The 445,363-nt window shown below is 25.7% G+C and overlaps 66 protein-coding genes and 1 non-coding gene across 130 annotated transcripts in view; 33 read left to right on the forward strand and 34 right to left on the reverse strand.

The window, feature by feature from the left end:
• The window catches only part of LOC122847361 (glucose transporter type 1), a 26,169-nt gene extending 22,597 nt beyond the window's left edge, over positions 1 to 3,572 (forward strand). For 9 of the 12 annotated variants that reach the window (XM_044144978.1, XM_044144965.1, XM_044144966.1 and 6 more), the window contains one exon: positions 1,848 to 2,186. In XM_044144978.1, the coding sequence (XP_044000913.1) occupies positions 1,848 to 1,954 (107 nt within the window). In that variant the 3' untranslated portion in view covers positions 1,955 to 2,186. Of the gene's footprint in view, positions 1 to 62; positions 1,825 to 1,847 lie in introns of those variants that run through there. The other 3 variants (XM_044144968.1, XM_044144970.1, XM_044144969.1) reach the window with 2 other exon arrangements.
• Positions 3,573 to 4,887: 1,315 nt separating this feature from the next.
• On the reverse strand, positions 4,888 to 6,932 carry LOC122847364 (mediator of RNA polymerase II transcription subunit 27). The gene is made up of 4 exons (XM_044144983.1): positions 6,473 to 6,932; positions 6,118 to 6,390; positions 5,728 to 6,028; positions 4,888 to 5,656 (listed from the first exon to the last, which is right to left on the reverse strand). The coding sequence occupies exons 1-4, from the start codon at positions 6,643 to 6,645 to the stop codon at positions 5,522 to 5,524; spliced, it is 882 nt and encodes a 293-aa protein (XP_044000918.1). The 5' UTR covers positions 6,646 to 6,932; the 3' UTR covers positions 4,888 to 5,521.
• Positions 6,933 to 8,276: 1,344 nt separating this feature from the next.
• LOC122847894 lies at positions 8,277 to 10,026 on the reverse strand. Its single transcript, XM_044145751.1, has 4 exons — positions 9,889 to 10,026; positions 9,576 to 9,702; positions 9,009 to 9,502; positions 8,277 to 8,924 (listed from the first exon to the last, which is right to left on the reverse strand). The coding sequence occupies exons 1-4, from the start codon at positions 10,024 to 10,026 to the stop codon at positions 8,277 to 8,279; spliced, it is 1,407 nt and encodes a 468-aa protein (XP_044001686.1).
• A 5,373-nt stretch (positions 10,027 to 15,399) lies between these two features.
• On the forward strand, positions 15,400 to 17,978 carry LOC122847895. Its single transcript, XM_044145752.1, has 8 exons — positions 15,400 to 15,623; positions 15,970 to 16,141; positions 16,452 to 16,619; positions 16,742 to 16,900; positions 17,072 to 17,173; positions 17,312 to 17,416; positions 17,590 to 17,739; positions 17,876 to 17,978. Exons 1-8 carry the CDS (start codon positions 15,434 to 15,436, stop codon positions 17,976 to 17,978), a joined length of 1,149 nt encoding a protein of 382 aa, XP_044001687.1. The 5' UTR covers positions 15,400 to 15,433.
• A 795-nt stretch (positions 17,979 to 18,773) lies between these two features.
• On the reverse strand, positions 18,774 to 23,543 carry LOC122847366 (facilitated trehalose transporter Tret1-like). The gene is made up of 5 exons (XM_044144987.1): positions 22,483 to 23,543; positions 20,525 to 20,751; positions 20,018 to 20,434; positions 19,380 to 19,951; positions 18,774 to 19,299 (listed from the first exon to the last, which is right to left on the reverse strand). Exons 1-5 carry the CDS (start codon positions 22,509 to 22,511, stop codon positions 18,973 to 18,975), a joined length of 1,572 nt encoding a protein of 523 aa, XP_044000922.1. The 5' UTR covers positions 22,512 to 23,543; the 3' UTR covers positions 18,774 to 18,972.
• Positions 23,544 to 24,523: 980 nt separating this feature from the next.
• On the reverse strand, positions 24,524 to 31,022 carry LOC122847365 (sterol regulatory element-binding protein cleavage-activating protein). 2 transcript variants are annotated; one of them, XM_044144984.1, is made up of 9 exons: positions 30,535 to 31,022; positions 29,429 to 29,623; positions 29,121 to 29,354; positions 28,849 to 29,029; positions 28,634 to 28,779; positions 27,450 to 28,542; positions 27,082 to 27,376; positions 25,199 to 26,940; positions 24,524 to 25,115 (listed from the first exon to the last, which is right to left on the reverse strand). In XM_044144984.1, exons 2-9 carry the CDS (start codon positions 29,542 to 29,544, stop codon positions 24,936 to 24,938), a joined length of 3,987 nt encoding a protein of 1,328 aa, XP_044000919.1. In that variant the 5' UTR covers positions 29,545 to 29,623; positions 30,535 to 31,022; the 3' UTR covers positions 24,524 to 24,935. The 2 variants fall into 2 exon arrangements, with proteins under 2 accessions (XP_044000919.1, XP_044000920.1); XM_044144985.1 differs by lacking the exon at positions 30,535 to 31,022 and having other exon boundaries at positions 29,429 to 30,443.
• Positions 31,023 to 33,587: 2,565 nt separating this feature from the next.
• LOC122847367 (alpha-mannosidase 2) lies at positions 33,588 to 60,631 on the reverse strand. Of its 3 annotated transcripts, none has more exons than XM_044144988.1 (6): positions 60,047 to 60,631; positions 50,741 to 51,185; positions 46,249 to 46,341; positions 43,350 to 43,522; positions 42,576 to 42,709; positions 33,588 to 37,753 (listed from the first exon to the last, which is right to left on the reverse strand). In XM_044144988.1, the coding sequence occupies exons 2-6, from the start codon at positions 51,026 to 51,028 to the stop codon at positions 35,136 to 35,138; spliced, it is 3,306 nt and encodes a 1,101-aa protein (XP_044000923.1). In that variant the 5' UTR covers positions 51,029 to 51,185; positions 60,047 to 60,631; the 3' UTR covers positions 33,588 to 35,135. The 3 variants fall into 3 exon arrangements, with proteins under 3 accessions (XP_044000923.1, XP_044000924.1, XP_044000925.1); XM_044144989.1 differs by having other exon boundaries at positions 60,412 to 60,594; XM_044144990.1 differs by lacking the exon at positions 60,047 to 60,631 and adding an exon at positions 53,146 to 53,674.
• On the forward strand, positions 49,418 to 49,490 carry Trnar-acg. Its single transcript has one exon. It is a non-coding gene; the product is annotated as a tRNA-Arg (tRNA).
• Positions 60,632 to 61,910: 1,279 nt separating the features above from the next.
• Positions 61,911 to 64,017, reverse strand: LOC122847896 (SET and MYND domain-containing protein 4-like). Its single transcript, XM_044145753.1, has 2 exons — positions 63,913 to 64,017; positions 61,911 to 63,823 (listed from the first exon to the last, which is right to left on the reverse strand). Exons 1-2 carry the CDS (start codon positions 63,923 to 63,925, stop codon positions 61,911 to 61,913), a joined length of 1,926 nt encoding a protein of 641 aa, XP_044001688.1. The 5' UTR covers positions 63,926 to 64,017.
• Positions 64,018 to 64,864: 847 nt separating this feature from the next.
• On the reverse strand, positions 64,865 to 66,888 carry LOC122847897 (SET and MYND domain-containing protein DDB_G0273589-like). Its single transcript, XM_044145755.1, has 2 exons — positions 66,876 to 66,888; positions 64,865 to 66,774 (listed from the first exon to the last, which is right to left on the reverse strand). The coding sequence occupies exons 1-2, from the start codon at positions 66,886 to 66,888 to the stop codon at positions 64,865 to 64,867; spliced, it is 1,923 nt and encodes a 640-aa protein (XP_044001690.1).
• A 1,256-nt stretch (positions 66,889 to 68,144) lies between these two features.
• Positions 68,145 to 70,067, reverse strand: LOC122847898 (SET and MYND domain-containing protein DDB_G0273591-like). Its single transcript, XM_044145756.1, has one exon. The coding sequence runs from the start codon at positions 70,065 to 70,067 to the stop codon at positions 68,145 to 68,147; it is 1,923 nt and encodes a 640-aa protein (XP_044001691.1).
• A 399-nt stretch (positions 70,068 to 70,466) lies between these two features.
• LOC122847899 lies at positions 70,467 to 80,933 on the reverse strand. Its single transcript, XM_044145757.1, has 9 exons — positions 80,628 to 80,933; positions 80,025 to 80,182; positions 77,285 to 77,469; positions 77,062 to 77,205; positions 76,520 to 76,982; positions 71,825 to 72,006; positions 71,587 to 71,730; positions 71,073 to 71,516; positions 70,467 to 70,889 (listed from the first exon to the last, which is right to left on the reverse strand). The coding sequence occupies exons 2-9, from the start codon at positions 80,131 to 80,133 to the stop codon at positions 70,884 to 70,886; spliced, it is 1,677 nt and encodes a 558-aa protein (XP_044001692.1). The 5' UTR covers positions 80,134 to 80,182; positions 80,628 to 80,933; the 3' UTR covers positions 70,467 to 70,883.
• A 4,457-nt stretch (positions 80,934 to 85,390) lies between these two features.
• Positions 85,391 to 89,534, forward strand: LOC122847370 (coatomer subunit beta'). Its single transcript, XM_044145002.1, has 5 exons — positions 85,391 to 85,551; positions 85,891 to 86,242; positions 86,321 to 88,434; positions 88,525 to 88,761; positions 89,358 to 89,534. The coding sequence occupies exons 1-5, from the start codon at positions 85,549 to 85,551 to the stop codon at positions 89,400 to 89,402; spliced, it is 2,751 nt and encodes a 916-aa protein (XP_044000937.1). The 5' UTR covers positions 85,391 to 85,548; the 3' UTR covers positions 89,403 to 89,534.
• A 2,166-nt stretch (positions 89,535 to 91,700) lies between these two features.
• LOC122847371 (fork head domain transcription factor slp1-like) lies at positions 91,701 to 101,061 on the reverse strand. Of its 4 annotated transcripts, none has more exons than XM_044145004.1 (8): positions 100,704 to 101,061; positions 99,593 to 99,722; positions 94,197 to 94,865; positions 93,921 to 94,122; positions 93,736 to 93,784; positions 93,585 to 93,660; positions 93,356 to 93,487; positions 91,701 to 93,284 (listed from the first exon to the last, which is right to left on the reverse strand). In XM_044145004.1, exons 1-8 carry the CDS (start codon positions 100,761 to 100,763, stop codon positions 93,112 to 93,114), a joined length of 1,491 nt encoding a protein of 496 aa, XP_044000939.1. In that variant the 5' UTR covers positions 100,764 to 101,061; the 3' UTR covers positions 91,701 to 93,111. The 4 variants fall into 4 exon arrangements, with proteins under 4 accessions (XP_044000939.1, XP_044000941.1, XP_044000938.1 ...); XM_044145006.1 differs by having other exon boundaries at positions 92,686 to 93,298; XM_044145003.1 differs by having other exon boundaries at positions 93,065 to 93,284; positions 93,356 to 93,508.
• LOC122847368 (RIMS-binding protein 2-like) lies at positions 98,683 to 128,571 on the forward strand. 10 transcript variants are annotated; one of them, XM_044144991.1, is made up of 18 exons: positions 113,960 to 114,109; positions 115,309 to 115,414; positions 115,847 to 115,972; positions 116,043 to 116,368; positions 116,440 to 116,611; positions 116,769 to 117,257; positions 117,365 to 117,677; positions 117,745 to 118,319; positions 118,423 to 118,546; positions 119,206 to 119,414; positions 119,607 to 120,011; positions 120,147 to 120,627; positions 120,746 to 121,048; positions 121,114 to 121,325; positions 121,391 to 121,636; positions 121,709 to 121,967; positions 123,871 to 124,139; positions 125,027 to 128,571. In XM_044144991.1, exons 2-18 carry the CDS (start codon positions 115,376 to 115,378, stop codon positions 125,555 to 125,557), a joined length of 5,079 nt encoding a protein of 1,692 aa, XP_044000926.1. In that variant the 5' UTR covers positions 113,960 to 114,109; positions 115,309 to 115,375; the 3' UTR covers positions 125,558 to 128,571. The 10 variants fall into 10 exon arrangements, with proteins under 10 accessions (XP_044000930.1, XP_044000926.1, XP_044000927.1 ...); XM_044144992.1 differs by having other exon boundaries at positions 120,755 to 121,048; XM_044144994.1 differs by having other exon boundaries at positions 119,230 to 119,414.
• LOC122847375 (ran-specific GTPase-activating protein-like) lies at positions 106,663 to 108,038 on the forward strand. The gene is made up of 4 exons (XM_044145010.1): positions 106,663 to 106,822; positions 106,955 to 107,100; positions 107,174 to 107,460; positions 107,531 to 108,038. Exons 1-4 carry the CDS (start codon positions 106,808 to 106,810, stop codon positions 107,809 to 107,811), a joined length of 729 nt encoding a protein of 242 aa, XP_044000945.1. The 5' UTR covers positions 106,663 to 106,807; the 3' UTR covers positions 107,812 to 108,038.
• On the reverse strand, positions 108,175 to 109,370 carry LOC122847373 (protein windbeutel). Its single transcript, XM_044145009.1, has 2 exons — positions 108,973 to 109,370; positions 108,175 to 108,882 (listed from the first exon to the last, which is right to left on the reverse strand). The coding sequence occupies exons 1-2, from the start codon at positions 109,081 to 109,083 to the stop codon at positions 108,247 to 108,249; spliced, it is 747 nt and encodes a 248-aa protein (XP_044000944.1). The 5' UTR covers positions 109,084 to 109,370; the 3' UTR covers positions 108,175 to 108,246.
• On the reverse strand, positions 109,705 to 110,876 carry LOC122847372 (alpha-tocopherol transfer protein-like). 2 transcript variants are annotated; one of them, XM_044145008.1, is made up of 4 exons: positions 110,584 to 110,876; positions 110,128 to 110,491; positions 109,950 to 110,027; positions 109,705 to 109,849 (listed from the first exon to the last, which is right to left on the reverse strand). In XM_044145008.1, exons 1-4 carry the CDS (start codon positions 110,853 to 110,855, stop codon positions 109,754 to 109,756), a joined length of 810 nt encoding a protein of 269 aa, XP_044000943.1. In that variant the 5' UTR covers positions 110,856 to 110,876; the 3' UTR covers positions 109,705 to 109,753. The 2 variants fall into 2 exon arrangements, with proteins under 2 accessions (XP_044000943.1, XP_044000942.1); XM_044145007.1 differs by having other exon boundaries at positions 109,718 to 109,849; positions 109,950 to 110,055.
• Positions 128,572 to 132,105: 3,534 nt separating the features above from the next.
• LOC122847377 (prohibitin-2) lies at positions 132,106 to 134,280 on the forward strand. The gene is made up of 4 exons (XM_044145013.1): positions 132,106 to 132,398; positions 132,681 to 133,339; positions 133,433 to 133,529; positions 133,826 to 134,280. Exons 1-4 carry the CDS (start codon positions 132,275 to 132,277, stop codon positions 133,993 to 133,995), a joined length of 1,050 nt encoding a protein of 349 aa, XP_044000948.1. The 5' UTR covers positions 132,106 to 132,274; the 3' UTR covers positions 133,996 to 134,280.
• On the forward strand, positions 134,174 to 136,883 carry LOC122847376 (aspartate--tRNA ligase, cytoplasmic). 2 transcript variants are annotated; one of them, XM_044145012.1, is made up of 5 exons: positions 134,174 to 134,307; positions 134,497 to 134,538; positions 135,093 to 135,177; positions 135,245 to 136,438; positions 136,504 to 136,883. In XM_044145012.1, exons 2-5 carry the CDS (start codon positions 134,498 to 134,500, stop codon positions 136,777 to 136,779), a joined length of 1,596 nt encoding a protein of 531 aa, XP_044000947.1. In that variant the 5' UTR covers positions 134,174 to 134,307; position 134,497; the 3' UTR covers positions 136,780 to 136,883. The 2 variants fall into 2 exon arrangements, with proteins under 2 accessions (XP_044000947.1, XP_044000946.1); XM_044145011.1 differs by lacking the exons at positions 134,174 to 134,307; positions 134,497 to 134,538 and adding an exon at positions 134,636 to 135,021.
• Positions 136,884 to 136,889: 6 nt separating this feature from the next.
• LOC122847378 (gamma-glutamylcyclotransferase-like) lies at positions 136,890 to 138,237 on the forward strand. Its single transcript, XM_044145015.1, has 4 exons — positions 136,890 to 137,375; positions 137,530 to 137,828; positions 137,904 to 138,008; positions 138,093 to 138,237. Exons 1-4 carry the CDS (start codon positions 137,271 to 137,273, stop codon positions 138,121 to 138,123), a joined length of 540 nt encoding a protein of 179 aa, XP_044000950.1. The 5' UTR covers positions 136,890 to 137,270; the 3' UTR covers positions 138,124 to 138,237.
• Positions 138,238 to 140,408: 2,171 nt separating this feature from the next.
• On the forward strand, positions 140,409 to 141,290 carry LOC122847900. Its single transcript, XM_044145758.1, has 3 exons — positions 140,409 to 140,513; positions 140,598 to 140,724; positions 140,791 to 141,290. The coding sequence occupies exons 1-3, from the start codon at positions 140,409 to 140,411 to the stop codon at positions 141,288 to 141,290; spliced, it is 732 nt and encodes a 243-aa protein (XP_044001693.1).
• A 2,404-nt stretch (positions 141,291 to 143,694) lies between these two features.
• On the reverse strand, positions 143,695 to 144,711 carry LOC122847379 (60S ribosomal protein L23-like). Its single transcript, XM_044145016.1, has 4 exons — positions 144,618 to 144,711; positions 144,453 to 144,536; positions 144,218 to 144,346; positions 143,695 to 143,954 (listed from the first exon to the last, which is right to left on the reverse strand). The coding sequence occupies exons 1-4, from the start codon at positions 144,628 to 144,630 to the stop codon at positions 143,758 to 143,760; spliced, it is 423 nt and encodes a 140-aa protein (XP_044000951.1). The 5' UTR covers positions 144,631 to 144,711; the 3' UTR covers positions 143,695 to 143,757.
• Positions 144,712 to 145,170: 459 nt separating this feature from the next.
• On the forward strand, positions 145,171 to 148,612 carry LOC122847380 (presequence protease, mitochondrial). Its single transcript, XM_044145017.1, has 2 exons — positions 145,171 to 145,345; positions 145,464 to 148,612. The coding sequence occupies exon 2, from the start codon at positions 145,486 to 145,488 to the stop codon at positions 148,546 to 148,548; it is 3,063 nt and encodes a 1,020-aa protein (XP_044000952.1). The 5' UTR covers positions 145,171 to 145,345; positions 145,464 to 145,485; the 3' UTR covers positions 148,549 to 148,612.
• Positions 148,613 to 148,651: 39 nt separating this feature from the next.
• On the forward strand, positions 148,652 to 150,215 carry LOC122847381 (protein RRNAD1-like). Its single transcript, XM_044145018.1, has 3 exons — positions 148,652 to 149,125; positions 149,221 to 149,782; positions 149,854 to 150,215. Exons 1-3 carry the CDS (start codon positions 148,715 to 148,717, stop codon positions 150,204 to 150,206), a joined length of 1,326 nt encoding a protein of 441 aa, XP_044000953.1. The 5' UTR covers positions 148,652 to 148,714; the 3' UTR covers positions 150,207 to 150,215.
• A 50-nt stretch (positions 150,216 to 150,265) lies between these two features.
• LOC122847382 (mediator of RNA polymerase II transcription subunit 8) lies at positions 150,266 to 151,720 on the reverse strand. Of its 2 annotated transcripts, XM_044145019.1 has the most exons (6): positions 151,425 to 151,720; positions 151,103 to 151,348; positions 150,998 to 151,006; positions 150,679 to 150,849; positions 150,487 to 150,601; positions 150,266 to 150,401 (listed from the first exon to the last, which is right to left on the reverse strand). In XM_044145019.1, the coding sequence occupies exons 1-6, from the start codon at positions 151,587 to 151,589 to the stop codon at positions 150,322 to 150,324; spliced, it is 786 nt and encodes a 261-aa protein (XP_044000954.1). In that variant the 5' UTR covers positions 151,590 to 151,720; the 3' UTR covers positions 150,266 to 150,321. The 2 variants fall into 2 exon arrangements, with proteins under 2 accessions (XP_044000954.1, XP_044000955.1); XM_044145020.1 differs by lacking the exon at positions 150,998 to 151,006.
• A 7-nt stretch (positions 151,721 to 151,727) lies between these two features.
• On the forward strand, positions 151,728 to 154,592 carry LOC122847383 (mediator of RNA polymerase II transcription subunit 16). Its single transcript, XM_044145021.1, has 5 exons — positions 151,728 to 151,825; positions 151,926 to 152,024; positions 152,082 to 154,072; positions 154,135 to 154,390; positions 154,469 to 154,592. The coding sequence occupies exons 1-5, from the start codon at positions 151,818 to 151,820 to the stop codon at positions 154,590 to 154,592; spliced, it is 2,478 nt and encodes an 825-aa protein (XP_044000956.1). The 5' UTR covers positions 151,728 to 151,817.
• A 93-nt stretch (positions 154,593 to 154,685) lies between these two features.
• Positions 154,686 to 156,254, reverse strand: LOC122847386 (thioredoxin-like protein 1). Its single transcript, XM_044145022.1, has 4 exons — positions 156,013 to 156,254; positions 155,633 to 155,903; positions 155,130 to 155,413; positions 154,686 to 155,028 (listed from the first exon to the last, which is right to left on the reverse strand). Exons 1-4 carry the CDS (start codon positions 156,108 to 156,110, stop codon positions 154,815 to 154,817), a joined length of 867 nt encoding a protein of 288 aa, XP_044000957.1. The 5' UTR covers positions 156,111 to 156,254; the 3' UTR covers positions 154,686 to 154,814.
• A 537-nt stretch (positions 156,255 to 156,791) lies between these two features.
• LOC122847901 lies at positions 156,792 to 159,578 on the reverse strand. The gene is made up of 8 exons (XM_044145759.1): positions 159,573 to 159,578; positions 158,676 to 158,733; positions 158,470 to 158,577; positions 158,267 to 158,368; positions 158,035 to 158,169; positions 157,194 to 157,295; positions 156,990 to 157,094; positions 156,792 to 156,895 (listed from the first exon to the last, which is right to left on the reverse strand). Exons 1-8 carry the CDS (start codon positions 159,576 to 159,578, stop codon positions 156,792 to 156,794), a joined length of 720 nt encoding a protein of 239 aa, XP_044001694.1.
• Positions 159,567 to 161,323, reverse strand: LOC122847387. Its single transcript, XM_044145023.1, has 5 exons — positions 161,089 to 161,323; positions 160,513 to 160,681; positions 160,257 to 160,414; positions 159,866 to 160,028; positions 159,567 to 159,769 (listed from the first exon to the last, which is right to left on the reverse strand). Exons 1-5 carry the CDS (start codon positions 161,089 to 161,091, stop codon positions 159,678 to 159,680), a joined length of 585 nt encoding a protein of 194 aa, XP_044000958.1. The 5' UTR covers positions 161,092 to 161,323; the 3' UTR covers positions 159,567 to 159,677.
• Positions 161,324 to 161,471: 148 nt separating this feature from the next.
• LOC122847388 lies at positions 161,472 to 164,198 on the reverse strand. The gene is made up of 4 exons (XM_044145024.1): positions 164,043 to 164,198; positions 163,681 to 163,846; positions 163,133 to 163,584; positions 161,472 to 163,026 (listed from the first exon to the last, which is right to left on the reverse strand). The coding sequence occupies exons 2-4, from the start codon at positions 163,832 to 163,834 to the stop codon at positions 161,881 to 161,883; spliced, it is 1,752 nt and encodes a 583-aa protein (XP_044000959.1). The 5' UTR covers positions 163,835 to 163,846; positions 164,043 to 164,198; the 3' UTR covers positions 161,472 to 161,880.
• Positions 164,199 to 165,095: 897 nt separating this feature from the next.
• LOC122847389 (cullin-1) lies at positions 165,096 to 168,919 on the forward strand. Its single transcript, XM_044145026.1, has 4 exons — positions 165,096 to 165,399; positions 166,010 to 168,136; positions 168,220 to 168,439; positions 168,533 to 168,919. Exons 2-4 carry the CDS (start codon positions 166,083 to 166,085, stop codon positions 168,611 to 168,613), a joined length of 2,355 nt encoding a protein of 784 aa, XP_044000961.1. The 5' UTR covers positions 165,096 to 165,399; positions 166,010 to 166,082; the 3' UTR covers positions 168,614 to 168,919.
• A 313-nt stretch (positions 168,920 to 169,232) lies between these two features.
• On the reverse strand, positions 169,233 to 171,086 carry LOC122847390 (testis-expressed protein 9). Its single transcript, XM_044145027.1, has 2 exons — positions 170,097 to 171,086; positions 169,233 to 170,033 (listed from the first exon to the last, which is right to left on the reverse strand). Exons 1-2 carry the CDS (start codon positions 170,916 to 170,918, stop codon positions 169,941 to 169,943), a joined length of 915 nt encoding a protein of 304 aa, XP_044000962.1. The 5' UTR covers positions 170,919 to 171,086; the 3' UTR covers positions 169,233 to 169,940.
• A 145-nt stretch (positions 171,087 to 171,231) lies between these two features.
• On the forward strand, positions 171,232 to 179,846 carry LOC122847391 (sperm-associated antigen 6-like). Its single transcript, XM_044145028.1, has 8 exons — positions 171,232 to 171,325; positions 171,403 to 171,665; positions 171,779 to 171,995; positions 172,060 to 172,412; positions 172,479 to 172,778; positions 172,846 to 173,004; positions 178,235 to 178,380; positions 179,676 to 179,846. The coding sequence occupies exons 1-8, from the start codon at positions 171,301 to 171,303 to the stop codon at positions 179,836 to 179,838; spliced, it is 1,626 nt and encodes a 541-aa protein (XP_044000963.1). The 5' UTR covers positions 171,232 to 171,300; the 3' UTR covers positions 179,839 to 179,846.
• On the reverse strand, positions 173,221 to 179,613 carry LOC122847392. 3 transcript variants are annotated; one of them, XM_044145030.1, is made up of 3 exons: positions 176,375 to 176,390; positions 175,103 to 176,182; positions 173,221 to 174,759 (listed from the first exon to the last, which is right to left on the reverse strand). In XM_044145030.1, the coding sequence occupies exons 2-3, from the start codon at positions 175,322 to 175,324 to the stop codon at positions 174,670 to 174,672; spliced, it is 312 nt and encodes a 103-aa protein (XP_044000965.1). In that variant the 5' UTR covers positions 175,325 to 176,182; positions 176,375 to 176,390; the 3' UTR covers positions 173,221 to 174,669. The 3 variants fall into 3 exon arrangements, 2 of the variants coding, with proteins under 2 accessions (XP_044000965.1, XP_044000964.1); XR_006373364.1 differs by lacking the exon at positions 176,375 to 176,390 and adding an exon at positions 178,463 to 179,613 and having other exon boundaries at positions 173,221 to 176,182; XM_044145029.1 differs by having other exon boundaries at positions 175,103 to 176,458.
• A 1,174-nt stretch (positions 179,847 to 181,020) lies between the features above and the next one.
• Positions 181,021 to 181,750, forward strand: LOC122847902 (protein CutA homolog). The gene is made up of 5 exons (XM_044145760.1): positions 181,021 to 181,097; positions 181,194 to 181,299; positions 181,379 to 181,428; positions 181,503 to 181,545; positions 181,617 to 181,750. Exons 1-5 carry the CDS (start codon positions 181,021 to 181,023, stop codon positions 181,701 to 181,703), a joined length of 363 nt encoding a protein of 120 aa, XP_044001695.1. The 3' UTR covers positions 181,704 to 181,750.
• A 239-nt stretch (positions 181,751 to 181,989) lies between these two features.
• Positions 181,990 to 185,924, forward strand: LOC122847393 (CTD small phosphatase-like protein 2). The gene is made up of 3 exons (XM_044145031.1): positions 181,990 to 182,216; positions 182,833 to 183,212; positions 183,305 to 185,924. Exons 2-3 carry the CDS (start codon positions 182,850 to 182,852, stop codon positions 184,700 to 184,702), a joined length of 1,761 nt encoding a protein of 586 aa, XP_044000966.1. The 5' UTR covers positions 181,990 to 182,216; positions 182,833 to 182,849; the 3' UTR covers positions 184,703 to 185,924.
• A 416-nt stretch (positions 185,925 to 186,340) lies between these two features.
• Positions 186,341 to 188,118, reverse strand: LOC122847394 (metaxin-2-like). Of its 2 annotated transcripts, none has more exons than XM_044145033.1 (3): positions 187,964 to 188,118; positions 187,280 to 187,859; positions 186,341 to 186,806 (listed from the first exon to the last, which is right to left on the reverse strand). In XM_044145033.1, the coding sequence occupies exons 1-3, from the start codon at positions 188,007 to 188,009 to the stop codon at positions 186,644 to 186,646; spliced, it is 789 nt and encodes a 262-aa protein (XP_044000968.1). In that variant the 5' UTR covers positions 188,010 to 188,118; the 3' UTR covers positions 186,341 to 186,643. The 2 variants fall into 2 exon arrangements, with proteins under 2 accessions (XP_044000968.1, XP_044000967.1); XM_044145032.1 differs by lacking the exon at positions 186,341 to 186,806 and adding an exon at positions 186,828 to 187,205.
• Positions 188,119 to 188,594: 476 nt separating this feature from the next.
• On the forward strand, positions 188,595 to 189,912 carry LOC122847396 (60S ribosomal protein L23). The gene is made up of 4 exons (XM_044145034.1): positions 188,595 to 188,679; positions 188,915 to 188,998; positions 189,257 to 189,385; positions 189,649 to 189,912. The coding sequence occupies exons 1-4, from the start codon at positions 188,667 to 188,669 to the stop codon at positions 189,843 to 189,845; spliced, it is 423 nt and encodes a 140-aa protein (XP_044000969.1). The 5' UTR covers positions 188,595 to 188,666; the 3' UTR covers positions 189,846 to 189,912.
• Positions 189,913 to 190,402: 490 nt separating this feature from the next.
• LOC122847903 lies at positions 190,403 to 192,790 on the reverse strand. Its single transcript, XM_044145761.1, has 4 exons — positions 192,650 to 192,790; positions 192,422 to 192,548; positions 191,865 to 192,355; positions 190,403 to 191,777 (listed from the first exon to the last, which is right to left on the reverse strand). The coding sequence occupies exons 1-4, from the start codon at positions 192,788 to 192,790 to the stop codon at positions 191,118 to 191,120; spliced, it is 1,419 nt and encodes a 472-aa protein (XP_044001696.1). The 3' UTR covers positions 190,403 to 191,117.
• Positions 192,791 to 196,276: 3,486 nt separating this feature from the next.
• LOC122847397 (cyclin-T1-like) lies at positions 196,277 to 206,509 on the reverse strand. 3 transcript variants are annotated; one of them, XM_044145035.1, is made up of 7 exons: positions 205,535 to 206,509; positions 204,418 to 204,634; positions 204,205 to 204,328; positions 204,045 to 204,090; positions 203,435 to 203,525; positions 200,005 to 203,337; positions 196,277 to 197,256 (listed from the first exon to the last, which is right to left on the reverse strand). In XM_044145035.1, exons 1-7 carry the CDS (start codon positions 205,678 to 205,680, stop codon positions 197,185 to 197,187), a joined length of 4,029 nt encoding a protein of 1,342 aa, XP_044000970.1. In that variant the 5' UTR covers positions 205,681 to 206,509; the 3' UTR covers positions 196,277 to 197,184. The 3 variants fall into 3 exon arrangements, with proteins under 3 accessions (XP_044000970.1, XP_044000971.1, XP_044000973.1); XM_044145036.1 differs by lacking the exons at positions 204,045 to 204,090; positions 204,418 to 204,634; positions 205,535 to 206,509 and having other exon boundaries at positions 196,283 to 197,256; positions 204,205 to 204,324; XM_044145038.1 differs by lacking the exons at positions 204,045 to 204,090; positions 204,205 to 204,328; positions 204,418 to 204,634; positions 205,535 to 206,509 and adding an exon at positions 203,718 to 203,995 and having other exon boundaries at positions 196,283 to 197,256.
• Positions 206,498 to 208,751, forward strand: LOC122847398 (sulfide:quinone oxidoreductase, mitochondrial). The gene is made up of 7 exons (XM_044145039.1): positions 206,498 to 206,608; positions 206,708 to 206,819; positions 206,883 to 207,308; positions 207,385 to 207,594; positions 207,653 to 207,839; positions 207,934 to 208,180; positions 208,267 to 208,751. The coding sequence occupies exons 1-7, from the start codon at positions 206,532 to 206,534 to the stop codon at positions 208,346 to 208,348; spliced, it is 1,341 nt and encodes a 446-aa protein (XP_044000974.1). The 5' UTR covers positions 206,498 to 206,531; the 3' UTR covers positions 208,349 to 208,751.
• Positions 208,752 to 208,910: 159 nt separating this feature from the next.
• On the reverse strand, positions 208,911 to 211,110 carry LOC122847399 (CBP80/20-dependent translation initiation factor-like). Its single transcript, XM_044145040.1, has 5 exons — positions 210,994 to 211,110; positions 210,687 to 210,831; positions 209,809 to 210,351; positions 209,425 to 209,728; positions 208,911 to 209,343 (listed from the first exon to the last, which is right to left on the reverse strand). Exons 3-5 carry the CDS (start codon positions 210,346 to 210,348, stop codon positions 209,051 to 209,053), a joined length of 1,137 nt encoding a protein of 378 aa, XP_044000975.1. The 5' UTR covers positions 210,349 to 210,351; positions 210,687 to 210,831; positions 210,994 to 211,110; the 3' UTR covers positions 208,911 to 209,050.
• A 71-nt stretch (positions 211,111 to 211,181) lies between these two features.
• Positions 211,182 to 214,952, forward strand: LOC122847400 (acyl-CoA-binding domain-containing protein 5). 3 transcript variants are annotated; one of them, XM_044145042.1, is made up of 6 exons: positions 211,182 to 211,401; positions 212,082 to 212,166; positions 213,082 to 213,438; positions 213,551 to 213,699; positions 213,827 to 214,120; positions 214,196 to 214,952. In XM_044145042.1, the coding sequence occupies exons 2-6, from the start codon at positions 212,106 to 212,108 to the stop codon at positions 214,334 to 214,336; spliced, it is 1,002 nt and encodes a 333-aa protein (XP_044000977.1). In that variant the 5' UTR covers positions 211,182 to 211,401; positions 212,082 to 212,105; the 3' UTR covers positions 214,337 to 214,952. The 3 variants fall into 3 exon arrangements, with proteins under 3 accessions (XP_044000977.1, XP_044000976.1, XP_044000978.1); XM_044145041.1 differs by having other exon boundaries at positions 211,400 to 211,513; positions 214,196 to 214,539; XM_044145043.1 differs by lacking the exon at positions 211,182 to 211,401 and adding an exon at positions 211,402 to 211,513 and having other exon boundaries at positions 211,650 to 212,166; positions 214,196 to 214,539.
• Positions 214,953 to 215,246: 294 nt separating this feature from the next.
• On the forward strand, positions 215,247 to 217,261 carry LOC122847403 (prostatic acid phosphatase-like). Its single transcript, XM_044145046.1, has 6 exons — positions 215,247 to 215,618; positions 215,693 to 215,791; positions 216,009 to 216,431; positions 216,508 to 216,631; positions 216,693 to 217,067; positions 217,143 to 217,261. The coding sequence occupies exons 1-6, from the start codon at positions 215,517 to 215,519 to the stop codon at positions 217,259 to 217,261; spliced, it is 1,242 nt and encodes a 413-aa protein (XP_044000981.1). The 5' UTR covers positions 215,247 to 215,516.
• A 575-nt stretch (positions 217,262 to 217,836) lies between these two features.
• LOC122847401 (protein Malvolio) lies at positions 217,837 to 222,399 on the reverse strand. Of its 2 annotated transcripts, none has more exons than XM_044145045.1 (11): positions 221,912 to 222,399; positions 221,663 to 221,811; positions 221,387 to 221,581; positions 221,199 to 221,321; positions 220,900 to 221,126; positions 220,644 to 220,782; positions 220,427 to 220,582; positions 219,770 to 220,362; positions 219,481 to 219,694; positions 219,325 to 219,395; positions 217,837 to 217,945 (listed from the first exon to the last, which is right to left on the reverse strand). In XM_044145045.1, the coding sequence occupies exons 3-11, from the start codon at positions 221,552 to 221,554 to the stop codon at positions 217,888 to 217,890; spliced, it is 1,749 nt and encodes a 582-aa protein (XP_044000980.1). In that variant the 5' UTR covers positions 221,555 to 221,581; positions 221,663 to 221,811; positions 221,912 to 222,399; the 3' UTR covers positions 217,837 to 217,887. The 2 variants fall into 2 exon arrangements, with proteins under 2 accessions (XP_044000980.1, XP_044000979.1); XM_044145044.1 differs by adding an exon at positions 218,064 to 218,110 and having other exon boundaries at positions 217,840 to 217,945; positions 221,663 to 222,399.
• A 1,910-nt stretch (positions 222,400 to 224,309) lies between these two features.
• LOC122847404 (arginine-glutamic acid dipeptide repeats protein) lies at positions 224,310 to 235,365 on the forward strand. Of its 8 annotated transcripts, none has more exons than XM_044145047.1 (7): positions 224,310 to 224,622; positions 225,939 to 226,134; positions 226,908 to 227,267; positions 227,359 to 232,417; positions 232,713 to 233,015; positions 233,528 to 233,780; positions 233,913 to 235,365. In XM_044145047.1, exons 2-7 carry the CDS (start codon positions 226,087 to 226,089, stop codon positions 233,977 to 233,979), a joined length of 6,090 nt encoding a protein of 2,029 aa, XP_044000982.1. In that variant the 5' UTR covers positions 224,310 to 224,622; positions 225,939 to 226,086; the 3' UTR covers positions 233,980 to 235,365. The 8 variants fall into 8 exon arrangements, with proteins under 8 accessions (XP_044000982.1, XP_044000984.1, XP_044000983.1 ...); XM_044145049.1 differs by having other exon boundaries at positions 233,528 to 233,726; XM_044145048.1 differs by having other exon boundaries at positions 226,926 to 227,267.
• Positions 235,366 to 235,568: 203 nt separating this feature from the next.
• Positions 235,569 to 236,503, forward strand: LOC122847421 (basic helix-loop-helix transcription factor scleraxis). The gene is made up of 3 exons (XM_044145079.1): positions 235,569 to 235,693; positions 235,844 to 236,138; positions 236,219 to 236,503. The coding sequence occupies exons 1-3, from the start codon at positions 235,638 to 235,640 to the stop codon at positions 236,261 to 236,263; spliced, it is 396 nt and encodes a 131-aa protein (XP_044001014.1). The 5' UTR covers positions 235,569 to 235,637; the 3' UTR covers positions 236,264 to 236,503.
• A 352-nt stretch (positions 236,504 to 236,855) lies between these two features.
• LOC122847407 (GATA zinc finger domain-containing protein 14-like) lies at positions 236,856 to 243,700 on the forward strand. Its single transcript, XM_044145058.1, has 9 exons — positions 236,856 to 236,974; positions 237,508 to 237,636; positions 237,877 to 238,106; positions 238,759 to 239,043; positions 239,128 to 239,263; positions 239,334 to 239,453; positions 239,538 to 239,641; positions 240,383 to 240,778; positions 240,993 to 243,700. The coding sequence occupies exons 3-9, from the start codon at positions 238,104 to 238,106 to the stop codon at positions 242,253 to 242,255; spliced, it is 2,307 nt and encodes a 768-aa protein (XP_044000993.1). The 5' UTR covers positions 236,856 to 236,974; positions 237,508 to 237,636; positions 237,877 to 238,103; the 3' UTR covers positions 242,256 to 243,700.
• Positions 243,701 to 250,151: 6,451 nt separating this feature from the next.
• LOC122847410 (thyroid receptor-interacting protein 6) lies at positions 250,152 to 253,261 on the reverse strand. 3 transcript variants are annotated; one of them, XM_044145061.1, is made up of 5 exons: positions 252,671 to 253,261; positions 252,405 to 252,517; positions 252,255 to 252,319; positions 251,720 to 252,191; positions 250,152 to 251,657 (listed from the first exon to the last, which is right to left on the reverse strand). In XM_044145061.1, exons 2-5 carry the CDS (start codon positions 252,463 to 252,465, stop codon positions 250,609 to 250,611), a joined length of 1,647 nt encoding a protein of 548 aa, XP_044000996.1. In that variant the 5' UTR covers positions 252,466 to 252,517; positions 252,671 to 253,261; the 3' UTR covers positions 250,152 to 250,608. The 3 variants fall into 3 exon arrangements, with proteins under 3 accessions (XP_044000996.1, XP_044000995.1, XP_044000997.1); XM_044145060.1 differs by having other exon boundaries at positions 252,694 to 253,260; XM_044145062.1 differs by having other exon boundaries at positions 252,596 to 252,712.
• Positions 253,262 to 254,015: 754 nt separating this feature from the next.
• Positions 254,016 to 256,346, reverse strand: LOC122847414. Its single transcript, XM_044145072.1, has 8 exons — positions 256,131 to 256,346; positions 255,893 to 256,061; positions 255,430 to 255,597; positions 255,125 to 255,283; positions 254,863 to 254,964; positions 254,637 to 254,744; positions 254,293 to 254,463; positions 254,016 to 254,131 (listed from the first exon to the last, which is right to left on the reverse strand). Exons 1-8 carry the CDS (start codon positions 256,297 to 256,299, stop codon positions 254,032 to 254,034), a joined length of 1,146 nt encoding a protein of 381 aa, XP_044001007.1. The 5' UTR covers positions 256,300 to 256,346; the 3' UTR covers positions 254,016 to 254,031.
• Positions 256,347 to 256,582: 236 nt separating this feature from the next.
• LOC122847416 lies at positions 256,583 to 259,177 on the reverse strand. Its single transcript, XM_044145073.1, has 8 exons — positions 258,936 to 259,177; positions 258,564 to 258,729; positions 258,131 to 258,298; positions 257,894 to 258,052; positions 257,627 to 257,728; positions 257,395 to 257,502; positions 257,053 to 257,223; positions 256,583 to 256,890 (listed from the first exon to the last, which is right to left on the reverse strand). Exons 1-8 carry the CDS (start codon positions 259,069 to 259,071, stop codon positions 256,791 to 256,793), a joined length of 1,110 nt encoding a protein of 369 aa, XP_044001008.1. The 5' UTR covers positions 259,072 to 259,177; the 3' UTR covers positions 256,583 to 256,790.
• Positions 259,178 to 259,580: 403 nt separating this feature from the next.
• On the forward strand, positions 259,581 to 262,055 carry LOC122847409 (peroxisomal multifunctional enzyme type 2). Its single transcript, XM_044145059.1, has 2 exons — positions 259,581 to 259,932; positions 260,003 to 262,055. The coding sequence occupies exon 2, from the start codon at positions 260,039 to 260,041 to the stop codon at positions 261,848 to 261,850; it is 1,812 nt and encodes a 603-aa protein (XP_044000994.1). The 5' UTR covers positions 259,581 to 259,932; positions 260,003 to 260,038; the 3' UTR covers positions 261,851 to 262,055.
• LOC122847417 (protein ABHD11-like) lies at positions 262,008 to 263,089 on the reverse strand. Its single transcript, XM_044145074.1, has one exon. The coding sequence runs from the start codon at positions 262,965 to 262,967 to the stop codon at positions 262,086 to 262,088; it is 882 nt and encodes a 293-aa protein (XP_044001009.1). The 5' UTR covers positions 262,968 to 263,089; the 3' UTR covers positions 262,008 to 262,085.
• Positions 263,090 to 263,229: 140 nt separating this feature from the next.
• Positions 263,230 to 264,138, forward strand: LOC122847418 (protein dj-1beta). The gene is made up of 4 exons (XM_044145075.1): positions 263,230 to 263,340; positions 263,409 to 263,567; positions 263,640 to 263,829; positions 263,915 to 264,138. Exons 1-4 carry the CDS (start codon positions 263,251 to 263,253, stop codon positions 264,040 to 264,042), a joined length of 567 nt encoding a protein of 188 aa, XP_044001010.1. The 5' UTR covers positions 263,230 to 263,250; the 3' UTR covers positions 264,043 to 264,138.
• Positions 264,139 to 264,239: 101 nt separating this feature from the next.
• Positions 264,240 to 266,161, forward strand: LOC122847419 (coatomer subunit zeta-1). The gene is made up of 5 exons (XM_044145077.1): positions 264,240 to 264,352; positions 264,582 to 264,827; positions 264,900 to 265,033; positions 265,119 to 265,209; positions 265,454 to 266,161. Exons 1-5 carry the CDS (start codon positions 264,335 to 264,337, stop codon positions 265,499 to 265,501), a joined length of 537 nt encoding a protein of 178 aa, XP_044001012.1. The 5' UTR covers positions 264,240 to 264,334; the 3' UTR covers positions 265,502 to 266,161.
• Positions 265,774 to 270,632, forward strand: LOC122847411 (phosphatidylinositol 5-phosphate 4-kinase type-2 alpha). Of its 2 annotated transcripts, XM_044145065.1 has the most exons (6): positions 266,195 to 266,572; positions 266,935 to 267,032; positions 267,307 to 267,417; positions 267,540 to 267,767; positions 268,291 to 269,075; positions 269,147 to 270,632. In XM_044145065.1, exons 1-6 carry the CDS (start codon positions 266,435 to 266,437, stop codon positions 269,332 to 269,334), a joined length of 1,548 nt encoding a protein of 515 aa, XP_044001000.1. In that variant the 5' UTR covers positions 266,195 to 266,434; the 3' UTR covers positions 269,335 to 270,632. The 2 variants fall into 2 exon arrangements, with proteins under 2 accessions (XP_044001001.1, XP_044001000.1); XM_044145066.1 differs by lacking the exon at positions 267,540 to 267,767 and having other exon boundaries at positions 265,774 to 266,572.
• A 54-nt stretch (positions 270,633 to 270,686) lies between these two features.
• LOC122847405 (kinesin-like protein KIF23) lies at positions 270,687 to 273,591 on the reverse strand. Its single transcript, XM_044145056.1, has 2 exons — positions 273,423 to 273,591; positions 270,687 to 273,289 (listed from the first exon to the last, which is right to left on the reverse strand). The coding sequence occupies exons 1-2, from the start codon at positions 273,431 to 273,433 to the stop codon at positions 270,748 to 270,750; spliced, it is 2,553 nt and encodes an 850-aa protein (XP_044000991.1). The 5' UTR covers positions 273,434 to 273,591; the 3' UTR covers positions 270,687 to 270,747.
• Positions 273,592 to 273,774: 183 nt separating this feature from the next.
• On the reverse strand, positions 273,775 to 274,438 carry LOC122847420 (CDGSH iron-sulfur domain-containing protein 3, mitochondrial). Its single transcript, XM_044145078.1, has 2 exons — positions 274,302 to 274,438; positions 273,775 to 274,198 (listed from the first exon to the last, which is right to left on the reverse strand). The coding sequence occupies exons 1-2, from the start codon at positions 274,368 to 274,370 to the stop codon at positions 273,827 to 273,829; spliced, it is 441 nt and encodes a 146-aa protein (XP_044001013.1). The 5' UTR covers positions 274,371 to 274,438; the 3' UTR covers positions 273,775 to 273,826.
• Positions 274,439 to 277,195: 2,757 nt separating this feature from the next.
• Positions 277,196 to 283,865, forward strand: LOC122847412 (coagulation factor IX). 4 transcript variants are annotated; one of them, XM_044145068.1, is made up of 11 exons: positions 277,196 to 277,578; positions 277,669 to 277,964; positions 280,751 to 281,202; positions 281,310 to 281,357; positions 281,874 to 282,131; positions 282,433 to 282,518; positions 282,608 to 282,693; positions 282,788 to 282,925; positions 283,012 to 283,148; positions 283,227 to 283,384; positions 283,467 to 283,864. In XM_044145068.1, the coding sequence occupies exons 3-11, from the start codon at positions 280,767 to 280,769 to the stop codon at positions 283,623 to 283,625; spliced, it is 1,506 nt and encodes a 501-aa protein (XP_044001003.1). In that variant the 5' UTR covers positions 277,196 to 277,578; positions 277,669 to 277,964; positions 280,751 to 280,766; the 3' UTR covers positions 283,626 to 283,864. The 4 variants fall into 4 exon arrangements, with proteins under 4 accessions (XP_044001003.1, XP_044001002.1, XP_044001004.1 ...); XM_044145067.1 differs by having other exon boundaries at positions 277,196 to 277,964; XM_044145069.1 differs by lacking the exon at positions 281,310 to 281,357 and having other exon boundaries at positions 277,196 to 277,964; positions 283,467 to 283,865.
• Positions 283,866 to 288,175: 4,310 nt separating this feature from the next.
• On the forward strand, positions 288,176 to 291,396 carry LOC122847406 (myb-like protein F). The gene is made up of 5 exons (XM_044145057.1): positions 288,176 to 288,356; positions 288,426 to 288,509; positions 288,580 to 288,642; positions 289,028 to 289,190; positions 289,254 to 291,396. The coding sequence occupies exons 2-5, from the start codon at positions 288,439 to 288,441 to the stop codon at positions 291,342 to 291,344; spliced, it is 2,388 nt and encodes a 795-aa protein (XP_044000992.1). The 5' UTR covers positions 288,176 to 288,356; positions 288,426 to 288,438; the 3' UTR covers positions 291,345 to 291,396.
• A 6,485-nt stretch (positions 291,397 to 297,881) lies between these two features.
• LOC122847905 (segmentation protein even-skipped-like) lies at positions 297,882 to 300,122 on the reverse strand. Its single transcript, XM_044145762.1, has 3 exons — positions 299,981 to 300,122; positions 299,096 to 299,313; positions 297,882 to 298,730 (listed from the first exon to the last, which is right to left on the reverse strand). Exons 1-3 carry the CDS (start codon positions 300,120 to 300,122, stop codon positions 297,882 to 297,884), a joined length of 1,209 nt encoding a protein of 402 aa, XP_044001697.1.
• An 8,375-nt stretch (positions 300,123 to 308,497) lies between these two features.
• On the forward strand, positions 308,498 to 310,283 carry LOC122847413 (segmentation protein even-skipped). The gene is made up of 3 exons (XM_044145071.1): positions 308,498 to 308,790; positions 309,068 to 309,285; positions 309,403 to 310,283. The coding sequence occupies exons 1-3, from the start codon at positions 308,661 to 308,663 to the stop codon at positions 310,231 to 310,233; spliced, it is 1,179 nt and encodes a 392-aa protein (XP_044001006.1). The 5' UTR covers positions 308,498 to 308,660; the 3' UTR covers positions 310,234 to 310,283.
• A 7,718-nt stretch (positions 310,284 to 318,001) lies between these two features.
• On the forward strand, positions 318,002 to 373,750 carry LOC122847422 (regulating synaptic membrane exocytosis protein 2). 14 transcript variants are annotated; one of them, XM_044145090.1, is made up of 25 exons: positions 318,002 to 318,107; positions 327,170 to 327,257; positions 332,279 to 332,483; positions 338,422 to 338,685; positions 339,994 to 340,221; positions 340,304 to 340,529; positions 346,067 to 346,268; positions 347,187 to 347,376; positions 349,227 to 349,410; positions 349,542 to 349,802; positions 350,068 to 350,091; positions 350,891 to 351,155; positions 352,002 to 352,253; positions 352,342 to 352,530; positions 356,533 to 356,562; positions 357,499 to 357,652; positions 357,757 to 357,923; positions 358,039 to 358,226; positions 358,319 to 358,553; positions 359,318 to 361,569; positions 362,705 to 362,887; positions 366,606 to 366,807; positions 369,019 to 369,233; positions 369,304 to 369,443; positions 369,512 to 369,804. In XM_044145090.1, the coding sequence occupies exons 3-25, from the start codon at positions 332,382 to 332,384 to the stop codon at positions 369,713 to 369,715; spliced, it is 6,357 nt and encodes a 2,118-aa protein (XP_044001025.1). In that variant the 5' UTR covers positions 318,002 to 318,107; positions 327,170 to 327,257; positions 332,279 to 332,381; the 3' UTR covers positions 369,716 to 369,804. The 14 variants fall into 14 exon arrangements, with proteins under 14 accessions (XP_044001025.1, XP_044001024.1, XP_044001015.1 ...); XM_044145089.1 differs by lacking the exons at positions 318,002 to 318,107; positions 327,170 to 327,257 and adding exons at positions 327,629 to 329,476; positions 371,121 to 373,750 and having other exon boundaries at positions 369,512 to 369,646; XM_044145080.1 differs by lacking the exons at positions 318,002 to 318,107; positions 327,170 to 327,257 and adding an exon at positions 327,629 to 329,476 and having other exon boundaries at positions 369,512 to 370,011.
• On the forward strand, positions 318,635 to 322,095 carry LOC122847424 (exostosin-3). Its single transcript, XM_044145095.1, has 4 exons — positions 318,635 to 318,956; positions 319,040 to 320,855; positions 320,929 to 321,185; positions 321,259 to 322,095. The coding sequence occupies exons 1-4, from the start codon at positions 318,801 to 318,803 to the stop codon at positions 321,871 to 321,873; spliced, it is 2,844 nt and encodes a 947-aa protein (XP_044001030.1). The 5' UTR covers positions 318,635 to 318,800; the 3' UTR covers positions 321,874 to 322,095.
• On the reverse strand, positions 322,350 to 325,646 carry LOC122847425 (vitellogenin receptor-like). The gene is made up of 3 exons (XM_044145096.1): positions 325,450 to 325,646; positions 325,172 to 325,241; positions 322,350 to 325,086 (listed from the first exon to the last, which is right to left on the reverse strand). Exons 1-3 carry the CDS (start codon positions 325,450 to 325,452, stop codon positions 322,376 to 322,378), a joined length of 2,784 nt encoding a protein of 927 aa, XP_044001031.1. The 5' UTR covers positions 325,453 to 325,646; the 3' UTR covers positions 322,350 to 322,375.
• Positions 373,751 to 401,736: 27,986 nt separating the features above from the next.
• On the reverse strand, positions 401,737 to 420,549 carry LOC122847426 (pair-rule protein odd-paired). The gene is made up of 3 exons (XM_044145097.1): positions 419,260 to 420,549; positions 403,454 to 403,623; positions 401,737 to 402,654 (listed from the first exon to the last, which is right to left on the reverse strand). Exons 1-3 carry the CDS (start codon positions 420,176 to 420,178, stop codon positions 402,331 to 402,333), a joined length of 1,413 nt encoding a protein of 470 aa, XP_044001032.1. The 5' UTR covers positions 420,179 to 420,549; the 3' UTR covers positions 401,737 to 402,330.
• Between the last annotated feature and the right edge of the window lie 24,814 nt (positions 420,550 to 445,363).

The following is a 445,363-nucleotide window of genomic DNA, read 5'->3' on the forward strand; positions in this document are numbered from 1 at the left end:
TATCCAGTATTAATTAATTTAAAAATAAATATCACAAATATAATTGAAATACATTTCAACAGGGCAAACAATTCCTCAGACCTGGTTGTAGCTGTAAATAATTATCAACAATCTCAAATGAATATTCAAAATATTCTTAAATGTTTTACACTCACACAAAAAAAAAAATAGTCTCCTCAAAGTGGTATAATTATTTTTCTGTTAATTATATTTACAATAATATTATTTTAATTATTAATATAATCGGTTTGATAATATCAATGGTACAGTGGTTTTAGAATCCGGCTGATGGGATTTAAATTATTTCTACGAGGAAGTATAATGTCTATCGTCAAATGAAAATTTCATATATTTTTATATCAATATAATATTTGGTAAGATTTGAATTAGAAAGAAAAATTAATTCTCTAACGAGCACGCTTGTTTTTTTTTTTATTTTAATAACACGTTTTAATTAATTCACTGATTTTTTTTTTTTAAATTAATAAAATCAAAAAAGTTTGACGTCACTCTTTTTGCTGATTAAAAATTAATTTAAAGCTTTCAACACAGTGTCAACTGGTATTGAAAAATACTCGAAGGAATTGTTTGCTTTGATTTGAAAATTATTTATCCAAAATATTGTTCAACATTTAAAAATTCATTTTGTCATTTATTCATTTATGCATGTCATTAATCTGTGTATGTTTGTTAATTTGTCAAGTTGTAGTTTTCATTGTAAAGCAGTATTATCATTTACTATTTTTATTTTTACATGTGCTTGTATAATAAAAGAAAAACTTTTTTAATTTACTTTCGCAATATAATTTTTTTTTAAATTATTTATAACTTGTAATTTGCATAAAAAAAAAACTATTATTCAAATTTATTTATTTTAATTATCAATGATATATTTTGTTGATTCGGGTGATAAAAAAAAATATATGGAAATTTTGTTTTTTAATTTTTCATAAACATAGATTGAATTTTTACTTTTTAATTATTGAAGCAGCCATTATAGTCATACATGAAATTCATTAGTTTCATTTTCATAATCATCAAATGTAGTTTTTTTTTTTTTAAATTCTAAATGCACAACAAATTCATCAACCACTAAAAATTAAAATACTCATTTATGTAAATGTATATAAATAATAAGTTAAAAACTTTGTAATTAAATTTTCTTGATAATCATGTTTTTCACACACTTGATACACTGGCCTTTGTAGTAGTTAAAAAAAAAAAAAAAAAAGAATATATTATAATATGATATTCCACTATCTATCTACTACTATTTATTTATTATTATATTATTATTATAAATGTGTTTATATGTCATGTATTTATAGTATTATTAAAACAAAAAAAAAATGAATATAAAGTTGAAAAAATACTTGACTTTTCCAATGGATGTATCAGTAAATTTTTTTATAATAATTTGTAAGCCAACAGCACTATGATAATAAGGGATGATCTATTCTGAACGTGACGAAGAATTAATTATTACTTTCAGCAATGGTATTTGAAAGGAAAATTATTTTGTAGAAATTAAATTTTTTATTTTGGACAACAAAAATTAAAAACACTTTGTGTTTAATTAATTAACGGTTTTTTATTTTTTCTTTGTTAGCACCAAATAAAAGCAATTGATGCATGAAAAATTTGCATGATTTTTATATAAAATAATATTAAAAAGAACAGAAAAAAAAAAATTATAATTTATCTTTCGATTGTTTCTGATTGATGTGTTATTGCTTTGTTGTCTAAAATTATTCATATGACGATGTGATAAAAAGTAAAAAATAATTAATTAAATATGAATATATTTGATTGTTTAAATAAAAAAAAAACTAATAAATTTTGTACAGTTGTTTTTGCAGCTGGATCAGAACATTTTTCCATCGCACCAGCTCAACCGGAGAGGGAACCGCCCCCGCTTCCGAACAGAACTCGCTATCCGAACAGCGGTGTCTGACAATGGGAAACTTCTCTTAACATGGGAAATATTATCACAGTTATAAGAATGCATTTACCAATTTTATTAAGAACAAGTAGTCTAACTATTGAATATCAACTTTATGATATTATAAATCAACGTAGTAAAGCATGTGCAACATTTATTAAAAATAGTTTTCATCGTAATTCAATAACATCAACAATAACAACAACAAATCCATCAATGAGCATAAATTATTAAACAAAACGAATTCAACTTTAAAGTTTTAAATAGATAATACAGTTATTGAGTATTTTAAAACTTGAAAACACAAAAAAAATATATTAATTAATTGAATACTAATAAATTTAATTCAAAACAATTAAAATTCATTAAATTCATCAGTCAGTTGATCTGTAGGAAAATTAAAAAATTGTTAAATGTATTAACAAATACTTGAAAAAGTTATCTAGTCATCGAGATTAAAAAAAAATTATTTATTTTTAATTGTTATTATGTTAATTTAATTTTTGTTTTTCATTAAATATTTATTGTTTATTAATTACGAATTGAGTGACTAATTTATTGTAGGTGTAACGGAAGGTTTCCAAAATTTTAAATGAAATTTAATAAAAAATTTATATTAAATTAGCATTGCTCAGTTAAAATTATGTTTGAGGGATTTGGGGTCAAGTATTATAATCATGTGATTTTGGTAATGATGACTGATATAACATTTAAAGGATATCAACAATTGGCAAACCTTTCATTATATGTACATAATTGTATATAAACAATAAAAATATTAATAATTTAACAATTAAATATGCTCATAGGTGAAAAAAGAAATTTTTAAAAACGTTAAAATCGTAAAGTCGTTTTAATTATATAAATGTACTCCGAGTAATAGCAAATTGATACATTAATTTATCAACAAGAAAAAGCATTTTTTAAAAATGTTAATTTTTCAGTTTGATAAATAATGATTGAGTATTAAACTCGTAATAATAAATAAATTGTAATAACGAAATTTTCAAACTTTTGAATATCAAGTGATAAATTAAAAAAAATTATACATTTAGACAAAGTGCATTGAGTTATTTTAATGGCATGTTTGTTAATTGATGGAAAAAAATAGATAAAATTAAAGCATTGGAAAGAAAGTATATGTTAAAAAAATTTAATTAAACTTGAAAGATTAAAATGAAATAAAAATTTAACACATGGATGTTTTTGATAAGTGTTTGATGTTGAAGCTCTATTTTAGCGTAAAATATTAAAATCATACATAAACATATGGTAAATATTTCTAAAATCGATCAAAATGTGATTTAAAAATAAATAAGCAGGGAGTTTATTTAAAAATGAATAATAATTTTTTTTTTTTATTTTATGATCATTTGGGATAATCAAAAATGTTTTAGAATTAAAAAAAAAATATTTTTTAATTATATTGTGTATAAAAATTTTGTAGAAATGTTAAAATTAAATGTTTTTTCATTTTTTTTTTTTTTTTTTTATATAAAAAACATTTGGATAATTAAATATAATTAAAACAAATTCTAAATTGACGTAACCATGTGTTAGTTTTAAAAATAAAATTCATTTAATAATTAAAATTTCACTAAGATCGACCAAAAAAAAAAAAAAATAAAAACCAAATGTCTGCATAATAATATCAAAAGGAATAAATTCTAATTATAAAAAATAACAAAAATAAATATGAGTGAGAATGTCAAATTGGCTTTTTACTAATATTAATATTATCTTCAATTTTATAGTGAAATAAATAATTAGAAAATTTATAAACAGTATAAATTAATGAAGCCTAAACAATATTTAAATATTTGATATAATCACTCATAAATATTTTATCGACTAAAAAATATTAAAAAATAATAGATAAATAAATTAATGGAGGCCTGATAATTCCATAATACAAATTTAAAAAAATTTTAATAATATTGTATGCTAAAAAATATGAGGTATTAAAAAAAGAAAAATTAAATGAACAATTTAAAAAACAAATAAGCAATAATTGCATAAATAATTTTTGAGTCAATAAAAATGTGTACATGTAAATGCACATCATGCGAAAGAAAAAAATTTAGATGACATCAAATTAAATAATAAAAAATGACAAAAAAAATTTTGATGATTGTACCAGATGATTATCAAAATAAAAAAAATGAGTTCACTGCCATTTAAATGACTTGCGCTGATCGATCAGCGTTACTAAAGAAAAAAATTATTCCAAAATGTGAATGTTGTACAGTTTAAATTTATATATAATCTTATATAGTTGAATTTACATGAGACATATTTAATTCACATAATACGTGAACTCATTACAAGCATATTAAAGCAAATGAAAAAAATATTAATGTTAAGAAATAATGCGATAATTTACGCTATAATTAACAACAAAATTTATCCGATTACAGAGCTATTATATAATGAATGAAAATGTTTATGATGCACGCTTTAATTTAATGAAAAAAAAAATATAAAAAAAAACCAAAAAAAAATGATTAATAATAATAAATGTAAACACTCGATCGTAAAAAAAAAAAAAAAAAACATTTTATAACGATAAGAAGATAGAATAATTTCGCAAACTATGTAAATTTAATTTAAAAAATTGGATAAAATATTTTAATTTAATTTTTTTTTATTTATTTACTATTATTCAAGAGTTGACAAAAATCTTTTTGATTTTTTTCAAAGCTTTTTGACTATTATTATCTAAAAGATAATTGATATAATATTTATTAAAATTTATTTCATTTATTTCAAGTTAATTATTTTTAAAATATATTTATCGTAATTATTTGTTAACTGAAAAAAAAATATATATTTATAATTTTTTTTTTAGCTCGTTATAATCTATTAATAATTAATAATAACCTGCACCTATATAAAAGAAAAAAAAAGAAAAAAAAAACAATACTATAAATGTAAATAATCGTTGATAAATCTCAATTATTATTTCCAATAATATAATGAGTGAATGTTGTAGATAAAATGAATGAATTTCAAGGAGTATAAAAATAAAATTATTTAAAAAAAAAAACACATTTTCAATCCATATAAAGCTCTGTGATTAAAAATAAAATAGATGCTAATTTAGAATGCTAATTTATAGAAACAATTGTGTACAGTGCAACTGCAATAGAAATTTAAAAAAAAATTTATTCAAAGATAAATAAATCTCTAAGCCAGCTTGTAGTAAAATCAGTGATAATAATAACACTATAAAAAAAAAAAAGTAAACAATTTAAAGTTCGAATGTGAAAATTTTAATTAATCTAATTTGCTAATGTTCAGTGGTACACCAACTTCCATAACATTTAATTAAAATTGCCACAAAAAAAAAAATTACTAAAAATCTAATATCAAAGAAAAAAATAAATTAACTTTTTATGCTAATCGAGTAGGAAATCGTCTGTTATCACAATTATCTGCTTGATAAACAAAAAAAAAAAATATCCCAATCCTTCAACTTTATACTATCGTCAATTTTGTTATTCAATGAATAAAGATGACTTATATAAATAACATTACCAATGTGTTTATTATTATTGCATATTAATTTTTAAAAAATAATTAAGATTTACATTCATAATGAAAAGGCTCAAGTGTACGAAAATCATGCCATGTTGGTGGTAATGCACTGTGTAAATGTAAACCACAACGTTTACATGGTTCACTGAATAAATTTAAATAACTTCCAATCCACAACTGTAAAAAAATAACAATTAAATATTAATTATAAACTTGACGTTATTAATAATTTTTTTAAATCAAATTACCATGAAAGATTTAACAGCTAATTCAGGAAATTGTGGTGCATGAAAATGTAATATTGCTGCATGTGCATTGTCAGTTACTTTACGAAATACTTTGTATCTTGATTCTGACCATAGATCAATTGTTTCATTGTAACCTTTGACAACAACTCGTTCAATTAATAATCCTCTAAAACCAACAACTGCTTTAAGTACATGACCAACAGTTACTTGCATCACTGCTATTGATGTTATTGGACGTGACACTGTCACAGACATATAATGATACAGACGATCAAACACTGCCACCATAGATTCAACTTGTCTAATGAAAAACAAAAAAATATATATTAACAAAAACATGTAGTTGAATGAATTATTTATTTAATTTAATTATTGTAATAATCAACGTACTGTTGTGATACAGTGTGAATACTTGCTTGTGGTTTTCCTCGTTTTGATCTACTTGATCCAGTGGTGTAGGTTCTTTTTAATGAATTTTTAGTTACAATTGCTTGAATGGCATTACTATATTCGTGTACTTTATCTGTCCATTTGTAGGAATTTACGAGGGTACTATATAATGCTTGACGTTCTTGTGTTGTTTCTTGGCTTAAATGACTTGTACTGGATAAATTAAATGGTCCTGGTGGTGGATTTAATTGACTTACTGCTTGTTCAACATCTCTAATTAGTAAAATAATATTTATTAATGATTTATTATTGTGATGAATTAATAAAGAGTTATAAATTTTGTTTATTTATTTACCTTATATTTGAACTTATTGTTGTAAATAATTCTTGAAGTTCAGCAATATATTTTTCTTCTCTATTTTCTTCACCATGATCAGCACGTAAACCATTACCAAGAGAATCAAAAACTTGACCGACACTTGAACGTAACACTTTTATTGCTATCAATGAATTTTGTAATTGTTCCATTTTTGTTTTTTGTTTTTTTCTTTCACGTTATTACCGAGTTGTCAAAATAATTATACAAAAGTTGTTGACAGATGTGTCAACAACAAACGATCCTCACAAATTGTAGGTTAAATGTTGTTTTTGTATTTAATTATTTGATATTTACAACAAACGCCGTTTATTAAAAAAGTCAATGCGAAATAGAGACTAATAGGCTATTATTTAATATTGTTATTAAATATATTAAATAATAAAACTTGAATAGAATGAATTAAAACTAATGTTTGTTTAGATAAATAATAAAAATAAATAAATAACAAGCGCGCTCGCCGCTTTAACTTTTCTTATGCGCATGAACAAGTTGGCCATTTTCTTTTAACGTTGGCGGTCAATTTCAAAGAATAAATACAACGCGAATCTCAACAAAAACAGAATCATATTTTTTTAATTGAACAATTATTAACGAGTGTAATATGTGTGTGCTTGAATTTACTGATTAAATATTTTTTTAATTATAAATAAAAATTGCTTATATTATTTTAATAATTATAATTAACCTACTATCCAATTAATTGCATGATAATTTAAATAATTCAAATTCTTTTTTGCTTATTCTGTGTTCATAATGATATCTATCTAATTATTTTTTTTACTACAAGCTGAGAGCAAAAATCTAGAAAAATTGACGTTTCTATTAGGAGCATAGAATGTGAAGAAAGGTAATCAGCCTATTCAGGTATTTGGCTGAAATACTTCTCGCATCGTAGTACAGTCTTCATCATATTCTTAATTTCAAAAATATCTAAAATTGGTGACCGAGTAATTTTATTATATATAAATTTGAAAAATGCTTGAAAGTGATAGTAGTTTGTTATTTAATAAATAGTTTTTATTTTTTTTTTTTTATTTATATAATATATCATTCAGTTTTTTTTTTTCTTTTAAAAGTGTTATATTAAATTCTTGTGCCAAGAGTAAAATAGTATTAACAGTGTTAAATTAATAAATTAACGTCATTAAGGAATAAAGAATAAAAACAATATTATGCTAATGTCATAAAATACATACAGCTACGTGTTGAATAAAAAAAAAATAAAAAAAATAAAGTCAGTTTTTGTCTTTTTCAGTGTTATTTGTGTAGCAGTATTAGTATTGTTAAAATGTTATTTGAATAAATTGAAATACGAGGCTATTGCAGGAGAAAAATTTAACACCTGTAATTAATCTTGTAAATAAGTCAAATTTATATTTATTTTTTTTTTAATGGAAATGAAATTTCTATATATTTATTGAGTTAATAATATTTTGATACAATATTTTTGTTTTTAATGAAAATGAAATTTATATTTTTTAGTTGAATTAATATTATATTTAATTCGATATGATTTCTAGCTTTGCTAGAAATTAATTTAAAATAATTGTGTCACTGTTGATAAAAATATGTTGTTAACAACTCAATATGTTGTTTTCTTTTTATTAATAATTGTTATATTGTTAAAATGTTTGATGAATCTAGTATTATATAGAAAATATTATTGGTCATATATATAGCTTACGAATTATCTAATTTTTCTTTTGTTGTTTCTCTTTTTCAACATATTTGACTGTTAAATATTCTTTTTTTTTTTATAAATAATTGTTATATTGTTTAATCAATTTAGCATTAGATAGAATTGTTGTTGTACATACTCGACTGTTAAATATTCATATTTAATTTGTGTGTTAGGCATACCATCTTCACATATCATGCTTACTTCCAATTTTTGTTTACGATTTCTTAATATTTCTTCTGCTTTCTTGATAAATTCAGAAGTTACACCTGTGTTTTTAACGCTAATATATATCAACTCTGGTGAATTTTCAAGAACTTTAATGGCTGATTCATCTGTAATTTTATTGCTGAATGGTAAGTTCAATAATACCATATTTTTGAGCAATTTAATTGAAGAGTCAGTGATGTTATTATACCCGTAACAATTAAGACATTTTAAATAATTCATCTTTGAAATTGCTACTATACCAGCATCGGTTATCCAAGTACTATACATTTCTAGTGATTCTAATCCCTTCATGACATTGGCAACATTATATAAAAAATCATCAGTAACTCGGGTTTTTCTAACATCTAATTCCTTGATCCGCTCATATATTTCTATGGAAGTAAATTTATTTTTACGATATTTATACTCGTCAAAAATGTTATATATTTTAGGATTTGCTGAACTCAAGCTGATTGAATTTTTGGGCCAATTTATACCAGCACGTTGAAACGTTTTCAAGGCTTTCAGTTGAGAAATCACCTGCAAAACAATTCATTCATAAGTACCTTTATGTAAAGTATAAAAAAAAATATTTTTTTTTTTTTTTAATAAAGTTTAACTTACACTAGTGATTTCATCTGGAAAATTAGTATTGTCCCTCATGCATTCAGACCAATTTGACAAATTCAGTTCAGTCAATGTATCAGCAACATTTAACAATGACTTGATCAAAGTAACAGGTATAATAGATGTATCCTGCGTTTTAAAACATTGAAATATAATTTTCAATACTTTTAGTTTGGAAAGATGTGTAAATGCATTATCTAATATTGCATCGTCAATATATTCAATTCTTATTCGAAGTTTGACGAGATTTGGACAAGATTCATTGACAACTGGTACTATGTTACAATGGCCATATGCTGTCAAGTCTAATTCTGTTAAATAACGACCACATTTATTAAGAAGCGATTTTAAAAAACTAAATTGTCGATCGGTTGTTGGATAATTTTTCGTTAATAAATTAGGATACTCATCATATCTCCAATAAGTTAGTTCAAGTTTTTTGACATTAAACCAAGAGTAATAATCAAGGATTCTTTTCCATTGTTTGCATACTAAAAAAATTAAATTAATTGTCGTTATTAAATAATTTATCTTATACATATATGTTAATTATCATTATCATACCCAATGCAATTTTCGGTCTTTCACATGCTGGAAGATACATGAATATTTCAGCCAGGCAATCATCATTAACACGTTCAATTGTCAGTTCATCTTTGACGTATGAATGATTATTATGTTGACCGTATAGCTAAAAAAAATAATTAACATATTATTTATTTAAACTGAACGCGGCTACTGGTACCTATTCTGTTAATTTAAATACATTCATATTTAAATCTACTCTATAATCACATTTTCAATAATTCAAGTTATCAGTTGAATATTTAATCTGAAAAGAATGGTGGAGTATATATAGCAGTTATTATAAGCTAACCTTATTTTCTATTCCACTGCAATGTGTTGAAATTTGTCTTCTAAATGGAGATCTACTCCATGGTATCTGTATAACTTTATATTTTTTTACCAAGTATTTTTCCAACTCTGATTCACGTAATCTTTTGAACTGAGTCATATTTCATAAAATGTGCTATTATGCACAATAACCAAGTTTTGGTTTAATACTTTTCTATTTCTAAACGACTGAATTTTTCAGTGATAACTACTATAAGAATAATAATCTAGTCACATGTTTTCATGTAAATTTTTGTATGTATAAGTATATGAATTGTGGGAAAAATAATTTTTAATTTACAAAAAAGTATGATAAAATTAAACACAAATGTTGAAAGAAAATTAAATAAAAAAATTTCTAGCTGCATAAATAATAATAATAATAATAATAAATATAACGTACAGTGCCTCCGAGCCCCGAGGTTCACAATCGACCGTTTGGCTGTAATTTAGATTACAATCCTTGGTGGAAATATTTCTCCGGAATTCCTCCGGATTACTCTAGATTATTAATGTTAAATTACAGTGTTATTATCATCAATTACAGCACAATATTATTCATTTATAATGAATAAAAATGATGAGACATAATAAATAAATAAAAAAAAAAAGAATTATGTACTTCTAAATGATATTTTAAAATAATATATATTTCGAATAAAATAATATACCTATATTACCTATATACCTATATAACTAATTATATAAAAATTTATTGGTTAATAATCAAACTTACCAGCAAATCGCATTTCATCCATTCGCTCAATGATAAAAACTTCTGGTTCTTCTTTAGCCATTATTTTGATTGAGATTCACTTGACCAAGAAAAAGAAAAAAAAGAAAAAAACAAGTTAACATTTTTTTTTTTTTGTCATTTTATAACATATGTTATAAAATGACAAAAAAAAAAAAAAATTAATTCATGAATGTATGTATTCATTGCAGGACCATCTGCAGGTTCACCAGTTACATCATAAAAAAAAAAATCGTAATAATGAACATAATATATAATAAATTAAAAAGTTAATGTTTTCTTGATCGTATCTTGATCAAGATATATTTAACAAAAGAACAAGTAACAAAATAAATATTTATTGATCAATTCGTGATCAAGTTTGGATCAAGACGGCCTTATCACAGACGAGTTAAAGTTTTCTTGATCCTATCTTGATCAAGACGGCCTTAGTCAAGAAGAGTTAAAGTTTTCTTGATCAAGTTTGGATCAAGACGGCCTTATCACGGACGTGTTAAAGTTTTCTTGATCCTATCTTGAGCAGGTTGTCCTTAATAAAGCATCTTGATCAAATCTTGATCAAAACTTGATCAGGTTTCCTGAGTTAAGGCAACATTGATCAAGTATTGATCAAGATTGGGGGCAAATCAAGCTAGCCTGAACAGATTTCCACTGCAGGCCAGAAAGAGGAATTCTCAAAGCCCATGAGACTTATGAAATTGCTGGTAAGTTTAGTTTAAAAAAAGAATATTTACATAACTATAAAACATTTTTCTCATTGAATTAATGTGTTTTTAATTTTTTTTAGTCTTCATGAATCAATCACCATGTTCCTTCACCGTGATGGTTCAAGCGATAATTACAAATGAAGGAGCCACTGATGATTATGTATGTATGTGTAATTTTAAATTAATAATATATTAATTTATTTCAATTCATAATTTGTTTTTATTCATTTTTTAAATAGTGGACAGATGTTAATTCCGATATAATTAAGCATGGTTTAAAATTTGAGTTCCAACATGCTTTAACAAAACCAGCACTTGACAAAGAAACAAATTCGAAACGAATAATCCGGAGTAATCTGGAGAAATTCCGGAGCAATCCGGAGAAATTCCGGAGAAATATTTCCACCAGGGTAAACAGGAAGTTGTTGTATCCAAATCAACTAATGGCAAAGGCAAAGTTACAGGTGATGCATTTGAAACGTCCTCAAAGGTAAAACATTTGAAACATACATATAAATTTAATGTTGTATATTAAATTTCATTGTTTATAATATTTGGTTTTTAAATTTTTAATTATAGCCAATTGATGAAATGCATTTTAAATCACTCATTTAACATAAATAATAATAACATCAACAAAAAATAATAGATAGTTAATAATCACTTAAATTAAATAGAAAAAAAAAAAGAATGCATTTCTCAATTGTTCAAGTTACACAATAAATACACACAAATACCATATGATGTATTGTTTACACATCTATATAAACATGATGAACTATAATTGAATTAAATTGACATGCTGACTTCAATAAATTCATGCCAATTTTTCAATTTTTATATACAATTTAATTTAATTATTATTATTATATTTTTTTTTTTTTTTGTAATTATAATTATCTATAATAATTTAGAACAATAAATAATTTAATTATGAAAATGAAGTTAAAAATTTTGTTTATTAATTGTTTATTTTATAGTAAGTAGATAGACTGGATTATTGGCAATTTTCTGATATAAAATATTGAATTAATTAAAATATTAAAAGCAAGAGAAAAAAAATCGGTAACGCTATTGGCACTCAATACGGGGGAATTTACGGGGACATTTATACAGGTTACGAGAAAATTTACGGTGAACATAGCCACCGTTGTATGTGTAGGACTGATTACATTGTGTGTGAAACCCGTAAATGTCCCCGTATTTCCCGTAAATTTCCCCGTATGAGTGCCAATAACGATTTCGAAAAAAAATATATTAAATAATCACAACGAACTATTTATCATACAATAATAAAAATAAATTTCATTTGGCTGTCATGTTTTAACATGCAATGACTATGTCAACATACAAATAAAATAATTAAATTTAAAATATATCATTGAATTAATACGGTTAATAAATAATTTAACTGAAAATCATTTGTTCACAAAATTTAAATGAATTATAAAAAAGATTTTACAGCCAGTAAAAAATTAATAATATATTTTTTTTTTGTAAATTAAATTCTTCTTACATGACATAAAAATTATCTGCTTATTAATTAAATTATAAAATGAAAATTTATTTGAGCTTCAATATAAATAAGCTGCTGATAAAATTGAATAATTAAACAAATTTTTTTGTATAAATATTGTTAGATATAAATGTTAATTGTATCTGTATTGAAATATTTATTTATTGTTAAATTTAATAATTAAATAAGATTTTCAAATGATAATATAACTTGCAACATATGGGATCCAAAGACTGCTTTTGCATGATTAACATTCGTTTATTAAATTGTTAACTTAAAAATAATATGGAATTTATAAATTGATTTGCAATTTGATCAAAAAAAAAAAAACATTTTTGTAATTTGTCACAACCATATCATCACGATGAAAATGTTAAAAACTTGTTTAAAAAATTAATTTAGTTGAACAAATTTGTTAAAAAATAAAAAAAATTATCTTGAAGCAAAGGCAGATACTTTGATAAACAAAAAAAAATTAATATAAATATAAGAAAATTTTTATTCGCTTGTTTAGAGGCTTAGAAAAATGAACGTTTAATAAAAATTCTGTTAAAATGATAAAAATAAAACAAAAAAATGTTGTAAATTTTAGTATATTTAATTTAAAATTATATGATTTATTATGTTGTTAAAAAAAATAATTGTCAGCAATGTTTTTGTAAATATGAAAATTTTATATTTTATATTTTCAATGAGAATTTTGTATAAGCACAGTAGGGCTTATTTATGTGAGTTGTCTTTTTCTATTCAACACAATAAATCTACAATCTTATTGTGGGTTTACCATCAATGTGGACAAGCAATAATATTTCAGGGATTTCAAGGTAAAATTAGTCAGTTTGAGTTGATCAATCGACAAACAAAGTTGACAACAAAATAAATATAATTTAGACAAATAGAAAAGAAAAAGAAAAAACTCAGTTACAATTGTACGTATTTAAAAGAAAAATTATTTAATTTAATTTTCAATTAATTTATAAAATATATTAATCTAATAATTGTATTTTTGTGTATTATTTTCAAGATGGTAACGCAAGATAAAAATGTGATTTGTGTACCACAAGAGGTTGAAGATGAAGATGTGGTTTATTCTACAGGAGATGAAGACAATGTCTCCAACTCATCCATTTCTCTGGTTGATGAGGAAACCATCGAAATAAGTTTAAAAGAATATCGTGAAGATCTTCGTAAACTTAACGAATCGTACATTGATTGCACATCAAAAATGCATTCATTGTTATCAACGGCAGTAAATACTTTTAATGAAAACTCAAAATCAAAAGATGATGGTCTTTCATTGTTAAAAAAAATGGAAGAATTAATCAAATCAAAAGAGGAAGAATCATCAATTGACAACAATTCATCTCAAGTTTTATTACGTCTAGAAGTATCACGTTTAAAATTAAAACAAATAATAGATAATCATTATGTATTATTGAATAGTTTACTAGAAAAAATAATTGGCCTAAGTGAAAATTATTTTATATTCAAACGTAAATTTATAAAAGGTTTAAATTCTTATGTTGATCGTCAAACTCGACACATACAATATTTAATTGAGCAATTTTTAAAAAAAAATAATAATGAAAATTAAAAGAAACATGTTTGCAAACAAATTATTGTATACAGTTTTCAGTCTTGTTTATTATTTGCATAAACATAATGAATTTTGACGACTAAAATAACTCGATTTCATGAATAATATTTTTCTATAAATTGATTAATCAATGACAACAATTGTAATAATAAATAAAACACATTTTGTAATTTATTTTTCAAAATACAATTGTTAAAAACAAAAAAATACTGACGACATTAATTTTTGGTAATTATTAATTTGTTTATTCTTCAAAAAAAAAAAAAAAAAAAAACAAAAAATATATGTAATGAGTGTGCTTGAATTTACTGATTAAATATTTTTTTTAATTATAAATAAAAATTGCTTATATTATTTTAATAATTATAATTAACCTACTATCCAATTAATTGCATGATAATTTAAATAATTCAAATTCTTTTTTGCTTATTCATAATGATATCTATCTAATTATTTTTTTTAGTACAAGCTGAGAGCAAAAATCTAGAAAAATTGACGTTTCTATTAGGAGCATAGAATGTGAACAGAGGTATTCAGTCTATTCGGGCATTTGGCTGAATTACTCCTCGCATGTTCTGTGCTCCTAGTAGGATCTTTTAATTTTCATGCTTAAAATGCTGTTGCAACGACAGATAATAGATGACGTTACTATCGTTCTAGTCCCGACGGCCAAATAAAGTAAAATTTAAGAAAAACAATATAAACCAATATAAACATAAAAATAACAACATAGTTCATCAACATTTCATCATTTTCATCATTTTTGATGGCTGCATGGTTGGATTTTTATTTCGTTTATTTTTTTTTGGTACAGTAGTAGTGTCTGGTAGCCAGTATCTTGTTGACAAATTACTATTTGGTCTTTTCGCGTTGTTTATCAAGTTTAAACAATAAGTATTGATTAACGAGTGTTAATAAATTCTTGTTTAAAAAATAAAAAGAAAATATAAAAAAATGAGTGGAATTTTAAAAAATACATTGCGTCTTGTTGGCATAGGAAAATATGCTCCAATTAATTCAACAAAATATCTACGGTCTATGACGATCACGACTAGTCGAATGAATTCATCGTTATTATCTGAACCAAATAATAATTCAAATAATCTTCACCATCATGAATCGGAAAAATTACGCGATAATCAAGGTAACGAATACTATATTATTTTAAATTTAATTTTTTTAAAAAAAGTAAGCCTGTATTAATTACAAACAATTTTTAGTAGATATATAACACGTGTTATAACACGTGAGATTTTTCGTGAATTTAGGGTTATTATAATTATTTTGGTGTCGGTGTACCAGGTGTACCAGCTAAATCTACCTAATCAGTAATCACACTTTATATCCTCTCTAAATTGACGGATTTAGTGACAATAGCCATTTTTCTAAATTACTAAATCATAGAAAAACAAAAAAAATATCATAAAATATTATTTTATATTTAATTCAAATATTTTTTTTAATTGATATTATTTATTATTTTTATAAAGCTATCCAACATTCAACTGATTTTCGGAAAACCATACGGGCTGCTGGAAATAAAATATTATCAATAATTTCTGATGAAGAATTAAAAACATTAGATATTAATAATTTTACGGTATCACTTGATAATGGTAAAGTAGGATTAATAACACCAAAAAGGTTCTTTGGAAGAAAAGAGTAAGTAGAATATTGAGCAATAATTTCAAACCATTCTTTGATAATTAAAATTATTTATTATTAAGGCCAGGTGCTTAACATCCAGTGATAAATAAAATTATGACAACTTTTCACTTCAAATTTTTGTCCCATGATGAAATTTATATTTTTAATTAAGTAATCTTATAAAAAATATATCAAACTGTAAAAGAAAGAGCACACCTGTCGAAAAATTACTGAGTATTGATTATTTATTTTAGTAAATCTTTATTGAACTATTGATAAAAAAATATACATCATTAATAATATTATTATAATTATTATTTTACAGTTTAATTTTTCCTCCTACATTCAGCATTGAACTTAACGATAAATCAATTGAACCCAAAAGCAATAAAATTGATGCTGAAGAGGAAAAAACATCATTTAAATTAGGTAATTGGTATGGATCAGTTGATGGTGGAAAATTGTCACTAACATTAAAAGATAGTAATGAAACGTAAGTTGAATTTTAAAACAATTTCGATTATATCTATTATTCTTTTCGATTAATTATTTATATCTCTAATAAACTGTTAATGACAAATAAACATTATTAATAACATTATTTTTATTTTACAGTTTTATTTTGAAACACACAGTTTACGTTAAAGCTCACAATAACCCACCTAAATATTCAGAAAATGATGGTTTATCAGCCATTTCACCAAAACTTGATCCTGATTATAGAATTTATTCTGCTAAAATAATATCAAAACCAGAAGGATCGAAGCCTTTAGAGTAAGTTAAACATTAATCAATTATTTTAAACCAATTTTTTGTTTTTTAAAATTATTCAATTATCATTATTATTAATATTATTATTATTAATGTTCTATTAAGTGAAAAAAATTACCATCTCTGACTTGATAAGAAATATACATCATTAATAATATTATTATTATCTTACAGACGGTCTTACTCACCTGCAGGTACTGATATCCCTGCCGAACAACTTCTAAAATATGGACATACAGTAGCAAAGTCACATTTAAAAATAAGTAATGGCGAAGTGTAAGTTGAATATTAATCAATTATTTTAAACCAATTTTTTTATTTTTTAAAATTATTTAATTAATATATTTATTATTAACGTTTTTATCATTATGTAAACAAAAAATTACCCATTATGAATTTTGATTATTTATTTAGAACTGATGGTCCAGATGAGTTCGGAAAAATGAAACTGAAATTTCCAATGACTGTGGTAGTTGAAGGAGGTCAACAGAAAATAAAAATAAAAGATACTGATGACGAGTAAGTCAAATATTATTCAATAATTTTTAATTAATTTTTTATTTATTATAAAATTGATTTATTATCATATTATTAATGTTCTATTTAGGAATAAAAATTGACTTATTAAAGATTTATTATTTATTTATATCTCTAATAAACTTTTGATGACAAATATTATTTTTTTTTTACAGTTTTAATGTCTATCACAAAGTTGAGATTCAAGCTTACAATGAACCTGCTAAAAACATAAGAAGAGATAGATTATCAAAAAATGGTCTACTAAAAATGCAACTTACTAGCGGTAATCTAAAAATTGAAGAGAAAAATACTGATGAACAATGGTAAATTGAAAATTAATCAATAATTTCGAACCTTTTTCTTTTATTATTATAATATTAATATAAATGAAAAAGTTCTATAAAAAAAACTGTTTATAAATAATATCCATCATTATTAATATTATTTTTAATTTTACAGGATAATCACGAGACAAGAAGTCGACATTGAAATTGACTTAGATAGTGAAATACCAAGTATTCGTATTGACCCTCATGTAAAAACATTCTCGTCTATACATTAAAATCAATAATAATTTTTTTTTTTTCTTTAATATATAACTAATATACCTATATACTTTTTTGTTTTTTGCCTAATATATTATATAATTAAATTATAAAAAAACATTGTCATATTATTTTATTGGTTTTAATTATGATTTATAGTTGTAGTATCAAATATTCGATTAATGATCATTTCTACCAATAATATAAACAATTTAATTCATGCTCATATCTGTAAAAGTAAAAATAAATAACTTCTTTTAAAAACATACTACCTGCATTTTTTTTTTTTTCATCTTTGAGAAATTTATTATAATTAAGACAATTGGGTTAACAATATATAAGTATGTATTATTATTATTGTTAAATAATACTATTTAATTTTTATTTATTACTTTTTTTTTCGCTTGTGTGATTGATGAGTGCGTGTTGCATTTTATTACTGACATAATGTTATGATAGCAACGCACATAAGTAATAAAGTCAAAAACATTCCATCTATTTTTTTAACATTCTTGTTTTACTCAGCACAGACGACCATAAAAAGCCTATGCTAGTAAACGTAATAGTGTATCGAACCAATGGCAAAGTAAACCATACAAGGAAAACAAAACAAGAAAAAAAGTATAATTTGACATAAAGATAGTGATTAGAATATAATATTAATCATCAGCTGAAAATTAATAAGCTATTTGATTTTTTTTTATCAAATATAATAAATTATTAATTGATTGTATTATTTTTTAAATTAGAAAATCCATAATGAGCAATCTGTCAAATAACCAAATGATAACAGTTGCAATTGGTGCAACAATTGGAGTTTTAAGTGCTGCTACTTTATTTATTTATCAAAAATATATGGAACAAAGAGAAAGAGAAAATATGATGAATAATTTAGAAAATGTCAACAAGTAGTTGAACAAGTGTTCATCTAAATAACGTTCAATACACCAGTAAATATTTATTAAATATTTAAAATAATATTTTTTTTATTAAAAGTCTTTACATAAAATCTCATAATTTACTTTCCGCATCAATATCAGTTGAAATTGCTTGATTTGATGCTGCCCATTTTTCCTTGATTGATAGTTTATCGTTTTTCGGTTTATACTTGAGATTTTGAATGCCAGCATAGTGTTCCTCAATTTCTTGTAGCGTTCTACCCTCAGTTTCAGGAAGTAAAAAGTATAAAATAATAAGACCAAATAAATTAACACCAGCATAAAACAAAAATGTCCCAGATAAACCAAGCCCACTAGACATATCGAGAAATGATTTATTTACAATCGATGTAAATATGTAACCGATAGAAGCAGCTGCACCAGTTGCAAATGCTCTCACCTAAAATCAAAATTAAATTACATCACGACATTAAAAAAAATAAATAAAAAAACCATATTTATCAGACAATAGACTAATACCTTAACAGGAAAAACTTCACCAGCAAGAATCCATGCCAACAATCTTATTCCCATATGTGATAAAAATGCTGATCCAATTAAAAATGTCGTTGGTATCCATGTATAATTATGAGCATCCAATAAATTATGTCTAATTAAATAAAGATATAATGCACTTGAAAAAAAACAAATACCAGTTCCAATAATTGATGCAAAATTAATAATTCTTTTTCCTGTAAAATGTATTGCTGTTACACAAACAGCAGTTCCAATTAATTCAGCAAGTCCAAGAAATACTGTAGCAGTATATTTATCAAGTGGTGCTTTCATTTCATCAAATATTTGTACAGAATATGTTTGAAGTGTTGCTGAACCACCAAATGCTGATATAAAAAATGATAATATCACAAGTATAAATGGCATGATAAATGTTCTTTTTTTATATTCTTCCCATGATTTTAATTTAACACCATGTACATTGTCATTTTGTACAATATTACAAATTGATTGTAGTTCTTCACGTATATGAGATGGTGATACCCATCCTCTTAGCCAACAAAGAGCACGTTCAGCTTCTTGTATACGACCTTTGCCTAAAAATTAAATTAAATAACATTAATAATACCCCATGTAAAAGTATTTAACAAATTTATAAATACCTGTTAGCCAATATGGACTTTCTGGTACCAATGATAATGCAGTAAAACACAAAACAGGATATATCAAATTAACAAGACAAATTACTCGCCAATTTGTTATAAATTTTCCAGTTAAAAATTGTGAAAATATTCCAAGAATAACAGCCATTGTTGATGTTGCTGATAGCATACCTCGTAAATGTGGTTGTGTTACTTCAGCAACATAAGTTAATATTGGAGCTTCAACAAGACCACCAGTAAGACCAGTTAATGATAAAGCTAAAAATAACATTTCTGGTGTTGTTGAATAGTAAAATAATAACCATGCTGATATAAATGGAATCATTGACAATTGCATTGTTCTTTTTCGTCCAAGATAAGTTGATATTGGTCCACTAAATAGACAACCAAATGGTACGGCAAATAAATTAATACTACCTGAAATAAATAAATCATTTTTCGTTATTTATTTTTCATACAGTTGGTTCTTTTTTTTTTTTTTTTTAAATAATACAAATTAATAATTACTTATCCATGCTAAATCACTACGAGTGGCTGATATATCAGAATTTTTTTCATTCAATGCTGGAATAAGAATTGTTGGAAAACCAAGAGTTGATCCAAATGTTAGTAGTAATAAATTTTTAGCACCAACAGCACAAACTTGTGGCATTGCTTGTCGTAATTTAGTAGTCTCTTCTTTTTTTTCTTGTGATGATCCATTAAGTTCTCGTGGCACGACATTTCTATCAGGTCTAAAATTAAATTATTTTTTTAATAACTTAAATTATCCATTGACAAAAAAAATATAACAACATTAAAAATATAATTCAATTAAAAAATTATATCTATCTTTCAATTATGATAATCATTTTTTTTTTACAAATTATTTCCTGTTCAATTTAATTCAATGACTTGCTGAATTTCTTAGCTCATCCCACGTAACTCTTTTTTTTTTTTTAAATATATATTATGATTATAATAATAATCAATTATTTTTTTTTTAAAAAAAACATGTGCCTATTTTTTGTTGACATAAAAAAAAAAGAAACACAACAAATATTTGTTGAAGATAAAACCATGACATTTTACTGATCAAATCGAAACGTTCTATTTCCATGTCGTAACATCTATCATACTTTTTGTTGATTTATTTAGTAACTTTTTTAAATATCAACAAACTGTTGTGATAAAAACTAAATTCCAAAATATATTTACGTTTTAAATTTAGGCAGTTTATTGTATATTAATTAGCATATATTTATCGGATGCATTCTTGAAAAAATCTTGTATATAAATATACAATTTTGTTTACATAATGTTCCGGTTTTACTGAAAAAAATATTGTTATTTAATAAGCCTTGTTTTTTTTGAAAAAATACTGGTTTAATATTGATTACAATATTAAGTACAACTGCGAAAATAAATATAGTATTTACGTTTTTTAATCCTTAACATTTGTTGGGATGATGATAAACATATAATAAAGCTGATTAAATATTATTTATCTCGGTTATCTTGATATTTAAAAATTTGCAAATTTATTAATACATTATTGATAAATAATTCTTTAAAATATTATTATCATCATGATTGGTTTATTTATTTTTTTCCTCTTAAAATATTATAAATTAAATACTTGTGATATAAACAAATAAAAAACATTAACAACATCCGGAGGCAACAAGCCATAAAATTAATTGATAATTTTTTCAAAAAATAATTGCATCTTCTTGAATGGCTTGATGTCAACGAACGATACCATTATTAAACCATGACAAAAGGTAATAAACAAAAGACATTTATTGTTAGATTATTTAGGCTTTGATAAAAAAGTTAAAATAAATATTCAAAATATTTAAAGTATCATTCTATAATCTATGTTTGTATACGGTAAAAAAATATATCGTGAGCTGGATTTTAAATACTGTTATATTTCGTCACGTGTTATTTCGTCGTGTTAGAAATTTATTTCTATTCAGTCTCCGCAATGCTTCTTCAATAGAATTATTATTTTTTTGTGTTTGTTTTATTATATCACCTTTGATTTGATCAAACACTACAAATATTTAAAAAAATAAAACGAGTAATTTATTCATTTATTTGATATTATTATAAGTAAATAAAACAGTTACATAACCCAAGGATTCAAAGTTTTAAAACATAAATATAATTTCGACCAGTGTTACGAAATCATGTGTCTCACAGGCACGTAACTTTCACTCATCTCAACTTTGCCAATTACACGTATTTATTTTATGTTCACCATTATTTTATTTTATTTTTTTAAACATAGTACAATACTGCTAAACAATAATTTAATTCAATAGAGATAACAATCTTTTTTTTTTTTTCGTGTCAAGGATATTGTCATAATTTTTTTCAAGACCAATTGTCTTGTTAAAAAAATCTTTTTTATTATTTAAAGTCAATGCTTATCATTAAGATTAACTAAAGCAATAAGATATAATGTATAAAATATTTACCGGACTATAATCTCTGTCGTTGCAGTCATGTTTAAATGAAAAAACAAAAATATCTTAATTTTCTATTCAAAAAAAAATTACGATAAATATCAAGTCAAAAGTTGGAACATTTTTTAAAATTAAAAATATTAATTGTCAATAAACTCTTGAAACTTTTAACTTTACATAATTAAATTTTCAAAGAAAAACTATATAAATTTCTTTTGTTTAAGCTTTGTTTTACGTTGAAATTTTTGGTTTCGTCAGTTGAAATAAACACTTGCACTTATAATATTTTGTTACATCGTCGCCTGAAAGCCAACAACGATTGTTTGTACTCTCTATACTTCATCAACAAACGCCTTTATATTCTCCCACTTAAAAATCTCCCGCTCAATTTTATTTCTCATTCATGGCTCTAGAAAATTTATTTATTATTATATTTTTTTCAAAGCAAGTATCAGTTTGTTTCAAATGATCTATAACCATCTGTTATTTATTATTTTTTTTTCATATTTATTACAAAGATTATTGATGATAATTAATACAATTAATAAGGACAATGAAAATCAAACATATGTTTTTAAATATAAAAAACGTAAAAAATAAATGGTTGGAAAGTTTTCAAGTATGCAAATATTTTGAAGAGGATTATTTATGTGATTGTAAGAGTTTGATGCACTTAATACAAATACATAAAATATCCACACTAATGGCTTTTGAATATTCTACTATAAAAAATAATTAATAATTAAATTTAAAAACAAAAAAAAAACAAGATTACAGGGATTATTGTCTGAGTGGATTTATGAATTAATAATGTTTTCAAGAATTTTGTAATCACTGTATGGATTTTTAATGAAAACATATTTATTTTATTGGTAAAATTTTATAAAATATTATTCGTTAATAATTATCAAGTAACAATAACTTATTTAAAACAATTTAGCCTTTTTTGTTTGTTAAATTATTAATTATTTAATTATTTAATTGATGGTGAATTTCGATTGCTGTTGATAAATTTAAGGTTGAAGGCAAACTGGCTTTCGTTAATAATACCCAAAGATTATTCATTGTCCTTGTAAATTAATTTTTAAATGCACACTTGTGTGTTTTAAAAAATCAGCTTTTTATTTTAATTTTTTAGTTATCGTTCAATGAAAAAGATTAAGATCGTATCCTTCGAAATTGTGATTATTCCGTATTAATATTTTACCGTGAATTATGATTAGAAATTAACTAAGATATTTTTTATATTTACACTATTGTTTTTAAATTATTTAGAAAATTCAAGGCTGTTTTAATTTATTTGCTTTTCCTAGTTATTTTTTAAAAATTAATTAGGAACAGTTTTATGATAATTTTAAAGATTAAAATAATTTTTTCTTTTGTTTTTTTTATATTAGAAAAAATAACTGACAATTTGATTGATGAATAAATTTTTGTTTAATGGAAGATTATTATTTTTTTCTCAGTCTTATGTTAAATAAATTTTGTAAATTATAATTTTTTTGAATTCAAAAACGATAAATGGCACTTGTGAAATTTTCAAAATATTTTTTTAATCCATTTTTGTTTTTATAAAAAATATTTATTTACTGAATTGATATATATATCATCATCAACAATCGTAAAATATTTATCAATTTAAGCACATTTATCATACAATAATTTGTTCGTTTTTTTTTTTAAATTTTTATAATTGTCATTTATTATTTTAACAAATTTAAAGTATAAAAACATTTTAACTTTTTCTTTTTCTTCAAAAATATATATTTTATTTGTTTATTTTATTATCATCGTTTTATTATTTATAAAAAAAATTGATTTAATTTAAAAATAGGAACTTGCCAATGCCCAAAATGCATTTAAAATATTTTTATAAATATTAACGCTCAATTGAACAATTATTACTATAATTTATCAAATGTATATGTTGGTATAATTATAAATAATTATTTGTAATTATACTAACGATAGCTTATACATAATTCAATTTTGTTGTTTAGTTAAATATACATAACTAAATTATCGTTTATTTTTCTCAGGTATGACGAGATTAACCAGCCTTTTTATTTACTAAATATTCTTTGAAATTTGTTTTTTTTTCTCTTTCTGTACACTGGCGTTTTACCATTAAATATTGAGTTTAAAAAAAAAAAAAACTAACAAAACTACCCAATATTTTTTGCACAGCCATTCGAGTTAAATGAAAAAAAAAAAAAAAATTCGCTTTGATTGTAAATTTCATCAGTTATTGTTAACTCACAAGCACTCACAAATAACGCATTCATTACTAATAAATAAAACGATTCAATGAACAATAATAATACGTATAAAATATTTTAAATATCGACATTTTGTCAGTTCAAAAAATTAAAAGAAATAAATATTGCTGAATTGTAAAAAAAAAAAAAAAAAAAACAAAAGCACAAATTTTATTATTATTATTATTAAAAGAAAAAAAAAAAAAGCTACTCCGTCTTATTGAAAATAAGTGGAAATTTGACTATTCGTAATTGTCGTCCAAAATCACAAACAATGCTTTCCCTAAGTGAAATCATTTGTTTCACATAAACACAACTGTCTTTGTGTCCTAATCTCACTTCTTTAATTGGTTCACCAGTGCTTACATCCCAAACAATTAATGAGCCCTGAAAAATCAATTTACAAATATAATAAATAATGCATTTCAAAAATAATGAAGGAGATAATAATATAAGTAATATCAACAAACCTGATTACTAGTTATTAATAAATTATGTGTAAGCATAATTAATTGTAAACTATAAGCAGATCTATGTGCTGGTAATGCATGTAATAAATGTCCTTGAAAACGTTCCCAAACACATAGACGTTCATCAGTACCAATGCTTATAACATAAGAAGCTGAACATGTTATTGCAGCAACTGATCCATCATGTGCTTGAATACTATAAACACATGTACCTGATAATAAATCCCATACACATAATAATCCATCTTGTGAACCACTTCCAGATGTCATTGGACTCATTCTATCAATAAATAAACATGATATTGGTCCACAATGTCCATGTAATGTATATAATGGTTGTTGATCCTCAAGTCTAAATACTTTAAGTGTATGATCTTGACTACCAGTTAACACACGACCACCCTCACTATCTAATACAGTTATTGCTTGTTGATGTGCACGATGTGTACATTTTTTTAAACATCTTAAATCTTGTTCAGTTTGTATTGTATTATTAATATCCATTGGTGAACCAGCACTACCAGTTCTAACATGTGTTCTTCTACCAGATGTAAAACCCCAACTACTTTTATTACCATCATTTGCATTGTATCTTTCCAATTCAAGAAAATCAAGTGAACCATTTAATTTTGCAGCAATAACACGATTCCATATTAATTTAACAGATGATATACCAATACCTGAACCATCATCAAAATAACATTTAAAACGACCAGTTGTACCTTCCCAAAATTCAAGTACACCATTTGCACAACCAACAACAAGTATATTTTCTTGATAATCAATGCACCATATTGATGGTACTGTTTTTTCATTAATATTATTATTAATATTGATATTATTATTATTACTATTATTATTTAATGAGCTTGTACTGTCATTTAAATTATGATTATTATTAAATTCATTTGAATCAATAAATATATTATTATTTTCAAGTTCATTTAATAATATATCTGATGAATTTTTATATTGTTTAAATAAATTTGTAATATTATCACCATAATCAAAACCATTATCATAATTTGTTTGCTTTGATTGATATTTAATTGTTGAAAATTTTGTATTTATTGTTGAACGTAAATTTGGATAATCAAATAATTGATTATAATTTTGTAATTTATATTTTTTATTATTATTTATTTTATAATCATTGTCATATAAATTTTTTTCAATTCCATTTGATGATGATGATGTTGTTGATTTTTCTTGTTGATTTACATTTTTTAATACAGAGCATAAATTTGTATCAATTTCACCTCTTGATGGTGGTGAACCACTTTCATAATCTGACATTAATTCATCATTGTCATTAATTAAATTATCATTTTTTGGTTTATTATTAAAAAATTGTTTTCTATTTATATGTGTCAACATATCACCACTTATTGAATCCCATATTTTAATATGACCAGAAAGACATGTACTTGCTATGGTATCACCATCAGTTGCAACACATTCAATTTCTTGTGAATGTCCCTCTAATGATAATGGCAATGCTTCCAAAACAACTTGTGAAAATGAATCATTATTTTTTTCTTGTTGATACCAACTTGCACGCCATTCAGCATAATTTCTTGAGCATATACAACGATAAAGTACAACCATTGTATATGCAACAACAATAACACTTATTAAACATAATAATGCTGCTAAAAATATTTCCATGGGACTTGATGGTACAAACGGTGTATCAGTATTAAAAACACCACGACCTTCTGATCTTATTGGCACTTCAATATCTAAATATTTACAAATAGAAAAAACAAGCATATAAATACATTATTAATGATTGATGTTTAATTCATTTATCAGTTCACATTGATTATTATTATTTTTTTCTATTGATTGATAGTTAGAACGTCAGAATAATATTAACAAACCTGAAAAATCAAGTGGATCAAGTGCAGCAGTTGCAAGACTTTGCCATTGAAAATGTTGAATATCATTTGGATTATTTATTTGCCGTGCTAATTGTGGATTTACTGCGTGAGATAATTTTATTGTTGGTAAAATTGTAAGTTGTTCACCAGCAACAGATATATTGTACATGTTGAGTATTGATGACCAGTGATACAATGACAAACGATTCCACGGTGGAAAATCAACTGGTCGTAATTTATTTAATTCATCAGTAATATTATCGGTGTCATTGTTGCTATTACTATTATTTTGTAACTGTAAAAACAAAAACCATTTATAAAAATTAATATTATTTATATTAATATTATTATATTATATTTAAAAATACCTGTTCAAGAATATTTTCTGGATTTTCTGTTGTTGCAACAACAGATTTAGCTTTATTTAATCCAACATAACTTTTGATTGTGTGAGGTCTATCAATTGTATAGCTATCAATAACAGCATCAGGTTTCAACGTATCACTCAAATGTATTAATTGTTCAACAATACTAGAGTTATAAATAATCATACTTATCCAAACAACCATCCAAACCATAAATGCACGTTGAAATATTCTTGTTCTTGCCCAAAAATGTACAAGTCTCAAACGTTTCGGTAATTTAACAATGATTTTTTGATTTTTACTTGTTGGTGCAATGATATTTGTCGGTTCAATTGTCATACCATTTAATTTTGGATGTGATTTTGAACGATAAAATGTTGGTTTTGCTGTTGTTGTTGTTGCTGTTGTTGTAAATTGTTGTTTTCTTGTTATTGGTATATTTGGATAATGATATTTATTATTATCACCAGACAGCTCAGTTTTTCTTGTATCAAGTGCAAGTATTGTTGAAAATACAACAATTTGTAAAAAAAAATCATTTAATAAACCAACAATAGCACATATACAAAATTCTTGAATTGCTGGTACAAATGTAAATAGTCCAATAGTCAATATTGTAACTTCAGTTAATAAATTTTTAGTTATTGACCAGCCTTCTTTTGATAAACCTTGTGCAACACGTATTTTAACATCAAGATGTGTTGGTGTACTTACAACACTTTTTGTCAATACAAGTACATTTTCAAGACCAACAATTATAACAAGATAAGGAAATATTTCTTTACCACTCATACTCATTGTTAAACCAAAAAAAAAACAAACACCAATTGTCATTGATAGTGATAATATAACTGTTAATGTTGCACATATTGCAACGGTTATTTTTGATTTAACAAGTTCAATTTTACGCATTGAAAAATAAACGTAAAAAAATAATGCAACAAATGTCATCATAAGTGGAAAGAAATCATTATAATTAAATTCACCAGGATAAATTATATGCAACGTTTCATCACTTGAAAATATTTCATTTTTATCTTTCGACTGATGAAGTGAGTAGTATGATGTCAAACGACTCTTTAAACCATTTATAAATCTACAAAATAAATTATAATAATAATATATTTTTATGTATTCAATGCGTCAGTTTAAATATATAAATAATTTTTTGTTTCATAATTTTTTACCTTGGATCGTATTCTTTTAAAAATATCGTGACAGCATATTGCAATATTCTTTGACGAACACGAACAGGATATCTTTTTACTCCAGTCTCTTTTAAATTCATACCAAAAGCCATTTCAGCAATACTATTTTTTCCTTTTTGTAAATTCTTAAAAATAAAAAAAACAATACATTTATTTATTATGATAATTTAGTTTTTAAAAAATTAATAAATTACCTGATATGAAAATATTGTTCCAAGAATATTTGTATCTTGATTAAATATTTCTAAACTTTGTCGCCATAAATTTGCTGGTGATAAAACAAGACAATTATACTCTGGTAAAATGTCTGGTGGTTTTGATTTTTTTTTTCGTATATCCTCGACATGTAGACATACTTGACCAAGATTTTTTGATCTAAATTATAATATAAAATAAAAAAAAAATGAGCTAAAAATTTAACATTATATAAATAACAATTAAAAAAATAATTTTAATATTATCATACGTTTCTGGATCCTGATAATTTTGTATTATTTCTAACAAATTAAAAACTTCATAAAGTGGTCCCCTGAATGCATCAGATAATGCAAGATCATTTTTCCATGGTATAACACCAACTCTCAATGCAACTTGTTGTATATAAAAAGCTGGTCCATTTGTATTATTTAAAGGCAAACTCGTTTGATTTATAACAGCACGTGGTACATTGCCAGGCATTGGCAGATTTCCCAATGGATAACTAAAAGAAAAATATATAAATTTATTAATATAAATTAATATTTAGATGAAAATTAAATTTGATAAAACAATTACCAGCATAGTAGTACAACAGATATTGCAACAAAAAGTACTGGATATGGATATGATGAGCAAAAAAGACCATGGGCATAATAAAGCCCAGCAACTCTGTCCGGCAAAGTTCGAGACATTTCACCTCAACGAAAAACTTTTGTTATTAACATGTCTTCTTGTGTTGGCTTGCTTATCTATACCAACTATATTTTATAACTGAAAAAATAAAAATCATTAAAAGCTTTATTTGATGATCATCATTAAGCACCATTTGGCAATTTTTTTTTTTCTCTTAAATTATCCATCAAAGCTAAAAGAAATAAAAAAAAACAAAAAAATAAAAAAAAGAATTAATAGATTAAAAATTATTTAGATTCATATGTTGATTTGTAGAATATTTCAAGTATAAAATTATCATTAGTTACACAACCGTTATGAATACCATCAAGAATATTAAAATTGCTCATTTAGATTAGTTTTTTTTTTGATATATTTTTTCCTCCTTTTTGTTTTTATTATCATCAAAGCGACTATTTTATTAGTGATAAAGTTTTGCTGTTTAATCATTATTTTCTAATTAATATTTTAAATGTTTAACATAACATTGTTATTCAATATTATCTTTCAAAAAAATAAATGTTTTTTTTTTGTTTTTTTAAATTAAAGCTATTAAAAAAAATATTTAGACTATGTGTGAAAGAGAAAGAAATAATAGATGACCCTTTGACGAATCATAAAACAAATTTAGCGACAAGGCCAAAGTACTTAAATATAATATTAACAATCATATGCCATGTTAAATTAATTGATAAGTTGATTGTACACTGATTTAAACAACATTTCTTTTTTAAATATTAATTTTTTATTCAATGCATTATGAATTATTTCACACATTGTCGTCACTCATTACAAATAATCATGCATTGAATATAATTTTTTATTTTTTTTTATTGTTGTTATTATTTATTATTATCATTATTAATTTTGGCAAAAAACTCGTGGGAGTCATGATAAACACACACAGACTAAACAGAGTAAATAAAACAAAAAATATATTAATAATAATGACGTAGTAATTAATGATTAAAAAAAAATAAATAACAAACTTAATCAACAACAAAACTTACGTCGTCGTCGTCGTGGTCTTTAACTTCGTCGCAAAATAAAATAAATATTTTTTTTTTTTTTTGCTGATATTTAAGGTTATGTGCAAAACAACACAATAAAATATACACAAAATAATTGTTTGTATGATATTTATAATAACTTGATTAATAATTTAAAAAAAAAAAATTAAATTTACACGTGTTTATATTAAAAATACATGTGGTTTAATTTTTTATTATCTTAATATTGCTTATGATGATGATCACACAAACACGCACAACATGTTATATCATTGTCTAATAAAAAAAAAAATATTATAATGATAATAATAATTGACGCTGTTGTCGCTGTATGTGTTGCGCATTATTTTTGAATTAGAAAAAATAAACATTCTATCTATAAAGTTGAATAGTTTTTTAAATTTTTTTTTAAATAACAAATTGTTTATCTTTTTTTTGTATTTATTTTTTGAATGAGTGCCGACGTTTGACTTACAATTACATTCAATGTACTGAGTTTAATATTTTTTTAAATTGCCAGTCGAGCCTCCGGAACAATTGACCAATCAGAAATATCATTACTGCGCATTTCAACCATTTTATTATTATAATAATAATTATTATTATGGGTCTCTGTGAATAATAATAATAATAATGAAAAAATAAAATAAACAACTTCTACTTTGCCAACAATTAAATATGCAATTATATTATTATTATTATAAAAATGTAATATTTAATTAAAAAATAATATCAAAAATTAATTTTTAAACTTTATTGTTTGTTTTTTTTGTTTGTTGTTTAATTGTTTTTTATATTTTTAGTATATATTTTTTAAAAATAATTTTGCTATTGTATTGTTGTAAAATTCAATTGGTTTTTTTTTTTATTAATCTTTTATTTATTTATTTATTTTAAGCCACGTGTAGCTGCATAATTTTATTATGTAAACATTGAATGAACGTCATAGTAAATTAAAATTTTTATAATTAATATTCATGATTTTACATTAACGTAATAAATAATAATTATGAATAAATAATTGTATTAATTATTGATGACTATTTTTTTTGCCATTTGTTTATTTTTATCATTGATATTAATTATTTATAAAAAAAATATTATGACTTTTTGATTTTTTATTATTTATTTTAATTCGGATTTTAATTATTTATTTTAATTCGGATAATAATAATCATAATAAAAAATAATTGTAATCAAAATGTATTTTGAAATTCGCGCGCAAAAAAAGGTTGCAAAAAAAAAAAAAAAAAATTGCTAGCTTGGCCGACATTTTCTATTGTCCTTTATAACAGCAATGTCCCCCGTTGAACTAGACGCGCTATTTTTTTTCATTATTTTCATTTCTGTTTTTATATAGTTTATTCATTGCATCAAATTATAAAAATATAATCATCTTAAAGCTTAATTTATCAAGATTACGTTCGTGTATAAAAATTTAGTAGTTTCAGTTAATTTTTATAATATTTTTTACGCCAAAAAAAAATGTCGTTGTGGAGTTTATCTCGACCTTTTGCGGGTGTTTTTTTACTCTTTTTTTTTAGTCCCATTTGCACGTAATGTATTATTATTTCTGTATTTATTTTTAATTTTGTAAAACAAATAATTAAAATATTATTTTTTTTTCTTTTTATTAGTATGTAGAATTTCAAAATTCTAATTACAAAAATGATGATGATGCTGGTGTTGCTGTTAAAAGTTGCTCTTGTCCTGTTGCTCCAGTCTGCTCCAGTCTAATGTATGTAACTGTGTGTTATTAAATATTCATTAATATCGCAATCGAAATTTCAAGTATGAAATTATTATCATGAATTAAAAGTGGATGAGGTACAATTTTCACTAATATAATATTCGGTGTTTAGTGAAAAAAATTTAGTGTGATATTGGTATTTTTGTTTTTTTTTTTTTCTTGTTATTGTTTTTTTTTTTTTTTACTTCTACACTTCATGATGACTCATGACAGTCATAACATAAACAATGAATTATCTGTTTTAATTATCGTGACTTTTTTATTCAGTTTTATTAATTAATTTTAAACAATTGACACTCAGATAGACACGTATTAATTAGCTATTAAAGTATTGTCATGATTGATCATGATGATCAGAAATAAATAGCTTGAGATTAATTCATTTGAATAGAAAATTCGATTATTTTTTTTATTTATTTAGAAAGTTATAAACCCGTGATATTTAATATTTTTTTTTAAATCATCAAACAATAATGTTGTTTCTTTTAGAAAAAAAAAAAATGTATATATTAATATGCAAAATGTAGAATATAATTTAGTAGACGATGGTCGAAAATTGAAAGATGATAAGCTCCAAAAGATTTAGCATTATCTTGTCAAATTTAATTTTATTATCAATATGAAAGCTTAATGGCATAGTCTAGCAACATTGCGTGCGGTCCTTGAAGCTTTTGAGGGGTAGATATAATTTAATTATCGTACAGAGAGAGTGAGAGAGAGAGTGTACTTATCCTCATGCCACTTACCCATGTAGTGCAGACACAAGACCCATTTAAATTCAATTAAACCTTTGGTAGGTACAGTCAATACTATGTGTTTGACATCAAGTCCAGAATGCAACAATGAATTAATTAAAAATTCATACAAAAAATTACTTGAAACCAACAAAAGTATTGTATATATATTTTTTTTTTGTTTCTTTTTTTTTCTTTCATTATAAAATATACATTACAAAAATTGTTTATCAAGTTTTATGACTTAAAACAAATACTAATTATTATAAAATAAATAAAACAATAAATTAAATACAACATTGTATTTTTTGTTTAAGTAAAAATAATATTTTTCATTTGTTACATTATTATGTAACATGTGAAATATTAATTTTTATATCAAATTAATTAATTTAAATAATTTTAAACTCAATGACAGTCGTATATTAATTACATTTTTAAATATATTTATGTTTCATTCTTGTTTATAATTTATAATCAAGAAATTTTTCGTTAATTTATTTTTTATTTGTTTATAATAATAATTTTTTTATATTTATTTATTCATTTATAATATTTCTCTGATTTATTTATTATATCTTTCATACATTTTTATTTATTTTTATTTATTTTTTTACCTAGGGACAACACAAACACATAGTTTTTTTATTTTTTTATTTTTTTTATGATACACTATATCATCACAAAGATTTCATCTAATATCCTGTGTGTGATTGGCAATAAGCGTTTTTATTTTTCGGTCGGAATTTAATGAGTCGTTTAAAAATTGATAAAAAAAACAAATCAAAGAATTTTATGAGATGAAAAATAAGTTTACAGTTTGGTAAAGTTAGGCGTTGTGGATAGTACATTTTTTTTTATTTTTATTCATTTATTTTTTTCCTTCAAATAGTTTGTTGATTAATTTTTATAACTCACGTTATCGCATACACACTGTTAAACTGTGTTTTTTATCGAAAAAATCAGGAAATATTCGTTAGCTTAATTTTTTTTAATTTCTTTTTTATCGCATAAAACAATTTTAATTAAATGGTTTTTACTTTTTATTTCATTTTTTTTTTTTTAAACTAATATTTACGGAAAAATAATAATAACAATAAATTTTTATTATTATAGTGTAAAATAAATTTGATTATAAATTACATAGTTATATCCTTGCAAGGCTAAAATACTGAAAGGTATTTTTTTTTTTTTTTTAATAAATAAAAATTATTTTAATTAAGAATGTATGTATAAAAAAAAAATTGGGAAGAGTTAAAATATAATTGCACAAACACAATTGTGCTATTAATTCTGAACACAATTATACATATATATTGTAAAATTAATTTTTCAAGTAAAATAAACGAGTCACGAGCTTCTCATGCTCTAATATATAATCCAATTTATTATTTTCATGACCCATTTATTTAACATGAAAAAATAATAAGAAAACCGATAATTTAATATCATCGTCATTTATTCACTACTATTTACAATAATGTCTTTTATTTATTTCATTTTGTTTCATCTTTTCAATGTGTAAATTTCATTTACAAAACTCATAGTTTATTTTTACTGGAAGAACATTTATAATCATCAAACGTCAATTTAATTAAAATTGACAAACAATCTTTCTCCTTATAAATATTTGGTTTTTTAATATAAAAAATTAATTGCGATGGTCCGCGTTTAAATATTTAATTATGATTTTTTTTTATCATTGTAGTATTTTTTAAATTAAAATCTTTTTTAATTAGATAAAATTTTATATATATAAAAAACGATAGTACGAAAATAAGTACGAAATTTTAATAAATTTCTTTTCATAATTATTATTTCAACTATAAAATTTCGAGAGAAAATATAAAGTAAAATTAATTTTTCACGAAAAATGTAGTTGAGTTGTTTCTTGAGGAAAAAAAAAAAAAAACAGTAGACATTTCTAGTAAAATATTCATGAATTTAAAAAAAGAATAAAATACTCCTTCGAGAAATAAGAAATTTTTCTTTAAAAAATTAATTTCTATAATTGTAATTTTAATTTTTAAAAAAGTAAATTCAAAGAATTGAAGAGACAAAAATAGAGAAATAAATTTTTAATATCAAATTAATTAATTAAAAAGATAAAAGTCTTATCACGGTAAAAAGACAACATTATAAGTTTCAATTTCCATTGGCATTGGATTAATATTTCTAAAGCCATCTTTTAAATACTTTTTAGTTCTCGTCCCAGTTAATGTTGTTTTAGTTATATTAATTTTATTTAATTTATAAAAACTAGTACCAGGATTTGGTCTTTCATTTAGTTGACAATGTTTAAGTGTAATATCAGTACCAACTGTACAACTATATCCTTGTCTGTGTAATACCATCAATGCACTACTTATTGGAAAATGTGAAAGTTTTTGATCATGATTTGTTCGTAAATTTAATAAATGTAAATCACATGGTAAACTTTGAGTAAGTAATTTAACTTCTGTTTTTAATGTTATATCATTTTCTGTTCCATCAATGATAAATATATTTATTGGATAATTTAATGCATTACTAATATGATTAGCAAATAATGATGGTTTTGGTAATTCTGTATCTTGTTTATCATTAATTTCTTCAAATAATAACCAATGTTTAAGTATTGTTTTACGATTATCTAGAAGACCCTCACCCATACCTCTTGAATCATCATACAATGTTCTTCTATCAAGCATAACTTCAAGCCAACCTGGCTGATAACTTGCAGCACCTTGTGCATGATTAACTAATAATGTTAATCTATGATAATTATCTTCAATATATGCCATTGTTGTTATTGGATAATAATTACCTTCAATTCCAATTCTTTCAATTTTTTTTCTTTTAATCATTTGATGTCCATTTTGATCACTATAAAATTCTGGTGGATCACCATTTTGTATGTCTGTTTGGATTCTCATAAACATTTCAGTTTCACGATTTTTTGGTGGTGTTTCAAAATCAATAATATTTTCAATATAAATTGCTTCAGCAAGTGGTCCATCATTATGATAAATTGTTATATGATGAGTTAATAATTTACCATATTCAACAGTTAACATTGAACTAAGTATACCAGATGATATATATATTTTTTGATTTGGTGTATATTCATCAAGTACATCTTTATCTTGATCACGTAAATTTGGATCAGGCATAAATAAATATGCACCACTATGAAATTGTGCTGATGCATATGCTGCAAATTGTATTGAACATTGTATTATTTTACCACTTGTTGTTTTAGTTATACGACGTAAAAATCCACTTTCACCATCAAATAATAATTTAATACGTTGATTTTCTAATTGTATATCACTTGATTGCATTGATTTTATTGGAAATAATTTATCCTTACCACATTTATTACAATATATTGTTGCTATTGAATCAATTGGTATTTTATCAATGTATTCAATGTGATAAGTTGTTATTGATAGAGGTTTTAAATCAGCAATAAATAGCAATACATATAAATCATGATTAATATTTGTTGAATTCATAACTGGTGATATTTGATATATTATTGGTAATTTATGTTGATTTAATACACGTATTTTTGGTGAATTAATTTTAACATTAACAATTTCTTGACGTGATTGTGCTAATGAATTGTACAGGATTATTTTTCTTGTTTCATGATGATTTATTGTTATTGGTATTTTTTTTGGTAATTTTTCATAACTATCACGATCAGATTCTGGTAATACATATATTGAATTTGTACTTTTTGTTTTTATTGCAGCTAATGATTGTATTGCAAAACTTTGTAAACTAGTCATATCAGTTATTGATTCAAATAATTTTAATGCATAATCTTTCATGACAAATGATTTTGATGTACCAGTTATTGCATCATGATGTTGAAATAGTCCTAAATTTCTTCTTGCTTTAACAAGTTTTTCAAAATACGTTTCATATAATTTAATATCATTACCACTTTGACGTGCAATATTTAATGCAATTGTATAAATTATTTCAGCTGATCTTAAATTACCCTCAAGTTCACGATCAAGTATTTTCATATATGGTCTTGTTGTAAAATAACCACTCCAATAAGCTGGTCTAGCTTCACTAAATATATCACTGTACACAAAAAAATCACCTTTTAATGTTGTAAATTTTTGTGTTCTTTGATTAATTTCATTAAAATAATCTTTTGGTGTACCAAATATTATTTCTGCATTATATTCATTTTTACGTGAATTAATATAATCAATTAATATTTTATAATTTGTATATTGTTGATCCCATTCAATTGCTTGATCATATCTAAAATCATCACCAAGTGGCATTAATACAACATTGTGAGGAAATAATGATCCAGTTCTTGAATATTGTTCCAATAATAATTCAGCCATTTGTTTAACATTATTTGAATTAATATCAACAGCACGTACTGAATATTCTGTATATTCACCTCGTATTTTACGAAAATCAAAATTTAAACAAACATGTGGATGTGGACCACACGAGTGTTTAATATTATAAATATCAAATGGTTGATTATGAGTTAACATATCATAATCACCAATTTGATCCCATGGTTGTACCCATACAAAATCACCATATTGTTTTTTAGCAAACCATTGTTTCCATGCATAATGAATACGTTGAATTATTGTCCCAGTACCACCAGCAGCTTTTAAAAGATGTGGCACAGTACTACCATGACCAAATGGATCAACTGACCAGCCAGTTTCTGGATATACTCCAAGATTTGATTTTAGCCATTGGTGACCTGTTGATAAATTTTATTATTATTATTTTTTTTTATATAAAAATTTAAATTATTGCTAGAAAAATATCAATGTAATACAGTATAGTATTTTATTTTATTTTTGCATTTATTTTCTTCAAGTTGACAAAGTAAATTTAGTTTGTGAATAAAGTTAACTATTGTTAGGAAAATATTGTAGAAAACAAGTGAATCAAGTTTCATATTCTAGAGCTCTTATGCGCTTTGAAAGTTTCACGGTTGTTTGGTATAGTACAAGTACTCAGTTTAGATCGTTTAATTCTCATTGTGGTGGTGGTGATGGTTTGAGGCAAGAAGAAGGATCTATGTGGTTTTGCATGACATCAAAATCGACCGATCGTAAAAAAAGATTATGCTATATTCTCGTCAGAGATCAAAGGATTTATATTGTAAAGCAAAACCACCACTAGGGTGGTTTAAACTTTTAACTTTTTTCGAATTCTTTTTACATATATATACGTAGAAAAATGTTGCTTATAAATTGGCTTGTGTTAACATTTATATACATAGTAAAATTTTTCTCTAAATTTAAAAATAATTTTATTTATTGGTATTTTAAAATTTAAATTTTAACATGCTTTAAAATCAGAGAAAATAAATTAAATTATAGTTGTTAAAGGTTTTTAAAGCGAATGTATTTTTCTCTATAATTATCTACTCTTTTTTTTTTTACTTACTTACTTAATGATATAGGTACAAATTAATCCAACAAATCATTGAAATTGCTCAAGTTTTAGTCAAGATAATTATAATCTGGTTATAAAATTTTCAATACCAAGAATCATCTACGCCACGTAAATTATTATGTCTTGGATTTAGTTTTAATTTTGTGGATTTTAGTGATTCGATAAAATAAATATCTTACAAGTATCCTGGTAATTGAACAAGGAAATTTAGAATTTCGATACGTTAGTAGGGTCGACAGTTTGTAATCGCTGTAATTTATTACAAGTTTCATATACTGAAATACTCCACAGAGTTAATCTAGATTGCTGTTCAACAAAATCGTAAACTACCCACATTTTGGCCAGATTTTCTCTCAAACATATTCCTCTTTCCTTCTCTTTCACTGTGTATCACAGTACAATGACCTCGCTTCAGTACCATTAGTGATAATTCATTGATGAATTGTATACTAAAATCGATCATGTTTTTTTTTTTTTTTTTTCATTACAAAATAAATAACAAAAATAAATTTAAATTTATCAAATTTTTGGTAATGTTTTCTTTTTTATTCAGGCGTAACAATGTTTGAATGAAAAAAAAATATTTCAATAAATCAAATGATATAGGTAAATCCTCTTAAAATGATTGGAATCGTTTTTATGCAAAAAAATTTTCCACTATTCCCTGTTGGAGAATCACACGTTTATTTATATTTTTTTTTTCAATTTTTATTTGTTTGGTTTTGATAACAAATGATACACATTTATCCTACAATATAACCTGAACGTTTTGGTATTTTTTATTAGTTTTATTTTCGTCAAATCCATTTAGAAAATTACTCTCAAATTTACTCTTGTTTTTTCATTTTTTTTTTTGTATTTATTTATTTTTGTTTTTAACAAGCAACCACAAATTTTAATAATAATATATATAAACTTTGAAATTTTTATGTTTGGGTATTAAGTTGTTTGACAAATAGTTTTGTGTCCAGGCTTTAGAGCTAAAGTTTCAGCATGATAAAATGTAAAATAGCGAGAGTTTGAATACATCACTGTATTGGCGAAAAAAAAAAAAAAATATAAAAAAAATATTCTCTCGTTAAAATATATAATAAGCTGATGTTTTTTTATTTTGAAAACTGTTGAAATATATTTTCAATTACCTTTTTTTATTATTATTATTTTTAATGCTAATAGGATTTATTATTTTTCATAATAAACTCAAGTATAAAAACTAAAATAGATGTGTGTGTAAAAGTTTTTGTTAAAGTATATATATAAAATTAAAAATTGAATACATAATTGTTTAATTTAAGTAAAGTTTCACGTTGAATAAATCGAGTAGAGGTACAGGATCAGACATAGCAAATTGAAAATTTGTTCATAAGCATGAAAAGAAAAGGAGAGTAAGCGAGAGTAAGAGATAAAAGTTGTCAAATGGGTGATACAGTAACTTTCTCACGGTCGCTATTTCTAAGAGCCAGACAAGAGAAGAAGTATATAGCATCAATGACTAGTCAGTGATTAAATTTAATTACAATAACTAATTAGTAATTACTCAAGTAAATTCATGAAATCAAAATAATAAATGTTAACAATATTAGTGGTATTATTAAACACAACAATTTAACAATCTCAATTTACTAAAAATAATTTATACTTGGATTTTTTTTTAATTTAATTTTTTTTAACACAAAATTTTAATCAAGGGTTTACTGGTTTTTATTGTAAAATCAATATTTTACTTTATATTTCATGTGTTAGCTGACGTGCTCTCGATATGAAATTAATATAGATACTAAATAAATTAAAAAAAAAAAAGTTATGCTTCGCTTGTAAATTGCATGAGCTCTACAATATAACAACCTCGGTATATATAGTTAGTTTGAGAATAGATGATGGAAATAGAGCAGATTGATTCAGAACATGTAATGCAAACAAGTTATAAAGTAGATATATATCTGTGTTTGATATTGTTGGTGATTTATAACTTTATCCTGAAATATAGTTATATTTCAAACTATAAATTCTCTATAAGTAAAAACTGCCCATAGCTATAAAGCCCCAGGATGTTGATCAAGTATATAAACAACATGTGGGTATAAAATATATGACAATAATCGAGTTTAATTAATTTCCATTAGTTCAATTATCGTAGTAGTTATGATGACAATGATTTAATTTTTTAAACACAAATATTCGTGAGGTCGAAAAAATTCTATTTGGGTTTCTATTTGCCTATTTTATTATTGAATGTATTTCTTTGTCTTCTGCACAGTATATTTACAATATATATTATAATAGTGCTTTTAAATTTATACAAAATAGCAAATCCATTTCACAGTCGACTGCACGAACGCCTTTCTGCTTGATCGATTGATTTCGATCACTATTATATTTGGGTCATTGTTAGTCAACAAAGCCCCTTCAACTTAACTCTATTTATTAAAAATAATTACAAGAAATTTTAATATTATAATATACCAAAGATATAATTCGATATATATTATCTATATTTTAAGCTCAAAATTTTCACAATAGCTTGTGATTTATAGAACAAATTATGTCAAACAATACCGAGGTAATTAATTTGGAATATTCTAGTCGTGTAGTTAGTCACAAGAATCAAGTGGTGGACAATCATTGTCTCTTACTATCATAGATAAAATTAAAATATAATTAACACTCAAAAAAAAAAATAGTTGAACAAAAAAAAAAGACATTTTTAATTATATATCCAGCTGGCTTTGATTATAGTATACAAAGAGTATAAAAATTTTGTAATTAAGTTGACGAATTTTATATACATTCTGTCGAGTGAATAATAAAATTGCTTCATTCTTTATTGTCCTTAACTTTGAAGTGATAATTTTTTTTTTTAATCGTAAAAATAGAACTGAAAATTTATCAACATTGTCTCGTGCATGCATAATAGTAGACGAAAGTTGTAGTGTACTGAAAATCCTATATAGTCTTGCATATATTTTCGCCTATTTCAATGCAAATTAGATGGACGACATGAGAATGGTATACGAGACGGGTTTGGATGAGGGTATATGAGATAGTGCCTTGGTATTCTTGGGTTTCATCCATTAACCAAAAATTCGATTCAATATGTAAGCTTGAAAAAAAGCTCGCTAATAGTTACAATGACAAGACTAAATTTATTTTGTCATTTACTCCAAGTTATCTTTCTAGAAATTCTTATTTTATTATTTTATTTTTTTTTTTACTTTTAGATATTTTTTTATTGCATTAGTTCAAGTATCTATATACGTTTTATTTATTTCAAATACTTTTTTTTTTATCTTACTTCATTTTTATTTTTTATTAAAATAACTACGAAATTTTTTTAACAAAGCATGCTTGCACCGTTTTATCTATATAAATGTAATTTCAATTTTTTTGTTTTTTTTGTAGCTTGAAAATATAAAACGCAAAGAATTTCTATTTTTAGTAATAAAAAAAAATATATATATGGATTCATTGAATATGAGAATTTATTGATTTTCTTTTGATAGCAGAAATTTCATTTAAATTATTTAAAAAAGAAAAAAAAACACCCCCTGATCAGACAATTGAATTTACTCATTCGATTTTTATTCTCGTTGGGAATACATCAAGTTAAACCTCACGTGTGAAAACCTTAGTTCTTCTTCTTCTATATATATGTCTATACAGTTTACTTGTAATATATATGTTTTGAGAAATATATATTTTTTTTGCTTCACTTTTATGCACTCTATTGAACACTCATCCCTAGACAGACAGAGGATATATATCCTTCAATCATCTCGATATTTTTAACCCTGAGGTATTTCATATATAGACTTCCATTTTGAACGATCAATTTTCTCTCTGGGAATTCATCAATATAGTCAACTATTCATCTGTATAGATCTCTCTCGCATTCATTCGACATATAAAAGCACCCTAGTAAAATTGATAAAATTTATTTATTTTTATTTTTTTCATAATCTCAAGATTACATTCACTACGAGAATAGTAATTTTTTTTTTATTTTCCTCCTCAATTCACCGATTTGATAATAAATTCTCGTAATAATTTTTTATTTTATTTATTTTTAAATTTAAATATTGTTAATTAAAAAAAATGTATTATAAATTTGTAAATATTACCTTCAATAAGCTGATCAAGCATAGCATATATATGAGAGGTTGCTTCATCTGTCATCACCCAGCCACCAGTCGTTATCTCTAGTCGTCCTTCTTTCACCAACCGTTTGATTACAGCTCTTTTTGTTGGATGAGCACTGAAAATAAATCACAAAGTCACCTATCTGATATATACTCTATATTTCATTAAACTTTTATCAATCGTTTTGATATGGTGCTCTCACAAAAAAAAAGAAAAAAAAATCCATTTATAAATATGATATAATGTCGCACAATTTACGCACACATATATGAATATTCTATTTGTGTTTTATCGGGCGTAATAAGGGCTTTGATAACCGACCTTTTTACGAGAACACTTTCCTTCCATTTAAAATATACCACATAAAAAGTATAGGATTTTTTTTTTTTTTTTACATTTTTATTTTCAACCATTTTAAAGATCTATGAAAAGACTCAACGAAGCGCATGAGAAATAAAAAAAAAAGTAAAAAAACACAATAAAAAAAATTAAAAAATAAATGAAGGCAGTCGTGGGTTTTCGCGTTCCGGTTGGCACCTACAGTTTATTGAGAATGAAAGAATTCAAGATGAGGCATAAAACTTTGACTTTAAGTCGACGATCAGACTTTTGTTTAAGTTTTCTTTTTGTTTTATGGCACTTTTTTTTTTATTATGCAGTATATTCTTTTGTTGGCAAAAGTTTGGATATAATTCTGTGAAATTCTAATGGGATATATGAATTGTTTGATTATTAATATTATTTAATTTTCTTACCTCTCCCACCATAATGATAAAAATGACACTTCACTCCAGATGAAAGTCATATTTGGCCACTGTTGTAATTTTGTCACCATGTTATTTAATATTCCACGAGTTGAACTGTGAAAATACTGTTCGAATGTCTTTAGCCAGCCTGGATCAGTATGACTGTGTGGCATGAGAATCACCTGCATCAACAGAAAAAATAAAATTATATGCATTTAAAATTGTCATACAGAAAGTTAGTGATTTACATTTTAAAATTATACTGTCGAGAATTAATTGAGCGCTGTGCTTTTAATTTAAACATTGAAAAATAGACTGTACTGGTAACTCCAAGTTAACGTAGTAAGTTGAGACCAGATAATAATTAGTCGTAAGAAGAATAAGAATAAATGGACACGTAAAAATAATTATATAGTCGATGTTGAGCCAAAGTACATAGTACATTCATTAGTATATAAAAAAATGTGATAAAATTATTCGCTATAAAAATAAATGTAATCTAATTTAATTTTTTATCGATTTACAATACAAATGCAAAGCACGTTTAGCCAACTATCACCACTTGCATGATTAACCCTTGAAAAAAAAAAAAAAAAAAAAACCAATATGTTCTCCAATCTTTTTAGTAACAAGATAATACTATCATCTTTTACTATCATCTTACTGAGCAGAAAAAAAAAGCACACAATGAAAATGTTGTTATCGTGCAGGTACAAGTTTAACACTTTTTTTTGCTCCGATAGAAAAATATCTTTTACCATGTATGAGATAATAAAAAGTATTATCAGATGCCTATTTTTGATGACCCAACATGAAATCCAATTTCAACGTTATCTATAAAATTTTTCTCATCTCTATTGCCTTGTATGACTGAAAATTTCAAATGGTTTTTAATATAAATAATAAAGTAAAAATTACGTATATGGTATTCTATAAAATTTTAGCTTATTTTAAATTAAATATTCATGTTATAGTTTTTATAAATTTTTTATTTTAATAATTTTATTTTAAAGAAAAAAATTTTTGTGTCATTGCACTTGTTGTCTTGTTATTGAATTTTTTTCTGGAAATTATATTCTTGTCAGAGTGAAAGATTTTATATATAGCATTGTGATTTATACAATTTCTCTAGTCGGTCGGGTTTCGAATTATATTGACATGTTTCAGTAGACGAACGCCTACTCATTGTGCTGTCATGAAAATAGCATCATGATAAGTAGCCAATATTCATCACACTGTCCACGCCAATCGCCATCCTTTAATAATAGCTGTGTCTCGATAATAATAAGATAAAATTTTATTTTATTAAAAACTAAAGTGCTTTGTTTGAAAAAAAAAACACCTGCTATCATTACATTATCTTAAATTTACAAAGCTTGACATATTGTTTAATTTGATGGCAATAATAATTAAAATTTTAAGACTAAATTGTAGAGATAATATGGTATATATAGATAGATAAACAGATAACCAAGAAGGTATGATTGTTACAGATTAGGGCTTTGTTGGGGTAACGCCTAAATTTTTTTTTTTTTTTTTCCTTTAACGGTATGGTATTAAGATTCAATTAAGATATAAAGTTTGTAATGTTTTTTTTTGTCCTAAATGATTGCCTGATATTATTTTTTTTACTGTTGATAAATTCACTATCAGTTGAAGTAACAAACCGCAATTTTTTGCTAACCACACACGTCAACTTTATGAATCATTGTCACTGTGTAAATTATCTAAAATGTGATTTAAAAAAAAATTGATAAGTACAAAGAGTCAGACTAAAAAGTGCTTATTATTTAACACATCTAAAGCAAGCACTTAAATTAATGCTGCTAGTATTTTTGTTAATTTATGTTATTATTCAAATTATTGTTGTGATATTGTTTAGAGTGTTTAATCGAAATCTATATTTAGTGTAATGTGATGCATGATTTATCTTTAGGAAATACGCTTATTCTCCTTTTAATTTTGATGCTTTTAGTATGGCAAGGGCCTCCTGTTAATAAAGCAACGAATCGTGCTTGTACATTCTGCTAGTATGTTAGGGAACACTTGGTTCATTGTTTCAAATGTTCTGAAAAGATTAAAAGATTTTCTTTTCGTTTTGTTCCAGGAGAATATTAGAATTACAAAACACGTGTGCTTTATATTATGCAATAGTGTTAGTATAATCTTTTTGATTTTTTTTTGATTCTTTATGTTTGAAAGTTAAATACTCTACTAAGCCCAAATTTATTATAAAAATATAACGTTAAACAAACAAAAATTTCATTATGATTTTAAAAGTGAGAAAACAAAGAAACATACATTGCAATTTTTCATTTGGTTTTTTTTTGAAAATTCTACTTTTTTAACAACAACAAGAATGTTGATTAATTTCAAAGAAAGTTGAAACTTGTCTTGTAACAATCACGAGGATTATTGCAGTTGAAAAATAAAATTGTTTAAGAAAATAGTCGTTTCGAATTTCACAGGATCTTCGAAGCGAAACCCAGAACGGAATCCGTGAAAATATTTATCGTTTGAGTTTCATCGAGACAACAATCTTTTCTCTCATTCCTTTTATTCTATTTGTTTTTTTTTCCCCGCAATTTCCGGATTTGTACTTTATTTTATTTGTTCATACTATTTAAACAAGATAAAAAATTTTACTCAACTCGTTGGTAGATTGTATAATTAAAATTGCAATTAAATATCGGTAAAAAAATATTTAAAATAAATAATACAAAAATTTATTAACAACTTTATGGTTTAATCATTAGTAAAGCTTGAAGTCTACGTCGCGAAAGTTTTTGTGATTATTAAGTAATTAGTTACAAATTGTCTTCATTAATTATGAGACAAATTGCGTCTACATTTAATACTGAACGACAAGCTTAATCTTCAGTTCATCATTAATTTTTGACTAATTTACCTTGAGTGGAGGTCTTGAAGGATCCTTTCGTAACTTGAGGTATCGTGCTTCAAAACTGTCATCCCAGTACTCACGGCTTCTCATCCAAGACGGCTGTAATCAGAAAATTGTTCATTGATTATTATTTTTCATTTACATAATTATTTTTTCCCACAATGAAAAAAAATCTTCAATGTACCGTGTAATTTTATAAAAAAATATTAATAGATAATTTTTAAAACTTTTTATATTTGTAAAAAATAGTAAACAGCCTTGAGATATGAAAAAATAAAAAAAATAAGATTTTAATATTATTCTCTATATAGCTTTGATTTATTTTTTTTTTTTTTCTTTTTTTACTTTGTATTTCGAGTGGATGAACAGTGAATAAATATGATTTATTCAAAACTTGTCTGCATCATTGTTTTCCACTTCAAAGATACATACCCTTTTACTGCGCAACTGTATTTTTTTAATATTTTTTTCATAACAATAACGAATATAAGTTGTCCTCTAATTTCGTTCAAAATTAATTAATTAACATTGAGCTTTGCAATTTTAATTAAATATTTCTCTCTATCAGTGCATTCTTTTTTTCTTCAACATTTGTATTATCTTTTGTAGTTCAACCTTCTTTTGTTTTTTATTTTTATTATATATGAATTTTAACTTTCTCGAGATATGTACAGTTTATTCGGATTTTATTTATGCAGAAATATCATTAAATTTCATTGTAGAGCATAGCACAGGAAGGGCGTGGCAGCTACCATGCTAACCCGGAATTATCGTGATACCACGAATCTCGATAAAGCAAAATGCATCTTCCTGTCACACTGGACATTAATTAGATTTTACAAAAATGGTTACACGTAAAAAGATTAAATTTACAAAAAAAAAAAAAATTTAACCAAAATTGTTTAATGTTTTTTTCTTTTAAATTTTATATCAAGTTAAAGTTTTCGAGCATCAATAATCCAATTTTTTAAATTGAATAATTACTTGTTTGTGCGATGCATATTTAATTTAGTTAATGTTTTTAAAAATATCATTTCAATAAATTGCTGTAGTTAAAAGTACTTCAATTTATTTTTAAAAAAACTTCATGTATCAGTAGACAATATAACTGCAGTGTTCGATCGGACGTAATAACCATAAAATAACCCTATACTACAAAATATAATTGATTTCCATCGACTACAATTATTTATCAAAGTTGAATCGTTTAAGAGTTTAAATTCATAATTTTAATTGTTTAAAAAAAAAAATAATATTATAATGTATATTATTACTAGAAACAATAATATTTTCTCTTCTGGAAAATTGGACACTTGCAATACATTACTTGCGTGGTGCTGACTTTATAAACAAACCAGCCATCTCTGTTGTACTCATTCTCACGATATCTCACTTTTTTTAACTCTTCGCTTATATAAAATTTGAAAAAGTACTCTATATCACGCAACTATTAACTTTATTTGTTCCGTGCTCACTTTTTCAATACAAAAACTTTTATTAATTATTTATTTTTTTCATTTTAACCAAAATAATAACAAAAAAATTTTAAAGAAATATTTATGACTGAAATAAATAAAATGATCATCACTTAATGGTCATCGGAAGTTCAATCCATTGGAATGAACATTGGCCATTTCCTTTAAACCTTTACTATACCTAATTCGTTTTTCTTTGTTTATTCACATTTTACAATTGTTCTCTATTCTCTTTGTTTCTATGTACACTCGTCACATATCGATCTGTGTACTCAACTGTCTTTCTTTTACTTGCCACAACGCCCACATTTTATTTAAAAAAAAAAATATATATATATATAGCTTTTCAACTAGTTTAATCGATTTCCGCAATCTTATCTTGTGAATTTTATATTTACACCCAGTCTTTTCTTTTGTTTCCTGCCTCAACAAATACACAAATTGATTCGAGTTAAAAAAAATCTAATATACATATCCAACTTTATTTATTTATTCTAAAACTAATGAACTGTATAGGTAAAGTTTCTTGAGTGTATAAAATCTTCCAGCTCATTATCTACTCAAGAACATATAACACAATATAATGTCTTTGAAGTTAAATTATTAGATGGGCAGCTTTTAGTCTTGGTTATGTTGTCAGTCATGTTTAAACTAGTGTATAGTGAAGGCCTAACTAACACTTCATGTGTGCACATCGTCACCCTTGAAACCCTCACTTGTTGGGAGTTGATTAGCTTAGCAATTTGCAACTGACTTCTATTTCCGATATGTATACGTTATTGTGGAAAGCATCAATCGATTTAGTTAGGTGAGACCTATCAATCTTCGATAGTGAACGTCATCAGTGACTATGAATGACTTTGACCATCTGACAGCTATCACACTTCCGTACACGATGTAATTAATAAACCATCTCATTAACTATTAACTGTAATAGTTTATAGTTAGAGAGTGACAGTCAAAATATATTTATTCATGGTTAATGGCAATAGATTCAAATTACACTTGCTATTCTAGATTCGACAAAAAAATGTAGGAAAACTTTAAATTTAATTGCAAGAAAAAGAAAATTAGTTTTTATTCTCGTATGGCTCAGTTAATTATTTATTTTTTTAAAGTCCAATATGCCCGTAGAAAAATCGTTAATATTTAATAAATTCTTCAATAATAAATACTTAAGTAAGAAAAAATTGTTGTGGAATACAAAGATACTTTGAGTAAAAAAAAAAGAAAGTAAGAATAAGCCATCATTCCACCCTTATTTTGTAGCCTATAGTCTTTTTTGCCACAAGGCTTTCATGCTGTATGTTTGACCCTCTCTCATATGCATCCCTCATGATGAGCCCCCTCGATAAGACTTCCTATCCATAGCAATGAAGGGAGCTGATTCCCTTGCTCTTTATATTCAATGAAAATATATTCAGCAATAGGCATGGTGTAGATGGTATACACTAGCAGACTCACAACACTATAACGTGTTTGCTTCATCAACTTGTACACACATTTACTAGCACAGAAACTATTTATATTTATAGACTGATGCTTCTATTTAGGAGTAGACGTGCAAATTTTCTTTCAATTTTTCTAAACTGTGAATCTCAAAATAGAAACATAAACACGTGATTTTTGTTTACTATTTACTTAGCCCTTCGCAAGTTCTGCAGAGCAACAATTCAATTCTGTTGAGCTCAAATAACCCCGGTCTTGTGGCGCAACGGATAACGCGTCTGACTACGGATCAGAAGATTCCAGGTTCGAATCCTGGCAAGATCGTCCTTTCTTTTTGCAATTTTTCACTTTATTTTGTCACCCAACAACAGTGAAATCCATATGAATATAGGGGAACCTAAGTACAAAATATAATTTAGCTCATTTCATAGTCACGTGTGCTTAAACCCTTTTATCTCATTTTTTTTTTATTATTATTATTAATAATTTAATGCAAAAAAATAAAACTCTATGCAACTCAATAAATTATAAAGTAAATAAAAATTTATTTCTACAGTAGCTGTAGTATCTCATGAGGTCACATGTATACATAATAAGAATACTATCTATAAATTATACTTTTTTCAAAAAAGACTGGCAGAGCGCAAAATTATGCATTATTATATGCATCAAGGCAGCAATTGGTTCACTCTGAGGTTAACGACCATGACTCTATACTATTTTTTCGTGATATTGTTCCGCTACTACCTTTGAAACTCACATACGTATATGCAAAAATGTATGTGAGTGTATAAATATATGTTCATGTTAATTTATACAATTTATATACGTAAAAAATAAGAGATCACATCAAAGAAGGACTTGAAAATTTACAAAGCTCTTTTAGTCATTTGCTAATGGTTGAAAATAATTTTATAATATTCTAAATTAGGTATAGTTTTTAACTATAGGGCTGAAAGTTGATTGAGTAGCACTTGTTGTTGACTTTGATTGAATCCGTCTATATATTTGCATAATAAAAATAAATACGACATGTTAGGAAGCTCATTTCGATACCCTGCATACAGCAATATATATGCTTTGTGTTGGTATTGTATAACGTCACGGTATAATAGCTCTAAAACGTTCTCTTCCTCTAAACGACTATCCTCTTAATTAAAACAAATCACGGTTTGCCTGCAGCACTATTCACTCTTTGGTGCACCACTTTTCCACATGATTCGTATATTCTAGAGTTGTTTGGACCTCAGAAAGTGACAAGTCGTTCTGTGGTCGTGAATAGTTCTACACTAAAGGGGACCTAATTAAAGTCTAACCAATATACGTTGACATGTTGGTGATACTGAATGGAAAATAAAATTGATTGGCTTAATAAATTAGAAAATAATTTGATGCCTTTTCAGAGTACGATATTATTGCTTATTAGCGGATACAGATTGATTCAGATTTCAGAATTTTTTTTTTATTTATTGACATCATTATCGTCTCATGATTTATTCACATGCATCTTGAACTTTAAATTTATGGGAAATACAAGTTTTTTAGTAGTAATAAAAATTTAAGTTTCAACTTACTTGGAAGTCAAACTTCTGAAACTCTTCATAGGTTTCAATATCCGTTGTTCTTGGACGTATTAGGGGACAGCTTGCCATTGATACTTTAACATCAGGGGCTTCACTGTAGTCTGGTTGTATTGTTGTTGGCCTCTCATATCTTGCTACAACTGCTGTTAGTAGTCCAGGTGATTGACCCGATGAAGGTGCTTGAATTTGGCTCACGTAGTACAAACACAGTAGCAAAGACACAAGTACAATACAGAAAACAAACATACGGCCAGTACCGCGACGTAGTAGTTTGTACATTTTGAAAAATCAATTTGAATTTTCACAATTTGTCTGTTGGTTTAGTTTTTTTATTTTTCATAAGTCTTTAAATTTGATAGAGCTCGTTGTCTAGTGATGAATTTTAGTAGATGATTACTTGCACTTGAAAAAGCTTCATCTGCATTCTTCTCGACTTCTGACACAGACAAAGAAAAAAAAAACAAATAAGCAACTGGTGGAACAATTCGACTTATAAATGCAGCGCTTATGCTAAATATCATGTGAATTTTATAATTAGTTTTGAAAATTGAATTAAATTTTCTGCAATTTCCGAGGTGATTTTATATTTAATAGAATTATAATACAATATACGTTCTCTCATAATTATAACATCCCAAATTATATGTCCAAATTAAAATGAATAAATTAATTCCCAAAGACTTTCATCATAGATTTTTGATACTTTACAAAAAAAAAATAATTAATATTTTAATTGCATATAATTATTTTCTGATTTTGAATCCTTATACAAAACAAAACATACATATTTTAATTAAACTCGATGACGATTTTAATTACATAAAGTTTAGATTGTCACTCTGGTGCGTAGTAATAGGAATTTAATTTATTTTAAAAACTTAGCATTTGTTGTGTGAGTGGACTATTTAAAAAAAATACAGACTGTATTGACATGACATAGGTTAGTTAAAGATAATTTAGAGTCAAACTCTTGCTGAGGTCATATGCAATAAGGTAAACACAAACATGGAACTTTATTTTTTTAGGGTTGTTTGAATATCTAACTTTGTCACTTTTGAAAGTTTTATGAGTGTGAATGAACTCTCAAGTTTACCGACTTGAATTTTCACACTTTGACAATTATTTAATAACTATTTACATGATTTTTTTTTTTGCAAATTTTCCAAGAATTTTATTTTTAAATACGAAAAATCATTTATATTTTTAAATTGTAAATAAATAGTCTTGTTTCAATTTTTTGATGTAGATTCAATGTAGTTTCATTTGGAAATTCTGGCCACGAAATACAAAATTTATTCAAGATTCAATATTCATCTATTTTATGAACCGTTTTTTTTTTTTTTTCTCAATCAATTGAGTTTAAAAAATAAAACATAAAAAGAGGAAAACAGCCGGTTTCAACAAATATACAAACGATTTCCTTAGATGCAGTACGAATACATCAGACGTGACCACGACGTGTTGAGAATATTTATTACTTGTGCTCTTTTTATTTTGGCATAGTCTCAAGTGATGGGAAAAGTAAAGTTGAAAGAATTAAAAAAAAAAACGAAAGAGAAAGAAAATTGTATAAAAAGCGCATTTTGTCGTCTTTTTTAGAAACTTTATCGAACTCGTATCTAAAAGGAAATTGTAATTTCATTTTTCTCTTATTTAAGGCAATATGTTTTTTTTTTTTGTTCTCCCTTTTCTATTTGTACTCGATCATTTGTTTGGCTTTATTTTTTACAAGACAAAGTATTATCCTGTCAAAATTTACTGATAACCACATTGTTAAAAATAAAATAAAACAATATAAAACTTAATTCAATTGATGTTTTTATATATAGAAAATACAATATAAACTGCTAACAAGCGTATCGAGTTTTTTTCATATTTTTTTTCCTTATCAATCGACATTTACCTTGTTAAAATGAACAATCATAAAAATAATGATCGAAAAGTTATTAAAAAAATTGCTTCATTAAATACAAAAAATAAAAATTAATTAACGCAAGTAAAGTTTTTCGAAGAAAAATCATCAGTAATGTTCTTATGAATCTAGTAATATAATTTTCAAATGAAAAATAAAATCTTGTTTTATCTAAACTTTTTCAAATAACATTTTTTTTTCAAAGAAAAACTTGCACAATTTGAACATTTTGAATTTAAATGCAATTTGAAGTATATACGACTAGCACATATATAAAAAACTTGCCAAGAAAAATAATCTGTGGGTTTAAAAAAACGGATCCTTTTTTATTTTTTTGTTTTATTCTACAAAAGGGCTACTGTATGTCGACAAAGTTTGTATGGTTTATTAGGAACACGCCCGAGTTTCTCAATAGTTTGGCCCACAATATTGGGCGAGATGTTCATTTTATTTTTTTAGAATTCATGCAAGTATTGTAACTTACATTTCAACAGTTGTTGTTGTTGTTGTTGTATTTTTTTTTTGTTATGTTGTTGACTTGTATTTTTCCGAATTTTCCAAAGCAAATAAATTCAAATCATACAAAAAAAAAAAAGGGCAATAAAATTACAACCACTCAGAGCTTCACAACTTTAAGGATATTTGTCGTAAAAAAATTTCTATAGAATATTTTTATGACTTAGTTTTGAAAGATAATTCGAAAAATATAGTAAACTTCAACAATTTTTAGAGTTAAGTCTTGAATTTCTGATGAATTCAATGGAAAATTATCAATACCGATGGGTAGCTTGAATTTCAGTGAACTTTTTCACAATAAATTCCATGAAACACTTGTGTTTTTGTTATGTTTTTCCGGCTTTACTATGGAAACCTTCACTGATGTTATGCCAACAATGAAACAACACTTTTTATCCGTTCACATAATAAAAAAATATTATTATAAATAAATTCGAACAAGTAGTGTAAGCGTATGCAATGATGAGACCCCCATGAACAACTGGATAGTCTCGAGTGGAATGATTTTGACATGCCGTCGGCTGTACACTGTTCCAACATTGTCGGTATAGCGCATGTGCCGATAATCTTGCCGGCGCAACGCAGTCAAAGCTAAAACTATATAGATATACTTATTACATAATAACAACACACAAGTATAGCAGGCAGTGAGAATCATCAGACGTGTCTATAACTGTTGGGTGAAGCTCTGGCGCATAAAAAAAATAAGAAAAATAAATAATAAAAAATAAATAAAAAATGGATGAGTAGATATATGGTGCGGAAGTAAAAATGAAAGGGACAGTCTACACGTTGAAAAAAAGGTATCATTTTTTCAGCGATACTAAAGTTTATTTATTTTTTTACTTTTTTTTGCTACCTCTGTATATGTATCAATCAATCTCACTTCGTAGAGGTAGACTGTATTCCCTTCATATAACGTAATATAAAATAATTTGATTTTTGATTTGAAACATGGAAAAAATTAATTCATTTTTCTTTTTTTTTTTTTTCAATTTATTTTTTAAATTTTATCATATTTTTTTTTATATTCCAAACATGAATTCATCATATACATATGTATATTTAATTATTCTCAGGGAAAAAAATTAATATGTAATTGAAAAATTATGCTGCTTATTCGGTAGAGTTATTTAAAATAATAATTTACAAGTTTGTTGATATAATAATAAAATTGTAAAATGATAACATGATGTGTTAAATTAACTTGTGAATTGACAGAGAGAGTTTATTTGAATTAATACAAATGATGGCAAGGAGAAAAGTGTACATACAGATATCAAGAACATTGGATTATTCATAAGAGTAACAGGAAGTTCTTATTGTCGTCGTTACTGTGATTATTTGAATCGTCTGAAGTATACATTTTTTTTTTTTTTTTAAATTAAAAAGAATCAGAATTTTTTGATTGTATATTATTATTATAATTAAAATATAGTATTAAATTAAAATTTAAATAAATTCAGTTAAAGTAAAAAAAAAGAAAAAAGTTTACAAAATTTACAGAAATTTTAAAATTAAATAAATATTCATAACGTAAAATCATGTTGAAAAAATATAATTTAATCTGACGTTTTATTGTAAATGTATTCAAGCGATTTACTTTTTTTTTTTTTATTCTGTAGTTTTAATTTTATAATACATAAATTTTTATGTTTTGAGAAATGAATTTAATGTACATATAATTTTGTTATTATAACTGTCAAGAAAATATTATATATTATGATAATAATAAATGATGTTTTAAGAAATATATTTAAATATATTATTATATTCATATAATTAAATATATTTCCTAAATAGTTATAATTCATTATAATACATCATATTAAGTATATTTAATTTTGAATAACGTTCTATTTATACTTTTGTAATATTAATATATTATTATATATATTAATATATTAATTTATACTATGTTTTAAAACCAGGTATAATACATGACGATATATATTATGTACTATATGTAATACTAATACAATTTAATATTTATTCAAGTTTACATAATTTGTCTATTTCAATTTAACTTTATTTACTTGTCGTTTGAATATTCAATTTATTTAATAATTATAGTATTTATGTTAAATTATTTATTACATTAAATTATGTAGTTATGTAAAGAAATAATCATATATCTTTTTATTTGTATTTTCTGTAATTACTAAGTATTATTTAGTCTATTAATGATAATAATAATTTGTGGTGAAACGTGCTAAGGATATTTTACTATTGTATATCTCTCATACAATAATATTTTCCTACAAAGCTTTTCCGGTTCCGCGGTTTTTTTCCATCTCCCACTTTTCTTTTGGTACTACGCGTGTCGACGTCCATTAGCGTGCCAATTACCAACTACATCCGATACACCTGCACCAAGCACTGCACCTTTTTTATTTTTCATATTTATTATTTTTTTTTTTTCAAACTATTTATTCCCTTGTATTTATCTTTCATCTTTAACGTAGTACAAAAAATACCGTAAGAAAGGGTTATCTAATGAAAGGTGTGCTAATTTAATATATTCTTTACATCACTACATTTTTTTTTCTATTAAATTGTTTAAGAAAAAAGAAATACGGTATTATAATTAATATTGTCATGTTTAATATTTAAAAAAAAAATATTTTTAACAATTAAAAATTCAGTATATTGTATAGCTCTTTGATAAAAGCTACAAGAAAAAAGAAGAAATATAAAGTAAAACTAGTTTTAAAAAAATTTTTTACATTAAAAAATGCAAAGCATGTAATGTCTCACTTTATACAAAGTTGCTCTATGTCAGCATGTATATTTATTCTTTTTTTTTAATCGCAATATTGGAGGAAAAAAAAAAATCAAAGGAAATAATTTTTTCTTTTTTTTTTTTCCTTTATTTTCATGCATGCATTTAAAATCAAAATAAATATAAGTTACGGAGAAAAATTTAAAACTATTATTATGATTGTTTGAGGGGGTGTTTTTTTTTTTTTTTTCAACTATAAAAATTTGAGATCAATTTGAGAGCATTTCTTGCGTAATGGTACATTTAGTAACGCTATCTTTTTAATAATGGTGATTTAATACTTATCATCGATAAAGTGTACAACCAACAATTTTACAAGCATCATTTAAGTAAAATATATATATTTTTATCTATATCAAATACTCATTAAACAAAAGATATTTAGAAAAAAAAAAACTGTGGAATATACTATTTAGTATCAGCAATTTAAGCAACTATAAAATGGGGTTGTATATTTGAGAGAACAAATGACCTCTCTGATCGCCTATTAGTTCTGGAACAAAGCATTTCGTCTCTGTTAAAAAACTATATATATATATATACTATATACTCCCTTTTTTCATGTATATGTTCAAGCTAGTTTTGTTCAGCTTAACAACGATTTTATCACGCACGAAAAAGACCATTGCAATCAGACAAATTATCTTATGGTCACCTTTACTATTCAGATAAATCAATAACCCTTAAATCAGTATTAAATTTTTGGATAGTGTGACAATCACAGACATGGTATAATTTTAGTGTTCAATTATGTTAATTTTAATTTTTTTTTAAAGCCCTTCGAATCATTTAAATACTGATAAGCAAAAATAAAAACATTAATAGGATTTTTTAATTTTTTGAATAACTCGTTTCTATATTTAATTTTGATAAACAAAAATAGAAAAAATAATTAAAATTTTATATAAAAATAAAAGTTGCTTTGATGAATAATTGTAATTATCTTTTTGAAATTTTAAAATGATAAAAATATTTCTGATGACACATGGATAGTCGTAATATGATGAAAAACGTCAACAAGTATCAAATTGACACAGAAAAGATTCACTACAAGCCAGACATGTAATTCACATACAAGTTATATTATTAATCGTAACATTTTATATGTGCCAACAAGTTCTAGACATAGCTTAAAATGACTATAATCGACTCTCACTTATAACAGTTTGCTTGGTACCATATAAATTCTTGTTATTTTATTCCCTCCGGCATATTCAAGTCTAATTTCAGATCAAATATACATTTTCAAACTCTGCTTTTCTAATTGCACTCTAATTTTCATTGGTCACAATTTATTTTATATACACTTGTATTATTATTTTATAATAATCTATTTAAACCTCAATAATTATATAGAAATTTGATATTTTCATAAAATATTATATTACAAAATATAATTGAATTTAAATAATGTATTATTAAATAAATTCATCAATTATCCAGTGACAATAATAATAAAACAAATTTTTAAAATATATTCTTTTAATAATGCTGAAAAAAAATATCAAATAAACCACTGTGTACATGTGGGCATGTGGTTAACAACATTGTATGTGAATCACACATAAATTACCTCTGTAATTTGACTATTTTTATAGCATTCTAATTAGGCTATTTCCTGAATAATTTACATATATATATATTATATAATGAGATGCGTTGAGCTCATGTAATTGACAAAAATATCATTCATGGAACTTTTAAATTTGCATTATATCAATTACTGAAAAAAAGTGTTGTAGTTTTCGCTGATGGTTTTTGATTAACGTTCTTCTTAAAGACACAGACAATTTTATTTCAAATTTAAACTGTGAATATATATATATTTAATAACTATATTTTTATATTAAAACTACTTGAAAGTACCTTTGAGTAATTAATGCTGAAAGAATATACATTGCATAAGATATATTGCTTTTAGTCTAACGTTGGAAAATATTAGATGGTTTTATTATTTTCATAAAGTTAATGGTTTATCCGTTTCACAAATTTCACTACTGTGCAGCTCATAAGTTGCTTTATTATATATTTTGTGGTATATCATAAAATAAGTTTTTTATTTCTAGAAAAATAATAAAAATCAATATAACCGTTTAATAATATAATACTTGCGTATAAATATAAACTTTGAAATCAATTTTTTCATTTATTTTTTTATTATTTTCTTGTGTGGAAACAAAGTTCATGTTGACCCCTATGCACATTCTATATTGTTAGAGATAATAAATTATTTAAATTTTTCAATTAGTTTAAAAATATTCAGTAAATGGATTTTTTATCTTTTTTTTTTATATTGAATAAAAATAGAAGAAAAAAAATTTACTTTAGAAAAGCATGAAATAATAATCTCCATAAATCCATCCATCAGCTACTGAACTGTTCAGCTTTTATCAGAGAATAAAAATAAAAAAAAATTAATTAATTTTTTCTATAAATACAAATTTTAATAGATAATTCAAAAAACTCATTATTCAAAAAGCTATATAGTCAATTGGGGTTGTTATTTTTTATGAAGATCAACATGATATTTGACTCTACTCAAGTTTCCGTTGTACATACACAAATTGTTTTAATTTATATCCAAATAATCAGCACTAAAGTTTCATAATTCAAATTAGATATAATAATAGACACATTGATATTTGCAACAGAGATTCTTTTTATTTTAAAAAAAATAGGTAGTTGATATTTATTATGAATACATGAATAATTAAAAATTTTCATTATTCAATTTTGCGCATGAAATTTTTGACCTATTTTGTATAAAATGAGTCGAGAGAGATAAAAATACATATGCAGTTGAATAAATTGATTAATTAACAATTTTTAAATAGCTTTATTGATTGAAAATGAAATTCAGTAAATTTATATATATATATTTTTATGTACTTTCTGCGGATTAATCAATAGTTACTGTTAAAAAATAAATCCATTTGCAAGTTGATCTTTCATTTAATTTAACACACCAGATATATAATCATTTCCGTTTTTTTTTTTTGTTATAAATTGCTGGTTCATTGTTCAAAAGAAAATGCGTATCACTGACATTTGTTTGTTTCGGTTTGATGATGAAAAAAAAAACGGAATCATACACATCAAAAAGACAATAACCTCGGCAATTGTTATGGGTGCATTGCATCGAACAAATAGCTTTTTATTTCTTTTTTTAAATTTATATATAATAAAATCAGTGCGCATATCAAATGACTTGATATTAATTTAAATAGATATATATTAAATTTTTATTTTAATATAAAAATTTATTACAATTTTTAATCAATTTATTTTCAATGACGATGATAGTAATAAAATTGAAAAAAAAATTATTAAATATACACAAAGAAATCTATTTCAAAAGCAATTATTTTTTTTTATTTTCCCTTTGTTAGTTTTTAATAATTTTTTTTTTTTAAACATTTATTTTATTGCTTTTTTTAAAAAACATCGGACTCACAAAATATTTTTTCATTTGATATCGTTTTGATTTTTTTTTTGGTATTGAAAAACAAATTTATTTACCAACTTTGAGATAAAAAAATATTTGTTATAAATATTTTTAGTTTTAAAAAAATATTTATATTTTATATTTTCATTTTTTATATGGATAATATAATTGATAATTATTGGGGGGATGAATAAAAACTTAATTGGGAAAATTTGGTCGTTTTAATTTTCGACAAATCAAATAATTTATTGTACAATAAATCAATCAATAATTTATTCTGTTTTAAATAGACCAAATTAAATATTCCATAATCATAAATGGTAACAAATGTACCGGCAATAAATATCATTTTTGTTTACATTTACATGTCATAAAGCACTAAGTATATACACACTGGGAATAATTATTATTCCATGACTTTATCAGTCATAAAAGTCTACATTGTGAATTGAATTTAAAGCCCAATAAATTTATAAATTTATCAACTATTATATGCATTTTAAAAATACAAATTATAACAATTTTTATTCATTTTTTTCATAATTATATAATTAATAATAAGACCTCTAAGCAAAAATTTAAAAGAGAAAAATTTATGACTATATAAAAAATATTTTACTGTCAAAAATAAATTTGACTTACCTAATTAGATAGAAAATCAATAATACAGTAGTTGTTAAAAAAAAAAAATATAAACAAATTGATTAATTCAAAGGAAAAAAAAAAAAAACAAAATAAATATTTTTTATTTTTTTATAATTTATTATTCACTTGTGAAAGAAATAGAAAAAAAAAACAAAAATTATATTATGCCGGTTGAACATGCTGCTGCACTGTCATAGAAAAAAATAAAAACACTTTTCTAATTTATGTTTACAATAATAATTTTGTTCACAACATAACCTCGAACGCGTCTTTATTAATTTATATTTTTTCCAATATATAAAAGGGGTTGCTATATAAATATAAACTAAAAGTTTACTCCAAAAAAAAATAAAAAGAGTTACCCTTTATTTTGAATAACTACAGCACTGTATCTTGTCAATAAATGTCATTGGTATATCAATAAAGCTATTTGACATGGAGAATTTGTTTGGATGTTATCTGCTTGTCATTCTGACTATTTTTAAACATAGTTACTTTAAATAATAACCAAAACATCGCAAAATCTGCGGTATACTGATGGATAAAACCAGGTGAAACTGTGTTGTTGGCCTGACACAGCCTGACATCAACCCCACCATGATTTTTTCTGCTTATTATGTATGGTATACATGTATATTATATTTGAGTAAATGTATTTGTTAACCACTGTGCTGGTAGAGAATGGAAGAAGCTGGAAAGGATGATGATGCAGCGACTGCGCGCAACAAGGAATACACACCAAAAGTGAATGCACGTATGATATTGCATTTAATAAAAATACACTGAAGAGACAACACAAATTGTATCAGAATATTTGGAGCAGTTTGAAAGAGAAAAAAATATAAAATAACTTGATGGTCGTGTAGCAACTGGATCACCTTTAATCGAGATAGAAAAAAAATAAAATATTTAAACAAACGAAATTAATACTGATGAAAAATTGATAATAAAAAAAAACAAAGATGCAATTATTTTGCTATGAATAAAGGTGTAAAGAACGAAGAAAATTTATCGGATATTATAGGGAGATTGCGGATGTACCGGAGATGAATTTAGAATTTGTGGAAAGTCTATGTGTTCCTGAACAAAATGAAATGAGGTAAACGACAAGATGAATATGATGATGTTTAAATTACAATGTCATACACAACTTTCAAAGTTAAATTTAGTATAAAACAAGTTTTATAATATCTTTATAATAAAGATGAGTTTGAGTACAAAGAAATTTTGTATTAAAAAAAAATATAATAATAATAATGAAAAATTACTTTATGAAAGAAAAATCAACATTGAAAGTTTAAGAAACAAAGAGTTCTTCCCTTTCTTGTAATATTTGACTTGTTGAAAATTTTACTTCAAGTAAATTAATAAAAAAAACATTATTTGAATGGACTTGTTGAAACTTTTTAAAATGCTTAGACAAGTATATTTCGATTATTTAATATTCAAGTGTTTATGCAACTATTGCAAGTCTTTTTTTTTTTGTCGAAATATTTTTTAAATTATCCTGAAATATATAAAAGAATTTAAATAATTCAATGTTAAAGATAAAAAAGAATTTAAGCTTTAGCTGAAAAATTAAAATCACATTGAAAAATTAAAATTATTACAAAATAATTTAAACAAATTTTTAATTTATTCAATACATTGAGTTATAAAAAATAATAAATGTTGAAAAAAATTGAGTACATGATAAAACTCAGCTAATTATTATGAAAAATTTCTAAATGATAATTTTAATTTAAATTTTATACATTTGCATTGAATTTAATTTTTAAAGTTGATATTTTTCAAGTGTTATTTTGTTTGAAAAAAAAAAACCCAAATTCTAGTTATTTTTTTAATATCAAAAATTGAAAAATTACTCTGGAGTAATGAATGGTACTTGAGACAAACGTAAAGCCTTAACCAAAGTGTCCTTAGCTTTAACAAAATCATCTGAATTAGGCTGCAAATATTTGTGACACGTTATCACAATTTTAATTAGTTTATCAACAATTTCTGTTGCATCCCATAATTTACCATTTTTACGAAGATAATTACTTGCAATGCTTTGAGAAACAGTAACTTTGTTTTCTAATAATTGAATATCTTTTTTAATTTTTTTCAAGTCTATTGAATCAACATCATCACCAGTTAATTTTGACTCTTCAACCCTCCATTGATTAACACAAGCGATACAACGACAAATGTAACCAAAATGTGATATTATTTCATTCCTACGATCTTTACGACCTTTTTCATGAAAACCGTATCCATTACTATCAAAAATTTGTTGACCTTTTTTTAATGGAGTTATGGCATATATTACTTCATATTCACCAAGACTAACACGTGTTATATCAGGAAAACACTGATGTTTAAAAAGCATTGCATTTGGATTAATTGTTGTTCTGTTAAATCCTATTTTCGGAGATCGATCAGCCTTCAATCTTTCATAACTAACACTTGAATAAACAATTCTCAAAGTTTTTTCTATAAATCCAAGAAACTTGACAAATATATCACATTGTTTTAATTCAATCAATGATTTGTTATCTTTAACAAGACCAATTGCCATTCCCATATAATATGCAATGATTATACTGTCAATAAATTGTTCTGAATTCTTGTTATGTAATTTTGGATTAATTTCTTTTGATAAATTATAAACACTTGAAAATTTAGTTATATCATAATCACATTTGTAAACTTCTTCTTTTGTTGATGGTGGTTTAGCATTGGCATCATAAGTAGATAATAATTTATCAATATTAGAACCACATTCTTTATATGCTTTGATAGCTAATTTCAGTGTCATTAATGATATTTCATCTGCAATATTAGTAGCCAAAGATGATGTTACAGCACACTCAATATCATGATATTCTTCAAATGATTTTTCACGACAATAATCAGAACAATATTGAGCAATAATACAACATTCACATGGTACGCCATTCCATATTTGCTTTGTGCAATGCCAACAATGTTTAAGTCTTTCTTCAATAAAAAGAACAGTAGCATATGGTTTGCAAACACCAATTATTTCACCAGGTTGAATGTCTCTTGTTGCAATAATATGACGACCAAGATCTTCCGTAAAATTTAATTCAACAGCATCAGATAAACCAGGAACTAATGGATTTTTATTTTTCAATATTGGTATAGTTGGATTATAACAAACTTCATAACCTCTATCAATTGGTACATCACCAAATTTTCGAGTAGATTCAACCATTTGTTGAAGTTGTTTTTGAAATGATTCATCAAGTTTGTTTGGTTGATCAATAACTTTTGCTAATAATTTGCTTGTTATTGTACGATGACATACAGCTTTACGTAAATGATAATCAGGCTTGTGAGCAGATGGTAAATGAATAAGAGAAACACGTTCAAGATCCTCAAGACATGATTCAAACATTCCAAGTTCATAAAGAATTATACTTCTCCAGTGATATAAATAAGATGACATTTCTGTATTTGGTATTATATATATAATTGCCTGTGAATAATGCTGCAATGCCATTATATTTAAGTTGAGAGCATAACATTGCTCAGCAGCTATTCGCTCAGAATTTGATCTATTTACATCTTTTTTGTGTAAATACATCACATTATTCGGTATGACACCACTCACATTATTTTTTCCATCAAATATTAGGTTCATAAGAAGTTGAATACGTGCATTTTGACTCATAATGAATTTACGTGAATATAAAATCTTAAATGCCACGCTTTCTACCATTATTTTCCATGTATGAAATTTTAAATATTCGGTTTCCATTTGGAGATCTGGTATTTAAAAAAATAATATATATTAATTTACAGATTTATCACTATTTATATAATTTTGACAGGTTAGTTTGTTAATTTTGGTTTACCTTGAGAAGTCATTTCGTCTTGTTTACACGTGTCAAGTTGTTATTGTTAATTAAACTTGAAAAATGATACTTGATGAAAAGTCAATGATTTATTTATATTATTTAATATTTCACTTTATTATATATTCACTTTTTTTTTAATTAAATGTATCAACATTAATTATCAGGTTAATTGTATTTTTAATCATTATAACTGTACGTTCCTTGATGAGTATCAGCTGAGCGCTAGTGTAGACCAGTGTAGGCCAGTGTGTCATGTGGGCCTGGGCCTTGTGTGTATTTTTATACTTCCTATTTTTATACTTCCTGAAATTCTAAATTTTTTGGTATGCGCATTATCATCTAGAAACGATGACGTAGCACCATGTGGTAGCATAATAATAATAATATAAATTTTAAATTACTTAAAATATTATTTTACCACAAAATTAAAATTTAAAAATTTTAAACTTTAAAAAGCCAACAATTATTTAAGAATCAGCATATTTATTTCTCTTATTTTTTTTTTTTTTATCATTTTTAAAATATACACATACAAAGTATTTTCTTTCTACATACACAAGTTCAAAGCAAAGTAAAAGTTATTTTAATTTTCTAAATTTTATAATAATAATAATGATGTGTTGAAAGATTTGAAACGAAAATAAAATTAGATAAAATTTTAATTTATAAATTATTATTATTATTATTTAGTCAAAATATTTGAAAGATTCTTCATTAAATTTTATGTTTGTATAATTAAATGTCGAGTCGTTGAATGAAAAAAAAAAAAAAAACAAAATAAGATTTTACCTGCATGCAAACAATAGCTATTATCAAAATTGAAAAATAAAAAATACATTGAAACATTCATATTAAATATTAAATATGGTAAAAAAAATCGAATTATTACAAATACATTTTTTTTTTCACATCAATATTTCGTCATTATTATATACAAAAAATAAAAATTTCACTCTGGAATAAGAATAGGTCCTTGAGTCAAATCTAAAGCCAGAGCTAAAGTAGATTTAGCTCTAATAAAAATTTCCGAAGTTGGCTTCAAATACTTCTGACATTTTCCCACAATTTCAATTAAATTATTGATATCTGTTGTTGCATCACATATTTTCTCATTTTTACGAAGATAATTATTTGCCGCATTACTCGCAATCATAATTCTTTTTTCTGCTTCTGAAATACCGTCTTTAATTTTTTCCAAGTCATTTTTATTAATTCCAGTTGGTTCTGAATGATCTATACTCCAATCATTAATACAAGCCTCACAATTGCAACAAAAATTAAAAATCAATTTAACTATACCTCTACGTACTTGAAGACATTTTTCATAAAAATTGTACAAAAAATTATCACCAATTGTTTGACCATTTTTTATTCCATTCAACGTATAAATAAGTTGATATTCACCTTGATTAACACGTTTAATATCAGTATAACATTGCTGTTTAAAATGCATCGTACCTGGAATAATTTTTGAATTAAGAACTACGTCCTTAGAAACTTTAGAACGATCAAAATATCGATGATAAACTCTGTTCGATATAATAATTCTCATAGTTCTTTCTATAAATCCAAATAGATACATAAATTTATCAAACTTTTTTAATTCACTTAATGTTTCGTTATGTTTGACAAGACCAATAGAAACACCCATGTGATATGCAATAATTAAACTTTGAGCAAAGTATTTAGAATTATCTTTATTTTTTGTTGGATTATATTCACTCGATAACATATGAATACTCGAGTATTTATTTGGATCATGATCACTCTTGAGTAATTCATTTTCTGTTGGTGGTTTAGCATTGATATCATAAGTAGACATTAATTTATCAATTTTACTTCCACATTCTTTGTATGCTTTGATGATTGTTCTGACTGTCAATAATGAAATATCATCTATGTTATCATCACCTAAACATGGCAATATATTACACTCATGATCATGATATTCATCAAATGATCTTTCACGACAATAATCTGAGCAATAAATAACACATGGACAACGATCACATGGTATACCATTCCATGTACTCTTTGTACAGTGCCAACAAAACCTAAGTCTTTCAGTAAATGTAACAGCACTAACATGTGCTTTACAAATGCCAATTAATTCACCAGGTGAAATATCTCTTGTTGCTGTTATAAAACGACCAAGTTCATTTGTACAATTCAATTTAACAGCATCAGATAAACCAGGAATTAATGAATTTTTATTATTTAATATTGGCAGAGGTGGATTATAACGAACTTCATTACCTTTGTCAATTGGGTCTCCTAAAAGTTTATCATTATGTTGAATCGCTTCGATAACATCTTTTGTATGTGACTTTGTATATTCACTTGATCGATTACCAACCTTTGTTGATAATCTAGAAGCCATTTTACGATGACATGTGGCTTTACGATGAAAAAAAGCACCTTTGTACTGATGTGGTACATGAAGAACAGTGATACGTTCAATGTCTTCAAGGCATGATTCAAACATTCCATATTCATAAAGTATTTGACTTCTATTATTGTATAAAACAGATGAAAACTCTGTATTCGGTAATGTATATGCTATTGCTTGTGTAAAATTTATCAATGCGGCCAATTTTGAGTTGTTCTCATAAAATTTAAGACCAAGGTCTTGGAACCACTTTCCTGTTGCTTGATCTTTAAGTTGTATTTTATTCAATATATCATAGAGTATGATACTTTTACTCACATTATTTTTTTCATCAAATAATTTGTCCATCACAAGTTGAATACGTTCATTTTGACTCGGAATTAACTCAATGGTATTTAATATATCACACACTTTTTTTTCTACCTCATGTTTCCATTCTATTAATTGCTTGACAGGATTATCTAATGAAGCTGTTGATTAAAAAAAAACCATGTCAAATTAAACATATATATTTACACGTTTATTATTACTTGTAAAATTTTAATTATTTAATCTGCTAATTATGCTTTACCTGGAGAAGTCATTTTGTCTTGTTTACACGTTTAAAGTTTTTAATTTAATTTAAAAATTAATACTTGATGAAAAGTCAATGATTTATTTATATTTTTTAATATTTTACTTTATAAAATGGAGTTTTTTTTTTTTTTTTTAATTTAAAAGTATCAACATTAATTATCAGACTAATTATATTTTTAATAATCACTGAACGTTCCTCGATGAGTATCAGCTGAGTGCTAGATTGTGCTAGACTATTGTGGGCCTTGTGTATTTTTGCCTTTCTTGAAATTCTAATGCGCATGATTATCTATAGAAGCGGGAATGTGGCAGTATAAAAATAATAATATAAATTGTAAATAATTATCTAAAATATTATTTTTCCACAAAAATAAAGGTCTAAAATATTAAACTTTATTGTTATTTTACTGGCATACAAATTTTCATGGTGACTTGATGTTTATTATTAAATTTACGAACATACACTCATTCAAAAGCCAACAATTATTTAAGAATCAACATATTTATTTCTCTTATTTTTTTTTCTTTATCATTTTTAAAATATACACATACAAAATATTTTTCTGTCTATATACACAAGAGCAAGGTCAAAGTTATTTTAATTTTCTAAATTTTATAATAATAAAAATGATGTTGTGAACGATTTGAAACGAAAATAAAATTAGATAAAATTTTAATTTATAAATTACTGTATATTTATTATTATTATTTAGTCAGAATATTTGAAAGACAATTCATTAAATTTTATGTTTGTATAATTAAATGTCAGGTCGTTGAATGAAAAAAAAAAAAACAAGTTAAGATTTTACCTGCATGCAAACAATAGCCTATCAAAATAAAAAAAAAACAATTTAAATTATTTCAAAATAATTAATTAAAATTTTCGTTTTATTGAATACATTGATTCAGAAAAATTATCGTAGATTGTTACATGTTGCATTTTGTATGCGCAAATAAAAAAAAAAAAAAAATCGAATACAATTCAAATAAAACTTAATACATTAATTATAAAATCATTGAAAAATTAGAATTTTGTTGAGGCCATATTTTTATATTGTCTTGTATGCGCAAAAAGAAAAAAGAAAAAATTGTTTACAATTCAAATAAAACCTAGTATAAATGAAAAATTAAAATTTTGTTGAAACCATATTTTTTGATTATCAAAATTCAATTATTACAATTTTTAAAATTAGCAGTTTTATTTTTTTATAATTGAAAAATTATTATTTTATTTAATTATGAATACGACAAAAAATAAACATAATTATTCTGGATATACCAAAGGTACCTGAGAAAGTTGTAGAATTTGACTCAAATATAATCTCGAGTTAACAAGATCACTTGAATTGAGATCTAGATGTTCATAGCAAGAATTAACAACTTCAACTATTGCTTCAATATACTTTGATACATCATTCAATTTATTATTTTGACAAAAAAATCTACTTGCTATCTTACGAAGTACCGTAATTTGTTTGCCAACTTTTTCAAGATTTTGTTTGATTTCTGTCAAGTACTTTGAATTATCTTCTGTTATAATATCATCTTTTAAAACCCAATCATCAGTACAAGCCATGCAATTACAATCAATACCAAAATTTGATAATAAATAATCTTTTCGTTCCTTCTCAGTGGCTTTAGAATAATCATTTTTATAATAATTACTGTATACTTGAGCACCTTTTTCAATTGGAGATATAGCATAAACAAATTCATAATCACCTTTTCGAATACGTATGACATTATTTAAGCAATGATGATTAAATAAAGATAAACTTGGATTTATTGTTGAACTGGTAATAATATTTTCCTTCAAACCCTTTGTTTGAGTATTCATTTCATGATGAAATTGATTAAACTTAACAATTCTCATAGCTCTCTCAATAAATCCAAACAAATATACAAATTCATCATAATTTTTCAAATAATTCAAGGATGCACCTTCTCTAATAAGACCAATACTAATTCCCAAATGATATGCAATAGCCAAGCTCTTGACAAATATTTTTGAATTAACACCATGTGAATTTGTTTTAAAATCACTCCATAAATTATGAAAACTTGAGTACTTTTCAGGCTCATATTTTTTTTTGCACATTTCATCTTTTGTTGGTGTTTTATCATTGATATGATAATTATCCATTAATTTGTAAATGTTAGATTCGCATTGTTTGTATGCTTGGATGGTTACTCTCAAGGTCATTAATATATCTTGATCAACTCCATAAGCACATAAACGTGGTAAAACATGACACTCAATATCATGTGTTGTTTTAAATGCTGCTTCACGACAATTATCAGAACAATAAATTGTACATGTACACCATTCACATGATATACCATTCCATACTTGCTTTGTGCAATGCCAACAAAAATTAAATCTGTCTCGAAAATTAACAACACTCACGTATGGCTTACAAACACCAACTAATTCACCAGGTAAAATGTTTCTTGATGCTGTTATATAACGACCATCTTTTTCTGTGTAATTTAATTCAAGTGCATTTGATAAACCAGGTATCAATGAATGTTTTTTTGCCAATAAAGGCGGCTCAGGAAGTTTATAATTAACTTCATTTGGTTTGTTATATGGTACAATATTAAGTTTATTATAATCTTCAATATTTTGATGGTATTTTTTTAGTTCAACCTCTGAAATATTTTGTGGATTTTTAAGTACTGGTATTAATAATTTACAAGCAATTGCGCGATGACACATTGCTCTACGATAAAATAAATCACCTTTTAGATCTTTTGATAAATTAGGGAGTGGAATAAGTTGAATGTCTTGAATGCATGAATGAAACATACCAAGTTCATAAAGACATTTGCTTCTGTTGTTGAGTGAAAGAGCTAATAATGTAGTATTTTCTACTGCATATGCAATGGCTTGAGTGTAATGTATCATTGCCATGCGTTTATCGTTACTCCTGTATATTTCATCACCACGATTTCTGTGACGAATTCCAACATTTGGATTTTTTCCTGGACGTGGAATTGCTGGTATCTTGTCACCAAGACTATCTTTTCCACTCAATAATTTGTCCATTACAAGTTTAATACGTTTATCATTTTCAGTTGGAATTGATTCAACTGACTCGTATATTTTTCTTACACTATTTTCAACCTTGAGACTCCAGTCCACCATATCAGAAATGGCAATATCCAAAATGTCTGTAGAATTCATTGTCTTGTTGATAATTACCAGCTTTTTTTTTCAATTTAAATTGACAATAAATACTTTAATCAACAGGCAATTAATTCCTTGATTTTGTTGATTATTAATTTTTATTACTTTTAATTTATATATTCAGTTAACTTTGTATTTATTTTCTGATTTTATAATTTTTATTTTATCAACGCCACGTGTTGAATTATTTAATTGATTTTAGAAAATTATCTGTGTGACAATAATTAAGCCTCGATGAGTCGTAGGCGAAGACTCAACAATTTATGACTCTGTGCACTCGGTTTTTCTTTTTCCAAAATTTACAATTATAACCAGTGCGCATGATTAATTATGACAAAATTATGATGTGGCAAAATAAAAATAAAAATAATCATATAAATTTTAAATTATCTAGAATTTTCTTTTTCCACAAAATTAAAATTTAAAAACTTTATTGTTATTTTACTGGCCCTCAAATTTTCATGCCTAATGTTTTTCTTATTTTTTTTTCTATTAAAATATACCCATACAAGGTAATTTTATTTTTGTACACACAAATTTAAGGAAAAATAAAAGTCATTTTGATTTTATAAATTTTATAATAATAAAAATGATTTTGTGAAAGATTTGAAAAAAAAATTTGATTAAATTTTCATATAGAAACTATTTATAAATCAACACATTTATTTACATATTTTTTTTTTTTTTTTTTTCATAACAAAAATATTCACATAAAATTTTTTAGCATCTAATTGTTGATCCACTTGAAATCAGCAAAGTTTTCATATATATATTTATACAAATTTATTTAAATATTTTATATATACTCATTTGTTAAGCCTGAAAAATAAAAAATAAATATTTAAATATTTATTCGGATTTATTGCTGATATTTTTTTGTATCAAAAATAAATTTTAAATTATCATTTATCATATAAATATATTGTTTACTATTTATAATTTTTTTCATAAACATTCATATGTAAAGAAAAAAAATTTATAAATAAATATTTAAATATTTACCTCTGATTTTTCAACACCATAAGTGGAAAAACTATTGAGAGCAACAGCTTCAGGTGACAAAGATTTATCATCTGTTGTAGTTGTTTTTCTATTGAATATAAAACGATAAATAAATGATGCCAATGCTGCACCAATAATTGGAGCAATCCAATAAATCCAATGTTGAGACCAATTATTACTCCACACTGCTGGACCAAATGATCTTGCTGGATTCATACTACAGCCAGTATAAGGTCCAAATACTGTTGCAAGACATGTTACTGCTAATCCAAATTTTAATGCTGTTGAATCAGTATTTAATTTATTTCTTTCATCCCATACTGCACATGCAAGTGTCATCAAAATCATTGTTGAAATTGTTTCAATCATAAAACCTTGTGATGATGATACTTTGATATTTGTTACACAAAAATTAACACCAAACGAAGATGAAGGAATCATCATCTGTTTTTTAATTTAATTTTATTAATAAGCAAAATTAATTGTCTCTTTTTTTATATGAAAAAAAATATACCTTTAATAATCCATAGCCCAAAATTGCACCAAGATTTTGAGCAATAATAAATACCATTGCTTCAGCAATTGGTTTTTTACCAAGTATAACTGATCCAACAGTTATTGCTGGATTTACATGTGCATGACTGATATGACCAAAACACTAGAAACAAAAAAAATAAAATAATCTAGATTTTTATTTATTTTATTTATTGATTTTGATATAATTAATTAATTTATTGTTATTAAAATTTAACCTGTACAACAATCATGACAGTTAGACCAAACACAAGTGTTTTTTGGAGTTCTGTTGATGCCATACCATCAGCACAACCACCACATCCTAGTAAAATTAATAATGCTGTACCAACAAGCTCAGCAATACCAGCTATAAATGTTTGCCATATATCTCCTTCTCCATAAATTATCTTGTTTAATTCTGGGAATAATAAATGTGCTAATCAATAGACTACAATTTTTTTTAAATATAAAAATTATCAATATACAAATCAATATATTGATTGATATTAATTTACAAATAGGAAAAATATTTACTCTAATATAAAATGAAATATATTTTTTATTAATTTGATTATTTTTTTTTTATTATTATTGCAGATGATGTGGACAAGTCAATGACATCACTCTAATATTTCTATCATCAACGACAATAAGGGTGAGTTTATTCAATTTTTTATCGATTTCATTTTGACTTTGTCAAAACTTTTGTAAAATCTCAATCAAGCTAGCTTTTTTAATTTCTTTAATTATTTTATTGAGAAAAAATTTTTTCTACTGACACAACACTGTTTCTATTTTATCATAATATTTTTCGATCAAATTGAGATTGAATATCAAAACTCGACATCAATTTTACACCTGTAATTGATGAAAAATTATTGATCAATTATTGACCCTACATCTCCCTACATGATAGAAATAAAAAATTATCTTCGATATATACCAAGAAGAGTCAATGAATTTTTATTTTTTATCTTTTAAAAAAAAAAGTCAAGATTATTTATTTATTTATAGCTTTTCAAGATGAATATATTTACATTGCGAAATTTAAATATACATTTATGCGTAACTGCAAATATTTCTTAATTACATTTTTTTTTTTCATTTAATTTTTTTTCTGATATGATTATAAATGGAATCATTCCACTGACAAATTTTCATAGATATTATATTTACTGATCGGATGTTTTTTTTTTTAAACATTGTTATCAGCAGTTTGTTCGTGTTGTATATAACCATGCTTTGAGATAATAGTACAGTAGAAATTATCAGTCTCTAAAACACCAATTAAAATGCAATATTTTTTTATTTTTTTTTTGTTCTACAATCATTATGCGATGTCAAATATTTGCAAAAAAAAATCAGCCAATTCACGAGATATTTTTATTGTTGTTATCTTCATATATATATTTAGTTTTATTTTAATTTTTTTTTTTCAATTAAATTTATATATCGCAGTTAATTTTTGGGAGCTTTCCAAGAAATTTTAATTACGTAATTGAAAAAGAAAAAAATGATAATACTCAATGGAGGTAACTGACACGAGGGTCAGTATCCTTATCAAATTTTATCACACTATATTATCGTAATTGAAAAAGTAATAATAAAATAAGTGTTAATTTTTTTTTTTTCAAATTAATAAAACCAAGATAAAAAATAATTGTATCAACACCTTTTTAACAGTGTGATAAGCATTTCTATATAGTATAAACATTTGTTAATAAATCAAATAAATTTACAACTATGACATCGTAAAACTAACAACTTTTCATGATAATGATTTTGAGGGATAAAAATAAACATAATCAAATTGCATTGAAATTGATAAGATAATAAAATTTTTCAAAAATTAATATGTTTTATGACGTATATGAACCTTCACATCGTGACCCAACTTATCTGTTTAAAATGCAAAATAAACATTTATTTATTTAAATAATATTATGATAAACAATTTTATTTAAATAACAATAATTGATATTCAAATAGCTATGTTAAATTATTAAATAAAATCAAGAAACAATTTTAAGATGAAAAAAAAAAAGTATATTTATAAATGAAATAAGTGATTTAATGAAACTCATGTGCAAGTTGTTGTTGCAAAAATAATTTTTACAAGGGGTATAGATAATTAAGCGGATATGCATAAATTGAATAATAATTTTATTGATGCACCTATGTAATGGATCATGTGGTTGTGCTTCAATATCACATCAAGGACAATTATTTAAAATTAAAAATTAATTACAATTATTGTAATTATCACCCAGCTATTGTTGAGTACTTTTTTTTATTTTTTTTTCAATTTAATTTCCATTGAAAAATGATGACTCTTGAATTGGCACTTGTAAAAATACACAAGGGTATATTGAATGACCATTGACGCAAAGTTAATGACAGGAGAATGTTTAAAATACTATTGAATATATAATTCAAGAGGTCAAACACGTTAATTTTAATGCAAGAAATTTCTTCAATTATCTGCGAAATATTTTGTATGTTTTTTTTTTATTTTTAGTAACTTTTTATCTTGAAATTTAATTAAAAAAATAATTATTAATATTAATCAGTAATATTCAATTTTTTTTTAATATCAATTAATTATTTAAATGATAAAAATATTAATTTAAATAAAGATTTTTATTCTAATTTATCGTGGAAATTTTTGTGTGTTTTTTAAAAAATATTTTATTTAACACAATGTTGACAAGATATTTTATTATTTTTTTTTTTCATTTTTTATTTGTTTGAATAAAAATTCCAGAGAGAGGAAAAAAAAATAAATATGTATGTGGCCTCCATATCGTGTTTTAGCATTGTGAATAAAACAAGTTGGTAAATGAAATGTGGAGGCTGTATAAAAATATAAAATTATTATCAGTTTTAATAGATACCAATTGAATTGAGGTAGAAAATTATTTGAATTAATTATAATTACAAAGTTGATTATGGAAATTTTATTAGCAGTACAAAAATATTATTATGAAATGGTTCAAATTAAAAAAACAAATAATAAAAGTGAATTAAAATCAATAGAAATTATTTATATATATTTTTCCTAATTTCGAAATTACAAATAGCCAAGAAAAAACAAAACAAAAAAAAGAATCGAAAATCTACTTGTTAGTAATTCGAAATAAAATAATTTGTTTTTTTTTTCAATTTTCTTTCAAATTCGATTTAATTATTTTGATCAAATCAAGTTTATTAACATAAAAAAAAAATGTTATAGTATTTTACATAATTTATTATTGATATTAAATAAAAATAATGATTAAAAGTTTTTTTTCTATTTTTTTCTATTCAACTTACTTGTTTGTACTTCACAATTGGGCATTTTGATATTATTTTTTATTTTTTATATTCAACAGAAATTAATTATCATGTATTATGTGTAAATGAACAGCACCAGAATGTTTTTGATAAATTATTTGAATATTTTATTTGATAATTTCAGCTGAGAAGTTCCATGCGTTCACTTTGTTTGTCACTTTACCAAACAACACCTCTTGCGTTGTCAGCTTTTTCAGAGCAATACACAAGTACTTAGTCTCTCCTACTGACCCCCCTCCATTATCATGCAAATCATAACATGTTTAAAGAACATCTAGAAACTCATGCTTTTGCAAAATATTTTTACATATTTTTATTTTGTCTTGATTGTTTTTTAAAAAATTATTTCGATTTGAAAAATTTCGATTGAAAATAAAAAAAAAAAAAATACCATTTAGTGTTTTTTTTTTACTTTAAATTTATTATTATATAAATAATTTATTTGGGTTATTAATAACTCATTATTTAATAATGATAAAGTATTTTCGAAAAGTGTTAAAAAATTACATTATGGAGTTATAGTTTTTTTTTTATTCGCCACTGAATCAATCGAAATTTCATATGTTTGTAATATTGTGATAATTTTATGTATGCTTTAACAAATATTAAAAATTGTTGGATCAAATTACAATGTAGGTATTTTATTAATCATTTTTATTTATATAGAAATTCGAATGTTTATTTTCAACATTTAAAAAATATTCTTCATTAAAAATAAAATTTAATAGTTAACCATTAACTTTAATATTCTTTTTTTTTTAAAACTTCAATTAAATATCTATAATCAATAATAAAAAAAAAAAAATATCTATATTCATTTATAACATTCATTAACATGATAATAATATTTCTCCATCATTCATTATTGTAAAAAAATACTATTTATAAATTTACATTATCAAAAATTATATTTAAAAAAAAAAACATGAAACGATAATTATTTTCTCTTTTTTTAAATTAAATATATGATATGTAACAAATATTCTAATGCTATTTTTTAAAAAATGCATATTTTTATTAAATCTGAAATCAATTGGTCAACAAATGTTAATCAGATTTGAATTGTTAATTTATAAATATTATTTATATCTTTAAAACATAACTATTCGATCCCCTGATCGCATATAAATTAACAGTCACAGTAAATTAGCAGTTTTAAACATTTTTTTTTTTTTGCTTAAATACTACTTGACAACCTCTAAGTGTAATCAATTTTAAACCCCAACAATATAACTATATTAATTTCATTAAATAACTGCTAAAAAAAAATTAAATTGAATTGATCTAAATTGGCAAGAAAAAATAAAAATTGGCTTTCTCATATTTCATGTTTTTTCTTTAGCTCTTCAATAATATATATACCAACTTTAAACTCTTCTTTAATAATTAATAATTTAAGAATAATATAATAATCTTATATTTAAGTTTCACCTTGAGCCGAAGCTGACCAGTATTCTACGACAAGTGATGACAGAGGATGTACATCAGATCTATAAAAAAAAAAAACAATTTTTTTTTGTTTTATGAATGTTTACCTTTATTTTTATAATTTTTCATAACATTTTCTTTTTTATTAGCAATGAGATATTCAGAAGAACCATTTTCAGTTCTAGCTTGAGATGAATTTGCATTTACCTCTGCTTTAACTGGTAATGAACTAACTGATGATTTTAATTTTTCTGCAAAAATCCAACGATACAATACAGATGCAATAAATGCTCCAGTCATTGGACCAAGCCAATAAATCCAGTGTTTATCCCAACTACCAGTCCACAATGCTGGTCCCAATGATCTTGCTGGATTTAAACTACAACCAGTATGAGGTCCAAATACCATGCATAATCCAGCAATAACAAGACCAAATTTAATTGGTATTGAATCACTATTTTTTTCATTACGACTATCCCAAACAGCTGAACACATAAACATCAAAACACCTGTTGCAGCAAGTTCAATAAGAAATCCTTGAATTGGATGAATTTTTTCATTTAATTGAGTTACACAAAAACTATCAACTCCTGTATGATTAGTAGCATACATAATATCAATTGGCGTGACAATCTAAAAGAAAAAAAAATATTTTAATGTTTTTTTTAAAAAAAAGAATAGTTTGTTTGTTTTTTTTTTATGTTTAACAAACCTTTAAAAATCCATAACCCACAATGGCACCAGCACACTGTGCAAAAATGTAAAATATACCAACAGCCAGTGATTTTTTACCAAGTACAATTGAACCAATTGTTATTGCTGGATTAATATGAGCATCACTTATGTGACCAATACTCTGAGAAAAAGAAAAAAATATTAATTCATTTAAAATTTAATTTAAAAGTTTATATATATATTTTAATATAACAACATACCTGAATTATAAGAGTAACTGTAAATCCAAATACAAATGCAACTTGAAATGGTGGTGGTTGACTACCAAGACTACCAAGACATCCAGAACAACCAACAAATATTAACACTGCTGTTCCAAGAAATTCAGCTAAAGATGCTATCAACACATTCCATCCTGATTTTTTATTCAACACTTCATTAAAACCTGCAAATTAAAAATATTTTAATTAATTTTTTATTTCAAGAATATAATAAAATTTGCTATAAAAATTTTAATTATTTTTTTTTACTTTTTATCAATTGAAATGTTTTGTTTATTTACAAATAATTATACAATAATAGCTTTTGAAAATTATTACTATTTTTTATTAATATTTAAAAATGAAAATTAATTAGTTTTTTTTTTTTTTTTATGTAAACATTGATTAAAAAAAATAATAATAAACATGTGAAATTTTATATTTAAATGAAAGTAAAATTTTTTCAATTAAAATTTTTATTACATTCACTTTTGATGTTATAAAATTTAGTATGGTTTTTTTTATAAATTCATCAAGTCATCATCATCATTACCATCATATGCATCATACAAAAGATAATTAAATTGTTATCATGAGTACCGAGTTAAATTATGTCGCTTGTTTAGCACACTAATTACACAAATACTGAGACTATTTAAAATTATTTCGAAAGCAAAATATGATTTATTTAATTATCAATGTGGTTACTTGAATTTCAATTAATAATTACAATTATAAATTGTTTTAGTAAAAAAAAAACAATATTTTATATTTTTCAAGGAAATATTATTTCTAAAATTTATTTGCAATAATTGGAATAAATGAAAAAATATAAAGAAAATAAGTACGTAATTAAAAATTCATTTAAAAACAAAAATATATTAAAAATAAGCTATTTGAGATTTATTATTGCGTTGTTGAGATAAATTTTTATATTTTTTAAACTACTAATAAATTTATATTACCACCAATCAGTATGAACCAGCAACTAATAAAAACGATTTCTTCAATAGAAAAATAAAAATAATATTATTACGTAAATTTAAATTATTTATTATAAATAATTAATTGAGTTATTCAACAAAAACCACATAATTCTATATCATAATTTTGCTCGTTCATATAATTTATGTTATATTAAAAAAATTCTTGCAAAATTATTGAAAAAGTAAATAACTAAATTATTTAAAATGATTAATTTATGTTTAAAGAAAACTATTATTTGTTGCATATAAATAAAAAGTTCTTATTTTTTTATCTAGTATTATTTCGAGAGATTGGAAATGAAAGTAAAATTTTTCGAGCAAGCTTAAATACATACACAAAATAAGTTAATTTAAAATTAGAAAAAAAAAATGTAAAATTATTTAATTATTGGGAATTTTATTTTTCAAGATTAATAATTATTTATTTAATTATTTTTTTAGTTTTACTGCAGGCTGTATAAATAATTATTAAAATAGCAGGAAAAAATAATAATCAAAATAACATAAACATTTTATAAGTTAAATAAATTTTTTTTAAAATTTCCGCATTGTTGTCACAGTACGTGCATTCAAAGATCAATGTTTGCAAATGTAAATATAGATATAAATACACCGAGCATGGACAGCAATAGTAATTGATTTCCTAGGTCAAGTTTACAAACCGTAATTCTCTTTTTCATTGATACCGTATTTTACATTTTAATTTTTTTATTTTTTTTCTTCATTTAAACAAATATAAATATTTCATAAAATTTGATTTTGGTTATTATAATGTTGTTATTTATCAAATGAAAAAATTTTCAATAGCTGAATTAATATCAACTATTATTCATTCGATTTTAACAACAAAACAATAATACGTCTGTTGACAATTATCGAAAAAAACATTTATTATCTAAACAAAGAAAAATTTATTCTCCAAACAAAAAACATTCATATGATCTAATAGAATTTTCTGGGGTATAAATGATAATGTTATCAAAAAAAAAAAAATAAAAATAATAACACGTTTAAAAAACAAACAAAAGATATTATTAAAAATTTTAAAAAATATTAACAAACATAATAATAACAATAATTCTATCTGTTTATGATAATTAATACTTCAAGTTCAAGTGTTTATTAATTCAATTTGTTTTTTATTTTTTTTATCTTGCCTACTGTTCTCGCATGACGATGTCAACATTTTATAATCTCTCTATCATAAATTAAGATTAAAAAAAATATATATGATAGAGTAAATATATTTAAAAAATTTTTAGAAATAAAATTAAAATGCGTAAAAATAGCTGAATTTTTTAGTGAATTTTTTATACTGATAAAGATGGCGCAGCTTCCGACAGATCAATACACTTGGCATTAAATATCTAGGGCTGATATTTTTTTTATTTATCTATTTTTTTTGTTGAATACAAACACGAAAAACATGATAAAAATTGGAATAATTTAAAAGGTACATTTTATTCACGTGATTTTAACGTGGAATTTTTTTCGGCAATTATCAATATTTATTTTTTAATATGACTAGTCTGCTGGAATTAAATCATTGTTTAAACAAACCAGTAGCTTTACAGCATTATATTATTTACAGCATTTTATACATATAAAGAATATAAAGATATATTTATAGAATGATAATTTTATTTTGCAAATCATTTCGATTTAAATGGGGTTAAACTTTTATTTGTTTATAAATTTTTAAAGACTCATTTATAAATTATATTAATAATTTAATTTTAATTTATTACACTTACCAAAAGAGTCATTTTTATTTTTTCCATTTGGTATATTGATTTTTGATGTACCACTTTGGCCCCTTGGATTACCTGTCACCATTGAAATACTAGTATGTTCCATCTTCATTTGATTATTATTTTTCTCTCTCAATTATCTATTTTAAAAATTGCCCAATCTGAAATTTACCAACATTTGTAATTAATTTTTTTTCTTAATTTATAAATAGATAGAAATTAATAAATATTCAACAGGTGTTTAATTTTTATGTCAAATAAATGAATCTAAAATTTATATAATATTTTTTATAAAAAAAAAAAAAGTTTGGAAATTATATTTTATTTATTTTTATAACAAGTCAAAATTGATTCGGTGAAAATATTATATTGACTAATATCTTGGATACAAAATTACGCTCCGAAAAAAAAAAATAAATAAAATAGTTTTGCCATTGGTCTATTATTATTATTATTTTTTAGCCAGGTGTTTCGATGGCGGAAATAAAAATTTTTCGCAGTCAAAAATAATAGAAGTAATTAATTTTTAACTATTTGTTAAGGTTTGTTTTTTTTTTTTGCAAATAAATGATGAAATAGATTAAATTATTTGACAAATAAACTTACCAATTTCATGTATAAAAATAGAAAAATGTACTTTTGTCACAAATTTTTCAGACGCTTAAAAATAATTTCGCCTTTTTGTGTTATTTTTTTTTTTTACGTAAATGAAAAATAATTATACTTGGCACTATCTTGTAAATTGCATTCAAGATTTAATTATTAATGATAAAAATTAACAAAATGATAATTGTAAAAAAAAAAAAATTTTAGTTTGCAAATATTGGCCTGTTACATTGATAGATGACGCTCAGTTGAGAACGTACAAGAGACTGATGAATTTCGGAACGTGAGGCACGTTCTTTAATCTTCCTATGTGTGTGTCTATGTATTATACATATATACAAAATAACAAACTCATGCAAAACTTAGCATAGAAATTTATTTTACTAGCTAATGACTTGCGCCGTTAACAACACCGACACAACATTACTTTTTAATATTATTTTTCGATTAGTGATTCATACACGTGCTTGATTCCTAAAAACAAAATATATATAAATAAAAAAAGTTATTGTTGTTATGAGTAATATTGTCTTTGATCGACTATTTTTATTTTTTGATAGAAAAAAAGTTTTCGAATCGTTATATTATTTTTACGATTTCGAAATAAAAAAATTTTCATCAAATGTAATTTTTTTTTTTTTCGATTAACCCTTTGCTTGATTTTAAAGCAATTTATATTTTTCTAAATTTTTAAAAATTTTTTTACAAGAAATTAAACGAAATTAGAATTTAAATCATCAAGATTTATTTATTTATTATATTTTGCTGAGTAAAAAATTATAATATTGATGGAAAATAAAACTTTCATTGAATTACAGCGCAATTTTATTTTTTCCTTTTATATAAAAATGTCGGGATGATATACTAAAAAACATGTGAAAGTAACTGTATATTTTTATTTTGTTTATTTATTTTTATATTATTTAAGTAGAACATTATTATTTTTGCTCTCTAAAAGTGCCTAATTATTTCAAGCATTCTCGAAGTTTCTCGGGATAAATAATTTCTAACTATGATAATAATAAGAGGAAAAAAAAAATGATTATCTTATTTTATTTTTATCCATCTTTTATTAAATTTTTATCATAGACCTACTAGTTGTTTTTCTGTTTATTATTTTTAAATTTTTTATCAATTATTAAAAATAAATCAATCAATCACTGTTTTTTATAAACTATTTTATTTTTCGTTGAATATTATCTTAAGTCTTTTATTTTTTTCAAATTATAAATAACCATATACATTTGTCACCAATATAATAAAAATATGAATATGTTAATCAAAAAAAAAATATCGAATAATAAATGATGGACTATTTTACGTTTTAACTTGATTATACAATTTTATTTTTATTAGAATAAATTTATTATAATTTAGTAGAAATCAAAATATTTTTACAAACTCTTATTTTTAATTTTTTATACTAAAACGGTTCATGGCCATTTAATAATCATACCTGAAAAAAAATTTAAAAACATGCTTACGTGTCTTTTTTTTTACTCCAGCATTTAATATTCCAGAAACCCAATATACTTTGAATTTTAAAAATTAAATAATAATAATAATAATAATGTGAAATTAAAATTAAAATGTCTAATTTACAGATAAATTTTTCGTTTTTGAATATAATTTATGTACAAATAAATAAATATAAATATACAGATAGACAATTTGATATTTATGCTAATACAAAATGTATATATATATTTATAGGTATATTATTATTATTATTATAAATTAAATTGAAAAAAAAATTTAATAATTATATACAATCTGTAGTATAATAATTAGCAAATATTTACATAGATTGTAAATAACCAAAAAAATTTTGCTATCGCAGTAATTATCAATAACTAATTACTGTGTTTTTTTAATGTTTAACAATTTTTTGATGCTTGTCTTTTTTGATAATTAATTTGAAATATAAACAAACAAAATATTTATGAAAATATATTTGTCGTATTGAAGATCACATTGATTCTTATCAAACTGCAAGACCTTTGAAAAAATTCCACGATATTATCAGTGATATACGCATGATAAATATTTAATATCGATAAAGAATATCAAACATGACATTTGATTTTTAGATTGTTATTTTAATTATACAATTTTTTTATCAATTGTTACAGATGATAGAAAATTAAATAGGACAAGCAGACAACATCAATCTTCAATTTCCAACATCAATTACTGCAGCAGTAATGGTGAGTTTATTAATTTTTTTACCTATTTTATTAAAAATATTTTCTGTCAAATTTTTTCAAGTTGTTTGAATAGTATTCTTTTTTTAACTACGCATTATTAAAGTAAAAAAAAAATATGTACATATTTTAAAATAAAAAATAATCATATTCCTTGGTTTTTTTATTTTATTTTTTGTTTTAATGAATTAATTGGGATTTAAAGCAATTTTAAGTAACCTTGCTTACTCAAAACATGATTATGAGATTTGTAAATAATTACATGACAATGAAATTCTTATTAAATTTACCTACTGACTTTTTCCTGTATCAAGAATTTAATAATAACACGTGTTATCGAATTTATCCAGCTCAGCTATTATTTTTCTATATAAAAATATTAAAATTTGTTCTATATTAAAGCTAGAAATTAAATAGCCAAATATTCAATACGTACAATTGGGGTGAAACACGAGTTTTTTAAACCCTCAACCGACCTGTAGTATAAAATTTTTATTGACTTTTTTATTTATTAATTTATTTCAAGCATAATATTATATATATGACTCTTTAACGTCGTATTGTTATACTGAAATTATTTATATTGCAAAAATATGAAAGTCACCGGACATAATTTTCATTGTACAACAAAAAAAAATTCCAATGAATATACTCCCTGACAATAAACTTAATATTAATATTTGTTTTATTTTGTCAAAATAAAATATAAAAAAAACGTCATAATTTATCACCTTTAATAATGCCAGGCTGCTTTTTTTTTTTTTAATGTGGATAACAATAATTTGGATTACATAATGACATTATTACAAAATTATGATTAATGTCAGGAATTTTTTATTATTTTTATTTAAAGATAATTATTATTGATTTTATTCATCACAACTCGTAACTGATACAATTAAGTCGTCAATTATATATATTAAATAAATTGATATATCTATTATAGATTGTGATTATAATAATTGACACTCTAGCCTCTATTAGTATTTAAAAATTATATTTTTTTTTTCTCAGCCTAATCAATATGAGCTTTGGCTAAAACCCAACTGGGTAATTGTCAGAACGAATAGACTATTTATTTAAATCATACGAAATAAATAAAAATAGAATTGGCATTCTTAAATATATAATCAACGTATTACTATTTAATTAAATAATATTTAGGTTGTAAGAAATTATCTGAAGTGATTAAAAAAAAATTATTTAATCTTCAATTTATAATGACAATATAAAACTTTATTATTTAGATTCTTAGAATTTAATTTTACATCAGAAAAATGTCAATGAACAATTAATGATAAAAAATGTACACGAAGCATCAGGAAAAAAACAATTACATTTATCGATTGAAAATAAGATAAACAACAATAACAAATAATTCAAGTTCAGTTAAAAAAATAATAAAAGACAGAAAAATTATTTAAACAAATGAAAATATATACTAAACATGCGATGGACAATATAATTTCTTAAAATAACATCAATTCATTGTGGATAAATATAAGTTGACCTTAAACTCCACTCTTTTATTAACAACAATTATTATTAACAAAAAATAAATAAATTTATATATTTTTATAATATAAATAGCCTTGGTATAAAAATATATTAATACACCCCGTTATGATTAAATTATGAAATCAATCAATTGAAAAGCTCATCGATCGTAATTGAAATTAATGATGATTGATACATTATTTAAATATAAATATCTTATTTATTAAATGTCAAAAAAATTGAGTCTTTAATTTTTTTTATACATTCATTAATATTCTTGAATCATCCACGTGATTTTATTGCTGTAGAATATAAAGTTATATTATTAAAAAATTAACAATAGTCACTTAAATGCTGATTAAATCTGTTGATTTTTTAACAAAGTAAATTATCTTTATAAAATATTATTTTTACAAACTGAATTTTATAATAATACAGTACTTTTTTTGGTAAAAATAATTGTAGAAAAGAATTTTAAATTATTTTACATTCTTTTTGTTTGTCTCGGCCTTGAGTTAAATAACTTTTAGCCTTGATGTAACTGCGGTGGTTGAACCACAGTGAATATTTCGAATTTGTATATAGGTCATTCTCATTCTCAGAAATCATGCTTTGATTTTGTTGATTTAAATTAATGCTATTATTATTATCATCTTCCAATTACAATAAATAGCTTATCGACTGCTAGTAAATGAATTTTTTTTTTCTTTTTCTATTACATTTTTTTCTTAGAAATTTCGAATCAAACTGATTAGTGATACAGTGATAAAAAATTAATTATAATTAATAACTATTCTCCAATTTTTTGTTTATTAATCTTCTATTATCTGAATAATAATTATTGATTGTTTATTGTTCTCATTTTGTCGAATTTATTAATTAATAATTGATATATTTTTAAAATTGATTAAATATTTTTCCGCGTTTATAATCAGTGATATTATTGGTTGCGAATTTCTTGTTTTTTAATTGGTTATTTTACTGCGTTTTTTAAAAAATTTAAATGCCAGTAAAATTAACAATTCTAAGATTTTCACAAGAGCGCTAAGCTGGTGGTAAATTAATGAACTATCGGTAGATCGCAGCCACGTCGAAACTCACTGTGACGATTGTCTTGTTTGTATATTACAAGAGAGAGAAAATACTAAGAAATATTTGTAATAATATTAACAACAATAAATTAATTAAATAGTGAATAATAAATCTATTAGGCGTCAAAAATGGTAAGTATTTATTAAAATAATAATGTAATACATACAATTTACATGTGAAAAATACAAAAGTCAAAAACAAAGTGTTAAATTGTGGTTATAGTTCATGTAATTCGTGGCAGTATACGTCAAAAAAAAAAAAAAGAAAAATGACAATTAAACATGTTATTTATATTTATTTTTTATAAACAATCACTATTGTTAATTAATTCTAGTTAAAACAATAGTTTTCTAAATGAAAATAAAATGAAAAATTTAAGCTTTTATAACCATAATTAAACATGGATTGTTTATTTTCTAAATTTATTTACCATAATATATTATTAATAATGTTAAATAAATTTTCTACAGCCTTTACGTCTCGATATAAAACGTAAATTATCAGCAAGATCTGACAGAGTTAAAAGTGTTGATCTACATCCAACAGAACCATGGATGTTATGCTCACTCTATCAGGGAAATGTCAACATCTGGAATTATGAAACTCAATTATTACTTAAGACATTTGAAGTATGTGATTTACCAGTTAGAACAGCAAAATTTATAACACGTAAAAATTGGATTGTAGCTGGTTCAGATGATATGATGGTACGTGTATTTAATTATAATACACTTGAAAAAGTACATTCATTTGAAGTACACAGTGATTATGTTAGAAGTATTGCTGTACATCCAACTCAACCATTTATACTCACAAGTAGTGGTATGTAAAGTATATAAATTATTAGGTAAATAAATAATATATATATATGCAATTGTTTAACTGTAAATTTTTCATTAGATGATATGCTTATAAAATTATGGAATTGGGAAAAATCATGGCGTGCTCAACAAATATTTGAAGGACATACACATTATGTTATGCAAGTTGTATTTAATCCAAAAGATAATAATACATTTGCAAGTGCATCACTTGATCGTACAGTTAAAGTATGGCAATTAGGTTCATCAACAGCAAATTTTACACTTGATGGTCATGAAAGAGGTGTTAATTGTGTTGATTATTATCATCATGGTGATAAACCATATTTAGTATCAGGAGCTGATGATAGATTTGTTAAAATATGGGATTATCAAAATAAAACATGTGTACAAACACTTGAAGGACATACACAAAATATATCAGCAGTATGTTTTCATCCAGAATTACCAATATTATTAACTGGCTCAGAGGATGGTACTGTTAGAATATGGCATTCTGGTACATATAGACTTGAATCATCATTAAATTATGGTTTTGAAAGAGTATGGGCATTAGGAGGAATACGTGGATCAAATAATGTTGTAATTGGTTATGATGAAGGTAGTGTTATGATTAAAGTTGGACGTGAAGAACCAGCAGTATCAATGGATTCAATGGGTGGTAAAATAGTATGGGCAAAACATAGTGAAATACAACAAGTTAATTTAAAAGCACTTGATGAAGAAATACAAGATGGTGAACGTTTACCACTTGCAATAAAAGATATGGGTGGATGTGAAATATATCCTCAAACAATTCAACATAATCCAAATGGTAGATTTCTTGTTGTTTGTGGTGATGGTGAATGGATAATATATACATCAATGGCATTAAGAAATAAAGCATTTGGACAAGCACTTGAATTTGTATGGGCTGCTGATTCAAGTCAATATGCAACACGTGAACATTCATCAGCTGTTAAATTATTTAAAAATTTTAAAGAAAAAACATTTCTTAAACCAGATTTTGGTGTTGATGGTATATTTGGTGGTTATTTATTGGGTGTATCATCAGCATCTGGATTGTCATTTTATGATTGGGATACAACAAAATTAATACGTCGTATTGATATACAACCAACACATGTTTATTGGGCTGAAAATGCATCATTAATTGCACTAGCAACTGCTGATCAATATTTTATATTAAAATATCATAGTGATATTGTTGCAAATGCTGGTGAAGATGCTGAAGATATTACTGATGCATTTGAAATGGTTGCTGAAATGAATGAAGTTGTTAAAACTGGTATATGGGTTGGTGATTGTTTTATTTATACAAATAGTGTAAATAGAGTTAATTATTTTGTTGGTGGTGAAGTTGTTACAGTATCACATCTTGATAGACCAATGTATTTACTTGGTTATGTACCAAAAGATAATAGACTTTATCTTTGTGATAAAGAACTTGGTATTGTATCATATTCATTATTATTATCTGTACTTGAATATCAAACAGCTGTTATGAGAAAAGATTTTGAAACAGCTGATCGTGTATTACCAACAGTACCAAGTGAACATCGTACACGTGTTGCACATTTTCTTGAAAAACAAGGTTTTAAAAAACAAGCACTTGATGTATCAAATGATCCAGAGCATAAATTTGAACTTGCATTATCACTTGGTAATTTAGATGTTGCTCATACACTTGCTATTGATGCAAATAGCCATCAAAAATGGCGTCAATTAGCATCACTTGCAACACAACATGGTAAATTAAGATTAGCACAAGAATGTTTACATAATGCACGTGATTTTGGTGGTTTATTATTATTAGCAACAAGTACTGGTAATGCTAATATGATTGAAAAATTAGGCAATGTTGCTGATGAAAGTGGAAAAAATAATATATCATTTTTATCACATTTTTTACTTGGTGATATTGATAAATGTCTTGATATACTTATTAAAACTGATCGTATACCAGAAGCAGCATTTTTTGCACGTGCATATGCACCAAGTAAAATATCATATGTTGTTAAATTATGGAAAGAAAAATTATCTCTTATTAGTGAAAAAGCTGGACAAAGTTTAGCTGATCCAGAACAATATGAAAATTTATTTCCTGGTTATAGAGAATCATTGAGAGTTGAAAAATTTTTAAATGAAGAAAATAAAAAAAAAATACCAGCTCTTGCATTTCCAACAGTCAAGGTAAATATAATTTATTATCATTATCATTATTATTATTATTACTTCATGATTTTAAATAAATTAATATATTTTTATTTTTATTTTACAAAGCCAAATATTGATCGTAAACCATTAGAAGAAATGCTTGAAGCTGAAGCATCATCTTCATCATCAATTGATCACATGTCTGATAGACTTCATGATCTTGGTATTGCAAATAAATTATCAACAATGAAAGAACCATTGCTTCCTCAAAATATTGATAATCCAAGCCGTTCATCAAGGCCACTTATTGTTGATGATGAATTGGATATTGAATTGGAACTAGATGAAAATATTGATACAACTGTAAGTTAATTTCAAATATACATAATCTAATTGTTTCTAATGCACATTATCCATCACCATGTTTTCAAACAATCCATTAATAGAATTTAAAAAAAATATACATATAAATTACAAATGGATATTCAAATTACTATCTATATTAATGTCATAAATTTTAATTAATTAATACTTAAATTTATTAGCTAAAAATAACATCTTTCATATACAATAAATTAACTATTTTTTTTCTTGGAATATTATGATAAGGATGTCCAATCCAATAGTATCAAACAGATTCATCATTCAGGTTTCATATGTTATGATAACAAAAATGTAAACAAAGTATCACTCTTCCAGTGGACATGTAAACAGCCCCGAGTATACTCATAAAAACCCTAGAAAAAAAAAACAATAGTACTATCGATTAGTCCCTCGCAGTATGATCATATCGATTACATTACTTTCTTCCATATTATTGATGATACTAATGATACATTATCATTTTTTTTTTCATCTAAAATGTTTACAATATCTCAATGATAATTCACAGTATTTATTGCTGAGATATTTATATTTTTTAAATTTACATACTTACAATTTATTAAATATTTTTACAGGATGTCAATTTAGATGATGAACTTCTGACTGAAGAAGAAGAATAAACCCGACCATTGATATATATTTATAAATAATATATTTACTACAAAAAAAACTTGGATTATCTTTTTCATTCCTCACATTTTTATTAAACTTCTGAGTATTAAAAATGAAGAAAAAAAAAAATAAATAAATATCAAAATCAATATAGATTTAAATTTTATTACTATTATTTTTATTATTATTATCATTTTTTTTTTTCGTGCTTATAATTACGATTTATTCTTCATACTGAAAATATTGATTTATATAAAAAAAAATACAGCATATTATTAAGGGTTAATTTTATTGTAATGTTAATATGAATAAATAAAAAATAATAAATGATAAATGTTTGTGTGTTTTTAATGGTTTTTTTTTTTTTAGATTTCTTTGAGAAAAAATTAAGAAAATTATGTTGCTTTCACACACTGTCGATTTGATTGTATGGTTTTTTTCATAAATGTGTTTGAGCAACATCTGGTTTTTAATTTCACACATTTTTTTAGACCAACCACTTGGTGTTAATATGACACCTCAAACGGAATCATCTTCGTTGACAAGAAAATATAAAAACAAATTTTAACATTTTTTTTTTATAATATGATAATTAAATTTAATTATACATTAATAAGATGAAAAATAAAAAGCAAAAAAACAAGAAGAATGTTAACGCCTTGTTAATAAAAATTCGTTATAAAGTCATTGAGCACGACGGGACGTAATAGACCTCACACTCGATACATAAATACCCTCGTAGAAGTGGCAACAAGAACAAGAAATAAAAGAAAATAAAAATATATAAAAATAAAAATAAAAAGGTACTCTCTTGACTCGAGTAAGCTAATTCAGCACTTAAAAATTCTGGACTTTGGCACGTGTATACATTAATCATCGAAACAACGACTTAGCAAACCAGAAAACTATATAGTTATGAAATTTATGTGACAGAAGGATTGGTGAGTCACATGACGACGATTCAAATGACTTCACCTTATACCTAACATGATTTTGATGAAGTGAGTAATTTTATACAATCATGATATTTCATCATGTTAATTAATATCATCTTTTTAATTTGTAAAATAATAAAATTATAATTATAATAATAATCGTCATCATTTCCATCATGTTTTTTTTTTTTTTTTTAAATGAAACTAAAATTTTATAGAACACAATCCGGAAACACCATCAAATAATGTAATTTATGACCTCCGGGAAACAAGTGATGTCCTGTCATATAAAAGATTTAGAAAAAAGCGTCAAAGGAAAAAAAGAAAAGTAGCAGAAAGTCCCTCGGGAGAGAAAGAAATAAATTTAAAAAAAAAAAAAATAAACCTATTGCTGGATAATGTTGCCAGGTTGTACTGTCATCCAACCGCCCTGAAAACAGAAATAGACACCCGTTGACACCCAGCTACAAATTGCCCACGTCATTGCGCACGCCTTGACAAAAAAGACCCGCAAACCTCCCAAGGGAATATATATTTTATTTTTTTTTTTTCGTTTTTGAACAAGAAAAATTTTTAAAAAACGACAAACTTATGTATGGGAAGTGTTTAAATATTTTTTAAAGTAACATCATTAACAAATGATTCACAATGACATCAGTTATATGAGCAAGATAACAGACAACTTTGACGACAAACGAATACTCATATAGCTTGTGAATGAACATGTTGATAAAATGTTATTTACAATTAATTGCTTTGTCTACGTATATTCTGTTGTTTTAATTTTAATTTTTGTATTTTTGATCTTTTAAAATTATGTTAATCAACAGTTCGCAAAAGTTGCACAAAATTATAAACACAAATTAATATTAATATTTTCTAAAAATGTTTTGTGATTATTTAGGGCTTTTAAACAAAATTAATTACAAATATTTTCTATAATAAATATTACTTCATTCCATCAATAAAGACTGCTGCTTTTTGACTTTTTTTTTCATTCGAAATAAATGTAGAAGAAAAAAAATAAAAAATTCGAAAATTCTAAAAGTATTTTTTCTCTGACACTTTGTGTGTATATTAAACACTGGGAATGCGTTTAATCTGTTGAGTTTAGTAAAGAGTAAGAATAAGAATAAAAAAAAAACGAAATAAATAAATTTAAAAACATTTCTCTTTCTAATATAGCCAAGTGATCCCCTCAGCTGTCGTGCATCAGTTATATCTTGCGTGAGTTTTACGCACTCACTTCTTAAGCCTTTTCTAAATTTGTTTTTCTCAAACAGTCACTCAGTGTGTGTTTATTAAATAAACTCAACTATCAAATTTATATAAAATATAAACTAAATAATATAATTATTTTTTTTATCAATTATTATTGGCCCTTTTATTGATAAAATCAATTCAACATGAGAGCCACTGATGGGTGGAGCTTTATGATCAACTCCCCTTTTTCAATATATATTGATATCATTTTTTTTTCTACTACCTTTTTATTTCTTCCTCATTCTATTATCAGTAATTATTATTATTATTTTTTTTTTACTCACCAGTATAAACATTTTTTTTATATTTTTAATATTTTCATCATTATATTTTCTATGTTTATTTATTTTTTTTTTTCATTACTTATATTATAAACAATTAAACATATATATTGATAATTTTTTATTACAAATAAATGAAATAATAATAGATTATTTCGAATTAATTTTTGATATTTTATATCAGGAAATATGCGATGGTTTTTTTTTAAATGAAAAATTTGATCAAATGCGGTGATATACAGATAAATTATTTATAAATGAAATTTATTTAATACTTTTATAATCCAGTTATATTATGATAATAATAGTTACTATTTATTTTTTATTATTTAAATTAATATTATTATTTTTTTATGATTATTTTGATAAAGAAAATTTAATTATTTTTCCTCATCAGTGTCAACATCTGTCTCTTTTTTAATTATTTAACATTATTATGATAATAATTATATTAAGATTTGATTAAACAATCTTTAAAATCATCTTATATTATTAATTTATTCATGTAGTAAATGAAATGAATTATAAATAATATTAATTAACATCACATCACAATTATTTATTTTATATCAAGATATAATATTTATTTGGACGCGTGTTATTTGTTTAATTTATTGCGCCTTTTTATTTTGAAGAGAAATATTATTTTATTTATGAAAATATTTTCAAAATACTTGACAAAAGAGATAATTAAAATTATATGTTTATGAAAAAAATTAAACATTAAAATATTGAACCCACAAAATAAAAATCTTAAATATTTAAAAAAAAAAAAAAAATCAAAATGGAAAAGAATTAAAATAGTGATTAAGTTTTTTTTTTATTTTTTTTGGTTTAGTTATTTTCCCCTTATAATTATTCTAGTATATTTATTTTATAAATTTTTTTATTTCTCACAATTCTATGTAGAGAGTGACAAGTTCAATCTTTAAACATTTTCCAGTAATTAAAAATAATAAAAAAAATATTTTTCTCTAAATAAAATAATTCTACATATAAAATAAAACTAATAAAATAATTGAATCGAAATTAAATTGCGAATATTAAAAAAAAAAAAAATTAAATAAAATAAAAAGTGTTTAAAGACTCGTGTCATCACTCTAAAATAATATTAATAATAATATGAAAAAAAAAAAATAAAACAAATTAAATTTTTTTTTTCTAAAAAATTTTTTTATCTTTATGAGAATGAATTTTTTACCTTTAAAAAAAGATGAAGTAATTAAGATCCTGTTGTTTCACATGTAACATTTTGAACGTGATTGAAAATCGACATTTGGAAAATTTGATGATGTGACATTTGTTGTAATTGGTAATGTTGTTACAGCAGTTTGACCAATACTTATTGGACTCATTCCTAATCCAGTTGATGTAACTGTTGATGAACCAGGTTCTTCCTTAACATTCACCACTGTAAAGGAAAATCTTCAACCCACTGCTTTGATTCTTTATTCATAATATTATTAAAAATATGAAGCTCACTCTCAGGCCAGTAAGCACATCTACCAGGCATTGGATCACCCGATACAATACTTTCATGTCTTCTAGCACAAGCTGCAAAATTACTTCCAAATGTACCACTTGACATTGCACTCTGTGTACCTGTATTACCACCTGCAACATCCAAATAATTACCTTTAAATATTTCATTCAAATAATTCATCAAATTTCATCATCAACACTCTCTATTTTTTTTTTTTTCAAAACTTACTCAATGTGTTGAATTGACCGTAGCCATTCATTGTTGGTATTTGCATTGGTTGAAGTTGCATTGCATTTGATTGCAGCTAAATGAAAAAATAATTAATTTAATAATAATTTAGTTATATTTTTTTTTATTAACAATTTATATCTCAACTCACTGCTTGACAGTGACTGTATGACATCTGTGGCTGTTGAAGTCCCCACGAACTAAAATTATTTAACAAAAAAAATATATATTACTCAGTAAATATCCAAGAATTATTTTTATTTTATTCTATTATCAACTCTAAAAAAAAGAAAAAACATAAATAGGTATATAATATTTTTCTCTTTTACTTATCACCTTGTGTCGTATCTTGAATATGTTGGAGCATATGATGGTGGTGACTGAGCAAAAAGATTTCTTGTTGCACTTAAATGAACGTGACTTGTTGGATATGGCTCAACAAATAATGACTTGTGATAAGGTGCATTTCTGTATGGTCTCTTCATTCTTTTTCTTCTTCTATAATTACCATTTTCAAACATATCATCATACTGAGGATCTAATTAACATGAAAAATAAAAAATATATATACATTATTTATTTAAAATACATACAAATTAATTAAAATATTACCAAGTGTCCAAAAATTTCCTTTACGTTCACCACCACCTTCTCTTGGTACTTTTAAAAAACATTCATTCAATGAAAGATTATGTCTTATTGAATTTTGCCATCCTTTTTTATTTTTTTCATAATATGGAAATTTTGTTGTAATATATGAATATATTTCACTTAATGTTGCTTTTTTATGTGAACTATCATTAATTGCCATTGCAATTAATGCAACATAACTAAATGGTGGTTTAACTGTTGTTGATGATGCTTCATTACCACTCATACTATTTGTATTTGTATCGACACTAATTCTATCTAAATTTGTATCTATATTACAATTTTTTCTATTAATAATACCAGTATTATTTGTATTTGTTGTTGAATTTTGTAAATCAATTGGTGGTGATGATATTTTATTATTATCAATATCATCATTATTATTATTATTAATATTACTACTATTATTATTATGGTGATGATGATGGTTATTTGAATGTGATGATGGTGTTGATCGTGCACTATGATGATTGTGATGATGATGTTGATGTTGATGATGGTGGTGGTGGTGATCTTGTTGATGTGGCAAATGATGAGATGTTAAATTTCTTGTATAATTTGTTCCTGATAAATCCTTTGATGTTGAATTTATCATACAACTTGGTGATAAATCAGATACAAAACTGCTTACTGTAACAGATAAAGAAAAATATTTTTTTTTTTTTTCATTTGAATTATTAAAAGAATTTATCAAGACACAATGATAATCGATTATTAAAATGCTAAGAAATAAAGCATTGACATAGTTGTTTTATAAAATTTCTAGGAATTTTAAAAATAATAAATTATTATTATTTAATTGTTTAAAAATTACATGTAAATATATTTTTAAGAAATGAATTGATATTTATAAAAAATTAAATTAAATTAAATGTAGTTAAATTAGTTAATTCTCCCACCCTGTAATATATATTTGCAACAAGTTCTCTAAACGACACAAGAGTTGTAAATGAGGCGTCATTAAAGAACGGGTTAGGCTTGGGTGGTAGCACGAAATGATAAACAAAAATGTATTTTAGTAACAGTACATCGTGGCATACTGCTATAGAGTCACGTACTATTAAACGAAAATCGAGCCTTGTTGAGACCACACAATATTTCTGTATTGGTATTTAATGAAACATGGGGGTAGAAAATATGTATCTTGTACGTGCTCATGAGTCGTTTTATATTTTATTTTATTTTTTTTTTATTCATGCTAACATTTATATATACCGAGATTTAAATTTTCCAACATTTTTATTTTGTTAATTTTGGATATATTGGTTCATGGAAATGTGACGATTAAAAATAGAATAAAAACAATATAAAATTAAATAAAAATTTATTCATTATTTAATAATTGTTATTGAGTAAAAAAATATATGCAATTATTAATTAATTATTATGTACTTGATTTTTTTTAATTAATTTTTTTTTTTATCAAAAGATGATGTTTTTTTGTGTGTGTCTCAATTTCTCTATGCATTTTGACCATTCAATAAGAACAAAGTTCGATTGTCAAAGGTCATATGATGAATTAAATATATATATAAAATATTTACTTGTATATGCATTCCTAAAATTCAGTTGGTGCTATTCAGCATTGATAAGTGTAATATAATACATATAAATAACATCATAAAAATTTCTATCTAAAATAAAAAAAGAAAAAAAAATTTATCCAGAGATCATGACAATTAAATCATTATAATAAATATATTAAATTTGCGTAAAATTAATGTCATTGACATTAGTTATTAATACGTCAAGAATAAAACAATAAACAATTTACATTATTATTATTTGTTTACATATTTAAACAAAATATTTAATTTCTCTTATCTCAGTTTTTTTTTGATATTATTATATTTTGTTATTTCAATCAGCAAATTCTTTTTAATATTTTAAGAATTTAATATTAATTTGTAATTTGTTTAAAACAAAAATAATAAATAAATAAAATTATATTAATTTAAGTAAAGTCATCAATCAGGTGTACGCATTTATATTAACATAAAAATTTTTTGTTATTTTAATCATAAAATTATCATAAAAGCCAATGATCCCTGGAGCTTTAAACAATGCTGGAAAATCAAAGCTAATCAGGAAATTGAGATCATATAGCAGAGTGCTCATTTACCCATCTCCCTGTTTAATTATTATATTTTTTTTTTTTATTTATTTTCTTTTTTATAAGCACGTGCTTGAAATTGGTCTGATACAATTAGCCCATTTGCCTCGGGATACGTAACTTGACCTTTAAGCCCTTGCCCATTTGTAACATATAATAATTTTTTTTTTTATTTTTATAAAATAAAACAAATATTAATGTAAAAAAAATATTTTATTTATTAAAATAAAAAATATATAATTTAAATATTAATAATAATAATTCAACAAATATTTTTAAAAATTTTTTCCAAAAAATTATCAATGAGTGATTTATAGATTTAAAATTTATATTAATTTCTTTATCAACCAATTTTATGTTTATCTTTTACTATGACTATACTTGAGTTTAAAATTTCTTTAATTTTTTTTTTTTTTTTTTTACGAGTATTTGATATGTTTATTTTGTTTTATTTTTTTGCTTGAATTATTTTGGACCCCAACATCTCAAAAGGGAGAACTAAAATGCCATGGCATGTTCATGCCTTTGGGCCTTATAAATGTGTAATATGAAACCTTGAAAGCCAACACAACTTAAAGTCTCCAGACTCAATGCTGAATATTACTACCTCTTGGTGGACCAGCCTTACAGAAATATACTGATTGACTTCGTAGAATACTCGAGTCAAAACTGGTCAAACACATAATTCATTACAGTATTTTTTTTTTTTTAATATTTACTGGATATTATAGTTTACATTCTTTAATTTCTTTATCGTATTTATACAAAACATTTTTTTTATTTTTTATTTCTACCCATAAATACGTAGCATGATTTATTTGTTGTCTTAGAAATATTAGATGAAAAAATATATATATTTTAAATAGCTGTATATTTTTTTTCATAAACGACTTGATATTTCTAAATGAAATTTTAGTTTTTCCATTGAGACGAAAACAACATGTATACAAATATAGTCCAATGTGAGACAAACTCGTGTCAGGCCAACGGGTCATCATGTGCCTGATATGAAATATATATGCTTTTTTTTTTTTTTTTTGTTTTTGCAAATACAAATCGACCCTCATTATCTCGACCTCGTCATTGCGCCGTGATTTAATATAATTTAAAAAATATAAATCAAGTATAAATTATCAAGATAAGAAATATAATTCTTTAGGTTTATTTTAAATAAAAAATTGTCATAAAAAAAATTTGTCACCGGAAATTAAATATAAAAACACTTGTGCGTGAAACAATAAAATAAATAATAAAAAAAAAAAAAAAATTCTGCGTTATTTGAATATTTTTTTTTCCACAAACAAACAAACAAGAAAATTACGATCAATTCATATACGGAACTTAATAATTATACATGACAATATAATGTAAATGTTATTATTCTCGAGAAAAAAAAAAGCTGATAATAAATTAAATAAAAAACAGCTTTTTTGTGTGAAAAAAATTATTGGAGTAATTAAAATAGTAGCTATTTAAAAATAACGTAATTATTATAGAAAAAAATGAAAATAGAATTATTGAGATTAGAGACATATTGTTGCATAAATCTAGTATGAAATTATGATAAGTACTGTAGTGTCTCTTATCATCATTTAGCTGATTGGTACAAAATCATATTCTTGTTTACTACGCATCTATAAATAATATATCTACCCGAATGATTACAACTGACGACCTGATTTTAAAATAAATAAACAAGGTCACGGTCCATTATTTATATTATTTTTTTAAACTTTTTCTGAATGACAATTAATTAATTACTCGAATATATATTTATTATTATTTTGTGTGTTTTTAAACTAAGTTATATTTTCTTTTTTTTTTTAAGCTTAATAAATTTTTTATGATCAACAAAGAAAAAAAAAAACGACTTAATTTATGAACTATTTTTAAGATGACAAGTACGTGTTCACATATACATGATATTCTCACCAAATTTATAATAAATATGTGGCGACGGATGCTACCATTTATTAGACAAAATGTTGGTATATTAAACCGTAAAATATATACATTTCTAAGATTAGCAAATAGTCATTTTATTCTACTTGTTTTATTTTATTTTTCTTATACATTTAATATATAAATTTTATTTTTATTGTCGAAATCAATTGGGAAAAATAATAAAATATTCAAGTGATTTATTAAGTGTTAATTTAAAATAAAATTTACAATTTAATAAATTAATAAATTTATTTGTTTATTAGAGTATGATTAAGAAATTATTAGGAATTTTTTTTGATTGGCAAAAGTATTTAATCTGATATGTAAGCGTAATTTTAATTTTAAATTTTTGTTTCAGATGGATTTTAAAAGGACAAGTCGACGACAACAATTTCGAATTTCTATCATTATCATCTGCAATAATGGTGAGTGATTTTTTATCTATTCTTTAATTTGAATTTTCAGTGAACAAAATCTTTCGTGTTGTTTAGAGTATTTTTGTACTAAAAAATTTCGTAAAAGTCCTGTCTAGATTTTATTCATTTATTTTATTTAAAAAGTAAAAAACTAGCCGCCGAAAAAAACTATAAAATTCAACACTAATTCATTAAAAACATATAAATCGTGATGGAAAATAAAATTGGCGTTTGATTATATATATGAATCAAATTACATTTAAGAAGTATGATTAATATAATAAACGTCTTTTTATCAATGCATATTTGCGATTAGAAAAATGATAGGTTGATGTGGTAATGTAATATTATTGCATAAATATATTCTTATCAAACGAGAAAAAAAAAAATATCAAAACTTTTCTTTTGAATACTTCCGACAGAATATATATTATGTGGAGCTTTAAATATCTCTCAATGTTTAGTAAATAAATATATAAAATAATAAATTAATAAATTGTCAAACAATAAATTACATTAAACAAGAGATTAATTTTCAATATAAAAGATATAAATAATAACTAATAAAATCACGTGAAATTTTTCCTATTTTTTTCTATTATAAAAAATTGAATAAAAAATACAATGAAGGGCAAATATTGTGGACGTGTTTTTAAATGTGTTGGTGATGACTAAATATTGTCTCGAGGACAGATTATCAGGGTGGTTAAATGTAGTCTTACCCGGTATATATCATCCTTTCCCCAACAGCATAACTTACATTTTATTATTAGACATTTACGATAAATTTCAAAGTAAAAATAAATGTTTTAAAAAAAAATACAGTTTTGTTATTATAATCGAGCGATATATATATATTTTAGTATCAAAATATAGACACTTACCTTGATGAAGGGAGGGAAGTAATGATGTCGGTGATAACTGAAAACTTTCCTGTTTTATTTTCAATGAATGTGGTGAATCTTGCATACTTAAACTTGGACTTCCGACACTTCCATTTCCCTGTTGCATATCCTAATAAAAAAAAAATATAAAATTATTATGTTTATCTCGAAATTTATAAGAAAAAAAATAAAATAAAACAGATAAGTTATTTAATTATTGTGACTTTTGATTTTTACGAATTGTGCTTGCAATGTTTGAAGTTCCGTCGCGACAAACTTACAAACACCACTCCCTTGTTGTGACATTACATTATACAGACCAAAAATTACGAGTTTCCTTGAATCGTTAATTTGCAATCTTGTATGTTTATTACATAATTTTTATTAAAAAGTTGTTTAAAAATAAGTCATTTTTTTTTTTTTACAATATATAAAAAAGAAAAGAAAAAAAAAGATTTACGATTTAGATTAAACTAGTGTAAAAAATATATATTATATTTTTATTTTTTTTGTAAATATTTATAAATAAACATATTTTAAAATGATACCAACATTAAAATATAAAAAAAAAGAAAAAAAAAATTTTTTTATATCCTCTTTAAGTTGACAAGATATAGTACAGTGTAAATGTCATGAGACAACCCGAAAAGTGCATCAACCCGTCGACACTGAAAAATGATTGTAGGACGATTATAGAAGGCTTTTAATGTAAAATTTTACGACGCGACGGGAAGTGTAACAAGCCCCAAATCACTACTATATCAATTAAACAAAAAAAATATATACAAAACACTTGGTAATAAAAGACACATATGCTTAAAAAAAAAAAATAAATAAGACAACTTTTTTCTTCTCTTTCTCAGTAAGACATTCATACTTGGAATATTATTGATTTTTTGATTCTTCCAATTGAATATCATATTTAATATAATTTGACCTTACAATTGTCAACAAATCAATATAAATATTAATAATTATTATATTAATTAATAACCCATATCCCATTCCATTCATGTTAAAATTGCAAAAAAAAATCATTACGAGTTTGTTTTTTCAAATTTTCAAGTATAAAGTTATTATTTTTAAATTATATAACTAATTTATAACTTACTCCTGTTATTGGTAGAACGTGGGAGACCATTCTTAGTTGATCTTCAGTTGAATTGTTCATAAATAATACCTTTTCATTGACACTTCACATTTACAAAATTCAAATATATTTTTAATTTTATATGTGAGTTATTCACAAACACTCACTGTTACATATTCTCACTCATAAAGTTTCAACATTTTTCTATGTGTATTTAAAATATCCAAGAATTTTTTATTAAATTTAAACGAAAAATTATTTATGAAACCTTTTAGAGTATATGTTTAAAATTACTGATGCTGATGATATTTACTCGACAACTAATTCTTCATGAAATAAAGCTCAAATTCACCAGAAAAAAAAAAAAAAAATGTCATGCCTGAAATAAAAAAAACCAAAATGATTATTATTATTAATTTTTTTATAAAGACACTTAAAATTTTTTTAAATAAAATATATTTAAAATTTATATGGATTTATATATCATTTGAATTTTTCAAAGTCAGTATATATCACGTGCACTAAAATACATATATATAGATACATTCATTTTCGAGTGGAACGCTAAGAATATTAGGGACAAGTCGGCGACAGCTGAACACTTAATAGTTCGCACGAACGTTTAGCACTGTCTCTTAATTTTTTTTTCCTGAGGGAGTAATATATATTACCTTTTTCCGTCGCTCAAATATCCTTCAATCATTTAATACATGTGTTAGATAAACTAAAAATATAGCACCTCTATTAATTTACCACCCAAAAAATTAACTCCTCAATTTGAAAATTATTTTTTTTTTTTAGTAAAATTCAATTAAAAAATTTGTAATTTATAATTAATGATTAATTAAATTACATTAAAGTTATTTGGTTTATTTAAAATTTGTCAATTTAATTTATTTATCTTGATGGTATTTTATTGAATCACCGTTAAATTTATTTAAAATTAATTCAAACAAAAATACTGAACAAGGGATTAGTGATGATGGTAATAAAGAATGATTTTTTTTTCACGACATTTGCTTTCCATTATTGTCACAATTAATTTAGCTTGTTTTAAGGGATTACAAAACAATGTCAATTGCCAAACATCAAAGTTAAATTTATAAATAAATTTTTTTTTTTCATTTTAAATTTATAAACAAATTAAAAATAATAATTATTATTATTTATTTATACTAACTGAATTATTTGTATTGCTTTAATAGTATTTTACAAATTTATTTATAAATTTTATACAATTTTACATTGTTATGATGGCATCAGAGTAAGTGAGAGTTGAGACTGATAACAAAACATGTTTACTCATGTTTACACAATAATTTGCATGCAATCATTCAGTATGTATGTATATATGCCAATAATAATTTAATCAATCTTATTAAAAAAAATGAAAAAAAAAAATGTTGTTCATGCTTCAAATAAATAATTAGATAAAACCAAAAAGTTTATAAACTCATCGACATGTTGTCAATAAACTTTTTTATTGTTTATGTTTTTTTACTGCGTTTAATATTTTTTATTAAAAAAAAAAAAAACAAATAAACAAACAAATAATTTATTACATTATTATCATTAATAATAAACAATTAATTTACCTTTTTTTTATTGATTTTTATTCCTTATATCATGGAGTGGGATAGTTGATGTTTTTTTCGATTACACTTTGATACACCAATACGTGATTAATTAATTAAAATCAATTAACTAATTACACAATTAGGCATATAAAGAATTTATTTTTAAAAATAATTTTTTTTTCAACACGTACCGACGGATCGAGTTATCTTTGACGCAATGTTACGAATGAGAAAGTAGAAACACAGCCGTCTTTGATGAATACTCAATCGCGAATGAGTAGTTTTTAAATTTTGAGCTTGTGCTGAAGCAAGCTCGTTTGTGTTGCAACAACCACCGACCACTGGGATGGTTGGAGGCGGAGCGAATCAAATAACAATATACATACATCATCTAGTTTTCAAATATACTTAAATAAATAAATTTTCATCAAAACTAGATTATAAAATAATATCATTAAAATATTATCATTAAATTCATTGAAAAAATATTCATAGATCATCAATTTTTATTTTTTCACATTAACAGGGTATTTTTCAATTTTTAATTCAAAGTAAATTACAATATAATAAAAGATTTATTCAGAAAAAAAATTATAAACAAATATTGCATAATAAAAAAATGAAACAAATTCAATTGTTTGAAAAAAATAATAATTATAATTTAATGGTTTTTTAAATATATTTTAAGACAATTTTTTTGTAGGCCAATTGTTCAGACAATAAATAAACCATGTCATTTTTTTTTTTTTCGAAATGATTTTTTGCTTTAAAATAAGGTCGTGCTTACGTTGCATTCAATGAAAATATAATAATGAAGCCATCGAAATTAATTTAAATTTTTATATAAAAATCATATTACATTGTTGTTATTTTAATTGACCGATTTTCTGGCTATTTATTAACCTTAATTTTTGACAATATATATAATTGGATTATGAGAATTTTTATTGTTGTTAATAAAAAGTGTGTTAATATTTAAAATTTGCTTATTAAATAATAATTTGGCATTGAGATTCCTGATTGTTTCGAAATAACAAAGTATTCTTTATTTAATTTAATTTTTTTTGCAGTGTATCGATTTGATTGTTTAATGATTTGAAATATAATTTGTTGAGTGGTCGCCATGAATGGGCGTTATTACTCCGTAGCATTTTGTTGTTTCATTGGTCGAGCATCATCTCGATGTTTTAAACATAGCTATTGCGCCTGCCCGTAAACTAGCGTTTCTCAACTTAACTATAAATTTTATTTTATCATAATTTTTAACTCTTTATTATTTAGAGAAAAAAATTTATTATAATACATCATTAAAAGTACATGCGACAAATAGATATGCATTAATTTTAAATAAATTTTCAAATACATCTAAATGCGATTAAAAATTATTTAAAAATATAATTTTAAACTGCCAATTAGATAACATACCGATAAATAAAATTATGATTCATAATAAAGTCAAGATAACTTTATTTTTTTGGCTAGTTTCAAATTACATTATTAGGAAATATTAAAAAAACCATTTTATACTATCGCGCACGTCGCTTTGAATTGATCTCAAATTATATCAACAGTAAAACAATACAATAACGGTGTCACAAAATATTTTGATAAAATTTTATAACAAGGAAATTAATAATTTCGTTGAATTTTTCATGACACACCCAATACCAAAATTATAAATATGACAAATATAAAATATTAAAAAATTTATTTCTTATTTTAATATGATAGTTGAATATATTTTTTTATTTTTTTTCTTTGATATATTTTATCAAGTATATTTTGTAGGTAGATATATATATTGATTGAATTTTATTTTTTTCTTTAAGTTGTTTTTTAAACATCCGCAAGCAATAATAGATGATTGTTGATAAAATTTACAATTTGTAGCTGATTTGTTGTTAATATAACAGTTTATTGTTGTTCTGGCACAATGGTATCATGTTTTGTAATTCAGTGACTCGATTGTTCGATTGTTTCCACCATCATTCGACAAATTGTTGAATTAGTACATATTCATGTATGTACTAGTATGATTTTTACTTGCCTATGTATATCAACAGTTATGTACATGCGAGATTACGAATTAATGATATGCTTTATGTGCAGCTTAATCGTAAAAATTTTATTTTGAGATTTTATAATTTTTTTAAAATCAATTTTTCTTCTTACTAAAAGGCCCAGTATAATTTTTAAAATTAATATATTTTATTATATGGTTTAAAAGAAAAATATATATTAAAAAAATAAATCAAAAATATGTCGGTCGTTTAACACCAGCCAGACGACGTAGGCAGTTGAAAAAAAAAAATAAAAAAAATACAAGTTGATGCTTTGTGTGACCAAGCATTCTGTAAGTAAGCCATAAATTGTTTTTTTTTTTTTTTTAATTTTTTGGTAGCTAAAAATTCCAGACAATGAGTTAATTTAAGTTTATATACATAAAAAAGTCTGAAAATTGAATTTTTTAAATTAGTTGATTTTTTTTCCAAAACATATTGTTAAACAAAAAGTTTTCATGGTGATGAAATAAAAAAATTTACCTTTTAAATGAGTGTTAATTGAGGTGAAACAAAAGCTGTCCTGTTTTACCTGTAAAGTCCATATGTCCTATAAAAAAAAATTAAAATAATAATAATATTTTTTTCGTATAGAAAACATATAGATTTTACCGGTAAAACAGGACTACTTTTGGTTCACTTTTCAACATAGTAGTCATAAGACACATAAGCATTAAAAAATAAAAATATCATTAATAATTTATAAATAATTTGAAAAAATAAATTGACAAGAAAACAATAATATAAATTAATAATTTTTATGTCTTTTAATAAAAGAGTAAAAAAGATATTTGGAAAATTAAATAAGGGATGAATTTAGTATATAATAACATCACTAACATATTATTATTATTAAGACTTTAGTACTAAAAAAAAAAAAGACAAGTTATTCTATTGATAAATAAATGAAGATATAAGCAATTCATAAAAACTCTTAACTGGTTTATGATTTTTTATATCTATATTTTTACAACCCTTATATACTTTGCTTGTGGAATAGTTGAGAAACTTGTCAACAGATGGATCAAATTTAACGTTTCTCACAAGTGGTGAAGTAGATGATCGTGAGTATATATACAACTTCCAAAATGTTTGATACCGGGGGAGGATGGCAAGCACAAACAATGACGAAACCTAGTTTCAGATAATACAAGAATAATCAATGATTAAGATAAATAAAAGGGTTTAGTTGTCTGCTTTGTGTCCCGAATTCTAAAATACAAACAGTCAAAAAGTGAACCATCTTCCCCCACTTTTTGCATTTTTAAATAATAATTTTTTTTTTTTTTTAATTTAAACTAATTATTATTAATAATATACTCTAAGGGATAATTTTTTTTTAAAGGGATTTAAATTGATTTAATAATTTGCTTATTGTATTTATGTTTTTTAATTTTTTCTAACTATTCTTTATTTATAATTATATAATTTAAAAATATATGCTTATTGTTAATGATAAAGTTTTTTTCTTTTTACTTTAAATTGCAGAGTAATAATAAATTTTTCCCGTAAAATATTCTTTAATTTGTAATCTACTTAAATACATAAAATAAATTGGTACATCTTACATTTTTTTTGGGTAAGATTTACCTTGTAACTTGGTAAAATTTACTAACCTCGGTTGAATTTACATTGAGATGTATTAGGCAAGCATGAAATAATAATAGTTTCTCTCCCGAATAAATTTACAAAACTACAACGTTAAATTTACCAACCACGTTTGTAAAACTAACAATACTGAGTCTGGTTGTATCAGGAAACTATGAATAAGTATGTTATACTAAATTAAATACATACTAGACAAATTCAAAGTTGTAAAAAAACAATAATTTAACAATGAGAAAGTAAAACTAGAACTATAGAACATAGTAAAATTGATCAGGTCGATCTTATTTTACCCAGAATGGATGAGAAAAACATACAACACAAGAGGCTTTAATAAAATCAAAAAAATAAATTAGTTGGATTTACAAAACTATATTGTTAAATTTACCAAACATGTTTATAAAATTCCCAACGGGGACTAGCTTTGATCCGGGTAACATGATGTTGCAGGAAGTCATCCAATACTTGTATTTCCATCAACACAGGTCCATCAGTCTCAGTGGTTTTTTTCATTTTAAAAATACACTGCTAAAGCCATAAAAAATTAATTTAAAAAATTTTTAAAAAATCAATTTATCACAATAATTATTAGACTGTTTTATTGTCTAATATTTTGTGAGACAAAATAATTTAAACAAAATAATTTAAACAATTTAATTCAAATCAAACCCAACCCAATGTGACCTAGCTTTACCTAGCATTTAGCAAATGTTAGTTCCATTCTCACCCACAAACACAACAACGCGAGTGAAAAAAAAAAAAAGAAATAAAAAAAATTAACACGCCAATTTGACTGCTTTGATTTTTGCAACATTTGTTATTAATAAACAATATTAATAATATTAAAAAAAAATACATTAATCAACAACAAACATTTACAAAAATGCCAGAAATTGTGGTAAGTTAAAAAAAAAAAAAACAAATATAAATAAATGATTTAAAATTAATACAAGGTTAGATAATATTAATTAATAAAAAAATAAATTTTATAAATTATAAACAATTATTTTAATTGTTAATTTAAAATTAGGAGGTTAATGGTGAACATCATGATGAGACAAAAAAAGAGGAACCACAAGAAAATGATGAAGTTGATCCTCATTTTGAGCCAATAGTGTCACTTCCATTGATTGACATTCCAAGCAATGAAGAGGATGAAATTGAAATGGTTAAATTGTGAGTTGTTAATTAATTAAATAACAAATAATTATAAAATATTTATCTTGATGAAATATATTTAATTTAATAGGAGAGCAAAGCTTTATCGTTATGATTCATCAAGTGATCCAGCTGAATGGAAAGAACGTGGTACTGGTGATGTTAAATTATTACGACACAAAACAAAACATACAGTACGTGTTGTTATGAGACGTGATAAAACATTAAAAATATGTGCAAATCATTTTGTAACACCATGGATGGAACTTAAGCCAAATTGTGGAAGTGATCGTGCATGGGTTTGGAGTGTACTTGCTGATTTTGCTGATGAACAATTAAAACCAGAACTTCTTGCAATTAGATTTGCAAACTCTGAAAGTAAATTATTGATATTTAATCTAGTTTATAATGATTTAATTTTCTAATACATATTGTTTTTTTTAAATAGATGCATCATTGTGGAAAGAAACATTTGAAAAAGCCAAAAAAATTGTTGGTACTGAGTGTTCAATATACTCTGGTAAATCAAATCCAGATGATGAAAGTGATTCAGAGTCTTATGAGTCATGGAGTGAAGCAAGTGATGATGAAAAATCTGTCAATGAAAAAGAAACATCTGATAAATTAATTGATGAAAATTCCAAAAATAAAAATGATGGTGAAACTGATAAAGTCACTGAAGTTTTGGAAAAATTAAATGTCAAAGAAGACAGTGAAGAAAAAAATTAATCACATAATTTTAACTGAAAAAATAATATCATACTTTTTTTTTTTTTTTTCTTTTTTCTACAATAATTCAATTAATTTTATACTCAATCTCAAAATAATTCCACATTTTAGTGTTTTATTTTTTTTATTTTTTATTTATTTTTTAAATTCAATTTTGTATTATTTTATCGCAGATTAAAATTAATTTTTGATGCATAAAAGTGATATTTGAAAACAATGAAATGAATGCATGCTTGTCTGTGATTAATTTTTTTTTTTATAAATAAATACACAAACAAAAAAAAAAATAAATAAACATTTGATATGAATAGAAATACTTGTCAAGGATAAATAAATTGACGAAAAAAAAAAATAATTATTTGTGTTAATTATTTATTTGATAAAATTTTAATGCTAAACAGTCTGATTGACTTTTAAGTAGATTCATTTGGAATGTTATAGCTCATCGTGTGTTGCAAAAGATAACAATATATTTTTACGTTCTTCAATATTTTGTTTTTTATCATTTGATAATTTAGTTTGTAAAAAACTATCAAGTCTTGTTTGTTCAGTTTGTACAAAAATATCACCACGTTCAATAATACGTTCCATTGTTTTGATATAAAATTTAACATTACGTTGTTCTTTATCTGTTAATGTTGTCTCAAATATTTTAACTTTTTCTAATATAGCTTTCTTTTCATTATCATCAGCCAGCTTAAACTCTTGTGCATATCTATCAAGTTGTTCAATACAACCATCAAGACCAATATAAATTCCAGTTTTTAATTTGATCAATCTTTTTATATTATTTTCAGTAAAATCAATTGATTTTCCATCAACAATTTTTTCTGGTTCATTTTTGCCATTTATAAATAACAATACAACTGGTAAATCTGATTTATCAACATTAAAACGTTTAGCTAATTCTGAATTATCTTTATTTCCATAATCTTTTATTCCAACTTCAGCTAGTAATAAATCATCAACTTGATATGTTGATTCAGCTACTTTACCAAATTCTTCATGTTTTTCACCATAAGGAAATGCAACATCAAATTTAACAACTGAATATTTAAATTTTTTAATTACCTGTAAATCAATAAATCAATTGAATAATCTATTTATCCAAAAAAATAGTAGTAATAATATTTTTTACATAAAAAATAATTGACTGCTTACCTTGTCAAATGATAGACCATCTAGAGGAACACATCCTTTGCAATCCTCAGCATATCCAAATTTAATTATTACACTTATGATAACAACAAAATATATTAAAAATGATTTCATGTCCTGATTTTTTTAATCTCTTTTAACAAAGATTATACTGCTCCAATTTTTAATTTGTTTATAAATAAAACAGACAGTATAATATGTTGTTTTAAATTCAAAGGATAAATAATAACTGAGTGTTGAATTTTGTGCTTTACAGTTATTTATTATCAAGTAGACACGAGTTTTGTTTAGCGTATTTTAGCTTGTTGTTAAACTCAGTAGTCAGTCTGTTGAGTTGCGCCAACGAGTTTCCTATATCAATCGGCTATCAACATGCATCTGCGGGTCTTACACACTTATACCAACTACCAAGTCACCAACTGACAACACATACACACAATCGAAATTTGTGTGTGTCTGTTATACAATGTCCCGGATTTTTTTTTATAATTAAATTCAACACCGTTATTCGTTGAATCGACAGAGATGATGTTATACTATCATTACGCTTGTCTAACAACACAAGGTCTTCCTACTGCGAGATTAAAAAAAAATATATATATTTATCTGTTAAAAACAGAATAAAACCCAATCTATGTATTTTTTATTTTTATTTTTATTTTAAAGCTCTATTGTCTATATTGAATTTCTATCAGCATTTTTTATAGAAAAAAAAAAAATTTTACAATTCATTTGATATGATGTACCATTATTAATATAGATTGATAAAAATTTAATTAATTTTTTAATTAATCTGTTGATAATGGTGAGTAATTTCTAAATAGAAATTCCTCCTGTAAAAAATAATCTCGAAGATTTTCCAATTTTCGACAATGTTCCTCTGTTTGGAAAAAAAAAAAAAAAAAAATTGTGAACAACCTTAGCATCATTCAATTATTATTTAACTGATTAAAATTTTTTTAATTTTTTTTCTTGCTTACCATGAAGTTTTTCAAGGCATTCAAGTTCTCCACCATAGTCACTTGGTAAGCATTTTTTTGGTATGTGTTTATAAATTTCTGTAACATCACCAGTATAAAGATGCAACTAATAAAAAAAAATTAAGTAATTATTAAAACAATGCTGTGTTTTTACGACAATAATTATATTTAAACTTACGGAATCAATGAGTTCACGTTTCATGAAGGGTTTTATCAATGCAAGTACTTTGTCCATGAACCATACAGCATTGAGTACATGAATAGCCTTGAGACGAACTGGAAGACCATCCTGAAGATACTCAAAAAATTTTCGTATACTTGTAATTGATAAACGAGTTAAATGACCAAGTCCAACTCCCTTCATATCAAAAAGAAATATATAACCAGGTGTACAACCCTCGTAGTAGAGACTTGCATCAACAGACATTTGCAATAATTTAATGCCATCATTTAATATGTATTTACTTGAACGATAATCAGCAAGACGATGAAATATTATACAATTTCCTTGACTATCTGGCTTAGGAAGTGCTACAAATTGTCTAATGAAAAACATTTTTTATTTGTAATTAATTAAATAGATTATCTATGGTATAATTTTATTGAAAAAAATAAAATAAAATAAAATACTTACAAAGCTTTTAAAGATTGCTGAAGATAGTCAGCTTTTGGATCACGATTATTAAAAAATTCTGATACATTTGCACGAAATTTATAATAAATATGCATGCAATGTTTTGCTGATTCAATATTGAAATAACAACTGTGAGCAAAAAGAGCTAAAATTTCATCAGGTATTTGAGTTATGCCTCTTTTTACTGCCCATTCTCGTAATTCATTAATAATATCATCAGTTAACTCTGGATATTTTTTTTTTGAAGCTTCAATTGTATGTCCCAGTTTCATTTTAAAAAAACAATTTTTTTTTTTTTTTTTTAAACAAAAATTTAATATCAATTACACAATTACACTAAAAAAAAAAAATTAATAAAACATTTTTTAAGAAAATAAATCCAATTGTGTGTTGGTTTGTTACTACCAAGTTAATACGTGAAATGAAAAGTGGAAAGACATGTCAGTATTATAAACACAAATAGGGGATATAAAATTTTTAAAAAGAGAAAGTGATCATACAGGTTCAATAATTTCTATGTAATCAAGTTGCTTCAAATATCCTGTTGAGTATACTTGTTTTATAAATACAATTACCTTGATCAATCAACATGAAAATAATAAAATATTATATCAACAATCATAATAAATTTTTCTATATATTTATTTCTAAAATAATTATTAAATTTTTATTTTATATATTTATTTATTAAACAATCAAAAAACCATTCACATTTGCAATCATATAATATTTCCAAATGAATGACTCTTTTGTTAAAACTTATAAGTAAATTATAAAATAATAATTCGGTAATCCAGGCCATTATTGATTGTCGTTTTCTACTTGCTTGAGTTAGTTATTATTTATGTTTCTTTATAATATTTTTTTCACCCCATGTCCCCATGTAGAAATTCACGTTTAGCATAGTTAAAAAATTGGTCCACAGATGGCTGAATTTTTCGGTTTCTCACAAGTGGTGAAGTAGAAGATCGTTCCTATATATACAACAAATAAACGACGGTCTATCGGGGAAAGATGTGAGCACAAATAATGTTGGGACGCAAGTCCCACGGAGACAAATCGCCATTGAGCAAAAAACAAACCACTAATAAAACGGGTTAATTTGTCTGCTTTGTGTCCCGAATTCTAAAATGCAAACAGTCAAAATCGTGTCTCGCATCTCTTCCCCCTTTTTGCATTTTTAAATAATTTTTTTTTTTTTGCAAATTAACAAATTAATTAATTGATTTATATATAAAACTATCCTTAAACATTTTTTTTTTATTCTTAATTTAATAATTCGCAATAATTCAATTTTATTGTATTATTATTATCGTTTTTTTTTTTATTATAATTTTTAATGAATATCTAGTAATTAATTAATCAAATGTGGGTGTCGAGTGAACATTTTAATTTCACACATAAGTACATACACCTATGTACATACATACATTGCGATTGCGTATATATATATACAACCACGGAAGTTGAGTACGTTCATTGATAAGCTGCCACTGGCATCGTACGACCCAAGCGCTGCTGATGGTGGTAAGGGTGGGTGGATGGCTTGAATAACGCAGCTATATAAAAAAAATCCTGGCGAGTTTATAAATATATATATATATATGTACTAACACTGAATCGTAGACAAGAACTGACAAGAACAGTGACGTCATGGTCTTTGACACGTTTAGCTATAGTTGCGTAAAATCAACTTGAAAAATTAATTAAAAAGAAAATTCAAAATAATCAATATTTCAAATAAGATAAATATTTTTTTTTTTATTATTATATCTATAATAATATAATCCTTCAAATCTCATCTAGATTAAAAAAAAAATACATATAAATATTCTAATTTTTTATACATCATCAGGGAAAAAAAAAAAAATAGAACAACGAAAATAAAAAAATAAAAAAAAAATGATAAATTTTTTGGGGTAAATAAAATATATCGTTTATTATGAAAGAAAAATCGCGTGCAATGAGTTTGCATGTTTGTCAATGACGTATTAACCTTAGCATATATATATGTACATGTATAAAATGAACAGATACAATGTGACCAAATAAAAATAAATAAAATAAAAAAAAAAAAAATATATAAAAATATAGGAGATTGCGCTATAACACTATGGCCAATACGAGCAGCAACGGCGTCAGTTTATTGATTGGCGTTTAGTGAAAGGGTCTACAAATGTATTTTAAACATATACATAAAATAGCATACATGTATATAAATTTTGGGTGGTTAAAGTGGGTGGCAATGGGAGCCTAGCATAACGTCCCACATTGATCGATCCACGAGTGACCCATATGCAGCGAGGTCGACAAGGAGTTGTTCACCCTCTTATATACCCCACTATTAGTTGCGCACAAAATACAACAACTATATTCAATACGCGCATATATTTACAACCCCTTGTAGCCTATTCCCCACCCTTTTATTTTTCATCTACCCACATGGATTATTTTTATTTTTTTTTTTCACCCAAATGAAAAGAGAGAAAAAATGAGTGTACATAGCCGCAAGGTAGAAAAAAATAAAAGTCAAAAAAAAAGCAGCTCATAATGTTTATACGTGGAATTGGTTTTTATTTTAAAATTTTTTGGTATTTTTTTTTTTTTTTAAATAAATAATCATAAATCACATTTGCCAATATTAATTTGATTAATGGTTATATATAAATTATGTAATAAATATATTTTTATTTAAAAAATGAAAATTTTTAAATAGTTATTTTTATGTGTTCATGTTGGCCTGCATTCACAAGTTAGATTTAGTATTGTCAAGTCACGATACACGTCAAGTTTTAATGAGCCAATTTCATCATATAGTGTTTAGAAGAAAATTTATTTTCTAATGAGTAAGTGTGCATGACTAGTGGTGGAGTGATAAAATTGCTACTGTCGTTGCTGATGGTGCTGCTGCTACTACTGCTTCATACTAGTGCGCTGCTACTTCTACTGCTGTCGTTGCGTTTTTTCATCCCCCTTATAGTGTGTATGTGTAGGTGGGTGGGTGGGTGGGTGTTACATACTGTATATACCTCAGAAAGTGCCCCGCCGTAGCAAAGCGAGGGTTACACTGCTTAACGAAAGACATTATAACTCTCTGCTTTTTTTCATTATTATTTTTTTTTTCTATTTAATAAAAATTAATATTAAGAAATTATTTATTTATATTTTTTAAAATTAAAACAAGTTAACAAGTTTATAATTTTTGTGACATAATATAAAAAGAGTGATATATAAATATTTTTCTTATTTTGGTGTAATTTTTTTGTGTTGACATATTTATGTCAAAATAAATTGAGGATTACAATTAATGAAAAAAAAATTGACCTAATATTTTTATTGATAATTCAAGATAAAAAAAAAAAAAAAAAAAAAAAAAAAGTTATACAGATGGTATTGAAAAGAAAATAATATTTTTTAAGAAAGAAAAAAAGGGGAGTGTATCAGTATTTAATCTGGCATCTAGTGGATAATTCTTCATCATAAAACAGCAGCCCTGGCCTGCCACAATCCTTTCGACTCCGTCATCGTAAGTTATTTTTAAAATTATCTTTAATGATTTTCTTCAAATAAATTCTATTGTTAATATATTTTTTTTTTCTATATTGTTAAGTGATGATTATTAATCCTCTATTATCGAAAGTAAAAGTTTATATCATTTCTAAGATTTCTCTTGGAGGTCGAGATGGAGCTGATGACGAAATTCAAGAGATATGGCGCTCACAAATGATTTTTATTTCATATAAATTTTATTATCTTTTTCTTGATAATTTTCTCTAATTTTTTTTCCCATTTGATTTTACCCTTGCCATCATAATAATTGCTATTGCTAATGATTAATTTTGTCAAATAATATAATTGCCAAAAAATTGAATAATTCGTTGTAATAATTAATAATTTTTTTAGATAACATTTAAATATAATTAGTCAAAAGGAAGAGCGGGTTCACGTAGCCGGTGATAAGCATACGCAAAGTGGTATGTGACGCCCGGCTAGACGTTCGTATATGTATACTAACGTACTAACGTATCTTTTGATGGTGAGATCAATAAGCAGTACTGTGACGATTCAACATACAACCACGATCCAATCATTTTTTTCCTTTATAAATTTTATCAAATATAATATTAAATTAAAAATAAAAAAACAAATATTTTTATTCCATTTATTCGTCAATCAAATTTAATTTTATTTATCTAAATAATAACATTAATTATTGAGTAATTGATGAAGATAAATAAAATAAACTTTTAATTAAACTCGTTTAATTTAATGACAGCAGTATAGAGGACCTAAATAAATTTACCCTTTTTATTATTTTATTTATATACAAATTTTTTTATTTATTTTTATCATTTTATTTTTCCAATTTCATACGAGGATGCATGCGTGGATATAATTTAGCATACATAGAATGTGAGTACAGTGGGAGGAGGAAAAGAAGAGCTATAGAGGAATAGTAAATAAAATAAAAAAAAAAAATATAATTAAAAAGAAGAGTTGCACACACACAGAGAGTTGAAAACTTGATGAACATAAATTAGTAGTAAAAGTACAGCGATAGTCAGACACTACACTTGATGTTTATTTGATTATTATATTTATAATTAAATAGTTAATTAATTTATATATATATATATATCATTGTTTGACATGTTTTATTATTTATTTATATATATGAAAAATACAATTGTTGTTCCGCTATGTGTTTTTTTTATGTATTTTCAGCTCAGTCTGATATTAGAAATCCTTGAACGACGCGCATCACAGACCGAGGGGTGACAAGTCGTTCGATATGTCGTTTGGCACTTCATATACCTACAAGGTATACAAGGTCAGGCCGAAGATCATCTAGAGATTTGAAAATTTAAAAATAAAATATTATTATTAAATTAAACTTGAAAGTTTTTTAATAGTACATTTATTTTTCATGTCATTTCATGTATATATGCGTTATTAGGTGAAATAGTTATCACACATATAGTGCCTTAACATAAAAATAATTAATTTAACCCGATTGTTATTATTATTATTATTAATACTCCATTAGTATGAAAAAAAAAAATGTGACTGATGAATGTAGTAAAATAATTTTATCAGTTGTATTATGTCAACTTGTAAAAAAATAAAAGGAAAGTCTCCAATGTATATATAGTGACTGAGAGATGTTGATAGTTTGATCCCTATATGATATTTGTTGATTTAGCAAATCATCTTATTTTATGAGTATTGAATGATAATAAATTGTAAAATAATTTTTTTTCAGTGCTGTGGCGTTGGAGGTGGAGGGTCCACAGTACCACAGACACAACTTCTTGGTACAAGTATTGTCGGGACCACCTCCGGAAGAAGCGTCATCATGCAGGACCCAGTACTCGAATCAATTCTTGAGGTAAAAAAAAAAAAGATTTATTTATTTGTTTAAAATAAGAGATATTAATAGAAAAAATTAATTTATACAGCAAATGCGCGAGACGGAGGCTCGCAGAGCTGAATTAGAACGTGAACATGCTGATGCACAAAATCAATTGCGAGAAAAATTAGCTGGAAGATATCAAGGGCCAGAATCAATTGAGGCAATACAATCAAAAATACGTGAATTAGAAAAAAAAACAGAACTTGAAATAGTACGTCATGAAGAATTATCATTAGAATTGACTAGTTTAAGACGTGCACGTAGTCGTGGTCCAGGTGCAACAACAACATCATCAAATTTATCTGGTACAACGTGGCCACCAGCTGGTTCAGATATTGATAGAATGATTGCCAAAATTGAACAGGATAGCAGGTATTATAATTTTAAAAAAATAAATAAATAAAAGTGTTTAAAAAAAAAAAACATTTAATTGATATTATTAGTGGAAGGATAATGCATGAGTTGGATCATGCAAGAGGTACTGTAACGACTCAACAGCCTTCATCGGTCCAAGGTATTCTCAGATCAAGTGCTGAAAATCTTCATAATCTTGGACAACATCATCCACCTCATCCACATGCATTAAATCTTGGAATGACATCACAACCCTCTCACGTAAGTTAATCTCTTTTTTATAAATATATTATCCCGCACCAATATATATACACTTTAATTCAAATTAAATAAAAAAAAAAAAAAAAACTAATAATAATAAATAATGGTAAAGAAAATAAAAGATAGAGATAAAAAAAAAAAAAATATAAATAAATAGTATGCAGGCTCACCAATGCCATTGACACCATTGATGCCAGGCTGTCCACCACTGACACCAAATGGTCCACCCTATCATTATAGCGAGCCAATTCCACCAGCACCCTCATTATCAACAAGCCAAACACAGCCAGTATTTCAACAAAAATTACAATATCAAACAATACAACCACATCAATCACATGTTGATTTAACAGCACCACATTCACAAACAACACAATCACAACAACACCAACAACAACAACAACAACAGCAACAACATCAATTACAACAGCAACAAAAACAGCAACAACAAACGCACACACATTTTTCAAATAATCATTATCAAGAAACTTATCCACATACTCAAACGTATCAACAACCACAGAATCAACAATTACCAACAGCATCAAGTTGTTCTTATCTTGGATCAACAAATCAAACAGCATTGCCACATTATAGTCAGCCAAATCAAACTAGTCAAAATTATCAAATAAATGGAACTCAACAGGTGATGAATCAATTAATTATTAAATAATAATTTTTAAAATTAAAAAAACATTATAATTAAATTTATAAATAATAATTTTATTTTTTTATTATATTTCTTTTGAATAGACAACGAATTATTCAAATTTGAATATGGCATCACATCCAAATGGAACATTTACATCAAGTGGTATTGGAAGTAACTACAATACATCACATCAAATGCCACATCATAATTATTCAGTGCCATCATCAAATATTGTTCAAACAACTCTTGCAAGTTTACCACCTTATTCATCATCATCTTATCATTCAACTGGATTATCAAGTACACCACAATCAGTTCTTCCTTATTCAAGCGTACAGAATACATATTCAACTGCTGGATCAACATATTCAACAGTGGGGACCAATGCTTTTGGCACACCAGGTGTTAATTCTGGCAAGTTTTATTAATAAATTAATATTTAAAAATATTTAACATAAATAAATATGTATATTTTAAATAGGCTCATCATCAAGTGGTCTTCTTCAAGCAATTGGTGATCCATTACAAGCAATGCAACAATTATCAGCTCAATCACAAGCAAATCAATTACATCAACAAGCTATTATACATCAAATACAACAATCATTACGTGCAAGTTCACCAACGCCAACATCAACATCAGGACATCATTTTCTTGGACCACGACAAATGCCTAAAATACCAACTGGTATATTGACAAATCCATTAGACAGATTAACAAGTGATACACTTAATGAAGGACAAGTTGATATGTTAGATATACCAGGAAAGGGTAGATGTTATGTTTACATTGCTAGATTTAGTTATGAGCCATTTCAACATTCACCAAATGAAAATCCAGAAGCTGAATTACCAGTACAAGGTGGTGATTATTTATTAGTATGGGGACAACCAGATGATGATGGTTTTTTGGATGCTGAAACACTTGATGGAAGAAGAGGACTTGTACCAGCTAATTTTGTACAAAAACTTGTTGGTGATGATTTATTGGAATTTCATCAAGCTGTACTTGGACTTCGTGATGTTGATGATGCTGCTTCAACAAATATTCCACAAGTAAAAGCAATTTAATTAAATAATATTAAAATAAACTACATTTTTTTTTAATGACAATTATATTTCATTTATTTTGTTATTAATATTTTTTTATTTTAATTAGTGTTATCTACAAGATATTGATCTAGAGCTTGCTGCACTTGAAGAGGGCAATCGCAATCGTCATGAACTATCAGCATATGCAGAGCTGGATAATATTGCTGATGAAGATGAACAAGAACCACCAGGTTTGTTGAAATTTTTTTGTGAATGATTATTATAAGTATTTAATTGTTTTTTATTTGAAAAAAAAAAATGTTTTCAAGTTTGGTTTTAATTGTAAAACACCAGAAAAAAAAAATCACTTGAGCAATTTTGTTAATTAAACAGAAGAATAAATTGCTCATTATTTTTTTTTTTAGTTTGCTATTCAACTGCATGGCTAAAATATAAATGTTTGTTGATATTAACTTGATGAGACATTAGGTAGGGATATTAGCTAGATGAGAGAGTTTATAAATTTTTCAAAAATACTAATATTTATGATGAGAAAAAAATATTAAAATTACAATAATAATATTTATTTTTTATTTTTATTAACGAATATTTGTAATAATTTTTTTTTTTTAATTAATACAAAGCTTTAAATTTTAATTCTACAAATTAATTAAGATACACAATTTTTTTTCAATCACTTAATTATTAAAAATATTTTAAAAAATTATAGGTACATATAAAAAAACACGTTAGAGATGAAATTTGGAGTTTTTGCAACTTTACTGTTTACATAATAATTTGTGTGTCAATATTTTGATGGTCCTTATAGGCACTCGCTTTAGTAAAAAATTTGAGTTAGACAAAGTTATTTAGCTACAGCTAGGCTTGTATTGTCTTTTTCCTCATGAAGAAGTCTACCTGTTTTCGGACCTAGTTCCGGCCCCGCAGCATCTCACCCTGGAGCGTCAGCTGAACAAGAGTGTGCTGATCAATTGGACTGCACCAGAGAATTCCCATCAGCTGGAGTCTTATCATGTCTATGTTGATGGTGTCCTGAAGGTGACTGTCAAAGCAACTGAAAGAACTCGGGCACTCGTTGAAGGTGTTGATTCTACAAGGGTTCGTTTGCTTAAAATAAATGTAGTACTTAAAAAATTATAAAACAAATATGCATACCAGTATTAATTTATTTTATTGTTATTACAATAATTTATTTTATTTAATTTATATATAATATAAATGTATGTTTTTTTTCTTTGTTTTTTTCTATTTTCTTATTCTTATTTTTTGTTTAAAAAATAAAAATAATAGCCACACAGAATAAGTGTACGTTCAGTGACACATTCAAGAAGAACATCAAGAGATGCTGCATGTACAATGGTCATTGGTAAAGATGGTTCTGTTGGTCCAACAGCAGTTAAAGCATCAAATGTAACAGCAACAAGTGCAATAATATCATGGTTACCAAGTAATAGTAATCATCAGCATGTTGTTTGTGTTAACAATGTTGAAGTTAGAACAGTTAAACCAGGTGTTTATCGCCATACAATAACTGGTCTTGCACCATCAACAATATATCGTGTCACTGTGAAAGCCAAAAATTTACGTGCAACAAATTTTGAGGACCAAAATGCTCAGTCGGCCAATAATCTTGCCTGCCACGTACACTTTAAGACTTTGCCAAAGGGTCTACCAGATCCTCCAGTTGATATCCAGGTCAACATAAAATAATATATATATTATTATTATTATTATTTCATGAAATATATATTAAATTATTATTAATTCATCATTAATTAAATTTTAAAATATTTATTGTTTGTTTTTTTTGTCCATTTATTGTCATTAAAGGTGGAGGCTGGACCGCAGGACGGCACTTTGCTAGTTACTTGGCACCCTGTTGCCCTAAGCGGTTCTGCTGTCACCGGTTATGCAGTTTACGCGGACGGCAAGAAGGTCACAGACGTTGATAGTCCAACGGGTGATCATGCCCTTGTTGATATACACAAATTAATGAGTTTAAATCCAAAGGCTATCACAGTGAGAACGAAAAGTCGTGAAAGTCAATCTGGTGATAGTTGTGCAACAGCAATACCATGTACTGTATTACGTGGTGGTGGTGGTGGTCCACATATGCAACAACATATGGATGGACAACAACAACAGCAACAACAACGTATGGGTGGTGTTGGACAAAGATATCCTGGTTCATCAGTACCAGCACATATGAGACGACACAATACTAGAGTTGATGCACATGGACAAGTCATCATTGAGACTGATGAAAATTTATCAGATAAAGAAATATATCCTGGTCAAAATTTACAAATGGGTAATTAATTAATTATATTAATTTACAATTAAATATTTTATATATGTAATTGTATAAATTTATTATTATTTTTATTGAAGAATTTAATGTAGGTATATTTGGATAATACATGAATTAGGAATTCCAGAAATGACGAAAGACTCGGCGAGTGAAAATTATAGTGAAGAAGATGATCCAATGAGAAATAGAAGGGGAATGGGACCTCAACAACAACAACAGCAGCAGCAGCAACAGCTACAGCAACAACAGCAATTACAGGGACAACAAGGACAATTACAGGGTCAACAGGGACAACAACAACAACATCGGTATGGATTACAATCTGGTAGTGGATCTCAAGTTCCACCTGGTATTCATCGACCAAGTCGAATTGCTGGACCAAGAGGTACTCAAGATCCATACTATGGTTCTGATCAACCAGGTAAATTATTCAATAAAACAAATTTAAAAAACATGAAATATAAAATATAAATTTTGAATTTATAGGAACTCCAAGAGGTAGAGGACCATCTTATCGTGGTGGAAGAGGTAATCAGTCACAAAGTGGTGGTTTATCTCATCATCCTGGCTCACAGCAACAAGTTAACAAAAGACCAAGATTTTTCATAGCACTATTTGATTATGATCCAACAACAATGTCACCAAATCCTGATGCATGTGAAATTGAATTACCATTTTCTGAGGGTGATACAATCAAGGTAATTTTATAATAATTTATATTGTATAAATTAATTTTATATTTATATTATTTTATTGCTTTAAGGTTTATGGAGAAAAAGATGATGATGGATTTTATTGGGGTGAATGTCGTGGACGTCAAGGATTTGTTCCTCATAATATGGTAGAAGAAGTTAAAAATCCTTCAGCAAGTGGACAAGGCCAAAATCAAACTGGTCGACGTGGTCAGGGTGATAGATGGGGTGATATTTATACAAATATGCCAGTTAGAAAAATGGTTGCATTGTATGATTATGATCCACAAGTATTATCACCCAATGTTGATGCTGAGGTAACAAAATAATATCTTAAAATTAATTATTAAAATATGTATTAATAATTGGTTTTTTCATTTATTCATTAGCAAGTTGAATTACGTTTTCAAACTGGAAATGAAATATATGTTTATGGTGAAATGGATGATGATGGTTTTTACATGGGTGAATTGGATGGTGTACGTGGACTTGTACCGAGTAATTTTCTTACTGATGCAGTACCAAATAAACAGGGTCAACCAGGTCAACCTGGTCGTCGTCCACCAGGTCAAGGACAAGGACCAGGTGCACGTGGACCACCACCACCACCAAGAGAACCACCACCGCCTGGTCATCGTCGTAATAAAGGTACATAAAAATTTTACTATTATTATCATATATTATTTACTACTAACAAAATAAATTAAATTTAAGCTCCAACTTTTATTTATTTTATGTTTTTTTTTTTTTTAATTGATTTTTATGAGTTTAATTTAAATATATTATAATAAAAATCTACAAGACACAAAACACGAGATTTCAATGTGGGCCAGCTGAAGACAGTCAATTTTTTAAATTAAATAATATTCAACATGTGATTTTATCTCAACTCATCAAAGCTTCTTTAAATCAACTGATAAATTTTGAATTTAAAATACAACTTATATATTTACAAAATTTAAATCTTCTTTTTAATTTTAAAAACAAGGTACATGCTTTTGTTGCTAATATTTTTCGAGAGGGATTATTTCACGTTAAACACATGTGTAATTCAAAATAAACACACAAAATAATGCAATAACATGCTGCTTTCAGTGTATTTACATAAACAATATATGTATACATATCGATGTACATTTTAATTAACAACATATATACATATATATATATTTATAAATATATACATGTGGATATATGTTACCAGCTATTTTTTGTCTGTCTCTATCTTTGAGTATTTTCTATAAAATTTCATTATTTTAATTCCGAAACTATTATTATTTATACACAGGTTTATTCTTGGTATAATTCTTTTTTTTTGAATTTTAATTCTAATGCATCATGGATTTGTTCCAAATAAATATTTTATTTATAAATAAAAAAGAAGGTCAGAATAATTTTTTTTTTCTTTTTTTTTTTAGTATCAAATCAAATATTCATATAGAAAAATTTAAAATAGATTTTAAATAAAAATGGATAAAAATATAATAATATGAAATTTCAAATGATTGGTTAGTTAAATTATCTACTTTTTTAATTAATTTTTAATATTGTATGGGTTATTCCATGCCAATCGAAATTTTTTTTTTCTTTTTTTTTCATTACGACAAATTTATTTATTTGGGACAAATCCAGGAAGCTTATGATGCAAATTTTAAAAAAATATTTATTCAGAATTGACTTAGTATAAATAAATGTATACAGATACTATCTGTCTTACTATTTTTGTATTTTCTGTACACAAAAAAAAAGAAATTGTTTTATCTGTTTATTTTTTTTTTTTATTTATACGAATGAAAATCGTAAAAAAATATTTAAATTTCGTTGGATTTTCATGTTTGTAATGTGTTTATTACCTATCAATTAATTATTATAATAGCTGTGATCAATATATATACATATAATGAATACAGGTGTGCCAAAATTCATATTTAAATTTTTATCAAGTATTTTTATTTATTTTTTTTTTTGACCCACCTTCATTTTATTATGCATTTGATAATGTATCATAGTTTATTTTGTTGTTTTTTTTTTTCTTCTATCTTAAGATTACACTATTGATATATATTCATTATTTAATTGTTGCATACAGATGTTAAATATTCAATTTAAATCAAAATAAAAAAAAGTCATTTTTATTTAAATATATGTGTATATATATTTATTCATATACAATATATATTTCAACATGATTGTCGTTCGATGCTGGCCATTTATTGATTCCAAAATACGGTGATAATAAATTAAAATTAAATTAATTATAAACTCTATGAAATGGAATTTTAATTGTCTTTTATAAATATAAAAATGATGATTGAAAATATACGTTAAATAATTTTATTAAATAATAAAAATAAATTAAAAATATAAAAATAATCTAGAGTCGTTTTATTAAAAATAAAAAATGCATGCACTTTTGTATAATTAACAAAATTATTCTCTATATTTATAAAATAAAATTTTAATAATAGAGAAAAAAAAAAAAAAATAGTAGATAAAAAAAAAAAATGTGCCATATATGACAACACGGTTCTGTTCTCTTCTCTGTTGCTAGATGCCTGCATTGTGCCTGTGTCTGTCCCTGTCTGTCACTTAGACTCTAGACAACAACAACAACAACAAAATCAACAACTACAACAACAACCACAACAACAACATCAAAACCAACTACAACAACAAAACAATTCACCGCATCTAGCGTATCAACAAGCCAATCATCACAGCTACACAACAGTTACAACGTCAAATCAGCATGGTGGTCCTGGTACAGGAATGGGTCAAAACCATCAACCTGGTACTGTACCACCTCATCTTCAACAGCAGGTGAGTTTATAATACAACGCCTGTCAACATCTGTGACCTGCTATCTACTGCGTTCTGCAACTTGTGATCTGCTGACACTCCTCAACGTCCTACTTTTTTATTTTTTATTTTTTTTTGTTTTCACCTACGTATTATTAATTTATATTATTTTTTTTTTTAATTTTATTTTTAAATCATTGTAATCAATGGAATTTTGTATATTAATTATCATCATCCATTTGTTTACAATGATTTTTGACGTAAGTAAAGATTTTTTTTTTTTGCATTTTTAAAAATAAATGCTCCAAATTATTGGATAACAATATAAATACAATATTGCTCTGCTATGAATGTCAAAAAGTATTACTATCTACTATCTATTACTATCTTCACTTAAAAGTGATATTGTTATTTTTATTTTTATTATTATTATGATCATGTTGTGTATATGTGACTCTCTAAATTATTATTAGAAAATTTATTAACGAACAATATCAGTTTATATTTTATTAAATAATTTTTTTCAAATAATTTATTATACATTAGAGAGTCATCATAAACATGATAATAAGCACGCGGCATGTTGCATTTTAATCTGTTTGCTTTGTGATCATAAAAGAAAAAAAAAAAAATTAAAAAAAAATATATAAACAACACGTTATTACACATTACAAGTTAATATTTCACTTGATCATATATGATATATTAAATATATAGCTATCGCATCGATATGAATAATTCTTCAAAATTGAATTTAGAAAAATGAAAAAAAAAAATAGAAAAACAACGTTATTTAACAACAAAATTTACCGCAAATTTTAATAATTTTTTTTGTTTTTTTTTCGATTAGAATTTGTAATATAAATTGTTAAAAATTTATTATAAACATAAATATAAATAATTTTCAGGGGAGGGGGAGAGGCGTGGGCAATCGGATCGTTGGTAATAATATGCCTGGTAATCATCAAAATAATCAGCAACAATATCAACAGCAACAACAGCAACAACAACAATTGGATCAACAACAAAATCAGGGATATCAGCAAGCGGGTATGCAGGGTCAATCAGGCTATCAACAAAATTACAATCAACAACAATCAACAATGCAACAGCAGCAACAACAACAACATGGTCAACAACAAGGAGCTCAATATGGTCAACAAGGACCTCAACAGGGTGGTTCATCAATGATGCAAGGACAACAAATGAATAAACAAATGCGTGGTATACCAGCAGTAATACCAAATGCTCAAAAACCACTTGATCAAAATCTACAACAGCAACAACAACAACAGCCAGGACAACAGCCAGGACAACCACCAATTGCTGGTCCAAATTTAATGCAAAAATTTACTGAAATGGCTGGTGCTAGTGCTGGTGGTGATATATTATCAAAAGGAAAAGAACTTATATTTATGAAATTTGGATTAGGAAAGTGAGCCATTGATAATACTAGATTATTTATTCAAATTGTTAAATGCTTGATGAGTTTTATCTCGTGATATTAAATTTAATAAATTTAAATTACCACCATAATTATTTCATCAGCATAATTATGTTTTGTCTATTTAATATAATATATATATATGAAAAAAAAAAAAAAAAAATACATTAACAAATTGAGACGCTCAAGGTCAAAAATAATAAAAATATAAATTGGAAAAATATATATATATATAATCGCGCACAAAAGTATTATCATATAATAACTTTCATAAATAATTAACGAATTTAAATCGTTAAAATAATATATATAGGTAATTAATTAATATGCGCGAAAGAGTGGGTGTGCCTTGAGATGCCTCACCTTCACGATGATGTTGAATGAAAAATTTTAATTATTGTTTTATCTCAAATAAATAATAATAACAGTGTTTCGTTATACATATATAGTATATAACACCATAAATTATATATTCAAAAAAATCTAATAATATTACTACTACCGCAAAGTTCCTCATTCGATAATCTATGCTTTTTGGTTTTTCTTTAAATTATTATTTTAGATATTTAAACAAAAAAAAAAAAATATATCATTATTTTATTCTCAAGATTGAATAAATTAATTTAAAATTTAATCATAAATATATGATATACATAAGAGAAAAAGTATATATATAAAAAATATTATATTTGACTATTGCAAATTGTTTGTTACAACGCTATTGGTACTTGTATTTTGTACAAAATATATAATCCAATGTTTATTTTTTTTTTGCCAGAGATATATTGATTAATAATGCAACAAAATATAAAAAAATTCATAGCTAATATGAATAAATAAATATTACAAAAAAAAATATATTAAGAGATAAATTAAATATCTCGTTAAATTAAAAATAAATAAATCATGAAATTTAAAATAATAAAACTATATTAAATTAATAATGTTATACATGGAGGAAATGAATGAGTTTTAAAAAAATAATTAAATACCTAAAATAGTAATTAATTTCAGTACTTTATTAGTATTGATTCTTGATAATTATTTATTGAATCTTTGAAAATAAAATAAATAAATTTCCTGAGTGTATTGTGTAATTATTCATAGATATGTATATATAAAAAAATATCAAACAATATCCATTGGAATATTGTTTAAACGAGCCGATCAATTGTGATCAGATAAATTAAATTTAATAAAATGATAATAAACTATTTAATTCTGACGAAAATTTGAAATTTAAAAAAAAATTTTAAAGTGTTCTCTTAAGGAGCAATTAGGTGTTGTCCAATAAAAAAAAAATTGATAAAACGATTGCCCAAAGAGACTGAAATGAAATAATATAAATTAAAATAAATAATAAAAAACAGTTAAGCCTCTCTGCTGAGCTTGGAATTGTTCGGAGGCGTCCAACGTTGTTGCACGAAATAAAAAAAAAATAAATAAACCACCATAAAAAATTTAAAAATAATTAAAAAAACAAACGGAACAATTAAATGATAAGGCGGCTATGATAGTTTGTAATATAAATTTAAAAAAAAAACATATTCAAAGCCGTTATAAATAAAAAAAATATATAAATTACGGAGGCATAGTTTAATAAGAGTTATTATTGTAGAAAAATTATAAAATTACTTATCATCTGCGAATGCTTCATTTATAAAAAAAACATCTTTACTAAAAAATATATATAGGTTTTTTTTTTTTTTCGTTTTTTTTTTTATTTAAAAAGAGTTAACAAAATAAAAGAAATTCTCACAATAATAACAAATTAAATTTAATCAATTTTTATGCAATTATCATAGTCAACCTTGACTACATATCAAACAAAAAAAAAATAACTTGTAGCAGCTAGATGGTCTCTATTATAATATTCAAATGATGCTAAAAAAAATTTATAAAATTATTAAATTATTGGCTTTTTGGTGTTGATACTGAATTGATATAAAATTGGCTTAGTAAATTAAAAAATAAAATAAAAATAAAATCAGCAGGAAAAACAAAACTATTCATATATAATTGGATAATTTTTTTAAACAAAATATAATGATTAAAATAATTATCGAAATTATTTATCTTCTTGTCTCACTGATAATATTACGTTCGACAATAATATTTCGAAATCTTTTTTTATTTGTCTTTTTCTCTAACTTTTAATCTCTATATAAATTTCTAACTATCAAAATTTAAAATATGCTGTTTTAATATCTTGGAATCTTAATATTAACAAAAGCAGATGCATAATTCAAAACTGTTAATGATGTTGTTGTTGTTGTTGTTGTTGTTATTGTTGTTGTTGTTGTTACGCGTACTACGTACCTTCTGAAAAACGATTATAATGATTTTTAAACTATTTAAAAAAATAATCAATAATTAAAAAATAGTCATTGATATAATATGGTTTTAATAATCGGAAATAAAATTATGAAAAGTTTTCAAAGCTTTAGCTGTATATTAAATAATTTTTTTTTTTATATAAATTCATTAATGTTTAACAACATATAGCAGTCGTTATATAATAACTTTTGAGACAATGAAGATATTTAAATTTTTTTTTAAATATATGATGTAGTTTTGTATGAAAGTAAATAATAAATTATGTAAATAGCCAATTTTATCAACTCAGTGTTAATACCGAAAACATATTTTTATTTTATTTCATTTTTAAATAATTATTGAGAATATTGACATGGGGTGTTTCAAGACGAATCGCTATAATTTAGTCATCTTCTGTATTTTTTAAATTTAAAACTAATTTAATTATTATTTTTTAAAAAATTATAAATTTTACATTTTTAATTGTATGAATAAAACAAATACGGTGGAAATGTTTCGATATTAAACTCAGTTTCATAGGAAAAAAAATAAAAATCTCAGGAAGTTGAACATAAAAAAAAATCATATTTAAAAGTCGATATAGCACAATCGAAAACTGAGCGTTCATATCGAAACATTTAAAATTTATATTTTGATATTTTTGGGAAATTTAAGAGTTGAAGGAAAAATATTGAATTGAGGGTCCATTATCCAAAAAACATATTAAAAGCAAACGAAAGTAAAAAAGTTTAATAGACAAGAGACTGAAAATTTAGTGATTTGATTTGAAATGCCCTATATATTTATTGCGGTTGAAACTTTCTCCTGAATTATAGAAAATATAACATTTGGTTAAATTTGAATACATTTAAATAAAAATCCTTGAAATTATCCTAGTTCTATGAAAAAATTTAAATAAAAAAAAACAATAAGTAGATAAAAAAATTTAAAAGATCACCCTGGTCAAAATATTTCTCCGAATAATTTATTATTTTTCCGTGTTGCTCTGGAATTAGCCCATTAACGAAAAAAAAAACTGGAGAAATATTTTCATGACTTACATTATTTTAATCATTCAATAATTTCTTTTATTTTATTTTCTTGAATATATTTTGAATTTTTAATTGGACCAATTCCGGAAAAATAACGGAGAAATATTTCCACCAGGGCAACTGGCATTAATAAAACTTTATGCGCTTATTATTTTTACGTATTGAAAATTGAAAAATCATGTGTGGGTGTATATCTTCATTAATTCCGAATGATAATAAACAAGATTTTGAAAATACAAAAAAAATATAAATAAAAAACTGAATAAATTAAAAAAAAAAAAAAAATACATATAATATAAATATTAAATTGAAAAATTAAAATGGAAAAAAAATTTAACAAAAGTTATAATAATACAATGGCATCAGGAAAATAAGAAAGGTGTGAAAGAATAAATTAAGAATGTATGAAATATCAAAAACTAATATGTTAAATAACACAATAATAATCATAAATACGTTATAATGAACATACTTGAAATGTAATTATAAAAAAAAAAAAAAATAATGAATTAATAAAAAAAAACGAATTTTGTTTCTTGTTACGTTTTGATGCTAAAATTTCATTTATTTTTTTTTTTAAATATTTTCAATTACTCAATTAATAATTGTTTATTAGGAAAATGATTATCATAATATTTTTATTATAATATAAATGTTTAATATGTTCTTTCTACTTGCAATAGCATATATGTATATATGTATATATATATATATGCTATCGTAAGTATATAGAAAAAACATATTAAACATTGATACTATATATTTTAATTATGAACATTAAACGTTAAATATTTATTTTGATCGGCTTTGTAATATATCGGAGTGTTAATCAAGTAATCACAATAAGATAAGCACCATAAAAAATTAGAACAAAACCTATTGTTTAGAATTACCTATATGATATGTTTATTTGCTTTTTTTTTATCTTTCCTTTTTTTTTTTTTTTAGTATATGAAAATAAATTTATTATTATTTGAAAGTTTTTTTGATAACTGACATCGCCAGAATTAGTGACACCACGACTACGAAATGTAGTCGAAAAACACAATTACTACACTTACTACATAACTACAATGACTACACCAACAAAATATGATGACTACACTATTTATTACATTTCAACTACATTTTTTAAGTTTTTTATTAAGTTTAAAAATATTTCTTTCTACATTTCTCCGCGTTAGTATTTTTCGGAGAAAAAAATTCTCTCCTTATTTCTCCGTCTGGGTCAACATGGAAAAAATTCAGAGTAATCACGGAGAAAATCGAAGTAATCGTGAGGAAATTCGGAAAATATTTAAGTAATAAAAAGTAATAAAAGTTGTAGTGAAAAAAGTACAAATACTACATAACTAAACGTGACTACACCATGACTACACCAATGAATAGCCTCTCGAAAAACACTACGAATCAAAATGTGAGTCACAGATTCTAGACAATTAAAGCATAAAAAATCTCGAGAAATATATATTTTTTTTAAAATAGATTTAAATTTAAAAAAAAAAACTTAACGTTTTTATGGAAAATTTTACATATTATTCACATACACTCAGCTGATTGTCTGATTGACATGTGACTAAGAGAGAAAGAGAGACACATGTTGTAATTTATAATTACAATATGTAACAATCAAATTATTATTTTTATTATAACATGTGAGTTATTTTTATAATTTCTTATTATATATATTTTATTTTTGATGCTGAGTTTAGTTGTTGTATAAATGATGATCGCTAAATAAGCATATATATGCGATCATCATTTATACAACAAAAAACATTTAAACTCAACAAAAATAAAATTAAAATATATATATTAAGAATTATAAAAAAGCATATATGCTCCTTGATAATTATTCCAGACACTTATTCGTCCTTGCATTTTATGACAGCTGTCAATGAAAAAATTACGATTAGAGAGATTGTTTCGATACCTAGAAGAAAAAAAAAAAACATTTTTAAACTGAACAGCTGAGTGACTGAATAGTAAACACGAAAAAAATAAAATTCAACTGAATTCAACATGATTATTTGAACATACCGAAAGCAAAGGAGCAATATAATTCCAATGAATATTGTGACATAACATGAGACTTGATTTGTTCGTTAAATACACTAATCATCCACCAAAAAGATATGAAAAACTCGCCCATACGGACAATTAAATAAACTTCCAAGCCTAGAATTGATCGCTAAAATTAAAGAAAAATAAATTATCAATTAAAAAAAATAATATGTATTATGAATAAAAAAAAAAAATCAAATTATCATAAATTACCTTAATCACAGTAATAAAACCTAATAAATCACCAAGAATGAGCAGGCTTATCAGAAACACCTCAAGTGCGACGGGCATATCTGTCAAAGGCATTATGGTGATATTCGTTTTGTCACCGATTATTTTCAACGCACCATACTGACCACCAATTCGGCCTCGTATCGTTAATGGTAACAACAGAGATGAAATCTAGATAATAAAAAGATTAATGCCTTAGTATGGTGTTGTGTTAAATAACTGTCAACTTAATTTTGAATTTAGTCAAAAGAATTTTATATATTTTTATATACTTACAACGCCATAGACTGAGACACACAAAGCAGCATAATAAATAGGAGTAGAGCAGCGGAAAGTACCCTTATGTTTCATCGATTTTATCTATAAAAAAATACATAAAATCATAAAAAGCTGATTAATAAATACAAGAATGATTTTAAATGTAAATAATTGAAACTTCATTTAGTTAATATAATGAAAATATTTTGGGTTTAAATTGATTTTTTTTTATCTAACCTCTTGATTTGTCAATGGTATCATCGTGATAATATCAAAATTTTCCACGCCCTGAGATCACCGAAAATTTAAACTTTTTATGTAATTATAAAATTCAAATACTGGAATAATTCGAAATTATAAATAATTTATAAACTTGAATATTATAATTATTTTGTTGACAATAACAAAACCACGTGTTAAAATTTGAATGTTTATAGCGCCCAGGAATGCCAAATAGTAAATATATAGAAATGCCACTCAAGATTAGGAATTAGGAATCATCATCCGCATCATCATGCAAGGACATCTGACGACAGTCGACAACACAGATAAACCAGTCTACCGAGTCTCTAATCTTTTTATTCATTGGTGTAACAAGAAAGAGAGCAAAAGAGAGAGAGCCGAGAGAGAACCATGAATTTATAGCCAACTTCACAACGTTAATATTGTTCCAACGTGCGTACCGGTTTTTCTCACGTAACAATTATTAATATTTCATTATTATAATTATATCAATTATTTCTTGATTATAACTCAATAAAACGAGTAATAAATAAAGCTATTTTATAAAAATGGCACAAAGCAAGTTAAATGATATGGCAGGACGTTTAAGTGGTTCAGGAATGAATGCTGGTCTGAAATTTTTGGCTTTGGCCGGTGCCGCTGCTTACGGAATTTCAAAGTCAATGTACACAGGTTAGCACATGATTTTATATATTTTATTAGCCATTAATATATTTATCCATTAAAACTATTTTAACATGATAATTATTGACAAAATTATTTACCATGTTCAACATAATTTTATTGATGTCATCAGCTGAAAATTTCAATCGTCATCATGAATTTAAAATGGTGGCTGTATATTTTTATCAACTACTGGAAAAATATATTATTTTATGGTCTTTGTGAAGACAATTACGTAACACATGTATTTATCAAAATGATGATAATAATATTATTAATTTTGTTTTACAGTTGAAGGTGGTCATCGTGCAATAATATTTTCACGTTTGAATGGAATACAATCAGATATTCTCACTGAAGGATTACATTTTCGTATTCCATGGTTACAATATCCAATAATCTATGACATCAGAAGTAGACCAAGAAAAATATCATCACCAACTGGTTCAAAAGATCTTCAAATGGTTAATATATCATTGAGAGTATTGTCACGTCCAAATGCACAAAATTTACCATCAATGTATCGTCAACTTGGTCTTGATTATGATGACAAAGTATTACCAAGTATTTGTAATGAAGTACTTAAATCAGTTGTTGCTAAATTTAATGCATCACAATTGATAACAATGCGTCAACAAGTATCAACTATGGTTAGAAAAGAATTAACTCAACGTGCTCAAGATTGGAATATTGTACTTGATGATGTATCAATAACTGAATTAAGTTTTGGTAAAGAATATACAGCTGCTGTTGAAGCTAAACAAGTTGCACAACAAGAAGCACAAAGAGCAGCATTTGTTGTTGAACGTGCTGTACAAGAAAAACAACAAAAAATTGTACAAGCTGAGGGAGAAGCTGAAGCTGCTAAGATGTTGGGTCTTGCTATTGGACAAAATCCTGGTTATCTTAAACTCAGAAAATTACGTGCTGCACAAAGTATTTCACGCACGGTAATTTATTTTTTTTTATATATAAAATTAATAATTATATTGTTTGTTTATTATATATTTAATATTATATTGTTTTTTTGTTTTTAATTACAGATGGCTAACTCTCAAAACAGAGTATACCTCGATGGAAACAATCTCATGTTAAACATTCAAGATAATTCCTTTGATGAAGCTGCTGATAAATTAAAAAGTAAGAAGTAAATAAATGATGAGGGTATGGAAAAAAACAAAGGGGCGATTTATGTTTGTTTATAATTGTGCATTTTTGAGCACACCAATGTTAACCATTGTAGATGAATGAGAAGTTAAAATAAGACTAATAATATCTGAAATATTTTACACATCTTAAATTTTTTTATTATCTAGTATTTGATTTATTTTATTTTTTTTTTTTAAACACATTTGATTTAAAACATCCTGATTCCCCCCTATGTAATTCCAACAAGCATGGAACACTCGAAAAATCTCGAGTTGATATTTTTTCAGATAAGAAATCTGTTCATCGTGAAAATTGGAATGAGGCTGCAATTGAAGCAATCAAATCTATCAAAGTTGATAATAATAAAATTGACAATATTAAAGACAACACAATTGATGCATCCTCCAAGCATCTTCTAGAGTTGGCTGCAGATAAGGCCAAAAACATATTCATATAAAAAAAAAATCTGAATATATTTAATAAAAAAATTTTAATTATCAAAATCCTATCCTTTTTCCAGTTTATAAATTATTTTTTAATAAATATGTAGAATTTATTGAGCATCTTTTGGGAAACATTGATATATTATTTGATGATACAAAAAAATATTACACTGGGTTGGTTCCATTTACATCATACAACTCACACATGTGATCAGCTCAACAGTGTGTTTCATTATTCATCCATCTTGACTTGATATATTTTTAAATAAATAAACAAAATAAACAAACTTCATTGACAATTAATTGGTGATAAATTATTACCCAAAGTGAGTAACTAAATAATTATTAATTTGTAAATATTTAAATTGTTTATTTATTATGTTTATTTACAAACAGCTGGTGTTTTTTTTATTACATTAACCTAACCTCTAAAATTTTTTATTCATTCTATTTATTTTTTATTCAAGAATAAATAATAACATTAAATCATCAATTTTATTTTTATTATTTCACAGAATGAATACTGATAAATCACCAGTTATTACTCCTGATGGACAGTAAGTTTTTCCTGTTGCTTATTTTTAAATATTAATTCAAGCTGATAGTTGAATCAATGATTTTTATTGTACTGATGTTTTTTTTTTTTATTGATTATTTATTAATTTGGAGCTGGTTTATGAACTCAGGTCAATTTGATATGCTGCATTTTAATTGACAATGATATTTCTTGAATTTGTTGGTGCTTTTTTTTTTATTATTTTGATGTATCAGTATGAAGTATTCTTTCATATTGCCAACAAGCCATTGTGATGAATTTTTAAAACAATTAAGTAGCTTTTATATTGATAAAAAAGAATACTAAAGTTGAAAGTTCATGTTTGATTAAAATTATAATAATAAAAATATAAACCTTTATTGATACATTTCAATGTCAATCAAGTTTATCTCGAAACGTATTTTAATATTTAATTTAATATGGATACAGTAAGATTTAATGACTATGATGATTTTGTTGTTAATTGTATATTTTTACGTGGACGGTAATACCACTTGATAAAATCGAAATTTAATAATCAAAAAAACTAATTAAATTAATGTTTGTTTATTATAGAAATGAACCTTCAAAAAAGGCCTTGAAAAAACAACAAAAAGAAGCTGAAAAAGCAGCAAAAAAAGCTCAACATAAAGCACAAAGTGTAAGTTAATAAATTAATATATAATAAAGTTGTAATATTTAATTAAAAAATTTTCTTTTTAATTTAGCAAGTCCAAGAAGATGTTAAAGAGACTGAAGATTTTTCAGTTGGTCGTTATGGTCAGCCAGCAATGATCCAAAGTACTGAAAAGCATCAAGACAGGAAATTTGTTGATGTTAAAAGTTTAGATGAAAAATTGCAAGATGTTACTGTCTGGTTACGTGGACGTTTACATACAAGTCGTGCCAAAGGAAAACAATGTTTTATTGTGTTAAGACAACAATCGTCAACAGTTCAAGGAATAGCATCAGTCAATGAAAAGATTAGTAAACAAATGGTTAAATTTATTGCTGGTATAACAAAAGAATCAATTATTGATGTACAGGCTATTGTTAAAATGGCACCAATTAAAATTGAATCATGCACACAACAAAATATTGAATTAATTATTGAACAAATATTTGTTGTAAGTGCATCAAAAGCCATGTTACCATTGCAAATTGAAGATGCATCAAGACCAGAAAATGATGAATCTGGATTGAATATTAAAGTTAATCAAGATACACGTTTAGATAATAGAGTTTTGGATCTTCGTACACCAGCAAATCAAGCAATATTTAGAGTTGAAGCTGCTGTTTGTAAATTATTCCGTGATACATTGACTAATTTGGGTTTTGTTGAAATTCATACACCAAAAATAATATCAGTTGCTAGTGAGGGTGGAGCAAATGTATTTACAGTATCATATTTTAAATCATCTGCATACTTGGCTCAATCACCACAATTGTATAAACAAATGGCAGTTGCTGGTGATTTTGATAAAGTATTTACTGTTGGTGCTGTATTTAGAGCTGAAGATTCAAATACCCATCGTCATTTGACTGAATTTGTTGGACTTGATCTTGAAATGGCATTCAAGTATCATTATCATGAAGTTGTTGATACAATTGGACAAATGTTTACTCAGTTATTCCGTGGTTTACAAGATAATTATGCTCATGAAATTGCTGCAGTTGGTCAGCAATATAAAGTTGAACCATTCAAGTTTCTTGATCCACCATTAAAGCTGCAATTTCCACAAGCAATCAAACTTCTTGCTGAGGCTAATGTTATCATTGGTGAGGAAGATGATTTATCAACCCCTGATGAAAAATTACTTGGTAAATTAGTCAAGGCTAAATATGATACTGATTTTTATATTCTTGACAAGTATCCATTGGCTGTCAGGCCTTTCTACACCATGCCAGATCCAAAAAATCCGGTAAATAAATATTTTGTATTATTATTTAACATTGCTAAATTAATTATTAATTTTATTTTTAACAGAAAGCCTCGAATTCATACGATATGTTTATGAGAGGTGAAGAAATTTTATCTGGTGCTCAGCGTATCCATGATCCAGATTTCTTAACTGAACGTGCTAAACATCATGGTGTTGATGTTGAAAAAATAAAAGCATATGTCGATGCTTTTAGATATGGTTGTCCACCACATGCTGGTGGTGGTATTGGAATGGAACGAGTTGTCATGCTTTATCTTGGCCTTGAAAATATAAGAAAAACATCAATGTTCCCACGTGATCCAAAACGCGTTACACCATAATTAATAAACATAAAATATAACAGGAAAAAAATGTTATTGTATTGTTTATGATGAAAAATGTTGAAAAAAAAATTTTTTTTTAAAAGTAAAAAAATTCTTTTATTTTTAATTTGTATTGTTTATTTAATTTTAGAAAGTAAGCTTCATTTGAGGGATAAGACATCTTCAAAATAGCAACCAAGAAGATTCGAATATCGCTCTTGATAATCAAGTTCAATTAGAAATTAATTCTGGCGAATCGTTTCCCCTAAAGACTTTAAAATTTTTTAAAATTTAATGGATTTGTTTTTTTTTAATGTCGTAATTTACTTGCTACGGTACTGATGTTGTAGATACCGTATTAATACGGTTTTTTGCACAGTATTACGAAAAAAATATCAGCACAATTTTGCAGTCGACTTATTGAAGTCACATGGTACATACAGTAGTTAGTAAAAAAAAAAAAGTCTATAGTAAATTAAATTCAAAATTGAATATAAAAGTAAATTGTGATGTCCAACAAATTTTTATACTTTGCTTATGGAAGCAATTTACTTGATAAAAGAATTCATATCAATAATCCAACAGCCCAACGTCAAGATATTGGGCGCATTGAGGTTAATAAATAAAATTATTAAAATATTAATTACTATATATTTTTATATTATTATAATTGTAATAATGAGTATACAAAAATATAAATTAAGCGCGAAAAATTTAATTTTAAAAGTAGATAGAAAAAAAAAAAAAATCAAAAGAAAAAATAAAAAGAATTTCAGATTGGATTTCATGAGATTTTCGAATAGATGGAAGGGTGCATCAGCAACAATTGTTCCTACACCAGGTGCTCATGTATGGGGTGCAATTTGGGAAATTGGAATTGAAAATTTAAAAGATCTTGATCAACAAGAAGGTGTCAATGATGGACTATATTTTCCTCTTGATGTTGACGTGGCAAATCTTGTTGGAAAAAAATATCGTTGTCGAGTTTATCAACAATGCAACAATCCAAAGGAAAACATTGACTTGAGTCATCTTCCAAAAGAACGTCAGCCTTCACTGGTTTACTTGTACGTCATAGACAAATTAATCTAAACAATAAACAATAGATAAAAATATATAGTTAATTTAATTTTTATTTATAGATCAACAATGATTAAAGGCGCTGAGCAAAGTAACATTCCATCTGATTATATAAATAAATTGAAGCTAATTAAGCACAATAATTATTTTGGCCAAGTTGATATTGGGTAAATTTATTTTATTTATCTAATTGATATTTATAAATAAAAATAGGCAACAATTATTTATTAATGATTATTTTATATTTTTAGGCTTGAATTAAATGATATCAATACGGAATAATTGATGCCCTTTTTCGTGGTATCATTATATTAATTAAACAACACATTCCTCATCAGTTTCTTCAAGGTGCTTTTGATATTATCATTGTACTCTGTTGAATTTAATAAATTTAATAGCCAATTTTTTATGTCAAATTGATTTTAAAAATATATGATAATAATTTGTTTGTTATTATGATAAAAAGTTATTATTATTAATTTGTATTATTATTAATAACTGATTACAATTATTTATCTTTTTGTTTTGATTATGATACAAGACTGTACACATCTTCTGCGAGTATGTTTTTTGTCAAAAAAAATTAATAAACCATAATTAAATAAATAAATAGTCTAATTAAATTTATATGTGTTTATTTTTATTAATTATTTATCGTGAAATTATAAAAAAAACCAAATAGAAATAATTTTTTATTTTATTGATGTAAGTTGATTGAAAAAAATAAAATCCAACTACATTTTCAAGCTAAAATTCGGATATTAGTATCAGGAGAACAGAATAAGCGAGGAGTATCTCAAATTACTCCTCGCTTATTCTGTATTCCTAGTAGGATGTACGTATTTTTTTCGTTCTCTTGCTTATGCATGGCGCTGAAATTGGCGTCTAAGCTAGCGTCTCGAATCTCCTGATCCAGGGATGATTCGGGTTCCAAGGCCTCAAGTTAAATAAATAATTAAAAATGATATAAAATTTAATAAAATTAATTAGAAATTATTAATTAAGTATTAAAATACCCCAAAGAAGTCACAAATATAAAAAAACAACTCTCTGGAATAAGTTACATCGTATTTAAAGAGAACAAATTCAGGGGTTTTTAGCTAAATAATTTTTTTAACTATGATAGAGTTGAGGTTGAGTCGTTATTTTTTTTTTATTAAATTGTCTAGGATCTAAGCTAGTTCAGGAAAAAAAATGGAAATTTTTGAAATGGTCAAGGGGAATGGGGGTGGATTTTAATTGTTTTTATTTTTTTTAACTATGATAGAGTTGAGGTTGGGTCGTAATTTTTTTTTTATTAAATTGTCTAGGATCTAAGATAGTTTAGAAAAAAAAATGGGAATTTTTGAAACGGTCAAAAGGGGGTAGGGGGTGGATTTAAACTATTTTTATTTTTTTTGTCTATGATGGGGTTGAGGTTGGGTCGTTATTTTTTTTCTATTAAATTGTCTAGGATCTAAGCTAGTCTAGGAAAAAAAATGGGAATTTTTGAAATGGTCAAAAGGGGGTAGGGGGTGAATTTTAATTGTTTTTAATTTTTTTAACTATGATAGAGTTGAGGTTGGGTCGTTATTTTTTTTTTATTAAATTTTATAGAATCTAAGCTAGTTTAGGAAAAAAAATGGAAATTTTTGAAATGGTCAAAAGGGGGTAGAGAGTGGATTTTAATTGTTTTTTGATTGCGATAATTACGAATTTGAATTTCTTTTGTCTCTGTCTTTTGCCGCAGAGGGCGTCAGTTTCTGATATTAAAAAAAATAGAAACAATTAAAATCCACTTCCTACCCCCCTTCGACCATTATCCATTTTCTAAACTGCTAGATCTAAACAATTTAATAAAAAATACGACAACTCAACTCTATCATAGTTAAAATTAAAACATTAAATACCTTTTGACCATTTCAAAATTTACCTAGACTGGAACAATAAAAAAATTACGACAACCTCAACTCTATCATAGTTAAAAATAAAATAATAGAATCACCCTACTGCATTTCATTCATTTTTACAAACTAGCAATTTGTTATAATTGACAACCTCAACTCTAATATTAAAAAATAAAAATAGTTTAAATCCACCCCTACCTGATCATTTCAAAAATTCCCATTTTTTTCCCAAACTACCTTAGATCCTAGAAAAATGATTTAAAAAAAAATGACGAGGATAGCTCTATTTTTATTAATAATTTATTATAAAAGTTAAGGGCTGGGCCCAAGAAAACCCCTATGTTCCCTGTACTTTAAATTTCTGGACGCTAGCTTAGACGCCAATTTCAGCGCCATGCTTATGCTGCTGCTGCTGCAGCCATCGTCATTTAATTGTATACAAAAGTCAAAAAATATAAACATAAGTCATAAATATAAATATTAAAAAAAAAAAACTTCAACAAAAATGCTTCTCGATAGCGTCTAGCCGACTGCGAAATAATTTATCGAAATAAAAAAGCTGGATTTTTTTTAATATAGGTAATACATATAATACATAGAAATAGAAAAAATATTAAACCAAAACTTGCATAGCACATTTTATCAAATATGACTCGGTTCAAAAGATCATATGAATTAGACATGGAAAATAACGTGGTAAAAAAATATAAAGTTATACAAATACCATGGAGTAAATCTCCATTCAGAAGACAAATTTCAACACGTTGCAGCGAAATAAAAAATAAGGTTAGTCAAAAATAACTCAGTGTAAATAATTAATAACAGTATAATATAAGAATATTAAATATAAATGTTGATTATTCTTTTCAGCTATACGGTCATCATGATGATCAATCATATGCCAAAGATGTACTGACAATAGAACGTGTTAATGATGATTGCCTGGCTGAAATATTCATGTATCTTCCAGCATGTGAAAGACCAAAAATTGCATTGGGTATGATGATGATAATTAACATATAAAATGAGCTATTTAATAATGACAATTAATTTATTTTTTTAGTATGCAAACAATGGAAAAGAGTCCTTGATTATTACTCTTGGTTTAATGTCAAAAAACTTGAACTAACTTATTGGAGATATCATAAGGACTCAAATTTTTTAACGAAAAATTATCCAACAATCGATAGACAATTTAGTTTTTTGAAATCGCTTCTTAATAAGTGTGGTCGTTATTTAACAAAATTAGACTTGACAGCATATAACCATTGTAACATAGTACCAGTTATCAATGAATCTTGTCCAAATCTCGTAGAACTTCGAATAAGAATTGAATATATTGACGATGCAATATTAGATAATGCATTTACACGTCTTTTGAAACTAAAAGTATTGAAAATTATATTTCAATGTTTTAAAACGCGCGATACATTAATACCTTTTACTTTAATCAACTCATTTTTAAACGTTGCTGATACATTGACTGAACTGAATTTGTCAAATTGGACTGAATGCCTGGAGGACTATACTAATTTTCCACGTGCAATGACTCGTGTAAGTTAAACTTTATTAAAAAAAAAAATAAAAGCAAAAATATTCCTTTTTATACTTTACATATAGGTACTTATGAACTATTTGTTTTGCAGGCGGTTTCTGAACTGAAGGCCTTGAAAAAGTTTCAATTTGCTGGTATAAGTAGCCCCAAAAGTTTAATCAATTATTTGAAATTGACAGAATCTACATTAGATACCACTAGTGATGAGTGTAAATATCGTGAAAATAAATTGGATTCCTTAAAAAAATATACTTCGGTCAAGAGCTTAGATATTACAAATTCCCGAGTTACTGATGATTTTTTATATAATCTTGTCAATGTCATGAGTGAATTAGAATCATTACGAATTTATGGTTGTATGATAACCGATGCTGGTATAGTAGCAATTTCAAAGATGAATTATTTAAGAAATTTTGATTGTTTCGGGTTTAATAACGAACTCACTGACTCTTCAATTAAATTACTCAAAAATATGGAAGTTGTGTTCTTACCATTCAGCATTAAAATTACAGATGAATCAGCCATAAAAGTTCTTGAAAATTCACCAGAGTTGAGATATTATCGCGTTAATAACACAAGTGTAACTTTTGAATTTATCAAGAAAGCAGAAAAAATATCAAGAAATCGTAAAAAAAAATTGACAGTGGTCATGTCATATGAAGATGGTGAGCCTAATACACAAATTGAATATGAATATTTAACAGTCGAATTTGTTGAAAAAGAGGAACAACGAAAAAAAAATTAGATAATCTTCTATCTAATACCAGATTGATTAAACTTTTTAAGAATACTAGTACAAGGACATAAGTATCTATACCTATTCTATAAAAGATTCATTGTTCATTGATTTTATAAACACAAGTATTATCATAAAAAAAAAAAGAATGAATAAATTGACGAAAAATTTTTTTAAGTTATTTATTTACACATAAATCACACATAATTCACACGTAATTTTTAGTCTAATAACATCAAGATTGAATATTTACTGAAAAAGTTGTGCTACCTTAATATTTGAATTTTTTAAAAAAATGTAAAAAATATTTAAAAAAATTTTCTTTCAAATGTATTTCTTCACACATAAAAAACACATAATTCGCACAAAATTTTAAGCCCAATTGCATCGAGATCCGATGATTATTGAGAAAGTTGTGCTAGCTTAATATTTGAATTTTTTAAAAAAATTTAAAAAATAAAAAAAAAATTTTCTTTTAAATTTATTTCTTCACACATAAAAAACACATAATTCGCCCAAAATTTTAAGCCCAATTGCATCGATATCCGATGATTATTGAAAAAGTTGTGCTAGCTTAATATTTGAATTTTTTAAAAAAATGTAAAAAATAAAAAAAAAATTTTCTTTTAAATTTATTTCTTCACACATAAAAAACACATAATTCGCACAAAATTTTGAGCCCAATTGCATCGATATCCGATGATTATCATGGTAGAAGTACTATTTCTACCATGGATGATTATTAAAAAAGTTGTGCTAGCTTAATATGTCAATTTTTTAAAAAAATGTAAATAATAAAAAAAAAAATTTTCTTTCAAATTTATTTCTTCACGATAAACTCATCTGTAACTCGTATTTAAAATAAATTATATAATAAGGACAGTAGCCCCCAGCATAGTTTCTGTGTTTACATTAATTCATTATCTACTGCTTGTCCTTAGTATTGTATTAATTCGTTAAAAATCTCATCAGCTTTATTGTTAATTTAATTCATTTAATTTTTTAGATCAATAATCAATATGGTTAATGAAAAATGAATAACATTTCAACAATATTAATAGGTATTACTCCACAAATGCCACTTTTTTAAATAATACACTATTAATATATAATAAATAAATGAAAAATAAATTAATAAAAAGTTTTATTTAAAAAAATAAGTAACCTATTATATATACTTAATCTATAACAATATTGTTAATCCATATAAAATTGTAATGGTACATTTTATTTGTTGGCTTTGGTTGGTTTTTTTTTTTATCAATTAGAAAAATGAAAATTCAAAGATCGGCATATTCCTTGGTAGCTGGACCTGTGATTGCTGATCCTTTTATTTCTCCTTTATTGTTGACAATAACTTCTGTTTTGTCTTCGAAGTAAATGAAGACACCATCTCCCCTGCGAAAAGATTTACGTCGTCCCAAAAAAATTAATCATGTTTAATTAAATAAATAAATGAATCAATTGGATCAACAAAAGGCAGAATGAAACAACAGGCAAGATAAATATTATTGCAGACGATTAATTGATTACGAGCTGGATCCAAGTGCTCCATTTCCATCAACATACCAATATTAAAAATACCTAGAAAACAATGATAAGAACCAAGTGTACCAGTTGATAAATTACATGTATAAAAAATATGACTAAAATAAATTAAAACAACAAGTTTATAATTTTTTTTCTTTTCTGTTGGACATTTATTGAAAGCATTTAATTGAAAGTGTTGTAATGATGAATTAAGCAATGCTGCCTGCATTGGAAGCAATTCTTGGCCAAAGATCGGCACATTCTTTAGCAACTGGACCTGTGATAGCTGATCCTTTCATTTCTCCTTTATTATTGACGATAACTCCTGCATTGTCTTCGAAGTAAATGAAGACACCATCTCTCCTGCGGAAATGTTTACGTTGTCTGATGACAACAGCTGGCATAACTAGAAAAAAATAAGCAAATAACAACATTGTAATTAATACTGAATCGTTTGATATTAATTTTAAAATCTCAACAAAAACAAAATCATATTTTTTTAATTAAACAATTAACGAATTTAAAAATAAATCTATTAGCTTTGTTGGACTATTTGATGACTAAAGGAATATTTTTGTTAAATGAATTGAGTATTAAACAATGAAAAGTTGAATAAATAAATACTCAATTCACAAGTTATCTATTGTTTAAAGAAAATAATTATCTTACCCTTCTTTCTGAGTTCTGGCTTTCCTTTTTTGACTGTGCCAACAATCATATCACCGACTGCAGCAGCTGGGAGACGATTAAGTCTACCCTTAATACCTTGGACAGCGATAACATAGAGATTTTTGGCACCTGACAAAAAAAATTAATTAATATTTTGCATAATTGAGGACACGTGGAAATTATTATTGTGAAGGTTAGAATGGCTTCGTGGCTAGGATGAATTTGTTGATCTTACCAGTATTATCTGCACAATTGATAACTGCACCAACTGGGAGACCCAGGGAAATCCTGAATTTAGCTCCAGCGGAACCACCACGACCTTAAACAACACAAAAAAAATTAAACTCTGTAATTATAATTAACAATAAATTTATAAAATATTTGATAAACTGATCCGCACCTCTTTTCGACATGGTCAATGAAAGAAAGAGTGAGAAAGAGAGCTCTTAAAAATATAAACTCACACAAAAATGCACAAAAAAAGAAATAAATATAATGAGTGGTGTGAATGTAGCATTAAAAATGGCGATGACAATTTCGATCCTAGATGTCACCCATGCCTTATTCTTCAATGCCGCGTTATTTCAAACAACCAGAAAATTTTTTACAATAATAAATATATCAAAATTATAATATTTAATTAATAAAATGGATATGAAACGTATATGAAAATTTTATCAATCAAGAAATTGAAGTATCACTTGATGAAAAAATTAAAGATGCTAGAAAATTGAGTTTTAAAAATTACAAGGTTAACTTATTTATTAATTTATGCAATTTTTATAAAATTAATAATAATTTTTATAATCATTTAACAGATAGAATTATTAGAAAAAATTAAATGTTTATTAATAGATCCTGATGAAACAAGAAAACAATTAGAAACTCAAGGTAAGTTTATTTATTTATTTTTTTTTAAATAATCGTTTGCTATTTGATTATCAATTAACTTCAGACGTATAAGTGTATATAAACACCTCCACATGATTTATAAAATAATAATATTATTAATGAATTTCATCATAATTTAAATATCAAAGTTTTTTAACAAATATATAAACATTGTGTTAAAAAATAGTTGTTAAATAAACAAAATAAATAAAAGGATATATTCTTCTATTAAAAATAGTAAGTTATAATTTTAAATTTATAAATAATATTGTAACCTCAAAGAGAGGATCTCGAGAGGTGTCTCGTTTAAAAATAAAAAAATAAATCCTTTTAATTATAAATAATTTTTTTCCAGATAAAAATAATAAACAAATAAAATGTTGACAAGATTTTCGCTTGCTAAACGGGCACTTCTCGATGGTCCTCGAAGATTCCTGGCATCTCAAGCATCTCCATCAGTGCTTCAATGTAAAACAAATAATATTCGTGAACATGATGTAATACATGGTTTTGTTGTTGATGAAGTTGAACGTATTAATGAAATGTATTTAGATGCAATACGTCTAACACATATTGGTACAGGTGCTCAGTATATACATTTAAATAGAGATGACAGTAATAATGTATTTTCATTGGGTTTTCGTACAACTCCAATGAATTCAACTGGTCTACCTCATATATTAGAACACATAACACTATGTGGAAGTGAAAAATATCCAGTATCTGATCCTTTTATGAAAATGTTACGTAGATCAATGGCAACATTTATGAATGCAATGACAGGTCCTGATTACACAATATATCCATTCTCAACACAAAATCAAAAAGATTATAAAAATTTACAATCAGTTTATGCTGATGCTGTATTTAAGCCACGTTTAAGAGAAACAGATTTTTATCAAGAAGGCTGGCGACTTGAACACACTGATTTAAATGATAATAAATCACCAATTATTATCAAAGGTGTTGTATACAATGAAATGAAAGGTGTATTCAATGAAAATCAATCAATATTTTCAGAGAAACTTTTAAATGCCATATTGCCAAGTCATACTTATGGTGTATGTTCTGGTGGTGAGCCACTTGTTATACCACAATTAACACATCAAGCTTTAAAAGATTTTCATTCACAGTATTATCATCCATCAAACTCAAGAATATTTTCATATGGTAATTTTCCACTTGAAGATCATCTTAAATTTATTAATGACATGTATCTCAGCTCGTCACAAAAAATTGACATCAGTTCATCTCGAGTGCCATCTGAAAAACGCTGGACAACACCGAGACATGAACATGTTGCATGTAGACCAGATCCAATGGCTCCTGATGCATCAAGACAAAATTCAATTGCCATTGCACATCTTTGTAATGACATAACAGATAATCAAGCAACACTTGAACTTCATATTCTTTCTGAGCTGTTGTTAAAAGGACCAACAGCAGCATTTTATAAAAGTTTTATTGAAAGTAATCTTGCTACTGGATTTGGACCATTTACTGGCTATGATTCACAATTAAAAGATACCATTTTTTCTGTTAGTCTTCAAGGTGTACGTTCAGAAGATTTTGATAAAATTGAAAAAACTTATGATGAAACAGTACAACAAGTTATTGATAATGGTTTTGATAAAGATCACATTGAAGCTGTTTTACATGGAATTGAATTGAGAATGAAACATCAAACTTCAAGCTTTGGTATGAATCTATTGTTTAGTCTTACATCAATTTGGAATCATGATGGAGATCTTATTGAATCAATGAAAATTAATAAATCAATTAAAAATTTAACTGAAAAAATTGAAAATAATCCAAAATATTTAAATAATCTTGTTGAAAAATATTTCTTAAAAAATACACATAAATTAGTATTGACAATGTCACCAGAAGAAGATTATGATGTTAAATTTTCAATGGCTGAAGAAAAAGTACTAAATGATAAATTAAAAGAATGTACTCAAGAAGAACGTGAAAAAATTTTTGAAGCTGGTAAATTTTTACGAGCTGAACAAGAAAAAAAAGAAGATCTTTCAATTTTACCAACATTAAAAGTAACAGATATCAAGGAAGATGTCGATAGATATGACACAGATGATGTTAAAATTGTTGATATTCCAGTTCAAATATCCATTCAACCAACAAATGGTGTATCATATTATCGTGGAATTCTTGGTACTAATGAATTGTCAAATGAGCTTAAACAATTAATTCCAATTTTCACTAATGTCATTGCAAAAATGGGAACTAAAAGTCATAATTACAGAGAGTTTGATCGTTTGTGTCAATTAAAAACAGGTGGTCTTAGTTTTTCTAGTCATGTTGCTGAAGATAAAAATAGTATATCTAAATATGAAGAAGGTATAATAATATCATCATATTGTCTTGATAATAATGCTGATAAAATGTGGAATCTCTGGACAGAATTATTTAATGAAGTTGATTTAAATGATTACAAACGTTTTGAAACACTTGTAAAAACAATTGCTGGTGATTTATCAAATGGAATTGCTGATTCAGGTCATCATTATGCTATGAGTAGTGCAGCTGGTCTTGTTTCACCAGCAGCAAGCTTTAAAGAGTCTATAGGTGGTTTAGAATATGTTGGAAGAATGAAAAGAATAGCTCAAGAAAAAAGTCTCATGCCAGTATTAGAAAAAATTCAAGAAATTCGTAATAGAATTTTTAATAAATCAAATTTAAGATCAGCTATTAATTTGTCTGGTGATAATAAAGACAAAGTTTTGGCTGGTATGAGTGGTTTTTATTCTTCACTCAATGGAAATTATCAAGGTTCAATTCAAATGACTGATGGACAAATTGAACAAAACAATGAAGTTGGTATTCATCATATTATGCCTTACACAACAAATTACTCATCCAAAGCAATTTCAACAGTACCATATACACATGAAGATTATCCAGCATTAAAAATTCTTGCTAAAATTATAAGCACAGCATATCTTTTGCCTGAGGTACGTGAAAAAGAAGGTGCATATGGATCTGGTGCTTCATTGTCATCTGAAGGTGTATTTTTATTCTATTCATTTAGAGATCCAAATTCAACCAAGACATTTGATACATTTGATCGAACATATGATTTTGTTAGAACCTATGATTTTAAACAAACTGATTTAGATGAAGCTAAACTTGGTGTATTCCAACAAATTGATTCACCAGTATCACCTGGTAATCGTGGTTTACTTAAATTCACCTATAACATTACTGATGATGACGTTCAAGCTCAAAGACTTAAATTAAAAGCTGTAACACGTGAAGATATTCTTCGTGTAGCTGAAAAATATTTATTACCTGGTGCTCCAGGAATTAGAGTTGGTCGAGCAATGATTGGTGCTCCAAATGCTGATTTATTATCTAGAAAAACAGAAAATTGGCATGTAATTTCACAAGAAGAAGATAATGAATTACGAGCTGCTGAATAAATATTAAATTATTATTAAAATTGTTTTTTTTTAAATAAATAAAAAAATTGTGATTTTTTAAAAATATTGTCAAGTGTCTGTCATTGTATATTTATAACTTGTTAATTAATTTTTTCAACACACCTGAGTTATGCTATTTTCTTTTTTGTTTAATTGTCATTTATAGATGAACGAAGATTCATTTGATTTTTTGGAAACCCTTGAATTACTTGATGAATCACAATGGCTGTACAAAGATCCAGTCACTGAAGTTTTGCTTAAGGGTCATCTAGACTCATTTCCAAGTCAATGGCTTGATGCATTGCAAGATTTAACAAACAATGAATTAAACGACCTGGTTGTTAATAAATTTATCAAATCTAGCTGGCCAATTGAACTCGTTCAATTTGTTAAAAAATGTGACAAGCTTAATAAATTAAATAAATTTATACCTGTTGAAATTCCAAGTCTTCCAAATCACTTCAAGCAAGGTTTGAGTCTCAAAAAACAACATGAAATTTTTTATTTAGCTAAATTAACTCATGAAAAATGTTTGGAGACTGGAATTAATACAATCGTTGATTTGGGTGCTGGTTTAGTAAGTTTTTTATAACAAAATTAACTTGAAAAAAAAATAAATCTTCATGCTCAAATCATACAGTATTTAACTTATTTTTTTTAAAATATTTTTAGGGATATATTTGTCAAATTTTAAATTACCTGTATGGCTACAGAATCCTGGGCTTTGAATCAAATAAAAAAAATCAAATAACTGCTGAAGAACGTCAAAAAAAATTATACCCTGAGTCTCTGAATGACGTTAAATATATTTGCTCAACAATAACTGATGAATCATCAGATGACATTGAATCTATTCTTGATAATTTTTTAAATAAAAAAGATGAAAAAATATGTATAATTGGTTTACACTCTTGTGGTGATTTGAGTGTTAATGCTTGTAAATTATTTTCAAAATTACCAAGAGCAAAACTGTTGATAATCGTTTCATGCTGTTACCATAAAATTGAATTTGATAATGATTCAAACAAGTATAAAAATTTTCCAATATCAAATACATTATCAGCAGCAATTAAAAATTATCCAAATGATGTTTATAAATTTTTAAATCGTTCATTTTTGCGACTTGCTTGTCAAGAACCAGCAGACAGATGGGAAAATATGTCAGCAGATCAACATCAAGAGCATGCTTTTTGTGTTCTCGCTAGAGCAGTCTTGGAATTTTACACACGTCAGAGTAAGTATAGCTAATTCTGATGATAATTATTAATCACTAAACATAATAAGCTAATAAAAAATATATTTCAGATGGAATCAATTTGAAAAAACAAGTACGAAAAGCAACTAGAAAATCTCAATGTCTTGATTTTGATACTTATCTTGTTGATTCGCTGCAACGTTATTCTTTCAACAATGTAAATCAATCAACTGATTCACAATTAACAAATAGTATAAAAAAAATTTGGCAAGATAATAAAAGTAAATTAAATACTGCTGAAATTTATACTGGTCTCCAATTATTACTTCAGGCACCATGTGAATCACTTGTATTAAATGACAGAAGATCATGGCTAATTGAACAAGGATATAACAGTCAAATTATTCCAATTTCAAACTCTAAAATATCACCACGTTGTCATGCAATTGTTGCAATAAAATAATTAACATTTATATAATATATATATCATTATTTATTTATTATTTTATATTATTCTAATACCTAAAACTGTAGAAATTATTATATCACTCTTATTTTCTCATTTATTTAATATATTATTATCGTCCATAAGGATGAATTTGAGAGGCAGCTTTGATGTTGGTTTTAATTGCACTTGGTGCTTTTCCCATTTGACCCACTAAAAACATTTATAGAAAATTATTTTTATATTGAAAAAGTTTCAAGACATAGAGGATAGCAGTTATGTTTTTTTTCGAACTTACTTTGAGGATTTCCCATTGGACCTGGTCCTCCAGGGCCTGGTTGACTTCCTGGTCGTCCAACCATCATACCACCAGGACCGACATTACCAGATTGTACCATTTGTACTGAATCAGACTAAAATTAAAATAAAAAACATATTTTAATTTTATTTAGACAAAATAAAACACATGACAAATGAATTACGAGATTACCTTGAGTCCTTTTCCCATTCCAACAGCTGCAACAAGTACATGTGTATCAGCAGTACTACTTGTTTGTGCTTGAGCAGCCCTAGCACCAGCTTCACTTTCCCATTCTTCTCTAGCCTTGTTTGCAATTTCCCAAACATGATTTATCACTTTTGTATATTGTGTAACTTGTTTCTGAAAAATTAAAATTTATTATAATTAATAATTGATAAATAAAAACTTGATCATATGTTGTTTTTGTATTTTGTATTTGTTTTTTTTCAAGTATGGCTCTCATGCTAAAATAAAAATTTATATTAGAAATTATCCTACAAGAGCTTACATTGCAGTCCTATGTTGTTTTTTGCATATCCAAACAGACAAGAATATGATACAATTAAAAATCATTAAATCATTGCTAATAATTAATTTATTTAAGACAACTTACGTGTGATGCATCATAGCTTAAATTGGCTGCTTTCATTTCAAGTTGAACCATTTTTTGTTCTGCTTGTGGTTCTGGTTTTGTTCGTAAATAATCTGGTACAAGATCATGAGCAAATGTTGATATTCTTCCTTCAGTCATTCTCATTAGTTCATCATCTTTTTCTGGACTTAATAACAATGGCAATACTGTTAAACTACGAAGATTTGGTGCTTTATCATGAGCAAGAATTTTCGAAAGACTTGTTAACTGAAATAAATTAATTAGGCTGAGTTAAATTAAAGTCTAGTAAATTACTAACAATTATTGTTATAGTAATACTTACATGACCTGCAATAAGAGCAAAATTATCCAAAAAACTTGGCCAATTTAACATCTCATATTCATGCTCCAATTTAAATAACATTGATGATATTGATGATTTTAAATCGTTGACTCTTGTTATTATTGCTTCAAGAGCAGAATCTAATTGTTTTTCTTCACGCTGCATGTTTATTTATTTATTTGATTGAATAATTATTATAATAATTAATTAATTTTATTAATCAATTAACCACGATTAACTAGAAACCTAAACACAGTCAGCACGCAACACAACAGATACAAATCATAATGACAAATCGACAAACTGACAGTAAGTTTTAAGGTTAGGGTTCATTGTTGAAAACACTGAAAATAATAAAAATGAGCATGACAGTTTATTTAGCTTGGTTCAATTATGTATCGGTATAGTAATAAATATTATAAATATACTATTAAAATTAATTCTAATTACATTAAAAATTATTATTATTAATTAAAATAATATAATTTTATTTTTTATAAGAGAAATATATGAAATAATAAATAAAAATATCACAAATATGGATTTGTTGTATGGAGTAACAAGAAAAACATCTTCAAAATCATTTTTCAATAATAACAGGTAAATTATTTGTTAATATAATTAAAATAAATAAATAAATAATTTTTTTTAATTTAGTTTTCAGGAGGGAAAATGTTTGTGTACAATATCAAGTAAAAATATTGCAGCATTCACAACAATTGTACAATTTGATGATCCACATGGTAAAACATGGGGATCACATGTTTATGTAGCTGATTTAAATATGCCTTGGTATCCTCATAAAGTAACATCAAATCGTACATGTTCTGTAACAGCAGTTGAGTGGGATTTATCAGGTGATAAACTTGTTATTGCTGATCATTCTGGTGAGGTACAATTATGGATGTTTAAAGATCATATTTTAAATGAATGGGTACAAGTTGGATTAGCTCATTTTCCTGGTGAAGATATAATTGGTGTTGCTTGGTTTCATAATGGAAAAAAAACATCATTAGTTACTGATAAAAAAGATAGTATTCATTATAGTGAAAAATTTAATCATTTACCATTTGCACCATCTGTACGACAATTTGGTGGTAGACCAGCTGAGGGTGTTCTTGTTGTAACTGGTACTGGAATGGTTGGAGCTGTTATGTTAACAAAAGATTTATTAAAACCAGTATGTTTTGCAACAGAAAGTCTAGGTAGTACACGTCAAAAAATATCAGCTGTTGATCTTTGTTATGGTAAAAATGGACATTTTCTTGTTGCTGTTAGCAGTGGTACAGCATCATTTCCAATACGTTGTTATCGTGTATTAGTTAGAAAAAATGATGATAAATGTAGTATAACATCACAAGCATTACCAAGTTTTTTTCTTCAAGATGGATTACTAAAAGATTCATGTACTGAAATAACACATTTAAAATTTGTCGTTAAAGAAGATGCTGATTCACTTGTTGTTGCTGCAAATGGTGAAAATGAGGGTTTTGTTGATGTATGGGAACTAAGAGAAAAATTACAACCAGTACATAAATTATTACCAGTACCAAAAAATGTTGAAGGTTTTAAAACAGTTGTATGGCAACATCAATCACAATATAAATGTACATCACCAATAACAGCAATAACAACAACAAAAATATCAATTGTCACAACACTACCACCACCAAGTTGTGTTATTGTTGCCTTGGCTGATTCATCATTTCATTGTTTAAGTCGTGATGGTCTAAAAGAAATAGCATCATCATCATTAAACATGACATGGCGACAAGATGAACCAAGTGCAAAATATTCAAGATCAACAGTAACAATTTCACATATTGACATGTCATGGCTTGGTTTTGCACTTGTTGCCTGTGATACACAAGGTAATTTATATGTTTATAAACTTTTGCCAGATGGTGGACAATCAATAATGCTAACATATGCATGTACAATGCTAGAATATTGTTTAGTAACTGGTCTTGATTGGCTTGATCTTTTATTGTGTCTAAAATCATCAATGATTGAAACATTATGTGAAAGGCTTGATGCCTCATATAATCGTCAAACACAAGCAACACAACAATTTCATTATATACAATTTTTATGTATTAAAACATCACTATATAGAATATTGATGAATGGACAACATAAAGCAGCTGATTTATCATCATTGTTAATGGTTCATTCAGTATCAACAGCATTTAAATCATTATTAAGACCATCTGATTTAATTTCACATGATAAAGGACCAGCTGAGAGTCTTGCTGCTGTTATTAATGATGCAATAACAGATGTTGACAAAGTATTATTACATCTTGATCCAAAAGAATTTACTGTTGAACCAAGTACTTTACAATCACTACAACAACTTATACAATGGGTTGCTGATCTTGCTTTAAATCTTCTTGCTAAATTACCAGAACAACGAATGCAAATTAAATCAGGAGGATATGAATTACTTAAAGATCATAAAGCTTTAAATACTATACGAGAATTACTTGTTATTATTAGAATTTGGGGATTACTACGTGCATCTTGTCTTCCAGTTTTTTATAGAAGTGCTGATAATCTTGATGTACTTGCTTTATTATTTCGTTTATTATCAAAACTTGTTCAATTTAATGGTGATACCAGTCAACAAATTGATGATGGTTTAATTGGTAAATATTAAATATAAGAAAATATAAAATTAACGATCTCTAATTGATTGTTTTTATTTCAGATGATTGTTGTTTATTACCAAATCAAATAATGATACCTTCTCTACATGAGACAAACAGTATTATTGCATTAGCATCACCAGTTTTATTTTATCAAAATTTACCAATGCAATTTGAGTATGGTATTGAGCCAGAACAATTGTTATTTGCATCTGATATTGATTATGTTGAAGGTTGTATGTACAGTGGTCAAATTGTTGATAAAATACGTCATGTTTATTTAGGAAAACAACCACTTACTGTTAAGCAATGCACCAGGTAAATAATTACTCAACAATTTACTATACATATTAAAATTTACCTTTATAAAATAATTATAATTAATTTTTCATGTAGATGTGGTGCAAAAGCTCAAGTACAAAATATGATTAGAACAGCAGCAATCAGAGCTTGGGATCAACGATGGTCAAGAGCTTGTACATGTGGAGGTATTTGGAGAATTCATAAAACATCTCCTTGACGAATATGAGTTCCTTTTTTTTGTATATTATAATTATATGGCTTTTTAAAAAATAAAAAATAAACACAATGACAGTTTTTAATTTATTTTTTGTATATTTATGCACATAATCATTTGACTGATGATTAAAAAAAAAAAAAAAAAAAACATAATTGAACTCAATAATATAGAAAAATGTTAATGAAACGTTGCTGATAATTAAAAAAATCAGTTTATTTATTTTCAATGGCTTTCGCCTTTTTTACCAGCAACTCTTTTAAAGTCACCCATATTTGTTGTGGCAAGTGGTGAGCCAATAATTGACAAATGATCAATTTGAGTTGTCTCAGTTGAACCCTGATTATCACGAACAAATATTTGAAGATTCTGAACATTCTGGAATTTAACATAACGAAGAGGAACTGGATTTCCTTCTTCAAGATCTTTTTCAGTGAATCTATTATTAAAAAAAAAAAATAAACAACAATATATTATCAACAACAGGAACCAGTTAATTTTGCAATTATTACAATTAATTTAATGTAAATATTAACTTACTCAAGATCTTGAATACTTGTATTTGAAACAGCCATGTCAAAATCAATTGTTCTTGGCTGATTGATGAAAATCTTGATATTTTTTGGTCCCTTATCAGTTGGTGCCTTGATTTTCAATGAATGAACCTTGACTGCTTGTCGGAAGGTGAATGACATAATCAGCTGTTCATCACAATCACTCTCAAGATATCCACCCTCAGGTGTAAGACAATGTTCAAATGTATGATCATCAGATTCATTGAGACATTCACATTGTCCCTTCATGATAAATGTCGTTAAATCCATCTGTAATTAATTTATTTGTTTGTTGATTTGTTTTACTATTTAAATTACATTTAAAAATTAAATAATAACAAGGGAATTAAATTATCAAACATTGAATATATTTTAATGAATGTATTTTGTATATTTAATTTACTGGTTTTTATTCCAGTAATACAGAATTACGGCCATTAAAATCATTCCAAAAATATGATAATATGCATTATCTTTTGGTGGTCGTACATGTCCAGCAACTGGTCCCTCGCCGTTATCATCACCTTCACCACCTCCATAATATTCAATTATTTTAGCTTCAAGATTTTGTGGATTTGCTCCTTGACAAAGACCAAGTTTCGTACGATTACGATAAAATATAAATGTTGGCATTGAACTGACATTTTGTCCAGCTGCTGTATCACCACATTTGTCAACATCAACTTTTAAAAATATTGCATTAGGATATTTTGTTGATAATTGCTCAAAAACAGGAGCTATCCGTTGACATGGACCACACCTTAACAATAATACAATTATAATTATTAAATAGCTATTATTAAAGTAGTTTAAATTATAACCAATAAAATATATTCTGTTTTTTTTTTTTTTATAAAATAATGCCTTACCAAGTTGCTGTAAAATCAACGACAACCAATTTTGTACCGGCACTTGCTAATTCTCCATGGAAATGTCCATCATCATTAATAACACGTACAGCACTCATTATTCGTTTGTTATATTTATTAATTATTTAAAAAATTATTCTGTTGTATTGTTGTACTATCAAAAAATTTATATAAAGTTGTATAAAGTGCCGAATCACTCACAGTCACACTTTACAATGATTACAATTGTGCTGATTGTGCTACACCAGCGTTGCCACAGTTTTTAACTCTCTCATTACCAGTGTTGCCAGACACAAAGTTTTCACGAAAAACCACTAGATTGAGCTTCTCACCTGTTCTTAATCACTAAAAAAATAGGGGTACATTTTAAAAAATATAAAAGAATTTTATTTTTAATATACACAATCAATATATTTTTTTTTACTCAATGTATTTAATCTTTTTATTATTCATATGAAAAATCAGTTTTTATGTGTACATACTTGCAACTAATTAACCTGATATTATACATAACTAAAATTTAAGAAATAGTAAAAAAAAAATATAGCAAAAAAAAAAAACAAAACTGGTAAAATGAAAATTAGAAAGTTTTATTAATATTTGACAACTGTCAATCACTTATAGAATATATGATATTTGTCGACTAATAAATATTTGTCGAATAAAAATATCGAGTCTTCCAATATATAGCGGCTGATATTGCACATCTCTAGACTCATTCTATTGTGGGTCGTTTTGTATGCGGTCTAGATTCATTGGTAGAAAGTCTTTGAGTTCTTTTAGATGTGCTCAAGTTTCGGTGGTTCTGTTGGACAACCACCACCACCACAACCACGACAATCTCGTTTTTCAAGAGATTGTAATACGTAATCTTCATAACGTTCTGGCAAAAAAAATAATACAAGTGATCATTTACGTTTATAATATGTTAAAACCAAGTCAAAGGTGACATTCGATGTTTTAGTTTATTAACTTACCTTGTTCTTCATGGGTCAACAGCCACCGTGGTTTCATGTCATACGAAGCTATATCATCAGGATTGATATCATCAAGCGTTGATTCATCATCAAATCCAAAAAGTTCTGGGAAAAAAAAAAAAATAATACAAATGTTAATTTACGTTTATAATATGTTAAAACCAAGTCAAAGGTTACACTTGATGTTATGGTTAATTAACTTACGTAAGTTACCACGAGTTTTGGAACTCAACAGCGATACAGGTTTTGTTTGACCAAATGTACGTTCACCACGATGGGTTTCATCTACTTCAGTTTGATGACCTTCTGGGAAAAAAAAAAAATAATTAAAGTGTTAATTTACGTTTATAATATGTTAGAACCAAGTCAAAGATTAACACTTGATGTTTTGGTTGATTAACTTACCATGTTCTTCAGGGTTCAACAGCGATGCAGGTTTTGTTGTACCAGGCAGATTTTTATCAACAAGACAGATATCACAACCATGACAATTTTTGTTTTTTCTATTAAAATATTTTCTTTCGTAAGCAGCAAAACGTTCTAGAAAAAAAAAAAATAATACAAGTGTTAATTTACATTTATAATATGTTAAAACCAAGTCAAAGGTTACATTTGATGTTTTTATCAATTAACTTACTACTTTCTTCGGGGGTAAACAGCCACACAGGTTTTGTTATCTCAAACGTATCTACATCTATATCGACGTCATCAAAGGATGATTTATTATGAGTTTCATAATCTGGTGGAAAAAAAAAAATAATACAAGTGTTAATTTACGTTTATAATATGTTAAAACCATGTCAAAGGTTACACTTGATGTTATAGTTATAATCAACTTACCACGTTTTTTGGAGCTCAACAGCGATACAGGTTCGGTTTGACCAAATGTACGTCCACCACGATAGGTTTTATCATCATGTGATTTATCTACAGTTTGATGACCTTCTGGAAAAAAAATAATAATAATACAAGTGTTAATTTACGTTTATAATATGTTAAAACCAAGTCAAAGATTAACACTTGATGTTTTGGTTGATTAACTTACCATGTTCTTCAGGGTTCAACAGCGATGCAGGTTTTGTTGTACCAGGCAGATCTTTATCAACAAGACAGATATCACAACCATGACAATTTTTGTTTTTTCTATTAAAATATTTTCTTTCGTAAGCAGCAAAACGTTCTAGAAAAAAAAAAAATAATACAAGTGTTAATTTACATTTATAATATGTTAAAACCAAGTCGAAGGTTACATTTGATGTTTTGATCAATTAACTTACTACTTTCTTCGGGGGTAAACAGCCACACAGGTTTTGTTATCTCAAACGTATCTACATCTATATCGACGTCATCAAAGGATGATTTATTATGAGTTTCATAATCTGGTGAAAAAAAAAAAAATAATACAAGTGTTAATTTACGTTTATAATATGTTAGAACCAAGTCAAAGATTAACACTTGATGTTTTAGTTAATTAACTTACCATGTTTTTCGGGACTCAATGGCGAAACAGGTTTTGTTCGACCAAATGTACATCCATCACGATAGGTTTCATCATCATGTGATTGATCTGCTGCAGTTTGATGACCTTCTGGGAAAAAAAAAAATAATTAAAGTGTTAATTTACGTTTATAATATGTTAGAACCAAGTCAAAGATTAACACTTGATGTTTTGGTTAATTAACTTACCACGTTCTTCGGGGCTCAACACCGATGCAGGTTTTGTTCGTCCGGCTGTCGAATTCGCCTTTAATAAATAAAAACAAAAATAAATATCAATTATTGATCGTAAAAAAAAAAACAACGTGTCATGAAATAGCTCAAAATAATTCAATTTTTGAATAAAATAAATGTTCAATTTTAGACACTTGATCCACGTAATATTATTTAAAAATAAAAGATAACATAAATTCACTTTATTGATAAATTATTTAGTAGTATTATATAAATAATTTGATGATAAGTCAGATATAATAATTAACCACAAATTAGTACTAACACGTGTTATAACGTTTACACGTGGATCAGAATTTATAATATTGATTAAATGATATTAATGACATATTCAATATGAGTTGATTTAATTATAAAATTAACATTAATTTACGTTAAATAATAATTTTTTTAAATTATTAATTATTTATTGACGAAAAACTCACCATTATAATTTTATCCTTCTATATCTATTTACGTAAACTAACTAAAGTCTGAACACGTGTAGTGTGAGCAACAGTATAAACGTCGTGACGACAGTGCCCAAAGTTTTCACGAAAGACCACTAGATTATTAGTATGAGCTTCCTACCTGTTCTTACCCACAAATTTTTTTTTTAAAACTTGAAAACTAAAATAACTAGAATTTTAAAAATAGTTCAATAAATAAAAGTAAAAAAAGAAAGTAAAACTGGAAAAATAAAAATTAGAGAGTTTTATTAATATTTGACAGCTGTCAAACACATACATATGGAATATATATTTATTTTTCATTTGAATACATTAACTGTATTTTCTTAGTTAGTTAGAGAATATCTGATATTTGTCGAATAAAAATATCGGGTCTTCCAATATAGAGCGGCTGATATTGCACATCCATGGAAGTAAATTGCACATCTCTATAGACTCATTCTATTGTGGGTTGTTTTGTCTGGTCTAGATTCATTGGTATGGTAGATGATTGGTGAGTCTTTTTAGATTAACCTTCTTTCAATGGTTCTGTTGGACGACACATACGACAACTATGAAAATTTTCCTTCTTATATAGTTTTTCCCAAGCTTCAAAACTTTCTGGAGAAAAAAAAAAAAAAAAAGTGTTAATTTACGTTAATAATTTTTTAAAACAAAGTCAAAGGTTACAGTTGAGGTTTTGGTTAATTAACTTACCACGTTCTTCGGGGGCCAAAAACAACCACACAGGGTCAATTGAACCATCACAACTATAGACATCTGATTCATCTGCAACCATTTGACTATAGTCTTTTCTTAACTCATTTTCTTCACTGAAATCGGGGGAATCAGTGACTGAAGGTCTTTCTGTCGAATTCGGCTGGAATAAATAAAACAAATATTAATTATCAATAGTATATTTCCATTACATCAATGATAATTTTTTAGATATTACCATAATAATAAAAAATTAAAAAAAAAAAAATAAAAAACGTGTCATGATAATTCAATAAATTTGAATAAATTTTTGAATAAATTAATATATTATATTTTTGAATATATGATTTGATAATAAGTCAGATAAATTAACCAAAAAATTAGTACTAACACGTATATAGTCTAGATTCATTGGTAGAGAATCGGTAAGTTTTTTTGGTTTTTTTAGTTCAAACTCCTTCCCAAGTTCCGGTAATTTTGTTGGACGACACATGCGACAACTATGAAAATTTTCCTTCTCATATAGTTTTTCCCAAGCTTCAAAACTTTCTGGAGAAAAAAAAAAAAAAGTGTTAATTTAAACTACGTTAATAATTTTTCAAAACAAAGTCAAAGGTTACAGTTGAGGTTTCGGTTAATTAACTTACCACGTTCTTCGGGGGCCAAAAACAACCACACAGGGTCAATTGAACCATCACAACTATGGACATCTGATTCATCTGCAACCATTTGACTATAGTCTTTTCTTAACTCATTTTCTAATTCACTGAAATCGGGGAAATCAGTGACTGCAGAAGGTCTTTCTGTCGAATTTGGCTGGAATAATAATTATTCTTTAGATACATTAACATAATATAATAAAAACAAAAAAAAAAAAAACAAACGTGTCATGAAGAAGCTTAAAATAATTCCATTTTTGTATAAATAAAATATTCAAAGTGTAGACACTTGATTCACGTAATATTAATTAAAAATAATAGATAACATAAATTCAATTTATTGATAAATTATTTAGTCGTATTATATCATTAATTTGATAATAAGTCAGATAAATATTAACCAAACATTATAGTACTAACACGTGTTACACGTGGATCAGAATTTAATTGATAAATAATTGATACATATTCAATTTGAGTTGAATTAATTATAAAATTTATATCAATTTATGTTAAATAATTATTTTTTATATATTATTAATTATTTATTGACAATAAACTCACCATAATTGTCTTTTTCTAGTACTTTATTCACGAAAACTGAACTGAACAAGGTTGAAACTGGTTGAAGTTGAAAGTTTGAAAACAGATGGATTTTAAAAAATTATTATGTTTATATTATTTGCTTATATATAAGAATGTGGAAGGGGCACAAGATACACATGCGCAGAATAAAAATACTCTAATAGACCAAGAAAGACTATCTCGCAAGATTTATGTATTACCTATATAAATCAATTGAGAATTATTTAATCATATAATTTTTTTTTTCTGTTTGATGACATGCTTTGTTCCGAGGGATTTAAATGAATTTAGTTTAATCTTCTTGTATTTATTTATTTATTTTAAATTAAGATACTTGATGGTTAATTAAATAAATAAAAATATTTTATATTTTTTAAATATAATATTTGTTTTTTATTTTCGACAAAATTTTAGAAATATTTGTATTAGGTGAGTAATCAATCAATTTATTTTTGTACATGATAATTAATTAAAAGAATATGTTGTCAATTAAATGCAATTGTCATGTTCCAGAATTTACTTTACTTACAAATTTGTAAGTATCAACAATAACTGGCACGTTTATTAAAAAAATATAAAATTATTATTTAAGCCACTTGATTTATCATAAAATCTGTAATGACATATGTACGATTGAAGCTAAAAATAATCGTTCCATACGCAATAATTATTTGAGAAAGTATATAACTTTGTTTTATAAAAATATGAACAACGTCACTTAAATTCTGATAATTCCAAGTAACATAAAAAACAAGATAAATATAATTAAATCTATTTAACAACCAACCATTGAGATTTAATGATTGACTTAGAAGCTTCCGTTATTGACGGATTGAAGATATTTAAGTATAAAATGACGCCATTTGTACGATTTTTGGTTGCTTGATTAGCAGCAATAACCGTGTTAATTGTAATATTATCTACATAAGAGAGACCAATATCTTCAAGATCTGGGTTATTTTTTATAAGTTGAATGATACCAGCATCAGTAAGTTTCTTGCAATCCAAACAATTCAATTTTTTTAATCCTTTTAATTTTATAATGAAACTGTCTGAAATATCAAGGAAGCCTATGTTTAGTTTTTGTAAATTTTCCAAGTTTGTTAAAGCAACGAGAGCTGTTTCAGTAACAGCAGTGCAACCTCCAATGTCTAAACTTTTTAGGTTTTTACAATTATTAGTAATAGCAATAACTGTACTATCTTCAATATTTTTTGCTATACTCAAGTTTAGGTGTTCAAGATATTGTAATTTTGATAACTCATCAAGAACAGATGGAGAAGAAAGTGGATCACCGACAATAGATGGTACTATAATAAAATGAGGCATTTCTAAACGTTTAAGTTTTTTACAATTGTTTGAAATTGCGATTATTGATTCCTCAGTGATCTTAACGTCACCAACCAGTAGTAAACATTCAAGATTTTCCAACTCTGTTAACTTTTTTAAAGCAGTATCATTCATAATGCGATGAGGATTATGTATCCTCAAATGTTTCAAATTCTTGCAATATTTAACAATTGTATTTGCTAAGTCAGGCGTTATATTACAATAAAAACCAAGATATTCCAAGTTTTGAAAGTTTATCCAATTTTTGGAAGGAATTTTATTTACATCATATAAACCATATGGAATATCAAGATGTTTTAGTTTTTTGCATGCACAAAAAATAGTATTGATTACTTTTGTATAGAGGTTTTTTGTAACTATACATATACTTGTAGTCCTGCCCATCGTTAGGTCAATATATTCCAAATTAACGAGTTTATTAAATAGACAAAACCCTTCGGCTATTTCATATAGTCGAATGTCGAGATAAACAAGTGTAGTTTTTTCTGCTATTTCTTGGAGAATTATGTCGTCTAAAAAGAGGCCACGTAATGTCATTTTTTGAAGATTTTTAAATTTTTTCAAAGTCTGAAAATAATAATAGAAATTTATTTAAATAGTTTATATTTATTTAATTGATAGTATTGTTTGTCACTAGTGATAAACAACTAGTTGGTAATAAATAACAACTTACCATAGAAACTGTTAATTTGTAAATCGACAGAAATTTTCGTAATAAATGAATTTCATTCATTTCTTTTGGAAAACTATTAATTATTTCAAGTAAATTAACTGTTTGATCTTGGCTTTCATGTTCCAGTATTATTTTAATGAATTTTAATTTATTCAACTGTGTAAATGCTTGAACAAAGTGATCAGCATTATGAGTTAATGAATCGACGTTAAATTCACATTCAAGACTTGTTAAATTTTTACAGTGATCACCAACAAATGGCATAATATTTGAATTGCAAGCATCTGAGAAAGACAATTCTTTTAAATATATACCACATCTTAATAATATTTTCTCGAGGTATGATTGTGTCAACAAACGATTATCATAAGAACGTCCAATTGATGATTCACATTTGTATTTTTTAATGTCATACCAAGCTAGCTGGCATGCCTCTTTCCATTTGGCACAAACTAAAATAAAACGTATCAGATTAAAAAAATTAATAATAAAAACATTGATATTTTATTGACAAAAAAAAAAAACTTTATTTTGATGATAATATATACCTTCTTCCATATCTATCCTTTCTGGTATTGGTAGCAGCATGAAGATCTTTGCTAATGAGTCACAATCCAGTAAATTGATGACAACTCTTTGATCCTTGTCACCATCATCAGGAGTTTGTTGATCTTTCTCAACACATATTCTTTTTGCACTCATTTTAAGTAAACTCTGAAAATATATATTACAACCAGAATAAAATAAACAAAAATAACCATCAATAATATATTCTAAAATATAAATCAACATTGATCAACATTAATAAAATTATATTTAAAGCTAAATAATATTGAATGTGATGCAACATGTCAAAATACAATTGATTATTTTATAAATGTACTTGTTAAAATTATAAATTTTTATTTACCTTAATTGATCCTTTTTGACGATTAATTTAAGAGTTGATGCAATAAATTTTTTTCTTTTATAAATGTATTAATTTAATGATGAGTTTTAATTAACTAGGCAATTAAACAACAATATTTTAGACAATTTTGTGAGTTTGACCGTTAAATTCTACATACATGTATATATTTTTAATTGTTATTTGTTATTTATTATTGTTATTATTGGTTTGATTGGAATAATGTCAAAGTGCCATCTCATGGCAAGTGGTTCAGCCAATTTCAGTCACTGAAATTCATTGTACTTTACTCTCTTGTAAATTTATTATTCACGGTTTTAATTCAGCGCAATTCAGCGTGTTAAAAAAAAAATAGAGCTCTAAAGATTTCATACTAATTAACAATAAAGTTATCAATTAATAAACCAAATTAAATTAATAACACAATGGCAGTAAGTCAAAGTACCAAGTATAAAATTAGTGTTGTTTTGGAAACAGCACAAGTTGTTTTTCACTGGGGATTTATACCAACAGTTCTATATTTAGGTTAGTTAACTTATACATCATTAAATTTAATTTTTTTATCTTTGAATTAATATAATATAATATGATTTATTAAACAGGATTTAAAAAAGGAGCTGATCCTGGAATGCCTGCTCTTTCACTAATGAGGTAAATTTTATTAATACATCTAACTTGGAAAAAAAATTTGATTCTAATATCTATTTGTAAATTTTTATGTTCTAGTTTATTGTGGCAATAAATCAAGATGACAACAATCCAAAATTAATATTTCCAATATTTCTGTTTAGACATAAACATGACTAAATAAAATAATAAAAACTTCGTTATAAATAATGATTAATAAACAATTAATTTAGATAAAAATTAAACAAATGTATTTGTCTTTATTTTTTATGTCTTTGAATTGGCAATTTAGCTTTCTATGTTACCATTCGAGTTGCAAATTTAATTACCAAAAATCCCGTTGTGTCTCCCCCTTTGACAGTGTGACCTAACCTCTAAATAACAGATAAAGAAGTGTAAGAGAAAAAAAGAGAGCACACAACATCCAGTACTACAATTGCATTTATTATATACATACACTACTGTTAGATAGTGTGGATAGTACATGTAGTGAGCCCCGTTATTAGTGAAACACTGACACAAAAGAGTTAACAAAATTTTGTCCATAAAAAAATTTACATTTTTTAATCATCAACAATAATCATTATTTTGCTGTAAAATTATCAATTACTTTTGGACTCTTTGACGCATTTGCAACGACGTGGAATAAAAACCCATGCAAATATTGTTATCAAAAAAAAAAGTATATTTTGTGAACGAGGACAAATTGTTATGCGGTAGTAAACATCGACAGGTTAGTTGTCTACTTATCATTATTAATTATTTTATTATCTTTTTTACTTTCATCATAGAAACAAGCTAAATCATAAACTCTTTTTTTCCTTCCTCATCGTTTTATCGAGGTCCATGTGACGAAATAAAAAAAAAAAAAAATGCCAAATGGGCCATTACTATCGTCATAGCAAATCATATACTTGATCAAAAAAAAAAAAAGCAAGCTGTTACTTATCAAGAAAAAAAAAAAAGTTTAAACAAAAACATAAAAAATTTGTTGTCATTTTCTTTTTTTATTTTTTTTTTTTATAAAAAATATGAGCCTTTGTTGTCTGCATTGTTGATTGCGTGTAAGCCATAGTTCAATTCCGTAAAATATTCTTGTTTTCACGTTGAATAACCTAACTTTTTTTTTGCCTAAATAAAAATAAAAAAAAAAAAGGTGTTTTATTTTTACATTGCTGTGCGAAAAAAAAGAACAGTTAATACTCGGTCAGTCAATATCTAGAACACACTTCAATTATCACGTTTAATTTATAAACAAAAATAATTTATTAATGTTATTATTATTGTTGATAAAATACCATCATATTATTATTAATAATTTTTTGTTTCTTTAATTGATGCAGAAAAATCCAGTAGCAGCTAGTTGAAAAAAAAAGGAAACTAATAATTGTTACACTTGATAAAAGCCAAAGTGAAATGAGTCATCGTGGATCAGGTGGTGGTAGTGGAAGTGGTGGAAGTGGAAGTGGTAGCAGTCATCAGGGTAATCCACCAGGTCTAAAACAAATTGATTTAGATCAAATATGGGGTGATTTACGTGAAGGTATTGAGCAAGTATACAATCGTCAGTGTATGTCAAAACCACGTTATATTGAATTGTACACCCACGTGTATAATTATTGTACATCAGTACATCAACAAGTAAATCGTACATCAAAAACAAGTAAAAAAGGACAAATATCTGGTGGTGCACAGCTTGTTGGTTTAGAGCTTTATAAACGTCTACGTGAATATCTTCGTAATTATTTGATAAGTCTATTAAAACATGGTGTTGATCTTATGGATGAAGATGTACTACAATTTTACACAAGACAATGGGAAGAATATCAATTTAGTTCAAAGGTACTAAATGGTGTTTGTGCATATCTTAATCGTCATTGGGTTAGACGTGAATGTGAAGAAGGACGTAAAGGAATTTATGAAATTTATCAACTTGCATTAGTAACATGGCGTGATAATTTATTTAAACATCTTAATCGTCAAGTTACAAATGCTGTTCTTAAACTTATTGAACGTGAACGTTTAGGTGAAACAGTTAATACACGTCTTGTTAGTGGTGTTATTAATTGTTATGTTGAACTTGGTCTTAATGAAGAAGATCCAACAGCACGTGGACAAAATTTATCTGTTTATAAAGAATCATTTGAAAATGTATTTCTTGAAGATACTGATCGTTTTTATATACGTGAAAGTTCTGAATTTTTACTTCAAAATCCAGTAACTGAATATATGAAAAAAACTGAACAAAGATTACTTGAAGAACAAAAACGTGTACAAGTTTATTTACATCAAACAACAAATGATCGTTTAGCTAAAACATGTGAACGTGTTCTTATTGAAAAACATCTTGATATATTTCATTCTGAATTTCAAAATTTACTTGATGCAGATAAAAATCAAGATCTTGGTAGAATGTTTCAGCTTGTTGCTAAAATAAATAATGGTCTTGGTGAATTACGAGTTTTACTTGAAGGACATATTGCAAATCAAGGTGTTGTTGCAATTGATAAATGTGGTGATTCAGCAATAAATGATCCAAAAGTTTATGTTAATACAATACTTGAAGTACATAAAAAATATCATGCACTTGTATTAATTGCATTTAATAATGATGTTGGTTTTGTTGCTGCACTTGATAAAGCATGTGGACGTTTTATAAATAGTAATTCAGTTACAAAAGCAGCAAATAGCAGTAGTAAATCACCTGAATTATTGGCAAAATATTGTGATGTATTACTTAAAAAATCAAGTAAAAATCCAGAAGAAGCAGAACTTGAGGATACCCTAAATCAAGTTATGGTTGTATTTAAATACATTGAAGATAAAGATGTATTTCAAAAATTCTACAGTAAAATGTTGGCAAAACGTCTTGTACAACATATGTCTGCTAGTGATGATGCTGAAGCATCAATGATATCAAAATTAAAACAAGCATGTGGTTTTGAATATACATCAAAACTTCAACGAATGTTCCAAGATATTGGTGTATCAAAAGATCTCAATGAAGCATTTAGAAAGCATTTAACAAATTCAGCTGAACCACTTGATATTGATTTTAGTATACAAGTATTGTCATCTGGTTCATGGCCATTTCAACAATCATTTACATTTTCATTGCCAACTGAACTTGAAAGATCTGTACATCGTTTTACAAGTTTTTACAGTGCTCAACACAGTGGAAGAAAACTCAATTGGCTATATAATATGTCAAAGGGTGAATTACATACAAATTGCTTTAAAAATCGTTATACACTTCAAGCATCAACATTTCAAATGGCTGTATTATTACAATATAATTTATCAACATCATGGACTGTTCAACAACTTCATGAATCAACACAAATTAAAATGGATTATTTGATTCAAGTACTACAAATATTATTGAAAGCTAAACTTTTAACTGCACCAACTGAAGAAGATGCTGAACTTGCACCAACTGCCACTGTTGAACTATTCACTGCTTACAAAAAGTAAGTTTAGTATTTTTTTACTTCTACCAATTTCAATTGAATTTATAATTAATATTTTGTTTTGTTTTTTTTTTTTTTTATAGTAAAAAATTAAGAGTCAACATTAACATACCCATGAAAACAGAATTAAAAGTAGAACAAGAAATAACACATAAGCACATTGAGGAAGATAGAAAATTGCTTATTCAAGCAGCAATTGTTAGAATCATGAAAATGAGAAAAATGTTGAAACATCAACAGCTTGTTGCTGAAGTTTTAAATCAACTCAGTTCACGATTCAAGCCTCGTGTTCACATTATCAAAGTAAGCTAAATTTATTATCTCAATTTTAAATAACAACAAGATAGTAATAATTAGATTTAATAATACTATTTGTTCTTTTTTTTATCATTTTAGAAATGTATAGACATTTTAATTGAAAAAGAGTATCTTGAACGTACAGAAGGCCAGAAAGATACATACAGCTATTTGGCATGATTTCACATTTATCAACAAGAGCTTGTTACAAACAACAACGTAAACAGTGAGTCAACAATTATAAATTTCATCATAATATGTTTCAAGCATTGGAACAATAACAACCAATTGATCAACCAACATGTCGTCATATTTATTTATCTCATCGGCGATTGGCTGATAAATAAAAATTTTCCTCTCTTCATTTCGATCTATCTTTATCAACCATCGTATTTTTTTTTTTTGCACACAACTGGCAGCGTGAGCTATACCTTCTTTCTTTTTTTTTTTTCTTTTTTTTCTATTTTCCCTGTGAAAAAAAGTAGGTACTGATTTAAAAAAAAAAAATTTCAAGTGACTGGTATTTTTTTTTTTAATGTTAAAAATAAAAAGAAAAATTAAATGTAACGGATTTTCGTTTATTTATTATATTCGTTACTGTCCGTGATTATTTTACAATTCATAATTTATGAAATAGAAAAAAAATTTAATCATTCATTAGCCGCTAATTATATTTTTTTTCCCGCGGATATATTTTTTTAACACACAAATAGATAAATTTGTGCAATAATAAATCTTGATGATCAAGGATTTTTTTTTTCCCCGTTTACATATTATTTTTAATTTTCATCTCGATGAAATTTTCTTTTGCATTTGGTAAATTCGGGCAGTGACGAGAATTAGATCATTTTTTTCTTTTCTTTTTCTAGTTTGTTAATTATTATTAATATTATTTTTATTATATTTAATGTTATTACAATTATTATAATTATTAGTGATAGTATTTCTTTCTACGATATCATGTCAGGGTTTTCTGAAAGCAAAGTAAAAAAAAAAAAAAGATCAAACGAAAGAGTGGAAGAGAATATACTACACTTAGAAGAATAAAAAAAAAAAAAAAAAGAAAAACACAATGTATGTAAAAAAAAAAAAATAATAATAGAACTTCAGAAATTAATTTAAATAAAAAAAAAAAAAAAAATGTGATCGTGAAGTAAAAGATGAAAGAAAATGAGAATGTATGATTGGATTTTGCTCATATTTCAGAATTAATTTGACTGACAATTATAGTAAATGTCGAATTCTTCTAGTAGTTGGCTATTTTTAAAAAACAATTCTCTTCTGAAATATGAATATCATCAAATCTTTGGCCCAATTGATATTTAGAAAAAAAAAAAATTAGTTTATAAGTAACTGGTTCGTAATTACAAGAACACAATGAAAAAAAAAAAATGGATGAATGAATATGTAAATAAATTAAAAAGGAAAAAAAAAAAAAACAAAATTAGTTCGAAGATGATTGTCTTGATTGTGATTAATAATTCCTCATCAATTGTATCCAAAAATTTTAAGTATTTCCATTGATTTCGTTTTTCCAATTTATTATTTTCGACATATCTTGACGAGTCAACTGTATTTGCTTGGTGGATTCTAACAATGCCTATAAAAAAAATATATATATTTAAATTATTTATTAATTATTATTAACAATTAAATTAATTACCTTTTGTTTTTTTAAATTATCAACGAGAAACATTTGTTTTTTAAATGCTTGTAATAATTCTGTTTTTTGTTTTTCTAAATTTTTAATTACCACACGTTCATCATCTTGCAGAGATTTAATTTTTTCACGTAAATTTTTTTCTTCAATTTTACAAGTTTTATATGTATTTTTCCATTTTTCAGTTTCCTCCAGTGACCTGTTCAATCGCATTTCAGTATTATTAGTTTGTTGATTTATCATTTTAATTTCCTTTTTAAGTAAATCTAATTCTTTTTTAAGTGATAAATTTTCTTTAGTACTTGATTGAAGTTCCGTTTGTATTTTTATATTATTTTCTTCTAATTTTGTTATTTGATTTTTATTATTTGATATTTGTAATGAATATTTATCTTTAATATCACGAATTTTAGTATTTTCATTTTCTAGCTCAATACAGTAATTTGTTTTTTTTTTTAATTCATCTTTTATTTTTTCATTATCAGAATAAAGTGTTTGTATTTTTGTTTTTAATATTTTAATAACAGCATCGTTATTTTTTTGTGTTTTATTATTTGCTACAAGAATATCATCAGGATCATTATTATTAACTTGAGGTTTTATAAATTCTCGGTCAAAATCAATCAGTCGTGGTGGATCAGTGTAATAATTATTTGAAGCATGACAAATTTTCGATTGTAATGCTTCTGTTGTTATTAATGAACGTATGTCTTTTTGTGAATTTATCACTGAATCAACTTCCTCAATGATATTTTTAGTTTTAAGCTGAAGTTCTTTGTTCAATCGATGGTACTCTTTTTCCTTTGCTAACAAATCATCTGCCATTGTTTAACAATTAATTTATATCACTGTCAACTCAATTTTTTTATTCACCTGGACTCTTAATTAAAAAATAAACAACTGTCTCGTTACCATGGTGTTTATTTACATTAAAAAAAAATAAATTTAAAAGCAGCCATTTTATCCAGTATAACGATTCAAACTGATGTAATTAAAAACACCAAAATATTATTTGAAAAATATTAAAAAATAACATTGAATATTTATTTTTAATTAATTTTTTTTTTTATATTATCATTTTACTATTTGAATTAAATTTTAAAAGTCATATTGAAAATTGAAATAGTTGAAGAACATTCACGGCATGTTCACTTTATTTAAACAGTCAATGAAATTTTCTTCAATCATTTTTTAAAAATTTATTAAAATGACATCAAGGACAATTGTACATGGTAAGTCTGTCAATGTGAAATGTAAAAAGATATTCTTTTAATCTTTATCATAAATTTTTTGATTAAAATATTCAAAGCAATGCACGAGTACCAGATAGCTCGTTTGAATTTTGTAAAATCAATGTCGGATTTAGCTTCGAGGTCTCAAAATATTGAAAATCTTGAAGCTGCTGGAGTGCTGAATTTACTTGGACCACTTGTCATTGATATTAATCCAACAGTTCAACATACAGCTGTAACAGCCTTGGGAAAAATTGCCAATCATGATGAAAGACTTGCTCGTGCTGTTGTCAACATGAAATTTATTTCTCAACTATTAAAAAATATTGAAAAACAAAACGTACGAATATAAATGTAAGATTTCGATATTTAATTTCAAGAGAAAAAGAAAAAAAAAAATAGAAAAACCAAAAGAAAGATATTTAAAATTATTGATTTCTTTTGTTCAATCAGAAATTCTTCAAAAAGTCAGCATTATTTGTATTACGTTCGGTGGTTAAACATTCACCAGAGCTAGCTAAACTTGTGGTGATTGATGATCCCATTGGCATGGAGGCAATGATTGTCTGTTTGGAAGATTTCGATCCTGGAGTCAAAGAATCAGCTGCATGGGCTATTGGATATGTTGGCAAACACAACAGTGATCTTGCCCAGTCAGTTGTCTCAGCAGGTAAATAATTATACAGTATAAAAAAAGCAATATAAATTAACAAATATTATTTAATTATTTTCAGGTGCTTTACCTCTTCTGGTGCTTTGTCTACAAGAGCCTGAAATATCATTGAAGCAAATAAGTACATTGGCCCTTTCTGACATTAGCAAACACTCTCTCCAACTTGCCCAGTCAGTTACTGACACTGGAGGAATTGCATATCTCGTAAAACTTATACAAAATCCAGACTACAAATTAAAACGACAAGTTTTTTATGCTTTAAGTAATATTGCCAAACACTCGGTAAATCTTGCTGAGTCTGTACTCGAGGCTGATATATTTCCTGATGTTCTGGAACACATGGGTCATCCTGATGAAAATGTACAAAAAGCTGCTGCCACATTGACACGAGAAATATGCAAACATACCCTTGAGGTATTCTTCATAATATACAACAAAGCTAATACTATATTTATTTAATAAAAAAAAAATATTTTACAGCTAGCTCAACTTGTTGTTAACACTGGTGGAATTGGAGCACTTATTGAAGTTATAATAACAACACAATCAGCAAGACTTCCAGCAATAATGTCACTTGGATATATTGCTGGTCATTCGGATCAATTGGCAATGGTTATTATTGGATCAAAAGGTGTAGCTCAATTATCAACATTATTGAATGATGATAATGATGATCATGTACTTTCAATAACAGTTTGGACACTTGGACAAATTGGTAAACACAGTCATGAACATGCCAAGGCCATTGCCATTGAAAATATATTTCCAAAAATACTTTATGTATGTAAATTTAATTTCTATTTAACTTTTATTTAATTGCATTTATTTATTCGTTTTTCTTTTGTAGATGTATTCAAGGACACAAAGCTCAGAGGATTTAAAAAGCAAATCAAAATCAACTTTGAAAAATGTTCTACAAAAATGTATTTATTTTGAGGCATTGGAGCAACTGCTACACACTGCTCCACCTGAAATTCTAAAATACGTTCTCAAACAATATAGCCAGGTGACAATTAAATTAAAACACTATTACTTATTTCGTCTAAAAAGTTTTTTTCTTTTTTGATTTATTTAAATATAATATCAATAAATTCTCCTTCTTCTTCTTCTTTTTTTTAATATATATTTTGGTATTTTTACATTCACATTGGTGATTATAAACTAACGATATACAAAGTGACAAAAACAATTTTTTTCTATTTCGAAAATTATAAACTGCTGGTGATGATGCAATGCTACTTGATATATCTAACACATTTTAAATGAAAAAAAATAATAAAAATTACACAGTATGCAATGTTTATTGCTCAGTTTGTTTGATTGAAAAAAAAAAAGAAAAATGATTCTAAAAATTATGTTGGTCAAGCAATTTAGATTACTCAGTGAAGGCGAAATTTTTTTCTACTTAGTGACATTATATTTTAATTTTTAATACGATATCTTTGGTTTTTTTTTTTTTTGTATCGAAGGAAGATCGTAAAAAGCTCTAACCAGCAGGCCATTGTTAAACTTTGTTTTATATTATATATTTTTATTTTTCAATAATCGGACTTGGTTATTAACTTACTAATGTTTATTTAAATCTTTTGAAGCTGTTGTCATCATCCAATTGAAATAATCTAGATGAACCCGCGTGTTTTTATTTATTAGTTGAGAAGGTCAATTGTGATTAAGCGTACAATTTACTTTTTGAGTCTTTTAATTTCACATCAACCCATCTTAATTCCAACTGTTATTATTATTAATTAATATTTTTTATTTCTTTAATTGTTTTTCATTTTAATATCATACACATACATACACGCAAACACTCCCTCTTTCATTCGATCTTTCTTTTTCTCGTTTTTTTTTTTTCTTTTTAATTTTTATCTCTACATTTATTTTTTATAGCACAAAGTTAGTGATTGTACATGGTTACTCAATTATTAATTGTAATAATAATATTTGCGTTAATTAGTTGACAGTTTATTTTTAATAATTTATTAGTCGTCTACTGGCAGTTTTTTTATTTCGTGACAGGATGACGCATCAATATATACTTAAATTCAATAGAATTATTTAAAGATTAAAAATTGAATTTAAAAAAAAAAACGAAAAAAATTAAACCGTAATTGAGTTTCATCGATTTTTTTATTTTTTCACAATTTAGTTTAATTTATAATGGAGAAAAAATAATAGACCGATTCGATCTTTACGGCCTTGAATATCAATATTGACAAATAAGGCATTGCGTTTGATATTTGCATTAATCATTATCATATTATTTTCTTTTATCTTATTTTTTTTACAATTAAATTCACTTAAAATATAAATTCTAGAATTTTTTTTTTTTTATTAAGCTCGGTAAAAGAGTAGAACAGCAGATAAATTTTTCTTAAATATTCTCTACATAAAACAATAATATCTGTTGTTTATAACAATGCTATATTTTTAATATTTTAATTAACTATATATATTTTTTTTGTTTCTAATCATAATTACACTTTCAAATTATTTCTACGTATTTTTTTTTTTTTTTTTAAAAAACAAGCAAAAAGTGCTTTCTAAATTTTTTTAGTAGTGAATTAAAAAATACGTGTGTAAAATGATTAAGCATAGAGTGAAAACGTGCAAAATAAAAAATAACAAAATAATATTTATGAATAATTATAAATAATATTTGTTAAAGGGTTTAAAAAAATTTTGGTCCAATGACAATATCAAGTCTTAGAGCGTACAAGGCGAATATTTGGCTCAAGTCATGCAATTTGTTCACGTTTCTCTGAAAAATAAAAAAATGTGACAATAAATTCTAAATTAAAAATAATAAAAAAAAAATAAGCAATTAATCAAAAAAACAAATAATAAATTATTTTTTAATAAATAACGTGATATTGGTGTGTTAAGCAAAAAAATTAAAAATGATGCATCAGAGAAGTAGTGTCATGGTTTGAATTTAGGCTGTGCAAATTAACATTAAATTACAATGTCAATTACATAAACTCGAGGCGAAGGTTTTTAAAACAATTGAATTATAAAAAAAAAAAAAAAATGTATCTTAGATATTATTCATCAATTTCATCATTCGCCTTAATGCTAGCGTAGTTGTTAACATTTCTATTCACCCTCAACATTTTGAGGAAACTTCCAAGTACAAGAATTGTTTTTCTATGTCTTCGAAATATTCCTGAATAAAGTGCCTCTCTGACGTCTCTTCTATCAGACACATCAGAGTCAATACTTGATACTGATACAACTGATGGTTTTGTTGATACTGGTGCATGATGATGTTCATTTGTTTCACTAGTACTCAAAATAACTCTTGGTTGATTATTGATCATTTTCATTGTATTAATTTATCACTTTATCATTCATCTGATAATTACAAACAAAACAAATTTTATATATTTTTAAAAACAATTTTTTTTAAATTAGTTACTATATTATTCCTCCACTTATTAATTAATATCTAAACACTTGTTCACAAGTAGTATCAAAAAATTTTTTTTTCAAGTCAATTTGTTAAAAATCTTTTTAAACACTGATAACGTTCTTACACAGATAATTTTTTACCTCGCTTTTTTATACTTTTCGTTAAGCCCTTCAAATGATAAAAACACTCGGGCTCCAGAATTCTTATCTTGTTTTAATTTATTGGTATCCTGACGACGTGTTGCTGCTATTTATGTTTAATCAAAATTAACGTGATTTATTTTTTCTTTTTTTTTGTCACTGTATGACGATGATTTCACGTGTCTTCAAAAAAAAATAATTAAATTTTATTCTTATGTTTAGCCAAATAATAAAAAGATAAATTTGATATATTTTTTTGGCAAATATCAGATAAATTTTATTCCTTTAATCATTATTGTTGTTTGAAATTTATTAATTTATTTTCATTTAAATGGCGTTGTATAAATTGATTTATTATTGATTATTGATAAGATGATAAATTCAATAAATAAATAACACATGGTCTTTGGAGAATAAATATTGCGTGTGTTTCTACGACCAGATCTGATCACAAACTGTCGATCGATTCGACGCAACTGTCTTGGCCAAGGCCTTCTATCGACTCATATCTCCATCAATATTCCTCTCAAACACGGATTATTGACCTTTTTTTTTTTTTTATTTTATTTTTCATATACGTAGTTGTTGTCGTTGTAGATACTTGCTCACTGCAGCCAAATACAACTGTCCACCTGAAATAAAAATATAAATTAAAAATAAATTGAATTTATTGCTTTATCATGGAAATTTTACAATATACAAGGTCAATTTAGTCAAAAAACATTTTTTTAATAAATTAACGTAACTATTGTCATCAATCCATTAACCAATCCAACAAATTTACTCAATTTTCATGATCGTCATCATATAACAGTATAACACACCTGAAAATTATTCAATCTATTTCGTTTCCTCTCCCACACATGACCTTGAAATTGTTGAATATATATTCATCTATCCTCTATCTATCATCTTTAATAAAAAGAAAAAAAAAAAAAAAAACTAATAAAACTTGAAAATAAAGTGAAGGTTTTTTACGAATAAATTCTGAGCAATAAAAAAAGGAAAAAAAAAAAAGAAAAAAAATGTTATTGTCATTTATAAATGATGAAGACCGATTGTATTTTATTATTGAGATGCTGAATATTAAGTCTTATTGAGTTCAATGGTTTTATTAAAGTGTTGTTATATCTTGTCAGGCATATACTTCATGAGATTGGAATGAATCTGTGACTAATACATTCCAATTGTAGAAGTGAAATTACATGCTTGATTTTGAAATTAAAAAGAAAACAACTTGTGTGTTTTAAAAAAAACTTTGATGATAAAATTTTATATACGCATTACACAAGATACTGATTTCATATCAGATATGTTTTATTTTTAAATAAATTGACACTGAATCATAGATTAAACTAATAATACTTTAACACGTCTTATTTTAAAAATGATGATAAAATTTGTTTTTGTTTTTTTAGCCAATTTTGTTGTTTGGTTTTTTTTTGTATAAAAAATAATTATTTAAATATTATTATTAAATGATAATTGAAATAATTGAGTAGATAAAATTTGTAATTTAATTTAATGTGTATTAATTGATAAATTATTTATTAATTATACAAAAAAATTAAGAGAAAGTATATTTACTCGAAACATTAACTATTGGATAGCTGCCAACTGCTGCTGGATATTTAATATAAACAACATTCAAGTACATTCAACCAAGCAAATAACAGTGCGTTTTAAAATTACATGTCGTATATACATTAATTATATATACAATCATATTCTATGTAAATAGTACAAACACATGAATTATTATTAATTTCATCATAAAATTTTCATTTGCATATTAGACATATTTTCTTTATTCTATTTGCAATTTTTTTTTTTCGATTGACGCTTGTGATCTATGAAAAATATAAAATTTAAAAATTCAGATATAAAAAATAAACATATCAATGTTAAATAAATTGCGTGGTATGTCAAAACCAAAAATAAAATTAGTTTATTATTTGCTTATTCAAGAATAAATATGTTTTTTTGTGACAATTTTTTTTTTTTATATTTTTTTCAACTGTTTATTTTGCTCACTATTTATTTATCAACTGACGTAATATATTGCTTCGAAAAATTTCATCGCAAAAATTGTCAATTCAAATAATTTAATCTTTTATAAATAATAGAAATGACAAGACGAGATAAGACACGCATTAATTTACTGAATTTAAAACGAAAAAAAAAAAAAAAAGTGACTAGCATGTAGCTTAAAATTAAAATAAAATAAAATATTATATTAATTATCTCAAGGTTTTTTTGTAGAAATTTATGATTAATTAAACTCAAACATTGCAGCTATTAAAATTAATCGACCACTGTAATAATAAAATAATAAAAAAAAACAACTTTCATGGTTTCAGTAAATTAATTTTATATTTTCAATCTAAAATTGTTGATTTTTAGTGCTTGAATAATAGAGCTAGATGATGATTATAATAAAAATATTGTGTGTCAGTATTTTCTTGCTGATGATAGATAAAAAGACGATGTCACGTTGGCTGATATTGTGTGTATAGGTCAGGTTTCTGAAGCCTTATTCTTACAATATATCACACGATTCTTAAATAAGCTCATTTCTATTTAGTCCTCCATGTTCTATTTAAACTATTATTAATTGTTATAATTAATACAATCATAAACAGACATTATAACTAATTTAAAAAATTTATTTTTCAATGCAACAGATACTACCAAATGATCCAAAATCTCGTCGACTATTTGTGACATCTGGGGGATTAAAAAAAGTACAAGAAATTTATGCCGAGCCTGGTACAAGTCTCTCCGAGTATATTGGAATTATTAATTGTTGTTTCCCTGCTGAAATTGTCAGGTATGTGGCTACATCAATAATCAACCCTTTCTTTTTTTTTAGATATAAATTAAACATAAGCATATATAAATAAATTTCGCACCTGTTGGATTTGTTCTTCATAATATCCTTGAATAATATTTTAATAAATAATTTCATTCATGAAATTGTTGCTTAATACATAATCTTAATCACTAACATGTTGATTACTAACAGTCTCACTGATTGATGAATATTATTACACTTTTAAGTCACGTCATATTTTTTTTCTTTCAACTGACACTCACGAAAACACTAGTTGCATTATATTCACGTATTTTTTTGTCGTAAGAAATACTTCTGTATTACATAAGACATGGTATAAATTTAATTTAAATTATTAATTTTAATTAAGAAAAAAAAAAGTAGATGTTCTATAAATTATTGAGTATGATATTACAATGTTGCAACATGTAGTGAACAACTCTATCACGGAGGTTGCTCTCACTGTGCAGTTCACCTATTTATCCACCCCTTCATCATATAAAAATATTATGTATATGTATATTTGATTTCAATATATACATAGACATGAACACACTTATGCAAAGATAATAATCAGTCTTTCATGATGATACAATAGGGGTTGTATATATATTTTCTTTGTCTTGTTCTACTCCCGTTGCGCCGCCACTTTGTCGTCGTCGTTGTCGTTGTCGTCGTCCTCAAGACAATCGATACAATGATTGAGAACACACGTGGCATATAAGTATTAAAATTAAAATTGCAAATTTTTTACACATATGATTTTAATAATGAACTTGCGCAATTTAAGTTTTTTAATTTATACAGTTCAATAGACTGTGGAAATGTTAGAAATAATTTACTTTTGTTTAGAGGGAGTTTGTAATATTGTTTGGAATTTTTTATGATAACTATTTTAATTATTAAAATTTATAAGACAACTCGTCCCAGGTAGGGGTTGTAGCGGCCATGTTGGCTCAACTAGCGCAAATAATATTGGAGTTTGTTTTGTGAGCTTTTTTTTTTTTTTTCCTTTTGCTAACGATCAATATTTTTGCATGCGGGTCAGTAGGGAAGAAGAGGCAACGAAATGATATTTTAACAATTTTTTAAAAGGGTTTTTTGGCTGGGTTGTTATGGGGAAAATATAATTAAAAATTTATTGTTTAGTGTGGTATTGATTTTGGGGGTGTTTTATATAGTTTTAGGGGAATTGGTATATATGGGGAATGAATTTTTTATGAGGATAGTTTTGAGGATAGTTTGATGAGTCAAAGGGTTGTTTTAATTGAAGGGTTGTTTTTTTTTTATAGGTATTATTCACCTGGATACCCAGAGGATCTCCTGGAAATTGTGGAGAATTTTCAGCCAAGTCGAAATTTGCCTGTTACTACTGGAAATAAAAAGAAATCTAAAGTTGTAACTTCATCATCTACATCCAACTCTTCTTTGTCATTGAAAAACGAAAAAATTTAATAACAAATTATTTTTAAATAATCTATAACGAATATTTTTAAATGATCTATAATAAATTTTATTTTTACTAAAAAAATATATTCTTTTTTTAAATTCGTCTAATCGTTTCAGCTTTTCATTGCGATTTTAAATTAAATATATAATTATAATACTAACGAAATATAATACTTGAAAAGTATTTAATATTTTTAATTTTTTTTTGTATCTATTACTGTTTGTTTGTATTTATGCAGTTTTAAAATTGGTGCTTCCACGACAAAAGACGAAGTGTTATGCATATCATATACTGACCAAGTGACCACATCATGATTTAAAAATAATTAATTAACTCGGAAAAATTAAAATAAAAAAATTTCTGTGTGATATATTGATACCGCTAGATGGTGCATTCGTAAAAAAATATTTCGCAGGTCTTGTTGACACCTGCTTATTATAGGTCCAGGTTTAATTTCGAAATCATCGCAATATTCAGTGTTAATATTATCCATATTAACTAATTTTTAGACTAAGGTCAATCACTGTCACCTTGCTCAATTAATTAAATATAAAATCATACATAGATTAATTGCATAGATTACTAATGTTAGTAATCTTCGAAGTTATTAATAATTATAAGTATACATGGTATACATATGTTGCGTAATTCAATTTCTAATTAATAACTCGTACAACAGACTTATTAAAAAAAATTGGAACCAATCTTCTCGGTGGATAATGGATATCTGATCTGCTATATTGTATATGGCACTGGTTTCATATCATATAAAAATAAATTATTAACGAAACACAAGTTATCGTTGCAGCATATATGGGAATGTCTAAAAATAATACAGATTATCTAAATAATTATTATAAAATAGAATAATATTGAAAAAACAAAGATTCTTTATTTCTGCATTTATTAAATTAGATGATGCTGTTGTGTGCTGTTGTGATATTTTGGTACCGCCAGGTGGTGCACCAGTAAAAAAAAATTTCACGCGTGTTGTTGACATCTGCTTATTATACGATCCAATCAGTCTTTGAAAAAATTCGCAATATTCAGTGTTAATATTATCCTTAATAATTAACTAATTTTTACTTGGCTCGGTTGTTCGAACCCATAATCAAATAAAAACTAATAACTTTAATTCAAATACATATCACGATATCACGTGTATTGTTAAACATCTCTAACCAATAATGTGTAGTTTAAGTCGTATTTACTCAGTCGCGTATGTCACCGTGCCTTCCATTGAAATTGCAAAAACACTAGCACAGTAAGTTTCATATTTTTGTCTTTAATAAGCTTAATAAGTTATTAACATTACATCACATTGCTCACGTGAACATAGTTAATTATTTTAACATTGCAGTGGTGTTGTCAAAAACAAGCTGGCAGCATGTGTCAACATCATCCCTCAAATAACATCAATCTACGAATGGAAAAATGAAATCCAAGAAGACAATGAACTTATGCTGGTAAATAAATTTTTTTATTAATAAATAGTAACTCAACAATAAAAAATATACTAATTAAAATTTAATTGCTTCAACACAGATGATCAAAACAAGAACAGAAACTGTAACAAGCCTTACTGAATTTATCAAGTAAGCTCGTTTTTTTTAAATTGACAATTATTTGTTTCATTTTTATTTACAATGCTAATATTTTATTCTTTTAGAAAAAACCATCCATATGAAGTTTGTGAAGTTATATCACTACCTGTAAGTACTGTCACTTGATATTTACCATAAACATTTTATTAACTCTTTAAAATTTCGCGCTAATTTTACAGATTGAAAATGGAAACCAGCAATACCTCAACTGGATTGGCGATATAGTTCCAAAGTCATCAGAAACTGATCCCAAGTCTTCCTCATAAATTAATATACAATACAAAATGTTAAACCTAAACAAACAAACATTTAAATAAATAACAATAAAAATAAGCTCTTTAAATGACTTTTTAAATGACATTTCAAGCCTATACATTTAAAAATAGATGGCGTTTAATTACAAGTCAAATTGACAACCCTTTTTTAACCCTTTACCACAATAATAAATAATAATAAAGTATAATAACACTGAATAACGCTAGCAATGCCTTATTTTACAATAAAAAATCTCAAAGATAAATTTATTTACAGATAAACAATTCCAAGAAATGTTTTTTATCAAAGAAAAAAAAAAAAACAAACAAGTTATCAACAGTTGTCAACTTGACTTGATAAAATTTTTTTTTCAAGCGTCTACGAGCAGCCATGTTTGTTTAGTTGGTTCGGTGGGAGTTAAAAGCGTTGCATTTGCCTCATATTTATATCAACAAACATCAAAATATTATTGCTTAATGACAGGTGAATAATGTGTCAAGTGGTGCAGAATAAACAATAAAATGGTGAGTTTAATATTAAATCATAATTAAAACAAATTAATCCATCTCAATACAATTTTTCGCGGGAATTTTTCATCTTGCGTCTCTCATTCTCTCTCCTCTCACGTCAATTCGCGACACACCGGCCGTTTTCCCCCCTTGTTAAAAAATTCGTTCAACGAATATGCGAATATGTGTCGTGACGCTACTTTTAAACAACCAATATTCTAATCAATTTCTATTTAAAAAAAATATAAACATCAACAAAAAAATTAATATGAATATTCCTCTATGTTTATTTGCAATTCTCCTATTTTTTATTTGTTTATTTATATAGTTATTTATAGAATCAAATGTGGAGTAGAAAATTCGAGAATTCAAATATATTGAATTTTGGATCTTGACAGCCCCTCTGTCGTTTCTCCTCTTTCCGGCCTTCTTCTCCACTTTCCCCTTATCACTAAATTCAACTTCTCAACAAATCAATAAGATGAAGACTCCTTACTCGGTGCATCCAATTAAATTTTCATCTAAGATGCATTTAAGATTCTATGATTTAATGACACATCACCAAATGAATCCTCGACTGTTTATTTATTTTTTTTTAATGAAATGATTAATGAATTTTGATGTCATTTAGGTACCCTGAAAAGTGAAATGTGGTTGCGTAGTGAGCACGTAGGACGTCGTCTTCGGGGCCGTATTGGAATAGCAACAGGAACATCAACAAAGTCACGAAATAGAGTTCAATCTGTTAGTGTACGTAAAGTACCAGCTACAAACAATAGTAGTCAAAGAGTTAATACAACTAGTAGATGTGGTAGATTAACACGTTGGAGACGTAGATCGCCAACTTTACTTAAAGAAGTTTGCAAAGAAAATGTTGTACATTTTACCAAGTCACCACCAATACGGCGTGAACGTGGACCACGAAAAAAGAAGTGTATAAAACGTTCAATGGTTACTTCAACGCCAATTCGTCGTCCTCCTCCTCCTCCTTCTCGGGAAGAGGCAACAATTGTAAGCTTTATTATTTTTTAATTTATACTATCACAAGACACAGTGTAGTAATGTTATTTAAATAACTCAAATGTTGTATTTATTTTTTCTAGCAATCAAAAACAAGTTCATCAAAATTAACTGATGAAAATGTCAAAGAAAACTGGGATAATTTACCAGACATTTATCAAAATACAAATGAACAAATTTCGACAACAGAACAACAAAAAGATGATGAAGAAAGTGTAGAGTCGAGTGTAAAATTATTGGCAGAATTATTGCCACCAATATCTCTCGATGATACATCAAAAGTTGAGAGTGAATTATCATCTCTCTTGCAGAGTACTGATCCCAATGGTGATTCAACAACAATTGACACTGCTGAATCATCAGTCCTGTCTGTTGTTGATATTCTTTCACTTCATTACTCTGCAATTTGTGCTAGTACTACTGAGCAACAACCTGATGATTACTACACCTCTAACATGAGCTGTAGTACTTCATCGACACTTGAAAATCGTACTGATTATACAACTGATCGTAATTATGAAGACTCAATGCCAAAATATTACGATGATAATTCATCAAAAAAATGTGAAGAGAGTACTGTTGAAAAAACAGAATCAACATTTAATACAGATGATTATACAAAATTTCCAACGACAACAACAACAACACAAAGTCATCTCTATTCTGAGAGTCACAATTCAGCAGATGATAATGGAAATTTGGAGAGTAGTCGATACAATGCTGATGAGACTAATGGTGATTATCAAAATGTTAAATACATGGAAGTTGGTGGAGAAGAAATTGTCGAGAGTGGTGATATGGACAGCAATATGGTAACTCAAATACCAGATGACTGGCTGCCTTTTGATCCTTATATATTCATCAAACACCTGCCTCCCTTGACACCAGCAATGAGAGCCAGGTGTCCAGCACTTCCATTAAAGACACGAAGCAGTCCAGAATTTAGTCTTGTTCTTGATCTTGATGAGACACTTGTACACTGTAGTTTGCAAGAGCTATCAGATGCCTCATTTAGATTCCCAGTTGTTTTTCAAGATGTTACTTATACTGTTTTTGTCAGAACACGACCATTTTTCATGGAATTTCTTGAGCATGTATCAACACTCTACGAGGTAATTCTTTTCACTGCAAGTAAACGTGTTTATGCCAATAAATTAATGAATTTACTGGATCCAACAAGAAGACTCATCAAGTATCGTCTGTTTCGTGAACATTGTGTTTGTGTTAATGGTAATTATATAAAAGATCTTTCTATACTTGGTAGAGATCTTTCTAAAACTGTTATTATTGATAACAGTCCTCAAGCATTTGGCTATCAGCTTGAAAATGGTATACCAATTGAAAGCTGGTTTGCTGATCGGTCTGACAGTGAGCTCATGAAACTTTTACCATTTTTAGAAAATTTGGTACAATGGGGTGGTGATGTTAGACCACATATTCGGGAACAATTTCGTCTCTATAGCTTTTTACCACCTGATTAATTTAAAATACGTACTATCTTTTTAACAAAAAATAATAATTATTTTGTTTATTATATTTACAGTTAAATTTAAAATTTTATTTTATCAATTTATATAATTTTTTTTATTTTAACATATTAATTTTTAATTGCATACATAGCGCAAATTTTATATGTAGCACAATAAGGACATAACTACAATCGTACAAAAAAATTATTAAAAAAAAATTTAATGGCTTATTATATAAATTTTAAAATAGGGTATTTGTTGAAGAACAAAAAGAAAAAGTAATTATTCACTATAGGCATTAAAAAAATATTATTAAAATGATTATAGTTCATGTATAAAATTACAATTCAACAAGTATGATTGCAAGGGAAATGTCGGGATGGGAGTATTGTTAAAAAATGAATTTATATTTTATTTTTATTATTTTATCACTTTTATTTTTTATATTTTAAATTTTATTTTTTTTTGATTTTTCTGTGTTAAAAAAATTTATATACCATAAATAAGTACTAATTTTATATTAATTGACTTGTTAAAAATTATTTTATTTTACATAAATTTGGATTTAATATTATTTATAGCTTTTTTTTTATTTTGTGATGATAACTTTTTTATTGAGTGTAAATGAAAATTCATTTACTAGTGAATTGATTTCAAAAGTGTTTTAAAATAATTATTGAAAATTTTTAAAAACAAAATTAGTTATTATGGTTGACGTGTATTTATGAAATAATATTCATCCATTTTTGATCGATACGCATGATTGTCTAGATATAAAAATGAGTATAGTATATAAAGAAAAAAAATAAGATAAATTTTATCCACATGTTACTCGAAAAAGAATAAAATAAAAAAAAAAAAAAAGAGAGAAAGATTTGTTAATGAAATTTTTAAAAGTCAAAAATGTTTTTTACAAATTTATAAAAAAGGAAAATGATTAATTAAATTATATATCAGTCTTGTCATTTTGTTGTAAAATGTCGATTTAAAATTTCGACATTTGTTTGTTATTTTGTCTCTTTTTTTTTTTTTTTTTTTTCGATTCACTGCACTATTCAATTTTCTATCTCACAATAAATAAAATAATTGCTTTTCAATCAACAATTAAACAATTACTTACGTAGAAAAAAAAAATGCATATATTACATTACAAAGATTTAAATAAAAAAAAAGTCTTGTAGTTATATTTCTGTCTCATGCAGTGTTTAATAAATTCACCTCTTGTTTTTGTTATAAAGTGAATGAATAAATAAAATAAATAAAAACAGGTACTTGTTAAATAAACCAGTGTAATACTTATCAAAATTCGTGTAGAAAAAAAAATAATAAAAATTGTTTAAATAAATAAATAAATAATTAATCTAATTTACATTTTTTCGAAAAAAAAGAAAATCAAAGAACAGGAAAATAAAAAAATCCAGACTTTTGTTTGGATATTTTTTTTTGTGAATCAAGTATTTCATCAACACTTGAAAGATTATCACAATCCAATTTGTTAAAAGCCAATCCTTGGCCATTTGATTTACAAGTTGCTGCAGTCTCGATTGTTCGAAGGGTAAAAAAGCTGAAACACGTTTTTATTTAATTACTCATTAACATGTATTTTTTTTATATAACATATAAATAGAAATTTATTAAATTTGTCTTTCTAATTTTATATATATATAATTTATTTATTTATACTACAATTTGTTTAATTTGTTTAATTATTTATATAGTTTCAACTTCAATTGCACGAGCTTCAGATCCAACTGCAGATATTAGTAAAAAATTAGAAAAAAAATGTTAACAAAATAAAAATAAAAAAAGACTTGTTTACATGATTGAACAATATATTTTTCCAGCAGTATCACACTGTTGTTTTTGTTGATTTGCTAAACAGAGAAGTCGTAATCTGTCAGAGTCCATGTAACGGACCTCGATGTATCTGAAATTCGAGCAACTGAGCTGTCCCTATTCTTCATTTTGTTGAAAATACCTCTTCTCGATGCGTTTACACAAATCAACAAGATCTGGATAGCCTTTAACAATATCAGCTAGCTTAACTGATGGTAATGGTGTTGTTAAAATCGTAAAAAGATGTCCAAAAACAAGTGCATCTAGTTCCTTTGGTCCCCTGATAAAATAAACACCAATAAATTTAACAAATAAATTAACAAATATATGATATTTTATTTAATGAAAATGATTTATTTAAAGGTAACAATGTGTGGACAATGACAAAGGAATTTCAATGTGTTCAACAGAATCAGTAGTATCCCATGATAAATCAACATCATGATTTTTAATAATATCAAAATCATCATCAGGATTTTTGATAATATCAAAATCATCAGAAGATATTTCAGAAATTGATTCAGTATTTTTTAATAATGAATCAGCGATATGTTGATTGTGCTCCAGGAGATTTGGATAATTTTGAATGATTTTTGTGACATTTATGATGGAAGGAGTACACTGGGATGACAGGATTGCATTAATATGACCAAAAACCAGAGCATCAAGTTCAGTGGGCCTTGAAAAAAAATTATACAGCAAATGATACAAATGAAAATGATGAATAATTAATTAGTTAAAATATATTCTTACTTGTCACCATAGAAATATGGTTTTCCTCCAAGTCTTTCAGACAAAGTTGAACAATACATTTTAACATCTTCATAAATTTCATCAAGTGTTTTATTAAAAATTCTTAATACTTTTAATTTTTTAGTAACTTGTCTTTCTTTTTGCCAATTGAGAATGTGATTTAATGGCCAAGGATAAACGCTACCATGTCTTGGTTTGGTGACATTGTCCCTGGTAACAGAATCAACCCAACAAATATACTGTTCAGCATTAGCAAGACCATGATTAACAAGTGATATATAAGCTCTCATATCAGCCTGTTCAGATTCATCAAGATCTGATGACAATGATGTTCCTTTTCTCGTTACAAATTGAACAATATTATCAAAATCAGCAATGACAAATGCTCCACAATGAATAAATGGTACTCTTCCTGATGGTGACATATACTCAGCATTTTTTCTTGGCTCAATTTGATACTCCAAATTGCACATGTGTAAATATGCTTGTACTGCTAAACAATTTGCATTATCAGGAAGTAAAATTTGTTCTACTTCGTATGGTTGATAGAGCTTGATTGATTGGGGCCATGGTTCTTGACCTAAAATTAATTTATTTATATTATTCTAAGGTTACAAATCAATTTGTTTATTTAAAAATTAACAAACAAATATTTTTTTTTTTAATTAAATATTAATTACATACCAGTAAGCTCCAATTCAGTGGCATCAGTCAACAAAGGACTTGGCATTATTGACTGTTATTTTATTTTTTAATAAATAATTACTAATATTAGTTATTTTAATTTACTTTTTTTTTTTTGTTATTATAAATTTATAAATTCTTGGATAATGCCTGGATGCGGTTACGTCTGAAGTTAATTGATAATCGAATAGCAAACGATTATTTAAAAAAAAAAAAAAAAATAGACTTTGGTGATTTACCTTGAGTTTCTAATTGTTTTCTTGTTTCATCAGGATCTATTAATGAACATTTAATTTTTTCTAATAATTCTATCTGTTAAATGATTATAAAAATTATTATTAATTTTATAAAAATTGCATAAATTAATAAATAAGTTAACCTTGTAATTTTTAAAACTCAATTTTCTAGCATCTTTAATTTTTTTATCAAGTGATACTTCAATTTCTTGATTGATAAAATTTTCATATACGTTATTAAAAAATTTATTATCCATTTTATTAATTAAATATTATAATTTTGATATATTTATTATTGTAAAAAATTTTCTGGTTGTTTGAAATAACGCGGCATTGAAGAATGAGGCAAGGGTGACATCTGAGATTGGAATTGTCATCGCCATTTAAAATGCTACATTCACACTACTTACATATTTTTATTTCCATTGGTGTGAATAAAAAAAAATTTCTTTTGATCTCCTTTCAACATGTCGAAAAGAGGTACGTTTTGTGAAATAAAAATACCTCGTGTAATCTTTAATTACTTGTGCAATCCGTGATATTTATTAATAAATATCAGTTTATTAAATTAAATATTTTATTTAACAATTATTTTGTTGATTAAAATTACATTAAAAATGTTTAATATATCTTGATAATTATTGATATAAAACCACGCAGTGGATACACATTGTTCATATGACTAATTGAGTTAATTTTTTATGTTATGATTAAGGTCGTGGTGGTTCCGCTGGAGCTAAATTCAGGATTTCCCTGGGTCTCCCAGTTGGTGCAGTTATCAATTGTGCAGATAATACTGGTAAGTTATTGATAACATCATTAATTTAATTAATCCAAACAAAATCATCATAACCTTCAAACCATCATCATAATAATTTTCACGTGTCCATTCAAGCTTCAACTCTCTTTTTCTCTCTCTCTCTCTTTCTTCTCTCTTTCTCTAATTGAACAATTATGTTTAATTAATTTCATCCTTGATAATATCATCATGCAAAATAATATTTATTTTATTTTTAAATTTAAAACAGTTGATAATATTAATTTTTAAACATTTCAGGTGCAAAAAATCTTTATGTTATCGCTGTACAAGGTATTAAGGGTAGACTTAATCGTCTCCCAGCTGCTGCAGTCGGTGATATGATTGTTGCCACAGTCAAAAAAGGAAAGCCAGAACTCAGAAAGAAGGGTAAGATAATTATTTTCTTTAAACAATCGAGAACTTGTGAATTGAGTATTTATTTATTCAACTTTTCATTGTTTAATACTCAATTCATTTAACAAAAATATTCCTTTAGTCATCAAATAGTCCAACAAAGCTAATAAATTTATTTTTAAATTCGTTGATTGTTCAATTAAAAAAATATAATTTTGTTTTTGTTGAGATTTTAAAATTAATATTAAACGATCCAGTATTAATTACAATGTTGTTATTTGTTTATTTTTTTCTAGTTATGCCAGCTGTTGTCATCAGACAACGTAAACCTTTCCGCAGGAGAGATGGTGTCTTCATTTACTTCGAAGACAATGCAGGAGTTATCGTCAATAATAAAGGAGAAATGAAAGGATCAGCTATCACAGGTCCAGTTGCAAAAGAATGCGCCGATCTTTGGCCAAGAATTGCTTCCAATGCAGGCAGCATTGCTTAATTCATCATTCTTAACACTTTCAATTAAATGCTTTCAATAAATGTCCAACAGAAAAGAAAAAAAATTATATACTTGTTGTTTTAATTTATTTTAGTCATATTTTTTATACATGTAATTTATCAACTGGTACACTTGGTTCTTATCATTGTTTTCTAGGTATTTTTAATATTGGTATGTTGATGGAAATGGAGCACTTGGATCCAGCTCGTAATCAATTAATCGTCTGCAATAATATTTATCTTGCCTGTTGTTTCATTCTGCTTTTTGTTGATCCAATTGTTCTATTTATTTATTTAATTAAACATGATTAATTTTTTTGGGACAACGTAAATCTTTTCGCAGGAGAGATGGTGTCTTCATTTACTTCGAAGATAAAGCAGGTCCAGTTACCAAGGAATATGCCAAATTTCCAATCTTTGAATTTTCATTTTTCTAATTGATAAAAAAAAAAACCAAAGCCAACAAATAAAATGTAACATTACAATTTTAGATGGATTAACAATATATCGTTATAAATAAAGTATATATATTAGGTTACTTATTTTTTTAAATAAAAGTTTTTATTAATTTATTTACTTGTTTTTAATTTATTTATTATTTATTATCGTTAATATTATATTTAGTCTTCAAAGTAGGACATTTCAAAGAACTTAATAATTTTTTTCCTTTCAAGTGGCATTTGTGGAGTCGTACCTATTATTATTGTTGAAATGTTATTAATTTTTAATTTTTCATTAATCGTATTGACTATTGATCTGCAAAATTAAATGAATTAATTTAATCTAGCAAGTCATCATAAAATCAGGTAAATAATTTTTTGTAAATTAACAATAAAGCTGATGAGATTTTTAACGAATTAATAAAATGCTAAGGACAAGCAGTAGATAATGAATTAATGTAAACACAGAAACTATGCTGGAGGCTACTGTCCTTATTATTTTATTTATTTAAAATACGAGTTACAGATGAGTTTGTAACTTATTTGAATAAATTGAAACACGTGAAAACAGCTATTGCAGGAGGTAACACCTGTAATTAGATTTGTAAATAATTCAAATTTATTTATTTATTTTTTTTTTTTTAATGGAAATGAAATTTATATTTTATTGTTGAATTAATATTATATTTAATTCGATATATTTTCTAGCTTTGCTAGAAATTTATTAAAAATAATTGTGTCACTGTTGATAGAAATATGTTGTTAACAACTCAATATGTTGTTTTTTTTTTATAATTATTGTTATATTGTTAAAAAGTTTGATCAATCTGGTATTAGATAGAAGATTTTTTGTTTGGTAATTTAACGTTTTCAACAAATTCGACTGTTAAATATTCATATTCAATTTGTGTATTAGGCTCACCATCTTCATATGACATGACCACTGTCAATTTTTGTTTACGATTTCTTGATATTTCTTCTGCTTTTTTGATGAATTCAGAAGTTACACTTGTGTTATGAACGCGATAATATTTCATCTCTGGTGAATTTTCAAGAACTTTTATGGCTGATTCATTTGTAATTTTATTGCTGAATGGTAAAAACACAACTTCCATGTTTTTGAGTAATTTAATTGAAGAGTCAGTGATGTTATTAAACCCGAAACAATCAAGATGTCTTAAATAATTCATCTTTGAAATTGCTACTATACCAGCATCGGTTATCGTGTGACTATGAATTCGTAGTGATTTTAATTCTCTCATGACATTGGCAACATTATATAAAAAATCATCAGTAACTTGGGAATTTTTAATTTCTAAGCTCTTGACCGAAGTATATTTTTTTGAGAAATCCAATTTATTTTCACTATATTTACACTCGTCACCAGTGGTTATTAATGTAGATTCTATTAAAGTTAAATAATTGATTAAACTTCTGGGACTACATATACCAGCAAATTGAAACTTTTTCAAGGCCTTCAGTTCAGAAACCACCTGCAAAACAAATTCATGAGTGCCTATATGTAAAGTATAAAAAGGAATATTTTTTTTTTTTTTTTTTTTTAATGAAGTTTAACTTACACTAGTGATTTCATCTGGAAAATTAGTACTGTCGTCTATGCATTCACACCAATTTGACAAATTCAGTTCAGTCAATGTATCAGCAACGTTTAACAATGACTTGATTAAAGTAACAGGTATAAATGTATCGCGAGATTTAAAACATTGAAATATAATTTTCAATACTTTTAGTTTCAAAAGACGTGAAAATGCATTATCTAATATTGCATCGTCAATATATTCACTTCTTATTCGAAGTTCTACGAGATTTGGACATGATTCATTGACAACTGGTACTATGTTAAAGTGGTTATATGCTGTCAAGTCTAATTCTGTTAAATAACGGCCACATTTATTAAGAAGCGATTTTAAAAAACTAAATTGTCCATCGGTTGTTGGATAATTTTTCGTTAATAAATTAGGATACTCGTCATATCTCCAATAAGTTAGTTCTAGTTTTTTGACATTAAACCAAGAGTAATAATCAAGAGCTCTTTTCCATTGTTTACACACTAAAAAAATTAATTAATTGTCATTATTAAATAATTCATTTTATATGTTAATTATCATTATCATACCCAATGCAATTTTTGGTCTTTCACATGCTGGAAGATACATGAATATTTCAGCCAGGCAATCATCATTAACATGTTCCATTATCAGTACATCACTGGCGTATGATTGATCATGATGAAAACCGTATAGCTAAAAAGAATAATCAGCATTTATATTTAATATTCTAATTACTGTTATTAATTATTTAAACTGAACGCAGCTATTTTATACTGCAGTTATTTTGGACTAACCTTATTTTTTATTTCGCCGAAGCAACTTGTTGAAGTTTGTCTTCTAGGTGGAGATCTACTCCATGGTATTTGTATAACTTTATATTTTTTTACCAAGTTTTTTGCCAACTCTAATTCACGTAATCTTTTGAACTGAGTCATATTTGATAAAATGTGCTATGCACAATATCCAAGTTTTGGTTTAATATGTTTATATTTCTATGTACATATAGACTTTTTTTTTAATTGTTTTTTTATTTTGCTATTAGAGATACATTAAATGTTTTAAATACATATATTTTTCTATGTAGGTAGACTGTCTCTTTCATTCAAGTGCAAAACAAAAATAATTTATTATTTAAATCTTAGTTTTTTATTAAAACTTTATTGCTTTTTAAACAATAGAAAAAAAATTGCTTATTAATTCTATTTATTTTATTGATTTATAATTTTAATTTTAAATCATATGAGAAGAGAAATCATATGATACACACGTGGTAAAATCGAAAAAAATTTAGAAGTATCGTATTAGGAGTACAGAATAAGCGAGGAGTATTTACTCTTAGAACGTCAAGTTCTGTAAGTCGTCTACTAATATAATTCAATCAACTTAAAATGTCAATTTACAAAAATGATTAAAAATTTAATAAAATTAATTAGAAATTATTAATTAAGTATTAAAATACTCCAAAAAGTCACAAATATAAAAAACAAGGAATTTCATATTATTTGAGAATAAATTCATTTTAGCTAAAATTTTTTAACTATGATTAAGTTGTTGATCGTTATTTTTTTATTAAATTGTCTAGGATCTAAGCTAGTTCAGGAAAAAAAATAATTTTGAAATGGTCAATTGATTTTGAATGTTTTATTAACTATATATATCAAATTTTTTATTACTCTGATCTAAATTTTGATGAATTCGAATCAAAATTGATTTCCTTTTGTTTTTATATTTTATTTCTTATTTTTTTCTATTAAATTGTCTATCTAAGTATCAGAAAAATTAACAAATGGTCATTGAATTTTAATTAATTTTAATATGATATTGATTGATTATTAAATTATATCTAATATTTAATAAAATTTTATCAATATATTTTAATTATTCATAATCAATTGAATTTCTTTTTGCTAACGTAGTTTCTGATATTAAAAAATAGACAATTAAAATTTATTTATTTCAAAAAATTATTTTAAACTAGCTTTAGTCCTAGACATTTAATAATTACGACAAGTAACTTATCATAGTTAAAATTAAAAAGAATTAAAAATCATATTTTGATATTTCAAAAATTATTTTTTTCCTAGATAGCTTAAATCTAAAATTTAATAAAAAAATTAGTAACTTATATGTTAAAAAATAAAAAATAATTAGAATTATTTTGTCCATTTAAAAATTATTTTATTATTAGATTGAACAATTTAATAAAAAAAATACGATAACTCTATCATAGTTAAATTAAATAGTTAAAATTCATATTTTAATTTAAAAATTTATTTTTTTTTAAATTAGATCTAGAAAATATTAAAAAAAATCTATTATACTCTGTTTTTAATTTATTATAAAATTGCTCAAGAGAAAACTAATGTACTTTAGAATTTCATAGTTAGAAATTTCAGAACGTCAAGTTGTTTCAAAATTCAAAAAAATTACAGGGTTCTACTAGGAGCATAGAATGAGCAAGTAGGTATTTGCCTAAAATGCCGTACACTCTTTCTATATTATGTTCTCCTGATCCGAATCTACCATTTTCTTTCAAATTTTATGTTCAAAAATAACAAATTATCATTATTATTAATAATTTTATTATTATTATTAATAATATAATTATTATTATTATATCCAAGTGCTAAGCGTGTTCTTGCACAAAGACCCTAAATTTTCATGGGGAATACAGAATAAGCGAGGAGGTATCCATGAACTTGAATGAAAATAAAAAGACATATGTTTTTTTTTTGTATATAAAAGTTGTAATAAATGTAATTTGTTCAAAAAAATTGCCTTTATTTTCATGAATTAATTAAATTATTTATAGAAAAATATTTATTGTTTAAATTAAAATAATACTTACCTGTTTATTAAGCTCCAAGAAGTCTGCAGATGATTTAAAATACAAGAAGTAATCAGCTTGATTTAATATCAATTGTCATCATGAAAATATATAATATAGTACTATTGTTAAATTAAAAATAAATAATAACATTCTTATTAACTTGAATCAATTATTAATGTTTTTTTAATTTTAATTTCAACTTTGTTTTCAGGTTCAACTCTTACATTTCATTTCGAATTATAATTTCAAAAACAATTGTCGCTTAATCTAATGGCTTTTAATTTTATTTAATTTTACCATTTGATTCAACACCACAATCATCACCACATACTTTCCATAAATTATTGCACGAACTTTAATTTATTCATGTAATAATTTTCTATATGAAATTCTTGGATAAGATTAATAAAAGATAATAAAATTAGCACACATAGCTGTGTAATTGTTTGGTTGTTTTTATTTTTTGTTTGTTTATTAAATATATATTGTTAATTAATACCAATGAATAACAATGAAATGTTGATAAGTATAAATTGCAATTTTCGCAGTCAATAAATTATCATGATTCAATTGTGCTCATTCAACAAGAATCAAAAGGTACTTTTTTTTTTTTTGTTTTTTAAACTTTTTTCAATTACTGTGTTTATTCATTTAATTATTTAATTTTTTCATCAGTTAGGCTCAACTATTGGCTAAGGATTTTGCAATAAATTCATTAATCAAAAATCATCAGCCAATAATTTAAAATTTCATTTAAATTACTATAAAAAAATTATCATTTAATGGCATTTTATTTTCCACAGAAAGGCAGTCAAAAATGAATTCTTGTAATCAAGAATATAAATTCATTAATTTGTTTTATTTTATAAATAATTTATAAGCGCGCGCCATTATATCAAAGAAAATCAAAAATATTAAATTGAAAAGAAAAATTAAATATAGAAAATAAAAGAAGAAAAAAAAAGAAAAAAAAAAAATAGGTAAATTCTTAAAAATTAAAAAATTATAAATTGAATTAAATATTTACCAATTAATATATAACTAATGCAACAATGATTTTAATTATTTTTTTAAATTTTCTATTTATTTTTGTAAATTTTTTTATTGTTTTTTGGATTTTTAAATTTATTTATCAGTAATAATGAATGATTCATTATGTAAGTCTTATAAGATATCGTATTTTTCTACGTAAATGCAATTCACGTGTTTACAGCTAAATTAAACATAGCTTCACGATTGGCGCCCTCATTCGATATGCAACATGATTGTTTAACTATAATTTATATTCATTTTTATCGTCAAAATATTGTTACTAATTAATTCAAAACAAAGCAAGATTTTTTAGCACCTTTTTTTCAAATTTAATTTAAATCAAATAAAGAACCAAAAATCAATTACTGCACGCGCGCTCGCGAGCTTCAAAAATAACATTGAAAATTGTTTAAATGCTTTGTTTATTAATTTATCATTATCACTACTTTTAATCATTTTTTTTTTAACGTTTATTTGTTTTTATTATTTTTTTTTTTTTACTCATCCATTTGGTTTATTTTGGCATACAAAATAATTTTATTTACAGTCTGATAATAATCTTTTTTTTCTTTTTTTTTTTCAACTATTTATCGTTTTTTTTTTTATTTAATTTTCTTTTTGTTTTAATACTAGTATGATGTATATCATAAATGTGTTAATTAAAACTATTTGTTAATACACAATCCAGAGATATTTTATTATCTCGTTACAATTGAGTAAGAGAATTAGGCAGAGCCGGGACAATTATTATCATGATTATTCTAACTATTTACAAATAACAAATCAGAAATTTTTAATACGTCGATTGATAAATAAATATTTTTTTTTTTTTCATATTTTTGTTTTTCACACTTTCATACAACACATTCATACTGAATTGTTAATCCCGCTCTACATTATTCTCATGTAAAAAATAATAGTTGTAATAAATTAATGAAACAAATATTCATCATTAAAAGAAAACAATTAAATGAAAGCCTAAAATTTCACCTGAGTACCATTAATTAACGTTTTATCTTTTTTTTTCAATTTGTTTAATTTTTCTTTTTCATATCATTTCGATTACGATTTTATTATTTCGAAAGAAAAAGGAAGACGAGAATATTAAATCAAAAACATTTTTTTAAATTTTGTTTTATATTATATTAATTATTTTTTATTAAATTTGTATTTGAATTAATTATTATTTATAAACATCTCGATTTCCTTTTTCATATAATATATATATATTTAATATAAAACTTTGTTATTCAAGTTAAATACGTCTTTTAACGTCAGTCAAACACTCTCATTTACAACGTGTTATCTTCTCGCCCTACTCATTTATTATTTAAATAATTAAAAAAAAAATTAATGAATTATTAAGATACATATATATGCATATATATATATAATGAATAAAAAAATAATAATATTAATAATAAAAATTTTTTCCTAATCGCATATAAGTGTCCTTATAGCCTGATACTACGTTGCATGTGATTGTTGTGACTGCGACAATTTACTCGAGCTCTTGTGCTCCCTTGATGAATGTTTATCCTGTAATCAAAAATAATTTTTCGTCTGGATATTTGTTCATAAGGGATCATGTGTGCACATATTTTACCAAAAAAAAAAAGTAAGCATTATGTTGTGTTTTCTAGATAAGAAATGATAGAAAAATGATTTATGATTTCTTTATAGAAAATGCACATGCACTAATATTCAACATGCCAAAAAAATTATGTTTAAATTCCTCCACCTAGCGATTACAAATGAAACGTGATTATAATTAATGTACATTATTAAATATGACTGTTAAATTATTAATTTTAAAAAAGTGTAAAACGATCAGTGAGAACAATGTGCGATAGGTAATAAAAATAATGAAAAAAAAGAAAAAAAAAAATTAAAGACAAAATAATCACTAAGGTTCGTAACATAACGTTTATTTGGCTGTTTTTTTTTTTTTTAATTTATTTATTTATTTACTTAATTAATAACGTGCCAGGTACGTTGTCTAACCTACCAATATTTAATTGATAAAAATTAATTATTCTTTAAATATCACGACCGCGGTTTTATTTAAATTTTCGATTAAATCAAAGGGTAAATTAGCCATCGCACACGACACGTTTTTTTTTTTTTTTTTTTTTTATACATAAATTTGGATACAGATTAATTTCAAGTTGATCACGATAATTAAGCATTTTTTTTTGTCACTGATTATATTTAATTTATTAATATAAATGTTACACTCTAATTTTTTTTTCCTTTCACAACCGTATTTATGTCATCAAGCCCGACTATTATTATCACAATAATTAAGCCATTAATATGCCTTGATTAAATTATTATTGTCAATAAATAACGACTTAATTTCATACACCTCAGTAATTATTTTGTCTTTCAAGGCAAATTTTACTCACTCATTCATTCTCTAATTTTTAACTTTGATCAATTTAAAATTATTCAACTGATACAGATTTTATTTGAAAAAAAAATTCAAAATAATTATATTCATACGAATTTAATGTTGTAAAAATAACTAATACGAATTCTCGTCATTATTAGGAACATCATTGAGCAATACATAATAGCTTTTTTAAATTAATAATAATTTATAATGAAAAAAAGAAAAAAAATATACACTGGTGTTCCCTATTACGAAAATTCGAACTTTACATTTTTATTATATTTTATTATTATAAGACAATAATTGTAGGGCACAACAAAATAAACATTACGAGAATTTATGAATGAAGATTATTTAATAAATTTAGTTAATCATGATTGATTAAAAAATAATTAGATACTAAATTGCATAAAGTACATTCGAGACTGTTGCAAATGTCAATTTAATTATTTAAATGTTCATAAACATTTCGACTAAATAATAACAATATTATTATTCAAAATTATAATGGCAAATATATTTCACTCGTTAATAAATAAAAGAAAAAAAAAAACAATCTCTGTAGGTATATTTTAGCTACTTTTTTAAAATAATTTTTTAAACACTAATTATCTCAGAATTCATTGTTCGAGATGTGTTTGTTCATTTTTTTTTTTTTTTTGTTTAAATTCAATTTATTTATCAAAAATATATTTGAATATTTGCATGATCGACTTCATTCAAAATTGTCAACAATTTGTGTGCCTTTTATCAAAACATAGTAGCTATAATAGATTTTTCTTTTTGTAAATAAAAAAAAAAACCGATTTTGTTTCATTTGTTCGCAAGTGGAGATAATTTTCTACAAAATGCAGTTATAATAATATAAAGCTACCAAGAAAATTCTCAACTATATCTACATAGTAAATTTATTTAATCATAAAAAAAAAGTCAACTAAAAAATCATAAAAAACTAAATACTAATACTTGCAAAAAAAAAAAAAAAAATCAAGAGAAAGAAAATTAAAATAAAAAAAATATTAAGGTAACAAGTAGAAAAAAAAAAAAAAATTCATACAATGCTATCATGCTCATCACTTCAAAATTTTCTATCAAATCACAAAAAAACTTATCAAAGAATTTTCTGGGATAAGTAAGCATTCACTGAGTTGTTCTAGGGTTCATACAATCGCGTTTAAAAAAAAATTTAATAATCATATTAATCGTTATAATTTTTAACATAATAATTTATAAATGCAATTCATTTTTGCTTTTTTTTTTGTATCAACAATTGACAAAACAACAACGTTACGTTCAACAGACTGGGATATGATTTATTCTGGAGGAGGTGGAGGTGGTGGTGGTGAGGATGTTGGTGGTGGACCAGATGGTAATGGTGGTGGATCAGATGAAGATGGTAATGGAGGTAATGGAGGTAATGGTGGTAGTGGTGGAGGTGGTGGTATTGCAAGTTGATTCTGATTATCAATGATAGATGAAAAATTTGTTTGAATAGCTGGTGGTGGTATAGACGTATCAATAGCTCCATCGGTAGTAATAATAACATTGGATTGTTGATACATTTGATATTGTTGTTGATAATGTTGATAAAACATTGTGGGATCATAAAAATATTGACCAGTATTATATAATGATGGTGGTGCTGGTGGAAAAGGAGGAGGAGGTGGATAATTTTGAAAGTAAAAATCTTGACTATCATTAAAATTTGTTTGATTAAAACCAATTGTAGAATTTGATAATGAATTTTGTTGTTGTTGTTGTTGTTGTTTTTGTTGTTTTTCAAATTCAACATTTGAATAATAATTTTGTATATTTTGATTAATATGATTTTTCGTGGGTGGACGATTATTAAATTGTCTACCTGACAATCCTCCACGACCACTTCCACGTACCTTATTACTTGACGAGTGGTGACGTCCATTTTGTCGTTCAATTGGCCTTTGCTGTTGTTGTTGTTGTATTTGTTGGTGTTGTTGTTGTTGTTGTAATTGTTGATTGTGTAATTGCTGTTGTTGTTGTTGTTGTTGCTGTACTTGTCCAGGATAATTTTGATAACCACCACCTGTATTTGCTGGTTTTTTACTAACAGGTAAACTTTCAATTGAATCTCTGTCTCTTTCACGTTTACGTGAATCAGGTATTTCACTAATGCCAGATTGTCCAGTTCTTATTTTAAGCCTTAATGGTGCTTGTATTGGTTCTGATGCTTTTAATTTATCTCTTGGTATTTTTAATTTAATTCCACTACCTTGTGATTGTAATGAATTACCAATTGATGATGTTGATTGACCTTTTTTATCTAATCCACCAACTGATGTATCATTATTTAAATTAATTTTATCTTTTGGAATTGTTATTTTAATTGGAGCTGTTGTTACAGTTGCTGATGGTGCAACTGTTGTTGCTGTTGTATTATCTCTATGTTTTTCTTTGTGTTTATGTTTATGTTTTTCTTTACTTTTATCTTTGTGCTTATGTTTTTCTTTCTTCTTTTTCTTTTCACTTTTATGATGATCAGATTTATGTTTTATTATTAATTCTGTATTACCATTACCACTAACAGATGTTGTATTATTTACAGTTACAACTGGTAATGGTGGATCATTATATGGTTGTGATAAAAGTGAAGTCATATCAACTGTTGATGGAGGAGCTGATGCTGTAGCAATATTCGTTACAAATGGTTCATCTTTTATTAATTTTTGTTGTTGTTGTTGTTGATGATGTTGTTGTTGATGTTGTTGATGATGGTGTTGATCAGTTTGATGATGATGATCAATTGACGTTTGTGATATATGATGATAATCATTTAATTTATTGCTTTTGTTATTACTATTACTATTATCACTAAGATTACTTTGTTGACTGAGTTCTTGACTAAGTGTATATGTCTCAGAACCAACTGAATCTAATAGTGATGGCATTGTTGCAAGTGGTTCTTGTAAAAGTGCACTTATACTTTGTGCTGATTTCATTGGACTTAAATATTCACTTTTCATCATTGTATTATCTAATTTACTATCAAATGACATACGATCATAACTATTTTCATGTTTAATACTTGTTAATGTATCAAGCCCATTTGTCATTAAATGACGTGTTTCAGTACTATCTGGTTCAAATGGTCTTATAAGTTCTAGTGGTTTTAATTCATTATTAAATGAATTATTTCTACTATTTGTTGAACTTGAATTATCTCTAATTGGTTGTATTAAATCTGGTACACGATTCATAAATTTCATAGAATCATAACTGGACATATCTTCTGTTTTAATCTTCATTTGTGGTTGTTGTTGTTGTTGCTGTTGTTGATGCTGTTGTTGTTGTAATTGTGGTTGTTGATGTTGTTGTTGTTGTGATTGTTGATGGTGGTGTTGTTGTTGTTGTTGTTGATTTATATCACAAAGATTTGATGATGACAATGATGTTTTAATTCGTTTAGATACTTGCCCAACAGACATTTGAGAAGTTAGTTGACTTTCTAATGAACTTGGTGAATTATCAAATGATAAATTTCCAGATATTACTGGTAAATCAGGATATCTTTCTTGTTTAATTGCTTTAACAGGTACTATTGGTGGTGTTTTTTGTCTATTTAATTTATTACGTTGTGAATGTGAATTATCAACACGATTTGGTGATTCTTTTTCTGGACTAAATAATGATTTTTGTTTTGTTGGTACTGATTGTTGTAACTGTGTTACTGTTTCTTCAGGCCTTGGTCGTTTTTCTGATTTTGGATCATCAACATTATTACCAGAACCAGATGAACTATTTGAATTTCCATTTTTAATGTCTTTCAAAACTCGTGCACCACTGTGATAATGTTGTTGAGAATTATGTTGAAGCATTTGATTTATGTTTGGCATTTGTTGTTGTTGCTGTTGCTGTTGTTGTTGATGAGGTTTTGATGTATTAGGCATTTTAGAAAATTCATGAGGTGGAAATGGTTGATTACGACCACTTGTACTATGTCCTGTTGACATTTTATCTTGATATTTTGATGGATTATGTGATTGTTTGAGCATAGATGCAATATATTCTTCTTTTTGTATTTCAGCACGTGGTTTAGTATGAGGTACTGGTTTTTCAATGAGTTTACGTACTTCTTCAACTCTTTGTTGATCATTTGATGATTCAAACTTACGTTGTTGTCTATCTTGACGTACTGGATCATTGAATTTACCATAATTTTTAGATGAATCATCTTTTCTATGTTCAGGCATTTTATTTCTTGGATCATATCCACGTTTATCATGTTGTTGACCACGATTATTATGAGGATTATGATTATTATTAACAAGTCTATTGCTCATATTTGTAGTTGTGCTAGAAGAAGTATTAGTTGTAGTATTGCTACTATTATTATTGCCAATATTATCAATATGATGACTCGAAATATGATTTGAATCTTGATGAATATTATGTGATGATAAATCAGGCAATGCTGAAGCAGAATCAGTAGTTGATGTACTAGTAGTATCCTTAGAATGACTACCACCAACTTGGATAGACTGTTGACCATGACTATGAGGATATCCTGGTGGTAATCGTTGTCGTGATTGTGAATTACTATTTGTACTTGAACTATGTCTTTGAGACGATGATTGTTGTTGCTGCTGTTGCTGTTGTTGTGGTTGTTGTTGTTGTAGTTTTTGTTCTGGTCTATGATGATGATTATGATGAACATTTGTTTTTTGATTTGATAAAACTTGTTGTTTTCCTTGTTGACTACTACTCATTGCACCACTTGTACTCATAGATGAACTTGATTGTTGTTTGTGATGATGAGAATGATGTTTTTGTACATCTTGAGATGAATGACCAGGTACAAATCCACTATTAGCTAATTTTTCACGTTCTAAACGTTCACGTTCTTTCTTTTCACGATAATCACGATAATCACTTGGTTGTGGTCGACCTTGTGATTTTTTATTATCATCCTTTGAATCAGATGGATATATTTTTTGTGATTGAAATGATAAACCATCTGGTGCTGGTGAATTAACCTTACGTGGTTCAATATCAAATGGTGAATTAGCTAAACTTGGATTATGCATTGTTGGACTTTGTTTTTCTGATGCACTCATAATTTTTTTCTTCAAACGTGATGGACATTTATCAAATATATGAAGAAATTCAGCAGTTAATTGAGCCAAAAGTTCAGTTGTTACAGTCCTATCTACATACCAAAACCAGTGTTTTCCCTCATTGCTTTGTGGAATCTTTATAGAAAAATAAAATGAAAAAAAAAAACAATCAATTAATATTCATGGTAAAAATGATTATTAAATTTTTTCCATAGAGATTAATTGTCCCTACCTCCCAATTTGACCATTTGCAGGCTAGATGAATGCAAAAACAGGCAACAACTGTTGGCTTATATTGCAGACACATGGTCGTTAGATGCAGGCTAAACATAAACGAGGGACAACCCATACTGTTTTAGTTTCATACTCATTTTAATTAATAAATAAATAAAATATATTTGATTTTAAGTGAAATATAAATTAATTAATTAAACTCAATTAAATATATAATATTAATATTATTTTTTTTGTTTTTTATCTACGTTATTAAATGATTTTAAAAAAAATTTTTTTACCGTCGTTAACAACAATCACTATGTAGATCTATTAATTATTGTCATTATTTCTACGCAACATTCAATTGTTATTAATTTATTAATCTATGTTTATATATTGTGTTTTTCAAGTTCTCTTAAAGAACCCACATGAAGAATGTTGCGCATCTTTTTTTTTTATTTATTAAAAATTTACTCAATCAATTATAAAGATGCAATTGCATGGAATTGAAAGAGTCCAGCAAGCATCAAGTAATTGTTTTTTTTATTTTTATCTTATCTTATTTGATACTATATTTTTTTTTTTTTTTTTTCGCTTAATATATAGGAAATATTGTGCTTATCCACCTGTTAGACGCCATGAAGTATGAAGTTTGAGACAAGTCCCTGCTCGCTGGAATTTAAATACACAATTTCTCAGTGTGATACTTTGGTCTATTTATCAAAAAATCTCCGTCGGATTTTTTTCTCTTTTGTGGTTTTAATATTAAATTGAGAATTTGCCTACCTTTTACTAGATGACAACATCGAACAACGTGAGTATGAGGATGATCAATGGCAACATCAAAACCCAGTGTTTGGAGCAACACATTTTCATTGAAAACCAAGTCTTGAGCTTGCTCAAGGTATTGCTAAAAATTTATATATTTCATTGATCATCAATAAAAATATTATACTTGCAAATTATGTTAATTTAAATTTACATGTAATGATGTTTTACCTCAGACTTTGTATCAATTGCAACTGACTCTGGATGTCGTTGAAGACACATATGTGCACATTTAATAACATGCTCAAGTTTCCTAGGTTGTTCTTCAACTTTAGCAGCCAAAAATAATGCTGCTGAAGCAATTGCATTTCTATGAAATTGTGATAACGAATGAAACACATAAAATCTATGCATGTAAACAATTGCTGTGTTTATGCATAATTGCGTACTGTATATATAATTGTCATTAAGAAAAATTTTTATAATAATAATTATTGCTTAAATTAATTTACAAAATTCAAAGTAGAAAAATAAATTGCAAGAAAATAAAGAAAAGAAAGGAATGATGACAATAGCCATGTGGTCAGATTAAAATGAAAAGAAGAGGAGGAGGAGGAAAAAACGATTAGGAAAACTCCAGGTGGTAATTTTTTACCTGAGTAAAAAAATCTGGAAATTTTCTAACCTCTGTTAAATATTTTTATGAGCCATCCATCTTGTACAGATAACAAAATAATTATCAAAAAAAATACATAATTACTTTTAACTGATATTTTTTGAGTAAAGATGAAATATTAATTACTCAATATTTTTTTGATGATTGGTGTTGGTACACCTGTCAAAGCCATGGGCAAACAATGCCGTGTGTACCACAACGTGACCCGATTAACCAGATATAATATTATGCACATGATGATTTTAACAGCAAATAAATGACGATCAAGGATAAAAAAAATATCAATCCAAACTGAATAAATATTATTTTGATGATTGTCCAATTATTTAGGGGTAAAAAATACCAAAATTATATGAAAAAAAAAAACGGAGAATCCAAGAAAAAAAAAAGAAAAATATATAGAATGCGTGACCTCATCAGAATGTTGGGTTGTGGATGTCGATGTGAGGCTGTTTACGAAATGATAAATCATATTTATAATTGATTTAACGATAAAATAATATCAAAATATCATTATTTATAGTTGAAATTATATGAAATATGATTAATTTTAAATTGAAAATGTACTTAATTGTCGTTTTGATGAATGTAAAAACATTGAAGATTATAGACAAGGGGTATAGAGGGGTAATGAACAAGTGTGATGAAAGTAATTTGTATAAAAAAGGATACACTTGTAATCGTTGTCCCATATCTTGAATAAAATTTGCAGCTTGTTGACGATAACTTAATTCCTTATCTGCATCTATTCCGTTTTTTCGACTTGGGGTATTTGCTAATTGTTCTTTTGTAAAGTACCATTTTTCGTCAGCCGCCATTTATTATGTTATATATACACAACTAAAAATTTCACTTATTTCACGTCTTCACTCACAATACACACACTTTTTCCGATGCCCACACCACTGCTTGAGCACAGCTACGAACGAGGTTCACACGTACAATGACGCTTTATTACTACGTTAATCAAAAATACTACCGGATGTCAAAAACGCCATCTATTTATATTAATTAGTCAAAAATGCAACTAAATGTCAAAAGTGCCATTTTTTTTTTTTGATTGGCTGTCTTTAAAATTGTTATTTTAATTAGAAAAACATACTTATTTTATTGCTTATATTTATTAAATTTTATTGCATTATTTAATGAATTTATTTTATTAATTAATTTGTTTCAATTTTAATTTAAAATTGAGTTTATACAGCTGGTTGATGGGGGGAGAGAGAACATCATGGCGGCCAACACACAAAAAGCGCGAATGATTTGAATAATTTATTTTGACATCTTTGTACACAATTATTAATTTCTCTTGTTCTTAACTGATTTTTTAACATTTTGATAAAATGATAATTTAAATGTTTAGCTAAACCATCAACAACAAATTAAATTTTTACTTGATACGTTTAATTGAAAAAAAAAAAAAACAAAACAACTGTCAAAGAGAAAGTTTACAATTTTATTATGTAATAATTTAACTATCAATTAATTTATTCTTATCAATGATAATTAAGAGATTATACTTACATATAATTAATTGCTTTAATTATAAATTTTATTTACTTAGTTATAAATAACTATTACGTATTTATCTAATTAACACATAACCTATTCCACTTTACCAACCACAACAACAACAACAACAACACAAGTCACAACAGTAAACATAAAAATGCTACGCATAAGCAATAAGTTCATGACAATAAAAACATTGTCAAATGTTTATTCAACTAAAAATGTCCATCACAAGTGAGTTATTTAAAATTAAATAACAATTAAAAAACAAAATGTAGTAAATTAATATTAAAGTAATTAATTGTGTCATTTATTTATTTGTTTTTATTTCAGTTGTAAAGTATTGGTTGTTGGTGGAGGAACAGGTGGTTGTAGTATGGCTGCAAAATTATCAAAAAAATTTAATAAATCACCTAATCATGTGATTATTGTTGAACCTTCTGAGGTGAAGATATTATTTTTTCTGGCAAATTTATCAATTTATTAATCAATTATTTCCTGGTAACAGGTGCATTATTATCAGCCAATGTTTACATTAGTTGGTGGTGGTTTAAAAGAATTTTCATCATCACACAGGCGAATGATTGATGTCTTGCCAAAAAATTCCCAATGGCTGAAAGACAGTGTCATGACATTTGATCCAGAATCAAATAAAGTAATAACAAAAAATGGTGATACAATTGAGTATGAAATAATGCTAGTAGCAATGGGTCTCCAGCTCAATTGGAATAATATTCCTGGTCTTGTTGATGCACTGAAAAATCCTGAATCACAAGTATGCTCAATATACAGTTCAGAAACAGTGACAAAAGTTTTTGATAAAATTAAAAAAACTACAAATGGACCTGGTATATTTACTTTTCCAAATTCTCCAGTTAAGTGTCCTGGAGCACCACAAAAAATTGCCTACATTGCTGAGGATTACTGGCGCAAAGTACCAACCTTTGTTTAAAATTATAAAGCAAATTTATTTTATTATAAATAATTAATTACTGTTTTTGGTTTTATAGAAAAAATTGAGAAAACAAATTGATGTGATATACAACACTTCATTGCCAGTTATATTTGGAGTTAAAAAATATGCTGATGCTTTGTGGAATGTTTGTGATAAGAGAGATATTAAAGTGAATGTTCAAACGTGCCTTGTTGAAGTTAAAGATGACAAGCATGAAGCTGTATTTCGAAATTTAAAAAATCCTGATGAAACGTTTACGAAAAAGGTAATTAATTAATTAATTAATTTTTTAATGTATTGTTTATAATTATTTTAATTTTCAGTATGGATTTTTACATGTAGTACCACCAATGGGTCCACCAGATGCTCTTAAATCAAATAAATTATTAACAAATGATGCTGGATTTCTTTGTGTAGATTCACAAACTCTCACTCATTTAAAATATAAAAATATTTATGGTATTGGTGATTGTACATCTACACCAAATTCAAAAACTATGGCTGCTATTGGTAAGTTGTAAAATTTAATTTATAAACAAACGAGTTAATTAAATAAATTATTACAAGTGTTGTTAATGATTTGATTTATATTTTTTATATTTAGCTTCACAATCAAAAGTATTATACAAAAATATAATGAATGATTTTTCTGGTACGACAAATAAATTACATTACAATGGATATGCATCGTGTCCACTTGTAACTGGACCTGGTAAATGTATCATGGCTGAATTTGATTATAATCTTCAGCCACTAGAAACATTTCCAGTTGATCAAAAAAATGAACTTTGGATTATGTATTACATGAAAAAAGAATTATTTCCATTTCTTTATTGGAATTTTATGCTCAAGTAAGTCAATATTTTTCTTATAATTAATTATTTTCTAAATAAACAAATAAACAAATTATATTTCTTTTTTTTTTTTTAAATAATAGAGGTAACTGGAATGGACCAGAATTTTTAAGAAAACTTTTATCAATTTTTAAAAGTAAAAATAAAAGTAAAGTGACAAAATAAATTATTGATTTTATATATTATTATTAATGAATAATTATTATTTTTAATGCAATAATAAATTTAAGAATTAAAAAAAATTTATTTACTTTAAATATATATGTATGTGTCCTTTTATTTTTCAATTGAAGAAATGATTTTTTTCGATCCCAGAAAAAATATTTCATCGAAATTTTTCGATTTTATTTCGAATTTTAATAACTTGTTTTATAGATTGATAAAATCCAAATGAAAAATAATTATTTGTTAATTTAAAACAATTAATTTCAATACTAAATTTGTAAAAAATTAAATTAATAATTTATAATAATAAAAGTATCAAAAAATATTAATTATTTTCATTAAAATTACAGCTATCACTATTATAAATATTAAAAAATAAATTTAAATAATCAGTCAATATTAATTTATAGCGACATATATTTTTACCATGAATTAAAAGTAAATATATATATTTCCTTTTTTTTATTCATTTTTTTTTTTTTTACAAAATTTTAAATGACATTATAATTAATTATTATTATTATTTGCTTTGAGTAAAAAATTTTTTTCTCTGATGGAAATAATTCCGAGTTTAATTTCAAAATTTGTATCATGATTCGGTTGCCAATATAAAACACTGAACATATCAGTTAAAAAAATAAAAATAATAACTTTTACATTAGTTTTTTATCAAAAAAAATAAAATAACATATGAAAATTTATTTAATAATCTTTGTCGAATCTGTCATCATGTCCCCAAGCTTTTTTTCCATCATTCCAATTTGACCATTGAGCATCAGAATTTTTATCTTTTTTTCCCATTGGTTTTTTGTCATTTTTAAAATCTTTGTCTTTGTATTCATTTGCACCTGATCCTCTAATTGCCCTTGGACGTCCAGAATTATTAACTGATGATTTTGGTGATGTTTTATCATGTTGTTTTTGTTGATGAGATACTTGTGATGCTTGTCCATTATTTCCAGTAAGTGAGAGTCGTTTCTCAATACCAGAATTTACTAAACAAAATATATTACATTTAATAAAATCGTTTGACTTGAATTAACAAATCAAGTCAATTAAAAATGAATATTAATTACCATTTTTTTGATGAGTCAATTGAGAATCTGTCTTATTAACAGGATCATTTGTTTTGGTATATGGACTAGAAGTATTTGTTGATGTATTATTCCAATAATCATGACCCAATTGTTCAACATAAAACATTTTTAATTCAACAGGAAGAATTTGGTATTTATGATTATCCAAATCAATCATCAATGACAACATTCCTCGTGATTTAAGACTTAAATTTTTGACTATTAAAATTCGTCTTGCTTGAATTATCAAGTTTGATAATTCTCCTGGTTGTAATGAGTACAGTTTTTTTCCAGTTATCAATAGCTGGAATAAGCAAAAATAAATATTTTTAAAGATAATTAATTTATAAATATAATAATGAAAATTAAATATATATTTATTACCTGAGTAAGAACTAGTTCAATGTCATCTTCATTCAATGTGTTTAAAAGCATTTCAAGACAACTTATCACTGGACTAGCCATTATTTTACTTATTGCGTTACTGATAATAAATTTATCAAAAAATTCACATAAAAAATAAGTAAAATTTGAAAATTTAACAACATTTTGACTAAATAATTCATCACGTTTTTCAAAACTCAATTGTAGCTGTGTTAAAAAAAGACTCGAACGAAATTTTATTTGTTTCAATATTGAAATAATTCTGTTAGCAAAATCACGATCATCAAGTGCTTCTTGATAAATTGTTTCAATATTTTTAATATTATCATCAGTCAAATCTCCTTGAAATGTTAATAGATTAATCAGTGAACTACTTGAATCATCATTACACAATTTATCATTGATATTTAAATTGTAGATAAGTTCAACAATCTCATCTTTTGGACCAGGTGGTGGTTGTCCTGGTCGTCTCAATGAAGCATCCTGAGTATTTTTACCCCAACCACGACCTCTGCCAACTCCAACACCAACAGATGTCATTTTCTAATCAACAAAACAAAAATAAAACAATATAAATTAAACAATAATTAAAACAACAATCAATTGTCTTACCAGCTATCTTTTTTTTTTTCAATCAAAACAAAACAAAGGAAAAAAAATAAAGATGTTATTGTTATTTGTTACTCAACAAGCTAGATGTTTATTTATTTAATTAAATGATCAATCACTCTTCAAGAATATTATTAATAGATTTAATTTTTTTTTAAATGCAATACTCGCTGAATGTGAAAGTATAGTTCACAGATGAAAGCAGAAAGCTGACTTCAGTGAAATTTTACAGACAAATAAATAAAATATAGGTACGCATGTATACATACTGAGAACTGTGAAGTGGTCGTTGATCCTTCAGTCTTCACACAAACAGCCCTTATTGTATGTGTGGGTATAGCTATTTATATTTTTGTTTAGTCAACAATTCAATATTTGCAACAATTTGCAACTTCAATTTTTATGAATGCTAACCTGCAAAGAATATAATATAATAACAATAAAAAACATATGGATCAACTTGTCAATATTGTTATTGATAAAATTGATGAATAATTTTTCATAAATAATTTTAAAATATGTACAGTTAATATTTATATATGTAGGTATATGATGAATTGATATTATTATTTTTACCTTTATTTATTGTTTTTTAATTGTCAAATAATGTGACATCCATTTTGTTCAATGTTTTATTATCACACATAACTGCACATAACATATGTACATAATATATAATGTTGGTTGTTTTTTAGGGACTCTAACAAATTCTATCCTGCTCTATCAATAACAGGAGCTTTTAAAAAAAAAATAAATTAATAACCATTGTTTGTTATGTATTAATATGAATGACACGTTGTCATGTCTAGATGACTTTTGAGGCCACAATAATATCCTTGGAAGTGAGTTTGCGTGATAGAAATATAAAAAAAATTATTCAAGTGTTATAATTTTTTTAATAATGAACATTGAACAACACAGTTTGATTGGTTGATTAATAACAACAACAACAACAACAACAAAGAGCAGGATTATAGGTGGAAAGTAAGATATAACATAGTTGAATTTACAAGTGAAGATATAGAGTTATAGACCCATATGTTTTGGCACCAAGAGAAAGGAAGACAGATAATAAGCTGACACATCAACTTTCGAGGTTGACTCGTTTATTTATTTATTTTTTTTTTAATAACTCATATTTTTTTTTATTATTATTTTCATCTCCCTCTCCAATCACTTGGCTCTTTTTGTTTTTATTTTTTATTCTTATAATTATTATTATTTTTTTACAGTGCTACTTGATGTTATTACTATCTCTGTTCCTATCGCTGTCAGCGCTATCAAATCATCAGAATAATATTATATTTCTCTCTGCCATTCTGTTGTATACTTTGGTCTGTGTATCAAGTCACATTGGGCACATTGGACTCTTGTAACAACGACACTTGCATACCCCATCATCAAGTCATATTATTACACTATCAATTATTATCATTTTTTATTGTTCAATTAGTTGTTTTATATCTTCATCAACTTGTCTATTATTTTTTTTTATAGCAATAGATTTTATATTTACAATTGATTAATGTGTTTTTTTATTTTTTTTATACATACTCAATTTGTGAAGTAAAAAAAAAGAATCATATATATTTTTTTGCTGGAGTGATTGGTGTTTATTAAATAAGTGATATACTAACTTTTTTATTTTTTTGTGTTGTAATTAGATTAAATATTAAGCATTATTAATAATGACAACCCAGGAAAAATTTGATGCAGCTGTCAATGTCATAAGGAATTTGCCTAAAAATGGTATGTTTTTTTTAAAGGAAAATAATTGTTATTAATTTAATTTTTATGGATATGTTATTGTGACGTCATTTAAATGAACATGCGATTTTAAAATGTTACAAAGTTCAATTATTTATCTCGTGCATTCTCCGCATTTAATATTATTTTACAAGCATCATTATTATTTATGTTATTCTTTTGAAAAAAATAATATCTAATTAATATTTATGAACTTGATAAGGAATTAATTTTTTTTCTTTCGAATAATCCTTGGCACGAAAAACTGGATTTAATCAATAACCATTAAAACAGTTTAAATCATTAATTTTATTTATTTTATTTATTGTATTCAAATGCAAATTTGTTCCTTTTTTTTTTTATTTTTTATTTTTAAATCATGTTTAGAGTTGTTTATTCCATTGAATTTTTCGAAAGTGATAATGGTCATCTGGTCAGGCTTCGATGACTTGCATGAAGAATTGAATTTTACACTTTCACGTTTTTTTTATAATTAATAATTCATAATAATAATTATATATTTTTTTGGTAATATTAGTTTCATAAAATTTGTACTGTATTTATATTTAAATCTTCCAGTTAATTAAAAATTTTTTCTTTGCAGTCTGATAATTTTGATGATTAAAAAAATTTCCAAATTGTCATTATAATATTATGTCTCCTAAAATTTTGTGTAGAAAAATTATTTATTTAAAAATACATTACAAAACAAACGAGCAATGCCACAAATGATTAAAATAAAACCACAAAAAATAATAAATAAAATTTGTCAAGTTAAAAAACATTAAAGAAAATTGCAAGATAGTAAATTGAGTTTTCTCAAATATATATAATTTAATTTTTTAAATTTATATTATTTATATTATTTGTTAATAATAGTAAATTATTGTTTGTTTTTTTTTTCTTTTATTCTTTCAGGTGCATATCAGCCAAGTCATGAACTACAATTGCGATTTTATGCATATTTTAAACAAGCAACAAAAGGACCATGTCAACAAGCAAAACCAGCATTTTGGGAAGTTGTAAAAAAAGCTAAATGGGATGCTTGGATGAGACTTGGAAATATGAGTCGTAATGAGGCGATGAATAATTATGTTGATGAATTAAAAAAAATTGTTGAAACAATGTCATATACAGATAATGTTGCAAATTTTTTGGGTAGTTTAGATTCATTTTATGAAAGTGTACCATCAGAAGATCTTGAATTACTTGTTGGTCCTGTAATTGAAAGAATGAGGTCACAACCTGGTTCACCTCTTTCCGGTTCACCTCTAGGTATAAAAATAAATAAATAAATAATCTATAATTAATGTATCAAACTATACACTTTTTTCTATAACATAGATAAAAAAATTGATCAGAAAGTAATGGTAATTGTATGTTACAGGATCGAGGGAAACTTCACCACACAGGGTAAGAAATACATCACGTCACATAACAAGTAGCCTGGAAACAAGTCCAGCAAGTAGTCACAGTGCAAGTCCACTACCTCCAGATACTGATGGTGAAGAAGATGAATTTAAAGACACCGTTGAAGTAACTATGACCTTTCATTTTTAAATTAATATTATTTCTCAGCATCCTTTCTCCTATTTGTAACATTCATATATTATTATTATTATTATTATATATTAATAATATTATTTTAATTTCACTTTCACAGACAGCTCCTGAAAAAGTTTTAACTAAATCATCAATTGGTGCTTCACGAACAATACCAGTACCTGTCAATTTAACAAATGGATTTAAAGATGATTTAACTGAACCAACAAATGATGCTAAACAATTATGTGAACGAGGACGTACGAGAGATAAAAAAGATGATAAAAATAAAAATGCTGAATTTTTAAATCAAATTGCTGTGACAATGCAAAATTTACAACGAGATTTGGATAGAATTACTGGAAGAGTTAGGAGTCTAGAAGGACAAGCTTTACATGCATTAGCTCCACAATCTGTATGTTATTTTATTTATTGTTTTTAATTAGTTAAAAATATTTATAATAATTTTATAAATACATTATTTAATTAGGAATGTGCTGTTAATGTACAATCAAGATGGTGGCCACTGCCAGATTGTTCACCAAAATTATTAACATTTTTAATATTGTGGCCATTTGTTGCCCAGGGTATTATTGCATTCACCCAACGCTATCGCCAAAGAAGAACCTGATTATTTTAATTATCAGAATATATTTAATATAACGTGAATTAACTATGTCTAATTATTTAATAATAATGCATTTTAATGAATTTTAAAGAAAAGAAAAAAATTGTTTTCATAGACAACAATATATTGCTCAAACAATGTTTTTTTTTCTTTTGATATATCAAAGTGCAAATATCACCGAATATTTAATAATTTAAATTGTTGTGGTTATAGGTATTTATAAAAATGTTGAATAATTGATAAACAACTATTGACCTATATAAGCATATTTTTAAATTGCAAAAAAAAAGTCAATTTTTTAATACATTGTTATTTATATTTTGCAAAATTACACTTAGATTTTTAAATTACGTTTTTAAATAATTCAATTTAATAAAAAATTATATTTATAAATTATTAATTATATAGATATATATATTGTACTATAGAAAATATATGGGATAAGTGAGAATTTTTTTTATTCATCGAATTTATTAAGCTCGTATATTGAAAATAGTTGAAGATAAAATTTAAAAATATACAATATTATATCAAGATAAAAACCACCTGTTATTCACAAATGTAATATATTATTATATATATAAAAAATATTAAGTTTTTTAATATATAAACAAAGCTGGTGTTTTTCATTTTATATTTAATTTAATTTTATAATTTTTTTAATGCTTTTTTTGTTCTTTAAATTTATGAAGCTGTTTTCTTTTCAAGTTGGTTAAAGTTTTAATTATTTCAGTATATTTTTTTATAAAAAAATCATCTTTATTCTAATTTTTTTATATAATTAATTTTTAAATTTATAAAATGTGGAGAAAAAAGATAGAGCGCTGTCTGGTAGATAAAAAAATAATTGCCCTGTCAGATGGCGTCATATCATTTTTTCTATGTTTTTTTTTTTTAATTTGACAGACGCTGATAAGCACTGATAAGCTGATAGTAAAAAAAAATAAATAAATAAAAGTCTTTGTCCTGCTTCTGTCTGATTTTGGTCACTCTAGAGTGAATTATAATATCATTCTACAGGTTGTATCAATTATACAGTCATCCATTTATATTCTCTTCAATTTATTTGTCAAAAAGTTATTTATAAACATCAAAAAATTTGTGGAATTAAATTACATTAAAAAAAAGTAAACATATGTTTTTGACAACACAAAAATAAACAAATAGAAAATCTATAAATATCATGATGAAAATGATTTTTGTTGTTATATTTATTATCTTTAATTGTGGTTTATCTTTTGGCAAAAATTCAACTGAGCTTGACACAATTATTTTTGCAAATGTTGTAAGTATTTTTCAAGTCTATTTATTTGTTTATTAACATTGTTATTATTTATTTTGCATTATAAATTTTTTTAGCTGTTTAGACATGGTGATCGAACTCCATTAGATCCGTATCCAAATGATCCTTATAATAATGAGACACTGTGGCCAGTTCCATTTGGTCAACTGACAAATGTAAGATAATAATTGATATGAAAAATATAATTAATTATTTTATAAATGATAGTCGTTAATCACGTTGAGGTCATTCTAATTTGTTAATGTCTGATAATTATTTTTGTTTAAGTAGATAAAGTGTGAGTAATTAAATTTTTGTTGATAAGGAATGTTTATTTTAAAGTGACGTTTAAATAATATTTACTTCCTTTTATTTTTTTTGTTATTTATTCAGCTTGGAAAACATGAACATTTAATGCTTGGACGATGGCTGAGAAAACGTTACGACCATCTGTTACCAAAACATTACTCATTGTATGATATTTATGTTGAAAGTACTGATGTTGATAGAACACTCATGTCAGCAGAAGCAAATTTAGCTGGTCTTTATACTCCAATTGATGATCAAGTATGGGATCCACTAAAATGGATGCCAATACCAGTTCATACTGTACCAGAAAAAAATGATTATATGTTAGCTGGAAAAAAACATTGTCAGCGTTATAATTATGAAAAGAAAAAATTATTAAAATCTAATGAATTTACAAAATTAATGGAACAAAATAAAAAATTACTTGATTATTTAACGCAAATGACTGGTAGAAAAATTAATACGCTTGATCAAGTTGAATATATATACAACACATTATACATTGAGGTAAATTTAATTAATCAAATAATCAAGTAAAATTATCATTTCTATTTAAAAATAATTAAATTATTAATCATTACAGAGTCTTTATAATTTTACATTGCCTGAATGGACAAAAACCATTTATCCAGATGGAATAAAACGACTTGCTGAATTATCATTTGCAATCCCTGCATATAATAAAATTCTTGCACGATTGAAAATAGGTTCGTTTTGTTATAAATAAAATGAAAAATTAATTTTATTATATTGTTTGAAATTTTTTAGGAACATTAATTGGACAAATGACTAATAACATGGTATTAAAATCACAAAAAAAACTTTTACCTGATAGAAAAGTGTGGATATACAGTGCTCATGATGATACACTTGCTAATTTTTTAATGGGATTGAATCTTTTTGATTTCCATTGTCCTCCTTATGCAGCGACAGTTCTCGTTGAATTGAGAATTAATAAACAAAGTCAGTACAGTGTAACAATATCATATAAAAATTCAACAAATGAACCAACATTTTTGACACTTCCTGGATGTACATCAAATTGTCCTCTTGATAGATTTGTTGAATTAACAAAAGATCTGGTGCCTGATGATTGGCATGCCGAGTGTAATGAGTCTGCTGGACCTGGCGAAAATTTTCGAGGTAAAACATCTTTCAATTTTTCTCAATATTTCAAAGTTTTTTCTTAGAAAATTTAATTTATATTCTATTTTTCAGAAATTATCACGTCAGCATATATAATTTCACTCATGGGATTTGTTTTCTCATCGATCATTATATATTTGTATGTTAAAAAACGTTCACATCAGTATTACACTCGTTTGGGTAAATATTGATGATAAAAAAAATTAATGGGCATTTAATTATCCATCAAATGGGCTAGTTTAATTTAAATTAAATGAAAATTTTTCTTTATAAAAACATAAAAAGAAATACACTTGGATAAAAAGAAAAATAAAATTATTTATTTTCTAATAAATAACAAAACAAATAGCTTTCAATATAAAATTTTGTCTCAATTAAATTTTTTTCAGGATAATAATTTTTTTACAAACAAAATAAGCATAATATTAATTTATAATTCAACAAAATATAGTCATAATATTTACTTAAATTAATCTACCTCAAGTGTAATTGATAAAATATATTTTTCATGCATTTTTTGAGGTTTTTCAAACGTGATACAATTATTGATAAACTTGTCAAATTGATGAATCATATTTTTTGTGAAAATCAAATAAATTATCCAGAAGAAAAAACAAATAATAATTTTTTTTGAATTATTATAAATAAATCATATAAATAAAATAATTTACAACAATACTAGTATTATTATTACGAATATTTTTCAACAATTAAAATAAAATATTAATATATTCAACAAAAATATCAGTTTATAAAAAATATATACATCTATTTTTGTATTATTATTGTAAAATTTTAATTTCAATTTATTTCCATATTAAAATGATGTAAAGCTGCCTGCTACACTGTCGGATCCCGTGAACCCTGCATTGTCTCTAAAAATAAAATTAATTTATCATGATATTTATATTGGGATATTTTTATTTTTTTACAAACAAATAATGAAGATTTATAAATATTTAAAAATGATTTAAACACAAATAAAATTCTTACCTTTTTTATCACACTTAGTTTTTTGGACTGTCCTTCGCAGGGCCATACTGTTTATTGATTGTGAGTTATGAAATACTGTTAGTTACAACTTATAATTCATATTATTATTTAAATCATAAAACAAATAAAATACAACATAAAAACATCACTTGATATTTAAACAATAAGCAAAATGATTTTGTTGTTTTATAAAATTTATAAAACACAAAAAATTCAATAAGAAAAACTGCATCATTAATGAGGATAAAATAATTATTGTTTTTAATTTTATTTAATTAATAAAATTAAATTAATGATTATTCTTTTGAATTGCAGATATTGAAATTATGAATTTTTCATATCAAACACTCACTTTTTTGTTATTAAAGAAACAAATAAATACAGCATGAAATGAATTATCATTAATAAATCGTGCAGTTAATTTTTTTTTTTTTTTAAATATATTGACAAATTAAAGTTTGAAATATTAATGTTAAGGTTAAAAAAAAAAACATAAATAAGTTGTCCATGTATTTGCAAAAAATTAACTACACAATACTTTCTACTACCATTAATTTGTTAGTTGACTATTATTTATTATTTCATTATTTAAGTGCTTTTTTTTTATGTTCATGTTGTCAATTTGTTACGAGGTTTTTAATGTAATGCAATTTATTTTTATTTAGGCTCAGGATATACATTAAAAAATGGCACAGTACATTTGATTTTATACACGGTTTTTTTTAAAAACTAAATATTTATATGTATAAATTTTTCTTTTTTTACATCACTACTAACTTTTAATTATAAAATTTTTAATGACTAATTTACAGTTTTTGTTATTTGCGTACACAAAGTACAAATAAAATTTTTTTTTTATATATTATTAATTACACCGCATTTCCCCTAAGTACTCAGTCAATTCTTTGAATAACTTTTTAAAATTTTGTTATTATTATTGTTTTGTTTTTTTAAATTTTTTTTATACAAATGATGGAATGGTTTTGTAATTTTTCGATTGCTTATGAAGTTGAACAATGTCTGACATTTTAAAGACAAATGATTTAATTATTGAAAAACCATTACCGACAATTTCCACACCACAAGCTCTCATGAGTATTAATTTTATAAAATAAAATGAACAGAAATAAGTAGAAGAAAAAGAACAAACAATTGTTTTTTTTTTTTTTTTTTGTTTTGTTAGTAATAAATTTTTAAAATAATTTATTTAGTTAAAAATTAATATATTATGTGGCTCGGAATGTCGTGCGCATACTCTTACCTGGAGTAAGCTGCTGGATTTGTCAATGAAAAATTCATTTCAATTGGTCCACCAATGTATTTTGCAATAATCTAAAAAAATACAAATAAATAGATTAACTACTATTTTAATATTTAAATAATAATTACACAAGATACAAGATGATTATTAACTTACTCGATTGTTTGTTAAAAATTGAGCACCCATTGAAATCATCATATGAATTGTAAAATAAATACAAAAACCAAGATATATAACTGCAAATATTCCAATTGCAATGTACCAATACCAATTGCTTGAGTCAATACTTTCTTGTACAGTTTGTGTGACAAAATAAATATTTATAGCGATAACAATTACTGACAAAACAGTTGAGACAACTCGACTGAATCTAAAAAATATAAATATTATAAATTATTAATAATCAAAGTTTCTAAAAATAGAAAAAAAAAAACAAAATACTAACACTCCATTTTTAAAATCTCCCATGATAAAAATACTACTTGTAAAAGCAATTGTGGGAATTGTTGCAAATGGTAATTGAAGAGTCATAACAGCATTAAGAACATCATTTAATTTTGTTAAATCTTCAATGTTTGAATAAAATGCAGTAAAAAATGTTGGCACAATAGCAATAATTCTGGTAAATAGAACTCTCTTCCATCTGGCCCATTGAAGATTTAAAAATCCTTCCATAGCAAATTGTCCAGCATATGTACCAGTCATTGTTGATGATTGTCCAGCAGCTAATATTCCAATTGCCCATATAATCATTGCAGCACCACCAAATGTACATCCAAGAAATATACCATTTCTATACAAATTACCCTCAACAAGATCACTATTATCAGGAAATACTTCAGTTCCCAAAGTATAATTTGACAATTTACAAATTTCTAAAGCTTCATGATTTGTTTTTCCAAATAAACCATGAGCAAATACAGCAACAACAAATACATTTATAAAAAATGATATTGTCAATGCAATTGTTGCTTCAGTAAAAAAATACATATTTGCTTCACGTACTTTTTTTGGTTCTCTTCTGTCAATATCTCTTGACTAAAAAATAAAATAATTATTATCAATATTTGTTTTAAACAAAAAAAAGAAAAATATGTATTACCTTGACAAGAGCACTGTGTAAATATAAATTATGAGGCATTATTACTGCACCAATAATTCCAACAGCTTGAAGAAGAGCACTACTGTCACAATTTTCACACATTGGTGTAAACATTCCTTTGAGTACTTCCCACTGTGGTGGATCTGATTTAACATACTAAAATAAACAAATCATAAATTAATTTATTATATAAATAAATAACTAATTAAATATTTACCTCATAACCAAATGTAACAGCCATAATTGTTATTAAAAAACCAAAAAATAATTCCAATTTTCTCAATCCATATTTATCCAAAAATAAAAATGTAAATGTATCAACAATTGTTATTAATACACCAACAAATAATGGAATTCTACAATAAAATAAATATTATTATATTTTAACCTTGTTTAAATATTTAAAAAAAAAAAAAGATAAAATTATTTTAACATTGATGTTATCATGATATTATCAGTGAGTAAATGATTACCGTTTATTTGATAAAAGATAGAATGCAATTGCAGTACCAATTACTTCTTGCATGTCACTACCAATAATTGCAATTTCAATCATAAGCCATAAAAATAATCTTGGTACTTTTTTATATTGACGATAGCACATTTCAGCTAAATGAAGACCAGTAACAACTCCTAAACGTGCACTTAATCTTTGCATAAAAAGACCAAGAATTGTTGCACTCAATAATACCCATAATAACTAAAATAAATAAATAAAATTTTAAATAAATAATCGAGTATTTAAATAACAATTTTAACAATAATAAATAACCTTGTATTGAGCAGTAACACCAGATTTTAAATCTGATTCAATATTACCAGGATCCAAGTATGCTATGGACATTAAAAAACCTGGTCCAGTAAAAGCCCATAGCTTTCTAAAACTAAATCCATGCTAAAAAGAAATTTTAATATTATTATTAACAATTTTTTTATGATTATTAGCTATTAATTTATTACATTATCTGTTTGTGGAATTATGACTCTTTCACTGGCAAAATACGTTTGACTAGCAAGTGGATTTAATGATGAATTTTCATTTAATCTTGGATTATTATTGTAAGATTGATTTGATGGTGAACCAGAAACAACTGTTGCAACTGGCTCATCATTATCATTTTGATTCATGATTACTTTTTATATTTTCTCCTCGACCTAAAATAATTTATAAAAAATCATTTAAACAATTTATTATAGGTTATATATTTAATACTTAAAATAAAAAAATTTACTTACGTAGTTTTAAAAAACAATTTTTTTTATTTTGTAATTTTAATTTCAATATAAAATAAAAAATAAAATGTAATTATTTTTTTCGTGTCATTGACCTGATCAACATTTTTAAATTGTATTCGATTTTTAAAAAAATAATTCTTTGCTCATACCTAAACTCAAAACAAAATAAAAAAAAAAAGTTCTAAATGATACGTAGTTTTGGAGTACAATGAACTGATATTTAAAAAAAAATTTGATATAAATTTATACTTTTCATTAACTCAGATAAGATTGTGATGATGAATCAAAGATGAGTATCAGTTTAAAAACCAATCACTCCAAAAAAATTTGTTGTAATTGATAAAGACACATGTAACCCAATGATAGTTTATTTTTTTAATTATTTCTTGACACAAAAATGTGTGTTGTTGAGTGTTAGTCACTACTGGAGTTGGTCAACTGATGCCTGCTGATATTTATGAACCCACCGATGCCACTCTGGCATGTAATCATCAGTGATCATTAACCACTACAATTACATTATCATGTACACACTGATTGTCTTTATCTCTCTTCTTGTTTTCTCTCTCTGTCTCTCTTGATTTATCCAGCTGGCTAAAATAAAATAACCCACTCTCTCTTTCTCTCTCTCTTCACTGATACTAGAGTATTGAAATATTAAATACACACACATGCACTCACTCTTAAAAAATGCAAGTATGGGTATTTATAAAACGAGTGATTGGACATGTAATTGAAGACAAGAGGTCTTAAACACAACCGGTATATATATACCATCAATATCCCTTCTTCTTTTATCCACAAATTATATACAAGCAATTTGTCGTTATCTCAAAAATTGAAATTAAAAAAAAATACAATTTTTTATCATTTTTTTTTTTTATTTATTTGATTTATTTATTTATTTTTTTTTGTTTTTTTGAATTAAAAATTTATAGAGATAATAACAATTTACATATGTTTTTGTGTAAATTTAAAATAAAAAATTTATTATTTATTTGTAGTAAATAATATAGTTATTGGAAAATTAAATTTTTAGGAAAAAACAAATTTGATATCTGTTTGAGTACAAAAGTCAATTATATTGTATGACTTTACTCACGTTTCATCGTATCTAATCGTGCTTTGTGTCGGATATTAAAATAGCTATATATATTTATTTAATAACCTTGAGGGATAATAATAAAATTATTAAAATATAAAAATAAAAAAAAAAAATACAAAATTTTATCTATAATAAAAATGAATAGAAGGTTGTAAAACTTCTCAGGGTTTTTATTTATTAAAAGATTGAATTAAAAAATTAAATAATCATGTTTAAACTACCCCTGGTTTAAATACTCCAGATTTTCGAGGTAATTGGAAAAAAAATCTGGAGCAATTACGAAGAAAAATCTAAAGAAATTCTACAGAATTCAATAAAAAAAAAAATTTTTTAAAACGTAAATAACAAATTAATTTAACTGATTAAATATTTTATTTTTTTTTAATTTTGTAATTATTATTTTGAGTAATTATTAATATTTCGTAATAGGGAAATCCTGATGAGTATTTATTTCCAGAAACAAGTTGCTTACAAAGCATTGATTCACATGAATGTTTTTTTTTTTTTTTTATTATTATCAGTTATATATTTGTTAGTTTGTGTGATTGCGGAAAATTTTATCATCACTAAAATGAGTAACTGACAATGTGCATTTAAATGAGTTACTTGTGTGTTGCATATTTATCAAACATTATTTATGATTTTACTAAAATTAATTCTACGGATAATTAAATATAAATGTTTTAAAAAGCAAAAAAAAAATCTATAAAATAACACTCGATTTATAAAACTGTTTGTCGCAATTATAATAATTTTACAATTTTTTTTTTCTACATCGTAAAAATGTGAATAAGTTATTGTAAATTTAAGTAAGGAAAAACTACTTGAAAATTTATTTATTTTTTCACATTTTATATCAACTATGATTTATGTTGTTTTTTTTTTTTTTTTTTCCTTGAATTATTAACAAGGAGATTTTAATTTTTTTCATGTCAATTTTGCATAAAAAGTAATTGTTATTGTTTTTAAGACAAAACATAATTAGCGTTAAATTTATGCTGTAAAAAATATTATTAAACACTTTGTATACATATTATATTCATGAAATTTTTTTACAGTGTAATTTGTGAAATAATAATTGTTGGCAAACCCATTCTTTTTTTTTTTTTATTATTAGTAATAGTTGTTAATCATTATGACTCAAAAATAACTAATTACTTTTGTTAATTTAAAATAGAAAAAACAATTTTTAATTATCTTAAATTTACATAGAATAACATCACAAAATTACAAACATTTAATAAAAATATTTATATTAATTAATTAATTATACATTATTAATTAATTTAATTAACAAATTGAAACAATTTTTTGTGTTTTAATTTAAAATTAAAATTTAGTTTTAAGATTCACAAACTTCCCTTGCCATTTATCATTATAATAATTGAAAATTATTATAAATAATTATGATTATTATGAATAATTATTTAAATAATATTATTGTTTTTAATTTGATATTTGCCGCTAGAAGAATAGCTAGCGCCCCAACATCAACTAACGGTCGCGACACAAACTACCAAAGAAAAACGAAAGAAACGCAGTACAAGATGGCTACGTTTGGGTGTTGTGGCCACTGAATCTGTGAAAGGTGCCAAAAATATTAAAAATAAGGTGCATATATTCATAATCAAACAATTTAAAATAAACAACCTAGTGTATAACTAAACAATGAAGGATTAATTAATTTATTATTGTGCATATGTGGACACGTGTAATTAACAGAAAGGTGTAGCGTTTTTTTTTTTTATTTCTTCTTTTTTTTTTTTTTTTTTATTTTTTCATCATTATTTAAAGATTATATATATGAGAAAACAATGCGTGAATAACACATCATTGAAAGACGAGTAATATACGGGTAAGTTGACAAATTTTTTAATTACATTATCAAAAGCATGTCAAATAATTTTTAATTATTAAAATATCATTATTTTTTATTTTACCTTTTATTCATCCCCACTCTTTCGCGTATTGACTTTTTTTTTTTTTTTTTTTAATTTTTTATTCTTTTTTCGCGTTAAATTTATAATAATGAAAAAAAAAAAAAAAAAAAATCATAATAGTAATAATAATAAAATGCAAAGAAGAAAAAAAAAACAATAAATTTTTTTGGCATTTGTCATAAAAATATTTTGGAGTAAAAAAAAAAAACTCAAAAATAATTTTTTTTAATTTTTTTTCTTGCTTGGATATATATAAAAAATAAAAAATAATAAAAAAAAAAAAAAAAATACGGCATAACGTTGCATTGCCGCGTTGCCCCCTTCCCTCTTTCCCACCCCCTTCATTCACCACATACTCAGATGCATCTTGAATTTTATTAGACCCCCCTTCTACCTCCTCAACGCCCCCACCCTCTGTTCACCCCTTTTTTTCTCCTTCTATACTTTTTCTTTCCAAATTTTTTTTTTTTATTTTTATTTATTTATTTATTTCGATTTTGGCAATGACTAAATAACAACAACAATAAATAAAAATACTTTCATTTTTTTTATTATTTTTTTTTTTTCATATTTTTTTTTATTATTGAATTGAATATAAATTTATTTATTATGTGCATAATAATTGCTTATATTTCTCTGTACAAGTAAGAGTATTTTTTAATTTTTATTTTTTTGAGAGGAAAAAAAAAAAAAAAAAAAAAGAAAGATTTGTGGTTTTATGGATGATGTCGCTGGGAGAGAATTGTATGTATTTACTTCTTGATGATGGCCATATGTGACGAGGGGTGAAGGGGGAGGGATGTAGGAGGGGGTGGTTTCTATTATACTTTCACCGTGACTAATGACCACTTTACAGATTTTTTGTTTTTTCTTTTTTTTTTTTTTAAAAAAAAAGAAAAGTATAATAAAAAAGTTAAAATTAAATATGCATAATAAATATTTCAATTATGTTGTTATTATACCTTCCTGTTTTTATTATTTAAATTATTTATTTTTAATTTTATATAGAAAAGAAAAAAAAAAAAAAAACAACAAACTTGGAAGTTGACTTTTTTTTTTTTTTTTTTTTTTTTCTCTTAATTATATGATGAGCATGATAAATATAAATATATATATGATGTATTTTTAATTTATTTTTAAATGATTTATCATTTGAAAGAAAATTTTAAATAAAAAAAAAAAAACATTTAAATTGATTGTAAAATTAAAAAATTATTACCCTACGGTTCAGGCGGGATTGACTAGGCCAGATAGATCGAGTTAAAGCGTGTTTGATAATAAAAAACCGCAAAATAAAACGAAAAAAAAAATCAACTCAAGATCGAAAACAACCAGTCGATACGCTGGAGAAAGACGGCGGAGCTTCGGAGGAGGGGGAGATGTCCGCCGGCACCCAGGGCGAGATTCGGGTCGGTCCATCGCACCAGGTTTGGCAAATATTCAATTGCAACCAGTCCTCTATCATTATTTATGTTATCTTATTACTCGTACATATGTATTATCATTGTCTTTGTTGTTTTTTTTTTTATTTTTATTTATTCATCACACATTTCCATCTTTTTTTTTTTTTTTTCAATCTTTCATTGTTGTTATTAAAAATGTTTTTAAAAAAAATAAAAATCCATCTAATGCATATTAATATTTTTGAGTGACTATTGAGGCTTGTTGGAAAATCGATTGGAGGATGTGTTTGAAAAGAAAAAAAAAAAAAAGAAAGGAAAATAAAAAAAAAGGTGCGCTTGGACTCAAACAAAATAAATGGTAAAAGAAAGAAATAAAAAAAAAAAAAAAAAGAGTTAATTTTGATGTTTGTGCTTGGAGTAAAAAAAAAAAACGGCAATGTGGACTCTTGGTCACGGTGAGAGAGACTTTTGGCGGCCTTTTTTTTCCTCTTTAACTTTTTTATTATCTTTTCTTTCTGCCGTACATACTGTAGATTGATCGTTGTCCAATCAAGCCCAGTGGTGGTGCTGTCTTGAAACCCTTTTTCATTCAATAATAATTCACAAATAAAAAAAAATAATAATAGTTGATTGTAAATAAAATTTGAAAAAAAAAAAAAAAAAGTAATAACATAGTTTAAACGGTATAGAGTAAAAAAAAGTTATTTAAAAACAATAAAATAAAAACATTACTAACAACAGCTTCTAACATTTCCTTTGCTAACCGCAATTTCCAAATCCAAATATTCTGGGTACAGGAATTGGTTTCTTGCCAGGCTCGCTTGCCTGACTATCGGCCGAGTGTTCCATCAACTGAGCTGCTACCAGATCCAGAGTTTTCAAAAGAACGTGAGGAATTAAGATGGATACCGGCAATGTCATTGGATGGACCACTTCTCATGTATCTGAGGGCGGCCCGATCAATGGCTGCATTTGCTGGTATGTGTGACGGTGCATCACCAGATGATGGTTGTGCAGCAGCATCAAGAGACGATACAACAATCAACGCACTTGATATACTTCACGATTCTGGATATGATTCTGGTAGGGCATTACAAGCCCTTGTTAAATGTCCAGTACCAAAAGGAATCGATAAAAAATGGCCAGAAGAAGACACTGTTAGTTTTTTTTTAAAATTATTTTTGACAATAATAATTAATTATTTTTATTATTAATTTATTAATTTTGTATTTTATTTTAATTCAACAGAAACGCTTTATCAAGGGTTTACGTTCATTTGGTAAAAATTTTTGGCGTATTAAAAAAGAATTATTACCTCATAAAGATACACCTGAACTTGTTGAATTTTATTATTTGTGGAAAAAAACACCTGCAGCAAATATTAGTCGACCACCAAGACGTCGACGACCAGGTTCATTACGACGTATACGTAATACAAGAAATTCAAGATCAGGTACACCAAAAGAAGAGCCATCAACACCAAAAGAAACAACATCAACAAATAATACACCAGTCAAAGAAACATCAACATCAGAGCCTGAAACACCAACTGTTGTTGTTGGCAGTGGTGGTGGTGCTGACAATAGTACTAGTGGTGGTACAACTGGTAACGGTACCAGTGGAAATACTGGATCAGTATCAAATAATACAAATACAACAAATAATAATAATAATAACAACAACAGCAACAATAACAATAATAATAGTAACAATAGTAATAATAGTAATAGTAATAGTAATAATAACAATAATAATAGTAGTACAAGCAATCCAGGCAGTGGTGGAGGTGGTGGAGGAGGTGGTGAAGCAAGTTCAGTAACAGAAGACGATAATTCAGAAGAAGATAGTGATTCAAGAGATACAAATACAAATAATTCAGCATTTGAAAGATCTTGTCAGCATTGTTTTTCAACTTCATCAAAAGATTATCAAGTTGCTGGTAAAGATAGATTATTATTGTGTTCAGAATGTCGTACTCATTTAAAAAAAACTGGAGAATTACCACCAGCAGCACCATATCTATTTCGACCAGTGCCTGCAGAATCGCCGGAGAGTCCCGGTAGAATGCGAACACGTAATAAAGCTAAAGAAACACCAAGACCATCAAGACCACGTAGAACAGGTGGTACTGATACACCAGATCAAGATAAACAACAACAAATGCAACAAAATCAACAAACTCCTGACAAAAAGAAAAAAGGTAATAACGCCAAAGTGGAGACTCCAAAAAAGGGCCAAAAGAGGCCCCAAGCCGATGACAATGAGGAGGATAAGGATACACAAAAACGTAAACGTCCTGATAGTCCAGCTGAGTCATTAACAACTGACTCAAATTCACTTATGGATGAACCAGAACGTGATACTGAAATTGATACAAATACAAATAGTACAATACAACAAGTACCACCAATTGTTGATGAAAATGCTGCCTTATCACCACCAACTCCTATTCAATCAATACCAACAATGACAACGACAACAACATCATCATTAATAACTTCGTTACCTGCATCATCATCAACAACAACTGCTGCTACTGCTGCTGTTACTACTGTAACCACATCAGCAACTACAATTTCATCCACAGAAATGACAACAATAATGACAACGTCATCAGCATTGGCAACAACAACAACAGCAGCAACAGCATCAACAACAAATACACTGACAGTGACAGAGACATCAGTATCAGCGATAACAACACCACCAATAATGACAACAACAACAGCAACAACAACATCATCGTCGTTGTTGTCGTCGTCGTCATCTTTATTAACTACATCGTCAATATTGCCATTGTCAACAGCACCAATAACTACTACGGCATCAATACCAACTACAGTAACAACAACAACAAGCATAATGGCAGCATCTATAAAAGAAGAAATTCCTGAATTACCACCGGCTTCAACACCCAATCATAATCATCTTCTTCCATCTTCATTGACAACAACATCGGTTGCAAGTTTAAATGCACCAATAACTGTACCAACAACTGTTCAACAATCAATATCAGTTGCTGTACCAATATCATCAACACCAAGTATGCCACTTATATCAGATATACTTATAATGCCAGCTATACCTGGAATACCAATGTTATCTGATCTTCATTCAATTGATAATAAAAAATCAACAATAATTGATGAAAATATAGAAATAAAAAGTGAAATTGAAGATACAAATTTACAAAGTAATGTAAATAATATTAAACCAATACAATTAAAAACAGAACCATTAAGTGGTCCACATGATACAGAAATGTCACCAATTAATAATAATAATGAAGATACAAAAGAATCAATAACAGATGTATCACAACATTTACAGAATCTCAATTCATCATCTCAATCAATGCTTATTAATGATTTGAGTCAAAATACATCACGTATACTATCACAACCAATGACTAATCCAATTTTAATGATACCACAAAGTATACCACATTTACAAATTGGATCACAACTACCAGCTCATATAACATCATCACACAGTCAAGGTTTATTAAATTTACAATCATCTTATGGTTCAAATATACCTCCAACACAAACTGTACCACAAAATTTATCTCAAAGTATTCAAATGCCACAAAATATCAGTCAGACACCACCAAGTAATTTACCACCACCAAGAGATATATTACCACCTCCAAATTTAACTAATCATCATTTACATCATCATCACCATCATCATCATCAAAATCAAATTGATCATATTTCACAATCAATTCCTCAAAATATGGCAATTCCACCTCCATTAAATTTAAATATTCCTCAAAATTTATCACAAATACCACAAATGCCACAAATACCATCCTCATCACCACAGCCATTAGGATTAAATATTGTGCCACAACAACAACAACAACAACAGCAACAACAACAACAAGATAATAATAGCAATAATAGTATAAGAATGCCTGAGAGGATTCCAACAGATGATCGTTTAAGACAACATAATCAAGAGCAACAAATGCAACAACAACAACAACAACAGCAACAGCAACAACGAATATCAGACAATAGAATGATGGAACCACAAGAAAGATTAGAAATGATACCAACAGAATCACCAAATCATTTTCAACCAATTCAACCACCACCACCATTGCCTCCACCACCTTTGCAATTACCAACGTCAATGTTGCAAAGTGGAATTAATGAAAAACCTCAAGCAATATATAATCTTTCAGCAACACCACCAATGGAACCACAAAATTTAAAAATAAAACAAGAAATCATATTACCAGAACCTGATCCACTGCAAAGTTTAAAAGAAGTTAAAGTACCTGGATTTCAAGGTGGCTTTCCTGGACCAAGTTTGGATAATATTAAAAAAGATCCAGATGCAGGAAAACCACCAACGCCATCAAAACATTCTCATTCACATTTACACTCACATTCACATACGAGTCAACAATCAACAGGATTATCATCAGCTCCACAACAGCCACCGACATCCTCTTCTTCGTCTTCGTCATCGTCTTCTTCTCAATTACTCAGTGCGCCATTACAACCACTGAATCAGCCATCACAAAATCAACCACCATCGATACAATCAGTTGCAGCATCACCAACATCATTGCCACCACCTCCAACGTCAATTCCTCAGCCAGTGATGCATCCAAGTCAACAACCAAGTCCACATATGGCAACACATCCTTTTCATCCTCATCATTCATTGATGCATCATCCACTTTTTGCTGCAATGCATTCGTATCATCCTCATCCTTATTCTGGTTATCCAGCAGTTCCTGGATATCCAGGTTTTCCACCATATCCTTATGGTCCAGTGCCTCATGCCATACCACCACCAAGTCCACAAAGATCTGAAGCAACAACAATGATGACTGCTCATCATTCAAGTACAAGTTCATCAAGTGTTACAACACGTGAAGAGGGTGATAATCATATTGCAACACATCATCATTCGTCGTCAATGCATCAAGCAACGACACTTCAGCATCATGATAAACATATGAGTATATCATCACACTCGTCACACAGTCATTCCTCATCACATTCATCATCACACAATAGTCAACGAAAACAACCATCAATGGTATCTGCTTGTTTAACATCGTCGGCTAGTGTTCATCATCATCATCGACCACCTCAACAATCTCATCATCAGCAACAACCGCCATCATCTTCTTCTTCGTCATCACAGCCACAAATGAATAATCAAATAACTCAACAATCACAATCACAACAACAACAGCAGCAGCAACAACAACAACAGCAACAACAGCAACAGCAGCATCAACAACAACAACAACAACAACAGCAGCAGCAACAGCAACATCAGCAGCAACAAGCTCAACAACAACAACAGCAACAACAACAACAAGTACAACAACAGCAGCAGCAACAACAACAGCAACAACAAATTCATCATCATCCACATCATCACCATCATCATCAACAACCACAGCATCAACAGTTGCCGCCACATCCACAACAACAACAACATCAACCACCACCTCTTCCAATTGAGCCAAAAATTGAGCAAGAAATGATTGAACCTGAACCTGAAGAACCACCAAGTCCACGTGGACCTTCACCTGAACCACGTATTGAAGATTCTGAATGTCATAGATCACAATCAGCAATATTCCTTCGTCATTGGAATAGAGGTGAAAATAATTCATGTACAAGAACAGATTTAATGTTTAAACCTGTACCAGATTCAAAATTAGCAAGAAAACGTGAAGAAAGAACACGAAAACAAGCTGAAAGAGATAGAGAAGAAAGAGATCGTGCTGTACAACAACAAGCAAGAAAAATGACAACACCTGAAAAACAACCAGAAGTATGTAAACCACCAAGTCGTGGTCCAATGGAACCAGTTGTATCACCATATGATAGATATGCAGCAAGACCAGCATATGCTGATACACCAGCACTCCGACAATTATCTGAATATGCAAGACCACATGCTGCATTTTCACCAGCTCGACATCCAGCACCACCTGATCCAATGTTACCAATGCATTATATGTATGGACCTGGTGCTAGAGAAAGACTTGAAATGGAAAGAGAACATATGGAAAGAGAAAAACGAGAACGTGAAATAAGAGAATTACGTGAGAGAGAATTAAATGATAGGCTGAAAGAAGAATTACTTAAGGGTACACCAAGACCAATGCCTGGTCCAGTTGATCCACATTGGCTTGAAGTACATAGACGTTATGCTGCTGGTTTGGCACCTGGACCATCGGGACCACCACAAGGGCTTCATCAATTTGGTCTTTATGGAGCGGGACCAGGACCAAGTCCACTTGATCGTGAACGTCTAGAAAGATTAGGTAAAATTAATTTATTTTAAATTTTTATTTTTATATTATCAATTTTCATTTATTATTTATTTATTAATTATTCTTTTTAATTTAAAATTGATGTAATACAAGTGTGCATGCATGAGTAAATAAGCTCAGTTTAATTGATAGATTGATTGACAATGTGATGAGATGAGAATAAAAGGGGAAAATTTAGAGAATGAATGGGATAATGTATGACAGAGGGGGGTTTAAATAAATGAATGTGTTATTGATGATTATGATGATGATAGTAAATGAATGGTACTTGATGTGCGTGGTTTAGGAATACCTACTGGAGCCGGCGGGGTGCCATCGTTGGCAGGGGGTGGGGCCGGGTCCGGCCATCCTGTCCCGGGACATCATCATAGTCATGGTCAGCTTGACGAGCGACTGGCTCTAGCTGCCGACCCAATGGTCCGGCTTCAGATGGCTGGCATATCGCCCGAGTATCATGCTCACACTCACGCGCATACGCACGCGCATACCCACTTGCACCTACATCCGGGACAACAACAGGCCCAACAACAGGCACAGCAACAGCAGCAGCAGGAGGCAGCTGCCGCTGCCGCTGGATTCCCCCTGCCTGGTATGTCTCCTTCCCAAAAAAAAAGAAAAAAAAAAAGGAAAATAAACAAAAAAAAAAACAAAAGCTCTAATCAATTTTTCTTTATTTTCTTTTTTTTTTCTTTTTTTATAAATTTTTTTATTGTTTTAATTATTTATTATATTTATTTATTCAATTTTCCTTGGCTTATTAAAATTAAAAAAAAAAAACAAGCGTATGCGTCAAGAGTTGTGAACGAGTATAAAAAAATTTTAATATAAATATCTTTGAGAGTTTCTCATTTATATTTGTATTATTTAATTAACATTTTAACAGTAATCTTGATGAATGAATGTTTTATGTATGATATAGAATAATTTTGTATGAATGTGTGAATGATTATTGTGGTACCAAATGAGAAAGCACATTTTTGAGCTATAACACAATCATTATTTTATCTAACAAACAAATTACACAATTAAATATTAAATATTTATAATAATAATGATAGATTACTTGATGATTATTTATTTATTTTGTTATTTTAACTGTAGCTGTTGCTGGTGGTAATTATCCAAGACCAGGAATGATGTCAAGGGATCCTGGTATGGGATTACATCCAGCTGAATTACTTGGAAGGCCTTATGCGGATATGGCAGCTCATCATGAACAGCTGCAACGTCATTTAATGATGGAACGAGAAAGATATCCTCAGCATGCATCTCTAGTTGCTCATCATGAAGAGTACCTTAGGTTTGTGACCCAACAACAACAGCAACAACATAACAATGAGAAGAATATGTTTTTGTGAGTTAATCACAGAAAAAAAAAACAAAATACAAATAAAATTAATAACTTATTTGATGATTGATTCAATAGTTATAAAAAACACCAACTAGATATTAATTTTCATGATTTTTTTTATTTTTTTTGTTACAGGCAACAACGAGAGCGTGAGTTGAAGGTTCGTGTACTTGAAGAGGCAGCACGTGGACCACGTCAATAAATCATATAAGTTTTAAATTAATAAAAAAAAAATAAATATATATATATATAAATAATAGTATATTGAAAGTTCAAAGGAAAAAAAAAAAGAACATTGTCCTATATACCCTAAAGAGTTATTTTAAAATGAAGGGAATATGGATTATGTCGATAGTTTGAACTGAAAAAAAAATATGTTTTCCTATCGATTATTTACGCACCGTACGTCGTTTTTTATTAATCAAAGATACGAAGCAATAATTAAAAATTAATTAGTTTCGTATCATGTAATAATGTCCAATGTAAATACGACAAAAAAAAAAAAAAAAAAGGACTGCGTTTATGATGACTATTTAAACGCAAAAAAAATAACAAAATAACTAAAAAGGTCAAGAGAACTTATTGAGATTTTAAAGCTTAATTTCTTCTTATTTTAGCACTATGAATTTTATTAATTATTGTAAATTCCATTCTTCAATTTATTTATCATTCAAAATATTAATTTTTTTTTTTTTACTTTTTTTTTTATAATGGTGTAAGTGTGATTTTTTTTTTTTCATTGATCGGGGTATTTTTTTCTCGTTGAATTTAATTTAATTAATTAATTTTTTTTTTTGTATTTTTTTTTTCAAATAACAAAAGTATAAATGTATAAAAAAAAATATCAACGAGAACCTCTTTATAATCATGCAAAAAACTTAGGCAATTTTTAAAAGTATAAATTTGTTTTTTTTGTATTTCTCATTTAACTTTGTTCCTTTTTTTTACTATAAATGACCAAAGTTAACTTTTCTAGAGAAATGTTAATCGCCTTGATAAATGCGAAAAATAATATCAATTTTTTAATTTTTTTTTTAATTTTATGTGACCATTGATAATGGTGATAATATATTGTAAATTATATAAGGTTTTAAACAAAAAGACAACAAACAAAAACAGATGAAAAAAATAAATAAATAAATAAACATTATATATGTAATCTAGTTGTTAAATTGAAAAACAAAAAAGTATTTCATAAAAATTATGAAAGAAAAAAAGCAAAAACAAAATAATCAAATGGTTTTTTTAACAAGTAAATTTTCTAAATAGTTTAATGAAACGAAAAAAAAAAAAAAGAAACATTTTTTAAAATTTTTTTAATTATCCAAATGTTAGTGTGGTATTTTTGAATAAGAAAAACTGTGAGACTAATCAACTTGCCAGATGTGTGAGAATTTGTTTTCCATATTTTTCAATGTTGTTGTTTTTTTTTTTTTGTGTTTTTTATAATTTTTTTTTTTTTTTATAATGAGTTTTGCAGTAGAGCAAGTCAGGCGGCTGTGTTTTTATTAGGGTAATGTAAAACCCAGAAGTGGCCAAAGAGTGCCTCTCGTTGATGTCCCGCTGGTGTGAACGTATTACAGTGGGGGTAATGTTGTGCTTGGATCATCCACTTGTTTTGAGACTCTACGATGTATTTTAATAAGAAAAATACAAACGACAAAGTAATTCTTTGTTTAAATCATTCAAGTGGTTGATCTGAACTCGGTAACAACCTCTTCTTTTAACTAATAACATACAAAAAGAGATTGTACAAATAACAAACAAATAATTATAAATTAAGTAATTAATTAATTATTATTATTAACAAATAAAAAAAAAAACAAAATAAAAAAAGAAAAAAGTGATTTTTTAAAAATAATGGCTGGTCGCCAGAGATATCAGGCAAATGCTCGTGAACGAGATCGAACACACAGGTACAAGTATTGTAAAAAAAAAAAAACAAAAAAAATTAAAAAAAAAAAAAGCCTTTGCTTTATTTATGTATACCTTATATTGTTATTATAATGATTTTTTTTTTAATTTTTTTATTTTTACCTTGAAATATTTAATAAATTAATATTCAGGGATAAAATTCAAGAAACAAAAAAATCCTCAATCTTCAGTGTAAATATGGCATTCAGTGCATTGAGAATGCTGATACCAACTGAACCAGCTGATAGAAAATTATCAAAAATTGAAACACTACGTCTTGCAAGTAGTTATATCAGTCATTTAGATGCTGTATTAATTGTTGGACCAATTGATAATCCTTGTATGAAATTCAAAGAGATATATTGGAAAAAGGAGGATGATACATTTTTAAACAACTCTATGAGACCAAAAGTCTGTACATTTTGTCTAGCCATGCACAAAAAACATGTGAGTATATTTATTTATATTATTTATTGTTATTTTTAAATAAAAATAATAATTTATATAAATTTTTTTTCAATTAACAGAGTGTTACAACAGGATTGATAGAAGATTATAATCAAGAGTATTAAACAATCAGTCCCCATGAATAGTAACAGTTTAAAAATTTATATTTAAAAAATAATAATCAATACTTAAAATGAAAAACAAGATAAAAAAAAAAATATTTTATTTATGTAAATACAAGTTAATAATTGAATTTATAAATTAAAATGAATGAGTGCTGTGTGAGGAAATAGATAAATGATATATAAACAATTTTAAATATTTAATTACAGTTAAGTAAAAAATATTTAATAAAAAAAAATATGCATATGTATATATTTTGAATCAATAAAACTGCCAATTGAAAATACAAATTATATAGTTAATGCAGATATAATGTTTTATAAAAAAAAAAAAACAATATTAATAAACAAAATAATTTTTTATCAGTGCAGTTATAACAGCAGCTAGGTTTTTTTTTTAATGACGTTTTTGTTTTATCGTTATTCATTTGATGATAAAATTATTATTATAAATAATAAATAGAATAAAGTAAAACAAAATATTTTAAAAATAATAATCGGCAGTCATTTGAAAATAAAAAAATAAGATAAATTTATACAATTAATTTTGTTTTTTCGTTGACATCGTTTGTTCTTCATTAATTTTTAATAATTTGTGTTTCATTTTTATGTTATTTATATTTATTTAATTTATCAAATTATATTTTTTTCAAATATTAATATTTTATTAACAAAATAAAATACATATTGTTTCTAAAAAAAATTTATAAAAAGGTAAGTTAATATGTTCGTAAAAAAATATTTTATCAATTTTTATTTCAAGTAATTTTTCTTACGATTGTTAACAACAAATAGATAATAATTTATTTATAAAAAAATTAATAAAAAATTCTAAAAACATGCAGAAATTAACATCGAATTAAACAATAAATTTTTCTGTAATTTTTTTTTACATAAACAATTGAATCAGTCAACGAAAACTCTAATAAATTTTTCATAGAAAAATGTACATTTCTCCAATAAATAATAATAATTAATTCTATTATTAAAAATTATAAATAAAATATTAAAACCCTTTTTTTATTATTCATAAAAATTATATCATCATAATACTTAAAAATAAATTATCGATTTTGACTGATTTCTTAATTTTCATGATAAAAATTTACGCGCCTTGACCAAAAAAAAAAAATTCGCCATTTATGATAAATTGCGCGTGCGCTTGTTGTTTATTTTTTTTTTTTTATGCAAAAATATATATACATGATTACATGCCCTCTTTTATTTGTGTATGTATACGTTTGTAGGCCGATTAATACATATGTGTTAGTGAGTCCTGGCTGGTGCTTGCTGAGAGGGCTGTGTGAGTGACTAAAAGATTCAACTTCAGTAATTTTATTTTACAAATTACTGGAATAAAAATTACAAGACATCAGGTACAAATAATAATATAAATTACAATAAACAATAATAATAATTATCAACATTACAAATCATTAAAAAAGTTGACAATTATATTAAATAATTTAAAAAAAAAAAATTTCATAAACACACCCTCAACCTTCATTATCATCTGTTGTGTATTTCTAGTTGTTATAAATTATTTTAATAATAAAAAAATAATATATATTAAAAGTTGACATATAAAATTAATAATAAATAATTGATGAATCCAGGACAAATCCCCGGAAGCAAATCATCACAAGTCAAGGATTTAAAATCATCAAATAAAACAAATCAAAGTGGGTGATAATAATTGTGTATTGTGTGAGTGTCTGTGTCTGTGTCTTCCTGTGGATATCCTTCATTATTTAGTGGAAAAAAAAATTAAATAAATTAAGAAGAAATAACAACATTGGAGTTGAAATATAATTCGTCATCAAAGTCCGTGCAGGACTTTAACATGGTGTGTATTAAAATATCGACAAGTTAAATTTTTTTATATGTGTACCAATGTGTACATAAGTAGAATATAATAATCATATATATGTATATAAAATTTTAGCTATATACCTGTAGCCAATATATATGTACATGTGTATATACATAGGTATATTACGCGATAACCAAGCCCTCAACATTTCAGCTGTCAAAAACAGTTAACCTTGACTGACTTGATTTTATATTTATTTCATTTTTTTTTTTTTTTTTCCTTAAATTTATCATGAAAATAATAAGTAAATAATTAAATCATTTATTATATTTCTTTAAATTTTTTTTTTGAGTATTTTTTTTTTTTTTTTAAAAAAAAATAAACATAATTTTCTTTTGAGTAAATTTTAGTTACAAATCATCATCATAAAAAGAAAGATAAAAAAAAAAAAAATATTTGGTGGGGTGAAAGAGAGTATTTTTGTTTTTGTTTTGTTTTGGTTTTTTTTTTTTTCTCTTTCTTGAATTTGTCATCTTGTTTTGATAAATATCGTATCATAATGTAGTTTTTTTTTTCTTAAATTATGGCAGCAGTTTATTTAGTCATTGTAGTTAAAATTTGTAATTAATGAATTATTTAAAATAATATTATTTTTTGATTGTTTTGATTGAAAAATAAAATATAGAGCTCAGCATCAACTGGTGGTACTGAGGGTTCAAGTCCTGCCTCGAGCCCAGCATCAGCAGCTAGTCAAGCAATGGCAGCACCAAAGTATGGTACACTTGTACCAAATCGTATATTTGTTGGTGGAATATCAGCAAGCACAAGTGAAGCTGAATTAGCACAATTATTTTCAACTTATGGAAATGTTAAAGCAACTAAAATAATACTTGATCGTGCTGGTGTATCAAAAGGATATGGTTTTGTTACATTTGAGACTGAAGAAGAGGCCAAAAGATTACAACAAGAGGTTATTGAATATTTATTATTTTATTATTAAATTTAAAAATACAAAAATAATAATATTTAATTTAATTTATTTATATATTTACAGTCGGAATGTATTGTATTGAGAGAACGTAAGCTCAATATTGCACCAGCAATTAAAAAACAACCATTCAATCGTTCATTTGATGGAGGTGCTGGTTCACCTCCTGCAGTGCCAACAAATCCATATTTCTATACAAATGGTAAATTCTTTTAATTAACAATTTAAAAATTAATAATGAATGATAATTGTTGAATTATTATTAAATTTAGGAATGAGTTTACCTTATCAAAATGGATTGACTTTTTACAATGCTGGTGGACCAACACCAGGTACAACTTTGGCACCACCTGGTGATCCTGCTGCTCTTTATCAAGCTGCTGGAGTATTTGGTAATTATCATCAATTAAAAAATGATTATAAAAATTCCAAATTATTGCTATTATTTTTTAAATGTATTATTTTATATTATCCAGGACCTCAAAGTGCTTCAGCTCATCAAACATATGCACCAATGATGTATCCTTGTCCAGCACCATCATTATACATGCCACAACAGTACCAGTATTCACCAATGCCGGTAAGTTTTTTTTAAATATTATAAATTATTTTTATATAAATAATATATTAAAATTGTAATTATTCCATTTTAAAAAAGCACAATCAACCTATTAATTTACATTTCGTTTTTCAAATTCATTCACATTTTTTTATGTTTCATTAACAAACAATTGTTGTTGATAGTTTTTTTTTTTTTTTGTATCATCTCACTTGTTACATAACAAATATTATTTTTTTGTTATTATTGAATGTTATTATTTAAATTCATGGATTTTTTGAATTTTATTTTGTTGGAGAATATATAATATATAAATAAAAAAAAAATTATAAATTAATTTGGACAGACAAACGGTCTAATGGGAGAGGCAATGCCGCCAGCATTTCTTCCAAATCCACAGCAAATGCCTACTTACGTACTGCTCGACGCAATACAGTATTGAGGTTTAAAGGTACCAAAAAAAAACAAGAAAAAAAAAAAAAGAAACAAAAATAATTAATCATCTATTAAAGATGAAAAAAAAAAAAAAAATTGTCAAGCATGATTGCACGTTTGTTGGCCGTTACACCCTTCACAAGCATGATAAAATAATTAATTTTTATTTTGCCTAAAAAAAAATAATGATGAACTTTTAATGACTAAATTTTTTAATTTGCTTTAGATGTAAAAAAAAAAAACAAGAAGATTCTATATATGTCATTACTATTGACAGGAATATTATTATGATGATGTTAATTTTATATTAATTTATTTTCAAAACAGTATGACACGTACTACGCGGGTGCAGCAAGTCAGCCACAATATTTATATTCACCTGGCAATGGAACGAGTAATGGTAATCCAAATAGTACAACAACAACGAGTGGTACAGATGCAACAAGTCCACTATCAACTCATCATTATTTTACAACATCTGGACTTCCAACGGCACCAGCCGCTCATCATAATCATCATCAATCAAATGTGCCAAGTGGTGGAGGAGTATCATCATCATCATCATCGTCACCACAAGTTGAACAATTGTATTATAATTTTTCTTCAATTGGACAACATCAACAAGCAACATCACAACCATCATCACTTCTCACTGATCATCATCAGCCATTATTTCTTTATACAAATGATTGTCAACAAAATACAGAACAAAAAAATCAAGAGGTAAGATAAATTATATTATAATTATTATTATTCAAGATGTATATTTTTTTGTTTAATATATATTGCATATCAAACGCTCAAATACTTAGATAATATATAGAATTTTTTTGAATAATTAAATGATCAATGATCATAATCAAGTGATAGAAATAATATTAGGTTACTCAAATCAATGATAATATTGAATATTAGATATTAATTATTAATTACACAGGAAACGTGCTCAACGTCAAGTCATTCACAATCAGACCAGACTGGTCATCAACAACAACAACATCAAATAACACAATCGACTGGCAACGAGACAACTCATAATACAACGACTCAATCAACATCAATAACAACAACAACAACAACAACATCAACACCAGCAACAACAACGACAGCATTGCCAGCATTAATGCCATTAAAATATCAAAATCCATACACAAATTATCCACATCCCATTAACATACAATCATCACAACCACAATATTGTTACGCTGATATTGAAGAGTCAAATCCAATTCAAATACTTTATCATCCAGTTTACATACAAAATAATAGTAATGCTGGTAGTCCAAGTCTCTTACCAACACCCACAAGTCCTTATGATTTACAAAGACTTCAAAGTTTTCATCATCATCAAAATACACCTCCAAAATTAATTCCATATCCAAATTCACATATACAAAATGGCTATGCTATATTCACACCACCTCCACCATCATTACCACAAATGCATCATTCACAAACTCAATATAATAAGTATCAAACTCCAAAATCCCATCATCATTCCAATAAAAATTATTCACCAAATAATAATACTAATAATCGTAAATCAATCAATACATCATCGTGCTTTTTAACACCACATAAATCTGGTGGTTCACAAACAACAAATAAACAATCAAATATTGAGCATAATAATAATAATGCACGTAAAAATTTAAATTCTGATTTTTCAAATCGTAAAAATCATAATTTAAATACAAAATTAACAACTAAAGATAATAATAAAATTAATTATAATAATGATTGTAAACTAACAAGTCCACCACCAGCACCATATTCACCAATGATACATCCACTTCCAAATTATTTCCCAACAAATATACAGGTACAATATCAAAATGGTCAATCACGTTATCATGGAATGGCTAATCAACAAACAAGAAAATATACATCATTACCAATTGACAGTCAAATGTATTTATCATCACGTAAACAAGTTGATAAATATGGTAATACAATGAGCAATCAGGGTCTTGTTATACGTTCAAATAAACAAAAAATTAATGGATTAATGCAGTCAACACAAAAAAATAATATTGATGATGATAAAGGAGTTAGTGGAGGTAGTGGTAGTGGTGGTGGTAGTAATCCATCACAATCTGTTATGACAAGAATGCCATTAACACCACCAGGTACACCTAGAAATTTACAAGATAATCAGATCAATGTTAATTGTCATCAACTACAAGCCCTTTCATTGTAAGTATTTTTCATTTTTTTTTCTTTTTTGTTTCTAAGAAAAATCGTTGTTATTGTTATTAATATATAAATATATAATATTATATATATATATTTATTTATTTTTCTCTCAATATTTAAAGGATTTATTAATCAAAAAATTAAATATCATTTTGATAATATTTAAAGATAATAAAATATAATTTTAAATTAAATATATCTTTAAATATCATTGAAATTTCATTGATAATAAATTATATAAATACTTTATGATGAGAAAAATAATAAAATCGTTATACTATACAGATAATATATGATCTATATATACAAATAATTATTTAAATAATATTTAATAATATTTATCTATATATATATTTAATTGTAATAATGGCATAAGAAAAAAACAAAAAAAAAATTGTTGAAATGTTGAAAGAGTGCACGAAATGAAAGACAAGATGAAAAAAAAAAATTCCTGATTATTTAAGTAAAGTAAAATTTAAACAATTTAGTTAACATTATAAACAAAATAAAAATTTAAAATTTAAAAAAAAAAAAGACAGATTAGAAGGCTAGCTATCACTAGTTAAAAAATATGCACTGCAATTTTGCTAGGCTCGATATAAAGTGACGGTTTAAAATTAAGATCATACAAAATAAATAATAATAAATATAATAATAAAGTAATAAGTGACGAGCAATGCTAGAAGTAGTTATGAAAATTAATAATCAAGTTATTAATTATAAAAATAAACATGGAATGATACAAGCAACATCGCTATTGATTGGAAATATTATTGATCATACAAAATCAATAAGTCAAAATAAATAATAATATAAAATAACGAGTGAACTGTCAAATGTGTTCAAAGACATAATTAGAAAAAAAAAAAATAATAGAATAATAATAACAAATGAATCGAGGTGTACTGTTTTCAGTTATCCAAGATCAAAAGTTTTAATATTCTTGGTAGTTATATCATTTGTGAAAAAAAAAAATACAAAAAAAAAAAAAAAAAAATGTTGCTCAAGGCACTGCCAACCAGTCTAATTATTTTCAAACTATTTTTTTTTATTTTTTTTCATTTTTTTGTTATTGTTTTTTTGTGCATTCAGTTGAGCCTTTTATTTCCGTCCTTAGAACAGTGTGACACAAAAAACAACGTCTGTCACTTGATGTACTTAATTTAATCCTTAAGTAAAAAAATTTATTATTCATTGATATTATTATTGATTAATTTTGTCTTATGTTTTGTATATTTGTGAAATTTATTATTTGTATTTATTCGTAATTTATATTTGTTAAAAAAAAAAAAAAACCAAAAGGATACGAGCAACTTTATATTGTCTAAAACAAAACATTGACAGATAAAAAAAAATGTTAAATTAAAAAATTGATAAAGAACGAAAAGCGATAATGAATAATAAAAAAAAAAAAATTCAAAAAGTGTCGGCTGTGAGCTTCCAAGCAAATAACAATAATTAAATTATTATAATAACTATTAATGTGACAAAAAAAAAAAAAACGAAAAAACAAAAAAAAAAAGAAAAAAACAATTTTTGAAAAACCCGTTGACGGAGGAATGATAATAATTGTTAAATATAAATTGAATTTATTAATTTTTATTTTTTTTTTTTGTTTTTTTTGTTATTAAAAAACGTTGACGTAAAAAAATAATTATAATTATAAAAACTTTGTTGTTCTTGATGCCTGTTGAGAGGTATTAAATGTCCATCTGTATAAATTTGGAAAAAAAAAAAAAACAAATTGTTAAAAGGCCTATGGATGCAGCGGATGGAAATTTAAAAAAAAAAAAAAGTTATCGTTGAAAGAATGAAAAAATATATATTATATGATAAGAGTGCCTTCAACTCGTTTTTCATTTCATCGTTGTATCGTTGAGCATTTGTTTGTTAAGTTTATCAAAGCCTCAAAAGGGACAAATAATAAAAAAGCTAAAAAAAAAAAAAAAATACAATGTTAGATTTAATATACCGACGAAAATATAAAAGAAAAAATTACAATGGATTCGAAATCTATATTGAAAATGAATTTAAAAATGTTATAAGTGTTGTTGCTTAATTTATTGATTGATTTATAAAACGTGGTTGAGTCAGAAAAGAAAATAAGCAAAAATATAACAATGAGTCGATATTAGATATTAATAGCTCATCTTGGCACCTCTTTAATGTATAATACACTAAATAATATATTCAGCAATATTCCGAAATTAATTTAATTCATAATTAAATTACAATATACGATGAAAAATAAAAAAGTGTAAAAGATAAAATAAGTGTGTAGAATGAAAAATTTAAAAAAACGATAAAATGTCTATTGTATGCAAGTGTTGCAAATGTATGTCTAATGTTAATCATATTATAAATTAATTCAAACTGTAATTCGCGCAATTGAGAAAAAAAAGTGTTTATTTTAGCTCGAGACGTAACTATTTCTCTTTCGAATTATAAAATTGATATTATTTTTTGTCTTCTTCGAAATAACAGTCGTATATCTCTAAATATATATTTAATTATAAAAATAATATTAATTAAACAAAAAAGTATATCCTTGAAAATGTATATTAAAATGTAACAAGAAAAAAACAAAAAATAATAATTCAGATGGCTAGAAACTCGATAGTAATATTGTAGTTGATGAATGATAGATTTATTATAGCTAATAAAACAAAATGATAGAATCAGAAGCGATGACAAGAATAAATAAATAAAAAGGACAAATAATAGTAATGATAATTAATATTTAAAGCAGCTATTATTTTTTTTTTTTTATTTTAATTATTATTTGTCTTTAAAAATTTAGTAAAACAATTATTAAATCGAAATAAAAATCATATAGATAACGAAATTATATATTTAAAAAAAGGAAGAGAAAAAGAGAGTGGTGCTTGAAAAAAAAAAAAAATTAAATTAAATTCCATTTATCAGAAGATTTAATCTTCAATCACTCTTTGGATTTTGCCTTTTGAATAACTTGTTGATTAATTTATTAATAATAAAATAAAAAAATATATTTAAAACATTTAATGTATCTCTAATAGCAAAAAACAATAAAAAATAAAAAAGTATATTGTACTGTAAGAAAATATTATATTTAAAAAAATAAATACAAAACGAAAAAAAAAAAATTAATAATAAATTAGATCTCAAGTTTAGAAATAGACAAATAAAAAAAAATAAAATATATTCAAGTATATATTATGTATGTATATTGACTCCTTATAAATTCATCACTCCGTTATCTATCAACTAGTATTTAAATAAATAATAGGTATGTGAGACATTAATGTATGAGATAATAATGAAGAAAAAAAAAAAAATAATTAAAAGAAAAAAATCATCAAAGAGAATTAATTAAATGACAACAAATAAAATTTTTATTGTTTTTGTGTTTTTATTTATTAACAATAAATAAATTTTATTATTTATTTGGCCACGAGTCAATCGTTAGTATTATTATTTACAATAATATTAAATACTCTCTCTATATCAAAACATATACTCACTTATATTTTGATATGTTATCAATAATTATTTTTAAACATAAAATTATTTCTCCATATTCTCATTACTATTATTACTATGTGTTTTATCATTATCACTATTGGTTTATTATTATTATTTATAAACATATTATTAGCGTTCATTTGAACATCTTTTTTAATATTAACAGAATCTCATTTTTCATCTTTTTCTTTTTTTGCTTCAAATAATTGTTACGAATTTTGTAAAATACTGAATACATAAACATTTAATCAACAGATATCCAGAATTATTATTTGATTTATTTTAATATTAGGTTTTTTTTTATTCTTTGATAAGCTTTTTTAAATTTATTTTTAACAATGTTATTGTGAAATTTATTTTTTAGTGAAGAATTTTTTTTTTTTAATGAGTGGATACAGACAATTATTTTTTTCATTTTTAATTTATAATTATTTGCAAACAATTCCATTTTTTTTTTTTTTTTATTATTAATAAATCTTAGCATAGGACGCAAAAGAGAGTTAAGCGCTTTTTTTTTTTTTTCGATCAAAATTCTATTGAACAAACAATATTCGAAAAAAAAAAAATTATTTATTATGAAAAAGCATTGATTATAAAAGTATAATTAACTAAAGTAATTTTTTTTTTTTTTTTATCAAGATTTAAATTAATTGGCAATTTGAAAAAAAGTGTCGTATGAAATGAAAAAAAAAAAAAAAAAAATATGCCTGAAATACCTGAATTTGTTTGCCAAGGTCATCATCATTACTTATGGTTTTTTTTTTTATTATTTCTTTATTATCTTTTTTTTTTTTATTGCGATGATTTTTTTTTTAAATATTTTTTCGTTCTTTTTTCAGTTTTTTTAAAAAAAATATTTTAAATAAAAGTTTATTTAACGTCCTTCCCTGGAAGAAATATTTCTCCGCCATTACTCCGGCATGAGGTTGGTGGCGGAGAAATTACTCTAGCATGAGGTTGATGGCGGAGAAATTACTCCGGCATGAAATTGATGGTGGAGGAATTACTCCGGCATGAAATTGATGGTGGGAAAATTACTCCGGCATGAAATTGATGGTGGAGGAATTACTCCGGCATGAGATTGATGATGGGAAAATTACTCCGGCATGGGATTGATGGCGGAGAAAATATTACAATTGTTATTAATAAATTATCCGTTGCTTATATCTTTCTTGGCGTAGATTATTTCATTATCATCAATTTGTATCTTAGTCATATCTGATAATAAACAGTTATCACTGAAATACATAGTGCTCGGTGCAAATTATTTGACTCCAATTAATCCAAATTTACCATGGAGAGCGAAAGATGATTTTTTATCCATCAAATATAAATTTCTAGAAGTGAACAATATGATCAATAAATGAATATTTTTTAAACCACTTAATGATGTTGTTGGTTGAAATATACGCCAAAGTATAAGCTTATCAATATAAGCTATTTCCTATTTGCAAAATTTTCTGCGTCATTGTTATTGTTTGATACAACACGATAATTTTTCAAAAAATCTTCAATGGTAGCGTATTCAAGTGAGTTATATTCTCTATCTGATAATTGTTTAGAATCAATAGGATATTTGGACATTAGTTGCATTAATGCATATCTGAGTTACATTCTTTGTATGCTTTTATTGGTATTCTTAATGATATTAATACGTTGTAATAGTTCGTGTAAGAGAGAAATATTGGAAGTATTGCACAATAAGATTATGTGATTTTATCCATGAATTATTTTGGCAATTCAAGGAGCATATAACGAATAGACAAGCAGTTCCATATACTCAATATTTCTTGTGGCAATTATATAATGACCTAATTCTTTGGAGTATTTTAATTTAAGTGAATCTGATAAACCAGGAATTAATGTATTTTCACTGCGTAATATTGGTACAGTTTCTTCGTTTTCAATATCCGTATTTTTGTTTATGAATAGAATCAAATCGCCTGAAGCTTGGGTCATGAAAAGCGGGTCTTTGCTGTAAAATGGCTTTTAGAGTTTGCATTCTTATAGCTTTTTCGCATTCAGTTTGTCTAACATGAGTTTCCTGTTTAATGTCTTCTGAAATATTTTTCAACTCAATTTTTTTAATATCTTCTAATGCTGATTTATATATAATCCTAAATCAAATAATATTTTGCTCCTATTCTTAAGCAATAACATATATTGTACTGATTTATATTGTGTATATGCAAGATTATTGGTTGTTCGAATTACTGGATTTAGGTATTCAAATCTACTATGATCAGATCAAATGCATATATTTATGTGCATATATTTAATATAAATATAACTCTCGTTAATTATAATAAATTACTTTTTTATTCTTTTATTCGAAAAAAAAAAAAGAAAAGTAAGCCCTGGTGAAAATATTTCTCCGCGATGTCTCCTCAATTTCTCCGCGATTACTCCGAATTTTTCCCAAAGTGACCCATGCGGAGAAATGAGAGGAGAATGGTATGAAAATTTTTTTCCAAATTTTCTCCGAATCGGCTCAGGTGAAGAAACGTTCGGAAATATCCCTCCGCGAAAAAAAGACACGTGGAGAAAGGTGTAAAAAAATAATTATACCGCGCAGAAATTCTTCCGAAATCAACGAACAGAAGTTTTTCGGCCGTTTCTCCGAATCGACTCGGGTAAAAGAACGGTTGGGAAAAATTGAATTCCATTTATCAGATGATTTAATCTTCAATCACTCGTTGGGTTTTGCCTCTTGAATAACTCGTTAATTAATTTATATTAATATAATAAAATAAAAAATATATTTAAAACATTTAATGTATCTCTAATAGTAAAAAACAATAAACAAGAAAAAAGTATATTGTACTGTAAGAAAATATTATTATATTTAATAAAATAAATAAAAAACTAGAAATAGACAAATAAAAAAAAATAAAATATATTCAATATTATGTATAAGTATATGTATATTGACTCTTTATAAATTCATCACTCTGTTATCTATTAATTAGTATTTTAAATAAATAATAGGTATGTGAGACATTAATGTATGAGATAATAATGAAGAAAAAAAAAAAAATAATAATTAAAAGAAAAGAATCATCAAAGAGAATTAATTAAATGACAACAAATAAAATTTTTATTGTTTTTGTGTTTTTATTTCTTTTCTTTTGATGATTTTCTACTAGTAATAACACTGTAAAATGTAATAACAATAAGAAAATAGGGGTATTTATTTTAAATTATAATATTATTGTTTAATTATAAATATTTATTTAATGAAGCTTCTGTGTATTTCAGTATTTTATTTTGTGAGTTTTGTGATTTTAGACCTGTAAGTCTTATAAATTCTAGAAAAATTTTCACTTGATCGTATCAGGAGAACAGAATAAGCGAGGAGTAATTTGGATTTAGCGTGTGCGCTTGAATACTCCTCGCTTATTCTGTGTTCCTAGTAAGATGTACGTATTTTTTTCGTTTTCTTGCTTATGCTGCTGCTGCGGCGGCCACCACTCTACACACCACCACCACGTGTCATTGTCGCGATTATACTCGAAAAATGACCAGATTCTACCCGGAATACAGAACAAGCGAGGAGTATTTACTATTTTACCAGAATCACCGATTACTCCTCGCTTATTCTGTTCGCCTAATACAAACTCCCATTTTTCCAACATTTCTTCGGTCAAGCGATCTCCGTTAAACTTAAAAAAATATCACGAATCTATTAGGATCATAGAATAAGCAAAGAGGTATCCTTATCTATTATTTAAACAATTTAAAATTACAAATAAATAAACAATAAATTATTATTAATTTTATTTTTTATAATATTTATTTAATAAATTCATCAATACATTGTATTTTCTTTTTTTTTTTTTTTGATAGCTGATTTATTATTTACTCATTCAAACAAAAAAAATTCCAATAATATTAAATGATAATAAAATTGAAAAATAAACAAATAATAATTATCTAATAAAAAATAATCATTACAAATGATGCAAGCATTGTTATCAGCTCAATAATAACACGTATAATTTTATTTTTAAACATATTTCTTGCAAGATATTACTCACACTGATTGAACAACATGACATTTTATTCATCAATTATTATTTAAAAATTAAAAAAAAAATTATTTAAAAGTATTTCGACTTTATAATATTATTGTACGAATGATTTTTAGTATTGGCTTAATATAATATCCATAATAACTTAACAATAATTAATAAAAAAATTACAAGCAATGATTTTTTTTATATAATAAATCACAAATTAATCATTGCTTGAATACATTGTTTATAAAAAAAATTATTACGTTTTAAAAAATTGACATAATAAAACTTTATAAAATTGTCTAATATTAGTCATATTAAATTAATCACATTTAATTCTATATACTTAAATTGATAATAATATTAATAATGTTTACATACTGAATTATCACATGGTAATATACTGATAACATGTTGGAATGTTAAGGTATTTTTGTGGCTTGATGATTGACAATTTGTTTGTTCAACTAAATCATTACTAAAATTAAAATAATCTCAAAAAAACAAAACAAAATTTGAGATATTACTATTGTTATTTAAAAAATGAGAATATAAAAATTTTAAAATTTAATTTTGATTATTAAAGTATTATTATTTTGATTAATCAATTGACAAAAAATATAGTCAATCATCATATTGTTTGCTTAGTGATAATAATTTTGATAAAATATTTGAAATAGTTATTATAAATTTTCAAGGAATTTTTTTATCCTGCTAATATCATTGACTATTTAAACAATTAAGTTATTAGTAAATTTTTAAATACGTATTTGAACAACGATAGATAACTTGAAAAATAAAAATAAAATAATATTAATATAATGATCAATTGAACAATTAAAGTTCAGTTGTTTTAATATGTGATGTTAGAGCTTGAACACGTTTTGCATTACAACTTTTACAAAGTACATGATCATCAAGTGGATAACAACCACTACCCTCAGCATCTGATGATAATACAAGACCACAATCTTCACATTTATAACATGATATATGAAAACTTCTATCAAGTGCAACAACTCTAACTGTTTCATCTTGTCCAGGTTCTGGCATTATTGGTAGTTTACAAACACAACAACGTGGTGCAAATTTTTTATGAAAACATTGAATACAATGAATTTGATTTGTTGCATCAACTGTAAATGGTATTCCATCAAGTGATTGACCACAAACAACACATGCAAAACATGATGGATGATATGGTTTACCAGTTGCACGTAATATTCTATCTAATATTGGTTTAGTACATACACAACATTTTTCAAGTGTATTTAAATAATCATTTTCACAATATGGTTTACCCTCAAGTGAATAAAATGATTTACCTTGTAAATTAACACGACATACAAAACAACAAAAACAATCAATATGAAATATTTTATCCATTGCTGAACATCCAGCATCTTCACTTTCAACTTTTTCACCACATTGTACACAAATACCATAAATATCATCTTGTCCATCTTCCATACCTTGAACAAGTAAATCAGTAAGTTCCTCAACTTCTTTAACTGGTGATTCTTTTTTTTCTTGTTGCTGTTGCTGTTGTTGTTGCTGTTGTTGTTGTTGATTTGTTGATGCTGAACCATAACCAGAATACATTGAATAGTTACATGATAATTGTGATGGTGGTCGTGGATTAATTGGCTCATAAATTGATTCATATGTCGAGCTGGATTGTGATGAGGGACCATAGATATCAGGAAATGTCGTTGGATATTCTGGTTGATAATTTGCACGACGTAATTCACTGTAACTTGATGATACTGGACTTGGTGGTGGTGGAAGTTCATCTGGTTGTGGTGGTGGTGGAAAATTACCAGCTATACAAGATATATACTCAGTTGGTTCTGGTGGTGGTGGTGGCAATAAATCATCAGATAAATCTATAAATTAATTTAAAAACAATTAAACATTTATATTATATTATTTAGCTTTATTTTCTTACCAATTTGATTTGATGGAATATTTGAATATGTATTTTCTGGCTTATTATTCCATTGTATATTACTGTAAATAATATTCCTATCATTTGTTGGTGCTGGTACTGGTATTGGTGCAGCTGGTTCAATATTACTATAAACAACATCTCTTATTGTTCCTCTATTTGATCTTGATTCAACTGGTACTTGTGGCTCTGCAATACTACCAATGTTTGAATAAAAACTTTTATCAGATGAATATGATTTATCTCTTGTTTCATTGGTGTATAAATGATTATCATTTTGATAGAAATTATCATTATCTTTATAAAATTTTGATGGATGTATTTTAAATGATCCATCATTCATTGACTGTTGTTGACATGGACGTTCTGTATTTGCATAAAAATTGACTGATTTTTGAGGAGTACCAGTGTTATTTAAAACTGTACTGTATGATGGCATTGGTGGAGTTTTTATACTGTAGCTTTGTGGTACCTTTAAAATATATTATCAAATTATTAATTTTAATAATTTTTAAATTTATTATCATCAACTAACCTGTGGTTGAGGTTTTTTTGGTTTTGGTGGTACAGCTGGTCCAACATTGGTTCGTCCTGTTGTGTCTATTGAAAAAAATAACAAACAAAGTTTAAAAATAAAATCTCAATTTATTTTTAATGTGATGAATAAATATGATTAATAAATTACTTGTTGGATTTCTGTGATGATCAACCTGCAGATTTGCAAGTTGTTGCTCCAAATCTGACATTGTTTATTATGTTTTTTGTGACTTTTATTTTTTACTCCAAGTGTCAATTGTTCTGTAAACAAAAACAAAACAAAGTCATGGTTAACAAAGGAATATAAATTGATTAAAAAACAAGTTAAATATCTCCAACCTCAAAAATATATTTAAAAAATAAACAACACAATTTTAATGATATAAATTTTACAAAATTAATATGCCATCACACCTTTGTATGATTAATAAACACACCTGTTAAATACCGTGTAATTATAACTTGATGTGTTAGCACAAAATGAAGATATTACTAAACTTTGTTGATGAGTCAATTTTTTTATTTGCTTTTATTGTGTCAAAATAAAAATTCAATACAGTCTGAGTCAGTCTGAGTCATCGATTTTTTTATGAAATTGTCTTGCCCCACACACCCACACACCTCTCATCAGTGACAATCAGTGATGGGTAATTCGACGATTTTAGGGGTATCATACAATCATTAAGGATATGCATATGTAATTATTATTTTTTTCTGTTTTACAGCAAAATAATGATTATTGTTGATGATTAAAAAATGTAAATTTTTTTTTATGGACAAAATTTTGTTAACTCTTTTGTGTCAGTGTTTCACTAATAACGGGGCTCACTACATGTACTATCCAGTACTATCTACACTATCTAACAGTAGTATGTATATAATAAATGCAATTGTAATTTGTACGTACTGGATATTGTGCATATTGTGTCTATATTAACTGTTAATATTAAATTGCGTATGCATTTATTATTTAGACAAACACTATTTTCATTTTTTAATAATGACATATAAATAACGTGAAAATGGAACCAGCTGTCACATACATGTGTAGATTTTTTTATCATTGATTTTTTTTTATTTTGTTTTTATTTTTTTGTTACTTTTTTTACATGTAATTTATTTACATTTATTTATTTGTATTAATCATTTAGTATTTTTAAAATCAAACACACTTAATTATTATTCACTATAACTATTATGATTTTTATTTATTTATTTATCAAGATATCAAGGGTACAGGCTAGACTGACAGGTGTTTTTTTTTTATTTTTTATTTTTTTTTATTAAGTTTTTTAAGCCTTTTATATAAATTAGATTATTAGTTTTATTCAATTTTTTTACCTAAAAAAATAAAGATCCTGAAAATTTAGTGGCTAAGTAAAAAATTTGGTTAGTAAAGATAGGTAGGTATTGTTTGTTATATAAGTAATAATATATAATATATTTGTTCAATGTAAACCACTACAACTTTTTTATTTTATTATTATTTCAATTTATTTCATGGACATAAATCCATGACATTTATTCAATACTTATAATGTAAGTAAGTAGTGATGCAAAATTAATGATTTTTCCAAACATCTAAAGTTATTTATTTTTATTTTTATAAATATGAGCATGAATTTAATTGTCCATATTATTGGTAGAAATGATCAATATTCGAATGTTTAACAATTTAATTATGAATCAAAACCAATAAAATAATATGACAATTGTTTTATTATAATTAATTTATAATATATTAGACAAGAAAAATAATGACTGTTTATTTTTATTTAAAGTTCATTATATGTTTTTAAATGAGGGCTAACAAGAATACTTGGTACTTCACTATCCAAGTCAATTTCAATGTCGACTTCTTGTCTGAGGAATACACTGTAAAATAAAAAATAATATTATTAATGATGGATCTATTTTATAATCAGTTTTTTAGAGAACTTTTTCAATTATTTAATAATAATTAATAAATATATTAGACAATAATTTGAATAATAAAAGAAAAAAGTCCAAAATAAATATATTAATATTTAATTTACCTTTGATCACTGGAAACTCTTGGTTCAAAGATTAGATCACCGCTCACAAGTTGCATTCGAAGTTTATCAATTTTTGATCGTCTTTCTGTTTTTTCATCTGTACTTCCATTTTTTAAATTTTCAGCCAATGTTTTGCTAGCTCGAATGTCAACTGTGTGATAGGCAGTGTAACTGTAAAAAAATAATAATATTTGTCATCAAAAGTTAATTAGAGATATAAATGAATCATAAATTTTTAATAAATCAATTTTTATCCCTATTAATAGAGCAATAATAATATGATAATTGAATAATTTTAATAAACAAAAAATTGATTCAAAATTATTGAATAATGTTTGACTTACATATCATCAGAATTTTTTATTTTTATTTGTAGTGGAGCTCCTTCAAGTGACACAGTCATTGGAAATTTCAGTTTCATTCTTCCAAAACTATTTGGTGTATCATCAATTCTAAATAAATATAATCAAAAAGCATAATGAGTAATTCTTTTTTTACATAATAATAAATATATTAGTTGAATAATTTCAAAAAAATCGGTTTGAAATAATTGATTAATATTTGACTTACATTCTGGCACTTTTAGTGTCTATTAGTGCCTCGGATATTGGATTTCCGTAACTTTTAAGTATTTCGGCAGTGGCCTTGGTTTGCCTAGGTGCGAAAGACCGTCTGTAAGGTAATAATAATATTATTAATGATGTATATTTTTTATTAAGACAGAGATCGTAATCTTTCTTTACTTAATAGAACATTAATAATTAATATGATAATTAAATAATTTTAAAAAACAAACAATTGTTTTAAAATAAGTAATTAATGTTTAACTTACTCAAAAGGTTCCAACCCAGCTTGTTTTGATATTATTTTAGCACCACATACTCCATAATCAGAAATAGGTGGATCTGGAACCATCTGATAAGTACCATCCTCTAACTGTTTAGGTGGTTTTATGAGAGCTTTAACGTAAACTTCGTGTCTCAAAATAAAACTGTAAAAAAAAAATAATTATATTAATAAATTGTCAACAGTTAAAGTTATAAATAATTAATCAAAATTCATGATAAGTCAAATTTTTTTTACTTAATCAAAAATTAGTGATAAATATATTTAAAATTGTACAAAAATTCAACTTACATTTCGCCAGTATCTCTTATTTTTAATGTTAATTCATCATCATCAAGTGTTACATGCCATTTACCCAAGTAAAATGATAATGTCACTGGTTTAGCATCAATGTTATTGTTTGAAGGGTCAATTGATTCTTCGTTAACTTTAATACTGAATTTGGGAGGAAAAATTAAGCTGTAAAATAATAATTATGATAATATTATTAATGATGTATATTTTTTTATCATACTCATGATAGGTCAATTTTTTTGTCTAGGTGCTTAACATCTATTAATTTTCGACATGTGTGCTATTTTTTTTCAACAGTTTGATATTTAATTATAAAATTAAATTTCATCATGGGACAAAAATTTGAGGTGAAATAAGTTGACTTAATTTCGTCACTCGATGTTAAGCACCTGGCCTTAATAATAAATAATTTTAATCATAAAAGAAGTGGTTTAAAATTATTTATCAATATTTTACTTACTATTTTTCTTCTTCTGGTGTTAATAATCTTACTTTACCACTACTAAGTGATACCTTAAGATGAACAATATTTGCATTTTTTTTTATTTCTTCATTAGCATCAAATAATGATAATATTTTCTTTCCAGTGGCCCATATGGTTGTCCCATTATCAGTTGATATTTTTTTAGCTTTATAAAAATAATAAATATCAATTTTAAATAATATTTAAATTAAATATAAAATATATTATTATTTACCTTGAGTTCCGAATCTATTATGGTTAAGATAATTTGGTTGAAGTAATGACAATGAATTATTTAAATGATTAGTTGTGAATGTCATGGATCGTAGATATTTTGTTGAATTATTTGGAGCATATTTTGCTGTGCCAACAAGACGCAATGTATTTCGTAAAATTCCACTCATTTTTTAATAATATCAATACTAATTATTTAAACAGTGTATATAATTTTTTTTTCATAACCTACTATGTACATAGACTGTGCTAGACCACGTGTGGCAACTTGGCAAGTGTGAGAGCATGTGAGAGAAAAACACACAGCAACCACAGCAACACAGTCAGTAATTTCAAGTAATTTGAATAGTGTGGAATTTAGTTTTTTTTATATATCATTGGTAGAAATGATGATTAATCGAATATTTAATACTTTAATTATGAATCAAAACCAACAAAATGAAATGATAATTGTTTTATTATAATTTTATTATAACATATTAGATAAAAAATATATATTATTCGTCGTAAATTAAAAGACAAGAAAAATGATAGCTATTTATTTTAATATCAATAATCATTAATCGAATATTTAATACTATAATTATAAATCTTTGTCAAAACCAATAAAATAATATGACAATTGTTTTATTATAATTTAGTTATAACTGTTTATTTTTATCTAAAAATTATGATATGATTTTATATGAGGGTTAATAAGAATACTTGGTACTTCACTGTCCAAGTCAATTTCAATGTCGACTTCTTGTCTGATAAATACACTGTAAATTAAAAAATAATATTATTAATGATGGATCTTTTTTAAAATCAGTTTTTTAGAGGACTTTTTCAATCATATTAATAATAATTGATAAATATATTAGACAATAATTTGAATAATAAAAGAAAAAAGTCCAAAATAAATATATTAATATTTAATTTACCTTTGATCACTGGAAACTCTTGGTTCAAAGATTAGATCACCGCTCACAAGTTCCACTCGAAGTTTGCCAATTTTTGATAGTCTTTTTTTGTTTTCATCTGCACTTCCATTTTTTAAATTTTCAGCCAATTTTTTGCTAGCTCGAATTTCAACTGTGTGATAGGCAGTGTAACTGTAAAAAAATAATAATATTTGTCATCAAAAGTTGATTAGAGATATAAATGAATGATAAATCTTATTTAATAAATCAATTTTTATCCCTTAATAGAACAATAATATGATAATTGAATAATTTTATTAAACAAAAAATTGATTCAAAGTTATTGAATAATGTTTGACTTACGTATCATCAGTATTTGTTATTTTGATTTCTTGTGGAGCTCCTACAAGTGACGCAGTCATTGGAAATTTCAGTTTCATTCTTCCAAAACTATTTGGTCTATCCTCAATTCTAAATAAATAATCAAAAAGCATAATGGGTAATTCGTTTTTTACATAATAATAAATATATTATTTGAATAATTTCAAAAAAAAAAAAAAATGGGTTTGAAATAATTGATTAATATTTGACTTACATTTCGACATTTCCAGTTTCTATTAGTGTCTCAGATACTTGATTTCCGTAACTTTTAAATAGTTCGGCAGTGGCCATAGTTTTTACAGGTGGGAATTCCCGACTGTAAGGTAATAATAATATAATTAATTATTGTGTAGATTTTTTTTATTAAGACAGAGATTGTAATTTTTCTGTATTTAATAGAAAATTAATAATTAATATGATAATTAAATAATTTTAAAAAACAAAAAATTGGTTTAAAATAATTGATTAATGTTTAACTTACTCTAAAGGCTTTGACCCTTCTGATTCTGATATTATTTTAGCGGTATATGATCTAACATTAGAAATAGGTGGTTCTGAAGTGAGATCAAAAGCACCATCCTCTAACGGTTTAGGTGGGTTTATGTGAGCTTTAATGTGAACTGCGTGTTTCAAAATAAACCTGTAAAAGAAAAATAATTTTATTCATAAAAAGTTAGTAATGAATATATTTAAAATTGTATTTAAAAATTCAACTTACGTTTCACCAGTATCTATTACTTTCAATTTTAATTCACCATCATCAAGTAATACCTTCCATTTACTTAACTTGAATGATAATGTCTCTTCTTCATCAGCAATTTTATTGCTTTTAGGTTCAATTGATCCTTTATTAAGTTCAATATTGAATGTGGGAGGAAAAATTAAACTGTAAAATAATAATTATGATAATATTATTAATGATGTATATTTTTTTACCATACTCGTGATAGGTCAATTTTTTTGTCCAGGTGCTTGTTTGATATATTTTTTATAATTATTTAATTGAAAATATAAATTTCATCATGAGACAAAAATTTGAGGTGAAAAGTTGACTTAATTTTGTCACTTCATGTTAAGCACCTGGCCTTAATAATAAATAATTTCAATCATCAAAGAATTGGTTTAAAATTATTGATCAATATGCTTCTTACTTTTTCTCTCTTTCTGGTGTTATTAATCTTACTTTACCACTACTAAGTGATACCTTAAGATGAACAATTTTTGCTTTTTTTATTTCTTCATTAGCAGCAAATAATGATAATATTTCGTTTCCAGTGGTCCGTATGATTTTCTCAAAATTAGTTGATATTTGGTTAGCTTTATAAAAATAATAGATAATAACAATTAAATTTAAAAACAAAAAAAATACTTGATGACATTTTTTCTGTTTTAATCTGATTTAGAAAATTATACAGACTTTTTTTAAAATAATTAAATAATTAAATTTATATTAATGATAAAAATAAATAAATAAATAAATACTCGAAGCAACTCGAAATACACGTGATTATATTGTTTGTTACCTTGATTGAATGACAATAATGAATTATTTAAATGATTAGTTGTGAGTGTCATGGATCGTAGATATTTTGCTGAATTATTTGGAGCATATTTTGCTGTGCCAACAAGACGCAATGTATTTCTTAAAATTACACTCATTTTTTAATAATGTCAATAATAATTTTTTGTGTTATGAATTGTCTACTACTGGACCACGTGTGTGAGAAAAAACACAGTCAGTAATTTAAATAGTGTAGAATTTAGTTTTTTTTTTAAATTTTTTTTTATAAAATGGCTAGTTGAAGTTACTAGAATTTAGGGAATTTTAGATTTGACATTTTTTGTTACTATCTCATAATTTAAAATAATTTAAAATAATTTAATAAAAAAAATAATATCTGAAAATACCGTGTAATTATAACTTGATGTGTTAGCACAAAATGAAGATATTACTAAACTTTGTTGATGAGTCAATTTTTTTATTTGCTTTTATTGTGTCAAAATAAAAATTCAATACAGTCTGAGTCAGTCTGAGTCATCGATTTTTTTATGAAATTGTCTTGCCCCCCACACACCTCTCGTTAACAAAACTCGATTTTCAGGTTTATCATTCGATGAATTCATTAGCTATCGAAAATTTAAATTATCGAAATATCGAAAAATTATCTATCGCATACGTATGAGTTAAATTCCAAGGCTATTATTACTTATTATTATTAATCAGTATGTTGGTAAATAAAAAATAAAAAATATAATAATCATTTAGGTACTGTGTACTTGATTTTTTTTTACGAAGCATTTTTAAAATTTTTTTTCGTTATAATTATAATCTACCTTGTGATGATGATAATGATGATGATGATGTACTGATAGTGTCAGAATATTAATTAAATAATATTATCCAATACATCAATAATAATTAGAACAGAAAAAAAAAAATTATAATATATTGATAATATTGCATGAATTGCAATAATTAATTTTAATTATATCTACAGTCAGCCAACATATTCCATATAGGTAAGTAATAATTGTCAGTGTAGATTAAAAAATTAAATAACAAATTGTCTAATTACTTGTTTGCTTTTAGGCATTAATATAATATTAAAAAATAATAGCCAAAAAAATGTCATCAGAATTAAGATTTGATGGAAAAGTTGTTGTTGTAACTGGATCAGGTGCTGGTCTTGGACGTGCATATGCATTGGCATTTGCAGCTCGTGGTGCAAAGGTCGTTATAAATGATTTAGGATCAGGTCGTCATGGTGATGGATCAAGTACAAAGGTTGCTGATCAAGTTGTTGATGAAATAACAAAAAATGGTGGTATTGCTGTTGCAAATTATGATTCAGTACTTGATGGTGATAAAATTATTAAAACAGCAATTGATGCATTTGGTAAAATTGATATATTAATTAATAATGCTGGTATACTTAGAGATAAATCATTTGTTAAAATGTCTGATAATGATTGGAATATAATCCAAGATGTACACTTGAAAGGCTCAATGAAAACAACACATGCTGCATGGCCATATTTTCGAAAACAAAAATATGGTAAAATTATATTTACATCATCAAATGCTGCACTTTATGGTAATTTTGGACAAGCAAATTATAGTGCAGCTAAAATGGGACTTATTGGACTTGCAAATACACTTTCAATTGAAGGACAAAGTTCAAACATTTCAACAAATGTCATTGTACCAACTGCTGGCTCACGTTTAACTGAGGGTATTGTTCCACCTGATTTTTGGAAAGAACTTAAACCAGAATTAATTGCACCAATTGTACTCTGGCTTTGTCATGATGATTGTCAAGAAAATGGTTCAATTATTGAGTCAGCTCTTGGTTGGGCTGGTAAATGTCATATTGTAAGATCAAATGGTGTTATTTTACGTAAAAATATTAATGATCCAGTAACACTTGAAGCTGTAAGAGACAATTGGTCATCTGTAACTGATATGTCAAATGCTCAACGTTTTGAAACAATTGCTGAAGAAGCTGCTGATCTTATGGGTGTTGTTGATAAATTATCACAAAGTTCACAACAAACTGACAAAACATATTCTGTTAAACATACGTATAATTTTAAAGATGCAATATTATATGCACTCAGTATTGGTGCATCAATAAAAGATCCACGTGAATTTCGTTATTTGTATGAAAGCAATGATAATTTTAGTGTTTTTCCAACGTACTATGTTGTGTATGGACCACTTGCTGCTTTTGAAACTACATTAATACATGATAGTTTACAAAGAGATGATATTAATCTTGCTGGTGCTGTACATGGTGAACAATATTTAAAAGTTTTAAAGACAATACCAGTTGAGGCAAATGTCGAGACACGAGTTTATTTTCAAGATATTCTTGATAAAGGAAGACATGCATTTGTATTGATAAAACATGAAACATATGAAGTTGATAGTGGTGATAAAATATCAGAAGGACAAATTGTTGCTATATTTCAAGGTGCTGGTGGTTTTGGTGGTAAAAAAAAATCAATTCATGAAATACCATCATATGAAATGCCAAAACGTAAAGCTGATTTTACAGTTATACAAAAAACTAGTGTTGAACAAGCAGCATTTTATAGATTAACATCTGGTGATACAAATCCACTTCATATTGATCCAGATGTTGCTAAAATGGTTGGCTTTAAACAACCAATTCAACATGGTTTATGTTCACTTGGTTTTTCAGTTAGACATGTTCTAAATACATTTGCATCTGGTGATTCAAAATTGTTTGATTGTTTACGTGCTAGATTTAGCAAACCAGTTATTCCTGGTCAAACATTGAAAACTGATATGTGGCGAGAAGGAAATAGAATACATTTTCAAACTACAACTGTTGAAACTAATACACCTGTTATAACATTTGCTCATGTTGACCTGAAAGACATCAAAATATCTGAATTTGCATCAAAACTTTAAATAATATTGTTGAATAATTATAAAATTATTATCATAGATTTATCAGGGAATCAGGTGGTTTTTTTTTATTGGGTGGAAAGGAGAAATTTTTTATTTTATATTTACTGGTGTAGTGTTTTTATATGTTTGTTGAAAATTTTTTATTATAATAAATAAATAAAAGGTTTTATTGGTACTTCATTTACTTGTGGTATCTAAAATTTATTTAAATTATTATTACATTTTTTTTGTTGAGCTAAGTTTCATTGATAAATTCATTAGAAAGTTCTAGGAATTTAGCTGGATTATCAGATTGAACCCAGTGGCCAGCTCCTTCGACATATTCAATTCTACAGTTGGTGAATAATTTATTAATTTTTTCATGATCTTCAATTCGTATGTAATCACTTTTAGATCCACCAATGAACAGTGTTTTTCCATCAAAACTACTTGACAATTCATGTTTGTTGTTGATAATTTCAGTTGGAAATTGTGCAATATGAGTTGAGAAATATTGAGATATAACTGGAAGATTAACTCTCCACTTGAAGACTCCATTATCTTCAATGATATTTGTTACTAAAAATTGTCTAATTCCTGGTGAATCAATTGTCTTAGCCAAGTAGATATCAATTTTTTTTCTTGCTTCTGAAATATTTTTAATATTACTAAAATCAGCAGCAGTCATGGAATTAATAATATCAGTCATTTGATGAAGACTTGGACTTGTTTTTATTGGTGACATATCAACGACAATTAATTTATCAACAACTGTAGGATAACGTAAAGCTGTATACATCATTGCAGCACCACCCATACTGTGTCCAATTAAAATTGATTTATCATGTCCAAGATCATTTAACAGCTCATTGACATCACTAGCCATTGATCCATATGTCATCACTGGTGTATGAGGTGAACTGCCATGATTTCTAGCATCAATTGCAATGATTTTTCTTTGAGTTTGTTGATTCAATGCCTTTGATAAAGTATTCCAATTATTCTTTGATCCAAATAGTCCATGCATTATCACAATTGGTGATTTATTTGGTACCACATTATTGTCATACAATGTATAACTTAATTTAACTGGTGATTTTCTTATTATACTTGTACAAAAACTTCTTGAAAACAACATAGTTTTTTTTTATTTATAAACAATTAACTAAAATAAACTTTAAATGATTTTTGGATAGATGTTTTCTTGGACAGGTTAGGTACATCTAATGTTGTGACATTTGTATTTATTTGTAGACTGGACTCTGGAGTGATCATTTGATTAGAGATATAAATAAAAATAATTAAAGCTATTTAATTGTGGCGTGATTGATCAAGTTGACGTCATAATCTTTCAAGTAGTTGAACTACATTAAATATTTATTAATTTTGTAATTAATTAAAGTTGGATTTTGGACAATATTATGGAAACAAAAAATGCAATTTTGTTGTTGGCTGATGGAGCTGAAGAAATGGAAACTGTAACAACAGTTGATATACTTCGACGAGCTGGGGTAATTTTTAAATTGATGATTTATGTTATTATTTAATTTAAAAAATAAAATATTTATTTATTTTGCAGATTGTCGTGACAATTGCAAGTATCACTGATTCAATGACAATAAAATGTAGTCGTGATATTAAAATTGTTGCTGATTGCAAGCTTGATGATGTCCAAGACCAAGATTATGATGTTGTTATATTGCCAGGTGGACTTGGTGGCTCTAAAGCACTTGGTGCTGTATGTATAAATATATAATTTTTTATTTAAACAGCTGACTGTTTATCAATGATTTATTTTGTTTTTTTACAGTCTGAAAAAGTTGGAAAATTACTGAAACTACAGGAAAATAAAGGAAAAATAATTGCAGCAATTTGTGCAGCTCCAACAGCTCTTAAGTCTCATGGAATTTTTAAGAACAAACAATTAACATCTTATCCAGCAATGAAGGATCAATTGACTGATTTTTATCAATATTTAGAGGATGATGTTGTTATTGATGGTACAATCAACTTTTAATTGTACATTACTTTAAAATAATCAATTAAATTTGTCATTAATTGTTGATTATTTTTAATTTTTTTAAGGTAATTTGATCACCAGTCGTGGACCAGGTACTGTTTATAGTTTTGCATTGGCAATTGTTGAAAAATTGCTTGGTAAATCAGCTGCATTACCAGTTGCTCAAGGAATGCTCTATAAAAATTACCAATAATTTAACAATCATGTTCAGCTATTGACAACTATATTGGATTTAATTTTTGTATAAAATTTATAGTTTTGTCTGAATAAATAATATATGATTCATCAATATCATCAATAAATGTTTTTTTGAATTTAATCATCAAATGAAAAAACAAAAATGGCCGAGGAGGACAAGAGACCTCTATGGCGGATTTCTATATTAAAAAAAGTTGTCTCTCCTTTTTTTTTTTATTTTTTTTTATTGTTGTTATTGTACTCCGTCATCAAAAAATTTTGACAATTGACACGTCGCTTTTCGAATCATGGACGGACACTTGATGGTAAATAAATAAATTTATAATTTTTCTAAAATCATATGTGTATTTTTTAAAAATATAAATATCCAAACACTATAAACAACAACAACAATTATAAAAAAAAAAAAAAGAAACTATTAAAAATTGAATCTAACCTCAATATGAAAAAAAAAAAAAATACATATTTGTTTTTATTTTTTATTTCTTTGAAATAATAATAAATTAATAATATAAATTTAAACAAATTTAACAGGAACCAACTTTGTATACAGTCAAGGGCATTGCCATACTTGACAATGATGGCCACAGATTATTAGCCAAGTATTATGATAAAAATATATTTTCAACAACCAAGGAACAAAAAGCATTTGAAAAAAATATATTTAACAAAACACATAGATCAAATTCTGAAATAATTATGATGGATGGAATGACATGTGTCTATCAAAGTAGTGTTGATTTATATTTTTATGTGATGGGTGATTCACATGAAAATGAGGTAACAAATAAATCATATTTCATATGTTAAATGACATTAAATAATACCAGTTTTTATAATTTTTGTTAACAGTTAATTCTCATGAGTGTATTGCACTGTTTGTTTGAATCAATAAGTGTAATATTAAGAAGAAATGTTGAAAAACGAGCTGTTTTAGATAATCTTGATGTTGTTATGCTTGCTATGGATGAAATATGTGATGGAGGGTAATAATTTAATTGATAAATTTATTAATTAATCATCATTTTGACAAGGATAGTAATTTTCAAAATTATTTTTAATTTTTTGCAGTATTATTTTGGATGCTAATCCAATAAATGTCGTTCAAAGAGTTGCACTGAGAAGTGATGATACACCTTTGGGTGAACAAACTGTTGCTCAGGTAATGGACGAAATAAAAGGCCATCAATATTTAGCTTCATAAAACCTTCTGTGTTCATTAAACATGCCAAGTTAATTAAACAAACAAGTCAATTATTTCAAGTACAAAAACATAAATTATTATCCTTACTAATCAACTAATTGTTTTCCTCATTACTATAATTATAAAGATACCTTAAAATTGCAAATAATATATTTCGAAAATCATAACAAATAAAAATGTAATTTTTGTTTTTTATCAACAGGTACTTCAGTCAGCAAAAGAACAACTCAAATGGTCTCTTCTAAAGTAACAAACATTTGCATTAAGCAATTAATTAAAACATGCATTTTTTATTATAATTAAATAATGATTTTATTGTATAAATATATTAAAATTCCAATTATATATTCAAATTTTTATTTGACTAGTTATTCATTCATACAAAAAAAAATTCATTAAAAAAAAAAAAAAAAAAACTTCAATAATATTGCATTATTGATAATAAAGCTTTGATGACATTTTCTAGAACCACACTCACATACACCTATGTAAAAATCATATAAAAATAATATAAAAAAAAATGTCCGCGATCAGCCATTTTTAAAAGGACCATTCAGTGGCCGATCGACTGTCGCCGTGCGCGGTCTGATTGTACCTCTAAATTAAACCCTAATAAAAAATAGCTAATAAAAAAAAAATCGCAATATTAAAAATAATATAAATTATAAAATTCCATAATATCAAACCCACAAATAATAGTGAAAAAATAAAAACAAGTTTCGGAGTAAATTTTTGACCCTGAACTTAGTATCGAATATTTAGTATTTTTTTTTTTTTTCTTTCAGTGTATTGTGTGTGTGTGTTTGTGAAAAGTCACATTGTATTAAAAATTAAATGGGCGTAATTTGGATAACTAAAACTACATATTATTATAAATAATTTATTTAAAAATGTACACAAATACATGGAGCATTGAAAAATAAAAATTAAAAATAAAAAATAATTTAAAGACGCCATACACAATATTGTTAGTTACTGACTGATTCCCCTCTTCTCCCCACTATTTTTATTTTTTTTTTTTCCTGTGATCATATACTGGAAGCCGGATTAAAATTAAATAAATAAAATTCAGTCATTATTTTTCATTGACTTTGTACAGTTGGTGTTGAGTGTAATTTAAAAAATAAAATTTATTGAATATTATTTGAGTTAATTTTTGATATATATTCAAATTGACATAAATATGTCAGGTATAACACAAATGTCCAGTGGCTTGTCCAAATTAAAAAAAAAACATTTTCGTGTTAAGCATCAAAAGGTCAAGCTTTTTCGTGCCAATGAACCACTTCTCAGTGTTTTCATGTGGGGTGTCAATCACACGGTGAGATAATTCATATATTTTTCGAAATTAATTTTCATATAATTTCTCTGATTTAACAGGTTATTTTTTTTCTTTTGCTTATGACAATATTATTGCGTGATATTTAACAGCAATAATATTGTCAAAGTATGCCAATTAATGCAAATATATTATTTTATTTTTTATAAATTTAACATGTCATTTAAAATTGATGAGAATTTTTTTAATCATTACAAGCAATTATTTTATTTCCTGTATTTTATTTTAATTAATTTTCATTTAACCTGAGGATTTTTAATATTTTTCTATTTTTCATTAGGATGATGTCATTCCTGTATTTATTTACATTTTTATTGATAATATTATTTATTTTTATTTTACAGATAAATGAGCTTAGTCATGTCAACATTCCTGTCATGCTTCTGCCAGATGATTTTAGGGCTTATTCAAAGCTTAAAGTTGACAATCATCTTTTCAACAAGTATAAATATTTTTAAAATTATTATTATATTTTATAATTTATTTATTTATTTTTCTTAATTTTTTTTCATTTATTATATGATAATTAATCTGTCTGCGCCAAAATTTACAATTAGCTGAGTTTAATAATAGAATTAAAATGAAGGCTGTTATTTATTATTCATTAACTTGTCTTATTATTATTTTTTTTATTTATTCAATTTTAATATAAGCCTTAAATAATTTTACTTTGTTATATTAATAATAATAATAATTTTTATTGAATAATTTTACAGGGAAAATATGCCATCGCATTTTAAAATAAAAGAATATTGTCCACTTGTATTTCGTAATCTTCGTGAAAGATTTGGCATCGATGATTTGGACTACAAAGAATCAATGACAAGGTAAATAATAAAAAAAAATAATAAATTAAAATAAACAAATGTAAATTTAATTTTTCATTATTATTATTTATTTATTTAATAATATTAAATTAAAAGAAAATAATAATTTACTACTCGGGTAGATGTCGTGCATTTAGTCCATCGCGTTCATTGCATCGTTCAAGATATCAAGATAATGAAAATAATAAAACAATTCAACATATCAACGAGAACGTCAAACAACGTCATATTGTTCAACGTTCGGCAACAGTACCAACAATTAATTTATCCTCAACAAAGATTGTCGCGTCAAAATATAATAATAAAAATAAATCACATCGAACATACAGTTTTAAACCAAAACGTTTGAGGTTTGACATGATTGAATATTAAATTTAAAAAAAAAAAAAAAAAAAACATTTAACTATTGTTGCTAATTACGTACACTTTTTTTTTTTAAATTAAATTATATTTTTTTATTATTTTTAATTTGCACGTGGAATAAAGGAACACTAACACAAATTCACAATCAACACCGACAATATATTATATCACTTGCAATAATATTTGTTGATAAATTAACACGCGATATATAAATTATTTAAATAATAATAACAAAAATAATTATTTATGTCATTTACGTGACATTTTTCTGTCGTTATGTCGTTGTTTACCACGCACCAATTATTTTTTTTTATTTTTTTTTTTTAGATTTTTTATAAAACCTTGAAAGGCTTTGTTTGTTTTTTTAAAAAAATAACGTTTATTATAACATTAGGTGTATTTATTATAATTATTTGATGATATTTAAAAATGAGTGTGTGTGTATGTCGATTTTAAGAAAATTAAAATGAAACATTTGACTGAATAAAATATTGTTGATTTAATTTACAGATCACAACCAATTTTGGATGATTCATCTGGTAAAAGTGGAGCAAAATTTTATCAATCAGATGATAAATTATTTATAATAAAAACACTAACAAGTGAAGAAGTTGAAAGAATGCATTCATTTTTAAAACATTATCATCCATATATTGTTGAAAGACATGGAAAAACATTACTTCCTCAATATTTAGGAATGTATAGATTAACTGTTGATGGTGTTGAACATTATGTTGTTGCAATAAGAAATGTATTTTCAAATCATTTAACGACACATAAAAAATTTGATTTAAAAGGTTCAACAGTTGATAGAGAAGCATCAGATAAAGAAAAAGAAAAAGATTTACCAACATATAAAGATAATGATTTTGTTAAAGATGGAATGAAAATATTTATTGGTGATGAAGCTAAAACAAAATTAATTGAAACACTAAGTGCTGATGTTGATTTTTTAACAAGATTACATTTAATGGATTATTCATTATTACTTGGTCTTCATGATTGTGCAAGAGCTGAACAAGAAAATCGTGAACGTGCTGAAAGAGGTGAAAATGATGATAATCATGATGATGAAGATGATAGTGAATCAGGAAGTGGTATTGATTCAAGAGTAGGTGGAGGAACTGGAACAGATCGTTTATGGGGATGGAGTGGTGTTAGTGGAATTGGTGGTGTTACTGGTTCAACAACACCACCAGAATCACCACATGCTGCACTTATGAGAGAAACAAGTCTTCAATATGAAGATGCTATTATTCCAGAGCTTGATATTTATGCTATTCCAAGTAGTGAAGGTAATTTTAATTATTTATTTTTAATTATTAATTATTATAATTGAATTTTTCTTTTTATATTTATCTTACAGGTGCACCAAACAAGGAAATATATTTTCTTGCAATAATTGATGTTTTAACGCATTATGGTGTACGTAAACAAGCAGCAAAAGCAGCAAAAACAGTCAAGTATGGATCAAATGTCGATGGAATATCAACATGTGATCCAGATCAATATGGTAAACGTTTTATTGAATTTATGAGTAAAGCTATTGAATAAATTTTAATCAATACTTGTCTCTATTTGTTTGATAATATATTCACATTTTGCTGATGAGTGACATATTGATGCATTTTATGAGGTTTATTTCAATTATATATTTCCTCAAAGATCAATGAGTTGTTCATTTTAGTCGTGATTTAATTTATACTACTATTCTCTATACCTTCTATTCTATATTCAATTCAATTGTATTTTTTTTTTTTTTCCACTTACACAGAGTATCTGACACTCGAAATTAATAATTCCTTAAAATTAATTTTTTTATTTATTTTCTTATCACGATGTAGACTGTATCCGACTTTAAATGAATAATTAAAATGCTTAAATATTTTTTCTATAAATTGTCACATAAAAATATAAAAATTTAGAAAAAAAAATAAAAAAATGTTGAAAAGCAGAAACTTAATATAACAAAAAAAAAGAAAAAAAAAAAAAAAAGATATATATTTTACAAAGATTTAACCAATTTTTTATCTAGTCCTCAGCTATTATTTTTTTTTTTTTTCATTTCATACGATACTTTTTTTTTCACATTGCCAATTAATTTAAATCTTGATTAAAAAATTACTTTAGTTAATTATACATTGATAATCAATACTTTTTCATAATAAATAATTTTTTTTTTTTTCGAATATTGTTTGTTCAATAGAATTTTGCTCGAAAAAAAAAAAAAAAAAAAAGCGCTCAACTCTCTTTTGCGTCCTATGCTAAGATTTATTAATAATAAAAAAAAAAATGGAATTGTTTTTTCTTTTTTCTTACTTGTAAAAATTAATAATTAAAATTAAAAATAAAAAAAAATAATTGTCTGTATCCACTCACACGAGAAATAAAAAAAATAAAAAAAAAATAAATTCTTCACTTAAAAATAAATTTCACAATAACATTGTTAAAAATAAATTTAAAAAAACTTATCAAAGAATAAAAAAAACCTAATATTAAAATAAATCAAATAACAAATCTGGATATCTGTTGATTAAATGTTTATGTATTCAGTATTTTACAAAACTCGTAACAATTATTTCAAGCAAAAAAAAAAAATATGAAAAATGAGATTCTGTTAATATTAAAAAAGATGTTCAAATAAACGCTAATAATGTGTTTATAAATAATAATAATAAACTAATAGTGATAATGATAAAACACATAGTAATAATAGTAAAGAGAAAATGGAGAAATAATTTCATGTTTACTGTTGTGAATAAAAATAAAAAAAAAAAAAAAAAAAACATTAAAAAAAAGTTGTTGCTTAATCAAGCATTACAAATATATATGAAAAAAAAAAAAAAACAAATTAATTGCTTATTATTTATTAATTTAAATTAAAAATAATTATTGATAATATATTAAAATATAAGTGAGTATGTTTTGATATAAAGAGAGTATTTAATATTATTTTGAATAATAATACTAACGATTGACTCGTGGTCGTTTATTGTCAGCTGGAATATTTTGATTTTCATTATTGTCTCTGGCATTACTTGATCTTTTTTTTCCAGCAGTTGGTGACATTTGTTTGAGATGTTCAACATCATTAAAAACAACTTGTGCACCACCACCACTTGTTCGTAATATATCACCCTTGTATACTTTTGTTTCAAGTTCACCATCAGTATCTTGTTCTTGATCAATCAAACAATATCTTGATGAGCCAGTAACTTCTTTTGGATCCAACATTTTTGATAAACTTTTACGTGCTACACGTGGTTGTAAAACAGTATCAAGTGGTACTAAATTTTTTGCTTGATGACTAACCCAACGTCCCTCTGTACTACGTGATCTTCTACTACGTAAATTAACAACTGGTACTTTTCTTGTTCTATTATCATTGCCAGTTGATGGCTGTTGTTTATTCCATTTATTAATTTGTTCATGTACATTGACATTATTACTTTCAACTGTTGATATTGGTAAATTTGATGTAAATATTTCTTGTGCACGTTTAACTTTTTCCTCAAGTTGTTTATTATGTGTTATTATTTTTTGATTTTTATATTTCAACTCTCTTTGTGCATCACGTTTAATTTTATCTGATTCATTTTGTAATTTAACATCATAATCTTTTTTTAGCTTAGCTTCATTTAATAATTGTTGATTTAATAAAAATTCTTTATGATGTATTTCTTGACGTAGACTCTTGATAATATCATCAGCTTTTTTTAATTTATTAAATAAATGATCATTTTGAGTTTCAGTACCATGTACATGTGTATAAAATGTATTTATTTTTTCTTTTTGTTGTTCATTACAATTTTTCAATGAACTATTATCAATTCTAAGCTCAATATTATCTTTTTCCATGTTATGTAAAATTTTACGACATTCATTTTGTTTAGCTGTTAAATCACTACGTAATATATTTTTTTTATTAATTCTTTGTTGTAAAAAATTAATAAGATTTTTAATAATACGATCATTATGAGGATTTGTTAATTCAAGTTCAGGAAATTGTCCACCTAAACTATATACAAAACCAATATCATTTGTATGTAATAAATCAGTTGTATCATCTTTATCAATTTTATTTTTAGCTTCTTTAAATAATTTATTAGCTTGTCTACGTCCAGGTGTAAAACCCATATCAATTTTTTGTACAGTTGGTCTTGTAACTTGTACTTCTTGTGTTATTTCAGCAAATTTCATAACTTGTATTGTTTCATCATAATCATCACAACGTGGATTAACACATACAATCATTCTAACACTACCTTCACCATCAAAATAATTTTTAAATAAATGTGTTAACTTTGATTCTCTATATGGTACTATTTTATTAATTCCTTGTACTTGATTTTCACGTAATATTTCTAAACATGTTCTTAATGTCATTAATGAATTATTTATTTGTCCAGCTTCACGTAATCTTTGTCCAGTATTTTTAGTTCTATTTGTTCTTTCAGAACCAGCAAGATCAACAAGTGATAATTGACTAATATTTATAACACGTTTATCTTGTATAACATTTTCACCATCACAATCAAGTGGTGCTTGTACTAATCTTATTGTAAATGTTGAATGTGAACGACTTGATTCAGTATTAAGAGCTGTATGTGCAACTCTACGTCTTCTTTGTCCACGATTATATACTTGAAATGCATCCTCTGGACTATTAACTTCAACCTCAGTAACAGCATGAACAAACATATTTTTATTACCATCTTCTCTTATTAATTTTGATTGTAAATTTTTAGGAACACCACCACATCTTGGATCTTCTGGTATATTATCATCTAAAAGATCAAATACACTATTATTATATATTTCAACATATGTTACAAATACAGCATATGAATTATCTTGATCAACTTGAATAATTAATGATTCATCACGTTCTCTTGAACTTGGTGGATTACTATCAGTATCACTATCATGTCCAATCATTCTTTTAGCTTTTTTTGGATTTCTTGGTGTTGTTAAACCAGCATTTAATTCAGTTTGACGATCAATTAATGCATCAGCATCACTTTGTACCTCAAAACCATTTAATTTATCTGGTTTAAATACATATTTTTTAGCTTGATAATTTGTTATACTATTGAATAATACATCAAGACAACGTGGCATTATTCCAACATCATTTGCATCACCAGTCATTGTGTATGTTTTACCACTACCAGTAACACCATATGTAAATAACAATGAATTTTTACCAGCAATTAAATTTTCAACAAATGGCAATGCAACTTCATTAAATAATTCTTTTTGTGATATATTATCGTCAAATATTTTTGTAAATGATGTTTGTATATCTTTACTATTACTACGAAAATTAATTGCTGATTCTGGTGGTGTTATAACTAATGTTGTTGGTGATATTATTTTCATACATGATTCATCTGTTGGATTTTGCATTGGTCTTATTCTACAATAAACTTGTACTGGATCTTTTGATGACACATTTGGAAATCTTGGTTTAGCAGGTTTTCTGGCCGACATTGGGGCCTTTGGTCGTCTAAAAAAAATTATCATTTCATTAACAATTGTGTTTGTTATTAACAAAACTGGCTTGTTTTGTTTTTCATACTCAGAGCTGTCATAATCAAAAAATTATATTTAACCATAAAACTTGAGTTAAGTCTACTTACGACGTTTTCATTATTCCCTTGTGTTTATTCCAATTAATTTTCAATAAATATTTCTGTCACTGGCACAATTTGTTTATCATCAATTAAATTATTATTCAACTCCAATTGTTTGTGTTTGGGCATTTATTTAGATTACCGGTTAACCGTTTTTTTTTATAAGTAAAATATCGTTAAGCCACGCCGTTTAAAAGCGACAATAAATTAATGTTTCAGTGAGAATTAATTGAACTATTGGGAATTCAGTCAATAAAAAAAATTCTACCTTATCAATTTTTTATAAAAAAATAAATAAATAAAATAATGTTTAAATTTTTACAACCATTTACAACATAAATAAATTAAAAAATATTAATATTTGTAAAAGTTTTTAATTTATTTTACAATAACCAAGTGTTGTGTATTATTTACATTTGAAATTTTTTTTCTTGAATGTCTTTTCTCATGTGGGTACCATCACAAAATGGTCTATTTGATGTTTGTTTACAATTACAAAGCCAATACTCTTTAGTTTCTTTAACAGAAAATCTAATTGGTTTTTGTGTTATTTTTAAAAATATATTTTTATGAGTTCCATCACATAAAGGCTGTCCATGACTTTGTCCACAAAAACACCATGAATATTTTTTACCAGCTTCAAGTAACATTTTAAATGGTTTTTTGTCATACATTTTATTATGATTATCTTGATTTTGAGCAGCAAACATTCCCTCAAGTTCATTTTTTGGTATTTCTGGTTGTGGTTTGTCTTCTTTTTTTTTTTCTGATGAATACTTAATCTAATAATAATAAAAAAAACATGTAAGATTATGTAAAACACAACTCAGATAAATACAGATAAGACAGTGTCAAATTATTAGTCAATAATTAATTATGACATACCTGTTGATGACTCAATCTAACACTTCTTGATGCTGTTCGTAAAAAATTATTTGAAATTGGAACAATCATGTTGACAATTTTTTATTGTTAACAATTGTCTTTATGATTAACAATATTTTGACAATTTAAGTGTTCTTTTTATTATTATTTTAAAACGGATTTTGAGGTTGTAAATTTAGTCATGGAAAATAGTATACAGACTAGACTTGTCACTCTCTAATTTATAAATAAGGATTTCGACGATAGAGGCACTCGTTCAGTGTTCCATGATAAATCAACAACAATTTAAAAAAGAAATTGCTCAAGTAATATTGTTAATTGTTAATAATAATTCTTGTATTATTATTTGTCAACTGGAATAATTTTTTAAACAGATGGAAATATTTTTTTCGCTATTTTTTCTTTGTAAAATTTTTTAAATTTCTCCAAAATAAATAGATAGATTAGTATTTTATTTAGACAAGTTAAAAGAGTTATAAAATGCTAAAATGATAAGCAATCAAAAACACTCTTCTTTTATCAAAATGAAATTTTTAAAAATGCTCTTTCAAAGCTCATTTTAATTAATCAACTTTAAATATAATTTAGCTGTTGTTTAGACGCATTAATTTTTCCAACACGTGATAACATGCACAATCATCTTCATCATTATCATAATTACTGTCACAAATTAATTTTCACAAAGTAGGTAAATGACAGTTCAATATAAAAAAAAAAAAAAAATGATTGATGCATAATATTTCTTTTAAAACAACAGATGTTTACTAGAGTGTTTATGACTGTTAAAAAAAAAAAATGATTTCTCTAATTTACTCCAACTCATTAGAGTCTCTCTGGAGCTCCAAAAAAAAAAAAAGTAAATCAAAGATTGATCAGAAAAAAAGTAGAATAAACCAAAGGTTAATCGGACAAAATCGAAATTTTATTTTCCACCAGTTATCGAATATTATTATATATTAAAATAAATTAAAACGCCACAAGGTTAACCAAAAATATCTAATATAAATTCTTCAAGTTTTTGGAACTGTTCTTCATCTTGGTTCCCTCCCAAAAAAAAAAAAAAAAACAGGATTCATAAAGCTACCTAAAGATTAAAATAATAAAAATACAGTTTTTTTTTTTCTTTAATATTAAATCTCTCAGAATGAGATTTTAAAAACATCATGTTATTATGATTATCTGTTTTTTTTTTTTTCTTTTTTTTCTATATTGTATTTGGGACCTACTTTTGCCGTCCTCTGGAGAAAGTAAGAGGAGTCTGCACGTAAAAATATATATATATATTTATGATTATATTATATATACACTCGAATGTATATATATGGCAAAAAAGGGGTATCCCAAGTGTTGTCTGTAACTCTCAAACATAAGTACTCCAGTACCACACTGACACTACAATATTCTCGTGAAAGTAATATATTATAATATGTATAATGTAAAACTTCATGTTGTTTTGATGTTCAAATAGCGTATATATATTTTCACACACGTATTAATTATTATTTTGATTAAAATTTCAATGGTGAAAATATGAGATGGTCCATCAACAACATCAACACATTAACATAAACAAAAATTCAAAATTTACTGATGCGCGATATTACAATTGTATAAACAATATTTCCATCAAGTCTCACATATTTTTTTTTTCTTTTCAAATGATAACATTAATTTAGAAAAAAAAATTTAAATTATAGTAATTGTATTAATTTTAAGAAAGAAAAAAATCCAATAATTATATTATTGTATCATAGTTATTTTAAAGAGTAAAAGTGATAAAATTCTAGATTAAATTTTTCTTTTTTTTTAACTTGTTTTTTTTTTTAAATTTTATTATTGATTTTTTTTCTTATCAAACTTTCCACTTGATCTTGACTCTGAATTGAAAATAAAATAAAACCGGATGTGGCTGATTGGAAAGTTCACAAGTGTGCACTTTTATTTTCAATTCACTGGATAATTTTGATATATATATTTTAATTCAACTGTAGACACTTAAAATTAAATAAAATAAAAAAAAAAAAAAAAAAACACAATTATAGAGTGAAAATGAAATGATTAGCAAATAAAATAAAAATGAAGAAATAATTATTTACGAAATACTTGCTGAATTTTCAGGTTTGATAATCATTGTATTGTAAAATAATAATATTGTTCAGGGTTTTTAAAAAATTTATAATCATGTATTTTATAAGTAAACAAGTCTTGCGTTAAAAAAAAATAAATTTTTTTGAGGACAGATAACTCTTGAGTCAACGTAACGTAACGATGTTCTTTGACAAATTATTAAGTTTCTTTGTCATTTCCGTTGACTCAACAATTCATCACTATATATCCATCGAAATATTATCTTGTAACAGATGTACATGTGTACCTTCACCTACCTGACAGATAATACAATTTTTAAATTTAAATTTGCAAGATAAAAAATAAATTAATAAATATAAACTTTCGTCACGATAATATTTGCTTCACGCTCTCGTTAAAAAGGACAATGTCTCATTTATCATTACAACAAAAATTATTATATTTTTTTTTTGTGTAAACATTTATATTCACCCCATTAGTGTCAAAATATAATTAAATTAATTTGTATTGAATGACAAATAATCAGATGATGAATAAAAAAAATGATAATTTTAATTTAAAAAAAAAAAAAACAATTTTAGATATTCAATTTGAGACGTGTTATCATTGTTATAATATCATTATGGAATACAAAGATGAAAATTCAAGAAAATAAACAATAAAGTGGGAGAAAAAAAATAATATTTATCATATAATAAAAAAAAAATTAAGATTAATAATAATAAAAAACAAATTAAAGTAGTGGGAGAAAAGAGGCAACTAGAGAGTTTTACAAAATCGAAATGAAACTACAACTCGCTGGAGAAAGTGAGAGCTAGAGTTATACTTGGTTTGTGTCTTGTCTTGTGTGGCGTGGTATACGGAGCGTGTTTTTTAAGCAATGCTTTGAGTCATCGTAAGAACCAAAGCCACCAACATCCAAGACCAAACATCAACAATTGAGTTTGTTTAAACTCCATCATCGATACTAGTCGTGTTTTTTTTTACCTTGGGCCCTGTTGACGAGCTGGGCCCTCAAAATTTATCACAATTAAAATTGCTCCAATATTTTCAGCTATCAAAAGCTTATATTTTTTAAAACAATAATATTAATTTAATTAAATTAATTTGAAGAACGTTCAATCAACATTACTATCTGTAACAATAACTTTTTTCGTTTTTTTCTTTCAAATCATCATCAGTGTGCCCAGTCAATATAATTTTATTACAATAATAGTGACGAAACAACAAATACATAGTCTAAAGATATTATTTAAATAATTATTTACTCTTGTTACAGAGAGATAAATAAATAATAAAAAAAAAAACGTAACAAAATGAAGAAAATTGTACGTTTAAAGTGACGTGATTTTTAAATTATCGTTGATTTGTGCTGTGCTGGAAATAAGTGATGAGGAATTTTATTTGAAATAAAAAAAAAAAAATTAAAAAAGTGTGTTTTTCTTTAGGCCACAAAATCATTGTAATATGTTGATAATTATTAAATGAAAAAATTGAATTATTAAAATTACAAGAAAAACAAAAAGAAATTTTAAAAAATTTATCACAAAAAATTGGATGAAAATATTTGTTTAGGTAAGTTTAGAGAAATAAATTTTTCTAATTAGAATTATAATTTTTTTTATTTATAAATAAATTATCACGTAGAGAGTAATAATAATATTTCAAATGATTAACAAAAAGAGGAGAAGAAAATTAATAATAATGTTTATTGTAAAAAAAAAAAAAAAAAAAAAGTTACACAATGGAAAGTATTCGTGGCGATGAGAGTGTGATGAGAGACACTATATAAAAATAAAAAATAAAAAAAAAAAGGTGTATAATTATGGTGATGAGATGGAGATGGTTGTAGATAGGGCAAGCGAATCTTAAAATTTTTAAATGAATTAGAGCGCGAAGAGTCGTTTCAAGGCCATCGCATGAGAGGAGAAAGATTTCTTCGGACCGGTTTCGATTGAGGCGAAAATTTTTCAAACAAAGAAATCGAAAGCCATCTCATATTAAACGCGTAATCACGCTATATATAGACAACATATTTTAATTAATTAATTTTGTTTTTTAATATCAAAATTATCATAACTAAAAATTTTTATTTACATATTTTTTATTTTTTCTCCATACATTTCAATTTAATCAATATAAATTGAGTGGTCATACTGATGACTTTCACAAGGCCTACACATATAGCCACATAATAAAAAAAAGTAACAGTAACAAAAAAAAAAGTTTCAAAAAACAAAAAGGTAAATAAATAAAGAACCAGATGAGACACTGTGCGCGGCTTTCAACTCTGTATCTTTCGAAAAAAGGTGAAAGTTCGTCACAAGTATTAGATATCTGTTTAATAATTTATTTATCAAATAATTCATCTCTATTTTTTTTTTAAACCGTCTGTAAATAAATTAAAATATGTCAAATGTTTGCTTTTTCTTTTTTTCATTTTAAATTATCATGTTAAGTTGGATTAATTTTATTATACAAATGTGATTATATACCTGCTATTATCACCGGAAGTAATTTTTTTTTTTTATCTATAATTTTTCTAATAACCAGCAATTATTATAAATAACTGTATTTATTATTCACATTAATAGATACTCAATAATCTTGAATGTAATTTATAAATGTAATGTCTTTTTTTATTTTTGTTAAGATTGTTTAAAATTCAAAATAAAAAAATCATGTATAAATTTATAGTTGAACGTGAACGTGAACTTCATAAATATTATTTACACATACCGGTCTTTGATTTAAACGCAATGTGTACTTTCACTTCTCTATATACACAAATGAAAAATAATTCTTGTGTATATCACGTCGCAGCTATATATAAAAAATCTATTTTTTTTTTTTTCTTTAACTTTCATTACTTGGATATGCAATTAACAAGTTGAAGAACTCGAAAAAGAATCATAGAAATATTTTTAAAATTTTTTTTTTAAATGCATTGAATATATAATGATATTACTCAATGAGATGTATAAGGTTATCCTCCAAGTGTATGCATATTCCGTTAAATTGTTACGAGTTTGTTGACTCCGGTTTTGATGGGTATACCGTTATAATATTACAAAATTCTAATGACGTTCGTTGTCGATGCATCCACATGAAAATATCATAACGGTTCTTCAAAAAATCAACTTGACAAAGCATTATATATCTACCTTATTTTTTCTCTCTTCACTTGGTTTTATTCTGGATTTAAATATATACAAAATTTATTTGAAAAAAAAAAAAAAAAAATATTGTCACGTAGAAAGTATGTAGAATTTTTTAAATGTAATCAAACGAAAGTCTGCGTTGACATCCGGACTATACTTTGTGAATATTATTTATTACGAAACGATTGGTAAATTATGGTGGTTCAGTGTTGTTATTTTTTTTTTTAAATGTTTTATATTTGTGTGTATTGATGTGTGTCATGTGAATCATCATTGACGATATTGGACAACACTTTCCCTTTATATTTCTACTCTCTTGATCAACCAGTTTTTCAGCAATAGCTTTCCCCATGTTAATGTATATATATTCGCAAACACATACGATTTATTTTTTTTTTTTCATTTCGCAATTTAACTTGTTCATTTCTCATTATTATTATGACTGAACACACCGCACGCTAAAGATTATCACTTCCTTTTTTTTTTTTTTTTAGATAAAAGATTAAAAAAAGCAAATTAAAATATTTATTGATGTTTTTTTTTTTTAGCTTATTTATTATTATGCGAATAAATAACCCATCAGTTCATCATTCACTTTCTCCCATTACGTAAAATTCAAAAAAAAAAAAAAAGAATATATTTTAAAAAACATACAAATAATACTGAAGAATGTTAAAAATATTTTTATCTTGTAGATTATTATAAAAACAACTGTTTTTTTATTTTCACCAGGGGAAATTATATTTCCGTGTTTTTGAAATACCTTAATGGGATTTTTTTATTTGTTTCTATATAAACTGAGTTACAGGTAGTAATTCAGGTTTTTAAATTAATGCATTAATAAATTTTTAAATAATTTTTATATTGCTTTTTTATTTTTTTTTTAGATACTTGGTATTTAATGATAAATAAATAAAAATTAACTGGATAAAAATAATTTGATTTAATGATTTATGAGTAAAGGTGTGAATTAATATGATTTATTTAAAAATTTTTATAAAAAAAATTATTGAAAGATTATTGATGCTATTTATATTATGAAAATGAAAATTATAACAATATAAAATTATAAATAATATTTATAGAGTTATGCAAATGTGACCATGACCCTCAATACTTTCACCTATATTTATTTTTATTTCTCCCACTAACTTATTTATTTTGCATTTTATATAATTTTAAATTTGATTATAATTACAGGTAAATTATTTTTACAATGAGGGCTTTGATAAAATGTCATTGGTATATAATGATAATATTACTGTGTTTGGATTTGATAAATTGTTTATCATTATCATCATCATCACATCCAGTAAATCGTACAAAAATAAATAGCAGAAGAAAAAGATATGTGAGATTTCCATCAGCATCAACTGGTTTTATTTATGATGGATTAGTACAATCACAAAATTCAAGAAGTATTTATGCATCACCAAGATTTTCACCAGTATGGAGACAACAAAAATCATTTCGTTGGAGTCCACCAGGACCACCAACTGGTCCATCAGTACCAATAATGGCACACAGAACACCACGTTTAATATTTCGTGATGATTATCCAACTTTACCAGCAAGTGGTCCACCAAGTGGTCCAGCAAATTTATTCTTTCAATCAAATCAACTATCACTGGATATTGATGAAGATTCACGAGGTTTTTATTAATTTATTTACACTGCTATATTTAATTTACAAACATCTAATATAATATTTTTTTATTCAAAAAAAAAAACAAAAAAAAAAAAACAATAATTATTTCAGATTACCGGAAACAAACATTTAATAGTGACTACCCCAAGATCGAGACAGGTAAATCCAGGTTATTGATGGTAGATAATTAACATGCAAAATAATGATCATATGCTTAATTATTATTTGACGATAAATTAGTAATTTTTTTTTTTTTTTTAAATCATAATTTTTTATGATTATGACTTTTGGGTATAATATTATGTGAATTTCATGGCTTATGACGTTGTGACATACCGGATGCTGGCTATATTGAATTGCGAAATAATTTTTATGTCACGGTGACTGAATCCCTTGAAAAACAACAACAACAACGATGACATATTTTGTCACCTTTTACCATTGTTCCCATTTCAAACCACAAAATTACTTTTTACAAAAAATAAAAAATAGAAATATCATAGAAAATTTTTATTATATATTTATTTATTTATTTATTTATTTTTTTCATTTAAAATTAACGACTTGGAGTAATTCAAATTATATTATTTATTTTAAAATTTTTAAAAAAAGGTTTAGAAAATTTAAAAGAAAAAAACGAAAAAAAAAAGAAAAAAAGCAATTTTTTTGACACAGAAAAATCGCGGAAAGAAAAAAAACCATTATGGGAAGGTGATGATTCATTATGCGGTGATGGAAGAAGCTGTGAATTTTTTCTAAAATGCTGGATGTCTGCTGGATTATTGGATGGGCCTTGTGGTGGTATTATGTACGCATGTTGCGCACGTAAAGACTCTAAAGATTTGACTGATTTAAATGTCATTGATACGTCGAAAGAACAATATAATCATCTACTTGATACGGATACATTTACGGATACTCCAATCAACGAGCGTAAGTTAATTCGCAAAAACACAAAACAAAAAAAAAAAAAAACAAGGAATGCATGCAGGGTTTTATTATGAACTATATTATTATTATTATTATTATATTATATTAATATTATATGTATAATAATGAATTACTCCAAGCCTGATTTTAATTAATATTTTTTTAAACATCATCTTCATCAAAAATGCATGAAAGCAAAATAACAAAATCATTGTTTTTAACATGAAAATTAATACTGATTAATAATAATCAATAATTGTTAATGTGCAATTTTTTATTTAATAATTTTTTTATATTAATTTAGAGTGTGGAATATCATCAACAAAACAAACAGCACAAAGACGAATTGTCGGTGGTGATGATGCTGGTTTTGGAAGTTTTCCTTGGCAGGTAAAAATATTTTTTTAAATTAATTTATAATATTAAATTATTATGTTAAATATTTCTTTGATTAATTTAAATTAATTTTCTTTTTTTAGGCTTATATTAGAATTGGTTCGAGTAGATGTGGAGGAACACTTGTTAATCGTTTTCATGTTGTGACTGCTGGCCACTGTGTTGCCAAGTATATTGATTTAAAAAAAAAATAAATATTTAAAAAATTGCATTTAAAAATTTTAATTTGGCAAATATGAAATAAAATGTTAATTTAATTTTAGAGCATCAGCAAGACAAGTACAAGTAACACTTGGTGATTATGCTGTTAATTCAGCAACGGAAAATTTACCAGCTTATACATTTGGAGTTAGAGAAATTCGTGTTCATCCTTATTTTAAATTTACACCACAAGCAGACAGGTATATAAAATAATTATTAACTTTTTTTATTCATTAAAAATTTAATTTGTATATAATTAAATAATTAAAAAAAAAATGTTAATTAGATTTGACGTGGCAGTTTTGAAACTCGACAGACCAGTTCATTACATGTCTCACATATCACCAATATGTTTACCAGATAGAAATGAAGATTTTCTTGGTCAATATGGTTGGGCTGCTGGTTGGGGAGCTCTTCAAGCCGGTAAGTTGATTTTTACCTTTATCATTTAGCTTGTATCTTCTGATGATTAATTTATCAATTGATAATTTTTCGAAATAGGATCAAGATTGAGACCAAAAACTCTACAGTCGGTTGATGTGCCTGTTATTGACAATAGAGTTTGTGAAAGATGGCACAGATCAAATGGCATTAATGTTGTTATTTATGATGAAATGATGTGTGCTGGATATCGAGGAGGAGGCAAAGACTCTTGTCAAGTTAGCTAAATTATTATTTAGGATTTTAATTTCAATCTAAATCTAATATTGGTAATTTAATTTTGATAATTTTTGATTAAAGGGTGATAGTGGAGGTCCATTGATGCTAGAAAAAACTGGTAGATGGTATTTAATTGGTATCGTATCAGCTGGATACAGCTGTGCTCAACCAGGTCAACCTGGTATTTATCATCGTGTTGCTAAAACTGTTGACTGGATAACCTACGTCATTAATTCATAAAAATAACAACAACTTGTTGGCCAAGAAATAATTAATTGTAACAAAAAATAACCCAGTTTATATAAGACAGAGAAAACAAAGATATGTATAATTTTTTTAAATGTCTGATAATGATGAAGAAGATGACAACGTTGATGTTAATGAAGAAGAAAACAAAAAGAAATTATTTATTGTAAAATCGAAAAAGAAAAAAAAAAAATATTTAATTTTTCACCGATTAGATGTTGGTGTTATATGTATATGTATCTGATATATTTAATAATTTGTGATACACTTAAACATTGTAAATATAGTGTAATAAAATTACAAAAAAAAAATAATAAAATAGTATTTTTTTTTTTGCTTTATTTTATAATGATTTTTGTTGTACTTGTTATGTAGTTTATATAAAAATTTAATGTACTAAGTCACAATAGAAAATTTAAGTCTCCAGGGAAATTTGTTGAAAAAGGATTTCGAGAAACAATTGAAACAGGAAAAATAAATGTAAATGGGATATAACACAAACAAATTGTTATATAGAAAAAAACACAATCGAAACATGGGACAATTTTATAAAATTCTCGTGTGACAGTGTTGAAAACCGATTCAATAGAAATCGAAATAGCCAAATTGTATCTATACATTTTTTACTTTATCATTGATTATTTTATTTTTTCAACTATTTTTACTATATATTTACTTGGGGGAAACTTTTTTTTATTTGATTACAACTCACCCCTTTCATGTTATTTTTTCTCGTAAACGAATTATCGAGGATTTATTATTTGATACCTTTTAAAGCTTCGAGATTTCAGTTGAAAAATTATATACGATAATATTTTTTGTTTGTTTTTTTAATTTCGAAACCAATATGTCGTTGAGGTAGAAATTTATATTTATGACAGAGACACATTCAGGTACACTTTTTCTAATGTATTTATAGAGAATCATACTTTTTTTTTTCATATCTGTAGATTGCTTTTTTCGAAAATTTATAGCATATGGTTTTTTTTTTTGCAGTTGCAAATGAATTTTAGCAAATGTTGATTGATGTCATAGCACACAAATGTGACGAGTAAAGAAAAACAAATTGAATTGCAAGAGTGTCCAGGTGGTGTGAAATGCAATTAAATTCAAAAGAACGTAAATTAGCCGCAAGAATTGGTTCAAGCATTTATGAAAAGATACAATGCCATATATATTTATGTGATTTTTATAATAAACCACGCTGAGTAAAATACATCAGGGTAGATATATTTAGCCCTAACTCTGTTACAATTCTTTTCATTGTCCACCCCCGCGTGCAATCAACTGTCCAGTTTCTCCATATGTATTATATGCACTATAAATAAATCTATAAAGTCAGTTTAGTATAATGCACATCAGTCTGTTTGATCACACAAAAGAGTAGCTAGCCCTTGTTAATATCTAACCAGTCAACACTATAGGCATACAGTTGATGTGGTCAAGTAATTCAGGATCATTGATAAATACACACGCGTGTCACACGAGGGCCTAAATATATTTCTTATATTATTTTGTCAATCAACAATATCTCAATCAAAATGTTTTCTATCCAAAAAAAAAAACAACATCAATAAATAAATTATTTTATCCCCTTTAAATAATTAAAATTATAAAATCACAGAAGCTCTTTCAAAATTGCTACTGTGTCATCACAATAACTTGAATTTCTTTAATTGGAAGAAAACTCTGAACGATTATTCACGAAAAAAAAAGTTTCACCCTCAATTTCTGTTGAGATTTCTCACAAAAAAAAAATCAAACAAAGAAAGCAAGAAATAACCTGAAGAAAAAAACGAAGAAATGAAAAAGGGATGCGAATGGGCAATGATGGGGAGAGGGTGGTAAACGATGAACTATACTGAGCGAGTCAAACTTTTTTCAAAAGATTTTTCTCGCTTTGACAATGACGCAGAAAAGGCAACATCAATATATCCAATAGATACAGTGTATATATAAATAAAGACTGACGATGAGACTTATAAAGAATTGAGCTATATATATATATGGATGTGTGTGTTCATATGTATAAAGATCCCCACAGGTTATTTACAAAGACTATTTTGCCGACAGAGATTGCGGGTGGCTTTTAGGGCTACTCTGGAAGTCACTTTAGAAACCAGCAAATTGAAACTTTCACGCTCTCTATTTTTTTTAGAAAAAAAAAAATATAAAATCAAAAAAAAAATTCGCGTATACTTTGTTGTTGTTGTTGTTGTCGTTTTGATGTATAGCATATTCGATCCATCAACACGCCCCTTGAAACTACTACTCCTGCTGTTGCTGTTATTTTTTTATATTTATTTTCAACAGTAGATTAATGCTGCTCGAGTCTCAGGTGGCGATGCTCAGAGCCAATTATGCACAAGCCCGTTTATTTGGTACTCACTGTATATTCTATATTGTATAATGTAAATAACCAAAGATAGAAAGTTTAATTTGTCCGCAGCAATATAATGGATTAATGGACCAACAATTTATTTTCAAACGTATTGTGTATATCATTTGGTGTATATTGTTCATTTAACAACCAAGTAATTCGTTGCATTTAATTTCTCTCAACATTGAGTTTATTGATATGTTAATATATATATTTTTATAATGGGGAATAATAGTGTTACGATTCAGTGAATTATTGGAGGACATGTGCGAGTTTATGACTTTTTTTTTTTTATTTTTTTAATCCACTCATCAATAATTGGAGTAGATCTGGTAAAAAAAAAAGAGAAAGAGAATTAAACCGAGAAAAACAGAATGAGCTGGAGTAAATTGAAGAAAATATTTTACTCGAATATATCGAAAGGAAAATCCCATCATACCAGCTATTATCATGCTCCTTTAAAAATAATAAAATTGAAGGATCTTCTTATTTTTATTATTCCGAATAACGCAGTATATTTTTATGTCATTTTTTTTTTAAAAGTATATTACATTGGCAAAGAAAATAAATTTTAAAAAATTGAGAAAGAGATTTGTCATAAATGAGATAAATCGAAATGAAATTTTATCCTCTGTTATGTACATCAAGATCAAGATTGAACTGCGGAATATATCTCGATCAATTTTTTTATTTTTCACTGCAATTTAAAAAGACAGACAAGTAATTGGATTGGGCTAATGCCAACATACAGATTGTCATCGTCAACGATATCATCGTTTTTCTCATATACATTTATTATTTCCCATTTTTCATAATTTTTTTTTATTTTACTTTGAAGCAAACGCCATAAATTCAAAATAAGATCTAATTCCAAAAAAAAGCTACTGTGTTGTTAATTTAAAAAGATCGAAATATTGTAGGAATTAGGATGTAATTTGAATATAAATTTAGAGAGACCTTGACACAATATTTTGACAATATACTTTGCTATTGTTACACCATCGAATACCGATTATTTTTTTACCTATCGATCGTATCCTTTTATTGACCTTTTTTATGCTCTCATAGATCGATAATGATTATTTATTTTATTTCGTATATCTTTTTTTTTTTTTCTTTTTAATGGAGCCCAACTGATGACTCTTAACCTGACTCACTATGATACGGAAGCCGAAATAATAGAAATAGGAGCAAAAGGTACTGATGGAAAACAGAACCGTAAAGGTGTGCATTAAAAATCACAAAGACATTATTCACTTTTCTAACAATACATTCCAAAGGTTTGAACAATCAAAAAGGTATATAGAATGCTTCTTGCTGGCCAATTCAGTAGATCGATCGATAAATGGCTCTGTATCCGGATCTTTCGGCCAAGGCTATACGACATTTGGATATATATATACCCAAACGGAAATGGTATATATATAGATGGTGGAAGAAATTTTATTTCTGATTTTTTTTTTTTTTTTCTAGAAGCAATTTGGAGACACGAGCTTTTAACAATGTCAGGTATCCTGGGGATTAACAATCCCGATGTGGGTCACGTGCCACATTCTACGGGGGGTGATCAGATAGACCCTTGTACTAAATATTTTTTTTTTTTATTCGTAAAATTATAACTGATATACTTAAATGCGTATAAATTTTGTCTATTGATTTTTTTATACTGTACTCTATTTTACCAGGTAATAATTCGAATTAACTTGCAGCTTATGATGTCGAAACAATTATATTTTATCGTGATAATAACTGATGTGTTTTAAAAAAATTTTCACACATGTTTTGCTGCTTCCAACAGTTTGTTAAATTAAGGTTTTTTTTTCCAAGAAATATTTTTAAATATAGTCTATATTGACTGGGAAAATAAATGAACTTTGTTGAAAAAATTCAGATTAAAAGAAAAACATGTGAACAAAAAAAAAAAAGAAAATCTACGAATCGATATTTCAGATGATATTTTTTATGGTTATTTTTTAATTGACATAAAAAAAACTGTAAATTTCTTTAAATTTCAAAGGGTTTTTATCAGTAAAAATATATTTAAAAATTCAAAATGAATATATAGTTACAGTAGACTAACGTAAGACTTGTTTCGTTTTTATTTTATTTTATTTTTTTTTTGTATGAATGATTGTAATGGGGGGATGTAGTTTGGGTGGGGAAATGAGTTTTTGTACAGCTGTTTATTGGGTCACAACTCCCCCTTACCTGATGGTTCACCTGTCTTTATATGATTTGCTTTTGCGACAGTTGCCCGGTGCCGAGCAGGCAAACAAACAGCCTCGTGTTTGTAATTTTAAAAATAACAAATATACTTTTGTTTATAAAAAAATGATCTACATCAAGTAATTAATAATATTAAATAAATAAATTAACAAATAATAATATTTTTAACAAATTTTTTCTAATTTTAGTGTATAAAAAAAAATGGATAAATTTCACGATGGTTATGAGTTTTACAAAAAAATGATGGAGCTTCAAGAAAAGTTGGGTAAAAGGTAAATAATTTAAAAATATAATCTACGTATTTTAAACAGCAGAAAATAAATTTATATTATTTTTTTTTAGTGAAGAAGAGAGAATACGATTGGAAGAGCGTTTTAATAATTTAGAAAAAGAATCACGAATCAGGTATAATAAATATTTAATTATTATTCATAATTAAATATAAAAATTTGTATAGAAAAATATATAGAGTAAAATCAATATCATAAATGTTTAAAGTAAACAGTCATGTATTTATTTTTATTTAACAAAATTGACTGAGTAAAACTGCAGTTTGTTAAATGTACAATACACATGTCATCTCGTTAAAGTAGTTTAAAATCAATAAGTATGTCAAACGACATTGTTAAAAGCCTGGTACCAAGCTTTGATAGTCTCTTTTACATTTCAATGTCATGTTTTGCATGTTAACTGATACTTAAAACTATTTAATACGATACAAAATAACACTGTACTGTCCTAGTATATATACACATGTATTTAAAATAATATATATTATTTTATTTTTCAGACACGAAAGCTGCATCAATAAATTACGTATGAAATATATTGAATTTCTTGAAGAAGAAAAGATACGTGATGAACGTAATAACATGCTGTTAGATACATTAAAAAATATTGATACAAATTTGGCGCTAATGAGTGCTAAGACAGACAGACTTCAATGGTTAAAGGTAGTGAAGAAAAAATATAAATTTCAATATTATTTTAATGTAAATTATTTTTTTTATATTTAGAAACAATATGAAGCATCAGTTGGTTATACTGGAGTATCATCTGGACCACGAATAAACAGTGCAACTGGAGACAGTGGAATAATTGTCAGTCAAAATGATAAAAAACCAACAGAAAATTTTCAATATCCATTACCAGGCATAACAAAAAAACAAATACTTGATAAAGAAATTTTATCATGGCCATTAACACCTAGCAAACCAGCTAATTTATCTTACAATCATCTAGCATCAAAAATTCATGGAGATTCAGTATTTATTGATCAACAAGAATCTGATAAAAATATATACAAATTACAGCCAAGTATTATTAGAAAAACTGATGATGATTTACAACAACAAATAAATAATTATAAATACGATTCATTGTCTTTTAAATGTCCTGAAAAATTATATTCACAAAAAAATACAAAATTATGTGGAATATTATCAAAGACAAAAGAAGAATATGCTGGTGATGTTTTGGAAAATGAATTAGAAAAATATATAAGTAAAATTCGTGGTCTTCATGATCGTGTTGAATCACAAAAAAGTATTGATGAGTATAATGATTATGAAGAAAATACAAGTGGTGATATTTTAAATGTAACATTATTTTCTGATGATGGAACTGATCATTTGCCAATTGAGGATAAAAAAGTACAATTTGTATCTCAAGAAGTTGTTAAAATATTGTCATTAGCTGATGATTTGGCTTCGAGAACAATTGATGATCAACAAATGTTTGATGAAAGTATTAAACATGAAGAAGAACAACTTCAAAGTGACACTGGTAAATCTATAAATTCACCAGACATTGAAATCATTGAAAGCTCATCTCTAAATAGTGATGACCATCAAGTTATCAATAAAGAGATGATATCACCAAAAATAAATCAAATAAAAGACAATTTTAATGAAAATTCAACTGGAAATTTAAAACTGTCAAGTAACCAACAAGTAGTTGATGAAATAATTAAACCCAACGACAACATTACATCTCATCAGACAGCAAAAAATAAACCTGAAGATAATTCAATAAACAACAGTAATATTGTCAACAAAATAAATGCCAAAGAAGATAATAAAAGTGTTGAAAATTTAGAGAATAAAATTGAAGAGTTATTGTTAAATAGTAAAATAGAATCTCATGAATATTCTGTTATTTCAGAGAATGAAGAAATGAATACTGATAATTACAATGAAATAATAAATTATCAAGAAGAACTACATGCTCAAGTAGTTAGTCAAGATGATGAAAATATTGTTGTTAAATATCCAGAAACACAAGACAATGATATCAAGGTTTTAACAGTTGATGAAGAAAATAAAAATGCAAGTGTTACAGAGTACTATCACAATGACAATGAAGATAATAAAATAATATACAATGATGAAGTTCCTCAGTTGAATTACGATCCACAAGAATATGTAGAAAATGCTGATGCATATGTTGATCATTCTCAATACGATGGGGATGGAAAAGCTCAACATTACATGGAAAATAATCAAGGCAATGGCATCTTGTATGATGTTGCTCAACCAGTCTACGATACCCAGCAAGAATACGTGACAGATAATGTGCAGTACAATCCGGGAGATGGGTATTCACAATATCAAGATGATCCAAAAGCTCAGCAATATGTTGAACATGAATATCAACAGTATACTGGAGAAGTTGGTAATCAAGAATATCCAACAAATTACACTGATGATCCAAATGGACAATATTATCAGCAGTATACTGAAGGCCAAGGTGAACATTATGCAACTGAATATCCTCAAGATATGACTCAACAACAGCAAGTTTATAATGACCCTAATTATGATTATACAAATTACAACGAAACACAAATGTATCAAGTACAAGATAGCCAACAAATTGTTGATGATGATAATACAGTTTTAAATAATGAAACAATTGATAATGAAAATTTAAAAATTGATGATAATGAAAGGGTTGATGAACTTTCAACAATACCAGTTAATTTTAATAATAATAATGCTAAAAAAAATACAAAAAATGTGATTAAATCAATCATTGAATCAGATACTGATAGTACAATTGAAAATAATGTATCAAATACTGAAAGTGATTTTGATTTTAATATGTAAAAAAATAATAATTAATTGTATATTTAAAAATAGATAATAAATATAATTTTGATGTGTTATTTTGAAGTTTAAAAAAAATGAAATGTTACGATAAATGAAGAGAATAAAAAAATATATATTCATGTCACATATGTTTTTTTTTTTTGACAATAGAATATTTTTAAACTCAAGTCTCATTATAGGTAGGTATACCCACTGGTTTTGAATATTCTTGGCATTCCAAGGTCGGCGCTTCTGTCTACCATAATGGTCACAAGAGATCACCCATAACGAACTATATATAACTGAAGTAATACCAGGAGAAGAAAATGCAAATAAAAAAAAAAAGGAAAAAAAAAAAGCTTGAGGTCTAGAAAAAAATAAAAAATGTGCCAGCAGAGTTTGTCCTAGAGAAAAACCGAGTTATTCTTGGTTTTGAACCGTCGGCAGGCTACTGTGCTTTCAAACCACGACCATAATGATTTACTACACTTGGAATCGCAAAGTTACTTTGAGCATTTATATAGGCATTACGAAATTTAAAAAAAAAAACGACGACGAAAAAAAAAATACATGCATGGTTTCAAGATGAAAAGAAAAAAAAGAGAAAAAAAAATAAAAAAGACATGTTGAACAATAGTTTGGTAAGGGTGTCCGTGTTTGACACAAAGACAGAGCATAAGGTAGCCTCATAAAATAATAAACTGACTATTAGGAGTCGGCATGGTGCGTGTGAGCATACAATATAATGGGTGTTTGTTCGTCAGAATTGATAAAAAGAAAAAGAGTCATGTTGGGAAAAGGGGACGAAAAGGAAAGTTTTTGAAAAAGTTAGTTGAGTATATATTGATGTATATGTTTACCACCCATCAGGAAAAGAATTAGTTCGTGAAACTTGATCAATAAATAAATACTCGAAAACCTTAAAATTAGAAATTAAAAAAATCATTGAAAAATATATATATATGCGACAGTTGAATTGATTTTTCAAATTTGACAGATCATAATGAGGAAAAAATATGGGAAAATTATTACTCTAATTAGAAAAACTTGTTTGTTTTTTATTAAATTCTCCCAAGAAAATCTAAAGATATTTTTAATAGATATTTTTTAAAATTTGTATAACAAATAGAAACAGCTTCCAACTATTCGCGACATGCCATAAACCGTATTTTTAATGTAAAAAATAAAGGAAAATCAATTAAACATGTCTATCTAAATTCCAATCACGTAATAAAAATAATAAAAATAAAACAACACAACGTTGCATAATGAAAATAATTTTAAAAGCTTTACAAAGCTTGCGTAAAAAAAAAAAAAAAAAAAAATACCGCAACTAAATCAATCAAGGTGAAACCTATATTAATTATCCACCTATACAAGATGAGCTTTATATTTCTTTTTACAAGCAATAATTTTTAGCTACACATTTGAAAATTTACGATGTACAATATTGCCTCAAATGAATCAGGCTCATGTGATTAAGGTGGCATCGTATCGTCAGATGTCTGACCATATAATAACACTCAACTAACTAAACCCATACCCATGCACATTACCTTCTTTCTCGTTTTAATATATATTTTTTATTTTTTTTTATTAAATACCTTGTGTGTATATATTTAAAACGACAAATAAAATAGAAAAAAAAAATTTTTTTATATAGTAACAAACACGCTGTTTGACAGGTTTATGTTCCTATTTAATTTTATCACTTACTTTATTTTACCAGCTATCTGTATTAATCAAGTTATCGACAACAATATTGCATTTTTTAAATGATGAAAAAAAAAATATACATCACATATGCACGTGGTTCGAATTATATTCATATGAAACCATTTGTAGAAAATTTGTTTTGTATATTTTACATTATACACTGTGTCTATTTTATTTGTTGTTATTCATCTTATTTATATTTGTTATAAAAAGTTTTTATTGGTTTTTTAAAAAAAAAAAAAAAATAACAGTGCGCATGTGTATTACGAGTATAACCACTGCACCACAAGGGGCCTTCATCCTTCTTTCAACAAGAAAATTTGTGACGCGAATTGTATGGGTATGGACACCCCGGGGCCATTTAGCCATAGCATGGTCGATAATAAACCAAAATAAAACCATTGAATGATTTACAAGGAGGCAAAAACCCACCCAAAGCGTCCACCACACATCACCAACTCAAATTATTTACTTGATACGCTTTAAATATTTGAAAAATCATTTTTGTTATGGCTTGTGTCTTTTTTTGTTTTGTTGGATTTTTTTTTTTTAGTATAGAAAAAAAGTGGTAAGTTGTATTTTTTCTTAAACCTTTTGAGAAAAACTTTTGTTGTATAGAGTATACTTCGAGTAAAAGGCAACATTTGTATAATTATCTTGAAAAAAAAAAAAACATCAATTTTTGTCTAATGATAAATGGAAAAGTTTTTTTTAATTTGTATTTTTTTCTTGATGATAATTTTATTGATTTGTGGTATATTGTATTTTGATTGATGTTTGAAAAATAATTATGAAAATCTTATCGACGTGATATTATTTTTATTAATGTCAAAGCACGCGTAATTTCCAAACGAAAACATGAATAAATGTCATGAGCCCTTTTGCAAGATATTTATTTATAATGGTCTGTATTTTGGATTTATTTGAAACGGTCAATTATTTTATGAGGAAAAAAATGTTCACCAATAAGAGATAAAATGTTCGATTAATTTTATTGCTTTTGTGCGCGTGTTGGCATTAAATTGAATCATTCTGGTTTGTGTTTATATACACACAGGTCACAACAATCATTTTTCTCCATTATTTAATCTTCTATTTTATCCGCAACTATCAAAGTTCCCACATAATTTATCCCTCGACAAACGGGCAGACATATACAAAGTTCTATTCATTTCATAATTTATCACGATCGAATACGAATTCATCATATTCGAAAGTCGGCATAATTAGAACTATTCGAGCTAGATAATTCAATAGCTTGAATATTCTTACGTAAGGTTTTATTATAGTTTGAATTTTTTATATTCATATTCTTTATTATTTACACTTGGTATTAATTTTTAACAAGGTATTGAAATATTATTTAATGAAAATTGTAATGTAAGAATGCAGAGAAAAGGTTATGTATGTACGGATAAATGGATAAATTCTGTATATATATTATTAATCTCTATGAATAATCAAAAAATAATATTAGATAATTTAAGAATTTATCTATCTAGAAATGCTGCTCAATGTTGAGCAATTGTTTTTCGCATAAAGTGGTGTTCATAGGTTTTTGTATTTGATATAAGTAAACTTAAATAGGTTAATATAATTAATAATTTGAATTACTATTAAGATATTATTATTAGACTATTAGAATAGCCTAGAACTATGAATAGTTCGAATACAAAGTTGTATTGACTGAACATCAATAAGATTCGGTAATCGAATAATGATTCGATTCGATTCGGCATAAAAAGCAGGAAATTGTGTTTTCTATATTTTCTCTTTTTTTTTTTTTTACCTTGGTTAATTTTAACAAGGTTTTTTTTTTGAAAATTTCGAAGAATAAGAAAAAGGGTATGTATGTACGTCGGCGGTAACTGTAAATAGAAATTTCTCTTGTTAAAAAAAAAAAAGGCTTTAAGATTTCCTTGTTTGCAAAAAGGGGTGTTCAAGGTTTTTTTTTTTAGTAAAAAAAAAAAAGGTAAAAAAAAATTGTTGAAGATAATATAGTTATGGCCTCCAGGACTAAAGGGTGGTCAAAAAAAGGTTATGGTTTTTGGGCAACCTTGGCTTTGAGTATCTTCAAATAATATCCGTGTTGTAAAAAAAAAGAAAAAAAAAATCTTGTATTGCGGAAGAGACATGGAGGGTAAATTATTTCCTTGCCTTTTCATCACGAAAATGATTTATGGTCTTTATGGCCATCATCTTAAAAACCGACAAGGTATTTTTTTTTATTTTTTTATTTTTTTTTACTGTATAGGGTTGAACATAAAATGCGTAATTTTATATATAAGTAAAAAAGTAAATAATAAAATATATAACGATATTAAAAAATGAAAATATTAACAAAGCAATGAAAATTCTAAATTATCTACGCGTCTTTGATGTCAATGTTATGTGAATTTTAAAATGTTATACAAGACTTTTGTTAAATAAATTTGTGCATGGTTAAATAGACAAGCTAAAAGGTTTTTCAATAATGAAATAAAAACAGACGTGTGTGGTTTTAAATCAATTGCGTATGTGAAATATTGTAAAACCATATTAAACAATGAAAAACTCACTGTAGGTGGTTTTCACGCTTTCACTTAAGCTTTAAAATGCCGATACGTATTTTTTTTTTTTTTTTTTTTTCTTTCGTCTTCTTTCTATTTCTTTTTCTTATACTTTGCGCAATTTCAATCTTTGACCACCTTGGAGTTTTGACTTTTCAATTATCCACAGACTTTTCCCCAATTTTAACCAAAAATATTTTGTCTTTTTTATTTTTCTTTCTTCGTCACGCGTTTTTTCCCCTCGACCCGCCTACAAGTATTGGATGAAGGCTAGGTGTTTGTATTTAAAAAAAAAAAAAAAACCATGTTATATTGAGGGTACTTCTTTTCTTTCGCTTAGTTTTTCACGCATGTAAATAATTGTAAACGCGTAAATTATTGATTATACTACTTACGTTCTAAATACCCAGTGTTAAATGCCACCCAGTCTTACCTGCAACAAAATAAATAAACAAATACGTTAATAAATAATTTAAAATTATTATAAAAATTAAATTTTATCAATTATATAATTTAAATAATCATGTGAACATTTAATAATAAATAATATTTTTTAGCTCTTAGTTAATTAAAATATTCAACACATTTATTTAAAAAAAAAAATAAAAATTAATTAATGCTTTTTTAAATGAATATCTCAATGAGGCCTTTTGAAAAATTTATTTCTTTATCGAGTGTCAATCACTTGAACGGAAAATAAAAATAAAATATAAATTGCCTTTTTTTTTTTTTTTCATTTTTCAGGTGCTATTTACCTTTGTACTAAAAATTATTGTTAACTTTATTATTGGCAATAAAATTATTTCGAATTATCTATTTGTCTTGAATTTTAAACATATTTATAAAGTTAAAAAAATTTTATTAATTTGAAAAGATAATTAAATTGCAAAGCTTTTAGACAGCTTGAAAAAAAATTTTTTTTTTCTTTTTTAACTTATCTAATTGAATACTTATAGGATTTCAAAATATTTTCAAGGTTTTTTTTTTTTTTTTTTTGACCTTAGCAAATAATCTACGGATATACAAAAGAAATAAATAAAATAAAAAAATATTTCTATAATTTTTTTTACTCATCCGTGAAAAAGCGGTAATTTAGACATTTATGGCAGTACATAAGCGGCACCTATTATGAGCAACTAAACCGTCGGCTCATCAAGAAAATTTTTTTTATTTTTTTTCTATTCAAAGCTTTTCAGGGGTCGAAAGGTTTTTCGACAAACATTCCAAATTTTATGATTTTATAGATTTTTTTTTTTTTTTTTCTATGATTCTTTTGGAATAAGCAGTTTGACCATAGTCTCAATGGTCTTGACTGCAAAAAAATAAAAAAAAAAAAAATCCATCATACCTTTATACACTTAGCTAAACAGTCGTTTAAAAATTTTCATGTTACAAATTATTTACGGACTCGGTAAATTTTCCATGGTTAGCGAAAAATAAAAAAAATAAATGTTGAAAAAAAAAAAAAACAGACGAATAGAGTGCTCATTTTTTTCACGCTTTTAAATAAAATTACACGTCGCACTTTTAAGATCTGTCGGTAGTTTAAATGTTTAAATATTTTCTACAATATTTATTTAACATTTAGAAAAAAATTACGAAAGTCAATCAATTATTTATCAATGGAAACAATTTGAAAATAGCGAGGACAATTGTTATGATCGAGACAACTGAGAAGATCATTTTCAAACCATTTTCTTTTTTTTTTTAAATTGTTTTAAACAATATTAAATAATTATATAAAAATTGAACAAGTATCTATTATTAATTGTCGTTAATTTGACAAATTATTTGTACCTATTAATCATTAATTATTATTAAAAAAAAGAAAAACAATGTGACAAATAAATCAGTTGAATTTTCCAATAAATAAATAAAATTTTCAAAGAAAAAAATACTAAAATTGTTATTGTAAAAAAAAGGAACAACCAAATAAATTTATAAAAAACAAATCATCTTATTTTATATCATGTTTATTTATATTTATAACATATACGTGATTCAATTGGCACAATTAATCACAATGAATAATTAAAAATCAAATAATGCAATTATCCATAATCATTGCAAAAATTATAATTTCGTTGACAGTATGTTTAAATTCGCACAGCGATTATTTATTTAATGAAAAATTATCAAGCTAAAATTTTTTTTTATATACATAAAATTAAAATTATTTTTGGAAATGTACTACTTAAAATTTTAAATTTTTTTTTACAATTTTATACAGATAATTTAATGTACTATTATTTTTTTCATCTATTATTTGAATAAAAAAAAAAAATTAAAATTATGCTTTTTGTGTAATGTCATTTTTATAGGGTTGAAATAATTTTGGAATATTTATTTTAGTTGATGTTGGTGTTGTTGGTGAATTGATATTTGTAATAGGTCCATGATGATGATATCCAGAATGTTTATTATTTTCAAATGCATTTTGAATTGATTCAAGATTAAGTGAATTTGGTATTTTAAGTGATGGTAGTGTTGGTGTTGATGAGGATGGTGGTGAAAATGTTTTGTCATTTGAATAATTTGTCAAATGATGTGCATGATGAAGATGAATTGAGCCAGCGCAGTCGCAATCACTTGATGCCTCTGAATTGACAGGACTAAATTCAGGAAGATGAGTAACTGGTCTGTATGATGGTGGTGTTGTGGGAGTTACTTGGTTTGTGGGCGTGGATGTGTAGCCATTATTATTTACCAAACCAGACAAATGTAGTGGTGGTAATGGATGATGTAATTGAAGTAAATGATGTGGATGATAATTAACTGGTGACTGATGATGATGATGTTGTTGTTGTTGGTGGTGTTGCTGTTGTTGATGATGATGAGATCTGTGAAGCCCAGAGCCAGGTGAGTTGTTGACATTTTGATGACTTGGTGGTAATCCATATGGAGAATATCTTGTTGCATAATAAGCTGCAGCTGATGCAGCATTTTGATAGCCTGATGGTACATTTAAATGTGAAGGTGTCATTCCCTGGTTATGATGATGATGATAGGGTGGTTGTGGCATTGATGCTGATGCTGCAGCAAGAAGACTCATCATTGCTGGATCTGCATAAACAGCATACGGCCAAACCATTGCCATACGTTGACGTTTGTCTTTCATACGACGATTTTGAAACCAAACCTGTAATACATAAATAAAATCATTTTTTAGTATTCTATATATTATTTATTCATTATTTTATTTTACTTTCATGACTATTTTTTTTTTTTTTTTAAATGCTAATTGATGTATTTAACACCTTTTGTTATGTTTACTTTTTGTGATTGCGACAAAGCGGCATCATACGAATGATCTGAGAGTTGAGCAACATGCCGACACTCAAGATCATCATCAGATAAATTTATTTTATTTTTTTACATGTATAATTAATTATAATTGGCGATCAAACAAAAAAATAATGGCCATTAGTCAAGTTAAATCCCACACACACTGTTGAATTTATTATTGAATATAAAAATGTATAAATAATATAATGGTAAACATACCTTGATGGTTGATTCAGGTAGCTGAAGTTGAAGAGCCAGTTCACATCTTTTTGGACGACTAACATAATTTTCACGAACAAATTCCTTTTCAAGTCTATTCAATTGTTCCCGACTAAAAGCAGTTCTGTAGCGTCTAATGTTTGGATCCATTGATGATGGAATTGGTGATCGTCTTGAATGATCTGTTTTATTACCATCTTCCGATTGTGATAAATCACCTGTAATAATAATAAATAATTATAAATAAATTGTAAATAATAAAGGTACTTATTTATTTATATATAATTTTAGAAAATATAATTATAATAATGCTTAGTAAATTCATGTGAGTTCTGAACTCACTGAAGGAGTGAGTTACTGGTATACCACAGTGAAGTTTTTCATGGAACTGGTCATTGTCGTCCCACAAACGGATGTCGACTACTGTTTCACATATGGACCATGTATCTACCTATATCCCTTTATACCTTTTTTTTTTTTTTTTTTCTATTAACAACAACCAATTCCGCGTATTTATCTATTTTATAAAATTAATTTAAATAGTTTTATAATTGTCTATTAGACTTGTTTTATAATTTTAAAATTATTTGAATAGTTTGACGAAAAAAAAATTTATAATAATATACCAAGATTTAAACTACAAATAAATTTTTTTTTTTAATTAATAGAATCTTTTTTTTTAAATGATGATTAAGTTTACAAAATTTTCTATCAATAAATAAATTAATAAATATTTTTTTAACTAATTAATTTAGCAGTTAAAATACCAAATTGATTTTATATTATTTTTGAAATTGTTTAATAATAATTTAATTAAATTTCTTAATTGTAAAAAATAAAGAAGACACATTGATATAAAAATAAAATCAAAAATATTTTAATTACCTTTTTCTGGTGTTCTTGACATTCTTTCTGAATGTAACAGTGGACTATGTGGTGGACTAAGTTGATATTGAGGTGGTACAATATCCACAACAATAGTTTCTTCTTTTTGTTGATCAAAACCACGATTTTGATATCCGTGCATTTTTATTTACGATATAATAACACTTTATATATTTTAATAACACTTGAATCACTTAAATATTATTAAATGATATAATAATATTTGTAAAATTTATATTTAAAAAATTATTAAACACAAGAAAAAAAAAATTGCCAAATAAATTGAAATTTTCAGTGATTGATTTAAACTGTGAGACAGCAAAGACCAGACTGATGAAGATTAGTCTTCTGACCATTTAGACAAGCTAGAAGCTTTTAAAATTTTGGTGTACCAAAGACTTGATATATACCAAAATAGTGGGGAGCTAGCACCCTTAGTTCAGCATTTTCTATTGGCTAGAAACTAAGCATCAAGTATATAGTTGGTGTTGGAACAGTAGACCACGCCTTTCAAACTACCACCACCACCACTATAACCAGACTTTTTATCACTGCTTTTGATACTGTGATCACTCTGGTTTATTTTTTTCTACCCCTATTGCTGATCTGTTTTATTTTTTAATAGTAGCAAATAAAAAAAAAAAAATACTCAACAAAACGTTTACGTATTTATTATAGTGATATTTTCAAAATGGAAAATTCATATTAATAAATAAAATAATCTTGTTGGATGATGTAAAATGTATACCATTAATATTAATGCCTTATTTTTATCCACAAAATTATGGGAAAACTGTATGCAGACATTTTCCTTCACCTTCAAGATTTATGATATCATTGTTTTTTTTTTTTTTTTTCGTTTTTTTTTTATTGATACAGTAGGTAGACGAAAGAGAAAATAAAAAAATTGTGTTTATGGTTCTGCTCGCGCCTGTTACAGACAATAGTACTGAGAGACGTAAATGTTATTCTTTTCAACAACAGGAGGTTTAGAAAATTACAGCCGACAAAAAAAAAACCATAAAAATCTAGAGCAAAATTTTTTTAAAATCAGCAATTCTATTTAGTTCAAGACCCACCCTAAAAAGATTTCTTTACAATTTTATTTTATTTTTTTAGTTTTCCATTATATATTTTGAATGTTTTTAAAAAAGACCCACCACGGATTTTTTTTTTTTTAATGCGGCCTTCAAGGAAAGCAACATGATTGCACTGTTTTACTAAAAAAATGTGCTCTGATTTTTACCGCATGTATTCTCATGAGTTTCTTTTTTTTTAAGGTTTTTTTTACCTTGAATTTTTTGCCATAGAAAAAACACACAGTATTTTACAAATAAGAAACATGTAGATTTTTTTTTTTTATTTATTCTAATGACTATAGGACATGCTGTTTATCAGATCTACTTGTCAAGCCACACTGTGGGTGAATAGGTACACATAAATTTGCCAATAATTGTCTCGTCAATTGTTTAAATTTTGAAAAAAATTTAACAATTTTTTTAACCTTCTAATTGTTAGTTAAATAATTAAATTTTTTCATGCATATCTCTTATGTCATTCGCATGAAAAATATATCACTTTTGTTCCTGTTGTGAGAGACCGTTAGTTTTATACGGTTTTTCGCAATTTCCATTGCAATCTATGAAGGTCGAAAAAATAAAAAAAAAAAAAAAGAAAAAGAAAGAATACATAAAGGTCTATAATACGTAACGCTTAAAAACTATTGTCTTTCAAGGTCCTATCAAGTCTGCAGACAGACTGCTCGTTTGTAAAATAAAACTCTTGAATATTTCACCAAATATTCGTTAACAAATAACACCATCACAATCACTTCTTTGACATTGACAAACTCACTTAAATGCATGCTTTTATATCCGTGAAATTCGAGTATAATATTTTCTTTAAATTTTCTTCTTGTCAATTTTCTTAAATATTGCGAAACGAAAAATACAAAAGAACCATTAAAGGGGAAAGTTTTAAATGTCTTTAAAATATTGGCAATTCAAATTGTAATATTGGTACTTATTTAAATTGTAAATAAATGAAATAAAAGTTTTACGGAGAGTAACAGTATATTTTTCCCAAGAGAGAAAATGAAAAGAAAAAAAAAAAAAAAAAAACAATTGTCAATGTCAATCACAGGAAGAGTCAAGTGAATAACAAATCCTTCTTGTTTCGTCACACTTGAATTTTGATGTATGAAGAAAGGAAAAATCGTGTGGCGCTTGGCGAGACTGCCAATCATCTTGTTTTGTGAAAAAAAAAAAATAATGAAGCATCACAGTTAGTGTCCATTGATTATCTTAGATATAATTTTTATAAAGTCAACTATTTAAATTATATAATACACTTGCAAATATTTATCTAAAAGCTGATTAAATAAATTTATTGTTGATGTTACAAATGGTTGCAGACTTGAAGTGAATTTTTGAAAAACATATTTCAATGCGACGGGCATGAAATACAATTATTTGTATTGTCAATTGTCTTTATCTTTATATACTAAATAATTTATTAATTTTTTACCAAGAATTTTCAACTTGCTATGAGAATAAAACTCTTTTTTTTTCTATTTTTTTTTTTCGCAAATTTGACCAGTGATTTGTCGCCACAAGTCACAACCACATGATCCTCAGCATGTGGCTCAAAACAATGACATTTATTTTTTTTCCTCTTCATTTTTTTCTCCGGGGACCTATCAAATTCATTATTAACAGAATATATGTTTTTTAAAGAGTTTGAAAAATGAAAAAAAAATGTATAATGTATGTAAGATAATGATGAGCTTGTTGGGAGGTCTAGGATCTTTCTCGTTATGGTTTTTCTCAAGACAAATTGATTTACTGATATATATTTTTCGAAGAATGAAATAATCGCGAAAATATAACTAGTGCTTCAGTATAAACGTTTTGTTTATTTTTTTGTTGTCTCACGAGATATGGAAACTCTAAATTTCCAAGTAGGGTTTGTTGTATATAAAATACCATGTGCCTATCCCAGGTCAATTAGAGCCAGAGTGTTATGTTAACATACAATAAGTGAAGCTGTATATAAATTTAATCTTTAATTTTTTTTCAAATAAATACATAACGTTGTTTATTTATTAACTAAACATACAGATAAATAAAATATTTTTGAAAAATCTATTGACAGTAATATTGACTGGCGCTAAAAATTTTATCAAAAAATTCCAAATATTTCATTTTATTTTATTTACTTTTAAATATATACCTATATGTTCTTTTTTATTTTGCAAAATAAATTTTTTTTTCCTGGAAGAACAAGCAGAAAAAAGAAAAAAAAAACTGAAAAGAAATAGTCGATAAGTGGCGAGACTTTTGAGGGTTGAAAAATGGTTGAAAACCATAAACGTGAACATTAAAAAAAAAAAAAAAAAAAAAAAGAAAAAAAGAAAACGATAGATATGCTTTTAGTATACAATGACCGTAACCGGTGAAATTATTTTACAAGTTCACAGTTATTTTGACCATGTATTTATCTAAAAGACCCTGAGGATCCATTATGCGTTGAATAAAAAAAATGACATGACTAGAGTGACCAGGTACAACACATTGAAAGCGCATAAAAATCATTATGTGTGTACTTGAATTTTTTGGTCAAATCTTTCGACAATGACATTTAAAATTTTCATGCAGAACAAATAACTTGTATAAAAGCTTTTGCTAAAACTTTTGCTAAAACTTTACGAAGGTTACTTTTGTCTGTATATTTTAAATGAATAATTCAAGGTCAAGATGCCCATTTAACAAATAAAACATGTTTAACAATAAAATAAAAAATTAAATTAACACTATTTCATTTTAAATTAAAACTTATATATAAATTTTCAAACTTTTCTTATTTTATTATGTCTTAATATTTGCTTATTAAAATAATTTATAAATATAAATTATTCGAGCGTGAGAAAATTATTTATTAATGATTGCAAAAAGTGTTTTGCACATGCCTATAACGAGCTATAATATATATGTTTATATGTATTTAATTGCTTCTGTTTTGAGTCGACCGAAATTATTTTTCAAGTGCTACATAAATATATGTATTTGATCTGATCAGTTGACGCTTTTTTTCTTTTCATTAGCAATAAAAAAATTAAAAATGTGTGTTTAAACATCTTGATTCATAAGCGGATATGCGCCACTGAAATGATTTTCATGTTAAATTAGCTTCTCGATGAATATATGAAATAAAAAAAAAAGTAAAAATTAAGAGGCCACTTAAAAAATTTACTTTCATAAGGATATCTTCCTGCTGGGCGAGACTATTTCCGGTACTCGATTTTTTTTCGCTCGTGTGGATTTACCTCTATGTGCATCCATATGGTTATAAAATATATGAAATTTTTTGTCGAATGAATATAGCTTTTTTGTATAGCTTATTTGACAGCCATGATTTTTTTTATTCTTATCAGATATTATCAAAAAATTTATATATGAATTTAAAATACAGTTGCAAAAATATCTTGAGATTATAAATTTAAGCTGAAATCAACTACCTCGCTCATGGCCGCCATTATAAAACCGAGTACCCAGGGGATGTTGTGTAATGAGAAGAAATATACAAAACGAAACAAAGCAGATAGACAAAAGCAAATGAGAGAATACAACCACCATCACTGACTGTATATATACAAAATATAAATGCATATTTTACATAGTATATGTTGGCTTGGGTGTTAATAATATTCACCAAGTTTATAATCGAGTTAGATGAGATTTCAGATTTTCAGTAGAAGAAGCAAGGCCAACAGTATCTTGATTAAATTAGGAAATCATCTGGCTACATTAAATGTATTAAATTTTTACCTGTATATTGAGATATATAATCAAAGTCTTAATAGAGTATCAGAGGAAAAAAAAAATTAAAAAACAAATTACATTTGCCGGTGATCAAGGTGAAAAAAAAATCTAATTATCGCTCAAGTCGATCCACAATTTTTATCATTCTACGGGTTTTAAAAAAGATTTGCATTTTTTTATTCTAAATAGACAAACAATTGGCAGTGGAAAAATAAAAAAAAAACAAGCCAAAAGGTCTTTGCAAATTTGATATAGAAAAAAAAATTAAGGAGATAAAATTTTGTACATAAAAATATGCTGTATAGGCATGTTTATTATTTTTCTTTTTTTTTTTTTCAGGGAGTAAGCAAAACCATGGGGAATTCATGGAGCCTTATATATAAACGACACGAGTTTGGATTTGAGCTTGGAAGGGTCGACCTAACAATAACGCAGGTCGATCGTTTTATCATTGAAACTCGGTGTGTATCAATCTACCCACTACTATAAATCATAAATATTTGTTTTGCAAAATCCCCCTTTTTTTTTTTTATTGTGACTAAAACTTAACCCTCCAATTTTACACTTGTCCTACTGGTACATTATCTGATAATCAGTTTTAATATTTAAACTCTGTCATCTGTTGGCCAAATATTCTATAATATTTTATATATAAACTTGCTCTTTTTTTTGTTTAAAAAAAAAGCTTTGTTTAATATAAAAAGTGTAATAAAACTGCGTTCACATCTTGAAGAAAATGAAGCTGGTATTGCCAACGCCCAAGCAAAAACAAGGTAGAGCAAAGAAGATAGAAAACGCGAAGGAAGAAAGTACAGAAATGAGGCAAACTCCAGAGTATCGACCCATGTAATATTCCTGCACGTCCGCCATAGAAATATATTTCTCCAACACATTTAACCTGCTTCAATACATTTATACACCTATAATTATATCTTTTTAAATGTTTCACTTTATTTTATAAACATAAAATCATATGATTATAGCTTAATAATTTATTATCAGCTAAAACAAAAAAAAAGAAAAAAAATAGATAATACATAGTCAAGGAAGAGATGAGCAACAATCAATTTAATTTTGAACATATGCTCTTGAACATCCATTATCTTTTTTTTTTTAATGCAATTTTTTTCATTTTTTTTTTTAGGGTTTAGTAGTATGCAAGTGTTTATATTCCCCTTGGTTTAAAAGTCATCTGGGACAGTGTGAATTGTCAACTAATCCTTACCCGATGTCCACTAGTATAAATATATATTCGACTTGATATTAAATCTATAAGGCGTTCAATCATTTTTTATCTATTTCAACAAAAAAAAATATATAAAAAAATGATTGATGAATAAAAAAGTAATCCAGTCGATACTGTAATTTAGAAATTGACGTTTAGAAGATTATTAATTAATTGATTGACAATAGTTTTTCAATTTAATAGTGATGAGTTAGTATACTAACATGTCATTTTAAATAGCAGGCAAATAGTTGGATGAGTAAACAGTTTTGTAAAGATATTAATGCTGGTGGACAGGAGGTAGGGATTAGTTTACAATTGGAAGCGTCCCTGATGACAGGAAAGCATAAACACTTGTGCAGTAAAGTATAAGCTTTAAATACAATTATAAACAGTAAATCAAAATATAATAAATGTTTAAAAGCATGTGTTTAAAGTTGAATTAATTGTTGCTCATCTCTACTTGACTATTTTATAATTTTCTATTTACATATTGTCTATTTAATCATGCCCAAGTAAAAAAAAAAAATAAGAGTCAATTTGACATTGAAAAAGAGAGTTTTAAATGTGTATATAAGAGAGAAAAGGGAGCTGGTGTATACAGAGGATGAGGAGAAACTTGGGTCGATACTCTTGAGCCTGTAACATCCTGTGTTCCTTTGCTTTTATGTATACCTATACATTTTATACTTCTTCCTCTTTTTCGTTTACATTTATCTGGGCGTTGGCAATTGAAAAGTTGCTTTTTTCAAAATACAAAGAAATTTATAGTTAGCAAATGAATTGCAATAAATTATAAAAAATTCAAGAATAAAATTGAAGGGTTAAATTCTGGTAGTGATGATAAAAAAATAATAATAAAATAAAGGTTTTACGAGACATATATTTATGAAACACAGTAGTGGGTAGATTGATACACACCACGTTGTCAATGACAAAAAGATCGACCTGTTTTATTGTTACGTTGTCGCATCCCCTTAACTTCAAGCTAACCTTGGCACAAGAGCAAAAGAGAAAAAAAAAAAAAAAACATAGGCTCGTGTCCAGACTAGGATCATAAAAAAATCCCCTATGACTTGTTTTGCCAGCGAGAAGAAATGACATATGCCAACAATATGTTTACAAAGCAGAGCCTCGTAAAGGGTGTCAATTGAATTTATTTTAATATGATATAAGTCGACTATATTATATCAATTTCTCTTTCTTTTTTTTTTTTTGATTTTTTTAACACTCATAGCTTTGAATTACACATCTGATTATTTTTTACCCCTTGTATATTATTGACATAATATTTATATCATCCCCAAATAAATATAAAGCGACAAAAAATTCAAAATAAAATATGTAACACTCTGAGCTTTTTTTTTTATTTCAGAAAATAGTATTTTAATAAGTTTCTAATGATGTGAACACACTCCAATATTGTCGGCAAGAGTTTAAAGCTTTTAAAGTATATATCATCTTAAAAAAGTGAAGTGGCATCAGTTGTGCACCCACTCAAAACATGACACTACATCATTTTTTTTTTAGCATCGTCATCAAGCTGACTTTTTGTCCAGATGCAAACAATTTTTTTAAAATTTATTTTATTTATTATTTTATAATATAATAATGCAATAAATTTATAACAAAAATTTAATTTTCATATATCTATATATAGATAAAAATTTTAAGTATCTAATTTAGTCTGATCATACCCTAATTTAATCAAGATATCGTTGGCTTCGTTGTTCGTATAGTAAAATCTCACTCTAACTAGATTATCAACTTGGTGAACATCATCAACGCCCACCCCAACAAAATATATATACTTATATTGTGTAAAACATGCATTATATGTATATATATGTAGTAGAAGTGGTGGTTGTAGGATCGTCTCGCATTCCTACCTCGTTTACCCTCGTTTTGTTCCGTCATTCTTCTCGTTTTATATAGATACAATGTCTCGTGGGTACCCGGTCTTATAATGGCTGCTATGAGCGAAGTAGTTGATTTTAAAATTTAGTTTATTACCAGAGAATATTTTCACAATTTTATAAATGCACCCTTTAAATTTATTATTATTATGCTTTTTTAATTCTGTCAAAAAAAGCCATAAAAAATATTCTATATTTATTTTATATAATTTTATTTTCAATTAAAAAAATATTTGTATTATTGCAAATTAAATTTCTTCAAAATATGTATATTATTTTTCTGGAGACAAAAGCTATGATACGAGGTGAAGCTTTTTTTACTCTCCCACTTTGGTAAAAGCTGGATGATGGTGGTGGCAGTAAGGGCGCGGTCTCTTTTAGCATCGCCCAATTGTGAAACTTGGTCCATTGTTTAGAACGGATGGGAGGCTCAAGACTTGGGATCTGTTTCCCCACTTTATATATACTCAAATATCGAATTTTACTGTGTGAGCTTGAAAAGCATACGAAAGCTTGAATAGCCCATTTTGATCAGTCGGGTTTTAGCTGTCTTTCAATCAAAGTCACTTGTTGGAAACAATCTTGTATTTTGGATATTTTTTTTTTTAATCTTTGTGATCATTTAATTTATATAATAAACATTGAGTGAATTAAATAAATTACAAGTGACACCAAGTGTAATTGAAATAATAGAAATTTGTTTTTTTTTGGATAATAAAATGTACGGATATTCCAATGGCAATTTTGATCAACTTAAAAAAGAGACAATAGTTGTGGATATTGTACCACCTCAGTATCAAGTTAGCCCACCACATAGCCCAGCAGAAATGCCTCACACACCTGAGAAAGGTTAGCAACGTTGATATAAAAATTTATAAAAGTGAAATTTCTAATTTTTCAAGAGAAAAAATATTGTTTTTCAAAGTGATATTATATTAATTTTTATATATTTAAAAATCACAAGACTAATCACGCGAATATTTTAATTATTGTCTTGGCAACTGTTATTATTTTACTGTCAGAGTATTTAAAATAAAACTTGATAAATATATTTAAATAAAAAAGTGAAAATAAAAGTGTAAGTTTAGTTGGGTCAGTCGTATTTTATATTGTAAATTTTTTACAGATGGCTCATCACAAGCGGAAGAAAGCAATAAGCCGCAACATCCAAGACGGTCACCGATTCCGTCATCAATGGACCCAAACATCAGACGTTACAGAACCGCCTTTACCCGGGAACAATTGAACCGACTTGAAAAGGAATTCAATCGTGAAAATTACGTGAGTCGTCCAAAAAGGTGTGAGCTAGCTCTTGAACTTCAGCTACCCGAGTCAACTATCAAGGTGTGTATATATTTATATTAATATCCTCAACTGATGCTGTCTATTTTTTTTTTATCGATATACATAAAAAAACGTTGAGCCTACTATGAATGAGTTTTAAAAATAATTTTATTACAGGTTTGGTTTCAAAACCGTCGGATGAAGGACAAGCGTCAACGTATGGCAATGGTTTGGCCGTACGCTGTTTATGCAGATCCAGCAATGATGAGTTTACTTGCTGCAGCATCAGCATCAATGCCACAATCACCCTATCATCATCATCATAATCAAGGCATGACACCATCGCATTTGACTGTTCCGGCAGGCTATCAAAATGCTGCAGCTGCAGCAGCTTTTTACGCAACAAGATATTCACCTTATGGATTACCACCAAGTCATCAGAGTGTTACTGCTACCAGTCCACCTGGTTCTGGTCTTCACAGATCTCATCATCATCAACATCATCAATCTCCACTTAATTATCATCCACATCATTTACTTCAACCTCATCAAATTCCTCTACCATCACCTCATTTGCCTGGCCTTGGTGTCACTTCACCCATTAGCAATAATGGCTACACATCCACGCCCAATAGCCAAGCAACTCCCACGACGCCTACTTATAGACCAGTTACTCAACTTCCTGAATTTAGCCCAGTCAATTCAGAGGCATCAAGTGATTGCGACTGCGCTGGCTCTATTCACCTTCATCATGCTCATCATCTTGCAAATTATTCACGTGACAAAACACTCTCACCGAAATCTCCATCAACACCACCACCCCCACCACCTCCAGCATCAATAACACCTCTAAGTATTCAAAGCGCATTTGAAAGTCAAAATTCTGGCTATCATCATGGACTTATTACAACTGTCTCTGTCACTCCAACAAAAACACAAATATCTCCTAAAATTGGAGCCCCAAAATTATTTCAACCCTACAAAAATGATATTACTCAAAAAGCGTAATTTTCATTTATTAAAATTAATTTTTTTTTTTTATTTATTGTAAATAGTTTCCCAAGAAAATGTGTAAAAAAAAAGGTTGGGTCGCTGTGCGAATTTTAGAGGTATAATATTTGCATGTATACATCAGTCTCTGATAATTGCAATTTAATTTTAGCATTAATTTTTAAGTCTATTTATTGTGATTGCATAAACCTGATAATAAATATAATAAATATAATAATATATTTTATTTTTGTGTCATTTTTATATCATCATATTTAAATTTATTTTCAGCCAATAATTATTTGCCAAGGAGTATTAAATAAAAGATGAAAAAAATCCAAGAAAATGGAGCTCATATATGATTCATTATTAGCTTAACATGTGGTTAAATAAATGTTGAAGAATAATAATATTATTTAGCATAACAATGGATGAATATAGAGCTGTTGTCAGATTGATGACTTTTGATTGTGGGTGTTGACAATTTATTTAAGTTGTAAATGGTGGAATCTATGAGTATATAGATATACGTCAATAAAAGCCAAAAAAAAAAAAACATAAATCTATTGAAAACGAGCAGCCACCAGTAGCGTATAAGACCAATTATCTCACCCCAATTTTTCATGAAAATTTTTATTTTGCGCATGCGTTAATTCACAACTTATCTGATTGTCGTTCAACCCCTAGTGGCTCACCCCATCGAATTTCAGTAGAGATGACTATTTCCTATTACATGGGTAAATTTTCTCATGTTGTATATACATGTACATATGTATTATACAACATGGCAATGCTGAGAGAACAAGATTATTCTGGATAAACACTTTGATACAGATATACATATATACACTAGGCTTGTTATATATTCTGATCGAAAAATATACCCGAGAAGTAAATATAATTTGATAGAGATTGATGATATTTTTTTCCCCGAATATTAACAGTGTATATAATATCAATTTAAAATATATTTATCTATATTTTATGGACTTTTAAAAATTATTAATGCTTGTTTTTTCTCAGACATTTTTATCTGTATATAGCAAATAAATTTTGACTATTTTTTTTTGCTTTAATAATTATATAATTGCTAACATTTTATTATCAAATGATCAATTGACTTTTGTGATAAATTTACTAATGTTTTTTCATGGAAAAAAAAATTTATCAATAAATTTAATAGGCAAACTGATTTAATTTAAAATTTAAAAATTATTTGATAATAAAATATTAATTATACTAATAAAATACTAGATAGAAAAATTAATAAACTGACTGAAGAGAAAAATTATTGTGGGAATTATCAGTTACATAATACAATCAAATAGTATTATGGTGAAAAATAATTTTTGTGACCTGTATCCATGATGCATCACTAAAATGAATCAATTTAATGCTTGCACGCTCGCAAAAGCAGTAAAATTAATCGGGCATTTAATCTCTTGTTGGATAGCATATATGCTGATAGATAAATGAGCCGTTGCAAATGAGCCTATATGCTTTCAATACTATTATATACTGTTATTTCATTTCTATCAAAATATACAGATACACCAATATCGAGATATGAACATAATAAAATTTTAGATAGCTAGATTATCAATTGTAATATCTATCTTTTATTTTTTTTTGGACATTGTACAATTATTTTCCCATCAATTGTGAAAAATTTTTTCGTGGTGTTTAAATATTATAAGCATAATTTTGTTTAGAAATATTTTGCTTAAAAAAAATAATCAAAAAAAAAAACAAAATTTTCAAAATAATTATAAACTCATATTTTTTTGTCGGAGATATTTTAATTATTATATACGGGTTGCTTTGGATTGATAGTAGTGCGAAAATAATATTGATAGTAGTCAAAAAGTTAAAGTGGTAGATAATTTTTTTTTATTTCTTAATTATATGTGTCGGACTTAATTATATCTTTTTTAAAACTAGCTACTATTGATTGTAGTAATATTTATTTCAATAGTAGTTTTATAAATTTGTTTAAAAAAATAATAAAAAAAAAAACAAAATGAGAATTTTTGAAATGGTCAAAAGAGGGTAGAGAGTGGATTTATACGACTCTACGACGACTACTGGTTTTTAATTTTTTTAAATTTTTTCAACTATAATAGAGTTGAGCTATCCTCGTAATTTTTTTTTCATTAAATTATTTAGGATCTAAGCTAATTGAGAAAAAAAAATTATAATTTTTGAAATGGTCAAAAGTGGGTAGGGGGTGGATTTTAATTATTTTTAATTTTTTTTAACTATGATAGAGTTGAGCCATCCTCGTAATTTTTTTTTATTAAATTGTCTAAGATCTAAGCTAGTTTAGGAAAAAAAATTACGAGGGTGGCTCAACCCTATCATAGACAAAAAAATTAAAAATAGTTAAATGCCACCTCCAACCTCTTTTTGACCATTTCAATATATTTTAAATAATTTAATAAAAAATTACGAAAATAATAACTACATCATAGACAAAAATTAAAATAGTTAAAATACCCCTACCTTTGACCATTTCAAAATTATAATTTTTTCTAAACTAGCTTAGACTTTAATAATTAAAGATAAAATTATGACTATCATAGACAAAAAAATTAAAAATAGTTAAATGCCACCTCCAACCTCTTTTTGACCATTTCAAAAATTATAATTTTTTTTTCTAAACTAGCTTAGATCTTAGACAATTTAATAAAAAAAAAATTACGAGGATGGCTCAACCCCATCATAGACAAAAAAATTAAAAATAGTTGAAATCCACCCCCTACCCCCTCTTAACCATTTCAAAAATTATAATTTTTTTTTCTAAACTAGCTTAGACCTTAGACAATTTAATAAAGAAAAAATTACGAGGATGGCTCAACCCTATCATAGACAAAAAAATTAAAAATAGTTAAATACCACCTCCAACCCCCTTTTAACCATTTCAAAAATTATAATTTTTTTTTCTAAACTAGCTTAGATCTTAGACAATTTAATAAAAAAAAAATTACGAGGATGGCTCAACCCCATCATAGACAAAAAAATTAAAAGTAGTTAAAATCCACCCCCTACCCCCTTTTGACCATTTCAAAAATTATAATTTTTTTTGAAAATTTTGTTTTTTTTTTTGATTATTTTTTTAAACAAATTCATGAAACTACTATTAAAAAAAAATTACTACAATCAATAGTAGCTAGATTTAAAAAAGAAGTTATTGATTCCGACACATTACGAAAAAATAAAAAACTATTCGAAAATTCGCACACCCCTAATTAGAAGCATAAAACTACTAATTAAAAAAAAAAAAAAAGAAGGCTGTGACCATCTAAAACCAGAAAAATTATATAATATTTCTTGAAACATATAAAACGGGATCTTGTAAATGTTTAAACAATATCAAAACCACAATATTCTTGTCAGTATATACAACTTGGTAAATTTAAATGGCAAATAAAATAATTAAGTAAGAACATAAACTCATCTTACAATATAAAAAGATTATTTTTATTTTATTTTTTTACGCCTTAAACACGTTGTTTAATTTAAAAAAAAAAAAAGTTGACAAATTCCCGGTGAAAATGTGTTATGGTTGGTCAGGCACTTGCTGACTAATACGCTGTACGACCTTAATTACATGAGCCAATACAATCGTAAATTCTAAAATGTGTCTCGTAAATTATTGTCTGCAGAAAAGCTCACAAACACATATATATTTAAAATGTACATATAGCTCAATCAATAAATTTCTTTTTTTCCCATTAATAAAAATCTAAAATCTAAACAAAATTATAAAAAAAAATTATTTGTTCAACTTGAAAATATCTCAAAACGAATAAATATATAAATCTACAGTTATTATTTTTTATCATCAATTTATAAAATGAAAAAAAATATTAAATAATAATACAAGTGTATATGAGAAAAACGATGATATCGCTGACGACAAGCAGTCTGTATTTTGGCAGAAGACCAATCCAATTACTCGTAATGCTTGCGTTTCTCTGTTAGCTATATATTTATTTTTATTTTATAGATATCGTTGAAGAAAATCAACTGAATGATCAAGATATATATCCAATGAATCACGAATAAAATGTCATTTCAATTTATTACATTTATTGCAAATGTTTTTTTTTATTTTCTTCAACTATTGCGAGTCAGTCAAAAAGACAAAGACAAAAAGCGAAAAAAAGGTTGGCCAATTTTGGAAAATAAATATATATAAAGATAGTGGCTTTTGTTATTTATGAAGAAAACATAATAATAGTTCGTATGATGGGACCTCTCTTGCTTATACGTGAATAAAATATATAGTACAGGAAAAGCCTTGGTGTTTCCTTGGCAACTGGGTACCATGATTCGTGGGCGGGACAATTTTAGTCTTTGCAATCTTTATACTATCACTATAGCTATATCGCGCACGAGTTCTACTTCCATGTTGGCAAATTTTTCTTCGGGTGGTCACATCAGACCTCCTGCTATTATTGACTTAATAAAAAGTAAAAATAAAAATAATAAAATATCTTTACCATCAACAGATTGTTTATTTTATTTTTCTATGTATGATAAATTATGTGTGTTTGACACATTATTTTCTAGACACTTTAGCTTATTTTTGAGATGTATTCATTGAAGGTGATAAACATATGGACACTGGTCACTAAACACCCGATTGAACGCGGGGGTGAATTATAAAAGAACTCTATGTATTCAAACTGGGCTAAATATTGCTCTTAATATATTTTACTCAGCATGGCTTTTAGAAACCATTAAACCACATAAATACATTGCTTTGTAAATGACTTTTATAGATGAATACACATACACAAATCCTACTCGATAGTTTATTTTTAATTTAATTCCACCTGGATTCTCGATGTTTAATTCTTTTGTTATCACGTATGTGCAATGATATTAATCAATAGTGATAAAATTTATTTGCAATTTATTTGATACAGTATATATACAAAGAGAAAACAAAACGAAAAAAAAATACTGTATCATAAATTGTCTGATTGAAATACGAATGAAAAAATAAAAAATAAAAACAACAGAACATAAAAATAATATTTCATGAATACATATAAGAAAAAGAAAAATACCTGGATATTTTTTCAAATTGAGGCAATAAATAACGCCAAATATTGACAATTATTTTGTCGTTTCGGTTCGCTGACAAATTAATGTACAATAAAAAATAAAATATCCCGTAATAATAATTTAAAAAAATAGGCATTAAAAATATTTGGCAGTATGTTGTTGACATGGCCAGTTGATAATTAACAAAAGGGTTTTTTTGACGCACGAAGTAAAAATTGAACAACAAATAAATAAACTGTTATGTTTGTCTTACCTTGTATTGAAGAACAGACTCTCAGTGAAGCTCTGGAGCATGATGATCGTCATGATGAAGCACGAGCTGATTTGAGTTATGCATTTGCATAAAAATGTCTCACTGCCAACAAGACTTGTTGAAATATCTGCAGCTGTTGTATAAAAATAATAATTTAAAAATAATTAGCGTCTTTTTTAAGAAAATAATATTATTAATTAATACTTTCTGATTGGATAATCATTAATTTAAAATTGATAAATGGTTTGAAATTAATTCAATTATTTTTTAAACCAATTGTAAATAAAAAAAAAACACACGTACCATCAATTGTGACATCATCAGCAGTTGTATCAGTTGATCTAACTGATGCACTAGAAACTCATCATTGGATTAGCCATGTCTTGGTTCATCAGTGTTTTATTGACATGGACAAGATTACAATAGCATCATCAGTATCTATGTACATTGAAAACAAATATAATTAATGATTCGATTGGTACTTGTATTTGAATAAAAATAATATTAAAACAACTCAATGTGTTATTGGCTTACTTTGTCTAATGTTTCGTCTCAATGGTTCCCTGCTGATGACATCCTCAGTCTTGGTTGTAACAGTTGGGTGTTTAATGATTCATCAGCATATTGATCATCATCACAAACAAGCACAGATCTAAATAACATATCAAATTAATTATTTTAATAATGTTTTAACAATTAGTGAGTTGGAAGTAATTTTAATTTAATAATTTATTTTATTTACCTCCAATAAAACAAGCTCCAGTAGCATAAGAGAGGCCATTGTTGAGAATAATATCATTGTTGTACATCCACATATTTGATGTTTTGTTATGCATCATCGCTTTGGCTTCAATTAATAAATCTAAAAAAAATAATAAGCCAATATTAGAATATTTTTTGATTGACATTTTACAAACCGGGAAAATTATTATCAAGAAAAAAAAAAAAAAGCTTACAACAAAAGCAGCAAGGGAGGGGATATTTGTCCAATTTATATTTTGATTGACATTTCGATTAATTAATTGTATGGGACAACAAAAACATGTTTGTAAATGTTTGTTTTATGTTGTTTATCATTTATTCAATTGTTAAAAGTGAAAAATAATAATTTTTACAAACCTTTTGCTCCGTTTTGTTCCTTGAAAATTGGCAATCAGGATTTTTCGTTTGGTGATGAATGCCAGCACTGACAACATCTGATTTTTATTGTAAAATAGATAGAATCAACAATTAGTCTTCATGCACAACATTCAACAATGATTAATTGATAGATTAATATTAAATTTATAATTTTTTGGAGTAAATAAAATATATTAGATCGAGTCAAGGTTGTTCTTACGTAGGAGAAGATGCGGCTGTGAAAATGGCGGATGCAAAACTTGGCCACATAGTAACAAGAATGTATGAGATAGAACTTGAATTATATTTTTTACTACAAGATAGCGCTAAATTTTATTTCTTTGTTTCTAAATCAAATTTATTTGCAATTAAATTATAATTTATAACAATAATTATTGTTTGATTATTATTTTGTAATTATTAGTTGTTATAACATATAATTATTCATAATTAACATCTATAATTATAATTTTAATTACAAAAAAGAAAAATTATTTAGCGTTATCTAGCGGGACAATGCATACTAACATTCTTACTCACACAATCTTGATACTGTCTAGCCACAGGCCAGCAACAGTTTACTCCCGCCATTTTCATAGCCAGCTTGTGTTTTTTTTTTATGTCCTGCTGAGCCCTGTTAAAACTCAATTTTATTGTGTCAATAAATAATCTAAACAACTATAAATTTGATGTTAATTAGTCGATTAATCAGTGAGAAACAACGTGAGTGAAAATTAGTTGGTGACTTTGACAAATGAAACTAGTATTGTCAATGTTGGTCGGGCCAGAAAACTTCAAAAGATGCCGACCAATTTACATGTAAAAAAATGGAGCAAATTGGAGCAAAGGTACATACAAATTCACAATATTTAGTTTGTAAACATTTAGACAATTGGATGAATAGATTTAATTAAACAAACAAGCTTCATTTAATGACAACAATCAATTGTGTTGTGACAACAAGCAACAATTTAATTTATCAAAATTTTAATAACATCTTGACAATAATTACAGGTCATGGATAATCGATGACAAAATAATAATGAGTCTAAACATTGGCTGATAATGGAGCCATCAAATACATTTGTAGAAAAACCAAGATCAGACAGAATGACATCAGTGTGTATCATTGATAATATTTCTGGAGCAAAAGCCAACATCAAGTCCTGCTGCAGTATATACAGTAAGAAATTGTTATTCAATTCAATAAAATAAAATATTGTCAAGGAAAATTTAATTATTATTCTAATTATTTTATTTTGATTGTTACAGCTGCGTTGTCAATTCACTCATGTCAAGATTTATTTAAAATAAAAACAAGATGTTAACATTGTGTTGAATAAAGAAAAACTTGAAGAAGAGTATCAAGACTACCAAGAGTACCAGGAGTACCAAGAGTACCAGTTGATGAATCAATAGCAGTTGATGCTGGCAGTGATAAATGGTATGTTTATTTTTTTTTACTCAGTTAAATAAATCAGATAATAATTTCTGATGTTGCTGTTGAGTGTCTTCATACATTGAGAAGAAAAATTAGGATAAAATCAAACTTCTAATTTTCAGTCAAGCAACAGCTATTTATTATTTAAATAATTCATTTCATATCCTTGCGAATCAATATATTTAATAACATTTAAATATCATTTATTTATGGTATTTACTTTTAAAAATTTTCCCCATCGTGCGATTGCAGCTCTGAGCGCAATATTAATTATCTAGTAACGAATTTATTTTTTCATCATCTTGATGATATAACGCGCGCTAACGATCAAAGTGAATCGTAGGATTCGTAGATTCGTAGATTTAAACAAGTGCATCTTTTCCAGTGAAAAAAAAAAATAATAAAAATAGAATAAAGTTGTGTAAAAGAGCAGCATAGTGCCATCTGAATGGTCTGATGCATCATCAGAATGTTGATACCGACCGAGTGTGGTTCCTCTTGGTTATGTCCAATGTGATCATTGGGTTTTTGTGAAGTTCTAATTGTTGACAAACATGTCAAACAATGTTTATAACACCGTTTTGTTTCAATGATTAATTGTTAGTTAAAAACAATTATAAATAATCAAAAAATAATTACAAATAATGAATAAGCTGTGATTTATTATTAATTAGTGAATAATAGTTTTAATAAAAAATGGCTGGTCTACTAGAATCAGCTCCATATTATCAATTTGATAATGGAAGAGGAGCATGTCATTGTTTAACACGTATTAAATTATCAAAAGTGATTATAATAATATTATTAATTTTAGTTGTTGTTTCTCTTTTTACACACAATTATTTAACCAAGGTAAGTGAAGTTTTTTTTGTTGACATTAAGTTGACTGTCATAACCTGTTTACTAACATTTAAAAAAATAAATAAACATTATAGCTTGACACTGGTTCACCGGGAATGGATATATCTCAAACTCATTCAAGATTAGAAACATTTGAAGATTTTACATCAATGAAAGCATCTGATTTAAAATCAAGAATTGAAGAAATGTTGAGAATAAAAACATCAGTTAGTAATGAACTACGTGATCTTGAAGGAAAACGTCAACGTCTTCAAAGAGATGTTAGTAGTTTTAGTCAAAAAATTGATGATTTAAAACAAGAATTATTACATCAACAAACAGATCTTGATAGATTAAAAATAAGTGTTGTACAAGCACAAGCAGCACAAAGAGAAGCTGTTGAAAGAAATACACCAGAGTTGGCACCACCAAAAAGAATATTAATAAATAAATTACCAGATATAATATCAACTATTGACAACTCAAGATCATGTAAAATGTACAATTGTTTTGATCACAGTAGATGTGCATTAACAAGTGGATTTCCTGTATATTTATATGATCCAGATTTATATACAATTGTTAATAACAACTGGGATATTGATGGTTTTTTACGAACAACAATAAAACAAACACTTGGATATAATCCTCATTTAACTAAAAATCCATCTGAAGCATGTATTTTTATTGTATTAATTGGTGAAGTATTATCATTGAAAGAAACAAAAACATCATTTTCATTACGAGTTATTGAACAAAAGCTACATTCATTGCCATATTGGGGTGGTGATGGAAGAAATCATATATTATTAAATTTAGCAAGACGTGATTTATCAGTTGCATCAGGTAATATATTTAGTGGTAGTATTAATACTGGCCGTGCAATAATTGTACAATCAACATTTTTAAGAAATCAATATAGAGAAAATTATGATTTAATTGTACCACCAATATTAGGACCACCAGGTGGTGATATATGGCAAGAATGTGAAAAAATAGTACCAGCAAGACGTAAATATTTATTATCATTTCAAGGTGAAATAAAAAATAAAAAAATTAAAACAATAACACCAAGACAAGGTGATGATACTGATGCTGATATTGAAAAAATAATAATTGATGAAAATAATTTAGATAATTTTATAATACAACATTTAAATGAAATGACAATTGGCACAACAATGGATAAATTTTTAATACAATTTGAATGTATACCAGCAATTGAAAATAATGAATTAACTGATTCATTTGATTGGTCATTATGTGGTACTGAATCATCAAGAAAAGAAATATTAAAACAATCAACATTTTCATTAATATTAGCACCAGCAAATACAAGTTATATTTCAACATCAACAATACAAGCAAGACTATATGAATCATTGAGATCTGGTGCAATACCAGTTGTACTTGGTGGTGATCAAATATTACTCAGTTATGATGAAGTATTATTATGGAAAAAATCAGCAATATTTTTACCAAAAGCACGTGTTACAGAAATGCATTTTTTATTAAGAGCAATACCAGATAATGATTTATTAACAATGAAAAGACAAGGTAGATTAATATGGGAAAGATATATGGGTACAGTACAAGGTTCTGTTGATACAATTATTGCTGTTATTAGAGATAGACTTGGTATACCACCATTACCAGCTATTCAAACAACAAGTCCAAGTGTATTTAATGATACATTTGTACCATTAAAATCTGATAATATTATTACTGAGCCAGAAGCTGAAGAAAGTTTAGGACCACTTGAACCACCATATCCATCACCAGCATATAAAAGAAATTATACATCAATGCTTATTCATAGACATGAAATATGGAATGATTGGGTTGATCCATTTAATTTATATCCACAATTACCATTTGATACAGTATTACCAAGTGATGCTAAATTTATTGGTAACTTGATAATTTAATTTAATTCAATTCATTATTTAGTTTTAATATTCAGCTTTTTTTTTTTGTTAATTAGGTTCTGATGTTGGATTTAGACCAATTGGCAAAGGAGCTGGTGGAGCTGGTAAAGAATTTAGTGAATCTCTTGGTGGTAATCATCCAAGAGAACAATTTACAATTGTCATATTAACATATGAAAGAGAACAAGTTCTTATTAATTCCCTGGCAAGACTTTATGGTTTGCCTTATTTAAATAAAGTTGTTGTTGTTTGGAATAGTCCAAAATTACCAGTTGAAGATTTAAGATGGCCTGAAATTGGTGTACCAATAGTTGTATGTTGTATATTTTTTAATTTTATTTAAATTAATTAATTTATTAATTTGTTTATCTTGTTTGTTTTAACAGATTATCAAGGCATCAAAAAATAGTTTAAATAATAGATTTTTGCCTTTTGATTCAATTGAAACAGAGGCAGTATTGTCTGTTGATGATGATGCACATTTACGACATGATGAAATAATGTTTGGATTTAGAGTATGGCGTGAACATCGTGATCAAGTTGTTGGTTTTCCTGGACGTTTTCATGCATGGGATCAAAATGATCATAATTCATGGAATTATAATTCAAATTATTCATGTGAATTATCAATGGTTTTAACTGGTGCTGCATTTATACATAAACATTATACTTATCTTTATACACATTGGCTTCCACAAGCAATTAGAGATAAAGTTGATGAGTATATGAATTGTGAAGATATTGCTATGAATTTTTTAGTATCACATTTAACTAGAAAACCACCTGTTAAAGTAACATCAAGATGGACATTTAGATGTCCTGGTTGTCCTGTATCATTATCCGAAGATGATACACATTTTCAAGAACGTCATAAATGCATTAATTTTTTTTCACAAGTATTTGGATATATGCCATTACTCAATACACAATATCGAGCTGATTCAATACTTTTTAAAACTCGTATACCCCATGACAAACAAAAATGTTTCAAATTTATATAGAAAAAAAATATATCAATATATATAGATAAAAATACAAATGGCAAATTTTTAATAAAGTATATTTATTAAAGTTCTCGATATTTACAATTTTACTAAACAAAAAAAATTGAACTTTATGTACCTGTATGTTTCCAAACGAGCTTCAACAGTATAACATTACAAATCAACAAGTTTAGTGCTATTATATCAACGTGAATCATGAAAAAAAAAAAAAAAAAAAAAGTCTTTAAAAATATCAATTGAAAAAAAAATTGCCATATGAATAGTTAAGATTTTTTTTTATTTTATAAATATATAAAATTATTATCAAATATTGGGAACGAAAGAGCGTCTAATTTTTTTTTTTTTTTTATCCAGAAAATTATTCAATTTTATATTTCGAAATTTCGACATTTTTTTTTAGATATATCACTTCTTTTAATTATTAAAGGTATGATGAATAAATAGGTAATTAAAAATTGAGGGTTTTTGAGGACATAAATCGTAAATTTATGTTTTGTTTTTATTTATTATCATTTAAACCAAAAATAGAAAGATACAAACAAAGTGGTCCATTTGGTGTTTTGTGACAAAAACGGTGACATGGAGGTTTTAATGATGAACATGTTATATTACAAAGTTTACCTTCATCACTTCCATCTGAACAATCATTTATTTTATTACAAGTTGATTGATAACCAACACATTCTCCATTATCACAAGTAAATTCACTACAAGCAGTTTTATCATTTTTATTGATATTATTATTAATATCATTTTCATGATCATGAATGAAACATGTTTTTTTATCATCATGTAAAATTGTTCCATTTTTACATGCACATTTATGATGTGTTGATGATATCACAATACATACATCACTACAACCACCATTATTATGATGACAATTATGTTTATTAATTTTTATTGAATTTTTAACAGTTAATAATAATGTGTTTTCATTGATTACATCGGAATATAAGGAGTATACTTCTTCTGCTTCATCGACATTTTTATCACACCAAAAAAGAAAATTTTCAACTGTCCAAAATATTTCAGAATTTAATATTGCAAGACTTGTTATAATATCATTTTCTTGTTGTATTAATTTTTCAGCATTTGTTTTTATATTCATTCTAAATATTTTATTTTTTTCAGCATAAAATAATGATGTACCATCTGTTGTCATTGGTAAATTTGATCCAGCAATATTACTTTTAATTATTTCTCTTTTATCACCTGACATTGTCATTTTATCAATTCTAATTGTGCTATTTTTTTTCATAAAATATGCAACAAACATTATTGCTTTATCTGGTACAACAATAATATTAACTGGTCTTTCATCAACGAGTATTGATGTTTTTTTTAATTTTGTTAAACTATATATGTCAATGAATTTACTATTAATATTTGTTGTGTATAAATTATTACCCAAATAATCATATGACATACCAGTTATGATTGCATGTGGTTCAAGTGTAAATAATTTCGATACTTTACTGTTTGTAACATTATATACTGATATTGCTTCATAAAGTTCATCAGCAACAATAAGTTGTTCACTGAATGTGTCATAAACCATTGATGATATTTTTTTAAATACTTGATTATTTTTAAATTCTGGTATACTTCTTGAATCACGATGATAAGTTATAAATTTTAAACCAGTAGATATTATTAAATATTTATCATTCAACTCATGTCCACATGTAATTTTATCTTTTAATAATTTTTTTCCAATACTACATGCACATGTTGCTCCTGAATTTGATAAAAGACATATATCTGAACATCTTTTACTTGTACATGGATTACTTAATGATGTTATCATAATTGGATGATATATACTCATTGCATTGACATGTTGATTTTCAATAACAATTAGTGTTTTTTGTATTTTACAATTGAGCTTTTGACAATATTCAATTGTTTTAAAATAATTATTATACCAGTATAATTTATCCTCAAATATATAAATCATTGTTGCATTCATTGTTAACTCATGAATTATAATACGACGATTTTTTCCATCAAAATCACATGATTCAACATTTCTACGAGCAATATTTCTATAATCATTTGTAAAATAAATACGTTCTGCTGGATAATCAATAACTAAATTATGTGGATTTGTTAAATGTTGCTTAACTATTGGCTGTACAAAACCACCATCCATTTTTGAACGATATATACCAGGTTTATGTCCACCTTCAATCCAAAACATTTGATTTGATGATGGATGAAGAGCAAGACCATGTAATTTACTAACATATTGATGATCATTTATAATTGTACAATAAGAGCCACTTGCAGTACATGCCATTATTCTGTGATTTAAATCATCAGTAAAATAAATATTACCAGTTTTCCAATCAATTTCAATATCATGAATTTGTCCAGTATCAAATGATACAATAATTTCTGATTCTAACATATTTTTTGATGATGAATTGGTGCCATTTGATTTGAGTATTCGATGAATATATTCATTATCTGACCAATAAATGTAATTGTCATTTTGTGTAATGGCATTTGCACCACTTAAATTTTTAACAGTTGGATAATAATACTTGGATTTTAAATGAAATTCTTTTATTTCCTTGTTTGTTGCAAATATCAATAATGGCTCAACATTATGATTATTCATGATACAAGATTTACCATCACTGCCAAGTGAATAGCCATAATTACAAATGCATTTGTATGAATCATCAGTATTTTGACATACATGATCACAAAGTTCTCTGGTATTTGTATTATCAATACATTCATTGGTGTCAACACATTCGTTTTTCTTATAATCAAAATGAAAACCCTCTGCAGCACATGGATTTTCATGTTTGCATTCTTCATCTGAATTATCACCACAATCATTTTCTCCATCACAAATCCATTGATAATTAATACAATAATGATTTGTACAATTAAATTGGAATGGTGATAAACAATTTAAATATTGTGTACAATTTTCAAATTCATCAGATCCATCGAAACAATCATCTACTCTGTTACATACTTTTTCATTTGATATACAATTACCATTTTTACAATGAAATTGACCTTGTATTTTGCATGATTTATCAATGAACATTGAATTAACTTTGTCATCAATACAATTACTTTCATCAGAATTGTCAGCACAATCATTGACACCATCACATATCATTGACCGATCAACACATCTTTCATTATTACATTTGAAAAATTTATCCCCCTTACAAGCATTTGATGCTGAAATTAATAATAACAAAAATATAAATATTTATTTAAATTTAAATATAAAATATTATTTTTTTTTTCTGTTTTCAATAATTACCATTTAATTGAAAAATTAAAACAATTGTTATGAAGCATATTAAATTCCAGATACCCAACTTTGTCATTATCTAAAAATACAATAAAATACATGAAAAATAAATTAATACAATATCAAACAAAAAGAAAATTAAAATGAAAATTTTAAAAATTTTCATTTAATTCATTTAATCAAGTAATTTATATAAAAATATGCAAAAAAAAATCAATTAAATTACTCTAAATTTTTAATGATTTAATTATTTAAATTGATGAAAATTAATTTAGTGAAAAATTTACCATTTAAAGTTGACCACGAGGTATAAATAATTTTCAGGTTATTTTCACTGACATAAATATTTTTTTCTCTTTGGAGATGTCGACGATGCACAGGTTGCCCATGGGACGATGTAATATGTGCATTTTTTATTTTCAGTTTTTCCTTGAAAACATTCATCTATTATCGTTCTATTATATTTTTGTCGTTTTCTCCGTATTCTACCTGTGTTTCAATAAATTTTCACTTTTAACTAAATAATATAAATAAATAATAAATACTTGATGAAAATCAATGAATATTACTTAAATATTAAAATTTATTTATTAATTTTTTTTTCAACAATAATCACTAAAAATATTGAAAAAATAAAACAAATTTAAAGTTATCAAATTAAAAAATAAATTTATTTTTCACTTTGTTTATTTATTTATTTATTTAATATCAATTTAAATAATTATTTTGTATATTTTTAATTGTATCTGATTAAAATATTCACACTATAGTTTTTTCTATTTTTTATTGATAAAAAATTATTATCAAATATCGAGAACGAAATATTTGTAAATATATATAAAAACAAAATAATAATAAATAACTAGGTAGCTTTAATTATTAATTTGTAGATATATTTATAAAAATACATTTTTTTTATTTAAAAAAAATTATACATAAAAATATTATATGAGAAAAAAAAAAAACGAAAAAATTAAATTTAATAATTGAAACAAGTTGGTGATGTATTTTTGTTTAGCTATTTAATCTTCTTATAGTTTTTTATCGTGATCATGATGATATTATCTGCATTTGTATTATTTGTTTGTTTGCTTTTTTTAAATAAAAATGATATGATGTTGGTTCTGCATTGCGGTGGTACTGCGATTTCTATAGGACATGCGGTCAGCGCTCCGTTTACTCTCTCTTTCTTTCTTTCTCTTTTATCATTTTTCTTCATTCGTTTTTGCATGGATGATACAGGATTTGAATACATGCATGAAACATATAGTAGACCAGCTTCATCAAAACGTTGAAGCCACAGTAATACCACATCTATCTAACATTTTTATTTTTTTTATTTTACATTAGTTTTATAAATATATTTTTCTATCATTGCTGAGGTTTTTCATTTACACTTTTATTATTCACGTATTTTCAAATTGAATTTTCATAAAAAACAAAATTTAAAATAAGAAAAAATAATATGGTTTTATGATTTTCTTAAAATTTTATTTAACGAAGAATAATTAATTATTATTTTATTTTTTTTTTCAACATCATTAATCATTATTTTAAATATTAAAATCATTCACCAGTGACCATTGACATGATCTGTTAAATTTTATACTTTTTTTTCTTTTGAAAATATTAATTTTTTTTTTTTTTTGCAAGCACGTATCCTGATGCAGACGTGCTTGATTGATGATATTTGGACAAAGTCCAAAAAATATATAATTTTTTTTTTTTTACTCTTCACAGGTGTATGAACTCTCTGTCAAAATAAAAATTCAAATTTTTTTTTTTTTATTATCATCAAATATTCATCAATTTATTTATCGATATATGAAAATGACTTTTTGAATATTTAAAAAAATTTTTATTGCTAAATTTTTTCAAGCCATCATAAAAAAAATTGTATATAAATTTTTTTGTTTTTTTGATAAATTGATTTATGTTATTTAAATTTGAAAACAAACCACGTGTTATTAAATGTTTATTTATTTATTATTTTTTATTTTTTTACAGAGAAGATGGAGCCACAAGTTTGATTTGTATAGTTCCGATTGGTTACATTTTCCGGATCAATACCCGCCTTTCCGTGACGCAAATACAGGTTGGTACTTTTCGGTTTATTTCTCGACAATTAATCAAAAATAGAAATATAAAAAAATCACCCCAAAAAACTACGAATAATGTTGGCTAGTATATTCCAAGTTATTCCAATGAAAAAGAACAAAATATTAACGATGAAAAATCATGATAAATATATTTTTAATTCTTTGAGGGTTGGTATTTTTACAACCCCCAATTGAAGTATCATCAGAAAATCGTCGACTTGAGCTTTTACTTGCTTATTTTTTTTACTTTATCCCCCTTCGTTGATATCCCAAGTAATATACATCTAACATTTGAGTCGACTTTGGTCGAATACACACGAAGCTAGAATTCGTTATAGGGTTCACTTCGAGGGCGAGCCAGTGTTCGCGCAACTCGTCAACCTCGAGACGAGGTGATATGTTGGGCACATCGTTTCTGTGTCATTCTCGAGCTTTTTATCATTTATAAAAAATTATTTAAAATATATATGTATATATTAATAAATAATTATACTCGTAAACGTAATTACAATACTTGAAAAAAATAAAATAATAATAGTTTTTAGTGTTTTATGATTTGATCGTGCTTTACAAGAAACAAGAACATTTTTCCCTTTTTTTTTCATAAAAATAAATAAAGTGAAAACGACGAGACTGAATAATACCACACAAGTAAAAAATAATCAGTGAAATATATATAAAAATTAAAGTGTTATGGGTACTTGATATAGTGACTTGATTATTGTTTATAAAAAAATTTTTTAAAAATGAAAAAATTGATGGAAAAGGTCACTTGACCATCGACGTCGAGCCACGGAATTCCCAGGGCCGTCTGCGTCTTCTTCCAAGGGCGTAACTCTACTCGACCTCGAAAAATAAATAAATAAAAAAAAAAAAAAAATTAAATTTGAAAATACATATAACTATTGGAAAAATATTTTCTATTATTTTTCTTTTTTTTATTTTGGCTAATTTTAAAACACAACAGTATAGAATGAAAAAAAAAAGCTCTTGAAAAAATTAAAAGAAAAAGTTTCCCACTGTTTCTCTTTTACTATCGTATTTGAGTTTCATCCCTTGTATTATTTTTCAACAATTTTATAAACCCCTCTACCTTTTTATGCGTGTTATGCGTGTGCGCGAGTGGATAATATATATGTGTGTAAATTAAAGTGCCGCAGAGAGTAGATCTAGTAAGCCACGTGAATCGACACAACATAAAATAAGAAGACATCAAGTAGCCATCAAGTAGCTAAATTACAAAAAAATTATTAAAATGAAAAATATAAAAATAAATAAAAGAAACATAAAATATAAATTGGAGTAACAATCAATCAAGACAAAGTGTACTTAAGAATATTTAAAAAAATAAAACATCAACCTTAAGAAATAACAAAATTGTTAATAACTTGGAGTAAAAAATAATAACAAATGGAAAATAAATAAATAATAATCAACGAGATGAAAAGTTACCCAATGGCAAAACAGGTGTTACAGGAGTGTGCTAGTGACCTGTTTTCATTTTCAATCGATTTAGTGCCCTTCTTGGATTAAAAAATAAAAAAATCTAAACCCCAAAAAGAAATAAATATAATTAAAAAAATAATTTAACAAAATCATAATTCATAATTACATTTATGATAATAATAATAATGCAAAATATTTTTAATTTAATTGATGATCCGTGATCATGATTCGTCGGACGGATGACGCGAGTGATATAATAAAAAAATCAAGTGATAAATTAATTATAATAATTGTCGACAATAAGCCAAGTATATTGAGCTCTGTCGACAAATTAAATAATGATAATGATGATGATGATGATATCGAAAAGACGAAATTGGATGATAAAAATTATAATAACAATAAGTGGCGATTAAATAAAATTGTATTTAGATTTTATTATTGGTCACTGGGTGGCGGATGACTCGTTCGGGATCACGTATTATTGTAGTATTAGACTATCATATAATTAATTTAAAAATTTCATATTATTATTGTCAGTATAAATTATTATTATTATTAATATTATTATTAATAAAACGACAGTTGGATTGTTTGTGGTCCTTTTGTCGTTGTATTATTAATCAAATAAATTATTTTGATATTATCATTGTATCGTGATGGCGGACTTACCCGATATGTCGCATCTCACCCCCGAGGAGAGGCGCATCATCGAGGGTGTCATGATGCGCCAGAAACAGGAGGAGGAACGTGAAAATGAAATAATGAGGTATTATCATTATTTTAATTAATTTTTTTTCAATCATATTAATTTCGTGTTATTTTTAATTAATTTATTTATCAAATATAAAATTTTTTTTTTTTTGGTTTTTTCACTTTCTTTTGTCAATAGTTGATTAAAAAAATATTGATTTATTTATAAATTTTTATAACATAATAATTAAATCAATATATTGTTTATTTTTTTATTAATTAAATTTTGATATTATTATTTTTTTTTTTTTATAATTAATTTTAAGGTTATAAATAATTGTTTACGAGCTTTTTTTTTCTATCAATGCGATAATTTTCGGTTTATTTTTTGTCCGTTGAATATAAAATTTCAGAGATAATTATACGAAGATTATATGTTTATTTTTAAAGATCATTATAAAATAGTAAAGCTTTATATATTTTTTTATTAAGACATTGTTAAATTTTATGTTTTATATCCTTTTTTTTTTTTATGATTTTTGTCTCATTTAACTTGGCTTCTCCATCAAACTATTTTTCATCATCGAAAGATGTTTTTTTATTTTTATTATTATTTTTGTTTGTTTCGTTCTTTTGAGAGGCTTGGATGGGTCGAGGGCACGTTGTTTTCGCCCGAGGACAAGACGTCAATGGAATATATTCTTCAGTTTCCTTTATTTCCTTCAGCAATTCTTGTTCATTTTTTTTTTTTTTTTTCTATCTTTTTTTATTTCGATCGTATATAGAATATATGTGTGCTTCAGTTCAAAACCACTGTACCAAAAGACAGATTTTGCCTCTTTGCTTATAAACATATAGATATATATTTTTTTTTCATTTCTTTGTGTCTTGTTTTTTCCTCTGGCAATGGTCGCAATTTATTTGGTCTTCAAGCTTAAAAGGTATACTTATTCAGTCCCTCAGTGTACAAATATTTATCTATACATTTTTTTTTTTTTTTTTGTATATATATTCACGATTAACCGGGTCATTTTAAGGTATTTCTATTTTATGATTTAAAAAAGTACCTTTAACTAGAAAAATTTTAATAGTTAACTCTTGTCAAAAAATTTTATTACTCTTTTTTTTTTTAAATAAAATAGTAATGCCTATTCCTATTTATTTTATTTTTTTTCTCATCTAATATTAAATTTCAAATTCATCTGCTAGACAGAAATAAAATTTGTAGCTTTAATTATTTTGACAATTGAACGACCAATCATTCGCAGAATAAAAAAAGAAATCAATCGATAACTCTTAACTGTCTCAATAGCCTGTCTTTCTATTAAAATATAATTTTTAATAATTTCTTTAATTCCATTTTTATTAGCTCAATCAATTTCATTCAATTTATTTATTTTTTTTTATTTTAATCAAGTACTCAATTTTTTTTCATCAATTATATCTTAATCTAATTCAATTATTGTCTGACTTTAATTATTATTTTTAATTGTTTATTAATACATTCGTTAGTAAGATTTATTTTTCTTTATTTTTTATTGTTTTGATGAAATATGTTCTGTGAAGTGAACCCAAGTGAATTTTCAATGAGTCACTGTTTTAATGAGTCAGAATTTTTTTAACTTTTATCAAGTTCATTTGAAAGATAACATTTTTATTTATATTTTTAATTAATTTTTAAATTTTTTTATCTAAAATCAAGATTAGTAATTTTAAAATTTACAACTTAAATATTTAAAAAAAAGATATGTAACGTAAATTTTTACGAGTAGAAAAATGTTTAGTTGATATCTTTTTATTTTTAAAAATTTTATTTATATATTTTTGAGATAAAAATTGTAAATTACATTGAAAAATTCAATCATCTTATTTTTCCATTGAATAACTCAAATTTTTATCGTGTTAGTTTTATTTCATGTTTCAATTCAGGTCGATTTTCTACCCACAAGACGAGACATTTTCCTTTGTATTTTTATTTTTTTTTTTTATCGTCAATTGAAATGAAGAAAAATTCACTGGCATTCACTTCCTAGGCTGGTTTTTACCACCCACCTTTTTTTTTATTTCTTCAGTTTGTGTTCGAAAAAAAAAATAAAAGATAAAAGCCAAGAAAATAAAATAAAAAAATAAAATTTGATACAAATATCGATGTGATAACTCGTCTCAGTATTTCCAAAGACGTTATCTTTTTCTTTTTGATGCTTTTTCAACTCAAAAGATTTTTTTTTATTTTCATTTTTTATTTTTCTATCATATATACTTACTATTATCATTATTTCATTTTACATTATTCCTTTTTTTTCTATTTTATTGTTTCATTTTTTTTGCTTTTTTTTCTCATAGATTCAGCTTTTTTTTTTTCAAACATTTGTAGATGAGTTTTTATCGAGATGAAGATGGTGGTACTGCCTCATCAAAGTAGCAGTATGATCAGATGCTTTTTTTTTTATTTTATATAAGAAATAAAGTAACTAATATTCAGGTTGTCGTCGCGTGCCATCAAAAACTCTCGAGAGTATACTGAGTAAAAAAAAGAAAAAAAAAAAAAGATTTATGAAAGTTCCTATCATCTTTTGGTTGGTTGCCTCTTGGTTGTGTCGACTCGAGATATTTTCGGGTTTAATTTTCTGTTGGCAAAAGGTGCTGGCTCATATACATGTAGAGTCATATATAATGAACGTCGACAAGTAGGAAGAAAGTAGGTAAAAAAAAAAAAAAAACAAACTAGAGAGTTTTTTAATGAAGAAAAAAATAAAAATGGAATAAATAATAATAAATTATAAGATAGAAACTCTATGATTATTAACATTAATGTTTGCCAAAGTTGTTGATAACTTTGTTGATGATTCAATTATATTAATGATTTGTTTTTTTACAGACGCAAGCAGGATGAAGTGCAAGTGCTTGAAGACACGATACGTGCAAGATCAGAAAAACACAAACAAGCGGGCATTGAGCTGGATGCAACATGTCACATATGTATGAAAACAAAGTTTGCTGATGGTGTGGGACATATATGTAATTATTGTGACATAAGGTGTTGTGCACGTTGTGGTGGAAAAGTCACTCTCAGATCAAACAAGGTAAGATTATTTAAATTTGCTTTTTTTTTATTATCATATAAGAAAATTTAAAACTATTCAACATACTACAAGATAAAAGTATATTATTTTTTTTTTTTTTATGTTGATTTAAATATATATTTATTCTCGAGGTCATATTTTGTTGATATTTTTCAACTAACTTTTTTAACACAAACTCAAACAATAGACAATTACGTTTTGTATGAAAAAAAAATACAAAAAAATTATACAGTTCGAGTAATGTTAAACAAAAAGTTATTAAATTTTTTATAAAATTTTTATTTTGTAATTAATAATAATACCGGATTTCATTATTTAAAAAAAATAGATATTTTTTTAAAATTATAATTATCAGAGAAATATTAATAATCAAAAAAATACATATTTTAATTTTGAAAATTTTTCTTTTTTTTATTCATTGTTGGACAAATTAAAAAAAAAAAAAAAAACAATAATCAATAGCTATATAGAAATTGGTAATTCAACATGTGGAAAATATAAAATAACTGCGATCCACACTGTTGACCTCAGCCTGAAATATTTTTTTATAATTTAAAAATTTACAACTGCATGGTGTCTGACCATTGCTATTTTATACTACTTTTTTTTTTATTCTCGCTTCAAAAATTTACATTTAATAATTTTTTAAATTCATAATATTTCAATCAACATTCACTTGACTATAATAATAAATGTTTAAATAATTCATCTGCCTTGACATTATAATTTGACCGTCTATTTCGAGAAGTGTAATAATAACATCACTTCGGATCATATGATATATCGTGAAAATGCATAAATAATTTCATCAATTTATTTTAAATCAGGTTACAATGTCTCTCATCGATTTTATACGAGAAATAAAAAACATAATAATTCAATTATTTATCAAACTTTTAAACAATATATTAAAAAAATTTCATTAAAAAAAAAAAATAATAATTTAATTAAATAAACACAGTTTATTATATGGCTAAGTAGTCAACACGTGAACAATCAATTTGAAAATTGCCGGTTTTTTTCCAAGCCATATAATGATACTAATGATAGCAGGCCAAAGTCGTCACAAATAATCTAATGATTTTTTCTAAATATAAAAAAAAAAATAAAAAAAACATTTTTTCTACATTATATTTTATATACCGGAAGAAAATATAACAGTTGGACGAATGGTTTGTCATTGCGTGAGTGTTAAAGGGGGTAAAAAATAGAGAGTCAGAATTATAATAAAAAAAAAAAAAAAAAAATACTGAGAAGGGTGTAGGGAGAGTTTAAGGGTGGTGGTGGTGGTGTAATACACACAGTATAACAATACACATGGACACAAGGTCGATGGGTTGAGTCCGGGGTCGGTTACAAAGTTTTATATATCCGCGGATTTAGCTCTAGATCATGAGTGTGTGTGGGGGGGCCTATGAATGGGGCGCGTCCCTGCGTGACGTCACTCAATGCTTGTGCGCGTCGAGTCTAACAAGAAGAAGAACAAGAACAAGAAGCAAGACAAAAGTATTGTTGGAGGGATGATGATGTTGATGATGATGATGATGATGATGATGGTAGTGGTAGTGAAAATAAGGGGGTAGATATCGCTTGTACATGTATGCTGATGGTAGAAGGGATAGGGATGATGGTGGGTGATGTACGGAAGGGATCGCGGGTGACGTGACGCAATATATTGATCTAAGTTTTAATAGGGGAATGTGCGGCAAGGGCAGAGGGATAAAATACAGGCTGTTTCGTCAGACTAACATACACGCAATCCTTATACTCCTCATATATATATATATAAATTTTTTTTTTATATTTCTTATAAGAATTATCCTCCCATACTGATGGCTATGCTGAGCAAAGACTTTTTTATTTTTTGGCAAAGATTTATTTTGGGGTAACTTTTTTAATGCTATTTATTTGTCCTATATATATATTTACGAATTATTATATTTTATTGTTTGATGATGGATGATATGTATATAATTATTATAAAATAATAATAATTATAAAAAAGAAAAAAAAAAGTTATTATTTTTCTTTGTGTCATCTTTGTATATAAAGTTTGAGCGTGTCACTTTCGCTTGAGGGGCATATGAGCGATTAAAATATCTATTCATGTGTGTAACAGTGTGTTTATTTATGTATAGTTGTGTGTGTGTGTGTATAATATATATAGGTGATACGCTTTAGTGTCCGCGACGGTAACAGCCATTACCCCACGTGTCACTGGGTTACCAACCAAGTTCCTATCGATGGACACTGGCATTTTATTATCTATATACACGTCGACTCACTAACCATATCAATTTAATTTCTTTTTTTTTTTTTTTTATAATATTTATTTTATACATCTTTTATTGTATTTTTTTTATTTATTTTGTATACAGAGTAATTTTTTTTATTTTTTTTTATATGCTTTTAGTTTTATTTTTTTTTATTTTTTTCTACAGTTATCTGCGCATATATACACTTACAATATATTATATGGTTTTATCTATAGATTTTTTTTGTCGGTTATACGATCACACAAAGTAAAAAATTATCGATTCCATATGGTTGAAGAATATATATAGAAAGTCATCCATGAGAAACTGAAAGTTTTATTGCGTGAAATTTTAAAAAGTATTCTTAAACTTTTATTATTATTACTTGTATATAAAAACTTTTATTTTTATTATTTTGTTTTTATATATTGTATTAGAAAAAAAAAAAAAGTTTGATTAAATTTTAGTGTAAATTTAATATTTTCAAAATTATTGCAAGGGATATATTGTATATAATAAATATTGAAATTACATAATAATACAATGAAATATGAGGATAAAAAAAAATGTAATAATCAAATCGTTGCTCCTGCAACGTTTCCGCAGTACGATCGATCAAAATATAACACAAACTTGTGGAATTGTGTGGCATCTTTGTCCAATATATGCAGTTCATCTTGTGATGATGCTTTTTTTTTTTTTGTTTGAAAAAATCTGGGCTTTTCTTTTCTTTTTTTTTTTTGACTATACGTGACCTAAAAAGTTGACCCAAAGAATATTTACTTATGAGAATTAAAAAAATAAAAACTGTAGAAAGTTAGCACACCACAATGGACACAAACTGATATAATTAGAACTAAAATTGCTATTTTGCTAGCATATGTGACCTTTTGTAAATTTTTATATTGTGTTGTAGAAGTTAAACATTAATCAACACAATTTAACTATTTTTTGGTGAACTATCGATCAGGCTATAAATTATGTTGCACACATTTTTAAAATATTTTATTTTTTAAATAATAATACAGTTATTAAGTCAAATTTAATAATAATAACTTATTCTGATGAATCTCGACGCAGCTATTAACGTTTAAATTTATTTTTTATTTCAATTACTTTTTATTTAAATAATTTTTTTATTTTATTATTAGGAAAAAAAAAAATTATTTAAATAAAAAGTAATTGAAATAAAAAATAAATTTAAACGTACAATGAAAACACATAAAAAGCACATAATTTTGATCGAGAGTTCATTAGAATAAGTTAATTATTAAAGAAGTTGTGTTGACTTAATATTAAGCTAGCACAACATTATTTAAATAAAAAATATTTTAAAAAAAATTAATTCAAATGTATACAATGAAAACACATAAAAAACACATAATTTTGGTCAAGAGTTCACCAAAAAAAGTAAGTTATTAAAGAAGTTGTGTTGACTTAATATTAAGCTAGCACAACATTGCATTAAAAAAAATATATAAGAGCACAAAAATCGCAAGTTCCACACAAAAATAGCACAAAAAAAGCACAAAATTTTAGTTCTAATTATATCAGTTTGTGTCTATTATGGTGTGCTAACTTTCTAGAGGTAAAAATAAACAAATTCTCATGCTGTTAAATTAATTAATTTATTATTTTCTCATTATTGTCTTTTAAAGCTTTTATTTATACATTTATTTTTTTATTTTTTGTTAAATGAAAAGAAAAAAATAAAACTCGTATAAAAGATATTGGAAAATATATTTTTAGTAGTAGCTGGAAAAAAAATAAATAAAAAAGAGTAAAAAGAAAAATTGTAGATAGGAAGGGATGAAAGAGTGCTTGCAAGTGACGGTAATTCTAATGGTATCGAACTTAGTCCGAGAAGGCATCCGCCATTTCTCAACACCTTTATGTATATATATACCAGTGGCCTCCATCTCCCTTGGCTCCTGACTCCTACCCATAACGGATTTACCTTTTACCTTGGAGTTATTTTTCATCTGGCTTTTAAATAATAATAATAATAAATTGACTGTTCTTTTCGAGATACTCACAGATATACAAAATTACCTGAGATCGGAAATCTTAATAATAAATTATCATTTTAATAATTTTTTATAATTTGCTTTTAAAATTTATATTCGAGGGGCTATTCATTAATGTAGCCATGGTGTAGTATGCATGTAGTAAAGGTGTATAGTAGCAATCGTACAGCCGATTGCAAGCCCCTGAATATTATCGACTATATGAATTTCCAACTGAAACGTTTGTTGTTGAATAAATAAATCCGGTAGCAGTCTTTTATAGTACAGCCGATTTCATGTTTTCCTAAATTTCCATTACTAAATCTGCCCATGAATAGCCCCTTGGTTATATTACTATTCTAGAAGTAGTATAAATAACAGTTTAATTTTTATTTTCCTTTAAATTTCTGTTAGTCAATTAAAAAAAATAATCATTGTACATAAATAATATAAATCATTAATTTGATAATTATTTTTAGAATTGCAAATTTGTATTTTATTTTATTTTTTTAAAAAAGTCGAGTTGGAATATTGATGTACCTCCATCCCAAGAGGGATTTTAATAAAAATCCGTAGGCTTTTGTATAGTGACTATAAATTTTTGAGGGTGACAGTAGAGTTTGTTACAATTACCATTTATTCATTGTGACAATGTATATTCAATTATTTAAAAATAAAAAAAAAAACATTTATTTTCAATAATTTACTATTTTTAATAAACACAAAATTAATACTATAATATATTTAGAATGCGTCATCTTTGTATTCAAATTAAATAGTTTAAATAATTTTTAGACAAAGGAAAGGATAAATAAAAAAAAATTGATTGTCTTATAGATAAATTTGAGTGACAAATTTAGTTTTTAATTAAAAAACAATTGATGAAAATAATGAAAATCAAAGGGGTGATAATAAATTGACGATTGTGTTTATATCGATTTGTCTTCAGTGAAAAACATTGTCTATAAATGTACTGTAGAATCAGGTCGTTATCTTTGATTCGAAGGTTTTAAGCGAAACTAAAGTTTACTGTCTACTATATATATACGAAGTTATAAACACACATATACACTCATGCAATTTAAATACATATAGATTTTTAGATAATACAAATAAACATTGAAAAATATAAAAGTGGATTTATAAGTAAACTAGAAAATATTGTTTGTATATTGGGTTATTTTGAAGTTAATGATTTTTTATTGTTTTAAAAAAAATAAAATTTAAAATACTTATTTTTTATCTAACTAGAATAGTAGATAAAACATTTTTTTTTTATTGTTTTTTATTTAAAAAAAATTTAAACAATTTATTTATTTAAATTTTATTCAACATTTTTCTTTTATTTTTATTTTCTTTTACTTATATTGTTCTTTGAAAAAAAAAGGGAAAATTTAAATCTAATTTAATATCAGTTTTTTTATTTATAAATGAAATTAAAATTAAATTATATAGATAAATTGAAGTTGATAGTTTTAAATGTTTTACAATAAAGCATTGTATCAATCGTAAAAGTTTCATTTAAAAATATACAATGAGATGAATAACATTTAATTTTATGAGCATATAAACTTTATTCTTCTTTTTTTTAAAAAAACAATTATCTTGTTTTTCGTGAAAAAAAAATATATTAAATTTGATGATTTATTAATTATTTAATTTTGTTTATAATTACAGGTGATATGGGTGTGTATATTGTGTCGAAAAAAACAGGAGTTATTATCGAAAACAGGACAATGGATGGTTAAAACTGGTCTTGGTGCTGCTGATACAGCAATGCTAAGACGAATGCAAGAAGACATGCAATGTGGTCCAGCTGATTTATCACAAGATAAAAGGCCAAAACTTGAAAGAGCACATAGTGCTGCTGAAAAAGAAAATTTACCATTATTACAAAGAAGTGGAAGTGCATTGAGACGTCAGTATTCACAACAAGAACAGGTTAGTTAATTTTTTTTATAAAATACATAACTATCATTTTGATATTATAAACAGTCCATTAAATTAATTACCATTATTATCATCATCATCAATTTGACGAAACAATATTAATTAATTAATGTTAATTTCACATTTAGAGATACTATTGTAACATCAATTGTTTGGTATTATTGTTTGACTAAAGTTTATCAAACAATGCTATTTATTTATTGCTTTTTTTTTTTTCATTGTAAAATCAAAGTTTCATAGTTTTGTATGGTTTGAATTTGGTTATATACCTCCGGCAGTTATAACTAGAAGTGCATTATCGATGAAAGTATCAAATTGTATGAGTTCGTTTTCGATAACAAAACTCTTTCTGTTTTTCTCGAGACTTTCATGTTACTTTTAAATAATAATAATATACTTTTAAAAAGTATCTTGAGGCAAAACAAACTAGCATTATATATATATATTTTTATTTTATTATACGAATTTTTTTATAGACACTTTTAATCTTGTCGTTCTTTTTCTTTTTTTTTTTCGTTAACATGGATAAGATTTTACAGAGAAATATCTCAAGGACTTTGTTATCTTTTTCGATTTTTTTTTATTTTCCGCTGTTTTATTTTTTTTTTTTTATATATATTTTTTTGTGTTGGAAAAAAAAAAAGAAAAAGAACTGATCATTTCCACAAAGACTAATGAAAAAGTTTTGTATGAGGAACGTGGTACTGGCCAAAAGCCATTAAACTTGAACAGACGTTGCACAGCATACTCGTTAAAACATATTAGGCCCATTTTATTTTAACTTTTTGTCAACATTAAAATACATATTTAAAGTTTTATTATAATACATTTATATAGCTCCATAAATTTAACACAATCACTCGGGACCTTGGAAGAAATTTTGTGCATCATTCACGTATTCATGTGCACTTGTTAAGTTTTTTTTATCAATTAAAAGACTATGATGTTTCATCAACTAGCTGGACAATAAAACTTGACATAAAATAAATGAATTTTAATTTTTTTTAGCAATAATTAATCCTTGTTTCGCTATGAAATTTGCCGGATTATTTTAAAAAATATCTACCGATGAGTTTTTGTAGAAAAAATAAAAAACAAAACATAAAAATATTGGTATGATTGTGCTAACTTAATGATGTACCTCATTTATTATTTTAAAAACTTTTAATTTTTAATAAATAGCTTGAAAAAGTATTGAATAAAAGCTGAGGAAATAATTATCTGTCATTATGAAATTTGATGAATAAAATATAATTAATAATATAAAAGTTTTAATAATAATAAATAATTAATTTTCAGACTCAAACAAGGAGGATGTCAACTAGTGATAGTGGAGTGGAAATGTCAGTTTCACCACACTCAAGAAGTCTACCAACGCCTCATGTTGTTGTTGGTGGATATCCTCAACAAACTCCAAGACATCCAGGTGCTTTTCCCGAAGATGATCCAAGTTTATATCGAGGAGAACTTGATGGTCTTATGAAACAACATGCTCAGACTTATCAAAGATCAAGACAAATTTATCAAGTAATATTATCATTATTATAATAAAGTTTATATTATTTTAAATTATAAATATATATTATTATTTTTTTGGTATTTTTATTAGGAACAAAATTCGGATATTTCAATGCCTTATACACATCCAGGAGTTGACACATCACGTGTTCATTCTTCTCAACATTCTGTACATCAAAATCAGAGTGGTCATCAAACGCAACAACCACCTGGTTCAGTACCTGGCTCCATTCATCAACAACGGAGTTTCAGTAGTAGTGAGGAAGAAAGAAGTACACCCGAGTGTCCCAGTGATGAACAAGATGAATCTGAAAAGGGTAAGTCAATCTTATATCAATAACAAATGAAAAAAAAATATATTTTTTTAAATATTATAATCGTCCAGCAGATAATAAATTAATATTAATAAATTTAGATATAAACAGTGCAATTGATTTTTCATAAAAATTTTAGTTTTAATATTCTATATGACTTTATGACTTTGATGAGTTGATGAGTTTTATTCTGTGTGTGTAATACAAGATTGACAGAGGCCTCGGTATACATAGTTGATTAGACACCAGAGCAATGAAGCATTGAGTTAACGCAACCACGTGCTAAATTTATTCTTACAACATGTGCGTCGTTGTGATACAAGAATAACCAAGGCCTTTTTATTTTATCTTCCTCTCTTTATATTTATTTTATTTTTTTTTTAAATATCTTCATAACCGTTAATCAAAGAAAAATAAGAAAATAAAATATAAAAAGGTCAATTGATAATTTGCATAATCAAAAGTTCAAAAAGAAAAAAAAAAAAAATAGTATTCAGTAGTATATATCAATATTAGGGATGACAGTATTTATTTTTTATTATCCTTCGAATTTTTTTGCTTATATCTTTCGATTGACAATCTTGAAAAAAAAAATATTAAAATTAATATTTTTGACTGACGATAACTATTGTCCGTCGGGAAAAAATAAGGATCAATTTTGAAAGGTCGTGAATGGGGAATTTTTTCAATATGGGAATATGATTTTCGTAGATTTTGTAAATATCTATACATGATTTTTTTGTATATACATATCGAAGGAATGTTCACTGGGAATTTAGCTTCTCCCGGAACTCATCTCGTTGCATTGATCCTTGCCAGTCCTTTCAGTTGTTTCATTTCCCCCTGACGTTTTTCCATCACCAACCACCACCCCCTTTACCACCATCCCCACCTACTTTTCATCATTTTCGCCTACGCGTTTTCTTTGGCCTGACGTCACGCAATAGCGAACACGTGGGCGAATTCAAACATCTCTTTTAAACAACTTCCCTCTTTTTTTTTTTGCTACTTTTATTATTATTTTTTTTTCTCGTATTCTCGTTCATCTCTTTTTTTTTTTATATTTTTTTATACGTCGTCTTTTCGTGACCGGCTTCGGTCCATTCACCGACTCTGAATTTTACGGAGAAAAAATCACCTCGTCACGCAATTTCTTTGTGTATGTGAATACATATATGTAATAAATCCAAAATGAATTTCTCGCTTTTTTTTTATTATACAATCTCGGAAAAAAAAAATAATAAGGAAACAATTTATCGGGTAATGACGCACAAGGCTCTTGAAAAAAATATTTCAAATGATTTATCAATCACAAATAATTGACTAAAGAAAATAAATTAAATTTATTTTTTATTTTTTAATAAATTACGAGAAAATTTTAATAATTATTAATAATTTTTTTTACATGCGTAGCTTTTATGGATTATAATTTAATAATGTAATTTAATATTTTATGTTTTAATTATATTTTTATTATTATATAAAGTATAAAATTACAGTTATGGAATATTTTAAAAATTATAAAATAATGAAGTTTATCAAAAGCACAATCTAGAGGGTTAAATAAAAAAATATTATTAAAAATGTTTTTTAAAAATATATTTACTCAACGTTAGTTATGAAATTTAATTCATTAACAAAAAAATATTCAAGTCTTTTTGAAATATTGATATTCGAAAAATATCAACGTGATTATTATTTTTTTTGTCATAGACACGTTTGTTGTTGCAACAGTAAAACTAACTGCATAATATTTGACATTCTCTGTCATTTAAAAATAAAAAAAAAAACACACTGACATTCACAGCGACTCATCAACAGTCATATTTTGTATCGATATTATAAAATATATATATATTCAAGTTGAAATTGAAAAAAGTAAAATTAATCCATGAATTATTATTAGTGGTTTAAGTTTATGAACGATCAGTTGCACTCAATGTCCAATGAAAGGTGATAATTGATAAAACAAACGTGATTCAAACGGAAATAAAATATCGATAGACCTGTCAAATGTGTTCTAGATATAAAATAACAATAATGATAATGATAATAAAATAAACATAATTATTTTCAATGGTTTGAAATAACGAGGAGGACCGTGTTGTTGCTCCCATTCGTAGATGCACAAAAAAAAAAAATAATAATTATAAAATATATATGTACATGTACATTAGAAAATCTAGAACAGAATATTAGCCAAGTAGTGAGTTTTATAATATAAAAAATTTAATGAGGTAAGTTTTTGTTAATTTTATACACGCTATTATTTGTTTTAAAAATTTATATACAAATAATAATCATTAACGATCAACACATGTATTTCGTGATTATTTTTTTTTATTTTGTTGATAAAAATTTACAGGATAAATGGAATTTTAATAATCTATATAATCCATAGCTACACAATTTAAAGAAACACAAATAAATTATTTAAAAATGCCAAAAAAAAACATGCCAAAATGTAACTGTGTTGATTAATTTTTTGGCAAACTCGTCGTGGCATTTACCAAAGATTAAAATAAATCAAAAAAACAATTTTTTAACTTGGCAAATAAATTATTATTTTAATTTAAATGACAAATAATTATTTAAATAAAATATTATTATTATTTGAGTAGTAGAGCATGAATGAATTTTAGTGAAGATATTATTTTTTTTTTCATAGTAAAATATAATAATTTAGAAAGAGAAAAAGAACACATGTCTTGTGAGAGACATTGGAATATATATATTTGAGAGGGATGTTGAGAAAGAGGGTGAAAAATTTTCACACCTATATAGTCAGTGATTTATTTATGTGGTAAGCCGGTGTCATCTAACTTTTAAATTAAGACCCCGGAGGCCCTTCACTTGAAGTCTCCAACTCAACTACTATATATCCTTGCACTTTCTGTACATTTTATTACACAAAAAATATATTTTATACTCCCACTATACTTTTTACACAAACCAGCACTTGAATTTGTTTTTTTTTTTTTTTTATTTATTAACCGTGTAACTGTCGTTTTGGGAAAGTGCCATGTAACTTTTATTTTTCTTTTTTAATTTTTACTACGTCTTGCTAGTTCAAGTATAATTGCGGTTATATATATTTTAAAAAAAAATGTATATTCTATATTTGTTCTCATTTAATTTTTCAATTTTTGATTATAATATTTTTTTTTTATGAAATTATAAAAGTTATATTACAATAGTTTTAAAACGTAAATTAGAAAAAAGCTATTAATCATATTTATTTTCCTTTTTTTATAATATAATTTTATAAAAAATAAAAAATTGACAGTTTCCGCAAGGTTTTTTTGATAATAATCTCATTAATTATTTCATAAAAAAAAAATAGTGGTTATTAGTCGCGATAAATTTTTAGTTTTTTTTTTTTTTTTGTAGAATCATATACAGTTTATTATTTTTTTTATTTTTTTGTATTCGTCGTGCAAACTCGTAATGACTCGAGAATAAAAAAATAAAAAAAAAAATTCATGTATGTATATAGACGATGAGAGATGCTGGAAATTTAGTAGGGAAAATATGCAATCGGTCGTTGGTTGGTTTGGGATGAGGAGAAGGTAGAATAATGGTTTGAATTTACGTACATTTCGCGCACGTATGGACTTGCATACTCATCTATCCACAAACTACTACATACACATGGATTTATACAATATACATTCACACACACATACATATTGTCAACGAGAATAGAATTTGAAGGAATATTCTAGCATGAAAAACCAAAGACAGAGATGAAATATAAAAAAAAATATAAAACGAAAAAGACAAAGACTCACGCGATGCATACGAAAATCAGAATTGGTACTGATCGTACTTCCAATTTGTCATTTTTATTGGCTCTTATCGTACTCATAGTTACACGGTCACGTGCTGATGAGTCGTAAACGAGATTTTTCGACTTTTTATAAGCCACAACTTAAAACAAAAAAAAAAAACAAATACAAATAACAAAAAAAAAATATTTTTTTTTCTATCGTACTCGTATACCTAACTATTACTATTATTTTTTTACAAAAGCTCCACCTTTTTTTGTCATTTTTAATTCGGCTTTATGAAAAGAAAAAAAAAAAAAAATGAAAATGGTTTTTAAATAAACGTGGAATAAATGCGATTTTAGGTAAAAAACTGGTGCAGATAGTGAATGCAAGTCCAAGGAGTCCGAGAGGAAAAGCTGGTGACAGAATAAATCGTCAAGCAATGCTGGATGAGAAGATGAAGAAATTTCTCGCGGTACCTTTTAAAATAAATCGATCAATGTCAAATATATATATATATTTTCTATATTTAATTTTATATCGTCCTCGCATTCATTGATTCTATCGCTCGCAGATTATTAATGCCTAAAACATTTTTATTAATATATATATTTTTAAATATTCACGTTATTTTTGTTTAATTTAATTTAATTTTTATTCTATTTAATATATCGGTTACGAGTTTTAATTGTTATTTAAATATGTGTGTGTGGGTGTGTGTGTGTGTGGGGACATGGTGATCGTGGGCGTGCATGGATGTCTTCATGCGATATTCGTTAACTCTCTTTTTTTTTTTTTGTTTTAATAATGATAATTTTTTTCTTTACTATTTTCGTCAATGTTTATTAATATAATTATAACAATAATTAATTTTTTTAATTGCTAAAACCATTCATAGTCTACATGTTTTATGCACTTTAACATAAACACAAAAGTACATTCAAAATAATATATACATACTTTTATTAAGATGTTTCATCTTTGTATTTATATATGGAACTCATTACTTGTCTTTACAAACATTCTAAGCCTCAAAAGTTTTGGTACTTAATAATATTTATTTTAATTTTTATAATTTTTATTTATTAATACAGTCATAACATCAAAATATTTTTCTACAATTAATTTTCTTTTTAATTAATAAATAATAAATGCCAAAAAAAGCTGATTAATTAAATTTTATTAATTAAATATTTATTTGTACCAAAATTTTTATTAAATAATGCTTTAAAATTTTTTTTTTTTTTATTTAAAAAACAGCTCAACATTGATACCTACTGAATATTCTCGCACATTTTAAAATAATATATAAATATATATATTAGCACACTTGTATGTTACAATTTTTCTATATGTATACTTATATATTTATTTACATGTACATGTACATTACCCACAGGTCGCTACACAACACGCAATATAAATTGATTTTATTATCAATCATAAATAAATACATAAAACAATAGATAAAATCCAATGTCGATTAAAATAGATTATTAAATATTTTATTAAAAAATAAAGAAAAAATAATTTCTTATATATAGGATTTAGGAATACGTGATTTTTCATAATTAACTTGGCAAGTTAATTTTTAAGAAGGGTTAAAATAGTTTTTTTTTTTTTTCAAAAATATATTATACTATGATGTTTTAAATAATATGCTATATAGAATTTAGATATTAAATATCAAATTAGAGTTAATATTAAAGTAAACATAAAAAACAAAAAAAAGAAAAAAAAAAACGAGAAAAGTTATTGGATCTACTGTAGGGAAGGGGTTCTATCATCATGGGGATGGCTCAGCAACAATGTCTGGTAGACATGGATCACATAATGGACATCATATCACTGGACCAATGACAATTGAATTTAATGGTCATCATCCACCACGAGAACCACGAAAAGAGGAAAGCACACTTGTGCGTAGAAGTTTTCGAAGAAGTGCCGATGAATGGCGTGCTGACAGTCGGAGGTGTGTTTTTTTTTTCATTTTTTTATTATTTTTTTTTAATAAATACTTTTAATTTAATTTCAAATATAGTTGATTAAAAAAAAAAACATTATATGAGTGTTTAATTTTTTTTTTTTCTTTTTTTATTTAATTTTTTTCTGTACGACAAATTATGTCTGACTAAAAACTCTCTATATCACTTGCATTTAAAAAGGTAGAAAAAAAGAAAAAAAATTCAACACTTTTATATATAATAATTAATTAATTTTTTAATTTAATTTATTATTTATTTATTTAATTTATAAATTAATTTAATTGTGAGAAAGAAAGTTATGAAACGAGAGAGAGAAAAAAAAAGAGCCGAGGATGCAGCAACCTCGCCAGTCAGATGAAAAAAAAAAAATATATATTTTTATTAAATTCTTGAAAAAAGTGAAAATATAAAATTGACTCTTGGATCCAAAAATATTATTGAAATAAAAAAAAATTAATAAATAATGATATGGGATTGAAAATAAATAAATAAATAAATAAAAAATAGAGATAAGATCGATGGGTAAATTGAAAGAACTGAGGAATCCATAAACGTGGGCGGAAAAGCAACCGTCGGAGGTCGTGCACTCAAACTATACCCTGGAATCAAATCGACTCGGCGAGATAGCCACCCTCGGCTTGGTAGCGAAAGAAATAACAATAATAATAAATAACAATAATAATATTAATAATGATAATAATAAAAAATAAAACCTTGAAAAATCAATCTGGAAAATGAAAGAAAAGAATGAAAGTGTGCGCGCGCGTGAAAAAAAAAAATCCATATTTTTGTCGTGCAATAAATTAAAGAAACAAAAAAAAAAATAATAAAAAACAATAACGTTATAATAACGTAAACATATAAAAATAAATAAACAAAAAAAAAAATGATAAAATACCGTTCAGGTTTACTGAGAGAAGGGGGAAAAAGACAGTACGTTTTGATGGTGGAACAAATGTCGGTGGATCAGAGGATGACTGGTCTTGGGAAGCTGATCGTCAAGGTAGCCAAGATAGTGCCACAAAAGATTCCGGAATTGATACATCAAGTACATTCACTAGTAGTGAAGACAGCAATCGAGGTGACTTGCCAAAGGTACGATTTTGGAAAGTGCCAATGACCAAAAAAAAATATATAATCAACAACATCTGATGATTATTCAGTTTTTTAATAAATTCAATATATCATCTTAGATCTCAATAAGTAGTTGAGCTAAAATGCAAATTTTATATGCAATTATTTTATTTTTTTATTGTGAGTAGTATATATAATTGGTAGGATGTTCAATAAATTTTTATTTATCAAATTTTCAGAATTTAAATGCAATAAAAATTGGACTAATGAAATTATTTTCAAATATTTTTTTAATAAAAATTTATTTATAGCTTAATTGACGCTTTTTTAAAAGTCATTTAAAATTGTTAATTTTTTTTTTTTTTTTAACAATAAATTTACATTAGCTATTTATTGGAAAATAAATTTAAAAAAAAAATATATATTTTTATACATGCATAAGCTTTGTTTTAAACTTTGTTGTTTGATAGTTTTTTTTTTTTTTAAATATTGCGAAAACGTTATTATCTGATGATAGAAGCTTTGACAGTAACAAAAAAGCTCTTATATATATTTTAAGTAACTTTTTTTTTTTAATTTATTTTTTATACTGCCTCCATTTAAAAGCTAAATAATAACGTGATGCTATTAAATATGAGAAGCATAATTTCGTTAGTCCTAAAGTATTTTAATTCTGAATTTCATTGATGCTGGGTGGGCTCGGACAATATATATATATTTTAAAATAAATTATTATTTTTTTTTATATACAGTCAACTGAGAGATATCTTGAATATGGGTTAATTGGGAATAAAATTAAATTCAAGTAAACGTGATTGCTGTTAAACATCATTTCTCGTATACAAAGAGACAAATGATATAAAAAAAAAAAAATAATAAACTTTCTACCACAAAGTATCTAACTCTATTTCAATTAAAAAAAATATCTCAAAAGACTTGAGATAATAAAATAACAAAAAAAAAAAAAATAAAATTTATTATTTATATATGAAATAATTTTGACTGCCAAAAAATACTTTTTCAATCGGTATTGAAATATTTATTTTAGTTAAATAAAAATAATAATAATTTTATTTGTAATATTTCAAAATTTTTTGGCAAGAATTAAGACACATAAAAATACATTTTAAAAAAATATTACCGCAGTATGTAAAAAGACTTTGCCATAAAAAAAAAAATGCCTTGACCATGATAAATTTTATTTTAAAAATTTTAAATATGATATCTCTTTATTTTATAACTACATGAGTATTTAAAATTGAAATAAATGGAGCAAAAATAAGTGAAGTTAAAATTGAAATTTGATAAAACAGAATTATTAATCAATGATGATATTAAATGAATAAAAATCAATATTAAATTGAGGTGACCCCTATCCCTAAAGTAGATCCACCTGATAGGATCCGATTGTCCTCGACTCACCCAGGGTTTTCGCATATGAACATGATAATCTACCAATATTAAATATCATCCTCTCTGCATGCTGCTTGATTATATTTACCAACAACACACAATGTCCTGAAATTTCGTTAATGCATGATAAATAATAAAATATATAAGTACACAAATATTTGCATAATCATATATCTCTATTATATTTGCAAGACATAGAAAAATATTTAATTTAAAATATTTCATTTTGCTTTTTTTGCATTATTGCCTGTTTTGTAAAAAAATACGTTTGTTTGGCTTTGTTAGATTTTTGTGCCTCGATAAATCATTATCAAAATCACGAGTCACATTCATTGATTTAATTAATTTTTTAAAAATAATATGGTGAATATTTAAAAAAAATATAAATACACCATGTTTTGTAATATATTGTCAATAAAAAGAAGGTACTCCAATTTGATTTTTTGGGGATTCCCCAGCAACCAGGCCAAAAAACTATTGGACACATGATCCTGCGTAAGCAAGCTGGTTCAACTAGTAGCAGTAATATTCTTGGTCTAAAAGTTGTTGGTGGTATGCTTCTTGAAGATGGACGTACTGGTGCACTTATTGAAAAAGTTAAAAAAGGCAGTATTGCTGATCGTGATGGTCAATTGAGACCAGGTAAAATAAAAAATTTCATTACATAAATAAAATATTAATTAAAAATTGACTTGATAAAATTACTTTCATTTATTTTCTCACTTGAGAAGAAGCTAATTTACATTTTAAAAATATTTTTATAATTATTTTAGGTGATGAAGTAATTGAATGGAATAGTCACTGTCTTCAAGGTAAAAGTTTCCAGGAAGTTGCTGATATTATTGCTGAATCACGTGAAGAACCACAAGTTGAATTAATTGTTGCAAGAAATACATCTGGTTCAGCAAATACACCAATGATATCCGGTGTTCCAACAACTTTAATGCCAATGACATCTAGAGGTGTAACAGGCCAAAATCAATGGCGACAAAAACACGAACCAATGCCAATACCTCAGCCACCTCATCACAAAGGTAATTTTCAATTTTCATTATAATTCATTAGAATTTTCTTCTTTTTTTTTCTTTTCAAATTAATTATGTATAAATTACTCATTGTATTAGTTTCAATCTTTACTGATTGATTTTTATTTTTTTTTTTGATAATAATAATGATTAATTAATTGTTATATCAAAGTAGATATATAAATTATAAATTAGTTAATAAGTGCACATTAAAGGCTGTAGTTAAAACACCGCTTAATTATCATAGAATTTTATATGATTTTTCGAATTTCAGGTCTTAAGAAATCTTTAATATGGGGTAGGACTTTTTATGCTTAAAATCAATGTTTACACTGTTGCATATTCATATCCCTGCAATAATTAAATAAAATAATAACACCGGTTAAATTTATGTTCATAAAAAAAAAAAGCAAAAATAAATGGTCATTTTGATGTTTAATTGTAGTATGTAGTTTAAGTAGTGCAAATGCACCCCTGCTAAATCACCATCTTAAAAATAGTCCTATGGGAGCAACAACTATGATTGATAAATTTTTTAAAATATCAAAAAATATTACCTGTAATAAAACTACGAAACGAAATCTATCTATTATATAAATAGTCTTTAATATTTTTTTATTTCTATTTCAACTGTAATACTATCCTGTTTGATTTTTTTTTTTTTTCATTCGTTTGTCTTTGTCGTTAATCTTTAGACGGCCTTACTATTTTTCACCCTCTTTTTGTCTGCGAAGCAATCGATTTCCGTGTTTATTCGAAATCCCCAAGAGGAATATTTCTGTCTTGCTACAAAATCGATTTGCAACTGTGTGAAAATTATTATCAAATATTTATACTTTTATATACCTTATTTTAAAATGACTGGCTAACGTTGTATTCTGTTTAAATATATATTAAATATCTTATTTTTTTATCCTTAAATAATGGAAAATAAAACCTGCATTTATTTATTATTAAACAATATTAATGTGATGTTGTTTTATTATGAAAAAAATGCATATTAAAAAAATTAAAATAATTGTTTTTATGTATATCCAATATAAATTTAATGTATTTGTTATTTATATTTATTAAAATATGAATATATAATTTTACAGAATTATACGATGTTAGAAGAGACAAGCCATCGGTATTGGTGACATCACCAGGCTCACCGGATCTTCATGCACACGGAAGAAATAGACATTCACAAAATTCAACAAATAATACAAATGTTAATGGCAGACTACAAATTAAACTTAGCTATGATCCAGTTGGTTTTCAATTAATTGTTACAATTATTTGTGCTGCTGAATTAACACCAAGAAATAATAGCCAACTAAGAAGTCCATATGCAAGAATGTATTTACTTCCAGACACAAGGCAAGTTTTAAAATATAAATTAACAAATCAATAGTTTTTTTTATAAACTTTAAATGTCAACGTTTATTTGATTTTTTTTTCTTTGCTCTAATTTTTTTTTTTTTTCATCTTCAAGATGTTAAATAAATTTTAATAAATAGGATAACTTTTTAAAATGATCATTTTTTTTGGCTAATGTTGTATGCGATACATGACCTGTTGGCACTGGTTTTATTACAATATAATTTGAACATTATTGAATGTCTTTTTGTGTGTGGGTGAAACAAGTATCATCAGCGTCAGAGTCATCTTGCACAGCAGGGATTAAATAATATTCTTTTACAAATAAAAAAAAAAAAAAAAAAAACAGCAACAAAACCATCGACGACAGACGGGTGGTGGCAAGGTGATGGTGACTTTTGGCAAGGGTGGTTAAAGTCAGGGTAAATTGCTAGATCGATGTAAACTGATGGGGGTGAAACAAATAATAATAAGTTAAACACAGTAAACTCTTGTGTATATTCTTGGTAATTTTGGCACTAGTGCCAATGCTCCTGTTGTCGTCGTCTTCGTCGTCTTCGTCTTATGAGTCTGCGCCTAATAGTCGCGACAAACTTTTTGGTACTTTCGTTAACTTTATAAATCCTACCATTAACCGGACGCGCCTGGTTTTTTCAATGCTCTATACTTACTGTTGACATGGACCATAATTGCTTGTACAACATCTCGATATTTTGTACAACGATAAACTTTAATGAACTTGATGCTTTTTATATGATTTTTTTTTTTTTTTTTATGTTTAAAAATAATTAGATAATAATAATTATATGATTTTTAAAAGTATATATTTTTGTTTTTATTTTTTAGTGAAAAAACAAAAAGACGAACAAAAACATTGCACAATACAAATGATCCAAAATGGAATGAAACATTTATTTATAATGTTAGAAAATCAGAATTAAAGTACAAATCGTTGGAGATTACTGTCTGGGACAATGTGCAAATGTCTCGGTATGGTACAAATGATTTTCTTGGCGAGGCTATTGTCGAGCTCACCTACCTCAACGAAAAACCACAGTGGTATTTTTTGTCGCCTCACGATGAACGTCGTCATATTGGGTACGTTATTTCATCCTTTTTTTTTTCTTATTTTGTCTCTATTTATTTGATAAAAAATAAATTTTAAAATATTATTTTAAATTTGTAGGCAATATCAGGAGCCGTCTGATGACATTGTGATAACTCCAGTTGATTATCATCTCAGTCCACCATCAACAACATCACGATTAAGTGACTCGGACACATCGGAATACGATATTACTGATTGCGACGTGTCCAGAGAACAAAGACGAACAGCAGATGGTGCAAGTATCAGCAGTATTGGCAGTTCATCCAGGTAAGTTTTACAGCTTATATTTATTGGATTTGTTTTTTTTTTTATTGGACTCATTACACTCTACTCAAATTGGTCGCTTAAAATACCCAAACCCAATTGTTTTGTTTTATTTTTTTTTAAATAATTTTTTTTTAATAAGTAAATTTATACATCGTCGTGAGCTATTTAAATCGCGTGAAAGTCTTGCTACAACCATCCTTCAACTGACGTTGCATGACTTCTGCATTAATCCAAAAACACGATTACATTTTTTTCTCTGGTCCTTCAACTTAACTTCGCCGCAGTATCGTTGCGGTAAAACTTTTTATTTATTTTTTATTTTTCTATTAATTTTTTTTTTTTTTAATATTCATAATTATATTTTTTTTTAAATTATATAAATTTTCATAGTCTTATTAAGACTTATCATTGTTTGAATATCAAATTTGAATTGAGGTTGTACGTGAGTCTCAGAATTTTTTATAATTTAAAGAATACACATGTGACTTGAAATTATTTAAAAAAAAAAAAAAAATTGTCATCCCTAAAATTGATCTATACTACTGTCGAAAAATTTAAAATTGCTTTTTTACAAGTCACTTGTAATTAAAATGAAATAATTTTTGTTTTATCGTTAAATTTGATAAATAAATTTAACAAAATAAATAAAATTAAAATTAAATAAAAATTTATTTATTAAATTATCAATAAATTGAATATTATGGTGGTTAAAATATCTATCACGTTAGTGTCATTATTATCCTGGTTTGAAGATCTTGTTTACATAACTCGTAATGATATTCTTCCTCTTATTTCCGTTCATTTCTATTCTCATCCCAGCCATGAAAATGGGTAACTGTCGTCGCAATGGTTATTTCCGCGTGGCGTGTTTCAACCCTACCAACGTAATTGCCAATAAGCCAAACCTGGCCACGCTATATCCTAGCCTCGTCAAATTATACCAAATTCGTGTTTTAAACTTATAAAAGCTTTGTTACAAATCAATAGTCTTTAAAATTAAATATCATTTTATTAATATTTCTTTTTTATTATTATTTTTTTTCATAATAATTGTTGACAATAAATAAACTCATTCACTGATTACCTACGTATTTATATTATATTATTTTTTATTCTATAAATAAAGTATTTATTCAATGGAGCTGCTGCATCACGTTTCATGGATTATCTTGAATAATTAACAAACACACATTGATACATTTATAAGCGTAAATAAAATGTGAATGAATTTAATTTTAAATCGTACATTTTTTTTGTTTTTTAAATGAATGAACATTACGTGTTTATATTAAATTCAAAAATATACAATTTGAATTTACAATACATTGCGAGTTAATAAAACCAATGATGACTCATTGAATCAAAAATACTCAATGTTATACATTTATTTTATGAAAAAAATAAATTAAATAATAATCATAAAGTATTCAGTATACATTGGCAGATATTTTACACAATAAAGAAATTTTTTTTTTTCCTTTTTTTTATTACTAACATGTATAAAGTTTTTTTTGGAATTTCTTTAAAATTTCTTTTATCCAATAATTCTTATTTTTTACCATAAAATAAATACATCTCTGCATGAGACTAGTAAAACTTATATTTCCATAAAAGTAAATAATCAAAATTTATATCATTGTTAAATTTTATTTGTTTTAGTATAAAAATTTATACATGCATGTATTAAAAGAAGAGAAAAAAAGAAAAAACTTAAAAGTCTTCAATATAATTTAAATAAAATATAAAAATTGAGAATAAAAATAGATAAAAACATATAATAAAATAAAAAGAAGACTCACGCGATAAAAAGGGCTGCGTTGACTTTTTACCAAGTAAAAGGGACACTTTGAGTTATAAAGTCTGATATAGAGGGAGGAAAAAAAAAAAAGTAAGTTTTGGAAGGGGTTGGTACCAAGAGTTATAAAACTGGGCAACAAGCCAATTGACATACCAGTTGGCCTGAAAGCGCCGTTTGCTGTGGAGCTATTCCTACTTTTTTATATAAATTTTTTTTTTTTTTTTTTTATTTGTTTTAATTTATAAATAATAATACAAAATACAACTATATAATCAAAATAATAATCATAATAATACCAATAACAATAGCTATCATAAAAATCAAAAATATATTTAAAAAAAAAAAAAAACAGAATACATATACAATGACGACTGATCATTACATGTGAGTGATTTAAAAAAAAAAAAATTATTAAATTCTTATGCATATATATATTTTACAATTATAAAAATTTATGGATATCACATTGTGTTTGTTAATAATAATTTAATCATTAATTATTATCACTAAAAAAAAAAAAAAAAAAAAATTATGAGTAATTATTAGTTTTGATATACACTGTGTGTGTCTCTTGGTTATTTAAATTTTATAATAGATGCTTAATTAATTTTTTATAAACCAACAAAAAAAGTTGAAAAAAAAAAATTCAATTTTATCTAAGTACTAACGAGCATTCATGTTTTATATGTCTATATACAAACCCTTGTGTTTTGAACCTTGTGCGGAGACAACTTGCGAGTGTCTTTAATTGCTTTAACCTCGTTAATTCATATTATAAAAAAAAACGTTAATTATTATTATTAATATTGTTATTATTATTAATAATGTTATTAATGTTTTTAACTTTTACATTTTTGTTTTTTATTTTTATTATTATGTTGGTGTTGATTTTTCTATTTGAACTTTGACTTTTTTCTTTTTATTTTATAATTTTTTATTTATAATAATAATAATAATAATAATATTAATAATAATAATTTATTGTTTGACTACACGCATATACAAGTAAATCAACAATTTTCTATATTTATTTTTTTTATATATTGACATTTTAATTTCTAGTTATTATTTTATTCTATTTTTATTTTTTTTTTTCATTGTTATTTTTCATGGAAATGAATGACGTTCTTTTTTTTTTTTTTCGTGGTATTAATATAACCTGGTGTTATATAAATCATGAATTAATAAAATTCACAAGTAATGCGGACAATGTATTCTCAGTGGAATAATTCTAATGGATAATTTGACGTGGCCTTAATTCGGCGTGTTTGGCATTATTAATGCATCGACAAGGGAAATATTTCGAATAATTGAAATGTCGAAATTTGATGATAGAATATTGGATGAATAGAAAATAAAGGAATAGACACGTGGATTGTGTTGCATATATATATTTTTTTTTTATAACGTTCAATACTATCTAATAGGATTACCAAAAAAGGTTTCCACTGTGATGAAACTGATAAAGTCATCACTAGATTTATAATCGTGATTCGGAACAAAATAGAAAAAAAAATAAATAAATTTTTATTTATAACTATTTATAGACTTTTTATATAAACTAACATTGAACCATTATTTTTATTTTTTATTATTAAAAATTAAATAACAGCAAATTATTTATATCAAGTTAAAATATTCACGTGTTTTTTTCGATAATTTTTTATTGATAAAAATCAATTATTAATTATTATCGAATGAAAGAAAATGTTGGTTTTTTTTTTTTATTTATATTTCAATTGTATTGCTTTGAAAATGAGGGTAAAATATTGTTTTGTTAAAGTTTAATTGTATTAGTTTGAAGTAACAAGAGCCTATTGGAGCGTTAATCAAGGCAACGTTGTTGTTAATGGCGGAAGTAAGGCCATAATTGAATAGCACTGTGCCAAGTTTGTTTTCTCTTTCTTCTATACCACTCTTGTATTACCAATGGTAATTAATAAATTAATAATGCACACCCCTCTCTTTTATTAAAAAGACAAAAAATTACACACCTTCTTGAGTCTTGACTTTTAAAAAATTAATTTTTTAATGACAAAACAAAAAGCAGATAATTTACATAAATAAATTTTCGGATATTATATTTTTTTTTTTTAAATAAATCATTTCCTATTTTCATTTCATAATTTTTTTCTATTAATACTATAATTACTTTCTTCTTCTTTTCTAATGTCTTGCTATTTTTTTTTTTTTATTATTTTTAGGTTTCATAATATGCCGTTGAATTATAAACGGTAATTTTAATATTTCTTTATCTTAAAATTTTATCACTTTATTACCCCTGCATATATTCACTAGCATTTGTCTATAGATATATATATATATATACTTTTTTTTTTTTAATTTGTTATTGTAAATATAATTTATTTATCGATTTTTAACTTGCTTCCTTGTGGATAGAACAAAAAAAAAATATAATCATAAAACAAATAATAAAAATAGTTTTTGAGTAGCTCTCGATTCGTTCGAGGGAAAAATTAGGTCAAAGGTTGTTGGTACAATCAGCATAGTGAACAGTAAAATTCAACGAGAAGCATCATCATGTGCATCATTTTTTTTTTTGTACATAGATAAAAATAAAAAATATCTCGGTAAACTTGTTCTTCAGGCCCATTGCTTCTTCATAAAAAATATAATAATACAAATTAAAATTAAAAATAAAAAATAAATAAATATTATTACTTTCAATATTTTTATTGATTTTTTATGCAAATAAAAAACAATTTATTTTGTGCAAACACACGTGCAAGTTATTTTCAGCACATTTGAAAGTAATATAATAAAATAATTTTTATTTTTTATTTTAACCAATTGCTGACTGCTTGTGTGTATGACGCCTGAAACAAATATAATTAAATAATGTAAAAATAAAAAAAACATATTTTTTTACCATGACAAAAAAATTAAAAATAACACAAATAAAATTAAATTATTTTTTTTTTTATTTTATTTCATCAATAAAATAAAAATAAAACATATTTTTTTGTCAATCGCCGAGCAGTCGGTTGTGTTGCTTTAGTCCTTCGGGAAATCACCTAAAAAGCACTCGCCTCATTGATCAAAAAAAAAAAAATATATATATATATTCCCCTCACGCTGTACACTAATAAATGCATTGAAAAAAAAAAAAAAACAAAACAAAAAAAACCATGAAACGCATGCTGGAGCAGCCACTATTCCAGCCCACCGCCAGAGAGAGACCTGTGTATGGATAATGAGCATCGGAGTCGAAGGGATATGTCACCTCAAGGTAGAAAACGTGCAGCTTTGATGATATCACGTGATCAACCAGTGTCCATGTCAAGTTATCAGCCATATCGAAAGGTCAGTATTATAAAAATGAATATGTGACAAATGTGTATTTATATAATTAATTTACAAATTGAAAATAATGTTAATATATATAAATGATTGTTTTTGTTTGTCAGGAGGAGCCAGTACGAGGTATGATGGGTCACAGATCCCACAGCGCTGCCCCTATGGATTCACCTAACTTACGTTACCGAGGCAGATCACAAAGTCCCACTGGTCATCGTTCACTATCGCCACCAGAGCACAGATCTATCCCTTATTCCCATGGCTATGTGCCAGCAAGGTAACATTTCATATATACAATTATCTCAATCATCATTTCTATTCACATTTTCAATCAACTATCATACATATATTCATATAAAACGTTTTATGTCATAATTTTTTATAATTTAAAGATTTGCATCAAGATCAGCAACTGCAACACCAACTGGTTCACCTAAAAAACGACAATTACCACAAATACCAGCAAAATTACATGCAGCACTTAAAGAAAGAGTTGCACAAGATCATGAAGAACGTGCTAGACTTATGAAATATAGAAGTCGACAACTTCATACAACTTATAGAAGTACGGGAATGGGCGGTGAGATCAAGCTCTATATTTTATTATTGATTTATTGATTTATATTTTGTTTATATATGTATTTTTTATATATTTTTTTTTTATAAAATAAGGCTGGGAGAAACATTACAGTGGATTATCAGATTCAGATTTACTTTCAATTGGTCAAAATCCACAATCAATGCCACATTCACACAGAATGCATCGACCAAGAAGAGGAGGACATTTGAGTCCTGATAAAGATGTACTTGGTGATTTTGGTGATTCAGATATGGAGAGTATTGCATCAGTTGCAAGTAGTGCATTTAGTACACAATCAGAAAGACCGAGAGGATCAAGAGCACTCATGTGAGTATAAAATAATTAATAATTAATTTTATAATAATAATTTTTAAACTTAATTAGTTTTTAAAATTGGCAATTTTCAAATTTCATTTTGCTATGATAATTTTTTTAACAATGATTGGTTGAACAATAATACAATATTGAGTAAAAAAACCCTTAAGATTGCAATTACACTCAATCAATTTTAGCATAATATTAAATTACAATTAAAAAACCAAATGAAAAATCTTACAGAGGGTTTATTTTACTCAGAGTAAATTAAATTAAAAATTGGAAATTATACAATCCCAGTATTAAATGGACATTGCGTAATGAATGATCACCCAATAGAGTGCACCTCTTAAATCCTGCTTGTAAAATAAATAAACACTATAGACTCTCTCTCCACCTACCGATCAATCATGAGATTCATAAATCAAGCCTAATCCATTTAAAACAAATGTTGAATAACTTAAATAATAGGAACCAGTTGCACATCCTCAGCACAACGACAATGTCCATTTAATTATGTCCCATTTAATTTGACGATTAAATCTGATTAAATGACATCAGCCAAAAATCGTTTATTTATTTCTTTATTCATTCAACTTTCTTTTTTAAATTTTCATCATGCAAAAAAAAAGATAAATAAAATTTATAAAATTTATGAAAAAAGAGGGAAAAGAATAGATCTTTTTTTTTTATTTTTTGTTTGTCGATATTTTGGAATGTGCATATTATAAATAAAATAAAAACATGAGAATAAAAACAAAAATAATTGTTTGCAGACCGACAGTTAAAAACATTTTGCTATCCAGTGTCATTTCCTCATTAAGCCCAACCTCTAAACGTAATAGACGTAAACAAAAATTTAGGGTACCTTGCAGTGAATGTTATGGAAAATTAAGTTCAAGTAGTTGTTCAACCAAAATCCATAGAAATCCAATGAAATATAATAAAAAAAATACCAATCAAAATCCATATTATCAGCCTTTAGTACGAAGCAAATCCGCAGTTGTTAGAAGTATGCATAAAAAAATGCGTATACCTCTAACAAGATCACAAACACTTGATGATAATATTATGAGATATTACAGTAGTCCAGATACAAGTGAATTTAGTACAATTGATGATTACACATTATATCATTCAAGTAATAATAATATACCACAAATTCATATAGAAAATATAACATCAAGTTTAGATAGAAAATCATTTAAAAAAAAAACAAAATATCATTATGATAATGATATATATGAACCAAGAGCTAAAAGTTTTGATTGTTATGATGTACATTGTGACATTGATATACCAAGAAGAGCTAGAAGTGTTGAATATGATGCAATATCAAATATATTTAGTGATGATAGTTTACGTACTGCTAGACAAAAAGTTAAAAATAATCTTTCAAATAGCGGTGAAGATTTACCAACAATGAATGATCATAGTAAATCATATTATGATTCATCAAATTGTCATGATGATAATATATTAAATTTAAATAATAATTATCATGATAATAATTGTTTTTATAATTATAAAAATTTAATTGAAATGAAAGATGAACAAGCTAAAAACTTAGAACAACATCTTTATAATTTACTTGAAAATAATCACAATTATTATGGTTCAAATGATGGTGGTGATGATACATTAAATCAATGTCAATGTTTATATAATATTTTAGATGTTAATTATGATAATATTGATAATAAACAAATGAAAAATAATAATATTGATATTGATGATGATGATAATAATTATCGTAAAAAGGTAAATAGAGATTCATTTCGTCGTAGAAGAGCTAAAAGTAGTGATTCATATCTTGAAGAAATGTCTCATTATAATAGTGGTATAAATAATAATAACTGTGAAAGATCAAGTAGTTATTCTGATCATATTGAAATACATGATAATAATAATTACAGTGAAAATAGTAAAAGACGTAGACATACAACTGACAGTCAGCAACAATTAATAAATTTTGGTAAAAAAAAAAAATCAAGTTTAACTGTACCAAGTTTTTATGAAAGTAAACGTATGATGATTGAACGTGCTGAATCAACACCAATGCTTGTACCAGATGAACAAGATATTGAAAATAGTTGGGAATATGCCAGAAGAATGTCAAGAAGAAGAAGAAGAAATAGTAGTTGTCCAGAGACACGTGATATTAAAAATATTGATGAGGCTGAATCATCAACAAATTTTTTTATGGTTTCAGATGAAGATTTTGGATCTGTTGAAACAGTTGTATGTCAAAATTATCGTAATGAAAATAGCTCAATAATAAATACAGATAATAATGAAAATAAAAATAATTATAATGATGATAATATTAATTATCAATTTAAAACTGATAGATCAAGTTCATATCCATGTACATCAATATCCGATAATGATGATTATGAATTTAAAAATCGTAAAACAAGTTGTCCAGAATGTTATGATTTATCATATAATAATACTAATAATAATAGATCAATAAATAATGATAAAAAAAAAAAGATAATTGATTATCAATGTGGTAAAAGAAATGTTGCAATAAGTGATACACTTGAATATTATGAATATTCAATGGATAGTGAAAGTCAGTGTAGTGATAACTGCGGATTTGGCTTGTATGACACATCTAGACCCTGTAATAAAGCACCCCACCCCGGTAAAGCTAATTCAAATGTCTTTGATTCCCAAACCGCCATTTCCAACACTGCTAAAAACCCACGGACCAACGTACACAATGATACAACTACCCCAACGACAACAACAACTACGACAACAACAACAACAACATCATCATCAACAACAACAACTACATGTAAACGTGACAAAAATGACAATGCTGATAATATGGATAATCATGCTGGAACAATTGATGCTAAACAACGATCTGAATCTAGTGATTATGCTAGTCCTGGTGGTTCATATGAAAAAAATACAAGGCATCCAGTGACAGGAAGTAATCATAATGGTCATCAAAAAAGAGGACAATTTTCTAGAAGTCTTAGTAATGCTGATGTACCACCAGATGAAAAAACTGGTAAGTTTCCATTTGATTATTAATTTTTCGATTTTTTTTTTTTATTATTATTTCTATATCTTCTTGAAAAATTAATTTTTAATTAAACAATTTATTAATAAATAAAAAAAATAAAATATCAGCTAATTTTTGGAGTTGAAAAAAAAAATTATTTGAAGATGTTTTTTTTTTATTCACGTTTTTAAAGTTCATGTATGATGAAATTTAAAAAAAAAAAAAAAAAATTATATATGACGTCAATATGCTGGCAAATATTTTATCTTGAGTTTTTATACATAAAGAGTGTCACGAACTTGACCCTTCTGATTCAGTTTAATCGATCACACATGTACACAGACATATATGTTCAGAAAAAAAAAAGAAATATATAATCATGTGTACTTTATTTTTTAACATTTACAATTTTTTTTATTTTTATTTTTTTTGAGTATACATTTTTGAATTTTCATAGCTTTTTTTGCTGGAATATATAATGTGGGTTTTTTTATATTTTTTAACGTGTAACTAAGACGTATTACGATGAACAATGTTGTAGTTCATTTGGCCACAACCCAAATTATATTGAAGGTCGTTGTTTGTCGTTGGAAAAAACCTTGTACTGGACTGGCTTTGAAAATCCTTTTCTCAAGCATAATTGCATTCTCGATTTTTTTTTTTTTTTTTTTGCCACTTCATTTAAACTAAAACTGAAGTGACTGTAAATTTTAAAAAACTTTTTAAGTAAATGAGAGTAAAAAAAAAAAATTTACATCGATAATCAATTTTTTTTTTTTTCATCTTTAATAACTCGACATTAGTCTGCATATGATGATTTTTTTTCTTGAAGAAAAAAAGGCTCATATGACAAAAAATAAAATTTCCATAAATAATTTATTGATTTTAACAAATTTTCTCCAGTTTTTTAATTATAATATTTTTTTCTTCAGCAAAAAATTTGAATATTCTTTAACTTTTAATTTTTTAAACCAAGACAATGATAGCCCGAGGGTTTTTTTTTTTTCTTTTTTACTATATTGAATCTTTCTTAAATTATTCAGCCAATGACATTATAAAGTCTTACAATCTTTGTTTTCAAGACTTAAATTTGAATAATAATTATATTTTAATGTGTTAAAATATTTATAAAATATATCAGCAGATGGAAGTTTAAGTGATACAGCAGTTGGTCTTCATGTTGAAGAGGCTAATAGAAGAGTAAGAAAAAATTCACCTGGAAGTAAAAGTGGAAGTGGAAGTAGTAGTGGTGGTGGCAGTGCAGTTCAATACCAGGCTGGTCTTGGAAAAAAAAGCAACAGTACAAGTCAACTATCTGCGACAGGTAAAAATCATAATTATATTTTATTATCAAAAAAAAAAAAACCATAATAATAATTCCCTTAATCATATACTGTCGTCTCGTAAACCCGTAGATTCAAATTTTCAACATATAATATCTATATGTTTAAGAAAAAAAAAAAAACAATGTGCTCAGATAATTACATATATTTTTTTATTTATATATTTTATTATAATTATGTCAAAGAAATAATTGATATTCTCATAGTTTAGTCAGAGTCTAGACTAGTAGAAAAATAAAAAAAATTAAATAAGTGGTGCACTTTCGACGTTAATAATAAATTGTTTAATTTTCATCAATTAAAAAAATATAAATCATTAATTAATCTACATAAAATAAAGATAAAAAAAAAATTAATAATAATTACGAAAATGCACTGCTGATATATATATTAATCAATCGTTTTGTATTACATATATTTTAATCGTAATCTTTTTTTTTTTTTCTATCATCCACTCTCATCTCAATCCGCTTCTCTCCGAAAAAAAAAATTTAAAAATAATGAATTCATATATTTTACACAAAAACACATTGACAATAATAAATTATCGGGCTTCATTCAATGCTGGTAAATTTTTTACACTTCACCGAACAATTCATCATCATTCGCGAGAAAAAAAAAAAAAAAATTACAGTCGATTTTTATAGGAAACATTGATATTTAAAAAAAAAAAAAAAATTGATAATTTTAATTTATCACACTTGTTATTGAAATCATTTATGTTTATTTAATTAAATTTTTTTTTTTTTAATTTAAAATAATTACTTGATGTGATGCAAAATCGTGGAAAAATGAAAATAAAAAAAAAAAAAAAAAATTATAAATGAATTGTTAACGATAATGTGCACCGTGCGTTTTGTTGGTGGTACATGCGTGGGTGAGGAAGGCCGAAAACGGAGACTCGGTTTCGGGAAGAAGGGCAAATCGTCCTTCACAGTTCACAGGAGTGAAGAGGTCCTGCCGGAGGACACGAGCAGTGGCAGATGTGGGAGGCAACCGAGTTCGGCAAGCAGTGATGGCGAGGGCAGTGGCGATGGGGACAGGTCCGATTTAATTTTCCATTTTTTTTTTTTACACTTTACAGTTTTTTTTATATTTTATTTTATCCACAGCGTGGGAAAATCGCTGTAATATTAATTATTAATTTAATAAATAATAGAAAAATTTATTAAATAATTTAATTGCTTTTATATTTTTGAAATTTAATTTTTATTTTATTTCATTGATGTATAATTAATTAGTTTATTATAAAAATCAATTTGATAATTATTAATTTTTTATTTCTTAGCTATTGAATTGAAAATTTAAATGCAAAAATCGGGTCAACCTTTGACGAAACGTGGAAAAAAAATACGCGCGGGTTAAAACCAGCAAGAAGAATGAACAAAAATTAATTGAAAAAAAAAAAATTATAATAATTTAAAACACAGTTATAAACACATGAAAAAAATTAAAATATATCCTAAACTTTTTGCACAAAAAGGAAAAAAAGTGATTCAGTTTCCACATGAGACCTGAATAACAACACTTAATTTCCAAGTGCAAAAAAAAATTTCCAATAATCCCATTGTCCTCTTAAATCTTTTTTAGTGCACTGACGCCACCAGGTGGGGTTTTATAACTCAGTAGACGATCCGCGTGATCTAGAAATTTAGCGTTAAAAAAAAAAAAAAAAAGCTCGATATCGTTTTTCATTGATATATTAGTAACTATAATTAAAAATTTATTATTTACTTTATACTATTAAAATAGATCTATAGAAATTTTTTATATCTCATATAAAAAAAAATTAGAATGTTTGTAACGTAATTAGAAATTTTTAATTTTAAATAGATTTTTTTATATAATACTTTTATAATGCATAATAGTTCGAAAAAATGAAAAAAACATTTCTCGGTATTTTTCAGCAAAAATTGTAAAGGTGAGATTAAAACTGGTAAAAAGAAAATTCATTTTTTCATATACAAAAAAAGCAGCTTCATTGTAATGCAATCTTGGTAAAAAAAAAAAACTTATATAATGACAGAAAAAAAAGCACACATGTTTTTGTAAAGATTATTATTTGTACGAACAAAACAGTGAGACACAAGAAAAAAAAAAAAGGAATACAACACAACAGAAGCGCACTAGAGCTTTATATTATTTTGTATGTTTTTTTAATTTTTCATTTCAGCCATTTAGTGTATGTATAAGATAATTAATTGCTTATTAAAATAATAAATTATTAATATATTTATTGAACGTGAGTGATAGATGAAAGATAATTTTATAACGGTTATATTTTAGACTTGAAAGTATCTTGGGTTATTAAATTTAGATAGCGTAGATTGATTTCTATTTTATTATTTTTTTTTATATCGTTTCTTCTTTCTAGATTTCTGATTGAATTTGCGTCTGATAGAGAGTGCAACTAGAGTGCAATTTATTAGTGCGTCCATCGCTTAGTTATATATCTTGCGTGCTTTTATAAGTATAAATTTTTTATATCATAAAACACTTCTGGTGATATTATATTTTATAAATTCTCAAAAGCTCGTAAAGTTTTTTTATCGAGAAAATAATGAAAAAACGTAATCATTTTTTTCTTGAAATGAAAAAAATAAAATCTATTGATGTTTACATGTTCATAGAGCATTTCTATTTGAGAGAACATTACATCTAAAAATGAATTTAAAATGAAAAAAAAATATATAAAGAAATACTCTGAGTATTTTTTTTTTGTTCGTCAAAAATATTAAGATGTAAATTTAAAAATAAAAAAGTATACTTGATCAAATTTAACTATATAAATAACTAAGTAAAATTTTCACAAAGAAATATTTCCTTTATAGATAAAGTGTTCTCTTGAATTTTCATTTATTTTTATCATATTATTTAATTTTAAATTTATTTATTATTAAATAGAGTACACTTGTCATTGTAATAAAGATCAAAGTCTTTAAATATAGCAGCTCTAATTGGCTGCTGCTTTTATTCGTCAAACCTCACACTACTTTATTTATATTTTTAATTGATAATTTTTTAAATCCTTTGAATGATTTATAAATCACAGTCGTTCAATATCCTTATTTTATTTTTTGTATACAATTCATAAAAATATATCAAATAAATGTTGAATATTAAATTTATATTTATTTATTTTTTTTTTTAATTATAAAATACATGAAGATGATGAGAAACAAGTCGATGAATTTCATTTTAACTCATGAATTATGTAAAAAAAATAAAAAACAAAAAATACAAAAATTAATTTATAAAATCCACAAGTATATGATCAACGAATCCAGGGCACACTGAGTGGAGAGAGCAGAGCTGAAGATGAGAGACTTTTGTTCATCGTATATATATGATTTAATATTAAAATATATTTATTTTATTTATAAAAAAAATTACCATCATCATGATCATGATCATCATAATGTTTTAATGTATATGACATGGAAAGTACGAATGATGAAATATATTTAAAAAAAGTTTTTATAAAATGGACATGAAGAAGAGAATCTACGGGAGAGAAAACGAGAGAGAAAGAGAGAGAGAGAAAAAAAAATAATTAAAAACAAAAATACAATTGAGAAATTAATTAAGGATAAAAAATTATAAAAAGCTTCAAGAAAAATGAACAAAAAAATAAATAATATTTAAAAAAAAATCCATGAAATTAGTTAGCGGTATTTCTTGTTTGGTTTTACAACGCAGAGTGTGGCGTGGTTGGTGTTGGTGCGGATACAAGGACTACTGGTTTAACAAGCAGAAAAAGGAACAGCACACCAAGCAGTTTTCAACGTTCCCAGGAGGTTGTACCAACTTATCAACGACTTGGTGCAAGTAGCAAGGCTGGTTCAGTTGCAAGTGACACCGCTGGATCACTCAACTCAATTTCAAGTTCAGAAGCAAGCTCGTAAGTAGTGCCTTCACTCTCCTCGGTGCAACAATTCAAATAATAAACAACTTAGCATTATTATAATACAAAAAAATTAATTCTATTTAACACTGAAAGAAGAAATTATATTTAAAAAGTGATCAACGATGACTAAATCGCGTATACCTCTCATTCTCTGTCTCTGTCTCTCTCATTCATTTCCACTGAATGTTTGTATGTTTATTTTATTAATTAATTAATTATATTTTCTATTTTAATTCCTTAATAATTAAATCCAATTATTTATATATCAACAACATAATTATTTTTTATTTCAACACATAGTTGACGTGCTTTTCTACTTAATTATTTCTAATATTTTTCGCATTTATTATTCAAAATTTTAAGTGTAAAATGTCGTGTAACTTGTGCAAGCTAAATACAACTTTATAAATAAATATATATTCAAAATAAATTAGTTGATTTAAAAGAAAAAATATTAAATTAAAATATTTATTTTTTAATTTATCTATAAATATTATGAAATAAATTAAATAGCTTTAATCAAACTATAAAAACCAACAAATATTGGTATATGTTTTTTTTGGTTTTTTTTTATTTCTAAAACTCGTTTTGACTCGTAAATTAACGTAAAAAAAAAAATTGAAAAATTATATATACCTGTACACCTACTTGGCTAACACAAGTCACGCAACATTATTATATTTTACTGTTTTATTGATCAAAAAAAAAAAAAGAAATACAAAATAACAAAAATATTGTATATTATGTATGTGTGTATGTTGATGTACTAAGTCGACGTTTCTCCAATCCTTTTATTACAACTATTATTATTATTTTAATACAACGGTCAATTGAGAAATATTTTTTTATGTTCAATTTAGTGGACATTAAGTTTGCTATTATTTCTTATCCACAATCACAAATTGCCTGTTCTATTGAAAATAACATCACACTTATCAATGTTATTGTCGTTTGGCTTACTGCTTGATTGACGCAAATTATTTTATATATCAGCACAATTTACGATGCACAATTATTTAAAATTTATTTATCATGCACAAAAAAAAATAATGTTAATTAACACCCACACACACATATATTTTTAAATACTAATTTAAAAATTAAAAACCTAAAAATTCAGGTATAAAAAATAAGATATATTTTTTTGTGTTAATTAATTTTAATGTCGAAATTAACAGGGACATTATAATCACACAATTAAAACGAGTGTGATGATTTATTTGCTGTAAAAAAATTCAAGTATATACAATTCGAAACAACAGCAACAACAATTTTATATATTATTTCATTTTTTAAAATTAATGTAGCATTAGGTCATTAATTTGTAAACTTAACAGCAAAAAAAAAAAAAACGTGTAATTATAAAGGATTTTAGTTTTTTTTTTGTTTGAAGAATTGGATTATTGCGGATGAATCTGTCAAGTAAGTTTGCGCTGATTATCATGATACACCAGCATGAGCATTGACAAAAAAAAAAATAAACAAACTTTAAATAATCACAAATAAAAATTACATAATAATTTTATATTTTCAGCAAACTTAAAATTATTATTATTATATTAGTAAATAAATAAATCACAATTTGCGTACGGAATGTATTATTTGCATGATAATATTATAACAAAGCCTGGTATGTTTAAAATTTATAATAATATTCCTATCATCCTTTCTATATCTATAACACTATAAAATACCATAAAAAGTATTTATTTATTTATTTTAAAAGTTAATTAATACTTGACACAAAAAAAATAATAATACCACAAAACTATCTAACGTGAATTCTTCTTGTATCGATTATTTGTTTTAATATTTTTTCATTTCCTTTTCGTCGAAGGTTGATTATTTATTAATGTATATATATTTTTATTTTTTTGCAAATGAAAAATCATAAATCCAAGCAACTTATCCTTTGTAAAATTGAAAATATACCCTGCGTTCGTGAGGAGTGATGATTTTTTATCTAAAAAAAAAAAAAACTTACTTCAATCTCACTTCTTTACCTTGAAATATATTTATTTTCAATCCAACTTTTTCAGTATTTAATAATTTTTATTTTACCTTGATAATAACTGGTGATGAAAGCGATTTTCCCTTGCTTTTTAATATTAAAATGTATATTTTATATTTTCTTGAATGTAAAAAAAATAAAAACTAATGTATTTGTTTTTCTTTTGATGACGAAAAAATATATATTATATATAGTTGGTCTCCGTGCATGAGAACGGCAGCTGAGGGTGGTCAATTGAGTGAATTTATTGATGGTCTTGGACCAGGTCAATTGGTTGGTAGACAAGTACTTGGTGCATCTTCACTTGGAGACATTCAATTAGCCCTGAAACATACAAAAAAACATCTTGAAGTTGAAGTTGTTAGAGCTAGAGATCTTCAAGCTAAACCTGGCAGTAAAGTTCTTCCAGGTTTGTAATTATATCAACTTTTTAATTATTAATTAATGGATTTTATTAATATTGCTATTATTTATTGCAGCACCTTGGGTAAAAGTTTACCTAGTTAATGGAAAAAAATGTATTGCAAAAGCAAAAACAACAACAGCTAGAAAAACACTTGAGCCATTTTATCAACAACCACTTTCATTTAGAGAAGATTATCATGGCTGTATATTACAAGTAAGAGCTTTAATAAATTTTTTTTTTTTTGTTTTTAAAATTGATCTTATTTTATTTTTTAATTATAGGTGGTTGTTTGGGGTGACTATGGTCGATTAGAAGCAAGAAAAGTATTTATGGGTGTTGCACAAATAATGCTGGATGATCTTAATTTGAGTGAAATTGTGTTTGGCTGGTACAAGCTCTTCGGCACCACTTCTTTGGTCAGTGGTCCTCCATCTTTAGCATTATCCCGTCGTTCATCAGCTGCATCCTTGGATTCCCTTAAATAAATACAATACAATAAATTAAAAATTAAATATAACATACACACAAAAACAAATATCCTAAAAATTTTTAATAAAATTTTGTCATATTTAAATTAAAATGATCGATAAAGTAATGAAAAAGAAAAGAAAATATAAATTCCAAAGTTACAAAAAAAAATTTACATAATTTATCGTTAAAAAAAATATATATTGGAACAAAAAAAAAAAAGCTTTATTCAAATATAAAAATACTGTTTGCTTATTATCGAAATAATAAAATTGATTGATATTCGCCGAAAGAAATTTTAACAAAAAAAAAATATATATACACAGCTTGTTATTGAAATTAAATGAAAAAGTATATACTAAAGTTGAAAAACAATTAAAAAATATTTATGACAATTAAAAAAACAAATTTTTTTTTTTTTTAATAATTAGACAGAGACTAATTGATTGGACTATTGATGGCTCTGAATACGGTATATATAAAAAAAAATAATATAATTAAAACACAAACGGGTGAAAAAATAATATTTTTTTTAAGATAAAAAAAAAAATGAATTTTAAAATAAAAACAGTAACACTTAAAGCACATCATATATCATGTCAGATGAACGTCTAGTCTGTAGACTAGCTGTAGACGTAGCTGCCATGATTCCGGAGCGCCAGATAGATTTAGGTACGCACTGTAATCAAGGCATCGTTTGTAGTTTGTTAATTTAATATTTTATTCTCATTTAAATTTCGCATTATTAATTTAACATACAATTTAAAGAGAATAAAATATTAAATATTTATATCGTTCAATTGATTGATTTTTTAATTGTAATATTTTGTCAATTGCCTGATGATTTGAAAAGTGTTTATCAATTTTACTTGTTTATTTTTTTACTGTTTGTCTTACATTGCTTCTTTTGAAAATATTATTATCATAAATATTTTTTTATTCTCTTAATATCAAATGGAAAGTTGTGTGTTGAACATAATTTTTTTTAATATGTGTATTTTATCATTCATTGTAGTTATTTAAATTTTATTGATAACAATCATTTTATCAATATTTAATCATTGTTATTTTACCACTAATAATGTCATATTATTATTTTTTTTTTATTTAATTGTAACACGCACTTTATTAATTTATATTTCATAAGTACATGTTTTTTTTTTTTTGATTGAATTTTGTACAATCCAAATATTATTATCAATGCACAAAGCACCCATTGACAATGAATTTTTTAATCCTCGTAGTCAAGTTTGAATTGAAATATTATAAATTTATTTTCTCATTAATAAATGAGGTAAGTGACCGTATTCGGAGTCCACAATGTAACGTTTCCCTTTCGCTGTTGTATTATTTTTTTTCCTAATGTGTAAAATATCAATTAAATAAAATTAATAACAATACATTGTTTTATTTTTTTTACAGTGAAATCAATGGAGCTCGAGTGAACGTCAGACAGACATAAACTCGAATGTCGTGTGTAAAAATAAAGTGTGACAAAAAAAAAAACTAATATTCAAAAAATTTTAAGTGTCAACTATCCAAGTGAACCAAATTAATGTAAAAAAAAAAAAAAAACTTAAAACTTTTACAATGAATAAATAAATTAAAATACATAAAAGAAGAAAATAAAAAAAATTCGCGAGTGAAGTCGTGATAAACTAAGATAAAAATTACAGAAAAAAAATAATATAAATAAATTCAAGTAATTGAGAAACTTTGCAGTAATATCTGCACAGTGGTCGTGAACCTCATAACATAAATATGAAACCTCACTTTATTTGTATATAATAATAATTGAGACAAGGTTTTTAATTTTAGAAAAAAAAAATTAATTTATTGATGAATGAGCGAGCGAAATAATATGTTAAATAAGTTTTTTAAAAAACTTCATTATTCTTTAATTCATATTTAAAATAATAATTTACATCGTGTGCTCATGTCATTAAAATTTATTGTCGTTTATTGTTTTAAAAAAATGAGAAAAATCTCTTTTTTAATTTTAATTTTTTATTTATTTAAATTGTGTGTAAATAATTGTACGAGCTCGAAGAAGAAAGACTTTGCGTGATTGCAAAAATAAAAAAAAATAATTAGTCTCTTTGAAAATAATAAATAAATAAATAAAAAGTTGGATCAATTAAGTAAAATCGTTGACTCACGTACAATTAACTGCCTGAGTATTAGATTTATCATTCTTATTTTTAAATATTATTAAAATCATAATAACATTGTTTTCCTAAGACATCATATATAGCAAGTACCATTGAACAACTCATGAAATATTGACAAAATAAATAAAAAAAAAATTAAACGAATTGTCATAAATGTTTGTACTTTATTGTATAGCTTTTAACTGTCATATTAAACATAAATAAAAAAAAAAAAATCTATGCTCGCACGTCGATAAGAGAATCATTATTATAAAATTAATTATTTGGAAAATAATATTTTTTTTATTGATAATTTCTCAATTTTAGAAGAAACAAAAAATATATATATAATTATAAAACAACGCGATTGTGAATGATGGCAAAGGAAGTATCTTATCATATCTATAAAATGCTTAAATTAGAAATGAAACAAAATATATTTAAAAAAATTATTAACAACAAAACAAGGAGGATTTTTTACTCATAATAAAATTACTGATTGTAGAGTCGTAAAAATCAAGATTTCAAAAATATATTATATAACAATTATTGATTGAAAGATTGTAAGTATACATATTGTGAAAAAAAAAAAAAGACAGGATCTAAAAAAAAAATAATAATGATTTACAAATAAGCAGAATTTCTAAGTAAAAATTTTTGCAAAATGGGCGTGGGAGAATTATAGTCACAGGGGGTCAAATAAATGAAAATTTAAAATTAAAAAAAAATGAAAAACTAATAGAAAAAAATAATTGACATTGGATAATTATACGAGAGACTAATTTAATATTATAAAAAAAAATGTTCAGTCTGTAAACCGCCACAATTGACGCGTCTCACATTATTCCCTGCAAATTTTCCTTCAAATTTTTAATTCATGATGATATAATAAAACTAAAAAACAAATAAAATTAAATAAACAATTGAGATTTTGCGGCGAATACAATGATGTGGACTGGTTAACGCTTGAAATAATAAAATAATAAATAAATAAAAAACATAAAATATTGCATATCCTATAATGAGAAGTAGAACTTTGATATCTTGGTAGAAAAATTAAAAAATAACAAAAAAATATAAATAATTTAAAAAAAAAACAAAAATGAAATACTTTATTAAACTTGAAAGAAAAAGAAATTGTTTAAATTTTTTCTTAGATTTTTCTACGATGGAATGCACTTGTATCCGTGAAGTAACGACAAAAGCATGCTGGAGAAGATTCGTGGAAAAAAAAAAATTAATAAATTAATTTGGAAAAATAGAAAAAAAAAATAATTAACTTTGAAATTTTAAATACACAAATTTCCAAAAAACAAAAAAAATGTTCATTATGCACTATCATATGTTGCACGTATCATTAAAACTGCACTTTGCTGATAATTATAACGAGCAAATGGTCACAATGCATGATTAAATTATTAAAAAAAAATAAAAAACACACACAAGTAATAATATTCTTCGTTCTAATAAAGGCAAAGTGTTATTGTAAAATGTACAATGAAATTTATTAGAAAGAAAAACATTGAAAATTAAACTACATTATAATTTGTTTTAAAAAAAATATCAAAATCTTTTTGAATGACAGAAAGACTGCCTGTTTTTATCATAAAAAATATATTATTTTCGAAAAAACACAAATGGAGGGATTAAAAAAAGAAACATTGTAATATTTAATTTAAATAATTTCTACCCTTGCCTTGTCGATTTGTAAATAGGCATGCTCAATTCGTAAACCCGGCGGTGAATCATGGATACATTTAAATTAAATTAACAGAAAGACGAGACTAATTAAAAAAAAAACTTTAAAAAATGGAAATAATAATTAGAAAAAATAATTATATCCAACTTTGTACCTATAAGTTATGACATAGTAAAACCTGGGTTAAAATAAAAAAAAAAAAATCTGGATGCACACGATGCTAAAGTAAAGATGATTTTAAAATAAATTTAAATTAAAAATGAAATATTGATAATATTAAATGAAGGAGAATAAATAAATTTTGAAAATAAACACAGTGCGGATAACGACAATGCCAACAATTTATATATTATCAAATTAATTAACGACTACCTTGTAGAGTCAAGTCCAAAAAAAACTTAGCATAAGTCGTCTTGTAACTTGTATTAAATTAAATGTCACGATCGACTCGTGTAATTTAAAAATCTTGCAAATTATTTGAAATAAAATTAACAAAATAAAAACGATAAATTAATGGCAAATAAAAAATACACACGAGTCGATCGTGAACGGTGATTATTCACAACTGGGAGAAAAAAAAAAGGCAAGCTTCATACATTTTAAAATTTCAATGGTGATATTATATAAAAAAAAAAAGTAAAATACGACAGTGTACCTATTGTTTTCTTTAGAACACGTGGAACGTCAGAATGTAAAAAAAAAAAAACACATACACACATAATTTAATATTAAAAATTTCCCAAAATAAAAAATAAATTACCAAAAATAATAAGACGAACCTAAACCGTACGATTAAAATGAAAGTTTTCAAATCGAGTCGTCACTAATTTCCATGTAGATTGGAATATTGCTGATGACCACAGTAAATATATAAAATAATTTCTCATTAAAAAAAAAAAAACCATAAATATTTACTAATTTAATAAATAACTTTAAACATTTAAAAAAAAAAAAAAAAAAAAAATAGGGAACAAGACGTTTGTCGAGACTGTACATAAAATGTATGAGCGATCAGCCCAACGAGAATTCATTATTTTTATTTATTTATTTTTCTTTTTTTTTTTTCTTTTTTATAAATTATTGTTATGGAAATTTGTGATGACTCGTTGTGGAGCAGAATAATGTATCCAGTATAATATACGAGATGATAAAAAAAAAAAAAAAAGATACCCCCAATGCCAAACATGGCGTGTGACAATAAAGTGATTCAATGATATACTTGATGCTATTTTCATTCAAAAAATTATCCATTTATCCTTAATTTAAAAATGAAATTTTTATTTGTATTGATTTATAGAAAAATGGAACATCCAAAGACGTATTCATTTGGTGATGGAATGATTTATTTTATTAGAAGTTTCAAAAAGAAATTTCAGATAGTATATTTTAAAATTTTAAGAGCCAATTATATAGTAAACCGCTGAAACTGATGCTGATATCGGCAATTTGAATTTCAATGTTGATAGGATAGAAATTTTATTTACTGGCTTGGAGCTTATTGAATTTGAGAAGTGATGGAGCCACACGTTTTCGCGGCTACAACTTTAAATCTTCAATGGTATATATTTATTTATTAAACTATTCGATGTAATTAGTTTACTAGTACTGTTGTTTTTTACAGCAGCTGCTACAATTACTGAAGAGACTTGTCAATTGAAAATGTCCGGCGAATTTTGAAAAAAAAAATTAATTCTTGTATTAGGCAAGTATGAAATGCAAAAAGGTATTTCGTTTTATGGAATTTACCTCCTTTACTTTATATTTCTCTAATAAAATCCAAAATTCGTCCGGCGAATTTAAAAAAAAATTAATTCTTGTATTAGGCAATTATAATAAGCAAAGAGGTATTTCGTTTTATAAAGTTTACTTCCTTTACTTTATATTTCTCTAATAAAATTTAAAATTGGTCCAGTGAATTTAAAAAAAAAAATTAAGTCTTGTATTAAGCAACTATAACAGGCAAAGAGGTATTTTGTTTTATAAAATTTACCTCTTCTAATTTATAATTCCTTGATAAAATTTAAAATTCGTCCGGCGAATTTTGAAAAAAAATTAATTCTTGTATTAGGCAATTATAATAAGCAAAGAAATATTTCGTTTTATAAAGTTTACCTTCTTTTCTTTATATTTCTCTCATAAAACCCCAAATTCGTCCAGCGAATTTTGAAAAAAAATTATTTCCTGTATAAAGCAACTATAATAAGCAAAGAGGTATTTTGTACTACTTCCCCCATACGTATAATAATCAATTAGATGCCTGGAAGACCATAAGGAAAAAAATAAAATACCAAAATTCAATAAACAAATACTCACGCTACCAATTATGTAAAATTAGCATATTATTTTTTCGAACACATTGTTTATAGTTACATAAATATCATATAACATTAAAAGAAATATAATCTTGATTCCCATCTGCCCCAACAATCATTGATAATATAAACACTTTTTAAAGCGTTCTAACAAATTTTTATATCATGAAAAAGTTTTAGATAAATTTGTTATACAAATAGTGTTTATTAGACAAACCATTTCATTGACAAACAGCACAGATCTACCATATAAAAACTAAACACCACAGATAATTTAATTCATGCATGTAGTTAAAAAGAAAGAAATGAAAAAAAAAAAAAACGTTAATAAAAATCGACTTACACAACCACCGGGTGGTTCCTTCTCTCATTGAATAAAATAGAAAAAAAAAATACCGCTTCTATTATCAGCTGTATATTCCCCATCTTCACCTTACTCACTCTTTTCTCCCACTTTTAGATGTCGCTAAAAGTTTAATCAAAGTCAGATTAGCTAGCGGGAACAGGCCTCAATGAAGTGAGCGAAAAATAAAAGGGAAAAAGAAGGGAATAGGAAGGGTAGTGGCCAAAGCAAAATTTTATTAAACCTGCAAGTTCATTAAGGGTGTAAAAAGTATACAAAATATATTCTTCATTCAAATTTTGTTTCTCAACTTATTTTTACGACATCATTTGAACATCATCAAGGCCATGTGGTTTAATTGGCTTTAGACTCAAATAAAATGAAAAAAAAAAAAAAAATCTTCAAGGAAATATTATTAGATGTATATAAAATATATTGAGTTGGGTATTGAAATTGTCATCTGTTAAAGACAGAATGATTAAAGGACCATATCTAGGTATACCTACAGTAGAAAGATGCAAAAAAAAAAATAAAATAGTCCAAAAGGGACAGAGACTATTTAGACATCACTGAGGAAAAAGAAAAATATATTGTTGTTGTTGTTGTTTTTTGTTGTTGTGTGAATAGTGTAGATTACACACACAGTGATGTTTTGGGGGTGGATGATATAGAAAATGATTCAATCTCAGTATAATCCTTGTGATCCCCGGGGGTATCGTTTTATACTGAAACCATGAAAGACCCTTCGTCTCGTCAAACCCCAAGGGTTTGTTCCGGTGTGGCGCCACTGATACTCTTCACCTTTTTTTCAATAAAACAAGATCATTTTCAATCATCATTTAATTATTATTACTTTAACCCTCTTGTTATCGTTCTTATCAAATTATATATATATATTTTTTTTTTCTCATCTAATGTATATAAAATTATGTGTCATTCAAAAAGACTATATAGAATCAATTTTATTTCTCTTCTTTTCAATTGAAAAAAATTTATATGATATATATAAAACTAATTGATGAAATAAAAATAAAAAATAAATATTATTAATTCAATTATCTATACAGTTAATTAACTTTGTAAAATAATTAATTTAATGGTTAAATTGTCATTATAATACAGTGGGTATTATCACATTGACGTTGACATTTACCCCAACTATTTTAAACTTTTTTGTCTGTGTGTTTATATAGTAGCAGCATACTTTTTTTTATCTATTTCAACGTGTAAATTATACTCACACATACATCAAAGTACTAATACACTGACATGGGGTTTAATGAATCTTATTCGCATTTGATCCCAACTGATCTACACGATTTTCAAACGACCAACGCACACATCACCCTTCAACATCATCCGATGAATTATTTAAAACCTTTCGCCTGTCAATGATTAATTATTTTTTTATTTTTTATTTATTATATAAAAGGGTAGAAATAAATATAAACTAATAATATAAATATTTAAAAAAATTGCTTCTTTATTTATTTATTTCTTTTTTACAAATTGAATCAGTGACTATTTTATATAAATAAAAAATCAACTGGTCAATTGAAGACATTACTTGGATTTATCCAACAATTGATAAAAATGTTTTTTCAATTTTGTGTACACTGAACTCAATAATCCAAGGATCTATCTTCATTTTTTATCCATTTTATATATATTTTTTTTTTTCAATTTTTATAAATAAAGATTTATTTATTTATTTGATTTCTTTACTCACGTTGGCTATGTCTCTTCGTGCAGGTTACACACAGGTTCGTGTTTGATGGGCGTGGTGCCCCTGAGGCCACAGAGTGCCCCGCCTTCAACTTCTCGTCCTCATCGAGAGATTCTAATCTTGATATTAAAAAAATTTTCGTCCAACATTCCACGGAAAAACTATGGATATAAATAATATATGAATAACAAAAAAAAATAATCAAAATCATCTAAAAATATATATAAAAAAAAAAACCATATATACATAATCAAAAAAAAAAAAATAAAAAACTTATTTATAATTTGGGCGTGTTGATAAATCCATAAATTCATACAAAAATTTGTGGAAAAAGAAAAAAATGACTAAAATATATATTATCCACCCTTTATTAATAATTTATTTAATTTCAATTTATTTATTTTCTCATTGACAATAAGAGTAAAAATTTATTTAGTATATTAGTTAGGGGTGGAATCCAGCATCAACCGCGATCACTCATTCAATAATCTAATTAAAAAAAAAAAATACTAACCAGTGTGTGTGTCACATAAAATAAATGAGACGAAAATAAATATAAATAAATATAAAAATAACCTCAAGAGATTAAATTGTGGGTATTTGTAAAGAAGTATATACACACAGATAAAATTTTTACATATGCATAATTATATATGAGCAAAAAATTTGACCCTATCTTTTTCATTTTTGATATTAAATGTACATTTATGTTTGGGGATTTGACACGTGCAACAATGACTTGATATATATTATGATATACAATGCCTTGGGAACAATGCAATTTCTTTTTTAATTTTATTTTGCTATTAGAAAAATCTCCCACTCTTTATCCCTTTCTCATCATCATCCCTAATAGAAAAAAGAAACAAAAATTTAAAAAATATGGATTTTTTATTTGACTTGTTATATATTTACAGTCGTATTTACTGCTTGCACAAGATCATCGATAATTCAAGGATGAAAAAATCAAAATACTTATGGGTGTTGCCACACATCTTGATATGTTTGCATAGGATCCACAGGGGCACGTGATCTTGTTTACACTTGGGTATTATATTTATAAAAAAAAAAAAAAAACCTGTGATTGTATAAAAATAATATTATATTTTTTTTTTCGTTATATTATACTTGCATTAATATTTAAAAATAAAAAATTCTAGGTTTAATAATTCATGCTGGAAATAAATCTACTTTCCAGATCATAAAATTTTACCTATATACACAATAGTGCCTTAACTATATGTCATATATAAAAATATTTTATAGATATTTTTTATTTTTTTTTTTTTCAAAAAATAACTTTATTATTACCTTTTTTATGTTTCTGTATATTTTTTTTTTGTCCGTCAAAAAGGTGACCATTTTTTTTTTAATAAAAGGAAATCGTCCATGTGAAATAGTAACACAAAAAAAAAATCATCTTCAGCTAGTAATATATCGTCTAAAAAATTTTATAAATATTTATTTTTTTTTTTATTTTTTACCCTGTTAATTTTAATAGGTCACTGTGTCTGATGATGATGATGATTTTGTTATTTTCTGCTTGACTTTATCATTCAACTTGTATATGCGTGTTTGTAAATTTATTTAAAAAAAAAAAAACAAAATATAGAATGGATATGATGAAGTTTCGTAATGCGATTTCGCGGTTTTTTTTTAAACGACTCATTTTTAGAGTGACAGGATTAATGTTTGCTTATCTTGCTCGGGGGATCGAGGAAGTCACTTTCATAAACTCATCGAGATACATGCATATATACAATAAATCTGTCTGTCTGTGTATACATCTATTCACAAATAAAAATTAAAAAAAAAACTAAAATTGTTTGCACTATTCGTAGGCGTGGCTCGGGATACAAAAAAAACAAAATTCACATGGTTATTTTTTTTTAAATACAATTCAAAGAGAAAGATTTCTCATATATATATAAAATAAAAAAAGAGACATATAGCTATATGATCAGCTAGATCATTTTCAGTTTGGACCACACATTTGATTTTTTACACATATATATAGCATCAACATTCAACATCTAGGTATGGGCTATTGTCCTCGACTGATGACAGGTGACTTTGTGTTCCCGGAAAGTCTATCCCTCCAACTTATATATACCTACATTATTACTCGCGTTAATCTCAAACAATAATCTAAACAAAAAGATCTTTTTTCGTCGTTATTTATCCTGATATATATTAATATAATTGCAAAAGAGATAAATAAATATCAATCAATTTTGGATACGGTTATACTTTTTAGCTTTTTAGGTGTTTTAGTTTGTTTGTTTTTATTTTTTCTTTTTTTAACAGCTAATAATGACTGTTAAAAAAATTGAGGTATAATTGATTTTGCCTTTTTTCAATTTTTAGTATATAATGATACAGTTTTTTTGGAGCCAAGTTGTTAACTAAATAGCAGAAAATCTTGTAATTCATACAGCCAGGTAAATGGTAATCTTTTGAATTCAATTTAATCTTCATCCTGAGCTGCTTCATTTTTTACTCCAAGTTTATTTTATTTATTCTCATGGAAAGGTTGCATCTTACATATGGTTGCACAAACTTGGTGAAAGCTCTTTAAAAAAAAAACTCAGTCTTGTATTTACTGTGATGCTAATTTTTCTTGTTAAGAAATATTTTTTTTTTTTTTTCTATATAACTTTTATATTTGAACATTATTCAAGGTGTTTAGAAAAAAAAAAAAAATGTACTCTATTGAAAATAAAGATTTTCTTTAAATAATTATTTACTATATTTGAAAAAAAATTTCTCAGTATGTAGTTTTGTGATTCTTGTAAAAATCACAATGTCAATGGTTGACATTGGATTAATCTTGTGTTCGAAAAGGAAAAAAAAAAAAAAATTCATTTATCTGTGTAGAACTTTTCAAATTCTAACACAGTAACTTTCTAATTTTTTTTTAAAAAGATTTTTTTCATTCGTCCTTCAGCAATTTCTTGGTAAAAAAATTTCATTAGTTATATATTTGTTAATAACAACTAAACACACTAAATAATTTAAATTTAAAAACTAAATTTTTTCAAAATTTAAAATAGATAAAATATTAATTCCTTAATTTTTTTTAATTAGCAAAAATAAATTTAATTCAATCTGCAAGCTCATACTAATTACTATTATTTTTTCTTCTTCTTTTTATTCATTGAATTTAAAAAAAAATAATAATTTATCGAATAGTTAATTTATTATCCAACTGTCATGAAAAATTACGTGGTTTTTTTGTTAAAACATATATTTTTTATTACAATATTATATTGTTTTTTTTTTTGGTATTTTTCCTAAGTTGTAAGGTTGTTTAGAGGACCACCACTGAGTTCTGGTAGTAAGGATAGCAGTAGCTTGAAACGTATCTTCACGGGATCTCTGTGTTTTACAAGCCAGCTGTGTAGTAAAATCGTCCACTATTGTTGATCCTTTGTGCTCACATCGCGTGCACTCACTTGAGTGCTCTTCGGCTTGACTTTACTCAATGTTATGTATATAAATTATATTATTTCATACATACTTCATTTGGCTATTTCTCTTTTCCCTCTCAATGATTTTTTACCTTCAATTTACCAAAGAAATTCCAAGCTAGCTGTCATCTACTATTTCCCTCTATTTTACCCTCAACATTTTCAAATTCTTTTGGATTATAAGGATTACTCACATATTCCATTATTCTTTGCAATATTTTTTTTATCTTTTCATCAAAAAAAAAAAACGAAATACCGACGTCAAAAATATTAAACATAAAAATAGCTATATACATTTTCAAAATTAATTTCTCAAAGATATATTTATATATTTTTTCTAGTAAAGATTGTTAAAATGATAAATCTATATAGATTTAAACACACCTTTATTTAACAGTTAATTTATCATTGAAATATGAATACAGTATACAAAGTGCAAAGGTAAAAAATAATGTACAAGATTTTCATAATTTTTGAATCAACGTTGTAAGTTTAAACACAAGTATGTAATTGATCGACATCAAGGGGTACATCACAAGCAGATGTTTGAACACGCCCTTACCTCCATCTGTCTCTTTCACAAAAATTTTCAATACATATACAATTATATAAAGTGCGCTTATCATATGTATAACAACACAAAAAAAATACATAAAATAATTATGTATACTGCAAATGATTGTATGAAAATTTTTCAACAAAAATACACAAACATGCGAGCAAAAATATACAGTTGGTTATAAGTTATAACACTAACCTGTTCACGCACATGTGTATACATATATGCAATGTGTATTTACGTGTATATTCGTCAGACAAGCTTAAAAGCTGACCACACGATAATAGCCTCAGGTATATAACATGGCAAATGTTTATAAATATATTATATATATATAAACGAATGAAATGAAACGGCAAAGGAACCAACAAGATCCGGATTTGTGATATCAACTTGGACACAACACTACAAAAGAGAGACAGAGAAAAAAACCAGCATAGTTGTGCGTAATTTTTCACAGATGCAAACTAAAGAATTATGAAAATAAAAAATAAAAAGATTTATGGAAATCATATTCTTTTTTTTGCATGATATTATCTTTTTTAAAAAAAAAAAAAATTATAAAATATTTTTGACACAAACTTGCATGAAAAAAAAAAAATTAAATGAATTGCATTAAACTTGGAAGAAAAATATTAATTTTAAATTCAAAAGAATATATAATTATTTACAAAGTTATTTAAGGTATTTTTATATATGAAAAATTATTTTTTTTTTTTTTAAATTTTTATTAGTTATTTTGTTGTTATTGTTTTTTTTTTTTTTTTTAAATCATTATATATATTTTTTTTTCAAATTTAATTTTTAAATAATAAATTAGTCAAGAAGACGTTCATCAATTCTATGATCCAAAGAGAACATAGAAATTTTTTAACAGCAGTCTAAAAATGCTTGTCCGTCCATCAAAAACCAATGTGTTGCTTCGAACGTTGATTGATGATTTTTTATTTACCGCGTAGAGCCTCAAGCTCCAAAAACCTGCGTATTTAATATACATATACAACACAAATCTACATAACCCCTTTTAAAAAAAAAATGAAATTCGATTTGAAAATAATTCATCTATATATTCAGTTTAACTTTGTGAATCTAATTTAAGTATATTTTTTTATTTTTGTATATTGAATCAAATTCACATATTATGTATTTAAAAAAAAATAATAATAATACATCTCATCTCACCTGTTGTTCATTTAGATAATAAAAGAAATTTGTTATATATGAATAGACATATTGCTCTATAGATTATTGTTATAAACATTCACTTCGACATGCGTTGAGTTATAATTTAAAATCGATGAGAATGATGAATGACCGCAGAGAACTCAAATGCGCGGAAAACATAATGAGAATCATTGTGCAACAAAAAAACTCACCCTTAATAACTTTACAAAGAACAAGTCAGTTTTTACGATGCATACACACACACACTCATCATTTATATGTATTAAAAAAATTTATATATACAAAGATAAAAAGAGAAAAAAATAAAAAGTCATCATCTGAGGAATTCATTTAATTACTCTTTGAAATAACAAAGAAATCTTTTGAAAAATTAAATCGAAAAGAAACAACATCATAATATTCAAATGCAATTAAATAAAATAAATTTGCAACTGTCATTGCAAGCTCTAAATATAACAATTGAATATTTAAATAATAATTTAAATATAAAAAAAAATATATATAAAAAAGCTCTAGCTAAAATTTATCAACAATTCTATTAAATTGTTTTGATAATTATTATAATAATAGTAAATATAAAAATATAAATAAATTGATGTTTAAACATCTTTATCGGAAAATTAGATGATCTCAAAAGCAATTTTGACGTGTACCTGACATAGAAGAAGCAAAAGTAGCTTGAAAGCTCGATCTTGACGTGGTTTATATAGTTTTGTATAATAGTGTATATAGACAAGGGGAGTTTAGATATAGAATAGGGTGGTGTTGTCATGACTACATTGAAAGGGGAGGCGGGGCAATCGATACACCCTCGCAATATTCATGCATCATTCTGTATATATATATATTTATCATCAAATAAACACACGCACGCATATTGTTTGTGTTTTGATGTGAATACAATATATATATAACACAATGACATGTCTGCAGACACCGCAGAAATAGAATATACACTGAGATATACACAGTAAGTGAAGAAGGGGATGATAAATATTTATTAACGTAATGAATTTTAATAAACTACCACATTTATTTAATATTTTTATCACTGTAATAATTATTTTTGAGCTTTTTTCATTTATAAATAATTTTTTTGTCCTTTTTTTTTACGTCAATGATTTTAATTTTTATAAAAAGAAAAAATTAAAAAATCAATTCAATTTTCAAACATGATAATTAATGATTTTTTTTTTTTATTGTATATATAATAATGCTACATCATTTTTATATTTTTTTTTAAGGGAAATAATTTTTGAAATTTTTGGTAATCCACGCCTCTTGTGAGAATAATACTTTTGAAGGTGCAAAAAGATGAGCTTGTATTTGTACGAGTGTATATGAGTTTATTATATTTTTTTTTTTATTTTATATATAACCAATGAACCCAGCCAAATACAATGACAATGGAAAAACCATGTGGAAAAATACTTGAACACAATTGACAACAATGTAACGGTCGAGTGTATCATTTGGTCGTTTATGATGTGTGGCCCATAGTCGTTTATCATTTTCACTTGTGTCGATGGTTATTTTTCATTGTATTTGTCTTTTCTATTATTATTTTTTCATATATAAAAAATAAATTGAAATTTTTTTTTTAAATAATATTATTTATGGTAGATCTTGAGTGTTGATGTTTTGAGTTTTTAAAAAGTAATTTAATTTTTTTTTTTTTTTTCTATCAAAGACTTGAGAAAAAAAAAATATTACTGTATAAAATTATGTGACATATAATTATTTATTTTAAAAATAATTAAATTATTTTACGATTTTTTTATAGCTAATTATAAAAAATGTGAAAAAAAAATTAATATATTTTCTATTTATTTTATTAAAATTTGTTATTTCAAAATGAGCATAAAAATTATTATAAAAAAAATACCATGATAAAATGTAATAACTCAGTTTTATTTCTGACACTTTAAGAATCTTGTATTTATAAATACAAAAGCAAGAACACCTGTCCAGGTAGGCACATCACGAAATGCACAATCTACTTCTTCCAAGAATTTTTTTTGCTGTCTCAATGTAGGCTCCAGCCTGTCTACCATCATCAGGATCATCCAGATCAAATACCATTGTTTTTTATTTTATACTATTATTTTTTTATTTTTATAAAAAACAATTTAATAAATTTCTATTAATTCTCTGTCTGATCTCATTCAAGATATATTTTCCTGCATTCTTTTTGTTCTCTAATTTTCATTTGGGAATTTTTTTTATTTTTTGGTTTGAGTAGATATATATCAAGTTGATTGTTACACATATTTAACAAATTCGCAACAGAGTGAATATGTATTATACTGAATGACACAAGATTTAAAGTTTCGAAAAAAATTCTAAAATCACTAGCAAAAAGTGACAGATGACCACATTGCATTTCTCAGCTCCATATCTTCTCAATTTCTCGCTGTATAATTCCCGTAAAGTCGTTTAGGACAGGGAAAAAAAAAGAAGGGGTCATGATGTAGGCCCAATGGGTCTCCCGCCGATTTTTTTATTCGTCCTGTTCGCGCGCGCTCACTCGACCTCACGATTTCTGTCTCAAATAAAAAATCAAATAAAAAAAAAAAACAAAAGGTCCTTTTACTTTAGTTTTATTTTTTTTTCGAATCTTCTTTTATTATTTTTATTTTTTATTTTATTATACTGCATCGTTTCGTGCATACCATTAGTCCGTCGAACATTTTAACAGCCATTCGACCTTTAAACTACTCCGTAATTATTTTTTTTTCTTCATCAAGTATAACGAGGTAGAAATTTTTGTTTTTTTAATTTTTATAAATATTAAAATAATACTTTTAGTACAGTTAAAAATGTATATACTTGAATTAAATTCAAATTTGTCATTGATATTATATTTTCCCATATTTTTTTTCTATTTTCGATTTACTTTTTTAATTACTTCACATGTGGCTTAATTTTTTTTTGATATATACCCAAGCTCTATTTAATACTCGCTTGTAAGGGAGACGAAAAAAAAAAAAAATAATAATAAATGATTAATTATACAATATCTATATATTTTTAAAGAATCATTATTTTTCTTTTCTTAATCTCTGATCTTTTTGAATTTTCGATATACTTGAGCCCGTGCTCTTTTGCCCTCTTTGCAATGAACTTGGAAGGTTTGTTTGTGTGTGCACCAATGAGGGAATAAGAAACTAAATATACATATATAAAATTGTTAAGGTGGTCGTAAGATATCTTCTCGCATCCACGAGCGAGGACCGAGGATAATCGATCCCGCGCCTCACATTGTGTCCTTTTTTGTTGCGTTTGCCCGCAACGAAATATTATACCGTCGACCCCCAAAAACTTTTCGCCTGCGTTTCATTCGAAGACAAGAGGATATTCACCCATATACATATATTTTTTTTTTTTATTCTATTATTATTATAAATTATTATTATTTTATTTTTTTTTTTCTTATTATTTCATTCTTTTTAGCCAATTCAAAACCGTGAGATTTTCCATGGATTTTCGTGTTGCGGCAAGTCTTTGAACTTTCAACAATTAATTGACAATTTTTTTTTCTTCTCTTAATATACTTTTTTTTTTATTTTTTTTTTTTTAATATAAAAATACAATAGCGTTTTGTGTTACGAATAATAAAAAGAATCAGAGCTAAATAATGAAAATAAGAGAAAAAAAAAACACATCTTATATAACGTCACAGAAGACAGAAAAAAATTTTATATAAAAAATTTCTAGATGAAAAATATAAAGCGTATAATATTTGGCTAAAAAATGAATATTAAAATTTATAGATAAATGTATAACTTGTTATTGTGAGGTCGATTGAATCGGCAACGAGGCGACGTAATTCTCGGTCAAGCGTATATATATTGCGCGAAGGAACAAAAAAAATAAAAAAACTGATTGCTAAAGCACCCTCGAGAATATATATAACTACAAACCCGTAAGGGCTGTTTGTGACATACTCATCCCTTTCTACAACGCCCCACATAATATTATACTTCACAATATAACTTGGTCTCTTGCATGCGTGTATATAACGTGTCAATAAATACTTTGTTTCAACCCACACAAACATAAAGTAACATTAATTTATTTTTAAAAAATTCAAGAGAAAACAAAAGAGGAAAATTTAATAATCAAAGTTTTGTTTCTCATAATTATTTAATTGATTGACTATCAAGTTTTGATGTTTCTATTTTGTAATTTTCACAATTATTTTTTCCTTTTTTTCTTTAAATTATTGTCAGCCAATAAAAAGACATTATAATAGCAAAAAAGCTCATTATAAAATAAAGCACAATAAAAGCTCTCGAGAAAAAAAAAAGTTTTTTTAAAAAAAATCTTTGATATTTTGATGTATATAAAGTACTAGAAGATGATTTTATTGAGGCTCACACCCCACACCGGGTATTCCGGTTTATGCTCACTTCCGGAACCCACGTATATCCCCATAGAAAATTCACCAAGCATGGAACATAAGCATAGAGTTACCACCAATATATAAAAAAAAAGAAAAAAATCAAAATGAAATAAAAAGGGAAAAACTTGCGGGAGAATTTTTTTTGGAAAGAAAGAGGGGAATAAGAGATATTATAGACGACGGATCTTGGAGGCACGATGATGATTTAGATTCAGTTGAGAATAGGGCTTTGTCCTTTCACACTGAAAACGTGATTGTTTGCATTATTTATGATAATGTCTCTTGGAATCTGATATACTCTCTGAGTAAAATAAAAAATATAGAAAAAAAAAAAAAAACTTTATATATAATAGAGATACAAAAACCGATAATAAAAAAGTATAAAAAAAAATCTAAAATATGTCATTTAAATTTATCAGAATTCAAATTTTTTGCTATAAAAAAAAATATATATATAAATAAATTATTTATATATTGTAAAAAAAAAAAAAATCAATGTTTTAATTTCAACTATAAATCTACTAATTATTTTTTTTATTTAAAATGGTATTTTTCAAATGTCTGCGTCAACGTCCGGGAACATATATATACATCAGTATATTTATTTATTCGAGAGACTCGAGACGAGTTCAAATTGATATTACCAAACATACGTATATACACACTGGTTTAACAACATCGTGTGTGTCTGCCTGCCTAACGTCAATTAGTCGTTTGGATTTAAAACACACATCAACATATATTTTTTTTTTTTTTTTTAAATTTAGCAATTCCAAATAGTTTCAAATAAAGTTCGACATCCCATTTAGTCATGTCGTTACAAAAATTCTCTCCAGTTTACAATTTATTTATTCATTTTTTTCTTTAAATCTTGTTATTCTTATTATTTATTTATATTTATTATATTCTTTTATATATACCTAATATATAAAAACAAATAAAGGTAAATTATTAAATGCAAAATCACATGTTTGTGTATTCAACAAATTGGTAATTTTTCCCTCATAGTTTTTCAGTATATATATATATATTACGATGAGACACAGTGGCTTTATTGATGAGATCGTTAATACGTATTGGAAGAATCGATCCATCGATCCATCCTCATCTCCATCATGATGTTTTGCTGATGTATCAAACGTCTATCCATCGCGATCGGCGACCACCCGATGCGATTTTACTCATTCAGTTTCTCTCTCAACATATCACATTTATTATACTCTCATTTCTCTCTTTATATATAGTATTTAAATGGTTTTTTTTTTCCTTCTTTTATTAATTTTTATTTTGTATTTTTATATACAGTCAACAGATTGCTTGAATTAATGTCCACAATATAAAGTTTTATATTAAAACTGACTTTACAAATGAGCTATACTAAATAATTTATATTTATTTATCATTAATTTTTTTTTTTCATATTTTATTTAATGTTATTAATTTTGATTTTATTGATGTTTGTTTATATATGTAGGTCAGCATCGTCATAGATATTTTATTTATAATTTTTAATTCTATATTTAGATGTTAGATCTAAACCTCCCACGCTCCCAGTGAGAACATTCCATGCATACCAAAAAAAACCCTCGTCCATTATTCGTTTGACTTGGGAATTTTGCAATCATAAACAACAAACAAACGTGTCATTTATAATATATCAAAAAAAAAAATACACTATATACAAGAAGGATAGAAGATGATTATTTTAAAAAAATTATATTTGTGTAATTTAATTATTTAAACAATAATCATGCGAAATTTCAATTTGAAAAAACTTCAGTTTCGCACTTTGGTAATATTTAAAAATAAAAAAAAAATATAAATAATTGAAATTAATTGCTGTAATTTGTACAGTAATTTTATTGTGATGTAATTTAATTATTAAAACAATAATCAAATAAAAATTTTAATCTGAAAAATATTTTCAACAAAACTAGAGACAAAAATTTTCTGTGCCATTTAAAAAAAAAAAAAGATAAACAGCTAAAATTAATCAACGTAACTTGGGATAATTAAAAAAATATTCTTCTGCAATTCATCTTAAATTGAAAAAAAAAAAAGCTTTAAATTATGACAAAAATTTATGAAATATAATAACGGTCATTTTTGGCATTGATAGTTTACAAAACTCGTTCGTCCACGCGTAAGGCGAAAAAAAATTCAAAAAAAAAAAAAAAAGAACACACATGGGAATTTAAAAAAGTTGAATTTATATTGATATATATTACTATATATGTGTATATACGTTATTCATAGTGAAATAAAAAAACGTAAAGTTTAGTTGTTTTAACTCAGCAGTGTGCAATGCATGGAGATGCCAATAAATATGTCTCTTTGGTCGTCCATGCAATATGTATGTGGCAATTCGCCAACTCTTGGTTCGTATGAGAGAAATCCATCTACGTATATATATATATTTACTCATGGAGACCTAAAGACTACTCTCCCATTCCATGTTGATTCTGTTCCAATGGTTACATATACAATGCCCACATTGGTTTTTATATATAAAAAAATGTCTCGACGTATTGAGACAAAATGAAATCGTTTCATACCAAAGATAAAATATTTTCTGGAGACATTCATAATATCATAAGATTAACGATGCTATATAATATTTTCGTTTATATTACTTATTTACTTGAAGAAAATATTATTAATTTTTTATTTTTCATCAACTATTTAAATATAAGAAAAAATTTATATACCTTTTTTTTTTTGTTTTTAAATTTAAATATATAAACACAGGACATGTACGGTAAATGTAATTATATGTGTCTATAAATACAGGGTACAATTGTCTCGTTGAATTTGTGATAACAGACAAATGGAATTGGCATTGAGTCATGAAGGAGAGTAGACTTTGTTGACAACAACACGACAGAAAGGTGTATGTATATATATTTTTAGAGAGGATGAAGGGAATGTTAGACACCGGGCTATATAAGCATTACTGTGTGTTGCATTAAGTGTATACATATATATACATACAGTTGTAGTTCAGTGGCAATGTGATCCTGTCGAGGACAGGACGTTGCCGCCCCCGCGATTACAGATGAGGACGAGAGAACGAAATAGAGATGGGGGACATCCCCGTAGTCATCTCTGTCAGTGACAGCTTGAAGGCCCCTCCTGTCGTCTCACCCTCAACAAATTCATAGTCCTCCCTTTATATCAACCTACCACCCTCTATCACCCTCTTGCCCTTTCCTCTTATGAAAAAAAAAAATTTCCTCTCTTTGATATGTATTTTTTATTTTATATATTTTTATTTTTTCAATTTGTTTTTTTGTTTTTTTTTTTTTATTGGACTGAAAAATCATTGGGTTATTTTTATTTTGATGTATGTATTTTATTTTTTTTTTTAATCGTTAATTATTATTATGTGATATATGTAGTTTTTATTTTTCTTTTGATGAAATATTAAATTTATATTTTTAGGTGTTTTTTATTTTGATGACAAATAATTTCATGTAGGGTTGCGAAAAAAAAAAAAAATTGATAATAAAGAATAAGGGGGTAAGCAAGCAACTTGCTTTAACCGTATAATTTTTTGACTTGAGAAAAAGCACAAGAACCCCAGGACCCCCACATTAAAATTCCGTAAATTATTTATGGCTTCATCTTCAGTATGATCATCTTCATTGTAAAACAAAACAAAAATAATATTTTAAAAAAACTTAAACAAGTAATAAACCAAATATTAAATAAAAAAAAAATTTATATATTTAAAAATTATTCGATATTCGTGATCATAACATTTGATTGTATTTATGTTTTGTCACCTCACATGAACTCGCGGCCAAAAAATTAATTTAACATGCAAAAAATAAGTTTTGAAATTAAAAAAATTATGAAAGAGTTGTTTAAAAAAAGTAAGATGATAAAATTATATATACATATTGAATGAACCAAAAAAAAAATATATATATAATAGTGTATGTAAGTTGGTACGTATACATAAAGACGAGTTGGTAATTGGCGGTCAAGACGAATGGCCGCTGGTTATTTGCGCAGCATCTTTTGAATTAAAAGTCGTGAATTACTGGGTTCTCATTAATCTCACTGTGGCCCCGCGAACATTGCTCAACGGGGTGGAAATAAAAGTGTTTAAAAAGGGTAAAAATAAATATAATCAAAAAAATAAAATGTTAATAATTATATATATAGAGAAATGAACAGAAGGGAGAAAAAGATGGAAGGATATGTTCTTGGAGACTGTTGCTACCGACTGACGCATTCACGGCAGGACGTAATCGCCAAACAAACTGAAAGGTCCGCGGACAATTTCCATCAACAAGATTTACGTGGTCTGGGTACAATCAGCATTTCTTTCCCTCTCTTGTTTCTTCATCTTTTTATTTATTTATCTTTTTTATTTATTCTTCAATTATTATTATATTTTTTTTTTCATCATCTCGTAGCAAGTGTAACTCATTATTTCTTTCTTCATTTCGTTTTTTTCTTTTTATTTTCCAATACACTGTTACAGTGTTGACCAGCAAAGGTCATGATGCATTTACAATAGCATGTGCTGAAGAAGAAGCAACAATTCTTCCTTGTTTTTTAGCTGAAGTTGAAGTTGACTTGGCTCCAGCTACTAGAACTGTATTGGCTCAGCAGGGGGTGGCGCACAGATTCGAAAAATTCATTTACCATTCTGACCGTTAAATTATCAACTTCAATATTAATATTTTTTATTTATTTTTTATCCTAATGAATCATAGAAAAATTCTGCTATTGAGATAATAGTTTTAAAAATTCTTACACCACTTTTTAGAGGATGTAAATTTTTTTTTAACTGGTTCCAGTAAATTTATCATAACAAAAAAAAAATTATTTATATAAATAAATTTTTAAATAAGATTTCAAAAATGTGTTTTCGTGTAGATATCTTTACATGTGCAATTTAGCCACGCTTGATTTAATGCTTTTGCGTTTATATATATTTATGCATCAAGAATATACACACAAGTTTAACTTGAGCACATTCAGAAAATATAAAACCATATTCTATAATGCTTGTCAAGGCGCACCTTCATTCGTGGATACACACAACACTCATATATATTTGAACTCACATATTATGAAGCTCTAAATATGCTTGTATATATCTCTGATTTTTTATTTTGTCAAACTTTCGAATAATAAAAAAAATTGTGTCTATTTGTAAATGTAAAAAAAAGTAAATTTCATTATTTAATTTTTATTAAAAATAAGTAAAAAAGATTATAGTTTTATTTAAAAAGTTTTGGTGTTAACCTTTGGCGTAATAACACCTTTGAGAAGCGCGTCAATCAAGTGTTTTAAAATTCAGTGAGTTTACCAAGGAAGCAACTCTGTGTTCGTGTTAATGTCGACTGAGATGCAAACGAGTCTCTGAATTTAATCGTCCTTACCCCATGAATATATATATAAATAATATATTTGAAAAGTTATAAAAGATATAAAGCTTGCATATATATATATAGAGTGTGCTGTCTTGTGTTGAAGCAAACGTACGAAAGAAATAAATTTAAAGCAAAGGATATATATATATTTGTTGTAAAGAGATGAAGGAGAGAATGAGGAGGACGATGCAGAATATTGCCGGTGGGAGTAAAGAATTTTAATTGCTCACCGGGGCAACCTAACAGGAAAAACAAAAAAATAAAATAAAGAAGAAGAGCTCATGGTTCATGGGCAAAAGCCAGAAGGGGTTGAGGTCTTGAAGGCATTTATGCCTTCTGAATCTAACTGTTGACCAGTGCCCAAGTTAAGTGCTATGCCAAAGAGAGAACTTTGTGGTAGCCAATGGGATCATATATCAACTACTACAACACACAGTAGGCAGATATAACAAAATGGCGAATATTGTGATTAGTCTCTTCTTGATATTTAATTGATTTTTTTTAATATCAAATTTCATCAAATAAAATTATCAAATTTTATTTAAATAATTATGAAATATAATTTAAAAAAAATATGTAATTTGTAATTTGAACATTCTCATTTGCACATGTACATAATGGATATACAACAGTTGGTAATTAACGTTCATGCAAATTATGACCTATATATTTTTATAAAAATAAAAATAAATAAAACAACACAAGATAATAATGTGTGAGATAAAAAAATATAAATGAAGCATGTGCAATGAGTTTAAAACATGGTGTTATAAGCGTAAATACATTTTTAAAAAAAAATCAACAAACCACCTGCCCCCACGGATTCACTTGGTTATCGCATTCTCACCAAGTGCAGTCAAGCAAGTACCCTTTTTCGTATAAGTATATATACCATCTTGCCAGTATATATGTAGTATACCCCGGAAGCAAAATCCGGGCCAATGAATATTACGGAAAAATGATAGCAAATTTAAAAAAAAAATTTATTTTACTACTTGAAAAATAAATTAATCTATACAATAAATTTTTTCTTTGTTTATTTTTTCATATTGAAATTGAAGTCACGTGTGACACAGTGACATGTAGGTGATAAAAAGATTAACAACTTCCGTAAATAGTTTTTGTTTTTTCAAAAGATAAGTAAATTGTTTTTTTTCTTTAAATAATTAGCTATCTTTATGTATGCATAAAATATAAATAGTTGTTTAAAAAAAAAGAAAAAAAATATGATTGGAAAGTTGAGGGTGAAATGAGACATCAAAAAAGCTCAACGGGATATTTTGTGTAAATGAAAATGATTATTATATACAATGTATAAGGCAACAATTACATTGTGAATTAAAAAACACTTGTGGCTGAACGTATGATGTACTTGTACTACTAGATATTATGCGTATATAAACAAGTTGAATGTGTTAATATATACGCAGTTATTGTATTAAAAATAGTATATACATTTACAGCATGCAATTATATACAGAAAAATAATATTTGTGTGTACTTTCTGCGTATGATAGTTATTGCAAAAGAATTTTACATTTTCAAGCAGGTGCATCATATGCAACAACAGCTGAGAGAATTCATAACCACCAGTTCACCCACACAAACACATTTTTAAATATCTTTATGTACCCTTCTTATTTTCTCAACTTGAATTTACTTTATTTTTATACCCCAGGGTACATGCGCGTATACACAAATGTTTTATTTATTTATTTTTTTTGAGCATATCAAATTGAAAAAAAAAAATTATTTTTCATAAAAGAAACGAAAAAAAAAATGATACACAGTGTAAATAATTTTTGTCAAATTGTCATTGATAAAAAAATGATATAATTTAAATATATATTTGCTTTTTTTTTATGATTTTAATTTATGATAAAAAATAAAAATTATATATTAATTAAAATAAAGATGAGAGTAAATCTTGACGAAAAAAAAAATTAAGAGAATTTGAAATATTGGCGTGGGTTTTGAGGAGGCTGGGTAAAACTTAAACGTAATTAGCGTGAGCCTATCATTATGTGGTAGCGAGGCCACTCCCCCGTCACATTATATGTTTATAAATCAGCCAATTCGTGGGGCAGTAAAAGAAAAAAAAAAAAAAAAAGGGATTCAAACAAAAAAGGAAAAAAGTGATTAAAATATAAAAACAATAAAAAAAAATAAAAATGCAAAAATATAAAAAATATGAAGAGAAACTAAATAAAAAAATGAAAAAAAAAAAAAAATCAGGATTGGTTCCCGTTGAGATGCCCCAGCCAGGTATATGAAAGAATTCTTATGCTAATGATTTTATGACTTGGTAAACGAACGCTCGTCATATTGGCTTTTAATCGGAGATGAAATTTTCACATTGGGCATATAAAGACACACGGAAATCATTGCTTATTTCAATCATCAATTCTATTTTTTGAATTTTAAATTTTTTTTTTTTTCTTTTCATGTCTTAGAAACACTTTATATACATACGCCTCGTATGGACATATTAATATCCAATCACAGGGGACAACATCAACCCACGTTTAATAATAATAAACATATTAAATTATTATTATTTATTTATTTATACATTATTTTTATTTTTCTGAATGCCACATATAATTACGAGATATAACCTGTCTAATAATTCATAATTTGTTGCCAATCAAATATTGAAAGACTTTGAGAAAATTAATAAAATAAATATGTTATTTTTTTTTAAATATAATTTTGTAATAAAAAAAATGATAAATATAATAAATTATAATCACATTAATGTTGACTCAAGCAAACATGTATTTTCTTTTTTTATAATATCCTCCTCCTATTATAAAAAAAAAACAGTTGTCATCGATAATTATGAGAGAGATAGATAGAATTTGTGAGAGTGTGTTAAATTATCATTAAAAAAAAAAAATAAATAAACACAGATATCAGAAATTTGAGGCAAATAGAATCCGGCGCAGATCAGGTGCTTTGGATCACGTGGTCTATGCTAGATTATATTTGCCCCAAATGCCAGAAAGACACTACATTTGAGATCTACAACACAATCAATTATAAAACAGAATAAGAATATTTTCCGTGAAATCATTATCTCTGTAGAGAAGTTTTGAACTCGAGACCACAAGCACTGTAGGCAGGGCTCGTTCCGACTTGACCATCAAACTCACTCGATGAACGTGAAGGAAAAAAATTATACTTAATTAATAATTATTATTGGTTTGGAAAAAAATTCAACTTTAATTTCAATTATTCATTATGCCATTGCATTTACCCTCTCGTTTTTTTTTTTTTTTTTTTTTTTAATACAAAAAAGACAGTTGTCATCGATTTTTTATTTATTTTTCTCATTAGATAATATATGTTTTGATTGTAAGCTTTGAAACTATATTTAATTGAACAAATAACAGTTGAAAAAAAGGTCGTAAAAATTAAATTGAGTCAAGCAAACATGTATTTTCTTTTTTTATAATATCCTCCTATTAAAAAAAAAAAATTTTTGTCATCGATAATTATGAGAGAGAGATAGATAGAATTTGTGTGAGTGTGTTAAATTATCATTTAGAAAAAAAAAAATAAAAACAGGTATCAGGAATTTGAGGCAAATAGAATCCAGCGCAGATCAGGTGCGTTAGTTTACGTGGTCTATGATAGATTATATTTGCCCCAAATGCCAGAAGACACTACACATCCGAACTACAACAAAGCTACAAGTATAGAGGGTTATGTATGTTAATGAAACAAATGTCGGGAATGATAGTTTTGAACTCGAGACCACAAGCACTGTAGGCAGGGCTCTTTCCGGCTTAACCATCAAGCTCACTCGATGAACTAGAAGGAAAAAAATTATACTCAAATATTATTGATTTGAAAAAAAATTCAACTTTAATTTAAATTATTCATTATGCCATTGCATTTATCCTCTCGTTTTTTTTTTTTTTTTTTAATACAAAAAAGACAGTTGTCATCGATATTTTATTTATTTTTCTCATTAGATAAATTATTATTGGATGTAAACTTTGAAAGTACATTCAATTGAGCAAATAGCAGTTAAAAAAAGTTCGTAAAAATTAAAATAGAAAATTATTATAACCAAAAAGAAGCAATTGTTTAAAATAGAATATAATTATTAAAAACGAAAACTTGTGAGCCAAAGGCACACTATAATTCTCATATTAAAAAAAAAAAAAAAAAAAAAAGATTTGGTTATAACCAAGAGTGAGAAAAAATTTTTTGAATTATTAGTGTTTGGGCCTCCCTCATATGTTAATCGTTGGATTAGCATAATACCGTGATTTTTCAAGGATCATTTGGAAATGCAAATAAATAATTTATAATAATAAGAGCAGACGTATTTCTGTTGTGGCAGATGCATAGAAAAAAAATTTTTTTTTTTTTTTAAATAAATAAATAACGGAGACACAGACGATTAAAAATAAAATAAAAAAAAATAAAAAGAATTATAGTCAAGACTATAATACTGTCCGAATAATCAAAATGTCTTTTATTCGTTTCTCTACTAAATTTATAATTTTCATCACTCCCTTCTTCTACCTTTCTTGATAAATAAAAAATTTTTAAATTACAATATTTATTTTTTTTTAATATCAAGACTCTTCACGCTTCCTAACAAGCATACAATTTACGTGGACATTTTTATGCTTCACCTCCATCAATCTCTTATATATATTATTATTCCATTTTTATTTATTTATTTGATTTTTTATTCTTTAACATTGCCCCTTTCGTATTCTTTAAAAAATCATAAAATTTATATAAAAAAGAAAATAAAAAAAAAAATAAATAAACAGCCTTTGCGCGCACAAATACCCAGTTGATGTGTTACGTGTTAATACACCAGTGTGATTTTTTAAAAACGGCTATTGTACCTGTATAGTATTATATACATATACAACAAATATATAAACTTGTATAAAATTTTATATATATACGTATGGCCTCGGGGGTGTGACTCGAGGATGACACCTGCTTCCAAGAATCTCAAAAGGATTTTATGAAGTCATTTCTGGGTGTGGAACAAAATTTTTGATCCCAGGCAAATTGTATCATGTATATACTTGTTCAACAATGCGTATTAAATTTTTTTTTTTATATTTTTATATAAATTTTATATAAACACATAACAAAATATATATATTCAATTGTAAAACAATTTTTTTCATATTCAAAAAAAGTATAAATTCAATGTACATTTCGTTAAAATTTTTATTCTTTGTTATTTTTTTTTTTTCAACAAAATAAATAGTAATAACAATAAATAAAAAAAATAAATATAAAAAAAGCTTATTATATTTATTTTTTTGAATATAAAAAATAATGATTTACAAAACAAAGCGAGCAATTTGTTGTCCAATGAGCAACTGGATCAAGTAAATAACGTGGGATTGCCATCATATAGCAATGTAGCTGGAGAGGACGTTGTCTTTTGTAAATGCATATATATATTTATAAGTTGGATATGATCTACGGGAGTTATTATACAACAGCAGCGCAAGACAGAGTAAAATTGCACGACGTGCAGAAATTTCAGTGCTCGCGCACATCGATGTGAGTTGAGAATGCAACAAAACACGTCCACCCTTATAGTAGTTCATGAAACGATATATGTACACATACAGTCTCTCTTTTTAAACATTATATTATTATTATTATTTATATTTTGCATTTGTCTTTTTTTTTTTTATTTTATTTTATTTTCTGTTTATATGTGACTCAAGTATACATATATGATATATAGGTGGTTACATTTAGATTACGAATGAGCTCGCGCGTTTACCTTGTATTTCAAAGTACCATAGTGCAGTCAGTGTGTATTCCATCACGAGGGGTCAAACAACCAACATCCCCTTACAATAATAAAACATGCACAACTCCATATATCCTCAAATAATATCGATTTACTAAATACCAAGAAAAATTTATTAATAAAAAAATTAAAGAATTAAAAATGAGAATTTTATATTTCAATTTTTTTTTTTTTTTTCTTTCTTTTTTGATGATAAATGTAATGTATTTATATATATAGGGTTGTATGTTATTATATGTGAAAAGGATGTTAATGGCTTTGAATTAAAAATAAGAAAAAAAAAAAAAATGAAAATTATAACGCAAAAAAAAATAAAAAAATAATGGGGGTTGGAATGAGGAGGAGAAAGAGGCAACTCCAGTGACAAATGAGAATGGCAACAAATTGTGTTCTCTTGGTTCTCATTCCCATTCGCCACTCGTTCCCTATCACGAGACTAAATCGTGTGTGCAGTCCGACGGCTTCCTTTATTCCCTCTGAGTAGTTTTATCGATTATATTATTCAACAATGAATTTAATAATAATAATTGAAAATTTTTTAATTAAAAATTAATTGTATTAATTTATTTATACTGATTAGTATAATTTTTATGAAAATTAAAAAAACAATGAATATATATAAATTTATTTTTTATAAAAATATATATTATTGTTAATTTATTTATTCGATAATTTCATTTACTCTTTTTTATTTTTGTGAATGTAATATATTAATAAATGAATGATAATATATTTTTCAATATATAAACTTGAAAAAATTATTTAATTTACAATCACAAATATAAATTGATAATTAAAGTATTCAAATATAAAATTTTAGTTTATTAATGATAGTTTTTAGTAAGCTTCATTTATTATTCATATATAAGACATACTCACCTCATGAATGCCCAATAATCCGTCACTCCAGACTCAGCCAAACTAGTGGATATTTTTTTTTTATTATTTCTTCTTATTATTATCATATTTATTTTTTTTCTTCGAATATGAATCATTATTACATGTGGCGCCAAGGACCAAACTTCTCAATGTTAATGTATACCTATGTATATAAAAAAAAAAAAATTTATATATTATATTATTTATCAGAATATCACATTGTGAAGGTATAGGTTAAAATATTGTATGGTTTTATGTATTTTTATCTTTTTTTAACTTACTGAATAATATTATATTTATGCTTTTTTTGGTTATTGAGATTCAGCTTCTATGGTTTTAGCTACCATAAGGATGAAGCGCCTTGGTATATTATATATATTGTGAATAAACACCGTGAGACCAAGTCTCGATAACTCTGGTGATTTTATGAGCTGTCTTCTCCTCCTTTGGGACAAGTTAAATTGAAAATAAACTAAAAAATTAAAAAATACAAAAATAAGAGACAAAAAACTAAAAAGATTTATATATGTATACAAAAATAATAAATTTATAAAATTAATTTGTTTATTATTTAATTTTACAATAATAATATCGTTATTATTTCAATAAGGGTAGATTTTTAAATTAAAAAAAAAAATGATTTATTGATGGAAATAATAATAATAAATGATGATGGAATTTGAAATCATTTTTTTTTTTTGATTATTTATCGATGATAATGTGAAACGATGCGTTATTTAAAACAATCGATCAACTAAATCAAAAAAAAAATTTTTTTAAAGACACCTTAAAAAAGTCTACTATCTTATCTTTGTGTGATCTTGTCAAGGGGCGTGTCATCTCAATCCCCACAAATGCGCACGCGTTTGTTGATTATTTTCAAAAATCATCATAATCAAATATAGAAGGGGAAATATACATTTTGCAATGTCTGAATAATAAAATTATTAAATTCTTTGATACAAATAAAAATAGATGATATATATTTTTTTAATTTTTTTATATATCAAGAAGAAAGGAATAAGGATGGAAAAAAAGGGTTAATCTTATCGAATCATCTAGATATCGAGTAATAAAAAAAAATATAAGATTTTATCTTTTTTAAATGTTTGCTTTATTTTTTATTATCTATATTTTATTTTTAAACGTTGTTGAAAAGGTGACAAGGAGAGTTTAAAAATGAAGAAATCTATTGCCTCCTTCTTCTTGGACTATCAACTGGCGCCGAGTTACTGAATACTTTGTATATTATTTCCTTAGGTCTCTTGATCTTCCAACCTCTCTTTTACTTCATATATATTTTTTTTTTTTGTTTTATTTTTGTCTCTACCTCACTTTGCTGCTCCAGAGTAACTTTACTTGTTTTATTTATTTTTTTAATATTTTTTATTTCAACTTCATTATTTATTTCTCTACTAAATTTCTTGTCAGACACAAACTGGTCAGTTTAATAAGAACAATTTACTGCTGTAAGAGTCTTTGGAGTCCTTATTTATTTTAATATATCATAAAATATAATGAAACTCAAGTTTTTGTCAATTTTTATGACTTGTTTTATCAGCTTTTCTTTTTTTTTAAAATTTAAATTTACCTAGAAAGAGAAAAAATATATTTATTAAATTATAAAATCACAACATGGTAAAATACTTAAAAATATTTGAAATAAGTTTAATTTGTTTTTTTTTTTTCTTTTTTAAATTTTAAAAGTGTTTATTTTTTATTTTCGTCAAGTGAACATTAAGAAATTATTAATATGCTCCAACTTTTAACAGAGATATTCTTTTTTTTTATCTTCTTATATTTTTTTTTTTTTTTTCATCTCACTTTTAATTCAAATATCTCTTTTACATTATTATGCATTCATATTAACATTTATACTCAAACTAATAATTACAACTATTATCTTAATAATTAATAAATCATCGACAGTCTCTATGTACAGGATATCACACATAAAAATCGCAGTACATATTTTACATACAATGAATAATTACGCTTTTTTTTATTTTCATTTTTTTTTTTTTTTTTCATAAGTTATTCATTTTCCTGCAATTTTTTTTTTTTTTCTATCTCATTATAATTTACGACAAGCAATAGATTTTTTCTTATTTTTTTTTACTCAATTTTCAGCTAATAATAATTATTTACAATTTGTATATTTGAAAATATCTATACAAGAAGCTTTACATTTACTATGAATAATTAATTTTTTATATATTTTCAGGTATGGAAGATTAAATTCATGATCAACACCAAAATTTTTTATTTTTTTTTTTTTTTCCACTATACTACAAGCGTCACAATAAATTCATCTATACAAACCAATTATTCATTCTTTTTTTTTTTATCAAATTATTTATAGCTTTTTTTAATCAATTTTAACTATTATTAATTTTTTTTTTTTTGGTAAGCAAATGAGGCACACACGTGACTAAGCTTGTACATCCTCTTTCATGTGCAAAAAAAAAAAAATTATTTATGCACTTAAAATATTTTTTTTTATTAATTACTTTTAATTAACGTAATTTTTTTTTTGAAAGAATCAGATGCATACTTAAGTCTTTTATTTTTTTTCATAATTTTAATATTATTTTATTATTTTTAAAATTCAATTTTGTTTAATTATTGATGTTGATTTTTGATTATTTTTTTTTTTAATTTAACATTGTTGAATGAATAATATAAATATTAAAAGTAATTATTTAGTATGCTGTTGCTTGATGATGCATGACTGAATGAAAGTGTGAACCAAGTTGATGAGGAGGTGGTGGGCCGGGCAGTGGGCTGTGCTGAGGTCCAACTATCGGTGGTTGGCAAACATACCATTCATGTGAATCTACCCTTGACGATGGATGGCTTGCATTTGTTGAGGGTGTTGTCGTTGACGTAGTTACAACTGATGCTGGTTGTGGTGATTCTGTATGTCCTGTCACAGATAAACTACCACCACTACTATCACGACTACTTGTGCTTTCTTCACCCTCACTTTCATATCCCTGTTTTCCTTCTCCCAATGGACCATGAATCTTAAATTAAAAATAAAAAAAACATTATTATTTACATTTTTATTATTAATATCATTTACAAGTTGATTAAAAATTTTAATTAAAGTAATATATTACTTGACAATAGAAAATATAAATAAATTAAAAACACAAAGAGATGACATGAAAAAAAAATAATAATATTACATACTTTTAAATATAAATTCTTTGAAATATATATATGTATAAATTTTTTTTTTTTTTTTTTCTTTAATTTAATCCTGAATTTTTAATAAATAAAATACCAACAAGCGACGAAAGGTGGTATAATATATATATACATTTTTTTTTTTTCCCTCATCTTTTTTATATTATCCCTTTAAATTTTTATTTGTCTATTTATTTTTATAATATGTTTTTCTAGTATTTATTTATTTGAGTATATCGTTGTATTTTTTATTTTATTCTTCATAATTCAACAAGCAAAATCTTGCAGACTGGCTTCCGCGAATCCTTTCTTGGGGTCCCAATCTTATCGTTAACGTATCTACAGAAGTCAGTTGGGTCAGCCTTCTTTCTATTCTACCATTCGTATATTTCTCAAACACAAAACCACACGTAATTTTCTATTAATATTCCACGCTCGGTCGTGCGTAAACCCTCGCTCTTCTCTCATATAATATGAACCCCCCTCGCAACTGTATTATCAACATTTCACTACCTTCTTTCCGTGATTTTAATTTTATTTAAATATAAATTTTCTTTACTAGATATTTTTTAGTCGATATAATATATTGTTAAATTATTTATCAATGTTTTTATTTATAAAATATATTTTTACCTTCATGTGTTTGCGCAATGAACTTGGATGTGTGTATGATTTGTCACATCCAGAAACACGACAGTTGTATGGCTTGTCTGACGTGTGAACATGACTATGCTTCTTACGATCACTGCTGTTTGCAAATCGTCTATCACAGCCAGGAAAATCACATGCAAATGGCCTTTCTCCTGTAAAAAAATAACATACATTTAATTTAGTTATGTTGAATCATTAAATATTATTTATTAACTAAACAACATTGTCTATTTTACATAAAAAGTTATCACCATTTTGATAGTATTTTTCTTTAAATATTTTATCACAAATTTTTTTCATTTTTTGGCTGAAAAACTCATCGTTTTATGTTGCTAGTTTAAAAAAGTAAAAAGATATTGAGAGATAAGGTTCTTTGAGCACGAATAGCCAAGTTTCTCTTTTTTCCACCTTACTATCCACCCACATTTTTTTTTCTTCTGTGGTGCAAAAAAAAAAAATAAATATAAATAAAAAATAAGGACTTGGCGTGACTTTATTTATTTCAAACGGAAGTTGACGGAGAATATATTTCAAAGACACCAACCCCTCTCCACCCCCCTTGTTTATACTCATTCCTCTCTCAAGCCAAACTACCCTCCATCTCTTGATCTTTTTTTTTTTTTCTTTACTCCAGCGCACTCAGAGGAAAAGCAAGGCGCGAAAAACGGAAGCACAAACTCGGCAAAAAAATTTCTTTTACTCTACATTTTTTATTCATTCCTATCTTTATTTTACTCCGTTAACATTTTTTTTTTTTCATTGTTATTTTTTTTTTTTCAACGACAACGAATCTCACTTCCGTTTTAAATGGCAAATAAAAAAACAAGTAAAAAAATAATATTATAATAAAAAAATAAAAAAAATTGAGAACAAGTTAAAGTGATAGAAAGACAAGTAAAATGTTGACTAATTCATTGTAAACTAATTGGTTATTCGTTTCACGGGGACAGTCTAGTGTGATAAACGCGTTCGGCATCGCTTGTCCGATATGTCAACGTGACACGGATTATATTCAAATCGACGGTGCACAGTTGGAAGTCCTACGTCGGCGCACAGTTATAAAGAGCTACCCAAACCCACTTTCAACACACATATAAATATATATACAACAACAAACCATCCCCCTCTAAATGTTTATGAACTTCAAAAGATATGTAAAATAAATTTAAAAAATAAAAAAAAACCCCCCAATTTCACCCCTGCAATTTTTCCATCAAAATAATTTACCTCTTTAAAATGAAATACCAAAACAATGTGAACAATAAAAAAAAAGAAAATAAAACAAATTGCAATTTGTACAAAATATATATTGAAATAAAAAAAAAAAAATCTAAACGAATTAATCTCAGGATCAGAAATGGAATTGTGTATAAAGAAATGAAAGGTATAAAATAATAATAATCAAAAAAAAAAAAAAGATTTTTAGACGTGCCCATCTTGCCATCATAAACGATTAATAACATTTTTCGAATCTGTCTGAGGCAGAGTGAGTATAAGTAAGTGAGAAAGAGGAAAATAAATAAAAAAAAAAAAAAAATTACAAAAAAATATAAGTAAGGGGGGTCCAGTAGCACACGTTGGCAAATAAATAGAAAAATATAAATAAAAAGAATCTACCATGATCCTATACATTTCTATTCTAGTGATGCACGGGGTTGCGTGTGCAGATGGCAACAATGTGCCAATGAAATATTGCTTCATGTTCATAGTTTGTGTATATGTATTCAATTTATATTTATATATATATATAATATTGCCCATAAGGTTATTTTTTTCTCCGTCGGTTGATCGTGCGCGTGTGCATGCTTCAGGATCAAAATTCAAAAATCCTTAAAGTCCTATAACGACAATATATTAAATATTGTATGTATATGTATATAATAGTAATTTTGTTTGTGTGTGTAATATGTTGAACGAAGAGGTATGAAAAGTCAACGTTATTGAATAATATAAAGAGTGAGTGAATAATCCAGACCCCTATACAGTCACGATACATATTTCGAGTCGGTGTATCGTGTTATGACTTTCAGAATGGGGAGCACAATGGTCCAGATCTGAGCTGGATAAAATAGTTATTATAATCGTTTTTAGCTTCAAGGGAATAACCCACACACCCATGGGAATTTATATGTGTGTATTTTATTATTGCTGACTCTTTAAAAAAAAAAAAATATATGGTAAAAGCGACATCATCACAGCCAAACCCAATGCACAATTGCTTCAAGATGACTCTCTATTATCAATTCGTCAATCTGATATTGAAAAAAAATTATTACTTTTCTTTTTTTTTTTTTAATCGATTTAAATATATTAACAATCGTGATAATTGATAAATTAAAAAATATGAGTAAGTGTAGAGACGAGGAAAAAAATAATTAGTATCGTTAATTTAAATAAAAGCTTGTAATAAATTAATTTTAATTATATGCATCGAAGAATGAAAAAAATATATATTCACATATTCTCAGAATTATTAAAATGGTTTCATTTTTTTTTTTTTTTTTGGAGCAATCTATGCATCAAAAATTTCAAGGTATTTTTCATTTTGTACATAACACATGTGACTATTTTTCAAAATTGTCAAGTTTTATACACACATTGTCATGATTTCTTGAAACTAAACGAAAAAAAAAAAATCTTTTAACAAGTAAAATTTACGAGACAACCAGACGAAAGAACGCAAAATAATTGCGCGGTAGATTTGAAGAAAAAAAAAAAGGAAAGATGAAGAAGAAGATGAAAAAAAAAAATTCAAATCCAGGAAAAAAGTCAAAAGACGGTGAAAAAAAAAAAAAAATAAAAAAATTTGAATCTGAGGATTTAAAGATAGAATAAAGGTGTTGGTCGAATGAGAAGTCTTGAACTACACTGAGGAAAAAACACATTGGATCTTTGAAATTTTTGGAAATGCATTTGGGAAATAAAAAAAAAAAAAAAATTGAGTGATATATGGGCGTACTGCATTGTTGCTAATGCAACGGGTCCTTGCAGGCTTTAGCCCCCACCTTGAATATAATAGATGATTTTTCGCATCTATTGTAAGGGTCTAGGACACCAGTCCCTGAGCCACCATACATTGTTAGTGAGGATACAAACTACCCCACCTTCTCACACTTCATCCCATGAAAAATAGAGAAAATATATATATAAATAAAAAAATAAATAAATAAAGAAAAAAAAAAAAGAGAAACTGACTGTTCGACGAAGATACAAATAAATAAAAAGATGATGATGATCATGATGATGAAAAAAAAATAAATAAAATAAAAATAACGAATGAAAGAAAATAAATAAGCAGAATCGAATTGGAATTGTTGCTTCTATACCATCACCATCACCACCAGTCATTCTCGACTTTTCAAGTGGATAATTTTCTTGTTATAGGTTCGACATTAGGTATTGGACAGTGTGGCAAGTCTGTGGGGGCATATTTTAACCTGGCGTAAATCGATCTGCAACGATTGACACTCAACACAAGATGGGACATTGCGATATGAAACCCAAACAAGAATAAAAACATTATACATCAAAAAATTATACATATCGAACAAGGATTAACTCTTGAGAATATTGGATTTAGATAAAAATCATAAATATCAATTTTTTTTATATATATATATATTTTTAATTCTCAAATAAAAATAAATAAATAAACACAAACATCAGTGTGATTCATCATCCTATAAATCCATGTTTTGTAATTTTTTTTTCTTTCAAAATACATATCTTTTTTTTTTTACTATTTTTCAGAAGTAAATAAAACGTTTTTAGGGAAGTAGGATCATGACACGCCTCGTCAATTTCATAAGGACCCTCTTCTTCAGCCCGTGCCTTTGCAAAATATCAAAAAAATAAAAATAAGGTGAAATGAAGGAAAAAAAATAAAAAAAAGAACCGCAAATCTATTGGTAAGCGCCAAACTACTGGTTGATGATGCACGCCGATCATTCCACCATATTGAATACCAAAGACCGCGGCAGATGTTTATTTTTCTTTCACTATATGAACCACTGGTAATTCGAGTGTTTATATATATATATCTACTTGCCCTATTTTGATTTCTTTTCATCCATAAAAATGATTTTAGAAACCTCAAAAAATGATTTTTCAAACATCAAAAGAAAATTAACTATATATACATAGATAAAGAAAAAATTTATATAAATTTAAAAATATAAAATAATGATTATATAAAAATTCATGTATAAAATTCTAAAAAACCTATCTTGATTCTTGAAAATTCGGTAGCTTATCTTGGTCAACGTGAGGGGGCAATTTGGGGTCGTGTATCTTTGCTGGTTATTTGAGACCTGTGATGCTACCGTCGCGAGCCACATTCAAGAAAGTAGTATTCTCATCAACATACTCAACATACACCCATATTTATTCAAAATAAAAAAACATTTTTTTTAACGCTATGTTTTTATGTATAAAATGTGTGTTTTTTATATATGTATATTTGTTAAGTTGAAAGTCTTTGAGATCAAACTCCAAGATTTTGTAAAAAATCTTCTTGGAGTAATATAAAAAAAATAAAAAAGATAGGGGCGCCATGGACAACGGTATGCAGTTGAACAAGCAACGTATAGAGTTACCATGATAAAATACTAAAATTTAAACAAGAATATACATAAAAAAAAAAAGATAGTTAGATAGATATATAGAGAAAATAATAAACTGACTTTTGCTTGCTTTTGCTATTTATGCCAGAATGATTTTAAACATTCTAGCAAATCTTCGGGGAATTGTTTTGTTTGATTCTTCGAATTTTTTACCTATGTGACCCCATATTTTAAATTCTTTTTCACATACCAATGTCACATAAAAAAATTCCTATATGTTATTCAATAGTAGAAGAAATATATGATCATGTTCTACGAAATATTTGCCAAATAAAAATTTGTCTTTTCTTTGAAGAAAAATTTTCAATTTTACGTATAGTTATTTATTCAATAAAATATCAAAGTAAAATTATTATTATTTTTATTTTTTTTAAGCTCAGCCTACAGTATTTAAACTATTTCAAAAAATAAATTAAACTATTTTAATTGTAGAAAAAAAAATTGAAATATTTTTAAGTAGATAGTGCAGTGTATAGTCAGACAATATCAAAAAATCTAATTTTAAAATATTTATATACAATAATTATTTACTTGACGAAAAATAATTAATAAAAAAAAAATATTAAAAACCCAAAAAAATTAAAAATACAATATTCATGAATTAAAAATAAATTTTGCAATTAATTAAAAATATATATTACATAATTTATTATCAATTATTATTCATGAAAAAAAAATATCACTAAAAACAGAAACATATTTTAATTTTTTATTAAAAGACTTGGTTAATATTTGTCTGTCTGTTATATAGTTGTCACGGTGTTGAAAATAATCTTGGCACCGATCTTGGTGGTAATTGAATATCCCCCAAGCAAAAAAGAATTAAGACTCACCATATAGACTTTGTTTTTTTTTATTTTTTATGCACTATCTAAATAAATCAACGATATTCTTCATATCAGTTTTCCTCGTCTACTCTACATACTCTCTACAGTCTACACCTATATGTATAATAATTTAACAAAAAAAAAAAAAAAAGAAAATTAACAAAAGATTAAGTAAGTGTTATATATTCCTGAGAAATGACAAAAAAAAAAAAAATGGAAATTTCTATACAAGTATTAGCACATGAGATTGAAAAAAAATGATGAGTGAAAATAATAAGGTATTTCCGGATTGAAGTGGATTCAAATCAACAAACAACTAGGCGACACTCATAAATAGCCATTGAATGAATATTCAGAGCTTTTGTTGGGGGTGGAAAAGGGGGTTTTAAAAAGCGTGCCAAAGATATACACATGCCTGCAACTGAAGGACCCTTGAAATACACGCATATATACATTCAAGGTATTCTTCTTTACACTTCCTTCTTCCTTATTTATTTTTTTTACTTTAAATTCTTGTTGGTCGGCATATAAGTGTATTGAGTCAAGAAGTTTATATAGAAGAACATTTCAAAACCAACCATGCCAAGTATACACAGTGAAAATCCTAAACTTTGGCACCAAATAAAAAGGTATACAACTACTTGTTATTTTTACTGTCACCCAGTAAAACCAAAAGTAAAAAAAAAACGAAAAAATATATATGAAAGATAGAAAATTAAGGCTAAAGATCAGTGAAATAAGGATAGTTGTGATCTGGAGAAATGAAAAGAAAGGTGTTTTTAAAAAATAAAAAAAGATAAATATATATAAATTGAAAGAGAGAAAATAATAGCGGCAAAGAGAATCCGGGGCTTGATGCTTTTGTTGGGCAGTGCTAAACGGCACAAAATCCTGAAGAACTACGATCCGGCTTGTTAGGATCCTATTGTCGGCTTGATACTTTTTTCCCCAATTCTCTGAGACGAAAAAATAAAAAAATTTCACATTTTGTTTTGTCTCACTCTTCGGTATATTAACTGAATGAAAAATTTACTGCGGTGTTTTGCCAATGTAAGAAAAATCAACTCGACCGTGAGATACCAGAAAAATATTCTAAACATACATTGAGTATGTTATTTTCAATAAAAAAAAAAAACACCCCGGATTAGCATGAATATAATACAACATGAAAATATATGTTAAAAGCAAGTCTCGAGTGTCAGCACTTTCGATGAAAATTATTTACTGCAAGGATATATATTTAAAAAAAAAAAAATAAATTTAATATATAATATTCAAGATGACTCGTGGTAAAAAAAAAAAAGAGACTGATGAAGATGAGGAATATATTTTTTGATATTTAAAATTACATTTGGTACCTTTTTTTTTTTTTAATGAAACTTTAGTCACAGTTAATTTGGTTAACGGACGTTTAGTCATTAATAGATCCCAGGGTAAGATCGATTGGTATTTATTGACTGACAATGACTCAACAAATTCTATTGTTGTTTTTTATTTTTATTTAAAAAAAAAAAAATTACCATTGTAAATGCATAGACCCTTTATTTATATTTATTTTTGTCTTTTATTTTTATTATAAATTTTTTAATTTTCTAAACACTATTGTTCCCAATTATTTATAAATATTCGTGATGAAAATAATTTTTTTTTATTTAAAATACTCAGTGTGTTTTTATCGCAATTGAATTTAATATTTATTTCGGCTTTTTAATTTCAATTATGAACATATTTGTCTATGTTGGGCTAATTTGCGTGTGGCCAGTTTTATTTTATTTATTTATTTATTTTTTTGGTTTATTAATGAACTGACTGGAGGTCATCTAATGACTGGACACAAAGGCGTGGTTAAAGATTGCTAAATCAGGGATCTAAAATAATATACTATGTTATATAAATGGTTTTAGAAAGAAAAAAAAATAAAAAAACAATCTTTCAAAGCTAGTTCTAAATAATGAAATTGGTATAGATGGGAATATTTTTTTTTTTTTAAAACCAAACACAAACATGATGATGATGATAATGATGATGATCCACAGTCTCTAACACCCACCCAGAGATAAGTTTAATGACCTGCATTTTATTTTTCATCATTAATTATCACCTTTCATTGGCAGATACATAACCGAAACTTTTGAGCCACAAAAAATACAGAATTTCAGTAAAATATAAAATTCAAAAAAAATAATATTAATGTTAAATGTTAGGATAATTATATTTTGGTACTGCTAAAATACTAGAAGCAAAATTTATATTTTTTTTTCACCAAATAATGGAGTAACTTAATTAAATCTTCTTTCGATAACTATAATTTTCATAACAAGGGGATTAATAAATCAAAAAAAAAAATACAATCAGAATGAACAAAAAAAAAAAATAAATAAATAAAAAATTGAGTATATATATGAACACGTGCATGAGTAACGGAGACAACGAAAATATATGTACAAAATGCGGGAGGGAATAACATAATATTTCCCACAGCGTTATTTTACGATATAGCGAGCAATTTGACATCTCGCACGAGACATAATTCACGCTTTTACTCACACTATTTGATATACTTATATATACATATACCAATGATACAAGTTGTTGTGTTTGTATTTGAATATACGTGTATATGTGCAGGGTCGTGTCATTGAGTTTAAATCAGTGTGGGTGTAAAATATATAGAGAAGACACTACATGAGAATATAATACAGAATGAGATATAATAGAAAAAAAATATAAATAAATAAAATAAAGGGTTGGAGAGCAAATTTCTGGCTCTGAGAGTTTCTGCCCAACCGTGTGCATTCGAGCGAATCGAAACCATTAGAGAAACTTGAATATCTTCTCCTTCGTAAATATATAACGTATGTGAATGTCGTTTTTTTTTTTTTAATAATTTTTTTTTTTTATTAACTTTATATGCTTTTTTGTTTTGGGGCCATTTTGTTGGGTCGTCGGTTGTGAATTTAACTTTTTGACCAATTTTTTTTATTATTTTTTTTTTTTAACGTTGATAGACCTTTGGCGTGTTTAGATACCATTTCACGGTGCAATTTAATTTATTAGAATTTTACAAAATGACTGAATATACAAGACGTCATTTTTATATAGTGCATCATGAAAAAAGACAAAAAATAATAATCAAATATTGTCCGTCATTATTCATTTTAATCGTTTGTAATTATTGACTCATGACCTTTGAAAAAAAGAAGCCGCTATTCAAAGGATATATTAATTTTAAAACGGGAGCAAAAATTTCATAGCAAAAAAAAAAATTCCAGAATGATGCGGTGATAATAAATATTGAAAAAATAAAAAATAATTCTAATGGTTTTGACAATAATACGTTGAGTAAGCAAGTCATAATATTTTTCTTTATGATCAAATGTAAGAATATTTAATATAAATATTAAAGAAAAAAAAAGTAAATAAAAAATATTAATAAATATGGAAAACGAGTCAGTTGTTTATGATGGTCTGGCAAACCGGGTCCCAATATATTTCGCATTAAATTCTTGCTTAACCCCGTGGTGGGTATATAGCTTGTAAACACGCGCAATCTACAAGTTGTTTTTCCAACAAACCTCATCCTCTTCAATAGTTCCAACAACTCGATGAACTTGAAAATAATTTTTTCATTCAATTTTCTCTCTTATATTTTATTCAATTTTAATTTTTTTTTTTTAAATCACATAACAACACACGACTGTTGGTTTTGTCGATGAGTATATTCGATAACGACATTAATATTTACATACATTTGTATATAATAAAATTAAAAATTTCTCAATACAATATTATAAATAAAAAATCAAGAAAATATAAATTTACTAGTTTTTTAGACTTTGCAAACATGATAATAAAAATTTTCCTATTATTTAATTAATTAATATTATTTTCATGTAAATTAAATTTTAAATTTTAATAAATTCATCAATATCAAAAAAAAAAAAAAAAACTGATATAGACAAAAAAAGAGATGGTTTATTTTTAATTGGAAATTTTTTTAAAACCCACGAGGGTTTTCCGAAAACTGACCTGACTTAGAGGCGTACCAAATATTTCAAAAATTCACATGTAGATAAATAAATTAAGACAAACAAAAAAAAAAATTAATCAGTTGAGAGAAAAAAAAAAAAAAAGTATCCTTCTAGTTGTTCGACGAGGTGAACTAATAATTTCCTTATACAAAAACTGTTGCATACACATAATCTAAAGGCATAACTATCATGTTACAAAATTAAATAACAATGTTGAATATACGAATAGCTCAACGACCCAGAATATATGACAAGCCCTTGGATATATATCTGATGATGATTTTGACGGGAACTCGAGCATACACATTCTGCTCCCACGGGGAAGGTCTCAATGTGGCCTTGAATATGTTTTTATTATTATTATATGATTTTTATGTATAAACATGTGTATGTAAAAGATATACTATCAAAATTAAAATAATTATGATAAACAATAAAAAAATAACTAAAATGATAAAAATAAATTTTACAAGAATATCATTTTTGAAATATGATAGAAAAAAGGGCTTGTGTCGACATGAGACATTACTAACGATCTTATATGTTATTCATGTTCTTATCATTTAATTTTTATCCTCCCTTTCCTCCCTGCCCGTTAATTTTTTTTTATTCATTTTTTCGTTGGCCCCATTTTGCCCCTTGGGAACAGCAGCAGAAGCGATCCTCATAGAAGTATATATATACTGAGAATAAGATAAAAAAAAAAACTTGAAGAGGGGTCTCTCTTCTTCAGCACATTCCAGTGTCCAGTCTTTCGAGCCGCGACCCCCGACCCTTGTTCCCTAAATCATCCAACGCTAGGCCGCAATTTTGTTTTGTTTTTCTGCTTCTTTCTCCTTTTTTTTTTTTCTTATAATATTTAATCCTTTTTTTTTTTTTCTTTTTATATATTTTAAGGCATCTCTATTTCTCTTTCGTATATAGTAACAATTTTTAAAAATTTAGATCATATGATTAATTAAATTTTGATAAATTTAAAAAATTAATTTTCATTATATAATTTTGGAGTAATAGTATAAAATCATTTGTAAATTTATATATTTGATTTGTTAATTTTTATTTTTTTTCCCATGCTTGTCAGTTTGTATTTTTATTTTTTAATTATACTTTTAAGGTATCATGTTATTTTTAAATTTAGTAATGAGGACAAATGAATCATATGTCAGCAAAATAAAATAAATAAATTGTTAAATCGAAATATATGTTGGCAAACATATAGACTGTTTAATATGACTATTCCAAGAAACTAAATCTTAAATTTCAATTCTCTATTTTTTTGTATTTTCTATTCATCATGTTCATCGTATTTTTTTTTTTGTAGACCATTGGAGTGTGTAACAGATCACTCCAATATATTCACACACAAACCACGCACCCACAAAACTCAAAAAAAAAAAAAAAAAAGAAGAAATTCTATTTTGATTCAACTGCGATTTCTCATTCATCGAAAATGATACGCCCTGATTTTTTTCAACAAGTTTTTACCTATATTTATTTTCTATTTTATAATCTAAAAATGACTCCCAGCCCACAGTTCAAGATAAAGAAACATATATATTTTTCATTATTGTATATAAGTTTTTGTTGAGCATATACACAGGACATAATTCGGGTTCATAATTTAAATGTCCCGGAGTAAAGTATTGTATTACAGACACTCGATATTTTCTCAATGATCGTCATTGTACTATGTAACATGTTGGGAAAAGAACTTATACTTGTCGTTGAGATAGATACAGCTACCGTTTATAAATAAAAAAAAAAAAGTTTTGTAAATGTTTTTACCCCATCAATTTGCGGTTATTCACTTAGCCATAATATCATTGACACGTAATAGCCACAAAATAAATAATTTACTATATTATAATTTTTTTTCTGTTCTACTTTTTTTTTTGCTTCAGTAAAAATATAAAATGTTTATTTAATCAAAAATTTTCTGGTTACTATCAAGCCTAATTTTTTCATCAAAAACAATTATCAAAAATTGTTTAGAATTTTTTTATTTTAGACATAAAATTAACTGTGTGTATATATACTTTAGAGTAACGCTATAAATATAGTTACAAATACCATGTGTAACATTGTGATTGTTTTTTCAGCTGATACATGAAGCCAATGAAAATGAGCGTGAAACAATTAAGCTGTCTTCACACTTTATTTTCACAGAAGCCAATAATGGAAATGTCTCTCTTACTTGTCATTTAGATTGACACTTGCATTTAAATTCAAAAAATAAATAATAGATAATATAAAAAAAAATATATAGCCGTAAAATAAAATATATAATAAATTAAATTATTATATATTTATTATTGAAAAAGGGAGGTTTTTATATATTTCAACACCTCAAATATAATGACAACTTAACTGCCCCATGAGTTATTCAAGGTTAATTACGACCCTTGGTGAATATTATTGGCAAATGTGGGCGTAACATTCTCATTCAAATAGCCATATAAACATATAACCCCATATGCTGGAAAAGATAAAAAAAGATGAGTAGCTGTTAAATTGCCTAAGGCACCGACAACACACACATATTTTGTGCAACAAATCTCTTTTGTCTAAATCAGTTTCAAGTGAGATAAGTGTTTTATTTTTATTATTTGCCTAGAGGGCCCATATTATCTTGTAAAAAAAAAAAACTAAATGCGAAAAAAAAGAAGAAAGATTAAGTTGGATCACTTGATGAACTGCCACCCATGATCCGTCGGAAGCTCAGGCAATAATTTTACATAATCAACTGGCAAAATTAAATTTTATTTTAACAAAAAGAAAAATTAAATTAAAAAAAATTGAGCCAATTTTTCATGCAATATATTATATCATGAAAAATGATTAATGAAAAATGTTTTTATGAAACTAAATACTCAAGTAATTACAAATAAATAAAAACAAGTGAATATGTAGTTGAGCTAATAAATATCAAGTCGGTCATGATAGAGGCTCATTTATGGAAAATACAAGAAATCAGGTAGGCACCACTTGGACACACACTGGGCTAAAAGAAGTCGTATTCGACATGAATTCAAACATGGCGGCGTATCGCGTGTGTAGTGGCAGCAAACCTCATGGGGAGTCTTCAAGACTTGAAATTTTATTTAAAAAATATATATAAAACAAAATAAAAAGTCATTCATTTATATAAACTTGAGTTGAATAATAATTATCGCAACATACATTTATATTTTTTTTTAAATTGCAAAAATAAATTAACAAAAAATCACGAGACATTTGATGAAATGAAAAATAATATATGCAAAATCTTAATTATTATAAATAAATATAATAATATATTTGAGCTGATTAATTATATATTTTTTTTCAATAAAAATATATAATACAAGTATGAAGATTTAAATATGAAAAAAAAAAAAAAAAAGTAAACGGGTTGGTCCAGAACGACACATCCTGTTAAAAACGATAAGTGTAACCATTTATGTTCACATTTTAAACTTCTCCCCAAGGTTTTAAATTTTTGGTGGGGTTTATTATCCCCCATTTATATACATATATATATATTTTATATATTTATTTTCTAGCTGTATCTTTTCACTACCACCCTTTTAGCTTGGCCATTGCGCGACAACAAGCTTCTGGCCTACTTAACGCTTATATTCCAACACCCCTCGAGTGAAGACTCATCCCGTATCATCCCCCTATTCTTAGTCGTAAAATTTTTTGTTTAACCCCTCGATGTTACTAACCGGACCAATAGGAAACATTCTCGAAGGGAGAATCCTCATTGTCATTATTAACCAATAGAAAATGCGCGTGCGCGTCATCATCATCATAATCATCAACATCATTCTCATCCTCAAAAGCGTCACACACAAAATAACATACATTGAAGGGATATATATTGCTGAAGCTTCCGCGCGATATTTTATATATAACGCATATCAATTCAGTGGCTAATGGTCGCTCACCCATCTGCGGATTACAATTATTTTTTTCTTCTACTTTTATTTTTTTGTATATAACGAAAAACAAATCAATAAAATTCTATTTACTATATGTTATTAAAAAATAATAAAATAATTTATTTACTTGAATATTTTTTCATTTTTTTGAATGAACAAAAAATTGTTTATATATTTTTTAATAAATTATAACTCTTGTAAATAAAATATGTTTTTATGCAAAAAAAAATAAATAAATAAATATTACTTTTTGAGATTAAAAAATACATGAAATATAATGATAATACTGATCTTTATCCCACAAGCCAAATATGTATTCTTTATAAATGTTGAACAGAGTACACCAAGCAAATATTTGGGTTGCTATGCACCAGTGTCCATACAACACAAAATATACACGACAATACATGTACTTGCCAAACGCGTTTTGAGTGTTGTTTTTTTTTTTTTATTTTTATTTGAGCTTTTTTTTTTATTTTTATTCTTTATTTATTTGTTTGAAAAATTCACTGTTAAAGTACCGGAGAATCACGAAGTACGTATATAATACAATACAAAAGCAAATATGAATTGTTTATATGAACTATAATATGTGATTTCAAATACGTTGTTCGTGTAAAATCGAGACAATATAAATGAAAGAAAAAACACACGTTTGTGTTGTTGAAGCAAGGCAGTCAGTTTATATGCTTGTATTTAAACAGGGTATATAAAAATCGAGTGTTATTTAAAAATACCAATTTACATTGACATACTCAATATTGAATGAATAAAAACAAAAAAAAAAAATATTTTCTAAATAATAAAAAAAAGTTGATGTTATTGAAGGGTTGTTTATTCTATTTTTTTTTCTTCTAAATTTGACTTTATGAAATAATAAAAAAAATTGACACCCTTTTTATTTTATGTAATTTATCCCCTTTTGAAATTATATTTATGTTTGTGTGTATGAATATATTTTCAATGTTATATCAAGGGTGGGCGTTGAAATTTTTTTTTTGAGTATACATTCATCAGAAATATAAAATGAAAATGAAATTTAATCATCTATGATTTATGCATTAATCAAGTCTACCAATATATTGTTTAATTTAATTTAGTACTCGCTGGTAAATTACAAATAATATTATTAAAATTTTCATGTTATTTGTTTATGATTTAATTATTATTTTGTCTTTTAAATATTTTTCGTTTACAAATAATTTATGTGGCTGTTTATAAATATTGTAAATATTAATTTTAAATATTTAAAATTTTATTTATCAAGTTTTGTTTTGAAAATATAAATATATATTATTTTAATATTTTCTAAATAGTAAACATAGTTTTATATTTCATATGAAATTTTATGATTTTAGAAAAAAAATAAATTATCTTTAAAATTAATTTAAATCTCATGTCAAAATTCAAGAGTGTTTAATTATTTTGTGAAGAAAAAAAAAGAGCAGTAACCACTTGGAGTATATCATCGAAAAATTAGTAACTCAATGACAAGAATTATCTGAATAATAATGATAGTTTAAAATAATAAAAATAATAAAGACAATTAATCACGATACATGAAATTATGAGATTGAATAAAAATAAAAAATTATATAAGCGAGGTAAATAATATATTACGGCTGTAAAGTTGAGGAATTTTAGTGTGGAATTTTTAGGGAATCAAATTGAGAATAAAAAAAAAAAATTTTTTTTAAACCGATGAATAAATAAATATACAAAATAAAAAAAAAATATAATAATAAAAAATACAAGGCGTCGGACCGTCGGACCGCTGCGTGCGCGATCGCTTTAACTTATGTTTTATATATGTTATGTTAATATTCAGATATCCTGTAAAGCCAAACATTTTTTTCGAGATATAAACAGGGACAATATATGTTTGGGTAATTTCTTAATTGCGACTACAAAATTCTTGTCATCATCAAAAGATGTTTGATTAGATTTAAACGAGCCACGAGGCGCCACATTTTTAAGTTTAAAAAATTCCAATTTTAATCTAAAAATATTTAACAAGCTTTTTTATTGATTTAAAAAATATTTATATTTTTTTTATTTTTATATTTTAAAATAACGAAAGAGAATATTTAGTTGTATCAACAAACTAAAAATATGTCATTAAAATTTACTCCAAAATTGAAAATTACTCCAATTTTTATAAATCAGAAAAATTAATTTGTTAAATATAAATATTGAATTTTAAATAAATAAAATATAAATTTATCAATTTTACTTTGTTTTTGTTTTCCCTTTGTTTACAATTTTGTTGAAAATTTTAAAATTTGATGATAAATTGGAAAAATACTATCAAAATTTGGTAATGTTTATTTTAAAAATAAAAATATAAAATGAAAAAAAAGATAAAAATAATATAATAAAACTTACCAGTATGTACACGTTTATGAATTTTAAGATTTTCCGATCTAGCAAAGACCTTATTGCAAGCTGGAAATTCACAAGCAAATGGTTTTTCACCAGTATGTACCCTAATATGATTGACAAGTTTATATTTAGCTTTAAATTCTTTTCCATTTCTTGAACAACCAGACCAATGGCACGCATGCATTGTACATTCTGGTCCACCCACATGATCAACACCCAAATGATTAACAATTTCTGGTATTGAATAAAACATTTTTCCACATATTTTATTTGAAGATAAATCTTTATCAATCCATAAACATGTTATTTCATGTCTATGTGTAGCAGCACCTCTAACATAAGTTAGATATGGACTGTGTGCATGATGATGATGATGATGATGAGATGGATGACTAACACGATGATGTGATTGATGATGTATTGATGATGGTGTTAAATGTGTTGGTGGATTAATATATTGTGAATGTGGTGGTGGTGGTGGTAATCTAGTATCTTGTGGATAATGAGCACTGTAATGTCCACTTGCTGCCAATGAATGTTGACTTGGATGATGTGAAAATTGTTGCATAGTTGTACCATCATGATGTAATGAACCAAATAAACTTAAACCACCACTTTCAGGTGTTGTTGCATTTGCTGTTGTTGTATAATCACGATCATGTCTCATTAAATAATCCCTTGCTGCATATGGTGAATGATGTCCAATTGGATGATGTCCCATATGTGGTGACATGTGACTACCTGCATGTGGATGTTGTGCATATACTTGTGGATGATAATGATGATGTTGTGATGTTAATTCACCAGATTGTCCATTATCACTTATATTATCACTTTGATGTCCTGGTGATAATTTTATGCCCAAATTTGTTATATGATGACCATGTGGTGGTACCATGCTGTCCACAAATGAATTCATCATTTTCACGTTTTAATTATATTTTTTAAATTATCCAAATAATTAATAACAATGCACAATTTACACTTTACACTTTAATTCAATGTTTTACACTTTTCAAATTTTCCAATATAAAACGTTTCAAGTTTTTTTTTTTTTTCGTTTTTCTTTTGTCGTTGAAAAATTATTTCATATAAATTCACGTTAAAAAAAAATAATCAAGTATATAAAAAATGAATTAAATATTTAAATTATTTTAATCATTAAACAGTATAATTATTTAATTTAATTTTTTTTTTTTTGTTCTTTAAGGTTAACTGAGATGAACATCAACGTGGTGTGTTCGATACCATATTCACAGCAGGACTGAGCACACACTGATGTCACGGCGGGGTAACTCAAAACGAGCCTGGCTAACCGAGTAGTTGTTAGTACTACTGTGTCCCCACCATCAGCGCCCCTAGTTGCTGGTGGCACGTGATATACACCTGACCAATGACAAGACAGTCCAATAGATACCACTTTTCTGTTGGATAAATATGGACCATACGATGCTGGAGGACATTGGGGAACACTTACTATTTGAATTTTTTTTTTACTAAAGTTAACTTATTTTTTATCAACAGCGCATGACAACCACCGCCTCCAAATAACGCCCATCAACTGGGCGGGAATATAAAATTATTACTTTTTTATTTTTTATTTTTTTTTATATTTTCATTTAAAATATATACATATTCTTTCGCGCATCAAATTCACCACAATTTTTTTTCTACATGTATTGACAACTCTTAATTTTTAAATGAGTATAATTAATATCATTTGACGTGATTAAGTTTATATTATAATAATAAATATTCATTAAATTTAAAACGAGATAAAAATTTTCACTGGCTTGTTGAAAAATTAACTTTCCAGTTCGTTAATAACTCTAGCTGTGATTTTAATGACTCAATTTTATTGTCCAACTTGATGATAATATTTTAAGTATTTATCTACTATATACATTGGTCATAACATTTGAATTACGATGAGAAAAATGGCAAGAGACAAGTGAAACAAGTGAAACAAGTGAGAGCCATGCGGCCAAACTCAAATTTTATATTACCAAATGCAAAATCTCGTCAGGACATGTCCTGACTTGAAATATATATGGTAAACCTACACCAAATCAACAAGATGTACTTGGTTTATTTTATAAATCTATTAAAAAATTAACACGTTTCGATATGTAATAATGAACAATAATTTTCAGGGCATTTGGAGCACCAGATAATTGCTGATTTAATTTATTATTATCGCATGATTGTCTGGTGTCCAACAAATGAACAACTGCAACGACATGATTTATAGAAAATAATTTAAAACAGAAAATCTTCAATTTTAAACACTAGAAGATTATCTTCTTAGACAGTATTTAATACCGTTAATCTTTTTTTGAATTTATTGTTATCAACAGCATGGTCTAGACTCTAGATTAATTTTTATAAAATTCGCATATAATATAATTTGAAAAAATAAAATTATTCTGAAACTTTTTCTTGAGTAAAACTTTTGAATAAATCAAGTAACCTTGAACATTTTCTATGACAAATAATAAATCTATTGACAGTTTGTTTAACGGAATGACATTGCAAATTTTTCGGTAAAACATCTGTAGGTATTTACTGTGTATAATCTGAAATATTCATTTTTCAAAAATCATGGTTTTTTTTTTTTTCTTTCTTTTCTTATTGAAAAAGGAAAAACTTTCATGGAAATTGAGACAAAAGATTAACTAAAATATAGAAAGTTGCAAAAACTACCATTAGAATTTAATTGTGAAAAAAAAAAAAAAAAATGTTAAATAAAACATTTTACTTTAGTTTGGGGGCTGTGAAAGAATACCGCAGTAAAATATCAAAAGGAATATTACAAATGCAAAACTATGATAAAAGAAAACATTAAAGAAAAAGAAAAAAAAAAAAAAAAATCATTTCTCAACAATCAAGTACCGTTAGAATAATCTTTTCTTTCAAACATCATACATTTTCGTCGAGTTTTCTTTGACAAACGTGTTTCGAGGAAAATTCGGAAGATCGCTTTGACATTTATTTACTTATACTTTGTTTAAACTACAGTTTCTTGTTTAAAAAAAAACCGACAATTATACTAAACCACCATAAAGAAAAAAAAAAAAAAAAAAAATTTTACATGATAATCTTTTGTTGGATTTCAGTGTTTGAAAGATATTATCCATGTGCACTTGGGACACACCCAACACGGGTAGTATTTAAAAATGACCAGTGGAAAAAAAAAAAAAAAAAAAAATCTTTAGTTCTAAGGCTTTGGATATACACAGGTGCAGGAATTCTCAGTTAAGAGATACAAAAAAAAAAGATATAAATTCTCTGAATTTCGATTAGCTGTAAAACTGAATATCGTGGGTGTCTTGGTACAATCTTTTTGATCGAGATTGTGTCGGTTTGAAGATATATCGCGACACAATAAATACTATACCAAAAAAAATAAAAAAAAACATAAGATGATGATGATGATGATGAGACACACTTGAATTGAAAAATAAAAATAAAAAAAAGGGCACACAAGTCAACTTGATTAGACAAAATTGAATTTCGATATAGTAATTATTAATAATTATGTATTCAGAAAATTATATTGTGGAATTTTTATTTGCAAAATGGAAAGTAAAAGTTCTTGGAAAATTTTGAGATAATAGAAAACTCTGTCCAGATGTCATATTAGCATGGACTATAGGTACATGAAAGGCGGTTATTAATTTTTCTATAGAAGGCTTCTTGGAACCTCCTTACAATAACTAATAATTTTTGCATATGGCAGTGACTATTGTTACTGATGGATTAATTTTTAATCCCAGTCTTTGGGAATATTTCTTAAATGAAATATGAAAATAAATAATTTCAATTTTAAATAATAAAATTATATTTTGAAAGAAAAAAAAAAAGAAAATAACTTGGCTAAATAATAAAGCTACAGTTTAAATATTAATAATATTAATTTTAAAATAATAAATTTAGCATTTATTTATAATCATAAAAGTAAATAAAATATTTAGCTTTATTATTTTTTTTTTACTTTCAATTAGCTCTTGTTATAACAACATAAATTTCATTTTACTATTAATTAAAATTTATGAATAAATAAATTTTGTTCTCAACTATATTTTCCTCATTTAAAAAAAAAAATTTCTTGCATATATAAAAATTCTAACTCTTTCCCAAAGCAAGCATTAAAATTCTCATCGAAAAAAATTACAACCACAAAATTCTCAGCTCAGAAAAAAATAAAATAAAAAGAAATGTTTACTAGTAAATATAAATAATGACTTCTAATTTTAGAAAGTCATAAATTTTTATATCAGTTAGTTCTCAATTAATCAATTATACGTATGATTATAAATAATGATAACAATTATTAATAGACATGAAAAAAAAATATTAATATAATATTTTTTTCGGTGTCACAGAAGGTGGTCATCATTGTTATGCGACTATATGGGTATAATTATATCAACATATACTCATAGTCATTAAATTTAATTAAATATAATAAACAATAATCAATTTAATTTATTATTGTTTTCATGTTCATAATATTGTCATAGTATTTAAAAAAAATAAATAAACATCCAATCAAGTGAAAAAGAAGAAAAAATTGTTTGTCATTCTTTGATATATCGAATTTTTTTTTTCCTTTTTGAATAACATGAATACTTGATTATTTATGTATCTACTTTACTTTGAAGATGGATTTCAAAATTATTTTATGTTATATATAAACTTCCATGTAATTTATCAAACAACACATTAACCATAATTACCCATCACATTGAAAGAAAAAAAAACATTCATGAACATTCAGAAGCTTGGTCTTTTTCGATTCAATGTATAATTTTTTTTAATTTTTTTTTTGGTATTTTTTGTTGTAATTTTTGTAATATTTACAATAATTCATTGAAAGTACTTTTAATTTGTAAATGACGATGTATTCTATTCATTTATTTGTACGGTCACGGTTGAGATGTACGGTTTATCGTTTGAGTGATGGTCATTTTGTTGATTCGCTTCTTATCGTCGTTGAAAATGGCAAATGTTATTTTCTGGTCTTTCTTATACTTGACTCTGGCTCGTCATCGTTAAACACTACTCACCCGCAGAGTTTCATATATATTATTTTACAGACTGATGTATACTTGTCCTACGAAAATTATTGCAATAAAAAATTTTACCTTGTAAATATATATTTATAAAAATTAAAATTTTAAATAATAATAAAATATAAGAGTGAAAAATTAAATTATAAAATTAAAAAAAAAAATCAACATGAAAGAAATTTATTCAGTCGATAAATATTAAGTTGAATGTAAATGAAAAATGAATGTGGAAAAAAAAAAAATTTGGAAAAAAAAGACAAAAGACTTTAGCCGCTTTTTTTGTGGGACACGCAAAACTTGGTAGATTCGTCGAAGAGATCTTTTCAAGAGGGACACAAATGAATCTTGAAGAATGAAAAATATAAAAAAAAAAAAAAATATAGAGATCTTGTCGAAGAGTCATTAGAGAAACGACAATCGTTGTCACACAGCGTCGCTCTCTTTTGTCAAACTTGACGGCTGACATATTCAGATTTTTCATAATTAGTGAAATGTTTTTTTTTTTTTTTCATTTTCTCCTTGAAAATATTTGTACAAAACTTTTTTTTTCTTTATCTATAAAGCTTTTTTGGTTTGAACAAATTTAAATGGTTCTTTTTTTTTATCTTTGCAAAGCTTTTTTATCTTGGGATTTATCATTGAAGATATATTTTTTTTTGAATTTCAATTTCTCGGAAAAATAAATAATATTTATAAATTTAAACTGCATTAATAGTTAATTTATTATTTTAGATTTTTTTTTTTGAATAATATAACTTGTATAGATATTTCATTGTCACTCCATCTGATACTATTCAAATGTGCCATGAACAAATTTTTATAAATTTTTCATTTTCATTTTAAAACTCATAGTGTCATAACTATACAACCGCATTTTTATATTTATTTATATTTTTCCTAGTCTTTCGTGTTTCTAATTTTTTATTTAGTTTTTTTTTTTTCGGCAGTCGCTTGAAGATAAAAATCTTATTTTATATCTTACCCTAAATCTTGTGTATCAATATTTTATCTTTTGGTAGTTTTTTTTTTTATTTTCTGTAATGCTTAAATATACATCATCCTGCCCGCAGAATTTTCTAAAATATATAAGTTAATATTAATATAATAAATGTATAAAATAAAAAAGCAGATAATTTTTATTACACAGTGAACAGTGATGTATTTATGAACAAAACAAAATCATCATAGACTTATGTCCTTTGAATATAAAAAAAAAAAAAATAATAAAAAAATGATCACATAACCCCCGCAGTGTAGCAGATGCAACTTTTCTATCAACTGATGTTGAGCTAAACTCACCCTTATTTATATTTCACCTATATACAACACGTGGAAATTTTTTGGGGTTATTATTTTCTCATTTTACCCTCTTTCTTGATCTTCACCTTGTTTGAAATATTACATCACTTTACGTCACCGATCAAACACGCTGATTAATTACGTATTATTTTCTCAAAAAAAAAATATTCCAACAAACATGCAGATGTTGATTTTCATAAAAAAATAATCAACAAAAAATAAGCTAAGCTTTTTTCAAAATTATATTCAAAAATTACGAAGAATAATTTTACTATTTGACAGGTGGTTGAAAAAAAAAAAATAAAAAAAACAACACGATCGCTAAAAAATGCTAACGATGTTTTTTTTTTAGGTCGAGGTTTATGTTTAAAAATAAAAATTCATTAATAATATACTGGCTAAATTATCTATAAATTTTTTTAATGATATATTATCTATTAATGAAATTAATTGGCTAACTTCAATCAAAACAAAAAAAATCATATAGTAAATTTAATTTCACCGGAAAAGACAAAGAAAAAAAAAAAATCATCTTCAATGTTATTTTGATAATTTTGATTAAGGCCCGGATGCTGGTTTAATGAATCAACAGAAGAATACAAATTAACAAATGAAAAAATTAATTGAATGAGTGCATAATATGAAGCACTATAATAAACTCAACATTACAAAAGTAAGTACTCCGGGAAGTGAACAACGATTCTTTGTATTATTTATTTTATTCATCCCCTCTATTATTTGTGTATATAAAAATACATATATGATTGCAAATCTCCAATCTCCATTTGCTAATTTAAACTGAATGGTTCAGGATTTTTTGTTATGTTTAAAAAATGATTATTATTATTTTATTTTATACTTCAAGTACAAGTTGTTTCAATCAATTACCATATCTTCTTGTCTGTATATATATACTAACAGTCAACGTGGGCGATGAATGATGAACGATACATATATCAATTTCAAATAATGTTTTAAAAAATAATATTAATAATAAGATTTAAAAAAAAAAAAACACAAATTAACTCGTGTAAGTTATCATTCATCATGACATTAAAATGTGTAATTTTATTTGATAAACAATAAAAATGAATATAAAAATAATATTGATAAAATAAAAAAGAGCATAATAATATTAAATTTTTTTTTTTTTTTTTCTGTTAAACACGTAGGACGAGTCAACAAGATTATGGTTCATGACTGTGTGGCGCCACTCGAGGCCCAATTAGGCAAAGCAATTAAAGAATTATGGCAAGTAACATAAACTTGGCAATTAACATGATGTCTTGGTGACACTGAATAGTCTGGTTAGCAAAATTTAAAAATATAAAAAATATATAATTTAAATCAATCAATAAATTATTATTATTATATTTAAAAAAATTAATAAATTCCATGTTGATTTTCTTTGAAAATTATGTATCCCGTAAAGTTCTACTTTTATTATATCTCGTGATCGTAATAACCTAGATGTCTTCATGAAATTAAACGGTAAAACTTGATATACATAAAAAATAAAATTAAATATAAATTCCATAATATACATGTCATTAAATTGGCATACACATGTACATTTTGTTACAATTAAATTTTAAAAAATTTGGATTTATTCTTTTTTTTTTTTTGACGATATTTATATTATTTTATAAATTTTTTTATGGAATTATATATAACGTTATTATATTTACAAGTGCAATATATAATTTTTTGGATTATTCACAGTAAGATAATAAAAAATACAATGAATATTATTCATTGATAATATTTTGTCACCACTTTATTACTTTGTATATATACACACTGCACCATGGTTAATAATAATATTTTAAATAAAATTACACTGTAAATTACAGCGCTATTGTAAATGTATATATAATTTTAAAATTTAAGTACTGTTAAGTTTTCAAGACAGTAGACTTTGTAACTACTGTAAAACTGTTAATATTTATTTCAAAATAATTTTATTAAATCACTGACGTGTATATTTTCAACATCAAAAAAAAAAAAAAAAAAAAAAAAACTTTTAAAGACTCAATTTGTCACTAAGAATATTCTGAAAACCGATTCCTTATTTTGGACAACACACTCTTGTCTCGTCAGGGCCACCTAGAAATTTAAAATTCTTCGAAGTTTTGAAATGAAAGAAAAAAAAAAAATTCTAAAATAACGATAAAAAAAATAACGATAAAATAAAATAAAAATACTTGAGTGCAATAAAAATCTCATATTGCCTTCCGTATTATTATTTATTTTTTTATATATTTTTAACTTGTTGGAGGTCTCACAAATATTTCAGCAATATTGCCTCAAGAGTTTACTGTTTAACTGTACAAGGAAGTAATATATAGTTCTTGTGGCTAGACCACCATACAAACAACCCCTATTGAAAATTTAAAAAATCATAAATAATATTGTTTTTCAAGAGAGGGGGTATAAATTGATACCTCTCACCATGATTTGACATTGTAAACTATTTCCGCCATGTGCCCAACACACGACACTGAAATAATATATAGACTAAACTATTTTTCAACTTTTATAAACAAACTAAATCAATTTTTTTTTATTATTTTTATAAAACGAAACTATCATCATGTATATGCGATGATTGATATATTATAATTTAATGTTTCCTGAAAAATAAATGAAAAGCTCTTTCTCTCCGCAAGCCTCCCTTGGTTTTTTTTAAATTTATTAATCCTTTTTTTGAATTTTCTCATTTATTTTGTAATAATATAAACTGTAAATTAAATATATTTGTTAAATATTTATGATTCTTTTGATATACTAAATACTTGGAAAGACTTTGAAAGATAAATAAATAAATAAAAGAAAAGTCAAAAAAATAAAAAAAGCGTGTCAAATATGCATTACAAATTTTTGTCGACCCAAACGAATTGTTGAAAAGGGGATGGATAAAGTCCACTAAAGTTTTTTCTTTTTTTTTTTTTTTCGGTAAATGTAAAAGAAACGTCCGCGGTAATTCTTGACAGATGCTCAACTGGTATCTCGATTGTTTTTTTTTTCTTTTCTGTTATTATATATATATTCTTCTTTTTTTTTTTTATCTTTATGTGTATTCTTTTGGTTTTAAAATTGGAAAGTTTCATGTCATTTTGACAATGTAGAAGCCAAGTTGATGGTTTTGTATTTGCAGAATTTAGGAGTACAATAGTTTACCCATGTTTCACAGTCAAATTGCCTCCGTAAATTGTAGACAATAATTTTCCACCCAGGGTGTTTTTGCTTTTAGTAGCAAAAAGCCAATTGACGTGTTTATCTCATGTGCATATATAATTTATATTGTGTAAGTGTGTGTATTTTATTTTTTATTTTTTTTCTGTAATATCTAAATTTTGTAAATAGAAATAAAATCAATTCAACAGGTATATATAGTCCAGTTGAGACGTCACCAACACAGGAGGAATCCAAGTCTTGTTTTGCAATTCAACCTTACTCTTTTTTACGTGATGACGCGCCTATAATGGTCGCTTTTATAGATTCACGACTGTGGATTTTTCAGCGGGGTGTCTTTGCCTTTTTTTTTATTTTTTTTTAACCTCTTGACGTAAATTGTTGAATACCTTGTGAACCACAAATTTGTTCGCGTGCCCCGTGACTTTGTCAATAATTAACAAAACAAATAAACAAATCAATAAATATAAACAAATAAATAAACATCTCAAAAATATATTTCTAAAGATTTACTTTCCCACTACTTTGATAAATAATTTTTTTTAAAAACCATATATAATTTAAATTTAAATAAATCCCTACAAAATTACTTGATAGAATTGACTTTGAAAAATTTTAAATTAATTAATTTATCTATTTTTTTTTTAATTATCATAAACATAATAAAATCCTTGAAATATATCGATAAAGTTAAATAGAAATTTCGTCTTTTTAATATTTAAATTCCTAATCGTAAATTAAATTAAAAAAAAATTTTTTCCCATATGTATACGTCTCTGAGTAATGGAAATATAATTTACATTAAAATAATAAAATTATTTTTTTTCTATAAAACAGTATTTCATGTATAAAAAAAAAAAACACCTTAAGCGTTTTATGTGATTTTCTTGATCGAATATCCATGTAACCACTTGGGGGTGGTTTTTATTTATTTAATTGAATTTTATTCAACTTTTTTTTCTGTAACAACCCTAACACAATTCATGCACTCAGGCAAAAATGATTTTTCATGACATTATATTGATAACATCAGTCTAATGCCATTCGCTTGTTTAGCTACACTCAACTTGATAAAAATCTCTCCTCGTTGTGGTTATGTTTTTTTTTATAACATTCATTACTACTATACCCATACAATTTTAATACTCAACTTCCTTGCTTTTATTTATTTTTATTTATTATTATTCTCGTATTATTAATACAAAAAAAAATAAAATAAAAAACATGTTCACATATGTATTTCAATACCTAATATAAAATGCAAAAAACCAAGAAATATTAAATCAATTCAGAAGGATAATTATTCTGCAATGTATATAATAAATTTTTCAATCTTGACTTCTGGATATTTTAACGTTCTTCTCAAGCCTGTCACATTGATGAAACGAATGGACTGACAAGAACCTCGTTATTCACTGTACAAATATGTTGGCAAACCACCCAGGGACGTAGGGCATCGCATAATTTGATAAAAAAAATATATAAATAAACAAAAAATAAAACCATATATAAAAACTTTTCAGTATATGTACTTTTGTCTGTAATTGCCTCGTTAAGCATCATTCACACAGCATCGTTACCAGGACATTCATTTTTTTTTTTTTTATTTCAATTTCTTTGACTAAGAATGACACAAAAATTGCTAATATATATTTATATACAAATAGTACAAATATATTTGTAAATAAATATAACAAAAAATTAACTAATCAACAATGAATGTCAACTGTTGACTTGATTTTTTTTTTTTTTTGTGATTTTTGGATTGTATATTTTTCTTAAAAATGTATTACACCTGTAAATTGTAGGCTGTCTATTTTAAGTAAAACACCCTCCATCACTCAGCCCCTAAAAATCTGAGTAGATATTTTTTTTTGACCCCTCCATTGGCCCCTTTTTAAGGCGTGACTAAAAACCACCAAAATTCAAAACACATATAGATATATATTACTGTAAAAAAAAATATAAATATGGTCAGTTAAGTTACGTTTGTTGGTGAAGATATTGAATGTATATATGTTATACATATGTATATGTGAATAAACGCGAGTTTCCAGTCTACCTGACTTATGGTGGCCACTATTTTACATTATTTACGATCAACCGATGGATCTCAATGCCCAAAATGAAAAAATAAATAAAATGTAATAAAAAAAAAAAAAATCTCGTGTTCACCAATGACACACGTATTCACACAAAACTATACTCTTTCTTAGATAAATTTTTTTTTTTTATACTACTTGTTCATTCTTCATTTTTTTATACTATTTCTTGACTTTTTCTTTTTGGTCTATGAAAAAAGAAACCAGAGTGAAATCGACCGGAAGAAAAGATTCTCTTCCTGTTTTTTATATTACAACTATTTTATTTTTTTCGGAGAATAATTCCATGGGTTTATATAAATAACATATATTTTTATATTAGCCAATAGGTTCCAATTAACAACCAGTTAAAAATAATTGGCTGAATAAAAATGATCAAGTGTATCATGATAATATAAAAAGAAATATAAATTAATAATCAATATAAAATTATTGAAAGTTGGGTGACAAGTAATTATTAACTACATGACATTTTCAGTTAAGAATTTATAAATAAATATTAATTTTTTTTTATAGTCTGATTAATGTTAATATTATCAAAAAAAATAAAATAAAATGAAAAATAAGAAAATTGAATTTCCCATGATATTGATACAAGATAAAAAATGATCTTTTGAATATTATAAAAAAATTTGAATTTTGTAAATAAATAATAACAGAATAAAAAAAAAATAAGAGATAACTATGAGTTGATTTTGAAAACTATTAGGTCCATGCAGGTATAACGATCTTCGGTCTCATCCCCGTCGGGAATATAAACTGTTTCTGGGAACGAATAGTCGTATATCTTTTTTTGGGCATTTTTTTTTTTTATTTTTCATTCTCTGAGTAACATACACGACAATACCAAACAAAAGTCAGTCACCCACTCACCCAGTGGCCTAACATAACTATTTTAGAAGAAATAATTGCTGACAAAAGTAGAAAAAAAATAAAAAATAGAAATTTTTCTCGAGGTCATCTCATGGTCCTTCCGTTTCACTTTTTTTTTTTTTTTTATTTTCTGTGATATATTTATATCCATGTATATACAACATATTGTATTGTCATTAAATTTAACCAGAATTAGTATCATAAAACAAAATGAACAACAAAAAAATAAGAGGGAAAAGTCTGAGTCACGTGAAATCTTAGAAAGATATTTGAGGCATAATAAAATATAAAAACTAAAAAATTTAAAATAAAAAAAAATGAGGGGTGCGTATCAGATGGTATTTTATCTGGTGACGAGTATCTTGTCCACTGGTGTTGGCAAAGAATCCACTCGAAAGTCATATATGCAGGGTTGACAGATTTTTATCTGCTGATTTTCAGAGACAGCTTGTCTCTCAGCTGGTCACACCTAACATCATTGCCAGTGTTATTTATTTGTCCTAACATATTCAACGATGTAGATATAAAATGAGTAATATTTTTTTTCTTCAAACATCTCAAGGTGGCATTTTATTTTTATAATTCACTTGGATCATTTTTTTAGACAATTGTTTGTGGACTTTTTAAATGACTTGTAAATATTTACTTCAAAAAAAAATTATAATAAACCATGTGACATTTGGACTATGTAAAAAAGGTAAAAATAATTATTGTATAACTATTTTTGAATTGACTTTAAACAAACTAAATAATCAACAAAAAAAAATATAGACATATTCCTTTTTTTTGTGTACAAAATTTTATCTCAATCCGATTGGGAATTGTGTTTTTTTTTTTTTAGAAATACACCGTACAAAATTATTTTTTTATACAGTCTTTTAAAAATTTTTTTAAAGGTTTGAGCTCTATGGATGACTCGTCATGATTCGAAACGCATAGATACAATATTTATTTGATTATAAACCATACTGTCTGGTTTCGAGATTTTTTTTTCTAAGGTAAAAAAAGAAAAAGGTCTATTCTTATATAGCATGATGTTACAATGGTCACGTATTCTTAGGTCATTGTTAAATTTTGCCTTTTGAATGCTTGACAAATTGAAACATGTTTTTTTTTTTTTGCAGTTAACAACAACAACAATGTAATTTTTTTCTAGCTATCTATTTTCATTTATACAGTTTTATGCTATTCTTTTTTTAAACAAAGTAATCGAAAATCTTTTTGTCTTGTAAGTAGACGTAGACATCGAGTCAGACTCCTAACTATAGTCAGGCTCAAGTTAAAAATTGTCTAGCAAAGATGACATGTCATCTAGAAAATTTTACAATTACTGTCAATGAAAATTTTCTAGCTAGCAATCAACAATTTATTATTGCGGTAAAACTACCCCAATGATTGTACAGTCATTTTTCTTTGAATATTTTAATTTTGCATATAATTGTGATCTTATCATAAATGGAATTTAGATGATATTATATACATGATGTAAAACATGTCAAAGAGATGTATAAAACATATCTTAACAGAGGGAGATAACCAAGCAAATAATTAGATATGATTATATTTTATTTATCTCTATACCTTTGATCGACCGAACTGGACAATCTGCAATTATCCCAGATGGATGTACAACAACAGACGCACTGGAATGATACCTCTATTATAATCAAAAAGCCACCCATCGCGATTACACAATAATTTACCCTCAAATCATTTCCAATCATCTAGATGTGTTTTTTTTTTATTTTTTCTTTTTCATTATCTTGTCAACGCATAAATCAGACTTCTGTAGAAAATAAAATTGAAGCTTTTCATAAAATGGAATAATAGATTTTTGAGAATTTAAATTTACTTGACTTCTGAACATATGAATAAATCTTTTTTTTTTTTTGCATACCAAGGTCGTTTAATTTGACAATGTGTAAAATTAAAATTGCTCCGGATCCTTCTCGGAAAATCGGTCTCATAAATATTATAAGTGAAAATAAAAAAAAAAAGGTTTTAAAGCGTGAAATTTTCAAAACCGACATATGCATTGCACATTTATTTTTTTCGCTATATCTAAAAAAAAATTTAGGACTTTTCCATGTATGTATATATAAAGAATAATAGGAAGTCAAAATGAAGGTAAAAAAAAAATCAAAATCTTAACGTTAAAAAAAGTGAAAAAAAAAAAAGGTTCAAGGTTTTGAATTTTATGGTTTTTCTAAGCATGTGTAAATTTGTATTAACTCGCTATGGAAATTAAAGATTTTACATGTTACATGAGAATGTACATTGACCCTTGACCCTTGCCAAAGAAAAAAAAAAATAGAAAGGTGACAAAAAATTAAGTATTTAGAAGAAAGGTCTCTTTCGAAAAAAAAAAAAAAACAACACGGTCCAAGGCTTCTGTTTTTTTTTATTTTCTTTTTTTCTATTTATCGATAACGAATTGAGGAAGTAGAAAAAAAAAAAAGATAAAACCCTCAATACAAACCTACAGTCAAATGGTCATAAATAAAAAGAGGTATGAAGACACAAGAAAGTGAAGCCAACCAGTTGCCAAAAAGCCTCAAATTTCACAGCAAGAGAGAAAGTATTTTAAAATAATTTTCTTCAAAACATCTAAATTACCAAGTAAATTTTCCAACAAGACCCAAGACCTACCACCACGCGCCACACATTTTTTTCTTTTTTTAAATGTGTTTCGATTTTCTTTAGCCTCCATTATGCGGCTGTTAGAACGATAAATTGACTTCCAAGGTTATTCATCGTAATTTTATTTTTTATATTTATTTATTTTATTTTTAAGAACCCCCCAAGTGTGGCAGGACATGAGTAAACCCAAAATATACAGTGTCAAGAAATTGTAGGGAGAATCAAAAAATATAAAAATGCCTTTTCAAGTAGGTAGGCTGAATGCGTGCATTTTATTATATATATTTTCATAGTATAGTATTTTTGAAGAATTGATTTTTATTGTATGGAATTTTAGTCACCATCACCTGTCCTAGTTATAAAAATTTATATATATATATTATTTTCCATCGTGTCATCACTGCCAAATTGAAGACGAGTTTGTCATTAACAATACCAAAAAAAATATAAAATAAAAATTCAACAATACTGAAAATTCATTGTGGCCTTGAAAGATATAGAAATAAAAATCTTGGACTACATACATATATAAATGTATTTTTTTTTTATATATTTCTACAATGTGCCACACAGGATATACAGAACATTGAGACATTAACAATTGATTTCTCTAAATGGGAGCGAACTTGTGCTGACTTTAATGGCCCAAGGGACCTCTTTATGTATTACCAAACCAAACCAAAAAAACGTTTATAAATTCTGATGCACATGGTCATTTTCCGGAAATTTTAATGTTGCCAAAAGACCAAGGGGCCAATACTTTTGTGTTGATGTAAACAGGGAATATATATCTTGTGGTTCATATAACTATATTTTTTAAATTTTCATGGATTTTTATTTAGTCACAGGGGAACAAATGAATTGTTGAAAAATTCGTTAGAAATAATTTTTTTTAAATATAATGTTTATATATATAGCACAAGCAAAACCAATGACATGCGTAAATATTTTATGTTGTGATTTTGTGAATTTAAATTGAGAGGAACATATCTGCAGGTTTTTTTGACGTTTTATTTTTTAACTTTGAGAAATCATAAATCAAGATGTTGAAGGGAAATCTACAGCGAACCACACTACTGGATCGTAAAATTTTATGGTGTTTGGTCATATATAAGCTACGGTCAAGACCTGAATAATATCTCTTCGAACCTTGCCAATATACTAACCAACATCAAAAACTTGAATATATAAATATAATGTCAGAAAATGAAACTTATAAATCCTTTCTTTACTTAATTTTTGGCACTGATATTATGTTTTTATTTTTTGTATATAAATAAAATAACCGAGTATAGAATTATTTTTCAAAAACAAAAAAATAGAAAGACAATAAATATCTTTATAATATTTTTCAACCCTCGATTATTTTCAAAATATATTTGCCAAGAATTTTTTTTTTTTTTCTTTAATAAAAATACTAGTCCAACATATGAAATATGAGCTTATTAAATTTTTTTTCTTTTTAGATTTATATCTATACATGTAAGAGGAAAAAAAAAAAAAATGTTCAACCATATTCACTAGCTCCTGGAAAAATATTTTCACATTTACTATTTGTTTTTTTTTTTTTTTTACAGCTTGTTGTCTACTTTATGTCGCAAAAATTTCGTAGAATTTTTGGCTGCTTTCACAATTTATCTATTTGATTTTTTTTTTTTTTGCTACCCTCGACCCCTTACAGGGTAAATAATTTTTCTACTAGGTCACAAACAACTTTCTCTTGTAAATTTTTTTATACATATTTAAATATTTTTCCAACTAAAAACAAAATATATATCAATTCTCACTAAAAGTAACAATAATTTATTTGAACATGTTTTTATTATTTTTCTGAAAAGCGTCATTTATTTGAAGCTTTTTTTCTCTTTTCTTCTCTTCTTGTAAAACATACACGCATATATATATAAAATTTGGACAAATAATATTTGCACGTGAAAATCCATATGGTTTGTTGTATGTGTTATACAAACAGGTAAATCATTAGATGAGTTGGAATGAGGTACATGAGCAAGACCCCCTGTTGCCAAGAGGCATTAGTTCATCTGTCTCCTCCTTTGCTTATTTTATATATATATGTGCATCGACTTTTCAAATGCACCACAAACAAAACGTTAAAAATATTATCTTATTTTAAAAAGTTGACCCTCATGGATATTTTTTGGATCGTGCCCCGCGTGCGCGTAATAATATATGAATCCCACGCATCGAACCCGAAGCACCGCGGGATACACCGAACGACATGTGTTTCACCATTCAACCCAATAGTTTTTTTATTTTTCATTTTATTTATTCTACTTTTTTTTTTTTTATCGTCATTTTTTATTTTACTTCCGAAACTGCAGAGATGTAGAAATTATTAAAAATATATTTAAGCTAGAAAATCAACAACCACTGTGCTTATTTTTTTTTTCAACCCAGTCCTTTCCTCACCTTCAAATTTCGTGCGCGATTTTATACCCCACCTCATGTGCCTTTGTCCAATTTCATATATAGTCCCTCTTTCGATCAACAAATTGGGCAACCTCTCGCGTGCCAGATGGAATTTCAAAGTATATATTCACAGAATAAATAAAAAAATTAAAAAATGTGTTTATAAATCATCTATACCCTTGACGCGCGCATTAGTTTTTTTCTATGAATAAAATATATAGAAAATAATAATGAATATTAAATAAAATTATTTAAAAATGATGGTTGACTAATTTAACAAATGTCATTTGGTAGCAAGCATCATATGGAAGAAAATTTATGGAAAATTCTCAACCCCTTATTCATTGGGTTTATTTATTTTTTGAATTATATATTCATTAAATCGTATTTGTCACGGATTCAAAAACAAATATAAACTTTAGTTAAATCATTTTAGAAAAATGTGATACGATATAAAATAATAATCCTATCTGTCATGGAGAAAGAATATTTATTTATATTTTTTTTTTTCATCTTGTTGGTGTTTAAGGTGAAGGTAAAACACCATCAAACAGACAGTGAGTGTATGTATGGATGTAAAGAAGATGTGAAATGAAAGAATTGAAAATAAATAATAAAAAAATCAAATTAAATAAATAAATAAATAATAAAAAAAAAAATGAGTTGGGTTCTCATCCCTGCATATATATACACGTATTCAACTTGGTGGATTTATGGCGCGTCCGGTCATTCATAAAAATATTATTCAAATTTAGAATGTCTAGACGCAGAGGACTCTTTGGAGACCCCATTATACTTTTCACAGAAATTTTTGTTATTTTTTATTTTTAATAAACATTTTTTTCACCAATTTTGTTCATATTTAATTTCTTTTTATTTTATCGCTAAAAGATACTTATCTTGTTTCATTGATAACTTTCATAATTTTTTCGAATTTTTTATTTTTTCCGTTTCTCAGAATCATTATTATTGGCTGTATTTTTTTTTTTTTTTCCATACATTGATTACTGAAAGTTTACGATCATAAAAAATTTTTTTAAATGATGACAAGTTAAAGCTATAATTTTTTTTGTATATTTCATATAAAAATTTTTTAAATTATAAAAATGATTTGGGTATTTCGACGACAATTTTTTTTTTATTTTTGATATTTTTTTTTTTTTTTTTTATTCTCACAGATCATAATTTATTAACCGCGGTTGGATGATTTTTTATTTATTTATTTATTTAACACCACGGTTTTTAGGATTGTTTAGAAATGTGGGATATGATCAAAAAATTTAATGTAAAATTATTGAAAATATTTATTCAGCAATTTGTAAAATGTGATATGATAAATTTTTGAAAAATCTATACAACAAAACCGGAACTAACTTTTGTCCAAGAGATATATAATGTTTTGTATTTTATTTTTCAGCAAATACAATATAATATGTCTCTTTGTATACAACAAATATTCTGCATTATAACTGCATGTATATCTCTTGTCGGTTTCGCCCACACTTAACATCTTGATTTTAAAGTTCTGGTGTCATAAATTATTTTTTTAACATTGTGGAATCTTTATCACATTACAATGTATTCATATTTATTTTATTTTTTTTATTTACACACACACAGAAATAAAATTTAGTAGCAAATGCGCAATATTAATATTTATATTTCTCATAATTTTAAGAAATATCAATAAATAATCAAAAGAAAAAAAAATATATATATTTAAAAAATTTAATTTATAAATTATTCATTTTTTTATAAAATTTATTGGAGTAACAAATTAGCAAATGAAAAAAAAAAAAATACACAAAATAATTAATTATATATACAAAAAAATAAATTAATTCAAATGAATTTACCAAAGTGGTTTTCATTAGAGTTAATTTTTTTGTAAATTTAAAAAAATTGAATTAAAAATGATTTTAACGAGAACTCGATGAAGTCATTCATCTGAATTTCTTTTTCTCTTTTGACTTGGTAAACATACATATATATTTTTGATGAAAGCGAGCGGTTTTCTCGGTTTGCTCACGATACGGGGGGTAGAACGTGGGGGGGCTTGGAAATTTTTTCAGCAATGACATGTGAAGGGAGTTGAAACAAGGATCATACGAATTGTGCAAAGAAATCAAAAATTAGAGTATGAAAAATTCATGGCCTATATTACAGACATATATTTATATATATAAAATGTAATTCACCTTAAAAAAAAATCTATGTGCCCATTTGCTTAGTATCCCCTCATTGATGGCACAAAATAAAAGCAAGATGGGGGGTCTCACTGGGAGGCGAGCAATTCGGTAACACGAGTGCCAAATGCGTAATGATCGCTAAACGAAAAAAAATAAAAAATAAAAAAAAAATCTCGTGCCGATTCAAGCACATATATACACACGTATTTTGTGTATATTTTTTCCCCTTTTTTTCTTTCTAAATTTCAAAAACATACAAAAGCAAAGGCAAAAAAAAATTGGCATTTATAGTGTAGGTACAACGTGCCTATTATACGATGACAGGATAAAAATATATTTAAAAAAAAAAAAAAAAATATCAAGTATAAATAAATAATAAAAGTCGTTTTATTATGACTTTTATGAGGCTCTGAAAGTCAACTAGTTCTCGCTTCTAATCACTGCAGATAATTCACGTCGTATAACGTTGTCAATTTATGTGATAGTTTTTCGATATGATATACATTATTTGTTGCATATCCATATAGTTGCTCTAAAACTTGCTATTCATGTCTTGTTGAACTAGATTTACAACACAATATTTTTATATACAATATGTATTTATTAAAAATAAATATATAAATTTAAAATTGCAACAACTTTTACTACATATCAAATTCCAAAACTTATATTATATATAATAAATATCATGAGAATTTTTTTTACGCACTCAATAATTTTTATTTCTCATAAACGAACAACGGGGTATTTATATATTTCATACCAATTATTATTGAACAATCAATTTTTCATTATGCAGTATTTTAGATGCACTTTTTCAAGATGAAAATTTATTATTGAATATTTTTTTTTTTCTTTCGACCAGTACTGTCCAGATTCATTGAAGTATAAAAAAAATTTTTGAATTTATAATATGAAAAATAATCGTAAGAATTTATAAGAGGCTAGTGAAAAATCAACGGTCAAAATTTTTTAAAAAAGAAAGGAACAAAATCATTTGCTGCAATTATAATTATGAAGTTGATAAAAAAGTTTTTATACTACATAATACTTCAGCCGCTTTGATTTATTGAAGTTGAGTATTTTTTTTTTTTTTTTTTTTATAACGACTAAAAAATTTTTGATATCGTGAATATATTATTTTTTTGAAACCAGGTGCTGAAGTACATTGTTTTCACGTCAACGTACAATCACATATGGAATCATGAAAAACGTTGATGTAGATATTTTTACCTATGGTTAAATGTAATATCTAAAAATGACGAAATGAAAAAAAAGAGCACGTGGTTGAGTCGAAAATTACAGAGCGGGCGCGATGATGCCTCCCAGGGTGCAATGGTGGCATTCAGAAGTCGACGCGGAACCCCGGAGGCATCCACCCGTTTTCTGGACAATACACGTGGACCCCCGGTGAAACGCGAAGAAGAGGATTCCATGGGGGGTCACTTCAAACCTTATGACGTTTTAACGAATTATTGCGCATGCGTTTATGCAACTTCCCGCGTATTATTCTATATAATTTTTATGCTGTATACTTGGTTATTTGCGCAATGCAGAAAAAAAAACTCCAAAACAATTGAGCTTTCTTTTAATTTTTTTAATTCACAGGAGGTGGTTGTCAGTAGCCTGTGGTTTTTTTTCTGCCACAGTCCGTTATTATACGTGACAGATATATTTTAATATGGACCACCGGTAACGACAACATGCTAGATGACTGCAAATTATTTTGTAGCATTTTTTTCTTTTGAATATAATATTATTTTTTTTTTAGGCAATTTGACAGTTTCATTAATCGAGTTATGAGCGTTAATGTACTTAGTTAAATCAAAAGCATATATTTTATTATATTATATTAAAGCAAAAAAAACTCATCTGCTTCTCAACCAATCAACAATAACGCATATACACAATGATATACACTTTATTTTATTTTTTGAATATTCATTCCAGCGTTACAATACCTTTTTTTATTTTATTTAAATCGATATCGGTGGTCTTCATATATATATGATGACTACAATAATAATCAAACGTATGCCGACATGATATAATAAAATAAAAAATAAACAACAACAATAAAAATATCAAAATATAATAGAAAATTAAAATTATTATTAATAATAATAATAGTAATTAAGAATTATAATTTAAAAAGTTGTTGATAAAATTTATAAGCTATGGTTTTTTTTTATTTTTAATTTTACCAAGTAGAAAAATCAATATGCAATCAGACTATTTTTTTTTCTTTTAAACGACCGGCTAGATATATATAAGTTTTATGATATAAGTATTGAAAAAATATTTGTTGTGGTTTTTTAAAATAGTAGAGTTGTATAGTGTCTGTATGAGAATAAACGTAATAATAAATTTGATGTATTCATACGAGCGTGTGTCGTTCGCGCGAGCGTTACATATTTTGGGTGGGTTTGCGGTATACTCTAACTGTTATACGGTCCTGTCGGCAAGTCCTCGGCAACTTGCTGGCAAGCCGCGGGTGTCAAGTCATCCCACCCGTTGTGCATGTTGTCATTGTGGTCTCATCCATGTACACACACTCCATGTCTTTGGACGTCATCACTGTGTGCTTCCAGCAAACAGTGCATATTAACCAAAATATCACATAACTATAACATTTTTATTTTTTTCTTTTTTCAACAAGTCAATGAGCACTTCTTATTTATTTATACTCATGAATTCTAATTACCCGGTGAATTTAAAAAAAATAATATTACGGAGTTATAATGATTTAAAATATAAACACTCGAAGAAAAAATCGACACAAGTTTCATTTATGATAATTAATATTTATTGGCAATAATAATCTCTAGAATATTATTTTTTTTTTTTGAAATTTAATGATTTAATAAATTATTTAATTAGTTTAAATTTTAAATACTGACAATAGTATTTAAATCATAAAATTAAAAACAAGAAAATATATTCAAATGCACGAGTATGATAATAAATTTAATTTTTTATATTTAAACAAGTAGATGATATTGCAGAGACATTACAAGAGCGATAACTTGGTGCATCAGTCCAAAGATGAAAATTATATATATATAAAAACAAGAATATAAAAGTCGGTTGTCGAAGTATAGTCCCGCCCAGAGGTTGATTCTAACCAACCAATCGTAGCATTCACACGCGCAATTCCACGACTTTTTCTCTCCCTCTACCACCCCCAAACTGACTACTATCATTATTATCATAAACTTTGTTATTTTTATTTTATTTATATATATTTTTATTAATTTTTTTTTTTATTTCTTTATCTGTATATATCACGCAATATTTGTGAGTGTACACGTAGACTGCATCACACACATCAAAAACAACTTGGAGCTGCTCTCATCGTGTTTATATATCTGTTTAACGGTGGTCATTCGACAATGACCACAAAAGTAGTTTTCTTGTATCAACGCCATCTTAGATAGTCAGACATTATATACTATATATTGATTAAAAAATTAAATATATTTAATCGCATTACTTTCTATATCCAATAAAAATAAAAAAAAACCCATATGTTAAAGTGTTAAAGCCGTGATATGATACGATATCGACAATCAAAGTCGTCATCGTGTCATGACTATCGTGAAAAACACGTATCATATTGAATAAGAGTCGTAATATAGCATTTAAAAAATTAATAACACTCAAACCAATAATGTGTGTAATTAAAACCCTTAAATCCACTCACTTCTTTGACAGTTTTTCAATTCCTATTTTTCTAGACTTGTAAGGGTCCTACCACAATTTAATAAAAAGAAATTACTCCCTGCCATAGACAAAAAATTAAAAACACTCAAAATCATTGACAAAAGAATTGAAAACCCTTAAAATTCACTCTACCTCTTTTGACGGTTTCAATTCTATTTTTTTTCTGAGTTTGTCTAGGTCCTACACAATTTAATAAAAAAAAAATAACGAGGATAGCTCAACTCTGCCATAGACAAAAAAATTAAAAACATTTAAAATCATTGACAAAAGAATTGAAAACCCTTAAAATCCACTCCCTACCCTCCTTTGACGGTTTCAAAAATTCCCATTTTTTTTTTCTAGACTTGCTGGGGTTCTACACAATTTAATAAAAAAGAAATTACGAGGATAGCTCACCTCTGCCATAGACAAAAAAATTAAAAACATTTAAAATCATTGACAAAAGAATTGAAAACCCTTAAAATCCACTCCCTACCCTCTTTTGACGGTTTCAAAAATTCTCATTTTTTTTTCTGAGTTTGTCTAGGTCCTACACAATTTAATAAAAAAAAAATAACGAGGATAGCTCAACTCTGCCATAGACAAAAAAATTAAAAACATTTAAAATCATTGACAAAAGAATTGAAAACCCTTAAAATCCACTCCCTACCCTCTTTTGACGGTTTCAAAAATTCCCATTTTTTTTTCTAGACTTGCTGGGGTTCTACACAATTTAATAAAAAAGAAATTACGAGGATAGCTCACCTCTGCCATAGACAAAAAGATTAATAACATTTAAAATCATTGACAAAAGAATTGAAAACCCTTAAAATCCACTCCCTACCCTCTTTTGACGGTTTCAAAAATTCCCATTTTTTTTTCTAGACTTGCTGAGGTCCTACACAATTTAATAAAAAAAAAATTACGAGGATAGCTCATTTCCATCATAGTCGGAAAAATGAAAAACAGCTAAAATCATTGACAGAATTGAAAACCCTTAAAATCCACTCTCATTTTTTGACGGTTTCAAAATTCTTCTATTTCACTAATTCTACATAATAAAAAAAAATAACGAGGATAGCTCACTTGCCTGCCATAGACAAAAAATTAATAACATTTAAAATCATTGACAAAAAATTAAAACCCTTAAAATCCACTCTCACCCTTTTGACGGTTTCAAAATTTCTTTTTTTTCTAGACTTGCTAGGTTCTACACAATTTAATAAAAAAATTACGAGGATAGCTCATTTCAAATTTTGATTTATCGCATTATCGTAATTATCGTGAGGAAATTCTCGTATCGTCTCGCCATATCGTCACGATAAAAATTTGGATTATCGTATCGTCTATCGTGATTATCGTATCGTATTGTATCGTGATTATCGTCTATCGCGGCAACATTACAGTGTTTATAAAATAATTAAAAAATACAAATTTCTTTTGAATTAATTTAATAATTAAAAAAAAAAAAAATTCAGTTAAGATATTCAACGGTTTTATAAATGTCATTTATATTCACTACAAAGTCAAATAGTACATTGAATTTAAAATAAAATAAAGAACCTGATCGTGAGAAAAATCTGTAGTCTATAATTTTCAACTTCCGTTCACATAAAGTTTCTGATAATCACAATGAGACCATTTCATCAAGGTGAATTTTTCTAACGAATATATAGATGGTGTATGAATTGTTACCCCCAGCAAATACACAGTGGCTCCTTTGAGTGTAAATAAATAGAGGGAGAAGAGTCAGTTCCCCACCTGGTGAGTTACGAAATTCCGCGACAGAACGTCAGGGTGTAATTTGATGCCAATGAACATACTGCAGGTGCCTTTTATTTTATTTTTTTTTTTTTTTCAACTAAATATATATGAATATAACGAAAAAAAAATTCAGTGATTTGAACAATACATTAGGCACCCTTTTAAAGAAACGTTTAAAATACGTCTCTTTATTATTTTTTTCTACTAGATTTATTTTCTTTACTTTGATTTTTTTTTTCTTTAGTTTTGTTTCATTTGTATTATTATTTTTACTGGTAACGTCTTTTTTATCATTGACCTCGACTTGGTATAACATGAATTGAGATCACGGATCATTGTTCACCTTGTCCACGGGACATTTGACGACACAGTTAACCATAATTTTACGCCTCGTCTCGTTCAACGACTGTTTAGTCACTTCAAACGTACTTCGCACGTGCGTCAAGTACGTTAATGGATATTTCAGGTGTGTTCATTTGTAGTTATATATATATGAGTGTACAATGTAGACCTGAATATAATTTTTTTTTTTTACATCTTTTTCTTGGGGATATTTAAGAAATGATATAGCTGTCATACTATGTGTATGTATATAAAAATGTGACCCTTGCTATTTGGACCATGATGATGATGATGATTTTTAGGGGTGTATTATACTTGTATTTCAAAGAATTTGTCAAGCTTATTATGTATGATAAATTCATTTTACGGTATGTGTATTATGTACTAGTTTAAACCTCTAAAAATGTCAAAAATAAAATTTAAAAAAAAACTAGTATTTTATTGGAAAATCTATGTGTATTTTTGTATTAAAAAAAAATTATTTTAACTAGAAAAGTTT

Source organism: Aphidius gifuensis, linkage group LG1 (assembly GCF_014905175.1).
Source record: "Aphidius gifuensis isolate YNYX2018 linkage group LG1, ASM1490517v1, whole genome shotgun sequence".
NCBI classification, from domain to species: domain Eukaryota; kingdom Metazoa; phylum Arthropoda; class Insecta; order Hymenoptera; family Braconidae; genus Aphidius; species Aphidius gifuensis.

Excerpts from the sequence above, each read along its gene's own strand:
- LOC122847364 (XM_044144983.1), bottom strand. The coding sequence starts at position 6,645 with ATGGAACAATTACAAAATTCATTGATAGCAATAAAAGTGTTACGTTCA. Across the intron at positions 6,391-6,472 it reads ACAATAAGTTCAAATATAAG|AGATGTTGAACAAGCAGTAA; the intron begins GTAAATAAATAA and ends TTTACTAATTAG. Across the intron at positions 6,029-6,117 it reads ATTCACACTGTATCACAACA|ACAAGTTGAATCTATGGTGG; the intron begins GTACGTTGATTA and ends GTTTTTCATTAG.
- LOC122847894 (XM_044145751.1), bottom strand. The coding sequence starts at position 10,026 with ATGACTCAGTTCAAAAGATTACGTGAATCAGAGTTGGAAAAATACTTG. Across the intron at positions 9,703-9,888 it reads GCAGTGGAATAGAAAATAAG|CTATACGGTCAACATAATAA; the intron begins GTTAGCTTATAA and ends TATTTTTTTTAG. Across the intron at positions 8,925-9,008 it reads TTCCAGATGAAATCACTAGT|GTGATTTCTCAACTGAAAGC; the intron begins GTAAGTTAAACT and ends ATTGTTTTGCAG.
- LOC122847895 (XM_044145752.1), top strand. The coding sequence starts at position 15,434 with ATGAGTGGAATTTTAAAAAATACATTGCGTCTTGTTGGCATAGGAAAA. Across the intron at positions 16,142-16,451 it reads AGGTTCTTTGGAAGAAAAGA|TTTAATTTTTCCTCCTACAT; the intron begins GTAAGTAGAATA and ends ATTATTTTACAG. Across the intron at positions 17,740-17,875 it reads AAAAATACTGATGAACAATG|GATAATCACGAGACAAGAAG; the intron begins GTAAATTGAAAA and ends TTAATTTTACAG.
- LOC122847366 (XM_044144987.1), bottom strand. The coding sequence starts at position 22,511 with ATGACTGCAACGACAGAGATTATAGTCCG. Across the intron at positions 19,952-20,017 it reads AAGTCCATATTGGCTAACAG|GCAAAGGTCGTATACAAGAA; the intron begins GTATTTATAAAT and ends TTTAATTTTTAG. Across the intron at positions 19,300-19,379 it reads GTGAAGTTTTTCCTGTTAAG|GTGAGAGCATTTGCAACTGG; the intron begins GTATTAGTCTAT and ends TTTTGATTTTAG.
- LOC122847365 (XM_044144984.1), bottom strand. The coding sequence starts at position 29,544 with ATGTCTCGAACTTTGCCGGACAGAGTTGCTGGGCTTTATTATGCCCAT. Across the intron at positions 28,780-28,848 it reads GAACAATATTTTCATATCAG|AATTTACAAAAAGGAAAAAA; the intron begins GTAATTTATTAA and ends TTTATTTTTAAG. Across the intron at positions 25,116-25,198 it reads TATTAATAACTAGTAATCAG|GGCTCATTAATTGTTTGGGA; the intron begins GTTTGTTGATAT and ends TTGATTTTTCAG.
- LOC122847367 (XM_044144988.1), bottom strand. The coding sequence starts at position 51,028 with ATGTACAAACTACTACGTCGCGGTACTGGCCGTATGTTTGTTTTCTGT. Across the intron at positions 43,523-46,248 it reads CTTCAAGACCTCCACTCAAG|GTGATTCTCATGCCACACAG; the intron begins GTAAATTAGTCA and ends CTGTTGATGCAG. Across the intron at positions 42,710-43,349 it reads TTATCATTATGGTGGGAGAG|TGCTCATCCAACAAAAAGAG; the intron begins GTAAGAAAATTA and ends ATTTATTTTCAG.
- LOC122847898 (XM_044145756.1), bottom strand. The coding sequence starts at position 70,067 with ATGAATTCTACAGACATTTTGGATATTGCCATTTCTGATATGGTGGAC.
- LOC122847899 (XM_044145757.1), bottom strand. The coding sequence starts at position 80,133 with ATGAAGATGGAACATACTAGTATTTCAATGGTGACAGGTAATCCAAGG. Across the intron at positions 77,470-80,024 it reads AAATAAAAATGACTCTTTTG|GTTTTAATGAAGTGTTGAAT; the intron begins GTAAGTGTAATA and ends TTTAATTTGCAG. Across the intron at positions 77,206-77,284 it reads CAGTTACTCTTATAATTCAG|AGTATTGGTCACATAAGTGA; the intron begins GTATGTTGTTAT and ends TCTTTTTCTCAG.
- LOC122847370 (XM_044145002.1), top strand. Across the intron at positions 86,243-86,320 it reads ATTTATACTCACAAGTAGTG|ATGATATGCTTATAAAATTA; the intron begins GTATGTAAAGTA and ends ATTTTTCATTAG. Across the intron at positions 88,435-88,524 it reads TTGCATTTCCAACAGTCAAG|CCAAATATTGATCGTAAACC; the intron begins GTAAATATAATT and ends TATTTTACAAAG.
- LOC122847371 (XM_044145003.1), bottom strand. The coding sequence starts at position 100,763 with ATGAACAATTCAACTGAAGATCAACTAAGAATGGTCTCCCACGTTCTA. Across the intron at positions 99,723-100,703 it reads ACGTTCTACCAATAACAGGA|GATATGCAACAGGGAAATGG; the intron begins GTAAGTTATAAA and ends TTTTTTTATTAG. Across the intron at positions 94,866-99,592 it reads ACTTCCCTCCCTTCATCAAG|TAAGCAGTTTTGTATCTGAT; the intron begins GTAAGTGTCTAT and ends TATCTGTTACAG.
- LOC122847375 (XM_044145010.1), top strand. Across the intron at positions 107,101-107,173 it reads GAAATTGAAATGGTTAAATT|GAGAGCAAAGCTTTATCGTT; the intron begins GTGAGTTGTTAA and ends TTAATTTAATAG. Across the intron at positions 107,461-107,530 it reads TAGATTTGCAAACTCTGAAA|ATGCATCATTGTGGAAAGAA; the intron begins GTAAATTATTGA and ends TTTTTTAAATAG.
- LOC122847373 (XM_044145009.1), bottom strand. The coding sequence starts at position 109,083 with ATGAAATCATTTTTAATATATTTTGTTGTTATCATAAGTGTAATAATT. Across the intron at positions 108,883-108,972 it reads ATGGTCTATCATTTGACAAG|GTAATTAAAAAATTTAAATA; the intron begins GTAAGCAGTCAA and ends ATTGATTTACAG.
- LOC122847372 (XM_044145007.1), bottom strand. The coding sequence starts at position 110,855 with ATGAAACTGGGACATACAATTGAAGCTTCAAAAAAAAAATATCCAGAG. Across the intron at positions 110,056-110,127 it reads AACGTGAACTCATTGATTCC|TTGCATCTTTATACTGGTGA; the intron begins GTAAGTTTAAAT and ends TTTTTTTATTAG. Across the intron at positions 109,850-109,949 it reads ATGCCTTGAAAAACTTCATG|AGGAACATTGTCGAAAATTG; the intron begins GTAAGCAAGAAA and ends TTTTCCAAACAG.
- LOC122847368 (XM_044144991.1), top strand. The coding sequence starts at position 115,376 with ATGTCGTTTGGCACTTCATATACCTACAAGGTATACAAG. Across the intron at positions 120,628-120,745 it reads TGGTCAAAATTTACAAATGG|GAATTCCAGAAATGACGAAA; the intron begins GTAATTAATTAA and ends TACATGAATTAG. Across the intron at positions 121,637-121,708 it reads CACCCAATGTTGATGCTGAG|CAAGTTGAATTACGTTTTCA; the intron begins GTAACAAAATAA and ends TTTATTCATTAG.
- LOC122847377 (XM_044145013.1), top strand. The coding sequence starts at position 132,275 with ATGGCACAAAGCAAGTTAAATGATATGGCAGGACGTTTAAGTGGTTCA. Across the intron at positions 133,340-133,432 it reads CACAAAGTATTTCACGCACG|ATGGCTAACTCTCAAAACAG; the intron begins GTAATTTATTTT and ends TTTTAATTACAG. Across the intron at positions 133,530-133,825 it reads AGCTGCTGATAAATTAAAAA|ATAAGAAATCTGTTCATCGT; the intron begins GTAAGAAGTAAA and ends ATATTTTTTCAG.
- LOC122847376 (XM_044145011.1), top strand. The coding sequence starts at position 134,957 with ATGGATACAGTAAGATTTAATGACTATGATGATTTTGTTGTTAATTGT. Across the intron at positions 135,022-135,092 it reads TGTATATTTTTACGTGGACG|AAATGAACCTTCAAAAAAGG; the intron begins GTAATACCACTT and ends TGTTTATTATAG. Across the intron at positions 135,178-135,244 it reads CTCAACATAAAGCACAAAGT|CAAGTCCAAGAAGATGTTAA; the intron begins GTAAGTTAATAA and ends TTTTTAATTTAG.
- LOC122847378 (XM_044145015.1), top strand. The coding sequence starts at position 137,271 with ATGTCCAACAAATTTTTATACTTTGCTTATGGAAGCAATTTACTTGAT. Across the intron at positions 137,376-137,529 it reads AAGATATTGGGCGCATTGAG|AATTTCAGATTGGATTTCAT; the intron begins GTTAATAAATAA and ends AAAAATAAAAAG. Across the intron at positions 138,009-138,092 it reads TTTGGCCAAGTTGATATTGG|GCTTGAATTAAATGATATCA; the intron begins GTAAATTTATTT and ends TTATATTTTTAG.
- LOC122847900 (XM_044145758.1), top strand. The coding sequence starts at position 140,409 with ATGGAAAATAACGTGGTAAAAAAATATAAAGTTATACAAATACCATGG. Across the intron at positions 140,514-140,597 it reads GCAGCGAAATAAAAAATAAG|CTATACGGTCATCATGATGA; the intron begins GTTAGTCAAAAA and ends TATTCTTTTCAG. Across the intron at positions 140,725-140,790 it reads AAGACCAAAAATTGCATTGG|TATGCAAACAATGGAAAAGA; the intron begins GTATGATGATGA and ends TTATTTTTTTAG.
- LOC122847379 (XM_044145016.1), bottom strand. Across the intron at positions 144,347-144,452 it reads CAATTGTGCAGATAATACTG|GTGCCAAAAATCTCTATGTT; the intron begins GTAAGATCAACA and ends TTTTTTTGTCAG. Across the intron at positions 143,955-144,217 it reads GCCAGAACTCAGAAAGAAGG|TTATGCCAGCTGTTGTCATC; the intron begins GTAAGATAATTA and ends ATTTTTTTCTAG.
- LOC122847380 (XM_044145017.1), top strand. The coding sequence starts at position 145,486 with ATGTTGACAAGATTTTCGCTTGCTAAACGGGCACTTCTCGATGGTCCT.
- LOC122847381 (XM_044145018.1), top strand. The coding sequence starts at position 148,715 with ATGAACGAAGATTCATTTGATTTTTTGGAAACCCTTGAATTACTTGAT. Across the intron at positions 149,126-149,220 it reads TTGATTTGGGTGCTGGTTTA|GGATATATTTGTCAAATTTT; the intron begins GTAAGTTTTTTA and ends AAATATTTTTAG. Across the intron at positions 149,783-149,853 it reads GGAATTTTACACACGTCAGA|ATGGAATCAATTTGAAAAAA; the intron begins GTAAGTATAGCT and ends AATATATTTCAG.
- LOC122847382 (XM_044145019.1), bottom strand. The coding sequence starts at position 151,589 with ATGCAGCGTGAAGAAAAACAATTAGATTCTGCTCTTGAAGCAATAATA. Across the intron at positions 150,602-150,678 it reads GAATGGGAAAAGGACTCAAG|TCTGATTCAGTACAAATGGT; the intron begins GTAATCTCGTAA and ends TTTTAATTTTAG. Across the intron at positions 150,402-150,486 it reads TCCAATGGGAAATCCTCAAA|TGGGTCAAATGGGAAAAGCA; the intron begins GTAAGTTCGAAA and ends AAATGTTTTTAG.
- LOC122847383 (XM_044145021.1), top strand. Across the intron at positions 152,025-152,081 it reads TCATTTTTCAATAATAACAG|TTTTCAGGAGGGAAAATGTT; the intron begins GTAAATTATTTG and ends TTTTTAATTTAG. Across the intron at positions 154,391-154,468 it reads ACTGTTAAGCAATGCACCAG|ATGTGGTGCAAAAGCTCAAG; the intron begins GTAAATAATTAC and ends TTTTTCATGTAG.
- LOC122847386 (XM_044145022.1), bottom strand. The coding sequence starts at position 156,110 with ATGAGTGCTGTACGTGTTATTAATGATGATGGACATTTCCATGGAGAA. Across the intron at positions 155,904-156,012 it reads GTTGATTTTACAGCAACTTG|GTGTGGTCCATGTCAACGGA; the intron begins GTAAGGCATTAT and ends ATTATTGTTAAG. Across the intron at positions 155,414-155,632 it reads AGGGACCAGTTGCTGGACAT|ATGGATTTAACGACATTTAT; the intron begins GTACGACCACCA and ends AATTAATTACAG.
- LOC122847901 (XM_044145759.1), bottom strand. Across the intron at positions 157,296-158,034 it reads GTTGAACCCTGAAGAACATG|AAGGTCATCAAACTGAAGTA; the intron begins GTAAGTTAATCA and ends TTTTTTTCCCAG. Across the intron at positions 157,095-157,193 it reads CAAAACTCGTGGTAACTTAC|AACTTTTTGGATTTGATGAT; the intron begins GTAAGTTAATTA and ends TTTTTTTCCCAG.
- LOC122847387 (XM_044145023.1), bottom strand. Across the intron at positions 160,415-160,512 it reads TTTGGCCCCCGAAGAACGTG|AAAGTTTTGAAGCTTGGGAA; the intron begins GTAAGTTAATTA and ends TTTTTTCTCCAG. Across the intron at positions 159,770-159,865 it reads TTTGGCCCCCGAAGAACGTG|AAAGTTTTGAAGCTTGGGAA; the intron begins GTAAGTTAATTA and ends TTTTTTCTCCAG.
- LOC122847388 (XM_044145024.1), bottom strand. The coding sequence starts at position 163,834 with ATGAGTGCAAAAAGAATATGTGTTGAGAAAGATCAACAAACTCCTGAT. Across the intron at positions 163,585-163,680 it reads AAGGATAGATATGGAAGAAG|TTTGTGCCAAATGGAAAGAG; the intron begins GTATATATTATC and ends GTTTTATTTTAG. Across the intron at positions 163,027-163,132 it reads ACAAATTAACAGTTTCTATG|ACTTTGAAAAAATTTAAAAA; the intron begins GTAAGTTGTTAT and ends TATTATTTTCAG.
- LOC122847389 (XM_044145026.1), top strand. The coding sequence starts at position 166,083 with ATGAGTCATCGTGGATCAGGTGGTGGTAGTGGAAGTGGTGGAAGTGGA. Across the intron at positions 168,137-168,219 it reads CTATTCACTGCTTACAAAAA|TAAAAAATTAAGAGTCAACA; the intron begins GTAAGTTTAGTA and ends TTTTTTTTATAG. Across the intron at positions 168,440-168,532 it reads CTCGTGTTCACATTATCAAA|AAATGTATAGACATTTTAAT; the intron begins GTAAGCTAAATT and ends TTATCATTTTAG.
- LOC122847390 (XM_044145027.1), bottom strand. The coding sequence starts at position 170,918 with ATGGCAGATGATTTGTTAGCAAAGGAAAAAGAGTACCATCGATTGAAC. Across the intron at positions 170,034-170,096 it reads ATAATTTAAAAAAACAAAAG|GCATTGTTAGAATCCACCAA; the intron begins GTAATTAATTTA and ends TTTTTTTTATAG.
- LOC122847391 (XM_044145028.1), top strand. The coding sequence starts at position 171,301 with ATGACATCAAGGACAATTGTACATG. Across the intron at positions 171,326-171,402 it reads ATCAAGGACAATTGTACATG|CAATGCACGAGTACCAGATA; the intron begins GTAAGTCTGTCA and ends AAATATTCAAAG. Across the intron at positions 172,413-172,478 it reads TATGCAAACATACCCTTGAG|CTAGCTCAACTTGTTGTTAA; the intron begins GTATTCTTCATA and ends AATATTTTACAG.
- LOC122847392 (XM_044145029.1), bottom strand. The coding sequence starts at position 175,324 with ATGAAAATGATCAATAATCAACCAAGAGTTATTTTGAGTACTAGTGAA. Across the intron at positions 174,760-175,102 it reads GTTTCCTCAAAATGTTGAGG|AGAAACGTGAACAAATTGCA; the intron begins GTGAATAGAAAT and ends TTTATTTTTCAG.
- LOC122847902 (XM_044145760.1), top strand. The coding sequence starts at position 181,021 with ATGTGTAGTTTAAGTCGTATTTACTCAGTCGCGTATGTCACCGTGCCT. Across the intron at positions 181,300-181,378 it reads AAGACAATGAACTTATGCTG|ATGATCAAAACAAGAACAGA; the intron begins GTAAATAAATTT and ends GCTTCAACACAG. Across the intron at positions 181,429-181,502 it reads AGCCTTACTGAATTTATCAA|AAAAAACCATCCATATGAAG; the intron begins GTAAGCTCGTTT and ends TTATTCTTTTAG.
- LOC122847393 (XM_044145031.1), top strand. The coding sequence starts at position 182,850 with ATGTGGTTGCGTAGTGAGCACGTAGGACGTCGTCTTCGGGGCCGTATT. Across the intron at positions 183,213-183,304 it reads CTCGGGAAGAGGCAACAATT|CAATCAAAAACAAGTTCATC; the intron begins GTAAGCTTTATT and ends TATTTTTTCTAG.
- LOC122847394 (XM_044145032.1), bottom strand. The coding sequence starts at position 188,009 with ATGCCAAGTCCTTTGTTGACTGATGCCACTGAATTGGAGCTTACTG. Across the intron at positions 187,860-187,963 it reads CACTGAATTGGAGCTTACTG|GTCAAGAACCATGGCCCCAA; the intron begins GTATGTAATTAA and ends AATTAATTTTAG. Across the intron at positions 187,206-187,279 it reads CCATATTTCTATGGTGACAA|GCCCACTGAACTTGATGCTC; the intron begins GTAAGAATATAT and ends TTTTTTTTCAAG.
- LOC122847396 (XM_044145034.1), top strand. Across the intron at positions 188,999-189,256 it reads CAATTGTGCAGATAATACTG|GTGCAAAAAATCTTTATGTT; the intron begins GTAAGTTATTGA and ends TAAACATTTCAG. Across the intron at positions 189,386-189,648 it reads GCCAGAACTCAGAAAGAAGG|TTATGCCAGCTGTTGTCATC; the intron begins GTAAGATAATTA and ends ATTTTTTTCTAG.
- LOC122847903 (XM_044145761.1), bottom strand. The coding sequence starts at position 192,790 with ATGACTCAGTTCAAAAGATTACGTGAATTAGAGTTGGCAAAAAACTTG. Across the intron at positions 192,549-192,649 it reads TCGGCGAAATAAAAAATAAG|CTATACGGTTTTCATCATGA; the intron begins GTTAGTCCAAAA and ends TATTCTTTTTAG. Across the intron at positions 191,778-191,864 it reads TTCCAGATGAAATCACTAGT|GTGGTTTCTGAACTGAAGGC; the intron begins GTAAGTTAAACT and ends TTTGTTTTGCAG.
- LOC122847397 (XM_044145035.1), bottom strand. The coding sequence starts at position 205,680 with ATGGCGGCTGACGAAAAATGGTACTTTACAAAAGAACAATTAGCAAAT. Across the intron at positions 204,329-204,417 it reads CAATTGATACAAAGTCTGAG|CAATACCTTGAGCAAGCTCA; the intron begins GTAAAACATCAT and ends ATAAATTTTTAG. Across the intron at positions 203,526-204,044 it reads TACTTCATGGCGTCTAACAG|CCTGCATCTAACGACCATGT; the intron begins GTGGATAAGCAC and ends GTTTATGTTTAG.
- LOC122847398 (XM_044145039.1), top strand. The coding sequence starts at position 206,532 with ATGCTACGCATAAGCAATAAGTTCATGACAATAAAAACATTGTCAAAT. Across the intron at positions 207,309-207,384 it reads CTGAGGATTACTGGCGCAAA|AAAAAATTGAGAAAACAAAT; the intron begins GTACCAACCTTT and ends TTGGTTTTATAG. Across the intron at positions 208,181-208,266 it reads TATTGGAATTTTATGCTCAA|AGGTAACTGGAATGGACCAG; the intron begins GTAAGTCAATAT and ends TTTAAATAATAG.
- LOC122847399 (XM_044145040.1), bottom strand. The coding sequence starts at position 210,348 with ATGACATCTGTTGGTGTTGGAGTTGGCAGAGGTCGTGGTTGGGGTAAA. Across the intron at positions 209,729-209,808 it reads TTGAACTAGTTCTTACTCAG|CTATTGATAACTGGAAAAAA; the intron begins GTAATAAATATA and ends TGCTTATTCCAG. Across the intron at positions 209,344-209,424 it reads ATTGACTCATCAAAAAAATG|TAAATTCTGGTATTGAGAAA; the intron begins GTAATTAATATT and ends TATTTTGTTTAG.
- LOC122847400 (XM_044145042.1), top strand. The coding sequence starts at position 212,106 with ATGACAACCCAGGAAAAATTTGATGCAGCTGTCAATGTCATAAGGAAT. Across the intron at positions 212,167-213,081 it reads AAGGAATTTGCCTAAAAATG|GTGCATATCAGCCAAGTCAT; the intron begins GTATGTTTTTTT and ends TTATTCTTTCAG. Across the intron at positions 213,700-213,826 it reads AATTTAAAGACACCGTTGAA|ACAGCTCCTGAAAAAGTTTT; the intron begins GTAACTATGACC and ends TCACTTTCACAG.
- LOC122847403 (XM_044145046.1), top strand. The coding sequence starts at position 215,517 with ATGATGAAAATGATTTTTGTTGTTATATTTATTATCTTTAATTGTGGT. Across the intron at positions 215,619-215,692 it reads CAATTATTTTTGCAAATGTT|CTGTTTAGACATGGTGATCG; the intron begins GTAAGTATTTTT and ends AAATTTTTTTAG. Across the intron at positions 216,632-216,692 it reads TCTTGCACGATTGAAAATAG|GAACATTAATTGGACAAATG; the intron begins GTTCGTTTTGTT and ends GAAATTTTTTAG.
- LOC122847401 (XM_044145044.1), bottom strand. The coding sequence starts at position 221,554 with ATGAATCAAAATGATAATGATGAGCCAGTTGCAACAGTTGTTTCTGGT. Across the intron at positions 221,322-221,386 it reads TAATTCCACAAACAGATAAT|CATGGATTTAGTTTTAGAAA; the intron begins GTAATAAATTAA and ends ATTTCTTTTTAG. Across the intron at positions 219,695-219,769 it reads GGAGATTTTAAAAATGGAGT|ATTCAGTCGAGTTGTCTCAA; the intron begins GTTAGTATTTTG and ends TATATTTTTTAG.
- LOC122847404 (XM_044145047.1), top strand. The coding sequence starts at position 226,087 with ATGTCCGCCGGCACCCAGGGCGAGATTCGGGTCGGTCCATCGCACCAG. Across the intron at positions 227,268-227,358 it reads AATGGCCAGAAGAAGACACT|AAACGCTTTATCAAGGGTTT; the intron begins GTTAGTTTTTTT and ends TTAATTCAACAG. Across the intron at positions 233,781-233,912 it reads AATGAGAAGAATATGTTTTT|GCAACAACGAGAGCGTGAGT; the intron begins GTGAGTTAATCA and ends TTTTTGTTACAG.
- LOC122847421 (XM_044145079.1), top strand. The coding sequence starts at position 235,638 with ATGGCTGGTCGCCAGAGATATCAGGCAAATGCTCGTGAACGAGATCGA. Across the intron at positions 235,694-235,843 it reads GAACGAGATCGAACACACAG|GGATAAAATTCAAGAAACAA; the intron begins GTACAAGTATTG and ends ATTAATATTCAG. Across the intron at positions 236,139-236,218 it reads TAGCCATGCACAAAAAACAT|AGTGTTACAACAGGATTGAT; the intron begins GTGAGTATATTT and ends TTCAATTAACAG.
- LOC122847407 (XM_044145058.1), top strand. Across the intron at positions 239,264-239,333 it reads TCCATATTTCTATACAAATG|GAATGAGTTTACCTTATCAA; the intron begins GTAAATTCTTTT and ends TATTAAATTTAG. Across the intron at positions 239,454-239,537 it reads TCAAGCTGCTGGAGTATTTG|GACCTCAAAGTGCTTCAGCT; the intron begins GTAATTATCATC and ends TATATTATCCAG.
- LOC122847410 (XM_044145061.1), bottom strand. The coding sequence starts at position 252,465 with ATGTCAGATTTGGAGCAACAACTTGCAAATCTGCAGGTTGATCATCAC. Across the intron at positions 252,320-252,404 it reads TCATCACAGAAATCCAACAA|ACACAACAGGACGAACCAAT; the intron begins GTAATTTATTAA and ends TTTTTTCAATAG. Across the intron at positions 252,192-252,254 it reads CAAAAAAACCTCAACCACAG|GTACCACAAAGCTACAGTAT; the intron begins GTTAGTTGATGA and ends TATATTTTAAAG.
- LOC122847414 (XM_044145072.1), bottom strand. The coding sequence starts at position 256,299 with ATGAGTGGAATTTTACGAAATACATTGCGTCTTGTTGGCACAGCAAAA. Across the intron at positions 254,745-254,862 it reads GACACTAAAAGTGCCAGAAT|AATTGATGATACACCAAATA; the intron begins GTAAGTCAAATA and ends ATATTTATTTAG. Across the intron at positions 254,132-254,292 it reads AGAGTTTCCAGTGATCAAAG|TGTATTCCTCAGACAAGAAG; the intron begins GTAAATTAAATA and ends TTTATTTTACAG.
- LOC122847416 (XM_044145073.1), bottom strand. The coding sequence starts at position 259,071 with ATGAGTGTAATTTTAAGAAATACATTGCGTCTTGTTGGCACAGCAAAA. Across the intron at positions 258,299-258,563 it reads ACACCAGAAAGAGAGAAAAA|TTTAATTTTTCCTCCCACAT; the intron begins GTAAGAAGCATA and ends ATTATTTTACAG. Across the intron at positions 257,224-257,394 it reads ATAACAAATACTGATGATAC|TTACACTGCCTATCACACAG; the intron begins GTAAGTCAAACA and ends ATTTTTTTACAG.
- LOC122847409 (XM_044145059.1), top strand. The coding sequence starts at position 260,039 with ATGTCATCAGAATTAAGATTTGATGGAAAAGTTGTTGTTGTAACTGGA.
- LOC122847417 (XM_044145074.1), bottom strand. The coding sequence starts at position 262,967 with ATGTTGTTTTCAAGAAGTTTTTGTACAAGTATAATAAGAAAATCACCA.
- LOC122847418 (XM_044145075.1), top strand. The coding sequence starts at position 263,251 with ATGGAAACAAAAAATGCAATTTTGTTGTTGGCTGATGGAGCTGAAGAA. Across the intron at positions 263,341-263,408 it reads ATATACTTCGACGAGCTGGG|ATTGTCGTGACAATTGCAAG; the intron begins GTAATTTTTAAA and ends TTTATTTTGCAG. Across the intron at positions 263,568-263,639 it reads GCTCTAAAGCACTTGGTGCT|TCTGAAAAAGTTGGAAAATT; the intron begins GTATGTATAAAT and ends GTTTTTTTACAG.
- LOC122847419 (XM_044145077.1), top strand. Across the intron at positions 264,828-264,899 it reads GTGATTCACATGAAAATGAG|TTAATTCTCATGAGTGTATT; the intron begins GTAACAAATAAA and ends TTTTGTTAACAG. Across the intron at positions 265,210-265,453 it reads GTGAACAAACTGTTGCTCAG|GTACTTCAGTCAGCAAAAGA; the intron begins GTAATGGACGAA and ends TTTTATCAACAG.
- LOC122847411 (XM_044145065.1), top strand. The coding sequence starts at position 266,435 with ATGTCAGGTATAACACAAATGTCCAGTGGCTTGTCCAAATTAAAAAAA. Across the intron at positions 267,033-267,306 it reads GACAATCATCTTTTCAACAA|GGAAAATATGCCATCGCATT; the intron begins GTATAAATATTT and ends ATAATTTTACAG. Across the intron at positions 267,768-268,290 it reads TTTAAACCAAAACGTTTGAG|ATCACAACCAATTTTGGATG; the intron begins GTTTGACATGAT and ends TTTAATTTACAG.
- LOC122847420 (XM_044145078.1), bottom strand. The coding sequence starts at position 274,370 with ATGATTGTTCCAATTTCAAATAATTTTTTACGAACAGCATCAAGAAGT. Across the intron at positions 274,199-274,301 it reads TTAGATTGAGTCATCAACAG|ATTAAGTATTCATCAGAAAA; the intron begins GTATGTCATAAT and ends TATTATTATTAG.
- LOC122847412 (XM_044145067.1), top strand. The coding sequence starts at position 280,767 with ATGAGGGCTTTGATAAAATGTCATTGGTATATAATGATAATATTACTG. Across the intron at positions 282,926-283,011 it reads TTTACACCACAAGCAGACAG|ATTTGACGTGGCAGTTTTGA; the intron begins GTATATAAAATA and ends AATGTTAATTAG. Across the intron at positions 283,149-283,226 it reads TTGGGGAGCTCTTCAAGCCG|GATCAAGATTGAGACCAAAA; the intron begins GTAAGTTGATTT and ends TTTTCGAAATAG.
- LOC122847406 (XM_044145057.1), top strand. The coding sequence starts at position 288,439 with ATGGATAAATTTCACGATGGTTATGAGTTTTACAAAAAAATGATGGAG. Across the intron at positions 288,510-288,579 it reads CAAGAAAAGTTGGGTAAAAG|TGAAGAAGAGAGAATACGAT; the intron begins GTAAATAATTTA and ends ATTTTTTTTTAG. Across the intron at positions 288,643-289,027 it reads GAAAAAGAATCACGAATCAG|ACACGAAAGCTGCATCAATA; the intron begins GTATAATAAATA and ends TTTATTTTTCAG.
- LOC122847905 (XM_044145762.1), bottom strand. The coding sequence starts at position 300,122 with ATGCACGGATATCAAAATCGTGGTTTTGATCAACAAAAAGAAGAAACT. Across the intron at positions 299,314-299,980 it reads GTCAAGAACACCAGAAAAAG|GTGATTTATCACAATCGGAA; the intron begins GTAATTAAAATA and ends TTATTATTACAG. Across the intron at positions 298,731-299,095 it reads TACCTGAATCAACCATCAAG|GTTTGGTTTCAAAATCGTCG; the intron begins GTATGTTTACCA and ends TATGTATTACAG.
- LOC122847413 (XM_044145071.1), top strand. The coding sequence starts at position 308,661 with ATGTACGGATATTCCAATGGCAATTTTGATCAACTTAAAAAAGAGACA. Across the intron at positions 308,791-309,067 it reads GCCTCACACACCTGAGAAAG|ATGGCTCATCACAAGCGGAA; the intron begins GTTAGCAACGTT and ends AATTTTTTACAG. Across the intron at positions 309,286-309,402 it reads TACCCGAGTCAACTATCAAG|GTTTGGTTTCAAAACCGTCG; the intron begins GTGTGTATATAT and ends ATTTTATTACAG.
- LOC122847424 (XM_044145095.1), top strand. The coding sequence starts at position 318,801 with ATGGCTGGTCTACTAGAATCAGCTCCATATTATCAATTTGATAATGGA. Across the intron at positions 318,957-319,039 it reads CACACAATTATTTAACCAAG|CTTGACACTGGTTCACCGGG; the intron begins GTAAGTGAAGTT and ends TAAACATTATAG. Across the intron at positions 320,856-320,928 it reads AAGTGATGCTAAATTTATTG|GTTCTGATGTTGGATTTAGA; the intron begins GTAACTTGATAA and ends TTTGTTAATTAG.
- LOC122847425 (XM_044145096.1), bottom strand. Across the intron at positions 325,087-325,171 it reads TTTAATTTTTCAATTAAATG|CATCAAATGCTTGTAAGGGG; the intron begins GTAATTATTGAA and ends TATTAATTTCAG.
- LOC122847422 (XM_044145080.1), top strand. The coding sequence starts at position 329,367 with ATGGCGGACTTACCCGATATGTCGCATCTCACCCCCGAGGAGAGGCGC. Across the intron at positions 332,484-338,421 it reads TCACTCTCAGATCAAACAAG|GTGATATGGGTGTGTATATT; the intron begins GTAAGATTATTT and ends TTATAATTACAG. Across the intron at positions 357,924-358,038 it reads CATGGCTATGTGCCAGCAAG|ATTTGCATCAAGATCAGCAA; the intron begins GTAACATTTCAT and ends TATAATTTAAAG.
- LOC122847426 (XM_044145097.1), bottom strand. The coding sequence starts at position 420,178 with ATGATGAATTCATTTGTGGACAGCATGGTACCACCACATGGTCATCAT. Across the intron at positions 403,624-419,259 it reads TCATAAACGTGTACATACTG|GAGAAAGGCCATTTGCATGT; the intron begins GTAAGTTTTATT and ends ATTTTTTTACAG. Across the intron at positions 402,655-403,453 it reads CATTGCGCAAACACATGAAG|ATTCATGGTCCATTGGGAGA; the intron begins GTAAAAATATAT and ends TTTTAATTTAAG.